Below are 480,869 nucleotides of genomic sequence, written 5' to 3'. Positions count from 1 at the left end.
AGCTTTCTTTTATTAATTAATTAATTCATTTTTGCTGTGTTGGGTCTTCGTTTCTGTGCGAGGGCTATTTCTAGTTGTGGCAAGCGGGGGCCACTCTTCATTGCGGTATGCGGGCCTCTCACTGTCGTGGCCTCTCTTGTTGCGGCGCACAGGCTCCAGACGCGCAGGCTCAGCGGCCATGGCTCACGGGCCTAGTTGCTCCGCGGCATGTGGGATCCTCCCAGACCAGGGCTCGAACCCGTGTCCCCTGCATTGGCAGGCAGATTCTCAGCCACTGCGCCACCAGGGAAGCCCTGGCCAGCGCCTTTTTGAGGCCATAACTCGGTGTCTTTTCTTCACGTCCTTTTTGCTATTGAGTACGAGGCCCCTCAAGGTGCCGTCTTGGTGACTGAGTGGAGGGAAGGCAACTCGCTTATGCAGGCGTTAGCTGAGTTTCAGAAGAGGTATCAGTACCGCAGAGTGCAGGGAGCTGTGAGGCAGTCGTGGAAAACCTGCCGGGGGTGCTGATGACAGGTGTGCTGCCCTTGGAACACCTCCGCTCATCCTCTCCGTTTGGCTCTTGGGCGCTGTGTGTCCCACAGCTAATTTCTTATACTCTGGCAGCAAGGTGGACAGTTGATTGAGAAACAGCTTTTATCTCCAGTAGGTGACGGTGACATTGGTGACCACTCCTGGCTCCTGTCTATGAACCGCAGTGCACATAACCCTTGGGTAGACCCAGGCGTTGAGAAGATGTTGCTACTGCCCGATGCCACCAGGCACGTGTTGGCTAGGGTGGCCTAGAGGTCGTGACTTTGGTCTCATTAAAGTGCTTGTAATGCAGTGTTCTTCAGGTCTCGGCATATTTTAGTTCTTAGGCCTGTGATGTCCAAGCCAGTTGCTGGTAAACAAGGACTGCCTTGCACCAAAGCGTAGGCATAAGAATTTGTTATCTTTCAGGCTCAGAATAGGACAGCGCTTTGGCTTGGCTCATTAGCAGGGGAGGGTTGGAAAGGGACAGTTATTTAGATTTTTATAAATTGGAAAGTTGTATCTTGAAAGGTGTTAGTAAAAGTTTTCCTTGTGATTGAATTTGTCACATTACAGCCAGTATGACCTGGCTGGTTCTATTGGCTTGTTGAGAGGATAGACTCCGGGGAGGTACCCTGGGCCACAGCCTGCCCTGCCGGTCCTCGCTCTGCTAGGGGCTCTGTATAAAGTACAGACTCAGAAGCCCCAGTCTGGCAGGTTCTGATTCAGTAGGGCTGAAATTGGTACTGGACGCCCTTGGGCTGAAGGCAGTAGTTTGTTACGCTCATCAGAAGAGGAGTCTCCTAGTGCGGCATGTTGGGTTTCAGGAATCCCAAACCGGAATTGGGCCCCTGGGTGACTTATGCTGTTTTCTGTGCAGTTGATGAGAGGAGAGTGAGAGTCTGTTCGTCTGTTCCATGAATCAGGGCGTCTGCCTCCTCCAGAGAGCTTGGACTTCAGTCATTTAACGGGTACCCTTTTTGGTTTTTGTGGAACTGAAGAGCCCGTCTCCACCTGTTCTCATATGAGGCCCCCCCCCCAGCCACAGAGCCAGTCCCCAGACGTCCACACGGCCAGGCACGGGGCTCATTCCTCCCACGTGTGCCCTCCCTAGTTTGTACACAGGGCCATCTTGAGACAAAGGAATTCGAGCGTTGATGGGAGCCGCTCACGGTGGAGGGCCGTGCTTCAAGGCAGCAACGGGACTGAAAGGCAAGAGCTGAGCTGCCTCAGCGCGTCCTCCTCCTGCCCGGCACCGGACACAGCCATCTCCTGCGCTTATGTTTCCCCCCAGAGGCTCTTTTTTATAAATAGAAGCTGGTTTGGCCTAAACCCTTGACCTCAAATTCTCTGTGTAATCCTCCATCGAGGTGGCATGTGACATCTCTCCCTAAGGCCGTATCAGCTGAGCTCGGCCAGATAACACCCCCGCACTCACTGTCGGGTGGCGGCCACCAGGGAATGTATGGCTGGTGTGGGAGCCCCTCTCAGTTCCTTTTTTGGGGTCGATTTCGCTGGTGGGTGACAGGGGTCATCTCAGAGTGCAGCCAGCATGTGTCCCCTGAAACCCAAGCTTCCAGGATGCTGGGCAGGGAATGCACGGTGGCTCCAGCCTGCCCGGGGAGGAGACGGCGGGGCTGCGCCTTCCCCAAATAGGGGCAAACGGAGACCAGCCGCGAGTGTGAGGGCCATGGCCCCGTGAGAAGGGAGCGTGACCGCAGATGGGCCCGGGAGGGCGCCTGCTTAACCAAGCTCTAGCGCAGGAGGCCTCCACTTCAGTCTGAGATTCTGCCTCAGCAGAGCTGAGTTGGTCCCTTCAAGCTGTGTTTTCGATAAGCTTCACAGGTGATTCCCACGCAGATGGTCCATGGTCCACATTTAGAGAAACCTGTTAATGGCAATAACTATAAATATCTTCTTCCTGTGGAGCATCTGAAAGAGACCCGCACTCCCATGGCTGTGTTTATTTTGCCGTGAGTCCAGGGTAAGGGATCTTTCTGAAACTGTTGATGAGAGGCACTGAGTTTAAGTTTCAGCTGCATTTTGGGCACCTGCTCAAAAAGGAAATACGAAAGCACAGGTGGGCTGTCAGCGCCTTCCTGTTCGGGCAGCTTCTGAACGCCGCCTCTGTGAGGTCTCCCCGATTAACGGGTGGGAGGAGGTCCCCTCCTTGACCTCATCCTGTCTCCCGACGCGATTCAGTCCCGCCGTCTCTGGTCGCCACGTTGTGCTTCAGACAAAGTCCTGGAGGAGGAGGGGCAGTGTCCTGCATCCTCCTGAGCTTGTCTCTGTCACCCTTCCTTTTCAGTTCTGTCAACTTGTGGGTTCCCACTAGGTTTCCGCACAGAGCGCCTGCCCAGTGCTCCCAGGCATTGTTCGGCTCTCCTGCTGCTTCTGGGTGTCACCTGCTGGGCGGAAAGCAGGGGCAGGTGTACCTCCCGGCCCCGGGCTTCCGGGATCAGTCTCTTCCTCCTCCTACCCTGGTTCTCTCTGATTTGTCTGTTCCTTCTTCACTCACAGGAGGACAAAAAAGCAATTAGACTGAGATGGTTTTAGCCCCCAAACCTCCTCTGTCTTCAGAATGTTTCCTATGGAACGTTTGTATACTCAGCCAAAATAAGAAGGGTTCCACGGTCAGATAAGTTGGGGAAAAGAATGAACAGAATGAAATTTAACACATCTTTTTTTTTTTTTTTTCTTTTTGCGGTATGCGGGCCTCTCACTGTTGTGGCCTCTCCCGTTGCGGAGCACAGGCTCCGGACACGCAGGCCCAGCGGCCATGGCTCACGGGCCCAGCCGCTCCGCGGCATATGGGATCCTCCCAGACCGGGGCACGAACCCGTATCCCCTGCATCGGCAGGCGGACTCTCAACCACTGCGCCACCAGGGAGGCCCAACACATCTTTTTATCGGACTCTTTTGAGCCTTTAATACGCAAATTTGCTTTGTAAATCAATAAGATGCAATAGTCTGCCATTTCCCAAATACTTTTACCGTGGAACCTTTCCGCTGGAGCCAGCTTCCTTGCAACTCATCCTTGCTTCATCGTCGGTGTCGCTGGACAAAAGCATAGCTTATTTACTTCCTGCAGGTTGTGTTTCCAATACACATTCCTCTCTCTCGTATTCAGTGATAATAGTAGTGATAGTTCGTTGAATGATTACTGTCTGCACGTTTAACATCTTCCAGATGAGAGTGAGACCAAGAGAGTAAGCAGTTTGCTGAGTCCTAAGCCGGGCAGCGGTGGAGCCAGAAGGAACCGGGGCAGGTCCTGCTGCCCTGCCCCACACCGCACCCGCCTGCCCTCGGCTGGGCCCTGGCCGTCCACCGCTGGCTCTCGTGATTGCCCTCCCTCAAGGTGGTCATTCATTCTAGAGGCAGTACCTGCCCAGTTGTGCCAGGGACACTGCCGAGCCCCTCACATGCCTGTCGTGTCTACCCCCACGGAAAGGAGCTGACATTGGGTGTGGACCATGGTAAACGCGCTGCCGGTTGTGTAGTCGGTTGCCGCCGTTCTGAGGCTCCAACCTTGTGCGTGACCGTCCGACTGAACCGCAACCCTAGGGGGGCGGGATGGGGGCAGGGCTGAGTCTGTGGCGCCAGCGTTGGCGCACACCATGTACAGATGGGGCCTCGCGTCCGCTTCCGGAGGAGGAAGGCGATCAGACCCCGGATGAAGCAGCTGGCCCCACGCCCTCTGGCTGTCCAGGCCCCTCCTTCCTCCGCCGTCTCCTCCGGGCTCTGGCTTTGAGGCTTTCCGGAGTCCCACAGGCGGTCGGCCACAGACCCACCAAGGCGGCAGTTACTCCATTGTTCTGCCCCTCTCTGCTCGTGAGTGGAGTCCCGTCCATTCCACAGCCTTGGCCAGAGATTCTCCACGTCGTTCGCGGCCCTAGCCCGCCAGCTGCAGAGAGTGAGTCAGTGTGGTGATGGGGGCGCGGGGCGGGCCCGGGCCGCACCCGGGCCGCACGTCGCGGCGAGTCCAGCTCATCGCTCCTCCCGGCCTCCCTCCACCTCCGCTCCCGCTGGCCCAAGCGGGAATCAAAGAAGCCGGAATCTGGGGGCCAAAGATGATCCTGTTCGATTCTATCCTCAATACAGAAGGGAATTCAGACCCAAAAAAGGGAAGAAAATGACTCAATCCAGCAAGTAGAGTTTATTGGTTAAGGTCATGTGTGTGTCTGGGCTCGAATCCCATCCTAGCTGTGTGACTTAAGGCAAGTCACTTAACCTCTCTGAGCCCCAGTTTTATCATCTGTAAAAAGGGGGAATGATAACATATTTGTCTAGGTTTGTTGACAATTAAATGAGACATTATATATAAAGCTGGTGTTATTATTATCATCGTCATCATTTATTAGAGTGAGAGCAAAAGGCTGAGTTCCCCATTCCTGACCCACTTCTCATTTACTGCACTCAGTATAATGGCAGTAATCAAAGAGCTAAAATGGGTCTGCTGCAAGATCTGAGTCGCTTGCTCTGTTAGCTGTTTATACTCCAAAACAAATGAGCTCAACTGTCCAGAGGTAAAATCTTGCTCAGAGCATTACAACTTAAAGATACACATGATGGTTCAGCTTGTGCAATAGATGTTCACTGGATAAGAAAAGTATCCACAGTTAAACTTGTGGTGAACATTTTATTTTCATGTTTTCAGCCATGCAATAAAAATCAATTATTGAAAGTCACGAGACTTCCCTGGTGGTGCAGTGGTTAAGAATCCGCCTGCCAATGCAGGGGACACGGGTTCGAGCCCTGGTCCGGGAAGATCCCACATGCCGCGGAGCAACTAAGCCCGTGCACCACAACTACTGAGCCTGTGCACCACAACTACTGAGCCTGTGCTCCAGAGCCCGCGAGCCACAACCACTGAGCCCGTGTGCCACAACTACTGAAGCCCGTGTGCCTAGAGCCTGTGCTCCACAACAAAAGAAGCCACTGCAATGAGAAGCCCGCACACCGCAACAAAGAGTAGCCCCCGCTCGCCGCAACTAGAGAAAGCCTGTGCACAGCAATGAAGACCCAACACAACCAAAAATTAAAAATAAATAAACTTATTTTTTTAAAAAGTCGCATCATGGGGATCTAGCTATAACGTGGGTCCCTGTGGTCTCTGAAGGACTAAGGGGTGGCAGGAACACGTGGTCCATTTGAGACTTTGGCTTGTCCACAGGTACCTGTTGCTCAAAGGTACAAACCAGTGGGCCCTGCCTCCTCCCACTTTAGGCAGTTCACCCAGAGCTGTCCCTCATCGCTCTTGGGTGTCCCTAAATGCCTGTCTGCACAATTTTCCCCAATGGAATGGCACCCATGAAGGTGAGATTTCACTTTCCAGTGATCCATGTTAAAGTGAGGTCTCTCAAAATGCTCTGGGCCTGAAACTGGAACCTGCAAATACACAGAAATTAAAACCCTGCCTTTGAAGAAGCTTCTAGTCTGATTTTTATTTTACAGATGAGCCTTTTCATGATGGTGTTCATCCACTGCCTCTTGGGTATAAAATCAGAATGTACCTTGGGCTTCTCTCAAACTCATTTTTCTTTCCAGTGGCTCATCTTACCTATAAAGGAGTATTTTGTGTCACAGTGATTGGATTGGGGTATCTGGAATGAGAAGGGGCCCCAGCTCTGCTCATCATTTAATGCTGATCAGGGCATGAGGGCAACTTGCCTGAGTAGATAGAGTTATTCTATCCAAAAGTCAATTTAATTTCCAATTGGATTCTTAATCAAAGATGTTTATTTTATCTTAAAGATAAACTTCTGTCAAGAACAAATAGAATAGTCAAAGTATACTTGACTTAGCTGCCTAGTAACAGGAAACAGGACCATGGGGACCTATGTTATGGTGATCCGTTGCCATTTGTAAGTTTATTAATACTATCAAATAGTGAATGACTCCTATTTATTTCCTAGCACTAATATCAGATTGGAGAGGTAAGAGAGGCCAGAGGGCTAGAGAGGAAGACAAAATTTACACTGCTCATCCTTAAAGTAAAGCTCCTTCAATCTGTATCTTGGCTACTGACGCCAGAGCTATGGACCAAGTGCCCAAGCCTCTAGGCAACATCCTTTAGAAGGGTCTATGGATCTAAAATGGAAGTCTGTTCTTCAACACAGAATTCCTTAGGTTTCCTTCACATGCAAGGAAAATGACTTACTGAGTTAGAAAAGGTTACCCGTATTAGGTATTCACAAGTTGAAAGCATGGGGAAAGTCTACGGAGAACTCTAGGTCCCTGTTGAGATGTCTAGCTGTCGTGCAACTGTCCACTGCATGAGTGCCTTTCAAGAGGGTGGGAATTCTTGCAGTTTGGGGGAGGACCAGATTTTTTTCAGCGAGCAGCATTGCCTTGAGTTGGTCATGGTTTTCAGTTGCTGCTTACGGATGAATTCATAAATTTTAGGATTACTGTGGTTTTTCCTTTTGGTAGATCATTGTGTTCTTGTGAAATTGCTGCAGTAATACCTTTAAAAAAAAAATCAGTCCCTCTAATTCTTGGTTATTTCAGAGTTCTTTTCCTCCAGAAATTGTGGAAATGCGTGACACTGGCCTACAGATTCTTTTATTTCCAAGTAATGTAACTTTGTTTCCAGCAAGATGAGTTAGTAGGTACCAGATTTACCTTCTTTCTGAAACAACTAAAATACCAGTCAGTTTTCAAAACAGTTGACATCAAACAGCAAACAACAGTGACCCCTGAGATTCAAGAAACAAATGAGGTGAGCCCTACAATTGCCCTAGTTTCCTGCCTAGGGAACACTTCCAGATCACAGCACTGGGAAGGAGCATCCAAGTAGAGCCCAGTGGTCTTTCTGAGTTCATACAGCAAAGTATCAGAGAGGACAGGGCTGCACAGAGAGAGCTCTGGACTCTGCAGAGGGACTGTCTCAAGTACTAAGTACTGATCAGCACATGCATGTGAGGAAATCCCATGTCTGGAGAAAAAGCAACATGAAAGGATTAGAGGCAAAATCCTAAGAACTTTAGGGCATAAACTAGTGCTGGTTCCTGTCAACCAAAGTGGAAAACCACATTATTCACTTAGCATTAGATAGAGTACTCAGAAGGGTTTTACTTCAGTAGTAGGGGAAAGTCAGTCATAACAAAATGCTACTCTTATCTAACAAAGCTTAGAAGCAAAGCCCAAATGAATAAGATCGTTTGCAAGTAAGATCCCAGAACTAAGCTCAAGAAACTTACAGGAATACAAAAATACCCAGTACCCAACAAAATAAATTTCATAATTTCCAGCATCCAATCAAAAATTACCAAGTGTGCAAAAAGAGAGATATCTGTAATGAGGAGAAAAATCAATTGAAACTAATCCAGAAGTGACCCAGATGATAAAATTAGTGGCCGAGAATTTTTCAATCATTATTAAAACTGTATATGTTTAAGAAGCTAAAAAAAAAAGACTGAACATGTTAAATAGAGGCATGGAAGAGACCCAAATCAAACTAGAGATGAGAACTGTAATGTCTGAAATGAGAATATCCTGTATCGGATTAACACAATATTATACACTTCAGAGGAAGATTAGTGAACTTGAAGACATAGCAATAGGAACGACCCAAAATGAACCACACAAAGAAGCCTGAGAAAAAATTGGAAGAGAGCATCAGTAAACTGAAGAACAACTTCATGCAGCCTGAGATGTGTGTAATGAGAGTCCCTGAAAAGGGAGGAGAGATGGGGGGAAAATATGAAAGACATCAGAAATGGTAACTACATGAGTAAATATAAAAATTGAGGGGGGTGGTGGTATTTTTTAAGTCTCTAAAAGATAACTATTTAAAGCAAAAATAATAAGGTATTAAGGGTTTTATAACATGTAGGAAAAAATGTATGACAACAATAACAGAAAGGATGGGAGAGAAGAAATGAAAATACACTGTTGTAGGGTTCATCAACTACCCCTGAAGCACTATGTTAGTTAAAGACAGATTATGGTAGGTTAAAGATGTATTGGTAAACCCTAAAGCAACCACCAAAATAGCACAACGAAGAGTTATAGCTCATAAACCAACAAAGGGGATAAAATGGAATCATTAAAACTAATCCAAAAGAAGGCAGAAAAAGAAGGCGGAAAGTAACAAAAGGAAAACAAACAGCAAGATAGTTGATGTAAACCCAACCATATCAATAATCACATTCAATGTAAATGGTCTAATTCCCCAATTAAAATCTCAAGATTGTCAGATTGGATAAAAAAGATCCAACTACTACATGCTTGCTGCCTGTAAGAAACCAACTTTTTTTTTAAACTTTTTATTTTATATTGGAGTATAGGTAATTACCAATGTTGTGTTAGTTTCAGGTGTACAGCAAAGTGATTCAGTTATACATACACATGTATCTATTCTTTTTCAAATACTTTTCCCATTTAGGTTGTTACATAATATTGAACAGAGTTCCCTGTGCTATACAGTAGGTGCTTGTTGGAAGAAACCAACTTGAAGTATAAGACACAAGTAGGTTAAAAAGAAAAAGAGGGAAGAAGATACCATGCCAACATAGATTTTTCTAAAAAGCTGCAGTAGCTGTATTTATATCAGATAAAGAAGATTTCAGAGCAAAGAATATTATCAGGGATAAACACGGTCATTTCATAATATGTCAATTCATGAAGAGGACATGAGTCCTAAATGTTTCTGTACCTAATAACAGCTTTAGGATACATAAAGCAAACCATTAGAACTGCAAGGAGAAATAGATAAATCCACAGTTCTAGTCAAAGGGTTCAACAACCCTCTCAATAATTGATAGAAGTAAACAGAAAATCAGTAAGTCTTCAGAAGACTTGAACAACACTATCAACCAACTTGGACCTAATTGACATTTATAGAACACTCCACCCAACATCAGTAGAATATATGTTCTTCTCAAATGTACCAAGATAGACCATATTCCAAGTCATAAAACAAGTCTCAGTCAATTCAAAAGGAATCAAATCATAGCAAATATGTTCTCTAGTGTATGAAATTAAATTAGAAATCAATAACAGAAAGATATCTGGAAAATCCCTAAATATTTGGAAGCTAAATAACACATTATAAAATAACCCATTATTCAAAGAAGAAATTTAAAAGGAAATTAGAAAATGTTTTTAACTGAATGAAAAATGAAAACAACCAATCGCAATTTGTGGTGCTAAAGAAGTACTTAGAGGGAAATGTATTATACTAAATGCCTATGTTTAAAAAAGAAGAAAACTAGGAAACTAGAAAAAGAAAAGTAAATGAGACCCAAGATAGGCAGAAGACAGGAAATAAGGATCAGAGCAAAGATGAATAAAATAGAAAACAAAACAGGACAAAAAGGAGAAAAATCAATGAAACCAAAAACTGGTTCTTTGAGAAAAATCAATTAAGTTGATAATCCTCTAGCCAGACTGATCAAGAAAAAAATAACAAAAAACAAATTACCAATGTCAAGAATGAGAAAGGTGACGTCACTACAGATTCTTCAGATATGAAGAAGACAATCAGGGAATATTACAAATATCCTATGTCAATAAATTCAACTTAGATGAAATAGTCCTTGAAAAACACAAATTATCAAAGCTCACTCAAGAAGTAGATAATCTGAATAGCCTTACAGCTACTAAAGAAATTGAATTTATTATCCAGAATTTTTCCATAAAGAAAATTCCAGGTCCAAATGGCTTTCCTGGTGAGTTCCAGCAAATACTTAAAGAAGAAATAATGCCAGTTATACACAAACTCTTCCAAAAAAAATCAAAAAGAATGGAATGCATCCCAATTCGTTCTATGAGGCTAGCATTACTTTTATACCAAAACCCAACAAAGATATATAATATAAATGAAAATGACAAATATCACTCATTTAGATAGATGTAAAAATTTTTAACAAAAGTTGAGGCATCAAATCCTAAATAATATATTAAAAATATATAAAATATATATTTTATATAATAATATATTAAAAAAGATAATGCATAATGACCAAGTGGGGTTCTAGCAATTAATGGTTAAACATTTGAAAACCAATCAATACAATTATATTAACAGAGTCAAAAATAAAAACCATATGATCATCTCAATAGATACAGAAAAAGCATTTGATAAAATCCACTGTCCATCTCTGACAAAATTTCTCAGTGAAATAGAAATAAAAAGGAATTTCTTTGACCTGATAAAGGGCATCTAGGAAAAACCTACTTTAAATATCATATTTAATGGTGAAAGGATGCTTTCATATCAGATTTGGAACAAGGCCAGAATATCCATTACCTCTTCTGTCCTACATTGTACAGGAAGTTCTAGCCAATGCACTAAGGCAAGAAAAAGAAATATAGGGATCCAGATTAGAAAGGTAGAAGTTAAGCTTTGTTTGCAAATAACATGATCATCTATATAGAAAATTCTATAAAATCTGTAAAACTACTAAAACCAGTAAGTGATTTTGGCGAGGTTGCAGGATATAAGGTCAGTGTAAAAAAACCAATTGTATTTCCACATACTAGCAATGAATAATCAAAAATTGAAATTTAAAAAGCAAATACCATTTACAGTAACATCAAATACCTATTAAGTATAAATCTGACAAGATATACAATACCTGTACACTGAAAACTATAAAATAATGCTGACTGAATTTAAAGAACACCCAAATAAAAGGAGAAATATATACTCATGAATAAGAAGACTCGATATTGTTAAGATGTCAGTTCTCTCCAAATTGATCTATAGATTCAGTGCAATCCCATGAAAATTCCAATAGGCTTTTGTGTGTGTGTGTGTAGCTGATTCTGAAATTCTTATGGAAATGAAAAGAACCTGTAATAGCCAAAACAACATCAAAAAAGAAAAAGTTAGAGAACTTAAGCTATTTGACTTCTAAACTTATTTTAAAGTTATGATATTTAAAACCATGCAATACTGGTGTCAAGATAAGCAAATAGATAAACTATACAGAATAGAAAGTTCAGAAATAGATGCACACATATGATCAATTGATTTTTGACAAAGGTGAAAAGGCAATTCAGTGGAGGAGGGATAGTCTTCAGCAAATGGTGGGTATTGAGGGTACAATTGAGGGTATATAGAAATATAATTGATTTATATTAATCATGTGCTCTGTAACTGTGATAAATTTGCTTATTAATTAATGTGTGTGTGTATGTGTAGATTTCTTTGGATTATCTGCACACACAGACATTCATTTCACTGCGAATAGTTTTCTTTTTCCTTAACAATTCTTTACACATTTTATTTTTCTTTCTATTTTTCTCTGTGCACAAGGTAGGACAGAAGTGGTACGAGTGGCCATCCTTATCTTGTTTCTCCTACCTGCCCTCCAGGCAGCCACAGTGATGTGCCATATGGCTGAGCCTTGGCGATGGAGAGTGTGGGGTGGGATGAAACTAGTACCCAAAGGGGTTTTCTGTAACACCCAGCTTTCTGGATTCTCAGGCTGGATTTTCAGGACCCCTGTCCAGCTAACAAAGAAGAGGTGCTTCTTCCTAGGGTGTCCATCTCCCTCAGACCCCCCAGGGAAGGAAGACGGATTGTGGGCAGGATTCAGGCCTTTCTGGGTTCCCTGACCATCAAACCCATCAATTCTGCCAACCCTACCACCATTTCCCACATCTGTAGTTCCTACAGGAGCATCAGCTTCATGTCATGGGGTGGGAGGAGTTGGATTCTCCTCCGTCACCATCAGAGGGTGAAGGAATGTGTCCACATGGCAGAATTACTGTGCCACACGGTGTGGAGCTGTGTGTCAGGAGGACAGCTGAAGAAGCCTAGTCAGCCGCCCCTCATTTACCTTTACAGGAATTGTCAGGCTGTTTACAGGGAAGTCCCTTCGCCTTGCAGGTAACAACATCCTAAGTGCTGCGTTAATCACTCAGTCCACCTTGCCAGCTGCCATACTTATTCTCTGAGACCCCGCCGTGCAGAACTCCTCACTGATCAGAGGCACCAGAAGAAGTCGCAAAGGGAGCTCACTTTCCATTGCTGACAGCCAGATCTGCAGCCAAAACCAAGTGATTGCTGAAAATCAGGACAGATGCCCCTGCCACTAACCCACAGCCTCTGGGTCCCCCTCCTGTCTCTGCCACATCTTGTGATGGGCTTTATCCAGATTAAAAGAATCAGGGAAGCCCAAGGTTATACCTGCAAACACCTGCCCCTGAGGATATAATAAAGGACCTTATCAAAGGTCACCCTGAAGTCCAGATTCACTGTGGCCCTTCGGAAAATGCTTCCTCATACTCTTACCTTCTTCATGCATAGAGATAATAATTTCATTTCATGGAGAATAGCCTTTTATAAATGAGTTTTCTAGATGAGAAAAATTTCTCTAAGCACTTTGTATCTTATTATTTTAACCAGTTGGAGGGAACTCTTCCAAAGTGGACCACACATGGACGTCCTTGCACAGCTCTAGAATTTACCCATGTGTTGATGACTCGCCGTGAGCAGCAGGGACGGGGCTGTAATTCTGGGACACCTCTGGGTAGTCAGGACCCATGGAAGAATGGGTCAGAGAGAAATGCCTTAAAAAAGGAAAGAAATGCTGACACCTGCTGCAATATGAATGAGCCTTGAGGACAGGATGCTAAGTGTAATAAAGCAGACACAAAAAGACAAAGTGTATGATTCCACGCATATGGGGTCCCTAGACTTGTCAGATTCATAGAGGCAGAAAGTACAGTGGTGGTTGCCAGGGGGACTGGGGAGAGGGGGATGGGGAGTTATGTTTTTTTGGTTTTTTTAATTTATTTTATTTATTCTGGCTGCATTGGGTCTTCATTGCTGCGCACAGTCTTTCTCTAGTTGCAGCGAGCAGGGGCTACTCTTTGTCGCAGTGTACAAGCTTCTTGTTGTGGAGCACGGGCTCTAGGCACGCAGGCTCAGTACTTGGGGCTCGTGGGCTCTAGAGCACAGGCTCAGTAGTTGTGGCACATGGGCTTAGTTGCTCCACAGCATGTGGGATCTTCCCAGACCAGGGCTTGAACCCATGTCCCTTGCATTGGCAGGCAGATTCTTAACCACTGCACCACCAGGGAAGCCCCGGGAGTTGTTGAATGAGTATAGAGTTTCTCCTGTGCAAGATGGAAAAGTTCTGGAGATAGATGGCAATGATGGTTGCACAACAATGTGGATGTTGTGCAGTGTTAATGGCACAGAACTGTACGCCTAAAAAGTGGTTAAGGTGGTAAGTTGTATGCTACCACAATAATAATAATAAACAATACACCATCCACATTCCCAGCTAAGGATGCCAGCGACGTTCAGGGAGGGTAACCCACAAGCCAGGGCGGCAGGCGGTGGAGCCACAGTCTGACTCCAGGACTACACGCATCTGAGCTCAGGACAGCGGTAAACATTAACTGAGCCTTAAGCACCTGGTGGGCACAGGGCAAAGCCCCCACACACAGGCTGGCATGGCTGCAGGGAGGCCTGGCTGCCCATCTCGGGGAGGCTGCCACGAGGAGGGGTGCTGGAGTGAAGCAAACACGCTGCATCCCGAAGAACACACAGTCCACCACTGGCTCTCTCCAGGGCAGCCTTTATTCTGCCTCATTTACGCCCCTGAGTGTGATTGGACAAATCCTGGCCAGAGTGATCCTTGGTCCCTCAGCACATCCAGCACAGAGGAGCAGTACTGCTTGTATTGTATTTTACCTTCCATGTCTCAGCTGAAATTGAGGCAGAAGAGAAAACCATTTTAACGTCCGGGTTACAAGGTCAATCAAATCAGCTAACGCCAGTTGGGCACCTGGCTACATGTGAGCACAGTAAGGCTGTGCTTACTGATCCCACTGAGTCCTTCCCCATGAAGAGAGCCCCTTAGCCCCATCTTGCAGATGAGGAAACTGAGGCTCGGGGACTTACCCATATTAATAGCTCAAATGCCCTGAGCACTTACTATGTGTCAGGTACTGTTTCACATGCCTTGTATCAATTGACCTTTGAACACCCACCACAATCCTGGGGTAAGCTACCGTTTTCTTTTCCTTCATGCAATTTTAAATTTTAATAATTTCAGAACCATAAATTCTACAAACTTAATAAAAATTAATTTGAATGTTTAAGTATTTACAGTTCTTCTATACTTACTTAGGTTTGTGTATTTTGAATGATAGATTTTTTTTATTGAGGTATAGTTGATTTACAATATTATATTGGTTTCAGATACACAACATAGTGATTCAAAATTTTTATAGATTTTACTCCATTTAAAGTTACTGTGAAATTTTGGCTATATTCCCTGTGCTGTACAATATATCCTTGTAACTTATTTATTTTATACATAGTAGCCTGTACCTCTTAATCCCCTACCCCTGACCTGCCCCTCCCCTCTTCCCTCTCCCCACCGGTAACCACTAGTTTGTTCTCTATATCTCTGAATCTGTTTCTGTTTTGTTATATTCACTCATTTGTTTTATTTTTTAGATTCCGCATATTAGTGTTAACATACATATTTGTCTTTCTCTGACTTATTTCACTAAGAATAAACACTTCAGGGCTTCCCTGGTGGAGCAGTGGTTGGGAGTCCGCCTGCCGATGCAGGGGACACGGGTTCGTGCCCCGGTCCGGGAAGATCCCACATGCCGCAGAGCGGCTGGGCCCGTGAGCCGTGGCTGCTGAGACTGCGCATCCGGAGCCTGTGCTCCGCAACGGGAGAGGCCACAACAGTGAGAGGCCCGTGTACCGCAAAAAAAAAAAGAATAAACACTTCAGATCCATCCATGTTGTTGCAAATGGCAAAAATTTTATTTTTTTATGGCTGAGTAGTATTCCATTGTGTGTGTGTGTATGTGTATGCATACATATATATATATATATATATATATATATATATATATATATATATATATCACCGCATCTTCTTTATACATTTGTCTATTGATGGACACTTAGGTTGCTTCCATATCTTGGCTATTGTAAATAATGCTGCTGTGAACATTGGAGTGCATGTGTTACTGAACCAAACTTGGGTCTCTTTGACTGTGTGCAGTAAAGCCAACCTATTGACACTGGGTTGTGGTGAAGGAAATTGCAGCATTTATTGCAGACACCAAACAAGGAGTCCAGGCAGCTAATGCTCAAAAGATCTGAACTCACCAATGGCTTTCAGGGAAAGGTTTTTTTTTTTTGTGTGTGTGGTATGCGGGCCTCTCACTGTTGTGGCCTCTCCTGTTGCGGAGCACAGGCTCCAGACGCGCAGGCTCAGTGGCCATGGCTCATGGGCCTAGCCACTCCGCGGGATGTGGGATCTTCCCAGACCGGGGCACGAACCCGTGTCCCCTGCATCGGCAGGCGGACTCTCAACCACTGCGCCACCAGGGAAGCCCATCAGGGAAAGGTTTTTTAAAGACAGGGTGAAGGAGAGGGTTGCAGGGTGTGTGATCAGCTCGTGGACATTCTTGTGATTGGTTAGTGTTGAAGTAATAAGGAGTTAACATCATCAACCTTCTGATTCCAACCAGTCTGGGGTCTGTGTGCTTGTGGGCACTATACTGTTAACTTCTTCCACCTGGTTGGGGTTTCAGTATCTGAAAAACAGCTCAAAGGATATAGCTCAGAATACTATATAGCCCCTGAGAAGGAACTAAAAGTCCTTGACTTTGTTTAATGGCTAAACTCATTATTTTGTCTTATTTGTTTCATTTGTTTCTGCATTTTCTCACTTCTCTGATTAAAGGTGTTCTTTGAAATGTGGGGAAGGCCTGGGAGGCTAAAGTTTTTCTATAGACAAGAGGTAGGCAGGGGCTTCCCTGGTGGCGCAGTGGTTAAGAATCCGCCTGCTAATGCAGGGGACACGGGTTCGAGCCCTGGCCCAGGAAGATCCCACATGCTGTGGAGCAGCTAAGCCTGTGCACCACAACTACTGCCTGTGGTCTAGAGCCCACGAGCCACAACTACTGAAGCCCGTGCGCCTAGAGCTAGTGCTCCTCAACAAGAGAAGCCACTGCAGTGAGAAGCCCATGCACTGCAATGAAGAGTAGCCCCCACTCACCACAACCACAATCAGAGAAAGCCCGCGCGCAGCAACAGAGACCCAATGCAGCTAAAAATTAAAAAATAAATATATAAAATAAATTTATTTTTTTTAAAAAAGAGGCAGGCAGAGGACATGGCGGGGGGTGGGGATGGCAGGTGTCTGTCCCAGGAAGGCCCCATAGGGTTCTGCTTGGTTACACATGTATCTTTTTGAATTAGTGTTTTTGTTTTCTTTGGATATATACTCCAAAGTGGAATTGCTGGATCATATGGTATTTCTATTTTCAGTTTTTTGAGGAACCTCTGTACTGTTTTCCATGATGGCTGCACCAATTTACATTCCTACCAACAGTGTACTAGGATCCCTGTTCTCTACATCCTTGGCAACATTTATTATTTGTGGTATTTCTGATGATAGCCATTCTGACAGGTGTGAAGTGATATCTCATTGTGGTTCTGATTTGCCTTTCTCTGATGATTAGTGATGCTGAGCATCTTTCCTATGCCTGTTGGCCATCTGCAATTCCACTTTGGAAAAATGTCTGTTCAGTTGTCCTGCCCATTTTTTATTCAGGTTGTTTGTTTTTTTTGAAAATGAGTTGTATGAGCTGTTTATATATGTTGGATATTAATCCCTTATCAGTCGTATCATTTGCAAATATTTTCTCCCAGTCAGTAGGTTGTCTTTTCGTTTTGTCAATGGTTTCAGAATTTCCTTCCTCTGCAATTTGTTTTTTGAATAGTTTGAGAAAATAAGTGTTAACTCTTCTCTAAATGTTTGGTAGAATTCACCTGTGAAGCCATCTTGTCCTGGACTTTGTGTTTATTGGGAATTTTTTAAATTGCTGATTTAATTTCATTACTGATAATTGGTCTGTTCATGTTTCATATTTCTTCCTGGTTCAGTCTTGAGAGATTGTACATTTCTAGAAATTTGTCCATTTCTTCTAGATTTTCCATTTTATTGGCATATAGTTGTTCATAGTAGTCTCTTATGATCCTTTGTATTCCCATGGTGTCAGTTGTAGCTTCTCCTTTTTCATTTCTGATTTTATTGATTTGGGCCCTCTCTCTTTATTCTTGATCAGTCTGGCTAAAGGTTTCTCAATTTTGTTTATCTTTTCAAAGAACCAGCTCTTAAGTTTCATTGATTTTTCTATTTTTTTGTCTCTATTTCATTTATTTCTGCTCCAAGCTTTATGATTTCTTTCCTTCTGCTAACTATGGGTTTTATTTGTTTGTTATTCCAGTTCCTTCACGTGTAAAGTTTGGTTGTTTATTTGAGATTTTTCTTGTTTCCTGAAGTAGGCTTGTATCACTATAAACTTCCCTCTTAGAACTGCTTTTGCTGCATCCCATAGATTTTGGAACATTGTGTTTTCACTTTCATTTGTCTCCAGGTATTTTTGTTTCTCCTTTTGTTTCTTCAGTCATCCATTGGTTGTTTAGTAGCATGTTATTTAGCCTCCACATGTTTTTGTTTTGGGGCATTTGGGGGAGCAGTTTTTTTCTTATACTTGATTTCTAGTCTTCTAGCATTATGGTCGGAAAATATGCTTGATATGATTTCACTTTTCTTAAATTTACCAGGACTTGTTTTGCGGCCTAGCTTGTGATCTGTCCTGCAGAATGTTCCATGTGCACTTGAATGTGTATTCTGCTGCTTTTAGATGGAATGGTCTATATGTATCTATTACATCCATCCGGTCTAATGTGTCATTTAAGGCCAATGTTTACGTATTGATTTTCTGTCTGGATGATCTGTCTGTTGGTTTAAGTGGGGAATTAACGTCCCCTACTATTATTGTGTTACTGTCAGTTTCTCCCTTTATGTCTCTTAATATTTGCTTTATGTATTTGGTGCTCCTTTTTTGGGTGCATATATATTTACAATCTGTTATATCTTCTTGGGTTGATCCATTGATCATTATGTAATGTCCTTCTTGGTCTCTTGTTATAGTCTTTGTTTTAAAGTCTATTCTGTCTGATATAAATATTGCCACCACAGCATTCTTTTGATTTCCATTTGCATGGGATGCTGTTTTCTATCCCGTCACTTTCAGTCTGTGTGTGTCTTTAGATCTGAAGTGAGTCCTGGGGTTAGTGCTGGCTCACTAGTGGGCAGAACCAGGTTCTGAGGTGGGTGGTTGTAAGGTCAGAGTTCCTAGAGCTATTGTCGCCCTGCTGGTGGAGGCGGGGGGCAATTCATGACACAGCTGGATTCAGGTTCTGGGGTGTCCCAAAGCTGGTGCTGGCCCACTGGTGAGTGGGGCTAGATCCCAGGGTGGCTTGCTGAAGAGTCCAAGGTATCTCACAGGTGGTGTTGGCCCACTGGTGGGTGGGGCCCAGGCCTGGAGTATTGCAGGCTGGTGCCAGCCTGCTGATGTGTTATCTGGGTCCTGACAAGGCAGACTGCAGGGCTGCAATGGTCCTGGGACTAGTGACCACTGATAGTGGGTGGATTTGGGGCCCAGGAGATTTCAGGGCTAGTACCAGACTACTGGTGGGCAAAGTCTGGTCCTGGAATCTCTGGCTGCAGGGCCCTAGGAATCCTAGGTCTAGTGCCCATCCACTGGTGTGGGGGGCCGAGTCCTGGGCCTTCAGGTGAACAGGGCCATGTCCAGGGACAGCAGCTGTAGCCTCAGGGGATCTTAAGGCAGCCTGCCCACTGGTGGGTGAGGCCGTGTCCCTGCCCAGCTAGCAGCTTGGCCTGCGGTGTCCCAGAACAGGCGCCGACAGGCTGGTGGGCAGGGGCAGGTCCTGGCACTAATAAGCTCGAGGGAGGGCTCCAAAATGGCCCTTGCCATCCACATGGTAGAAGGAGCTCCCAGAAGTGGTTGCTGCTGGCATCTGTGCCCCCAGGGGGAGCTGCAGTTGCCTCCTGTCTCTCTGGGAGGCTCTCCAGGGTTAGCAGGTGGGTCTGATCCAGGTTCCTTTCAAATTTCTGCTTCTGCTCTGGGTCTCAGCGTGTGTGAGATTTTGTGTGCACCCTTTAAGAGTGGAGTTCCTATTCCCCACAGTCCTCTGGGTCTCCTCGATGTAAGCCCTGCTGGCCTTTAAGGACAGATGTTCTGGGGTCTCATCTTCCCATTGCAGGACCCCAGAGCTGGGAGCCTGATGTGGGGCTCAGACCCCTCATTCCTTGAGGGGAACCTCTTCAATTGTAATTATTTTCTCATTTGTGGGTCACCCGCCCAGTGGTGTGTGTCTTTCCTGTACTACGACTCTACCTCCTCTTCTCGTTGTGATTCCCGCTTTTATATCCTTTTTTTAAATTTTTTTTACTTCTTAAAATTTTTGGCCACACCGTGCACCATGTGGGATCTTAGTTCCCCGACCAGGGATCGAACCTGGGACCCCTGCATTGGAAGGCAAAGTCTTAACCACTGGACCACCAGGGAAGTCCCCCCACTTTATATGTTTAGTCATAGATCTTTTCTGCTAGATTCTGGTCTTTCTCTTGAATAGTTGTTCCGTAAATAGTTGAAATTTTGGTGAACCTGTGGTAGGCGGTGAGCTCAGGGTCTTCCTACGCCACCATCTTGGACCAGAGCCTCATTAAGCAACCATTTTTATCCCCATTCTCCGTAACCATATCCGTATATCTTGCTCAAGGTCACATGGCCAGGGAGGGGTGGAGCAGGCCTGCCAACCCCACTGAGGTTGCCACGACCCTCTCCTGCCTGTGCAGCCGGCTGTGTCAGAGGGAACAGGAGCTGCCATCTGGGGAGGCCCGAGAGCTCCCCTTGGCAGGCAGGGGCTCCTGCACGTGGCCTCCACTGTTCTCTCCTTCGCAGAATCGTCTCAGTCATTCACAAGTGATGGGCACCTTCCAGAAAGCTGCTACCGCTGCTGCACGCTTACCCCGGGCATAACCCGGCACCCCCTTCCCTGTTGCTCCTAAAATAACAAGAGCTCCTTCACCAGGCCTGGCTCTGCACCTGGCTGCTGGGTCTGCAGTTGGTCTGCAGCCCCCAGGGCGCTCTCCTAACTCAGAGCCTCTCCAGGCAGCCCTGCTCCCTCTCCCCGCTCTCACAAGGCCCAGACTCCTCCGGTCCATTCTCCAAGTCTCCTCGAAAAGGCCTCTTCCTCGGGGAAGCCTTCCCCACCTCCCTTCGCAGCCCCTGCTGACGGTCAGCATCGCACTAGTCCTTTGTAACATTTCATTTGTCTTCTCCTTGGGACTGTATGCTCCAGGCTGCTGCTTCTCAGGCACCCAGCAAAGTACCTCGTTCACAGGAGATGATCAAAAGTGTGTTTGTCAAAAAGGAGGTGCTGGGGCATGCCGTAGCACGGTGAACCTGAAAACGTGCTCGGTGAGGAAGCCAGGCACAAAAGACCACCCGTCACGTGATTCCATCTGCATGAAATGTCCAGAAGAGGGACATCTATAGAGACAGAAAGTAGATGAGTGGCTGCTTAGGGCTGGATTGTTGGGGGCAGAGGGCGGCGGCTGATAGCTAACAGGTACAGGGTTTCTTTTTGAGATGAAAATATCCCCAAATTGACTGGTGTTGGCTACACAACTCTGTAATGATACTAAAAACCGTAGCATTATATATACACTTTAAATGGGTGAATCATATGGTATGTGAATCATATCTCACTAAAGCCATGAAAAAAGTTTTTTTTAACACACCTGTCTGGCTGACGGGCTGGCATTCGGTGTGTGTTTGTTGAAGATACTCAGGGTCCTGAATAACCAAGTCCTGTCACCTGTATGTTGCCGTGACTTTTAGCCACATTGAAAGAGAGACGTCTCTGGTCTCTAATATAAACCAGGGTCCAGTGTGACCGTTTTCAGGCAGCCCCTTCTGCACATCTAATACCGAGCACCACCCCTACGCTTGGCTGGGTCCCGACAGGCGAGGGAAGGCTCGGGGTGCGTGTCCCAGCTTGCAGATTGGGAAACAGGCATGGGAGGTCTGGCGACCAGCCCGACCTCACTCAGCAGGACAAGTGGCAGCCAGGAATAGCGCAGGGCTTCGAACTGCGTCCCGCTTGCTGTAAACACCCAGCCACACCCCCCTTCATCTGTCTGATTTTAAAAGGGACCATAAAATATGAGCCTGGTAGCAGCAGCACTGAAACCGAAGTTGGGCTCAAGCCGCGGGAGGAACTAATGCCGTCTCTGCGTTCCAGTCCGCAGGGACACATGGGGAAGGCCTGCTGGGTCGGAGCTGGGCCGGCTTCTGCCAGGACCGGTGTCAACTGTGTGGATGTGCCTCTCTAGGCACAGGCGCAGAGGCGGAGCTCATCACTCAGATGTGTTTTTTGCATTCAATAATTTCCTTCTTCCAGTGCCGGCGGGGCTGCTGACGACTCATGTGAAGCCTCATGCTCAGGGACCTTCTGTGCCAGTTAATGGAGGAATGGTTAAGAGCAGTGTGGTAGAATTGGGGTGTGGAAAAGCTGGGGATGGTGTAACCAAAAAAGCAGCGACAGCCGAGTCAAAAGACAGCTATTTGAAACCAGCCCAGCTCTGTGACTTCCCAGCTGAGCGATCTTTAGCAAGACCCTCGGCCCTTTGGGAGGGTCAGTTTCCTCATCTGTAAACGGGGTAGAACACCATTGGATGAGGTGTGGGGACAGAAAAGGGCCGCGGAAGAGCCAAGCGCTCGCTCTTTGGATGCTCTTTGTCTTGGGGGATTTCGTCGTGTTGATGATTCGGATGGATCCTTAGTGGATGGTGTGTGGGCACTGTGGTCTGTTGCTACCCACAACGTTTGCCTTAATTGAGCCCCCGGACCCCAACCAGGTGGGAAACAGTCTCTTTGGGGCCATTCAGGCAGGATAGATGAGGACCAAGAGACAGCTCAAGCCCCAGGTGCGCGAGAGTGCCTGGGCCATTAGCAATGTCCAGGGACCTGAGAGCGCCACCAGCCTTCGCCTTTCTGCAGTTGCCAACAAGCTGTCTCCCTCTTGGACCCAGATGGCGTTTCCTCTAGGCCTCAGGGCCTAACCTACAGGGAGTCTTTGTCTAGAGCAGAGGCTGGGCTCTACCCAGAAGTGACTTTACTGGTAGAAGGCAGGCTGGGTGTGAGGTTGCAGTGAACCTGTTTCTCCGGGCGTCTTGGGGCAGGTCGGCCTGGCCCAGCCTGGACAGCCGGCTCCCCAGGCCTTGGCTCCTGGCGGGGGCGGGGAGAACGCTGCAACAGCTGGCTTGAGCCTGGTGTCTGTGTCTCATCCCAGTCTGGGACTTCTAAATTTAACCTGCTATCAGCTTGAGAGGCTGGAGGCTTCCACTGTGTGACGAAATGCCACTTGGAATCCATTTTACTCGTAACCACTCCTCCTGCACATTCCCCTCCCAAATGTTACCCCCAAACGCAGGCAGCCGTCTGAGCGTCCTCCCATGTCAGTGTGAAGATTCGAATGCCTGAGCAACTCTGGACCCTGATGGGATCCGGCTCAGCTCCCTCCTGCCGTTGGCCGGGGCTGCACCCCATTCTCTGTTCACACACACGCACACGCACACACCATGGTCTCACAGGCAGAGCGCAGGAGCTGAATCCATAATCGAAAGCCAAACCACGACAGTGAGCTGCACCACCCATAAGCCATCTGGGTGGAGGGCGGCCAGTGGAGCCTATTATGCAATTTCCTGCTTTGGTGTCTCAGAGGAGACACCCAGGAGACAGGATGCACAGAATGCCGTTGGGTTGCTGCAGTGTGGGAAGCCCAGGGAAGAAACCAACTCCCCGATGCCCAGAGTGAACGGGGCCCCTCGTGCTCCGTGGCGATGTTGAGAGGCCACCGGCCACCCAGCCGACGAGCCCGTGGCCTGCAAGTGACCAGGCAGCCCCTCACAGGCAGGGACCAAGCAGGCTCACCGTGGGCCACGGAGAACTGACGGCACAGACTTCCTGTGGGGGAGGAAGGCACTTCCTGCCTGGGGAACCCAGGATGGAGTGAGCCGCAGGCGGGGGGTTCTTATTAATGGGCGCCGTTAATTGTTGAGCCCAGAACGTGTGCTCCACAGTGACTCGCAGAGGTTGAGAGCATACAGGGGAAGCTTTGGGCCCTGGGGCCAGGGTTCAAATCCTGACTCTGCCGCTTCCCAGGTGTGTGGCCTTGGGCAGCTTCTCGACTTCGTCTCTCCCTCAGTTTCCTCATCTGTGAAATGGGGATCAGGATAACATCTGGGGTGTTGTGAGGATTTGGTGAGTTAACACCCAGAAACCGAGTAGAATAGGGTGTTCTCACTGTGTCAGGTAGGAGGCGGCTACTCAGAGAACCCCCATCTTCCATACAAGGTAAGTGGGGTCAGAGGGGCTCAGTGTCTTGCCAGACTCACAACAATGACCTTGAATCCATGGTCCACCTTCAGAGCCCACACCCACTCCAGACCTCTGGGCTGCCCACCTCTCATCCTTCCATAAGGAGGTTCCAACAGGAGGAGAAGATATTTACTATCAGTGCTCTGGCCACACGACCCCTTTCAGCAGCTACAGGCGAGGGCAGGTGCAGGGCCACGGCCTAGGTTGACCTTGACTTAGCAGCCACGTCTCCACGTGAAGACAGGTTTGCAAGTCTGTTGGTAAGGACCCAGTCTAAACACTAACCCCTCTTGTCACACAGGTTTCTACTGTTTGCCAAAAAGCCAAGCTGCCCCCAAGTCCTAGCTGCACATCCAAGTCTCCTGCCCCTCCTCCACACAGGGCCCCAACCAGGGGGCACTTTGGGTGGGGACTGAGGTCCAGAGCTGTGGAGAGCAGGGGATGCCATCTGCGAAGTGGCCCACCTCCTCCTGGGTTCCTCCAAGGCCCTTAGCACCAGAACCCCCTGGCTCCAGCCATATACCCACCCCCGCAGATGCATTCACTCCCCAGGCCAGAGATCCAGAGCCGTCAACCCCCAAATGAACCGCCACTTCAGAAACATCCAGATCCTAGCCAGGCCTACTTTAAAATTACATTTTATTTCTCTTTGTGAATATTTGTTGTTGTTTTAAAAAGGTTCATTTTACATTTTCTTCAAGAGTCTTGTGCCTCCTGGTAAGTGCATTGGTCTGTTTTCACAGTACTCTCCACGACCACAGACGGTCCTTATTGCTGGAGGAGTGTGTCCACGCCGGGGAGGGGGACACCAGAGGGATCGGGGACCCAGGTGAGAAGCCTGGGCTCTGCGTTCCTGACATGAGAAGCCGAGGGACCAGACCCAAGCTAAGCCGAGCTTCCTTAGCGGGACCTGGAGCCTCCCCAAAGTCCTCCCAGCCCTGTCTTCAGAAAGGCTAGGAGGGGCAGAGAGCGAGGGGCCGGGCAGTAAGGGGTGGGGCATAGCAGCAGTGCTCCTCCAAGTGGGCCCAGCCGTGGGCCCCTGCCCAGGGCCTGCTCACACGCAGGAAGCACAGGCTTGGGGGACTCTGCCCCCAGACAGCTCAGGACCACCACTTACTGTTGGTTCCTACTCCCACCCCTACCCTAGTAAGAACTCCTTAGCAGTGACCCAGCCCAGAACCAGCACTCCGGTCCCTGACCCCTCGCCCAGGGCCCTTTCTCCTTTGTAGTGCAAGAAAGACCTGAGTGCAGAGAAGGGCCGTGCCACCAGGAGGCCAGGTCCCGTCTGTGGCAGCCGGCCACTGCCACCCTGACCCCTCCACAGCCTGTGCCCAGAGGGGGAGCTGGGACCCATCATCCCCCTCACTTGAGGCTGTGGCCTCTCTGGGTGGCAGGCCTCCCTCCGAACACACCCAGGGGAACTGGAACTTTCCAGGTGGAAGGTCCCAGTCCTGACAGGGGTTCCCCAAGCACCAGGCCGGCAGCGGGCCACACAAAGCTGTTTCCCGTCCAACGCCTCCCATCAGGAGCGGGCTCGGGCGATGGCTGGACGTTAAGCACCCCTTGAATAAATACAATAGCCCGTGGATAAAGGAGCAGAACAAGGATTTCGTGAACCACGCCCACCCACGCTGTCACCGGGACTCCTACAAACGGCTCATCTGCAGCAGAAATGGATTATTTCTCTCATCTGACAGTTTTCTGGGCTTGATTATTATCGGTCTGAATGAGGAACCCAGGCGATGTAGCTGTGGGTTTGTCAAGCTTGGAGGAAGGGGGCCTCCCTCAGCAGGGTGTCCCCTCAGCCCCTGCAAGCAGCCTTCAAGGCAGACATTGCTAAAAAAAGCTTGGCGACACTCAGGACCAGGTCCTGGGGCTCCAGAGGGCCCAGGACCCGAAGGAGGGTGACCTCAAGGACCAGCCTCCACGCCAGGCTCACTTCATCGCCCTGGCCGTGGGCGCTGGCTCGCTTCTGTGAGGACCGGCAGCAGGGGGTCTGCCTCTTGCCTCCCGCCTCCCCAGCCTTACCAGGTCCAGGCATGCCCATCTGTGGGTGCCCTCACCTGCAGCACCGTGGTGCTCGGAGCCCGTCTGCAGGCGCCCCCCGGAGAGCCTGGGAGGGGCGTCCCCGAGAAGGTGCTGGGAGGCAAGGGCAGGCCTTCTTACCTTTGAACTACAGCTGGGTAAGGTGGCTGGCCCTCCAGGCGTTCGGGACAGTGTGGATGGAAACAGAAAAGCTGCCCACTGAGATGTGCCGGCAGAGCCAGCTGGCGATGGGCGCTGAGGACCGAGACGGTGGGAATTCCCTGCGCTCAACCTATAACTCACAGGACCCTCCCTCTCTGCTCCTAGGCCCACCCAAGGCAAGTTCCGGCTGCAGAGGAGAGAGGAGAGAGAAGCCCCCGGCAGATCTGCCCTGAGCCCGAGCTCACAGCTTGTCTCCGCAGGCACAGAGTGGGGTAAGAGTTCTACCTGGGGTGGAGAGAAGGGACTTCGGGGGCAGAATCTGCCTGTGGTTTCGGCTCAGCTAAAACGGAAGAATGAGCAGCCGGTTTTAGGTCTAAATCTGTAGCCCAACCCCCTCCTCCCTCACCTCTGGCGGAAGATGCAAAGTCCAGCAGAAAAGACAAACTGCTCTCTTTGTTTCCGGTTTTTTCCTTTAAAATCGGCTTAAGGCAAAAGTTTGGCAAAGCAAGTCTACATAAGGCCGCGTGACAGAGGATGAGGGGAGCTGCCCGGGGCGGGGCGGGGCCACCGCAGATCAGCCCGGGTGGGATCAGCCCCGGTGGCATCACCCCGGATAGGATCAGCCCCGGTGGGGTGGGATCAGCCCGGGGAAGGATCAGCCCCGGGAAGGATCAGCCCCGGTGGCATCAGCCCGGGTGGGATCAGCCCCGGTGCAGTGGGATCAGGCTCATCACCAGCTCCTCCTCGTCCCACCCCTGAACCTCGTAAAGAGGCGTTAAAAAAAAAAAAAGGAACGGAAAAAGCAGTTGTTTCAGGGAGTCTGTTGCAAGTGAATGACGGAAATTGCGAGGAGAGGGAAGGAGACCCAAGGGGACACTGAGGGCGCACGTGGAGTGGTCGGTCCTGCCTGGGTCTCCCCCCTCCGCCAGGGAAGCAGGTCCCAGGAGGGCGGGGGGCCATCCCCGCGCGTTCGCACAGTGAGATCCGCCCGCTAGAGAAGGTAGAAAGGTTGTATTTTGCTGAACGACTGCAGAGTCCGTGCGGGTTGTTTGCGTGGTGTTATTATTTGGGGGTCACCTCGCGGGCGCCCTGGCTGTTACCGGTGCTTGGGCGGGATCACCACCAGTGCCTTCCCGTACTTGGGCCGCCACATGAGGACCTGAGCGTCGTTGGCATTGGGCTTGACCAGGGCGCTGGGCGGGATGGGCTCATTCTTGCTCAGGATTTTGGGCTGGTCCTGGGCGATGGGCTCCCGCAGCCGGGCGCGCTGGCCCAGGGGCCGGTGGGGGTCCACCTCGATGCTGAGCTGCATGCGCCAGTGCAGTGTCTGCAGAATGATCATGTCGTTGGTCGAGGTGTTGGTGGCTACCAGCCACGTGATGAAGCTCTGGTCCCGGTAGATGTTGGTCAGCTTGGCCACGTTGCTCTCGCTGACAGGCACGGCCCACGTGACGCTGGGGTAAAAGTTGTCATTCATGCTGATGATGAACTTGGAGTCTCTCTTGGTGGGGCCCACGATGGTGCAGGTCTCCGTGGTGTTGCCGTACCAGGGGTAGTTCACCCCGTCCGAGTCGCTGATGGCCTCAATCTTGCCTTCCTGGAGGTCTGGGAGCTCCCAACTGGACCTGAGGATGGGAAGGCCAGTTTACTCAGCCAGCCACACACAGGCTCGTCTGCATCCCCTTGTCCCTGGGGCTTACCTCTCCAGGGGGCCAGACAGTAAACAGACACCCAACATCATGTCAGGGAACTGGGGCTCCCCTAGACATGGCCCCCCTCAAAGGCCACATCCTGTTCTCTTGCATCATCTCAAATTGGTCTCCCCCAGAAACCACTCTAGACAGGGCTGGATTCTGGATGGGCTTCGGGAAGCCCTAGCTGCCCCTGCCCTCAAGGGAGGGGCCTGGGGGCAGCACACAGTAATGGGGGGCCCTAACCTGCGCTGTGCCCCACCGTCCCATGCCCCAGCAGCTGGTGGGACGGCCACATGCAACCCTGTGACCTTGGTTAGGGCGGAGGCCACTGGCCCCGAGAGGCTGGGGTGGGGCTATTCTCCTGGCCACACAGCGTGTCAGGGCGGCCTGGGTAGGAGTGCAAGTGGCAGGGAGTTTCTTTCTCTTGCTTTAGGGGCCCCCAGTGACTGTGGGGTCAGCACATCTGGGAGTGATTTCAGCCCCTCATTGACCAGCATGTGACCGGGGTCAAACGCCCGCCTGCCCCCGAGCTTCGGTGTCCAGCACCGGGGCCGGGGGCATGGGAACCAGCACTCAGGGCCCTCGCCAAGGCTCTGGCCCCTCCCTTCCACGTCTCCTCCACCACACATGGGCCTGGGCTCCCTGGCCCTCCGCCCAGCAAGGCCAACACTGTGGGCGGTGCCCTCTTCTCCCCACTGCTCACCCTCCCCCTGCCTTGTTTCTACTCATGCCCGCCTAGAATAGGAAGCACAGCTCAGCCAGAATGGCTCCCACCTGGTTGGCCCCTGTCTTCGGAGCAGTAGAACCAAGAAAACCTAACCAGCCAGTCTTAAAACTCTGCTCTCAGTCCCAGCCTCGGGGCCAGCTTTACAATCAGTGCCTCCTGGACTTGCTGCAGCTGCCGGGGAACCTGCACTTGCAGCTTCGGGCCGGTCTGAGAACCAGCAGCACTTGGTCAGCCCGACTTGCTTGCAGGGGGCTCAGCCTTCTGGCAGCCGGGCTGTCCAGCGCTCAGACTCAGGAAACTACTGGCCTTGCTGAAAGTCTCAGCCACCCTCTCACTGGTGTGAGACCCTGGGCAAAACCCCAGCCCTCCCTGAACCCCAGACTCATCACCCACATCCCACCTGGGGTCATGGAAGGAGACAGGCAGGAACATGCCAGTCCAGGGCAGGGCACAAGACAAATGCCAGTGATCGGTGCCTGCTAGCACCATTGCTGTCACTATTGTTACTATAATAATAACTCTCTGACAGAAGAGGACTGTCCTAAGTTGCTCTGAGGACACGTGGCTGGGGGCACAGCAGCGTCTGGGGAGCCCACCCCTTAGAAACTCATAACAGTCACATCCACCCCACCAGACAGATAAAGTAACAGCAGCTGGAGGGGTGGGTCTTTTTCCCAAGTTGATTTAGCTAAGCAATCAGGCCTGGGCACCTGCCATACCAAAGCTCAGGACACTTTGCCCCCAGAATTCCACACACCTGTGTACACCAGCGGTGCTCTCCAGAATATACTACTTTACAAAATGCATTCCTGTTCATAGCAGCACTACTCACAATAGCCAAAAGGTGGAAACAACTGAAGTGTCCGCCAATGGATGATGGATAAAGTGGTCTATCCATGCAATGGAATATTATTCATCCTTAAAAAAGAAATTCTGACACATGCTACAACATGGATGAATCTTGAAGACATTAGGCAAAGTGAAATAAGTCAGACACAGAAGGACAAATACTGTATGATTCCACATATATGAGGTCCCTAGAAGAGTCAAATTCATAGAGACAGAAAGTAGAATGGCGACTGCCAGGGGCTGGGAGAGGGAAACGGGGGAGTCACCGTTTCATTAGTGCAGAGTTTCAGTTGGGAAAGATGAAAATGTTCTGGAAATAGACACACAACAATGTGGATGTACTTAATGCTGCCAAACTTAAAAATGGTTAAGATGGTAAATTTTATGTATATCTTATCACAGTGTAAAAAATGCATTCCCCTACTGAAATGCATCGTTTAATGTTAGCAGTTGGCAAATTTGGGGCCACTACAGGAGGGATGATCAGGAATGTGATTTTTCATTAAAAAGGTCACAAATTAGGGTAACACCTGCCTAGTAGGCCATCTCCTGCCCGGGGCCCTGAGCTCATCAAACGCCAAGGAGGAGGTCACAGTCATGAGCCTGCAGATTCGGCTGCCCCCGGGGGTGGCCGCCATGGACCAGAGAAGGGGGTCAGGGTCCCTGTCCCAAATTTCTCAGAAGCTTGTGCCCCACCCGTGCCCAGCCTCCTGTGGTGGAAGGCACCCACTCTGTCTTCTCACAGTGGTTACACTTGCTTATGAAAGTGGTTTTTGTTGTTGTTTTTTTTAAGGCAGAAAGCCATCTTGCCAAAAGACCTTTTTCTCTTGCCTTTGCCCTCTTTCCCTTCCTAAGAGTTGGCTTGTTGTGGGATGTGGGGTTGCCACCAGAATGGCCTCTCTCTCTCAGCCTCTGACCCCCAGCTTCAGGTTTCCTTTTGCACCTCCCAGCCCCCAAATGCCCAGGCGCTGGCTCAGTCACAGACGGGTGACGATCCCCATGAGCTGGCAGACAGCCGTGTCTCATGTGGGGTATTACTCAGAACCAGGGCCAAGGGCGTCTGTTTTCAAATCATCACAAACCAGCTGGGCTGGCTCTGGGCCCCGTGGTCCAGTCTCCCCGTCAAGGTGGTGGAGGGAGCATGGTTAAGAGCACAGCTTCTGAGGGACGTGGACCAGCCCGGGTCCAGTCGCCCCCCGGCTACTAGTCACAAATCTCTGAGCCCCACATTGGTTCACTGTGGATAACCGCACCCACCTTCAAGGTTTTTGAGATGATTAAATGCGTCAATATATACTACCTGGTACACGGTAAACAGCAATATGTGGAAACTTCCGGAGACCATTGGAGAGAGGCTTGCCTCTAACACTAATGGATTTGCCAGCCCTGATGTGACCTGAGGCCTTTTGACCTCATTTATGTTTCCAGATTATCCATGCTCTGAAAGGAACGATTCCATACAGTTCCTGCCTCTAAGACTTCCTGTTTGTTCTGGAATGACCTTGGGCTTCAAGGCAGACCCTCAGTTTTCCACCTTCTGGGTGGAGGGGTGAGTTTGGACCCTGGTCCTGCACACCCTAAGCCTTCTTGTTTGCACAGCAGGGACGATACAGGTGCGCATGCCAATGAAAGGTGTAGGCAAGGCTCCCAGCTCCGTGCCCGGCACACTGATGCTCAACCAGCAGATTTAGGTGGAGGAGGGGCATTTTGTGAACACGAGCAAACACCCATTTCTGCCCCAGCACCTTCTCTCCAGACCTCAGGGCAGGTCGTGTCAGGCCTCCTACAGGCCATCAGGAGGCCCTGGTCTCCCCCGTGTCCTCCCCCTTTGCTCACTGGCCTGTGCTGGTCTTCAGGGCAACACTGGCTACAGAATTTGTGGGACCAGGGGGTGAAGTGAAAATAGGAGGCCCCTTGTTCAAAAATAAAGAATTGCAACGTGGTGACAACAGAGCATGGAACCACGCAAGGGGCCCTTCTGAGCACGGGGCCCAGTGGGACGGTGCAGTCCCCATGCCCGGGAAACTGGCCTGCCTCTGTGGGCCCCGTCACACTCCCACCCTCATCCCAGAGGTGTGGGAACCCAGAGGACAGCAGGCAAGTCCAGGCTTGAAGCCGGACCTCAGAATGCTTTCTGGGGCCCCCTTGCAGCACATCTGAGACAGACTCCTCAGCGTCCCTCAATGCCCATTCCTTCTGCAGCCCCATCCCCCATGCACTCAACAGATGTTTGCAGGGACCTGCCATTGACGCTGGCCACGATGCTGTGAAAGGGAGACAGGGCTGCTGACCTGGTCATCAGTGATGCCGGGGGGCCTGCACCCTCTGGGCGCACAGTAGCATCCCTGACTCCCTCTCGCCTCCAGACTGCCCCGCCTTCTCCTCTGCCTTCGCCCTGGCCACGACCCCTCACCTCTCCCAGCCTCCTCTTGCCGCCTGCCATGCTCTCCTCCCTGAAGCCTGAGTGATCTTTAAAAACACAAATCTGATGGCACTGTTCCTCCCTCCAACCCTATTAAGCCTGCCATGACTCCCCAAGACCCTGAAAGCCAGATGCAGGTGAAGCCAAGGGTCTTGCATGCAAACACACACACACACACACACACACACGCCCATGCCCACCCTCCCCAGGCTCCAGACCCACCAGCCATCCCTCTAATGGGCTGTGCCCTCCCGACTCAGCGTCTTTGGCCACGAGCAGCGTCCCCCGCCCCCCTCCTGTCCTAGCCAGTGGTACCCACGGCTCATCTCTGGAGCCCCCAGGGAAGCTCACCGGGACCCTTCACACGAGGCCTGGTGCCCCCCTATTCGATCTTTGTCCTGCTGCTTCCTGGGACACACACAGGGGTGATTTAATAATCATGCCACCCTTTGTTGATGACCTCACTCCCAGACAGACCACAGGGGCCGAGAAGCAGGGGCCAGGCCTCCAGAATCTACCCTGGTGCCCGGCCTAGAGTCAGACACAATAGAGGCAGGTGGCCTGGATTATTGGCGGTGGGCAGCCTGCCCCGTCTCTCCTTCAGGGCCTGAGCCCCACAAAGGGGTCCCAGTGATGAGTTTAGAGCGCCCAAAGCTGCCTCTGCTTGTGTACTTTGTCACCTGGAGCAGCTGCGGCTGGGACAGCCATGCCCAGCACAGGTCGTCCCCGCTGCAACACTGGTGACAGTGGTCACGTTCCCTGAGTGCATCAGACGTGCTGGGCGCCCTGCGTACATACATCAACACAGGCTTCTCCTCAGTTACCCCAGGGCTGCAACTGAGGGTGTTTTATAGAGGAGACTTGGGGACATCAGAGGCCTGACCCAGGGTCACAGAACCGTGAAGCCACCAGGCAGGACCCACAGCGTGAGCAAGCTCTTACCCATGGCCTCCAGTGGCCCCTCACCCAGCACACACACGCATACATGCATATGCACGCACACACACATATGCACGCACATACCCGTAGACACACACATACAGGTTCTTACCCATCTGGCTTCCAACAGACCTTCACCTGAAAAATACACACACACACACACACACACACACCCCTCTGAGCAACATGACCTAGAGTGTAAGTCTGAGGGCTTACAAAAGGCCTTCCCTGGAAGCCAGAGAAGGGGGAGAGGCTGTGCTGAAGGGCACCCATGGGAGCTGGGGAGGGACACCCTGAGGCTCCAGGCCCAGCCACCGGCCAGAGGTGTGGCCCTGAGGGGATGGGTGGGGCTTGCCCCTCCTGTGGCCCTGGGAGCACACCTTTCCCAGCTGCTTTGTGCCAGGCAGGGTGGCGAGCCTGGGCCTGGGCTCTCTCCTAGGCACGGGTGGACCCTTGTTCCCCCATGGGCCCTCATCTCTCCCAGCTCTCTGACTGCATTTTGAGTTCTGGACAACAGAACACCTGGTCTCAGAGCAGACTTCCCAGACTTCACGTCTCTTTCCTCATTTTGGTCCTGTTTACATATCTCCTGTGCTCTTATTTTTTTCCTTGAAATTAATCACTTTTTTAAAAAACTCAACTAAATTTAGCTTTTCCTTTGGAACACCTTTGAAATAACAGGTTGGATATATTGGATATATATTTTTTTTTTCTAATACACATGAGAATAAATATGTGGCTTTAAATTACAATCACACTTAAGCTGAAATGAGTTCTCCTAAATATTGTTTCACGTCTCACAAGTGGCACCGTTGGGCGCTCTAAGAAACACATTTACAGATGGCAACTTGGGGCTCGAGGGCAAGAGGGCTGCCCAGGGCACAAGGTTCTTCTGCCCAGCGCCGGCTTCAGTGCCCTCATGGGGGCCAGATGGGCGCTTAGGGATTTTCTCACCTGGTCCCCAATTTTACAGAGTTTAATGTTTTTTTGCAATTTGCAAAAAGTTCCAATTTTGTAAAATGTTTGCAATTTTACGAGAAATGAGGCCCAAGAGCCCCCTTCCAGACCAGAGTGGGACCCTGGTTTCCTGACTCCTGCCCTGGGCGGCCGCCCACTGGGCTGGCCCCTTCCCACCAGACAGGTCACCAGGAGCCCCTTCCCTGGGGGAGGAGCTGGAGGTATCCCCTCCCCACCTGCCCCTGGGGTTCCCCCAAACAACAAACACCACTTTTTCTTCCCACCTTACCCTTCTTTGCCCAGGCCACACTCCCAGGGCCTAACACGAGGGGGAAAGGGCCAACAGCGTTTTACTTTTTAGTTATAAAACCTGTGTTTTTGTTTAAAAAAAAAAAAAGCCATCGAGAAGTACAAAAAGTGAGAAACGATGGGGCTTCTCTGGTGGCGCAGTGGTTGAGAGTCCGCCTGCCGGTGCAGGGGATGTGGGTTCGTGCCCCGGTCCGGGAGGATCCCACATGCCGCGGAGCGGCTGGGCCCGTGAGCCATGGCTGCTGAGCCTGCATGTCCGGAGCCTGTGCTCCGCAGGGAGAGAGGGCACAGCAGTGAGAGGCCCGCATACCGCAAAAAAAAAAAAAAAAAAAAAAAAGTGAGAAACGAAAGTCCTGTCTTCCGTGCTTCCGCCTCCCTCGCTGGGGTTACTCACCACATCACACTCTGATAAACATCCTTCTAGACCATCCTCCCTGCATATACGCACAGTAAATGTTCCTGTTTTTAGCACTTTTAACAAAAATGGATTCCTACCTTACATATTTTACAACTTCTTTTAATGCAACGATGATAATATGATATGGCATCTCTAGCTCCTCCTCCTCATGTGTAAGAGCTCATCCTATTCTGCCCTGGAGACAGACCATAGTTTCACGCCCTACTGATGGACACTTGGGGTGTTCGTGGCTCTTCAGTGATGGGCAGGGCTGGAGTTTCTGTCCCCACACATACGTCCTTCTGCCCTGCTTCCTGCATTCACGTATTCGTTAATTCCCTTGCTCAGGAGATTTCTGTGTGTGCCTGCCATACTCCAGGCACCAGGCCAGGGGCTCAGTTTCTCTAAGACAGACTCTAAAAGTAGGACAAGAGAGTTGAAGGGCATGTGTGCTTGAAATTGTAGTGGACAAAGCCAAGCTCGCCTTCCAGAAGCTGCCTAAGTTGTACCCCCCCCCAGGAACAGCACGGGAGGCTGTCTACTCCCCCCCGCCCCACAGCAGGCATTACTGATCTTTTGCATTTGTACCCAGATCCGATCAGCAAAAACAAACAGCATCTCCGTATGTCACTGCCGTTTCCCTGATCCCTATGCTGGCGGAGCCTGCTCACGTGTCTCTGGAAGCTGCCAGCTCTTGTCTTCAGCCCTCAGAAGGTGAGGGTGGGTGCGATCGCTTGGCCGGGGCCGGTCCAGGGGGAGTTCTTTTGGGGCCAGGCCGTCCCCCCAAACTTCCTCCCACCCCAAAGCCTGGAAACGAGAACTTCCCTCTCCTGCCTCCGCCAGGGCCCCGCAGATGGGGGAGGCTGCCTTCCGCTTGCAGAGAGGAAGCATCGTCCTCAATTGTTCTGCATGGGCCCCGGCTCAGGCCCAGGCTGCAGGAAGAGGCTGCGTGGTCACCAGGGCCATTCCTCCTGACCCGGCCCCTGACCACTGGAACAGAGCAAGCCTCCTGGGGCAAGTGGCCTCAGGTCTCAGCGGCCCTGGCCTCACCATAAAATCAGGACCTCACGGGGTCCTTGGGATACCAGAGAGTGAACGGGGAGCTGGGGCAGCCACACAGCATCACCCCAGCTCCAGCATCCCCTGGCCAGAGGCCTCAGGCCCCTCCACCCCTGCCCAGCCCTTTCCCACCAGCCTCACAATCCTGTGACAGCAGATGTCACCGCAGGTTCTGGCTGGAAAGACCCTCAGAGGTCTCGTCGCCCGAGATTCTCGTACTGTAGGCGGGTATGTGAAACCCAACCCGGGAGAAGAAAGAACAGTAATGACTCCAACACAGCAGTCTCTGTGCTGACTCTCTGCCAGGGACTGTGTGATTGATGATGAATTATTACTAGTTACAGTATGGATAGCGACCACATATACTATCTCATTTAATCCCTCAAACAACCCTGCGATGAGGGACTATTCTCCCCATTTCATAGAAGGGAACAGTAGGCTCAGAAAGGTTGAGAGCCTGGCCCAAGCACCGCCACCCGTGGATGGTGGAGCTGGAGCCACGCCTGGCCGGACAAGGGCACAGGCGGGTGGCACTGTCAACCCAGAGAGACCCCGTCTCCTGAGCTGCTCTCCTCCCCTCACCCCAAGCCTGACCTTTGGCAGAACCCTGAGCCGGAACCGACCTTGGCCTTGGGCCAGATTTTCTGGGGGCTCCAGAGGAGGGCAAACTAGGGATAACGTGAAGCATCTCCCACATGGGGGAGAAACTGTGCCTCGTCACTCGGAAGACTGTGCCAGATGACAGGTGGCGGCTGAGGATTGTGGAGGATGGGGTGGTGGAGGCAGGCGGATCCAACAGTGTTCTGGGGGGGTGGCTTTGAAAGCTAAGTGGGTTGGACCCCAAACCATATAGAATCCTCTCAAGCTGGCACAAGAAACTCACCATCTTCTAGCTCTCGTCTGTAAGTCGGGGTATTACTGGGGTGGCATGTGGCATTGTTCCACTGCAAATATTTCCAACCCACAACATTCAAAAGGGTTCTCCTCCTGGATTAGAGATTAATTTCAAGCGGGGATAATGTTTGGGGGTATTATGGGTTTTGTTTAAGTATTTGGAATTAATATTTTTAATACAAGCCCATTTGGCAAGAACAGAAGCCCTAACCTAACCTTTGCCACATTGCCGTTCCCTCCCCAGGCCTTTAAAGCCCAGTGCTCATGTGGGTTTCATTTTAAGCCTTCAAATTGTCTGGGTCTAGCCCGGTAGTTCTCAACCAGGGGTGACTTCGCACCCCTCCCGGGGACATGGGGCAGTGTCTGGAAACATTTTTGGTTGTCAGAACAGGGGGAGGGAGGCTGCTGGCATTGAGTGGGTAGAGACCAGGGACACTGCCCAACATCCTGCAATGCACAGGACAGCCTGGTCCCGGCAAAGTTAGGGGACAGTTCCGGGCAGCCTGAGGCCGCTGGTCATCCCAGCGCTCGCCATCCCTCACTTTCTTTCCCATCACGGGTCTTAAAAATATGAAGAAGCTTAGTTACCACAGGAGGTTTGGGGTAGGGGAGATGGGAAGGGTATCTTCATCACATCAAAATGCTTCCGTTTACATTCGAGCAGGTGCAGCTGTCCAGGCTTATTCCGGAGGGTGCCAGTTGAATACAGAGCCTCCTCATGGGCCGGAGGAACCATGCTATTTGGTAATTCAGTTTCTTAATATAATTTTGTTGATTAATAATCAATCGAGCAGTTTCCAACTCAGCATTTCAGCCACAGGTCACCTACGCCTGTCCTCTCCCCGAATCCTCCCAGCAGCCTAAGGTTCTTACCCTGTTCACAGATGGCAAAAGCGAACCTCCAAGAGGTGACCTGCCGAGGCCCCAGAGCCAGTACTGGGCCGTAATTCTGACCCCGGGGCTTGAGCCCATTAACAACCAGTCCATCCTGCCCCTCCAGGGAGCCTCGAACTCTGCCCTTTCTCCAGGGCTGGTCCTATCCCAACCGGGAGTCCAGTGGACCCAGGAGAATGAGGTATGCGGGACCCAGGAGAATGAGGTATGCGGGACACAGGGGTCCCTGTGCTGAAGGCGTGTCCCGAGAAGGGGAGGGAACAAAAGGAAACACATGGAACTCAAGGAAAACGGCCTCCAAGCACTTGAAAACTCAAATCGTCCATGACTTACACTATTATTAAATTCTTAAAAGTCAGGGAGTGGGTCCTCTGTGAAAGAGGAAGACCTGGGCTGGGGAGAAAATTCCACACAAAGAGTAATTTACATCTGTCCAAATTCTGTTGTTTCGGCCCTGATTCTCAACTCATTACATATCCCATCACCCACCTCCCACCCGATAGAAGAATCAGAACAGTAATGACACTGTTAAGGACGACAGTCACTTGCAGTGTTTACCGTGGGCTTGGTGGAGTGCCGGCTGCTTGACCAGTGTCATCTCCCGTAACTCAGTAAGCGGTGGTGCAAGGACTATGACTGGCCCCGATTTGCAGACGAGGAAACCGAGGGTCAGAGTGGCTCAGGTCACACCCTGGAAAGTGGCAGAGCCTGGACTCAAGCCCAGGTCTGCTTGACTGCAGTCTAGATGTGCACTGGGTTCCTCTAGCCGGGAACCAAGGACTGGCACAGACAAAGGTCACCTCAGGTCTCCTGATGCACGCCTGTCTCCAGCCGTGGCGCTCAGACGGACTCAGAGCCAACAAAGGGAGCACAAGGCCTTGAAGACTCTGTAAACATCCCCCACCCACCCACCCCCGTACACAGATGGGGAAGCTGAGGCTCCAAGCCAGGCCCACTCCCTCCCCACCACACGCCACGTCCATCTCTGCAGAACTCAGTCCCTTTAGCTTTCCCCAACGTTCTTCCTCTTGGAGCTTGCATCTTTCCAAGTTCAGAAGGACCCTGTGGCTTCCTTACCCTTTCTAGGGAAGAAAGCAAGCGGAGCCTAAAAGCCCTAGGAAAACCTTTGTGTCTTGCCAGTTGCTCCAGATGCCTTGCAAAGCCGGAGGAGGTTTTGGGCTTAAGGCTTCTTAGGGAAGGTCCACACCAAATAACTAAGAATCATGTTTCCCTTCTTGGGATGGAAAGTCAGCCCGCAGCCTGGTTTAAGAGGCACTTGGAGAATTAGACTTGGATGTAGACGTCAGGTGGACAGAGGGGAGCCGATGAGTGTCCAGATACGCACCATGTGCACCTCTGGGGTGGTCATGGTTACACCTAGTTTTAAGTTTTTCCATGATCCTCCTGTTGCCCTTGCAACTTCAGTCATCAAGTGGAGAAGCCACAAGATTTGGTGTCCCCTCCCCACCCTCTCTAATTTCAGGTGGCCCAGGATATTCTTAAATCAGTGAAGAGTTCCAAGTCCTGGGGAAAGTCTACTCCATTCCTCACCTGCAGGACCGGGGAGGGATGCTGCACAGGGTAGAGACCCCGAGAGACAGGCTGTGGGCGAGTGTCCATGGCCAGCCATGGGAGTCACAGGGGTCAAGTTGGGGGGCTGCCCTTGGGGCCTGCCTGGTGCTCTCAGAAGGTCCTCGTGCTCAGAAACAGCTATTGTCACCACCCTGTCTTAGGCGGCCCTTCAAGTTAAGTCACTTCCCCCTCTGTCTACAGCTGCTCTTGCCACACTCAGGATGACCATCTCTAGGATCAGAGAACATGCCAGGGTCTCAGGGTGCCACACCGAGAGGTACACTATCCTGGGGACATTCTGGGGACTGGGCTGGACAGAAGAGGTCTGTGGGCTCCTCTCAGCTCTTAAGGGCCCACTGGAGCCTTCTGGACACAGACACTGGCTGTCCACATAAAGTGGCCTTCTGCTGCGGAGAGAGAAAACACTGCACTGAAAAGCACACCAGGTTTCTAAAACCCTCTCAAACAAAACTCCGTCCGGACCAGAGAAGAGTGTTCCCCCACGTCCTGATGTGCCTCTGAAAACACCAGGGGACGAGTTCAGGTCCAACACAAAGCCCTGCACACTAAATCTGGATGCTGCAGAGGCCCAGCTCTCCTTCCCTGAGTACCTGCCACGTGTGCAGGTCTGAGCCGGGCCAAGCCGCAGCCTCTCTAGTGACCCGGGACAGCATGCGTGCTTTGCCAAAGAGGCACCTGGTGGAACGTCCCTCTGCTTTCTCGACATCTTGCAGGGAGGGGTTACGGGAAGCGCAGGGGGCCAGGGACAGTGGAAGGGAAGGTCCTAAAGCCATGACCCCAATCTGAATCAACAGGCAAGCCCTCTAGGTCACCTGGCCAAGGAGGAATCAGAGGCCACTTCCATGTCTGCCTAACACTTCCCTCTGGCCCTGGTGGGACCCCTCTCTAACCCCCCCGAGCTCACCCCCAGACCCCCAAGCTCTCCCGTCCCAGGGGCCCCCCGAAGCTTGCTCCTGAGCAGTACTCACATGCCCTGCTCCCCATACTGGTTGTAGAACTCCATGTGGCTGCACGCCTGAATCCAGCCGACTATCCAGGTCTCCTTCTTGGGGATGGGTGGCATGACCACCTGGGCCGAGGCACGGAAGTGGGGTGTCCGGTAGCGGAGCACCACGCTGGAGGACTCATCGATGCTGGTGGGGATGGGATCGATAGAAGCCTTGACATCGATCACCGTGATGCCTTCCCGGAAGACTCTGGCTTTGCCCCCGATGCTCTGAATACAGCCCATGGCACACAGTACGGCTCTGATCGCCAGGGAAGGCCAGCAGTCCCAGAGAAAACCGGGCATTGGAAGGATGGAGGCTGCCGGACCCAGTGCAGACAGTACAGCTCTCCAATCTCAAATCTCAAGACTGATATCCATAGGATAGAAAATTCACTGAGTAGAGGGGGTTTGCATATCACTACCTCGGGCCTGATTATAAATAAGGATTTTGCTGCATTTCAAGGGCCCTGGGTTCTCTCTTCTGCTGCTAGCAGTGGACAAAAATCACCGATATTCTTTGGGTTAAAAAAAGAAAAGTTTGGAGGTTAATGGATAATCATGTCGTTCAGACATCCAGCCCTTGCTTCTGTGCCTCACACGCGGGGAACGCAGCTCAGAGACGCTCCCTGAAGTCTTGAGGCGAAGAAGGCAAATGCCGGCAGGCACATAAATAAGGAAGGCTCCGTCGCCTGCGCGGTGCCGCCACCCTCGCTGCAGAAGACCGACTTCCTGCCCTTCTGCCTTCCGCACGCGTTCGGGGCACTCGCACCCGGCCGCTCGCCCAGCCCGGCCGAATCAATGGAAGAGCAGTTTCTGTTCAATCCGCCGAGGTCTGGGCGCCCTCGGTGGCTTCCAGGAGGCGAGCGCCCGGCTCCCGCGGGGTCCCCGAGGAGCGCGGCGCGGATCCCCGTCGGCGACCACTCGGGGGCACGCCGCGTCCCCTCGCCGCTGTCGCTGTCGCCGCCCGCCGCCGTGCGGGGCCCCAGGGCTGCGCTCGGGCCGCCGCCTGGTTCGCCGCGGCCGCCGAGGACCTGGTGGGAGGTGGAAGGGACAGGGCGTCAAGGCCCGCCTCAAAGTTGAGTCGAACTTTGCTGCGGGGGGCGCGCGGGGCGGCGACGCGTGTGCGCGGGGCGCGGGCTGCGGAGCTGACGGCGCAGCTCTGTGAGGTCTGCCCGGAGGCGGCGGCCCGCCCCCCCGCCCAGCCCGTCAGTGGCGGCCTTATGACCGCGCGCACCAGCGAATAATCGCCGCCGGTGACATCTTCGCTGACCCCTCCCGGCCCGGAGGCGGGGTGGGGCGGGGGGCGACTGGCTGGCACTGCAGTGGGCCTCGTGGACTTTCGGGTCTTGGCACTGCTCCCACCGCCTCGCCGCCGGCGCCCCTTCCCCGAACGGGTCCCTTCGGCCCCCGGGGGGCGCAGTGCCACCCCGCAGGCCGGTCTGATCGGGCGCACGCCCCTTCCCGGGCCGGGGTCCCCCGACTCCCGGAGGGCCAATGCTCCAGCCCCGCCGCATCCGGCGCTTCTGTGCCCCCCTCGCCAGCCCCAAGCGGCCCCCGATCCCCGCGCGTCCGGCGCGCTCGCTGCTGCCGAGAACTTTGGCGCGCACACCCCCACCCGGGCGCCGCCGACTCACCTGCCCCTCGGGCCGCTCCGCGTGCCCGGGCTGCCGCCCTCCGGACGCCCTGAACCCGCCGCGGGCACGTCCTCGGGGCGCCCCCCCCCTTCCCCAAGCAGTGTCCTTTAGCTCTACTGGGGTCTGGGGCCGTCGTGGGCGCCCCCGGCCCCCACGTCCTCCTAGCTCGGGGCTGCTAGGGGGTGGCCGGGGGCGGAGGGGTGAGGCTCGGGGCTCTCTCGCCCCCACCCCGCGCGCCTGCTTTATTTTATGATCATTGTGAGCGTGCTGTAGTCGCTCAGCCCCGCCGCCGCGCCGCAGCCGCCTGGCGCGCCCCGCGTTGCCTCGCTCTGCTGCAGCATCGGAAAGGCAACCAGGTCAAACTTTGCAGAAACTCAGCCCCTGCGCCGGCCTGGCCCCGTGTCCGCCCGCAGCCGCCGGCCGGAGCGCAGCGCACGCAAAGACCGCCGCCCGCTCGCCGGCCCCGCGGGGATGCAGGTCCGCAGGCGGCGGCGGCGGCGGCGGCGGCTGCGGCGGCGGCGGCGGCGGCGGCGGCGGCGGCGGCGGCGGCGGCGGCGGCGGCGGCGGCGGGCGGGCGCCGCCTCCTCCTCGCCGCCCGCCCTGCTCTCCACCCTCGCTCCCCGCACACAGCCCGCCTCCCCCTGGTAATCCTCTCCCCCTCTCCCCACTCTCGCTCTCTCTCTCTCTTTCTCTCTCTCTGTCTCTTTCTCTCTCTCTCTCTCTCTCTCTCTCTGTTTCTCTCTCTCTCTCTGTTTCTCTCTCTCTCTCTCTGTTTCTCTCTCTCTTTTTGCAGCTGCGGGGGGCGGGGGGGAGCTGAGCCTCTCCTCGCAGAAACGACATTTCCTTTTCGGCTAGCCGCGGGAATTCTGGGTAGTGTAGTTCGGCTTCTGTCTTGGGTCCAGGTGGGCTGCTCCTCGTGCCCTTTGAACTCAGCGGGCTTTCCGGGGCTCAGGACAGGCGGGAAAGGGTTACCGTTGCCCTGGCATTCCTGGCCTGGCTGGGTGGAAACAGTGCAGGGCTCTGGGAGGCTCCAAGGCTGGGAAGTTTGGGGGTGGGGAGAGAAGTTCTAGGAAAAAGGTCCCCGTGTTTCTTGCTCTGTGCTGGGCTTCTGGGCACCCTGACAGGTGGTCAGGCCCGTCGGGCCCCAACTGTGATAAGCACTGTACAAGCTTGATCACTTCATCCACCATCAACCACCCCTGGGTAGGAAGCCTATGGTGTGTATTTCACAGAGCAGGACTCCAAAGCTGGGAGATTCCCAAGACCTGCCCAAGGCCTCCCCCAGACGGGTATCCCAGCTGAGACCCGGGAGATCTGTGTACAGAGGTTCAAAGGGGTTTGACCCTGGATGGGGGTGGGGAGGGGGAATTGCTGTTCACCTCTCTAAACATCTTCAAACCAGTAGCCCCACCCACACCTGGTAACTACCCACCGCCACTCCCAAGCCAGAGCATTTTGAGTGCCAGTGAGGGCAGAGGTTGGAGGAGCACAGGGCTCTGGCCACTTTGAGGTGTTTTCTTTGAGGGGTGATCAGCCAGCCAAATGATCCATCTATACCAGCACCAGTTCAGGCCACAGGCAGGAACTGGCCTGTTGAGGTGGCCACTGCCTCTTGGCCAGCTGCACCCTTGCCCTCGCCCTGCTTACTGCCATGGGCCCTCAGCCTAATGAGGGGTCATCCCTTTCCAGGTCAGCTAGTAAGTCATTTATTCGTAGCCCTGCTGACTGAGACCAAGGTGGGGTGGCCTCATGGTCTGCTTACAGCCAGAAGATGGGAATAGCACGGGTCTCCGAAGGACCCCATGTAAATTTCCATTTCCAGGAAGAAGCTTTCCCTGGCCTCGAACCCACAGCGTCCTCTCCCTGCTGTGAACTCACGGCCTCCACAAAGCATTCTGCCCCTCTTTGATGCACTTCAGCCTTCACATAATTATTATGCTAATAACTTTGGGGGTGTCCATCTCATCTGCCCACACCATCACCCCCAGTGCCTGGAAGAGAGGAGACCCCACTGGCTGGGGTGCCCCCTGAGGGCAGGGACACTGTCCTGGCCACAAGGACATGAGCGCCCCATGAAAATGTGCCGAGCTGCACTTCTTGCTCATCTGACGTGACAAGAACAGAGGCCAGAGCCCTAACCTGCTCACTAGGCGGCCAGGCCGGAGGTGGTTTCCTGGAGTCCTTGATGCCTGTTGGAAGTGAGGTGACACCCTGCAGCCCTGGGCTTGGCTGGCCTGGGTTTGTGATGATGATGATAAAGCACTCACTATGTGGTCTGCACTGCTGAGTGAGTATTGTCTCCGCTCTCCTCCTTGACGCCAGGAGGAGGGCTGGACAGACAGAGAGACCCAGGGGTCATGTGACAGTGGCTTTCCGGAGTCTGGATGCACACTCAGATCTGGCCAAGTTCAAAGCCCACTTATTTCCTCCTCCAGGCACGCCGCCCTTGCCTGGGGGCCAGCCCCTCCGAGCCCGGATGGAAGTGACGTTAGAAATCCCTGTGTCCGGTAAGTCCCACCAGAAGACTGCTTGGGTGCCCACGGGGTGAGCAAAATAGAAAACCCCCGTCCCTCGGCCCCAGAGCTGCATCCTCTGCTACGTCACCTCCTATGCAGTACTTCGTCTTGGGCTAGTTCGAGGGCCAGTTCTGCAGAGGGAGGGCCCAGGCAGCGTCTTTTTTCCAGGCTCTGAGCTGAGGACGGGACCCCCGGGGCCAGCCCTGACGGATGGAGGGTCTGAAAGGTCTTGGCCCACGCCAGCATCCCCTGTCCTGGCTCCCCACTGGCCCTCCAAGGTTCCGGCTACTCCCCCAGCTCTCAGCCCCTCCAGCCCTCCTGCAGCCCTTCCTCCTGCTCAGCATTTTCTGGAGTCTGTGGGTGTTGGGCACAGACCCACGGCTGTCTCAGCATATGTGAAGGCCCGTGATACATCCACACGAGAGGGAAGCGCTGGCGTCTGCAGAACCAAGGAAGGGGACATCTGTTTGCGACATGCCCAACACCACGGGGACACTCGCACGGCCCCCCAAACCTCTCCCCCCCCCTCAGACCTCAGTCTCCCCAGCCTCCTCTGCCTTGATGTCACCAGTGAATGGGAAAGAGCAGGGCTCTGGAGGCACAGCCGCCACCCCTCCTCGGGGATGGTGAACCCCCCAGCGTGGCAACTTGGGAGCGCCAAGTGCTGTCAGTGGGAAGACAAGGTCCCTCAGTTCCCAGCATGTTAGCCCAGAAAGGCCGTGAAAACCCAAAGTCACACAGCAAACCAGAGGAAGAGGCAACCTGACCTCACCCAGCTGGATTTTAACACGCAGCCCCAGTGAGTCCAGAGTCCTCTCAGGTCAGCAGAAAGAGCCGGATGCAGGGTCTCATCACTGAGCATCACTGTAGCCAGGGCCTTTGCATGCATCACCTTCTTGGCTCTCCACAATGACCCCATGAGCCAGTCCCGTTACCATCCCATTCCACAGGTGAGGATACTGAGGCCTGGTGAAGAGGGAGGTGTGGATGGAACCCGCCGCCCTGGCTCTGAGACCTGGAGGCCGGAGGATTTGATATAGCAGGCGCTCTCACCAGCATTCCCTGCAGTTGTAGGGACCTCACTCTTATGGCCAACGGAGACAGTCTCAAAGCGCCTTCTCCCTCATGGACCAAGATCTCAGGGCCACAGCTGGTCCTCCAAGAGCTCTCAGCCTCCAAGGGTGCAGTCATCATGAGACCGGAAAGGCATTTCTCAGGTGGGAAAATCCCTTTGTTCTGCAGATGGAAATGTTAAGTGCTGGGATTCTGTTGCCCGGGGAGACAGGGTTATCTCCTTAACTGTTTAGGACCAGGCAGGAAGCCAATGGTGAGGTTTGAAATGTCCGCCTGGGAGACGCACGGGCAGGGTTGGAGGGCCAGGTAGGTGGCTGGAGGGGATGTTGCATCAAGACGCAAGGAGGCCGCGGGGCCCACCTGGCACCACCGAGGCACCTCCCCTCTGCAGAGAGTGGGCTCATCCGGGATCTCCGAGAGGGCTGGTCCCACAGCCTCCCTACAGATGGGGAACACGGGCCGGCGAGGTCATACGGGGAGGGCTCCGGAACTAGAGTCCAGGTCTCCTGGCCCCCAGGTCCGTGATAACCTCACTCTCCACGGAGGGGCAGAGGTGTGGCATGCGGCCCTGCGTAAAACCAGTGCCTGGGGTGGCCACAAATCTTTCCAGCCAAAGGCTCAGGAGCACATTCGTGTAGGTCGTGTTAGGTTTGGGACTGACCAGCTGGCCTCCCCACCACCTCACGCCTGTGCATTCCTTCCCCAGTATTGACTGGGCACCTGGGCTGGCCGCTCAGAAGACACGAGGGAACACAGCCAGGGCCTGGACACACAGGAGGCATGGTCGCCTCAGCACTCACATCCCCGTGGGCCAGAGATATGCCAAGGGATAACTCCGAGAATGATGAACGGAGATGTTAATTAGCATGAATAATAAATGGGTACAAATTCATGCTCAAAATGGTTATGAGAAAGTATCGATTGCTATAAATCAGGACATAGATGAGTAAGTTGTTTTGATGTGTGTGTGTCCAGTACTGAGCTTGGGGAGGGGAAGGTGAAGGATGCGTGTTCCAGGGGTGTGAGGGGTGTGACGGTGTGTGAGGCAGTTAGAGTGTGTGGGTGAATGTGTGTGTAGATGAGTGTGTGATGATGTGAGTGTGTGTGACAGTGTGAGTTTGTGCATGTCTGTGTGTGAGGGTACATGCGGCAGTTGTGTGTACCTGCTTGGGGTGTGTGTCTGTGTGTCTGGGAGGGCGTATGTACGTGTGTCCATGTGGTGTGTGTATGAGGTGTGTAATGGTGTGAGTGACCACAAGTGGTGTGGGTGTAGATGAGGGAGTGTGTGTATATTGTGTATGGCAGTGTGTGCCTTGTGTGAGGGTGTATGTGAGAGTGTGAGTACAGAAGGACACGTTTGTGTCCTGGTTGTGCGAGTGCATGTCTGTGTGAGTGTGCCCGACGGTGCGTGCTCACGTGTGTCTGTGAGGGTGGATGCGAGCGTGTGTGTCTGTGGGTGAGAGTGTGTCCGTGCAGATGTATGGATGTGTGTGATGGTGAGTGGAGGTGAGCGCGCGTTTGTGGGTGTGAGTGGGTGGGATGTAGGAGCATGTGTGAGTGTGCATGTCTGTGCACGCGGGTGTGTTGGATGTTATTTTGGGGCTGGAGGGGATCGTTAATGTGCCTGGGGGATGGAGATCCAGGGCCAAATCGGGGTCAGGACGGGCGGGGGAGGGGTTGCTTCTCCCAGCCTGGCTCTCAAGGGCGGTCCCTCTGGCCCTGCTTCCCCGTCGGAGCCACAGTTCTGAGCGAGAAACGCCTGCTCCTCCCGGGACGGCCTCTTGAGCGCACCGCCGACCCCCCAGGCGAGGAGCGGAGGCTCAGCGGCGCCCCGGGTCCGGCGGCCGGGGCAGTGAGCGCAGGTGCCCGCCCTCCCACCGCCCACCCCGGTCACCTGGCGCCGCCCCTCCGCGCCCCCGCCCCGTCCCCAGCATCCTCAGGCCCCCCATCACGGTCCCGCGCGCAGCAGATGCGGGAGGACGCGGGCGCCGCGCCCGGGAGGCTGCTCCGGCGGGGCCCCCCGCGCGCCCCGCCGCCCGGGAAGAACGGGGACGGAGGCGGCGTCAGCAGGCTGGGTGCGGCCCGGGATCGGGTGCGGCGCTGGGAGTTCTCCAAGGTGCTAAAATAAACCCGGAGAAGGATCAGGTTTCCCGACCGAAATAACCCAGGAGCGGCCTTAGAAATGCGAACTGACAAAGCGATCCGGGGCGGGAGCTGGCGGGGTGGGGAGGCGGGGACGAAAAATGCTTTTCTCAGGGCTGCTTCGCCGTCCTGGCAGGGACCCCCACAGCTGCCCCTCCCTGCTCTCCCCTCCAGCTGTGCGTCTCCCCAGAGTGGAGTTTCTCGCCCCTTCCCCTCCTGTTTTGGGGTCATTACCCCAAATAACCCGCCTCCTCTTGGCCATCGTCTTTGACGGCAAGGTTTGTAGTAGATCAGAGTCCAGGCTTCAGAATCAGACAGCCATTCATTCAATACACATTTATTGAATGCCTGTTATAGGTGCCAGGCACTGCTTGGGCACCTTGCCCCACAAAGGAACAAATAGACAACAGACCCTGCCTCGTGGGCTAATACTCTGCTAGGAGGATACATACCCTGAGCACACACAGAATAAATAAGTGTATGGCATGTTAGAAAGGAAACTGGCCAAGGAAAAAGGAAAAGAGAGGGAGAGGGTAAGGGGGGTTGGGGTGATGTTTGAGTCCCGGGGTACCTCGCTGGCTGACTCCATGGTCCAGAGAGAATCCCTTAACCTCTGAGCTTTGGTGTTCTCATGTGTACCATGGGGGCTAAAAGCCTGTTTATGAACTTGTGGTGACAGTTGAGACACACACGTATCTCTGAGTCTGGCACGGAGCAGTGTGAAGTACACGTTAATGATAAATATGCTCAGTAGTAGTCGTCAGTCTATCTTAAACATTTAAAGACAGCAAATAACAAGCGACTACAATGTACAAATGGCTCTAGGTCCCAAGATGCTGCCAGAGAACCTCTCCTGCTTTCAAGTGACAGGCAGTGTATCCAAATGCTTGGGGCAAGGGCTTTAGACCGAGTCCTGAGTCACTTCCCTGCATACCACACCCCTCTCTCAACAGTGGACAGTGCTAGAATAGGGAGGTTATGTGGACCTAGGGCCAGGTGGGGCAATGATTCAGGGCAGGCCAGGTGGTCTGCATGCAGGGGGCCACCTCAGAGCCATCTTTGTACTTCCCACTGGTCCTTGCATGGGGAGAGGGCCTGGCACACAGTAGACCTCAAAAAGTATTCCAGGGACCTCCAGTGGTCCAGTGGTTAAGACTCAGTGCAGGGGGCGTGGGTTCAATCCCTGGTCGGGGAACTAAGACCCCCTGTGCTGCGTGGCCAAAAAATAAATAAATAAATAAATAAATAAATAATGTTTTTGAAAATGTGTTCCAGGAGTTAGTGAGAGAATGAGTGAGTGGAAGATGAGGTCAAGCAGGCGGGGAACAGAGAAGCTGTGGGATCCATGGCCAGGAAGACAGCCCACAGGCTCAGAGTCACAGGAACCAGCCAGCCCACATCCTAACTCTGGCCTTGCTTGACCAACTCTGTGGCCTCACAGGTGGTGTCATCACTCTAGCCTTCTCTGCCTCAACTCTAACACAGGAAAAGTGTGGTTAGACTTGCCATGTTGGCTAGAAGTGTCTCCGACCCTGTGCTGCTCTTCCAGGTCTGGGCACTGCAGTACGTGGCTCAGGATGACCCACTGGACTTCATGGGGATGCATCTGAACACACTTTTATTTGGTACTTGCCACTTTAACCACTTATTTATATCCTGCTTTAGTGCACAGGGGTGTATACATAAGGATAGCTATGCCATAATAGTTTCAAATAGTCACAAAATGCAAACAACCTACATGTCTAATAATAGGGAATTGCTTACAGAAAGGATGGCCCATCCACATGACAAAATGCCAAGCAGTCATCAAAAAATGATGGGTTGTCATGGAGACATTGCCAGGTTTATATATATTTTTTTAATTTGTTTATTTTTGGCTGCATTGGGTCTTTTTTTTTCTTTTTCATAAATTTATTTATTTTATTTGTTTATTTTTGGCTGTGTTGTGTCTTCATTGCTGCACGCAGGCTTTCTGCAGTTGCGGCAAGCGGGGGCTACTCTTCGTTGCAGTGCGTGGGCTTCTCATTGTGGTGGCTTCTCTTGTTGCAGAGCATGGGCTCTAGGCACGTGGGCTTCAGTAGTTGTGGCTCACGGGCTCAGGAGTTATGGCTCACGGGCTCTAGAGTGCAGGCTCAGTAGTTGTGGCGCACAGGCTTAGTTGCTCCGCAGCATGTGGGATCTTCCAGGACCAGGGATAAAACCCATGTTCCCTGCATTGGCAGGCAGATTCTTAACCACTACGCCACCCCGGAAGTCCCAGCAGGTTTATATTGTTAAGTGAAAAGGGGAGGTTATTTTTTAAAGGATATATAATACAATCATATTTTAAAAGCATATTTCTTTTTTTTATTATTTCTTTATATATATAATATACATAGGTATAGTTTGTTTAATAGATATTCTTTCTGATTATTAAAGTAATACTTGGTTGTCATAAAACATTTCAGTAATTAGAAATGAGACAAGTGAAAATCCCCTTTATAACCTGACCACCCTCATGTTAACAGTGGTGGTCTCCAGGCAGTAGGATTATATCTAGATCATCTGTATTTATTGAATTTATTGCAGTAAGACCATAACATTTTGACAGTAGGAAAAAAATAAGGCTATCGGTAAAAGTATATTGTTTTATAAACTGGCTAGCTATTTCATGGGTGTTTATCCTATCTCCCCAACTAAACTGCAGGAAGAGATCAATGAAAGCATCAATTCAATGAATGAATGAATTCTAAGACTCTTGAGAAGTGGGACTGTGTGGGCTATGGTAGGTGCTCATAAAGTGATGGTGCCTGCTTCTCAGCTGTCTGAGGATGTGAACAAGGTCACCCTAACTTACAGATGGAGGAGAAGGTCTCAGTCTGAGTGAGTGGCTCTCACCAGCCCCCTGAGGGGGAAACAGAGGCCAGGAGTGCTAGCAGGACTTGCCTGCGGTCACTAAGGTAGAGGTTGCTGAGGAGTTTGAACCCAGGGTTGTCCCAGCTCAGAGCCCACTTTTCACCACTCCTAGGCCAAAGTCCAATCAGACTCCATGGCCCTCCCCAGCATGGAGCCCATTGTAGCCCTCAGAACCTGCCAGCAGCTCTTGCCAGGCCAAGGTGCTGACACAGGCCTCTAGGTATTAATAGCCCCTGTCTGGGCTGGGCTCCTCCTCCCCTCCTGAGGTCAGCCCAGGTCATGGGCCCCACCCAGGGAGAGTGGGGTGAGTGCCCTGGTGGACAGCTAAGCGGGCACATCCAGGTCCCTGTGGTCTGAGGCATCCGAGTCTGGAGGCCCCAGGGGCTTCTTGGGAGTTGGGCCTCACCTCTTTTGGGTTTCACCCCTCTGAGCCTCAGCTTCCTTGTCTGTAAAGTGGGGATGATGTCTTGACTTCACAGGAAGGTTGGTTATATGGTGTCAATAAGCTAAAGCAAATAGAGAGCACAGTACACTGCCCACTACCCATGCATTCTGTGCACATCTTCATGTGCCTTTGTCCAGGGTCCAGGATAAGACAGCCCTGGTCATGGCCACACCCAAGGGGGAGAGATGTGACACAGTCTGGGACGTCCTTCTCTGTGGGTGCATGTTCTGAGGGCAACACTCTGGAAGAGAAGTGCCAGGGAGTCCACAAGGAACCCCAGACTGAGGGTTCTTGGTGTCTGGCTTCACAGCAGCCAGGTACAGAGTAGGGGCCAGACCTTGGGGGTGAGTCCTTCTGAAGGGGGCACTCAGAGGGAGAGAGGACTTTGCCTTGTTTGTTAAATAGGATCAATTCCTAGCCCATAGGCTTGAAGGCTCACTGTGTGGCAGGGACCCTTCTCAGCATTTTACAAACATCATCTCATTGACTTCACAACAGCTCTTGGAAGGTGGACACTAGTGTTCCCATGTTCCAAGAGGAGAAAACTAGGCCCAGAGAGGCCAAGTGACTTGCTGGAGTTCCCACAGCTAGTTGGTGGCAGAGCCCCAGGTTATTCCTCATCTGACCCCCAGGCTGGTCCCCTGTGACCAGAGAGCACTCACTCCCACCCCAGGCAGCTTCCTGTCCTTGGGAGGCTCTGGACCTTGTCCCTGGGAGGCTGTGGGGTGGGCCTGGGGCTTCATGGGGGTCTCCATGCTTGGAAGGACTCCCGCCTTCACCCCAGCTGGGCAGACAGGCCTTGGGTGCTGTGAATCATGAGACCAGGACGTTCACCCCCGACTCTGCTGCTTGCCCTAAACCGGTGGCTTCCCCTTGAGCCCGGGCCCAGTCAGCCCTAAAAGGGCTGTGGAGACTTTGGGTTCCTACAGTCAGGGAGGCCAGACTCAAACCCCAAATCCTCGTCTGGGCCCTCGTGGTCTGCCCCTCTCTGGGTCTGCAGCGTCTCTTGCCCCCTCAGTCCATGTACTGCCACATGGGCCCCCAGACCTCGCAGGAGGGCAGGAGGTAGGCTCTCCCTTGCCCAGGGCCTCTCACCTGCCTTTCCTTCCGGGGAAAAGCCCTCCACAACTCCCAGACCAGGCCCGGAGCCCTGTTCTATGATCCTGCAACCCATCTGCACACTTGCAATCATTCACACGTGTCATTCGTTTAATCCCCGCTGAACTATGAGCTTCCCGGGGACAGGGACGCATGCGATGTGTTCCATTCGCTGCAGTGTTCCAGGCACCTAGCACAGGTCCAGGAGCTCGGGAACTAGTTACGGGTTGCCTGAAGCTGCTTCAGTGATCCTGTCCTTCGCAAAGCTTCTGGGCAGTGGAGGCCATCTCCGAGGGGCAGATCCATTACCAACCAATTAATTACCCCTCCCTCTAATGGAAATCGAATCTTACAGATTGCCATTTGATTGAACGGTCATGCACTGAAGCCCAATTCAAGACTGACTGAAAGTAAAAAGGACCAGCCTGCCAGCTTACTGAAATGCTGTCACAGAGGGGAGGGGCTGGGCCCAGCCCCAGTGGACCCAGGGTGATGCTTTCAGTGACGTCATTCACTCCATCTGGTGTCCGGAGCGGTCTTTGGCCTGGACTCCACCGTCTAGTCCATGGGACCAGGTCCAAGCTGTCCAGGCCAGTGGGTCAGGCGGGCCTGGCTCACAGGGGTCTGGCCTGCTTAGAGGGAAGCTGGTCAAAGCAGGGCTGAGTCGGGGGCCCCCATCTAGGCCTCTGGCCTGGGGCACAGCCGAGGCCAGAGCAGCAGGAGGACTACATTTCCCAGAGTCCCCCAAACCCCGGGAGCAAGCCATTGGAAGATTTAAATAGCCCAGGCCCGAGGCAGCCAGGCTGCAGCTGTGGATGTGTCCACCTCCTGGGTGGCTCCATTGGCGCTGGCCCGCACTGGGGGGCTCGATTGGCTGCCCAGCTGGCACTGACATTCCCTGGGAGCCTGGTGGCAGCCGGAGGTAAACAGCCATGTGCAGTCCCGTACTCTATATTTAACAGCTGCCGCAGAGCAGGAGGGGAGGCCGGGAGCAGCGGAGGCTCCGGGCTTCCGTCTTTGGAGAGAAGGCCTTTACAGCCAGGCTGGCACCGGCCCTCGCTGGGTGATTGTCACCATGCCTGCCTCCCAGAGCCGGGCCCGGGCCCGGGACCGCAACAACGTCCTCAACCGGGCCGAGTTCCTGTCCCTGAACCAGCCCCCCAAGGGGGCGCCGGAGCCCCGCAGCTCGGGCAGGAAGGCCTCGGGCCCCTCGGCACAGCCCTCATGCGATGGGGCCCGCGAGCGGCGCCAGTCTCAGCAGCTGCCCGAGGAGGACTGCATGCAGCTGAACCCCTCCTTCAAGGGCATCGCCTTCAACTCCCTGCTGGCCATTGACATCTGCATGTCCAAGCGCCTGGGGGTGTGCGCCGGCCGGGCTGCGTCCTGGGCCAGCGCCCGCTCCATGGTCAAGCTCATTGGCATCACAGGCCACGGCATCCCCTGGATCGGGGGTACCATCCTCTGCCTGGTGAAGAGCAGCACGCTGGCCGGCCAGGAGGTGCTCATGAACCTACTTCTGGGTGAGTGTGCCCGCCGTCCACCACCCACCCCGCCAGGCCCGGGGAGGGAGCCCACCCCAGCAGGACCAGCGGGGCCCTCAGAAACCGACTGGAACCATTTAATGAGGTTAGGCAGGGAGGGTGCCCCAGAAACAGGCAAGCCTCCGGCTTGGGGAAGAGAGAGCTGAGGATGCCCAGATGACAGCCCCCTGCAAAGTGAGGGCCTTGAGAATGCGGGGCCCCAGTGGGAACTTCTGAGGAGGGGCCCTGCTCTGGGGAAAGAGCAGCTTGAACAGGGGTGCTGGAGGCCGTGGCCTCGAGGGAAGTGGCCAGGAGTCTGGCAGGTACTCTGCAGTGAGGTGTCTAACCCTGTAACACCCCATCCCATAGGCTGGGGTCCTTGAGTTCCTAGGCTGCTTGCAGGCAGCACTTGTGAGCTGCTCCCATCAACCCCCTGCTTGGCTCAGGGACCCTGCAAGCTGCCCAGGATCCTCCCACAGGGCCTGGGGGTGCAGGGGTCCAGTCTGGGGCTCCCACCCGCTTGTGGCCTCCTGAAGTCCTTACCTACCGCTTCCCTGGGTGAGTCGCTGGAGGAGAGGAGGGCCTGGTGAGCTTTGGTTTGTTTTTGCAAAGTCTTTGTCACCAGCGTCTTTCAGTTGAGCTGTGCCAAGTGCCACGTGGGCGCCATGTGGAAAGCAGACCTTCTCCTCTATCCAGGAGGTGGTGCCCAGCCCCCATGCGGCCCACCCTCCAGCCACCTCCAGATCCCCCAGGTGCTCGGGGACCCTCTGCTGCCACCCTCCACGGTGGGCCATGTTGATCTCCTGGCCCTTCCCAGCACAGCCACGATTTGGGGTACAAGTTGGGGGCGGGGGGAATGGCTCAGGCTAAGCAAACACTGACAAGGGGTTCCACTTCCAAAGGGGTGTGTGTTGGGCCACTGAGAACTGCCATCCCAGGGGAAGTTGCAGTGCAGTGTGGCTCCCCACTCAGGTCTCAGAGCATCTGGGGTGGACACTCTGTGAGTGGGATGTCGGGAGGGGAGAACAGCAGTTGCTCGTGCAGGAGATGGCTGGGTCTGGTACCATCAACGTTTTCTTGTTCTTATTCCTAAATGATATACATTACTTGTTATTAGGCCAAATAAACAGTCCCGTGTGACTGGTGCTATTACCATTCACGCTTTACAGATTAGGAAACTGAGGCTCCTGTAAATAAAGCGACCTGGCCAAAGCTTCAGAGCGGGAGATTTGCACCAGGTCTGAAGATTTGCACCTGACATCCAGGCCTGTGCTCTTTTCAGGCAACGCACCCTGGGCTTGGGACAGAGGGACAGAGCAAGGTGGCCCAGGTGCTGGGCCGGGTGTTTGGGGGGGTCAGAACCCTGGTCTCATTACCCACAGTTTCCCCGGTGCCCGCTGCAGCCTGACACAGAGCAGTAGCTCAAGAAAACTGTGGTGGGGGTCAGGTGTCCCAAGATGGGGGTGGGAAAGCATCCTTGAGCCTCCCTCTCAACCCTGCTCCCTAGACCCTGTCTGCACATTCCTTCCGCGTGAGATGATGGAGGTGGTGAAGCTGTGTTCATAATTTGCTCAGCGCTTACTACGTGCCCGGTTTTGCATAAACCACATTATAACTGCTACAGGGAGATGATTTGTCCACAGCCATGTGGCTAGTCGTTGATGGGGCCAGGACTAGAGCTGGGAACAACTCCGAACATCTTAACAATTTGTTAAGATGAGGCTTCCGGCTCTTTCCAGCAACCAGATTCTGTGGACACAAAGGAGTTTGCTTCATAGGATGAAGGGCAAGGTTCGAGGTGCCTCCCTTCTTGAATAAGAAGGACAGTCATTTCTAAGTTTTTAAAAGCATCATTTATTGAGCTTCACTATGTACCAAGTACTATGCCATGAATGTCCTGTATTTCATGATTTTAAAATCTTTTTAATGACCATGTAATGTAAATATTAATACACCCACTTTACAGAGTTAACTGAGGCTCAGAGGGGTCAAGGGACTTGCCCACCCCCACTTGCCCGTAAGTGGTAGATCTGGGAACCAAATCCAAGTCCTCCCCCTCACCATCCGTCTGCAGGTCGGGCTTACCACCCAATCCACGCTGAAGCTTGTGAGTAGCAAGGAGGCATCTGGGAAGGGTTTTCTCTTTTACCAGCACCTTTGCTGGCACATCCAGGTACCAACATGACAGAGAGATAAGAGCCTGGCACGGAGCAGCTGCTCAGAACAGACAGGGTGGTCCGTGGGCCTGGGGCATTTTGTGGGGATGTGGACCCAGTAAACTGCAGCAAATAACCAAGGCGCGTTAATCCCACAGCTCTGACCTGACCCGCCAAGAAGAGCTGCCCACACCACCCTCTGCCCAGGGAAGAAAGACCATCCGTGGAGCACAAACTGCACGGATCTGTCTATTCTTTAGTCTTTGGGGGCCTGGGGGGCCCTTCAATCCTGGAGCTCTGAGGTTGGAATGGACTTCGTCCTGGTCCTCACTCTGACCCTTACTCGATCTGGTCAAGTCAGTTCCCATCCCTGAGCTTCAGTTTCCTGATCTGTACATGGGGCTTCAGGACTGTGGTGGGGATTCACGGGGAGCTGGTAAAGCACTTAGCACAGTGGGTGGCAGGCAGATGTGGAAGCTGCAGGGCCCTGAGGGATGAGGGGGGCCCTGCCTGGTCCTGCCTGCCCTGCTCCGAGCACCAGGGCGCCCAGCAGAGTCCTGAGGGCAGAGCCCTTCCCCTATACAATTGGCACTTGGGCTCTCCTTGGCCCCAAAGTGGAAAACTCAGGAGCCTCGGGAAATGGAGCTCCAGACACTGGACCTGGGAAGAGTCCCAGCTGGGCCGGGAGGAAGTTCTCTGCTCTGGTCCCTGCGTTCCTCCCCAAGGGTGTGCTGTGCTGCCTAGACTCTGGAAATGTCAAAGCCAGAAGGGATCTTAGCAGCTGGCACGAGCTTGGCTCCAGAGTCGGCCGGACCTGGGTGCAAATTCTGGCCCAGCTGTGGGAACCGGGGCAAGTGACTTTGCCTCTCTGAGCCTCATTTTCCTCATCTGTCTAGTGGGTTGCTGGGACACTTCCCTGAAGCACTACACGAAAGTGCATGGCTCATACGAAGGCCAGTTGATGCTTGGGCGTCAATGATCATCACCATCCTCATCACCATTGCCAGCATCAAAAGAAGTCCCAGGTCCAGGGTCCCTCCAGGTCCCCTCCAAGCTCTAGGCACCTGTGAGATGACCTGATCCCCTCCTTTATCCTTCCCCTGCAACACCCGACTTGATGATCCCAAAGGGGGCCAGGTGACACGGGACCCAGGCCATCCCTGTTCACCAAGCCCATCCTGGTTCCCCCATGGGCCTGTCCTTGGTGGAAAATGGCTTCCATGTCTTATTTCCATGATCTATAAAAGAATCTTTATTGAAATGTCCCTGATTATAAAAACTATACATTCTTTTTTTTTCTATGTCATTTTTTTTGGTTAAATAGACATAACATAAAACTTACCATTTTAACCATTTTTAAGTGTATACTAGCACTAAGTACATTCACATTGCCAGAACTTCTCCATCTTCCCAAACTGAAACTCAGCTCCCATTTAAACACTAAATCCTCCTCCCCCTCCCCACAGCCCCCAGCACCCACCATTCTGCTTTCTGTTTCTATGAATCTGACGAGTCTAGGGACCTCTTATCAATAGCATTGTACAGTATATGTCTTTTAATGTCTGACTTATTTCACTTAGCAGCCTGTCCTCAAGGTTCATCCATGTTGTAGCAGGTGTCAGCATTTCCTTCTTTTTTAAGGCTGAATAGTACTCCATGGTATGGACAGACCACATTTTGTTTATCCATCATCTCTACCTTCTGGCTCTTGTGAATAATGCTCCTCTGAACATGGTGTACAAATATCTGTTCAAGTCCCCACTCTCACTTCTTTTGGGTATAGAACCAGGATAGAATTGCTGGATCCTATGTTTAATTTTTTTGAGGAACCCCCAGACTATTTTCCACAGCAGCTACACCATTTTACATTCCCACCAGCGGTGCAAAAGGGCTCCGATTTCTCCACAAGTGTTCTTTGCCAGCGCTTTTCTTTTTATATAATAGCCATCCTAATGGGTGTGAAAAGTGGTATCTCATTGTAGTTTTGATTTGTGCTTCCTTAGTGATGAGTGATGTTGAGCACCTTTTCACTATACATCCTCATGGTAAGGAAAATTCAGACGACAACAGGTGATGAAAAAAGTGAGTGTTTCGGGCTTCCCTGGTGGCGCAGTGGTTGAGAGTCCGCCTGCCGATGCAGGGGACACGGGTTCGTGCCCCGGTCTGGGAAGATCCCACATGCCGCGGAGCAGCTGGGCCCGTGAGCCATGGCTGTTGAGCCTGTGCGTCCGGAGCCTGTGCTCCGCAACGGGAGAGGCCACAACAGTGAGAGGCCCATGTAACGCAAAAAAAAAAAAAAAAAAAAAAGTGAGTGTTTCCCTTAAGCCCTTTCCCCAGGACTAACCTCCATTGCAGTTTGGGTCACGGGCCTCTGGATTTTTCTCTGCGCCCAAACTAACATATCATATGCTTCTAAAATGACCTCCTGTGGCGTTTTGCCCAGCTTGGCCTCATTCTCATGGCCCTACTGGGCCTTCTGGGCTATGTACCTCCCATCTCGGCCCCACTCCTCCCTTCACACCAAGCATGAGGGGTTCAGAAACCAGAACCTGCTTCCTCAGCCTGGCAGCGCCGCCCCCACCCACCCCAAGCGTCTCACAGCATCCCCCCCACCCAGCCCCTGCTCACCCACCTTCTATCAGCTCTCCCATCCCAGCCCACCGACCCCTGCTCTTGGGCACAGCTTAGGCGACAAGCCCTCCAGGAGGCTTGCATAGCCTGTCCCTAATTGTTGGATCTTTAGACTCTGATCCCAGACCTTCACGGTCAGGAGCCCTCCTGCTGGAGACACCAGCGCAGCCCCGCAGAGGTAGGACGTTCTCCACCCTTCCCCCAGCTTCACTTCTCATCTTCTCAGCAGGGCTCAGCAGGGCTCAGCGAAATGGTCCCTCCAGGCTAAAATACACATGACATAAAATTCACCATTTTTAAGTGTCCAGTTCAGTGGCATTAAGTACATTCACATCGTTGTGCAATTGTCCCCACCATCTATCTCCAGAATTTCTTTCATCTTCCCCAGCTGAAACTCTGCACCCGTTAAACACTAACTCCCCAGCCCCCCTCCCCAGCCCCTAGCAACCTCTATCTAATCTACTTTCTGTCTCTATGAATCTGCCTACTTTAGGGACCTCATAAAAGCAGAATCATGCAATACTTGTCTTTTTCTAAAAATAACTCTTTTTTTAAAATTTTATTTATTTATTTATTTATTTATTTATGGCTGTGTTGGGTCTTCGTTGCTGCGCCCGGGCTTTCTCTAGGTGCAGTGAGCGGGGGCTACTCCTCGTCGCGGTGCGCAGGCTTCTCATTGCGGTGGCTTCTCTTGTTGTGGAGCACGGGCTCTAGGCGCACGGGCTTCAATAGTTGTGGCACACAGGCTCAGTAGTTGTGGCTTGTGGGCTCTAGAGTGCAGGCTCCGTAGTTGTGACGCACGGGCTTAGTTGCTCCGTGGCATGTGGGATCTTCCTGGACCAGGGCTCGAACCCGTGTCCCCTGCACTGGCGGGCGGATTCTTAACCCCTGCGCCACCAAGGAAGCCCAAAATAACTCTTTTTAAATGTGCACAAGTCATGCACCTTCATGGTAAGAAAAATTTTAATGCAGAATTACAGAAAGACACCAAAAATCGCCCTCATCAACCCACCCAGCTAGAAGCACCGTTAACATTTAGCGTGGTGCCTTCCAGACTTTTTTCTCTGCGTATAAACACATTAACATCTTATTTTACAAAAACGGCATCCTACTGTAAATCCAGTCTGGTCATTGGCCTTTCCCACTTAAACCCTATAGCTATCCTGCGGTGGCTATAAATACACATCAGCTTCATCATTCGCAGTGGCCCCAGAGCGCTCCACCACAGTTTCTCCCATCTGTCTCCGACTCAAGGGCATTGGGTTGGTTTGGGGTTTTCAGTGTTACAAGAACGCTGCAGTGGACATCCTTGATGTGGGGCACGTCCCTAATTACTTCCCAAGGAGATAGTCTTACAGATGGAAGGCCTGAGTCAAGGGAGGCCTGTTAGAAAGACTTCTGAGTCTGAAGCCAGATGCCCTTTAGAAAGTTTAGACCGATATACAGCACCCCACAGCACTACCGGGCTGGTTCCCCAGCTCCCGCAGAGGCCGGAATGGGGGATCAGAGGCCAGAAGAGCTGGGACCCGCTCCTCCCAGCCCCAGCCAGTGAGAGGTATGGGCTCTGTCTTTGCTCTTTGCAGGGCCCATAGCTACCCCTCCCCCACCCCCAGCCCAGCCTTATTGCTGCCGAGCTGGTCCCATGGAGCACATCTCAGGGGAAGCAGCTGAGCGTGAGGGGCCATGAGGGGTCATCCCGGCAGCCCCCCAGCCAGGCTGAGAGAGAATAGTGGGCACCAAGGCAGCACAGCAGGGCCTTGAGAATGGGTGTGCTTCCTGCAAGGAGGGTTCAGGCATCTCAGCCCCCGCTCCGTGAGAGGGGCGGAGAGTGCAGATTATTGAGAGGGAAGGCGTGACAGGTGACGGGGCCCAGCCCTGCAGCCCAGGCGGCCCTCAGAGTAGCTTCTGGGATGATCCCCATTTTATCACCGAAGGGAGGAAGCTCAGCGGGAGGGACGTGCCAAGGTCATGAAATTCACAAGCAGTCGACCTTGAGGCCGTCTCTGATCCTGGATCCCAGGTGTGCAGCCTCTGCCCTGAGGCCCAGGGAGGGTAGGTGACCAGCCCGGGTCACACAGCAAGTCGGGGCAGGTGGCGTGGCTTCGGCCCCTCCTAACTCTGGCCCCTGAGCTTGCTGCCAAGAGGACCTTTCCCCACAGGGGCCCCCTGCCCCCCTCCCATTACAGGAGGGAATGTAGGTCAGGGAGCTCAACAGGCCGTGTGAGTGGAATTCATGGAGCCTTGAGTGACGGAGCCATTTGCTTCTATTTCTGGGCCCCAGATTATGCGCTGACAGTGTCAGAATCAGAGTCACACGAGGGATGGCCGTGGTGCTGGAGGGGGTGCGAGCCGCCTGCGGGAGTGGTGGGAGGGGCTGTGAGTGGAGCGGCGAGGCCCCGGGGGCCACCAGCTCTGCTGGAGAGCTGTCCCCCCATGGCCTCCTCTACACCCAACTCTCAGAACCAGACAGCAGCAGCGTGATGTGGGGAGAGGCTGTGGGCGTGCCACACCTTGAAAGGGGCCCCTGTGTAACGACTGCACATCTTCCCCACCCTCACTGCCCAAGCCACCTGGCACCCTTCCAGCCTGGTTCACCAGCCCCAGGCCTGGCCCTCGCCTGCCATACTCAGGAACCAGCGAGGCCCAAGACCTGCAGCTCAAGTGAATGAATGAACCAAGCCCAGGCTGGGCCAGGCCAGCTGGACAGCCAGGCTGACCCGATGGTCCCGAGAGGCCCAGGGCAGTGGGGCAGTCCCCACCTCATTATGGCCACGAGGGACGGAGCCAGCCAGAAAAAGCAGATTCCCAAAGGCCCAGATGTGGGGTTCTCAAATCACGGCACGCAGCCAGCCCCAGAAGCCTCTCGAGGGGGCAGGGGAGGGTCCCCCATTCCCCCCAGCTTCAGCCACGGGGCTGCCTCTTTCATCTGTTCATATACTGAGTCTCTGTGTATACTTCCACTGGGGAAAAATGTTTTGCTGCTAAAAAAGTTTGAAAGGTGTGGGTCTTGCTCAGTTCTTGGCCTGTGGGTCTTGACAGCCCACGAGGAGCACTGGGACACCTGGGGAGGCCAAGGCACAAGCCCGCCTTGCCTTCAGCCACCACGTGGGAGCGAGGCCCTGAGCACGGCATCCCCCCTGGGCAGCCCATGGAGGCACGATACTGCCCCTCCCTACCGCCTTCCTCCTGAACCCAGCAGCTTTCTCTGGGCACCTCTGCTGTGGTTTACACTTGTCTGGGAAGGCAGATTTAAATCAGCAGGAACTTGCCAACTTGCTGAGCCCTGGTTTTCCGCTGAGAAACTTGGTCACCAATTAGATAGATGACCCACATCTCCCAGTGGCTAGGCTAATGTCATGGTTTGATCTACCTTAGGGCCTGATCCTGGTCCCCATTAGCCCCCTCCACACCCTGGCCCAGGATGCTCTGACTTTCCTCTAGGTGGTGAGGGTCTCGGAATTTGGGCCACATCATTTTGACCCTGGTGAGACTTCAGAGAAGGAAACCCTCTCACCAACGCCCCTGCTTGATGACACCCAGCCTCCAGGGTCTGAAAGCCTTAAGTTGCTTACCTGGGTCAGGCCAGGCTGGGGCTTAGGAGTAATAACAGCAGCTACGGCATCAACCGCCACATACCAGGCTGTTCTAAATACTTCACAGACACTAAGGAGCTCATGTCATCCTGTGAGAACCCCTGTTACAGGTGCGTAGACGGAGGCTCTGACAGGTGAGGGGACTTGTCTTAATGAGCAGAGGAACCGGCACTTGAGCCCCACCTGTGACTCTGCAACCTGCAAGTTTAACCCCCCACCTGTGAACTGCCTCCTCCCCAGGTGGAGAGAGCCTGTCACAGGGTGAGGGAGGGGCAACTTTCAAAAGCCTGGCCTCCTGCCTCGACTGCTCCGTCAGCATCAGGGTCCCTGGGGTCAGATGCAGCCGCCTCCCTCCAGCTCCCACCTGCCCTGTTGATCCCTCCCTCCTGCTGGGACTGTGACCCCCCCCCCTGCCCCCCAACGAGCTCCAGATGGCTCCCAGCCTGGGCCTGGCCTCCACCTGGGTCAGCAGCATGTGGACTGGGAGGCCTGGCTCCCGGGAACCAGTTGCCGTGGAAATACGGGGCGGGGTGTGGAACAAGGTTCCCGCCCTCCCTTAGGCTCCTCCCCTCATGGCCTGGCAGCCTCTCCATCCACCACTTCCTGCTTCTGCTCTTTTCCCTGGCTGCTCCCAGGGTGGGCAAACATCAGCGGGCCCTATGGCTAGTGAGAGGGGCAGGCCCTGGGAAGGCCAGGGCTTCAAATCCCAAACCGAGAGCCCAGACTGCAAGCAGCAACCCTGCAGAGGGCAGGAAGAGAGTTCTGCACTGACCAGGGAGCACAGTGTAACCCGGCAGCCGTCTGGACATGCAACGCTGGGACCGACAGGTAAAGAAGCCAGGGCACCTCGGACGCTGCAGCCGTGGCTGTCTGGGGGTGTGTGACCTGGCAACTTTCAAAAGCAGGTTACAGAATGTTGTGTGTAGAGCACGTTACAGCTTTTATTAAATCTACGCTCTATAGATGGAGAGAAGGTTCTGGAAAGGTGGCTACCTCTGGGTGGCAGGATTACAGGTGATTTAAAATCTTATTTTTGTCTTCTATTTTGTAAAATTTCTACAGTGAACATCTATCGTGTCATTTTTTTCCCAAAAGTTTTTTTTTTGGGGGGGGGGGAGTTTCATTTCTGAACAACAGCGGTTGCAGGCCAACAATTTCTGTATCTCCTGTAAAGTTTCCAGGAAAGTTCCCAGAGCCAGGCTGCACTGAGCTGTCATTTGATGATAATCCTCCACCCTTCTCTGGCCCTCCTGGGGGGACCACCCCGTCTGGTTTGCTGGGACTTCCCTCTTTTAGCCCTGAACTTCTTATGTCCTAGCAACCCCTGTGTCCCAGGCAAACCCAGGACAGTCAGTCACCCTGCAGGCACCGTGTCAGACCCCGCCTGGGAGGCAGGTGTTTGGGATATCTTGTTACAGGTGAGGGAAGTTAGGTGACTTGTCCAAGTTCACAGTCAGGAGGCTCCGAGGCTGGGACTCGCACCCAGGTCTCTGTGGCACTCGCAGGCCCCCACTTTGGCTGACCGGGTGCCCCTGTGATCAGCTGGATGAACGTGGGCCCTTGGCGTGGGCCTTCGTCTAACGGCACAGAGAGGTAGAGCAGCCTCTCCAAGGCCACACAGCGGGGGGGGGGGTGAAGGCAGGACGGACAGAGATCCAGGCCTCCCCCAAGCTCCCCAAATGGGAAAGGAGACCGCCCCTCTGGCTCCGCACCCCAGGCCAGCGACTCAACTAACATTTGGAGACTGCCGTTCTGTGTCTGGTCCTGGGCATGCGCCTACGAACAGAATAGATTTGGCTTGACCCCCCTTCTGTGAAGTGATGGTGGTGGGGAGGAAGTGAGGGGTTGACCCCGAACCTCTCACCACCCCGCGGGTTCCTTAGTTGCGGCTGGGTAAGTGCCGTGAGGAGAGCGTGGGTTGTCCGGAGGGCAGGGAAGGCCTCGCTGGGGGTGTGACATTTAGGCTGAGGCCTGGCAATGACGGAGAAGTCAGAGGGAGGGAAAGGGAAACATCCAGAAAGAAGGAGGAGCAGGCAGGGATGCTCCAACCTCCGGGGCTTCGTCTCTGCCACTGAACCGTACGCTTAAAAATAGTTAATTGTGTGTTGCGTGAATTTCAGTTCAACTTAAAAAAGATGGCGATGGTAACAGCCTGTTCTTGGGACTGGCGGGGGCTTCCGTGAAGTCCTTTGAGAAAAGCCACCAGCCCAGGGCCCCATTTGTCAGGATGAGATCCTCCGACGGGCCCACAGTGGCCCACAAAATGCCTGATCGCCACTCTCTCATTCGGCACTTTTATCTGTCCGGATATCCCAGGGAAGGGCCCTCCAGGTAGAGGGAACAGCACAAGCAAAGGCCCCGAGGCGGGAACCTGCTCGGAGGCCCGCGTGGTTCAAGTGAAGGAAGCCAGGGCGCAGTGGGGGGCGAGCACGCAGGAGGCGGCGCTGACGGCCTTCGGGGCCTCTCTCTCCTGCCCGCAGCCCTGCTCCTGGACATCATGACGGTGGCTGGCGTGCAGAAGCTCATCAAGCGGCGTGGCCCGTTTGAGACGAGCCCCGGCCTCCTGGACTACCTCACCATGGATACCTACGCCTTCCCCGCCGGACACGCCAGCCGCGCGGCCATGGTGTCCAAGTTCTTCCTCAGCCACCTGGTGCTGGCGGTGCCCCTGCGCGTCTTGCTGGTGCTTTGGGCCCTCTGTGTGGGCCTGTCTCGGGTCATGATCGGCCGCCACCACATCACCGATGTCCTCTCCGGCTTCGTCATCGGCTACTTCCAGTTCCGCCTGGTCGAACTGGTCTGGATGTCCTCCAACACCTGCCAGATGCTCATCTCCGCCTGGTGAGCCGTTCATCTGCGGCTCCGGGGCCGGGGGTGGCCCGAGGGGCAGCAGGAGGACATGGGGCTGGCAGGGGAGGGGGGACCAGGCAGCCCCAGCCCATCTCCCCAATCTTGGTTGGAGGCTGGTGACCTCAGGTGGGCCCACCAGTGACTGGCACGTCCCTCCCATCCTGCGGGGTGCCCCCTGCTCCTTCAGTCGGACTCTGAGTCCCTCTGTGGACGGGCTGGGGCCCAGCCGTGGGGATAGCCCTGCTCCGCTTCTGCTCTGGAGGTACCAGGTGAGAACCAGGATGGCGGGAGAGGGGCCGAGTCTCATCTTGTCCTTTCACCATCATGACTGTTGAGTTCCTGGCTGTGCCCACCTGACCACAGCACACCGCCCAGCGAAATGCCCACAACCCACCACCCAACACAGGTGCCATTGCCATTAATGGTCATCGATAGCTTAGGGCAGCGCTTTCCACGGGGTGCCCCACCAGACACCAGCCTACAAGACACTTTGGGAAGAGAAATGGTCTTGTGGTCAAATAACTTTGGGAAATGCTACACACTCTGTTGGACATTCACGAGGGCTGGGATAGTTGTAAAGGCCAAGTCCTGTAGAAGAGCTTCCATGGAATCTTGTTTTAATCCATGCTTCCTAAACTTATTTGACTACAGAACCCTTTTCTCAAGGAACAGCTATTAACCCCCCCAGGGAACCGCATTTCCCCAGACGCATTTTGGGAGATGCTGCCCAGGAGCGGAAGGGCCTGAGGCGTGAGCTGGCCTCTCCCAGCACTGGGCCCCAGAGTCTGGGGAGACCAGGTGTCTGTGCCACCGCCTGTGGAAAGCCCAGGGCCCATGGGCATCGGTGCCGCTTTGGCCCCCAGGGGCCGGACTCCGTGTGACCTAATAGGTCGTTTCCAAGTCAGCCGTTCTGGACGTGCACTTCATGTGACAATACAGATGATGTGCAAACAGGCCCTCTCCTGTGTGGTTTTTTTCCTCGTTTGATGCAAGATTCCAGGTGAGAGAGTCCCTTTTAACATGGGGGTGGGGAGTGATTTCTTTACCCCCAGTCAGGCCATGGTGTCAGGTGGTCAGGGGGCAATGGGATCCTAGACTTTTCCGGGCTGCCTGGTCCCTTCTCCCTGAGGTCCCTGATGGGAGTCCCTCCATCCCTGGGCCCTGCACTGGCCACCCTGCCCAGGGCCTGGGTCGTGATCCGTTTGGGAAGCCCTCATTGTGGTGCTGAGGGGCTCTCCCCTGGGGGCCAAGACCCTCTCACTCCCCGCTGACCCAGACCCTGCCCCCAAGGAAGTGGTCGCTACCAGGACAAGTGGACTCAGGTTGAGGTAGACATTAGTGCCGACAGAGGGTGGATTCGTTTCCTGGCTACCGTAAGGAGTAGCCACAGCCAACCGGGTGGCTTAAAACAACAGAAATGTGTTCTCTCTCAGTTCTGGAGGTTAGAAGTCCAAATTCAACGCGTCTGCAGGGCCACGCTGCCTCTGAGACCCTGGATAGAATCCTTCCCTGCCTCATCCAGCTTCCGGTGGTGGCCGGCAATCCTGGCGGTGGCCACATCACTCCAACCTCTGCCTCTGTCGTCGCAGGGCATTCTGCCTGCGTCTGTGTCTGTCTCCTCCTCTTTTTTTTTTTTTTTTGGCTACACTGTGCGGCATGTGAGATCTTAGTTCCCGACCAGGGATCGAACCCATGCCCCCTGCACTGGGAGCACGGAGTCTTAACCACTCGACCACCAGGGAAGTCCCACCCTGGGACCCACCCTATGCAGAATGACCTTATCTTAACATCTTAATCACATCTGCAAAGGATCTGTCCAAACAAGGTCAGATACTGGGAGTGAGGACTCCAACATCTTCTGCAGGGACACAGTTCAACCCGTAACACGCAGGATCCTTTGGGGGGAAAGACAACTTCCTCTCCCAGCCGCCCCACTGGGACAGGACAGGGTATAGCGCAGTCCCATCCGAGGGTCCAGCTGCTGATGATGAAGGGCATCGGATCTCCTGGACCCAGAGCCCTCTGCAGGCCCAGCCCCCAGGCCTGAATACCTTCCCCTCCTTCCCCTTGGGGGTCACGGTCCCCCAAGACCGATGCCCCTGCAGGTAGGACCCAAGCCGCCCCTGCTCGCCCTCCCAAGGCTTCTCTCTGGAGCCTCCTTTGCGTCCAGCCCTGCTGGGGGTGCAGGAGATCTGCACCTTGTCTTTCCCCTAAAGGAGCTCGGGGATGCCACACCCGGCTGGGCCACCACAATGAAGACCCCCCAACCTCCAATCTTGAACACTGGCTGGTTCCAGAGTCTTCAGAATACATTCTGCCCGTTCCTGTAGATGCTCCTGGGCGGCGCGTCCATGAGCTGCTGAGCAGGAGGCGTGAGGGTGTCTTGCTTCGCTCCTCACCCCCACCCTCGGGAATCCAGGAACCCGTCACCCGGGGCGAATCCGGCTCCAGCTTTGGGCTGGGGACGGGCTGCTGCCCTCCAAGGCCCACATCCCCAGCGGGTCCCCAGGGCCTCTGTCTCTGCAGGGGTGGATGGTGGTCTTTGGAGTCTTTAAGATGAGGAGGGGGTTTCTGAAGAACGGAGGGCTCTCAGCAGACCCCCTAAGCTCAGGGTGGGCAGTGGAATCCAAGTGCCTAACAACCGATTAGGAGAAAAGTCTCCCTGGAGAGGCGGTCGGCATCCTGTCCTGTGAGGTGTCAGCAACACCAGGCGCCGGAGCCCTGGGCTCAGCGCCAGCACTGACACAGCAGGCACGTGCCCTCTCCAAGCCTGGTGTCCTAATCTGTCAGACAGGGACGACAGTGGTCCCTGTAGGGTCATGTATGACTCGGGTGCTCCCTACCTGGGCACCTGGCGCAGGGTCCACCCTGCCATCCAGGACGGACCCCCTGGGGGAGCCCTCAAGAGCAGAGCCTGGGAGGGAGGAACTCGCCGTCACACCGGTTCCTGGAGAGACCCTGGGCGGAGGCGGGCAGGTGGCGGGAGGTGGGATGACAGCCGAGACGGCCCCAGTGATGGAACCCGAGACGCGGAGTGTGTGCGCTCCCTCCGACATAGTTAATGTGCTTTGGTGATCGAAGCCAACAGCCACTCCCACTTTTTTATGGTGAATTATATTTGGTTCTCAATGGTAAACCTATTCTGCGTACCTGGGGTAAACCCCAAGTGGTCGAGATGCACTGCCTTTTCTAAATATCACTGCTTTGCGTTGGATAAAGGTTTTGTGAAGGATCTTTGCGTCTCTATCCGTGGGGGATGTTTGTGTTGTTTCCTCGATTCGTCTGTGTCCACTTCGGTTCTCAGGGTAAAGCTGGCCTCTTCTGTTTTTCTGAAGGGGTTTGTATAGAATCCGTATTATCTCTTTTTTTACCCCCCGGTTTCTGTCTATCATTCCTGACCTCTCAGAGACCAGCCTCTCCATGGAACTGATGCTGGACTCATGACTTGGGTTGGGGGTGGGCTGCGGGGGTTACGACCTCCTAAGTCCTCCACCTGCCTCACCTCGCTGAATCCGCATGACAACCTTGCCCCTATTTTACAGGTGAGGAGACTGAGGCTCAGAGAGCAAAGGTCATTTCTCCAAGGTCACTCAGGTAGGATATGGCAGAGTCAGGACTGGAACCCAGGCTGCAGTGGCCTCAGAGCAGAGAACCCTCTGGAAAACAGAAACACAGGGCACCCACCAACCTTGGAGGGAGGCTGGCCTGGTGAAGCGGCAGGCACAGGGGTGGGTTGGCTTTTTTCTTTTTTTAACAGAGTCCAATCCCACTGTGCTGGACGGCAGCCCGTGTTGTCTGAGGTCCACCTCGGCCGGACTCTGTGGGTCCCACCTGGACCGGATGTTGGCTATGGTGGGAACAAGGCCCCCCCCCAGCCCCTGAGTAGCCCCCAAAGCTCTCCCTCAACGTGAGGCGTCCCCCCCCACTTCCTTGCTCCAACCCATCCTGCTCCTCCTGGAGCCTGGAGTTGGTCCTGAACTTGCCCAGTGCTCTCCTGCCTCCTGGCGCCACCCCCAGCTGCCATGGCCAGTGCGGTCACTTCCCAGAACACAGAAGCCTACCTGCATTTCCTCTGTCGAGGTCACATGGTTGGAGGGCCGAGGGAGCTCAGGGACAGGCTGGGGGGCGGTTTGAGCAGGGCGGTCTCGAGGGAAGAGCACACACACACATGGGAGTCAGACCCCCAGGTTCAAATTCCGGCACTGACAAGTCGCTGAACCCTTCTGAGCCTCAGTTTCCCCCTATGTAAAATGGGGATGGTGCTTACCTTGCACAGGTGTGAGGATTAAAGCTAGAGCATCCAGAGCACCCAGCCCTGGGCCCGGCACACAGAAGGGTTGAGAAAGGAAGACAGAGCTGCTCGGGCCACACATACCCCCAAAGGACCGTGAGTCCCCACTGGGCACTTGGGGACAGGACAGGATGCTTCGGGGCTTGGATGGGCAGGGGTCAGTGGGGACTGGAACCTGGAGATGGGCACCTACCCAGGTCATGGTGGGCCCAGCAGCCTCTTTTCACAGATGGAGACACTGAGGCCCAGGAAGGGTATCAGGGCCACACCAAGTGCCCCAGGCACTATGGAGCCTGCCCTGAACCCCCCAAACCCCAGGCTCCCTGGCTTCAGGCTATGGGTGGGCAAAGGGGGTGTGAACCGACCCCTTCTACCCTGAGCTGTCACGTTTCCCCTCCATGCTGTCCAAACCATCCTTCCCACAGAGCTGGGGCTCAGGGCTGAGGAGGTCACCTCTGACCTGGCTCTGCATCTTTGTAGCGTCTCTCTTTGGCCCCCAGTAAAGTTCTCAGTTGTCAAAATAAAAAGCAGGAAATTGGGGTTCTGAAGACCCCCAACAGCCATTGCCTGGCGCTGGTGCAGCTGGGGTGGGAGAAGCCCGCTCCCAAGAACGCACTACCGTGGGTGCTAACCGGCTGCATTGTGCCCTCACCCCCACCAAAACATTCATATATCGAAACCTCAACCCCCAGGACCTCAGAATGTGACTGTATTTGAAGATAGGACCTTTAAAGAGGCAATTAAGTTAAAGTGAGGTCATTAGGGTGGGCCCTAATCCAATAGCATGGGTGTCCTTATAAGAAGCAAAGCTGGACACAGACACACAGAGGGATGACCGTGAGAAGACACAGGGAGAGGACGGCCCTCTGCGAGCCGAGGAGAGAGGCCTCCATCTCGGACTTCCGGCTTCCAGAACAGTGAGGAAATACGTTTCTGTTGTTAAAGGCACCCAGTCTGTGGTCCCTCATGGTGAGAGCCCTGGGAAACTAATACGTGGGTTTATTAGGTCAGCTGGCTATCACCTGTCACCTGGAAGAGGGAAGCTTGGGGGAGAATGGAACACAGGCCAGGTGGGTTGGGGGCAGGTCTGCTCTGGGGCAGCCACGCCAGGCTGCTTCTGGGCGACGTAGGAAGACCACTGAGCTAAGAGCTGCCCTGGGGGCATGGGAATCTACCAAGACACCATCACCGAGCCCCAGCCTGGGGGAAGCCACTTCCCAGATGAGGCAATTGGTCCAGTTCAAGGTCCCTGTGTCCCCAGCCCCTGCCCTGCCTGGGGGAAAGTCCAGAAAGGGCAGGAGAAGGGGACGGCAGGAGCTAGAAAAACGCAGAAACTCCCAGATCAGCTGCCATCTGGCTCCAGGAGGAGACAGAACATCTGGCTGCAGCTCTGGGCCCCAGCGTTTACGTAACCCACGTGCAGGCACACGTGTCTGCCAGGCAGGCGGGCGAGGCTGGGGCTCTGGCCACTCTCCACCTGAACTTCCCCTTGGGAAGTGGACCTCAGAAGAAGAAGGCTGCTGTGGTGACTGTGGACCGCAGTGCCTGGCACGAGGTGACAGAGAGCCTTCCCGTGCTCCCCACCGGCCCCAGAGCTCGGGCACACTCGCGTGCATGCACACACACAGGCGGTCTGGCTGGCTGGCCTCAGTGTTCTCACATTTACAAGTACGTGCACGAGATCTCCAAGCTTCCTTCCAGCTTTAACGTCCTGTAACGTGCATGTATGTGAACACTTCCACATCTGACACTTCATGTGCTTTGGTGTACACACACGTAGATGCAAACGTGGAACCACGTACATGATCATCTTTGCACACAGATACTTTTATACACTCACTTAACATACCAAAGGTTTCACAGCCATGCACCGCTCACACACAGTGAAATCTCTACACCTGTGTTCTGGTGTGCACGCACCTTGGTGTCTACGTACACACCTGGCCTTGCCTACGTTTATACACACACGTGTGTGTTCTTGCACAGTGTACACACCTAGACACTTGCAAGTTCTCTGCAAGCCCATGTTTACAGGTATCAGGCTTGACGGATTCAGAAAATAAAAATAATACAGGATGCAATCTTTGCTTATACTAAAAAACTGTTCATTTATCTGACATTCACATTTAACCAGATGTCTGTATTTTATCTGGCAACCATAACATGTATACATTCATACACACACACACACGCACACACACACACACACAGAGACACAAATTCATGAAATCATCATGAGGCCCAGCCCAGGACATGCTGTTTCCCTGGGAGAATTTCTAAGACCTTCTCTTGATCTGGTAATTAGAGCCACAGCTGCTCCTCTGGCCACAGCGCAGCTCCAGGCCCCCAGTTACGGTTTTCAATAGCCTGGCCCAGGACTCAGCTTGCTGGTGGGAAAAGGAAGGGCTTCCAGCAGGAGTGGGGGGCTTGCTGGGACCCTGGGAAAGCTCCTCTCACCAACAGCCCAGCCGTGAGATATGGCAGCAGCGGCCAAGCCCTGGGAAACCCCACCCCGACCCGAAGCCTGGGGCTGGGCCTCAAGGAGGGACATCCAGCTGGGGTCAGAGATGCGATCTGAGCCCCCGAGGCCAGCTTGGCCTCACCCCCATCCGGTGCTGCTTCTACTGCTGGGGGACAAGTCAGGGCAAGTGTGTCTTGAAATCCCGATTCCTCAGCTTAAATCCTTCAAGAAAGTTTTGTAGAGGGACAGGGACCAGCAAGGTCCTAGGAGGGGCTTAGCTTAGGGAGAGGGGGTCCTGGGGGAAGACACAGACCTGCCCCTCCACACGTGACCTGGGCAGCCTCCCCGCCTCCTCCCTCGCAAGAGAGGAATTCTAGTCCTGAGCCCTGGGCCAACAGATGTGTGATGAGTCCCCTGAGAGTCTCCGCAGAGAACAGGATGAATTTCTTTAAGGAAGTATCTGGTTATCGTGTTTTTTGGTTACATAAGAAGACACTTTCATTATTTCGTGACAAATACAGGAAAACCAAAAGCAAACATCTTTTGCTTATTCCTTGCAGACGTTTTTCTTCGAGTTCGTAAACAGAGACGTATTTTGACAAAAAAGCCATTATACGCCATAGTTTTGTGACCTGCTTTTATCATTTATTAACATATTGTGAACATCTTCCCGCACCAATAATTCAACATCTCCATCTTGACTGATAGCAGCCTCAAGTGATTCCTTGTATGTAAGAGACTCTTATTTGGTATTTAGATTGCTACCAGTTTGTTTGTTTGTTTTTAATTGCAGTGCAATTCACATAACATAAAATTAACCAATTTAAAGTGTACAGGGGACTTTCCTGGTGGTCCAGTGGTAGAGAATCCGCCTTGCAATGCAGGGGATGTGGGTTCAATCCCTGGTCGGGGAACTAAGATCCCACCTGCCGCTGGGCAACTAAGCCCACGTGCCACAACTACTGAGCTCACGCCCCTGAACTAGAGTTCGTGTGCTGCAAACTCCAGAGCCCACGCGCTCTGGAACCCGCACGCCACACCTAGAGAAGAGAAGAGAAAAACCGTGTGCCACAATTAGAGAGAAGCCTGCACACCACAACGAGAGATCCCGCATGCCTCAACGAAGATCCTGTGTGCTGCAACTAAGACCCGGTGCAGCCAAAAAAATAAAGTGTACAATTCAGTGGCATTTAGCCCATTTGCAGGGTTGTGCAACCACTACCTCTGTCTAATTCCAAAATATTTTCATCATCCAAAAGGAAATCCAGGACCCATCAAGCAACTGGTCCCCGTCCTCCATTCCCCCAGCTCCTAGAAGACATCAGTCTGCTCTCTGTCTCTATGGACTTGCTTATTCTGGACGTTTCTTGTGAATGGAATCATAGACTATGTGACTTCTTGTGTCTGGCTTCTTTCAATTAGTGTAATGTCTTCGAGGTTCATTCCTGTTGTAGCAGGTATCCGTACTTTGTTCCTTTTTATGACTGAATAATATCCCCTCGTGTGGATAGACCACAATTCGGCGATCCATTCCTCCCTTGATGGATGGACATCTGTGTTGTCTGCCTCTTTTGGCTGTTGTTGACAATGCTGCAGTGAACATTTGTGTGTAGGTTATTTGCTGAGATCCTGTCTTCAGTTCCTTTTGGCACGTGCCTCAGAGTGGAACTCCTGGGTCATTGGTAATTCTATGTGTGATTTTTGGAGAAACTACCAAAGTGTTTTCCACAGTAGCTGTGCCATCTCACATTCCCACCAGCAGTGTATGAGGGTTCTTGTTTCTCCCCATCCTCGCCCACACTTGGTATCTGTTTTTTCATCATAACTCTTCCTAGTGGGTATTGAAGTGGACCCCAGATCTTCTGCAAATATGAGTAATGCAGGTATAACCCTTCTCTGTACCTCTCTGAACAGAACAGCTGCTTTATTTTGTGTTGAATTTCTGGCAGTGGAATTGCTAGACCCAGCAGTGTGTGTGTGTGTATAATTCTTTAAAAGGTTTTTGATATTACCAAACAGATCACCAGAAAAGTTTCACCAACTGACTCTTTCTCTAGTAGGGTAAGAAAGTGATCACACAAAGAGTTCTCTACCTTTATAACCATGTCAATCTGATTGTAAAAGTTTATATTTCCTTGTTTTCTTTTTGCCTCTCACAATCACTGTGCTAAGGAAACTGCTATAGGCTGAATTGTGTCCCCTACCCCAAATTCATGTGTTGAAACCCTAACTCCCAGGACCTCAGAATGTGACTGTATTTGCAAATAGGACCTTTTAACATGTGATTAGGTTAAAATGAGGTATTTAGGGCGGGCCCTAGTCCTATATGACGGGTGTCCTTATAAGCGAGGCACGCACACACACAAAGGCCACGTGCAAGCCGAGGAGCGAGGCCTCAGGAGAAACCAAACCTGCTGACACCTTGATCTTACACTTCCAACCTCCAGAACGGTGAGAAAGCAAAAATTCTGTTCTTTAAGACACCCGGTCTGTGGCATCTTGTGATGGCAGCCCTGGCAAACTCATACAAAGACTAAACCTTTTATCTTAAGCTTGTTAACCGTTTGTATTGGTTCCTTGTGAATTGCCCACCCCGTCACATGCCCTTCCCTTGTTAAGGAGTCTAAAGTGTGTTAAAGGGCCCTCACCTGGGCAGGTCAGCAGCCTGCCACGCTGAGAATGAGTTCACACTGGTGAACAAAAGTAGAAGTCCCTGGAGGGAGGTGGCTTCTCCTGGAACGAGGAGAACAGGGCAGAGCACGGACTTTCCAGTTATTAGAAAAATAAGGAAGCCCAGGTCCCAGCTGCAGAGGGTTGGATGTAATTGGTCTGGGGTGTGGTCTCCAGAGGGTAATTTTTTTTTCAAGCTCCCCAGGTGATTCCACTACAGGCAAAGTTGAGAACCATCAACCCTGACCTCCAGGACCCTCAGCTGGAAAAGCCAATGGCATCCATCTCGGGCACGGCCTGAGCCTCTGAGCCTTTAGTCCAGGCAGGTTTGGGAAGATCTGGGCACCTAACTCTACCGGCCCCACTGTGCATGAGAAGGAGGAAAGGATTGCCCCCGGAAACTGGTTTGTGTGTATCCTGCTTGTGGAAGACGTGCTACTGCCAGAGGCGCTGGGCTATTCAGTCGTGTTTGCTCCTGCACATGAACCTAAACACCGGCTTTGGGTCAGCAGGACTGGGCTGCAGCACTGACTTCCCACCAGTGTCTGCGCAACTTTGGACAAGTCTTTCTTTTTTTTTTTTTTTTTTTTTTTTTTGCGGTACGCGGGCCTCCCACTGTTGTGGCCTCTCCCGTTGCGGAGCACAGGCTCCGGACGCGCAGGCTCAGCGGCCATGGCTCACGGGCCCAGCCGCTCCGCGGCATGTGGGATCCTCCCGGACTGGGGCATGAACCCGTGTCGCCTGCATCGGCAGGCGGACTCTCAACCATTGTGCCACCAGGGAAGCCCTGGGCAAGTCTCTTGATGGCTCAGATCCTCAGTTCTGGCATCTCTAAAATGGGGGGAACAGGGTTGCTTTGAGAATCGGCTGCCCCAGAGTCTCAATCGTTGGACATAACTCTTGGACATCTCAGGTGGGTAAGCAGATCAAGTCTCTTCAATTTCCTTTATTAATGATTTATAGTCCTCAGCATATGTCTTTAACCTCCTTGTTAGGTTTATTCCTAAGTATTTACTTTTTTGGCTGTGATTTTAAAAGAGATTGTTTTTTTTACATTCCCTTTCTGATATTTCATCATTAGTGTAAGGAAACTCAACCGATTTCTGTATGTTAATTTTGTATCCTGCTACCTTGCTGAATTCGTTTATCAGTTCTAGTAGTTTTTGTGTAGAGTCTTTAGGGTTTTCTATATATAGTATCATGTCATCTGCACATAATGACAATTTTACCTCTTCCTTTCCAGTTTAGAAAACTTTTATTTCTTTTTCTAGTCTGATTTGCTGTAGCTAGGACTTCCAATACTATGCTGAATAGAAGTGGTGAGAGTGGGCATCCTTGTCTTGTTCCAGATTTTAGCAAGAAGGCGTTCAGCTTTTCACCATTGAGTATTACATTGGCTGTAGGTTTGTCATAAATAGCTTTTATTATGTTGAGATATGTTCCCTCTATACCCACTTTGGTAAGAGTTTTTATCATGAATGGATGTTGAATTTTATCAAATGCTTTTTCTGCATCTATTGAGATGATCATGTGATTTTTATCTTTTGTTGATGTGGTGTGTCACATTGATCGATTAACGTGTGTTGAACCATCCTTGTGAACTTGGGATGAATCCTACTTCGTCGTGGTGTGTGGTCTTTTTAATGTGTTGTTGGGTTCGGTTTGCTGGTATTTGTTGAGAATTTTTACATCTATATTCATTAAAGTTATTGGTCTGTAATTTTCTTTTTGGTGGTGTCTTTGTCTGGTCTTAGTATCAGGGTGCTGATGGCTTCATAGAATGTCTTTGGGAATATTCCCTCCTCTTCAATCTTTTGAAAGAGTTTGAGAAGGATCAGTATAAGTTCTTCTTTGTATGTTTGGCAAATTCGCCTGTGAAGCCATCTGGTCCTGGACTTTTGTTTGTAGGGAGTTTTGGGGGGGGGGTTGTTTTGTTTTGTTTTGTTAGCGGTATGCGGGCCTCTCACTGTTGTGGCCTCCCCCGTTGCGGAGCACAGGCTCCGGACGCGCAGGCTCAGCGGCCATGGCTCACGGGCCCAGCCGCTCCGCGGCACGTGGGATCTTCCCGGACCGGGGCACGAACCCATGTCCCCTGCATCGGCAGGCAGACTCTCAACCACTGCGCCACCAGGGAAGCCCTTGGGGTTTGTTTTTTTTTTATCACAGATTCTAGGCAGATCAATCTCTTTTGGGCTGCAACTGGTTGGAACTGAGTTTCTGTTACTCGCGACCAACAGAGCTGGGTGCAGGCAGGAGGCTCTAGGAAAATAGTCATGGGAATGTAGCGTGTTCACTTTAAACAGGGTAGGGCTGAGCAGGCTCATAGGAGACCAGACCTATTCCTCATCCCACAGCCCCCTCCCCAGGGAACAAGGGAAAGCCAGGTTCCCCCTCTGCCCCCGTCTCCAAGTCAGGCTTAACATGGGGAAGCATAATAACAATAGCTTCCACCGATAAGAGCCCACCAGATACACTCTGCTGACCCCTACCAAAACCCTCTAAGCTGGGTACTATTGTCCTACCTGCTAGGCTCACAAAGGGAATGCCCCAGAGTCAGGCAGGTGAGCTGCATTTCTTATTAAGGAATCTCAGAGGCCCAGAATTGGTTTAATCATAACAACTCTAATTATTGAGGCTTGATGCTTTTGTATTTGCTTTTGTTAAAAATGTACTTATTTTTAATGCTCAGAAGAACTGAATAGACATTTTTCCAAAGAAGATATACAGATGGCCAACAGGCACAAGAAAAGATGCTCAACATCACTAATCATCAGAGAAATGCAAATCAAACCCACAATGAGCTATTACCTCGCACCTGTCAAAATAGCTATTATCAAAAAGACCACAAATAACAAATGTTGGTGAGGATGTGGAGAAAAGGGAACCCTCGTACACTGCTGGTGGGAATGTAAATGGGTACAGCTATTGTGGAACTGTACAATATGGAGGTTCCTCAAAAAACTAAAAATAGAACTGTCGTATAATCTAGCAATTCCACTCCTGGGAAAACACCAATTCAATTCAAAAAGGTACATGCACCCCAAGGTTCACGGTAGCATTATTTACAATAGACAAGATGTGGAAGCAACCGAAGCGTCCATCAACATTTATCCGTTCATCTGATGGACACATCAACCTATGTAGCCATCAGATGAATGGATAAAGAAGTCATGCTATATATGTACAAGGGGATATTACTCAACAGTAAAAAAGACTGAAATGTTACCATTTGCAACAACTTGGATGGACCTAGAAGGTATTATGCTTTGTGAAATAAGAGCAAGACAAACACTGTATGTTATCACTTATGTGTGGAATCTAAGAAATAAAACAAACAAACGAATATAACAAAACAGAAACAGACTCACAGATGTAGAGAATAAACTAGTGGTTACCAGTGGAGAGAGGGGAGAGGGGAGGGGCAGGACAAGTATAGGGGATTAAGAGTATAACCTACTGTGTATAAAATAAATAAGCTACAAGGATATATTCTACAGCACACAGAATATAGCCAATACTTTATAATAACTTTAAATGGAGTATAATCTATAAAAATTTTGAATCACTGTGTTTTAAACCTGAAGCTAATGTAATATTGTAAATTAACCATACCTCAATTAACAAGTACTTACTTTTAATAATAATGAACACCTATGAAACTACCGGTAAAATCAACAAGTAGAACATGACCATATATATTTATTTTTATGTGCTCCTCCCCATATCCTGAATTTTGTGTTTATCATTCTTTTGTTTTAAAAAAAACGAGCATTATCATTTATTATAGGCCCAAACAATGTATTTTGAGATTTGATTGCACTTTATAAAAATATCATTCAATGTTATGATAACAGGAGCCATCCTTGTTATTGCCTATAGCTGCGCTTATTCAATTTTCATGGCTGTACAATATTCGATCATGTGAATAAGCTCCCATTCATTTATACCTTCTTCTTTTTTTTTGTTTTTTGACCACGATGCACGGCTTGCAGTGATCTTAGTTCCCCGACCAGGGATTGAACCCCAGGGCCACAGCAGTGAAAGCACCGAATCCTAATCACTGGACTGCCAGGGAGTTCCCAATGCTTTCTCTTTTCAGTGAGCATTTAGGGTTGTGTTCAGCTTTTAAATGATGCTGTTGGTGCTACTACTGACATTCTTATACAAGCCCTCAGGCAAACCAAGAGTTTCTCACAAGTCTTCAGGGGAATCAAATAGTTCAAGGCCATATGAAAGTGAACTTGCTGGGTCAAAAACAATCAACCCTACAGGATATTGCCAAACCACACTCCAAAATGGTTGGTCAACTGATGTTCGTACCACCAATCAGATCTGGTTGATCTGTGTTCTTTCCAGCACTTGGCATGGTCAGGCTTCTTGGTTTTTGCAATGGAATGGGTGTGAGTGGTAACTCATTTAGTCTTGGGGTGCATTTCCCTGATCCTAAGGTGAACACCTCTTCATGTTTATTGACTGTTTTTGTTGCCTCTTCTGTGAAACACCTGTTCATGTTTCTTTCCCATTTCTCTATTGTTTTTTTTCTTCCCTTTTCTTATGGATTTCTAAGTGTTCTTCTATATGCTGGATAATAAGCCTTTGTCAATTTCCCATATTTAAAATATCTTCAAGGTTGAGCCCTTTGTCATTTTACTTCCTTTATTCTGTCATTTGATGAATAGATATTCTAATTTTAATATAAAAATGGATGATTATTTTATTTCATGGTTAGTGCTTTTTTTGGTCTTATTTAACAAATTCTTTCCTATCACAGGGTTAGAAAGAAACTCATGTACATCTTCTATAATTTTTTTAAAGTTTTACCTCGGACATTTAAGTCCTTAATCCATCTGGACTTGATTGTTTTGTATTTTGTGAAGGAGGAATTCCATTTATTTTTCTTTTTTCCATCTAGATAACCACCTTTCCCTTTTCCATTTAAATGATCAGAACTCCTTTCCTTACTGATCTGCCATGCCACCTCTGTTATATGTCAGAGTTTCATACATGGGAGGGTTTGTTTCTGGGCTCTCTATTCTTTTCCATTGATTAATTTATTGCTGCCCAAGTGTCATAGCTTCATACATCCTGATATCAGATGGGGCAAATTCCCATTTGTATTCCTCCTCTCCTGGAGTACCATGATCCTTTGCTCTGTCATATAAACTTTGGAATCACTGGTCAAATTCTACAAAAACCCCATTGAGACTGTGATTGGAATTGCACTGAGTCTATAGATCAATTTGTGGAGAACTTTTTTTTTTTTTTTTGCGGTACGCGGGCCTCTCACTGCTGTGGCCTCTCCCATGGCGGAGCACAGCCTCCGGACGCGCAGGCTCAGCGGCCATGGCTCACGGGCCCAGCCGCTCCGCGGCATGTGGGATCCTCCCGGACCGGGGCACGAACCCGCGTCCCCTGCATTGGCAGGCAGACTCCCAACCACTGGGCCACCAGGGAAGCCCGAGAACTGTCATTTTTATGCTATCTGGCCCTCCTGTCCTTAAGCATGGGTTATCTGTCCTTTTGTTTTAGTCTTCTTTAACTTCTTTTCATGAACTAGTATAATTTTCTGCCTAATTCTTACCGCTAATGAAATATTAGACTAATGAAATTTTAGACTTATTCTTATAGCTACTTAAAATGTTCACACTCTTCAGACTGGCCCCACCCCCTTTTTTAAAGTACATTTTCCGATTGCTTGGTCCTGGTATCTAGAAATGTAGTTAACTTTCGTGTATTGTTCTTGTATCTAGGTATCTTGCTAAACTCTCCTTTTTGGCTTTCTATGTCGTTGAGCACATCTGAAATAATGTGTTTTGTTTTCTCTTTCCCAATCCTTGTGTTTTTAAAATTTATTTCTTATAGTCTTATAGTTAGAGGAGTATTTCCAGTGCTCACTGTTAAACAAAAGCAATAATGGGAAACATAACATTTCTTAGTTCTAACCTCAGAGGGAATGCTGCTAATGTTTCCCCATTTATCAAGCCAAGGAAGTTCCCTTCTACTTCTGAATTACTGAGAAGTGTCTATCACAAATTTATGTTGAACTTTTTAAAATACTTCTTCAGCATCTATTAAGATAATCCTGTAGTTTTTCCTCCTTTAATCCGTTAATGTGTTAAATGACATTGATTTTTCTAATATTAAACCGTCTCTTGCAATCGTGGGATAGAGCTAATTCCATCATGGATATTACACCTTTTATATACTATTCTATTCAGCTGGCTAATGTGTTCGTAGTTTTACCCTTATGTTCATGAGTGAAATGTGTCCATAATTTTCCTTTCTTGTACTGTTCTTATCTGGTTTAGTGTTCCAGGTTATATCAGCCACGTAGTGTGAATCTCCATCATCTCGTCTCTCGGAAACTGTGTGTGATATTCGAAGGATCTGTTCCTTAGATGTTCGATAGAACTCACCTGTAGATCACTGACTCCTGGTGCTTTCTTTCACTCTTTTATTCTTTAACATGATACTTAAAAGGATATTTAATTCTCTTTAATAGTTATATTCAGGTGTTCTGCTTCTTGGGTCCATTTGGTAGGTTATATTTTTTCCAAGTTTTGGACCATTCCATCTACGTTTTCAAATTTATTGACATAAAGTTATTGATCGTATTCTTGTACTGTCTTTTTATTCTCTGTTCTTTGTAGTTATACCCCTCTTTACAGCCATAATGTTGTGCCTGTGTCTCTCTCCCCTCCTGGTTAATCTTCTCTATAATATCATTTTCTTTTCATCTCCACTCTATCATTAATATCTTCTTCCTTCTACTTTGGTTAGGATTAGTCTATTTCTCTTTGCTTAGCTCTTAAGTTGGGCACTTTTTTACTTTTCAGCCTTTCTTTGTCATATAAACATTTAAACTTTAAAGTTTCCTTGAGGGATCATTTTCGTGCATCCCACACATTTTGATAGGCATTTTTCACTTTTTCTCAGTTCTATGTATTTTTATATTTTCTTTACGACTGGTTTTTTGATCCATGAGTTACTGGAAGTCTTTTAGTCAATTTCCCAATATAGGCAGATTTTATAAGACATCTTTTTGTTATTAACACGTATCAATTGTGGTGAGAGAATTTTTTAAATTAATTATTTATTTTTTTAGGCTGCGCTAGGTCTTCGTTGAGACATGTGGGATCTTCGTTGCAGCTTGTGGACTTCTTAGTTGCAGCATGTGGACTCTTAGTTGTGGCATGCATGTGGGATCTAGTTCCCCAACCAGGGATCGAACCCAGGCCCCCTCCCTTGGGGATGTGTAGTCTTACCCACTGGACCACCAGAGAAGTCCCCCGTGGCTAGAGAATTTTTTAGAAGAATAGTATCTTAAACTTTTTTGAAATGTGTAGGGTCTAATTTCGATTGATTGTTGTGAACGTTCCACCTGTAAAGAAAGTAATTTTGGGATTCCCTGGTGGCGCAGTGGTTGAGAATCTGCCTGCTGATGCAGGGGACACGGGTTTGATCCTGGTCCGGGAAGATCCCACATGCCATAGAGCAACTAAGCTTGTGCACCACAACTACTGAACCTGTGCTCTAGAGCCCGCGTGCCGCAACTACTGAAGCCTGCACACCTAGAGCCCACGGTCCGCAACAAGAGAAGCCTACACACCGCAACGAAGAGTAGCCCCCGCTCGCCACAACTAGAGAAAGCCCGTGCACAGCTTTAAAGACCCAACGCAGCCAAAAATAAAAATAAATAAATAAATTTATTTATTTATTAAAAAAAAAAAAGAACCTGCTGTATAGCACAGGGAATTTTACTGACTACTCTGTAATGGCCTATATGGGAAAAGAATCTTAAAAAAAAAGAGTGGATATATGTATATGTATAACTAATTCACTTTGCTGTACACCTGAAACTAACACAGCACTGTAAATTCACTATACTCCAATAAAAATTTAAAACACAAAAACAGAAACACAAAAAACCCCAGAAAGATCAAAATAAAATTTTAAAAATAAACAAATAAATAAATGGATTTAGATTTATTACAACTTCTGGATAATTTGAACCTTTTTCATTATATACTGACCCTCTCTATTCTTTTTTTTTCTTTCTTTTTTTTTTTTTTTTTTTTTTGCTGTACGCGGGCCTCTCACTGTTGTGGCCTCTCCCATTGCAGAGCACAGGCTCCGGACACGCAGGCTCAGCCACCATGGCTCATGGGCCCAGCCGCTCCGCAGCATGTGGGATCCTCCCGGACTGGGGCACGAACCCGTATCCCCTGCATTGGCAGGCGGACTCTCAACCACTGTGCCACCAGGGAAGCTCCCTCTCTATTCTTTTTTTTTTTTTTTTTTTTTTTTCTTTTTGCGGTATGCGGGCCTCTCACTCTTGTGGCCTCTCCCGTTGCGGAGCACAGGCTCCGGATGCGCAGGCCCAGCGGCCATGGCTCACGGGCCCAGCCGCTCCGCGGCATATGGGATCCTCCCAGACTGGGGCACGAACCCGTATCCCCTGCATCGGCAGGCGGACTCTCAACCACTGCGCCACCAGGGAGGCCCTCCCTCTCTATTCTTGATGATGCTTTTAAAGTATAAGACAAATTTGCCTGATATCAAAATACATGTTTTCATATGTATGTATATATGTGTGTGTACATGTTGTGTGTGTGTGTGTGTGTGTGTGTGTGTTTATGTTTAACCATCCTTTTATGTTTAAACTTTCTGGATCTTTATGTTTTCAGCACATCTCTTCTAAACTTCATCAATCTGGATTTTCTTTTTCCTGCTCAGCCTGACAGTCTCTTAACTGGTGAGTTGAGTCTATTTATGACTATTAATATTATGGATATATTTGCACTTGTTTCTACCATCTTTTTTTCCCCATTTTCTATGAGTTCTACCTTCCCTGTTTCTCTCTTCTCCTTTTCTTGCCCTTTCCGGAACTTAGTTTTTAGTTGGCTTTTTCTTTCACTTTTCTCTCTACTGATTTCTATTGCTTTGTCACTGTCAGAAGGTTGGTAAATTTAGCTTCAAGTCTAAAGGTTACAGGTCTTACCCTCCTTCCCAACAACACAGGCCTTTAGCTTCAAACCACCTCCATCTGGATCGTATAGATTGCCAAGTAAGCCAAGTGTGTCCTTTTGTTACCCCCACCCCGAGGAAACCCCCGTTACTCCACGCAGTATTGGTTTTGTGTGACCTCCACGGTTAGTCCTTTACTATTTACGTTTCCTTCTCAGACCCTCAGTCACCCCATCATTACCCTTCTTCCTGAAATTGTACTCCAAGCACATCCTCTAGAGCAGGTGGCAGCAAACCTTGCAACTGTGTTTATGTATAAATGCAAATGTCTTCATTCTCATTCTGGCCTTCGTGTCTCGGCTCTCTTTCGTATTTTCCCATTCTTCTCTATTTTTTATTGCATTCTGAGAAGGAATTCAAAAATATTTTCTACTCCGCTTGCTTTTGTTCCAGTTGTGTCTATTTAGTCAATTTACAGTTATTGTGTTCTAAATCTATTCTTCACTCCTAGAAGTACCATCTCTGTTTGTTTCTTAAATCTGCCCATCCATGGGTATTCCCTGGCGGTCCAGTCGTTAGGACTCCACACTTCCATTACAGGGGGCACGGGTTCGATCCCCAGTCGGGGAACTAAGATCCCCCAAGCCTCTTAGTGCGGCCAAAAACAAAAACAAAAAAAATCTGCCCATCCATCCCTGATGGTTTCTTTGTGTCTGCTTTATCACTTGCATCCTTGGTCTCTTTACCTTGGTAACACATCTGCTGCTCTGCAGTCTGGATCTGACCGTCCCAACAGCCACTGTCCTTGAGCGCTCTTGTTTCTACTGACTTGCTTCGTGTGTCATTACTCTTTAAGATCAAGCCATGAATTTATGAATAATCTGTGAGCATCCCGGGGGCCTCATTTGGCCATGGCAGTTTCCTTCAGAGAAGATTGGCTTTGCTTCTGCTCGTAGCCCGGATGTCCACTCCGGGCTCAGAGCTGGAGCCCCAACTTAGCCCACAACTACCTGCATCCCTTGCCGTTGTACTGGCTTAGGTACCCCACAGCCATGTTGCCATAGGAACATGGCCTCCAGGCACCCCTGCCTGCCTGGGTGCTCACTAGGCTGGACCATTTTCGGACTCCTTCCAGCTCCCACCCTTGTGACCCCAGTACCTGGCTACCAGTCACCCTTCAGTCACTGAGGACCCAGCTCACATTTGCTTTCATGTCTTTTTGGGGGGGTTGGGTTCCATGGAATTTTCTCTTTTTTATGAGACCTGCAATGCTTTCAAAAATATTCTCCATCTAGGGCCAGTATGGGGAAGGTATGTTCCTTAGAGCTCCGAGAGTCATAATTCAAAAGCTGAGGACCTCAGACTTCCCTGGTGGGCCAGTGGTAAAGAATCTGCCTTCCAGTGCAGGGGACGTGGGTTCAATCCCTGATCGAGGAACTAAGATCCCACATGCCACGGGGCAACTAAGCCCATGCGCCACAACTACTGAGCCCACGTGCCACAACTAGAGAGCCCGCATGCTGCAGCTAAGACTCAACACAGCCAAAACTAAAAAATAAAATAAATAAATAAAATTTTTTTTTTAAGCTGAGGCTCTCAAGAGCTGAAATTTGAGCCTACTCACATGCAGCTGGAAACCACCACCCTCTGCTGTGTCTCAGGCTTCTCATAGTCGGTGACTCTGCCGTGACCCACTGGAGGGCTGACGACTTGTCACGGGGCTACCTGCCCCACGCTGAATGGCCAGCCTCCTTTGCTTTTAGAGTTCTCACGCCTCCCTTCGAAAGCTTTCCTGCACCGGCCTTGCTGCCAGACCCTTTGGGGGCACTTGGTGCTGTGGCCGAGTCTGCCTCACTTTTGGGTCCAGGCTCACTGCGGTTTGGGCAAAGCGCAACCCAGGATCAAAGCGCCGACCTTTCTGTGCTGACTTTGTGCAGGCCTTTTTTTGCATATTTTCTTGGCCATGGTTGGGGTGAGACTGCCGGAGCATGAAACTGCGGTGTAGACAAGGTGATAAGTGAATTCATTTGAAGGCACGGGACGGTGACCATGGAGAGCCAGCACGTTGAGGTCAGACAGACTGGGACCAAACCCTGGCTCTTCCACTTAGAGTTGGGTGACCCTGGGCTAGCAACCTCATCCGTCTAAGCCTCAGTTTCTTTTTTCTTTTCTTTCTTTTTTTTTTTTTTTTTTTGACTATGCCGCGTGGCATGTGAGATCTTAGTTCCTTGACCAGGGATCAAACCCACGCCCCCTGCATTGGAAGCACAGAGTCTTAACCACTGGACCGCCAGGGCAACCTGTAAGCCTCAGTTTCTTCATCCATACAATGAGAATCACATCAGTCTCTCGATCAGAGAGCGCTGGGGACTGTTAACGGTGCTTGTCCACATGAAGAGGCGGGCATACACCTGCCATATAGCTATTGCTGAATCAACGTGTGTCACGCCTGTGATCCACAGAGAGAGGTTTCCAGTGGTGCCTTCCGGGTACCAGCTCCATACTTGGCCCTCTGCAAGCATCCAGCTCACAGCCCTGAGAGGTAAGGACTTCCATTCTCTGTAATTTGAGCCTCGATTCTCTTATCCTTAATGGGTTGGACAGACAGGTGTGTGAGAACAGGGGTACTTTGAGACCCTGCCCAGCCTCTGGCTGAAAGCCCCGCCCTCCTCACCAGCCACATCCTGGTTTCCGGAGCAAACATCAGGCCTCCAAAGAAGCAGCTGTCCCTCTCCCAGCCCCACCCAACAGGGTCACCTCCTCCGAAGGGTCACGCTCCAGCCTCCGGGGCTTTCTCACACTGGCTGAAGAACCAAGCCAGTGCTGGGGCTTCCTGTTGTGATAACCTCCTTCCTGCCCCTGGGGCGCCCCTTCCCCACTTGGCAAAACTCAGAAGAGGGGCCGGAAGGTGGCAGGCTTTATCTTCCCCTCCTTACAAGGGGCGGCTGGGTTGGAATGTGTTCCCTGATAATGGGTTGTGAGGGGCTGGGGCGGGGCAGGCTGCCCGATGTGTGGGGCTGGCTGATAAGGGCTCTGGAGAGCCTTCAGAGCCAAAGCCCCCTTTGGCACAAGCCAAGCTGTGAGTAGCATCTAAGGAGGGTCCGGTATTCATAGAATTCCTTCCGTCCATCAGTGTGCAGGGGGCACAAACTTGGGAGGCCAAATGAGCAAGGGGGGCCGGGACAGAGAGAACCCAGTGCAGGGGCCTGAGGATAAGGACACGAAAAGAGGAATTCTCTAGGGATGAAGTTTTTATTCACTCATTCATTCCTTCAACAAATGCCAAGCTGAATGAATGTGTTTAGAATCAAGGTTAAGGGTAAGGGCTCTGGACTCATCCAGACCTGGGTTTGAGTCCTAGCTTTATCCCCTAGTGGCAGCTGACTTTGCCTTGTGGGCCTCAGTTTCTTCATCTGTAAAATGGGGAGAACAGGCATCTTGTGAGGCTTGGAGGAGATGACATGTGTATCTCACTCACGCCGGGCTCTGGCACCAGGGAGGTCCTCAGTAAATAGTTTTAGACCATGATCGCAGAACTCCAAGGGCCGGGTGGTCAAGAAATGATCCCACCTCCCCCCACCTTTATAGGGCTATGAGGAAGTCTGCGGCAGCAAGGAGGGTGTGGCGGGGGATGCAAGGCAGCCTCCTGGAGGCTGGGGCAGGAAGTGGGTACAGCGGGCTGGGACCCAGGGACTGGGAGGCCTCTCTCCTGGGTCACTTGTCTTGTGATGCATCTGCCTCATTTCACCCTCTGCAGTCTAGCCCCCTCTGTTGCCATGGACACCCCCACCTGGGTCCCTCACCACCTCCCTCCCCGAGTCCAGATGCTCTTCCCTTCAGCCAGTGCCCACCCCACACGACCAGAGTCCCTAAGACCCAATTCCAAATGTCCGGGAGAGCTGATCAGTTTGGCCATCGGAGGGGCTCGCCTTCTGTCTGGCCCCCGACCCAGCCTAATCAGCTGTGGCTGCTGGCTGGGGGCCCACACTGGGCAGACAGTGAGCTCTGTGAGAACTGGACCGAGCTGCCCCCGCTGCAGGACGCCCAGCAACAAGGACAGGGCTGGCCCGCAGCAGGGCCTCCGGAAAGGGCTTTTTCTGGAAGAGCATCTCCTGCCTCTTAGCTCCTCCTGTGTGCCAGGCCACAGAGTAGCAGTGTCTGAACGGGCTTCCTGCCTCCACTTCGTACGTAGTCAGGTGAAGTGACTTGCCCCCAGGCCACATGACCACTCAGAGCACAGGGCCCACAGCCTGAGGTGGGAAGGTCACGGGGAGAGAGGATGCTGGAGAGTCAAGAATATCCCTGTTGTGCGCAGCCTCTGGGTCTTGTGATGCCGAAACTCAAGAGCCCCTGACTCAGCAGGATATTAATAAGCCTGGCGGGCTCCCAGGGGGCCAGCTCTGTCAGGGGCACAAGCGGAAGGACTGCTCCCAGCGCTGTGACCTGGGATCTCCCTCCCCTCATCCACAGCTGGCTCCACAGCACCAGCTCCTTCCCCGGGACCCCCCTGGTGATCCCATATCCCAGCCTCTCTAGGTAGGGAGACCCCTCCCCACTGCTCAGTAGACCTGGGTAAACCTCACTGAGTTAAAGGGAACCATCTAAAAGGGACCCAGGAGGAGAGACAGAGGCAAACAGCATGGGGGAGGGGTGCATGTGGTCAACACTTCGGGTTCTGGGGTTAGAGTCAAGTTCAAGCTTTAGCTCTCCCACTGCTAACTTGGAGACTTGGGACAAATTGTTTAACAACGCTGAGCCTGTTTCTTAATCTGTGAAGCAGGGGTCCTAACAGTACCTAGTCCTGGATTTACTGCGAGGACCCAGTGAGGGGGCTGTCACAAAGGGCAAGTCCCGGGAATGACAGCTGTTTCTCACCTGTCACCACTGCTGGTCTCAGCTGACGAACTGATCGGTCCATTCTGGATCGGGTTTCTGTCCCACAGCGCTCTCTAGTGGGAAAAGGTGATTATTGCAGAGGTTCCCTGCAGGTTGTGTGGACTTTGCTGCTTCTCAGCCCCAAAAGGTCCAAGAGGTGCCCTTTCTGATTGACTCAAGTTCATGGCCCCTGTGATGCGCTGGCAGGGCTGGCAAAGAGGAAGAAGACCCGCTCCCTTCCCTTTGAAGTTCAGAGTACACGACAGCCTGGTTTGGCATCAAGGACCTATCTAAGTCCTGTCCTGGGTCGTGCCCCCTCCAGCCTGGACAAGCCACAACCTCCCTGATCCACACAGACATCATCTACAAACGAAGAACACGAAGCCTTGAATGCCATGCACAGGAGCTGGACACTCAGAAAGTGGCAGTGGACAGGTGCCTGCACACCAGCACTTAGGGGCCGTGTGATTCACTCCAGCCAGAGGCCCTGATGTGGGTGGATTCAGAGAGCACGAGGCCTGGGTCTCTGGGGGTCCCTTTCCAAGGCTGCCCAAATGGAACATTTGCCAACAGCAGAGCCAGCGTGTCTTCTCCCTGCCTCCTAGCCCTGACGCTCCCCAGGCTGAGCACCCCGTGTGCTTAAACAGACATCCGCTTGCCAAGGGTCCCCAGGGAAACCCTCCCGCCTCCCTCGCCAGAAAGTACCCACATTCTAGGTCTCTTCTGTTCCCCACCCCGATAAAACCCTTTCCATCTCTGGAGCTGCCGAGGGCAGAATCAGGCCAGTGAGCACAGGCAGCCAGGGAACAGAGCTCAGGGCAGCATGGCAGGTCCTGGTGACCCCACAGGGCAGGCAGTGAGTTCCCCTCTTTGGAGGTGTTTATGCTGAGCGGTCGACCGCGTGACCAGCATGTCAGAGAGCTGAGCCCACTTCTGGAGAGCTGAACGAGCTGAACTCAGGGGCCTCTTCCAACCCAGAGGGTCTCTGTTTCCTTCAAAACTAATTTCTACTAACTTATTTTTTTTACCAAAGTAATAAAAGAACGGAGTTCAAAAAGAAAAATGTGGGGCTGCCCTGGTGGCACAATGGTTAAGAATCCGCCTGCCAATGCAGGGGACACGGGTTCAAGCCCTGGTCTGGGAAGATCTCACATGCCACAGAACAACTGGGCCTGCGTGCCAGAACTACTGAGCCTGCGTGCCACAACTACTGAGGCTGTGTGCCATAACTACTGAAGCTCGCACGCCTAGAGCCCGTGCTCCTCAACAAGAGAAGCCACTGCAATGAGAAGCCCATGCACCACAACAAAGAGTAGCCCCCGCTCGCCACAACTACAGAAAGGCCGTGTGCAGCAAAGAGGACCGAACGCAGCCATAAATAAATAAATAAATAATTTTTTTAAAAAAAGAAAAATGTGGCACCCCAATGTTCATTGCAGCACTATTTACAATAGCCAAGACATGGAAGCAACCTAAGGGTCCATCGACAGATGAATGGGTAAAGAAGACGTGGTACATATATACACTGGAATATTACTCAGCCACTAAAAAGAGTAAAATAATGCCATTTGCGGCGACATGGACGGACCTAGAAATTATCACACTAAGTGAAGTAAGTCAGAAAAAGACCAATATTATATGATATCACTTATATGTGGAATCTAAAAAATAGTACAAATGAACTTATTTTCAAAACAGAAACAGACTCACAGACATAGAAAATAAACTTGTGGTTACCAAGGGGGAAGCTGGGGTGGGGAGGTATAAACTAGGAATTTAGAATCAGGAAATACAAACTACTATATATAAAATAGGTAAACAACAAGGATTTACTGTATCTCACAGGGAACTGTATTCAATATCTTATAATAACCTTAATGGAAAAGAATTGAAAAAATATATATATGTATACATATATATAAGTATAACCAAATCACTTTGCTGTACACTTGAAACTAACACAATATTGTAAATCAACTATATTTCAATTAAAAAAAAAGAAAAATATGCATAAAAGACATAATGAAAAAGAACCGCTCCACTTCTCCATCTCCCCCAGCTGGTTCCCCAGAGGAACATCCATCAGGTTTCCAGCTGTTTCCCTGAGTATTTTCCTCCATCTTTCCTAATAACATGTTTATCCAGCTCTTTCTTGATTTATCAGTTTCAAACCTCACCTATTAACTTCCCATCATGACACCTAAGGACTTAACTTTCTCACCTAACCCCTACCCCCACTGCTGACCTTCCCTGTATCCCCCCCACCAAATGCTACAACCCACCCCCCAAAACGGTTTCTTCACACGTCTGGTCAAATAACCAGAGTTTATCATGGTTATGCAAGTATTATTCCCTGCTGAATCAAGTATTTCACTAAGATCTAGTGAAAAGGCTACAGATTTCTTTTAAACATTCTTTTTTTTTTTTAAGATTTCTTTTTGATGTGGATCACTTTTAAAGTCCTTATTGAATTTGTTACAATGTTGCTTCTGTTCTACATTTTGGTTTTTTGGCCGCGAGGTGGCGTGTGGGATCTTAGCTCCCGGACCGGGGATCGAAACCACACCCCCTGCATTGGAAGGCAAGTCTTAACCACTGGACCGCCAGGGAAGTCCTAAAAAAGGCTACAGGTTTTTACTGAGCACATATTATGTTCTTCCCACTGGGGACTCGGCAGTGAACCAAACCAAGCATGTGCTTACTTTACAGTGGGGAGAGGGGTGATGGTGATATATATGTAAACAAATAAATATGTAACATTTCATGTGATAAATTCTGTAAAGAAAAGTAACAGGGGTCAAGGGCGGGTGAGAAGTGACAGATATACTATTTTAGGCCACATGAAGAGGGTTCAATCCTAGTTAACATTTAACTTGGCTTTTCCTTGAATGTCATATTTTCTTTTTTTTCTTGCCTTTCGTTAGTTCGAAATATCTTGTATAACATGAGCATGTCCCCACGGTTCTGACCCCACTGTCACATGTCTCTTGGGGAGTTTCCACGCACGCACCATTGGTCCATTTCTCCCGAGGAGGCCTTCCTCTCCCACCAGCCAGCCTCCTGTTCCTCCAGTGGACAGGCCACTCCAAGGCCTGCTGCCTGCTGTCCTCCCAGGGCTGGAGCCTGCTTTCCAACAGTAAGTGCTGTGGAGAGGGGCTCAGAAGAGCCAGGAGGAGGCCTGCACTTTTATTTTTTATTTTATTTTATTTTTTTGATTGTTTTAGCTATTGTAGTTTTTTTGCCTTTCCACATACATTTTATTTATTATTATTTTTTAAATTTATTTATTTATTTTCGGCTATGTTGGGTCTCCATTGCTGCACGCGGGCTTTCTCTAGTTGTGGTGAGCGGGGGCTACTCTTCGTTGCGGTGCGCGGGCTTCTCATTGCAGTGGTTTCTCTTGTTGCGGAGCACGGGCTCTAAGTGCGTGGGCTTCAGTAGTTGTGGCACGTGGGCTTCAGTAGTTGTGGCTCATGGGTTCTAGAGCACAGGCTCAGTAGTTGTGGCGCATGGGCTTAGTTGCTCTGTGGCATGTGGGATCGATCTTCCCGGACAAGGGCTCGAACCAGTGTCCCCTGCATTGGCAGGCAGACTCTTAACCACTGTGCCACCAGGGAAGTCCGGCCTGCACTTTTAGATCAGGAGGCCAGGGAGGTCTCATTTGAGTAAATACCTGAGGAGGTGAGGGAGGGATCCAGCCCCCGGCATGGATCAAGGTCAGGTCAGGAGGCAGTGCAGTAGGACACATAACCAGGGCCCTTAGCCCAGGTAGTCAGCAAGGCCTCCTGGACCAAGGGACAACTAAGCTGAGCTGTGGCAGAGGGATGGGAAAACTCAGACGTCAGAAGACCTGAGCCTGGCCCAGCCCTGATCCTATCACCCTCTGTGTTCTGAGGCCAGCCACGACCCCTGGGCCTCAGTTTCCCCATCTGTAGCATGAGGCAGCTGGCTGAGCTGCAGCCTGTCTTTCTCTTCTCTGACAGCCGTGCCTAGGTCCCTGGCCTGACTGCATGATGCACAGGGACCCCCAGCTAGCCCAAGTGGGGGACTCATGAAAGGCCCTCGCACCCTCCAGTCCTATTTTGCATCCATATGGGCCTCAGGTGGGTGGTTAAATGGAGTGGCATCTGGTCGTTTGTGCCGAGGAAAGTGTGCTACAAAGGCAGAGCCCTAGATTCTGCGTGCTTGGTGCACCCATTGCTGCTGGGGTGTCTTTGCTTATGGCTGTTAAGGGTTGAATTGTGCCCCCCCTGAAAAGGTATGTTGAAGTCCAGACCCCTCAGTACCAAAGAATGTGACCTCATTCTGAGATAGGGTCTTTACAGAGGTATTCAAGTTAAGATGGGGTCATTCGGGTGGGCCCTAATCCAATAAGACCGGTGCTCTGACAAAAAGGAGAAATTTGGACAAGGAATCAAACATGCACAAAGGGAAGACGATGTGAAGAGACAGGGAGAATGCCATGTAAGACAGGATTGAAGGATCGGAGTGATGCGTCCACAAGCCAAGGAAAGCCTGAGGCTGCCTGAGGCTGCCTGAGGCTGCCAGAAGCCAGGAAAGAGCCCAGAGCACAAGCAAAACTTGGCTAAGGTGGAAACGTTTGTGGAAATGCCCACAAAGGACCCTATGACTTGGGCTTGGAGCAGGGCTGGTCCTCAGCAGCCTGAGAGAACTTGGGTGGGCAGAGCCTAGCATCCCTTGTGACCAGAGATATCCTGCTTTCTCACCTGAAGAAAGAGGTTTTCATGGTTCTCAGGTGGTCAAGAAGCTTGACTACTAGGGAAACAAGTTCATAACATACCCCAGCCCTGGTGGGCAGGGCTATGTACTGAGATAAACAATGGCTGCCACCTGTGAGGGCCTCCCATGCCCCGGGCACTGAGTCGACTCCTTGTGTCTATCTTTTCCTATAACACTTACTTGCTCGTGGGACCTGAGTCATAACAATGTCCTGATTTTATGGATGAGACTTTGGAGCTCAGAGAGGGTAAGTCACTTGCCCGAGATCATACAGCCATCCTTAGGACCCAGGTCTTTCTGACCTCAGAGCCTGGGGGTGTGTGTGTGTGTATTAAAATAGATGTAACATAAAATGTGCCATTTTAAACTTTTTTTGGGGGGGGTCACATGGCACAGACTGTGGGATCTTATTTCCCCCACCAGGGATCAAACCCATGGCCCCTGCATTGGGAGCGCAAAGTCTTAACCAGTGGACTGCCAGGGAAGTCCCCATTTTAACCATTTTTAAGTGTACATCTCAATTACTTTAAGTATACAGGCATCCCTCATTTTATTGAATTTTGCTTTTTTAAGCTTCTTGGATGTTGCACTTTTTACCAGTTGAAGGTCTTTGGCAACACTGCATTGTCAGATGATGATTCTCATTGTGGTTTTGATTTGCATTTCTCTAATGATGAATGATGTTGAGCATCTTTTCATGTACTTATTGGCTATTTGTGTATCTTTTTAAAATTGTTTTTAGCCATTGAGTGATTTTTATTACAGTCACTTAAACATTGTTAGTTTATATAGTTAGGAAGAACAATATTGTCACAGATCAAGAATAACTGAAGCAGTAGTAGCTGATTGCTATAATGACTTCATTCTGATTTTGTCAACTACAGCTGACCCTTGAACAATAAAGATTTGAACTGAGCGCGTCCACTTATATGCAGATTCTTTTTCAATAAGTACATACCATAGCACTATTGTATATCTTTTTTGGAGAAATGTCTATTCAAGTCCTTTGCCCACTTTTTCATTGGGTTATCTTTTTGTTGTTGAGTTGTAAACGTTCTTTATATATTCTGGATATTAAGCCCTCATCAGATATGATTTACAAATATTTTCTTCTATGGGTTATCTTTTCACTCTCTCGATAGTATCTTTTTTTTTTTTTTTTTTTTTTTTTGCGGTACACAGGCATCTCACTGCTGTGGCCTCTCCCGTTGCGGAGTGCAGGCTCAGCGGCCATGGCTCACGGGCCCAGCCGCTCCATGGCATGTGGGATCCTCCCAGACCGGGGCACGAACCCGTGTCCCCTGCATCGGCAGGTGGACTCTCAACCACTGCGCCACCAGGGGAGCCCTCGATAGTATCTTTTGATGCCCAAAAGTTTTGTTGGGTTTTTTTTTAACATCTTTATTGGAGTATAATTGCTTTACAATGGTGTGTTAGTTTCTGCTTTATAACAAAGTGAATCAGCTATACATATACATATATCCCCATATCGCCTCTCTCTTGTGTCTCCCTCCCACCCTCCCTATCCCACCCCTCTAGGTGGTTACAAAACACTGAGCTGATCTCCCTGTGCTATGTGGCTGCTTCCCACTAGCTATCTATTTTATATTTGTTCGTGTATATATGTCCATGACACTCTCTCACTTCGTTCCAGCTTCCGCTTCCCCTTCCCCCTCCCCATGTCCTCAAGTCCATTCTCTACGCCTGCGTCTTTATTCCTGTCTTGCCCCTAGGTTCATCAGAACCATTTTTTTTTTTAGATTCCATATATATGTGTTAGCATATGGTATTTTTCTCTTTCTGACTTACTTCGCTCTGTATGACAGATTCTAGGTCCACCCACCTCACTACAAATAACTCATTTTCGTTCCTTTCTATGGCTGAGTAATATTCCATTGTATATATGTGCCACATCTTCTTTATCCATTCATCTGTTGATGGACATTTAGTTGCTTCCATGTCCTGGCTATCGTAAATAGTGCTGCAATGAACATTGTGGTACATGACTCTTTTTGAATTATGGTTTTCTCAGGGTGTATGAGCAGTAATGGGATTGCTGAGTCATATGTTATTTCTATTTTTAATTTTTTAAGGAAACTCCATACTGTTCTCCATAGTGGCTGTATCAGTTTACATTCCCACCAACAGTGCAAGAGGGTTCCCTTTTCTCCACACCCTCTCCAGCATTTATTGTTTGTAGATTTTTTGATGATGGCCATTCTGACTGGTGTGAGGTGATACCTCATTGTAGTTTTGATTTGCATTTCTCTAATGATTAGTGATGTTGAGCATCCTTTCATGTGTTTCTTGGCCATCTGTATGTCTTCTTTGGAGAAATGTCTATTTAGTTCTTCTGCCCATTTTTGGATTGGGTTGTTTGTTTTTTTGATATTGAGCTGTATGAGCTGCTTATAAATTTTGGAGATTAATCCTTTGTCAGTTGCTTCATTTGCAAATATTTTCTCCCATTCTGAGGGTTGTCTTTTCATCTTGTTTATGGTTTCCTTTGCTGTGCGAAAGCTTTTAAGTTTCATTAGGTCCCATTTGTTTATTTTTGGTTTTATTTGCATTCCTCTAGGAGGTGGATCAAAAAGGATCTTGCTGTGATGTATGTCATAGAGTGTTCTTCCTATGTTTTCCTCTTAGAGTTTTATAGTGCCTGGCCTTACATTAAGGTCTTTAGTCCATTCTGAGTTTATTTTTGTGTATGGTGTTAGGGAGTGTTCTAATTTCATTCTTTTACATGTAGCTGTCCAGTTTTCCCAGCACCTCTTATTGAAGAGGCTGTCTTTTCTCCGCTGTATATTCTTGCCTCCTTTATCAAAAGTAAGGTGACCATATGTGATGCACAAAAGTTTTTAATTTTAATGAAGTCCAATTTATATATTTTTTGTTTTGTTGCCTGTGCTTTTGGTGTCGCTGCCAAATCCAAGAAATCATTGCCAAATCCAAGGTCATGCAGATTTTCTCTTGTGTTTTCTTCTAAGACTTTTATAGTTTTTCTTCTTAAATTTAGGTCTTTGATCCATTTTGAGTTAATTTTTATAGATAGTGTAAGATAAATGGCCAACCTCAGTCTTTTACATGTGGATATTCAGTTTTCTCAGCACCTTTTATTGGAGAGACTTCTTTCCCAACAAAGGGTCTCAGCGTCCTTGTTGAAAATCAATTGACCATAGATGTGACTGTTTATCTCTGGGTTCTCTCTGTTCCCTTGATCTGTATGCCTAGCCTTATACCAGTACCACCTATTTGATTACTGTCGCTTTGTAGTAAGTTTTGAAATCGGAAAGTGTGAGTCCTCCAAATTTGTTCTTCTTTTTCAAGATTGTTTCAGCCATTCTGGGTCTCTTAAAATTAAATATGAACTTTAAGATGGATTTTTCCATTTCTGAAGAAGCACCATTGAAATTTTGATAGAGATTGCATTGAATCTGTACATTTCTTTGGGTAGTGTTGTCATCTTAACAATATTGTCTTCCAATCCAGTCACACGACATGTCCTTCCATTTACGTAGGTCTCCTTTCATTTCTTTCAGCAATATTTTGCAGTTTTCAGTGTACAAGCCTTACACTTCCTTCACTGAATTTATTCCTAAGTATTTTATTCTTTCTTTATGTGATTATAAATTCATAATTGTTCTCTTCATTTCATTTTTGGATTGATCATTTCAGCATACAGAAATACAACTGATGTCTGAATGATGATTTTATATCCTACAACTTTGCTGAATTCATTTATAGCTCTAATAGGTTTATTGTACACTCTTCTAGGATTTTCTAGGTATAAGATCATGTCATCTGCGAATAAAGATAATTTCACTTCTTTCTTTCCAATTGGGATGCCTTTTACTTTTTGTACTTGCCCGACTGCTCTGGCTAGAATTTCCAGTACAATGTTGAGTAGAAATGGCAAAAGCGGCATCCTTGCCTTGTTTCTGCAGAACCTGAGCCTTAAAACTATGCCAGACTCTCTCTTCTAGTTCAACCTGATTCTTGGTTCAGGCAGGAGATTAAAGTGTGTGCTTCTAATACTAAAGGAACAGGTGGAAAGGGAAGAAGCCAGTCCATTAACCAGCTGTGTAGGCTTGTGGTATTTATGTCCCACCCAAATGCCGTAATGGAGGGGTGAGAGGCAGCGCTGGCCTCAGCTGTGGAATGAGGTCGGATTTTGGACAAGTGCCCCAAAGCCTTTGCCCTTGAAGGCTGAGTCACTGATGGAGGACAGCCTGGCAGCCTGACGAGCCCAGGGGAGCTGTGACGGTGTAGTGTGAGCTACTGCTCTTCCGGGGGCGTGTCTTGGAGGAAACCCTTGACCATATTAATATAATATATTGAACAACCCACAAGAAAATGAAGTTTAAAGGGTGGAATAAAATAAATAGTATTTTTAAAGGATTTGCACTTTATTTTTTATTTTATTTATTTATTTTTTTGCGGTACGTGAGCCTCTCACTGTCGTGGCCTCTCCCGTTGTGGAGCACAGGCTCCGGATGCGCAGGCTCAGCGGCCATGGCTCACAGGCCCAGGTGCTCCGCGGCATGTGGGATACTCCCGGACCGGGGCACGAACCCGTGTCCCCTGCATCGGCAGGCGGACTCTCAACCACTGCGCCACCAGGGAAGTCCCTATTTTCTTTTTGATATACAAAAACATTTCAAGTCTCACATTTAAATAGGACTTATAATATTTAATAAGATAGCTATAATAATGTAGTTTATTTTTTTAAGTCTTGGTTTAATGCTTTCATAGAGCTAGCCCCCCAAATTCAGTTCAACACTTGGCCCTAATGTCCATGACAACTGGAAAAGACACTCATCAGGGGCTTCCCTGGTGGCGCAGTGGTTGAGAGTCCCCCTGCCGGTGCAGGGGACATGGGTTCGTGCCCCAGTCCGGGAAGATCCCACATGCCGCAGAGCGGCTGGGTCCGTGAGCCATGGCCACTGGGCCTGCGCGTCCGGAGCCTGTGCTCCGCAGCGGGAGAGGCCACAGCAGTGAGAGGCCCGCGTACTGCAAATAATAATAATAATAATGAAAATAATAATTCCTTAATATTATCCAATATCCAGTCTGTTCAAATTCCTTGTCGTCTCACAAATATCATAATTGTATAAGATGATGATAATTATTCATAAGTATCCAAATAAGGTCACAATGTGGTTGATTGATATGGTGGTTGTTTTACTGTTCTGTGTGTGGTAAAATATACGTAACTGATCAATATGGTTTTAGTCTGTAGGTTTCCCGTTCATATCCCCTCCCTCCCTCTTCCCCTCTGTTCCCTCCTGTATTAGTCGGCTCAGGCTGCCATAACAGAATACCACAGATCGAATGGCTTAAACCCCAGAAATGTATTTTCTGACTGTTCTGGAGGTTGGAAGTCCAAGATCAAGGGCCAGCACGGTTGGTTTCAGGTGAGGCCTCTCTTCCTGGCTGTCAGACAGCCCCTTCTCACTATCAGATTAGGGCCCTAACCTATGACTTCATTTAACCTTAATCACCTCTTTTAAAAGGCCCTGTATCCAAATATAGTCACATTGGGGGTTAGGGCTTCTACATATGAATTGCTGGGGGACACAGTTCAGTTCATAACACCCCCCGCCCGCCTTTGCAGTTTGTTAGAGAAATGCGGTCATTTGTCCTAGAGAGTTTCCCACACTTTGGATTATGCTGACTTCATCCCCTTGAAACTTCAGTGTGTTCCTTTGTCCTCTAACACTCCTATAACTTTTTTTTTTTTTTTTTTTTTTTTTGCGGTACACGGGCCTCTCACTGTTGTGGCCTCTCCCGCTGCGGAGCACAGGCTCCGGACGTGCAGGCTCAGCGACCATGGCGCAAGGGCCCAGCCGCTCCGCGGCATGTGGGATCTTCCCGGACCAGGGCACGAACCCGTATTCCCTGCATCGGCAGGCGGACTCTCAACAACTGCGCCACCAGGGAAGCCCTCCTATAACTTGAGAGCTGCATCTAGAGGCTTCGATGAGATCCAGGTTCAGGATCTTAGTTCTCCGACAGGGGCTTGAACCCATGCCCCCTGCTGTGGAACACGGAGTCTTAACAACTGGACCACTAGGGAAGTCCTGAGATTCAGGTTTGATTTTTCTGCTTGTGAAACTATTGACTAGGAGATGTTGTTTTATTGTGTCAAGAGACACATGATGTCTGGTTTGTCTTTCTTTTTGTGAGATTAGCAGATGTTGATGTTGAATACCTAGTTTTGACTAATAAGGATTCATCTTCCATGAGGTCAACTAGTTGTCCTGACAAACTAAAAAGGTGTCACATTCCTATGTTATTAATAAATGGATTGAAAATCCCCTTAAATTGTTTGGAAGATTTTTAAACAAATTAGGAAATTCCATTTTCGAGTTCTTTAAACTTGCAGATAAAAGAGCTTTTAGGGCTTCCCTGGTGGCACAGTGGTTGAGAGTCCGCCTGCCGATGCAGGGGACACGGGTTCGTGCCCCGGTCTGGGAGGATCCCACATGCCGTGGAGCGGCTGGGCCCGTGAGCCATGGCCGCTGAGCCTGCGCATCCAGAGCCTGTGCTCCGCAACAGGAGAGGCCGCAACAGTGAGAGGCCTGCGTACTGCAAAAAAAAAAAAGAGCTTTTATGTGTGACCAAATCATATAATAACAGAAATATTCCCAAACATGCATTTTTCACCATGCCCTCTGTATAGCAAAAATTTCTGTCAAAAAGCAGTTATTGGGGGCTTCCCTGGTGGCTCAGTGGTTGAAACTCCGCCTGCCAATGCAAGGGTCACGGGATCGTGCACCAGTCCGGGAGGATCCCATATGCCGCGGAGCAGCTGGGCCCGTGAGCCATGGCCGCTGAGCCTGCGCGTCTGGAGCCTGTGCTCCGCAACGGGAGAGGCCACAACAGTGAGAGGCCCGCGTACCGCGAAAAAAAAAAAAAGCAGTTATTGTACCATTCTATGCTAAAATGGCCCAGTAAGTTTCAGACAGCATATTTGTTTGTCTATATGTTTATTGTGAAGTTTCTATTGAATAGCACACTCCTGATATCTACATGCCATCATTGAAAAGACCAGTAAACTTGAAACACACAATTTTTTGTAAAAGAAAAATGCAAAACTCATGTTGAAGTTAGAGAGTCCTTGTAGCATCTTTACCTTGAGATGACCAATGAGCTTTTCTGTGGTACAAAAATTGCTATGGTCACTCCCCTCCTCTTTGAAAAGTATTGAAAGAGTCTACTATTTCAAGTGTACCTTGTGCCCTCCTGGCTTCATTTCTTTCCCAGGAATGAGACACCGAGTGACTTGCATGTTGCTGCTACTTCAGTAACCACACCCCAGGATCCTTGCTTTACTCTAGTCCAAAGCAGCTGCTCCATCAATAATTATACTTTTCCTGTGAAGCATAGTTTTTATTAAATGAGTCACTTACTGCTGAGGCTATATCTCCTCTAGTTCATCTTTGTTTTGGGGACTCACAAAAATTAAGTACTGCTTTGATCTTTCATTATAGAAGCAGAATCTAGCAAATGTCACCCGCAGAGACACCCTAAAAACATCTGTAACATCCATCTGACTGTATGGTACCCTGCATATTTTGTCCCAATATGTGTTCCCTCAGCCATGCTTTCTGCCATCTTCCTTCCAATAATATTTGCTGGAGAAATACATTTTAGTTCTTTGCCAGATTGTTTTTTATTTTTTTTTATAGTTTTTACTGCAGATATTTTACCACAGCAGCAAGAACAAATGATTTCCAATGGTTTTGAAGTGTCTGCTTTGGCTATTAAGAAACCTCAACAAAGGCTTCAAAACACTTATTAAGTTTAAAGAAATTTTGGAAATTACTAGATTGAGTATGACACAACTTTAAGCATCACTGGAAAAACTTGAGGTCTGTCTGAACGTTTGACTTTTACATGTGAGGTTCTTCATTTAAAGAGACTTGCTATCAGGAATTCCCTGGCAGTCCAGTGGTTAGGACTCTGCGCTCTCACTGTCAGGGCCAGGGTTTGATCCCTGGTCGGGGAACTAAGATCCTGCGAACCATGCATCGTGGCCAAAAACAAAAAAAGAGAGAGAGACTGGCTATCGATCCACACTTCAAATAGTCTTCTGGATTAATTCCAACTGTGGAACTAGCAGAAGGGTCGGCTCTGACATATTTTTATTGTAGCTCCTGCTTTTTTTTTTTTTTTTTTTTGGCTGCGTTGGGTCTTCGTTGCTGAACATGGGCTTTCTCTAGTTGTGGTGAGCGGGGGCTGCTGTTCATTGCGGTGTATGGGCTTCTCATTGTGGTGGTTTCTCTTGTTGCAGAGCATGGGCTCTAGGTTCACAGGCTTCAGTAGTTGTGGCACGCAGGCTCAGTAGTTGTGGAGCACAGACTTAGATGCTCCGCAGCACGTGGGATCTTCCCAAACCAGGGCTTGAACCCGTGTCCCCTGCATTGGCAGGCGGATTCTTAACCACTGTGCCACCATGGAAGCCCCTGTACCTCCTGCTTGTATCATCAATACTATCCTCACCTATTCCTTTCTTTTTTCTAGATGGCATACAGTAACTATACATATTTAAAGAATACAATTTGATGAGTTTTGACATAGGTAGACACCCATGAAACCACTGCCACACTGATATAATAGTTCCACCTCCCTCACAAGTTTCCTTGTGTCTGTTTGTAATCCATCCTTCCCTCCTCCCCACCTCACCCCCAGGCAACCACTCATTTGTCACTATAGATCAATTTGCACTTTCTAGAATTTTATATAAATTGAATTATACAATATGGGCTCTTTGTCTTACTTCTTTCATTCAGCCTACTTAGAGATTCAGAAACGCTGAGTGTATCTATGGTTCCTTGACTTGTGGCCCCTTCCTCCATCTTCAGAGAGCGTCCCTCCAATCTCTGCTCCCGTTGTGACACCTCTCCAACCCTGGCCCTCCTGCCTCCCTCCTCTAAGGACCCTTGTGATTACATTTGGGCTCACCTGATCATCCAGGATCATCTCTGTATCTCAAGATTCTTAATTTAATCATATCTACAAAGTCTCTTTTATCATGTAAGGTAACAAATTCATAAGTTCTGGGCATCGGGACATAGACATCTTTAGGGGCCATTCTGTCCCAGCTGCTATGGACACTTGTGTACAAGTATTTGTGTAAACATGTGTTTGCATTTATCTATGAATAGAATAGTTGGGCCGTAGATAAGTGTATGTTTAACATTTTAAGAAACTGCGAGGGCTACGCTGGTGGCGCAGTGGTTAAGAGTCTGCCTGCCAATGCAGGGGACACGGGTTCAAGCCCTGGTCTGGGAAGATCCCACATGCCATGGAGCAACTAAGCTTGCAAGCCACAACTACTGAAGCCCGCATGCCTAGAGCCTGGGCTCTGCAACAAGAGAAGCCACCGCAATGAGAAGCCCACGCACCACAATGAAGAGCAGCCCCCGCTCACCGCAACTAAAGAAAGGCCACGCGCAGCAACAAAGACCCAACTCTGCCATAAATAAATAAATAAATAAATAAATAATAAACAAACTTATTTAAAAAAAAGAAAGAAAGAAACTGCGAGACTGGTTTCCAAAGTGGTTGTACCATTTCCCATTCCCACCAGCAGTGGATGAGAGTTCAGGTGCTCCACATCCTTGGAATGGTCAGCTTCTTTTGTTTTGTTCTGTTGTATAATGCTAGCCATTTTAGCAAGCGTGAAGTAGTAATTCACAGGGGTTTAATTTGTATTTCCCTAGTGACTAACAGTGTTGAGCATCTTGTCATGGGCTTATCTGCCATCCATATATCTTCTTTGATGAATTGTCTATCAAAATCTTTTGTCACTTAAAAAACTGAACTGTCTTATTACTTAATTGTATCCTTTATATATATTTAGATATGAGTTCTTTGTTGGATATATGTTTTGAAAATATTCTCTCCCAGTCTGTGCTTTTTCATTGGAAAAAATTCAACATTTATTCATAATTTTAAAAAAATTCTCAGTAAACTAGGAGTAGAAGGGAACTTCCTCAACCTGAATAAAGAGCATCTATAAATACCTTTCAGCTAACATCATACTTCATGTTGAAACATTGAACGTTTTCCCCTAAAATCAAAAACAAGGCAAGGGGGCTTCCCTGGTGACGCAGTGGTTAAGAATCCGCCTGGGGCTTCCCTGGTGGTGCAGTGGTTGAGAGTCCGCCTGCCGATACAGGGGACACGGGTTCGTGCCCCGGTCTGGGAGGATCCCACATGCCGTGGAGCGGCTGGGCCCGTGAGCCATGGCTGCTGAGCCTGTGTGTCCGGAGCCTGTGCTCCGCAACAGAAGAGGCCACAACAGTGAGAGGCCCACGTACCACAAAAAAAAAAAAAAAAAAAAAAGAATCTGCCTGATTGCAGGGGGCACGGGTTCAAGTCCTGGTCTGGGAAGATCCCACATGCCATGGAGCAACTAAGCCTGTGCACCACAACTACTTAGCTCGCGCTCTAGAGCCCGTGAGCCACAACTACTGAAGCCTGTGCACCTAGAGCCCATGCTCTTCAACAAGAGAAGCCACCGCAATGAGAAGCCCACACACTGCAATGAAGAGTAGCTCCCACTTGCTATAACTAGAGAAAGCCCGCATGTGGCAATGAAGACCCAATGCAGCCAAAAAATTTAAAAATAAAAAATATAAGGTCAGGGGCTTCCCTGGTGGCGCAGTGGCTGAGAGTCCGCCTGCCGATGCAGGGGACACGGGTTCGTGCCCCGATCCGGGAAGATCCCACATGCCGCAGAGTGGCTGGGCCCGTGAGCCATGGCCGCTGAGCCTGCGCGTCCGGAGCCTGTGCTCCGCAACGGGAGAAGCCACAACAGTGAGAGGCCCGTGTACTGCAAAAAAAAAAAAAAAAAAAAAAATAAGGTCAGTATATAAGAGTCAATTGCATTTCTGTATACTGCCTTTATCAGTTATCTCTTGCTACATAATTACTCCAAAATCCCGCTTCCTAAAGTAGTAAACTTTAATTATCTCACACAGTTTCTGTGGGTCAGGAATTGGGAAGTAGCTGAAATGGGGATCAGGTGCTCTCAAGAGGCTGCCGTTGGGATGTTGGCTGGGCTGCAAACATCTGACAGTTTAGGGCTGAAGGATATGCTTCCATGGAGCCGGCAAGTTGGTGCTGGCTGTTGGCAGGAGGCCTCAGTTCCCTGCCATATGGACCACTCCCTAAGGCTGCTTGAGCATCCTCACAACCAAGAGACAGCAAGGCAGAAGTTAAAATGTTTTCTGTTTTATGATCTAACCTCGAAACCACAATCTGTCATTCCTATATTATCCTATTGGTTGCGTAGATTGGTCCTACTTAGCATGTAAGGGAATTGCACAAGGGAATGGCCACGGGGGAAGAGAATCAGTGAGGGCAATCATAGAGGCTTGTTACTATGCTAGAACTGAGCAACTGGACACCGACGTTTTAAAAAGTACTGTGACCTAGAATAGTCAAATTCATAGAGTCAAAGTACATTGGTAGGTGTCAGGGGCCAACATTGGTAGATGTCAGGGGTGGCGGTGGAGGAATGGTTAGTTAGTGTTTAATGGAGACAGAGTTTCAGTTTAGGAAAAGGTGAAAAAGTCGGGAGATGGATGATGGTGAGAGCTGCACAACAATGTGAATGTACTTAGTGCCACTGAACTGTACAGTTAAATAGGGTTAAAATAGTATGTTTTATATTAATTAATTGATTTATTTTTGCTGTGTTGGATCTTCATTTCTGTGCGAGGGCTTTCTCTAGTTGTGGCAAGTGGGGGCCACTCTTCATCGTGGTGCGCGGGCCTCTCTTGTTGCGGAGCACAGGCTCCAGACGCGCAGGCTCAGTAGTTGTGGCGCACGGGCCTAGTTGCTCCGTGGCATGTGGGATCCTCCCAGACCAGGGCTCGAACCCATGTCCCCTGCATTAGCAGGCAGATTCTCAACCACTGCACCATCAGGGAAGCCCCATAAAATAGTATGTTTTATATTATGACTTTTATCCCAGACCAGGGCTCGAACCCGTGTCCCCTGCATTAGCAGGCAGATTCTCAACCACTGCGCCACCAGGGAAGCCCCATAAAATAGTATGTTTTATATTATGACTTTTACCACAATAAAAAAATATTTTTAATGTAATAACCTATATGGGAAAAGAATCTAAAAAAGAGTGGATATGTGTGTACGTATAACTGATACACTTTGCCATACAGCAGAAATGAATGCAACACTATATATCAACTATAATAAAAAAATTTTTAAAGGAAAAAATAATAATAAAATATAAAGTACTGTGTAGAGGAATTCCCTGGTGGTCCAGTGGTTAGGACTCTGTGCTCTCACTGCTGAGGGCCTGGGTTCGATCCCTGGTTGGGGAACTAACATCCCACAAGCCACATGGCACGGCCAAATAAATAAAAAAAAAAAAAAAAAAAAAAAAGTACTGTGTACAATAGCACCAAAAACATGGAGTACTTATGTATAAACTAACAAAATAAACATATTAATACCCAGTGGAAATTTGCCACTCATCAGCTATACTCATGCAAAGGGTGCATTTTTAAACCTTTAAATTTTTAACAAAAGGAAGAATTCCTCTGCATAGAAAATGAAACGTATAAAAACCAATCCCTGTGCTTTGGCCTATTCTACAACGTTAGGGAATTAAATGCTGAACTTCAACTTCATTTTCTACTAAAGTTTTTTTTACCTCATGAGTGGATTTCAGAAATGACCTTTTACCAAGCCCAGGGCGGATGGGGCCCCCATTGTTGTCTGACCTGGGACAGTTTTTTCTTTCCCCTGGCAGTGTATTCATGTATTTTACCCAAGAGTTGGTTCTTTCCCATCTGAAGGCATTTATCATACACTATGTGAAGTAATTTGCAAATTTCTCATTGCAAAAGATTTCAGATTATCAAATGCTAGAGCAGGATTGGGCAAACTACAACCTTTGGTCCAAATTTGGCCACCAGTCTTTGCCAGAGCATGTCCCTGTGTGCCATCTTGGGGAGGTGGTGTAGCACAGTAACTGCCTATCTTCTCTAGACCTCAGTTTCCTCATTTCTAAAGTGGAGGTAATAATAGTACCTGCTTCATAGGGTTGTTGTATGGATCTAATGGACTAATGCATTTACAGCACTTGCCCAGTGCCTGGATGCAAACAGAGAGCCTTGGCTATTTGTGTAGTATTAGTTATTACTATTGATGTTTCAGCATATACTCCCCCTGCTGGTTCTGAAGAACACACAGATTTGTCAACTTTGGTTATCTGACAAAAGTAAAAATATGAGTAGTCCTATACAGTACTCACAGAATAATCTCAAGTGTTTTTATTTTTTAATTTAAATTTATTTATTTATTTATTTATTTATGGCTGCATTGGGTCTTTTGCTGTGCGTGGGGCTTTCTCTACTTGTGGCAAACGGAGGCTACTCTTTGTTGCGGTGCATGTGCTTCTCATTGTGGTGGCTTCTCTTGTTACAGAGCACGGGCTCTAGGCACGCGGGCTTCAGTAGTTGTGGCACTTGGGCTCAACAGTTGTGGCTCGCGGGCTCTAGAGTGCAGGCTCTTAGTTGCTCCGTGGCATGTGGGATCTTTCCAGACCAGGGCTCAAACCCAAGTCCCCTGCACTGGCAAGAGGATTCTTAACCACTGTGCCACCAGGGAAGTCCTCAAGTGTTTTTAATCTTCCTAGAAAAATTTAATGCTCTGGAATGCTTTTAATGACCTGATTTGTGAGCATTTTCAAAACAACTGTAAAGCAGAATGCTCAAGTTGTCTTAGTTCTATCTTATATGGCACCCCATTATGTGCATCAGTCTCACTGTTTCCACAAGTCTCTTGGAGATACTATCATGAAGATGACTGGCTTAGTGGACCTCACCTTTTAATATCATTATGTCCTTCTGATGGTATGTTATGCTGGTTCAAGGCCAGGGAGCACCCTTTGCAGGGATTTTCACTTTCATGGGAAAGTCAGCTTCAGCTTATTAAATGTAATCAAGTGGCATCACAAGATCTATCATTACTGTTTCCTGTTACCTCTGATAACATGGGAATTTTGCCCTATATTCAGGCCGTTGCTGTTGCCATTCTTACCACTTTAATCACACAGGCAAGTACACTGTGAGTCACTGAGAACTTGGAGTAAGTTTGCAAAAACACTTCTCTCAGAAAGTGAATCGGATCTCTCTCGAGCCTCAGACATCTCACAGATAAAAAGCTTGATCCAGAAAAACATTTGGCTTTTTGTACTGATGTATGGAGTCTTCCATTTAACTTCTTCAACAACTTTATTATGACCTTTGCAGATAAGCTCATTCCCCCTAGATGTTTGTTCTTCTGCAAGAATTATGTCCAGGACAGGGTTTATTTGCCCCCAGGTCACAGAGCTTCAGACAGGAGAAGCTGTGCACAGAGTTCTGGTCATATTTCTCCTGGATCCTTCTTCCTTGGCCAAATGTCTTCAATTCCCCCACTTGGCTCTGGAGATGAGTTTGTAGGCTGAGGCCTCGCTCAAAAAGCAATTAGCTTTTTGATTTGTTTCTTCCAATTCCCTTGCTCATAAACCTCTGGCACGCAGGTCATTCTTCCCCCGTAGAAGCTCCACCAGATCAGTCAGACTCACTTTCCTGTGACTGCTCCTGACGGGTGGTGGCCATCTGCTTGAACAGGAGCCTCCAATCCTGGGTTCCAATCCATTTAGGGCTTCCCAGGCTGGGTGGCAAGGTGGTGGTCTTGCTAGGGGTCTCGTGTCAGACCACGACGTCTAGTTTAATCGCAATCTCCTCCACCAAGGTGCCCACTGGCATCCACGCAGGTCCTTCCCGGGACAACGGCCGCCATTCCGCCTCGTCTGCAGCCCCGGGTTCTCCCGGCCCCTCCAACCTCGCGCCGCACCTCCTAACCGGCCCCCTGACCCCCTGGGCTCTGGGCTCGCCGTGCGCCTCCCAAATCGAGGCACCCGGAAGTGAGCGCCCAGAGCGGCGCAGGCCCCCTCCTAGCGTCTCAGCTTGGCTGACGAGTAGGTTCGGCCAACCCCTCACAGCACCTCGGCCAATCGAGGCTGGCCACCGGTCGTGAGGCGGCGACTCTGTCCAATTGTGTCCCTCCGACAACCCGCGGCTCGCCCAATCGCAACGTGAAGCACCCAGTGACGCCTCCGGAAAAAACAAGGAAGGCGGGGGAAAGTGAAGGGGTGTGGCCACAAGGCCTCGCCTCCCACTCTGCGATGTAGGGGTTCTGGGCATGCTCGAGGGAGCCTGCGTTGTGTAGGGTGGAGGCCGTACCTGAGGTGGGCGTCTAGTCATCGTTCATTCTTTACAGGAATCTTTTAAAACCATTGGTCCACACTGTGCGAGCTAGCTCAACTAAAACTAAACATACCACACTGATCCATTTATCCAAACACAAGGTGTGTAGGTGACACTTTCTGTTTCTGTTTATTGTAAAAAAAAAAAAAAATTAGTGATATTAAATTTTACTAGTATGTATTATGCAGATTGATCCTCAGCTGAGAGAGGGCGACAGGGTCAAGCTGTATAATACATATTAGCAAAGTTTAATATCACTGATTTTTAAAAAACACAATGTTGTGTTTAATTTCTGCTGTACAGCAAATTGATTCAGTTATACATATATATTCTTTTTCATTATTTTCCATTATGGTTTATCACAGGATGTTGAATATAGTTCCCTGTGTGATTTTTTTTTTTAAGAATAAAAATAAAGATGAATAGAAGGATCATAGTTCCCTCTCGCACCGCACTGGACCAGCGGGACTCCTCCCCAGGGTATTAGCGCCTCACTTTGGAAACTGTGCCCGACAACAATTCGTTTTGTTTGCGGAGGCAGGAGAGGGGCAAAGCTGGAGTCCCTGGAGAAAGACTGCCTAGAATGACCTCAGGCAAATCATTTAACTTCTCTGTGCAATTTCATCATCCTTAAAATAGGGAGATTGGGACTTCCCTAGTGGCGCAGTGGTTAAGAATCTGCCTACCAGTGCAGGCGACACGGGTTCCAGCCCTGGGCGGGGAAGATCCCACATGCTGCGGAGCAACTAAGTCCGAGTGCCACAACGACTGAGTCTGCGCTCTAGAGCCCACAAGCCACAACTACTGAGCCTTCGTGCCACAACTAATGAAGCCCGGACGCCTTGAGCCCATGCTCCACCACAAGAGAAGCCACCGCAATGAGAAGCCCGCGCACCGCAACGAAGAGTAGCCCCCACTCACTGCAACTAGAGAAAGCTGGAGTGCAGCAACGAAGACCCAATGCAGCCAAAATAAATAAATAAATAAATAAATAAATATATATATATATATATATATATATATATATATATAAATAAAATAGGGGGATTAACAGTATTTATCTCATAGGCGTTTGGGGAGGATCCAGTGAGTTAATAATATTAAAGTGCTTCGAACGATGCCTAACCAGCACACTAATAAGCTCTTAAATGATGATGATGTCGAATGAGTAGGTGTAGTCTCAGAGCAGCTCCCTAGTGTTAAGCTGTCTTTACTTCTTTTCAGTTACAGGCTTTGGAGTCAGAATGATCTGGTTCCACCACATTGATTCTCCAAGCATGAGCCTTTCGCCTCATAAAATGTACTTAAACTTTATGAGCCTCTGTTTCCTTCTCTGTAAATGAGAGGTGATGTAAGGAGAAAATGACAACATGAATGTAACTTATTTATCACGGTGCCTGACATTTAGTAGATTCTCAGTAAAAAAAAAAAAAAAAAAAGAGCTGTGGCAGAGACTCATGTGTTTAGCAGTCCTCACTTCCTTTTCCTCCAGGGCACTCCGCTAGACTACAATCCCCAACCTCCCCTCCCGGTAGGTGGGGCCACAAGACGGAGTTCTAGCCAATGGAATGTGGGTAGAACTGATGGCGCACACTTCCGGGTTTTCCTTTCTCTGGAGTGAGAGTGGAACAAGTAATAGCGGAACTAGTGATAGTGATAGCGGATGGAAGGTTCCTGAGTCCCCACAGCACCACTTGGAACAAAGTGGCTCAGTCAAGAAAACCCACGTGCGGGCTTCCCGGGTGGCGCAGTGGTTGAGAGTCCGCCTGCTGATTCAGGGGACGCGGGTTCGTGCCTCGGTCCGGGAAGATCCCATATGCCGCGTAACGGCTGGGCCCGTGAGCCATGGCCGCTGAGCCTGCGCGTCCGGAGCCTGTGCTCCGCAACGGGAAAGGCCACGACAGTGAGAGGCCCGTGTACAGCAAAAAAAAAAAAAAAAAAAAAAAGGAAAACCCACGTGGGGGAAATAAAAAATAAACTTGAATTGAGATGCACCGCTAAAATGCGGGGGTTGCCTGTCACAGCCATTAGCCAATCTGACGCATAGCCATTTCTCTTATTATTGTACTTTTTTTTTTTTTTTTTTTGATCTCTCAATACTTCTGACCTCACTTGGGACAAGATTCGTGTACCTTTTGAAGGTATGCTGTTTGGTGAGGGCATTTTAAATGTGCAAACGCTGCTCCTCAACAGGTTTGTAAACCCCTCTTTGAGCTGTTTCTTTTATGCACCCTCCCCCCAGCCCTATGCCCTATATCCACAGAGCCCAGCTCCTCCAGCTCCGCCTGGGGAATGATGAGAGTGTAAGTATCCATAGGTGGGTGCAAAGGTTGTTCCCTACTTCATCACATTCCTACTTCACCTATTTTTCTCCTCTCCTCTCCTTTTCATGGGTTCCTTTTTCTTTTTTAATTTTTATTTTATATTGGAGTACAGTTGATTTACAATGTTGTGTTAGCTTCCGGTGTACAGCAAAGTGATTCAGTGATACATACACATATATCTATTCCTTTTCAAATTCTTTTCCCATTTAGGTTATTACAGAATATTGAGTAGAGTTCCCTGTGCTGTACAGTAGGTCCTTGTTGGTTATCTGTTTTATATATAGTAGTGTGTATATGCTAATCCCAAACTCCGAATTTATCCCTCCTCCCCCCTACCTTTCCCCTTTGGTAACCATAAATTTGTTTTCGAAGTCTGAGTCTCTTTCTGATTTGTACATAAGTTCATTTGCATCACTTTTTTAGATTCCACATATAAGTGATGTCATATGATATTTGTCTTTGTCTGACTTCACTTAGTATGATCATCTCTAGGTCCATTTGTCTTGTTGCAAATAACATTATTTCATTCTTTTTTTACAGCTGAGTAATATTCCATTGTATGTAAGTACCACATATCTTCTTTATCGATTCATCTGTCGATGGACCCTTAGGTTGCTTCCATGTCTTGGCTATTGTAAATAGTGCTGCAGTGACCATCAGGGTGCACATATCTTTTCAAATTAATTGTTTTTTCCAGATACATGCCCAGGAATGGGATTGCTGCATCATATGGCAACTCTATTTTTAGTTTCTTGAGGAACCTCCATACTGTTCTATATAGTGGCTGTACCAATTTATATTCCCACCACCAGTGTAGGAGGGTTCCCTTTTCTCCACACTCTCTATGGATTCCTTTTTCATTTGCTCATTGAGTTAGCAAATGTTGATTGAGCTCCTTCGTACTCTGTGCCAGTGTGAGATTCAGGGATACAGCAGTGAACATGCAAACGCCATCCCATTGCAGAGGAGCTTACAGCCTAGTGGGCAAGTAAGACAACAAGCAGTATTTTGAATGTAAAACACTGGCCCATAAGCTCTGTGAGCATCATATCGTTCTTGTGAGCCTTGACATCCCTGGTAATGGTGCCTAACAAGCGATAGAGATATGGTGTTTGGAGGTGGGTATCAACAGGAAAGGGTTCTTAAAGAAGGTGATAGGGGCTTCCCTGGTGGCGCAGTCGTTGAGGGTCCGCCTGCAGATGCAGGGGACGCGGGTTCGTGCCCCGGTCCGGGAGGATCCCACGTGCCGCGGAGCGGCTGGGCCCGTGAGCCATGGCCGCTGAGCCTGTGCGTCCGGAGCCTGCGCTCCGCAAGGGGAGAGGCCACAACAGTGAGAGGCCCGCGTAACGCAAAAAAAAAAAAAAAAAAAAAAAAAAAAAAAGAAGGTGATGTCCATGGGAATTCCCTGGCGGTCTGATGGTTAGGACTCTGCTCTTCCACTGCAGGGGCCACGGGTTCAATCCTCGTCAGGGAACTAAGATCCTGCATGCTGCGCAGCACAGCCAAAACAAAATAAATGTTTAACTAAATAAATAAATAAATAGCAGGGAACATTAAAAAAAAAGAGAGAGAGAGGTGAAGTCCAACCTGAGTCCTGAGGTTTGAGTAGGATTCCCCCAAGCAAAGGAGGTTGTTTGGGGCTGGGGACAGTTTTTTCCAGGCCGAGGGAACTGTTGGTACCAAGTCTGCAGGCTATGACTCTGGAAAGTGAGGAGGTGAGAGATGAGCCTGGAGAGGTCAGTAGGGGCCAGATCATATTCCAGAAGGCCAAGGAGTTTGGCCCGAGGCATTAACGAACACCTGGCAAGACTAGCAGCCGGTGTTTCACTGGTGAAAAGAATAAGCATAACCTCAGGAGTGATTCAGCTTAGCTTCTCAGGGAAAAGCCTGGGAGCAGCCTAGCTGCTCTAAAAGAACTTTGGCAGGTGTGGCCCCTGACCTGTGGGGACCCAGCCCAGGGCAGTCCAATTGTCTCATTATTTTTGCTGCATTTTGGATTCCACACCTGGGCCCCACTGGCATGTCTTTTTGCCTCTGGCTATTGTTTGTGTGTAGTCCTCCACTGGCATGAAAAAGGCCTGTATACCCAGCCCTTATGCGGGATCTTGGTTCCCCAACCAGGGACTGAACCCGGGCCACGGCAGTGAAAGCACCAAATCCTAACCCCTGGGCCACCAGGGAATTCTCCATGGTTCTTTTTTTTTTTTTTAAGATTTATTTATTTATTTATTTATTTTATTTATTTTTGGCTGCGTTGGGTCTTAGTTGCGGCACGCGGGATCTTCATTGAGGCACATGGGATTTTTCGTTGCAGTGCGAGGTCTCTTCATTGCGGCGCTCGGGCTTCTCTCTAGTTGTGGCGTTTGGGTTTTCTCTTCTCTAGTTGAGGCACGCAGGCTTAGCTGCCCCGCGGCAAGTGGGATCTTAGTTCCCTGACCAGGGATCGAACCGATGTCCCTTGCACTGTAAGGTGGATTCTTTACCACTGGACCACCAGGGAAGTACCCCATCATTCTTAATATACCCTCTTTAGACCAGCCTTGCAATTAGCTGCTAACCCACTGGCCCAGGCGAATGGGACACATAAGTCTTCATTGAGTTTGTTGGCTAGGAAGTAAACAATAGATTTATGTAGGCAGCCTAGTTATTCAAACTTATTTCCAAAACTTTCTTAAATTTTCCTCTCATTATTTTCCTCTCTTTTTCTCAATCTAACTCGTGACCAAAGATTTTTCTGCCAGACAGATTTAGTATGGCACAATGGTTTGAAGTCAGACAAAACTGGGTTTGACTTCTGATCTGGTCATCATTATTAGCTGTGTTGGCTAGTTCCTTACCCTCTCTGATCCTTGCTTTTCACATCTGTCAAATGGGGATGCTAGACCCAATGAGACAATATTTGTAGAATGTTGAGCATAACACCTCGCATGTAGTAAGCCCTGTAGGTGGCAGCCGCTACTCAAGATTCAAAACATGTTTATTGAGCACCTAGTAAGAATCATGTGCTCAAAAAGTAACTCTACGTGAGCCTGCTTCTTCTGGGTAGCTTTATCTGTTCTGCTTTTAAATTACCAGGAGGAGGACTTCCCTGGTGGTCCAATGGTTAAGACTCCATGCTCCCAGTGGAGGGGGCCCAGGTTTGATCCTTAGGGAACTAGATCCCGAATGCTGCAACTAAAAGATCCCACACGCTGCAACTGAAGATCCCGAGTGTGGCAGCTAAGACCTGGCGCAGCCAAATAAATAAATATAAAAAAAAAAATTACCAGGAGAGAAACATGCTTAGGCAGATAATTTCCAAATTGTGGTCTACAGACCCCTGGGGGGTCCTCTCAGGGAACTGCAAGGGTCAAAACCATTTTCATAATAATACTAAAACATTATTTGCCTTTTTCACTGTGTAGACACTTGTACGATTGGTGGGTAAAACTGCTGGCCCCTTAGCATGAGTCAAAGCAGTGGCTCTAAATGGTACTATTAGCCACTGCATTCTTCATTGCCATGCTCTTGCAGAAAAAAAGGAAGGCCAGTTCTACTTTAGAATGTCCCTGATGAAGCAGTAAAAATGATTTTATTAAAGCTTAACCCTTGAGGACATACCTTTTTAGTATCTTGTCTGACAAAATGGGAAGTACACAAAAGGCACTTTTCTGAGGTGTACTAAGGTACGATGGTTGTCTCCAAGAAAAGGACTTGTATGACTCAGTTGCCCGCTGAACTAGCTGCTTTTCTCTGGGACCACCATTTTTAGCTGAAAGACAAACTATGGCTATTCAGACTGAGGTATAAAATAGATCTGCCATCCATTCGACTGCCTCTCAACCTGGCAGCCTTGTCATCATTGGGGCATCTAAACCCACATGGGGACCCAGGAGGCTCCTCAGATGCCACAGGATGAAGGGTCGCTGGCTCCACAAACCCCACTTCCCCTTGGATCCAGACAAGTGAGCATTTTAGAAATAGAAGGAACTCCCTGGTGGTCCAGTGGTTAGGACTCCATGCTCTCACTGCTGAGGGCCTGGGTTCAATCGCTGGTTGGGGAACTAAAATCCCATAAGCTGCAGCATGGCCTAAAACTAGCAAACAAACAAACAACGGAAAATGTGTATCTCCCTTAAAACCTAAATATCACCAGGAAGGTTGGAAATCTAAATGATAGATAACGCATCTGAACAAATGACGGTAACATAACTGACCAGGATACCAGCAAAAGTGCCATTTCAACTAGATTATTTTTATTGTGGTAAAACACACATGACATAAGATTGACCATTTTGGGGCTTCCGTGGTGGCGCAGTGGTTGAGAGTCCGCCTGCCAATGCAGGGGACACGGGTTTGTGCCCCGGTCCGGGAAGATCCCACATGCCGCGGAGCGGCTGGGCTCGTGAGCCATGGCCGCTGAGCCTGCGCGTCCAGAGCCTGTGCTCCGCAACGGGAGAAGCACAACAGTGAGAGGCCCACGTACTGCAAAAAAAAAAAAAATTGACCATTTTAACTACTTTAAAGTGTGCAATTTAGTGACATTTAGTACACTTGCCATGTTGTACAACCATCACCTCTAGTTCCAGAACTGTTTCATCATCCCAAAAGGAAATCCCACAGCCATTAAGCAGTCAATCCCCATATCCCCTCCTCTCAGCCCCTGGCAAACACTAATCTGCTTTCTGTCTCTATGGATTTGCCTATTTTGGGTATTTCGTATAAATGGAATTATATAATATATGGCCTTTTGTATATGGCTTCTTTCTCTTAGTGTAAAGTTTTCAGGGTTCATCCATGTTATAGCATGTAACAGAACTTCTTTCCTTTTTTTTTAAAGTTTGTTTTAAAATTTATTTATTTATTTATTTATTTATCTTTGGCTGCGTTGGGCCTTTGTTGCTGCACGCGGGCTTGCTCTAGTTGCGGCGAGTGGGGGCTACTCTTCGTTGCAGTGTGCAGGCTTCTCACTGCGGTGGCTTCTCTTGTTGCAGAGCATGGGCTCTAAGAGCGCGGCTTTATTAGCTGTGGCACGCGGGCTCAGTAGCTGTGACTAGTGGGCCGTAGATCACAGGCTCAGTAGTTGTAGCTCATGGGCTTAGTTGCTCTGCAGCATGTGGGATCCTCCCGGACCAGGGCTCGAACCCATGTCCCCTGCATTGGCAGGTGGATTCTAAACCACTGTGCCACCAGGGAAATCCTAGTACTTCTTTCCTTTTAATGGTTAAATAATATTTCAGTATGAATCTACCACATTTTGTTTATCCCCTCATCGGTTGGCAGACATTTGGGTTCTTTCTGTCTTTTGGCTATTGTGAATAATGCTGCTATGAACATTCCTGTATACGTTTTTGTTTGAACCTCTGTTTTCTACTCCTTTAGGTATACACCTAGGAGTAGAATTGCTGGGTCATGTGATAATTCTATGCTTAACTTTTTGAGGAACGACCATGCTGTTTCACATAGCAGGTACACCAGTTTACATTCCCACCAGCAACGTATGAGGTTTCCAGTGTCCCTCCATCCTCACCAGCACTTGTTATTTTCCATAAAGCCATCCTAGTGGGTATGAAGTTGTATCTCACTGTGTTTTTTTTTTTTTTTCTCGGTACGCGGGCCTCTCACTGCTGTGGCCTTTCCCGCCGCGGAGCACAGAGTACAGATGCGCAGCCTCAGGGGCCATGGCTCACAGGCCCAGTTGCTCCGTGGCATGTGGGATCCTCCCAGACCGGGGCACGAACCCGTGTCCCCTGCATTGGCAGGCGGACTCCCAACCACTGCACCACCAGGGAAGCCCTCACTGTGGTTTTGACTTGCATTTCCCTGATGGCTAATGATGTCGAGCATCTTTTCATGTGCTTATTGGCCATTTGCTTATCTTCTTTGGAGACATGTCTATTCAAGTCCTTTATCCACTTTTTCATGGGGTTGTTTGTCTTTTTGTTATTGAGTTGTGTTCTTTCGATATTCTGGATGTTAGACCCTTTTCAGATATATAGTTTGCAAATATTTTTTTCCCATTTTGGGTTTTCTTCTCCCTTTCATGATAGAAAGTTATATTTTGAAATCTATTATTTCTCCAGTACCTACATTTCTGGGATCCTGACACAGAGAGCAAGACCTGATTCCTAAATTCTCCTGCCAATGACCTTCCTTTATTCTACCTTTATCCTCACCTCCCCATCACGTGTCATATCCCTCAGTTGGTATGGCTTCCCGGGGCTCCATGTTGAGGAAGATTCTGACATGGTTCCTTGGGAAGGAGGACCACAATTTGGGAATTCTGCCATTGGTACAGAAGGGGAGCAGGTAGGATGCCTTTCTGGTACTCGCCATCCCATCCTTTATTTAGGAGCCTCCTTAATGAGTTTCTTCTTTCCTTTCCCTTCCCAAGCCATATCCCTCAATAATTTTTCACTGCCTTTTCTCAGCCAAAGTTGCCAAGTTTTGTTTTCATGAAACAATATAATCAGGCAACTTTGAACTCTCATGAGATATTTGACAATGTTAAAGAAATGCTGGGGTTTTTAGGTGTGATTATGATATCATGGTATTGTGAATTTTTTTTTTTTTTCCGGTACACGGGCCTCTCACTGTTGTGGCCTCTCCCGTTGCGGAGCACAGGCTCTGGACGCACAGGCTCAGCGGCCATGGCTCACGGGCCCAGCCGTTCCGCAGCATGTGGGATCTTCCCGGACCGGGGCACGAACCCGCGTCCCCTGAATCAGCAGGCGGACTCTCAACCACTGCGCCACCAGGGAAGCCCAGCCAAGTTTTAAATCTTATCCTCACACTTCTTTTATTCCCCAGTCTTGGCTCTTTCCTTTTCCTGGGTCTTTCTCCTTAGAGGAAAATGGAGGGCAAATTCCTAAGACTCAGGTGTGGTGTGAAGAGAAGTTGCCAGCATTCCCTGTCCTGAACTCCCTTTGGCATGAGCCCCTCAGAGGAGACCTTGCTTTTAAGCCCACCTATGTCAGGTGCTGAGACCCAGATGCTGTCCACCTTGATGTGAGTGCCAAGGTCTGTGCTGGGCCCTCTGCTGCCTGTTCAGATCCAAGTGTCGTATTTTTACCTCAAGGCTCCCATTCCTACTGGAATGCACATTCCCTGGGATGTGGCCACTTTTCTGATGGCCACCAGCCAGCCCATGGTCCCCTCCCAGTGCCCAGATGCTCCCATCTCCAGGCCTTTGTTCAAGCTGGTCCCTCCATCTGGAATGTTCTTCCCCAGTCTCCTCTTATTAAACTCCAGGCCTCCTTCAAAGCCTGGTGTCAAAAGCACCTGCACCACGAAGGCTCCCCCAGCCTCCCCAGCTGGAACCGATTTCTCCCCGGAATAGGATCTTTTTTCCTTCCAGTTAAGATGACTACATTTTCTGAACTGTAATTGGGACTCACACTCTCTGTCATTAGTACAATTGCCTTTTGGAGAACAGAGAGTATGAAAGCAGGCCCATCCAGGGGCACATAACGATCACTGCACAAATTGTAGGCCTCACATTCCTAGACTGTACTGCAAGTTACTGCAGTTCTGGGCCAGGAGGATGCACTAGACCAGCTCAGAGCCAGGCTCCAATGATTTAGACCCAGCTCAGGCCCATGCCTATGTAATAGGGAAGAAACTTTGTATTCTATTACAAGTTGATCACTAAAGGGATGTTGCCTATAAGCTTAAATTATACATCATGGCCCATCTCTGGGAACCCTGCCTCCCAGGTAATGAGCATTAAGCTAAAATATCTTTATTTAGCTCACAGGAAACATCCTGATCAGGCCCACCTGAGAATGACTGCAGGAAGGAAGAAATTAACACAACCCTCTGGGAGGCTGACCTGAACCAGGAAATATTGACTTTACTCCCTCCCCTTTCAGTATAAAAGAAGCCTGAATTCTAAGTCAGGCAAGATGGTTCTTTGGGACACGAGACCACCATCTTCTCAGTCTGCTGGCTTTCTTGATAAAGTCGCTATTTCTTGGCCCAGCAACTCATGTCTTGATTTACTGGCCTGTCTTGCCACAAGCAGTAGGAGCTTGGACTTGGTAACACTTAGAGGTAGTGAGAGCTTGATGAATCAGTTTTTATTATTGTTGGTTCTTTTTTTTTTTTTTTTTCGGTACGCGGGGCCTCTCACCGTTGTGGCCTCTCCCGTTGCGGAGCACAGGCTCCGGACGCGCAGGCTCAGCGGCCATGGCTCATGGGCCTAGCCGCTCCGCGGCAGGTGGGATCTTCCTGGACTGGGGCACGAACCTGTGTCCCCTACATCAGCAGGCAGACTCTCAACCACTGTGCCACCAGGGAGGCCTGGGTTTTTTTTTTTTTTTGAAAACCCCTTAACTTGAGAGTTTCTTGAACAGAGGATGATTTATTTATTTTTAATTAATTAATTAATTAATTAATTAGGCTGCATGGGGTCTTAGTTGTGGCACCGAGATCTTCGTTGCAGCGTGTGGGCTCTCTAGTTGTGGCATGCGGGCTCTAGAGTGCACGGGCTTAGTTGCCCTGTGGCATGTGTGATTTTAGTTCCCTGACCAGAGATCAAACCTGCATCCCCTGCATTGGAAGGTGGATTTTTTTTTTTTTTTTTTTTTTTGCGGTACGCAGGCCTCTCACTGTTGTGGCGTCTCCCGTTGTGGAGCACAGGCTCCGGACGCACAGGCTCAGCAGCCATGGCTCACGGGCCCAGCCGCTCCGCGGCATGTGGGATCCTCCCGGACTGGGGCAGGAACCCGTGTCCCCTGCATTGGCAGGCGGACTCTCAACCACTGCGCCACCAGGGAAGCCCCTGGAAGGTGGATTTTTAACCACTGGACCACTAGGGATGTCCCAGATGATTTATTTCTCATCTTGCCATTTCTCAGCACTCTGACTGGTCTTGCCATACTAGATCTCAGTAAATATTTTTTGCAGTCAGATGGAATGTCTTCGTTAGACAGAACGAGTGGAGGTTTGGATAAGACCTGGGGTGGGAAGCACAGGAGGTCCTGAGAACCAGAAGGATTATCTACAAATAATCTGCCATCAATCTTCCCCTCTCTGTACACATATGCTGCTCCCTCCATTGGCGGTGGGGGTGGGGGAGTTCTGAGGTCGCCCTGTGACTCACTTTGACTGACAGAATGCACTCCTAAGAGGCCTGTCAGCTTCCTTTGGAAGCCAGTTGCCATGCTATAAGGAAGCCCCGACTGTTCTGCTGGAGAGAGAGACCACAAGGAGAATCCTGGAGCGTGAGACACCTCATGATGGAAGAGACAGTGCAGCGGCATGAGTGACCCCTGTCAATACAAGGTGGAAGAGAAGACCCTTCCAAAACACCACCAAGTGGTGAGAAATTACAATTTGTTGTTTCAAGCCACTAAATTTTGGGGCTGTTTGTTACACAGCAAGTGATCACTGACAAGGGAAGCTCCAATGTGTCTGAGATGAAAAAGGAATAACAGTAATAACCAACATGGGCTGAATGCCCACTAGATGCCAGCTTGTGCTAACAGCCAATATACATCATCTCATTCAACTTCTCACAACAGACCTCTTCCCCAATTTTCAGAGGCTCAACAAATCAGAGGCACTTGTCTAAAGACACACAGTATGTGAGGATAGAGACAGAATCAAACTCAGGTCCGTCTGACTCCAACTCCTGCACTTTTTTTAACCATGGTTCCATGCTGGGGGCAAGTCTAGGGGAAAGGCATAGACCCAGTGCCTGCTTCTGGCTTTAGCTTGGACACCCACTGAGGAGGTGAGCTGAGGTGAGCTGGCTGGGCCTCTGTGCTTTCTGGAGCCTGTGGGTGGTGTGCATGGCCATGCTGTGGACAAGATGCAGGCTCTGAGTGGCTGAAGGGAGGCTTGGCCTTGAAGCTAGATGGGGCCCCCAGGAGAGGCTGCGGGGGCTGCCCCCAGGCTCTGGGCTGGGCCAGCGCTTCAGGCTGGCTCCCAGTTTGTGTTCAGTGTCTAGTGGTCTTCCACTTCCCTTCCCTTCAGTTGGACACTGATTTGCCAGAGCTTTCCGAGGTCTGGATGGCCAGAGAGGCTCTCCTATCCATCTGACAGCCAGGCGGTGGTGGGTGAAGATCCGGTAGCCTCAACCGACTGATTTGTAAAATGGGGTTGATGATAGACCCTAACTCACAAAATCATGGTGAAGAGGCAGGAATATACAGAACGTGGGTGCAACCACAACAAACCCTCAACAAATGTGCATTCTCCTTCCTACTCAACTCCGTCACCAGCTCCCTGTGGGAACTCAGGCAAATCACTGACTCTGTGTTTTAATTTCCTTACCCGAAAGTGCTCAATAAAACGGGAGTATCCTTGGGCTTCCCTGGTGGCGCAGTGGTTGAGAGTCTGCCTGCCGATGCAGGGGACACGGGTTCCTGCCCCGATCCGGGAAGATCCCACATGCCGTGGAGCGGCTGGGCCTGTGAGCCATGGCCGCTGAGCCTGCGCGTCCGGAGCCTGTACTCAGCAACGGAAGAGGCCACAGCAGTGAGAGGCCTGCGTATCACAAAAAAAAAAGGGGGGGGCAGTATTCTTGATGGAGGGATGAAAGACACCCAGCAAAGTCTTAGACTCTCCAGGCAGCGGATTGATGAGGGAAAGCTTTTCTGGCTTTCTTCTGAGGCCAGCACTGGACAGGGCACTAGCAGAGGTCAAATTCTTTCTCTGAGAGTCTCAAAGATTCTCTCTCCCTTCATTGTTTTCTTGTTTCATTCAATCATCCTTCTTTAAGCACCTACGAAGTGTCACAGATTGTGGTCCAGGTGCTGGGGAATTAAAAAATGAATAATTCAGTGAGTCTATTTGGATGAGCTCCTAGTCTTGTAGGGGACACATATGTATAAAAATGACGACCATCAGCAAGATTGGGACTGTGATAGAGGGAATGTCGGAGTGTGCCAGTGGGGGTTAGAGAAGAAAAAAGCAGAGAAAGAAAAAGAGAGAGAGAGAAGGGAGGGAGCATAAAGGGAGGCAAATTTCCAAAGGAGTGAAAGGAAAAATAAGACCTGAATCTGACCAGTGACAGGGCTTCCCATATTCCACGTGAAATTAAGGCAAAGGAGATCCATATCTAGCCATGACGTGGTTTTAAAAAAGAAAATCATGAATAAAGAAATATATTTAAAAGTATTTTTTAAAATTAATTAATTTATTTTTGGCTGCATTGGGTCTTCGTTGCTGCATGCAGGCTTTCTCTAGTTGCGGTGAGGAGGGGCTACTCTTTGTTGCAGTATGCGGGCTTCTCACTGCAGTGGCTTCTCTTGTTGCGGAGCACGGGCTCTAGGCACACGGGCTTCAGTAGTTGTGGCTCGCGGGCTCAGTAGTTGCACCTCGCGGGCTCTAGAGTGCAGACTCAGTAGTTGTGGCACACGGGCTCAGTTGTTCCACGGCATGTGGGAATCTTCCTGGACCAGGGCTCAAACCCTTGTCCCCTGCATTGGCAGGAGGATTCTTAACCACTGTGCCACAAACAGGGAAGTCCCAAGAAATATATTTATAAGTATTATGCAAAAATATTAAATTTCAATGTAACAAAAAACAGTGATCACATTTTGGGACAAATAAAATTACGTATTCAAGAAATCTGTAATTCGCTGTGAGAGGTAGATGAAATTCTCCCTTGGGCTCAGTTTGGGGGTCCAAAGAGATTTCTCCACTCATAGGCAGAGCTGTGAGTTTCCTGATATTTAAAAGCAGCAGAAGAACAAAAGAGCCTAAACTGAACAAACTCTTGCCCATTGGTTCATGCCAGCTCTCCCCAGCTTTGCCCTGCTCGGTGCACTCATTCCATACCTCCTTTCAGTGTTCCAACCCTGGGTATTGCTGTTTACTTTTTAGTAACTTTAATGAAGTGAAACCGTCTCCTTGAATGTCCCTCTCTACATCGCAGGCAGTCTCTTGGAGCTAAATGACCCCAGGGTCCAGCCTTGGTCCAGCCTTCATGCTCTGCTCTCTTCCTCCTCTTTCCTACCTCTGTCCTCTCTGGGTCCTGAGCTCTGGGAGAGCTTGGACGGGCACCTTCACAGTCCTAGAGAAATCCCAGGTGCCAGCCCCAGTTGACAGCATCAGATCACGGACAACAGCCCCCCTACCTGCCCCAGCATCTTAGCCTTGTTTTCCCCAGGAAAGGCTCAAACGTCAAAGAGTAGCACTGCTGGGTTCAAATCCTTGCTCCACCACCCATGCCATTAGTGACCCCGATTTCCTTATCCATAAAGTGGGAACAATAATAACTGTCTCCCAAGCATTGAATTATCTCTTGTAAAGTGCTTAGCAGCCTGCCCAGCTGGGAAAAGTGCTCAATAAACAGTACCCAGCATCGTGGCTGTTGTCACCCCGGAGAAGTGCAGAATGAGAATGATTTCCTGAATCCGGGACAAAACCTGGGGTTTGTGGTACAAGTGAAGCACCCGCTGCCATTTAAATCCCACGGACTTAGCAGCCTTTGCTGTCCCCAGAGGGCGTCACTCCCCTTCTAGATCTGCCACCAGAGCAGAACACTTGTCCCCTTGACTTTCTCTCTGCTTGCCATCTGTAATATTTCCTCACCTGTCTTTCAGAGCACTCAAAGCCCTCCAAACTTTTCATCTTTTTTTTTGGTTCTCTCTCACCAGATAATAAAAAGAGGTAACCTCCTGGTTCATAAAGAGTTCCAGAGTCCCTTACCTCCCGGCCAACAAGGTCAAGGGCCAGACACTCATTCCTCCATTCAACAATATTCAAATATTGAAAAAAATTATTTATTCATTTTTATTTATTTATTTATTGGGCTGCGTAGGGTCTTAGTTGCGGCATGCGGGATCTTCTCTAGTTGCCCCACTGCATGTGGGCTCTTAGCTCCCAGACCAGGGATGGAATCCACGTCCTCTGCATTAGAAGGCAGATTCTTAACCACTGAACCACCAGGGAAGTCCCCAACTACATTCAAACATTTATTGAGCGCCTACTGTGTGCCAGGCACCTTGCTCAGTGCTAACCATAACCTGAACCGTAATCCTACTCAGGCTGAAACGGGTTAACTTTCCTCCCAGGTCTGACTGTGTGGCCTCAGGCAAGTTACTTAACCTCTCAGAGTCTCCATTCCTCACCTGTGAACTGGAACAGTAATATCTGCCACCGAGTTGGGATTAAATGAGACCAACCACTCCCCTGCGGCTGGCGTTCACCGTTGGTGTTTACGGTGCATATGGACAATTGCCAGAAATGATTTGGATTCCAGGCTCCAGGTACGTTTCTTTTTGTCTTTGCTTTTTCAAATTGTTTGTTTTTCTAATTGCCAAAGCATCTAGAATTAAAAGTGAGTATCCCCCTCCGCCCTCGCGACCTCACACCGCAGAGGTAACCAAGAGCAGAGCGCATTCTCCCTGACCTTTTGTCTTGCATTCACACAAATACACAAACACTCAAGAGAATTGGTTTATCATGTTTCATCTTACGAAAATGGAATAAAGTATCTAGACTGTGCAACAACCTTGCTTTTGAAGTAACAATGTATTATTACTTCAGTTTCCGTTCCGTGCTTACATCAAATACGTATTTTAACAAGATCCGACCTTACGGTCTGGGAGCAGGCGCTGCGGCTCTGCAAGGGGAGGGGGCGGAGATCCGGGCTCTCACCCCTCCCTTCCCAACCCTCCCTGCGTCAGGGCCTCACCCGCCCCGGCCCCCTCCAGCCCAGCCCCCCTTCTTCCGGACCTCTCTCCCCGCCTCTCGCCCCAACCCCCTTCACTGGGCCTCCTCCCCTTCCCAGCACCCCCCCCATCCCTCCCCCTTCTCTCCGCGGGCCCCTTCTAGGGCCCCCACCCAGGGTCCCCTTCCCAGGCCCCTTCTCCCGGCTCCATCCCCTAGGCCCTCCAGCCCCTCCTCCGGGTCTCTCCCCCGAGCCCCTCCCGCTCCCAGGCCCCCCATCTCTCATACCCCTCCCCCTCCCGGGACCCCAGCCTCCCCTCGGGCCCGGGGGCGGGGCGGGCGTCGCGGATCCCGGGAGGCGCGGCAGGGGGCGCTGCGCTGGCCGAGGCGCGGCTGCGGGCGGCGGCGGCGGCGCCAGGAGGAGGCGGGAGGACGCGGGGGCGGTGGCAGGCGGGGGGCGGGGAGCCGAGCGCGAGAGGGAGGCGAGCGGCTAGACATAGGCTCCGAGGCTCCAGCGAGCGAGCGACGAGCGAGCCCGGGAGGGAGGGAGCGAGCTAGCAGCCGCGCCGCCGCCTCGCAATCCGCCGCCATCCTGCCGCCTCCGCGCCCGACCGCCGCCCGACCGCCATCGCCCGGCCCAGTCGCGCCCGCGGAATCAGACCAGGTGGGCCTGGGGCGCGGGGCGGCGCGGGCCGGGGCGGCGGCGGCGGCGGCGGCGGGCGCGGCGCTAAGATGGAGGCGGCGCGGCCCGGCCGGCTTTGTCTCGGCGGCGGCTGACTGACAGCGGCGCCCGGGCCCGGCCGACCTTTGTCCGCGAGCGCCGGGCTCGGCCCGCCCCGCGCCGCCGCCGTTCGCCCGCGGGGCCGGGCTGGGGGCGGCCGGGGGGCGGCGGGCGGCCAGCTCGCCATTGTTGTGGCGGCGCCGCGCGGCTTGGGCTCGGCTGACTGCGGGGTCGGGCCGCTACCCCCGCCGGGCCCGCAGCCCCCGCCGCCCCCGCACCCCGGGGCCAGGCCTGGGCGCAGCGCGGCGGGGGGCCTCCGGGGGAGGGGCCGTCGGGGCGGACGGGTCCGCGGAGCCCCCGGAGTCGCCTTTCCGCCCTACATTTCGGCGGCCGCGAGTGCCTCGGCGGTCGGGGGCTTCGGGTCTGGTTTCCTGCCGCCCGGCCCCATCTTGCTTCCTAGCGAGAGCGCCTCCGGGGTGCAGAGCCGGGGTCGCGGCGACCCTCGGGGCCGGCGGTCGGGGGTGGAGTCGCCTAGCCTTTTCGGATCCCCCCGGGTGTCCCCGAAATTGATGGTCAGGGGTTGCTGGCCTGTGTGCCAGGGACGGGGTTCACAGCCGCCTAGACGGCCGCGGTTTGAGTGCGGGAAGAGGATTATTTTCAAAACACTTAATGCTCTGTTGCTGAAAATGTTTAATAATAAACAGGATGTCGCTGCTTAGGGCCTGCCAGATGCGTTTTTTTTTCCTCCTTTTCTTTTTCTTAATTTTTTTCCCCCCCTCTGCCTTCTAAGTAAAACCTAGCACTGTCGAAATCGCGGGCCTCTGAAGAGTGTATTTGCCTACATAAAATTGGAAGGCGTTTTTTCCCTTTTCTTTTCTCCCTCTTTCTAAATATCGTGGGAGGTCCGAGCCCACCTTAGGCAAGCCGAGGAGGTGTTTTTCAGGGGAATGGTTCGCTTGAAGGAAGTGGGAGAAGGGGGGCTGGGGGAGGCTCTCCGGAGTGTGTCATTTGCTAAATGGCTGCCCGGGGGAAACCTTTAGAAGGCTTTGGTTTACAGGATTGTTAAATTGACCCTGAGATTTTTTTTTTCCTTTAAGGTTTGGTATGCATTTTAAGTGCTTTGTATATTATAATCTCGTTTGGTTTTTGTAATCATCCGTTTGAGGTCTTAGCATGGTTTCTCCGAATACAATTGCAGCCATCCAGCCCTGTGTGCGCAGTGCTGTGGTGGAAGGTGGGACTGGGGAGGCCCAGGCTTTGGGGTGCAAATCCTGCTTCTGTCGGAGAACTCTGGAATTCTCACAGCCTTCCTTGGCATACGTAGGGACATTGCGTCCTCCCCCTGAAGATGGTGAAGGACCTAGAAGAGGGCCTGCTACACAGTTGGTGCTTAATAGTTGCTTTTCCTATGGCTGTTTGTATGCCTGCCCTCAAGTCCTAGGGTGGAAGTTAGCCACTTGTGGTGCCACCCGTTGTGCTGAGCCGTCAGGTGGATGCCACAGGTGCTGGGCTAAGGCATGGCCAGGGGAAGACTTCAGGGCACAAAACATCACTGGGTTCTTGCTTATTCCGTGCTGGGCCTCTGTGGGGAGACAGGGATGGGAAAGAGAAGCATTTGGAGCCCTCAAGGACTACATAGACCTGGGCTGTGTGGTGGTAGGTCTCTGTCCTTGGATCCGAGGTGCCTGCCTCTTCCGAGGCTGTTCCTGCAGCTCGGGTTAAGGCACAGCAGAACAGTACAAGATGCTAAGGACAACAAGCAGAGGGCCAGGGAGTCTCTGCCTCTTGAGGATAACTGTTTTCCTTTGGGAATGGCAGAAAATCATTTGCTTGTTTGGGCAAGTGTGTCTCTTGGAACCTGGATTCTGGTCGTCGTTGGGTTACCGAACACAAGTTTCAGTCTCAGCTCCTGCATCTGTAAAATGGGAATAATTATGTCTTGCCTTGGGTATCTGTTGGGTCCCTTGGGAGCCTCACATACTATTTGCAGCAAAGCACTTCCGTCCACGGGAGGATGATGAAAATGTATGTTTTCGGTTACCTAGTTTTCTGGTTTCTTTCTCCTAGTTCCTGATCTTTTTCTCCTGTTACCTTGGTTGGTGGAACCACCCCCAATTCTATCCGCAGCTAACGTTTTGATTTTGCCTGGAAGCACCAGAATGGCCTAGAAGAGCTAGGCTACTCAGCCAAATCTGGGGTGTGTGCTGTTTATGGGAGACCATAGGAAGGACTGAGGCTAATACTCGGGAGACTGACCCCAGTCTTGGTCACGGATGAGGGCTGAGACCCAGGTTACCTCTGGGCCAAACCTGTAGCTTGTTTGTAAAGGGCCTTGGAGACAACTCTGCTTGGACATACGGTGGTTCTGCAGTTAGTGGGAAATTTGTTTTGGTTCATTTTGGCATTCCCACAGACATCTTGGTTGTGTTTTGTTTTGTTTTGTTTTTTAAACCTCCTTGGAACCTCCTCCTGGCTGTGTGACTGAGACATTTTAGCGGGTCAAGTCATCCTTTTCCTGCTTCTTGCCTCTTGGCCCATTCTTTATATTTGATTTCAGTCTGGCTCTGCACTGTTGGTTAGCTGGTTGGTTAGGGGAGGTGATGAATTAGCTCCATCTCCCACAAGCCTTTTTGATTACCTGTGAATTTCAGTTACCACTGGCTCCCTAGTGCTGCTTGCATGGTGGAGGGGCCTGTCATGCCCTGCAACATTCTGGGTCCTCTCCGGGCTCCTTCAAGTGCAAATGGGTAAAAGGAGAGCCTGGGGAAGGAAGAGCCGGAAAACCTTGGGAGAGAGGAATTTCAGGAATGGCAAGTCAGAACCAGTTCCTGCACTGTGTAGTTGCCTGGAGCCCAGCGAGGGATGTTTGTTATGCCTTTTGGTTGGTCCATCCCCCCACCCCCTTTTAAATTGCAGTTCTTTTTTTCCTGAAGGATTATTTTATTGTGCTTTCAAGATTTTTTTTTTTTTTTGCCTTGCACAAAGTACTGACTCACGTTGCTAATGGCTGTATGCTGGTTGTATGTCTCATTATTCTGCTGGTTTAGGATTGTTCATTTCTATGTTTGTTTCGGTTTCAAACCAGAACAGGCCAGTTGGGCCAGTACACGTATTTCTAAATTTGATAATGAGGCTTCTCTACTTTCAAATGTGCGTGTCTTTTTATGGGTGGGCAGGTGTTAAATAGGGCCCATCTACACTAGATTTTAAAGCGATGCGTTTCCCTCTGAAGAATAAAATTTCCAGCAGAGATCTGTCGGGGTTTGTGTCCTGAAATCTCATATTTTAGTCAGGGCAAACTAGACTATCTTCTTTTCCAATCATAACTTGATTTCTTTCTGAAGATCCTTTTCTGGGGCTTGTACAGACTTGGGAACCTTGGGTCTGTCATTTGAACAAATAAATAAAGGCGTAATCTGAAAAATATATGTATGTATAACTGAGTCATTTTCCTGTACACCTAAAACTAACACAATACTGTAAAGCAGCTATACTTCAATTAAAAAATAGATAAACAGCGAGGATTTACTGTATATCAAAGGGAGCTACATTCAATATCTTATAATAATGTATAATGGAAAATAATCTGAAAAAGAAAAAAATATATAACTACATCACTTTGCTGTACCCCTTAAACTAACACATACTTTAAATCAACTATATTTCAAAGAAAAAAAGACGTGGCCTGTGGTGCTGGAGATGAGAGCGAGGTGAGAGATGGTGAGCCTTCTGGTGAAATAAAATTGTTTATGACAAGCTTTTGGGTGTACAAAGTGCCATTTGAACCGGCCTCCTCCCCTGGGAGCGCGGAAGACCTGGGCTGTGCTGTCGGTGATATCACCGAGTCTCTGTGGGTGGCACGTCGGAGTCTGCTCGGGGAGGGAGGCCTGCCCTCGTGACTTGAGCCAAAAGTCTCGGTCGAGTTTGTTCTTAGCTGTACTTGTTGATTTTTTTATTTTTTTCCGTGTGGCCTGAGCTGAGCGCTGGGTTGCTGTGTAAGGTGCCAGCAGCGTGGTTGGCCTGTAAAGCTTGTGCATGCAGCGGGAGGTGTCTGTGGGCAAAGTGCGGTCTAAAGTTGCCGGCTGTCCTGGTCTTTCACGTTCTTTTTCAGATGACCTCTTTCCGCTCTCACCTCTGCAGCTGGTTTTGTAGCTCTGCTCTGTATCCTTTCTTCCTCCTCTCAAGAAAACTACCAGCCTTTTTCTCCTGTGGCGGTGCAGAAGCAGTATGTATTGCTTTTAGAAGTCACTGCCGAACATTGGCCAGGCATGGTGCGAGGCCCTTTAAGTGCGTTTTTCCCCATTCATAAAAGGAACATTTTCACTGAAAAAAATTTTGCAAAATAGTGAAAAGTATAAAGACAAAAATAAAAACAAAAATCACCTGTAACCTCACCATCCAGAGATACCTACATTAAGACTGATGTATTTCTTTCCTTTGATTTTACGGGTTTTTTTTCAAAATTAGAAAAATATACTATCTACACTATTCACAGATCATATAGTTTGTCTTAACGTTCTAGTATGTTTCTCTGAGTTACTGAAAATATGATTTTTTAATGATTGCATAATTGCTATTATATGGATATGCCATGATTTGCTTAATTCTCTGTTATTAGACATTTAGGTGGTTGTTACCCATTTTTTGTTATTATAAACATAACTTTAGGGAGCGTCCTTGCGCGTAAACCTTGGCTTCACGTTGCTGATTATTTCCTGCAAGTGGAATTTCCTGGTCGGAGGGTGTGCAGGCTCCTGCTTTGGCTCTATCTGGAGTAGCACCAGTTTTCTCCTTGGTCACTCCATCTTCAGCCTTGGGCACAAGGCAGCCTCCTTCGTGGACCACTGAGTTCTGGGTGTCTCAGTCCTGGCAAAGCCTTTTGATGAGTGGGGCTTGGGGTCTTACTCCATTTCCTGGTATGAGTCTGGACGAGTGTTTTGACTTAAACGTTTATTGTTCTGGGGACGCAGATGTGGATGCCCCACTTGTGTTCCTCAGGAGCTCATGGTCCGGTGCGGGGAGGCAAGCACCTCCTTACAGAGGCCTTCGGGAGCTCCCCAGCCCAACTCCATCATCACCTGCCTGTTGCATCATCTTTCTTACCCCTGTTGCTTGTCTTTTTTTTCTTAAAATATTTATTTATTTATTTGGCTGCGCGGGATCTTAGCTGCGGGTGTGCGGGATCTTTAGTTGTGGCATGCGAACTCATACTTGTGGCGTTTGGGATCTAGTTCCCTGACCAGGGATCGAACCTGGGCCGCCTGTATTGGGAGCGTGGAGTCTTAACCACTGGACCACCAGGGAAATCCCCCCTCTTGCTTTTCTTTACAACTCTTTTCACAACTTTACAGTTTTTTTAAACAATTATTTTATTGTGGTAAAATACACATAACAAAATTTATCATTTTAACCTTTTTTTTTTTTTTTTGCGATACGCAGGCCTGTCACTGTTGTGGCCTCTCCCGTTGCGGAGCACAGGCTCCGGACGCGCAGGCTCAGCGGCCATGGCTTACGGGCCCAGCCGCTCTGCGGCATGTGGGATCTTCCCAGACCGGGGCATGAACCTGTGTCCCCTGCATCGGCAGGCGGACTCTTAACCACTGCACCACCGGGGAAGCCCCATTTTAACCATTTTTAAGTGTACAGTCCAGTGGCATTAAGTACATTCACAGTGTTGTGCAACCACTGTCCATCTCCAGAACTTTATCATCTCAGTAAATTGAAACTCTGCATCTATTAAACACCCCCCCGCCCAATTCCCCCTGCTCTAGGCCCTGGCAAGTGTCATTTTACTTTCTGTCTCCATGAGTTCGATTAGTCTGGGTCCCTCAGATAAGTGGAATTATCCAATCTTTGTCCTTTGGTGAATGGCTTCTTTTACCTAGCATAATTTTTCAAGTTTATCTATTTGTGTTGTTGTGGCATGTGTCTGGATTCCATTCCTTTTTAAGGCTGAATAATATTTCGTTACACACACACACTCCACATTTTGTTTATCCATTCACCTATCGATGGGCGACAACTTGGAAATAGATGTTTTTTTAAATTTATTGAATTGTCCCTCTGCCCCGGTGGAGTGAATGAGTGTCACATGAAGCAGATTCTTTTGCTTCCATTCCTCCCCGTGCTCTGTGTCTCACACAGAGGACACTCCATCAGCACGTGTAGGATGAGCTATGGGGCTACTTAAGGGGGTCTGGTGGGAGCCCACCGAGAAGTCGATCCCACCTCAGCCTGGGTTCCAGTGGTCAGAGAAGGCCTTCTGGAGAACATAGCAGACTTGAAGCAAGCACCTCTCGCAAATAGTAAGCGAGCCCTGGAGTATTAAAAATGTGTTTCTAAGTTGAAATCAGAAATGCATGGGCCACAGAAGAAAGCTGGTGGGTCAGCTTGCTTTCCAGAGCCCCAGGCCCTTCGACTGTGGACGTGGTGGGAGTGCTCTGGTGGGGCGGGGGCCAGGGCCACCCAGGAGGCAGGTAGGACTTCACCTCCAGTCATTGAGTTGATTCTCCCAGCATGCTTTGAGCTCATCTCTGGGTGGAATGGGGGGTGAATGTCACTGCATGACCAACTGGAAAAAGGAGGTCTGCGCTCTTTCCACGGTTCCTTTGTGTCTTTAGAGCTTTTTTCGGCAGGTGTTGTTTACATCCAGTTCAGAGCTTAGAGAACTGCTCTGTTCTAGGCCGTGCAGAACATGCAGGCCAGTCTGGGAGGGCCGACCTGTCAATGGGACTGAATGGGCTGAGTGTTCAGGAATAGTTGGGGAGAGTGGAACGTTGCCCTGAAGCATAAAGTGGAATTCTTTCTGATACAAAATTAATTACAAAGGTATACTTACTGGAAAAAAAAATAAAAAGAAAAGAAAAAGCAAGGGTACATAGAAAAATGAAAGCTCTTCCTTCTGTCTTCCCAGGTGGTAGCCACTATTTATGGTTTGGTGTGTTTATCCTTCATGTGAATATGGCCCTTCGTAGGCAGGTTTTTTTTTTTTTTTTTTTTTGCGGTACGCGGGCCTCTCACTGCTGTGGCCTCTCCTGTTGCGGAGCACAGGCTCCGGACGCACAGGCTCAACAGCCATGGCTCACGGGCCCAGCTGCTCCGTGGCATGTGGGATCTTCCCGGACCGGGGCACGAACCCGTGTCCCCTGCATCGGCAGGCGGACTCTCAACCACTGCGCCACCAGGGAAGCCCTGTAGGCAGGTTTTTTAAAGAGCAAAAATGGGATCATACTAGTCTTTCTTCATTTTTAAACGTATCATGAGCATTTTTCCATACTAACATATACAGATCTATCATACTGTTAATGTTTTAAAAATAATACTTAGGAAGTTTTTTAAAAATATGCAAGTGTATGGAAGAAGAAAACAAAAATAGTTCTTAATCCCTTGGCCCAGATATTCCCAGTTGACTTTTTTAAAAAGTAGTTAGAAAAATTCAATCTGTATTGAAAAGCATAAGGGTTCCTCTCCAATCTCTCTGAAAGGAAACCATTATTTGAAGTTTCTTGTGATTCCTAATAGAAAAAAAAATTATGCACATTATCCATGTATATATATATATGTATATATATTCTTCTTAAAGCAGGTTGCCCTTTTCACTTAATGTCTTGGTGTGCTCTACGAGGGCCTTTATAGATGTATTACATCATTTATTTTAGTAACTACGAAGAATAGTCTGTGAATATACTTGATTTATCCCATTTCTATTGGTGGACAGTTGGGCTGTTTCTAATTTTGGGATATTACTCAATTTTGGTAGAATTCAGTCAAATTTCTCTTCAAAAACATGTAATCTGTATATAATAGCACGTGAGAGCATGTTCCTGTAGTGTGGACTCTTCTGTTGAATAGCGTTTTGGTAAGAATTCTGTGAAACTCCTTTTCAAAAAACTTTGTGCCAGTTTATATACAGTAGTACATGAGAGCGGGTGTTTCTAAACTGAGGGCTTTCTTAAGTGAACAGCTTTTGGGGGTCATTTTGGGCATGCACATTTCCCAAATTAAAAGCAGTGGCTGTTTCAGGCTTCCTGTAGTTGGTGTAGGATCTCAGGCTGTGATTGGTGTGCACACGTGTATCAGAAATGGTGTTTGCTGTGGACTCCCAGGGCTGAAGTGGCCCTGTGCCTCTCATTAGGTAAGGCCAGTGGGGGAACCGGCGGGGGGTTGTGGGGAGGGGCACAGGTAGCCAGATCTTAGGTTGATTTTCCTTATCAACTAAAATGATGGTACTTGGCACAGAAAGCCTGGCAGAGAGGATTCAGAGACCTCCTCTGTTTGGAGTTCTCACATGGCCCTTCTGGAGATTTCTGAGGCTCGCGTTACAGCCCTTGGTAGTCTTGTTGTTGCTAATGCATCTTACTGTGGAATTTATCCGGAGGCCTGTGCTCTGTTGTGTTCAGTTCTCAACTCAACCACTTGGCCTCCGGCCCCGACTTTCCCGGCCTGGTTATGCTAGGAGATCACACCTAGTGGGCGAAGTGACTGTGGACGTGAAGCCCCTGGAAACGCCTGGGTGGTATTTCATCAGGCTGGGGCCTCTGGTGAGGTGAGTGCCCCGGGGAGGTGCCGATTGGCAGCGCTGGCCCTCGCGGGCTGTTAACTGTTAGCGCGAACCTAGAGAGAAATCTAGAGAGAAATCGCGGGGAGAGTTGGGGATGCCTCGCCCCCCTCTCCTCCTTTCCTGAGGGAGAGTAGCCCTTGCCTTTGATGGTCAGCTGCCTTCAGGTCCAGGTTCTTCCACTTGCAAGCTGGGTGATTAAGATTATTTAATCTTTTGGAGTCTCTGTTCTCTTTCTCTGCAAAATATCGTAGTAACACCTGCCTCCTAGAATTGGGGGAGGATGCAGTGGGTCCTACGCTGAAGTGTTTCTAAGGTGCCTGGCACAAGGCGAGCAGGCTCTCGGTAAACAGTAGCTATTAATGGTTCCTGGATTCAGCACTGGCCGAGGGCCTGGGGGGTTGGAGTAGGCAGGCTTATACACTTGGGGCTCTTTTGTTTACTAGATGCTGGCGTTTCTCATTGTGTGCTAAGCCCTGTGCTACATGCTGTAGATTTAGACCCAAGTCAAACAGCCCCTGCCCTCGCCTCCAGGAGCTCAGACACCTTACCAGGGGTACCAGGGGCCTCCCCTTGGGGCGGGGGCGTCGGGGCTCCCCCAGCAGGAGCGTTTGATCACTGGCTGCTGCCCCTCCCTGAGTTGGTTCTGTTCTTGGAGAGTTTTAGGTAAATGTCTTGAGAGGAATGAAGATAAGGTTTGTTCCAGTTCATGGCATCAGGCAGACAGGAGTGTTCATTTCTGCTGTTTACACCTTCCTGGACCTTGAACAGGCCTCCTTTACCCCTCTGAGCCTCTGTTTCTGTATCTGCTGGGTGGGGATGGAACCTGCTGTGATGATGGCACCTAGTCAGCTCGGAAACAGGATGATGTGTTGCTACTATATTGCTCAGTTTATCTAGATCTTGAAACAATGTAACAGTAACAGTACAGGCTTGTTACAAAAAACCCAAACACGCCAGAAGTACACAGAGTAGCAAGTAAAAGTCACTCCTTGCCGCTAGCCTTCAGAGTGAGATGATGAGTGCTGTCTTGGAAACAGTTTCGTTTTCCAGTACCGGGAATGTTTTAGCTGAACGTGTGAGTTTCATCCCTGAAGTAACCACCGGAAAACAGGAGATACGAATGTTTATAGGTGTACTTAAGACATTTCATATGTGTTTTCCCAGCATTGTCACTTCAGTCCTTTCCTGCCTTCTTAAGGAAAAAAGAAAGGACCATGGTAATTCTTTGTCCACCTGCATGAATCCTAACGCTGTGTTGGTCATACTAGCGGCGGGAGAGAGTAGCTTTTAACCAAGTGCTGCCCTCCAGAGATCTTAAGGCAGTGTGATGAGGTTTTGATGTGGGAGTTTGGGGTACGGGGGCAGGGAGGGCCGTGTGGTCTGTGATGTGGACTTGTTAGCGGAAGGGGCATCAGAGTCTGTGATAGTTCAGGAACTGGGGAGAGATGATGGAGTGGTTGTAATGCCCGTTGATCGTAAATAACCAGTGAGTAAAGTTGGTGTGCTTAGGTGAAGGCACATGTTCCTCTTTTCTTTTGCTGAAATGACGGGTTGGCCTCCTTCTGAAAGCCCCTGGGCAACACTCGGCCCTGATGTTTGGGTTCTTCCTTTTCATAACTTCAGACCTGCTCTTGCCTGATTGGTGGCCCATGGACTGTCACCATCCTGGGTTTCCTCTAGAGTCTGAGGCTTGGAGAATAAATAGCATATGGGTTCCGGGGCTGTAGTCCTTTGGGCTTGTTGGAGATCATTTAAACCAACTCAGCCCTTTTAGCCTCCCTGCCTTCAGTATATTTTCTGAAGAAAATAAATATTTGGTTTTATTTTCTTAAAAGAGAAGGTGGCTTGGGGGGGGGTTAGTTGTTGAAGAACCATCTCTGTATCAGCAGACAACCTCCTGCATGTGGCTCAGCTCTGAGATGGCGTGATAGAGTGAGAAAGGGCGCACGGCGACACCTCGGCCTGGTACTTCACCGCTCAGCCTCCGTTTGCCCATCTAAGTGGGGCCGACAGTGAGGACAGCCACCCCGGCGGTTGTTGGCAGGATCCTCTGCACAGCTGCAATCGCTGTTCCTCCAGCCTGATGGAGTACTTCCTCGCTCTGATTAGTGGGAAGCGTTACCATCCAGGCGGAATGGTTTGTTGATAAGAAGTCTCCTTTGGGACACCTCTTCTGCCTCGTGCAGGCTGAAGGTGGGAGGCTGCAGGTGGAGGAGGGCTCCTGGAAGGCGCCAGGGTCCTGTTGTTTCGAGTGAACTGGGCCCTGCACCCCTGTGGGCTTTCGCTCCTGGAGGGCATCTGCCTCCTGTGGTGGGTGCCTGATTAGAGGTGGGGGTCTGCCGCTGGTTTCTCAGGGCAGGGTCGCAGTTCTCATCTCCTCCCTCACCTTCTGTCTGCCCTTCAGTTCTCTGGGCACAGACTGAAAATATGCTTCGTAGAAATGTCAGGTGGTACACGAGTATTGGCCCAAGTGTGAAGTCACACGTACCGGGACTTGGGTTGTAGCACTGTCTGTCACACCACATGGTTGGAGATGATTTACACGTCTGTCTGTAGAACATGGGTAAATAAAATGTGGCACAACTATGCTGTGAAATACTAGGAAGGCATTAAAGAGTCTTAGATTGGTATGTGTTTTCTTGAAAAGATGACCACAGTGTATTAATAAAAGAAAGCAAGTTGTAGCATAATGTAGCAACAACCCACATTTGTAGAATAAAACTTGAAGACCACAGATTGCTGATAGTTTTACGTGGGCTGAGAAGGCGTGGAGGATATCCACCAAGTTAACATTGGTTACCTTTTGAGTTGGATTGACTAGTTTTGTATATTTTAATAGCATTTGAATTTGTTATAGTGAATGTGTATTAGAAACACTTATTACTTACAGAGATAACTAATTACAGAGGTAACTCATAAGTTTAAAGAAAGAGACATGCCTATGGGCCAGGCCCAGGGGCTGGTGCATTATTGGCTTTTTCCTGGCAAGAGCTTCCTCCCGGCTCCTTGTTTACTCAGACCTACCCCGAGTGCCTTGGCTTCTGGTGCTGGGACCCTGATGATTCACAGGAATCCAGCCAATTCAATCATGTCTGTTTATGTGTCAGTGGTCCTCAGAAACTGCTTTGTTGATCTGGTTAGAAGGAACAATCCAATACAAATCCTGTCTCCAATTTCTGTTCTCTCCTAAATCAGATTTTATAATATAGAACATAGATTTTTAAAAAATATTTATTTTATTTTATTTATTCATTTATTTATTTGGTTGTGCCGGGTCTTAGTTGCAGCTGGTGCGCTCCTTAGTTGTGGCATGCAAACTCTTAGTGGCGGCATGCATGTGGGATCTAGCTCCCCGACCAGGGATCGAACCTGGGGCCCCCTGCATTGGGAGCATGGAGTCCCATCCACTGCACCACCAAGGAAGTCCCTTTTCCTTCCTTCCTTCCTTCCTTCCTTCCTTCCTTCCTTCCTTCCTTCCTTCCTTCCTTTAAAGCTCCAGGTCATTTAAAATACATGACTTCTTACTAAAAATCTCCAGTTCATATAACCAAGGGGTTTACAACTTCTCCTTTAAAAGTTATATTCCTGGAACTTCCCTGGTAGTCCAGTGGTCAAGACTCTGTGCTTCCAGCTTCCAACGCAGCAGGCGTGGGCTCAATCCCTAGTCAGGGAGCCAAGATCCCACATAGAACATAGATTTTGATGGCATTTGCAGAGTGCTTCTCACTTGCTAATTCACCATTATTTGGAGGTGGAAAAGGAAGGAAAAACGGAAATAGAGCTATGTGTCATGTGTTTCTTTTATTTGCCATGTCCTTGGTAAATTTTGCCCCTGGGCAGGGAGGCCTGTGTGTGGCACATCTGTCCAGCTGTCCATCCCTGGCTGTATATTGAAATTGCCTTTTTGAGTTTTTTATTTAAAATTTTTTTCTACTTGCTAATAAGTTAACTGCATATTCAAAAGGTGAGATAGCCCAGTAGCTCTTTGCAGACTGCAAATAGATTTCTAGCTGGAGTCGTCTCAGGCTTCAGCTCAAGCCTGTGTGCCTGTGAGCTAGGTGGGTAGGGACTGACCCCACTGCTCATGAAGGAAGGAGCCGTAGCAGTTTAAGTTGGTCACTAGTGATGACGTTGGTCACTGGAACCATCGGGCAAGTGCTGTGCTTAGGGAGACTCAAGACAGACCCCTGTGGCTGAGGAGCCCAGAGCCCGCGCACACACTGGGCCCACCGGACCCTGTGTTAAGAGTAGAGTTCCTATGATGCGGTGCACCCTGGGCCAGACTTGCCCTGCACATTCACCACAGCCCCAGAGGTACACCCAGAGCCTGGGCCTACTGTGGATATTTTATTCTGGGCCTCGGGGCCCCTTGGTGGCTATCGTGGACCTCATAATCGCAGTAGCAGGTGTTTCTCTAGTGCCGACTGAGTGCCAACACTTCTGGAGCAGTGCCTGGATGTCAGACTAACCTGGGTTCAAGTTCAGGCTTTGCTATGCCCTAACTTGAAGATAGTGACCTTGGGCTAGTCATTTAACCTCACTGAGCCTTGGTGTCTTGTTTGTAAATTGAGGGTACAAATACCTTTCTCATTGTGTTTTTTTTTTAAATATATTTTTTTATTAGTTTCTGCTTTATAACAAAGTGAATCAGTCATACATATACATCTGTTCCCACATCCCTTCCCTCATGCATCTCCCTCCCTCCCACCCTCCCCATCCCACCCCTCCAGGCGGTCACAAAGCACCGAGCTGATCTCCCTGTGATCTCCCTGTGCTCTGCGGCTGCTTCCCACTATCTATCTACCTTACGTTTGGTAGTGTATATGTGTCCATGCCTCTCTTTCGCTTTGTCACAGCTTACCCTTCCCCCTCCCCTCTCATTGTGGTTTATCTATTTTTTTTCTTGTTTCAGAGAACTGCTGTTTTAAAATTCAGCTTTATTCAGATGTATTCATTAAATTACTTTTGGCTTTTTTCTTTGTGAATTGTTTCTGCTTTCCTTTGTGTTCAGTTGTGTCTTTTTTTCTGACTCCTCATCAGATGCTTAATTTCATTCTTTTCTGTTAGGAATTTTAAGTTTTTAGATGATTAAATTTCCTCTGAGAACAAATTTGTCTCTTTCAAAAGTTTGGTGTGTAGTGTTCTTTTCTCCATCTGTGCTATTTTCTAGGTATTCTGCAGCTATGGTTTTGAATTCCCCTTTGAGTCAAAAGTGTTTTAAGATGGAGGTTTAAGTTTTCAAACTGATAGGGTTATTTTTTCTTCTGCCTTCATTATATCTTATTCTGTTGCACTGTGGTCAGAGATTTTTGCTTTTCAGAATTTGGGGTTTTCCTTAAAGTCTCATTTGTAGTCACTTTTTGAACATGTTTGCTGATCTCCCTTGATCAGATCATCTGTTACTGTCTCTGTTACTGTTTTGAGTGGGCTTTGATCTATCAATGTGTAGCGATTGCTGTGTTTTCCACTTAAAATGTTCTTTTTTTTTCATTTTAAAATTGCTCTGCAAATATAGGTTCATGCTAGTTATATTTTCATTATGGATTGTCTCCCGACCCATGTGTTTGTTCTGCTTCTCACTTTTTTGTGTCTGGCTTTTTCCATTCAATGTTATATATTTGTGAGTTTCACCCATGTAGTTGTGTGGCGTTTATTCCTTCTCATTTATTTTTTTTCCAGTTTTATTGAGATACAGTTGACAAGCTGTACAGCATAATGATTTGACTTACATACACTATGAAATGATTACCACAGTAAGTGTAGTGAACATCATTTTATTGAATATATGGATACAAAATTAAAGGAATAGAAAAAAAATTTTTTTCTAGTGATGAGAACTCTTCAGATTTCCTCTCTAACAGCTTTCATATATAACGTACAGTCTGTTAATTATATTTCCATGTTGCACGTCACATCCCTGGTACTTATTTATCTTATGACTGGAAGTTTGTACCTTTTGACCACCTTCATCCAATTCCCCTTCCCCCTCCCTCCACCTCTGGTAACCGAACATCTGATCTCTTTTTCTATGAGTTAGTTACTTAGTTACATAATTACTTGGTTTTTGGAGTATAATTGACCTACAACTCTGTATTAGTTCTTGGTACACAGTATAGTGATTCACTATTTCTGTGCATTTCGAAATGATCATCACGATAAGCCTAGTTGCCATCTGTCTGTTCCTTCTCATTGTTAAATAGTATTTTGTTACGTGAATATAATATTTATTCATTCTAGCCGCGATAGACTTTTAGCTTGTTACCATTTTGAGCTATTCTGGATACTGCTGCCATTAACATTCTCACACATGTCTTTCGATGCGTGTGTGTATGTGTTCTGTTGGGTTCATACCTAGGAATGGAATTGCCAGGTCACAGGGGAGGCGTATGTTCAGCTTTAGTGGATGGCTGCCTGTCTTCCAGAGATGGTACCAATTGGCACAACGCCCACCAGCAGCGCAGGAGCCGTGTCCTCCCTCCACAAGCTCACCTGCACTTGGTGTTGTAACGATGTTAGTTCTCCCTGCACTGATCTCTAGATTCCATGTAATTCCAACCAGAATCCCAGCAGGCTTTTCTTTCCTTGTTGGTTGTTTAGAAATTGACAAACTATATGAAAATGCAAAGGGGGCCAAGAATAATCAAAGCATCCTTGAAGAACAAAGCTGAAAGGACATATTACTAGACGTCAGGACTTTGTAAAAGCTACCATAAGTAAGGCAGCACAATGTTGGCACAGGATAGCCAAATAGACTGATAGAATAGAACAGAGATCTTGAAACAGACTGCACATAAGTGGTCACTTAATTTATGACGAAGGTGCCACTAGACAGATGGAAAAGGTGGCCTTTTCAAAAAAAAAGGTACTGGGAAAATTGGATTCTCTGTATGGGGGTGGAGGGAAGAATTTTCTACCTCAAATCGTATCCAGAATCAGTTTTAGGTAGATTATAGAGCTAAACATGAAAGAGAAAAGAGAGCTTCTAGAAGAAAACAGGAAAGTACAGTCTTGGAGAGGACAAAATTCTTTAAATAGGACACAGAAGGCGCCACCAAAATAGAAAAGAGTGACAAATTGAACTGTCTTGAACCTTATATCTTCTACTTTTTACAAATGCTTCCATAAAATGCAACAAATACTGTTTTATAATTGCCCAGATACATTAGATCATCTGTTCCGTTTATCCCTTGGAACCCTCTGTCCTGCTCTCATCAGGACCTTTCCTCTCTTGCTGTAGTGCAGCTGCCATCTTGGGCTTCCTGTGGTTGTCACTCTGGTCTTGTCCCTCTGTGTTGGATCTCTTGTTTCTTTGATCCTATGTGTATGTATATCAGTTGGGGAGTGTGAGCGTCAAATAACAACAACTGTCTTAAGCTGCGTTAAACAATAAGGAAATTTATTGGTTCAAGAAAGTAGACCTCCAGAGGTGGGCAGGTTCCGGATTGGTTGGTCCTGTGTGAGGTGTTGTCCCTAAGGAACCAGGTATCTTATTTGTGGTCACTGGCAAGGGGGGTGGGTTTCTCCCTTAGACAGGCATACCCCTCCCCCAAGCTGGGTGTGGGTCAGCCTCCCTGCTGCTGTCTGCCTGGGAAAGGACTAGTTCACTTCCTCTGGCCTTCCTTTCCGGCCTTCCTAACCCTCTCCACACCACCCCTGCCCAAACTGTCTCTGACATTCCAGAAGCAGCCCTGAACTGAGTTTGAAGGTCCCAGGTGGGAGTTGTGACCCATCTCTGAGTTTCCTCCTGAGTTCTGGGCCCTGACACTAGGCCCTGGCAGGGCATCTGGCCTTGGCAACTCAGGGCCATCAGAGGGGAGAAAAGCCCTGTGCCTCTGAGAAAGGCCTCTGGGGGGCCTGCATTGTGATGACCTCATCCACTCTGTGACATCATCCTCTCTCCCACCCCCACTCCTCCCTGATCAACTGCTGTGCAAGCAACCATCAGTCTGAATCCCAAAGGCCTGAGAAAATCTGTTCTCCAGTACCTGCTGCTGTTCTGCCTCAGCCAGCAAGAAGCACCATGAAATTGGAGTTCACCGAGAAAAACTACAACAGCTTCGTGCTGCAGAACCTGAACAAACAGAGAAAACACAAAGAGTACTGGGACATGGCCCTGACTGTGGACCACCATGTCTTCTTTGCACATCGCAATGTGCTGGCTGCGGTCTCTCCACGGGTGAAGAGTCTCATCTCCAACCACGACGTGAAGACCACTGATGAGCTCTTTATCACCATTGACCCCAACTACCTGAGTCCGACCACGGTGGGCCAGCTCCTGGACTACTTCTACAGCGGAAAGGTGGTAATCTCAGAGAAGAATGTGGAGGAGCTGCTTTGTGGGGCCCAGTATTTCAACATACCACGCCTTCGAATTCACTGCAGTGACTTCCTGATTAAGTCCATCCACCGTGCCAACTGCTTGCGCTACCTCTTCTTGGCTGAGTTGTTTGAGCTCAAAGAGGTATCAGACTTGGCCTACTCTGGCATTCGCGACAACTTCCACTACTGGGCCAGTCCTGAGGCCTCCATGCACTTCATGCACTGTCCACCTGTCATCTTCGGCCGCCTGCTCCGAGATGAAAACTTGCATGTGCTCAGTGAGGACCAGGCTCTCAATGCACTCATCAATTGGGTATACTTCCGGAAGGATGAGCGGGAGAAGTCTTTCAAGAAGTTCTTCAATGACATCAATCTTAATGCTGTCTCCAACAAGACGCTGATGCATGCCAGCAACATGCTGATGGGCATGGAGAGCAGCTCAGCCCACACAACCCTGATTGAGAGTGTCCTTGTGGACCGCAGGCAGGAGAGGCCAACCAGCCTGCTGAGCTACCAGCGGAAAGGGGCCCTGCTTGATGCAGTGGTCATCCTAGGTGGCCAAAAGGCCCACGGCAAGTTCAACGATGGACTGTTTGCTTATATCGTTCAGGAGAACCTGTGGTTGAAGCTCTCAGAGATGCCCTATCGGGCAGCAGCACTTAGTGCCACCTCTGCTGGTCGCTACATCTACATCTCTGGTGGTACCACTGAGCAGATTTCAGGGCTGAAGACGGCTTGGCGGTATGACATGGATGACAACTCCTGGACCAAGTTGCCCGGCCTGCCAATTGGGCTTGTCTTCCACACCATGGTGACTTGCGGGGGGACAGTGTACTCAGTGGGTGGGAGCATTGCCCCAGGGAGGTGTGTCTCTAACATCTATCGCTATGACGAGTGCAAGAAGGCCTGGTGCCTGGCAGGGAAGATGAGCGTCCCTATGGACGGCACAGCCGTGATCACCAAGGGTGACCGGAACCTGTACATTGTCACTGGGCGGTGCTTGGTGAAGGGCTACATCACCCGGGTCGGGGTGGTGGACTGCTTTGACACCAACACTGGGGACGTGGTCCAGTGTATCACCTTCCCCACTGAGTTCAACCACCGGCCCCTGCTCTCTTCTCATCAGGACAACATCCTCTGCATGTACAGCCACTGGCAGAGTCTGGAAATCAACCTGCAGAAGATAAAGGCCAACAAGACAACTGCCTTAGTGCCTCTCTTGCCCAACAACTGCCCCCTGGATGTGTCCCATGCTATATGCTCCATTGGAGACAACAAGGTGTTTGTATGTGGAGGTGTCATCACAGCCAGTGATGTCCAGACAAAGGACTACACCATCAATCCGAACGCCTACATGCTGGACCAAAACGCAGGCAAGTGGAAGACCCTGGCCCCCCCACCAGAGGCCCTGGACTGTCCTGCCTGCTGTCTAGCCAAGCTACCTTGCAAGATTCTTCAAAGGATTTAAACGGCTTTTTAAGTGGGAGAATAAGTAAATGCATTATTATTCACAATTTAATGAGAGAGAGAAAGAGAAGAAGATGGCCTGTTGGTTCCTTCTTAGTCTTTGTTTGGCCCTAAAGGTGGAGATGCTGGGCTACAGCTACCCGCAGTGGGGAGAAATTCACAGCCAGTCTGTCACTGGAGGAATCCAAGCTGAGGCTGGAAGAGTCCCTGATGTGTGGGATCAAGGCATCTCCTGGGTAGTGGCTCCCAGTGGGTGGAAATTCAGGGCTACTCTGTCACTGGAGAGATCCAAGCAGAGACTGGAAGGGAATCCCTGGTGGGTGAGATTGAGGCATCTCCCAGGCACTGGCCAAGGTGATGTTTGGAAGGCCCCCTATTCTATACCCCTGTAGTCACCTTGCGGGCATCTGCTAGACTGACAGTTAAAGCATTTACTTAGAGTTGTGAAGCCTCAGACTCCTCCATCACTCATTTCCCTTGAGTCTGCCTAGGAAGGCAGGGGAGGGCCAATCTCAGGTCTGGGAGAGGAGCCTCCCGGGCTGGGGAGGGGGAAGGCAGTGTGAGCCAGGCTCAGGGATGCGGGCAAAGGGAGTGGGGTTGGGATAGGAGGGGAGGCAGGGTTACTTGGCTGTTGTGTTGGGCCACGCAGCCATGGTGTGTTTGTGTCTCATTTGTGGGAAAGTTGGGGGTTTACTTACAATTGTTTCCAGTAAGCAAGGTTCATTGGGAACTTTCTCCAGGAATACAAGTTCTGAGGAGCTGGGGGTGGAAGAGAGCTGAGTAATGGGAGAGTAAAAGGAACCTGCATCTCTGTTGGAGAGAAGATTGGCGATAAGGTGAGATGACGGAATGAGAGACAGGATGGTGTAGCAGTTAGGGGTCTGGACACTGGGGACAGATGGCCTGGTTCAAATACCAGTTCCATCACTTACTGGGTAATCCTGGGAAACCTATTGATATCTCTGTGCCTTAGTTACCTTATCTGTAAAAGGGGGACAATAAGAGCGCCTACCTCACAGGGTGATGTGATGTGCAAAATGCCTAGGACAGTCCCTGGCATATATTAAAGTGCTTTGGGAGTACTTTTTGAAAAGAAAAAAAAAGAGGCATGAGGCAAGGGTCTAGGGTCTTGGGTCTTTATGTTAAGTTAGGTTCCATAAAATGTTCTTTGAGACTCCTACCTCAAAGTCTTAGTGAGCTCTCCTCAATTCTAACTCCCTCTTCCCTTTCATTCGTGTACTTGCATATAATCCTCAACAATTTAAAAGAAACTGACTCACGTCCTCGAACACTATATATAATCCTCATTCACCCATTCACTCGTTCATTCATGAATTTACTTGTCCACTCATCAATTCACACACACACACACACACACACACACACACACACAGTCACTGAGGCCTCTCTGTGCAGGTCCCTGTGCCAGTGTGTATTACACTTATAGCATGGCTCATTTTGGACTCACTACATACATAAAGCCCCACAAAGCTAGTGGCGACTGTATTATACAGTGCAGGATACTTTACATATCCTCATGGTTCAGATCTGCTCCATCCCCTGCCTTTTCCCACTCAGTCCTGCTCCACCTGCCTCGCAGCGTCTTCCTGACTTCCCTGACAGGTGGCCTCCCTCTTCAAAGCCTACCGCTCTGCCCAAGTCTTACTTTCCTCCTTGCAGGCCAGGACCTTGGACGTCACAGCTGACGAGCGCTCTCCCCTGGAACTTCTCCCACGTTTCTCACTTCTCCAATCCTGGGCAGCCCCCGCCTCTGCTCACTTCATTGCGTCCCCCAGCTGGAAGAACAGGGTCTTACAGACCCACGCAGCTAAGCCCAGCTGCCCCATCAGCACCCCAGCAGGCTTGGCTGACCCCAGAGTCACCTCTTATGACACTAGATGCCATTCCCTAGTGCTGATTCTCCAACCTTCTCTGGTGTCCTGGGGCCCGGCCCTTCCTTTCTCTTTCTTCTCAGCCACTTACCTCTCATTCTGCCACCAGAACTCCAAAGAAATAGAGATCAAATTACCTAGCACCATAAACAATCCCTTATCCCCCAGAGCGTCTGCTTTTCTGCACCTCAGAGGAAGAGGTGTCCTTCCACGACTCAAAGCTGACCCCTCCCTGTCTCTATCTTTTTTTAAAAAATAAATGTATTTATTTTATTTTTTATTTATTTATTTTTGGCTGCGTTGGGTCTTCGTTGCTGCACACGGGCTTTCTCTAGTTGTGGCGAGCAGGGGCTACTCTTCGTTGTGGTGTGCAGGCTTCTCATTGAGGTGGCTTCTCTTGTTGTGGAGCATGGGCTCTAGGCGCATGTGCTCAGTAGTTGTGGTGCACGGGCTTGGCTGCTCCGTGGCATGTGGGATCTTCCTGGGCCAGCGCTCGAACCCGTGTCCCCTGCATTGGCAGGCAGATTCATAACCAGTGCGCCGCCAGGGAAGCCCCCCTCCAGGTTCTCTAGTTTGTTTATTTGCTTTCTGTCTTTTAGTTGAGGTCTCAGACACAGCTGATTGGAAACTGGGTGGGTGGGTCAGAGGGGGCTCTTGGGAATGGAGTGGGTGGGTGAGAATCCACCCTTTTATTCTCCAGCCCCAAGGTCTGCTCTGTAGGTTTTCAGGAGAAGACTCCCTCTTTGCCAAGGGTGTGGAGGGAGGGAGGTAATTGGTTTGTCTACCAACTCTCCTGGGGGGCCAAGAGCAGAGGGAGCCTCAGGCGCCTCTGGTTTGCTCCTCAGGTTTGTACTTAGCTTCTTTTTTTAGCTCCTTTCCTCACCCCCACCCCCTTTGACCCTGGTGATCTCAAGTCTAGACTTTTCTTGTTTAATTTATCGGAGGGGGGGGGCGGGCGGGCAGGGAGGTGATGTGGAGGCTGGTTCTTGCACACGCAGCCTTTCTGCAAGTGCTCCCAGCTTTACCCCGCCCCGTTCCCCCACCCCCCCCGCCGCAGTCTTACAGGGCACCCACTACTCTTAGGACCTTCCCAGCTCTCTGGGGTCCTCAGTTCCTAGGATCTATAATCTCCTAAATCTATCACTACTTATGTCTGTTCTCTGCCAAAATCGTCCCTGTCTTTGGGGTCTCTCTGTTGTCATTTTAGAGGGTTTTGGAAAGGTGAGCTATAAATGCCTGTGGTCCTTCTGCCATGTTTAAACAGAACATCCCTGTTTTCTAGATAGTTTCTGTGAATCAAGTGGAGCTGAATTAGGGTCATTTCTGGGGTGTGTGTGCACATGTAGATAAGTACACAGTCACATTTATGTACGTATGTGTTTGCATAATTGTGTGTGTGTCTGTCAGTTATACCACTTGGCTGCCACGTGATCAGCGGTGGTTGTCTTTTTGTGTCAGAACATCCAGAGCTACCGTTTGCTGTAGAGGCTGCAGAGTATTGTGAGGCCCTGAAGAAAGGGTGGGTTGGGGTGTCTGGTCGTTGGTCACTGCCTCCTTTCAGAAAGTGAGCTCTCTGTCCCTGCTTTCTTGAGAAGGGAGGGAGCCTGAAGGAGCAGAGAGTAGCGGGGGGGGGCGGGGGGAGTGACAGGGCCTCTTTGAGGGATCCCTTGTCCGTGCCGCCGAGTTCTCATCACACCTCGGGGCTGTTACCTCCAGTTCCCGCAACAGCCTTCCGAAGTAGAGCTTCTGTCCCCACTGTGGCATTTGGACTCACAGGCTCTTTCCGTCCTGGCAGTGTGTGTGGAGAGAGAGCTACTGCCTGGAGGAGGGAATTCATCCTTGTGGGGAGGGCTTGTGCCAGGGAGTTCACATAGGCAGCAGTGGCTGTTACCTGGTGGATGATGGGATCAGTCTCTCTCTCTCTCTCTCTTTCCCCCCTCCTGTGTTTTTTCAGCAGTGAATGAATCTGTGAGGACCTGGGGTTTGGGAAGGTGGAAGGAATGCTTTCTCCTGGGCTAAAGAAAAGCACTTCCTGCCAAGTAGTCCTCCCTCTTCTAGCGCCCAGATTCTAGCTGCTACAGGTGACGTCATTCCTACGGGGAAGGTTTTGGGTGTAAACAAAGTCCCCGCTGGCCGGGACAGCATCCTGCGTGTGCTCGTGCTTGGCCTGTCTGCAGTACTCTCTAAGCTTTCCTTAAAATCATTTTCAAAAGTTTTTTAAACAAAGAGCAAATCTGTTTAGAATTTATGTAGTGTTTTATGACCTTCATTGCTGAACTCTTGAAATAGGAAACAAAACCACAGTAGACTAGAGTAGCAGCATGGTGGCCCCTGAATTTAAGTGACTTGCGCTGGTGAAGAGACACCCAGCAGTGTGACTGGGAGCTGGCTGACGGGTGTGACCACTTTTGATTTTTTTAAGGCTTTGCAGTTTTTCTATATCAGGCGTGTGTATTCCTTTTGTTCTAAAAATGTTATGGGTGAACGAATGAGCGGGACCGGGATCATCCACCTCCATAAGGCAGGCAGTCCTAACACCAGCGTGTGGTTGCATTGCACATCCCTGCTTATTGCCCTCAAATGGGAAACCTTGAGACTGGGGGCAGTTTAGTGCTGTGTAAAACGTGGTCACAGTGGAGTGTTGATCTCGAGGGTTTTCTTAGCATTAGAGTGCATCTCTGTCTCCTGAGAATTAATTAAAGGGGTCCACAAGCAGATCCTAAACACCCGTGAATTTTCAGTCGTGGTTTTGAACGTCTCCTCTCTGCATCAGGGCCCTTAAGCTGTGAGACGTCAAAGTGGGGTCCGGTTCCTGGAGCCCCAGGAGCCCCAGGAGCCCAGGAGCCCAGAGGTAGGTGGGAAGTTGGAGGGTTCGCTGGTCGCGTAGGAGTCTGGAAGGGTGAAGTAGTGTTGCAGGGCTGATGGTCGGGCGGAGCCAGGGTAGTTGCCTGAAGGCGAGCGAGAACTGGGTCACGTGTGTTGTGTTCGTTCTTTCATTTATTCCTGATGTCAGACCTGTGAGGTGGGTAACAGTATATTCATCTCCGTTAAGTCAACAGGGAAACAGGCGAGTGTGGAGGCAAGATGCAAACCCCTGTTTTGGAGACATGAAAGTGGCAGGGGATGGGGTGGGATGAGACTGGGTGGTGGTTTGGGGCCGTGTGTTGGCTTAGAGCAGCGGTCCCCAACCTTTCTGGCACCAAGGACCGGTTTCATGGAAGACAGTTTTCCCATGGATGGGGTCTGGGGGGTGGGGTGAGGGGGGGCGGCTCAGGCAGTGATGCCAGTGCTGGGGGAGCGGCCGATGAAGCTTTGCTCACCTCTTGCTGTGCGGTCTGGTTCCAGTTCGAGGCCCAGGGGTTGGGGACCCCTGGCCTAGAGGGTTTGGATTTGACCCTGGAGCAGTGGGATGAGGTTGGAGGTGTCTGAGCAGGTGCTTGTGACCTGGTTTGGCTCTGGTGGAAGGGTTTAGGGCAGGGCGGGGAGCGCTGGCTCTGACTGAGGCTCAGGGAAGCAGGGGTGGGGCTTGCAGCCCCTGAAGTGTGCACGAGAGCTGGGGACGGGGAAGTGCTCTGGCCCCTGCAGCTCAGCCCTTCTAGTTTTAATTGCTGTAGGTTCCTAAGGTGTTGCTGTTCCCTCAGAGGTGTGGACCTCTTCGGGTGGTGGCTCCAGTCTCCTTTAACCCCAGCCCTTTGTTGGTCCCTCAGGCCTTTATTTTGCAGGCAGCTTGTTCTTGGAGAGGTTTGTGCTGGCCTGTCCCGCAGAAACCTCACCTGCCTGGGCTCCTGCAGGTGGGATGCCTGGGCCCAGGCTCCAGCTTTGCAGGTGGGCCAGCTCCTGCCTCCTAGGGGCTGGAGAGGTGTGGGGCCCTGTGCTTCTGGCGGGCCGCCCTGGTTTTCTGATTGGGGCCCTGTAGGGAGCCCCTGGAAGCTGGAGGTGTGGATTGGTCATGCTGTGGCTGAGTGAGGAAGCAGAAGCTTCCCTGCAGACCCAGGTGGGATTCCCCATCCCCGCCCCCCACTCCTGCCTCGTCCTGGGACGTAGTCCTGGGGGATATGTGAACCCCTTTTTGTTGAATCCATTTTACTGTGATGTATTCTTTTCCACATCTGATTCTCCCTTTAGACTAGGAGTCAGCCAACTGCAGCCCCAAATCCAGCCCCCCTCCTGTTGTTGTAAATAAAGTTTTATTGGAACCCAGCTCTGCTGCTTTGTTTATGTTGTCTGTGGTTGCAGCAGCGCTGGGCGGTTGAGTGGCGGTGATGGAGATGCTGCCCTCTGGAGCCTGCTCTGGAGGGCGGGCTGGGGTCTCGTTGAGTCCACACCCCCAGCAGCTAGTAGCTCTGTAGAGCCGGCAGCACACATCTGATAACTTGAACTGGGTGATGTAGCGCCTCCCCCATGTTGGAGGTTTTTTTTTTTTTGGCAGACATTGACATGTTGGAGAAGGTTGGAATTGTTTATTCATCCTGTACCCAGATTTTGTGGGGAATGGTTCTTTATGTTCTGAGTGAGACTGGACAAGCATACTGTGTGACGACCAGGTCCTCTACTGGCCCCCGTGCTTGTCTCCTGACCTGTTTATCCGGGCTGCTCTCAGCTTCCCTTCCTGTAGGATTATGCTTTCCTTTTTCCCCACCCTGGTTGGGGGCTTCTGCTTGTGTCTCGAGCCAGTGGCACTTAGTCCGAACATGCTGTTTCTGTAGCTTGTGGGTCTTCCCCGGTGACCGACCACCTCCGCTCTGAGCAGGTGGGGTCCGGGCTGGAGCTCGCATTGGGTCCTTCATTGTCGGTGGTGATGGCTCCAGGTGTCCTGAGGACTGAGGACTGCTTAGGAAAGCAGGGGATGTGACCAAATGTTACCGGACTCAGGGAGACCTGTGAAAAGCCTGGGTTTGCCCCGATGTAAATCTGGCTGTGGGCAGCACTGGCGTGTATAAAGTGTTCATCTTTGAACGGCTTGTCCGGTCCAGTCATCCGTGCAGTCGCCCAGAAGGCAGCCTTAAGCTGGCGCCGCCCCATGTCAGAACCAGTGCACTCGCCCTCCCATAGACAGAGCCTCAGCAGCCTGGCGTCAGGGCCCCTCTGTGGCCTGGTGTTCCTGCCTGGGCTCCAGCCTGTGACCCTGGGCAGGGACTTCTCTGCCCTGACCTCACCTTAGTGTCCCCCTCTGTAAAGCAGGCTGATGACAGTAGTGTCCTCTAGAGGATGGAGGGCAGTGAGTGTCAGCAGGATGCCGGCCTGCCTTGAGCTTGGAGCTGGAGCGCTTCCCCGGGGAGTCCCCGGCTGGGCGGCCGTCTGCCGCTGGCTGGTACCCAAGTGGGAGTGAAATGAATCCTGTTACTCGGAAATGGCTTTTGATAAGCTGGAGGGCGGGAGGTCCTCCCTCTGGTGGACCGAGAGCAGGCGTCTGGTGACCTGCTGGACGGCTGGGCCTACCGTCTGGAGGCTTGGGGCCTGGTGACTAAGTTGCCTTTGTTGGTGAATCTTTCTGGTTGTGTTGCTCCAGCAGAGCCTGGGCCTCTCTCAGCACTTCTGTAGGTAACTTGCCAAAATGGGCAGACCTGGAATTGTGTTAAAATGTCCTTTTCTTCGTTCCCCAAAGCTGTCTTCACACGGATTTGGGGTCCTTCTTTCCTCTGTTTCTTGTAGGCGAGCCGTTTTCACATGCCTCGGCGCCCAGCCGGGGCCTCAGGTGGCTGCGTGGGAAGGCAGGCTTCCAGCAGTGGGGGCAGGACTGGCGGACGGCGCTCCCTTGGCTTGTAGCTGTTTTATATGTAATACTGAGGTTCCAAATTAGATCTTGTTTAGGGAAAAAAAAAAAAATGAATTCTGTTGCCTAGAAAAGGAAGAGCAAGCAGCGTGAAAGCCGTGGCTGTGCTCCAGGCTTGGTCTGTGCTGCCTGCAGAACCCGGTGTCTCAGCTGGTTCGTCCGGATCCAGGCACGAGGCAGGCTGGAATGGACATGCCTCTGACCCACCCAGAAGCGTGTTCCCTGCCTCCCCAGCTTCATGACTCACACCCACATGTTTGCCTGCAAGTCTCTCTGTTATCTGACAGGCTAGTGGAGCGCGTGTGTGTGTGTGTGTGTGTGTGTGTGTGTGTGTGTGTGTGTGTGTGTGTGAGAGTGACTGAGTGAGTGAGTGAGTGTGTGTGTGTGAGTGAGAGAGTGACTGAGTGAGTGAGTGAGTGAGTGTGTGTGAGACTGGTGATGTTTATGAAAACCGAGGGGCAAGCAGAGTAGCCAGATGGGTGTGGAGCAGAGCTGGGCCCCAAACTTGACACCGATTCGCTGGAGGAGATACATAACCTTCATACCGTTGGGGAAACCAGAGTGTTTTTATTTGTATTTTGGATTTGTGTCCAGTGAAATCTGGCTTAATAAATGAACCCTTGCATGCCCTGAGGCTGGTGTCTGTAATCTTGCTTTGTAAAGGGCCAGGTAGTAAATAAGTTGTTGCTTTGTGGAACATGTGTGGCCTCTTGCGCATTCTTTAGGCTGACTGTGATTTGCCCACCCTGCTCTAAGAGAGAATTGGGCTGAAGGATGTCCATCTGTGCAGTCTGACTGTGGAGCATTGCAGTGAACAAGTATCAGGCCCCCTCCCCACAGGTGGTGTCTCCGAAGCAGTGGTGGCTCGGTAGCGTTGCCTGTTAGCACCCCAGATTTCTATAGAAATACAGAATCCAGTCCCGATGTGTGGTAAGACATGGCTGCTTTGACAATAAATCGTGTAATTCCATGGCTGTGTGTTATTAACATTGACATGTTTGATTTTAGAACCCGCTGGCATTTGTGAAATCTTGTCTTGCCCCTCAGTTCTGTAGGTGGGGAAACTGAGGTCTGGAGAGTCCAGTACTGTGCCCAGCAGGTACAAAACTTGGTTAAAAAGTGGGAGAAGGGTCCCTCCAAAAAGTGCATGTATGGGTTTAGTTGCAGACGTTAGTCCAGTGTGTTCCCTGTTTTGGCTTCACCAAGGGCCTCTTGTCAAAAGGAATAGAAAGCATATTCCCTAAACATAGCAGGTGCTCAATAAGTGTTGGCTGAATGGCTGAATTTATTTAGAAGACATAGTTCAAGCAACAGTTGTTGACCAACTAATACCTCTTAGTTCCCCTTGGCCAGGGTTTTCTTTATTGTTTTCTGGGGTGTGGAAAGTGGGGGTACGGTCAGGCTCTGGTCTCCTAGTGCTCCCTGAGTGTGAGTGTGGGGACTGGTCAGTTTGGAGAAGCGTGGTGTCACGAGGAAGACCCACTGAGAGCTCTGTGTCTACCCTAACCTCCGCCCATGGGCCCAGGAAGTACAGAATCAGAGAAAGATCGGTTTGTATCAGTGAACTGGCAGAAGTTTGGACTGACAGGCTTTTTTTTTAAGATTTATTTTTTATTGAGGTAACATTGGTTTATAACATATGTTTCATGTGTACAACCTTATATTTCTACTTCTGTATGCCCCAGTGCGTGCTCACCACCAAAAATTTATTCTCTGTCCGTCACCATACGTTGATCCTCTTTGCCCATTTCGCCCTCTCCCCACCCCTTCCTTTCTGCTAACCACTGCTCTGTTCTCTGTATCTATGTGTTTTTGTTTGCTTTGGTCTGTTCATTTATTTTTTTGTTTGTTGGTTTGGTTTTTTATATTCCATATATGTGTTGAAATCATACAGTATTTGTCTTTCTACGTCTGACTTACTTCACTTAGCATAATACCCTCAAGGTTCATCCATGTTGTCACAAATGGCAAAGTTTCATCTTTTTTTATGGCTGAGTAGTATTCCATTGTGTGTATATACCACATCTTCTTTATTCATTCATCCATTAGGCTATTGTAAATAATGCTGCAATGAACATAGGGGTGCATGTAGCTCTTCAAATTAGTATTTTCATATTCTTTGCATAAATTTCCAGAAGTGAGATTGCCAGTTCATATGGTAGTTCTGTTCTTAATTTTTGAGGAATCTCGATACAGTCTTCCATAGTGGCTACACCAATTTACATTTCCATGGATTAACAGATTTTAAGAAGACTTTTTTTTTTTTTTTTTTGGTACGCGGGCCTCTCACTGTTGTGGCCTCTCCCCTTGCGGAGCACAGGCTCCGGATGCGCAGGCTCAGCGGCCATGGCTCACGGGCCCAGCCGCTCCGCGGCATATGGGATCCTCCCGGACCGGGGCACGAACCCGTATCCCCTGCATCGGCAGGCGGACTCTCAACCACTGCGCCACCAGGGAGGCCCAGAAGACTTTTTAGTAGTATCTATAGAAACAAGAATTTCTCTGGTCACGTTTCAGAATTATAAGACATTTGATTTTTAAAAATCAAGCATGTTGGGCTTCCCTGGTGGCTCAGTGGTTAAGAATCCGCCTGCCAGTGCAGGGGACACGGGTTCGAGCCCTGGTCCAGGAAGATCCCACATGCTGCGGAGCAACTAAGCCTGTGTGCCACGACTACTGAGCCTGCACTCTGGAGCCCGTGAGCCACAGCTGCTGAGCCCATGTGCCACAACTACTGAAGCCCACGCACCTAGAGCCCATGCTCTGCAACAAAAGAAGCCACCACAGTGAGAAGCCCGCGCACCGTGACGAAGAGTAGCCCCTGCTCGCTGCAACTAGAGAAAGCCCGCATGCAGCAGCAGAGACCCAACGCAGCCAAAAATAAATAAATACAATAAATAAATTTTTAAAAAATCAAGCATGTTAAGATTTAATGTAGCAATTTGATGGCCCAGAATGTCTGGTGAATAATTTTTGTTTCTTTGTTGGTTTGGTTTTTAATTTAGTAAAGAACTAGTTATCTGGATTTAAATGAATGATGCGGCATCTGTAGTCCTGCAAGTTGTGTGGCTGGGAAGGAGGCATCACTGGCTTTGTTCAGAAGTGTTTGTAGGTTCAGTGGTCAGGTGAAGGTTGTGGTCAGGGACAGCAGAGATGTAGCTGTAAGTTAGCATTTTCCATCATTGTGCTGAAGTGAGAGATTCTGGAACTTGCTTCTTATTAATCGGCTGTGTGACCGTGGGTGAGTCCCATCATCTCTGTAGGCTGGACGTGGGGTGGAGCTTGTTATCCTCTGCTGTATCCCAGTCCCAGCTCAGGGCTTGGGCACATGACAGTGCCTGCCTAGTAAAAACATGTTGAATAAACGATTGTAATCGTTTCCTGTTGTCGCTGTGACAAATTACCACAAATCTAGTGGCTGAAAACAGCACAGGTGTGTTCTCTCTGAGTTCTGGAGGTCAGAAGTCTGAAATGAATCTTGCTGAGCTGAAATCGAGGTGTCACCTGGGCTGTGCTCCTTCTGGGGGACGCTCTGCAGGAGAATCCGTTCCCTGGCCTTTTCCAGTTTCTCGAGGCGGCCTGCATCCCTCTGCTCGTGGCCCCTTCCAACTTCAGAGAGCACCCCTCCAGCCTGTGCTCCTGTTGTCACCCGCTTAGAGTCTGACCCTCCTGCCTCCCTCCTGTGAGGACCCTCGTGATTATCTTGAGCCCACCCAGATAATCCAGGATAATCTCCCCAGCTCAGTATCCTTAATTTAATCACACGTTTGCCTGAGAAGGGGACATATTCACAGGTTCTGGGAGTTAGGACATCAACGTTTTTGTTATTCAGCAGGTCACACGAGTTTGTAAAGAGTGCCAGGAGTTCCTCAGTATCCCAGTTATAACCCATGGAATGGTCTCCTACGGATGAATAAGAGACTCCATCCCTCTGCCGGGGCCCCTCCTTGGACCCCTGCTGGAGCTGTAGGGCCTCTTCGGGGCTGCCCTCTCAGGCTGCCCATACATTTTCCACCTGGAGACTTTTCAAAAGTGCTTGTTTAAGGCTTTTCCTTTTAGACCCAGAGTCAGCAAAGTTTGCAGGCTACTTGTCCTGTTGCATATTTTTTTGTTTCTTTAAAACAAATATGAAAAATGTAAAAAAAGAAATAATTTTCAGCTTGAGGGCCTTACAAAACAGGCCATTGGCTGGGGCCCTGACTCGTGTTTGCCAATCCCTGTTTTAGACTGAGCTGTGCAGGCTGGGGCCACGTGTGGCCGTCACCTTGGTGGCAGTCTCAAGGGCTTTTGTTCCTAATGGAATGTGTGTGTGCCCATGTGTACTGGGAGGGGTTCGTGTTCCTACCCCAGTGACCTTTTCTGTTGGTTTGATACGACAAGTGTCTAAAAATTAGATCTCATCTAGTCTTAATGGAGAATTTCAGGCTGTTTTCCATTTGAAAGCCTATTAATTACTGGTCTGACACAAACAGGATCCAGTCCCTTTCCTGGAGGAGGGGCTTACAGCCTAGTCTGGGGGAAGCAGCCAGGAGAGGTAATTACTAGTTCTGACGTTGGATCCAGCTTCGGGGAGGGAGATTCAAAGATAAAGGGGTGTGTCCTGGGACCCTTGGCATCAAAGCCCGAATTTGGACACTTTTGGCTGGTTTCCCTCCCTGTCATCGCTGTTCCTTGCTCCTGGTACGTGAGGCAGGCACTGGGGAGGGTGGCTGGCGTTGAGTGCTCCGACGTGTAAGCTTGGCAAGCACCTGAGCGTTTCTGCTGGTTTGTTTCTTCATGGAGCCCTGTCTCCTGGACGCTGCAGTGTGGTTCGCTTCCTGGGGACTGGGTGCTGCACGTGAGCCTCTCCCTTGGCTGTAGCTGCACCTGGTAGGTGACCCCTGCACATCGTGTGCAGCTCACAACGCTCACCCCTAGGCATCCTTTGAGGTGCATGAGTGTTTCCGGATACAGAGTGCGTGCTTATCTGTTCCTGTACCTGAGACAGTGACCAGTGGGTCTTGAGTAGCAGGTTTCATGTGAAATGAATGAAAGGATGGATGTACCCAGCTCACTGGATGTGCTCTTCTGGCCGGCGTGGTTTCAGAAGAGGATGCAATGACGGACCTTCCTGCTGCAGCTACACCGAGTGCCTGTTATGAGTCATGGATGTTTTCACGGTTACCTCCGTCTTGTCATTTTACCGACATGCCCAAATGGATGCTTTAGCTTTCTTTTCCATACATTAATTCTAATGGGAGTTAATGGTCACTTGTACAAGTTTTAGTTTTCCATGGTCAAGTTTAGAGCCAGCGAGGCCAAGGGTGAGGGTGGAATAAAAGGCATTGGAGCTGGCAGGTGGCCTAACTGAGTACTGAAGTGGATGAGCGAGGAAGTGAATGAGGAAGGTGCTCCTAGAGGAGCCTGTAGAAAGTTAGAAAGCGGCAGAGGGGAGAAGCTTCTACCTTGGTGGGTTTTTCAAGATGTTCTCTGAATGGAGGGCAGGAGTGGACAGTGAAGCCGCGTGGGCTCTGCACCGGGAGGCCTGCTCTCTGTTTGCCCCGTCTGCACCTCAGAGAGCCCTGCTCTTGTTGCCTGAGCAGGTGTTTCCCTCTGGGTGCTGGTTCTTTAGTTTGAAAGGTACCTGCACCTGGCTGTACCTGGGTGATTTCCTGACTGTGTGCTTCCCTTTGGTTTGGGTTTGCTCATCCTTGAAATGGACAGTAGCCTTCCATAAAGACGACCTTATTTTCGATGTTATGTGGATGTGCTACAAGGGACGAGCGTTTGTTTTTCCACCTTGAGGAGCTGTCCTTGACTCAGTGTGTAGAAGTTTACATCTCAGTGTGGTTGGTGAGTGATAGAGTCAGCTGATTTTCAGGCAGGGAGAGTTCTTAGCGTTGCTCTTTAAATGTGAGCAAGACTGCCAGTGCGTGCTAAGGGCATCTTTCTAGGGACAGAGTCCGTCCAAAGCTTTCTTCGGATCTTCAAGGAGATCCATGATCCCTAAAGGATGCTGTCCACTGGATCAGAGGTTCTGGTGGATTAACACTCTTTTTGTTTTTTTTCCCCCACTTCAAAGGCAGATCGGGAGCGGTGCCGAGAAAAATTTCCTTACTAGATGACATTTCATCGCAATGTCCGATCGTTTGGGGCAAATAACCAAGGGCAAGGATGGGAAAAGCAAGTATTCGACTCTCAGCCTGTTTGATAAGTATAAAGGAAAATCAGTAGACTCGATCAGATCCTCAGGTAAGAGGGTGTTGGAGGCCAGTTCCTTACGCTTTCCCTTAAGTGAGAAGCTCCAGGTCAAGGATCAGGAAAACCTAGAGTCCCCTGTCTGGTCAGACGGGAATGGTCCATGCAGACCAGCCTTCTGGGCACGTGGTGGTCATCCTGTAGTTCAGGGGAAACAAGTCACCCTCTGCTCCTATCTGATGTCTGATTTCAGAGCCTGGAATATCCTGACTCTGCTGTACTAGGATTATTTCCTCATCTGTCTTATCTTATTGAAGCCATGGATATTTTGAGCCCGATGGGTAGAATGGAATTTAATTTGCATTAGAGTTACCCCTTCAGGTTTCATGGTTCTGATATTCCGGAGCTTTTGGTGGGGAAAGTTCCTGTTGATTCTGACCACACCCCTTGAGGGTTTTATGGATGCCGGGGGCCCTGCTCAGGCTTGGCTTGGGTCTAGGCGAGGCTGTCCCCTCAGTCCTGCTGTAACGAGGCCAGAGCAGTCTCCCCTCTGCACAGGGCTGTCATTCTGTGGGATGGAGGTTTCTAGGCCTGGCCCCTCCCCCACGTCCTAAACGCCCTGAGGCTTCTGCCCACGAGTAAACTGGAAGCCTCCGCACAGACTTCAGCATCTCCTGTGTCTCTGAAGTCCTCGGTGAAGAGCTTGTAAAAGGACTGAGTACAAGTGACCGAGCACTTTTTGTGTGTTTCCGTGGCGGGTCTGTCCCTTGTTTTTTGTTTGGTTGCCTCTGCCGTTATCCTCTAGAGTTTGGGAGAGCAGCTGAATGAACCCAGCATCTTTCCTTCCATGACTTTCTGTGCAACATCTCTTTCCACCTCTCCCTCCACACAGTTATTCCTAGACATGGCTTACAGAGTCTCGGGAAAGTTGCCACAGCCCGGCGTATGCCACCGCCTGCAAACCTGCCAAGCTTGAAGTCTGAAAACAAAGGAAACGACCCCAACATCGTTATAGTACCCAAGGACGGAACGGGATGGGCAAACAAGCAGGATCAGCAAGACCCAAAGAGGTGAGAGCGGCGGGGCGGGCGGTGGGCCAGGAGCCGGAGCTTGTCCATGGCCGGCACCCTCTCCTTCTGCAGGGGCAGCTCTGGAGAACCGGGCAGGTTCCAGAGGAAGCTCCTTTCACCCTGACTCCTGCTGCTTAGCTGTTCCTTGCTCCCTGCCTTCATGTTTCCTGGCTCTGGGAGCCGATGCAGCAGTGTTTCCGTGAGCTGCCTTTCCCTGGTGACCAGTGTCCCTGTGCCTTGTTAAGAAGGGCTCACCTCTCCCAGAGGTGCCACTGTGGGCAGAGCTGAGCGCTTCACCTGGTTGGGGTCCCTGGGTGCTGGGCCCCAGGTGGAGAAGGTGGAGCCGTCCCAGCAGTGGGGCAGCAACGCCCCACACAGGCGCCTGCACGTGCTCCGTAGGACCCAGTTACCGAGGACAGCCACCCCAGTCCAGGCACTCGGGGTCAGCGCGCAGCCTCCCTGCAGGCCCACCCTCCGCCAGCACAGCACTCACGGGAGCCTTGGAGGCCCGGGATCTGGCACAGAAATCATCCTTGGAGGGACAGCGCGGCTGTTCTGGCCGCTGTTGTGTGGTGGCGCTGAAAGCACGAGTGTGCCGCCTCAGCCTTCGTTCCTCCTTCCGTGGCCCGTGGCCGGCTGCGTTCCAGCCAGCGGTAGGGTGTCCAGGAAAGAGGATTGGGGTTTGCGCTGGGAGGGGTTTGGGGCAGGACGGGGCCTCGCTGAGGCTGGCAGGCAGAACCCTGCTGCTGGGGTTTGCCGTGAAAACAGAACCGTCCAGCCTCATACCTTTGCTTGCCCTGTCTTCCTTGGGGTCTGGCTGCTGATACTCAGGACCCAGAAAGTAAAAGTGGCCCAGAGCACAGCCTGCCAACCAGGGTCCTTTTCTCTAATTGGAAGTGGCCAATAGCTTTTGTAAAACTTCTGTAGTTACTTCAGACAAGATGTAGAGAGTGAGCCAGTAATTCGGTCAGATGATCAGTAATAACCGAGATTTTAGGACATTTCCTAACAGTTGGCTTAGGGATCATCCTGATGGACGGCATAGTGTGACTTGTGGAGCCGGACAGACGTGTGTGATTTCCAGCCAGGCCGTTTATTAGGTTTATGGGACCTGGTTTATTTGACTTCTGAGCGTCATTGTCCTCCTGTGAAGTACAAATAACACCTGGTTCCGGGGGTGGCTACAGGAAGTGGAGGAGATTTACCCAAGTCACGTATTTAGCACAGGGCCTGGCACAGAGGTGGTACGTGGCGGATGTGCTCCTTCTGTTCAAGTGTAGACGCTGCAGACAGCTCAGTGTAAGCGTTGAAATGCCTCTGCTACTGAAAGTTCTAGAGAGAGAGGACAAAGCCTTGCTCCCTCCTTTTATCCGGTCTTACGCACCAGTGGCCTCGAAAGCATCAGGCATCTTCAACGAGGCCAGTGTGCTACTGAAGCGTGTCTGCCAGCCAGAGGCGAAGAGTGGGTGCTGTTGGGGGCGGCAGATCCCGGCGCTGCTTCTCTGCTGCCCCTGGGCCACATCCTCACGAGGCTGTCAGGGAGGTGGCCGAGTAGGGGGGCCACACCTGCTGGGACTCAGTGTTTGGAGACCACAGAAGTGACGCCACCTGGAAGCATCGATTTCAGGTAGAAGGTGATGTGAGAGAGGAGGCTCAGTGGCCTTCATTGTGTAATAATCACAGGTGGTGAGTTACTCAGTTGAGTAAGCCTTGGATGTGTGTAGAATTTGGCTTCAGCTGAGCCACCGGCATTGGGTGGATTCTGGCCGGGGGACTGCTGTCCTCCTCGAAGCTCGTCGGGTGGAAGGTTGAACAGAAGGAGTGACTGGAAGGCTGCACGTTGGCAGAAATCTTCCTTCAGAACCCTTTCTTATTGCTCTCAAAAGATTACTTGTGAGGTGTAGATCGACAGACATACCTTTGCTGGAGGGTAGCTCCACGGTATGTTCTAAACTTTAAAACATCTTTTGATCTAGCTGTCTCACTTCTAAGAACTTAGACTACTGAATTGCGTACACACAAGTGTGCCAAGATGTGTACACAAAAATGCTCGTTGCGGTTTTATCTGTAATAGAAGAAAAATTGGAGGTTGGCACATTGTGGCCCATCCACCTGTACTGTGTCATGAAAAGAAAGCAGTAGATCCATATGTGTTGTCACGAAAAGATGTCAAGGGCATTCAGTAAAACACGAGTTGCTGGACTGTATGTATGGTGTTACCCTACTTGTGTTACAAAATGCTGTGCTAATATACGTAGAAAAATCTGCTTGAGTTTCTCTCCGGAGGATGAGATCGTGACGAATTCTGTGTTCTATGTATTTATTTATTTGTACCATGAGCACATATTTATTTCATAAGCCAAGAGAAGGTTTAAAAAAAAAATCTGCTCATGCTTCAAAGAGATCAGCCCCTGAGGAGTTGTGAGCTCTTGGTCAGGAGTGAGGGGCGGGAGCTCAGAGCCCATTCCCTGCCCCGACGCGGTCTCCCTCGTGACAAATCCTCCATCACTTGGTTGTCTGCCGTGAGCTTTCAGTCTTTGCAGACAGAAGGCTCTGCGGAAAGGCAGAGGGCTGGCCTGTCCTATCAGGTGTCGGTGAGCAGACCTCACACGTGGTCCAGTTTCTCGGTGTCTTGGCCAACCTAGGAGTCTGCCGCGGAAGGTATTTTTATTGGCCAGAGGAGGTCTTGCTCCCAGCCAGCGAGCAGCCGTGTTTCTCGGGAATGTGGAGGGACCTTGTGGGCATGGCCGGTGCCTGTCTAATTCCTGTGTGTGTCCTGCCTTTGTCTAGTTCCAGTGCGACGGCCTCTCAGCCGCCGGAGTTGCTGCCGCAGCCGGGTTTGCAGAAATCTGTCTCCAATTTGCAGAAACCGACACAGTCGATCAGTCAGGAGGTAGGTGCTGGGGACCCGGTCCCGATGGTTGCCTAGGCGTCGGCGCCTTTGAGCTCCCTGGCGCTGGGGACCAATGGGAGCTGTCGCTGAGAAACGTGGCTCTGCGTGACGTGCTCATTCCAGAAGCAAACCTGATGAGTGACTCTTGGGAAAGACCCCAGATGCAGAATAGAATATAGACGCCTAATTTGATTCCAGTTGCCTTAGCTTGAGGTGAGTCACTCCGGCAGCTACAGGCTAGATCGGGCCCCCCGCAGTGTCTCCCCAGAAGCAAGTGCCATAAGGAGACAGCAAGTGTTAGGCTACAGAAGGTTCAGTGGTCTGGTGAGTTTGGAAAACAAAGTGAAGCAAGCTCCTTCACTTGGTTTTCTTAATGTCATACTTTCTCTCGGTGTCTGCAGTATGCTCATGTGTCCTGTGAGTCTCCGAGGAAAGGACATCATGGACAGCGGTCCCGAAATGTATTTGTCCTTGGAAACCTCTTTTCATTGAATGTCTCTAGAGACTAGTGTCTCTCAGAACGTGCTCTGGGAAATACTGAGCTATAATCCTTTATTTGTCGATGCACTTCATACGCCTCTAAACAGAGAGTCATGATTTAATCAAGAGCTCATATTGTACTTGGTCCATTGGTGTCTGTCTGGGGGTACGGAGGCCAGTATCCGGTAGCTAGAAATCTAGGCGAGATGTCTGAATCTTTCAGAAGACCAGAAAAAGTCTAGACAGATACCTGGCATTCACTGGCTCCCTTGAAAGAACGACTCAGTTTGCATTGCTGCCTGGGCAGTAGAAGGACTGAGGTGCCGTCCCTGTCTGCGGGGAAAGCTTATGGCTTTACCAGAGGGACACCCTCCCTACCCAACACTGAACTGCGCTTTGAAATTAAAGGAGAAGCAAGAAGAAATCCACATTCATGCGAGACTGCACGTTCGTTGGCCTAAATCCACTGGGACCTGCTGGTCCGTCAGAGCATGTAGTGTGGAGTTCTTATCTGTTTCCCAGAATTTGAAGCTGAGTGTGATTAAGGAGCCCTGGTTGTTTCTACAGCCCTGGCTCTATGTCAGACTCACCTTCCAAGCTTGTTAGAGACGAACAGGCCTGGGCCGGGCCTGCGTGCGGCTTGGGCACCTGTGGAGCACGCGTGCCGCAGGGACTGCGGTCGGGTTGGGCCCTGTCCTGGAGCTGGCACGCGGGCCCTCCGCCTGGCGCTTACCAGCTCTCCTCTCGTGCGGGGACGGTGTTGGGAGGAGACCCCTGGTGGTTCCCAGCTTTGGGGTGAGATTTGCCACAGTGTTAGTAACCCCTTCATGGCCCCTAGGTCTTCTCTTCGGTTTAGTGCCTTCGGTGGGTGAGGGCGGGGGCCGTCCCTGCGGCTGCAGACCCCAAGCCGGAGGCTGTGGGATGGCAGTGCCCCGGGGCCCCTCTGCTTCCTGCTGGTCTGGAGCCTCGCCCTTCCCTCAGGGGCTGTTCAACCCTGGCAGGGGCTGCCCTGCCCCTGTCACGGAGCTGGCACTTCCCTTGTGTGGTCTGCACGGGGGACTGTGGGCATTCCGGGCCACTCAGGGCAAGCACTCAGGGCAAGTCTGTGATGAATACATGGGTTATTGCACCTACTCAGCTCTGCGTCGAAGGCAAGAGAGTCAGCCGTCTGCCTTGAGTGTGTGTGGTGGCAGCGGCAGGGGGAGGATGGGACGGGGTAACTGTTTATCCGGGATCTAGTCCAGTAAGTGACGGAACGTCATGCTGCATCAGATCGGATTTGTGTATCTTTACCTTCAGTTGTTAAGTAGCATGTTGTTGGGGAGACAGCTGAGTTCAGTGGTTGGGGACCTGAAGGGGCTTTGGGCACCGGCAGGGTGGGGACAAGTCCTGGTCCCGCCTCACTAGCTGAGTGTCCAACCCAAGTGACCCAGGTGTGCCTAGCACCATGCCTGGCCTGCGGGGAGCTTTCAGCAGAGGTGAGCCGAGCCGGGCAAGCCCAGATCAGTGGAGGCGGAAGGCCTCGCACCTGGGGAGTGGTGCCTTGTGGCATGGCAGTCATTGTGGAAGGTGGTGCCGCGGCCCGGCCAGCGACTTGTCAGGCACATGAGCTTTCCCGCACGTGTGTTCTGTTAGCGGCGCCCCCCAGTGTTTCAGACACACTAGAATTGGGGTTTGGTCTTGTCCCTGGAGCAAGACAGAGTAGCTCTGTGTGGGCATGAGAGGCAGCCTGGCAGCACGTTCCGAGCGCAGCGCTGGCTCTGCCGTGTGACCCTGAGCTGGCCGCTTGCCCTCCGGCCTGCTCCTCGTCCGTCGTGGGGCCGTGGGTCCTGACCCCGGGCTGCTGCCCGAGTGGGAGGCTGTGTGGAAAGCCCACGTGGTTGGACCTTGCCTGGCTGGTGGTAGTGGGTAGGTACGTCAGTGTAGGGTCTGGACCTAAGGTGAGAACCCGAGGGCACCTTGTTCTGACTCACTCGGAGTGGACGGCAGACCACTGGGCCGACCGTGCTCTCCTTGTCCTTCTCCTTTCAGAATACAAATTCAGCGCCAGGTGGACCAAAGTCATGGGCACAGCTGAATGGAAAGCCAGCAGGACACGAAGGTGGTAAGTGTGTGTGTGGCGTTGTGGCGGGCTGGTGGGAGGGATGTGAGCCTTTTCTGGACCGCTCCGGTTCTGTCCAGGCAGTCTTCGGCTTGCAGCTTTGTGGACTCTCCTCCCTGAGCGAGTTCTACTGCCTTTGCCCCGGCGGTGGAAGTGCTGATTCTGCAGAGCACGGTCAGCTCTTTGGTTTCATTGGACGTTACTGCTAAGGACAGCCCTCCCGAGGTGTGGGCAGGAGACCCGGCGCTGGCCCTGCGCTCCCTCGTCAGCTGAGCCGCTACTGGAGCGAGTCCCCGGCCCCGGGGGAGGAGGTGTTGCCTACGGGGCGCTGGCTTTGTACCTGGGTTTGTACATCAGCAGCCCTGGGAACTGCTTGCTTTTGGGCAGTGACACCAGAGCATGCAGAGGTTGCGTGGTATTGGTTACATTGGTGTCCTGCCTGACACAGGGGAAGTACTCAGACGGCTGCCGTGGTTCAGCACGGGGACGATGTGGGGTGAGTGGAGGGGGAAAGCATCCCGAGTTTTAAGTGAACGCCGAGCAACAGACTGAAATGGCTCCAAGGCAGGCCCAGAGCAGAGCGGCCCCCGAGTGGCATGGCTGAGGGCCGCTGGGGCAGAGGGAATCTGGCTCCCCTCCAGCATCTGGAGCCCTTTGAGAATGTGGGCCCAGGGTCCGCGGGTGTTCTTGAGAGGAGCCAAAAACCCAGATTCTTCTACGTGAACTCTCCTGGTTTCCCAGTGTTGGCGTGCATATTTCCAGCACGCTGTGCAGAGCACGCTGGGCGGCGCCCCGAGCTGGATGGAGAGGGATGGTGGTGTGAGTGGCTCCACCGCAGTTGCTTTTTCTTCTGTAAACCAGCACGGGCTGCCTTTTTACCCTTGGCCCCTGTTCCGGCACTGCCCTCTGCCTTCTGCATATCCCTGCCAGCCAAGGCCTGGCCAGACTTTACGTTCATGGCTTAGAGTAGAAAACCAGCTCCGTGTGCCACATTCCCCACACACCCCTGCCACTCTGACGCCCCAAGGACGGGCCCTTCTGGCCTCGGGTCGCTGTGCGGTTGAAGGCCCACCCCTTCCTCAGCCTGAAGGTGTACGGGGGCTTTGGAGCCGCAGCTCGCCTGGAGGAGAAAGGGCAGGGGGAGCTCAGCCGGCTGCCCCAGCCTGGAGGGCGAGGGGGGCCAGGTGGGGCGGGGATGCAACAAGGCACTTCAGACCGGAAGCAAGGTCTTCACAGAGGCATGATGAAGACGATTCACTGGACTGTTAACGGTGGTTCTTTGCTTTCTGTAGCCTTCATTTCCGTACGTTTGGAATTTCCTTAAGTAAATGGAATGTTCATTTTACTTTAACAAGAACTTACAGAGATTAAAAAAAACTAGTGTAAATTGGCACTGCCCGTCACACAGCAGCAGGATACCCTTTGACCTGGCGGTTCCACTTGGAGGAAATCACCCTGTAGATGATACTTACAGCTGTGTGAAAGGACACGCACGAGATGATTCATTGCAACGTTGTAATAGCAAAAGATTGGACACAGTCCCTTGAAATGTCCGTCAAAGGATGGTAGTTTAATGAAATACTGCTTGGCTGTAAGGAAAAAAAGCAGTTTTCTACTGATCTGGCAAGATCTCCAGGACATATTCTTAAGTGAAAAAAAGTGTGGGATAGTACGCAGAGTATATTACCATTTGTGCAAACAACTGGGGAGAGGGAAAGTAACGCTTCTAAAAATGTTGTATGCGCATTAAAAAAAAATCTCTGGAAGGAAACAGAAGAGGAGGGGAGAGAAGGAACGAAACAGAAGGCTACCTGTTTTGTGAGGGTGTTTGAAGTAGGCGGGTGGGGCGCGAAGGTAGGAGGTAGGCTTCTGTTTACGCTCTTTTAAGGCTTTTTACCTTTGACCCTGTTGATTGTATTACCTATCAAAAGAAAACTTGATTTAGAAAATAATCCTAAAACACAGTAAAATGCCCTGTAAACATGTGAGAACTCGTCTGGGAGACGGCAGAGCCCAGTAGCCCAAGAGGAGAGAACAGACACGTGACGACCAGGTGGGGCCGGGGCGGGAACCCGGCTTCTGGTTCCCCTCCTACACCGGGGTCACGAGCCCGCGATGCCACCAGGGCTGTGGGGATTTGGGGGTGTGGCCCGCAAACATTTTCATGACTCTTTGGAACTCAGAAGGGTTCTTCCTGAGTTGACAGACTCTCTCCATGTAGAAGGTGGTCGTTCGGTCTGTTTCATCTGGATCAGGCCCAGGACGCCTGCTTGTGTGGTTCAGGCAGAGGCCAGAGGCACATGGCTCGTGGGCTCTGCTGCCAGAGCACCACCGGCGGCTCCATCTGGGGCCTCAGAAGAAGCCCCTGATTTCACTGCCTCAGTTTCTCGTGGCAGAGAACAGATGGTAGGAGGGGTTGGTGGGTGAACATTACAGGGCATTCAAACCTTCGGAATACGACTACTTCAGGTTGAGTTCTTCACTGTATCTTTTTTATCTGTGGAGGGTAAGTTTAATTCATGATTAGGATAATACCTTCATGCCTGTTGAGGCAGAAAAAAAGTACTAGGCATTTGCTGTGGTTTTTTTTTTTTAACTTCAAATTATCTACTTTTTTTCTTTTCTTTCGGCCGCGCTGCGTGGCATGCGGGATCTTAGTTCCCCGACCAGGGATGGGACCCGCTCCCCCTACAGTGGAAGCACGGAGTCTTAACCACTGAACTGCCAGGGAAGTCCCTCTACCGTATTTTTTTATTTTTTTATTTTTTCTGGTGGTACGCAGGCCTCTCACTGTTGTGGCCTCTCCCGTTGCGGAGCACAGGCTCCGGACGCCCAGGCTCAGCGGCCATGGCTCACGGGCCCAGCCGCTCCGCAGCATGTGGGATCCTCCCGGACCGGGGCACGAACCCGTGTCCCCTGCATTGGCAGGCAGACTCTCAACCACTGCGCCACCAGGGAAGTCCCTCTACCGTATTTTTAAAGCATGACTTTCGTGTTTCATTCTTGCCAATGACCTTTTAACGTAATGAAGCAACTATGTGAGCAGTAGTGCTCCTTTGCGACACTTGGCGATTGTCTCTCAGGTTAATCATTGGTTAATAATGTGTCCAGTTATCCCCCCCCCCCGCCCCGGCATGTTCATTTGACCCTGGACCTTTTTACTAAGTGGGTTGGTGAATGAATCACCGCCTTGTGCATCTGCACTAATCCCCGCTGCATCTTTCCAGCAAAGTCTGCCTGAGTTAGCAGGTCCTCGAATCAGTAATACCTAGGGACAGATTTGGCTGTATTGTCTAGGGATCAGGGCACATCACAGTTGGACATTTTACTGTGTGATATTGCTGTTATTGCTAAGTTTGTGTGGTGCCGGACGTGTGCCGTGTATTCCAGGAGAGGGACCAAATCCCGCTCTAGACCCTAAAATGCATCGTTTATTATTATCTATTCATCGAAAAGACGATTGCAGGTTCCCGGTGCTAAATGCTGTGAGTGATTGGAGCCAAGTTAAGAAAAGCCTTCTTCTCTGCAGAGTTCACAGTGTAGGGGAGTGAATGAAAGAACAAAGAAGTGGTTCCCAGATTGCAAGAATGAAATGTTTGGTCTTGTAGGGCTTGAGGATCTCTGTAGAAAAGAGTAAACGGGAGTGGACACACGAAGAGGCATAAATCTAGGGTGAGGGCGTACATCTAGGGTGGAGGCGTTGGGGGGCCGGGCATTACCTCCACCCAAAAGCAGTTAGCTTCACTGGGCTGATTTCACCAAAGACCGTGCTTATCTGCCCCCCAGGGCCACTGGAAGGACCTTACTGCCTTCTTCCAGGAGTGGGAGGGAAGGATCTGGACTGGAACCGCTGCCATACCTTACCCCTGCCCTTTGTGACCAGCTCCTGCAGGGTGGCTGGCAAGGGACCTGGTGCGGTCTGCGGGCAGCCTCCCTTTGTCACCCTCAGGGAACCCTAGTGCCACTCTGCAGGCACAGAAGGCCAGCGCAGACAGCACCCCAGGAAGGAGCTCCCTTCAGGGCAGTGTGGCTGCCAGCGTGTGCTGTTGTGAAAGCAGAGAACTGTTGATGCCAGTCTCACTTGCTCCATACGTCTCTCCAATTCTCTTGACAGGTTTAAGGGCCTCAAGCCGACTATTATCCTTCTCTCCCGAGGAATTTCCGACGCTGAAAGCAGCTGGAGGGCAGGACAAGGCTGGCAAAGAAAAGGGCGTCTTAGATCTGTCGTATGGGCCAGGACCAAGCCTCCGCCCTCAGAGTGAGTGAACTGCAGCCCCTGTCTGGGCACCCATGGGAACAGCAGAATTTCCCCTTGTCTTTCTGCCCCCTTAGAAGCATGCTGTTTCTCGAGGAGCCAGGTTCCCTGCCTGGAAAGCACAACCATTGATCCTGTACCTGATCCATGCATCTGCTGGACTTGTTCCCTGGACTGGGCTGGAGGTCACGCCTCCTTTCTTGTCCTTTGGGTCAGACCAGGCCTGTCCGCCTTCCCAGCAGTCATCAGATGTTAGTTCTGCTGTACCTGGGTGGTCACGGCAAGGACGGACAGACCAAGGGTCAGTTAACTTGATTCCCGATTCAGGAGCTTGTTTTCTAATCAGTGGCTCCCAAACTTGGCCGAATCCTATCAGAATCACTTGGGGCGTTTGTTAAAAAGTCTTGATTTCCAGCCCTCGCCCATCCCCAGCCAAATTAGAATCTTTTTTTTTTTTTTTTTTTAACACGTTCCCCTGGTTGAGTAGCCAGTCCAGCACTAGCCTCCACGACCCCTCATCTGGGGTCTGGCCAGGGGGTCAGCAGGATTGTGTAGCAATTCTTACTGGTACTTTTTTTTTCTTCGTGGCCTTGGGTGGTTAGTATACAAGGTGTCGTTTAGGAATGGGATTTTCCATCTGTTCTAATCACGGATTCTGAAGTAGCCCTTGGGGCGGGGGGTTGATCAGGTTTTGAAATATGAGAGACTTTTATCTGCTTGTTTTGATTAATCCCTAAGGTATCCCAAAGTGAGAACAGATATCCTATAAATGAAACAATCACTGTGCAGCTCTCATAAAACATACTGCCTTTTCAGCGGCCTATGCTGGGTTATTTTGGCTGCTCCAAATATACAATCAAATTCCTTAGGCCAAGAACTTTAACTTTCTGGGACTAATTAAGATGAGCTGCCATAGGATTATAACAGTTTAGAACTAGAAGAAGCTTCTGGGATCACTTCCATCTCCTTATTTGAGAAGATGAAGAAGCAGATGGCCTGAGGGGTGACCAGGGCTTGGCCAAGATCACACACGAGGTACCTGAAGAGCTGCGTGCAGTCTCTGACTCTGTGGCTCCGGTCCTGGGTTCCATTCTCTTAGGGGTCAGGTACTCAGGGACCTTTCGTGTTTCAACTCCTAACTACCAGTTGCCTGAAAAGAGGAGTCTTTTTGGCTCATCTGATTCCTCGTTGCCCTCTTAATTCCGCCAGGCTTTGCTACAATTGCAGTGGAAAGCATCGTCTTAAAGAGATGGTCAGAGAGGGTTGGCAGGTTTCAATCTGTGACCTGTGGGAGGGCCCCACAGGCCGCTGCCAGAGCAGGTGGGGCGAGGCCCGGTGGGTAGGGCCCTAGACCCTTCCAGCCCCCTGTCAGCGGGGAGAGCAGCTCTGCTTTACTTCACAGCTGGGGAGTCTCTGACTAGAGGGGCCACTGCTGAGTGGAGCTTGAACACGTGTCCAGAACTCTCTCTGGTTCTAAAGTCCAGTCCAGTGCTGAGCACAGTGCTGGTCCTGTCGGGGTCAGCATGATTGTGGAAGAAATGGCGTCAGTATTTGTGGACGAATTGACCCAAGGCTGCTTTCACTGGGGCCATCTTGGTTTCTTTGGGGTGTTAGGTCTGAGGTTGTGTAGTTTCTATGAGTCGATGAAGACCACGTCCCGTTTACAGTTGCCTTCTCTCTGAGTGGACCTTATTTTGTGTTTCTCTGACAGTTGGACTCCCTCAGCAAGTTCATATTCATTGGCCAGGTGTCTGCCCCCCACCTCCCCTGACAGACTTGACCAGTCGACTCGATTCTTCACTTTTGTTTTTTTTATTTTTTTATTTTTTTTAATTTTTCGGTGAGTGAGGGGGGTCCCTTGACCTTCAGAACCTCATGCAATCCCTCCTCCCCCTCCTCTTTTCCTCTCCCCTTTTGCCCCCTTTCAATTTCCAGATGTGACAAGCTGGAGGGAGGGCGGTGGGCGAAACATAATTTCTGCCACGTCTCTGAGCGCCTCCCCAACTGAGCTGGGCAGCAGGAACTCGAGTGCGGGAGACGGAGCCCCCTCCTCGTCATGTACCAGCGATTCTAAGGACCCCTCTCTCCGCCCGGCTCAGCCTGTCCGAAAAGGGGCTTCACAGTTCATGGGGAATGTATACCACCCACCTACATACCATGACATGCTTCCTGCTTTTGTAAGTCTTCGGAGTGTGCATTTTTTTCCCCGTGAGGTCAGATTATTCGTGTCCAGCAGAACCTACTTCACGTGGTTGAATGTCCACCTCGGGTTCTCCCTCCCAGTTTCTTTGCCCTTATACCCTACTTTGGAGGCTTCCATTACTTTTGCATTTTCTCTCCTCCTTTTCAAATCTTAAGGGCCTCTGGCTTCTTTCCCTGGTGATGTGGATGTTATCTTAGCCTTAGCTCTTTAGGAGAAGGAGAGGCAGGTGTATTCCCCAAGACACAGGTCCCCAGATTTGCGTACTGACAGCAGGAAAGAAATGGGGGAGATGGTGACAGGATTAATTGGGAAACCCCAAGACTTTCCTGTTTCTTTTTCCCATTTTCCATTTTCCAAAGCAAATTTTAATGCAAGTGGAACTTAGAATCTGGGTCATTACCAGAAAACCCTGTTCATTGATGTTATGTTTCAGATGTGTTCGCCACAGTCATCAGAGAACCAGGGTACAGTGGAACGAGGATCTTTTCCCCTTCCCCAGCTCCGTCTTGAACCCCGTGTTCCTTTTAGACAGTTCCAGATGAATGACCAAGACGGGTAAGGCTTGCATTATAGTCACGTATGTAGAAATTAGCCTGGTTGGTGATACTGGACAAGATAGTGGGCTTACATAGGAAAGTGCTTTGTCTTCTGGAGACCTCAGAGAAACCAGCTCAAGACCCAGGATGTGTGAGAAGGCTGGGGCAGGACGAGAGATTTCAAGTTCCTGGCAGGTGAAGATTTGGCATGTGTTTCTTGCTGCTACCCTAGACATTAGCCTGAGCACATAAAACTGCAGAATGAAGCAGAACTTCTCTTGAGGATGTATTTGTTCACTGTGTGTTCTTTAAAAAGGAGACGGTTTTAATATTAAGGGTACACATGAACCTTTGCAGTGTAGGACTTAGTTTTGGAAAAGTATTTGGGTTTGCTTCCGTATATATACTTGACACGAGTCCAGCATCTTTACCCTTCTCTCTCTCATCAGAAAAGAAAACAGGCTGGGAATGACTCGCCCAATCCGTCCACTGAGGCAGCTGGTGGAACGGGCGCCGAGGCCCACCATCATCAATGCGGAGAACCTGAGGGGCCTTGACGATCTGGACACCGATGCTGATGACGGCTGGGCAGGTGGGTGGTGGTGTTTGCTGGTGGGCTCACAGCTGAGGGTTTAGGAAGGGAGGACTGCGGTCTGTCTCTGCTTATCAAGGTTGGAAGTCCTCTGACACCAAGTCCACTGTTTTCCTCGTCAAGTTGGAATGAACACACGGGGCGGGGAGCAGCCTTGGTGCCCTGAAGAGATCCTTGTTGGTCGGCACTCAGACGAGCAGTTGTTCCTGACAGAGCCATGTCTTCTTTTGCCTTTGGTCTTGATCTTAGAGGGAGAAAGACTTTTTATAATGGAAAAGTTAAAACAAACGAGTGTAATGAACCCCAGGTAGCTCCCTGTCCCTGAGTTTCAGCATTTCAACAAATGCCGACATTCTGCATCCTTATCTTCACCCAACCCCGCCCCCCAACGTGATTATTTTCTTTTAAAATTCTTTTGGATTGTTTGTTTTCAAGTAAACTTTAACGGCATTGAAAGGCACACGTTCAATTTTACAGTTTTGACAGATGCATACGCTTGAGTAGCACAGCCGAGTCACGATACAGAACACTTTCTTCACCACCCAGCCCCTCTCTAGCCAGTCTCCCTCCCGGACTGTGTCCAAGACTGCCCAAGGCCTCCCTGTCTTACGATGAATCTTAACTGCAAACGAGCGGAGTCCTACAGCTTTCCTTCTCCTGTGACGCTTGTGAGATTCATTCGTGTTGTTCTGTATATCGATAGTTGCTTTTAATGACTGAGGTATATTTCATTGTATCAAATACTATGATTTGTTCAAATACTATAGTTTGTTTACCCATTCAAAAGTTCCATTATGAATAATAGGTTCATTTCTCTTGAGTAGACATCTAGGCGTGGAATTGTTGAATTAAAGGGTAGGTGTGTGATCGGGTTTATCAGAAGCGCCCGGACCTTTTTCCGTGGTGGTTGGTGATGCCCTTCCCAGCCTCGAGTTGGAGAATCTAGTTGCTCTGCAGCCTCACAACACTTTGATGCGAGTCTTTTTATGTTTAGCCATTCTAGTGGGTGTAGTGGTATCTCGTTGTGCTTTTAACTTTCATCTGGCCGATGACTAATGGTGATAAACACGTTTTCATGTCGATTTGCCTACTGGTGTCTTTGTGTGTGTGTTCGGATACAAGTCCTTGGAGACTTAACATTTCACAGATATTTTCTCCAACTGCCTGCCTTGTCTGTTCATTTTTTAGCACTGCGTTTTGATGAGCAGAAGTTTTCAATTTTGATGAAGTTTAACTTACAAATTTGTGTTTTTTATGGTTTCTACTTTTGTGTCCTTTATAAAAAATTTTTGTCTCTCCTTGGTGGCACAGATACTCCCTTATGTTTTATAGTTTTAACACTTATTTTTGGATCTATGATCCATGTTGTATTAATTTGTATATGGTGTAAGATAGGGGTCGGGGTTCATTTTAATCCATTAGGTTGTCTGATTGTTCTGCACCGTTTGTTATATAAGACGTTTCTTTCCCTGTTGAGTTGCTTTGACACCTTTGCCAACAATCAGTTGATCATATAAGTGTGGCTCTATTTCTGGACCCTGTTTGTTCCATTGATCTGTTTATTCATCCTTATGCCAGTACCACATTGTAGCTTTATAGTAAGTTCTAAATTCAGTGGTGTAAGTTTTCCAGCTTTGTTCATTTTTAAGATTATTTGACTATTCTAAGTTCTTTTCATTCTCATGTAAATTTAGAATCAACCTGTCAGTATTTTAAAGGCCTGCAGGCATTGTGATTAAGATTGTGTTGAATTTATTTCTGGATAAATGAAATCTTAATTTTGAATCTCTTGTCCAGTAACTTGGTGAAACTTTCTCTGCTAGGGCTTTCATTTCTCTCAGCAGTGTTTTATAGTTTTCAGTATAGAGGTCTTGAACATCTTTGTTATGTTTATTCCTGAGTATTTTATGTTTCTTGACGCTATCGTAAATGATACTGGTTTTTAAAAAAAAATAGTTTTGTTTTTTAGTGTTTGATGTTATTATATAGACATACATAGAGTTGATTTTTGTGTGTGGATCTTGTACCAGACAATTTGCTGAATGCGTTCATTAGTTTTACTAGCTCTTGTTGATTTCTTAGAATTTTCTGCATAAACCGTCATGTTGCCTATAAATAGGGACAGATTAAATGCCTTTTCTTTTTCTTGCCTTATTGCAGTGTAGTACTTCCAGTACAATGTTGTATTCAAGTTCTGTATTCCTGATCTTAGGGAGAAAGTGTTTAGTGTTTCACCATTAAATATGATTGATGATAGTTGTAAGGTTCTTGGAGATGTTCTTTATCAGATTGTGGAGATTCCTTTCTATTTCGAATTTGCTGATTTTTTTTTAATACATTTATTTATTTATGGCTGCGTTGGGTCTTTGTTGCTGTGCGCAGGCTTTCTCTAGTGGCGGCAAGTGGGGGCTACTCTTTGTTGTGGTGGGCGGGCTTCTCATTGCGGTGGCTTCTCTTGTTGCAGAGCATGGGCTCTAGGCTTGTGGGCTTCAGTAGTTGTGGCACGCGGGCTCAGTAGTTGTGGCTCATGGGCTCTAGAGCACAGGCTCAGTAGTTGTGGCGCACGGGCTTAGTTGCCCCGTGGCATGTGGGATCTCAGTTCCCCAACCAGGGATCAGACCCGCGTCCCCTGTTTTGGAAGGTGGATTCTTAACCACTGGACTACCAGGGAAGTCCCCCTGATTTATTTTTTTAATGCTAACCAACTTTGCATCCCTAGAATAAATTCCACCTACGTCTAGATTCAATTTGCTGATATTTTGTTAAGATTCTTGGTGCCTGTGTTCATGGTGGATATTGGTCTGTAATTTTCTTTTAATATTGCCCTTGGGTTTTTTTTTTTTTTTTTTCGGTATGTGGGCCTCTCACTGTTGTGGCCTCTCCCGTTGCGGAGCACAGGCTCCGGACGCGCAGGCTCAACGGCCATGGCTCACGGGCCCAACCGCTTCGCGGCATGTGGGATCTTCCCAGACCGGGGCATGAACCCGTGTCCCCTGCATCGGCAGGCGGACCCTGAACCACTGCGCCATCAGGGAAGCCCTGCCCTTGGGTTTCGATATCAGGTTTTGCTGGGCTCATAAGATGTTTTGCAAAATGTTCCTTCCTTCTCTACTTTCTGAAAGAGTTTCTGTTAGATTGGTATTATTTTTTTCATAAATGCTTGATAAAATTCGCCAGTGAAACCAGTTGGCCCTGGAATTGTCTTTCTAAAGACATTTGTGATAATAAATTTAACTTCTTTGATTAGTTATAGGGCTGCTCAGATTTCTGATGTTTTTGTGTCAGTATTTCATAAGTTGTGATTTTCAAGGGATTTATTCCTTTCTTTTGGGTTGAACTTAGTGGTGTAAAGTTGTTGATAATATTCCTTTTTTTTTTTTTTTTCCTGATGTCTGTAGGGTCTGTAGTGATACAGGTATCGCCCTTTTTCGTTCCTGATAATTAGGTAATTTGTATTTTTTCTCTTTTTCTTATTCACTTCTGCCAAAGGCTTATTAGTTTAATTAATAGAGACAGCTTTTGGCTTTAGTTTTCTCCATTGTTTGATTGTTTTCTAGTTCACCAATCATTTTAATTGGAGCTTTCTAGAGTTCTCATTTAATTCCATTGTAGTCAAGAGACCATATTCTGTATGACTTCAGTTCTTTCCAACTTATTAAGACTTGTTTTATGACCAAGATATATGGTCTGTCTTGGTGAATATTCCAAGTGCATTTGAAAAGAATGTGTGTTCTATAAGTTGGATATCACATTCTGTAAATATCAATTTAGTCAAGGTGGTTGGTAGTGTTGTTCAGATCTTATATACTTACATTTTTGTCTAGTTCTACCAGTTACTCAAAGTGAGGTGTTAAACTCTCTACTATAATTGTGGATTTATCTATTTCTCCCTTTAATTCTGTCAGTTTTTGTTTCATTTATTTTGAAGCTGTTATGCACAATTATCATTTTTATGATTCTGACATATTGTCCCTTTATATTGTTTTCAAGTATCCTTTTTTATCTCTCGTAACACTTCTTGTCTTGGAGTCTGTTTTGTCCTATGTTAGTATCATTGCTCTGACTTAAATTATTTATTGTTGTCGTGGTGTATATTTTCCATCCATTCCCTTTAACCCACTTGTGTTTGTATATAAAGTGATGCTCTGGGAAACAGCATGTAATTGCACTTGCTTTATCATCAGATCTAACTCGCCTTTTAATTGGATTGGGCTTTTTGCCATCGTCTCCTTTTTTTAACGATTTAATTCCCATGACAGATTTTCATATTACATAAAATTTACCCTTTTAAAGTCTAAACTTCAGAGATTTTTCGTATATTAACGGGTTTGCGCAATCATCATCCCTGTCCGATTCCAGAACATTTCTGTCTCCCGTGGAAGAAGCCCATACCCGTTAGCAGTCACTCCCAGTTACCACCTGCCCTCCACACCCACCCTTCGGCAAACACTCATCTGCTTTCTGCCTCTGTGGATTTGCTTGTTCTAGATGTTTCATATCCAGGGAATCACACACGAGAATACGTGGCTTTTCATATCTGGCTCTGTCACTTAGCATAATGTTTTCAAGGATCATCATGTTGCAGCATGTGTCTGAACTCTTTTTTATTTTTTGCGGTACGCGGGCCTCTCACTGTTGTGGCCTCTCCCGTAGTGGAGCACAGGCTCCGGACGCGCAGGCTCAACGGCCATGGCTCACGGGCCCAGCCGCTCCACGGCATGTGGGATCTTCCCAGACCGGGGCACGAACCCGCGTCCCCTGCATCGGCAGGCGGACTCTCAACCACTGCGCCACCAGGGAAGCCCTGTCTGAACCCTTAAAAAAAATTTTTTTAATGGCCAAATACTCTTCCATTGTATGGCTCTACCGCATTTTGTGTACCCACTCATTAGTTGATGGTTACTTTCTTCCACCTGAGCCACTCGGGTAGGGGAGGGCCCTGGGGCAAAACGGCCACCCATGAACCTCACTGTTCCGGTGTCTGTATTGCTGGGTGGCCTCCTGGCTGGTTTCCGCCCGCTTTTGCTCACTCTCCTCACCTCCTAATACACTTGCAGAATATTTTGTCTAGATTTAAGAGCTGTTATCTTTAGTCTAACCAGGGGGTGTTAGTCTAACCAGGCTACTTTGCTGTTACCAGAGCCAGCACTGTCCTTCATTTTAAAAAAAATAATAAATTATTTATTTACTTATTTTTGGCTGCATTGGGTCTTCGTTGCTGCGCACGGGCTTTCTCTAGTTGCAGTGAGCAGGGGCTGCTCTTTGTTGTGGTGCGCGGGCTTCTCACTGCAGTGGCTTCTCTTGTTGCAGAGCATGGGCTCTGGGCGCGCAGTCTTCAGTAGTTTTGGCTTGCGGGCTCTAGAGCACAGGCTCAGTAGTTGTGGCGCACGGGCTTAGTTGCTCCGCGGCATGTGGGATCTTCCCGGACCAGGGCTCGAACCCACGTCCCCTGCCCTGGCAGGCAGATTCCCAACCACTGCGCCGCCAGGGAAGCCCTGTCTTTCATTTTTATCTGCGGTGTTTGTTCTGGTGGTGGCAGCTGGGTGGTGTGCCTTACCCAGCTGGGTTGGTGCAGTTCCTGACTGGAGGAAGCTCCCCAGTGGCGACCTCAGCGCTGTTGAGACTCGCATTTTGTCTCACTTTCCCTGGCCGTCCTCCTGTTGCAGGCCTCCATGAAGAAGTGGACTACTCGGAGAAGCTGAAGTTCAGTGATGATGAGGAGGAGGAGGAAGCTGGGAAGGACGGCAGGCCACCGTGGTGAGTGTCCCTGTGCCCGCTGACAGCTCCGCTCCCAGGGAACGTGACCTCAGCGGGGTGTAAATGCACCCGTGTTCTTGGTGCTGCCGTGTGCCCGTCACCATGCCAAGTGCACTTCCTGATTACCCCAGCAACTTCACAAGGGCAAATACTGTCTCCATTTGCAGATGAGAGGGCCATAGCTTTTGAGGACAGCTGTTTAGGGATGGAGCCAGGATTTGCACCCAGGCGTGGCTGGCTGAGTCCTAGTGATTTAACCACTGTGCCAGTATTTTCCCAAGGGTGTCTTATAGACTGCTTGTTCCATAGATTGCTTTGGGTGTAGTGCCCCAGAAGGCTTCTCTGGCCAAGCAAATTTGGGAAACTTTGCTTTCCACGTAACTGTTTATTAATAAATAGTTCCAAGGTCGTCCAGAGCCTAGGGTGTGCATACTGCAGTGTGCTGGGAATCTGGGGGGAGGCAGGTATGCCACATTTCCTAAACTTATTTGACCACTTTAATCTCTTTTCTCTGTCTTTTTTTTTTTTTTGATCATTCCATTGGACTGAGTTTTACTCACAGCACCTTTTGGAAAATACTTCATTGTAGTCTAGTCCCTCTAGTTTTTAGCATGATACCAGTAGTATTGGCTAGTACTTTTAAAAGAGCACCTATGGTTGCTTTAATTTGCTCCCCCCACGCCCCAGTACTGGCAAATAAGAATGCTTCTTTTTGCGTGAAATTGCCTATTTCCTTTGTATATTTATCTGTTAGACTTACTCTGCTTTCCGTTAAAATGTGATTACTGTTTTATTATATTGCTTAGATATTAGTGCTTTAGTATTTTTCCCTTTGTCTCTTTTATTGTCAGTAACTGAATGTTTATGTAGTTGGGTCTGCAAGTCTTTGTTATTCCATCTTCCACTTCAAAGCTCCTCTTCCGCAGGGAGCTGGTAGTGATCCTCTGCCACTCTTTCTCAGATGATACACAAACAATTAACCAATTGAGGCTTCTGTAATTTATTTTAATGCTGCTTGATTTCAACTGAAGCTTTGGATGCACTTGGGAAACAGATATCTCTGGGTCAGTTTTTGGAACACTAAGCTCAGAAGGAGATGTGATCAAGAATTTAAATCAATGGCCAGCAAAGTTTTGCCGATTTATTGGAGCAGCAGGCCACTCTCCTCTTGTCTCTTTGAGTTGATGTGAATTGAATGTTCATCTGAAGGAGTTAGACCTGGGTTTTGGACCCAGTTCACCACTGGCTGTGACCAAGGACACATCACATTGAGTCTACCAGCCACGACCTCGGTGTTCCCTGGGCTGGTTGAGACTCCTACTACAAGCTCCCCAGTCTTCTTTGACATCTTATTTCCCATCCACGATGGGTTCCTGAAACTTTGCTGTTCATTGTCTCTGGGGGCCACTGGGACCCACATCCTTGCTTTGCTGCACCATCGAGAGGCTGGCCAGCTCATGTCCTTCCTTCCAGCTCACCCTCACACTGTTCCTTAGTTGTCTTCTGCAGACTTGATCTCTCCTGGTGGGTCAGGAGGCTTTGTGTGGGCGCCCGCCTCTGACTGCAGTCAGGGGTCGCTAGCAGCTGTGGCCCTGTCTGTGGTCTCCTGATCCTCACCCGCCTCATCTCCCTTCCGCCTCCCATGCATGCGCGCTTGTTTGTGTGTGTGCGCGTGTGCGTGCATGCACGCGCACCTGCGCAGACACGTTATATTAGCCAGGTCTGACTCCCCGTCTTCCTCTGCGCTCCTGCTGGGTTTAGTGGGCACCACTAAAGAAGAGGTGCGGAGTAGATGCACAGGTGTGTTTTGCCCCAGTGCCTTTGTTTACACTGGCGCCTGTAAAGGTGAGCACTGCACAAGTCTCGCTTTGCTTCCAGCCTTCCCGTAGCCTCCGTTGGGCATCTCTCTCCTCCTTTTCCATGCTGTGTGTGCTTTGCTTTGTTCCTCCTGCTCTTTATAATGAATCAGCCAGCGAGCCCTCTTGTGCTGTTTCGAGGAGCATTTATTAAGCAACTCCTTTATGCCAAGCACAGGGCGGGAGCTGTGGCGTAAAGACAAGGGCCTTCAGTGGGAGTTCTAGGCTCAAATCTGTTAGCTCTTCCTTGTGAAAACAGCTCCCCAACCGGTCGGAGACTCAATTACCAACTCTTTAACATGGGGGAAGTAGAGACTTTTTTTTTTTTTTTTTTTGCAGTAAATGAAGTAATGGGTGTGAGGCATCCTGCCAGGAGCTGTGTGTGTAAGGCTGACTTGGTACACATTGGTGCTGATTTTGGTGCTCTGGGCATATCCTCTCACCTGTAGAGGGGGTGCGGGGTAGGTCTGCTCTCATGAAGGAAATTGGTATGTAGACAGCCAACTTTGGAATTCCTTAAGGGCCTGACCAGTGAGGCCAGAGCATGCTTGGGCCGACTGGGAGAACTAACAGTCTGTGCGGTTTGTCCCAGGAACAGTTGGGACCCCAGGAGGCAGCGGCAGTTGTCAGTGAGCTCTGCAGACAGTGCTGATGCCAAGCGCACCCAAGAGGAAGGAAAGGACTGGGGCGAAGCAGGAGGCAGAACCCGTGTCGTCCGGAAGGTGCCAGAACCTCAGCCGCCTTCCAGGAAGCTTCACAGCTGGGTGTCAGGCCCTGACTACCAGGTACTGTGGGCACTGCAGGGGTTCTGTGCCTGTGATTAGCTGGGACACACACACACGCGAGCCCTTTCAAGTTCTGTGCCTGTGATTAGCTGACACACGCACGCACACACACACACACACACCCCACCCCCCCCTTTCAAGTTCATTTGACTGGAGATCCAAGGGCAAAGACTCCAGCAGGTCATCTACTTGGCTGTCCTGTGTGTTTGTGTCTCACTGAGTTCAGTGGTCAGGCTTCTGAAAAAGCCTAGGTGGAGATTCTTTTTTTTTTTTTTTTTTTTTAAATTTAAACATTTTCTTTTAAAATTTTGAAAACAGTCACAAACTAACAGAAAAATCGGTGTAATACAAAGAATATTTTTTCTGAACCATCTGAAGAGTACGTCGCCAGCCTGATCAGCCCGTCACCACAGAACACTTTGGTATCTATTTCCTACCAAAAAAATGACATTCGCTCTAGGTAACCACAGTCAAATCCAGGAAATTAGCATTGATACATCACTGCCATCTAGTCCTCAGACTCCATCCCACTTTTACCCATTGTCCCATTAATGTTCTTCATACAGAAGGATCCAGTTCAGGATCACACGCTGCCTCAGGTGTCCTGCTCTTGAGGTTCCCTTCAGTCTGAAGCAGCTTGTCAGCCTTTGCTAAACCTTCATGGCACTGATACCTGGGAAGATGACAAGCCAGCTGTTTTGTGGAATGCACTTCAAATCGGGTTTGTCTGGTGCTTCCTCATGATTGGGTTCAAGGTTTCCATTTTTTTGGCTAGAATCTCTCAGAACTGTCACTGACTCTTCGCATTGCATCCTACTGGGTGGCCGTGATTCCACTCTGCCCGCTCTGACAACCTTCGCTTGGATCTCTTGATTAAGATGGTGGCTACCAAGTTTCACACCATGGAACTTCCACACACTCTTCCAGATTTGTAATTGATAGCAATTTTGTGGGGAATTACTCTGAGACTACGAATATCCTGTTTCTCATCAAATTTTTTCTGTGTGTGTGTGTGGTACGCGGTCCTCTCACTGTTGTGGCCTCTCCTGTTGCGGAGCACAGGCTCCGGACACGCAGGCTCAGCGGCCATGGCTCACGGGCCCAGCCGCTCCGCAGCATGTGGGATCCTCCCGGACCGGGGCACGAACCCGTGTCCCCTGCATCGGCAGGCGGACTCTCAACCACTGCGCCACCAGGGAAGCCCTTCTCATGAAATTTTTAATTAATTAATATCAGTGAGTTATAGTCTGTTGCTCTTGTTGTTTCTTTTGATGTTCAGATTGTCTTTGATTTGGGAGCTTCTTCAAGCTGGCAGCTGTGTGCTTTTTACGTCTCCATTCTTTTTTGAGGAATTCCTTGCTTTCTGATAGAACAAGCTTTTTTTAAGCTCCTTTGGTCCTTATCCTACCTTGGCCCTGGAGTCAGCCTTTAATGATACTTAGAAACTAATATGTGGGCACCAGGAGTACTCACTGCTGTTAGAGTGCCACTGCTCCTGGACCTTCTCCGTGGACAGAGTCAGGAAGCGTAGGTATGTGATACACACACGTGAATCACAGGGATATCTCAGGTTCCACAGAGGTCCTTCTGGCTGTTTGCCATTGTCCCTAGTATTTGTACCTGTTCGGTCAGGCTCCCTGTTTCTGCCCCCAGCCTCTCTCCCTTGCACAGGTGCCCTCGTCAGCCACTCAGATGTCAGTGCGCCCCACCTCCACGCGGCCCTGAATTTCCCTGCTGGGCCGTCTCTTCTAGGGGTTTCTTCCTCACCCTGCGTGGTTGGGCCCCAGCTCCCGCACCCGCCACATCTCCACGTGCACACTCTCGTCACCTGCCCTGGGCTCTCTGACTCCCGGGCACCAGGTGCCTGCCTTGTTCTGCCGCCTCGTGTGACTTTTGGACTGAATTGAGCAGGAGGGGCAGAGCTGGGGATGGGAAGGCGTTCATTTAAATACGCTTCGCAAAATCGCCATTTTCAATGCGCTTTGCTATTTAAAGGGCTCCTGTTCCACATCTCGGTATAAAGTAATAGTCTTCAGTCTTTTTTACTGAGTACGTATCATGCTAGGCACTGTGCTCGGTACAGGGGACACAAGTGAAAATAGAAACACTACGACTCTTGTAAATTACCTTGCCATTAATCCAAATTTCATTCACATATTGGGGTTGCTCAGTATTCAAAAGAAGGTTTCACTTTCATCTGCTCCTAACAACACTGAATTATCTGAATAGAGTCAACAAAGATAAAATCTCTATAACTTTTATGGATCCAAATTTCTGAAAGGATTTTCACAGTTTAAATATTTTGCAGAACATTTAGTTTATAAAATGATAGCTCATCTTCGGGCAGCTTTGAAAGGCACGTCTGTAGTCTTGATGATGTGCCTCAAGACTATACCCTTTGATTCTGCTGTTTCCTTTCTGGGAAATTCTGAAGGGAATAATAGTCAGGGATATGCCTTAAGGATCATCTGCAAGGATGTATTGGACACCAGAGGATAAGGTAGGTCATGGGATAGGTAAGCTCTGGTGGGAGACAGGGCACAGCCATCATGGAGCACGGACAGGTGGCAGCGGTCGAGGGCAAAGCAGAAGAGTGCACACGTGGGTAAAAAGTACCTTCGTGCTTCTAAATTAGACGTTTATAATCTTGTGATTGTAGCAGTTGTCTCTGGATTATGAGAAGTTAGTTTTCAGGAGACAACTCCTTGGCTACAGTCACTGTGTGACATATTGCTTTTATGGAGGTGTAATTAACATACACAAAAAGGCATAGATCTTGTTTTTTTATGTTTGATGACTTTTTGACAATTATATACATCGGTGTAACTACCACTCAAAACAGGAAGTTGTATATATTGTTTTGCTAGTCATACCTCATTGGAATTCCAGTGGCTGGGGTCCAGTTAAACATGCCCATCATCTATTACTGCATATTCTGCCTGCAGCTTCACTTCCTGCCAATCAGTGAGAAATCTTCCCAGTGTTGGTAGTTTTTCACGCTGCATTGGTGGCACCCTGGTTGTTTTTCCAGTAACTGACAACCAGCGAGAGATTCAAAAGTGGATGAAATATCCAAAAGAGATGTTTTTAGAGATGCTTATTTATTTTTATATATAAAGAATCACTTTGAAACCTTATGTCTGAGTGTGAATTTCAATTTCCTGTGGCTCTTCATATCCAGAGGTTTATGTATTGTCGTGGGAGAAGCAGTAGAGCAGTTTTGTGGCTAAGAAGTGATGAGTGTGTGCTTTCCTGCTCTTGGTATTTAGCTGTGGAGGCCCTAATCTTTTTTTTTTTTTTCTTTTTTTCTTTACGCGGGCCTCTCACTGTTGTGGCCTCTCCCGCTGCGGAGCACAGGCTCCGGACGCGCAGGCTCAGCGGCCATGGCTCACGGGCCCGGCCGCTCCGGGGCATGTGGGATCTTCCCGGACCGGGGCATGAACCCGTGTCCCCTGCATCGGCAGGCGGACTCTCAACCACTGCGCCACCAGGGAAGCCCGAGGCCCTAATCTTGTGCGCTCAGTAGTGGTGGTGAGAGCATCTATTTTCTCAGTGTTTCCTGCGTGTCAGTCACGGCGTTGAGTGCTTTGCAAACGATTCAATGTACCTTCACAATCCCGAGGGCTTCCTTTATTATCGTTCAAAATGAGAAACTAAGGTGTAGAACGTTGGCACTCACACAAACCTCATTCCAAATATAGTAAAGGGCAGAGCAAGATTGAAACCCAGGTCCGCCTGCCGCGGGGCCGCGCTGCCTCTCTAAGGTGCCTGCGGGTCCTGGGAAGGAGAGCCCATCCCATCCTGGGGGCGCCTGTGCCTGGGTTGTGATGTGCGTTTCATCTGAGACCGTCTCCTCTCGGCAGAAGTCCTCCATGGGCAGTGTGTTCCGGCAGCAGTCTGTCGAGGACAAAGAGGACAAGCCACCCCCGAGGCAGAAGTTCGTCCAGTCGGAGATGTCCGAGGCTGTGGAGCGAGCCCGAAAGCGCCGGGAGGAGGAGGAGCGCCGGGCCCGGGAGGAGAGGCTGGCTGCCTGTGCCGCCAAACTGAAGCAGCTGGACCAGAAGTGCAGGCGGGCTCAGAAGGCGGGCGGGGCCCAGGAGCCGGCGGGGAAGGAGGCGCCCCGCTCTCCAGGTGCCCCACAGGAGAATGGCCCAGCTGTCCACAGAGGTGAGCTGTAGGGCCCCATCCCATGACCTGGAAACCCTGTGCTGTGTCGCTGGTTGGTTGTCTGCGTCTCCCTGGCTTTTTAGCACCACCGTGGCTCACAGCTGATGTGTGGGAGTCCCGGTCGTTAAGAGTCTCGGCCTGGGCCAGGTGCCTGGGTTCACATCCCGTTTCTACTGCTTAAACCAGCTGTCCAGGCGCCTCACCTCTCTGGCGCGCATTGTCGAGTCTGTGAAGTGGGTTGATGAGAGCTTGTACCTCCCCGCATGCTGAGGGGCCACGGGGGAGCATGTGCACGAAGCACTTAACGATTTCTAGATGCAGAAAGCACTCACGTACTCACGGTAACGCCACTGGTTTTGTCATTGCCGGCTCGTTTGTTACCACCCGGCTCGACTGAAGACGCAGGTGCTGGAGGACTTCACTAGGAGCACAGGATCTCTCTCGGGACATTGAAAGAAGCCTGCCTGCTTATTAGCATACATTTTCCCTGACAATTATTCTAAAAGGAGTGGATCACGTGGCTTCGCAAGAGACGCTGAATTGAATAGCGTTAGGTGGTGGAGGGTGTCTCTCGCTGCAGTTTTAAAGAATGGGATCAGCTGTGTTTTTTGTGACTTTCTTGAATCAACTAAAACCAACTCTCTTAAGTAGAGAAGGGCCTGATGTTAGTTTCAGTTGCTGAGAGCTTCTCAGATGGAGGTCTTATTGGTGATAGGATGGTCATCAGTGCCCTTCTGGCCGAGGAACTCAGAGAAATCGACCCTTGTCCTCCTGTAAATAAATGTCCTGTCACTGAAGTCTGAGTGAAGCCTGGGCCCAATGTCAGGGACTCACTGAGGGGAGGGCAGTGGAGAGTCCAGGAAGTAGACGGCGGGGAGCGAGCTTGGGCCTGGGTGTGGGGTGTGCCCCGAGCCCCTCTGCACCTGCCCTGCCTGTCACTATTCCTCTGGGACGCTGGGTCCCCAAGGCTTTGCATTGGCGTTTGTTTGCCTCCTGCAGTAGATTTAAGAGCCCGAAATGTCAATTATATCTCAATAAAGCTGGACAAAAAAAAAAGAATGCAAAGCTGGGATGGGGCAAGAAAGAAGGGAATTTCGGGGAGACTAGTGATATGGGAGACTGTGGTGAGCATTTACTTCTTGTCAGGCACGATTTTAAGTGCATTACGTGGATCGTCTCAGCCAATTAATTCTCCAGAGGCCCGGTGGGGTAGGTGCAGTTGTTGTCTTCATTGAGCAGATGAGGACACAGGCCAGCGGGGCGGCCTGGCCGGCCGGCTCACACAGCCTTGGGTGGAGGCTGGACGTGGGGCTCTCGTTGAGCCCTGGCCGCTCTGATTTACTGGGGTCTGTTTTAACAGAGCCCCTTCCACCCGGAACCACATCCGGGCTCTCCTGCCGACTGTGTGGCCTCAGGCGGTTCCTTGGGTCTCTCGACCCTTAGTTTTCACCCCTCTGGAGCGGTGACGGCGTGGGGGAGTCCCTGAGCATGTGCCTGGGGAGTGTTCAGCACGGCGCCGGGTTGAGGACTGCCAGCAAGAAAAGGCATCTGCCCTGGACATCGCCCTGGCCGAGCTTCTGTGAGCTCACCTGGCCATCCCTCTGCTTATTTGTTCCGTAGGCTCCCCTGAGTTCTCTGCCCAGGAAACCCCCAGCACGTTTTCGGAAGAAGCCCCTACAGCTCCTCCAGCTGTGGCTCAGAGCGGCGGCAGTGACGAGCGGGCCAGGGAGCCTGGGTCCCCCGCGCAGGAGTTCAGCAAGTACCAGAAGTCGCTTCCACCCAGGTTCCAGCGCCAGCAGCAGCAGGTAAACAGGAGTCGTTTAGCAGGTGTCGTAAACAGACCTGCCCATGGGGTGGCTGTCCCCTCCTTTTCTCCATGCCCCCTTCCGGTAAAACAAACAATAGAAACCCACCCTCGTGTATGCCAGTCACCAGCAGGGATGCCGGGAGTGAGGGCCTTGGGACATCAGCCCCGCCTTCAGTTCCTCCAGGTAATTTACGCTGTGGATGAAAACCCTTGTTGGCAGTTTATGCACCCTGTTGTCTAATGCCAGTAAGGACTGGTTAGTGACGTCTGAGTGGTTTTCATCCAGAGTTGCATGCTGTGGCCACTCCCTACACTGACAGCAGCCCCACCCTGGGTGCCTCCCAAGGAGTAAGGAAGGCCTGCGAGCTGCTTGGAGAGTTTCCTGAGCTGCTTAGAGAGCTTCCGAGAGGCGTGTCAGCGTTCAGTTAAGAACGTAGGTTTGTAGGTTTTGAACCAGACAGCTTTGGGTTTTGGTCCTACTGGTGCAGCTTATTCAGCTGTGTGTGGCCTTGGACAGGTCAGTGTAAAGTGGAAGGAATGAGTCCCTGCCTCTCGGCCTGGCGGTGAGGGTTCTGTGATGCCTGTAAACTGGTTTATCGGTGTGATCAATATCATCTTTAATGGTGCTCCATAAATCTTAAAAAGGACCTACTCTTTGCTCTGAGGAAAATCATATGGGTAATGGTGGTAATTCCAGCCGTCTCCTACAGGCCTGGTGATCTTGCTGAGCTGGAACCACTCATTGGCAGTTGTTTGTCTTGCAGGCGTAATCAGTGAAGCTTATTACTGATGAACAGTGCACTTTGGTGGGAAACTGAGATCAGGCGTGGATGTTACTTAGTTCAGCAGCTAGGTGTGCAGTAAATTATTGTTAATAATCGAAAATGTTTCAGAACGTGGGTGCCCTGGAGAACACAGATCAAAGTCTCCACCTTTCCCCAGAATCTCTTTTAGTTGCCTTTAAAACGTTCACCCCACACCCTACTTTCCTTGGGCTCCTAGGAAGCATTCCAGAAGCTCAACATGTCCTGTGCTCTAAGCAGTAAGTTACATTCATTGTGCTTTTGTAGCATTGTGCTGTGAGCAGGCACCGTGCAGTTATTCCCGGGCTTGGCGAAGAATTACTGCTGACTGGAGAGATCTCTGGAGTAACTCGAGCCAGACACACTAGTAACAGTTGCTCTAGGTAACTCTTCTGTGGGGCAGTGACAGGTAAATCCACCCTTAAGATTAGAAAGAAGTCTGACGTGTCCGAGCAGCCTGAAGGAGTCTGGAAAGCAGACTGTCTGGTCAGCTTCCCTGGGGACCTGGGGTCTAGACAGGAGGAGGAGCTGTGGGCAGAGACCAGGGGAGTTCTGCTTACTGAGTTCTGAGTGCTCCTAAGAAGTGCCCTGAGCCCTGGCGAGCCTTCCAGGGAATTCAGCCCGGGCTGGGATTGTGCCAGCCAGCCGGCAGGAAAGGGTGTGTCCTTCTTGTCTGACTCCGCACCTGCATCCCGCCAGAATGCTGGTTCGGGACGCAGTTGTGAGGGCAGCCCTGGAGGTCACTGGTGCCGTGGAGGAGGGTCTGAAATCAATCCTCACTGGGTCCAGGTTCTTGATTTTTAATACTCTATGGATGCTTTACGTGTGTCCTTTTGTGCAGTGAATTTTTTTCCTACCAAGTCTGGTGGTAGAGGTGAGGATACTGCAGTGAACTTGGCATGTAGTCTCTTGGTTTAGGGACGGAAACGACCAACAACAGAGTTACACAGGAGAAGCCCCAGTGCTGTGGGAGCCGAGGACAGGGGACCTGATCTTGCCTCAGGAACTGGGGTGGGTTCGCAGAGGCAGTGCTCTTCAAGCCAAAACCTGAAGGATGGGTACGGGTGAGCGGGTTTGGGGCTGGAGAGAACAGGGGGCCCGGCGTGTTTCCAAGGCCGGAAGCGGGCAGGTGGGCAGGCAGGCGTGTGGAGTGGAGGGCCGGGGCAGTCGTGGGCGGCGATGCTGGAGAGACGGATGGGGCAGGACCTGCAGCGCCCTGTGGGTCATGTGCAGCCCTGTCGGACTCGGCTGTTAGAGGCAGAGCTGTGGAGGACCCTCGAAGGCTCCTGACGTGGTCAGGGCGTCGGAGTGAGGAGGGTGGACTGAAGGGGCAGGAGGAGGGGAGGAGGAGGAGTGTGTCATCTGGTGGCGGTGCCGACGGGGAGCCGTGCCGGTCACGTGTCAGCTCCAGGAGGGTGTTTGATCTAAACGAAAGCCCAGCCTGCAGAGGAGCCTGAGGGCCCAGTTGTGACGATGGCACGACTGTCCGTCAGTCCTGGGAGAGAGCCAGAGCCTGAATGCTGTAATGCCCTGGGGCCTCCCCTCTGTGGTCTTCTGTCCTGGGTGGGTTGTCTCTGCCACCTGATGGAAAGCTGGAAGAGTGTGTGTGCGCGCGCACGCACCGCCTCTCTGCCCCGCAGCACCTGTCCAACCGGGTCTCTCTCCCCTGGTCAGGAGCAGCTGTACAAGATGCAGCACTGGCAGCCGGTGTACCCTCCGCCGTCCCACCCGCAGCGCACCTACTACCCGCACCATCCTCAGATGCTGGGCTTCGACCCCAGGTGGATGATGATGCCTTCCTACATGGACCCACGAATCCCACCCACTCGGACCCCAGTGGATTTCTATCCCTCAGCCCTACATCCCTCGGGTAAGCACCGTGGTCCAGTGGGCCATCCCTGTGGAGCTCAGGACAGTGCGGTGTTTAAGGGTATTATTGCCTTGGGCGGTAGACAGACCCACCTGGATTCCAGTCTGACCTCTTCGCAAGTCACATATCCAGTCTGAGTTTTACTTCCCAAAATGAGGGTATGATAGTACCTCACACAAAGAATTGTCAGGAAGAGACCAGATTATGCATTGTAAATTGCTTTAATTAATTTTTATATCTCTGCCATGTTGTTTTGTCCATTTTCCCATTCTTTAATGTTCTTTGTGTTTTCTCTCTTTTTTTCCTTGATTAGTCTTTCCCAGGGTTTGTCTAATGCCTTTTTTTAAAGAAAATAAATTTATTTATTTTTGGCTGCATTGTGTCTTTGTTGCTGCGTGTAGGCTTTCTCTAGTTGGCGGCGAGCAGGGGTACTCTTTGCTGTGCAGGCTTCTCACTGCGGTGGCTTCTTTTGTTGCGGGCTCTAGGTGCGCAGGCTTCAAGTAGTTGTGGTTTGTGGGCTCTAGAGCGCAGGCTCAGTAGTTGTGGCACACGGGCTTCAGTAGTTGTGGTGTGTGGGCTCAGTAGCTGTGGCGCACAGACTTAGTTGCCCCGCGGCATGTGGGATCTTCCCGGACCAGGGCTCGAACCCGTGTCCCCTGAATTGGCAGGTGGATTCTTAACCACTGTGCCACCAGGGAAGTCCTAATGCCATTTTTTTAATGCTGTTTTGTTTTTTAATAAACTGAATTTACTTTTTATTTAATTTATTTTATTTTATTTTATTTTGCGGTATGTGGGCCTCTCACTGTTGTGGCCTCTCCCGTTGCGGAGCACAGGCTCCAGATGCACAGGCTCAGTGGCCATGGCTCACGGGCCTAGCCGCTCTGTGGCATGTGGGATCTTCCCGGACTGGGGCACAAACCCGTGTCCCCTGCATCGGCAGGTGGACTCAACCGCTGCTCCACCAGGGAAGCCCTATTTTTAATTTTTTAATTTTTATTTTTTGGTTGCACCAGGTCTTAGTTGCAGCATGCGGGCTCCTTAGTTGTGGCATGCAGACTCTTAGTTGTGGCATGCGTGTGGGATCTTGTTCCCTGACTAGGGATCGAACCCAGGTCCCCTGCATTGGGAGTGTGGAGTCTTAACCTCTGCGCCACTAGGGAAGTCCCTTTACAGCTACTTTTAAAAAGCATCTTTTGGATTTCTTAATTCCTGTATTTTATTTGGTTTTTATTTCATTAGCTTCTGCTTTTTTTTCCCCCTCATTATTTCCATTGAAAGTATTTTGTTCTTTTCCTAACTGATTATGTTGATGAGCTCATTAGTTTCTGGCTTTTCTCATGTATTTAAGTCTCACCTGAGTTATGAGCCTCTATGAGTTTTAAGATACATTTTTATTATTGTACAGTTCTAAATGTTAGTCTGATTTTATCTTTTTTGAGTGATTTTTTATGGCATGTTGTAAAATTTCCAAATGTAAAGTTTTAATACCACCTTTATGGTGTTAATTTCTAACATGGCTGCCTTGTGGTCAGATAACATGGTCTGTATGATATAGACCAGCGGTCACAAACTTTTTCTATTAATGCCAGATGATAAATATTTTAGGCTTTGAACTGCTACCCAGCTTTGCTGTTGTAGAGCAAAAGCAGCTGTAGACAATAGTGAGTGAATGGGTGTGGTTGCTTTCCAGTAGAACTTTATTTTTAAAAGAAATGGCAGGTCGAATTTCACTCAAGGGCTTGAGAAGAATGTATTCTCCAGTTGGACGTGGCATCGTGCTTGCTAATTGTGCTGTACAAATGTCTGTATCATCACAATGTTTTATCCCCTTGATCAATAACTAAGAGGTGTGTGAGCATTTCCCACTGTGATGTGGATTTTGTCAAATCTTGTAAACCTGTCAGTTTTTGCTTTATCTGTCTGGAAGCCGTACTTCATCTTGTTCCTTTTATCTTCTTATAGCACCTTTGTTATCATTAGTTGTGCTTTCTACCTTTAATGTCTACTTTACCTGGTAATCATTTTATTCCAGTTTTCTTTCGATTAGTATTTATGTGGTATCTGTTTCCCCCAACTTCTTACCATCAGGCCTCTCTGATCCCTTTTTGGAGGAGAATATCTTTGTATGTGTAACATGTGTATGGTTTTACCCACTTTGAAGCTCTGTGACTTCAGTTGCTGAAGTTGTTCCCTTTAGATTTATTGGGATTATTATATTCAGATTTCCTACTCTCCTATTTTATGCATTCTGTTTATCCCTCTTTTCTATGCTTTTCTTTTTCTTCTTTTTTTGGTGACAGGTTTTCCTATTCTTTTTGTTTGTTTTCCTTCTACATTCTGTTTCTACTGTGTGCGTGGTTACATTAAATTCGAACATGCGGGCTTCCCTGGTGGCACAGTGGTTGCGAGTCCGCCTGCCGATCCAGGGGACACGGGTTTGTACCCTGGTCTGGGAAGATCCCACATGCTGTGGAGCGGCTAGGCCCATGAGCCATGGCCGCTGAGCCTGCGCGTCCGGAGCCTGTGCTCCGCAACGGGAGAGGCCACAACAGTGAGAGGCCCGTGTACCGCAAAAAAAAAAAAAAAAAAAAAAAATTCTAACACACACCCTTGACTTAGCAAAAGCTAATCAATATCTTTACCCTGAACCTGAGCTCTAACTGCCTCCTCATCAGTCTTGTTATTTTTGCCTGGAATTTTAGTTCCACCTTTTTTTATGCCCACCAAATCAGCTATTATTTGTTGTTTTATTCAACCTGTTTTTGTTCAGATTTGCCTGGATGTTTACTAGCTTCTTGGCTGCTTATCCTTCCACCTGGGTTCCATTTATTTCTTCATGAAGTACATTCTGTCCAGGTCTTCAGGAAAGTTGTCTTGGCAGTAGATAGTCTTCGCCTGAGAAAGTCTTGATGTCACTCTTTCTCTTGAATGATAGTGTAGCTGGGTATAGAACTCAAGGTTGGCAGTTACTTTCTTTTAGTACTGTGAAGATAGTATTCCTTGTTTTCTGGCTCATGTGTCTGATTTGTGTCTGGGTAATCTACTGTTTTCTTTCTGGCTGCTTTTAAGATCATCTCTCTGTCTTTGGTCTCCTGTAGTTCCTTCTCAGTATGCTGTGTCTAGGTATATATCTATGTCTGTCCTTACCTTATTCTGCTTAGAACTCACAGTGCTCGAATCTAAGGGTGTATGTCTTTCATCACTTCTGGAAAATTCTCTTCTAATGATCATGTCAGATGTTGCTCTTCCCTCATTCTTTATATCCTTTCTTCCTAGGTCGCCCACTTAGATTATTCTGTGCCTTCTCATTCTGCCTTCCAAGTCTCTTAAATAGATAAGAGAGCTAACCTCTGTGGTGCCTTCTGGTAAAATCCTTCAACTATTTTCCAATTCTCTTTTCTCTCCAACTGTGTCTGATCTGCTCTTTTTTTTTTTTTTTTTTTTTTTTACTGTCCAGTGAGTTTTTAATTTCAGTGACTGTATTTTTATTACCAGAATTTTTTCCTCAAATCTGTCATTTTTTCTTGTGTTTTATATTTTTCATAAGTTTTTAATTCCTTCCTTTATGCTTGTAATCATTTAAAACATAATTTTCTAGTGCTTCACATTTTAATTTGTTACCTGAAGTTCTTGAGGAAGGTATATAATCCCGTGGGCTTACCATGGACTCATAGCAGATTGTTTTCCACACAGTGTTCTGGTAATTTTGGATTGTGAGTTCATTTTCAGCAGAGCTTTATTTATCGTGGGGATCTAGTATAGCTTGGTTTGAGGGTATATCCCTCCAGTGTGGTTTTATGTTTTCTTCCGCCACCCTAGAACTACCCTTTACTCTAACTCAGGAAGTTTCTGGAACATTCTAGGGGTATAAATCTGAACTTCACCCCCCTGCCCCCAAACCTGCATGAAAGCTGGCATGTGGCTATGAACTCCTCAGAGGACTGTTTTCCCTACCCTAGCCCAGGCCAAGACACAAATTCAGTCATCTCTCTGTACTAAAGAGTATATATTTTTCTGATCCACCTTTTAATTGAGGGCATAGCCCTTTGAGGGTCTTTGTTTAAGCAGCATCTCAGCTGCTGCTCTCTGCCTTGTGTGGAAAAGCCCCATCTCCTGTCCTGGGGGGCATTTAGGAGCATGCCCATAGGTTACTAAAGCTGATGGATGTGTCCCTGGCTCCCCTCTAGGGAGCACCAGCTCGTGGCTCTGGCCGTGGCTGTGGCTTCAGCTCCCTGGGGGTTTCCCGGTTTTGGGGGAACAGAGCTCTGCGAGTGAAATGTTTAATGTGTTTTTGTCCAGCGTTTTTGTGACAGGAGGTTTTTTCAGGTAATATGAGCTGCCATATTGACAAACATAAGTCCGTGTACAGTGTGGAGTGGTTCCGCACACCGTGTAATGAGTACTTAATAAATGGTGTGTAATTCTAGGATTCCAGAGAGGGTCCCCACCACCACCTGACTCAGACTAACTTTGTGCTGGAGTCATATATTGAGAGCATTGGAACAGAGTGCCCCACAGCTAAAAGAAAGCTTAAAGCCGTTGGTCTAATGCAGAACCATTGTCCTGGTCAGATTACCTCAAAAGATGGGCAGAAAAACACGGGGGGCCAATAATTAGCTTTGTGAAGGATTTGAAAAATCAGATCTTTTCTCCACAGAATCTGGCCCAGTGAGAGACCTTTAATGTCGTCTGCAGCAGCCCAGCCCCCCTTGTTTGATAGACGTGGACAGAGGGGCCCGGGGAGGGCGGGGGTGCCATTTCCCTGACTGGTTTATATCTGGTAGGACCGAGACATCAGCATGTCCCAGTCTCCTCGGGCCAGCTAGTGTCATTTGTGTATCCCCCACTGCCCTTCCATGTACAAAATGTGGAGTTATTACTGTCGAGCTTAGGGGTAGAAATAAAAAGGAGCTAAAGCCCCAATCCTTTTCTGAATCTTCTTGCAGGGGATTGGAAGCAGGTAGACGCTGGCTCCTTGTTGCATGTAGGCTTCCTGGAGCGTAGCTCATCTTCCTTGTGTCTGTGCAGAAGACCTTCAGGCATCTTGCGTTGCTGACTGACTGGCCCCCCTAGCGTTCCGCTGACACCCCTGAGCTCTCCCATTTGATGGTTCCAGTTTCCATTTGCCAGTTTTTTATAGCCTTCCACACAGGGGCTCTTCATCCAGGAACTAGGATTGGACCTCGCAGGTCTTTGAACAGGCCTTGCAGATTGCATGCATGTGTGCCTTCAGAGCTTCTGTGATCAGAAAGAGGGGAGGGGACCTCAGTGGTGTTAAGCAGGTGGGGTGCTGTGTCCATGTGAGAGTTGGGGCAGCTTGTCTCCTTTGGGCCTGTGGTTGACACATGGCTTGCTAAACGAGGTGACTGATTGGTTCTTTGCCTTCTTCAGGATTGATGAAACCCATGATGGCCCAGGATTCTCTCAGTGGAACTGGCTGTCGCTCTGAGGATCAGAGCTGTGTGCCCCCACTGCCAGAAAGGAAAGTGACGGCCATCGATGCAGCCCCCGTGTGGGGCCCCGAGGGTTACATGGCGTTGCAGAGCAAGGGCTACTCGCTCCCCCACCCGAAGTCCAGTGACACTTTGGCCATGGACATGCATGTCAGGTGAGGCAAAACTTGGTCCTACTGACCTGGAGCTGAAGGAGGGGTCTCCAGGTCCTCACTGAGATAGGGCTCTGGGAAGAGGCCCTGTCCCAGGAGATGGTGCCCCCTGGGGAAGGAGAGTGAGATAAGGATGGCCGGATGCTTTTGTGTGAGAGGCGCTGATGGCAACTGAGGGCCCGGGAGAAATCCTGGCGTCAGAGGCAAATCCCATGGAGCCTTGGGCAGGGCCGAGGGGTGGGGGCCTCACAGGGCAGGCGGGGTTGAGTGCGTGTGTCGTGGCTCCTTCCTGTGAAAGTAAAGGCGAGCTGGCTGTGCTGGCCCGGCGCCCCAGCCTCTCCGCGGACGCCCCGGCTCCAGCTTGTGTGAACCAGAGGATCCCCGGCTGCTCGCTGAGTCCACCGGCCACTGACTTCTTCACCCTCTGGACTCCAGGGGCCGCCACCAGCCCATGGCCCAGCATCTCTGAGACCTGTTTAAAGATAGAGCGAATGTTGGTGCCTCTGTTTTTTTCTTTTTCTTTTTTTTTTACATTTTTTTCTTTTTAAATCTAAACTGTGTTCAGCATGGAAGCCAGGAACCAGGCTCCAATCACATTGACTGATGTTTCTGGTTCCTTTTCAGGAAGGAAAACTCTTACTCTGCCTCCCCTGGAAGGTCAGGGGGCGCAAGTGCCCGGCGCGATCTCCTTGAGGAGAGAGGGGAAGAGTACTTGAGTGCTTTTGACAAGAAGGCCCCAGCAGACTTTGACAGCTGTGTCTCTTCTCAAAGAATAGGCCAGGAGCTTTTGTTCCCACCCCAAGAAAACGTTCAGGAAGCAGGCGCGCCTGGGAGTCACCCCCCAAACCTCAGGTGTTCCACACTGGAGCCCGACTTTGCCCCGGCTGAGAAGAAAACGGAGTATAGCGATTGGGACGTGAGCCACCCGCCGAAGGCCGCCGACCCAGACACCAGGGTCGAGAAAGAGGTGCCCCAGGAGGAGCTGTCCTTCAGTGTCTCCTCCTGGGAGAAGGAAGGGAGCCCTGGGAAACAGCCGGCCCTGGAGCCCGAGTGGACGCCAGAAGCCCGGGGCGCCGGCAGCCAGCACCCGGAGCAGACCAGCAGGACCCGGAGATCCGGCCCCATCAAGAAGCCCGTCCTGAAGGCCCTCAAGGTGGAAGACAAGGAGAAGGAGCTCGACAAGATGAAGCCGGAGCTGGGAGAGGGGAGCGCCCGCCTGGCTCGGGAGACGGGGCCCGTTTGCGAGGCGGCCGAGGACCAGGACCAAGAGAACGATCCCGCGCTGCCCAGCGTGGCCCCGGCCGCCTCGGAGGACCAGGGCTCGGCCCGTGCCGCCTTGGGCCGCGAGGCCAGCCGGCTGGAGGAGGATGACCAGCCCGTCGGGGCCCGGGAGGCCAGCCCCTCCCGGGAGGCCAGCCACACACCCCCTACCAAGAGGAATAACTGGATCTTCATTGATGAGGAACAGGCCTTTGGGGGCCGGGGGCAGCCCCGGGGCCGCGGCCGCGGCTTCCGAGAGTTCACTTTCCGCGGGCGGCCTGCGGGCGGCGGTCTCTGTGGCGGGGGCGTCCTTGGGGCTCGGGGCCTCTACGGCGGCAGCCAGAGGAGCGGTCGCGGCCGGGGACCTCGAGAGTTCGGGCTGGCAGACGACTTCCCCCGGGCCAAGCCCCGGCGGAGGATCGCCAGCGAGACCCACAGCGAAGGCTCTGAGTATGAGGAGCTTCCCAAGCGGCGGCGGCAGCGGGGCGCCGAGACCGGGGACGAGGGCGCGCTCCCGGAGAGGGAGGAGGCCGCCGGGAGGAAGGGCGACTTGAGGGAGTCCTGGCGGTCCGGCAGGATGTGCCCTGAGGACCACGGCGGGCCAGAGGCCAAGAACCGAGGCCCGCGGGCCTTCGGGCGCGCCCTCCCCCCGCGGCTGAGCAACTGCGCATATGGCCGGAGAACCTTCGTGGCCAAGGAGGCGGCCCCCTGGCCCAGCCGGGGTCTGGGCGCCTCCTGGCAGGAGTCCGGCCCCCCTGACACGTGTGGGGCCCGGCGGCCCTCAGACAGAGACTACATCCCGGACACCTACAGACACCCCGACGCCTTGGGCACCCGGGGCTTCGAGGATGGCCGTGTGGAGGACAAGAGGGCCTTCTTCCAAGATGACCACGCGGCAGATTCCGAAAATGCCGAGAACCGGCCCTTCAGGAGAAGGCGGCCCCCGCGCCAGGACAAACCCCCCCGCTTCCGGCGCCTTCGGCAGGAGCGGGAGGCCCTGGGCCTGTGGGGGCCGGAGGATGAGCAGCCCCTGCCGGCGGGCCAGTGGCCGGGCCGGCCCAGACCCTGTCCCGGGGACAGGAGCGGCACCACGGGCCGCAGGTCCCCCGAGCTCGCCTACCAGAACTCCTCGGACCACGCCAACGAGGAGTGGGAGACGGCCTCCGAGAGCAGCGACTTCAGCGAGAGGCGGGAGAGGCGGGACGGGCCCGGGCCCGGGCCCGAGCCCCAGGCCGACGGCCTGCCCGGGGCGAGCGCGGGCGAGAAGAAGGAGCTGGCCAAGCGGAGCTTCTCCGGCCAGAGACCCCTCGCTGACAGACAGAGCCGGAAGCTGGAGCCGGGAGGGTTCGGGGAGAAGCCTGTTAGGCCAGGTGGCGGTGAAGCTTCTCCCCGTTATGAGAGCCATCAGAGTGGGACGCCTTTGAAAGCCAAAAGGTAAACCGGAAACCTTTTGAGTCCGGGGTTCTTTTTTGTTGCTGTCGTTCTGTTAGCCGGTTGTCCCAGCGGCACTTCATGCACGCGTGTCCCGCCGTGTGTCGGGGCCCCGACTCCCTCCCCCTCGTTGTGCTCCAGGAGGGCGCCCGACCGCCGAGGCCATTGTCCGTGAGCGTCTCCAGCACTGGCTCTCGCACTGCTGTCTGCTTCTCTTGTGGCGTGCTGCTGCTGCTGCTGTCGTTGTGGCTTCAGAACTAAGACTAGAGCCCCCGCCCCGCCGGTCCCCCTGTGGTTGTGGTGCCCATCCCAGTCCCTGTCTCACGAGCTCAGCCCCCGCGTGTCTCCTCGGAGTGCAGCCGAGGGGCCACCGCCACAGAGGAGCGCTCCCTGTTCACGGCGCCTCGTGAGTACCGGTCGGTCCACCGGACTCCTTGGCTCCAGGCTGCTGCCAGGCAGCGTCCTCCAGGAACATGTGGGGCGTTGCTGGCCTCCTGGCCCCCGCAGAGATCGCTCTTCCCTGAGTGGCTTTGCTTCTCGACAGTGAAGAGAAGCAGCGCCGCTTTGGGGATTGCCACCTCAGCCTGGTGAGAGCCAGGCGGTAAGCAAAGGGAGTGAGCTGCCCGAGGCCTGGTGAGCACCGCTTGTTTAGAATTAGAGGCTTTGGTGGGGGGTGATGATAGGTGCTCGGTGTCGGCTCAGGGCCCAAGCCTGGCCCGGGATCAGGGCGGGGCAGAAGCTGTGCAGCCTGCCTTCCTCATCGTGCGCAGCCCACGCCCCAGCGTCCTGAGGAAAACCGCTTCCCACCTCCCAGCCTCCTTAGAAGTCAGGGCACCGAAACCTGGCCTGTAATTAATCCATACCCCCGAGGAAGGAACCACAGAAGAATGCAGGTTCTTTTAGGTGTCCATCTAGACTAGCTTTCTAGGCCCCAGATGCCAAGACTTGGCTTTGCTTCTGATTTCTGCCCCAGTGGCTGGGCTGGTGGTAGGGCGAGGCCTGGGCTCCTCTCTGGTCAGTCTTATGAGAGGAGCAGAAAGTTCTGCAGCCCCTTTCTAAGCATTCCCCCTTCCCCCTCTCCTTTCTGTAGCCCTACTGGGTTTGGCACACAGTGGGAAAGGACAGAAGTATCAGCCCTGGGAAGGGGCTGGGGAGAGAGCAGTTTCCCAGTGGGCTCTGCCGTAGCAGTGCTGCTGGGGCAGCCTCCACACGGGCTTGCAGAGCGCACTACCGCCAGCAAGCGGCGTCTGCTGAACGGAGGGGACGCCTAGAGGAAGTGACAAAGATCAGGGCGCTGTGCTTGTGTGCGTGCTGTGTGTGCATGTGCAGTTTTTCCTTCTCTCTCCTTCCCCAGCCTCTGGTCACTTCTGAGCTAACGAGATCCTCCTTCCTTTATAGGTCCCCAGAGGACACCTTGCCTGGAGGTCTTGGCTGCAGCAGTGGGAGCGGCCACTACACGCTGGAGCGGGCGGCCCATGCCACCTCTGACATCCCTGAAGCCTCCTGTGAGAAGGCAGAGAAGGAGGCCCAGCTGGCTGCCCAGAGGGCAGGCGAACAGGGAGAGACCATGAAACCATTTGACCTGAACTATGGAAGTGAGTGTCACCTCACATGTTCAGGGGGAGAAGAGTCTGGGCAAAATGGGGAGCCGTGGCCACCTCGGTGGGTTGCTGAGTTTGCCCTTTCACTGAATATCTTAGCTTCTGGGCACGTATTGGGTTAAGAGCAAACCAGAAAGGATTCTTGCCTTCATGTCACTCAGAACCATGCTGAACCCCCATAGCAGCCCTGCGGTGTCCCAGTTTTAAAGATGGGGAAGCTGAGGCCCAGAGAAGTTGACAGCTGCTTAGGAGCAGAGGTGGGACTTAAGTGTGTGTGTCTCTGAAGACTGTTCTTAACCGTAGCCTCTCTGGTTTGAGGTAACACTGTGTTAGAGGGGCCACGCGAGGGGTGTAGAAATCATAGCTGGGTTTCCTGGACCCTGGTGAATATGCCGAGGCCCAAGCCAGCTAAGAGCCTGGCCTTGGAGCTGAGCCGGTCCTTAGATATCAGGTACCTGTAGGGTGGGGTTATTCTTGGCTCCCAGTAAATGGAACCACGCACTGTCTTTCCTTGTGAATCTCGGTTCAGATGCCGGCATTGAAAACTGCGGATCCAGCCCCGGAGAGGAGGGTGAGGTGGGCTCTGTGGTGGGGGAAGGCTTCATCGAAGTCCTGACCAAGAAGCAACGCCGTGTGCTGGAGGAAGAGAGGAGAAGGAAGGAGCCAGCCGTGCAGGTCGGGGCGCGAGGCATGGGCGGGGCCGGGGCGGACGGGGCTTCTGAATTAGGTCCAAGACAGGAGAGGAAGAAGGCGTGTTTATTAAACATGTGCTGCCTCCCAGGGCCCGCTATCCCTGTGGCTCCACGGCAGCAGATGGTGTTATCCCTGCTCTCCGAGAGGGGGACTGGTCCGGGGTGACACCCGCCGAAACAGGGCCGAGCAGGACACAGGCCTCCGTCAGCCCCGAAGTCCATCCTCCTTCCACTGTGCTCCGGCCCGAGTGGGACGAGACTCATCACCCTGGGAGTCACGAGGGTTGGCGACTCTGTACTCGAAACGGAGTCGGGGCCGAGCACTGCTCACTTGCCCCGCAGTCCCAGGTCACAGCCCACTGTTCGCTTCCGGGGGCGGTTTGGTCGGCACTGCAGTTCCCACATGGTTGAGGTCTTGGCTGACGAGTGCTGTAGCGCCGCTGGCTGTAGCGTCACTGGAGCAGTTTCCGGGAGTGTGGTTCTGGTGCCTGGGGTAGTCTTCCTGGGGAGAGCTTGTTATCCTTCATGTCTGAGGTCGAGGCCGGACCGCATCACCTTTCTTCTCCTTAGGTACCTGTCAAAGGCCGAAGCCTTTCCTCTCGTATTCCTCCTCGGTTTGCGAAAAAGCAGAACCACCTGTGCCTGGAGCAGGGTGATGGAGCTGTGCCTGGCAGTAGCCTGGGCACCGAGATCTGGGAGAGCAGCGGCCAGGGTAAGAGCATGGGGTCTGGGCTCAGCCTCTTGGCCCACGGCCGCCTCACAGGCTCGGGGCCTCTTATTAGGGAGCATCCTGCTTTGGGGCCGTGAACACAGACGGAGCATTACCTGTTTCCTGGCTTCCTGTTGAGTCAGGGCGTTGGGTGACATCTTAGCACCACATACTGCTGCAGCCTCTGAACAGATGTCACATTTTCCCTGCCTGAAATTTGGTGGAGAGGAGAGCATTCCGTATCCAGTGATGGAAAAGGATGGCCCCCACCCCCACCTGGCTGAGGTCACTCGGGGAGTTGGCTTGACTCTGCCCACACCGGTTATCCTTGCTTCTTCCCTTGAAGAGAGCAGACGACTGCTCAGGAGAACACAATCCAGAAGCTTCCCTGTCCTTCCTCAGCAGAAGGAACTTTCTGTCAGCTCCTCCCCAAATGCTGTCTTAGGTTTGAAACCAGACTAGGGTGGCCCTTCCCTTTTAGAAAATTTGTTTCCCTGAAAAAATTTCTTACCCAGTGCTATTTTTCTGGTAATTTTTCATTTTAAAATACAAAACCATTTAAATTGAGTAGATTCTTCTTGAATGCCTGCTTTCGGCAGGGCCCTGCAGCTATACAAGGGGAGCTTGGAGAAATCATCCATTTCCAGCTCTTTTTTTTTTTTTAAATTAATTTATTTTTAATTTATTTATTTTTGGCTGCGTTGGGTCTTCATTGCTGCGCGCAGGCTTTCTCCAGTTGCGGTGAACGGGGGCTACTCTTCGTTGCGGTGCGTGGGCTTCTCATTGTGGTGGCCCCCCTTGTCGCAGAGCATGGGCTGTAGGCGCGCGGGCTTCAGTAGTTGTGGCACACGGGGTCAGTAGTTGTGGCGTACGGGCTTAGTTGCTCTGTGGCATGTAGGATTTTCCCAACTATGGCTCGAACCCGTGTCCCCTGCATTGGCAGGTGGATTCTTAACCACTGAGCCACCAGGGAAGCCCTCCAGCTCTTTTATTCCAAGCAGCCGAGGCTTCCAGAGTGAAGTAACAACCCCAGAGCCCAAACACCCAAGAGCCTAGGTTCTGAACCTGATTCTTTCAGTTTTAACCTCATGGCGTATCTTCATGTTCCTGGTTAAAAGCTTGGTTCCAACACATTGCAAAATAACATCGGGAAATAGTCAACTCTGATTGAAAGTACAATAATTTTTAATAAAATTTTGATCGGTTGGTTTGGTTGTGAGAGTGGTGGGTATCATGGTATAAATGTCCAAAAATACTTACCTGCCGTATTGGTCAAGCAGAGTGGGCTAACTCCGGAGTCACGCTCTCCCTCCAGGATCCTGCAGCATCTCATTGGTTGCTCAGACCACGGGTCTGTGGGTGACTTCAGAGGGCCCCTGGATCTTAAAAAGAGCATGTGAGATTTCATGTGCATACACAGGGTCCATGGCTTTTGCTGGGTTCTCAGGATGGTCTGTGAGCTAACAAAAGTTGAGTAACATCAGCTTCAATTTTTCAGAGACTTGTAGAGGTGCCAACGTGTAGAAATAAATGGTTTACGTGCAAAAAGCTTCACCGCAGCAGAGGTAGTGATAGAGCATTCTAAGCGGTGTGAGTGAAAAGTTGCTGGTGTGTTTAGTAGAGCACATTGTCAGTGAAGTCACAGGAAGCACGTTTATGGAGACCCGCCTGAGGATGTTGGGAAGTCGGGTGGAGGTATCAGACCGGCTCCTCTTTCGTTAATGGGTCGATTGCGGTGGGAGCAGGGGCGGTTCAGAGACTTGGGTTTGTGTGAGCTGCGCCTGTGCTTGTTTTTCTGGCTTGGTTGTTCCTCTACGACGTCCTGACTCTCTGTCTTCCTCCCTAGCAGCCCTCCCCATTCAGGCCTCGACCGGCGACTCCTGGACCAAAGCTGCCACTGCCTTTGCCGGCACCGAGCCCGGCTCTGCCGAGGTGAGTGGCCGCCGGGCGCCAGGCGTGTGCTCATGTCCACCGCCGTCCCAGAGGCCCTCCCGTGCTCTCCCTGGCCGGGCAGTGAGCCTGGCTCGTCACTGGTCTCCAGTCTTGCTTTCGGATCTGCGGGAGGGGCCTGTGTGGGAGGGAGGAAGAAAGAGCGGGGATGGCCAGGGAGCACCCACCCTGGGTAGGCGGCATGAGGGCCTCTCCTCGGCATCTGGCGGTGGTCACAAGCGCAGCGGGTTTGTGGTCTCCGTCCAGGGCCCACGCGTACCTGTGATTATGGGCTTGGGCCGGGAGACGTGTCGAGCTGCCCAGTCTCACTCTGCAGGCAGGCGGAGAGGGGATGGGCTCTGACCCTCCTGTGTCCTGCACAGCAGGGCTTTAAGAGCAGCCAGGGGGACAGTGGCGTTGACCTGAGCGCCGAGTCTCGGGAGTCCTCAGCGACCTCCTCGCAGCGCAGCTCCCCGTACGGCACTCTGAAACCCGAGGAGGCGAGCGGGCCCGGCCTGGAGCCCAAGGCCGATGGCCACAAGGAGCAGACTCAGAAGCAGTCGGAGCCGAAGGTAACCTGGGGGTCTGGCTCTCAGGGGCCGGGCTGGGCAGAAGGACTGGTATCTTTTGTCTTCTTCCCCGACTCCTGGTCCCTTGGAAGCTGGAGATCAGGGTCGTTCCAGGCTGTGCGTCTCAGCCTCTCTGCTTTTCCATCAAGGATTCTGAACAAGGCTCGGGACAGAGCAAGGAGCACAGACCAGGACCCATCGGCAATGAGCGGTCTCTGAGAAACAGAAAGGGCTCCGAGGGGGCTGAGCGGCTGCAGGGGGCTGTGGTCCCCCCTGTCAATGGGGTGGAGATCCACGTGGACTCTGTGCTGCCAGTGCCACCCATTGAATTTGGAGTCAATCCAAAGGTGAGGCTTTGATTTGTTTTCTTCTACCTGCGCCCCCCCACCCCCATCGCTGTGCCTTTGGTGCTTGGAGAGGAAGGGGGGAGCTTAGGGTGGGCTCCTAGAAGGAGCGGGGACATGGGCGCTGGCAGTGCTCCAGGGGAGCGTGGCGGGTGGCTTTGCAGGTGAAGAGGTGCTGTGAGCTACTTTCTCGGTCTCCCTGCTGACACCAGGCAGGTTCTCAGGCCGAGCAGGGAGCCGGGCAGAGAGAAGGGGATGGCCTCCTTTCTTGGGGGCCATCGGGAAACATCTGGCCATCTTGCTCACGTGGTGAATGCTGCTTAGTGGGTTTTTGAGTTGCTGAGACTGTGGATCAAATTAACGTGGGTCTCTGACAGAAGGTGAGCCATGGTGATTTCTGTGGGCTTTGTTCCCTTTTTTTCCAGGACTCTGATTTCAGCTTGCAGCCCGGTTCTGCCTCTGGTCCCGCGGGGAATCCAGTTGTCAAACTTCAGGACGCGTTGGCCAGTAACGTAAGTCTGTGCTTCCACCTCCAACTCTGTCGTCCCCGTGCCAGCAGGCCCTGGGCAAAAAGAGCCTCATGAGGTGTTCCGAAACCAGAGGGGGCGAACCAGCCGTGGCTCTGGGGTTGGCCGGACGGGGTTCGAGTCCTGATGCTGTCTCTAGCTCGTCACACGTCCTTGAGCAAGTTGTTCCACGCTCTGGTTTTGTGAACTTAAAATGGGATAGGGTAACCCCTAAGGTCTGGTTTATTTGGCACTTAGTGATTTAAAAACCTCCCAGGTTCTGTGGTCGCACATGTTTGAGAATGCTGCGCTAAACAGGTTTCTTTACTCTGAGGTTTCTCAGAATCCCTGGATCGTGCTGGTGGGCGCCGGGCACCACAGGAGGAGGGCCTAGTGGTTGCATTTCCGAACATGTGTTACCAGGACATCTTTTTCACAGTTCTGGGGGAGGGGGCTGAGACAGGACCTGGTATCTCCATGCCATGTATTGGGCCTGCGTGCTGGCAGCCAGCCGTGTTTATGTTGCCAAAACACGGTGGCCCTGCTGGAGGGCTTGGGGTGCGGGGATGAGGGCGGCTCTCCACGGCCTTCTTTGGAGAGAATCGGTGGAGGCAGCTATTTGGAGGGGTCTCGAGTGCACACGACCGAAACGGAAGGCGTGTTTGGACACGTCGTCTCGCTTTCTCTGGGCCTGTCAGTGTTCCGTGGTCTCCTTCCCCTTCAGGCTGGGTTGGCACAGAGTATCCCCATCCTCCGGCGCGATCATCACATCCAGAGGGCCATCGGCCTCTCCCAGATGTCTTTCCCCACCGCCGACCTCACTCTGAAGGTAACACTGGCCCCGAGCAAGGCGGAGCCGCCCGGTGCCTTGGCTTGTGAAGGGGCAGGGGCGGGCAGCCCCGCCCACCTCCCTGGGCTTAACTTGTGCCGTCCACGGCCTCCCAGACGGTAATTTTCGTCTCCCCCACCTCCTTGCTTCTGAAGATGGAGTCTGCGCGCAAGGCTTGGGAAAACTCGCCCAGTTTGCCGGAGCAGAGCTCTCCAGGAGGCACTGGCTCGGGCCTGCAGCCCCCGTCCTCCGGGGGAGCCTCCAGCGGGGTCAGCTACAGCTCCTTCGGTGGGGTCTCCATGCCCCCCATGCCCGTGGCCTCGGTCGCACCTTCTGCGTCTCTTCCAGGTATCTCCCCCGCGAGCCAGCTCAGGGAGCCTTCTCCGTTCACTCGAGAGAAAGGCTGGATTCGCAGCCCTGAGTACCACCCCTGCCTTGACTTAAGGCGTGTGTAGAGCGGGGCGCGTTCTAGGCTGGGGGTCGTAGCTTCCCACGTGCTCAGGTCACCTGCTTCCTGGGCTGGGAAGCAGGACCGTGCGACTTTGGTGAGGCTCTTCCACCTCCTGGAGAGGGGACTGATGAGAGACTTGGCTTTGGGTCAGACCGTGCCGCCTGAGCAGCTCTCTGAGCTGTGCCCCCTCCTCCGCGATGTAACGCAGGGTGACGGTGGCCCTGGGTGGGGTCGCCACGGCAGTGAGACGAGCTCATGTCTGGGAAGTGCTTTGTATCAGCTGAGCCCAATTTTATCCTGTCACCAACCTCATCGCTGTGTTGGTGCCCCAAGGGGGAGCCTGTGGGGATTTTGAGGGCCTGGCTGCCAAAGTCTCAGTGATGTAATTCCAATAGATCCTTCTGACCCTCCACTGTGGACTCAATAGCAGGGAGATGAAGAGGAAGGTGACTGAGAGACCAAGGCAGCCTTCCTTTATGATGAACCCCCCGGCCCCCGTGTGCGGGGCAGTGGGTGAATGGGTGAGGGGGGAAAGGCAGGCTGCGGCCAGCCCCTCTGCCTGGGCCCTGGGCCCTGGGCCCTGCAGGAGCACAGGGTCAGCTGTGCACACACTCCCTTCTCCCACCGATTCCCAGCACCTTCTGGAACAGTGAGACTTGATCCTGTTTCACCCCCTCGGATTCTGTTTCCAGGCAACCACCTGCCACCTCTCTACCTGGATGGCCATGTGTTTGCAAGTCAGCCCCGGCTGGTTCCTCAGACGATACCTCAGCAGCAGAGTTACCAACAGGTGATGACGGCGAGCCAGGTGGCCCCGCGGGGGGGTGGGGGAAGGGGTGCAGCACACGGCGTAATTACCTTCTTATTTGTTCGTGGTGTGTCTCATTTTTTGTACCCCTCACGTTAACGCTCAGTACCTGGCACGTATGGCAGCCAGTCAGTATTTACTGGATGAGTACATGAGAGACAAGGAGGAGGATGGAGCTGAGTGCTCCAGACTCTGCTTAGTTTTCCCTTCTCGAAGCGCTCCTGTGCCCTAGCTGGGGAATTCACTGAAACGGAATTCTCTTTGGTGATCAGGTATCCTTCTGATGAAGAGAAGAAAGGCCTAGACTCCCAGGCATGGATGCGTTAGAAAGAGGTAGTTGTAGAAGCGAGCAGGTGTTTGTTTTTATGCAGAATTGGCATACTTTCTGTGCCGCGAGGGGATGCTTTTTTGGAAGTCTTCCTCCTGAAGCTGGTGCTGGGCCTTCCTAATCATCCTGCAGCCCCACCGACCCGTGTGCCCGCACAGACCAGGATGGAGTGCCGTTCTGGGGACGGAGGACTTGGCCTGTCCTGATCTCTGTTCATAACATATTCTTAAGTATTACGTTGTTTGGTTTTGCAAGATCTTGCTCTTCGTGTACCTGGATCATAACTGCACGTATTCTTCATGCACATTTTCCATCCACCGTTGCGTTTCTGAAACCCACCTCTGTTGATACGTGTAGCTAGTGTTCCCACCACTGTACAGAATCCAGTATAGGGATGTGCCCTGGTTTGGGATTGCTGCCAGTTTTCTGCTTTCTCCCACGAGTGAAGGAAGCACAGGCAGGACATGAGTTTGCATTGTGGGCGGTGTTGGCTGCCCGTGGAGAAGGGCGGGCGGGGGTGGGAGGCGGGGGTGAGTGTCAGCCTGGAGGGCAGCGCGGTGATGGCCTGGCTCCCCGTCCACAGGCTGCCGCTGCCCAGCAGATCCCGATTTCCCTTCACACGTCTCTGCAAGCTCAAGCCCAGCTCGGGCTGAGGGGCGGGCTCCCCGTCTCCCAGTCTCAGGAGATCTTCAGCTCCTTACAGCCCTTCAGGTGAGACGCCAGGACCTGGGGGGCTGGCAGCTCGCAACAGGGCTCTCCGCCTTCCCAGTCTGTGGGCTTTTTCCCTTTGCCGGCTGCTGCTCTGCGCTCCCCCGCTTGGGGGCGGGTGTGAGGGTGAGCTGTGCTGTGGGAGGGGTGGCCCGGCCTTGTCCTTTCTCTCCTTGTCCTCCGGCCCCCTCCCTGCTCTCCCGCCTTGCTGCACCTTGCTGCCTCTCACCCACTCTTTCAGTGTCTCCTGTCCTGTGCTGTCTGCTTAATTCAGTGAGGCTCAAACCGTGGTCCCTAGACCAGCAGCACCGTCTAGGAGCTTGTTTAAGTGCAAGTTCCCAGGGCCCATCCCAGACCTTCTGAGTCAGAATCCCTGGGGGTGAGCCGACAACCTGTGTTGGAGGGACGAGCCCTCCAGGGATTCTGAGGCGTGCCCACGTGTGACATCAGCGGGGGCAGTTGTGCACTTGCCCCGACCGTTTGTCTGGCTTTTGCAGATCTCAGGTGTATATGCACCCCAGCCTGTCACCGCCCAGCACCATGATCCTCTCCGGAGGCACAGCCTTGAAGCCTCCCTACTCGGCGTTCCCAGGCATGCAGCCCTTAGAGATGGTGAAGCCCCAGTCCGGCTCGCCCTACCAGCCCATGGGTGGAAACCAAGCCCTGGTCTACGAGGGCCAGCTCGGCCCGGCCGCTGGGCTCGGCGCCTCCCAGATGTTGGACTCGCAGCTCCCGCAGGTCAGGAATTCACTCACTCCCACTTCAGGACACTAGGTCTCTTTTCTTCACGATCGTTTCCCCTTGTATCTGCCTCGTGATGCCCACTGACTTACGTGCTGCTTGTAGCCACTGCCACTGGCCCTTGGGCCGCCAGACCAGGGCCAGCTGCTCCGCCTCCTGTGAGCAGTCCCGAGACAGGGCTTTCCCTGAGAGCGAGGGCGCCGCTTCTCCTGCAGCCTCTCCGCCCTCCTGCTGTGGCCTTGGGGGTGGCTGCATGTCTCCTCTGCGTGCACACGCATGCTTCGAGGCCACTCTTCCCGCCTGCCCCTCACATCCTGGCTTTGGAGCCCACCCCGTAGACTGTGCCCCCACCGGCCCCTGTGTGCTGCCAGCACCACGTTGCTGAGTCCGTGTCCGGTCCCACATCCTCCTCCCCCCCGACCCGTGGGCGCATTAGATGGTTCTGAGGGTCACTCCCCTCCTTTGGCCCGTGGCTCAGTCTCCAGCACGTCTCCCGTTGTAGTTCTCAGGGGTTTTGGTGTCTCTGTAGGTGACCCCTCACCCCCAGGTCTCTGCCCCCAGTTCCACAGCCTCACCACCAGTGCCTGCTCGCCTCCAGTCTGGACTGGTCACTGCCAGTCGCTGTACCTCTCCCATCGTCTCGGGCTGAAGGGTCCTACCAGGTCACCACCTCTGACTTTTCTCACTCCCTCCCTCTAGTGACCCACGTCCAGTCACCTTTTAATTCTCCCTCCCCCATCCCTGCCCCGTGCCCCCTTCAGCAGAGCCCCAGACACCCTCCTTGTCTTTTTTGTTCTTTTGACTGCGCCGTGGCACGCAGGATCTTAGTTTCCTAACCAGGGATCGAACCCGTGCCCCCTGCAGTGGAAGCGTGGAGTCCTAACCACTGGACCGCCAGGGGAGTCCCCCGCTCCCTGTCATTTGCACTCAGCTCCACCCCACCCCTCCCTCCCTGTGCTCACCTGGGTTAAACCCTGGCCCGCCTCTGCCCAGCTTCCTGAGACTGGAGGGAAACCGACCCCGTCAGACTGGATTCAGGTTAAATACAGCCGCCCTCTGGAAAGCCAGAGTTTGGGCATCTCCCCACCCTCCTCATTGCCTTCCCCCCCACCGTGATTTTGCATCCTGTGTCGCCAAAGAAATGAGTAGTAACAAGGAAAAGAAAACATCTGCAAACTCCCAGCGCCACGTCTCCGAGCCTGCGAAGGGCCCTGGGGTGAGAGCGGGCAGCCCATCCTCTCCACCCACCTGGGAGCTGCTCCAGCTAGCGTCCTCTTCCCGCCATCAGCACGTAGAGGTGCTGCAGTGCTGCCCTCCGGCTGTGAGGGTCCCTTCCGACACACCCCCAGGCAGCCCGGTCTTTCCTCGTCTTTTAAGAAACAAAACGCTTCTTTAGGGACACTGGTAGATTCCACGTTACTGAACCTGATGGTTCTTCACCCTCCTCCTACTGACCCATCAGTAGCATTTGACCCAGTGGTCACTCCTTTCCCCGAACCACGCTCTCTGGGTTCCGAGGACACTGTTCCTGGTTTTTCTTCCACCTCCCTGAGGCCTCTTCCCGGTCTCCTTTGCTGTTTCCCCCTTGCCTCCCCGGGCAGTAAGTTGCTGTGCCTTCTGGGCTCCGTCTTTGGGCCTCTTTCTAGACCTGTGGCTCTAAGCCTCACCCAAATCCAACGATTCCCAGTTCTCCCGAATTTCTGTCTCCTGGACCTGAACTCAGACCCAGTGGTCTGCCTGCCATTTCTGCTCATGTCCGGCATGGGGCATCCCTGGATCCCTGCTTCCGCCACGCCCCTGCTGATTCGTCACATCCAGTCAGCCCTACCTTTGAAAAGTATTCAGAGTCTGGCCCTTTCTCTTCCCCTCCACCCCCCACCCCCACCCCCCGCCCAGCTCCTGCTCTCAGCTGCCAGTTTGTTCTCAGCACAGCAGCCAGGGCGCCTCTTTAAGACTCACGTCAGCTCACACACCGCACCCCGAGCCCGCGCTGCAGAAACGCTGCGCCATCCTTACCTTCTTCCCACACCCAGCTGTGCGCAAGGAGGGGCCCGGGCCTTGAGGTCTGGCTGCCCCATGTCTCAGTGATGCAATTCCAATAGGTCCTTCTGATCCTCCACTGTGGACTCAGTAGCAGGGAGATGAAGAGGAAGGTGACCAAGAGACCACAGGTGGCCCACCCGCCCCGTCCCGAGGGTCTCCTGGCCCACCTCCTTCCCTTCTCGCAGCTCGTTCTGGACTTCAGGATAACAGGCTTCAGAAGGCTCCAGGACTGCAGGAACCCTAAACCCCCAACCCCGGTTGTTTTCCGTCACCTGTGGAGGCAGAGCCTGAAGTCGTCTTGCCTTTTTGTGCTGCAGAAAGGGGCACAAGGGCACCCCTCCTGTCGAGCTCCCTGAGAAGGCTTCTAGACCTTCCTGACCTTTCTCCCCGCCCCCCAACACACACACGGGGTTTGCCGCCCACCTTCCGCACTTGACACCCGGAGCTGTCCTGCTCATTTTCTAGCTGTCCGAGTTAATTTTCTCACCACCTAAGGCTTGCCCCCTACCACTGAAAGTATGAAGTCTAGGGTGATGTCTGCTGTGTTCTATCCAGAATCTGTCCTACTGTGTGAAGGCCTTGCTTCCTTTCATCTGCAGTGAGAAAGTGAAGTGTGATGCGCGGTTGCTCTTGGATGCATGTGTAAACGGCGGTTTGTGGCTTCCTCCCCCTGACTGTCCCTGTTGTCCAGCAGCTGACGATGCCGCTGCCTGGCTCCCAGCTGCCTCTGCCTCGGTACGGCTCTGGGCAGCAGCCCCTGCTCCTGCCGCAGTCCATCCAGCTGCCACAGGGGCAGAGCCTCTCTGTCGGGGCCCCCCGAAGAATGCTCCCACCCGGGTCCCAGCCTTCGGTCCTTAACACCAGCAGAGAGGTGAGGATGACTCCATCTTGCTGTGGCCCTGGGGTGGGGTGCCGTTCTCGTCTCGGGGACCCTTTCTGGCCAGTCAGGAACCACTATTAGGGGGAGAGTGCCAGCGGTCTGGGACGCGGGCTCCGGGCCTCGCCAGACCACTGGTGGCCCACTTGTTGCCGAGTCCTCTCCGTCCCGTGGCAGGAAGCCCTGGTCACGTGTTACTAGCAACGTGAACAGGCCTGGGTGAGCAGGGCAGGGAGGAAGGTGCCTGCGGCTGAGGTCTGGGGGGCCGAAGTCCTTGCCAGCTCCCGGGTGCTGCAGAGGGTGGCCTCTGGGGCAGAGAGGGCACATTCACCGCGGCCAGTGTTCGGGTGGTGCACAGTCGGCCCTCCCTGCCCGCGCAAAGGGAACGAGCACATGTGGTCGCTCCTGCCTCCAGCCTGCACTGGAAGGCCAGGTGTGCATGCTCCTTGATGAGGTGCCTCTCTGTCCTGAAGCCCTCGTGGCCCCCACTGGCTCTGCCCAGGGTGGTTGGTGGCGCGGGCAGCTGTCCCCAGGGCGTTCCAGTGACAGCCCATCACTTCCCGGTGTCTTTAGTCCTCTCAGATGGAGATGAAGGGCTTCCACTTTGCCGACAGTAAACAGAATGTTTCTTCAGGAGGCTCCATGCCATCACCGCAGACCTACAGGTAAAGAGACGCCCTGGGGGTCGGATGCTCACAGCTGAGTCCTCGCTGTGGAATTGCGGGCCCAGGGAGAGCAGCGCGAGGGCACTGAGGCTGGGTCGCCTTTGTCAGCCTGTGTGTCACCGTGAAGTTCCAGTGCTGGGACACAGGAGACTCAGGAACTCTGGGGCGTGGCTTTGCTTTTAATCGTCATCATAAAATGTCTTGGTATGGGAGAACTTTCTGGAAAGGCAGGGAAAGGAAAGGCTAATTTATAATAGCGTCAGGACAGACCCTGGCTACTAACAGCTTTCTCACCAGACTTTTTTTTAAAGATTCACTGGCAGGGCAGATACCCTGGAAGGTGTGGGGGGGTTTCCTTTCCTGGGGCCACATGTCCCTTGAATGGCCTTGTGACCCCACCAGGGCTTGCTGCTGCTGGGCTCGTAGGGCAAGAGCTGTACCTTCTTTGCCTTCTTGGGATCTGCCTCCACCTCCACTAACTGTCCCGGGTCCCTTGGCTGGATTCAGAGGGGGGGCTTTGTATCAGTCATGATGTTGAGTTACAGTTGACCCTTGAACAACGCAGGGGTTAGGGGCGCTGATCCTCCATGCAGTTGAAAGTTCAAGTATAACTTTACACTTAGTCCTTCGTGTCCACAGTTCCACATCCGAGGATTCAACCAACTGCAGGTCGTGTAGTACGTGCTTACTGAAAAAAGTTCACGTGTAAGTGGACCCATGCAGTTCAAACCCGTGATGCTCAAGGGTCAGCAGGACTTAGCGTGTTAGGAAGTCAGGGAGCGTCTGCTTCTGATGGCTCTCTCGCCCGCGGAGAAGCGCGCGGCTGGGGAGGCAGCACATGGCGCTTGGCCCGAGGGTTGGCACAGTCGACTCCTGTTACGTGTGGGAGATTCCTGGAGATTCCTCCTGGCTGCACACGAGTAAAACGGGTGTGTGTGACCCGCAGTGCCCTGCGCGAGGCTGCCGGCGTGGCTGAGGGCAAGGTCGCCCGCACGGCCGCCCGCCCGGCCCCGTCGCGCTCAGAGTATTGAGGCCGAGTCCTCCTCCGTGGTCACGTCAGTCCGTATACTCCAGCTGCATTTCCCGAGAGAGGGTTTTTTGTGAATTTTCCCCGTGTCATTATCTTTCCTGTTCTTATTTTCACTCTCTTGGCTTGACTCGACTTGTTTTGCTTTCCAACCATATTTTTCACATAGGCCAAAATAACAGACCTGTAAGAAAAATATACATGGACGGCAGCGCCAAACAATGAGTGTGATTTGGAAGGAAAAAGGAAGCTTCAAGCGTAAAGAGAGGCTGTCGTTCCCCTGCCGCCCCAGGCAGGTTTTAGCCTCATCTGGCTGCAGAGCCTTCCTCAGAGGCAAATCCAGAAAGGGACGCTCACATAACAAGAGTCGCCTGTGTCCATTCACTGTAGGAATGGCAGCAGCAGCTTTATTCTGTGGAGAATATTTACAAAATATAAGCCTTAATTAGTAGCCTTTGTATTGTTGGTGTCTTAGTGGGGTTGGTTGGGGAAATTGGTATCTTTTTACAGTGCAGTGTTGCCTAACTTTTCTGGAAACAGGGCTTTTGAGGCATGCCCTGTCAGAAAAGCGTTCCCTGGTCAGATACTTGGGGGACGTGCATGCCCAAGAGGGCTTGTTGGGGAGTCGGGGCGCACCTCAGCATAGGGCCTGAGCAGCCCCTGGCCCTCGGGGGAAAGTCCTTGTAGAACTTTGCACACGTAACTACTTACCGATTTTTGACCCCAGGATCTTTTTTCCACGTAGCGCCTGATTAACATCCCTGGGAGCTAGTTGTCTGGTCAGTGGAACTCATTTAGAAAGATGTTCTACATTTTTGTTACTTTTGGTATCTCTCTTTACCACCCCTACCCTCCACCCCGCAAGTGAAGACTGGAAAGATACTCAGCTAACTCACGTATCAGGTTGGTTTGTTTGTTCGTCCGGGTTTTTTTTTTGGCTGCGCTGTGCGGCTTGCAGGATCTTAGTTCCCCGACCAGGGATCGAACCTAGGCCCCCACAGTGGAAGTGCCGAGACCTAACCTCTGGACCGCTAGGAAATTCCCTTTTTTTTTTTTTTAAGTCTAAACTCCTGTTGGAGTTTAAGTTCATTTTTGTTTCTTTTTACTTTTTTTTTTTTTTTTTTTGCTGTGCCACACGGCTTGTGGGATCTTAGTTTCCCCACTAGGGATTGAACCTGGGTCCACGGCAGTAAAAGCACCAAGTCATAACCACTGGACTGCCAGGGAATTCCCTCATGTGTCAGGTTGTCTGGAGCATCATGTTGGTCTAGACCCTCCAAACCTGAGAGAGGGGTGGTGTCCGTCTGTCATCTTGACCGGTCAGTGTCTGCCCGTGGTGGGGACCTGGCCTCTGCCCCTCAGGTGTGTCCCTATGAGCTGGGTTGGAGGTGCCAGGGCCCAGTGGCGACACCCTCGCCCCCTGTGCTCTGGCTGTCTGGGTCTGTTTCCTCTGTTGGAGGCTTGACTCCATTTCCGTGGTGACGTGTGTGTTCTCATCCCCTCCTTTGGTTTTTTCAGGCCTAGCTCTGCTAGCCCCAGTGGGAAGCCCTCTGGATCAGCAGTTAACATGGGCTCTGTGCAGGGACACTACGTTCAACAGGTAGAAGATGGCTTTCCAGACCCTCCAGCCCCGGACGCTTAGGCCCGTCTCCAAGTGCCAAAAGAGGAGGGACTGTCCAGCCGTTTGCGTGCTCCTCTTAGAAAGAGAGACGTGCCCTGGCGCTTAGAGTGTGGCGTGGGAGCCTGGGAGCCCGAGTCCCCCCTGGAGAAGGCACTTCTCCTCTTGACGGGCGTCTGGGTCCTTCCTTGTCCGCAGAGAAGGGAGGGTGCGGGATCCTCTGAGGAGGTGGTGCCGGAAGGTGGACTCTCCCTCCACAGCCACTGGGCTGTGAAGGCGCTGGGACCCGCTTAGGCCCGTGGGTCAGCTCTAGAAGCCGGGGGTGTGCGTGCGCGTGCGTGCCTGGCGTGTGTGCCTGCGCGTGCTGGCCTTGTAAGTGCTGTGTCTCGTCCTCGTCTTGGCCGGGTGGGATCCAGACGGAATGACGTTTCCCCGTTTTATAATGGGACGGATCTCTCAGCGTCTTTGCCTTCAGCGTGATTCTCTTCACTCCTCTAAAATGTGACCAGGCTCCAGAGCTCAGACACGTCAGGCGGGGGATGTTAGTAAAACAGTACTTCTGGATGGTGGAGGTGGAAGCTTGATTGTTCATTTCACGTCTCCTAACTTGGTTCCCCGAGGGTCGCTCTTTGAGTTGCTTGGACTGAGCTTCTAGAGCTTTCTTCAGAGCTCCCCCCACTGTATGAGGGGCCAAAGGCAGGCTGCTCACTCTGCGACACACCTCACTGTGCAGAGCTGCAGAGTAACGGGACCCTGACCGCGACTCTGGAGGTCAAACTAGGGGCTTTGGGGAAAGGTTTCCACACCGTGGGAGTCGGGGAGGGTGGAAGATCTGGGAGACCAAGTTGGGCGAGAGGCCCTGCGCCCCCTCAGCACAGTCGGGAGCTCTGAGGGCTGTGGGGTGCACTGATTTGAAAAGGTCCCTCCAAGCGGCCTTGGATGTGCCGCCTGCAGAGGTCCCTGGACAGCGCAGAATGCTTCCCGGAGGACCCGGGGTCCTCCCGCGGCTCCGAATCACTGCGCTCAGCGCCCGTGGGAGGGACCAGAGCAGCCTCCTGCCAGCGTCCTTCCCAGGCCGGTCACTTCTGAGTTTGGTCCTTCGGCTGAAGGATGGGCTTCTTAGGGTGGCTTTCCTCTGACTCAGGAGCAGGAAGCGGGGGGTGGGACCGCGGATCCTGGCAGGTGTGTCTGCGTAAGGGTAACTTTCTTTGTCCCCATCCGTCTGTCCAAAGGCAAAACAACGAGTGGATGAAAAGCCCAGCCTGGGAGCCGTGAAGCTGCAGGAGGCCCCCTCAGCCGCTTCCCAGATGAAGCGAACTGGAGCGATCAAGCCCCGGGCAGTGAAGGTGGAGGAGAGCAAGGCCTGAAGACGCCGGGCCTGGCCTGCCCGGAAGGACTGCCGCCCCTCCACCTCGCTGCCGCCGGACGCTGGGGAGTCTCCCAGATGGATCCACTGTCCACCGACCTGGCCCGGACCGCGAGATCTCCCTGCTCTCCTCCACTCCTGAAAGCTCCGTTGTCCAACCAGCTTGCACCCGTGGATCTGTGGCATTGACCTGCTTGGCTTTAATACGAAACAAACAAAAAAGCAAATGACTCCATTCCCGCCTCCTTTCCGCCACGACCGTGGAGTGACCGATCCGTCATGCCGCGCAGATTAACCCCACCCTCCCCTCCTCATCCTGCTTCTGGCGGCCACGGCGCCCTCCACCGAGCTTCCTTCCCTCCCCGCTTTCCGTCCCCGGGCACAGTGGTCTGGCAGCAGGGCCGTTTTAGTTGAGGCTTTTTGTTCTAAAAAGCAGCTAAAGGTTTTTACAGAAGAGAAAGGAAAAAAACACAAGCTTCGTCTGTAAGAGCTGGACTTTTATATGTTCTTTGCCATCCTCTCCCTGACCCCTCTTCTGTTGCGGTAGTTTCCTTTTAACCTCTCACCCGTTTCATTTGATACATCACTGCGATACCTTAAGAGATGACGCATAGGAACGTGCCCTCTCCCGATCCCTCTCTCGGTTGGTTAACCTTTGAGGTTACTTACAAAAAGAAGTGGTGACTTAAGACACCGCTCCTGAGCTTGGGAAGCGGTGGTGGGAGGGAGGGGAGGTGGGGTGGCGTTTCAGTCAGCTTCCAGCCCCTGGCCTGATGACCACAGGGACTTAATGGGCAGCCCAGTGAAGTTGACGTTTTTAGCATAAGAATTACACAGAATTTCTGTCTTGAACTCTTCAAAACTGGTGGGGACACTGACCGCTGGGCACCTGAGGTGAATCGTGGAGACAGGAGGCCCTGGTGTTTGCCAGTTTGGCCTGGACGGTGCGAACTGACTGCACCAGCCCCCGTCAGGGTCTCCTGGGACTCCAGCACCTGCGGGCCTCGCTTTCCCACGCGCTCCCTCTCCTCCGAGCGTCCCTCGTCCTTCCTGAGCTGCCTCCGCCTCTCTGGGTCCTCCTGTCCTTCCACCTCTCCCACAGCTCGTCACTGGACGCCACGCACTTCCTCTGTGGTGGCGGACGCGTGGACGGTTGTCACTAGAGACCGTGCACTTCATCCACGTGGCAGTGAGCGCATGGATGGGGGTTTGGTTGGGTCTGCGACAGAGACATGAGCTCTGGGAGGCCGCTGGGAGGGCTTCCTTTTCTCCGCTCCCAGCAGCAGACCCAGGTTGTGGGGACAGAGAGGCCTGAGCTAAGCAGTGGGTCTCTTCAAGGACAGAGCAGTGTCCGAGGGGAGGACGGGTTGCAGGGCTGACGGTGATTCCCAGAACAGCCTGGGTAGCCTCGTAAGTCTGCGGAGCTGCCTTTATCAGAGTCTTTGTGTGAGGCATTTTATGCTAGGCTTTTGTTTGTTTTTAAGATAAGGATTAGAAGGAAATCATCCCAAATTCTGTCATTCCAAGGAAAGCCGAGGGGACGTTTGAAGTTTTGCTCACGCTCTTGGGAGTAACTAACCCGCCATCCACCTGCTGTTGCCGGCGGGTCCAGGGAAGACCTGGCTCGGAGAATGGGCAGTAGGCGATCGGGGGCGTGCCCCACAGAGTCCACCCGCAGTGTCGCCAGAGGTGTGTGACAGTCACTCAGGCAGTGGTTCTAAGCTCTGTCCGGTGTGGAATACGGGGAAAGAAGCGCCTTAGGAACCGCCGAAGTCACTTGTTGCTCTTCACTGCTTTAAGGAAGTGGGGGAACAACAGCCTCCTGGCAGAGGGTGCAGGGCTCCTCCCGGCCTCATCCGGGGAGGCCGGTTTTCTTGAAAGATGCTTCACCGCTTGGTCAATAGTGTTCCGCACTCCCCTCTCGCCTTCACCCTCAGGCCTTACTTCTCACTAGCTTGTTTTTTTTTTTTTTTCCCTCCTTCATCCCCTCTTTACTCGGAAGGCCCTTCTTGAAGGGCTGCCCACTGGCTCACCTGCTCTTGTCTCCCGTCCCCTGCGAGTGCCTAGCTGCCGTCCCCGCACCCAGCCACCCTGACCGAGCTCCTCTCTGCTCCGGCCGCCCCTGCAGAGGCCACACGCTCACACGTAGAAACACGGCCAGACCCCTCACACCTAATTCCAGTGCACATTGTCAAAAGGAAAAAAGGCTTTCTCATTTTGAAATTGAACAGGACAGTCCTGGATGCTGTTACAAACTCTCAAGATGTATCTTTCAGGTGAACCTGCCATCAGAGTGACGGTACTTCCTGTTTGAGAAAAAAATAAAAACAAAAGGGTCACCTGTTCTCCAGCCCTTTTCTCTACCCCTGTATTTCCCCACCCCTACCCCCCAATAAACAGAAAACACTAGAATTTATTTATATGTATTGATGTTGTAGGTCTAGGTGAAAAAAGAAGTAAATGTTTCACTGCTCTATTTATATATAATGTCTGAATTATTCTGCGCAGGAAAGGCCAGGAAATTGCATGTGAAGTTAAGTGCGTGTACCACCTTCGTGTGCCCAAGCTGCAGTCTCTTCCCCGCTGAGATACAGACTTTAAATTGAACTCTGGAGGCAGAGGGCAGGCCTTGGGCCCAACCAACACCCCGTCCCTTCCTTGGTCTGATGAAATGCAGTTTTTAGTGCAGAGATGTCTTAAGGTGCAATATCTCTCCCCTTTTCATGTGGTTTTAGAGCCAAGCTCAAGGTAATAGGACTTAGGGTCATATTTTGCCTTCAAATCCCCATTCTCAGAGTGCATGTCCATGCAAAGGCCTCTGGCAGAATGCCTTGGGCCTTTGGCGGGAACAGGTGGAGACTAGCACTTACCTTTTCTGCTGCTGGGGCTGGGGGTGGGGTGTCAAGAGTCTTCTCCCTGCGCCTCTGCCTGCTAAAATTACCGTCCCTTCCCACGCTGGCTGCTTTGCCCTGGCCCGCTGATGGTGCAGCCCGTTGCTCAGCAACCAGTGACCCTGCAGTATGTCCAACATCAATCACTCAGTGGGGTAAAATCTGAGAGTATGTGTTCATGTATCCTTGTGGCCTTGTCCACCCACTGAAGACTTCTTTGGCATCTGTATTTGGTCTGGTTCTCTTTGCTTCCCCTTTTTAATCAACATTATTGTTTTCAAACATGGAATTCATACACTTTTGGCTCTGGGTTCTTTCATGGGGGAAACTAAAGTATGACTATTGCACATTCAGAAAAACTGGTTGGTCCAGTTCCAAAGCCATGGTCATTGCAGCCACTTCCAGGGGATATTGGGGCATCTTGTCATTAAATAACGGGCATCAGTTTTCTCCAGCTCTGCCCTCACCCTCCTGTCTTCTGGACCTGCCTTCTGGATGGTTGATGAGGTTGGTGTCTTGATGGTCAAGGGCCGAGGAGGCCAAGGGTGTGCACACGAGGGCACGGCCACGCCCAGAACTGGCCTGTCGAGGCAGTGTGTGGCCAACTGCTGAAGCCCCCTCCTTGCTGTGTGGTTCTCCTCCACCAAGTAGCTAGCTGCATGTTGCCTCTCAAGTCTGCATTTGTCCCATTTCCCTTCCTGCAGAGCTAGCCTGGGTTAGAAGTTCTGTTGGAAATGGCCTTCGGCAACCAAGGACACTAGGGTACTTGTTTGTACTTTGTACTGTTCTGTGATGACTGGGAAATGCAGACTTCCAGAAAGCCGGCTCTTCCTGTTTGAAAAGTGAACTGGACCTAAGATAAACAGATCACCCGGACAGGAATGGCTCAGTGTTGGGGTCAGACACTGTCCCCCAGCCGTGCCCTCCACTGGGACCACCAGCGCATATTTGGCTAGTGATATTACAACCTGCTGTTCACCATTTCTCCATCCCAGTTAGGTGGTCTCCAAGATGGTACAGTGTCCCCGGGGCCCCGTCTTCAGCATGCTACAAAGCCTCGGAGTGGAACTTTCTGTTAAGGCTCTGTGTGGATGACTTTCTTCCATTGTGTAAAGGGGTTACTGTACTCCCAAGCTTTTGACCTCATGCCTTGCATAGTAAAAAGGGTTCGGGTTTTTTTTGTTGTTGTTCCTGAGAGGGTTGTGTTTTGTTTCCTTTTGTTCTTATTTTGGCCTTTCCTCTCTGTGTCTTTTCATGTAGACCAGATATTTGAAAGGGCAGACGATGGCTAAAGGTGTAACGTGCAGCTTGTTTCTACGTTGTTTGGGGGAGCTTTTACCTTGGATGGGAAATGGAACCGTGGATTCACCAGGCCATGGTGGCACACTCACCCTTCACCCTTCCCTCCGGTTCAGTATCTGTTGTTTCTCCTTTCAAATATGTGATTGTACTAGCTCTTTCCATACGAAAGAATTCTCCTTATTTAAATAAAAAAAAGTAAAAAAAAAAAACCAACCCATTGAAACTGAACATGCTTTGTCAGGTTGTGTGTCCCTCGACTCTGTCGTTTGACTAGAGACTTAGAGATGGAAGAGTTTTCCTTTTACGTGGAAGATAGGAGTAACTGGGCTGAAGTGCCCTACTGCAATGTGAGGGCGAGGAGGGGGTGAAACCCGAGGTTAAGGTGCATCGTCCCAGTGGTTGGGCGTTAGCACTGCCTGCCCCCTGCCCTCCCTCATCCCACGCCCCCCAACTCCCCGTGGGAAGTGGGTGGGTCGGAGAAGGTAAGCGTTTGATTTGTCGTGTTTTGTTGCCACTTCTAACGGCCCTTTTCTTTTGCTGCACTTGGGCTTGGCTTGCAAAGAAGAGCAAGCCAGGCGTGGGCAGTGAAGGATGGAGAGCTTGGATCTGGGTTCAAGCGGTAGTTCTCGGTTCTGCAATCCACTGTGCTGTGTGACCTTGGGAAGGACACTTCATTCAGAGTCACAATTTCCATAATTGTAAAACGTGGGTTGTAAACGGTAGCTACGTCGTGGGGTAGTGTGGATGCACAGAGGTCATGGGCAGCATCCAGCCCAGTGCCTGGTCCCAGGTAAGAATGTAGGAAACTTATAAATTATGCCCGAGTAAATTTAACACTTTCCAAAAGGAAACCCCGCCGGCTGATTCCGTCTGAGCCTCTCCACTGTGGAAGCAGGGGACCCGGGTAGGGCGCGGCCTGCAGCTCTCAGGGTCACACCCACCCCCTGGATTCCCTGCTCTTGGGGACCGGCGGTCCACATACCTCCAGGGGCCTGACCGCGAAGGAGCCCGAGGGCCCGCAGGATGGAAGCTCTGGATCCTCAAGACCAGACGGCCCCTGCTTTCGTATGAAAGACCACAGGCTGAGAGTCCGGGCCCAGGACGCCCTCCGGCCGCAGGCGCGGGTGAGCCCGCTCTCCCTCTCTCTCCACAACCCGGGTAAGTCAGAGTCACCTGCACTGCGCTAATGCTGGGTGACGGACATGGGGAAAACAGGAAAGAACCATAATTCCAGTTATTAAACCTGCAGTACCCTTCTGTCCAGGAGTATTAACTCCCATATAGACGAGGGGAGGAAGAAGGGGTGGGGCTGGGCAGCAGAGTTGCCTTAGTGTCGGTTAATCGGGTCACTCCCTTGACCTGGGGCCGTGTCCCGCTGCAGAGCAGGCTCGGCCGGGCCGCGCGGGCCGGAGGGTGGGGGGCACCGCCGGGGCGGGGGGTGTACCCTGCCCGCCTCCACCTCCGCGCGCGTCCGCGTCACACTGAGCGAAATGCCCATACGGTCCCACTGTGTCGTCTTAAAAAGGCAGACGTGTGTCTAGTGTGCCCAGGAACCCTGGATTGCCCAGCCGTGAATCACTGACTGCAAATGGTCCACAGTGCACCCTTCGAGTCTGGGTCTGGACTCGCCCAGTGCGCAAGCGCGCCGCTCTCGCCCAGTGCGCACGCGCGCTGCACCCCCGGGGCTCCCCGCAGGCACGGCGAATCGAGCGTCGAGCGGGCTAGTGGGCGGCGAAGAGTGCCGAGCGTCCTCGTCCGCAACGGTTCGCGCCCCAGCCCCCGGCCCTCAGGTGTCCCGAGGCGTGGCCCGGCGCGGGGAGCGGCTCTGAGGGGACTGGAAGAAACGCGAGTACGTTTGGGGCGCCGGGGACCAGAGCCCAGGCGGAAGCGGGAAAGTCAGTGCGGAACGCGCGTGCGCGGTCTGTGGGGAACTGTGGCCGGGGGCGGCAGGTCTTGCCTGGCCCGGGGGTGGGGCCGGGACAGGTGTGCAGGGGGAAGGGGGCGCCCGAGGCACAGGTGAAACCTTCGGGAAAGATAGCGGCCTGCGGGAGAGAAAGGGGAGTGCCGGGAAGAGGAGTGGGGGCCTCCCAGGGCAGACAGGGTCTCTGGAGAGAAGGGGGTGCTCAGGGCAGAGGTAGCTGCAGGGAGAGAAGCGGGCCTCCAGGGTAGATGTAGCCTTGAGGATAGAAGGGGACCGCCGAAGGCCAGATGCAGCTTTGATGCGAGAAAGGCGGTGCCCAAGGCAGATGCAGCCTTAAGAAAAGTGGAGCCTCGGGGAGGAAACGGGGTGCCCAGTGCAGATGCGCCCTCGGGGTGAGAAAGGGGGCGCCCAGGGGACGGTGCTGGCTCGCGACGGGAGGGGAGGGGAGGGGAGGGAGGATCTTGGCGCAGATGAGGAGGCTCTGAGCCTCAGGGGGTGGAGGTCACCGCGCTGTAAGCTGGCCACACTGCCCAGGTGGGGAGGGGCCAGGAGGCCGTCTCATTGACCGGAAGTGCCCAGCAGGTGTTGGTGGAGTGAGTGAATGTTGAGTCCTCAGATTCCCACCTCGGTTGACCGCTCGTGAAAGCAGGGTCCTGTCACAGCGTCTTTCGAGCCTTCAGGGGGCCACCATGTTCTGATGACACCTCTTCCCTGCTTTTCCAGGGCATCCTCCCCGGCCCGCTTTTCTACAAGATGTTGGGATTTTTGCAGCGCCCTGTGGTGGTGACAGCTGACATCAACTTGAATGTCGTGGCTCTGACCGCGGTGGGGTTGCTGAGCCGACTATGGCAGCTTGCCTATCCAAGGGCCGTGGTGTAAGCCAAGCAACTCCATTTTGGGTGCATCGGAAGGAACTGTCATTTGTTCAGTGCATTGGTGACAGGAAGTGCCTTTTTGAACAGCGTAAATGGGAGAGTAAAATTCCGGGCTTCCTGGTGCTGGGTGTCTTTGGCAGTTAAAGGAGAGACCAGCTTGTCCCCAGGACAGCCCCTGCACAGGCCACCTGTTTGGTCTCACCCCGTAGGTCAGCAGTGGGTGCAGTAGCCTTGGGTGACCTTTGACAGTCTGGAGAGTGGAGGGCTGAAGGTTGAGGAATTTGGAAGTGAGTCCACACTGATACTAGAGTGTGTTCTTTGTCGTAATGGGAAGTGATTACTGTTATTATTAAAGGGATGTTCATTATCTGATTAATACATGTGTTCCTTTTCACTTAACTTTTTATTATGGCACATGTCAAACAGATACAGACGTACAGAGAATGGTATATTCATCACCCAGCTTCAACAGTTACCAGCTCATAGCCAACCTCTTCCCTGCAGTGGATTTTTTTGAAGCACATCATAAACACTGTGTTTCATTTATAAACAATTCAGTATGTATCTCTAAAAGATCAGGATCCTTAAAAATCACGCGACCACAGTAGCATCATCACACCTAACAAGTTGCCAGCAGTTCCTTAATGTCAGTGAAAGTCCCTGATGGAAAGAGGTTTGTTGCGCGGCTGGCGCCCGCATGCCTCCCTTTTATACCTGTTTTGTCGGGTCACCAGGTCTGATTCCGACTCTTAGCTGCAGGCACGCTGGTGGACAGGCAGATTAGCTTTGCGTTCAGGAGGGCTTTTGGAGACAGGCTCACAGTACACCCTAAACCCAAACACAGGGAAAGAAATAGAACCTGTCTCAGGAGAGCCTCCTGAATGCCCAACTTTCGTGGGGCATTTCCCTTCCTGTCCTTATGAATGTGTGCTGTTGCACACGTGTCTTCATATTCGGGGACACCGTGTAGTTGGGGCAAAAGTCTGACCTTTGCTGGTCACTCTCCAAAGTCATTTGGAGACACAGGTGTGCGTTTATCCTCATGCCTTTTGTGTATGGTTAAGGTTTCCAGTTGACTATAACGTGGGTTTGCTTTGCAGTTTTGATGAAGTATATTATGGGCAGTACATCTCTTTTTACATGAAGCGGATCTTCTTTTTGGATGGCAGTGGACCACCGTTTGGCCACATGCTGCTGGCCTTGGGAGGTAGGATTCATTTGTAAGAGAGGTGGCTCTTTAACACTTATAGGTGAAATTTCTTCAGGGCAGAAGCGGTATCTTATTCTTTCTTTATTATTGTTCCCCTATTGACTGCCGCAGTTCGGTGCTTCAAAAATATTTACTGAACAGGATAGTTACTGATTAATCTTCTGTTTTAGGTTATTTAGGAGGATTTGATGGTCACTTTTTGTGGAACAGAATTGGAGCAGGTAAAATATCATTTTCGTTTCCCTTATTAACTTGCATATATTAGATTGGAGAGGCCGTAGCTTTCATAGGGATTAACAACTATGGTTTATTCATCTGAATCCAAGGTATGATACATGTTTGGGTACAAGTGAAAGATTTTCAGAAAGTCTGGTAAATTCCTTAGTGTTTAGTTACAGTAAGTATTTTATCCCTGGTTTTTGGTACGCATAGCATGCTCACCATATGTGGCATCTGACTGCCGTTATCTTTTGTACGTATAAATGTTATGTGTTGCCACAGTGTTTTTGGAAATAGATGGGGTAAACTTATAAATAAGGATTAACTCATTTCAGAGTCCTCCGCCTCACTCCCGTACTTACTGAGAACTGGCCCTTGACCACACACGGAGCTTCTTTCAAGGCCTCTGCCCGTGGCCTGCACACTCCATCCCTGATGGGGCCCCCAGCCTTGCAGACTTGCGTTGTGGTCTGTGAACGTGGTAGTCTGTGTGAAAAGACACTGCAGTGTAGGGAGGTGGTGTGCGCACAGTGCCCTCAGCCCCACTGTGGTTGCTCTTCCAGAATACAGCACCAACGTGCCTGTGTGGTCCCTGCGCCTGCTGCCGGCCCTTGCAGGGGCCCTGTCGGTGCCCATGGCCTACCAGATCGTGTGGGAGCTCGGCTTCTCTCACTGTGCCGCCGTGGGGGCCGCTCTGCTGATTCTGATCGGTAAGGCCTGGTGGGGCGCAGGAAAGATCCCAGCGCCAGCCCTTGTTTATGTCTGTGCGGCCCCGGAGGGCTCAGAGTTTAGTAGACGTGCCCCCTGCAGTGTCTGCTGCTCGCAGGATGGAAGGACGCACATCCAGTGTGTCCAGATTGGACTCTGGGCGTCACCCCACTCCCAGGCCGGGGGATTGTGGAGCTGTGTGTGCAGACTGTGACGTCACGGAGGTGCAGCCGTGTGTAGCGGGGCTGCCCCAAACGATACTCCTACGCGCGCGCCCGCCGTGAGCACCTCCCCCTGCAACCAAGTCTGTCCTTGAATGAGAAGCTCCCCCGTACTCCCACCTCCCAGGCCTTGACCAGTGGAGATGGACTCAGGAATTAGTGGGTATTCCTCAGAAGGGATCTCTTGGCCCAGGTCTATGAACAAATGACATTAAGTCAGATGAAAATAAAAAGAATTCATCTCTGCTGAGTGACGACCCTAACTGGGCCCCTGTGCCCACAGAGTGTTAGAACGTCCAGGCGGCCTGCAGAATCTGTATTTCTTTTCTCAGACGAGGAAAACGAAGGCTCAGGAAGGGCAGTGACTTCCTCAGAGTCCCCCAGGTCTCGGGAGGCTTGATTCACACCTCAGAAGTGGCCTTCGTGGTTCCGGGGCGTGTCCCCTTCCAGCCACCCCGAGCCCGAACTTGCCACCCTCACGCTCTGGGACGGTTGACAAGGGCCCTTTCTGGTGGACGTTTGCCCTCGCTGCCCAGCACCTGACGCCCGTGTCATTTCCCCGACAGAGAACGCTCTGATCACTCAGTCAAGGCTGATGCTTTTGGAATCAGTGTTGATATTTTTCAATCTGTTGGCCGTGCTGTCTTACCTGAAGTTCTCCAACTGCCAGAAACACGGGTATGGAAAATGGGACATGCTCGTCTAGTTACTAAGAAAAAGGAGTCCGGGGGGTTGGTCGACCTGAGCAGGTCTGACGCCTTTCCACGCAGGGGAGCCGCCCCAGGCACCTCGACTGGCTCTTGGCTGACTTTACAAATAATCCTCGTCTTTCTGTAACTCAAACTAACTGGAAAGATGTTCTGGCCAAAAAGGAAACTTCTATCAGGACTGGCTGCTCTCTGGGGAGATGAGGAGTCATTTCCTTGTACCTGGAGCTTGGTGCAGCCAGCCGACACCGAGATCTCTGAGGAGGGCACCTTCTCTGGCCTCTGGGAGACATTCTGATCTCCCAGCTTGGCTTCTGTGCTTTGCTCCAGGCCCTTCTCTCCGAGCTGGTGGTTTTGGTTGACGCTGACGGGTGTGGCCTGCTCCTGTGCAGTCGGGTGAGTTTGCTCCACGGGTCTGGGGCAGCAGCCATGTCCCCCGTGTGTGTCTTGTCTTAACTTTCTCTCTCTTGTGTCCCTTCAGCGTCAAGTATGTGGGTGTGTTCACATACTTACTGGTGCTCGGGGTTGCCGCTGTCCATGCCTGGCACTTGATAGGAGACCAGACGCTGTCAAACGTAGGTGCTGACGTCCTGGGCAGGGCGAGGCTGGCCCTGGGGGGTCGGGGGGCAGGGAGCGCCTGATGACAGCCCTCGGAGGGGGACAGACCTGGGCCCGCCTTCCCCAAAGCAGGGGTGACGTCCCCTCCATCTCTGGCAGGTCCGTGTGCTCTGTCACCTGCTCGCCCGAGCGGTGGCCCTGTTGGTCATCCCGGTCCTCGTGTACCTGCTGTTCTTCTATGTCCACCTGCTGCTGCTCTGCCGCTCCGGGCCCCACGACCAAATCATGTCCAGTGCTTTCCAGGCCAGCTTGGAGGTAAAAGTGACACCCCAGCCATCCTAGAAGGAAGGCCACACTAGCCTCAGAGTTTTCTTACGAAACACCACCAAGTGGGCCTTAGAGGAAAAACCAAATCGAGAGTGAGGCATCGCTTCACTACTACTACACGAATTCTGAACATGCTGACGGTGTAGGAGGGAACGAGGGGTCCGCTCTCTGCAGTGTGACCTGCTGGGCAGGTGCCGGGCTGCACAGGACAAACGCGACTCTGGCATTCGCTCAAGTAACTTTGCAAAAATAATAAAATGCTCCAGTTGTGGTGTCAGCAATGTAGACTCTGAAGTCGGACAGACCTGCTCTTAAGGGCCGGCTCTGCTGACAGCCAGTTCTGTGTGTTTGGGGAAATTTCTTCACTCACCCAAATCCCAGAGTTAGACGGACATAATTGCTCTTATCACGGGGTGCCTGTAAGAAGTAAATACGGATGAATGGGGGGAATTCCCTGGTGGTCCAGTGGTTAGGACTTGGCGCTTTCACTGCTGGGGCCCGGGTTCAACCCCTAGTGGGAGAGCCGAGATCCTGCAAGCCACAAGGGCGAGTGGGGAGGGGCTAGGTGAGTGCCTGGCCCAGGGCAGCCTCCGGTCGGTGGTCATACAGCATAACATGTCAGGATTATATCACATGCAGTCGTAGCTAATTGTGAGATACAGTGATTAACTGCCCCCACCCGGAATACACCCCGGCTGTCAGAGGGGCTGGCGGAGGGGCTGGCGGAGGTGTCACGCTCTCGCTTTCTCTCTTCCTCTCACTGGCCACCCCTTTGCTCCTGTCTCAGGGGGGACTGGCGCGGATCACGCAAGGCCAGCCCCTGGAGGTGGCCTACGGTTCCCAGGTCACTCTGAAGAACGTCTTTGGCCAACCCGTGCCCTGCTGGCTTCATTCCCACCAGAGCACCTACCCCGTGATGTAAGGAAAGTGACGTTTTTAATTCGAAGGTTATAATGTGTTTTGTTTTTTCACATTTTTGCCGTTACCAACTCTCACTTTATGTGAATAAGTTTGCGAGACGAAAAAGAAACTGAGCTCTCAGATCCTGATTATCCACGAGACTAGTTACTTCTGCGTGTAAAACCACTAGAGGGACTGGCGCTGCCTGGGCTCACATCTTCAGCCCCGCTGGGACGTGAATGGATCTGGACAGCTCGCTGGGTGGCGTCTGTAGGGACCTGGGTGGGGGGGAGGGGGAGGCCGCGGGCCCCGCAGATGTGCCCTCTCCTCGCAGATACGAGAACGGCCGCGGCAGCTCCCACCAGCAGCAGGTGACCTGCTACCCCTTCAAGGATGTCAACAACTGGTGGATTGTAAAGGACCCCGGGAGGTGAGTACAGGTCCGGGGACGCCTCGCCTCGGTCCCGGCCTCCTCTCTGTCCATGCTCCGTCCGCGAAGCCTTGGGACCGGCTCTGTGCCGGGCAGCCCGCGGTCCAGGACTTAGGGGCCCAGCATCTCCTCCGGGTGCTTCCAGGCGTGTCCCGACTCGCCCCCACCCCGTGGTCTGCCCCCCCTCCCCGCCGCCCTGCAGACGCCCGTCCCCCTGCCATCACCCCCGCCTCCAGTCCCAGCCAGTCCTGTTGGTTCTGCCGTCAGGGTGTCCGTCTCCCTCATCGGTCTGTTTCCACGCCTGCCTCCCCGATACCCCCACAGCCCCCCAGGTGTCAGGTCAGGCTCCTGCTCAAACCCCTCCCTGAGCTCCGAGCTCCACGGCCCTTAGAACAGATCCAGTCCCTGGCTGGTCTGCAGGGCCGCGCCCTCCGGCTCCAGCCCCACTCCCCTCACAGCACTCACCCTGCCCCGCGTGGATTTCTGCAGGAAGGCAGGCTCCTGCCACAGGCTCTGCACCGCTGTCCCCGCAGCCTGGAAGGGTCCCACCAGGGCCTCTTACTCAGCACCTGAAAGTCAGCTCCTCTGGAACACTGCCTGGCCGCCTCCCAGGCTCCCCACCCTCCCCGCTGTCAGCATCCCGTTGGCTTCCGCGTGTCTGCTGTCTGGCTGCTCACATGTTTGCTCCCTGGTTCCCACTCAGTGCAGTAACTTGAGGGTGGTGGCCACGTCCATCTGGCTCTGCCAGATGCTCAGCTCCCAGCCGCGGGGCAGGGTCTGATAGGCCCTTGCCACTTTCACTGAGCGAACGTGGAGCCACAGTCTGCCTGTTAGAAGGATTTCGGGGCAGGTGCGGGCCTTCGTAGCAAGTATGGCGCAGTTGCGGTCAGTGTGAAGGTGGCTACTAGTGGGGCCACGCCAGGAAGCTTGGAAAGTGACCTGAGGTCTCAGAAGAGAGTTAAATAAAATGTACGTGCTGTGTTTTCACACGCGTTCACCTCATACAAGGAACACGGTGACCGGGCGGCTGTGCGATTCCACGTTGCGCGGGCGAGGACCGGGGCCCCTGCCGCTCCGTGAGCGCAGCTGCACTTTCTTCCAGGCACCAGCTGGTGGTGAACAACCCCCCGAGGCCCGTGCGGCACGGCGATATCGTGCAGCTGGTGCACGGCATGACCACCCGCCTCCTCAACACGTGAGTCCCCTCCTCCGTTCAGAGCAAAGCGTGACCGCTGCTGTGCGCCACTGCCTCTGGCCTGGCTCTGCCGTCGATGTCGGGGGGCGGGCAGGGGACCCCTAGTGGTGGTCGCAGGGTAGGGGGATAGCCTTAGTGATCTGAGTGGGACAGCAGCCTCTCACCCGTCCTGCGGGGGGGCCAGGGTGACGAGGAGAGTCCTGCCTGGAATGAAATGTGGGCGTCCTTGCAGATGGGGGACCCGCGGAAAGGAGAAGTGAGTTCAGGAAGGATCTCAGCTGGGGGTGGAGTCAGGAGCCCTCCCTGGCTTGACCTCTGGGCAGCGTCCGCGTATTGACGGGCCCGGGCCGCCTCTGCTCTCCTTCCACCCGGCCTCTCGGGTCATCTTGTGGGTCTCAGTGACCCCACACTCGCGCCCCAGCCCCGGCCTCCCCGCTGGATGCCTGGGCTCTCTGCCTCCCTTCTGCTTCCCGGGGAAGGAGCCGGTTGCTCAGTCCTCATCCTCTTCCCCCACCCCTGTAGTCGCTGTGTCGGGAAATCCACGAAGGCCGCTTCCTTCTCTCTGTACTCCCAGCCCCGCCCAGGCCCCGTTCCGTTTGTCCTGCGATGCTGGGACCCCCCTGCCTGCCCCCTTCTGCACACGGCAGCCACGGTTCCCTCTGAAACACACACTCTGCTCACTGACCTCACGTCTCTGCAGGACCCCTCCAGTGGTTCCCAGTGTGACTGTCACACTCAGAATCACACCCCACCCCTCCCCTGACTGCAGACCCCCTGGGACCTGGCCCCCTGACTCCAGTCACCCTAGCCCCCCACTGTCCCCAAAACGACCACGTGCAGCCCCCCTGGGGCCTTCACTTGCTCTGTCTGCCTGGAATGTTCTTCAACTCAGACCCCCCACACACACCCCACCCCGTGGCCCACTCGCTCACTTTATTCAGGTGTCAGCTGAGATGTCCCCGCAGCAAAAGCGTTGCTGTGTGCCGTGCCTGCCCTGGTTGGGTGTCATTCATAGCACTCACAGGGCCTGCGCTCGTGACTGACTTCCTGCTCGCTTCAGGGTCCCCAGCTCCTCTGCGGGGCCTCGCAGAGTCTGGTGAAGCGTGGTTTCCTAGGGCGTGGGCGAGGGGAGCTGAGGTCAGTGTGAAGGTGGCTACTAGTGGGGCCACGCCAGGAAGCTTGGAAAGGGTGTTGTCCTCCGACAGTAGTCATGACGCCCCAGCCATTTCCGAGACCTGACCTCAGGTTGCTGCCGGCTGGCCGGGTGAGCTTCTGGGCTCAGCTCGTCCTCTGAAAGGGGGATGACAGGCCCCACAGTTTAGATGGGTGTCTGCCAGATTCCCCCAGAGATGTCATGACTGCAGAGTCTCTGCCCTCTCGTGTTTGATTTATCGCCCAGCTCCTAGGTGCTGCATCCTTGGAGTGGCAACCGTGGTGCTTGAAGGCTGAGCTGGCTTTGTTTCCTGAAAAGCGTTTTTTTTCCCGTAAAAGCACAGTGAGCACCTTTCAGAGGAGCTCGGGAAGCCCCTCGGCAGCACTGTTTGGTTTTCCAGGCACGACGTCGCGGCCCCCCTGAGCCCTCACTGCCAGGAGGTGTCCTGCTACATCGACTACAACGTCTCCATGCCCGCCCAGAACCTCTGGAGGCTGGTGAGTCTAACCCCAGCGACCGTGTGCGCTGGCAGCACAGCCCGTTCCAAGCCGCCCCTTAGGACAAGTGACTGCCTGTTCTACGGAAAGGGCGAACTGGGTAGTTTTCTTCTATCAGAGGAAGGAGCTTATGGTACGAGGGATGGGTGGGCACTCCATATGGGGCTTACGTGGCACTGCTGGCAGAAGGCCCCTCCCACTGTTTGGCCTCCAAACCAGCGCCCTGAGCACACTGGGAGCCTCTTTTCTCAACCCTCACCAGGGATTAAGAAGGGTTTCCCTGGGGACAGGCAGGGCCATCTGGGGGTTGCTTCCTGGCACTGCCCTCCTGGGCCCTGGGCCTGTGGTCAGGCAGTGCACTGGGTAAAGTGGCAGGAGGAAGGTTCTGTCACTGGGCCGTCGGACCGTCTGAAGTCAGGGACACGCGTGAGAAGCGCAGCGGCGGTGCAGTGGCTGCACTGGGCTAACCTCTGGGGGAGCCGGACTCCCCTTCAGCCCCCACGGGATGCACGCCTGTAGCACCGGCCCCCCGCCGGGTTCTCGATGGTGTGGGGCCAGGCTCTGCTGGCCCTCCGCGAAGCCAGGGGCCGGGGAGGCCGCCTCTGTCTCTGTGCTGGCGCTCTGTGCCGCACACAGGTGTCTGGGCAGCTGCCTCTGTCCCCTGCCCCAGTGCTCCTCTGATGTGAGTCATTGCACCAGCCCCTCACCACCAGGATTCTCCTGGAGGCCCCGCCCCCTCCCCTTGCTGCTAAGGCCCATTGCTGATCCTTTCCTGCTCCTCAGCCCCGCTGGTGGCACTTCGAGCCCCACACACCCGTTTCCAGGAACTGAAGCTCCGGGAACAGGCAGAGAGGACGGCTGACCGGAGGGTGAGGCCCGGCCCGGCCTCCTTGTCCTGTCCGCACTTAGCCCCTCAGGTTCTTTCTTGTCAGTAGCTATATGACCTCCTGGGGTCGTCGCCAGGCTCCAGTAAGTTAAATATGGCAGCGCCAAGCTCTTCAGACTAGTTTTCTATTACCCAGCGTCAGGAGTGCCCTCTAAGGGCATCTTTTCAGGGACAGTCTCTGACCTTCCTTTGCGCCATCTTTGCGCGCCATCAGGCGTTGCAGAAGCTCAAGGGTGAGCATCCGTCTTTAAGTCCCCACTGAAAAGGCTGCCCTGTGCAGTCTCTGGAGGAGGGCAGTGTCCCCCTCCCCCTGACCACCCCCTCCAGCACCTTGCACAGGCGTCAGCAATAAAGTTGATGGCACCGTCCGGGATCAGCCTTCAGCTCCCCTTGGGGGACTGTCCCCTCATATCAGACCAAGTCAGTCTCACGGTGGTGACTGGTCTTCAGTTTTACATTTAAGGAAATTTGAAAAAGAGTGAAATAACGGACCAGACCTGCTTTTACAGGACATCGTGAACAGAGAGTCGGACACGGACGTCTGGAAGACCATCTTGTCAGAGGTCCGGTTCGTGCACGTGAACACCTCAGCCATCCTCAAGGTCAGTGACACGGGCTCACACGGTCCTGCCAGGTGGGACAGAATGAAGGGTGGCGGGAGTGGTGGGGGCCCCCTGTGACTGCTCAGAACTGAGCCCTATCGTGACGCTCCCCAGAGGAGAGCCGGCCGCCCTGGTCAGCTGCTGGCCAAGTGACCGGGGTGGGGTCCCCCGGGCCAGGCTGAGCCGGGCCCTCCCTCACACCCTCCCCACTTCGCTTCACCAGCTGAGCGGGGCGCCCCTCCCGGACTGGGGCTTTCGGCAGCTGGAGGTGGTCGGGGAGCAGCTGTCCCGGGGCTACCACGGGAGCAGCGTGTGGAGCGTGGAGGAACACCGCTACGGCAGGAGTGAGCCCCGGCCGCGTGGGAGGGGCCGCGTGTGCTCCGTGCTCTGCTGCAGACCCTCGCCCTCCCCCTCCCGCGTAGCTGGAGCCGTGACAGGACTCGGGGTGGGGGCGCGTGTCCCTGGAAGGCAGGGCAAGCTGAGCTTTCTGACTTGAAAGATGCTGAGCGGGTGGGTGGGCCGTGTACGGTGGGGAAAACCACGTGGAGTGGCGCACTCTGACAGTCCTGGCGGGTTGTTTGCAAAGCAGCTGGCAGCTGCCACCGGGAGCTCCCTGACCTGGTTCTGCTTGTATCTTCTGGGTTCCGGTGTGTCTGCCAGGCCAGGAGCAGAAGGAGAGGGAACTGGAGCTGCACTCCCCTACGCAGACGGACGTCAGCAGAAACCTCAGCTTCATGGCCAGATTCTCGGAGCTGCAGGTGACAGGCGGGCGGAGGGGTGGGCGACCTTGCTCACTGGGTGCTGGCTCCTCGCCAGGGAAGGCACTGCAGTCTGTAGAACTCCCACCTGCCCAGTGTCAGCCTTTAAACTGGGACCTGACTCGGCAGGGAGGGAGCATCTCCCTCTGTCCACTCTAAGTGACATGCCTGGCACGGTCGGCCCCCTGCCTCCTGGCTGTCCTGCCTTGTGGCTTTGCCGGCAGGCGCCAAGGAGACTGTGCAGCAGACTGGCATCGCACACAGGGCAGGGCAGGATGGGCCGCCGTCAACGCGGTGCAGCCCCAGAGAACTCAGGGTCCCAAATCTAAAAGCACCCTAATGCCCAGTCCCATCCCTTAAACAGACGAGGCGGCTGGAGCCCAGGGGTAGGCGCCTCCTGGGCTCATCAGCCCGTTGCGCTGCCTCTGTGGCATGATCTAAATGAACTGGAGGTCGGACGCCCACGTGAGAGGGGCAGAGTTTACTCTGGCCCCTGGCAGATCCCTGAGCGATGAAGGCGGCTGGCTGTCCGTGGGACTCCCAGCGGCCTCTGCTTTCCGCAGTGGCGGATGCTGACAGTGAGAAGCGACGATTCCGAACACAAATACAGCTCCACGCCGCTGGACTGGGTCACGCTAGACACCAACATCGCCTACTGGCTGCACCCCAGGACCAGTGTAAGTGGAGCGTCTGTGCGGCAGAGCTGTCCCGCGCCTGAGAGTGCTGTGATGTTAAGAGCAGCTGCTGCATCCGCCCAAGTCCCGGCCTTCCTGCGCTTCCCTAACAAGAGCCTGGGACTTGTTCTTAGTGCTTTGGCAGCTCGAGGCCAGAGCTCCCCTGAGACGCCAAGGAGTCGGGTCCTAGCTTGTCCACAGGTCAGGGAAACCAGGCTTGGTGGCTGCGGTGGGAGCGCATGGCTCCCCTTCTCTGGCAGATGTGGTTTTTAAAACAGCCCTGCTCGATTTCCCGCAGGGCACGTGGCGTCTGGGCCGGTCAGTGCTCCGTTTCCCTGTACCTCGTCTCTCTTACCTGGGAGAGCAAACGCGGCACGTAGCGGGTGCCCAGTAATTACCCGCTGAGGGGGGGCGGTATGTTCTCAAGATGCTCGCCCCTTTCCTCCCCCCCGGAAGTAGGGGGCCACGGCTCGCTGAGAAGCGGGGTCTGAGATGAACGGGTCCTCAGCACCCTGCAGCTCTGCATCAGCCCCCTGGGAGCAGCTCTGTTGTCAGAACAGAATCCCGTCTACTCCTGGTTCTCAGTTTCAGCTTACGGAGCTGAGAACCTTCACACGTCCGTCCCAGCAGTGAGGGCGGAGGGTGTGGTGGGTGCCCGTGTCTGCTCTGGGCTGTGGCATCTTGGCTGAGGTGACAGGGTCTCTCTGTGCGCCCGCAGGCACAGATCCACCTGCTCGGAAACATCGTGATCTGGGCCTCGGCCAGCCTTGCCACCCTGGTGTACGCCCTGCTCTTCATCTGGTACCTGTTCAGACGCCGAAGAAGAGTCTGCGACCTCCCTGAGGGTCCGTGCAGCTGCCCACACGTGTCTCACGCCCCCTCCTTCTGGTTCTGACGGGAGCTCCTTGTGCTTCGGGTGTCAGCCGGCTGCACCAGCACCAGGGCCTTGAGGCCACCTCTTTGTTTCTGCCTCGAGGGAATGTCTATCTCTTCCCCAGAGACAGAATGTTGCAGTCCAGTCCCTGCATCGCCTTCAAGGCTTCTCCGGGGACGTGCAGGTGTCAGGCAGGAATTGCTTCCTGACTGCAGAACACCCTGGAAGTGGCTAACGGGACAGAGGCGCCAGCGGGCACTTAGTCAAGGGTGGTGGTCTGCAAGGACAGAGACCCCCTTCAGACCATCCTGAAACAGGAAAGGAGCAAACACCCAGGGCAGGGCAGGGCCCCCAAGGCCGTCAGGAGCAGGGAGGCGCCTTCTCTGGGCTCAGCTCCGAGCTGGTCATTCTCTCCACCGACTCCCGGCTCTCCTGGGCGGGTGCACGGGTCCAGCCCCTCCACTCCTCCCTGAATAGTGAGACCCAGCTCAGAATCTCCAGGTGAGCCAAGGCCAGCGGACAGTCGGGAATAAGCTGGGCCTGGCCCCCAGGAAGTTGGCATTTCTCAGGAAGGGGATGGTAGTACCAGCAGGAAGTTACAGGAGGTTCTACGACACAGTCTGTCCTTTCTCCAGAAATGTGGGAAGGCTGGGAGGGGACACAGAGAAATCAGGAGCTGGAGCTCGCGTGTACCTTGCGAATGAGGAGGCCAGCCTGCTGGACCGCCGGGAGCTTCCCAGCTGGAGCCATCAGCAGCGCCGGCTCAAGATGACCTTTTCCCGCAGATTGCTGGCTGCGCTGGGGGCTGGCCGGGGCTCTGTGCGCCGGGGGCTGGGCTGCGAACTACGTGCCCTTCTTCATGATGGAGAAGACGCTGTTCCTCTACCACTACCTGCCCGCGCTCGCCTTCCAGATCCTGCTGCTTCCTGTGGTCTTGGAGCACGTCGGCGACCACCTGTGCAGGTACGGGGCCTTGGCAGCCACGCCCCCCTGGGGGTCTGGGTCCAGGGGAGTCTTGAATGGCGATTCCAGTGCGATGCAGATGAGGTTAGGGTCACAAGCAAGGCGCTATAGGCGTTCAGAGGATGAAGCTAATGAAGGCTGCCAGGAGAGGAAGGTGGCTGATGTGCACGGGAAATGGGGAAGGCCCTTTGGGCTTGGAGAACACCAGGAGCAAAGAGAAGGAAAGGGAAACATGGGGCGTGTCCCGGAGCAGCTGGTGGTTCGTGGCCAGACCGTGTGGTGCATGGCAGAGATAAACCAGGAAGCTTTGTAAACCGGAGCGAGTTCTGGAGGCCAGGGCAGAGGGGGTGCCCTCTCTCTTTGGTCCCCGGGAGCCTGGTAGTACGTCAGGAGGGCTGCACTGTGCTCACGGGGGGTTCAGGGGCAATACCCCGGCATCCGACCCTAGATGGAGCAGAAGCTGTGGAATTCTGGAAGCAGAGCGAGTGAGGAGGGTGGGGCTTAGCGCATCCGCCATGACGTGGTGAGGGCTGATGGTCAGGCAGGGGGTGGCCGGAGGAAGGAAAGGCCGGGGTAGGTGACCAGGTGGGCGACGGATGCCCAGAGGACATCGTGGTGGGGAGGGGCCGGCCTCCCCACACCCGTGCTCTGCCCTGGGCCGGCAGGTCCCAGCTCCAGAGGAGCCTCTTCGGCGCGCTGGTCGTGGCGTGGTTTGCCTCTGCCTGTCATGTGTCCAACATGCTGCGCCCGCTAACCTACGGGGACAGGTCACTCTCACCCAGCGAACTCAAGGCCCTTCGCTGGAAAGACAGCTGGGATATCCTGATCCGGAAATACTAGCAGGACACGGACACAGTGACAGAGAGCAGGGCCGGGTCAGGACAAAGTAGAACCGTCTTTTATGAGCCTTTTATGAGCATGTTTACTTCTGACAACGCAGAGTGGCTCTGAGCTTGGTGGAGACTCAGGCTCGGCAGGGATTCTGTTCTGGTTTCGCTGTTGAAACAGTCCTCTGACGAGCACCTCATTTTGAGCCAAGTCTGTTTCTCCCGGACCATAAAGAACAGTGCGCTCCATGTCTGCTGACTCCTCAGAGCCCTGTGAACTAGCTGAGTGTGGAGCGGCTGGCATGGGGCTCCTGTTGGCCTAGATGAAGGCAGGGAGGGGCTGGTTCAGCTCGAACCAGACGAGGCCCCAGTCTTGCTGTCAGAGGCTGGTGGTGGGCTTTGGCTGACTGGCCCGCTGACCTGCTGACCCAGTGAGGCCGTGGGGAATCACCCTCATGGTTCAGTGGCACATGAGCTACTGGAACGCCGGCCTGAGGAGGTTGTGCAAAGCTGGCCGTTCCTCCTCCCCACCGCTGACTCTTTAACCGCTGCCCAGAGAGCCCGCTGAGAGGTGCGTGGGCCTCTTCACCCGTCAGGGTCTGCGTCATCCATACATTTCCTTGTCCTGAATTTGCCTTTTCTTAATGTAATTAAAAAGGGACAAAGTGACATTCATATTTGGTATTATTTATTGGATCTCTCTCCGAAAGGGCACAGTAAGTTTGACAAAACTTCCACAGTCATCAGAAACCAGCCACCATGCTCAGCTGAGCTCAACTGATGTCTCTGTGTAAAACTACAGTTAGAACTCGACAGCTGGTGGCTTTTACAGAAACAGCCACGTGGGAGGGAGGACAAACGAGGACAAGACCACGAGTGTCTGTGAGGCGCGGACGCCACGTGAGCACAGGGGACCGGCCGCCCCTGGGCCGCGGCACCTGCTCACGCCGCTCTGGTCCACACGCGCCTTGACTGGAGGTGACGTGCCCTTGACCTGGCCGAGGGCGACACCAGGAAAGACCTGTCCAGACAGCAGCCCGGGCTCAGGGGCCCTGAGTAGGACTGCATGAGGACACTGCGCCCGCCAGAAAGCAGACCCCCAAGCAGGCAGACTCAGGCTGGGCAAGCGGGGGCCCCGCCTGTGTTTGGTGCTGGTTAAGGAAAAGCTTGCTCCCCAGGGCTCCCTCGTGGCTCTGCCTTCAGAGCACAGGCCAGAAGGAAGGAAGCCTCTCTATGGCCCCTCGTGTACCAGGTCAGTGTGTACCAGGAGCACGACCCTGCTGGTGGGTCATGAAATCGGGTTACTAGGTCACAGCGAGCACGGGGTCAGGAGACAGACTAAAACAGAAAACATGTGGCTGTATAATACATAAAAAGGAAGCGTGTTACCTCTTCATACTTTGCAGTTACACGTGTGTGAACCAGATCATACGAGTCTCTCTTGCTGTGGGTTCACCGTCAAAATCACAGCGTCCGGGCTATTTCTTCAACGTTCCCCAAAATATGTGACTTGCCCACCACACGTTCTGTGGCGTTTCTCAGTAACTGAAGAGACCTTTAAGCCTCTGTGATGTGAGGAAGCGGGTGGAAAGGTCAGGGCTGCCTGCAGACATCCTGTCAGACCCAGTCTGAATAAGTCGTCCAGGTTTCCTGAAATAGCGAGGGACGCCTGGACTGCAGCACCACCCCGGCCACGGCTGTGTGTTTAGGGGCAGGGGGGGCATCTCTGGACCCGCCGGGAGCTCAGCACTCCACTCCTCAGTGGGGCCTGCTGCTGGACTCCAGGTGCGACCGTTTGCCAGAGGTCAGCACCCTGGGGTGGTCTCCCGGCTCAGGAAACGTCCTCTTGTAGCTGCGCCCGTTGGACCCTCCGCGATGCCACTTGCAGATGTCGCCATTGAGGATGTCTTGGATGTGCTGCACGATAAGGTTGATGGCCACTGCAGCAGAGACAGACAGAGCTGGGTCAGCTGCCCCCACTCTCCATCGCGGCACGCCGGGAGGGCTGCCCGCCCAGCGCCCACCTGGCGTTACTGGTGAACCGCACGGTTTTCCTCCCCGAGGCATCTGCGTGGCGCTGAGTCTCAGCAGACAGACCAGGGCACTCGGGGGCCTGAGCACAATAAAACCTACCTGGCTCGGTCGGCGAGGGTTTCTGTTAACTAACCCTGGTTAAGATACCTTCTGCTAATGAGTGACTCCCTGTCAGTTTTCCATATATACTGTTTTTCCCACCAGCTTCCCTGAGATATAATTGACATAATGCATTGTGTCAGTCTGAGATGTACAATGTGTTAACCGTTTTTCCAAGTGCATTTGAAACCTGTGCCACAGATGTACACAGACAGGCCTCACGCGCTGGGGGTGTCTCAGTAACCACGACAGGATGGGCAGTGCCCGCTTCCTGGTCCTGGGAGGAGTGGGGGCAGCCGGCAGGCCTGGTCCTTACCCATATTGTCAGCCCCTCGAGGGATTATCACATCAGCGTACTTCTTCGTCTGCAAGGCAAGAAAAGGAAAGTCTCGTAAGGATCTGTCCCCCAGATGGTTTCAGCTTGCTTGGGGCTAGATGCAGGGAAGCCACCCCGGGCCCATCATGGCAGATGGCGGGGGCAGGGATTCGGGGTATCTGTCCACCAGGTGAGAGACGGTGGCCCCAGAAGTGAGGGGGAAGGTGAGCTGAGGCAGCCAAGGAAGAAACAGCGATTGTCTCCTCTTCGTCTCCGAGACGCTCGTCTCACCAGCACCGCTGTAGAGGCCAGTTCTCTGTGCTGACCGCCTGGTTCTCTGGGCCGAGTGAAGCGGGGCACCCTCCCACCACACACAGGGTTCTTGACCTGAGACAGCAGGGCTGCGCCGCACGCGAGGACCTGCGCCCCTTCCTTCCCCGCCCCCCATCGGCTCCCACGCCGAGGAACTCACTCCCTGTCGGGCACCCTGTGGCACCACCGAGGAGGGACCCCAACCAGGTGCTGCTGAGGGGGCCGAATCTGAAGCAGCGGAGGGAGGCAAGCGAGGAAACGGTCTGGGCCCAGAGACAGACCTGCAGACCGCTGAGTGTTGCCAGCGCGTGGATTTGGGCCAAGGAGCCCTGTCACACAGATTAGCCACAGGGGCGGGCGGGACCAAGTCCTGGGGCAGCTGTGTCTGCAGGCAGTGGAGACCCACGGGAGACGTGAGCGTGAGAGGGCCAGGGCTGCCTCCCGTGGGGCTGTGGACAGTGGGCTGCGGGGGGCAGGAGGGGTGGAGCCCAGCAAAGAGCTGAGAAAGGTCTTCCCTTTGGGGACGCGGGGGACACGGCGGACACGGCCAGCTCAGTCAACTCGCTGTGTGGCTACAGGTAAAGGGGAGGGAGAGATGGAGGGTCCAGCCCAGAGCGGTCCTGCTTCCACCCAGGGGCACCCGGTCACATTTGGAGTCCGGAGTTTTACCGTAAATGACCTACTTTGCCAAATGTCTTTCTGTAAATAAGAGAGACTGCAAAACAGTCAATTTACTTTTCTGATCACTTTCCAGAAACTTCAGAGAACATGAATGTAAAATAAAAAATGCTTTCTTGAAATAGCAGAAACAGAACTCCTTCGTCCTGTTTATCTAAAGCAGGAATCCTGGTTCTAATTCCTTTGTGCCTCATTTTTCCCTTTAAGAAGCAAAATATTGTGCAATTCCCCTTCAAATCCTTACGCAAGTCCTATCTAGTGACAGTGAAGACTGTGAGATGGAGGAAAAGACAAATGGCCACAAACAGTGAATTCCTCCCTCTATAGGCCAGCCGGACCTTCCAGTGCCAGCCAAAGAAACACATGGCATGGATGAAATTTCTGAGCACCTACTGTGTGCCAGGCACCACTTTGGCAGCCAACAGCCAAAAATCCCTGCCCCTGTGGAGCCCACAGTTCTAAGCGGGAGAAGGAAATGCACAGTGTGGGTCAGGGGAGAAGCAGCACCCTGGAGAAATGCAGACGGGCGAGGAGGGAGGCGGTGCCGGTGCCAGGGGTGAAGCCCGGGGGGACGGGGCGGGCGGCGAGGAGGAGGCAGTGGAGAAGGGGTGATGGGGAGAACAGAGGACACATTCACAGCCGAGAACGGCTCCTCGGGAACGTGGGTACAAGAAGCTAACTTCTCTGTTTATACAGCAGACCACGTCCATCCATGGCTTGGCTCTCACAGAACGGGGCACCAGGGGTCCTTCTGAAAAGGGAGAAAAGGAGGTGCCCAAGCAAGCGGAAGGCGGTACCGGCAGGCAGAACTCCTCGAAGGCCGGCTTGACGAAGGTGGTGTACTGCGTCAGGATCTGCTCCAGGTCCCGGCCGCGGTGCACGTCCCGGAGAACTGTGGCGACAGGAGCGGGGTGGGGACCTTCAGACCCCCGGGACCCAGGGCCGGGCCGGCCAGGGGCAGAGAGGCCCGCGTCTGCCTTACCTCTTCGCGACAGCCTGACGTCAGAGTCCGTGTCCACAAAGAGCCGCAGGTGGAACATGTCCCGGATCTCCTGGCTGTAGAAGACCAGGATGCCCTCGAACAGGACCACGTCTGCGGGGTACACCACCGTGGTCTCCGCTAACCTGCACGGTGAGACCAGGAAGGGGCCCTGCCGTCAGCTTCAGCCCCCGGGTGTGGACTCCGTGCTGGGGACAGACCCTGGTGGCGGGGGGGTTGTCCTCACCAGCCCCCAGCGCACAGCCTTCTCCTCCCAGGAACCACCTGCTCACCTTGAGTGGGTCACAAAATCATAGATTGGGACCTCGACTGTTTTGCCCTCCACAATGTTTTTCAGAGTCCTGTGCATCAAATCGTTATCAAAAGCATCTGCAGGGATGGAACAAAAGGCAAGACAAGCCTGTGTCCTGGTGCTGGGGACCGCAGGGAACTCACTCTGCCTTGGGGTCAGCACAGCTGGGTGCTGGTGCTACCAGTGACCCTAAGCAACAGCTGGACTGGGAGCTGCCCCCTACAGTTTACATTTGCAGGGCCCTCTGCAAACCACAGGGTGGACGGGTCCTTGCTGCCCTCGGGCAGTGCCACCACCCAGGGATCAGCCAGCCCTGGGAGGTAGGTGGGCTAGGCGTCTGCTTCTCTCTATTTCTGGGAAATAACACAGACTGACGCTTCTCAGACCTTCTTCCCATGTGTCCCCTGGAAAGGAATGAAGATGGGAGCCAGCCACTGGGTGGAATCTTCTAGTAGCAGCAGGGCGGGGCAGCCTGGCTGTTCCCCCTCATCCACCCCATCTCCACCTGTTCCCCCGGCCCCCGACCAGACCAGGAAACGGAGCTTCAAGGCCTCTGGTTCTTGTTTACCCACTGCTTCCACTGCTGGCCTCTCGAGGACTCTGCCCCAGGGCAGGTGGCGGAATGAAAGGCCACAGTGGACGCGGTCTGTGCAGAGGACCCTTAACGTGGGAAGAGGCGTGGCTTTCTCCGTGACCATAGTCGTGGCAGAGCGGTGGTCCTGAAGGCCCTTCTGAGGTGCAGACTCCCTGACTGGCTCCAGGGGAGCCTGGAGCTCCGGCAGGACCACCCAGGGCCCAGAGAGCGCGGGAAAGACGCTCCACTGCGGGTTATCTGGGTGATTTCATGGAACCACTTAGGTCTCTTGCTATCCAGGTCCAACCCTGGACCCGGTCTCCGTGGTCTGCCCTCCCTCCCCACTCCCTCCCCACCCTCAGGGTCTCTACCTGGATGGTCGAAATTGTACTGTCCTTTCAAGGCCTTGGCCTTCTGTTCCGTGGTCAGGACCTTATAGAACCTGTCTTGACTCAGGATGACCAACTTCCGCTGCCGGTGGTCTACTTCATTCTGTCCCAGCAGCTCCATGATCTTCTCGCACACAGTTGACTGGGAACACACAAACAGGATCCCTGCCTGGAGACGCTCACCCTGACCCACGAGCTCCGACGGGCTGCCAGGCCGGCCAGTGACGGGTGGGGCTGCGCTTGGCGGGAAGGCCTCGGAGCACTGGCAGGGGCAGCGCGGACCTGGAGGCCACGAGAGGCCAGGCCAGCGGGAGGCCTGAGGGGGGCCCCGAGGTCCAGCGCCCCGCTCCCCGCTCCCCGCCTGCACCCCGGCCTAAGCTTGGCCAGCCGTGGCCGCAGCCCACGCCCGGGAGGGGGCACCTCGGCAGCCAGGGGCTGGGGTCTCTCTCTGGACGGAGGCCGGGGTCCCAGGGGGCCGGCGTGACACTCAGGCCCCGCCGCGCCGCCCAGTCCCTTACCTTGCCGCTCGCGGTACCGCCGCTCACCCCGATCAAGAAGGGCCGCTGGTGAGGTCGGTCGGCCTCGTGCGCGGCGCCCTCGCAGTCGCCGCCTCCAGCCGAAGCCATCTCCAGCGCCGATCGCCCGCATCGGCTTCCTGGCTCACTCAGCCTCCCCCAAACCTGCCGACCCGCCCCCGCGCAAAGGTCGGAGACGCCCCCCCGGAGCCCCACTTCCGGGAGGCGAGCGGCGCGGTGGGAGCGGGGCTGCCGGCGCGCGCGGGGCACCGCGAGAGTTGTAGTCTCTGGCGTCCGTGGGCGCCGCGCATGCGTGGGCTGGGCCGATGCTCCCGGAGGCTGCGGAGGCAGTTGGACCGGCTGCGGCGATGCCCGGTTTTTTTTTTTTTGCTGCAAAGGACAGAAGCAACTCAATATCGCAACTGGCTGCAGGAGTCTCCAGACGCCGGGCGGCCTCCGGGAAGGTTCCCTCCAGACACACCTCCGCTGCCTGGGGCCGTCGGAATGATCCCCCGGGACTGCAGGGCCGGGGTGGGAACGTGGGCCAGCGCCCGAACCGGCAAGTCAGACTCCTGAGCCCTGTGACCCGGGTCGGAAGTTGGAACGGGTTCAGCCTCCTCGCGTGCGGTCACCCGGAGAGCGCTCGGTCACCTATGCACCTGCGCCTTGTGCTCCGCCCCAGCCTCCACCTCCCGGGTCCGAGGCCTCTTGCCTGGGCACAACCTTAGCGCCGCCTCGGCTCACCCCCACTCCAGCCCAGCCTCCACGCTGGCCACCCGAGTTTCCTGACACTGCCCTGATCGTGTCACCCACCCACTCCCCCGCTAGAGCCTTCAGTGCTGCCTCCAGCACAACTTCCTGGCCTCCTCAACCTTCCTAGTACGTGGTGGGCAGAAGTCATGGAATGACTTTTTAGACTCAGCACTAGACAGGCTGTGAGCCAAGAAGACAGAGGCCCTGTCTGCTGGATTCCACCTGTCCCCCCAGTACCTGGCACAGAGAAGGCAAACACCGACCTGTTCCAACTGCATGTTTCCCCAAGGCATCAAGTCTCTCTTTGCAGGTCTAGCTCCTAATGCATTGTGAGCACTCCATGAATATTTGATGACATTGAAATATGATGCAGGAGAGACTAATGTGCAGGCATCAGGCGAAGTCACTGTTTATGCAACTTCAGAGGCCTTAACCCACCTCAGGAAGGGTTACAGGATGGTTCTTCTGATGGGGGGGGAGTGTACAAGGGAACTTGGGCCTCCTGAGCCCTGTGGACCTGGACAGAGGGAAGCTGAGGGAGGAGCGGCTGGATGGACATGAGAAAGCCACCGCCTACCTGAGAGGAACTTACACAGAAGCTCAAAGCAGGGAGGGCCATTCACACATTCACCACGGGGGAGGCAAGGTTAGGCACTTGGCTCTGGGTTTAGAGTTGGGTTCAAACCTTGCCTCTGCCGAATGACCTCGGGCAGTGATGTGGTCGTGGTGTTTCCTTACTTCCCAAATGTTATGGGGGAAGTGTTATGACTTCATGAAATTAACATGTGTGAGTGGAGCTTGAGGAATCTGATGGCGGGCAGAGGTTCAACAACAGACCACAAGAGAAACTGAAGCAGAGAAGTTTATTACTCACAGGTCTTGGAGGAGGTACACGGCATGCCTCAAGGGGCCACACAGGAGGTCAAGGCAGAGTGCAGACAGAGAGGCAGGCGCTGGGGCATATTCCTTTATCAGGGTCTGTGGGTGGAGTGCTTTGGGTTTCCCAGGCTAGGGCTGGATTGGTTAATTCAAGCCGAAAGAGTGGGGTTTTGGTAAGGTCCACGGGGGTCTTATCTCAGGGGCGCATAAAGCATACAGGCAGGGGAGACTTGATCACAGGAGCATACGTTGGCTGGTGACTCCACAGGCTGCTGTCTAGGGCGTGCACGTGTATGAAGGGACGTACTGTCAGTGTGAGGCTTCTGCAGGCCGCTTAACCAAACAAACTGGATGCCAGGGCAGCAATACCATGGAATAGCTTAGCTAAACTCTCAACAGGGAAATACCACGGTGAGGCTTCCATGCCAGAAGGCACACAAAGGGCCTGGTGTGTAAGGCCTGGCCCAGAGCGGGTGCTGGGTGCCTGTTATGTGTTTTCTTCATTTGTGTATTTGTCTATGTGGCATCCATGCCTCACGGGGCCAATTATATTAACTATATTCTTATTTTCTGTATTATTTTCTTTTTTAATGCTGACACTTTTTTCTGGGGGTGGGCCGTGCCACGCAGCTTACGGGATCTCAGTTCCCCGACCAGGGATTGAACCTGGGCCTTCCGCAGTGAAAGCGCAGAGTCTTAACCACTGGACCACCAGGGAATTCCCGTTATTTTTTGTATTCTTTTTTTTTTTTTTTTTTTTGCGTTACGCGGGCCTCTCACTGTTGTAGCCTCTCCCGTTGCGGGGCACAGGCTCCGGACGCGCAGGCTCAGCGGCCATGGCTCACGGGCCTAGCCGCTCCGCGGCATGTGGGATCTTCCCGGGCTGGGGCACGAACCCGTGTCCCCTGCATCAGCAGGCGGACTCTCAACCACTGTGCCACCAGGGAAGCCCTATTTTTTGTATTCTTGATGCTGTGGCATCTGGGGGCTTCCCCCCAAGGCCTGCCACTTCTTAGGGATAGCAAAGGGAGCCCATCTTTCCCATGCGCACCAGCCAATGCCCAACCCCCTCTCATCTAACCCTACACGCTCCCACCAGGCCCCAGGCCCAGACACCCTCCACTCCACCCTGTGCCTGGCTGACTCTTCCCACCATCCCTTCCCTGAGGATGCTCCAGCCCCTCCCCAGCTGGACCAGGCTAGCCCCTGTCAGTGTTCTCTGTAGCCCCGGAAAGCATGGAACACAGCTACAATTACGTAGCAGATTCTGCAATCATGGGCTTGATGTTTGTCGCTAGAGCTGAGCCCTGTGAGGGCAGGGCGGTGGCTGGCTTGTGCTGCCGAATCTCTGCCACGCACAGGAAGCACCTGTTGTTGCTGAATGAGCAATGGGGTTGAGACTCATAGGTTTGGCTTTCTCAGAACCAGGTGAGGCAGAACGCTGGGATTCTCTGCTCCCATCTGTACCATCCCCCACCAGGTCAAGTTCACAGGAGCACAGGAAACACAGCTTTCCAACATGGCCCTCCTCCCCCAATCCCCTTAGCCAGCCCCACTGCCTGCAAAAATGTCAGTTCATTCCCCTCAGGTCTTCAAGCTTTTGTTGAACACAAGGTAGCGCTCAGCACTTAAAGAGTTGACCAGGTGCCCGTCGTTTCAAGAGTATTTGTTGCCATTTTCCCAATCACGGTGTAACCCATGCTCATTGCAGAAAATGCATAGGCACAAACACGCACAAATAAAACTAAAATCAGCCATAACCCCTCACCCAGGGAAAACCGTGGTTTTGTATTCTGGTGTTTGCTTTTCTGGTCTGATATGGCCATGGCTAGATAGTGCAAAGTTAAACAAGGTTTGGTTACATATCTTGAATAGCAGTAAAGCCTCATACAATCCGTCAAAAGGGCAGAAATAGCAGGAGTAAACCCATGAATAACCAAAGTGGCAATCAGTAAAAGTCGATTGTGCAAAAGACAGTTCTTGAACCAAGAGCTCTCAAAACATGGACTAAGCCTCAGGTTACGTTGGTATAAAGCAGCTCGTATAGTGAGGAGGCAATGACTGTTTATTCTTCACCATGATTGGTTATAATATTAGGATTTTCTTAAATGATATGGAATTGGTTACCTCATACCAATTTGGGGAAACAGTTTCAGTTGTGCTTATGATTTCCAGAGGCAGAAGGAAGGAATGACCCCTTGCAAGATAAGCTAAATTAAACTTTATGTGTGCAGGTAAACTGTCACTGAACCAAACCGGGGTCTGTTTGCCTGCGCACAGCAAAGCCAATCTACTGACACTGGGTTGCAGTGAAGGAAAATAAAGCGTTTACTGCAGGTGCAAAGCAAGGAGTCCAGGGCAGCTAGTGCTTAAAAGGCCCAAACTCTCCAATGGCTTTCAGGGAAGCTTTTTAAAGACAGGGTGAGGGAGGGGGGCTGTGGGGTGTGTGATCAGCTGGTGGACATTCTTCTGATGGGTTAGTGGTGAGGTCATCAGGAGTCAACAGCGTCAGCCTTCTGGTTCCAACCGGTCTGGGGTCTACGTGCTTGTGGGCAGCATGCAGTTAACTTCTTCCACCTGGTCAGGGTTTCAGTATCTGCAAAACAGCTCAAAGGACATGGCTCAGAATATTAACTGTAGCCCCTGAAGAGGAACTAAAGGTCCTTGACTTTGTTTAATGGCTAAACTATTATTTTGTTTTGCTTGACTGTTTTCCTTTCTGCATTTTCTCACTTCTTTGATTAAATTTGCTCTTTGGAACTTGGGGAAGGCCTAGGAAGCTAACGTTTTTCTACAGCCAAGACGCAGGTGGAGGACATGACGGGGTTAGGGTGTGTGTGGGGGGGTCTTCTTTGGGAAGGCCCCGTAGGGTCCTGCTCGGTTACAAAACTGGTTTTGTCTGCTCAGGCAACTTTCAAGGCTGGTCTTCGTTTGTTTTTTACTTTAATTAACCCATTTTCCTGATGGGGAAATTGAGGAGCGGAGAGATTACATGGCTCGCCCAAGGCTTGCGGCTGCAAAAGGACCTCCAGTCAAGATGGCTGAGCTAGCGTGTTTGCGCAGATACACGCTCCAGACACGGAGGAGTGCATCATCATCCCGTTCCAAGACAAGAAAGGTAAATACGGTATCCAGGCCCTTGAGAGAAGAAGCTCCTCGTTGCCGTGTGCCCATAAAGGAGCCGGGAGCAGACTGTGCCTTGGGGGGCGGGAGTCAAAGCCACAGCCCCACGCACAGCAGCAGGGTTCTGGAACTGGCCCTCTGCATTCCGCGGGAGCCTGAAAGGGTCCGTGCTTTTGTGAAACAAGCAAACTGCTACCCCAATGGCTCTGAGTAGAGTCCTCTCCCAGAAAGTGGAACGCTGGGCCTGACAGCACGTGGGCCACCTACATGGTGCAGAAACCCCAAGCGGAGAAATAAAAGATGGTCCACAGCCAGTGACTTCCTTAGAAGCCACCATAGAAGCCACCTGCCTCATACCCCAGGGCACACATGCGGTACACACAGGGTGCCTTTAGAAGTTAACACCTGCTGACCATGAAATCATGATGCTGCTGAAGCCCACGAGGAAACCCCCCTACTGTGCAGCAGTCAGCAGGTGTGGCAAATGGGCTGAATCGCATCTAAGAAACTACAGTGATTTGAAAGATTTAAAACCAGGTCTATAAAAGTGTTTGAAAACATGGCAACTAAATGCAACACATAATCCTGGACTGGATTCTGTCCTGGCAAAAAATGCACTGGAAAAGGCATTGTTGGCTCATTTGTCCCATTCTTGCAACTTGTCTCTGAGCTTGAAATTATTTTCCAAGAAAAAGTTTTAAAAACCATTTGAAGAGGAAAGCACATGGAATAGAGTGCATCGCCACAGAAAAGACATTATGAAAAACATGCAGATTTTAAAAGGACCAAATGAAAATTTTAACTGAAAAGTAAAGACATCAAGATGCTTTGCAGAGCCCCCCCACAGCTGTGGCTTGTCTGAGGTTTTCTCTCATGTGATTGAATTTATGGATTCTTGGAAGGGATATACAACATCAGAGCTTCAAAATACCTGCATCACCTCTGTTTCCTCATGGTTACTTTTCCCATTTGTTTATTTGTCTCCCATCTAAGGTGGATGATCCCTGTCCCTGTTGATATTTTAGAGCAGGGGACTCGAAAAATGGTTAGAAGTTCTGAGTGTGTGGGTGAGGTTTGTTTGCCTGGGTACATTCATTGAGGAAACCCTGATATTTCTATATGTCTGTTGGTCTTTTCTCTGGGGCTGGTCATAATCCCAGGAGAGAATTCTTCCAGTCTTCTGCCACAAGGATGAAGTCCTGACTGCTGGCTTTCTGTGGGCACAGGAAATGAGCACCACAGCAATTGTTTTAGAACTGAGACCAGCAAAATATTCTTTTCAGGGAGGAGTATTTTGTCACTGACATTGTTTAGAATTACTGTCCCATGGTGATTAAAAGCAGAGCAGCTTTTAGCCAGTTTTATTATTGTCTTCAAACAATACACCCCCTTGTTGCCTGCACCCACCCAGGGTGGCCCCCTTCCACGCTGCTGCCGTGGTGTGTAACATCCTCCTCCTCCTCGGGCTAAGCTCTGGGTTGTTTTACTCTCTCTGGGTCAGCTTGCTCTTCATCACCAAAGCCAGCTCCCTGCATTAAATATCCCATTTCTTTTAAATACTCCAGGTGGTTTCTGCTTTCCCAGTTGGATCCTGATTGCCCTAGAATCAAGTCCTGCTTTCTTGTCTGGAGACTCTCATGGTGGGTTGTTTGCCTGTGCGTTTTGCCTTTGGGGGTTGTGCACTTATGTTTAGGGCGCTTTTTCTGTGGGAATCTTGTTATCTTGGATGGGGGTTGTCCCACCAGAGTATTTTTGCTTGGGAGAAATCCCAGTGCTCTTTTCTGGAGCCCCTTTTTTTTCTTAATGTCAATTTTTAAAGTCGGGGTTTCTGGACCACAACAACGGGCTGAACTTGAACCCCAGACCCATGTGAGGAATAGTGGTCCCTGGGGATCTCCCTTACTATGTTGGGAGCTCAGCTATAAATTTAAATTGCCGTCTGGCTTGCCTATGTAGTCTAGCATTTCTCGGTGTTTGGAGTGAGACCTGCTTTGAGTTCTCCAGTCTGGTAAGTTTCAGGGAGTAGAAGTCTCACACGTTGTTTTAAAACCCAGGAGATTTCATATGACAATCTGTATTTCTGGCTTGTCTTGCTGGGCAAAATAAAAGGGAGGATTCGGCAACTCGGATCCCCAAGGCCTTTTCTGGCCACAAATGCATCCAGCCGAGGTCTCCGGCTTGCCCCAGTCTCCCCCTGCCCTTTCCCAGCTGGGCCTGGGCTGCTCCCCTCTTCCCACCCGCCTCCAACTCGGCTTCCTCCCCGGGGGGCCGCCGGGCGCGGGTCCTGCCGAGGCGGCCAGGCTGGTGGGCGCCCGCAGGTTCGGGCCCCAGCGCCGGGGCGCGCGTGGAGCCGCCTGTTGACACAGCCGCAGGCAATCTAGGCGGTCAATGATTAACCGGCCGCGCTGCCGGCACCAGGAAACCCGAGCCGCCCGCGAAAGCGGAGCCGGGCCCGACGGCGGCGGCGGGAGGCGCCGGACGCGGGAGGCGTGCAGCCCAGCTGGTCTCGCCATGGACGCAGGTAAGGGCGGCGGGTCCGGTGCGCGCTCCCGGGGGTCCCGTCTCCCGGGAAAGGCGAGGGCGACCCCGCCCCGGGCCCCGAGGCTGGCCTGCCCTGGGACGCCTCTCCCTCCCACCCGGAACTGAGGGGCTCCGGAGGCCGCTGCGGGGAGTTCGGGCACCTTGGCCGCAGCCCCCTCCGCCGGGGAGGGGCAGCCCTCGGGCGGGCAGCAGGTGCCCGGCTGTGGCGATGTGGGGGGCACGTTTCCCTCCCTCCCCCACGCCCCGTTCTTCCTCTAATGACTGTTCACCGGACAAAGGTGGTGAACGGGCTAGGCTGCAGTCCTTGGAGCGGGGAAGGGGGCCACCCTGGCAAGGGGGGCAGAAACAGGGTCAGGGAGGGAGAGAGAGCTGGGAAGAGACGGCAGGAGACCCCGCAGACTGAATCGGGGACCGAGAGAGGCGGGGCGGGGGCCGGGGGCGTGCTAGGTAGCTGGGCAGACGGGGTGCGGGGCGGCTCAGCCCGGCAACTCCGGCGGCCCGCGGCGCAGCCAGCCCTGGGCGGGGCGGGGGGGCGGTGAACTGAGACCCCGGCCTTGCCCTCGGGAGTCCCAGGCTGGCCGGGCAGGGGGTGGTGGTGACGGCGGCGGGACCCGGCGCGGCAGGCTGTGCGGAGTCCGCCTGACCCACCGCCCCCGCGAACCTGGGGCGGGGCGCACCTAGATTTCGTCTGCAAGGGGCTCCCGAGGGTTTGCTGCTGCGAATGGGGACCGGCCCCGCCTGACTTCATCTGCCGCCAGCACCCCGGGCCCTCGAGCACCTCCCACCAAACTCCCGGCCCCCCTTTCCGGCTGGAATGTCCCGCCGAGGCTCGGGTGTCGAGAACCCGAGAACCCGAGGCCACGGCCGGGCAGCGCCGCCAGCAAATTTATTTATTCTGCAGCCCTATCTCCGCGTCATCAGGCCAGGTATTTACCCAGGCGGCCCGGGTAGCTGCGGTTTTTGTTATGATAACTGGGGCAGGGGCTCGGCGTCTCCCCGGGGCACTCCCGTGCCCTCATCCGAGGGAGCGCCTCCTAGGCTCAGGTTACCTGCTGGGAGCCTCAGTTCTCTCACCTGTGAAACAGGATAATAAGACACACCTGAGGCTGACCTGAGCTACTGTAAGGAAACTCTCAGAACAGAGCCTGAGCATGTGTCCACTGTTACTATTTTTATTGTCTTATTTTAATTAATTAATTTTATTTTTGGCTGCCTTGGGTCTTTGTTGCTGCCCGCGGGCTTTCGCTAGAGCGGGGGCTACTCTTCGTTGCGTTGCGCAGGCTTCTCATTGCGGTAGCTCCTCGTGCTGCGGAGCACGGGCTCTAGGCGCGCGGGCTTCAGTAGTTGTGGCGCACGGGCTTAGTTGCTCCACGGCATGTGGGATCTTCCCGGACCAGGGCTCGAACCCGTGTCCCCTGCATTGGCAGGCGGATTCTTAACCACCGCGCCACCAGGGAAGTCCCTGTTATTATTTTTAAATGATCGTTACTATTATTGTCCTGATTTACAGATGAGGAAAGGGAGACATGGAGAGTTTGTCTCTAAGGTCGCAGAGCCAGGGTCCACAGGGTGGCAAAGCTGGCTCAGGGTTAATGCAGATGTCATGTCTGTTCCTCAGGGCCTGGCACCCGATAAATACTTAAAAATGGTAGCTGCAGTTCCAAGCACTGTCACTGCTATTCACTTGGACATCTTAGTGGCAAAGCTTCCTCCACTTAGCAGCCCCACAGGCACCTGACCCTGCTGAAATCATGGTATTTTTGTGGGGTTTGTGTAGAGAATTCTTTTTTTTTTTTAAAGTATAGTTTATTTGAAGGATAGTTGGTTTCCAGTGTTGTGTTAGTTTCAGGTGTACAGCAAAGTGATTCAGTTATGTATACTTTTTCAGATTCTTTTCCATTATAGGTTATTATAAGATATTGAATATAGTTCCCTGTACTATACAGTAGGTCCTTGTTGTCTATCTATTTTATATATAGTAGTTTGTAGCTGTTAATCCCAAGCTCCTAATTTATTCCCCATCCCATTCCCCTTTGGTAACCATAAATTTGTTTTCTATGTCTGTGAGTCTGTTACCGTCTTGTAAATAAGTTCATTTGTATCAGTTTTTTAGATTCCACCTATAAGTGATATCATATGATATTTGTCTTTCTCTGTCTGACTGACCTCACTTAGTGTGATCATCTCTCGGTCTGTCCAGAATTGTATTTCTGAGCCTAGAACACTAGTCCACAGGAGTTGCCCAGTGGAAACATGTGGGATTGAATGGCTGGCGGCTGGGTGCCTCTGCCTAGCTGCATATTCAGAGGGTGGTTTGGGGGCTTTGTGTACCAAGGGTGGTGGATCTTGGCTGAGAGCTTCCTAAGTAGGTCAGCCAGTGGCCCCTGGGCTTAGAGGAAGGCCCTCTAGCGTAGACAGCAAACACAACTTCTCATTTTCCCCACAATGTTCCTTTTGTTCTTGCTGCCTTATTTGAAAACTCCAGCCCTTGGCTGGGTCGGTGAGGTTGGGAGCTGCCCTGGTGTCTCCCGCAGGGATATTTAGGCCACACCCACCCTCCAATAGATCAGCAACCCTGAAGCCCCCCACGGAGGTCCTCTTGGAAGAGCCCAGCTCTCTGGATCAAACTCAGAAGTCACAAACCTTGCTGACGTTACGTGTGATCTCATTTCTCATTGGCTTTGATTTCCCCCACTTCTTACCGATTCCCCAACTGGCTGGAACACCCTTCCAGTTTCTCATCTCCCAGCCGCTTCCTAACCTCAGATAACGGTAGCCGGGGTTAGTGGAGCGCCCAAGCACTGTACATGCATACACTCATTTCCTCCCCACAATAACCCCGAGAAGTGGTGACGTCCCCATTTTAAGGATGAGGAGACTGAGAAGGCACAGGGAAAGGAAGCAGCCCGGGCACGCTGGCCCCTGAGCTCCAGCTCCTGATCATGACCCAGAACCTCAGCCCAGGGACTTCCCTGGCGGTCCAGTGGTTAGGACTTGGTGCTTTCACTGCTGGGGCCCCGGGTTCAATCCCTGGTCGGGGAACTAAGATCCTGCATGCCGCGTGGCATGGCCAAAAAAAAAAAAAAAAAAAGCACCTCATCCCATATCCACCAGCCCAGCTCTGCCCTGGGCACTGAGCGGGGAGAGAAGAGAGATCTGATCTGCCCTGTTGCTCTTGTCAGCTCCCTTCCCCTCCTCCCCCCGGATGCTGCCAGGCCCGGTGCACCGCTTCCGTACTGCCCCAGTCCGTCCGCTTGTCCATAGCCCTCTGGCTCTGGCCACTGCTGTGTCTCCCTTTATTCTGCCTCTGCCTCCCCTCCTCACTTCCAGTGCTCCCAAAGGAAACCTTCTGTGTCAGTTATCAGTTGGCTTTTTTTGGCGGAACAAACCAGCCCCAAACCGAGTGGCCTAAAACAACAGACATTTATTATTTCTCATGATTTTACAGGTCGGGGCGAGCTCACTGGGGCTGGGTGGTCTGGGGATTGGTAAGCCATTGGTTGGGAGCCCCCATTCTCCTTGGAGCTGATCCAGCGGGCTCCCTCACGGCAGTGACAGAAGGATTCCCAGAGGTGGGAGAGAGCAAGCCCCGGTGTGCAAGTGTTTTCAAATATTTTTTCTTGGGCTTCCCTGGTGGCACAGTGGTTGAGAGTCCGCCTGCCGATGCAGGGGACACGGGTTCGTGCCCCGGTCCAGGAAGATCCCACATGCCGCGGAGCAGCTGGGCCCGTGAGCCATGGCCGCTGAGCCTGCGTGTCCGGAGCCTGTGCTCCGCAACGGGAGAGGCCACAACAGTGAGAGGCCCGTGTACCACACACACACAAAAAAAAAAAAAAAAAAAAAAATTTCTTTAGATAATGTTTTAACTTTATTTGGGGTACAATTTAAAATGTACACTTTGATCAGTTTTGATGTATTACGCATCTGTCGAGCTATCACTACATCAAAGTAAGACTCTTCATCACCCCCAAAAGCTTCCTTGTAGTATCCTTGGTAATCCCTCCCTGCAACTATGGAATGGCTTCCTGTCCATCTAAGAAGGCGTGTTCTAGGATTTTATATACATGAAATCATACAGCCTGGACTCTTTTTGACTGGCTACTTTTCCTCAGTCTAATGATTTAGTGATCCATCCATGTGGGCTGCTGTGTGTATCCACAGTTCATTCCTTTTTACTGCTGAGTACTTGCGACTGTTAAACAAATTATAGATGGTCCCCAACTGACGATGGTTCAACTTCTGCTTTTTTGACTTTACGATGGTGCGAAGGTGATGTGCATTCGGTAGAAACCATATTTTCTGTTTTGACTTTTGATTTTTCCTGCACTGGTGACATGCAGTGACACGATGCTGGGCAGTGGCGGGGCCTCTTCTCCCGGTCAGCCACGGGATCACGAGGGTAAACAACTGATACATTGTGTACCCATTCAGTCCTTCTATTTTTCATTTTCAGTACAGTGTTCAAAAAATGACATGGGGTACTCAACACTAGCTTCTCATTGCGGTGGCTTCTCTTGTTGCGGAGCTCAGGCTCTAGGCGTCTGGGCTTCATTAGTTGTGGCACGAGGGCTCAGCAGTTGTGGCTTGTGGGCTCTAGAGTGCAGGCTCAGTAGTTGTGCACGGGCTTAGTTGCTCCACGGCGTGTGGGATCTTCCCGGACCAGGGCTCGAACCGGTGTCCCCTGCATTGGCAGGCGGATTCTTAACCACTGTGCCACGAGGAAAGCCCGATATTTTCAACTTTTTTTTTTTTTTTTTTTTTTTGTGGTACGCGGGCCTCTCACTGCTGTGGCCTCTCCCGTTGCGGAGCACAGGCTCCGGACGCGCAGGCCCAGCGGCCATGGCTCACGGGCCCAGCCGCACCCCGGCATGTGGCATCTTCCCAGACCGGGGCACGAACCCATGTCCCATGCATCGGCAGGCAGACTCTCAACCACTGCGCCACCAGGGAAGCCCTTTTCTTTTTCTTTTCTTTTTTTTTTTTTTGAAAGCCCGATAGTTTCAACTTTTGATGGGTTTCTCAGGAGGTAACCCCATCGTGAGTTGAGGAAGATCTGTACCCTCAACACTTAGGTTTTAAACAGCCCCCATTTATTACTGCACAGCCTGGTGCGGCTGGGCTGGGTGCCTGTGGCTTGAGTTTCTCCTGAAGTTGTAGCCAAGCCATCAGCCGGGGTGCAGTCACCTCGAGACTCAGCAGAGGCTGAAGGGCTGCCTGCAAACGCACTCACCTGGCTGTTGGCAGGTTTCCGTGCCTCCTGGGTTGTTGGCTGTGGCCTCAGTGTCCTGTTGCGTCACGTGGGCCCCTCCCACCATGGTTCACTTCCTCCTGGAGTTGCCAGAGACAAAGAGAGAGCAACTGACAAGGAGCCATGATCTTTTAAAAACCCAATCTTGGGACTTCCCTGGTGATGCAGTGGGTAAGCCTCCACACTCCCAACGCAGGGGGCCTGGGTTCGATCCCTGATCGGGAAAGTAGATCCTGCACGTGGCAACTGAGACCCGGCAAAGCCAAAATAAATAAATAAACGAATAAATAAATAAAATATTTTTTTAAAAAAAGCACCTAATCTCAGAAGTGACCCCATACCTGCTGCCATAGTCTCTCCATTAGAAGTCATGCAGGGAATTCCCTGGGGGTCCAGTGTGAGGACTCTGCGCTCTCACTGCCGAGGGTGTGGGTTTGGTCCCTGGTCGGGGAGCTGAGATCCCACAAGCCGAGCAACATGGCCAAAAAGAGAAAAGTCACGCAGTAAAAAAGTCATGCAGTCCGGGACACTCAAGAGGAGAGAATTACATGTCAGGAGGCAGGGATCATAGAGCTGCCTCTGCAGACGTATTCCAGTGTGTGGATACAGCACAGTTGCTTTATCCATTCATCTGGTTGTGGACTTTTTGGGTTGTTTCCAGTTTGGGTCTCCTGCAAACAGAGTTTCTATACAAATTTGTGTGGTTATATATATTTATTTCCTTTGAGTAAATACCTAGGAGTGGAATAGCTGAATCTTATGGTATATGTATGTTTAACTTCTTAAGAAATTGTCAAACTGTTTCCCAGTTTGTTACTGTTTTATTTCCCTACTTGCTGTGTTTGTTTCCTGCTTCCATTGATTTACATACTTACCGAAGCTTGCTAAGGTTAGGTTGGTTGGTTTTGTTTTTAATTTTAGCCGTTCTAATGGATGTGTAGTGATATCTCGTTTTCATTGGCATTTCTCATTTTGATGGCATTTCTGATGACTAAAGACATGGAGCATCTTTTTATGTGCTTATTGGCCATTTGAGTGTCTACTTTGATGAAGCAGACAAATATTTCGTCCACTTTCTTATTGGGATATTTGACTTATTGAGTTTAAGAGTTCTTATACAGTGTTGATACAACTCCTTTGTCTGATATATGTGTTATATTTTCTCGCACTCTGTGATGTGACTTTGTATTTCTTAGTGATGTCTTTTGAAGAAAGTTTTTTATTTTGAAGTCCAATATATGCATTTTTTTCTCTTATGGATCATGCTTTTGGTGTCATACATAGTATTTATTTATCTAGTCTAAGGCTAAAAGATATTCTCCTATATTTTTTCCAGAAGTTTTATAGTTTTAGGTGTTACATTTGGGTTTGTGATGTATTTTACTTAATTTCTGTGTATGCTGTGAGGAAAGAGTCAATGTTCACTTTTTTCCCACAAAGATAGCCAGTTGCTCTTACACCAATTATTAAAAAGACTTTCCTTTCCCCACTTGGCAAAAATCAACTGACCAAACAGATATGTACGTCTGTTTTGATACTCTACTATGTTAGTGCTACATTGATGTATGTCTATCATTTCATTAATATGAACTGTCTCGTTTATTGTAGATTTAGAGTAAGCCTTGAAATCAGGTAAAGTCCTCCGATTTTGTTTTGTTGTTTTAAAGAATGTCCTTTTTATTTATTTTATATTTTTAAAAGCCAAGCATTTATTTTAATAAGCATGCATGGTTATTTTTTTTTAAAGATTTTTTTGATGTGGACCATTTTTTAAAATGAATTAATTAATATTTATTTTTGGCTGTGTTGGGTCTTCGTTTCTGTGCAAGGGCTTTCTCCAATTGCGGCGAGCGGGCGCCACTCTTTATCGCGGTGCGTGGGCCTCTTCCGTTGCGGAGCACAGGCTCCAGATGCGCAAGCCCAGTAGTTGTGGCTCACGGGCTTAGTTGCTTCGCGGCATGTGGGATCTTCCCAGACCAGGGCTCGAATCCGTGTCCCCTGCATTGGCAAGAAGATTCTTAACCACTGCGCCACCTGGGAAGCCCCATGGTTAGCATTTTTAAAGTGAATTTAGTGCTTTACAACAGCTAGAAAACTTTCTGTTTAGACAGAAAACTTTCCTCACCTTCTTTACAGTTATTTCAAAAGGATTACATGAATTTATTATACTCTGTCCTGTGTTTCATCCTCTTATATTACGATAATGCTGATATTTTATGCTAATTCTTACTGAACTTCGATAATCTACATCATATTTGAAAGGTTAGAATTATACCTTCTGGAAATCTTCAAATAGTTACAATCACTGAGAACATTTAGTCTATTCTCACATGTCCATTTTAAGAAGAATTTTAAGGAAAAAAATGTCTTCCCCACTCATCCCTCCATTCCTGACACCATCATATATATCATATTTTTTCACCTGCTTGGAATCGAGAATTACGTGGTCAGCCCCAAATCCTTCCTACCTAAAATGCTCTTTCATCCTTTAAAGAGTTTTTTGTTTATTTTTTTAAACCTTAATTTTTTTTGGCCGCGCTGTGAAGCTTGTGGAATCTTAGTTTCCCAACCAGGGGTCAAATCCGTGTCCTTGGCAGGGAACTCCCCAGATATTTTTTCCTTGTGATGAGAACTCCCAGGATCCACTCTCTTAACAACTTTCATACATAACATTCAGCAGTGTTAATGTATCACGTTGTACATTACATCCCTAGTACCCATCTTATAACTGGAAATATTTTTATAATTATAATTTTATCTCATAACTGGAAATTTGTACTTTAAAAATTTTTTTTGCCTGTGCGGCTTGTGGGATCTTAGTTCCCCAACGAGGGCTTCCCTGGTGGCGTGGTAGTTGAGAGTCCGCCTGCCGATGCAGGGGACACGGGTTCCTGCCCCGGTCCGGGAAGATCCCACATGCCGCGGAGTGGCTGGGCCCGTGAGCCATGGCCACTGAGCCTGCGTGTCCAGAGCCTGTACTCTGCAGCGGGAGAGGCCACAACAGTGAGAGGCCCGCGTACTGCAAAAAAACAAACAAAAAAAGTAAACCTCTTAGTTCCCCAACGAGGGATCCAACCCGTGCCCTTGGCAGTGAAAGCACGGAGTCCTAACCATTGGACTGTCAGGGAATTCCCTGTTTTTAAAATTTTTAAGCCCTTAAAAAAAATTGAAGTATAGTTAAATTACAATGTGTTAGTTTCAAGTGTACAGAAAAGTGATATATATATATACCCTTTTTCAGATTCTTTTCAATTATAGGTTATTACAAGATATTGAATATAGTTCCCTGTGCTGTACAGTAGGATCTTGTTGTTTATCTCTTTTATATATAGTATTATAGTTTGCATCTGCTAATCCCAAACTCCTTATTTATCCCTCCCTCCCCCCTTTCCCCTTTGGTAACCATAAGTTTGTTTTTTACGTATGTGTCTGTTTCTGTTTTGTAAATAGGTTCCTTTGTATAATATTTTAGATTCTGCATATAAGAAATATCATCTGATGTTTGTCTTTCTCTGTCTGACTTACTTCACTTAGTATGATCATCTCTAGGTCCATACATGTTGCAGCAAATGGCATTATTTCATTCTGTCTCTCTTTTTTTTTTGGCTGAGTAGTATTCCATTCTGTGTGTGTGTGTGTGTGTGTGTGTATTACGCATACATACATATATATACACATATATACACACACACACATATATATATATACACTACATCTTCTTTAACACTGGCTTTTTTTTTTTCTTTTTTGGCTGCGTTGGATCTCTGTTGCTGCGCGTGGGCTTTCCCTAGTTGGGGCGAGCGGGGGCTACTCCTCGTTTCAGTGCGTGGGCTTCTCATTGCAGTGCTTTCTCTTGCTGCGGAGCATGGGCTCTAGGCGCCAAGGCTTTGCCTATTTTATCTGATATTAAAAGAGCCACTCCAGCCTTTTTTGCTTACTGTTTATTTGGCATATCTTTTCCCACCCATTTACCTTCAGCTCTCTGCGTCTTTATATTTAAAGTTTATCTATTGTAGGTTGCTTGTAAGTCTTGGTTTTTATTCATTATGTCAATCTCTGCATTTTAACTGGAAAGTTTAAACCATCAACTTTTAAAGTAATTATTGATATGGTTGCATTTAAGTATATAATTTTATTACTGTTTTCTCTTTGCCTCTGTTTTGTTCCTCTGGTTTCCACCTCTTCCACTCCCGTGCTGTGCCCCACTCCCTACCTTTTTTGGGTATGACTTAAATATTTTTTAGTATTCCATTTTGTCTCTTGCTGTTTTGGCTACATAGCTTCATGTTATTTTTTTAGTGGTTGTTCTAGGGGTTAAAATACATACCTAACTTTTCATAGTCTACTTAGAGTTAGTATTGTATCACTTCCAGTAAAATGTAGAACCTTGTAACCTTAGAGGTCTCTTTACCCTCATGCCCATCCATTTATAAGCTTAATAAGTGTTATAGTTTTCATGTGTAATACATCTGTACACATTGCAAATGCATCATGAAGTGTTATAATTTTGGCCTTCAACCGCCATATATTAGAGGATTTAAGAGGAAAAAATTATCTTTTATATTTACCCCAATAATTATACATCTGTGGTTCTTCCTTTATTTCTGAAGTTTCAAGTTTACCTCTGGTATTATTTCTTTTCAGCCCAAAGAACTTCTTTTAGCCTTTCTGTTAACAGAAGTTCTCTGGCAAGGAATTCTCTTAGTTTTCTTTCATCTGGGAATGACTTTATTTTTCCTGTGGTAGGCAGAGCTCTAACAGTGACGCCCAGGTTTCCCTTCCCTAGTTATTCAATCAAACACTAGTATAGGTACTGCTGTGAAGGCATTTTACAGATGGAATTAAAGTCTCAAGTCAGTTGATCTTCAAATACAGAGTTTTCCTGGGTGGGCCTGACCTAATCAGGTGACCCCTTTAAAAGCAGAAATATCACTCTACCTGGTAGTAGAAGGGAAGACAGGGAATTTTGAAGCATGAGAGGGATCTGATGTGCATCCCTGGTATTAAAGGTCAAAATAGTCACATGGGAAGGACGGTGAGCAGCCTCTGGGAGCAGAGAACCTCAGACCCACAGAACTGGAATTTGCCAACAACCTGAATGAACTTGCATATAGATTCTTCCTTAGAGCTCCAGGTAAGAGCCCATTCCAACTGACACCTTGATGTTGGCCTGGTAAGACTCTGAGTTGAGTAAGCCTGGACTTCTGACTTACAGAACTGTGAGTTAGTACATGAGCATTTTGGTAATTTTTCCCCGTTAAGAAAATTGTTGTAAAATACACATAACATCAAATTTATCATCTTAACAATTTTTAAGTGTACAGTCCCGTGGTACTAAATGCATTTACATTGTTGTGTAACCATCACCACCATCCACATCCATAACTTCTTTCATCTTTCCAAGCTGAAACTCTCTACCCATTAAATAATGTCTCCATTCCCCCCGCTATCCCAGTTCCTGGTAACCACCATTCCCCTTTCTGTCTCTGAGTTTGACTACTCTAAGGACCTGAGACAGCGGAATCATACAATATTTGCTTTTTTGTCACTGGCTTATTTCACTTAGAGTAATGTCCTTAAGTTTCCTCCTTGTTGTCATAATTTCCTTCCTTTTAAAGGCTGAATAATACTCCATTGTATGGACAGACCACACTTTGCTTATGCATTCATCTGTTGGTAGACACTTGGGTTGCTTCCACCTTTTAGTTTTTGTGACTGGTGCTGCTGTGAACATGGGTGTATAAATATCCCTTAAAGCTCCTGCTTTCATTCTTCTGGGTATATACCCAGAAGTGGAATTATTGGATAATGTGGAAATTCTGTTTTTATTTATTTATTTATTTAAAACGTTTATTTATTTATTTAGCCGCACCATGAGGCTTGTGGGATCTTAGTTTCCCAACCAGGGATTGAACTCAGGCCACGGCAGTGAAAGGGCCGAGTCCTAACCACTGGACTGCCAGAGAATTCCCTGGAAATTCTATTTTTAATTTTTTGTGGTATTGCCATATGGCTGCACCGTTTTACATTCCCACTAACAGTGCACAAGGGCTCTGATTTCTGCACATCCTAGCCTCTGGGTTTTTCTAGTTTTTTGATTGTAGTCATTATAATGGATGTGAGGTGGATGGGTGTTGTAAGCTGCTATATTTATGGTAATTTGTTATACAGCAATAGAAAATGAATACATGCCTTTATTCCTGAAGGACATTTCCTTTATGTTTTATTTTATTTTATTTTTTTCGGCCTCGTGGCATGCGGTACCTTAATTCCCCAACCAGGGGTCCAACCCACCCGCCCCTGCTCTGGAAGCACCGAGTCTTAACCCCTGGACTACCAGGGAAGTCCCTGAAGGACATTTCCTTAGATATCGATTTCTGGGCTGATCCACTGTCTTCTGACCTCGGTCGTCTCTTGACTATCTGTGGAAATTCAAATTGTTGTTCCCCTGTATATAATGTGTCATTTTTCTCTGCCTGTTTTCAAGGCTTTGTTGTTATCCTTGGTTTTGAGAAGTTTTATGATGATGTATCTGTGTGGTTTGCTCCCACAGAGTGCCTGTTCTGGGTTTTCTGAGTTTTATGAATTTGTGTTTCACCACATTTAGGAAGTTAGCGGCCATTATTACTTCAAATATATTTTTCCTAAAATCTGTCCTGAGACTTGACTGGCACATGGATGAAGACAGATGTGTTACCACACAGGTCCCTGAGGCACTATTCTTTTTTTTTTTTTTTTTTTTTCCCGTCAATCTGTTTGTTGGATTGGTGCTTCTTCAAGGTCACTGACTTTTTTCCCCGTCACCTCCATTTTGTTATTGAGACCAATCAGTGAATTAAAAAAAAAAAATCAGATACTATGTGTTTTAGTTGAAAATTCCCAGTTGGTTCCTTTTTTTTCCCTTCAAACTTTCTAATTCTTTATTGAGAGCTTTTCTCAAGTGTGTTTATCTTTCCTCATGGAGCCTAGTTATAACAGCCGCTTTTTCTGATAATTCCAACGTCTAGGTCATCTGCAGGTGGACATGTGTTGATTGTCTTTTCCTTTGAGGACTGGTCACATTTTCCTAGTTCTTTGTATGGTGAATGATTTTGGGATTGTGTCCTGTACATTGCGAATATTATGTTGTGCAGATTCTCAGTCCTGTTATAATTCCCTGGAAAGTCTTGATATGTTTTGTTTTAATAGGCAATCAACCTTGGTAGTTTCAGATCACTAGCTGTTTCACATTCTATGAGTAGCATTTCCAATCTTGGCCCAGTTTTCTGTTTTTTTATTGAGGTACAATTACCATAACATTACATTAATATCAAGTGTAGAATGTAATGATTTGCTATTTGTATATATTGTGTAATGATCACCACAGTAAGTCCAGTTAACATGTATCACCATAATAGTTAGAAAAATTGTTTTCTTGTGATGAGAACTTTCAAGAACCACTCTTCTAGCTACTTTCAAATATGCAATACAGTATTTTTTTTTAAGGTTTTTTGTTTTGTTTTTTGGCTGCGTTGGGTCTTTGTTGCTCCGTGCAGGCTTTCTCTAGTTGCGGCGAGTGGGGGCTACTCTTTGTTGCAGTGTGTGGGCTGAGGCATTGCTGTGGCCTCTCTTTGTTGTGGAGCACGGGCTCTAGGCACATGGGCTTCAGTAGTTGTGGCACACAGGCTCAGTAGTTGTGGCTCATGGGCTCTAGAGTATAGGTTCAGTAGTTGCGGCGCACGGGCTTAGTTGCTCCGAGGCATGTGGGATCTTCCCGGACCAGGGATCGAATCTGTGTCCCCTGCATTGCCAGGCGAATTCTTGTCCACCGCGTCACCAGCGAAGTCCCGACAATACAGTATTATTAACTGTAGTCACCATGCTCTACACTACATCCCCAGGACTTATTTAGTTTATAACTGCGTTTGTACCTTTTGACGCCCTTCACTCATTTTGCCCACCTCCCTCCCCATTTCAGGCAACCACCAACCTCTTCTCTATATCCATGAGCTCAGGGTTTTTATTTTATTTATTTATTTTCAGATTTCACATGTAGGTGAGATCATGCAATATTTGTCTTTCTCTGTCTGACCTATTTCACTTAGCGTAATGCTCTCAAGGTCCATCCCTGTTGTTGCAAATATCAAGGTTTCATTCTGCTGAATAATATTCTATTGTGTGTGTATCTAGATATAGACCATTTTCTTTATCTGTTCATCCATCGGTGGACACTTAGGTTGTTTCCACATCTTAGCTATTGAAAATAAAGCTGCAACGAACGTGTGAGTGCATATAGCTTTTTGAGTTAGTGTTTTCGTTTCCTTCAGATAAATACCCAGAAGTGGAATTGCTGGGTCATACAGTAGTTCTATACAGTATGGAATCTCCATACTGTTTTCCATAGTGGTGGCGCCAGTTTATGTTCCCACCAACAGTGCACAAGGGTTCCATTTTTTCCACCTGCTCACCAACGCTTGTTATTTCTTTTTGGTGATAGCCATTCCAACAGGTGTGTGGTGATATCTCATTGTGCTGTTGATTTGCATTTCCCTGATTGAGCATCTCTCCAGGTACCTGTTGGCCCCCCTTATGTCTTTGGAAAAATGTCTGCTCAGATCCTCTGTCCAGTTTTTTTTTTAATTAATTAATTTATTTGGCTGCGCCAGGTCTTAGTTGTGGCACACGGGATCTTAGTTGCAGCATGCAGGCTCTTAGTTGCAGCATGCTTGTGGGATCTAGTTCCCTGACCACGGGTCGAACCTGGGCCCCCTGCATTGGGAGCGTGGAGTCTTAACCGCTGGACCACCAGGGAAGACCCCTCTGCCCAATTTTTTTTTTTTTTTTTTTTTTTTTTTTGCGGTACTAGGGCCTCTCACTGTTGTGGCCTCTCCCGTTGTGGAGCACAGGCTCTGGACGTGCAGGATCAGCGGCCATGGCTCACGGGCCCAGCCACTCCGCGGCATGAGGGATCTTCCCGGACCAGGGCTCGAACCGGTGTCCCCTGCATTGGCACGCAGATTCTTAACCACTGTGCCACGAGGAAAGCCCGATATTTTCAACTTTTTTTTTTTTTTTTTTTTTTTGTGGTACGTGGGCCTCTCACTGCTGTGGCCTCTCCCGTTGCGGAGCACAGGCTCCGGACGCGCAGGCTCAGCGGCCATGGCTCACGGGCCCAGCCGCACCCCGGCATGTGGCATCTTCCCAGACCGGGGCGCGAACCCATGTCCCCTGCATCGGCAGGCAGACTCTCAACCACTGCGCCACCAGGGAAGCCCTTTTCTTTTTCTTTTCTTTTTTTTTTTTTTGAAAGCCCGATAGTTTCAACTTTTGATGGGTTTCTCAGGAGGTAACCCCATCGTGAGTTGAGGAAGATCTGTACCCTCAACACTTAGGTTTTAAACAGCCCCCATTTATTACTGCACAGCCTGTGCGGCTGGGCTGGGTGCCTGTGGCTTGAGTTTCTCCTGAAGTTGTAGCCAAGCCATCAGCCGGGATGCAGTCACCTCGAGACTCAGCAGAGGCTGAAGGGCTGCCTGCAAACGCACTCACCTGGCTGTTGGCAGGTTTCCGTGCTTCCTGGGTTGTTGGCTGTGGCCTCAGTGTCCTGTTGCGTCACGTGGGCCCCTCCCACCATGGTTCACTTCCTCCTGGAGTTGCCAGAGACAAAGAGAGAGCAACTGACAAGAAGCCATGATCTTTTAAAAACCCAATCTTGGGACTTCCCTGGTGATGCAGTGGGTAAGCCTCCACACTCCCAACGCAAGGGGCCTGGGTTCGATCCCTGATCGGGAAAGTAGATCCTGCACGTGGCAACTGAGACCCGGCAAAGCCAAAATAAATAAATAAACGAATAAATAAATAAAATATTTTTTTAAAAAAAGCACCTAATCTCAGAAGTGACCCCATACCTGCTGCCATAGTCTCTCCATTAGAAGTCATGCAGGGAATTCCCTGGGGGTCCAGTGTGAGGACTCTGCGCTCTCACTGCCAAGGGTGTGGGTTTGGTCCCTGGTCGGGGAGCTGAGATCCCACAAGCTGAGCAACATGGCCAAAAAAAGAAAAGTCACGCAGTAAAAAAGTCATGCAGTCCGGGACACTCAAGGGGAGAGAATTACATGTCAGGAGGCAGGGATCATAGAGCTGCCTCTGCAGACGTATTCCAGTGTGTGGATACAGCACAGTTGCTTTATCCATTCATCTGGTTGTGGACTTTTTGGGTTGTTTCCAGTTTGGGTCTCCTGCAAACAGAGTTTCTATACAAATTTGTGTGGTTATATATATTTATTTCCCTTGAGTAAACACCTAGGAGTGGAGTAGCTGAATCTTATGGTATATGTATGTTTAACTCCTTAAGAAATTGTCAAACTGTTTCCCAGTTTGTTACTGTTTTATTTCCCTACTTGCTGTGTTTGTTTCCTGCTTCCATTTTTTTACATAGTTACCAAAGCTTGCTAAGGTTACGTTGGTTGGTTTTGTTTCTAACTTTAGCCGTTCTAATGGATGTGTAGTGATATCTCATTTTAATTGGCATTTCTCATTTTGATGGCATTTCTGATGAGTAAAGACATGGAGCATCTTTTTATGTGCTTATTGGCCATTTGAGTGTCTACTTTGGTGAAGTAGACAAATATTTCGTCCACTTATTGGGATAGTTGACTTATTATTGAGTTTAAGAGTTCTTTATACAGTGTTGATACAACTCCTTTGTCTGATATATGTGTTATATTTTCTCGCACTCTGTGATGCGACTTTGTATTTCTTAGTGATGTCTTTTGAATAAAGTTTTTTATTTTGAAGTCCAATATATGCATTTTTTTCTCTTATGGATCATGCTTTTGGTGTCATACATAGTATTTATTTATCTAGTCTAAGGTCACAAAGATATTCTCCTATATTTTTTCCAGAAGTTTTATAGTTTTAGGTGTTACATTTGGGTTTATGATGTATTTTAGTTAATTTCTGTGTATGTTGTGAGGAAAGAGTCAATGTTCACTTTTTTCCCACAAAGATAGCCAGTTGCTCTTACACCAATTATTATTAAGACTTTCCTTTCCCCATTTGGCAAAAATCAACTGACCAAATAGATATGCACGTCTGTTTTGATACTCTACAATTTTAGTGCTACATTGATGTATGTGTCTATCATTTCATTAATATGAACTGTCTCGTTTATTGTAGATTTAGAGTAAGCCTTGAAATCAGGTAAAGTCCTCCAATTTTGTTTTGTTGTTTTAAAGAATGTCCTTTTTATTTTATTTTATTTTTTTTAAAAGCCAAGCATTTATTTTAATAAGCATGCATGGTTAATTTTTTTAAAAGATTTTTTTGATGTGGACCATTTATTTTTTTTTAATTAATTAATTAATATTTATTTTTGGCTGTGTTGGGTCTTCGTTTCTGTGCAAGGGCTTTCTCCAGTTGCGGCGAGCAGGGGCCACTCTTTTTTTTTTTTTTTTCTTTTTTGGTACGCGGGCCTCTCACTGTTGTGGCCTCTCCCGCTGCGGAGCACAGGCTCCGGACGCGCAGGCCCAGCGGCCATGGCTCACGGGCCCAGCCGCTCCGCGGCACGTGGGATCTTCCCGGACCGGGGCACGAACCCGTGTCCCCTGCATCAGTAGGCGGACTCGCAACCACTGCGCCACCAGGGAAGCCCCAGGGGCCACTCTTTATCGCGGTGCGCGGGCCTCTCACTGTCGCGGCCTCTCCCGTTGCGGAGCACAGGCTCCAGACGCGCAGGCTCAGTAGTTGTGGCTCACAGGCTTAGTTGCTCCGCGGCATGTGGGATCTTCCCAGACCAGGCCTCAAACCCATGTCCCCTGCATTGGCAGGCAGATTCTTAACCACTGCGCCACCAGGGAAGCCCCATGGTTAATATTTTTAAAGTGAATTTAGTGCTTTACAACAGCTAGAAAACTTTCTGTTTAGACAGAAAACTTTCCTCAACTTCTTTACAGTTATTTCAAAAGGATTTCATGAATTTATTATACTCTGTCTTGTGTTTCATCCTCTTATATTACGATAATGCTAATATTTTATGCTAATTCTTACTGAACTTCGATAATCTACGTCATATTTCAAAGGTTAGAATTATACCTTCTGGAAATCTTCAAACAGTTACAATCACTGAAAACATTTAGTCTATTCTCACATGTCCATTTTAAGAAGAATTTTAAGGAATAAAAGTCTTCCCCACTAATCCCTCCATTCCTCACGCCATCATATATAACGTATTTTTTCACCTGCTTGGAATCGAGAATTACGTGGTCAGCCCCAAATCCTTCCTACCTAAAGTGCTCTTTCATCCTTTAAAGAGTTTTTTGTTTATTTTTCTAACCCTTTATTTTCTTTCGCCATGCTGTGCAGCTTGCGAGATCTTAGTTTCCCAACCAGGGATCAAATCCGTGTCCTTGGCAGGGAACTCCCCAGATATTTTTTTCCTTGTGATGAGAACTCTCAGGATCCACTCTCTTAACAACTTTCATACATAACATTCAGCAGTGTTAATTTTTCATGTTGTACATTACATCCCTAGTACCCATCTTATAACTGGAAATATTTTTATAAGTATATCTTATAACTGGAAATTTGTACTTTAAAAAAATTTTTTTGGCTGTGCGGCTTGTGGGATCTTAGTTCCCCAACGAGGGATCCAACCCGCGCCTTTGGCAGTGAAAGCAAGGAGTCCTAACCATTGGACTGCCAGGGAATTCTGTTTTTAAATTTTTTAAGCCATTAAAAAAAATTGAAGTATAGTTAAATTACAATGTTGTGTTAGTTTCAAGTGTACAGCAAAGTGATGTGTGTGTGTATGTATATATATATATATATATATACACCCTTTTTCAGATTCTTTTCAATGATAGGTTATTATAAGATATTGAATATAGTTCCCTTTGCTGTACAGTAGGATCTTGTTGTTTATCTCTTTTATATATAGTATTATAGTTTGTATCTGCTAATCCCAGACTCCTTATTTATCCCTCCCTCCCCCTTTCCCCTTTGGTAACCATAAGTTTGTTTTCTATGTATGTGTCTGTTTCTGTTTTGTAAATAAGTTCCTTTGTATAATATTTTAGATTCTGCATATAAGAAATATCATCTGATGTTTGTCTTTCTCTGACTGACTTACTTCACTTAGTATGATCATCTCTAGGTCCATTCCTGTTGCAGCAAATGGCATTATTTCATTCTGCCTCTTTTTTTGACTGAGTAGTATTCCTTTTGTGTGTGTGTGTGTATTACACATACATACATATATACAAACACACACACACACACACACACACACATATATATACACACCACACATCTTCTTTAACACTGGCTTTGTTTTTTTTTCTTTTTTGGCTGCGTTGGATCTCTGTTGCTGCGCGTGGGCTTTCCCTAGTTGCGGCGAGCGGGGGCTACTCCTCTTTGCGGTGCGTGAGCTTCTTATTGCGGTGCCTTCTCTTGCTGCGGAGCACGGGCTCTAGGCGCCCGGGCTTTGCCTATTTCATCTGATATTAAAAGAGCCACTCCAGCCTTTTTTGCTTACTGTTTATTTGGCATATCTTTTCCCACCCATTTACCTTCAGCTCTCTGCGTCTTTATATTTAAAGTTTATCTATTGTAGGTTGCTTGTAAGTCTTGGTTTTTATTCATTATGTCAATCTCTGCATTTTAACTGGAAAGTTTAGACCATCAACTTTTAAAGTAATTTTTGATATGGTTGCATTTAAGTATATAATTTTATTACTGTTTTCTCTTTGCCTCTGTTTTGTTCCTCTGGTTTCCACCTCTTCCACTCCCGTGCTGTGCCCCACTCCCTACCTTTTTTGGGTATGACTTAAATATTTTTTAGTATTCCATTTTGTCTCTTGCTGTTTTGGCTACATAGCTTCATGTTATTTTCTTAGTGGTTGTTCTAGGGGTTAAAATACATACCTAACTTTTCATAGTCTACTTAGAGTTAGTATTGTATCACTTCCAGTAAAATGTAGAACCTTGTAACCTTAGAGGTCTCTTTACCCTCATGCCCATCCATTTATAAGCTTAATAAGTGTTATAGTTTTCATGTGTAATACATCTGTACACATTGCAAATGCATCATGAAGTGTTATAATTTTGGCCTTCAACCGCCATATATTAGAGGATTTAAGAGGAAAAAATTATCTTTTATATTTACCCCAATAATTATACATCTGTGGTTCTTCCTTTATTTCTGAAGTTTCAAGTTTACCTCTGGTATTATTTCTTTTCAGCCCAAAGAACTTCTTTTAGCCTTTCTGTTAACAGAAGTTCTCTGGCAAGGAATTCTCTTAGTTTTCTTTCATCTGAGAATGATTTTATTTTTCCTGTGGTAGGCAGAGCTCTAACGATGACGCCCAGGTTTCCCTTCCCTAGTTATTCAATCAAACACTAGTATAGGTACTGCTGTGAAGGGACTTTACAGATGGAATTAAAGTCTCAAGTCAGTTGATCTTCAAATAGAGTTATTCTTGGTGGGCCTGACCTAATCAGGTGACCCCTTTAAAAGTAGAAATGTCTCTCTACCTGGTAGTAGAAGGGAAGACAGGGAATTTTGAAGCATGAGAGGGATCTGATGTGTATCCCTGGCTTTAAAGATCGAAATAGTCACATGAGAAGGATGGTGAGCAGCCTCTGGGAGCAGAGAACCTCAGACCCACAGAACTGGAATTTGCCAACAACCTGAATGAACTTGCATGTAGATTCTTCCTTAGAGCTCCAGGTAAGAGCCCATTCCAACTGACACCTTGATGTTGGCCTGGTAAGACTCTGAGTTGAGTCAGCCTGGACTTCTGACCTACAGAACTGTGAGTTAGTACATGAGCATTTTGGTAATTTTTCCCCGTTAAGAAAATTGTTGTAAAATACACATAACATCAAATTTATCATCTTAACAATTTTTAAGTGTACAGTTCAGTGGTACTAAATGCATTTACATTGTTGTGTGACCATCACCACCATCCATCTCCATAACCTCTTTCATCTTTCCAAGCTGAAACTCTCTACCCATTAAATAATGTCTCCATTCCCCCTGCTATCCCAATTCCTGGTAACCACCATTCCCCTTTCTGTCTCTGAGTTTGACTACTCTAAGGACCTCAGACAGTGGAATCATACAATATTTGCTTTTTTGTCACTGGCTTATTTCACTTAGAGTAATGTCCTTAAGTTTCCTCCTTGTTGTCATAACTTCCTTCCTTTTAAAGGCTGAATAATATTCTGTTGTATGGACAGACCACACTTTGCTTATCCATTCATCTGTTGGTAGACACTTGGGTTGCTTCCACCTTTTAGTTTTTGTGAATGGTTCTGCTGTGAACATGGGTGTATAAATATCTCTTAAAGGTCCTGCTTTCAGTTCTTCTGGGTATATACCCAGAAGTGGAATTATTGGATAATGTGGAAATTCTGTTTTTATTTATTTATTTATTTATTTAAAAACATTTATTTATTTATTTAGCCGCACCATGAGGCTTGTGGGATCTTAGTCTCCCGACCAGGGATTGAACTCAGGCCATGGCAGTGAAAGGGCCGAGTCCTAACCACTGGACTGCCAGAGAATTCCCTGGAAATTCTATTTTTAATTTTTTGTGGTATTGCCATATGGCTGCGCTGTTTTACATTCCCACTAACAGTGCACAAGGGCTCTGATTTCTCCACGTCCTAGCCTCTGGGTTTTATTTATTTTTTGATTGTAGTCATTATATGGATGTGAGGTGGATGGGTGTTGTAAGCCACTATATTTATGGTAATTTGTTATACAGCAATAGAAAATGAATACATGCCTTTATTCCTGAAGGACGTCTCCTTTATGTTTTATTTTATTTTATTTTTTTTGGCCTTGTGGCATGTGGTACCTTAATTCCCCAACCAGGGGTCCAACCCACCCGCCCCTGCTCTGGAAGCACCGAGTCTTAACCCCTGGACTACCAGGGAAGTCCCTGAAGGACCTTTCCTTAGATATCGATTTCTGGGCTGATCCACTGTCTTCTGACCTCGGTCGTCTCTTGACTATCTGTGGAAATTCAAATTGTTGTTCCCCTGTATATAATGTGTCATTTTTCTCTGCCTGTTTTCAAGGCTTTGTTGTTATCCTTGGTTTTGAGAAGTTTTATGATGATGTATCTGTGGTTTGCTCCCACAGAGTGCCTGTTCTGGGTTTTCTGAGTTTTATGAATTTGTGTTTCACCACATTTAGGAAGTTAGCGGCCATTATTACTTCAAATATATTTTTCCTAAAATCTGTCCTGGGATTTGACTGGCACATGGATGAAGACCTTCTTGTGTTACCACACAGGTCCCTGAGGCACTATTCTTTTTTTTTTTTTTCCCGTCAATCTGTTTGTTGGATTGGTGCTTCTTCAAGGTCACTGACTTTTTTCCCCGTCACCTCCATTTTCATATTGAGACCAATCAGTGAATTAAAAAACAATTCGGATACTATGTGTTTTAGTTGAAAATTTGCAGTTGGTTCCTTTTTTTTCCTCATCAAACTTTCTAATTCTTTATTGAGAGCTTTTCTCAAGTGTGTTTATTTTTCCTCCTGGAGCCTAGTTATAACAGGTGCTTTTTCCGAGAATTCCAACGTCTAGGTCATCTGCAGGTGGACATATGTTGATTGTCTTTTCCGTTGAGGACTGGTCACATTTTCCTAGCTCCTTGTCTGGTGAATGATTTTGGGATTGTGTCCTGTACATTGCGAATATTATGTTGTGCAGATTCTCAGTCCTGTTATAATTCCCTGGAAAGTCTTGATATGTTTTGTTTTAATAGGCAATCAACCTTGGTAGTTTCAGATCACTAGCTGTTTCACATTCTATGAGTAGCATTTCCAATCTTGGCCCAGTTTTCTGTTTTTTTATTGAGGTACAATTGCCATAACATTACATTAATATCAAGTGTACAATGTAATGATTTGATATTTGTATATATTGTGTAATGATCACCACAATAAGTCCAGTTAACATGTATCACCATAATAGTTAGAAAAATTGTTTTCTTGTGATGAGAACTTTCAAGAACCACTCTTCTAGCTACTTTCAAATATGCAATACAGTATTTTTTTTAAGGTTTTTTGTTTTGTTTTTTGGCTGCGTTGGGTCTTTGTTGCTCCGTGCAGGCTTTCTCTAGTTGCGGCGAGTGGGGGCTACTCTTTGTTGCAGTGTGTGGGCTGAGACATTGCTGTGGCCTCTCTTTGTTGTGGAGCACGGGCTCTAGGCATGTGGGCTTCAGTAGTTGTGGCACACAGGCTCAGTAGTTGTGGCTCATGGGCTCTAGAGTATAGGTTCAGTAGTTGCGGCGCACGGGCTTAGTTGCTCCGAGGCATGTGGGATCTTCCCGGACCAGGGATCGAATCTGTGTCCCCTGCATTGCCAGGCGAATTCTTGTCCACCGCGTCACCAGCGAAGTCCCGACAATACAGTATTATTAACTGTAGTCACCATGCTCTACACTACATCCCCAGGACTTATTTAGTTTATAACTGCGTTTGTACCTTTTGACGCCCTTCACTCATTTTGCCCACCTCCCTCCCCATTTCAGGCAACCACCAACCTCTTCTCTATATCCATGAGCTCAGGGTTTTTATTTTATTTATTTATTTTCAGATTTCACATGTAGGTGAGATCATGCAATATTTGTCTTTCTCTGTCTGACCTATTTCACTTAGCGTAATGCTCTCAAGGTCCATCCCTGTTGTTGCAAATATCAAGGTTTCATTCTGCTGAATAATATTCTATTGTGTGTGTATCTAGATATATACCATTTTCTTTATCTGTTCATCCATCGGTGGACACTTAGGTTGTTTCCACATCTTAGCTATTGAAAATAAAGCTGCAACGAACGTGTGAGTGCATATAGCTTTTTGAGTTAGTGTTTTCGTTTCCTTCAGATAAATACCCAGAAGTGGAATTGCTGGGTCATACAGTAGTTCTATACAGTATGGAATCTCCATACTGTTTTCCATAGTGGTGGCGCCAGTTTATGTTCCCACCAACAGTGCACAAGGGTTCCATTTTTTCCACCTGCTCACCAACGCTTGTTATTTCTTTTTGGTGATAGCCATTCCAACAGGTGTGTGGTGATATCTCATTGTGCTGTTGATTTGCATTTCCCTGATTGAGCATCTCTCCAGGTACCTGTTGGCCCCCCTTATGTCTTTGGAAAAATGTCTGCTCAGATCCTCTGTCCAGTTTTTTTTTTAATTAATTAATTTATTTGGCTGCGCCAGGTCTTAGTTGTGGCACACGGGATCTTAGTTGCAGCCTGCTCGTGGGATCTAGTTCCTTGACCACGGATTGAGCCTGGGCCCCCTGCATTGGGAGCGTGGAGTCTTAACCGCTGGACCACCAGGGAAGACCCCTCTGCCCAATTTTTGAATTGTGGGTTTATTTTTTGCTATTGAGTTTTATGAGTTGTTTAATATACTTTGGCTATCAACCCATTATCAAATATATGATTTGCAAATATTTTCTCCCATTCAGTAGGTTGCCAATTCATATTGTTGATGGTTTACTTTGCTGTGCAGAAACTTTTTAGTTTGATGTAATCCCAACTTGTGTGTTTTTGCTTTTGTTGCCTTTGCTTTTGGCTTCAAATCTAAAAAAATCATTATCAAGACTGATGTCAAGAAGCTTACTGCCTATGTTTTCTTTTGGGAGTTTTATGGTTTCAGGTTTTACACTCAAGTCTTTAAACCATTTTGAGTTAATTTGGGGATATGGTGTAAGATAGTGGTCCAGTTTCATTCTTTTGCATGTGGCTGTCCAATTTTCCCAACACCATTTATTGAAAAGACTGTCCTTTCCCCATTGTGTATTCTTGGCTCCTTTGTCATAAATTAATTCATGATATATGTGTTGGTGTACTTCTGAGCCTTTTCTTCTTTGACATTCATCTGTGTATCTGTTTTTATGCCAATACCACACTGTTTTGATTAGTGTAGCTCTGTAATATAGTTTGAAATTGGGGAGCATGATGCCTCCAGCTTTGTTCTTCTTTCTCAAGATTACTTTGGCTATTTGAGGTCTTTTGTGGTTCCATACAAATTTTAGGATTGTTTCTCCTATTTCTGTGAGAAATGCCATTGGAATTTTGATAGGAGTTGCATTGAACCTATAGATTGCTTTGGGTAGTATGGATATATTAACAACATTAATTCTTCCAATCCATGAGCACAGACTATCTTTTATTTGTCTTCCTCAATTTCTTTCACTGAGGGCGTATTGTTTTCAGTGCACAGATCTTTCATCTGCTTGATTAAATTTATTCCTAAGTATTCTATTTTATATTGGTATTTTATTCTATTTGATAATGGGATTATTTTCTTAATTTCTCTTGTAGATTGCTATTAGTGTATAGAAATGCAACAGAGTTTTGTATATTGAATTCACATTCTGCAACTTTACTGAATTCATTTATTCTAAAGGTTTTTTGGTGGAGTTTTTAGGGTTTTCTATATATAATATCATGTCATCTAAAATAGTGACAGTTTTACTTCTTCTTTTCCAATTTGGATTCCTTCTATTTATTTTTCTTGTCTGATTGCTGTGGCTAGGACTTCCAATACTCTGTTGAATAAAAGTGGTGAGAGTGAGTACCCTTGTCTTGTTCCTGATCTTAAAGCAAAAGCTTTTCAGTTTTTTTTTTACCATTGATATGATATTGGCTGTGAGCTTATCGTACGTGACCTTTATTATTATGTTGAGGTACATTTCCTCTATACCCACTTTGTTGAGTGTTTTTATCATATATAGATATTGAATTGTCAAATGCTTTATCAACATCTATTGAGATGATCATATGATGTTTGTTTTTCATTTTGTTTATGTGGTATACCACATTGATTTTTTTGCAGATGTTGAACCATCCTTGCATCTCTGTAATAAATTCTATTTGATAATGATGTATGACTCTTTTAATGTATTGTTGAGTTTTGTTTGCTAATATTTTTTGTTGAGGATTTTTTTTTTTTTTTTTTTTTTGTAGTACGCAGGCCTCTCACTGTTGTGGCCTCTCCCACTGTGGAAAACAGGCTCCTGACGCGCAGGCTCAGCGGCCATGGCTCATGGGCCCAGCCGCTCCATGGCATGTGGGATCTTCCCAGACTGTGTCACGAACCCGTGTCCCCTGCATCGGCAGGTGGACTCTCAACCACTGCGCCACCGGGGAAGCCCTGTTGAGGATTTTTACGTCTATGTTTATCAGGGATATTGGTCTGTAATTTTCTTTTCTTGTGGCATCCTTTTCTGGTTTTGATATCAAGGTAATGCTGGCTTCATAAAATGTCTTTGGAAGTTTCTGCCTCTTCTACATTTTTGGTAGAGTTTGAGGATTGGTATTAATTCTTTGAATGTTTGGTAGCCATCTGGTCCTGGATTTCTGTTTGCTGGGAGGTTTTTGATTACTGATTCAGTCTCGGCAGATTGTATGTGTCTAGGAAATTATGTCTTCTAGGTTGGCAAATTTGATGGCATGTAATTTTTCATAGTAGTCCCTTATGAACCTTTGTATTTCTGTGGTATTGGTGGTATCGTGTCCTCTTTCATTTTTTATGTTGTTTGAATCTTCTCTTTTTTCTTAGTCTAGCTAAAGATTTGTCCATTTTATCTTTTCAAAGAACCAGTTCTTAGTTTCTTTAATATTTTCTATTGTCTTTTTAATCTCTATTTTATTTATCTCCACTCTGATCTTTGTTATTTCCTAACTTCTGCTAGCTTTGGGCTTCATTTTTTCTAGTTCCTTGAGGTATAGAGTGTTTTTTTTGAGATTTCTGATGTTGTATAGGCACTTATTGTTATGAACTTTCCTCCTAGAACTGCTTTTGATGCATTGCATAAGTTTTGGTATGTTCTACCCATTTTCATTTGTCTGAAGGTATTTATTTATTTATTTATTTATTTATTTATTTATTGGCTGCACTGGGTCTTCGTTGCTGTGCGCAGGCCTTCTCTAGTTGTGGCGAGTGGGGGCTACTCTTCATTGCTGTGCCCGGGCTCTCTCTTGTGGCTTCTCTTGTTGCAGAGCATGGGCTCTAAGCACACAGGCTTCAGCAGTTGTGGCGTGTGGGCTCAGTAGTTGTGGCGCATGGGCCCAGCTGCTCCGTGGCATGTGGGATCCTCCCAGACCAGGGATTGAACCCATGTCCCCTACATTGGCAGATGGACTCCTAACCACTACACCACCAGGGAAGTCCCTGAAGGTATTTTTTTAATTTCCCTTTTGATTTCTTCTTTAACGCATTGGTTGTTCAGTAGCATGTTGTTTAATCTCTGTATTTGTGAATTTTCCAGTTTTCTTTTTGTAATTGATTTCTTGTTTCATACAATTGTGGTTGGCAAAGATGTTTGATATGATTTCAATCTTCTTGTTGGATTTGACCCCTTTATCCTTTTGTAATGCTCTTCTTTGTCTCTTATTACAGTCTTTGTTTTATAGTGTCTTTTTGTTATATAAGTAGAGCTACCCCAGGCTTTTTGGTTTCCTTTTGCATTGAATATGTTTTTCTGTTCCTTCATTTTCAGTCTCTGTGTGTGCTTACATATGAAGTGAATCTCCTGTAAACGGCATATAGATGGATCTTGTCTTTTTATCCATTCAGCCACTCTGTCTTTTGGAGAATTTAGTCCATTTACGTTTAAAGTAATTGATAGGTATGCACTTATTGCCATTTTGTTAATCGTTTTCTGGCTTTTTTAGTGGTCCAGTTTTTAAAGTCTTTCTTATGCTGGTCTAGGTCTGTCCCCTACACATGCAGCTTGGGGGTGAGTCTAAGACTTGTGTGGATCCATTCTAAGATGACTAACCATTCCAGTTTGCCTGGGACTAAGGGGTTTGCCCAGATGCGAGATTTTCAGTAGTAAACCCGGGGAAGTCCTGGGCAAGCTGATATACGTTGGTCACCCCAGTGCACATACAAAACTAGGGGATCCCCCTCTGAAGCTACTTCCTCTCTAGGATTTCCCCACTATTTCCACTCTGCAGCGGCCCTTTCCTGCTTCCTCTGGCTAGAATGACAGAGTTTCCAGTGGAGTTTTATCTGCTCATTCTGGTGCTCTATCACGTGGCTCTGTGACTGGAGCTTTGAGCTTCAAGGGAAATGAGAGGAAAAAAAAGGGAAATTCACCCCCTTTATGGTCACTTCTGCATTCTGACTGCACTCCACGATCTGCTTGCTTTTGTTGACTTTTCAGGGTCTTTGGGTAGTTTCTTCTGTATTTTGTCTAGCGTTTTTAGTAGTGATCAGCAGGAGAGAGAGGCTTTAAAAAACTGGTAAAATATATGTAAGATTTACCATTTTAACCATTTATAAGTGTACAGTTCAGGGGCATTAAGTACATTCATGCTGTTGTGCAACCATCACCACCCTCCACCTCCAGAATGTTTTCATCATCGCAAACTGAAACTCTGTCCCCATTAAACACGAATTCCTCATCCCTCACCAGCCCCTGGTAATGTGGAGAGATGTAGGTTTTTAAAGCCTCTGTGTGCAAGATGTTTATTAATGATCCATTGGCCGAAGCAAGTCACATGGCCAAGTCCAGATTCAAGGGGTAGAGAAATAGAGGGAACAGCATGGTAGAGGTGTGGAGGCATGAACACCAGATGGGTGTGTAGGAGATGCTCTGAGTGAGACCCTGGCTGCTGGAGGAAGTGGGTGGGGAGCTCTCAGGGGCTCAGTACTCCCTGCCATTGGGGATCCCTCCCCTAAGGATCCCTAGCCTCTGACTTCACCCACCAGCTGTATGGGAGGTGGAAGTGGGGGGACGGATGGGAGGGGGATTTCAGCAAGGCTCCTTCACCCTCACCAGCACTGTCACTGTCACTGTCATGTCTGGTTTACTTAATTCTCTGCCTTCTATAACCCTTCAAGACACTTAGGAAATGAACCCCCAAAGCCACGCCCTGGGCTGCCTGTCCCTGCTGTGGGTCCTTGAATGCCCACCCAGGTCCAGGGAGTCTGCCCCAGGACCCTTCCAGGCTGTTCCTCCAGGACCTACCTGAGGCCTAGAGGTGCTCAGCTGGTCAGAACTGCTCTTAGGAGGTGCAGGGGGACCTTCAGGATTGCTGGGACCAGCTGGGGTGCCTCCAGAGTTTATGGTATGGATGCTGGAGGCCAGGACCAGGGAGGGAACGCAGCTGGGCAGCTGAGGGCCTCTGAGCACCCTTCAAGCTGCTGGGTGGGCTGCTCTCCGCCCACTGCTCCTGGCCTCTCCCTGCCCCTCCCCCACCCCATTCCTGTTTCTGTTCCTTCTCTGCCTCAACAGGCACTTGGCCCTTAGCGACCTCCTGGCTCTTTGAAGTCATTCGCTTGGCCGGGGTCCAACAACTCCAGAGCCGAGAACCTGATTGGCTCAGCTAACCTCCTCAGACCAGCCCCCATTGGATGGTGTCTCAGCACAGCCTATGAGGGGGCTGCCCTGGGCTGAAGCTTCTTCCCTGGTTCAATCAGCTGCGGCAGTAGGACCGTGGGGACAGGGCCACCTCCCAGCAGGGGCAATCTGGACCAGGGGCTGGCAGGTGTGGGCAAGGCCTGCCTTCCATCCAAGCCGGCCATATGTACTGGCTGTGTGATCACCAGGAAGGCACCTCACCTCTCTGAGCCTTGGTTTTCTTGTCCTATTGTTGCACTTCGGGTAAAGATTCAAGGCCCAGCTTGGAGAAGCCTGAGTGCGGGGTTCACCAGGGGTCAGGATCGGCACGGTCATTGTGACTTTCTCCTTGGAGGCGCTGTGTTCTGGGGTTTGGGGGGAGGACTCCCACCTGGCCCGGCAGCCTCTTGGGGGCTCACCACCCCTGCCATTTCTTCCCAGGAGCGGACGCGAAAGGGGGCGGCAGCCCCGAGGACGCCGGGAGCGCTGAGCGCCCCGAGCTCCCGCAGCTCCCTCGCCGCCCGCAGCTCCTGGAGGAGGACGGAGGGCCCAGCGAGGAAGCGGCCACGGACGGAGGCAGCGCCCCGGCGCCGGAGGGCACCCCCGGCGACCCCCCGGCCGAGGCCTCCGCGACGTCCCCCGCCCAGGCCCAGGCCGCGGGCGAAGCCCGGCAGGCGCCCAAGGCGGCGGCCGGCGGGGTCCCCAACATCGGCTTCGTGGGCGAGCCCCCGCCCTACGCGCCGCCCGACCCCAAGGCCGCGCACCTGCTCTACCCGCCGCCCTTCCCGCAGCCCGTGCTCTTCCCGCCCGCGCCCTCCGCCTCCGCCCTGTACCCCCCGCCCGCGCCGCTCTTCCCCGCGCCCACTGCGCAGCCGCTCTTCGCGCCCTTCCCGGTGGTGAGTCAGGTCGCGGGCGCCGCCCCCTCCCCGTTCACTCCCCCCTCCCCTCCCCCGCCCCTCCCCCGCCCCTCCCCCCTCTCCCCTCGCCTCTCCCTCCCTGGGCTGGAGAGTTTGGCGCGCAGGAGGTGAGAGGTCACCACAAGTACCCGGCAGGGGACGCTTCTGTGCCCAGGGGCGCAGTAGAAAAGGGCTCGCTCAGCTTGGGGATTGGGCGGGAGCGGGAGGCGTCCCAGCAGTGGGGGCCTTTGAGCTGGGTTCTACGGGATGAATAGGAGAGTCGAGGCAGAGGAGAGAAGGAGGGCACAGCACAGGCGTGCAGGGATGCAGGGGGCCAAGGCCAGTGTCTTCTGGCTGTGACGGTGGTTGGTTCAGCTCAGTGGGGAGGGGAGGATAGGAAGGTGGGATCCACCGTGAGGGTCCCCACGGCCTTTGGTAGGAGATGACTTGATTAGATTTTTAGGAAAAAAACCAAAACACTGGCTGCCTGTGGAGGACAGCTTTGAGGTCCCTCCTGGTGGGGACGCAGTGGGGACGTGGAGACACTGGTGGCTGGACCCTGGACTGAGCACTTTGTAGAGGGCAGAACCCTGAGACTCCTGGGGGCTGAGTGACAGGCTGGGGGTGCCGAGGGAGCGGGAAGAAGGGGGGCCTTGACCCCCGGGCGATCCGCAGCCTCACTGGGTGGGGCTTGGCAGTGGGTGGAGTGACGGGTCCACGGCTGTCGCAGGCTGCGTGCTCCCTAACCACGCCGTGGCCTCTGCCCTCACAGTACAACAGCCCTGTGGCCGGTGTGCCAGCCCCGGCCACGGTGGAACACAGGCCCCTGCCCAAGGACTACATGATGGAATCCGTGCTGGTGACCCTCTTCTGCTGCCTGCTCACCGGGCTCATTGCCGTCGTCTACTCCCACGAGGTAGGTGGGCGTGCGGCGGTCCTCGGTACAGCCCTCCCAGCCTGCAGCCACTAGGGCCCAGGTGGGGTCCACACAGCCCCTTCCCCAGCAACTGGGCCCCCGGTGATTCCCCCTGAGAAGGGTGGCAGGATTGGGAAATCAGTGCCCAGTTGTCTGTGCAGTCCTCGCCCTCTCTTCTGCTGTCTCTGCTCCCCGCCACTCAAGATCTGCCCTAGAAAATTCAACTGAAACAATTCACACTGAAGGTGTGAATGATTAAGGCCCAAGCAACTGCCCGTCCAGTGGGGGCTTGTGTTTAATCGGGTGGAGACTGGCATCCATCCATCCACTCACTCCTACCCATCCACCTGCATCTGTCTAACTACCCGTCTGTCTGTTCAGCCACTACTCACCCATCCATCCACCATCTCTCTAGTCTCATCCATCCATCCACCCACCACCCCTCTGTTCATCCATTAATGCATCCATCTGTCTACTCGTCCAACCACCTATCCCTGTCCATCCATCCATCCACCCACCCACCATCTCGGTAACACTCTTTCTTCTTCCTCCGTCCCTCCCTCCTGATTGTTTCTGACCATTGCCAGGCAAGAGGTTAGACCCTGGGGACTTAGCATGATGCCAATGTGAGGACATTCTAATAGAGTAGGAAGGCCCTGGGGCTTTTGCTCACGGCTGACCTGGTGACAGCCCGGACCTCCCTCCATGGTCAAGCTCCCCCGTCATAAGCAAGACAGGACTGTGGGGAGAAAGACAGTCTCAGGACAGCTCAGAGGCGGGACTCTGGAGGCTGCTGCCTGCCTGTCAATTCTGGCTCCACCACCAGCTAGGGTGTGTCACTTAACCTCTCTGAGCCTTCGTTTCCTCATCTTCAAAGTGGGGACAACGATGACACCAAACTCAGGGTTGTTGTGAGGATTGTAGGCGATGGGATGGAGGGTGCGGACCTGGGTCAGGCCCGTGGCCAGAGCCCGGGAGCCGGCGGCCACCACCTCCATCGCTGGTGCTCCTTCACGAGCTGTGGCCCAGGGAAGGCCCCTGACCGCCTCACGGGGTCAGCTGTCCAGCCTGCGCACTGGGGCCGGGCCCGATGGTGCCTCCGGGAGGGAGTGGGGACTCTGTGTCTGCTCACCCCCCCATCTCGTTGCAGACTCGTGCGGCCCTGGGCAGGGGGGACCTGGCCCAGGCTGAGGAGGCCTCGCGCAAGGCCCGCTCGCTTGTGCTCTTCAGCCTGCTCTTTGGGGTCTTCGTGTCCACCAGCTGGGTCATCTACGTGGTGGTAGCACTCTACCTGCCCTGAGGGCTGGTGGCTCCTTCGGGGACGTCAGGACACCAGGGACTCCTGACCTGGCCAGACTCTTTCTGCGGACTTGGATCCCTGCTGGTGGCCATCTGTCACCTAGAGGGGACCTGGGCAGGCTCAGAAGAAGATGGGCTTTGCAGCCCTCAGCACACTCATGGCTGGGCTTCTGCCCCTACAGGTGGCCTCAGGCAGTGTCCTAGCCCGAGGTGGCCCCAGGGCCCAGGCCCAGCTGTGCTACAGGGGCCTGAGGTCTTTCTGGAACTGTGCTGGCAGTGCCCCCATGCCCCTGGCCTTCACTTGACCCCTGAGAGACCAGCAGAGGGACCAGTGCCCGCACTGTCCTCAGAGCCATCTGGAAGGACCTTGCCACCTCCGGCCTCCCCATCGCCCAGCTCAGCCCTGGGATTGCAGGGCAGAGCTGCTGGGCTTTCTTTCTCCCTGTTGGGGAGTTGAGAGGAGCAGCCTCCTCTCTCCTGGGTCGCTCCTGGCCGGTCGTACTGCATCCCAGCCCCGTCCGGGGGGCCAGGCTCTCTCCTGATGACCCTGTGTCCAGAAAGCAAGACCACGATGTCCGGTCAGTAAACAAACAGCAACACCCTGGGCAGAGTGTCTCATTGCTGCGTCGGGGCTGTTGCTCGCCCTGGGTCACTTTAGGGTGAGTGGGACGCATCTGTCCACAGCTGGGCCCTGGGGCTCCCACGCCGGCCCCTCTGAGACACTGGGGTTTGCCCAGTCTGTGCAGCGCGGTGTCTGACTTGTGCACGTGGCAGTGGAGCCACTGGGTACCGATGGTGGGAATTTCTGTAGGGTCTTTCGCGGGCCAAAGGTGATGAGAAAGCAAGGAAATCCATCTGCATCTCGAGACGGGGAAGGGGGGCCCCCTGGCTGAGCCGTAAAAGATTGACAGCTCAAGTTAAATCAGGTGCTTTCTGAGCACTAACCAGGACTGGGAGCTGAAGCAGGACGACAACCCATGTCGGCCCTCAAAATGCTCCAGGGGCTGGAGAGATGGGGATGCAGAAGTAGGTGGTGAGGAGTGATGATGCTTGGAGCCTGAGAGGTGGCCTCACGGTCTAGGACATGGGGTGGCCCAGAATTAGGATATCAAACCCTAAAATGCACGATTGCCACGGAAAAGGAGGAAGCTGTATTTTAGGGGTCCGTAGATGCCAAGAAGTACTTGGTAGGCCCCAACTGCCATAGCTCTTCCTGTTACTAAGCTCTTACCTAAAATCAGAATAGAAAGAAGTCATCTAGACCAGTGTGCCTTGAACCTGAAAGTACATTATGAAACATCTGGGAAATCTTATTAAAATGCAGATCCTGATTCAGTAAGTAGGACCTGAGAGCCTGCATTTCTCATGAGCTCCCAGGTGCCGCTGAAGCTGGTAGATGAACCAACAGCTTATCGTGTGTTAAGTGGGAAATTACTAAAACCACAGTAACCAGGACCAAGCCATGGGTGCCCCCTAGAGTCTCTGTTCAACATTGTTTTGAGGTTCTAGCTAATGTAAGAAACAGCAAAATGAAATTTGTAGTGTGAAAACTAGAAGAGACAAAATGATAACTCTAGCTAGAATATCCAAGAGTCAATGAAAAAATCAAAATAAGAGAACTCAGAGAAGTGACTGGATACAAAGTATACAATAGTCAATGGCAATATTCAGGTAAAAGTGGAAAAACTTTAAAATTCCACTCACAATAGTGATAAAAACAGTAAAACCTAGGAATAAACTTAACAGGAAAGATCCAGATCCAGATGAAGAGAATAATTTTATTTTATTTTAGTTTTTTGGAAGGCAAGTGCATATATCGTAAGGTACAAGGACTCCTGGACAGCTAGTGCTCAGAAAGGCCCAAACTCCTCTAAAAAGAGCAAAGAACAAAATATCTGGATAGGAAGATGTAGTATCATAAAAATATCCAGCCTTCTTAAATAAACAGATTTAATGAACTTCCAACAAGAAAGCCAAGCTTTTAAAACTGAAAAAGATGTTTTAAAAAATTAATATGGAAGGAAAATGTGCAAAAACTGCTAATAATTTTTCAAAGTTTAATGAGGGAGGACTTTCTTCACCAGATTTTCTTTTTTTTTTTTTCCCCCTTTGTGGTACACGGGCCTCTCACTGCTGTGGCCCCTCCCATTGCGGAGCACAGTCTCCGGACACACAGGCTCAGCGGCCATGGCTCACGGGCCCAGCCGCTCCGCCGCATGTGGGATCCTCCCAGACCGGGGCATGAACCCGCGTCCCCTGCATCGGCAGGTGGACTCTCAACCACTGCGCCACCAGGGAAGCCCTCTTCACCAGATTTTGAAACTTACGATAAAGCTACAATAAACAAGGCGCAGTATGGCTTTGCCACAGAGATGGATCAGTGAAAAACAAAGTCCAGCAAACATTCCAAGTATATATGGGACATTAATATCTGACCAAAATGGCATTTTAATTGAGTGAGTCAGGGAGGGCCGACAGTAAGCAGAGTTGGCGCTCTGGTTGTAAAAATAATTCTTCTTCCCCTATTGTATGTAAAAATAAATTCCAGATGGATTTAAAGAGCTAGGTAGTGTGAAATAAAACTCTAACAATCGTAGATGAAAGCTTAGGAGAATATTTGTATAACTTCAGGGTGTTAGGCAGGATGGAAGGGGAGACCTCCTAACATCTGGAATTCCAGATACGAGGAAGAGATGGAGTTGAGGGCCGTGGATAAGGGAAGTACAGACTTAAACCAGGAGATGATTTTTACTTATCAGATTGGGAAAAAATTAGAAAGGTTGATTCTAGAGGTGGCAAAGTCCTGACCCTCTCATTTATTACTGGTAGATGTGTATTGCTACCATCTTTGTGGAAAGTGGGCTAATGGTAGCTTCTAGTAATATGTGTACCATATATTAATATGCATGTAAGTGAGTCTAGAAGCATATATTGCAAACTGCTGAGAGTGGCCGCCTTTGGGGAGGGACTGGGACTAGGAGGGTTTGTGCCGAATTTTAAAATATGGGTGTATTCATGTGTTGTGTAATTAAAAAAAAACTGGAAAACATGTGCATGTCTTTTGACCCAGTAATTGCAGTTTCAGGATTCACAGGAGTGAAGAAAGCAGTCCATTTCGACAGACATTTGTCAGTGTTGTGGCTAAAGGGCCATGAAGGAGAGGTGACGGGGGCAAATCTGGAATGAGAGCTCTGATTACATCAGGGTGCACCCTGATTTCAGAGATGCTCAAATATGTGTGTCTCAGAATCACTCCGGTGTGGCCTAGAGGTGTTTGGCTTTGGAGAGTGGTAAAGAAAGGCTCTCCTGAGGAAGTTGTGAGTGTGTAAGATAAGGCTTCCATCAGATGCTGCCATTCCAAAGTGATTGCATCATTTTGCACTCCCACCAGCAACGGATGGGAGGTCAGTTGTTCCACAAACTCATCAATCCCTGGTGTTTGTCAGTCTTTTACATTTGAGTGCTTCTGGTTGTTAAAACTGTAGTGGTGGGTTTCCCTGGTGGCGCAGTGGTTGAGAGTCCGCCTGCCGATGCAGGGGACACGGGTTCGTGCCCTGGTCTGGGAAGATCCCACATGCCGCGGAGCGGCTGGGCCCGTGAGTCATGGTCGCTGAGCCTGCGCGTCCGGAGCCTGTGCTCCGCAACGGGAGAGGCCACAACAGTGAGAGGCCCGTGTACCGCAAAAAACAAACAAACAAACAAAAAACACTGTAGTGGTATTTCATTGTGGCTTTAATTTGCATTTTTCTGACGAATGCTATTGAGCTTTTTATCATATGCTCATCAGCTGTTTGGATCTCTCTTTTTATAATGTACTTGTTTAAATCTTGTGCCCGTTTTTATGTCTTTCTTTTATCAGTTCAGAGGAGTTCTTTAGTGTTTTCTAGATCTGAGTCCTATGTTAGGTTCAGGGATTGCAAATATTCTCTCCTACTTTGTAGCTTCCCTTTTCATTCTCTTAATGGTGCATCCGATAGAAAAGAAGTTCTCAACTGTAATATATATTCAAATTTATCTTTTCCTTTATGGATAATGCTTTTTTAAGGCTTAAGAAAAATTTCCCTACTCCTAGGTCATGAAGATATTCTCTTATGTTGTCTTCAAGATCTAGAAGCTTTTCATTTTTTTTTTCACATTTAGGTCTGCCACCCACCTGGACTAGATCCTAGAGATCCATTTGTCTATTCTTGTTACCACTATCATACCCCATGCCTGGGACTTGACTGTAAGTCTGGACATTGAGTGGGTCAGGTCCTCCCGCCATCTTTAAGATTCTTGGTCATTTAAAATCATTTGTATGTATAATAAATTTTAGAATTAATATGTCAATTTCCACCTCCTAAAAAACTGGGATTTTGACTCTGCTTTAAATCTATAGATTAATTTGGGGACAACAGACATCTTAACAGTGCTGTTTTCCAACAAACATGGTGAATCTCCTTATTTGTTTAGTAGGTCGTTAAACAGTTCCCTTGATTTTTTTTGTGTGCAGAAAGTTTGCATATTTTGTTAGTATCCCTAGATATTTGATTTTTTGATGCTATTATAAATATGATCACTTTTATATTTTTTTGTTACTTGCTAGTGTACAAAAATGCAATTGATTCCAGATGATTGACTTTGAACCCAGCACACTTTCTAAATTCACTTATTCTAGTAACTTCTCTGGAGATTCTGTTGAATTTTCTATTGACACAGTATAACCATCTATATATAATGAGCTGCTTATCTTCCTTTCCAGCCCTTACGCTCTTTGTGTGTTTTCCTTCCTGCACTGGCTGGGGCCCCCCAGGTACAATGCTGGATAGCAGTGCTGACGGTGGGCAACTTTATCTTTTTCCTTGTTTCAAAAGGAAGGCTTCAACATTCTGTTTTTTGTAAAAGATAGATATCCTTTTTCAGATTAAGGAAGTACTCTTCTATTTTGCTAAGAGTTTTTTTTTAAATAAATTTTTTTTTTTTTTTTTTTTTTTTTGGCTGTGTTGGGTCTTTGTTGCCATGCGTTGGCTTTCTCTGGTTGTGGTGAGCGGGGGCTACTCTTCGTTGCGGTGCGCAGGCTTCTCATTGCGGTGGCTTCTTGTTGCGGAGCATGGGCTCTAGGTGTGTGGGATTCAGTAGTTGTGGCACGCGAGCTCTAGAGCACAGGCTCAGTAGTTGTGGCCCACGGGCTTAGTTGCTCCGCGGCATGTGGGATCTTCCTGGACCAGGGCTCGAACCTGTGTCCCCTGCATTGGCAGGCGGATTCTTAACCACTGTGCCACCAGGGGAAGCCCTGCTAAGAGTTTTAAAAAATCATGCATGGATATTGAATTTTATTAAATTACTTTTACATATTCACTGAGAAAATTATCTGACTAATTCTGTTAATATGGTGACAATGTCGATTTTCGGATGTTAAAGTAACTTTTCATTCGTGGAACAAACCCATCTTGATCGTGATGTATTATCCTTTTTCTATATCGAAGATTGTGGATATTTTGTTTAGGGTTTTTGGCATCTGTGTTCATAAGTGAAATTGATCTGTAATTTTCATTTTTGTTTATTGTTTTGGTAGCAGGGTTATGTTGGTCTCATTACAAGAGTTGGGAAGGGATTCTCATTTTCTTTTTGGAAGTGCTGTGTAAGATTAGTCATTTCTTACAGTGCTACTCAGAGGGGTGTGTTAAAACTTCCCATTAGCATCTCAGATTTGTCCATTTCTCCATGTCGGCCCTTGCTTTAGATATTTTGAGGCTATGTAGTTAGATGCATACATATTTAGAAATTGTTAAATCTTTTTGATGAGTGAACCTTATATCTTTTCTCTGTTGGCTTGGCAGTTATGCATTCTTTCACTCTATAGTGGTGCCCTAGAGACTACACACTTGCATTCTTGACTTCTGAAAGCCTAGTACTTTTTCTCCTTTCTAGACAATTCAAGAACTAATTCGAGAATACTCTAACTCCATGTGTCTTCTTCCTGAATCACACACTGTTGGTTTGTATTTTAATTCTCCATATTTTAAACTTCCATGAGACACGATTATTGTTTATACAGTTCATGCTCATTTAGGTTTACCCACATGTTGACTGGTTTTTGTGGCTTTTTCCTTCTCTCCTACATGTCTGACTTTCCATTTGGGATTATCTCCCTTTGGCCTGAAAACACTCTTCAGTCTTGTCTTGGGGTAGGTCTGCTTGTGATGAATTCTGTTTGTTTGTCTGACAATATCATGATTTTTACCTTCATTCATGAAAGAGATTTAGAGTGGGTATAGAAGTGTGGTTGGTGATTTTCTTTCAGTACTGAAGATATTCCATCGACTTCTCTCCCCAGGTGCCTCTACTGGGGAGTCTCATTCACTGTTACCTTTGAAGGTAATGTGTCCTTTTTTTTTTCCTTCTCTATCTGCTTAAAGATGTTCTTTCTGCCTTTGTCTTTCAGAAGGTTTTTATTTTTATTTTTGGCTGCGTTGGGTCTTTGTTGTGCTGTGCTTAGATGTGTACAGTCAGCCCTCCCTATCTGTGGGCCCAACCAGCTGCGGGGTCACATACTGTTTTAGATTTGAGGTTGACTCTGGTGCTGACCCCGTGGGTACAGAGGGCTGACTCTGGAACTTGAACTTCGGTGGATTTTGGTATCCAAAGCGGGTCTTGGAACCAATCCCCTGTGGATACTGAGGGACCACTGTGTTTCTTTTTAATTATCCTGCTGAGATTCATAAGGCTTCTTGAATTTAGGGCTTGATGTTTTTCAGTCAAGGACCAGTCAGAAGGCATAAACTCTGGAGTAATTTGAACAAGAAAGATTAATATAAAGAATTATTAACTGTGAGAGAAAAGCGACTCTGACGGTGTAGAGGGAATGCTAAAGTTACCCAGGGGTGAAGGTGGACACCCGAGGAAAGCGAAACTCAGGAGGGCCCGAGTCCCCCTGCTAGGATTCAGAGCTCGTTGGAGGAGGTGTGGTTACAGTCCACTGGGGGTGCTGAGAAACACACTGGGTCACCCAGGCCGGAGCTGGTTCAGAGCTGGGTGAGCTGAGGCTGGCAGGTGGGCGTGTGTACAGGGTGGCACAAGGCCTGGGGGCCACAGTGAGAGGATGAGCGGGTCAGGCTGGGCTGCAGGCTTGCCGAGAGACAGCGAGGCATGGGTAGAGGGTGTGGCCGGGGCAGAATGCACTGGATGCCTCCCAACACGTGCCTCTAGTAGCCCTGCGGTCAGAGTGAGAAGAAAAAAGCGGTCTCCACACCCGGAGCCGGCGCCTGCTGCAGGACCCCTCCAGGGACAAAACCCTGTGCTCCCTGCCCACGGGAAATGCTCACTGCAGAGCAGCCGATAAACGGGAGACGTGGACATGAGGAAGGAGAAACTGACAATGGGCACGATCAGTTTTGGAACCTTCTTTAAAAACAGCTTTACTGAGGTTTGATCTACATGTCATTTTGAGTATAACATTAAATTTAGTGCATTTACAAAGTTGCGTAACTATCGCCATGAACCAGTGTTCAAACAATTCCATCACCCCAAAGGGTCCCTCATGCCATCTGCAGTCTGTTTCCACTCGCGGGCAACCACCGGTCTGCTCTCCGTCTCTAGATTTGCTTTTCCTGTACATTTCATTTAAACAGAAGCAGGAAGTATACAGTCTTTTGCATCTGGCATCCTTCATACCCATGTTTTTGAGGTTCATACATGTTGTGTGTCAGTTCATTCCTCTTCAGTGCTAAATGGTGTTCCATCATATGGAAGTATGTGTTGTTCATCCTTTGACCAGTTGGTGGACATTTGGATTATTTCCACTTTTTGGCTATTGTGAATAATACGGCTATGAACATTGCTTCTACTTTGTTTTTTCCTTTTCTGTTGGTACTCTATTTAGACTTCTCATCCCGTCTCTTCCTGCCTTGTGTTTTGTCCATACTTTTCTCTCTTCACGCTTCATTACACACCTAGCTCCTATCTCCAGTTCACTAATTCTGTTTTTTAAATATTTATTATTTATTTATTTAATTTATTTTTGGCTGCATCAGGTCTTAGTTGAGGCATGCAGGATCTTCGTTGTGGAGCATGGGTGCCTCTCTAGTTGTGGCGCACGTGTTTTCCCTCTCTGGCTGTGGCGCGCAGGCTCCGGGCCGCGTGGGCTCTGGAGTTTGCAGCACGCGGGCTCTAGTTGAGGCGCGCGAGCTCAGTAGTTGTGGCGCGTGGGCTTAGTTGCCCCACGGCACGTGGGATCTTAGTTCCCCGACCAGGGATCAAACCCGTGTCCCTTGCATTGCAAGGCGGATTCTTTACCGCTGGACCACCAGGGAAGTCCCAATTTTGTTAAACACATTCACTGAGTTCCTTATATCAGTTAATGCATTTTTTGGTTCTAGAATTTCCATTTTCCCTCTATTTTACATCCAATTACTTGCTGAAATTCTCAGTCGTGTCTTACACCTAGACAGAGTATGTGTTGTGCTTTCACAACTACATCTGGTAACTCCAAAATCCCAGCCCCTGCAGGTCTGATTCTGTCCATTGTTTCTGGTCTTCTTCTGTTCATGCTTCTTTGTCCCCTTGTGTTCCTGGTTCATTTTTGTTGTATATGAAAAATTAAATATATTGAGGCCTAGGATGATGTCAGCCTCCTCAGTGAGGCTTTTGCATTTGCTCCTGGCAGGTGCCTGGGTGCTAGGAATCCAGACTGAAGCTGGTTTGGTACAGGGCTGTGAGGGCTGGTATACTTGTAGTCACACAGCTGGAAGGTATCTCCTTTGGGGTCTCAAAATATGAATTCTGGACTTTTTTTTTTTTAAATCTCCCTTTTCTCAGAAGTGCTGCCGAGCTTCTCAGACACCTCTTCTGGAATTGGCAGGAATGTGACCCCAAATGTCAGGCTTCCTCCCTGGATTTCTGTCTCCTCCTGAATCCTGGCCCAGTAATTCTTCCTTCACCTGCTAGCTCTCTGATGAATCTAGGCAGGGATTTAAAAATACTTGGTATAGCTTTCCTAGCAGGATGGCTGCTCTGAATTACCTAGTGTGCCATTCCCAGAAGTGGAAAATTCCTTCTTAAACGTTTTTAGAATAAACTTGTCAAGAACCATATAAAATCCTGTTGGGATTTTCTTTGGAATAGTTTTGAAATATATACATTAATATGGGGGATAATTGACATCTTTAAGAAACTTAATCTTCCTACCCATGAATATGTGTATCCCTCAACTATTAAGGTCTTTATTATCTTTAAATGAAACCTTATTTTTTCATTTAAAAAATATATAATTTTATTGAGGCATAATTGACATATAGTATTAGTTCCAGGTGTTCAATGTGACGATTGATGTTTATATATTTTGCGAAATGATCACCACAATAAACCCAGTTAACATCCATCATCACATAGTTACAAAAATTTTTTTCTTGTGATGACAACTCCCCCCCACCCCGATATGCGGGCCTCTCACTGCTGTGGCCTCCCCTGTTGCAGAGCACAGGCTCCGGATGCGCAGGCTCAGCGGCCATGGCTCACGGGCCCAGCCGCTCCACAGCATGTGGGATCTTCCCGGACCGGGGCACGAACCTGTGTCCCCTGTATCGGCAGGCGGACTCTCAACCACTGTGCCACCAGGGAAGCCCGTGATGACAACTTTTAATATCTACCCTATGAGCAACTTTCAAATATGCAATACAGTATTACTAACCATAGTGACTATGCTGTACTTGACACCCCCATGACTTATTGTATAACTGAGAATCTATACCTTTTGACACCCTTCACCCATTTCGCCCACCTCTCCTACCTCAGGCAACCACCAGTGTGTTCTCTATACCTGTGAACTAGGTCGTATTTTTTTTTTTTTTGCTCCAGATTCCACATATAAGTGAGACCATATGGTATTTGTCTTTCTTTGGCTTATTTCACTTAGCATAATGCCCTCAAGATCATCTTTGCTGTTGCAAATGGCAAAATTTCATTTTTTTCTGGCTGAATAATATTCTATTGTGTATGTATACACCACATCTTTCTCCATTCATCCGTTGGTGGACTCTTAGGTTGCTTCCATGGCTTAGCTATAGTAAATGCTGCTGCCATGAACATTGCGGTGCATATAGCTCTTTCTGTTTGTTGTTATAGAAAGATAAAAATGTATCTGCTTTCATAACCCCTCCTACACCCACATATAGCTTTTTAAAATTTAATTTTTTAAATTAATTTTCATTGCAGTATGGTTGCTTTCCAATGTTTCCAATTAGGTCCCATTTGTTTATTTTTGTTTTTATTTCCATTACTCTAGGAGGTGGATCAAAAAAGATCTCGCTGTGATTTACGTCAAAGAGTGTTCTTCCTATGTTTTTCTCTAAGAGTTTTATAGTGTCTGGGCTTACATTTAGGTCTTTAATCCATTCTGAGTTTATTTTTGTGTATGGCGTTAGGGAGTGTTCTAATTTCATTCTTTTACACGTAGCGTCCAGTTTTCCCAGCACCACTTACATATAGCTTTTTAAGTTTGTGTTTTTGTTTCCTTCAGATAAATACCTAGACGTTGAATTAATTGATAGTTCATACAGTAGTTCTGTTTTTAATTTTTTCAGGAATCTCCATACTGTTTTCCATAGTAGCCGCACCAATTTACTATCCCACCAACGGTGCACGAGGATTCCCTTTTTTCCACCTCCTCACCAATACTTGTTCTTTCATTTTGATGACAGCCATTCTAACAGGTGTGGGGTGATATCTCATTGTGGTTTTGATTTGCATTTCCCTGATGATGAGTGATGTTAAGCAGCTTTTCGTGTGTCTGTTGGACATCTGTATGTCTTCATTAGAAAAATGTTCAGATAACCTGCCCATTTTCGAAGAGTATTTCTTTTGCTCTTGTCTGAGTTTTTTCATGTATTTGGGTAAAATATGATTTGCAGATATTTTCTCCCATTTGATAGGCTGTCAACTCATTTCGTTGATGGTTTCTTTTGTGTGCAGAAACTTTACTTTGTTATAGTCCCAACTTGCATTGTTTTGCTTTTGTTGCCTTTGCTTTTGGCTTCAAATCTAAAAAGTCGTTGTCAAGACTGATGTCAAAGAGCTTACGGCCTGTTTTCTTTTGGGAGTTTTATGGTTTCAGGTCTTACATTCAAGTCTTTAATCCACGTTGAGTTAATTTTGGGGTATGGTGTAAGACAGTGGTTTTCCCAACACCATCTATCGAAGAGACTGTCTTTTCCCCAATGTGTATTCTTGGCTCCTTTGCCATAAATTGACGATATATGTGTTGATATACTTCTGGGCTCTTTGTTCTGTTCCGTTGATCTATGTGTCTGTTTTTAATGCCAATACCATACTGTTTTGATTACTATAGCTTTGTAATATAGTTTGATACCAGGGAGCATGATGGCTCCAGCTTTGTTCTTCTCTCTCAAGATTGCTTTGGCTATTTAAGGTCTTTTGTGGTTCCACACAAATCTTAGGATTATTTCTCCTATTTCTGTGAAAAACGCCATTGGAATTTTGATAGGAATTGCATTGAATCTGTAGATTGCTTTGGGTAGTATGGACATTTTAACAACATTAGTTCTTCCAATCCATGAGCACAGAATATCTTTCCATTTATTTGTCTTCTTCAATATCTTTCACTAATGTCTTAAAATTTTTAGTGTACAGGTCATTCACCTCCTTGGTTGAATTTATTCCTAGGTATGCTCTTCTTTTTGATGCAATTGTAAATTATAAATGAGATGGTTTTCTTTTTTTTTAATTCATTAATTTTTTTTGGCTGTGTTGGGTCTTCACTGCTGCGTGTGGGCTTTCTCTAGCTGGGGCGAGTGGGGGCTACTCTTCGTTGCGGTGCATGGGCTTCTCATTGTGGTGGCTTCTCTTGTTGCAGAGCACAGGCTCTAGGCACACGGGCTTCAGTAGTTGTGGCACACGGGCTCAGTAGTTGTGGCTCACAGGCTCTAGAGTAGTTGTGGTGCACGGGCTTAGTTGCTCCACAGCATGTGAGATCTTCCAGGACCAGGGATCGAACCCATGTCCCCTGCATTGGCAGGTGGATTCTTAACCACTGCGCCACCAGGGAAGTCCCTTAATTTCTTATAATTCACTATTAGTGTATAGATACATAACATTTTTGTACATCGATTTTGCATTCTGCAACTTTACTGTATTTGTTTATTCTAATAGTTTTTGATGGAGTCAAGTATTGTCTATATATAATATCATGTCATCTGCAAATAGTTTTATATCTTCCTTTTCAATTTGAATGCCTTTCGTTTCTTTTTCTTGCCTAACTGCTCTGGCTAGGATTTCTAATACTTATGTTGAATAAAAGTTGTCACAGGGGACATCCTTGTCTTGTCCTGGTGTTTTTTTTTTGGCTGTGCTGTGCAGCTTGCAGGATCTTAGTTCCCTGACCAAGGATTAAACCCCCACCACAGCAGTGAAAGCACTGAGTCCTAACCACTGGACTGCCAGGGAATTTATTATTTTTTTCCAGTGTCTGTCTTGTTCTGATCTTTAAGGAAAAGCTTTCAGCTTTTCACCACTATGGTGTTAGCTGTGGGCTTGTCATATATGACTTTTATTATGTTGAGGTATGTTCCCTCTATACCCATTTTGCTGTGAGATTTTTATCATAAATGATGTTGAGTTTTATCAAATGCTTTTACAATACCTATTGAGATGGTCTTTTGGTATTTATCCTTCATTTTATTAATGTGGTGTATCACATTGATTTGCAGATGTTGACCCATCCTTGTATCTCTGGAGTAGATGCAACTTGCTAATGATGTATGATCCTTTTAGTGTATTGTTGAATTTTGTTTGCTAATATTTTTTGTTGAGGATATTTGCATCTATGTTCCTCAGGGATATTGGCCTATAGTTTTCTTGTGGCATTCTCATCTGTTTTTGGTGACAGGGTAATGCTGGCCTTGTTTTAAAAACAAAAATGAGTTTGGAAAGGTTCCCTCCTCTTCTAGTTTTTGGAAGAGTTTGAGAAGAACTGATATTACTTCTTCTTTGTTTGGTAGAATTCACCAGTGAGACCATCTGGTCCCAGACTTTTGTTTGTTGAAAGGTTTTTGATTATTGATTCAATCTCCTTACTAGTAATCGGTCTGTTCAGATTTATTTCATGATTCAGTGTTGGTAGGTTGTATGTGTCTAAGTATTTATGTGTCTTCTAGGTTGTCAAATTTGTTGACATATAATTGTTCACAGAAGTCTCTTAGGAGCCTTTGTATTTCTGTGGTATCAGTTGTAATAGCTCCTCTTTCATTTCTGATTTTGAGTACTCTCTTTTTTTTCTTGGCGAGTTTAGCTAAAGGTTTGTCCATTTTGTTTATCTTTTCAAAGAACCAGCTCTTTCATTGATCTTTTCTATTGTCTTTTTTAGTCTGTATTTTATTTCCACTCTAATCTTTTCTTTCCTTCTAACTTTGGGTTTCACTTGTTTTAGATCCTTGAAATTTAGTGTTTATTTGAGCTTTTTGTTTCTTGATGTAGGTGTTTATTATTATGAATTTCCCTTTTAGAACTGCTCTTGCTGCATCCTGTAAGTTTTGATATGTTGTATTTCCATTTTCATTTGTCTTAATGTATTTTTTATTTTCTTCTTTGACCTATTAGTTGCTCAGTAGTATATTGTTTAATCTCCATATATTTTTGGATTTTCCCATTTTCTTGTAATTTCTATAGTTTCATACCATTGTGACTGGCAAAGATGCTTGATATGATTTCAATCTTCGTACATTTACGAACACCTGTGGCCTAATGCTGGAGCATGTTCCATGTGCTCTTAGAAGAATGTATTCTGTTGCTTTTGGATGGAATGTTCTGTATGTATCTTTAAGTCCATCTGGTCTAATGTGTTTAAGGCCAATGTTTTGCTTATTGATTTTCTGTCTGGATGATCTATCCATTGATGTAAGTGGGTTATTAAATTTCCCTACTATTACTGTATTGCTGTTTATTCTTTTTTTTTTTTTTTTTTTTTTTTTTTTGCTGTACACAGGCCTCTCACTGTTGTGGCCTCTCCCGTTGCGGAGCACAGGCTCTGGACGCGCAGGCTCAGTGGCCATGACTCATGGGCCCAGCCGCTCCGCAGCATGTGGGATCTTCCCGGACCGTGGCACGAACCCATGTCCCCTGCATCGGCAGGCGGACTCTCAACCACTGCGCCACCAGGGAAGCCCCATGTTTATTCTCCCTTTCAGTCTGTTACTATTTGCTTCGTATATTTAGGTTGCTCGAATTTGGGTGTGTAAATATTTACATGTTATATTCTCTTGCTAGATTACCCTTTTTCCTATAAGGTCTTATACATCTCTTATTGGGTTTATTCCTAGTACCTTAAGAATTGTGATCTTAGTATAAACTGGGTATTTCAAGAATTATGTTTTCTAGTAGTTCGTTGTTAACTACCGTGATTTTCTTACTAATCTCTTAATTTTTTCTTGTTGCATTGGCTAGTATCTCCGGTACGACAATGAAAGACAAGGTGACAGAGGGATCTTTACCTTGTTCTATTTTAAAGGAACTTTAAATATTTCACCATTAAGTATAACGTTTGCATAAGATTTTAGAAAGTAACATTTATTAGATTAAGGAAGTTTTTGATTACTACTTACCTAAGACTGTTATTTTTTAAATAAAAATTATGAATGGGTGTTTTAATTTTTTAACAGTGGTCTTTCTGACTACTGAGGTGATTATATGGTATTCTTCCTTTAATCTGTTAATGTAGTTTATTCAGGAGAGGCTAGGCCATGCTGTGAAAACTTACAAGCCCTGAAATCTCAGCAGCTTATTGGTAAGTGCAAATTCATTTTTCATTCGTGTAAAGCCCAGTGTGGAACAGTGGGAGTCGTCCCTGACTGGGCTCCCTCCAGTTAGGGCTCTGCCATCTCAACACCTGGAATCTAAGTATGCCATGATGGAGAAAGTACACATGGAGGTGGCACACCTGTTCTCAGTTCCCCAGGAAGGAAAGGCGTACCAGATGGGAATGCCCAAATAAGGGTCTAAGAAGAGGGATCAAGTACTATCATCACTCATCCCTGCATTTGAGGATGTGCCCAATGGGGGGAGTCTTGAGTTTTACGTTATCACTGGTTTGGGGTTGCTAAGATTATAATTTTTGCATCAGTAATTTTGCCTATAATTTTCTTTCTTGTCCTTGTCTGGATTTGGTGTCAAGGTTGTATTCCACTCATAAAACAAGTTGAGAAGTGTTTCCCTTCTTCTGTTCTCAGGGGCATTCGCCTAAGACTGAAGCTGTTTGTTTAGCATAAATTACCTGTTAAGCCTGTCTGGACCTGATGTTTGTGAGTGGATTTCAAATCCAACTTAATTTCTTTAATGTTAAGTACCTCTTCTTTGTAGTACTTATTATGGTTGTAGTATTTCACTTGTATCATTTTTAAATTAAGAGGATTCAGTGAGGGAAAGCTGCCTGCAAAGTGCTTGGTACTCAATATATGCTAAGTAATAATAGTGGTGACAGCTCACCAGATACTGTTCCAGGTATAACTTGCTGAGCCTTCACAGACTGTATAAGGTAGAGCTGTCACTACCCCCACTTCCAGATGGAGAAACTGGGGAACAGAGAAGGGACCACAGAGATGGGGACAAAAGACCCCCCCCAACACCCCCTGCCAGGCGCCCAGCCCACGAGGTCACAGAAAGGAGACAGCTCAGTTGTCACTCTGACACACGCGGCATGTGGTACACAGGTGGCCGCGGCTTTCATCTGTGTTTATTTTCCTTTCATATAAAAGTTACAGGTTTGAAATGTCTGCAGGAAGATGCCACCATCAGCCAGGTTAGTCGGGGATATATTACAATGTAACACTGGGGAGGCGCGGGGCCGTGGGAGGGAGGCGCTGCTCAGAATCGGGGCTTTAATTCAGCCCTGGCGCGTGCCTGCCCTGATCCACCCACACCTGCAGGTGAGAACTGCCTCTGCAGGGAACGAATCCTCCCGAGGGTGTCTTTGTTGTAAAGACTGATTCGTACAGCTGATCTGGCCCCTGAGACAGACAAACCACAGCCAGGCTGGCAACTCCCAGAGCCAGAATGTGTCTCGATGAGGTCAAGGTGGGGAAGCCTGTCAGCCAATAAGTTAAAACACACATTGCACCTGCTGTCCTCATGCAGGGTCACCTGGCCACGCCGGCCCCTTGTCCACCTGCACTGCCTGCCCAGTGCCTCGGCTCAGAGCCAGGGCTCCCGGCAAGGCGGGGAGGTGTGGGTGCAGGGTCTGTTCTGAATTGAGGGACGGTGAAGCCCCCGAGCCCCGTCCAGCTCGCGGCTGGGACGCTGAGCCTGAAGCACAGCGTCGACAGTTGCCCGCCTATGGAGGGAGGCCCCAGGGAACCGCAGTCCACACAGCCCATGGGCCCTGAGCACACAGCGGCTGCACACAGCAGCAGCAGGGCCAGGCCAGGAGGAAGATGGGAAGGAGGGAAAGACTGAAATGAGAGGACTTAAAAAAGCGGGAACAAACTAAAACCCAACCCCACACACAATATTGTTCATAACCAGCGACTCTATACACACACTCTTTAAATAATAAAGTGACGCGTTCCGCCCGCTGCGGCAGGATCGCTGCCTGAGGGGTCGTAACTGACATTTCACAGATTCCTCCCCTCTGTGCACAGGACAGACAGCTTCTTGACAAAAGCTGTTCCAAGACCCATGAAGGACTCAAAGTGACGTGGCTGTTTCTTTAAACAGTTAACAGATGTTGCTTTCTACTTTTGTTCTGTTTAAACTGGGCTAAGCCCGGGTTGAGCCTGGTGTTCGCCTGCCCGAGTCCCAAACCCAGGAGAGGTGAGCTCTCAATTACGTAAAACGAACAAAACAGGAGGCGGGCAGCCGTCGGATTCTGATGGCAGCCTGCCCGCAGGCCCACGTCTGGCTGGCGCGGAGGCCAGTGGGCGTGGAGAGCCCCCGCAGACCTCGCCTCAGCTCGTCCAGCGCAGCAGCGGGGCTGGTTCTGGAGGACGAGGCTGGAAAGAGCACCTGCTTCTGAAGACGCTGTGCCTCGCTGCCGGCTGACAGGTGAGCCGTGGCCCTCAACCCCAGGGGGCGCCTCCGCGCCAGGGACACCCTGTCCTTCCCACGGGAGAGCTGGTCAGGCTGGCAGGTCTGATGAGCAAAGGGGAGCCCCTTTGGGCCCACCAGGCTCAGCGCCAGGGACGAGGGGAGCCCGCAGGGCGGGACGGATAGGAGATGGAGTTTAAGGCACACAGCAAGCGACAGAGGAGGGGGCTGCCGGCCCTCCCCCCAACAGAAATGCCCCTCCCCTCTCCCCAGATTAACTCACCAAGAGCTACTGGCCCCAACTCAAAGTGTGTTTCTTGGATGGTCAAGTCCTTCCTTTCCAGCTGCTGCTTCCCAGCTCCCACGGTGCCAGAGGATGGGGAGGGCCGGTGGGACGGGGCAGAGGAAGTGAAGAGGCGAAAACACGACAGCCACGGCTGCTGCTTGTGACCCAGCAAGGGCGGGCCAGTACTGCGACGGGAGCACCAGCCCCAGGGCTGCTGGAAGGCCACCTGCCGCACCCTTCTGGGCCAGATGAGAAGCTCACATCCTCCTCCACTTAAAAAGTGGGACATGCAAAGTGAAAGGGGTCTCCCCCGGGTTTCCTCTACTTCGTGCCCACCCAGCTGAAGGTTACGGGGAGAGCAGCCCCCGCCCCGAGGCTCCGCTCATCGGTCACTTCAGGAGATTCAGAAGAGACTCCCGCCATTCCTGGGCTGCTGCTGAAGTCCCTGCACTGCTCCCAGGCTTGGGCAGAGGGGGAGAGAGGGAGAGCGGAAGACAGAGCAAAAGCAGAAACCAAAACCAAACCCTAAACCCCCAGTTCACAAATCAGCAGTGAGACCGCCCGCTGGCTCCCCCCGGGCTGGGGGGCTCTGCTCCTGTGGAGGAGGGGCAGGAAGCTGCTGCGGCTCCGGACGCCTGCCCAGCACAGCAGCGGCCTGGATGGGCCTGGTGGCTCTGAGGCCAGAACACGTGCCACTGCCACGTAACAGGTCCAAAGTCCCTTCCGGCCTCGGAGCGGCCCTCTGAGCCTCTCGAGTTCTCCTCGCTTGTGGCACCTGCTCCTAGGTCTTCTCTTCCCGGTCTGTTTTCCTCCGTGTTATGTTCCTGGGTTTGATTTTCAGAGAGAGTTCCCATAGCGCCTCCTCGGCCAGGTGGTCACTGAAGTCGTTGAAGAAGTTGATGATGTCGTCGTTTCTCCGGATGTCATAATGCCTGGTGGAGGGAGGAGGGTGGCCAGTGTGGGCCGAACAGCCCCGAGACCCCTTGGAGGTGCCACGTGTGCCGCCCCAGCAGACTAACGGGGCAGGGCGCCCACCTGTGACGCTTGTGCTCAGAGCGTGAGCTGCACCCCAGAGCTGTGCTCTGCTCTGCTCTGTGCAAGGGCTCCCGGAGCAGCACCCTGCAGCCAGGCTCCCCTCTGCACGAGGTCCCAGGGAGACCCCACTGCCCTGGAGTAAGGAGGGCCAGGGCTCGCCAGCCTCCCCCCGCCAAGGGATGGCAGAGGACAAGCTGGCGGCCAGCTCTGGGGGTAGGCCCTGTGCCCCACTGGCAGGAGCAGCTGTTGGGTCCCCGGGGGTCTCGGTCCCTCAGGGCGGCAGTACTCACGCCTGCTGGAAGCACCGCATGCTGTCCAGGATGTTGAACTGCTGCCAACGCTTGGAAAAATTCACCTTCCCGTCAATATAGTCTGGGTTTCCCAGGTGAACGAAGGTGAGGTCCTGCAGGATGAGCCCCCTGGGAGGACGAAGAAGCAGGTTAGACTCTGGAGGGTGACCTGGCAGGTAGTCGGCTGATGGGCGAGCCGGAGCCCGAGCAGCTGCCAAACCCGCAAGCGCGTCTGCGGGGAGGGGCGGCGCGAATTCCTGACTCAGGTTCTGGTCTCCGGAGAGCGGGCTCAGGCCCACCTGCTACGGAGCCTCTTCAACAGCCGTCCCAGCCCAGCAGAGCGGTACAAGTAACAGATGAGCAGGAAAGAATGACACCACCCTGAACTTGGGTGGCGGGGTGGGGGTCACACGCTGTCATCAAACAGGGCGCAAAGCCCCGTGGCGAGTGGGGGCGGGTCTTGCACAGGGAGAGCCCAGCCCGGGGCGGGGGGGGCCACAGCCACGCCCACCCAAGCAGCCCGGCTGGGGAGGGGTGTCGTGCTCGGCCAGGGCAGGAAGGCTAGGAAGCACGGCAGGGCCGTCGGCTGCAAGGTGTATACTTCGGAGCGTGGCGGCCAGGGCCGTGCCGCCGCACACTCAGCCCGGGACAGCGCTGAGCCTCCTGTCCCTCTGGGAGATTCCCACCGTCCACTAGCATATTAAGGGGTCCGGTGAGTCCCGCACAAAGAAAACTGTTTGGCTTCAATATTTCCTATTTCCCAAGCTTACGTGACATGGGATTCTTTCTGGTGAGACACGTTTAGTCTGTGGCCCACACGTGGGGAAACGCTCCCTGAGCTGCCTCACGCCAAGGACGCTCAGGGTTCCTGGGGTGACAGGAGCGCCCTCCGGGGGCTGTGATGTGCAGCTAAGCTTGAGGACAGCTGGACTACAGCACGCCGCTGCTGCTGCTGGTGGGGGAAGAGAGGTGCTACACGGCTGTCCACACGGGCGCCTAAACAAGCCCACTGGCAGATGAGGGAAGAGAGGAGGCGTGGGAGGCCCGGGCGGTGGGGAAGACTGAACCATTTTCACTGGGCCCCTCTTTCATTTAAATTGTTTAACGAGGAGCACATTTTATTTTTAAAGTTCAAACAGAAGCACAAACGTCTGGGTTGGAAGCCTTTAAGTGAGGGCTTCTCTATGGTGGGCCCACTGTATCTTCCCCAGAGCACACGAGGGGCAAACCCAGTTGGGAGGCTGTACTCACAGGTATGGGATGCACGGTGGCTCCACCTCCGAGAGGGCGGCCCGGTAGGCGCGGAAGGAGGATGAGCTGTCAATCAGCGTGCAGTACTCCGCCAGGCCCTGGCAGGAGGGACGCGCAGTCCGTGAGCACAGCGCCAACGCTGGGGAACCCAGCCCCGGCCCCTCCCCCCACCAACCCAGAGCCAGACCCCACCCCGCCCCAGCCGCAGGCAGGCCAGGCCTTCCGTGGGTAAGTGGCCCGTGGGGCCGCGGTGCCGACAAAGAACCGCGTCTCTGAGCAGCCAGTGCCCTGTGTGCTGGACCTTGAGCTGGGCTCCTGCTTGGCTGTGCTCAGTGCTGCAGCCCGCCTGAACCTCAAAAGCACACACTGGACCATGTCACTCCCGGTCCCGAGCCTGCCTTCGCGCCTCACCGCACTCAAGGCAGAGTCCACCAGGGATGGCGGGTGAGCTCGCTGCTCCTGCACGCAGCGTGGGTGAGGTTTTGCCTGTCCTGTGCCTTCGCCTGCTAAGTGCCTCTCACCTTGATGTGTCACCTCCTCCAGGAAGCCTTCCCTGCCTCCTCAGGGCCTGTTATGTGTTCCTGGAGCAGCTGGTGTGAATGTCCCATTTCTCCATACACCACTGTCTTGTAACTGTCCCTTTATGTTGCCCCCTGAGACGACCCCCAGGTAGCCCAGGCGACACAGCCCTGTGGGCTTTGTCTCCCTTCCAGGAACAGCACCCACACAAAAATAAAGGTCCAATTCCTTGCCAGGTCCCCCAAGACCCTTATGATGCAGAGCCATCCTCCCCAGTGATGTGGCCACGCTGGCCTCTGTCCTCCTCTGTCCCCTCTGATGTAATCCCCCTCCCTTCCCAGGAAGCTCCTATTCGGGTCATGGTGTGATCGACACCTCCTTAGGGGACCTCCCTGACCCCCAGGCTGGCCCAGGCTCCTCGTTCACATGCTTGCTCGGCACCCCATCCCCATCCTTCCCCCTGTAGTACCTGCCCTGAAGAGCTCCACCTAATAACGGGTCTAGCCTGTCCACACTACATCCCAATGCCTAGTGCGGCCCGCACCCAAAGGAGCCCCTCTAGAAGCCCGGATCGAGGGCAGGAAAGAGAAGGTGAAGCTGGGGCCCAGGCACGGTTCTGCGGTACAGGCAGCAGGACGTGACGTGACACCCCGGCACTCACTAACACCAAGCCCTGCAGGGCCCAGTGACTGGAGCTTAGAGACAGGAAACTAGGGCGGGGCAGAGCTCGTCCCACCACAGCCGGGCCTCGCGTCCCACAGCTGCCCTCCCAGCCGCCCACCTCTGAGGTCTGCTTCTGCCACTCCAGCCTGCGGATGGGGGCCGAGTCCAGCGCCGAGAGGATGGCCAGGTAGGAGTTGAAGTTGTTCAGCTTCCGTAAGTGCTGCAGAGAGAGGGTGGAGGCAGGGATGGGCGGGCGGGCGGGCAGGCAGGGGTTCCTATGGCAGGCTCTGGGGAGGGTGCCCACAGTTACCTTCATGATCTTGATGAACTTCAAGAGCAGCCGTTCCCTATCTTGGGCCTTTTCTTGTAACATGATGATGGACCGGACCCTGCACAGACCAAGGGGAGAAAGAGACAGTTGAGCTGACCCGTCTCTCTTCAGGCCTCTGGTGGCAATGGGACGGGGGCACCTGCACCAGCTGGCCAGGAGCCCGTGCCTACGGAGTGCCCCGGGCTCACGAGGCACCAGGTGTACCCCTGTCTCTGCTCTGAAGGAGCTCATGGCACCCCAGGGATAGGTAAGAGGCCACAGAGAGATCCAGTGGCTGGGACCTCTGACTGTGTGGATGGACGCTCTCCTGGTGAGCGCTGACCGTGAGCACCACGGTGGCTGGAAACGCTCAGTGAGTGGCCTCAGGATTAGCTCGGAGATGAGTGGGCGTGTGGGCTAAGAGGCCACCTTGCTGGCCATGAGGGAGGGCACCTCTCAGAAACTTAGCAGCAACCAAAGGCCAGCCTTGCACGAGGACCTCATGGTGGCCTCGACCCCCTGTGCTTTCACAGGGGCCACTGCCCGTCACCCAGAGAACGTGCCCCTCTTCTGACCCATTAAAGGGCACTGGCACCGAGTCCACCTCGAGCACTGGGGCTCTGAAGGGGCTCCACCCGCATCTCCTCCTAGGCAGGCCCCAGGGGGTGTGTCTGGAGCCCCCATGCCCAGCAAGGGGCGGGGCTGGAGGCCATGCTCAGGGCTGCACGGCTTGTCTGCCCTGGAAACCACGTCGTCCTCTGCTGGGCTGCTACGCTGAGCATGTGCTGCTGACGAGTGAAACGCTTCGTGCGGTGCAGAGAGAAGCAGGGCAAGTGGGAGAGGACCCAACTCTCCTCCAAAGAGCAGTCCTTAGAGCACTTAAAAAACAGACGTTTCCCTGGTGGTGGGGATGGATTGTGTGTGTGTCCGGCGGTCAGTAAGAGACTGCCTGGCCGCCACACCCAACCATCCTCTACTGAGGCCGAGAGGCTGTGGACACCCTTGAGTCGCGTCTTTAAGAGTCCACAGTTCTGCTGTATGTTACAACATACGTGCCCTTTTGGGCTTCACTCTGCTTTAAGACTTGAAGGCTGGATAGAAGCGTTCAGACAGCCACTCCTTTGCTCCACTTCTCTTTCAGGCAGAGTCAGTGTGAGGATCAGTCCTGAGGCCACCTGGCAGTGGGGAGACTGGCAACGACCAGTGCAGGATGCCAAGTTTAACACCCGCTCCCCTGCCGCCTTCGGTAGCAGACATTACTAATAAATCCTGGCTGAGCCCTCCTCCACCCACCCCCCAGGTGGCCCCTTCCAACGTGCAAGACACGCCCTGTCCCGTCCCTGCCCTTGTCCTGTCTCTGGTTCACAAGGAGTGCCCACAGGGCCCCAGAAGGAGCTGGGAGGAATGAAAGGGCGCCTCTTTCTCCTTGCCCTGGGCGCTCTCTGTGAAGGACACGCGGGCGCCCATCCAGAAGTGCTGTGCACCGAGGGCCCTTCTTACCAGTAGGACATGTTGTTGAAGTGCTCTGTGAACTGGGTCAAGTTGGGGCTCTTCTCCTCGTTCTGCTCTTTGGCCCAAAGCAAAACCTCAGGAATCTGAAAAAGCAGGTAGACCGGATAGAACCTGGGCCCGCTGGCTCTGCTGTGACGCGGTGGCTTTTCTCACTCGGGGACAAGCAGCAGCACTCACCAGGGCCGGGCACAGCCCTCCCCCAGCCCCACACGTGGCCATACCTCTATCTTATAAAAAAGCTCGGCATCTAGTAGTGTCAGCTGCTCAGCTATCTCATGGCTGTGAAAGTCATGCAAGGTCCCGGGCCTGGAAGACAGAGGCACGAGATGAGTGGTCAGTGGACGGGACGGTGGGGGCCGCACTTCGGGCCTCAGAGCTGAGGGAACACGACTTGCTTCACAGCAGCACGGAGGCCACACAGCAGGTCGGGGGCGGGTCAAGACCAGACTGCACTCGTCTCCCTGGGACCACGGGGCCTGCCTTCCTCCCTGCCTCCGCCCGGCAGTCTCGGTGGCTCCACTCGCGAGCCCGCAAGCTCAGCTGCTTGAGAACGTACAGCCCGACCCCACTTCAGGGCCCAGTGGGAACAAAGATGGTGCCAGGTGAATGGAGCTGAGACACCAACAAAGAGGTGATAAATCAACAAACCTCCATGGTCTCGGGAGAGGGCCAGTGGAACCTCTACACAGGTGGAACCTCTACACAGGTTCCCAGGAACGGTCAGGATGGCACAGGGGGCGGTAAGAATTAAGTTGCCACGTTAGCGCCGGGAAGAGAATTAGGCGCTGACCACAGCCTGAAAGGCGTCCCTGTCCCGTCCTGGTAAGCCCCTACACGCCCTGCTGCCCAACTTCCTACTAAAACGGTGATCAGTCATACAACGTAACCCGGGAGAAGGGGCCCAGCCCCGGGGGAACCCCTGGGCTGTCCCTGAGGCACCTCGTCGCAGGGCCCGGGCAGTACCGGGAGGTGAGGTGGGGAGGCCGGGGCTGGGCGGGGGGCACTGAAGGAAATGGAATGGAGAGACGGCTGCTGGTACGGCTCTCGCCAGAGGTAGGGCCCGGAGAAGCCCAGGATGGACGGCGGGTGGCGCACCTGGCTGCTACGCCCCTGGCCGCCAGGGGCTGGTCGGAGTTGGCACACCTGAGCAGCTTCTTCTGGTCCACCTTGTCCAGGATGTTCTTCCGGAGCACCCGGGCCAGACTGAGCTCCCCGCTGCACACCAGGCGGAAGACCAGCTCCATCAGCAGCTTCAAGATCTCTTCCGTCAACTCCACTAGGCTAAAGGGCCAAGGGCCATGCGGTGAGGGGCAGGGATGCGAGCATAAGAAGAGGGCTGCTGCCATGGGGTCCAGAAGCCCCTCGAGACACCTGAGACACCCACCAGCAGAGCTGGGAAACCTCTCGTGGGAAGAGAGCCAGAGAAGGTCTTGGGATGGCTGTCTGCATCCTACAGAGTGCCGGGAGTGGTCCCACTGGCAACAAGTAACTGCCATTCTCTCAGCAAATGGTCACTGGCACTGGATAAGCACCAGGGACCATGCTACGGCCTGGGCTATGGAAACAAATCCTGCCCCAGGGGAGCTCCTGATCCCACAGGGGTGATGAATCACCACGAGGTCTGGGCTCCGCAGACCAGACAGCCCTAGGACGCCCCTGCACAGTATTCTCCACACAGTGTTTCACAGCCCCACCCCATAATCACTAAGGCCACCCCCCAGCAGAAGGTAAACACCTTGAGGGCGGGGCCTGGGTGGCTTCCTTACCAAGGGCTCTCTAGATCTAGGAAAGGGACCTTGTGCTTTGTGTTTGTTAAATGACTGCAAACGACAAATGACAGTCAGGGAACCGTGGAAAGATGAGGAGGGCAGCCAAGGTCTAAGCCACGTGCCAGAGGGATGGCCCCACAAGGAAACCAGGGCTGGGCCGGGCCAGGGCGGGGCTGAGGGGACAAGCCATTCTCCCCAGGGGTCGTGTTGAAGCAGGCAGGAGTGAGCCCTGTCCAGGGCCTTGGGCAGTGCTCTGTGGGCACAGAGCCCAGGAGACGCAGGTGAAATGTGATGGGAGGCCCAGATCTCTGCGGGGAAGCCTGTACCCCAGCGGGGACCCCGAGATGCCCGCGGTCTGCTGGGCACCCCCGCCCGCTATCCCCCGGGGGGAAGGACTCACCAGAGCTCGTCCACCACCCGTACCAGCACGAAGAACGTGTTCTTGCTGACGCGCTTCTTGAATGTGTCGGCAAAAGGAGAGAACTTCTCGTACGTGGGCGCAGGTTAAAGAAACAACCGCCCTCACGGGTAGGGACGGGGAAGTGAGCGGGAGGGCCGCCCTCCCCCAGCCCTCCTTCCCTGAGTGAACCCTGGGAACGAGGGCATGGGGAGGGCAGAGGACCTGTGCGGGGTGGCGGGGCCGCAAAGTGAGGTTCAGCCCAGACCTCTCTGACCCCATTCTCGACCACCACCCTCTCCTGCCTGCACAACCGTCTCCCGGCACTCCCAGGCCTGCCTCTCTGTTGGGATCAACCCAAGGTTCCTGTGACCGCTGAAATGCTGAAGGCTGCATCGCTGAGCTCAGGCAGAGAAAGGTGGTCAGAAAGCACTTGCCCTAAAACCCCCGGGTCCCTGGGGAAGGCGCACAGCACCCCCCGAGAGGGGTCTCCCTCCGCCCCCGTCACGAGTTCCCATCACCCTTCCACAGCTTCAGAGGCTGCCTGCACTTGTGCCCTTCAAACACCTGGCTACTTCCTCCCTGAGGCCGTGGGGTCCCCCTTGAGGGTCACGACTTCTTACTGCCCTCGTGTTCACCAAGCCTCCAGACACTTCTGTGGCTCCACACCGCCTGCTCTCAGGAAGGAGCCGTGCACCAGGGACAGCGCCGAGGGCCGGCAGCACATGGGACCCACCAGCCAGCTGCGCCCAGGATCTCGATGCTGCAACACGTCCGTTAACATGCCTGAAGCGCCAAGCAGGGCAGATACTGAGATGCCGAGTCCGAGAGGCCTGGGGGGTGCTCCCCCTCCAGGCTGCCCTACGGGTCACTCAACCTCTCTGAACTTCTGTTTCCTTAATTACACAGTAGGAAATACTATCATGGCGCCACATAACAAATGGCAGTGATGTGTGTGTGATAATGGTACAGCGGAGGAAGATTACCCACGCAATCGCTCAGCAGCATAACCGACACCAGGCCGTCCTCAAGTGTGAGTTACTGTCATTCGCTGACCCAGGCCTGTGTGTGAGCCACTGAAGGTGGGAGGCGGGAGGGAAGGAAGTCTCTGCACATGGGGGCCGTCCAGTTCTGAGGGACCAGGGCCCCGAGGGGGGGGCAGGGGAGAGAGGAGGACAGGAGGCAGAGGAGGCACACGGGAGGGAGTGGGCGAGCTGGGAGGGCTCAGGACTTCTGCCCCAAGGGACAGCAGCTGCCCAGCAGATGGCAGTCATGGGCTGTGACGCGGGAGGACGCTGAGGGGCAGGGACCCTGGGCTGGAACAGTAGCTCCTTCGCCTTGGCAGGATGGGCAGGTTTGGACCTGAGAAAGAGGCAATGAAAGTGTGTCCCTCCAGGCCTCGGGATCTTCCTTGGCCACTACTGTGGGGAGTCGTATCTGAAAGGGTGAGCCCGTGGGGCAGATGTGGTCGAGGGGCAGGAGGCAACTGTGCTCCCCTGCTGGGTCTGCCATCTGGGGGAGTGGCCGTGCCTGGCTCTGAGGTGGTCCTCTAGAGTCCTGATCCCCTCAAACCCTGCGAACTTCATACCCATCACCCCTAATGCCCTGGGGCTCAGCTCTGCAAAGCCGCAGGTGCCAGTGACCTGGGTCTCCGCAGGGGCCCGCAGACTCCCACCCTCTCAGCGTGCGCCAGTTCTTTCTAATTCTTTCTCAGAATCACCCAGTGATCACAACTGCCATTAGGCAGCACCCTATGTTCCAGGCACTTCACATAACGTCACTCAGCCCTTTTACAGACGAGGAATGAGGCTCAAAGAAGCCTTGCCTGAGGTCCCAAAGCTGGGCCATGGCGGAGCTGGGCTGAGCATCTCCCTCACTCCTGCCCGCAGCTCCCTGCGCGAGGGCCGTGTGGGCACGGAGGCCCCTCTCCCGGCGCCAGGAGGCTCTGTGCAGTGAGAGGTGTGATGCCAGGGCTGAGGCACGGGCAAGGATATCTGTACTGCAGCTTCTTGATGAGCTCCTCAGGGGTGATGAAGGTCCTGTAGGTGGTCAGGAAGGCCTCGCAGTACAGCACCAGGTCTGGAGGGAAGAGCGGTTGATTAGTGAGGCTGCCACTGGCGCAGGGCACGGACAGGCAGCACACCTGCTGCAAGTACATGCCACCTCTGATTACACACTGAGAGCTTCCTGTCTGCCTGAAGACGATGATTCAGAGAGTCTTAATCACCGTGGGCATAGAGAATACAATTCAAACTCATCAGCAGGACTCTGAAGCTAAAGCGTAGGTAACACTTTAGGTGGCAGGGCCCAGGAACAAAAATCTTGGGCATTTCCACATAGTGAGAGACCTAAGAAAAGGCCGAAGGGGCTCAGCCTGGCATGCGGCTGGATACTCAGGTGTGCAGGCTCTGGTGTCAGGGGAGGGCAAGGCCCACTGGAAGAAGGGGTCCAAGGCTGCACCCCCTGAGCCACGGGGTCTTCCAGCCATTGGTGTGGTCTCTGGTCTACAGGAAGCCACCTGCCCAAGGAGCTTGCTGTGTGGCCCAGGGCCTCTGCCTCAACCACCCATCCCAGGGACAAACGACTGGAGCCTCAAAATCTTTCCACTGATAAAACCGAGCGGAAGCCCCAGCAGGCAGCAGAGCCTCCTCTGCCAGGCACGGCCAGCACCGACTGGAAGGTCCTCGGGTCCCTCTGGCCTTGGCCGCAGCCGGCTGCACCTGGCAGGTCAGCAGTTTACTGCTCAGGGCTGAGCACTGGGGCCAGCTCCCACTTCAGCCTTTTACTACTGGACAAAAATGAGAGCTGTTTCTCATGCCAGGCTGAGGATGGAGCTCTGACCTGTCTGGCACGGAGGAGGGTTTACTGAAGAAGGCAGAGCACGGGCTGTTCCTGGGGGATGTAAACAGATACTCCCTGAGCACTTCCTATGTGCCAACTTGCTCAGTCTTCACACCCACTGGGCACTTTGAACCTCTTCACAAAGCTGAGTCAGCTGAGGCCGAGAAGGGACGTGCCCAGCAGCGGCCCAGCCTGAGAACGCACGGCCAGGATTCAAACTCAGTCTCCAGGACCGCACTCTGCCTGGGTCAGAAGAAACCCGGAGGGCAAAAGCGTGGCTGTGGTGAGTTTGTGGGAGCCATTTCTTCTTTTTCTCTAATTTTCCAATTTTCAGCAATGCAAACAATTAGTTTTGTACTACTTTCATAATTTAAAAATTCCCAGAATCATCTGTGTAACATACTTTGGGAAATCTGCTGTAAAAACATAGGGACCAGGTTGTTTACAGAAATGAAATTGGTGGGTTAGGGTTTCATGACTGGGGTGTTTTAATTCCTACACACCTTACTTTACCATTGCTGTTCCATCATCTTTTTAATAATTTAAAAAACGTAAAAAGGAAGTGTGTGTGGGGAGAGGCCAGGCCCAGCTGTGGGGCGTGTGCACTGCAGGCCCCTCCCACCTGACCAAGGTCACGGGCACCGGCCTTACAGCCCCTCCTTTTCCTCCTCCTTCCAGAACACAACTTGGAAAGACAGCTCCTCTGCTAGCAGAGTCCACCCAACAGAAAACAGGCCCTGCTTTTCCAGCCCTCTCGAAGGATCAGGACGTGAAGGGGTGTCTCTGTGCTGAGAGTGGGGAACCCTGTCCTGTGCAGGTAACGCTGCTGGAAGACTGGATGCTCCTGACAGGACCTCTGCCCCAGGAAGCTCCCAGAGGAGGAATAAAGGAAACCCAATCCAGCGGTCTGGAATAGTATAATGGGCAAAATATCAGGAAAAGGATAAAAAGCTAACCGCACATCAACGTAATTTTAGTACTATCGTTGAACATGTCGCTACTCAAGGTACCGTCTGTGGAGCACCTACCAGGTGCCGGGCTCTGCACCTGAAACTTGCCCCTTGATGATCCTGGGGTCCTTACTACCCTGCACCACCAGACGACACACTCTGAGGGGGTTGGGAAGCGGAGGGTCTGGCTCTGAATGTGGGTCACCTGTCCCCCATGTGGGCACTCCCTACGGTAACCCAGCAGCACCAGGACTGCTGTTCTGACCTGCTCAGGGCTGGAGGAGAGGAGAGGGCAGGGCGGTGGAGCCGAGCAATGTCTCGGTTCAGCGGGACCAGCCCCCTCCAGGGAGCTCGGGCATAGAGGCCACCGCGGCCGGCGCTGCCGTACCTTTCCTGTCCGTCTCAGTAGCGTGGACCAGTAGGATGTCACCAGATCCTCCCCGGACGTCTGGTCCGTCGTCGCCCTGGAAAACCACAGCAAAGGAGGGAGTGAAGCAGAACGCAGCCGTAAGAAAGTCCGCTTAGGGAGTCACAAGCAGGGACGAGATGACAAAGACACGGTGTTGCAGAGACGCCAGGTCCTCTCTGCCCCGCCCTCCCTCACTCCGGGAGCAGCGTGGCCGGGCTGCAGAGGCCAGGTGCGCCCATCCAGCCCGCCCACCGCGTGGCACAGTGCTCTGAGGACACCACTGGCTCAGGGGGGCATGGCTCCGGTCAGTCTTTCCCTGTTCACCAACCCACGGCTCAGGGCGGAAGAGGGGACGGAGGGAGCCGAGGGGGAGGCAGGCAGGACCGGCACCGGCCCTTCCCAGGATGATGGTGGAGGCGGCAGACCACTTCCAGGTATGCGCATGTTCCCAAAACTGCAGCAAGCTGCCCTAAACCTAAACCTGCTTCCTCAGGTGGAGGGAATCACTTGTCACATCCCACGTTCTTCCAGGGAGCCCTTCTTAGAGGAGTGAAAAGTGTCACAAAGATGCTCCATTAGGGGCTTCCCTGGTGGCGCAGTGGTTAGGAGTCCGCCTGCCGATGCAGGGCACACGGGTTCGTGCCCCGGTCCGGGAAGATCCCACATGCCGTGGAGCGGCTGGGCCCGTGAGCCATGGCCGCCGAGCCTGCGCGTCCCGCAACGGCAGAGGCCACAACAGTGAGGCCCACATACAGCCAAAAAAAAAAAAGATGCTCAATTATATCCGATGTTGCTTACACTGACCGTGGCCTGCCAGTTAAGGGAAAAGTCTTATTTTCACATGAGCAAACGGAGGCCTTAACTCATAAAGCTGGCCTGCAGCCACCGGCCCCATACGCTGTAATTCCGAAGGAGACCACGCCCCGCAAGCTTCCTCGTGTCTCTAGCTCTTGGAGATGCACCTGCCTCTCCAAAGCTTCAAGGTTTTTACGCTGGAAGTGTCTTGGATTTCCAGCTAAGACAGGGCAGCTCCGCCCAGGGCCTGATTTTTCAGAAGAAATTTCTGGCAAGAGTCACGAAACATCATCCTCTCTGCAGAGGAGCCAGCCCTGCCTTCCCTGTTCCTCTCTGCTGCAGCCTAGCCACGTGTGTGTGTACAGCACAGCCGCCTCCTCGGCGGGGGTCGAGGCTACCACTGGGAGCCATTCCTCCGTGTCCCTGGAACCGCTGGGCAGCAGGGGGCAGGAGGCCCTCTCAGGTCAGCCCCTCTTACTGTGCCAGGTTCGGGCACTGCGTTTACCCATGAAGCTCTACTGATAAGACATGGGACAGAGGCAGCCTCGGTGGCCAGGCCTGGAATTTCTTAATTAGCTGTGCTTCCCACGCTGACACTACACTGGGGTCATTCTGTCATTAACAACATAAAAATATCTTGCACTAGCGAGGGCTTACCACACACGGGCTCCGTGCTGAGCACCCTCGTGGATTTCGTTCTCACAACACCCTCCAGAGTCCTGTCATTTGGGGCTTAGAGAGGACATGTCACTTGCCCAAGATCACTCTCCAGAAGTGTCACAGAAGGGGACGGCACACTTCCTCCTGGAAGTCACCCATGTGCCCAGGGTCTTAGAGCACCCACGGTGGCCCAGGCATGGGGCCAGGACGAACGGGATGCCAGAGTCCGCCGCCCAGGAGGGCCACCTGGGGGGGTCAGCACTCGGCATGGGCCCTTCTGTTTGGGACACCTGCAGGTCCCCTTCTCAAAGCCCCCCACCCTCTTCCCGGGCCAGGCCCTGCACACGAAGGCCCGTGAGGAGCCCACCTCTTGCTTGAGCGTCAGCCTTGCCATGATCTCACTGTGGTCAGTGAGGGACAGCTCGTCTGCTTCCTCCTCCGACTGGGCCTCTGGGGCATCCGGTGACTTTGGGGCCCTGGAGAGAGAAATGGTTTGTGCTGTGTCAACAGACCCTGAGCTCCACGGCTCCCGGGGGCCACGCGGGTCTTGTGGTACAGCCGCTCCCCTGAACGAGTCCTCCCCGGACTGCAGCTCCAGCGAGAAGCCCAGACCCGCTTCCCACCCCTCCACAGGGGGCCCGGGGGTGGACAAGAGGCCGGGATGCAGACTGGGTTTCTAGTTCTGCTCCTGATAAGCTGCGTGACCTGGAGACAGTCCCTGCTCTCTCTGGACACTCCATCAGTAAGTGGAAGGGATTAAGCTCACAGAGCAAGAAGGTTCCACTGAGCAATTTGAAAAAGTAATGGTCTCAGTCACCTGTCAAGGCCCACAGACCGCACGGACTGTCAGTACTTAAGGAGAGAATGGCAAAGGGCCAGCGGGACAGGGGAACAAGCCAGCGCAATCTCAGTGCCATCCCCAGGTCTTTCCCCAGGGCCACCTCTCTAGTGGACTGAAGAGGAGCATGAAGCAGGCCCCTGTCCGCGGGTGCCGGTGGGCAGCAGCATGAGCAGGGGCCCAGCCTGAGCCAAGGGCAGGGAGGGCTTGAAGACGGGACAGGCAAGCTGAGACTGAAGCGCTGAGTAGGAGTTTGGTGAAGGGGGAGGAGAGACCCTCCAACAGATGAAGCACATGGGGAGCCTGCAGACGGGGGACACGAGGCAGATGGATGTGGGGCCTGCGGGCACCGTGCTTTCCCCCGGCATTTTTTCCCATATTCCCATCATTCTCATGATCGATCCTGTGAGCCACTGACTGGCCTTGTGGTCACAGGCTTCATTTTTAACCCTAAGTATCTGAGACATTAAAACCTGGGCCTTTTGGGAATTCCCTGGCAGTCCAGTGATTAGACCCCGTGCTTTCACTGCTGAGGGCCTGGGTTCAATCCCTGGTTGGCGAACTAAGATCCCACAAGCCACAAGGTACAGGCGAAAAAACCCAAGTCAAAACAAACAAACAAAACCCCCTGGGCCTTCAGTAAGACAACATGGATGGGCCAGAGCAAAACCACGCACAGTCCTGAGACGAACCCTCAGCTGCATGTCAGCGTCCAGTTTGTGGCCTGGCCTTCATGGAAAGAGGACAACACCCCAGTGACCGCTTCTGGCCAGTCAGCGTGCTTATCCTTCTGCTTCTTGTGCAGGCGCCACCTGAGCTCTGAAAAACGGCACCCCTGGGTCCAGTGGAGCTAGAGCCCATGAGCTGCTGTTGTCTGGCACAGACGCCTCTGCCACTACGTGTTAGACTAGAAAACCCATCACCCCCTAACACGTGGGGAGACCTGAGCCTGGGCCACTGAATCAGACTCCGTGTGGACGGTACTGAGGGGCGGCCAGAGTAGGCTGGGCAGGCAGCCCTTGTCAACAGGCCCCTAGAGAATGCCTTCTATTTTTCTTCCTGTCTCTTGCTATTTTTACAACATCTTTAACCATTTATGTTTAGGCCTGACAATAGCAAGTGGGTATTGCTTAGCTCTGTACCCAGGACTCCAGAAGTAGCCGAACCTTAGCCTAAAGAGGGAGGAAAAGCTTGAATTTGTGGAGCATTTCACAAAGAAGGGGAAGTCAACATGAAGTCGCAGGTGGCAGGGCTGATTCACAGGTCCTGCACATTATCCTTTCTACGTGTGGACTGGAGAAATTTACTACATATTTCTAAACCTGGGCAGGTTTGACTCATGCTAATGTTGAAATGTTACCAAAGATGAAAGAGACATATGACTAAATGCAGAGATGACTCCTGATTGACCCTGGTTCCAAAAAATAAGCCTTATAAGACATATTAGGGAGAACTAGGGAAATGGAAGATCATTTGCATATCAGATAATGTAAAGAATTTATTACTCTTCTTAGGTGTGATAATCATATCGTAATCAGGTAGGCATCTAAAATTTTTTAGGAGGCATGCTGAAATACTTAGGGGCTGAGTGTCATGTCTGTGACTTACTTTCAAATACACACTACATACAATTTACACACTATCTCTAGAAACTCACGATAAAAAGCTTGGTGGGGGGGAATCTTTTACACTCCTCTATTACATTTGAACTTGGAGGAGGCAGAAGGGAGGCTGGCCTAGGATTTGAGAAAGAAAACACTGTTGTGGGTAATTTGTAAGGTGAAGGGTATGCGTGGAGATGCTCAAGAAGCAGTGGCAGCCTGTGTGCCAGCAGGAAGGCTTCTGAGGGGTGCAGTTATCAGTGATTTTTCTTATTTTCTTGTACGTTTCTATACTTTCCATGTTCTCTACCCTGAGCATGCATAATTTTGAGAATCAGAATAAAGGGAAGAGTGTACACACATATCTCAGAGATACTGTGGACTTGGTTCCCAGCCACTGCAATAAAGCAAATAACACAATAAAGTGATTCACATGAATTTTTTTCGCTTCCCAGTGCATATAAAAGGCATATTTAGGGCTTCCCTGGTGGCGCAGTGGTTGAGAGTCCGCCTGCCAATGCAGGGGACACGGGTTCGTGCCCTGGTCTGGGAAGATCCCACATGCCATGGAGTGGCTAGGCCCGTGAGCCATGGCCGCTGAGCCTGCGTGTCCAGAGCCTGTGCTCCGCAACGGGAGAGGCCACAGCAGTGAGAGGCCCGCGTACCGCAAAAAAACAAAACAACAACAACAAAAAAAGGCATATTTATACTATACTGTAGTCTTTTAAGTGTGCAATAGCATTATGTCTAAAAAAACAGTAGGGACATCCCTGGTGGCGCAGTGGATAAGAATCCACCTGCCAATGCAGGGGACACGGGCTTGAGCCCTGGTGTGGGAAGATCCCACGTGCCACTGAGCAACTAAGCCCGTGCACCACAACTACTGAGCCTGCGCTCTAGAGCCTGCAAACCACACCTACTGAAGCCTGCGTGCCTAGAGCCTGTGCTCTGCAACAAGAGAAGCCACCGCAATGAGAAGCCCGCGCACCACAACCAAGAGTAGCCCCCGCTCGCCGCAACCAGAGAAAGCCTGCACGCAGCAATGGAGACCCAACGCAGCCAAAAAAAAAAAAAAAAAAAAAAGATTAAATCTTAAAAATCAATCAATAAAAATTTAAAAAGTGTACGTACACCTTAATTAAAAAATACTTTATTGCTAAAAAAAATGCTAACCCCCATCTGAGCCACTGGTGAGCTGTAATCTTTCTGGGGGTGGAGGGCCTGCCTCGATACTGGTGGCTGCTGACTGATCAGGCTGGGGCTGCAGCGATTTCTTAAGACGAGACCACAGTGGAGTCCGCCGCACCAACTGGCTCTCCTCTCACAAACACTTTTCTCTGGAGCAGGCGATGCTGTTTGCTAGCATTTTACTCACAGTGGAAATTCTTCCAAAATTGGAGTCAGTCCTCTCAAACCCTGCCGCTAATATTCTAAATCCGTTGTTGTCATTTCGATAACCTTCACCGCCTCTTCCCGGGGAGCAGATTCCGTCTCAAGACATCACTTCCCGTGCTCATCCGTAAGAAGCAACTCCTCCTCTGTTACAGTTTTATCATGAGGTTGCAGCATTCAGTCCCATCTTCGGGCTCCACTTCTCATTCTGGTTCTCTTGCTGTTTCTACCACATCTGCAGTGACTTTTTCCACTAAAGTCTTGAACCCCTCAGTCATCCAGGAAGGTTGGAATCAACTTCTTCCAAACTCTCGTTAACGTTCGTATTTTGATCTCTTCCCGTGAATCGTGAATGTTCTTAATGGCACATAGAATGGTGAGTCCTTTCCGGAAGGGATTCAATTTACTTTGCCAGATCCATGAGAGGAATCACAAATTACGGTAGTGACAGCCTTACAAAATGTATTTTTTAAGTAATAAGACTTGAGAGTTGAAATTACTCCTTGATCCAGGGGCTGCAGAACGGATGCTGTGTTATCAGGCAAGGAAACAACACTGATCTCACTGCATATCATCTCCATCAGAGCTCTTGGGTGACCAGGTTCACTAACCATGAGCAGTACTTTTTTTTTTTTTGCGGTACGCGGGCCTCTCACTGTTGTGGCCTCTCCCGCTGCGGAGCACAGGCTCCGGACGCGCAGGCTCAGTGGCCATGGCTCACGGGCCCAGCTGCTCCGCGGCATGTGGGATCTTCCCGGACCGGGGCACGAACCCGTGTCCCCTGCATCAGCAGGCGGACTCTCAACCACTGCGCCACCAGGGAAGCCCGAGCAGTACTATTTTTAAAGGAATCTTTTGTTCTGAGCAGTAGGTCTCAACAGTGGGCTTAAACTATTCAGTAAACCATGTTGTAAACAGATGTGCTGTCATCCAGGCCCTGTTGTTCCATTTACAGAGCACAGGCAGAGTAGATTTAGCATAATTCTTATGGCTCTTGGATTCTGGGAATGGTAAATGAGCACTGACTTCAACTTAAAGTCACCAGCTGCATTAGCCCCTAACAAGAGAGTCAGCCTGTCCTTTGAAGCCAGGCATTGACTTCTCCTCTCTGGCTATGAAAGTCCTGGATGGTGTCTTTTGCCTACAGAGGCTGTTTTGTCTACATAGAAAATCTGTTGCGTAGTGTAGCACCTTCATGAATGATCTCAGCTAGCTCTTCTGGACAACTTGCTGCAGCTTCTCCATCAGCGCTTGCTGCGTCACCTGGCACTTCGACGTTACGAGACGGCTTCTTTCCTTAAACCTCTTCAGCCAACATCTGTCAGCTTCAGAATTTTCTTCTGCAGCTTCCTCGCCTCTCTCAACCTTCACAGAATTGAAGAGAGTTAGGACCTTGCTCTGGATGAGGCTTTGGCTTAAGGGAACGTTGGGCTGGTCTGATCTTCTATCCAGGCCACTCGAACTTCCTCCATACCAGCAATAAGGCTGTTTTGCTCTCCTATCATTCGTGTCTTCACTGGAGCAGCACTTTTAATTTTCTTCAAGCACTTTTCCTTTGCCTTCACACCTTGGCTAACCAACTTGTTTGGCTGGTACAAGAGGCCTAGCTTTAGGCCTATCCTGGCTTTCAACATGCCCTCCTCACTAAGCTTCATTTCTAGCTTTTGATTTAAAGTGGGAGGGACTTCCCTGGTGGTGCAGTGGTTGAGAACCCGCCTGCCGACGCAGGGGACACGGGTTCGAGCCCTGGTCCGGGAAGATCCCACATGCCGCTGAGCAACTAAGCCCGTGCGCCACAACTACTGAGTCTGTGCTCTAGAGCCTGTGTGCTGCAATTACTGAAGCCGACGTGCCTAGAGCCCGTGCTCCGCAACGAGGTGCCACCGCAGTGAGAAACCCGCCCACTGCAACGAAGAGTAGTCCCGCTCGCCACAACTAGAGAAAGCCCGCGTGCAGTAACGAAGACCCAACGCAGACAAAAAAAAAAAAAATGTGAGAGATGTGTGGCTCTTCCTTTCGATTGAACACTTAGGGGCCATTGTGCGGTTATTAACTAGCCTAACTTCAAATACTGTGTCTCAGGGAACAGGGAGGCCTGAGAGGGAGGGAGATTGGGGAACAGCCATTCGGTAGAGCAGTCAGAACACACACAACATTTATCGATTGTTTGCCATCTTATATGGGCATGGTTTGTGGTGCCCCCAGACAATTACAGTCGTAACCTCAAAGATCACCGGTTGTCATAACAAATATAATAATAATGAAAAAATTTGAAATCCTGGGAGAATTACCAGATACATGAAGTGAGCAAATGCTGTTGGAAAGGTGACGCCTACAGACTTGCTTGATGTAGGGTTGTTACAAACCTTCACTTTGTAAAAAACACATCTGGCGCAGCGCAAGTGTAAACATAAAGCCCCAGCAGGCCTGGCGTGCTCGCCGCACGGGCAGCTGGGGCAGCTCTCACTGGGCGGGCAGACGTGATGCTTTCAGGGCACCCGGCTCCACGTGGGTAACTTCCTACCTGTCCCCGCCGTCCCTGCTTTCCTTCCCAGGTGCACTGCCGGCTGACGAGGCGTCTCTGGGATGTCCGTCCTTCGAAGCTGGTGATTCCTGAAAAGAGAAGGCAGTGCTGGGTGTGTGACAGGTGCCCCCGCTGGGCTGCTCTGCTTCCCAGCATTCCTGCCTGCAAGTGGCTTTTGAATGCAAGTTCCTAAGGAACTTGAGATGTAAACACGTCAACCATGACCGCGGTCCATTACACAGGAAGCACGGGCCCTCTTCAGACTAGCATCTTGCCTCTGGGGAGAGTGAAAAGCGCCACTGCTTATAACCTTTGTCAGCCACCGACCTAGAGGAAGCCATCCCGACCACCTGCTGGAAGAAAGGACCGTAACAGGAGCTACCGCTCAGCCAAGCTCCGCGAGGCGCTTTCCTCACCTGGCCCTGACCAACACCCTACCTGCTGGCCGACATCACCATACCCGGTCACACAAAGAAACAGAGACTGTGGGAAGTGAAGGGCCGGCCCCAGACCCCCGAGCTGGAAGGCTGTGGCCCTGCCCGCTAGGCCCTGCAGGTGTGCAGCAGGCCTCCGCCAGCTTGCCCGTCACGGCACGCCCTCAGCACCACAGCTATGCTTCCCACGGGCCTAGCTGCTCGAGTGCACAAAGGCAACCCCTCCTTCCTCCAGCAGCCTTGCTTCTTCCTAGGAACCTGGGCCCACCCACTCAATGACGACACGGCACCCTGGCATCCCTGGTCTGCCACCGAGGCCACAACAGAGAACGGGTTGGGGTGGGGGGAGTATGAAGAAGCGGAACGCCCTCATGGAGGGCACTGCAGCACCTCACGGGGTCAGAGGTGGAGGGGAGAGCTCTGGAAGGCCAGCCTGGAATGGACTCCATGTGCAGAGGCTGAATTGGATGATGGTGGGGGAGGTCACCAGAGGGGACAGGTGAGGCGGGAACACCAGGCGAGAAACAGCTTACCTCCCAAGGACGGGGCTGAACCCGCTGGAGTGAAAATTCTACAGTGTTCTACAACGTGCTAATACCTGACGTGGGGCTTGCCTCATGTGGGTATCTAGGTGCTGTGGGGGCCCCCTTAGGGGGCCATCCTAACGAGAGTGACCACGCTTTTAATGGACTGGGCACCTTGAGCTGACCCCTGAGCAGGACGGAGTCCTCATGGCACCTCCCCTCCAGGGACTCGGCCCCCACTCGGGACGGTGGGGAGAATTAGTTTCGAAGGTTTTGCAGTTGCTCATGTTTTGCTGCAGCAAAACCTGGAAAGCTGACTGCTTAACAGAACTGCTGTGCCTTGACTGGCGCTGGGAGGCCAGCAAAACAAGGGCAACCACGACAGGAGGGAGGCCTGGCGGACTCACCAGGTTCCTTGGAAGCAGGGACTGTAGGCGTGGAGCTTGCTGGGTGGGAGGGGGATGTCGGCTTGGAAGGCTCAGTGTGGGAGAGAGGAGTCCCTGCCTCTGGGGGAGGGACAGCAGACGGGCCCCAACACCAGAAGACGGGGCAGAAAGAAATCCCTGAGAGCAACCGGACATGTGGCCAGGGCCAAGGCCAGGCTGCTCCCGTGATCTCGACGGCCCACCGGCCAGGCTGGAGGAGCAGCACACTGCTGAAGCGAAAGCAAAGGAGGCTCCGCTGGAAGCCCTGTCCTCTCCCCGCGGAGCTGAGCCGGCCCCTGGCTGGGCTGCTGGTGACCGGGAGGCTCAGCCAGACAGAAGCAGGGCCCGAGCCCTGCCAGGCTAGGCCGCAGGCACAAGGCAGCCCGCGGTTACTTTCTCCTCGCTGCTCTGGCCAGAGGCATACAGACTGACGGATTCACCCTCACTGGCGCGTTCGCGCTGGGGGTGACAGGACGAGAGGGGACGCACACGGGACGGACCCCGCCATGGGGCCGGCCCTGACCGGGACGCTCCTTTCACCAGGAGGAGAGGACGGCGGCGGCGACGTGCCCTTCGTTCTCCGGGGACGCCTTCCCAGGGTCGGGGAACAAAGCTGCTTCTGCCACCTCCTGCCTCTGTCAGAGGGGACCCACGTTTCCTGCTGGAGCTTCCTCAAAGGCGTCAAGGGCCACTCAAGCTGTCCTGGGGGAGGCGTACTCCTCCCCACTCTGCCGTGCTGGGGCCAAACACGGAGGCAGAGAGGCAACCCATCAAGACAGAGCACTGGCTGCACGTGCCTGCACTTGCCCTGCCCCTGCCTGGCCGTGTCCCCGCCCACGCGCACAGCAGCACTTCCCTGTGGCTGGGTGAGGCGCTGCGGCCCATCTCGCAGCACAGCAGAGAGGCCCTCCACCCTCAGCACCTCGGCAACTAAACACGCAACTGCCTCCTGAGCTGTCGCAGATCTCTGCACCTTTCTCTAGAAACCACCAATCCCACAGAAAACCAGTAGCATTTGCTATCTTATGCTTATGACAACCTGTTGTCTCTAAATGGTCACTAACCCATTTGTGGAAAATCAGATCCCTAGTTTGATGGGAACTTTGCAGAGAAGGTTCATTTTCTGTTCTGGAAACAGATGGGCTACGATTTCACCTGGTGACCTGTGCACCCCTCAGTCCAGCCACACCGTGACTGGGCCCACGCCAGCAACAGACCTGACCGCTCGTGAGGGCGGAGGCTTTCTCAGAAGGCGCAGCCCCACGGGGAGGCGTGTGTGTTGAGTTCTCACCGAAGGCGTCTGGGGCGAGTCAGTGAAAGAGGTTTCGGAAGGAAGGCAGACAGTGTTCCCATGAAAGCTGCTCTCCTGAGAAGATGAAAGAGGCCCGTCCAGGGTGCTGGGAGGCGGACTGGCTACGGTTGGCACCGCTAAGTCAGAGCTCTGAGACTGGTGGACAGGTGGGAAATGTGGAGAGGAAGAGGAGGTAGACGGGAGGAAAGGCTGGACGGAAGCTTGGCTGTGAGGCACGAAATCCTGGGAGTAGGACCTAAACACAGATTTATACTACAGAGTCAGAGTGGAACACAGACACGAACACGAGAGGATGGGAAGAAGAAAACAGACAAAAGAAAAAGTAATTAGATTAACTCAGCTGAGCCGTGACAGGCCGTTCAGTCATTCTAACCAGGACCACCACTCAGGCCAACCACCCCCGTGCTCCTCTGGCCTGAGGCCCCCCCCACCCTGGCACGGGTCCCTTGAGAAGGGCCTGAAGACCGACAAGTGCTGTCCTCAGTGTCTAAGGGGCAGTGTCTACCCTGTCCTCAGGGGCAGGACGCGGGTACCCCCAAAGGAGAGCAAGCCGCGCCCCACCGTATGGGGGTCCCGTCCTGTCAGAAAATGAAACCCACGCAACCCCATCTGTGCCTCTTGTCCTTCCAGGAACCTGGTGGCTCAATTCAGTGCGTGCAGTCAGACACCTGGTCATGTTTACTTATTTTGAGTTTTTGGTTGAATCTCTCTGGTTTTATCCCTTGGACGTCAAACACTGCAGCCTTTTACGTGTTGTAACCACTTCAAATCCTTCTGGAAGGGAAGGGCATACGCCTGAAAAAATGGTTGGAAGAACAGTGCTACCAAAATGCTAAAAATTTCCGAATTCATTTCCCTTTCTGCCTAAACTTTTTTCTTTTTTTTTAACAAATGAAGTGCAATGCCTCTGACGCCACCTTAGAACTGCCAGGCTACGCTCTTCGAGATTCTCATCGTGAGAGAAAAGCCTGAGGTCAGGCTGGGGCACGACAGCAGATGCCCACAGCTCCTTAGAGCCCGTGAGCACACACGGGCCTGGGCTCTGCTGCGGCAGGACGGATGGACGAGCTTTGGGACAAGAATCCCATAGTGTCATCATGTCCTGCAAAGGGTCTGCCGACACCTGCCAAACAGGAAGGAGCGTGAGGCAGGGCCTGCATCTGAAGTCCCTGCCAGGCTCCCTGCCCACCACAGGTGCTGGAACTTGACAACGGCCCACCCAGCACAAACATGCACACTGCTCACTCCAATGTCCTTTGCATTTTGGCACAGGATTTCTGAAACCCACGGACAAGGAGGAGGAGGAGGAAGAAATGAAATTTTAAACTAACCAGAGGTCAAAGCCACTCATACCCTTAAGGGTTTTTGCGAAGCTACATGCTTACAGGTTAACTGGACCGAGAGCTGCGGCCACTCAAGGGACAGGCACAGCCTCCCTCTGTCCCCCTGCTGCCCGCCCTGCCCTCCTAGGCTGTGTGGATCAGTCTAGAGCTCCTCCCCCCTCCTTGGTGAGGCCAAGGCCCTCTCACCCCATGAGCCCCATTGGCCGCTGGTTTATATCAGACCCAGGATACTGCCTGGGAACCGACTCGTCTTTACACATTTTATTCCCCATCTAACTCACAAACTCAAGGCCGAAGTGCTGTACCGACACTGAAGGCTTAGATTCCTACCGGTTCCAATTCGTCCACATCCCTTCTTTTTTTTTTTTTTTTTTTTTTTTTGCGGTACACGGGCCTCTCACTGTTGTGGCCTCTCCCGCCGCAGAGCACAGGCTCCGGACGCGCAGGCCCAGCGGCCATGGCTCACGGGCCCAGCCGCTCCACAGCACGCAGGATCCTCCCGGACCAGGGCACGAACCCGCGTCCCCCGCATCGGCAGGCGGACTCTCAACCACTGCGCCACCAGGGAAGCCCCACATCCCTTCTTTTGAGAGGAGCTGGGGGTGGTGGACCCCGGGCTCGGCTGCTCTCCCCCCGAGGGCTGTGGGGCCTGAGCGTCCACAGTGCCCTCCCCCAGCAGGTGCCATGTTTCACCTGACCTCTCACGGCAGCCATCCAGGCCTGGCCTTGCTGGGGATGGCAGAGGGGTGACAGGTTTGGCTTTGGGGACTCTCCATTTCACCTCTGGAGAATGCTCCCCTCACAGTGAGGCTCTCCCCCTGGCTGGAAAGGTGCGCAGAGAAGACCTTGAGTGAAATGCATCAGCCGAGGGATGGAGGGATGGGATGGCCTGGTCCTGGGAGGCCAGCCTGTTTTGGGCAATGGCTGAGGTCTCACGCAGGAGCCCGGGCCCCAGGCCTGTCGGATGCTCACTCCCAGCACGCAGGTGCTGCTATGAGATATGCTAACAGATACCTCTCCCTTGGCCATGACTCCACCTAGTTTACGATTCATGGTCAATGCTGCTATGGTCGGGATGCCTGCGTCCCCCGAAATTCTTATGTTGAAATCCTAACCCCCAGGGATGATGGGATCTGTGCCACAGAAAAGAGGCTCCAGGGGGATGCCTCACCCTTCTGCCATGTGAGGACAACGAAAAATCTGTGACCAGGAAGAGGGCCCTCACCTAACCATGCTGGCACCCTGATCTTGGACTTCCAGCCTCCAGAACTGTGAGAAATAAACTGGTTATTATAAGCCATCCAGTCTCTGGTATTTTGTTACAGCAGCCTGAACGAAGTAAGGCAAATGCCAACTCTGGAGTCCTGACACATCCTCACGGACGCCCCCTCTTGTCCATGCCCCATGTAAATGTGTTGAGCACTTAAGTGAGCTCTGCAGTAACCAAGCACCCACTTACATGCACCCGCAGAGCGGTGCCTTTTCTGGGAGGCGGAAGAATTGCCTAGAGGGCACATTCTCAAGTCACACAGACCTGGGCTTGGGTCCTGGGCTCTCTCTCTACCTGTGTGACCTTGGGCAGGTGAAGTAAGATCTCGAGCCTCAGTCTCTTCCTCTTTAAAATGGGGATGAAAACAACAGTTCTTCTCTTACAGGGTCTCTGTGTGGATTTACTGAGACACCCCCTAAGTCCCTCTGTGTGACAAGCAATCAGTGTCAGCTAGCCTCTCCCGCCCTCCAAGATACCCTCAGGGACTCCTCTAAAAACACAGCCAAGGCATTTAATTAATTAATTCAATACATATTTACTGAATGAGGGAATACTTCGGAATAGACTCTAATGTTATTAACTAAAGTGCCTAGAATATCACCTGACTCAGCAGAGCATCGACTGCGGGTGTGGACAGTAGTGGACAAGCTTCCCTCGCTGTGCAGGTGCGGGTCCGAAGCGGGAGGCTGGGGAGGCCACCAAGGGTGCGGACTGCAGGGGAGGGGGCAGCCACCAAGGAAAAGGGAAGGAAGATGCCTGTCTCTTGGACAAAGCGTCCAGGCCGCCCTCCCCAACAAGGCTGCAGCAGCTCTGGTATTCAAGCTATGCAGTCCAGCTGGGACAGGAGCCAAGCCGGAAAATCACCTTCCAGTGGGCGGGGAGACGCGGTCCCTCCGGGGACCCTGCACACTCATTCCCATACCACGGTCAACAAGCCCGGTCTCCACTGACTCCCCAGAGAAATGTTTCCAGGCCCTTTAAGATCATATTTATTCACACGGGCAGGGAGAAAGCAGGGCTGGCTGCTGAGCAGAAACACCCCTTCACCACAGCCTGGAGATTATCTTAGGATCTGGTTGGTGCCCAGCTTTGCTGCTGCGCTCCGCGGCAGGAATTTTTATTTATAGCCAGAGTAAGGCTGTTTGGGCCGAGGAGGAGTTATGACGTGAGGGCTGCCTGTCTGGAGACGGCAGATCTCTGCAGAAGATCTAGGAGTGCTGGAGCAAGGTGCTGGGGAGGAGAGCAGTCAGGAGGGGGGGGCACCTGGCCCCCACACCAGCCCTGATCACACAATCAAAGCGCCAGCAAGAACCATCCCATGATGATGATGGTGACAACGATGATGACAGCTATTCTTACACAGTGCTTCCTGCTGGTCAGGTGAGGCGCTGAAGGTTTTACCTGAATCACCTCGTTTACTCCGCACGAAGTGCTGTTAGGATCCTTATTACAGGGATGGAGAAACGGGCTGGAAGGGGAAGCCACGTACCTAGTAACACGTGGCTCGGCTCAGCAGAGACGGTGCTGGGGCGGCCATCTCACACTCAGGGAGTGCCCTGGGCACGTGACAGGCCCTAAGCGCGCGGTCCCGCAGCGCTGCAGAATCCTGCCGGCTCACTCCACTCGGAGACCTCGTGAGGGGTGACCAGCCTGCAAAAGGCAGTGAGCCACGGCTCGATATACCAGCCGGGGATGCAGCGAAAAGGTCTGCCCTCATGGGAGACAAAGGAGCCAGCACCCCACTCTTTTGAAAACTTACACCTGCAAGAACCGCCGAGTCTTCTGGGTGTAAACGATGAGGGAGGCTGACGTGATGTGTGGCCAGTCACATGCTAAAAAGCAAAGCCACCCGAAGCTGGCCAGGCACCGGTTCTCAGTGCCACTTCCTTTCCATCATATCCTGGCATGAAAAATGACTAGGGACAAGCCCTGCGTTGTGTTGGCAAGAAAACAGGAAAGCAGATCTTCACATGAAAAATTCTGATTCCTCAATATGACAGACGTTCCATTTAATTCCGTTGATTATCAGAAAGCTGGGGGAGCCAGAGGGGACAGTCAGCGAGCCAGCAGCTGAGAGCTGGAGCCACAGGCCAGAGGACCTTGACTGGTACAGCTACTCCACGGTGACTTGGGCTCCAAGCTCTGGAGAACGTTCAGCTCTACCGATCATGGGGAAGACGCGCTCATTGGAGTGAGTGGACGTCCTGTTGCGAGCAAGTGTTTGGAAGTATAGAGAATTCCAGAGATCAGTCATTACTGTATCCTCTTGGCTCAAGCAAGGCTTATGACTTCAGTGTTTTTGGACACTACTTAGCAAAACAGATAAGCTACTGGACAGCTTGTTTGGGGGCTTAAATTTTTATCCATCATTTGTGAGAAAACATATTCAAGGGAAGGTGCTTTTCTAGGGTGGTTTGGGCTTCCTTCCCCTATGGAGAGCCACAGCCCAGGGCCAGTCCTGGGCTCTGAGGATGCTTCTTTCAACCAGGGCCTGCGAGTGTTGACACGATATGGGTGTCAGTTACTTCTCTTGGAAGGAAGTAAAGCTTTTAGCCGCTGCAAAACACACATGTCCATGATTTCCTGGGGAGGAATCTCCTGGAAAGAACCACATCAGATTTGCTTCTTAGATGGGACATGATCACTCCTAGGTCACCAGGAAGGATTCTTGATAACGGTCCTTGTCACTCCATGTGGCAAACTGGCTGGAAGACTGCTCGTCTCCTCTCTCCTTCCTGGTCCCAGTTAATTACGTGTTTACAAAAGCCATCCTTCGGGTCTATCCTAGGTCCAGAGGGAACTTCCTTCTTTGATGCGCTTCTGTTAATTTATAACAACTACATGTTAGATAATGTCCAAAGATGAGGTTCCGAAGCCAAGAGGCAGATTCTGAGGCCAATGCCACAAGCTTCTGCACTTGGATTTCTCTGCTCAAGGCGAGGACAGACACTGTTGTTGGTCCCATCATGTGAACAATGAGACAGTGCCCAGCTCACCCAAGAAAGGCAATGTCAGCCTCGTATGCTGGATTCAAAAATACCTTCTCTCTTTCTGAATAAACTTCTTGGTAGAGTCTATGTTTTAAACTCATTTCAAAATTCTAATCTGTAGTTTTATAACAAAGGATGTAAAAGAACAAACATGTTTTGCTCAGGAGAATTTTAGGACAGATGTAAGTAGAAATTTCCTGTTTCTTCTCATGTTCCGTATTTTTGCAAGCGGAATCACAAGATCTTCCTTGAAAACACTATGTTTCTGGCCCGTGGTTTCGTGGCTTGTGAGAACCTCCAATACGTTTTAGGAAGCTCCGTATATTCATTAAATATTAACCTTAATAACATCAACTCTTCATAAGAAAATTCAGTATAGATTCCAAAATGATCTGAACTTAGTTCTAGAAATCTGACTCAACTAGTTTTTACTCAGTTTGGATTTAAACAGCACGACAAGGGCTCTAGTTTATACTTATCTTTAGCACTATTTAGAGCCTGTAGCTACACTCTGTGTCAGAACACAAAGGACAAAAGCACGCCCCTCAATGTCCAGCCCGTGCACGGGCTTTTCCTTCTACTGAGCCTCATCGGGTCTCAATGCTTACTGGCCATTAAGCAATTCATAAATGTCAACTTGACACTGTATGTCACAGGATGGGGATCTGGATTCTAACCTTAGCTCTGACTTAAAACTCTGATCAAATGGTTCAGTTTCTCTATTCTGGTGCCTCCATCTCCAGAACAGGGGTAAACATTCCATCACAGAGCAGGAAGGAAGGGCCCTTGACAAGTCGACAAGTAGCTTGAAAACATGAACGTAAAGGCAACTGTCAGTGTAGGAACAGCACCCTTAGGGTTCACATCACACAGGACCTTCACGAGGACCAGGGGCTCCTTTTGGTACCCAACCAGTCGACTGTCACGGACTGAGTCAGATGTACACGTGCAGTGAGGGGCTGCAGGGAAGTTCCTGTGTGTGAAGCAGCCTGCGGGCGCTGCCATCCACAATGCCGTGAGCGCCAACAACAGACAGTCAGGGAGTCTTCAGAAGGAGGGGCAGAAACAGCTGGGTGGAGTGGCTGCTGCTGCGAGCCCCTGGGGCAGGGATCCCCAAGCCCCGGTCCTGCTTCTGGGCTACGACCAGTCCTGCCTCCTCGCTCGGCCCTTGCTGTGCACGGCAGGTGCGCCAGGCTCACTTCCGGACTCAGGCGGTGACCATCTCCTCCAGGGTGGGGGCTCGGCAGAGAGCCGGGCTTCTACCGCTCCCCTGTGGGCAGCAGAAACCCGGCGGGTGCTTGGCTGCCTGTGCCTCCTGCCTCAAGGCCGTCTCTAGGCTTGGAGGGGCAGTGAACTCAGGCGTCACACTTCAGGGAAGCGATGGCCACATAAGCACCCCGGGTCACTGAGGAAGGGCGGAAAAGCACAGGGTAAACTTCCTGGAGAAGCCAAGTCATATTTCAAGGGCCCAGCAGACAAGAAGTGCCTGTGAATCTCTCGGGCCAGAGAGCCAGCAGCCAGAGCCTCCTGGGTCAGCAGAGAAGGAAAAAGAGGAAGAAAGAGGGTTCTCGGCCACAGCCTGGGATCAGTGCCTCTGATTCGTGGGAACGGAGAGGCTCTCCCGTGATGAGTCCGCTCAGGTTGTTCTGATGAAATGCTCGGAAGCAGGGAAAGACGGCCGGGATGGTGGGGTGGGGGAGAGCTGGACGCCTCCCTGTCACCGCTCCCAGTCAGGTCAGCATCACAGAGCACCTGCGACTTGCTGCTGGGCCCTGACCCAGGTACAAGGAGCAAGAACATAAAAAGCCCAATCCCTACTCGCAGAGAAAAAGAGCCTGAGCATTGCAGAAGAAAGAAAAACCACCCAATGCGGCAATACTGTGATAATGCCTCCCTTTTTACTGAATGCCGGTGTGCATCTCGCACTACAGTACGCTCTTTATGTGTGCTTTCCCTTTAATCCTCCCGACAACTTCACGCCCCCAGTGACAGAGGAGGAAGCGGAGCTGGGGTGGTATGCTCAGGTCCATGCAGCAAGTAAGGAGAAAGCCTGGTGGGGAAGGGATTGGGGGAGTGGGAAAGGGCCGGGGCAGAGGAGAGAAGCCCAGGGGTGGGGTGGGAGGGGGGCAGGCAGTGATGAGGAGCCGGGGCGGGAGAAAGCAGAGGGAAGGCGGGGCCCGGGACAGGTGGGCGGCCTGGCCCTGCAGGGATGGGGTGACACTTCGGTCTGCCTGTGCTGCTTTGCGGGGAAGGAGGGTGGCCAGCTGTGGCGGCAAGGCTGGAAAGGAGGCCACGGTGGCCACACCGGGGGCGGCGATGGGGTGGAGAGAAGGACCAGCGTGGGGTGGGCAACGGGACGGGCCACAGGGCTTGGTGACTGGGTGTGCACACGTCCCGTGAAAACGAGGTGCGTACGTGAGGCTGGGGGGACACAATGAGCTCAGTTCTCGCCTGGACAACTCAGTGGATGGGGGGAACACGCACAGAAATCACCGGGACAGGGGGCCGAGGGCTTTGGCTCGTCCTGCGTGGCAGGTGTGTGGCGGGGGTGGATCCCTAATCCCGGGGGCCCAGAGTCTAGCGAGGAGACACTGGCACCTGCCCACTACACTCTGTGGTGAGGCCCCCAAGAATGGGGCAGAGCCTGAGAGTCCACGGCTTCCGGGCACTTGAGTGGCCCCCGGGTTGCGTGGGCCGCAGCAAGCTGCAGAGGGGCCCGCAGAGACTCTCTGGCGGGTGGCAGCACGGCCCTGGCTTGCCTGATGCTGATGGCGCCGGGGCTGCTCTCCAGGAAAGCCCACAGAGTTGGGCAGGCCGACGGAACAACGCCCCCCAGGGGAGGTCAGCTCGGGGACACACCTGCCCATCCCTGGGCCCCAGTGCTGCCATGGACACGCCCTCTTCTCTCAGAGTGAGTTCTCTCTAAGCAGGGCAGGAAGCCATAAGGAGAAGGCGGCATCAGGAAGAAACAAGAGGCAGGCACGGGAGGCAGGAACACATTTTTCCCAGCAGGAGGGCACACGCTGTGCTGCGCCGTGCTGAGCGGCCGGCCCCCTCGTGACTCCGGCCCACAATCCCTTTCTCACCCGGCTCCATCGTCTCTTCTTTCCCGCCTCCTCCCCCTTCCCCGTCTGGCCTCCAGACCTGTCAGAGTGCCCCGGTCTCCGGGATGCCTGTGACGGGAGGTCGAGGAGGGGGCCGGACAGAGCGCGTCTCCCCCGGGTGGGCCCTGAAGGGCACGCGTGCTGCGGCACGAGAGCCTGCGCCCAGCCCTCAGAGTCACTGCCAGCAGCTCCACACATCTCCCCCCTTTAAACTGAAGTCCTCAACATGACACACCCTTGACCTTGTTACCCGAAAGATTTTTAAAAACAGATGACAGCTATTATGGGTATTTCTGAAGTTCTTCTTAAAACCTGGGTCTTCTAGTAGTTTTACTTCTCCAGAATCATTTCGGAAGCCAAGATGGTAAAGAAAGTATTTCAACAGATTCCTAGCATCCAGATAGATCTCTTGGTGATAGTAAATATCAGTTGGCAAAGAAAGGATGTACCAGAAAATAGTTCAGGAGACGGCGGAAAGTGATTTTTCTAACGTCGCCGTTGCAATACCTGGAGGGCACTGGCAACCCCAACGGTTACTGACAGACTCTCAGTGACACCTTGGTCAAGGGTAAGGTGAATATGGACCCAACCCAAAACTTTCAAGATTGGCACCACTAGGGTTCAGAATGACAGAAAACGCAAGCCAGAGGAGGGAGATGGTGAGGAAACGGCACGTGGGACTTCAGGGTGGGGGGGGGAAGGGCTGGTGCTGGAGGGACGAGAAGCGGGTGGAGGTGGAAGGCGGGCAGCCAGCACGGGCTGGGCCGCAGTGAGAACAGGGCAGGCAGCCCAGGGGGTACAAGTGATGGAGGAGAATCCAGGGACAGGAGCAGACGCCAGCACCACGTCTGAGAGCTGTTTCTAGGAGGGCCCGTCACTCAAACCCTTACCAGTGTCACCAAGGGGCAGGCCCATTGCAAGGCCCGGCAGAATCAGAACAGGAACGAGGGCGTCGGCCTCCCAGCCCGGGGGAGGCTGCACCTAGCTCTCCATGTCATTCTGGCCTCACGGTCACTCATCGTTTCCCTGAACACCTCCTCCTATCAAACTGGTCTTAATACCCTGGACACCACACGTCAGTCCGGCTGCGCGTCTCCTAGGACCCCAGCGCGTGGCGGGAAGGACAGGGAGTCTGTGGACGGGGGGCTAAGCAGACCCAGCCGGAGACCGCGAAGAGGAGGGTGGGCGCCAGGCAGGAACGGGAGCAGGAACGCGTCTGGCGGACAAGTGGGGAAAGAGCTCAAGACCGGCCTGAGCCCCGGAGGGCCGCACCCACAAGGGAGCAGCTCGGGGAGCAGCTGGTCTGGGCTCAGGGGCAGGACAAGCGGAAGGGCTGGCTGCTGTCACTACCCTGCAGCCCACTCACCCAGGACCTCAGTCCTGCGTGCTTATACTTGAGACAACCTTCCAGAATGTATGCCAGGCCTTCCCGGCCTCATCTTCAGGCAGGGCCCTCGGCGTGGAACAACTGTGACTAGACTTCCTGACCTTTATCTCCCTGAAATCCTAACTGTCCTTCACACCACAGCTCGAGCGCCCCTTCCCCACGAAGTGCTGCCTGGCCCTGTCCTGGCTCCACAGACCATCTGCGGCTCTCAGGCTGTTCCTCACACCCTGCCCAGGCCGGAGTCTCTTTTATGCTCAACTTATCCTGATCAACTGCAAGGGCTTCTCAAGGATGATGGGGCCCTCCTACTTGCTCTGGATCCTTCTTGCTGCCTGACCCGCACTAGGAGAGGCTCTGTGCTTACTGAATTAAACTTATCCTGGGATTCTGGGAAGGGTGAACAAGAATGCTGTTTCAGCACCTACTTCATTTTAAATCGATCAATGCAGGTTTACTGCTCTACAATTCCCTTGGCAAGGTTTTCAATCTTCCTGTTACATGGCAGAAGTAACAGGTCACTGGACCAAGAACTGTGCGAGTTGTCTTCAGATTTGGCACCTGCTGTATTCCTACGAGGCAGCCCTTGGGAATTCCATGCTGGACTGATGACACAGGCCCAGGGACATTCGGGAATAGAGGGCTGCTCTGAGAACATGTCAAAGCCCTCTGTCTGGGGCTCATCTTAGAACGTAGCAGAGAATATACGAAGAATACGCTGGTATTACACTAAATCATTTCTCCGGGGTTTCAGCATTTCAAATGTCAAGTGTTGCATACATTTAGGCCATTACTAACAGCTCTTGAGGCCTGGAGGGACTTTCCTTTAAGTGAAATAAAGCACCTTTCTTAGCTCACTCCCCTCAGGCTCCTTTGTGGAGCTGCCGCCGAGAACACAACATTTCTGCTGCAAGATGCCGTAAGACTCCCCTACGTGCCAGGGGTGAAAACCATGACGTACTCATACCCAAACTTAATTAAAATGCCCTCAAATTTTCTTTAATTCTGTAGTAAACAGTCCAATGCATTGACAGTCTTCTACCCCAAACTACTCAAAAGCGATATTGCAGACACTCTTAGGAAATCTCACACTTACTTTCTGTTCACAGAGGGGGAAAAACTGTCAAGAGCGGGGATTGTCTACAGGCCAAGTTTTGCAAGATTTGTGAAGGGAGCTTGCCAGAGGTGCGTGCTGAGGAAACAGAGGGCGTCTGTGCACCAGGGCAGGGCTGGGGGCAGGGGCGAGTGGTGTTTAGCCTTCCTACAGCATGTATGGTTGGTGCGGGCTCTAAAAAGCTAGGCTCTAGCACTGAAGGGAGGACTGCGTCCCAAGGGCCTCACAATGGGCAGGCCCAGATTAAACCGGGCGCTGGACGGCTCCCAAATACGGAAACCGGACAAGACCACACTGGGAACCCAAGCTTGGAGAGGTCTCCAAAAGTCACCAGGTCAACCTCGTCATTCATACAGGGAAAGGGAAGTGCAAGCAGGTTAAGCCACTTGCCCAAGCTCTCCTGTACAGAATTAAAGCAGAGCCAAGACCAGAATCCAGAACTCTAAGAGAAAGAGCAATAGTAATAAACTTTCTAAGCTTACTATGCGCCTGGAAGTCTCCTATGATTTTACTCAATCCTCCCATTCACGAACTATTATAAGAGGCAAGGAAAAGTACAATCCCAAAGGAGAGAAACTGAGGCCTGGGGAGGATAAACCGACTTTAAGTGGAGCCCAAATGTGCCCCCTTGCCAAGTTCTTTCTCCTGACATCCAGAGTTTCGTTGGAACAGATTAATTGCGTCAGCACAGCCACACTACTAAGCTGTGTCCCAGGCAATGACAAACAGTTACTGTGGTTTTAAGCCACAAGGTTTTGGGGTGGTATGTTACGTAGCAAGGGTTAGCAGAAGCTAACTGATACAGCTCTCAAACTCAAACTCCGTCATATGCCGGGTATAACCTGCTCTCCAGGGCTTTGCTTCCTACGTGAGGACTATTCCTTTTTAAACACAGAACACTACAGGGCTGACCCAAGGCCCAGTGTGAGAATGGAATAAAAAGGCCAAAACATCCCTGCCAGTTTATGCCTGGGTGACGACGTTCCAAGCGTGGCTGCTAACGATCCCCACCCCACCCGCTCACGCAGTCCTTCGGGCCACGGCCAGCCAACCACGCGTACCCTTTCCCGTCTAGCGCAGGGGCCTGCGGGGAGACAGGGCCGGCGAGGGGCAGCAGCACGCGTGTCGCGAGGCAGGAGCGACGGGGGAAGGACCGCGCTCACCGGTTTCCCAGTGGCGAGGAGCAGGGAGCGACTCACCGAGGGCACAGGTAAGTTGCCGTGCCGGCTGAGAAAGGAGTGAGAGACGGACACACTGATGCCCTGAGTGGCACTGCCGTCCTCGGGAGTGAAGGCCACTTTAGTTTGCTGGACACAGTAGGAGACAGAGGAGAAGGAAGAAGCAGCATAGGAGGCCTGCTGGACGGAGGAAGGAGAGAGAAGACAGGGAAGGAGGGAGAAAAGCAGAGAACAGTCAGGCATGTACACATAAAGGCTAAACAGGCAGCTACTCGACTCTGCTGGGACATTCTGGAGAGGGATGGCTTCCCGGCCCAGCTCAGGGGTTAAGAATGCCTGCCAAAGGCGACCTGGGTGAGCGGGCACCCTCTTCATTTCTGGGTCCGCTGGAAGTGGCGGTAAGATGGGAGGAGCCACGCAGACCTGGGTGAGTCCCTGCTCTTCCACTTATTTCGGGCCCCAGACCCCCCTCTATGGGGTGGCTGTGCTCCGGCAGAGTGCAGAGCAGGAGCCAGGCTGCCTGGGTTTAACCTGAGCCCTGCCATTCGTGACCCGCCGGCCCCGGGCATTACTCAAAGCTCTCCGTGCCCCAGGCTGTCATCTGTAGGATGTGGGGAACACGGTGCGGGGCGGTATGCGTGGAAAGCACTTAGAACCAGCCTCCCTCGGCACACGCGGGCCAGCAGGTGTAACCAGCACTCTCACTTCTATCTGGAAAAATGGGGTCACACTTCTTGCGTTTGCACTGGGGAAGGGATGCCAAGCAGCCGGCACAGGGCATGGCACATGTGTGCCCGGGCTTCAGTCAGAGCTGGGCGTGGCTCCCAAATCTTCCACTTCTGGCAGTGGGCTTTGAGTCAGTCTCTCCAGCTCTCTCAGCCTCAGTTTACTTAAAATGGGGGTGCCAGGGGCCGTGGGGAGGATCGTGCGACACCATATGAAAGCTCCGGTGCTCACACAGGGCGGTGTTCAACAGGGTGTCGGCCCACCTCCCGGGCCCCCTGGCAGGTCTCTCCCCAGAACTGCCCTCACCGCCGCCCTGCCACAGGGGAGGCCGTCTGACAGCTCTCTCATGCGGGCTGGGACTCGCGTGCGCTCCTTAGGGATCTCTCCCCAGTGCTCTGACGCCTGTGGGCTACACGGTACAGAGAAGATGCCCAAGGCCGGCCGACAGGCACGCATGCACTCCAGCAGGAGGGGATGAGAAAACTTCACGTTTCAACCTAACTGGCCCAGCTGTCCAACCAAACATTTTAGGTCAGAGGTCCCGGGGGCAGGCATTTATATTTCTGTGGTGACAATTCCTTCTTGAAATCCTAGAATCAATTTTCAATTTCTGTTCATATTCGGGCACGTTCAGGTGTCTGTGGGGTGAGCAGGACAGGTGAAAAGCTGAGATCCCGAACACAACTGCTGAGACACAGCTAGCTGGTGGCAGAACTGCGACCCACGACTCCCAGCCCGAGCCTGGCCTTTCTTCTACTGGTCCAGGCTGTCCCCCAAGAGGCTGGCTGTGGCTCTGCGGGGCCAGCCCCAGAGCCCGCTGAGTGTAGGAAGGCTCGGGGACGCCTGGGGCCAGACATGCTCGAGGCCCAATCACAGCACTGCTGAGGCCCAGACAGTTTCGAGGAGTCACCCAGGGGCCTTTGTCGTCCGGTCGGCAGCTGCCTCCCAGAAAAGTCGGGGCAGCACCTCACGTCCTCTCGCAATGGATAAAAGGCGGCCTGGCCAGCCACACTGGGCCCCTCGCTGGTTAAATCACTACCAGACTGACCAGCCTAAGAGCAAGACAGCACATGCAGCTCTGATAAAGTCGGGTCTCCCTTCCTGGAGAACATGGCTGGATGGGACATTTGGATTCCACACCCTGACCAGAGCCCACTCGGTTAGTAAACTGGTGGCAAAGAGAAAAGGGTTGAAAGGCGCACCCGCCGTGCCCCTCGTCTGGTCCCAGAGCCTCACAGCCTGCCCACGGCTGGACAGCCTGCCTCTGTGCCACCTACACGGAGTCCTTACACAGGAGGGGTTTTTGAAGGAGGAACGGTGTGCCATGCCTGAAACACAAAGCGGCTCTGTGCAAAGCCATCCTGCTTCAATAGAGCTGGTTCTCACTGGGCCATCCCCGGCCAGGGCGGGGTGTTAAATCACTGGGCAAAGTGAGGCCCATTATGTAAATCAAGTCCACAGATGGCCCTACACAGACGGTGCCCTGTGCTCTGATTGAGTCCCTCCTTTCTGGGAGGTCTATATTGGAGCCAAAGAAGAGAGAAAAAGGACCGTCAACAGAGAAAGCAAACATTCTGAGTACAAGCCAGCCCCAGCTGCAGGGGCTGCTCTGGAAAAGAAAGGCGCCACCCCCCAGGGTGGGGAGATGGTGCAGCAGGAGACAGGCCGCAGCGAGGGCACGAGAGCACGGCCCAGAGCCTTGGCCCGGAAGGAGAGGCGCCGAAACCTGCCCCAGGACCACCCCAGTTCCTAGAGACCCGTCAGGACGAGAGACTGGTCGCTGGGGGTGGAACAGCGAGGGACACCTGGGAGGGGCCACTTACCAGCTGCCGCTGCTTGGGGGGCAGGGCGGGGGGAGGGGCGAGCTCCTGCGGGGCATCCCCGGCGCTGAAAGAGTCGCTGAAGCCATACACCTCCATGAGGAGCTTGTTCTTCTGCTGGTAGATGTGCTCCTTCTGCGGCGTCCGGTAGAACATGGAGGGCTGCGGCTCCGAGTAGTCCTCGAGCAGCTGCATGTAGGCCAGCACTGCGGACACAGGGGACACTGGGCTGGAGACCGCTGTTCACAGATCCCCACCCTGCCCCCCAACAGCGGCCAGGGTGAGGGCCCAGAGAGCCCACTCTGTACGACACTACCACACGGACACCCGTGTCAAGGCGACGTGAACCCTGACTCGGCGACCACGGCGTGTCACGGGGGGTCACGGTGGCGGTGGTGACGGTGGTGAGCCGTGTGTGCGGGGAGGGCGGGCGAAGATCTACGGGAACTCCCTGTACTTTCCACTCAACGTCCCTGGGAACCTAGAACCGCTCTAGGGAATACAGTCTGTTTTTAGAAACGCGTAGGGGGCACTCCACTCCTTGCTGAGAAGCCCTCGGGGCTTTCCAGCCTCTCCAGGGCCGTGGCTGTGGCCCGTGCGCGGGGCTCAGGGCACAGCGGGCGCCCCAGTGCACGCCGCCCACTCCTCTGGCTCTCTCAGTTCCCGGACCACGCTCGGGGCTTTCCGCAGCGCTGTTCCGGCTGCTCTTCCCGCAACCCTGCTGCTACGCTGCCAGGCCCGACTCCTTCCCTCCTTTGGGCCTCGGGCTCAGGTTCCCTGCCTTCCATGGAGGCCTCTCACCCCCGGCTCTGCCCCAGCAGCCAGCCCCTCCTCGGCCCCATGTTCCCTTCCTTCAGAGGCCTTCCCACTGCGTGTCACGAGCTAGCTGGGCTCTTCTCATTTGTCTGATTCTTCTGAGCACCTACTATGTGTTAGGCACTGACCCAGGTGCTGGGACTACACAGGGGCAGCAAAGCGAATCCTTCGCCTGCGTGGCGCTCACACCTCCCCAGGGAGACAGAAAACAGGCCGAGGTGTGGTATGCGTGTCCCGTGGAGGACAGTGAAATGGGGTGGCGATGGGGGTGCTTCTCTAGAATAAGGGTGAGGATGGGTGGAAGAGTCTTCTCAGCCAGGCAGAGGTCCACAGCCAGGACGAGGGGCCAGTGGGCAGAGCACAGCTGGTGAGGGGAGAGGGACAACTCAGGAGGTTGCATGGGGCTGTGTGAACGGGGCAAGGAAGCAGGCTTGATGCTGAGTTGGCGGGAACCCACAGAAGGGCCCCCACCCCCGCCCCGGGTGCGCCCGGAGCTGCTACGTCTTGGGAAGATGGTTCTGGGCGGCTGTGCTTGCTTAGGTGAAAGGTCGCGGTGGGGGTGGGGGTGGGGTGAGAGTGGTTTGGTTCAGGAAGAATCTCCAAAGCAGGTGCAACAGGACTTACTGCCTCTCACTCAAGAGCTGAAGCTGCAGGAGGGCAGAGGGACCTTGTCTGTCCTGTCTGCTGCTGTATCACCGGTGCCTAACACACAGTAGGCGTCCACACATATTTACAGAATGAATGAATGAAGAGAACGCATGTCCCCCCGGCATCTGTCCCTGCTCAGTGAGTTGCTGAACCAGGCTGCAGCCCCGGGGTAGGCAAGAAATAACAGTCACTAAGCTCAGTTCTCCCCCTCCAAGCCCACAGGTTGTATGGAACATCCTCTGTACAGAGGGACGAACAGTGAGAAAAGAAGTGCTCACATTGAAACATAAGGATCCTCCTCTCTAAAAGCCCTTTAAGAAGCCCTAGCCCGGTGCTTTGTGACCACCTAGAGGGGTGGGATAGGGAGGGCGGGAGGGAGACGCGAGGAGGAGGGGATATGGGGATACATGTACAGCTGATTCACTTTGTTATAAAGCAGAAACTAACACACCACTGTAAAGCAATTATACTCCAATAAAGATGGTAAAAATAAATAAATAAATAAAGCAGCCCTAGCCCTTGCCACCGCGGACATCTGTCACGGAGCCGCGGCCTCACGGCGGAGTTGCCTGCACCTGAGGGGCCCGCACGGTGGGCAGGCTCCCTCACTGGCAGTGTGGCGCCACCGACGGAACCCTCGGCCGCAGACAGCGGCTCCGCGGCAGGTGTGAAGCCCTCAGCCCTCACGTGAGGGCATCAGCGTGTACTTTATTTCTGACTTTTGGTGGTTATCCAAGCCCCATCTTCTGAGCCAGGCCTTTCTGAAGACTCCAGAGGGTTCTGGGAGAACGGACAGTCTGGACCTGACAGAGCCGTCATCTGGCGTCCGTAGCTGTGAAGGCTGGACTGGAGCAGAAGCCCTTTCTCCAGCCCCAATCTACCTGTGTGGACACGACCTCGCATTTACACTCCCTGTCGCAAAGTCGAGGTCAAGGCAGGCCCGAACTGCTCCGCCCTTCCGCTTCTCTAGGTAGCGGAGGAAGCTCCTGGGTGTTAGGGCACCCTCTATACAGACGCGTGTTTGGAGGGAAAGGCACTGTTGCGCCCCTCAATACCTGCGTCAGAAATAAGTACTAACTTATTTACAGAGTTACCGCGCACGAACTAAGAGGGAGGTGAAGGGATGCGAGCACCTGCTAGGTGAAGCCAAAGTTTAGATACTAAGAAACCATGGCAAGGACAAGCTTGCATGGCTTAACTTTGTACTTTCAAATAACCAGAAAGTTGGGCTTAACTGGAGACCTAAACCAGTCAGAAATGAAAGGACAGAGATACTTGGCTGGGGAAGGCAGCCATGAAGGTAGGGAGATGGTCTTTTTCTTCTCTGTACCTCACTGGCGGTCAAGGTAGACAGGAAATGCCCTTCTCCAAATACGTCTTTCTAGCACCCTTCACTGAAAGAGGGGTTCAAAGTTACCTTCTTTATTTAAAGGAATCAGTAAGAACATCTCAGCTCCAAAAAGCACAGAGTGGAGCTTGGCTGTAAAAGGTGGTTTCCTCCATAAAATCGGTGCTTCTCAAGGAGAAGCGCAGCTTGCAGTCCCCCTGGAACCCCACATCGCCTTTTCTCTAACACTGCACAAGCAACACCACTGGGTTCCAGGGCAAGATGCAAACCATGAAGACGACCCCAAATGCCCACGAGTTTCTCCCTAAGGAGCCTGAACGCAACCGCCTCTGCCTGACCAAAATGGAAAGCTTCAGCAAGGCTGCGATCTTTTCAGGAGCTCCACGAACTCCTTGATGTTGAAGTCCTTGTAGAGAACTGCTAACCAAGCACAGAGAAGCAGCAGCGATGGTCGCCACCTTCTAGAATCAAGGAGGACCAGTCCATTTCAAAGGCAGCCCACCAGCACAAGGGCCCAGAGACTACAGCCACCGGCATCACTGGGAAGGCCCAGTGGGCACCTGGGGCTATGGGCAGACAGTGATGAGGAAGCTTGTCTGGCGCAAGGGGCTCACAGGGCCGGGGACCCTCAGAGCAACCCAAAGGACGGGGATGCTCTCTGACACCGAGGCTGCGTGTGCACAAGCTTTGCCCAGCGTTAGCCAAGTATAAAGATGATGATTATCTCCTCCTTTCCTTCAAAGCAACTCTGTGAGGAGTTTTCCACGGGGTTGCAGATTGGAACTCTTCAAGGGTCCTCTCGGGAAGTGAAGAGCAGACTTGAGACTAGGACTAAGCCTCAGGGAGCCTCAAGTCAGGGGCCCTTTCACAGGGCACTGAGGAGACCACCAGCTGCGCAGGGGTTACTACTGTAAGCTGGCACAGGGCTCAGGGAAGTGGGGGGAGGCCTTCCTCCTCAGCCTGGGAGGCAGTGAGCTGAGCTAGGAAAACACTGCTCAGAAACCCACATCTGCCACCCACTTCCTTGCTGATCTGATCTTGGGCAGAGGCTCAGTTCCTTTGAGCTCCTGTTTCTTCAGCTATAAAAAGGGGGCTAATGACACCCGGCCAGCCAGGAGGTTGGTAAGGACGAATACGACAGAGTATGTCAGAGTATGTCGAGCTTCAGCCCAGGGTGCCACACCGGAAGCGCTCAGTAGATTTTAAAGGTTTGCAGGCACAAGAGCTACAGACATTTACGGATGACACAGAGCCTAGAAATGGATGCCTAAATTAATAGGAAATATTTTCAGCCACAGGAGACTTGAGGCTATTCAAAAGGCAACAATGGACGCCTCCCCCTTTCCTTTTCTTCTCTGCCTGAAGCCGGCTGCCCACACCTGGTCTAAGAGCTCAGAGCGCGAGGCTCCTAGCTCCCCAGCCAGGCAGCACCACAAATCTGCTGTGGTTTGCACAGATGCAAGCCTGCTCTTGGTCTGGGTCCAGGAGATTCCTAGGAAAGGACAGGAAAGGGTGCGAGCCCTCAAGGGCACGCTGCTCAAGTCAAGGCCAGGAGGGTGGAGGGGAGAGGCCCATAGCTCTTTAGACACCTGTGCGTGTAGACAGAGAGGCGCAGGAGGCGTTCCTGGCGTTGCTGTTTGCAGCTCCCTCTACTAGCGGCCTGGTTTCTAGTGAGTGAACTTACATGACAAACAGGAATGACACCATTAGCCCTACAGAGCCAGCTCTCCCTCCAGCTGGGGGACCATACCACTGAGGCCATTCTACAAGCTGGGCGACACCCAGTGCAGTAAATGAGGCCAGGTCTCCCCTTCTGAGAACGGGCCGCTCTCGGCAGGGCCAATCAGACGCTCTCACTTGGGAATTTGGAATGGATACTCAACTTCCAGGTCACAGAAGTCATCTGCTGGATGTTTCCACTGAGGCCAGGGAATCCTGGGGCTGTGGGCTGATGTGGCCACACACATATCGAAACACTGACAGCCAGTCTGCCCAAGGGAGATGAGGTAGAGCCGTGCGGGTGACGTGGGGAGAGGGCGGGGCAGAGAGACAGGCAACACAGAGCAGTCGGGGAGCCGGCAGACGAGCAGATCCCTGCAGAACTCGACTTAGGACCTTGGAAACTAATCAAAATACAAAAACCCAAAATTTCAGCTCCACCCCTGGGCCCTAATAACATCACAGATCAGATTATCTGGTCCAAGAAGTGTCCTCAGCAACTCCCACCAGGCAATCTCAGATTCCAAGTGGTTATGTGACATTTCAGTGTCTGCAAACAGAAGACAGAGCGGTACCAGGGTTCCCTCTAAACAGCCCCCTGCACTTCAGGGAGCCTTAGAAAACCCCTGTGGGTGCGATCAGGGCTATTTTAATTCAAAGGTCTGTTCTGCTTTACCCAGATGTAATGCCGTGACATTTGTTTCTCTTTGTCACCACGTGTTTGGGCCAGAAGGCCAACTGACTGCCATCTACAAGAGGCCAAATACTCTGTGGAGACCAGACCTGAGGTCCTGTCGAGACCAAAAGGAGAGGTCAGCTTATCAGGCTTTAAAAGTGGTCCCCAGTATTGGCAACACAAGGCTCCTGTAAGTGTCCACATACCTGTGGTTCTACCTTTTATGAAATTACGAGGCCACTGGTTTGATTCTCATCTAATGTTTCAATAAAACACCATTTTAGGTTACAAAAGGTGCCTCCCGACAATAGCTCGACAAAAACTTACTGTGTTTGTTTTTCTTCTCTGGTAGAGGAGGAGGTTTTTCTGGGTCACCCGTTGATTCAGGAACAGTGAAATCACCCACAAATTCGACAGAGGCTGAGGAACCTCCTTGCTGAAAGGGAAGAATAGCAGCAAAGGGCGTGAAGGGGACGGACTGGACCGAGGCCGGGTTCTGCAGGTCCTCCTCGGAGATGTTGTCGTACTGCGAGGGGTGCCGCTCGTAGGACGCCCTGCAGCCAGAGCTGTCCGCCGTCTGAGAGGCCGCGCTCCTGCGCTTCTTCTCGGGAAGAGCAGGCGGCACGTCCATCTGCTGCCCTGGGGCCGAGGGCCCCTCTGGCTGGGGACAGCTGCCAGGAGGCAACTGGAAAGAATGGCCGAGAAATGGAGACCCAGACTCCCCCAAGGACTCTGGCAACGGGCTGAGGTTACAGGCCACTTGCTGAGGTATCTGGTCTGCGTTAGAGAGGTCTTGTTGGAGGAATTCGTAGTCAGGGTCGTAATGATCTGCATTCACAACAGGAGAAACATACTGTGAGCCACCAGCCCCCACAGAAAGAAAAGATCCCACCCTTCTTCCCTGACCCAGTGCTGCTCATTAGAGTGACCAAAACACATCTCCCGTCTCATCCACAAAGACTCTCACTTTACATTATATTCCTCATTTTTCTCCTGCTTATAAAAGTAAAACCAGATGAGATTTTGACTGCTTGTTATCCAATTCTTTGTACTTTCCTGGATTTTTAAAAGTTTCTTACTTAAAAAAAGAAAAATGCATGACCACTGTAGAAAAGGTGGCCAAAAAACCCCATTGAGAAAATAAAAATCCCCCACAATCCCATAATCTAACTATAATCTCTGCTTACCATTGGATATATTTCCTTAAAAGTCTTTTTTCCCTTGGATTTTTTTTTTTTAAACTGAGAAAACACTATCTAAGTGGTCTTGGATTTTGTCCGCTGATCACTATATCATAATTGGTTTTTAATACAGCTATGTATTATTCCACCAAATGGATGTATCGTAAGTCTCCTGATGTCCTACCAGTGAGTAGTAGATTCTTTCCAGTTCATCAGCACTACTCTTAATGATGCTGAGATTAATGTCTTTGGACAGAAATCTTGCCATAGATCTCTGATTATGTTCTTAAGATAAGCTCTCAGAAGTGAAGTATCTTCACTGTTCACTGCTCTGTCAGCCTCCTGCCGAACTGCAGGCCAGGCCCCGATCGGGCCCCAGCGCCCGCGGTCAGCGTGTGCTGCTCACTCGCCTTCGCCCTCCGTCAACAGTAGTCCGGGGCTCTGAGCACAGATGGCTCTGAATTCTGGTAAAGGGAGTCAAATGACACACTGACAGACTAACTGAAGTAACAGCTACCATTTCAGTATCTCCCGTGGGGTCTCACACTGCTACTCCATTTGAACTCTCAACCCCCTTCAGAGACAGACGCTGGTATCCTCATTTGGCAGATGAGGAAACTGAGGCTCGGGTTTTGAGTGACTTGGCCAAGGTCAACAGAGCCAATGACTGGCATCACTGTCTGAGCCCCAAAACGCCACCGAGAGACAATGAGGCAGCAGCAGTGGTGACCGAGACGCCGGCAGCTCACCGAGTGTTTCACAGCTTGTGTTCCGGGAGCACTGCCCGCTGTCCCTGTCCACAGAAGACAGCTGCTCGTCCGACTTGCTGAGCTTGCCTATGCTGCTGCAGGGGGACAGGCGGGGCGACTCGCCGCCATATGAGTGGCTGCCGCCTGACAGTCGTCTCTGTGCGTAACAGTCCACGTCAAAATCCTCCCGGCAAAAACGAAAACAAACCAAGTCACTCCTGGGAAATGGTGGCAGAGACCGGGGGAGGGAGCCGGTACGTTTACTCGGAGAAGGAAATACCGGCAAGCTCAGCAACCTGCTGGAAAGGCCCGTCTTTGCTGTAGGCTGTAAACACCACTTCTGTGCCTTCCAAGAAAGAGGGCCTCTGCAGGCGCTCAGAGCTCGGTGCGAGGGAGGCCCTGGGGCCGGTCTCAGCCTCCCCACCCCGTGAGGGAACTTCCACCCCAGGGGGGAGAGCTCTTCCTGTGACCAACGCCAGGGACTGAAGACAAAATCCCCAAAGCTGAGGCCTTCCTCTGCCTTTCTAGATGGAGCTAATTACCTGCCTATTAATTCCAACGGGCAAACTGGAGCCACTGGTGGCTCGACTCATGGGGGCCACGACGGCCACTCGGGTAGGGGACGGAGCCGACTGTCTCTTCTTCGGTGGCAATGCTGGTGGAGGACTGAAACAGAGCAAGGAACCCTATCAAACCAGACACCCCACAAAATGCTTTAAACAGATACTGGGGTATGGGAGGTGGGTTCTTTCATTATCAGACACTTCACACCCGCTTTTCACACTTTCAACTCCCATCCCATCAGTGCCAAAAAACTAGTATCCAAAGTCCTTGCTTTCCTTTTCGCAACAAATGGTACCAGTTTTTGCTTGGCTCAGGCTAAAAGGCAAGCGGTTGGGAGTTCTCAGGGTGCGGGGCAAGGGAGGGCACTGGGCCAGGCTCGCGTCCTCCGGAGACGCCCCTCCGGAGGAAGGTCAAACCGCCAAGGGGCCTAAAGAGCAGGTTCTGACCCTAATGGCACCGTCTTCTTTTTGGCTCATCCTACCCATCCATTCGTGAAATTATGACATAAATAGAGGAGGGTGCTAGAAAAACAGAAAATTACCTATTATCAACCACACGAATGCCAGGTAAGGGGGGTTTGGGGGGCGCGACCTCTTCATCCGTGGAATCTGGGAGCCCCTCGGCCGACTGCGACAGGCCGGTCGTCTTGTTTAGAATCTCCATCTCTCGATCTGTCAAGGGGAGCTCAGACTGGCTGGAGAGTTGAAGAGAACTCGGGGTTACAGAAGGCCACAGAGAAGGTCCTGAGAGCGTGAGGACGTGACCAGGGCAGGGAAGTCATGGGGGGACGGGGACGGAGGTGCCCTGGACACAGAGCTGACACTGTGCCCTGGGCTCCAAGGCACAGATGGGGTTTCAAGTCTGGTTCGATCACCCACAAACAGCAGAAGCTTGGCCAAGTCCCCCTGCCTCTGCACCTCAGTTTCCTCATCTGTAAGAGGAATCTCTGGACTAGATGATGTTCTAAAATGCTCCAAGTGTAGGTTTTATGTTTTTACTAGGGGCTTGCAGTAGAAATCACTGCAAGGCCTTGTAACTGTCCACATTACCCTCAGTTTCCTCTCTTGGTAAAGTTAAATGCTCTCAAGTCAAACCCCTAAAACCCAACCCCTCAAAGTTCTTTCTAATTATGGGAGGAAGCTGGTCAAGAAAAGTATACGTGGGTTTTGACACCACACAGTATCCTTAGAAAAGGTCACGCTAACTATTAACCTGGAGACCATGCAATTCTTCAGAATGGGTGTGAGCTACACACACTTTAAAGTAATGCAGGCTCTTACCTACCCAGAATTCACTGAGAAGGGAATGTGGGCCTGATGTGGGCTCCGGACCCGGCTCCCCTTCTTTCTCAAGTGTAGATCAACCGTGACCCCAGATACTGGAGGGTCTGGTCGGCACTCACCCGTCGGGTTTGCAGGCTGGGGAACTGGGTTTCACTGGGCTTGTTGGAGACGGATGCCCCTGCTTCTCGATGGTAAGTCTGACCAGCTCCTACACCCCACACAAGAGAAAAGCAGTGAGACACGAGGAAGCTTCCTCACCGGGAATGTTCCCAACCAGGTGGGTCAGCTGTCTGTCCTCCACTCCCACAGATTCCTCACTCACCGTAAGTGTGAGTATGATCTGACTTAGGTAATCTGCCTGACTTCCCAAAACGTCCCCTACCCTCCGAACATACCGGCACAGCACGTTGAAAGTTTCAAGTGCATAAAGGCCCTTCTCTTTGGAAGGGGGAAACGACAAGCCCCACGGTCTCAGAATGACCAAGTTCATCACACAGATCAAACTCCTGGCAGAACAACTGCCAGTCGGTTTGTGGAGGAAGAACTACGACCCTCGAGTTCTCTGAAGCCATTATACGATGTGCAGGACGCTGCTTACTGACAACCAAACCTCTGGTCTTGGGGAAGGTGGTTTCCCAGAGTGTGCTGGCCATGGGCGTGGCAGCAGCTGGTACCCTGAAATGACTGGTGGGCATCTTTGTCGACGGACAGAAAGTTTAGGGCGTATTACCCAGCAGAGAAATGACTTTAGAAAGTATTTTTTTAAATAGGAAAAAAAAAAAAAAAAGAGGTGATTAGGGTCTACTTGGTTTTTTCAACTAGAATGCATCTTCCCCCAGTTTGATGAGTTTTGGTGACTGCATACACCATATAAGAATCACTCAAAAATACAGAACGTTCCCACCACCCTCTCTAGTCAGTCTGCTCCACCGCAACCACTTTTTCACTTCTGTTTCTTGGACCACTTCTGCTTAGAACTTGAAGTAAGTGGAACCATACAGTATGTATTCTTTGGTGTCCATCTTCTTTTTCTGAACAGCTTTATGCCATAAAATTCAGCCATTTAAAGTGTGCAATACAATGGTTTTTAGTCTGTTCACAGTGTTGTGCAACCATCAGCACAATGCATTTCAGGACTCATTATTACATCCAGAACAAACTCTGAACCTTTCAGGGGTCCCTCCTCATGTCTCCCCAGCCCTCCCGGACCCACAACCACTAATCCACCCTCTATCTCTATTCATTGATCCCCTTTTGCTCAGTGTAAACACCCACGTCTCTGTGTGCATGAGTAGTGTGTCCCTTGATGTTGCTGAGTTGTATTCCAGTATATGGATAAACCCACAATTTCTTCATTCGTTGTCCTGTTGATGCACACCTGGGTAGGACCTACCTGTGTCACATGAGAAGTTCAGGCTTTCAGCATGAACGTCTATTTCTAAAGTTACAGAGGAGGCAGCAATGGAAGAAGGTGGGTAATGCAGCAGTGTACCCCCAAATCAGACTGCAAAGCCTCTCCCAACTCAAAACACCCCACACAGGAATCCTGACAAGTGTGGTAAGGCAAAGAGTTAATATGATGGATGGAAGTAATGCTTTGGATAGCCTTTCTAAAAGATGACTTGTCAGTATACATAAAAAGCTTTAGATATCTGCATACGTTTTATAATAATTTAGCCCAAGGAAAATGACACGGATGTGTACAAAAATTAAGCCACAAAGAACGGTCACCGCAGCATTCCGTGTAACAGGTAATCAGACTACTCAATATTCCATAATTAAATATTCAATACTAAGTACTGATTACATAAATTAAGATAGACTTAAACAATGGACCATTTATATTACCATTTAAAAAACTCACAAGAATATATGATAGCGTGGAAAGTTCAATACAATGTTAAGTGGAAAAACACCCCAGATGGTACACTGGTGTATACATAGTATGTTTTGGAAACAAAATAAAACCAAGAACACACGTATAGGAAAAAATACAGCTATGAAACACCCCTTATTTTCTTGTTTTTGCTTCTCTGCTTTTTCTTACTTTGCTACAATGAACATGTATTACTTCTGAAATACGAATTAAAAGAAAAATAAGGCATACTCCATATAATCAGAATCAGTGTCACCCCACTCTGTAATAGTTTCGATGCCTATTCCTGGAGAAACGTGGAGGGTTGAGATCGCCAAGAATCAAGTACTGGAAGAAGAAAGGAGAAGGCTGGCATTTTCCTGTTATCACCATCTAGGAGTTAAACATAATCTCGCACATATTTTAAGGAACAGCTAACCAGCTGGTGATTACAGACAAGGTGGAGAGACAAGAGACGATGTAATTAGAAGAGAGGGCAAGTGGCGTGGAGGCGGGCCCCCTGCACCCCATCGCCTGGAGGAGGGCGGGGAAGGCAGTTCATCCAAGAAGCCCATCACCAGGCCACACAGAAGAGCATCACGGCATCAGAGGGAGTCAAAGTGCCTCGGAAGCACCACACTCAGCTCACTCTCTTTACAAGCAGGGCAAAGGAAAAGGGAGGAGCCTGTATGCTTGCATCTGCTGAGGCAGGACGAAATTCCACTAATTCTTCACTGATTCCTGAGCGATTATAATTAGAATGCCATCTTCCTGGAGAGGCAGCTGTGTGAACTCAACTACAGAACGGACGGCAAAAGAACCGCACGACCGCACGACGACAGGCACACGTGCGCACCCGGATTCCAAGGCGGAGTCAGATCCCAGCGCTGAGCCTCCTTCCCCCCGGGCCCAACGAGGCCATCACAGGAGGGGCAGCTTTCCACATTCACCGCGACCTTCCAGCCCAAACACAAACACACCGGCCAGAAGGTCTTCACTCTCAACCTGGCTTCTCTCTCACAGGCACAAGGGCACCCTTAGAACGTGCACGTACCCGGCGACCGTGCCAACACCCTCATCTCCTGCAGAGCCGCCCCGTCTGTAACCTGGCCAGAACCCAACTCCCCCCCTGCTGAAGCCAGAGTTCTGAGAGGATGTCAGACTTCCCAATCCTCCTGAGGCACAGGTTAGGGAAGACTGAGAGAGACGGCACATGAGACTGTGTCCAGAGCCGGCAGCTGTAAACCAGACAACTGCCAGTTCACCGAAAGGCAGTGTCCAAAAGCCCGAAAGGTACCTGGAAGAGTACCTTTCTAAATACACAATACTCTATTTCCATGTTCATTTTATTCATATTGAGAGTGATCACAGAGACACTTCCATCTCAGATGACCTTCATCCAGTCAAAGCACAGCTCGGTGCTCAGGTAAGGAACGGTCCTATCTGTTTCTGTCTCCTCGGCCCCTGCCTGGCAGAGGGGACACGGGCTGCACCAGGAGAGGCCCGAGTCCTCCAGGTTCACGTGGAGAGAAAATACACTTTAACTGGGAAGCGCCCCACCCTGCAGCCTGGGCCTGCTGCTCCTGCTCAGGCCGCATCCCGACCTGTCACTGTCTGTCCTCTATCACCACGGGGTCCTGTGCTTATGGCCATGACACGGCCCCTCTACCGGTGAGCGGTCCTAAGACAAGTTCTTCACCAAAGACACTGGGTACAGGCCAGTGGGGAGTTTCCTGTAACTGAAGTGGCATAATGCAGTCACAGGGCTGTCCAGCCCCAGTATGACCTTTATGGTGACAACAAGGGACCTTCCCTGCCCACATCCTAAGTGGGGGTGAGGCAGCGACAGAGCAGAGGAAGCGCCTTCCTTCTCACATGTGCTCAGGAGCAGACAGAGCGCTAAGCAGACAAGGGGCCAGAGTGCACCGGCCTGGCGGGTGACTCCTCAAGTCAGCTTCTGGAGGCCCACAGCAGCCTACAAACAAGGCAGCCAGAGGAGATCTCAAATTCCACCCTGAAAGATGCTGAAGAGACCAGCCCAGAAGCAGTGCCAGGCCCGGTTGGCATGGGGGGAGGGGCATAATTTAAAAACTGGGCACTTGTGTCTTCAAAATAATGACTTGGGGCCAAACACTACAACTCGAACAATAAAAGTTTTCAGGGTTCACCCCAATAAAGGCCCTAAACAAGCTTACAGATTATTGAAAGACCTTCTCTTGACATCTGTAACTAAGTAGAACACGTGTGGGCCCAGAAAGGAGATGCTGCTGCTACAACTCCTAGCTGGATAGGATGTCCTTCTACTCCCAACACCCTTGAGAATGAAAAAGCAGTAAATGTTCGGTGCAGTTCTTCAGGTTAGCAGATTTACTAGAAAAAATACTTAGTGAACTGCTCAGAAAGTAGGCTGAGGAGGGCTTATCTTAGTTTAAGCCACCCTATTATTTTGAAAAAGCATTAACAACAAAAGTACCCCTAAACCCTGAGCGTATGAAGCTGAAATTGAAGCATGATGATTTCTCTGACTTACGAAAGTATATCCACAACATTCCTACATGGCAGTTTCCTACTACACATAACCCGCTGTCTCTTCCCCCTTTCCTTTTTTTTTTTTTTTTTTTGCGGTACGCGGGCCTCTCACTGTTGTGGCCTCTCCCATTGTGGAGCACAGGCTGCGGACGTGCAGGCTCAGCGGCCATGGCTCACGGGCCCAGCCGTTCCGCAGCATGTGGGATCTTCCCGGACCGGGGCACGAACCCGTGTCCCCTGCATCGGCAGGCGGACTCTCAACCACTGTGCCACCAGGGAAGCCGCCCTTTCTTCTTCCCTCTCTTTCTCCTCCTTTGTAAAGCAGTGGAATACTCAGACCACTGCATACAGGAAATACTCAAATACATGCCACATAAGATGGACCATGTAGACACACCAAGAAGAACTATTTCAAATGACTGCAAAATGATGGATAACCTGAAGGTCAAAAATAACTTTGAAACATCTTTAATACTTTCTAATAATCATACTGATGGAGGTGGTTACTGTTATTCTGAGACTTTTGTGTTTGTATTGTGAAAGAACAAATGAGTCAAAAACAAATGTTGATATTTTTTAAAACAGGGATTTTCAGTGTGGGAGGAAGAAAATTAAGATATAAGGTTGATGAGGTTAAGTAAAAACCAGTATAAACTCAAGATGTATTTTCTCTTAAAGAAACTAAACATGTGATCAATGAGTAGCAGTGAGGAACCCTGGGATGAGGTCTCTAAACATCATTCCCCAATAAAGGGAACCAGAGCTCCTTAAAGGAACGGCTGATTCCAGGTCGGTGGTAAGAAATGTACAAGGTAATTATAACTCAATAATAAAAAAAAGATAAATAACACAATTTAAAAATAAGCAGAAGACTTGAATAAACATTTCTCTAAATAAGATACACAAATGGCCAATAAGCACATGAAAAGATGCTCAGCATCGTTAGCCATCAGGGAAATGCAAGTCAAGAACCGCAGTGAGACACCACTTCACACCCACTAGGACGGCTATATGGAAAATAACAAGTGTTGGTGAGGATGCAGACAAACTGGAACCCTCATGTACTGCTGGTAGGGATGTAAAATGGTGCAGCTGCTTTAGAAAATAGTCTGGTAGTTTGTTACGAAATCAAACACAGAGATACTATATGACCCAGCAATTGCAGTCCTAGGCATCTACCCAAGAGAAATGAAAACATACATCCACACAAAAACTTGTACCTGAGTGTTTGCAGAAGCATTACTCAAAATTGTCAAAATGTGGAAACAACTGAGACGTCCAAATGTCCATGAATAAATAACATGTGTTATATCCATGTAATGGAATATTATTTGGCGATAAAAAGAAATGAAGTCCTGATACGTGTGCTAAAACATGGATGAACTTCGAACACATTATGCTAAGTGACAGGAGCCAGTCACAAAAGGACCCACAGTATATGATTCCATTTATATGAAGTGTCTAGAAGAGGCAAATTTAGGGACTTCCCTGGTGGTCCAGTGGTTAAGACTCTGCGCTTCTGCAGGGGACGTGGGTTCGATCCCTGGTCAGGGAACTAAGATCCCGCATGTTGCGTGACATGGTCAAAAAAAAAGAAAGGGGCAAATTTATAGAGACAGAAAGTTAGATTAGTGGCTGCCTAAGGCTGGGGAATGGAGAGAAATGAGGGCAGGGTATGGGGAGAGTACAAAGGGTATGGGGTTACTTTCTGAGGCAATGAAAATGTTCTAAAGTTGATTGTGGTGATGGCTGCACAACTCTGTGAATATGCTAAAGATCACTAAATTGTTTTAAACTGGGTGAACTGTATGGTATGGGCGTTATATCTCAATAAAGCTATTACCATATACACACACAAGTAAGTACAAGATGAACCTGGAACACCTTTTCGTGTCCCAAAGTGAGAAAACGATCAAAGACTTCTGGGGTCATGTCAAAATGAACTCAGGAAACAATATGAAGAAGCTGTCACTGTTCAAAGATGGGACTTGAGCATCACTAAGGATAGTAACTGCAATGGACTGGACATATAGACTATGTTTATTTACGTCCCTGAGTTCAGAATGCTAAATTAAAAAACTCAATCCAGGGCTTCCCCGGTGGCTCAGTGGTTAAGAATCTGCCTGCCAATGCAGGGGACACGGGTTCGAGCTCTGGTCAGGGAAGATCCCATATGCTGTGGAGCAGCTAAGCCCGTGCGCCACAAGTACTGAGCCTGCGCTCTAGAGCCCGCGTGCCACAACTACTGAGCACACGTGCCACAACTACTGAAGCCTGCGTGCCTAGAGCCTGTGCTCCGCAACAAGAGAAGCCACCGCAATGAGAAGCCCGCGCACCCCAACGAAGAGTAGCCCCCACTCGACTCAACTAGAGAAAGCCTGTGCGCAGCAACAAAGACCCAACACAGCCAAAAATAAGTAAATACAAATAAATAAATTAAAAAAAACCCCAAAACCTCAATCCAATGGTCATGTTAGATGATACTGAGAAACACTCATTTTGATAACTGGTAAATGAAGGAAGGAATTAAGCACTGATCCTGCCTTTCCCCTGAGAATCATAACACAGGATAACCTTGATTGACAAGGGGAGGTCTCTTTTAGTGTATTCCGGCTAAGGAATGAGGAAGCGATGGCAGAAAGAATTATAATGTCATCATTTTGCAACTCCAAGGAATTAACCGATCTAGGCAATAACCATCAACGGCTATTAATATCCAAAAAGGAAAGACGCCTCTAGATGGAAGTGCAGGGCAGCACCTAGGAAACATTCTTCTAGATACAAAGACATGAACCTGATTCAGCCTAGTTTTGCAGGAAATTCAGGGGACAGAGGAACATGTTAAATAACCCTGCACAGATATAATCAGCAAAACCAGAGTGTGGGAGACGTCTCAGAGAAACGACCCTTCCTTAAAAAAAAACAAATAAGTTACAAGGAGAAAAATACAGAGAAGGGAGAACTTTAGACAGATATTAATGAGTTACAGTGTTTGGACCTTATCTGGATCTGAAATGGAAAACCAAACTGTTTGAAAACAGCAAACTATACCCTGCAGGCCAAATCCAGCCCAGGGCTTGCTTCTATAAGGCCCTCAAGGTAAGAATGCTTTGCTTAAAAAAATTAAATTAAAACAAACAAAGAATATGCAACAGACCAATATGCAGCAGAGACTATGTGTAGCCCCAGAAGCCTAAAATATTTACTACCTGGCCCTTTACAGAAAAAGTTCGCCTTGTTCTAGAGATATGCACTAAGGTATTTACAGATGAATGGACATGATGCCTGGAATTCGCTTCCAAATAATCCAGGGGAGTAGGAAGAGGTCTGGAAGAAACAAGACTGGCCAACAAGTTCTGCGATGGGGCTTCATTATACTGTTCTCTGTTTTGCAAATGTCTGAAATTCATCATAAATAAGAATTTTAAAATAGGCTGATCAAGGAATAAAAGAGGTGGCTCATCAGAAATGTCAGTGCGGTAGAGACAGCTAGTTGCCCCACAGCACCTGCTCTTCCTTAGTAACAGAATTTTACTTGGGCATATGACCAAGTTCTGGCCAATAAAATGTTAAGTGAAAGTTCTGTGAGGCCTTTGAGGAAGCACCCCTAAATGGAGAAGCCACAACTTCCTACTCTCTTTTCTTCCTGGCTAGGTGGAATGTAGTCATAATTCATGGAGACTGTAACAGCCATTTTGGACCATGAGGTGGAATCCATGTGTGAAGATGGTGGGAAAGCAGGACAGGAGACCACATCCCGGGCCATTTTGTGAAAATGCCACGCTAGCCTTGGACTGTCTGCCTATCTGTAGGCTTCTTATACGTGAAGGAGAAATAAAGTTCTATCTTTTGAAGCCAGTATTATTCTGGATTTTCTTGCAGTCAAGTCTAACCCTAACTGATACAGTCAGGAAAATGTTTCTTTCAAAATATTCCTGCTATTCAAGGTGAATCTGGTATACAAGCCCAATTTTTGGGTGGCGATGGTTAAATGACAGAACTGCAAGTATTCCAAAGTTCCCCCCCAGGTCAGTATTTTTTTTTTCTTCCAATTAAAAAATGTGTGTGGGGGGGCTTCCCTGGTGATGCAGTGGTTGAGAGTCCGCCTGCCGATGCTGCCGATGCAAGGGACGCGGGTTCGTGCCCCGGTCTGGGAAGATCCCACGTGCCGCGGAGCGGCTGGGCCTGTGAGCCATGGCCACTGAGCCTGCGCGTCCAGAGCCTGTGCTCCGCAACGAGAGAGGCCACAACAGTGAGAGGCCCGCGTACCATCAAAAAAAAAAAAAAAAAAAAAAAGTGTGTGTGTGTGTGTGTGTTGTGGGGGAAGAGGCTGGAGGTCTTAGAAGAGAGATCCAAGAAGGTCTGCAGAGATGGTAAAGCAGAGTCCAGAGAGATGGGTTAAGAAACTGTACATCTGAGATAAGAAGAAAAGCTGAAAAGGTGAAACTAGGAAGAGTTGGGGTCTTGGTTTTGAAAGGACAAACTCGTGTATCTGTTTGACCCTGAGAAGCTCAGTCCTCCAACAGCCAAGACCTAGGCTGGAGGTGGTTCCTACAGCAAAAGGAAAGTGAGGGCCTTTGAATTCCTTCCAGAGAGTCATGACCATCTGAGTCTCAGGCTCCCATTGGTAAAGCACCTGCCTGGGTCAGATTAGATAATGAGAGGTCCATCCTTCGACCTGAGTTAAGTTGCCCAAGGTTATAGAGCTAACAAGTGGCATTTACGTGGGGGTTTAAATGATAGACGGTACTGCACATTCAGGGACAAAAACAAAGTAATCCTGCTTTACAACACTTTTTCAACCCTCAAAAGCAAAATTCCATTTAACAAGTGAATGAGTAACTTGGAAGCTGGTGAGTCAGTTTGCAGGAACATGCCAACACTTCCCCTCCGAGTGGGATGATGACACCCTCATGGATGTAGTTCACCTCCACACAGTCCGGTCCCTCCCAGCCCACAGGAGCTCCCTCACACCATGAGGACAGGAGCTTATAAGTTGTCCTAAGCCTGACGGGGACAGTGAGAGAGGCTGGAGGCCAGCTGGCCTGGAGGGGAGACACGCTGAATCCCTTGGGCCAAACCATGAATCTTCCTCCTTGTGGGAGGCAGCTGAGGGTGATGGTGAGAACACAGGGTCTGGGGTCCAGCAGGCCTGGGTGTGAATCATGCCCTTGCCACTGACTACTGGTCTGCCTGAGACTGTTTCCACACCTGTGAAGGAGGGGATCACACCCACCTTGGAGGTCGTTATAAGCATTAAGTGGGTAATACACGTTAGCTATGATTACAGTTGAGACCCTAACAGCAAACGCCAACATTACAGTGTCTAAATCGTCCCCGTGGCCTTGACTGACTCCAACTATGAAAAACTTCTAGTGACACAGGCCAGCTCCTGCTCATCCTTTAGGCTTTAGCCTGCCTGTCTCTCCCTGGGGAAGCGTCTCTGATCACCCTGAAATTGAAGGTCCCCCCTACACCCAAGACCACACGCCATTCTTCCTTTATAGCACCAGTCCTGGTTATAATTATACAATTACAAGTTTTTGACTGCTGTCCTTTTCCGCCTTTAGATTCTAAGCTCCATCAGGTCAGAGACGGTGCCAATTGTGTTTATCACTATATTCCCAATTCTATCACACTGCCCAGCACACAGGAGTTTCTCAATAAACGCTTCTTGAATACATGAAACAAAATTTAATGTACAGAGCTCCTCACCTAGAGAATCTTTGTTCTGGTTAAAATATTTTAAAAACAATTATGGAAAAGTTCAGACGCTGACAGGCTCATAATCAATAGGTGTCTCTCGCTTTCTCTCTCCCTCCTCCTCTCTTATCCTGGTCAATTTGAAAAATCTGAGAAACTTTTCTTTTAGACAATTTTTCAACTGATACAGTGGCACTTTAATGATTTCATAAAGGAAATCCACTTGGGAATGTTACAAAGCCTTACGCTTAACTCTCTCTCTTCTATTTTGGATGTTCTGACTTGTTTCGAAAGATCTAATTATAATCAATTTGGTAGAAGGAAGCCTTAACAATGTCATCTGAAAAATACCACTTGTCAATAACAGCATTTCCAGAAGCCTGGACAGGAAGAGCAAGGCGAGGCGAGCCCGAAGCACACACACCCCGATGGTGAAGTGTGACCCAGGTCACGTCTCACTTGCCCTGCTGACCTCAGAGAGCGACCGGGAGGCTGGAATGGGAGAATGTGTGACTGAGCGCCAGGTCTGGAAAGCAACATCAGGTCCCACACAGCAGCCACCCTGGGCTACATCCTTAAGTCTCACCAGCCAAAACCAATCGTGCAGGACCTAGTAACTGTGGGGAGTGAAGAGAACTGGGAGCCGTCAGAGGACACTGTGATGCCATCCAGTCAAGCCTCCCTCTAAATGAGCTCCATAAAGCCCCAGCAGACACAGCAGCCCTGCTTACACAGTATTGGAGGTGGGGAGCCACCCAGACCGCACCAGCCAACACGGTTCGTTCCGGAGCAGTGTATAATGTCCAGCAATGCTTTCTTAGCCTCCCATCTGTAATTTTTACCCGTTGGGGGTCCTTATTCTACTCTCCAGAGCTTCTGGGGAATGTCAATCCAAGGAGGCAGCATTCAGGAGTCTAATGGCATGGTTGAGTGGGGAAGGAGCTGTTTGGACCTAGGGTAAGTATCTTGGCTACAGTTTTGTACTAGAGGGTCTAGAAAGGAAGAGAACACAGTTTTTCAAGCCAAGAGACCTGTTTGCAAAGCATACATCTAGCACCACATAATTAATAATAAACAGCAGCTAAGATCTGAGTGTTTCGTATGCCCAGCATAGTTCTAAAAGCTTTGTACGTATTAACTAATTTAACCCTTCCTACAACCCCACGACACAGGGTACCACAACTGCACGTATTCTGTAGACGAGTTAACTACGGTACAGAGCGCTTGAGTAAATTGCTCAAGTTCACAGACTAGTAAGCGGTGAACTTGGGATTCAAATCCAGCTGGGCTCCACTCTAGTCTAGCCCTCTTTCCACCTCATTATCCGGCCTCACATTCCCACCGCTCACAGCCCTCGTCCCAACCCACAGGATCCCACCTGTTTCACGCCCTACATTCTGCCTTGCTCCTCATCCACTGGGACTTATTTTCTCAATTAGGGTTAGTCCCTTGGACCTCAATTCCAGAACCTCCAAGGACTTCACTTCCTGCCGTAACAATGATTCATAATTTCCCATTATGCCATTTCTGACTTCCCTGGGTAGTAAACTCACAGACCACATCATGGATTTCAAGTACAGTTAGTTTCATTTCTTACTCACGTCAATCCTGCTTTTCTACTAGGAATCCCAGAAGGTCTTAGACCATGAAAAGGTAGCAGTTGACATGTTGGGAGTTTTGCTAAAAGTCACTGGACTTCATCTAGCCGGCAAGCGTGCACAGCCAGAGCTGTAGTATAAAGACTACCCGTAGATTTAATACAAGGCCCAGTAAAGGCTGACTGCTTCTGGCAGCTTTTCTAACTATCAGGACGAGTACTCCAAAGGTTGTATTCCTGTACGAGTCATTTGTACCAAGAGAAACAGCTGTGGGACAGAGCAGCACCCAACAGCAGAAACACTGGAAGACGTTCACTCTAACGTACAAAGTTTAGCAACAAGTTCTCACGTGACAAACACCCAGCAGGGAGGGTGCTCCAAGTCCCTGATGAGGACTGTCTGGAACCTGCACGTACCTTCACTCCGTCCAGCACGGCTTTGATGACCCCCTTCACCGTTGTCACCATCTCTTTATCTTCTGAGTTCACACCTTCTAGCATCACTTGGTCAGACCAACGAATGAGGTTGGCGAGACTTTGGTACACTCGGCTATAGCAGGAGGAGAGGGCTGAGCTAGAGGTAGGAGAAGATTTTTAAAAGAATATTAAAAATCTAAAGAATGACCATCACTTTACGTCATCTGTTTAGCAGAGACCTAGTTTCTCAGTGACTAGGGTTTCTCAATCCTTCTTTCTATAAGATCTGCACCTCCTTTTAATAAACTTTTCCTCCCTGAATCTATTTCCTTACATCCCATGAAGATTTTGTGGAGCTTTATCTCCCAGTCTGTTATAAATTTTTTTTCATTTCTCATATATAATGTATAAAAATTCCACCATGATAGTTAATATGCTTTTTCAAACTTCACAACCTCCACGAGATTCTGGTAACATCTCTCATCTTCCTCTCCTTCTAGTAGGGTCAGACTGTTGTACACTTCTTGCTCTGGATTAGATAAAAATTCATGTTATATTGTGTCACAGGGAGTCAACAGGTTTGTGGAATTTTAGCAGGCAGGATCCTTTAAAGGAACAGCCTTTCTTTTTATTAAAAAATTTTTTTTGGATCTTAGTTCCCTGACCAGGGATCGAATCTGCACCCCCTGTCATGGAAGCGCAGAGCCTTAACCACTGGACTGCCAGGGAAGTCCCAAGTCCCAAGCCTTTAAACATGAGCCCAAAGAGATCTGAAATTTACTAGAATTCCTTCTAACATGGGCTCAGCTTCACCATCCCCTGCAATAAACCATGGCTGAGATGTCAGAGGAATGCACTAATGAGGAGTATTTTAAGGAGGACAAGTCAGAGGCGAGGTGACCTGCGGTGATGGTAGGTGGGGGGAGGAGGTACCAACTTCGCTGTGATGCCAACAACTCAAAACAGAAGCCCTGAGCACACCTGGAGGCCCCAACGATTGTAGAGTGGAGGCCAAGATGAAGACGTTTTATATCTTCCACATATTTTTAAACAACTAAAGATACTTTCCCCTAGGATTTATGGCAAGGATTATTTTGCCATTTTAAATAGTACGTATTACAACAGAGGTAGAGCAAAAATGTAGAAAACTACCTCCTCCACTAAAAAAAAAAAAAAAAAAAAAGAATGAGGCAGACATTTAGGAGCCAAAGATATACTTTTTCCCCAAAGATATAATTTTGAGAAAAATATATAATATTGTAAGATATGATTAAAACAGGTTCTAAAAACAAAGACATTAAAAAAAAAAAAAAAGCCTGAACCAGACAATGCTCTAAATGAGAAGCTCTTCAGAATCAGGTAAGGAGGAGGAGAATTTCCAGGAGGTCTGAAGTCTCCACTTAGCCATTCACTCGGCTCCGTGCATGTTCCGGCGGGAGGAAAGAAGAGTCAGGAAGGATGAAAGCAGCTCCTCAAGCCCCACTACAAAGAAGAAAACTTCACAAAAGGAGCCACAAGAAAGCCAGGGTTTGGCTGCTTTAGAGGATGACACAAATGAAAAGCGTTTGGTGTCAGGCCTATTCTCTTCGGAAGGAGGACTGAGAGAATGAAACACAACTTGCAGACCTGCCGTTGGGGGTCGTCCTGAAGGGGCGTGTGCCTCTAGCAGCTCGGTTCCTCCTCCCTGGCCAGGCCGGGCTAGACCTCTTGAAACAAAGACTGTGGCCTCCCACCCGCAATAATTCAATGGAAGAGGTGGGAGGGCTCACGTTTACGTGATACTTAATTCCCACCTACACTGGATGTTCACGTTTCCCTGAAAGCACCTGAAAATGCTGGTAATTGTGTCCACCCTTCACACTGTGAGCTTGCAAGAAGAATATCCCTGTGTCTTAATGTCACGGGAAGGGCGTTAAAAAAGGAAGGAGGGTCTTGTACCATAAAAGTGTCCAGTAGACCAGTCGCTGGTGTGCACTGAGGGCAAAGCAGGGATCCTGCTCTCAAACATCTCTGCATGTTCCACCGTCAGGAAAAGCCTCCATTCACTGCGCACACTGAACAGCCAGCCGCTTGTTCACAGGCCCGTCACCACGGCCCTCGGAACCTAGGGGAGCCTGGCCAAGAGCCTACCTGCTAGGGCCCAACCCACAGAGAAGAGGCAGGAAAACACCCTCCCAGCTAACAAATGCACGGGAGGATGAGATGATGGAAGGCAGCTAAAAGCAACATTTGAGGAGCATTTTAGAGCATCTCAGGGAGATCAATAAAAGTATCATCAACGGGCTTTGGAAGAATTTCAGGAGGAAAAAATCCCTTAAATGGCATTAGCCAAAGGATTACAAAGAAAAAAAAAGAAATCGTTATTCCTTATGGCCACACCCAGGCATTTCTCTTTTCCCCTCTAGGAAACTGTTATAGACAGTAAGTCATTTTTGTCAACTATAAAGTAATTACAAAACCTCCCCATAGACAAAAAATGCCCCAGACCATTGGCCTATTACTCGGTCAATTCTTCCAGAGCCTGCACGTCTAGAAAGTAACTTCCCAAGCAGAGTTGGTGGCCGACACTGCAGGAGGCAACAGTCCTAGCAGCAGCGCCCTGTCAACGCTGTTACAGGGCTCAGTGAAGGTGACTGTCCTGGACTCTCCCAAAGAGGCCTGGCACGTGAGGGCATCCGCCCTCATTTCCCACAGCGCCGCCCGTCGGCGCCCTGGTGTGATCACACTCTGCTCACAGGACTGCTGGTCTCGTCCCTGCCGGGCACACTGTGCCCGCCGGCCTCAGTTCCTCTGCTCTTCTCCTTCTCCTGCCCCCACTGCCCATCCAAATCCTGCCCTTCCTTCAGGTCCAGCTGCAGCATATCCTCCCCCAGGAAGTGCAACTCTCTTGTAAGTCTCCCTCCTTCAGAGTCAAACAGAGCTTCCACTCGGTACCCTCAATTCAGCACTGTCACACAGTGGGGGAGTTGATTTTTTCGGGTCTTAACTCTCCCACGGTAGGCCCATCCCGTGAGAAGACGTGTATGAGAGCATTTCATAAAAGCTACCTGTGCGTCTGAAACCCAGCAGACTCTTAAGCATGTTCCCTCAAAGGAGAACAGCACCGGGCCTGTCTACGAGCCGGGCACTGGGCTACCTACTGGAAAAGCATGGTGCTTGGTCTCAGAGAGTCCTCCATATGGAGCAACAGAACAAGGCACCAAAGGGACTCGCTTCCTCAGAGGCTTCTTATACATGACAGCAGCCTGGCCTGGAAAGTGAAGACAGAGCAGAGAAAGCCTTATCCTTCCCCGCCAAGTGGCTTCAGTGAGCTTCCAGCCAAAAACCACCATCTACAGGGGTCAGTAGAAGCTCCGGGGCAGAGAGCTTCTTGGAAATAAAGATACTGTTTCATCTCCCAGAAGAAGAAAACTATGCACTTCACTGTCAAGTTCTGAAAGCAGTGCACAAAAGCTTAGCCTCATGGGGCTACAAGGGCACTAAACCATCTTGAGGAACTGAAACAGAGAGATGTTTATCCTGAACAGGTACCAGGGAAGAAAAACAAAGCCAGCAGGCATCTGACAGCCTCTCAAAAAGAAGCTCCTGATAGGCTCTCACTGAAGATTACATTTCATACTGCTTTCCTTTCTGTATTTAACAACAAACATAGGGGCAAGCCGCTCACTAACCTTTCAGAGGAAAAGGAACTCTAGCAATAAAAGCATTACCTCACAAAAGCTGACTACTGCTTCCATACCTGGCTTCCAATGAATCCAGGTGCTGTTTGGGAGGATGTTTCACTAATCCAAGCTCTAATGGGATTCTTCTCTACCTCTTTTGGCCTAATAATCTAAGCAGCCAAGGTCTCCAATAGGTTAGATATTGGCAGGATCTAATGTCATAATAAACTATGGTTAACATAGGGTACTGGGAAAAATGGGTCCAAATCAATGCAATTATTGCCAACGAGCCGGCTAGTACGAAAAAATAACCACAGACTTACACTGTGGCTACATCCCCAGCAACGGTGGCGACCTTCCTCAGTGCTGAGGCCTCATGAGTAACAATGATGACCTCAACCTTGGAAGAATACCAAGTGACAGCCATGGGGCAGGGGTGGGGGCGGGGCGTGGGAGGGCTCCTTTTCCTCCTGGCCCTCCTCACTGGCCCTAGAAACACTGAGTGTGAAATGCCCCCAAACCAAGGTGCCACTAGGCCTCCACTGCTGACACAGCCCAGAGCAACTCACCTGTGTTGAATTCGAGGGTCGCTCTGCACCAGGGGTAAGATGGCCTCCAGCACCTTGCTGGCAGACCCTGGAAGCATCTCCAGTACCTTCTTATCAATAGCCATTTTGTCCACAATGGTCTTAAAGTAGCGCAAGGCACTGACAACCTCCTTCTCTTTCTCTTCCAGCCAGCTCAGGTTCTGAAAGGAAATGTTAAGCGTAAGGAGGGAGGAGAGAGATTAAAGGGAGCAATTTTAAAATAAAATAAAATAAAATTTCCTGCAAACTACTTTGAGATTGACACCAATGGAAAAGGCTTCTTGCTGCAGAAAGCAAGCCAAATTGTTTTTCTAAGAATTGCAGTCAGGACACAGAGGCTAGACTTGAAGGAAGAAGAAGAGGCCGACGGAGAAAGGCTGTTCAGATATTCCTAATTCCCTTCCCGGACAGAGACAGATTTGCCCTGGGGTCTCCGCCTCCACCACACTGAGGTATCACCACTACACTCAGTAAGTGTAGTGAGGACTAATTTGCTGATGGCTGCAGGAGGCTTACAGAACCAACAGTTAAGTCCCAACGTGTGTATCTATCCAGTAAATCAAATCAAGAAACCCCAGGCCTCTCAAGGTCCTAGGGGCTGTGTAAGACCGGTCAGAGGCATTAGTGCTCAAAACCCACTCTCCCAGGACTCCTCACTAGATCCCCACATTTGACCAAAGACGCAGCCCCTCTCAACGAAATGATATGGCTCTCCCAGAGGACCTGGAAACCCTAGGGTTAGAAGGGGCGGGATGTGCTGGGGTGAAAAGGTGAAGAAGCTGGACAGATGGCAGTGATTCAATCACTACTCCTGCAGCGTGTGCTAACAGCACGCAGGGTCCCTCTGCCCCTGAGGAAAGCCCGCCTAGGAGGAAAATAAAACACAGAGTCCTGTACTTCCCAGCACTCACATTCCCACACCCAAATCTTTTCTCCTTGACTGTGGGATACCCTGAATGCACAGACAGTGGGTAAACACACCCCCCCCTTTGGTTTCTTTCTCCAACCTCTCCTTATACTGACCCTAATGTCAACAACCCAGGTCCCAGCTGGCTGGCAGGGAAAGGGAGATCAAGAATAATCTATAAAATGGATAAATCCAAAAATGGATAATCTACTCAAGTAGAATCGATTACATGTCCAGGGCAAATTAAGAGTGGTACGTATGAGGAAAACTGCCACCTGTGGGCTCTTTGAGGTCCAGAGAATATTCAAATAAAAACCACCAAGAACAAGATAATTTCTAGAAAAAGTAGATTTAAAACTACATAAATATATAAAAGAGTGATACACAATCAAAAGTGATTATGATTCTGAACACCAGCTCTTTTAAAATAATGAGGAATGTCATTTTAAATAAAAAATTTCAATAGTGGATTTCATGGGAATATCAAAGGAAAAACATAAAAATGGAATCAAGAAGTAATTAGCTCCTTTCGTCAGACAACTTTCAAAAACCCGATTTGATTTGTCTCAATGGGGGTACTTCCCAAAAGGTATCCTGTAGACCACCATGATACATTTCTCCAAGGGAGGCAAAAGACACGCCTTCCCCATCCCCATCACTGTGGCCTCTCTGCCGTCACTTGTTTTTCTCTTCTCACTACCGGACACGTTTGTTTATTTACTGCCTGTTTCCAAGAGCCAGGCACTTGCTTCTCCACCTCGCGGCCCAGAGCGCTCTGCTTCGCCACGGCCTACACGGGGCTGAGAGGAACCTCAGTATGAAGGAACTCATGGTGCCTTGCAGACATCAAATGTGACTAAAACCACTTTGGCCAGTTGAGCAAGAGGACTCTGGCTACGACACTGCCCTCACCACATCAGGACGCGCAAGGAGCCAGCAGTGACAAAACGTGGGGAGGAAGCAGGAAACATTTTAAGAAAATGTGTCACGAGGTTTGCTAGGGAGAAAGGGGCTAATCTGGAGATGGGAGCCGTCCAAAAGTGGCAAGGCACTTCACAGAAAAAAAGAGAACTCTCCTGTCATTTGCAGAGAGATCAAATGAGCCACTGAAGAGCCGGGCTGCCCTGGGCTCCTAATAAAGGAGCCGACAACCTAGCAGAGTCAGGTTTCATCCATTAACTCTACAGAAAATTCCACTCCCAGAATTAATGGCCTCTGAACGCTGTGCATTCCCCTAGCCCATCAGCTGTTAAACTATGGCTTCTCGCAAAACACAGCCAGCAGTCGGAAGAGTTTACAATGAGACACCCAGACCGAACACCCCCAGGAACAGGGAACCTGAGGCCGAGGCCTCAGAGGGGCAGCTGCATCCACCTGCACACCCGCTCCTGCGTCAGGGGTTGGATGCCACCACTGGTGCAAATAAACCTGGAAACTACATGAGGCCAGCGGTGCTGGGGAAGGGCCTCGATCCAAAGGCACTGCTGGGCTTCAGGCTCCTCATCTGCAAAATGGGGAGAATAATGCCTGCCCTGGGTGATCGAAAGAGGTTCGTGTTGGGGGCTGGGTGAGAATGCATATGGAAGCACTTCCTAAAATTAAGGGAGAAAGAGATTTTGATTAAGAAAACTTGGGCCAGAGCCCACACTCTCTGTATACTGGGAAGAGTGAAAGCGTGTGCACATGGTCCAGGTGAGGAGTAAGTAAGACGGTGCGTGAAATCACCCAGGACGGGGCCCGGGCGAAGAGAGACCTGCAGGAAGTTGTAGATGGATCCAGATCTATTTCTGTCTACCTGAGTTGCAATTTCCCATGTAATAACTTGGGAAAAATGAGAATATAGATGGAAATACTAAGTCGTAAGACAGCTAGTAAGCAATAATTAAGGAAGATGGCAAATGACAGAGCCGGCCAAGTTCACACCCCCCGGCAGATTCCCCAACACTTCCTGTTCTGACCGTGGCCCTCCACCATGGGTTTACACTCACTCGGTCTCATGCAGGTGGCCTGGGGCAGAGCACAGTCATTCAACCCTTCTTAAAGGGCAATGACCAGAAACCAGGGTAACACTCTTCCTTGGGTGAAGATCACACCTATAGCTCCTTCCCAGATAACAGTTTCTCAGCCATGGCACTGACATTTTAGGACAGAAAATCCTTTGTTGGGGTGGGGGGGAGGCGGGGTTGCTGTCCTCTGTATTGTACGATGTTTACCAGCACCCCTGGCCTCCAGCCAACAGATGCCAGTAGCACCTGCTTCAATCTCCCAGTTGTGACAACCAAAAGTGTCTCCAGACATGGCCACATGTCCCCTGGAGTGTGCAGGAACCCCCACTAAGGAAAGAGAACTTGAGCATCAAATTTCCCCTATGACCTTCCTCTCTTGGAGTGATGAAGAAAGGGGGAAAAATTCCAAGAAGTGAGCGGCTGAAACAGTTTCTTATCAGAGTTCACTAGCAAAACACAGTGGTTAGTAAATCATTTTACTCCGGGCTGCCTGGACTAGTGTCAGATGACAAGTGACACTCTTCCTGGCGTTTAATATAAAACCCAGTTCCAAGGGGTTACTAAACAGATTGCAATAAGAAATAACTGTGGTACAGATCAAATCTCCCACTTTCTTACTCCTTCAATCTGGAATTTAGATCAATCTGGCAAACACCATATATTTCATTCTTGCTCTCCTCTAGCCTCCTTTTCTTAACAGATGGGGCAGGATAAACGATTATTCAACAAAGACTTTGGACTTAAAACCTTTATTTTCTCCACTTTTAACTAGACTTTTAAGATATTCTGCTGGTCAACATAAAAACAAAAGTAGATGCACTGCAAAATTGAAGAGTTAAGTGTTTATATAAGAGGGTAGTGTTTGCTAGTGGCATTCAAGTGACAGCTGTGATAACAGTTCTACAAACTACACTGTGGACAGTCACTGAAGGGTTCAGAATCTACTAATCTATGAGGCTTGTCTTTATTTTACACCGCTGAGTTTAATTTTGTTTTTATGTTCAGTTACATGTGGGAGCTAACATTAGATCTGTTAGATATTAAAAAATAAATTGACTTTCATAAAGAGTAACTGTAGCATCGACAGAGTTTCGACTTGATGTCAGATGGCCTGTGTTCAAATCTCAGCATCACCACTCTTTGCGTGACTTTGCCCAAACGTTTAATATCTCCACAGTCCCAGCTTCCTTTTCTGCAAGGTAAGTTTCCACCTCCCAGGGTTATAATGAGAATTAAGTGAGAGAGCGCGTGTAAAGCACATAGCATGGGGCTAAAAGAAGGCTTGGTACACGTTAGCGGCACAAAAGGTGCCCCCGGCTCCGAGAGCGCCAGGTCCGCACAGCAGCATCACACTCACGAGTCTCGGGAGACAGCTAACGGAGTAGCTTACACTTTAGATGCCCTTCCTTTTCTCAACTATCCAGGTCATCTTAGCAACTCAAGGAAAGAACAGCTGGTCTTAAGAGATGAGACTCACCCGCTTCCCCCGAACCCGTTGGACCCAAGCAGCACACCCAAACCAATCCCAAAAATCCCGGAGCTTTCGCCATAAAGTACTGAGCTCTCTCCAAAGGCCATGGGGGCTTGGATAAACTCTTACATTTATCCAAGGCTCCTTGGACTGTTTCCTGAACAATTAAGCCCACAGTTGCCACCCAGATGAACACAATGATATTGCAATAGATTTTTTTTCCATCCCCAAAACCACGGGCCAGGATTCTGCAGTAGAGGGCATGGCAAACCCAATTGTTCTTAACGTCACACTGACCTTCTGCCTTTGAGACCTGGAAGCCACAGCACTGGTGGACATAAATTCTACTGCCTGCTGCTCCAGATCCAAGGGGATAGGGTAGCCCTCTGGTAGAAATCTGTCTGTTGCCTCCTGGAAGAGAGGAAACCTGGATTCCTACAGAGCTTGAAATGGCCGTTTTAGGCTGAAGGGAGGGGTTGATGAAAACCAACAGCTGTTTCAACACATCTGGCTTGACTGGCCCTGCTGAGGTTACTGGTGTTTGAGGACATCTTTGGCTGGGTTTCAAGGGTTTAGCAAGTTTCAGAGCATGGGCCCTAAAGCCGAATGATGGATGTTCTGGACATCACGAATTTCCGTGTGTGTGCGTGTGTGTGTGTGTGTGAGAGAGAGAGAGAGAGAGAGAGAGAGAGAGAGAGAGAGAGATTATGTGTGGGCAACGTGGGCCTCTCTGGGGCACAGAGGCAGCATCTTGGAGTGTGAACATGATGAGCTGAGCTGTTTTAAATGCCCAGAGGATGACACAGCTGGAAAAGAACTGTTCTAGCCAACCAAGCTTGACTCTGATTAACAGGAGAAACGCTCACCATCCTAAAGGTTCATATTTCACAGGGACAATGAAGGCTCCGCCTGGAACCGTGGAATGCTATGGAACAGGTGTTCTGTACTGAAAGTTCAATCCCCAGGGTATAAACTTAAAAAATAGCACAAACTCATTGCTCAAAGCAGGTGAAGGCCAGGAGAAACACCTAGAGAGTCAGCTTACTTTGTTCACAGGCTTCTCTGGAATCTTCACAGACACCTCAGCTGGTTTTCCCTTCTTTGATGGCGTTCTCTTGATTTTGGGTGAGTGGAATTTGTCCATCAGCTTCATGGTGAAGGAGGAGAGATGAGAACGCTGAGAGTCTGAAAACAAAGAAGGTAAGGATTTTTAGAGGTAGAGTGGGAAGAAGCTGTGGTTCTTTGACCTTTTGTGGAAATGAGCATCGCCCTCAAACAAATCTTTCCCCCTAGCTGTTCAGGGTTACAAAGGATAGGAAATATGGATCCATTAAACATTTCTGCTTCCATGTTTCAATCTTTGCAATTTCCATCTAGTCTAGGCTGAAAGCAGCCAAAATGGGTTTGGAAAACAAACGTGCAAATATTTCCAAGTGTCCTTATAGAGTTTGTCTGATGATCTAACCAATGTCCAAGGGAACCGGCTAAGATGAAAGAATACCAAAGTAGAATCACAGAAGTGCTTGATGTAAGAACTGGAAAGGAAGGCCCTTTTGAATCAACCTTCTCGTTTTCTGGTTTAGGGAACTGCAACAAGTGACATGGGTAAGGCCTCAGAGCTGGCAGTGGAGACTGAAACAGAACTAAGGTGTTTGAAACCCTCGGGGACACAGTGAAAGACTAAGTGGTTTCTCGCCAAGATCAGGAACAAGATGAGAGTGTCTGTTCTTACTACTGTCGTTCAATTTTGTACTCTCTTACTCCAATAAAAGCCATCCAGATTGGAAAGGAAGATATAAAACTATCTCTATTTGTAGATGACATAATCTTATATATGAAAAATCCCAAGCAATCCACTAAGAAACTACTAGTACTAATAAACAAATTTAGTGGGCTCACAGGATACAAGATGATATACAAAATCACATGCAAGATCATATACAAAAATCAATATTTCTATACATTAGCAAGGAACATATAAAAAATGAATGTCTAAAAAGCTTCCATTCACAATTATCAAAAAGAATAAAATACTTAGGCATAAAATTACACTTAAGTGAAGTACTGATATGCTACACTGTGGATGAATCTTGAAAACATTATGCTAAGTGAAAGAGGCCAGTCACAAAGACCACACAGTGTATGACTCCATATATCTGAGATGTCCAGAACAGGCAAATCTATAGAGACAGAAAGTAGATTAATGGTTGCCTAAGACTGAAGAGAGCGGAGAGGGACAGAGAGGGGCTGCTAGTGCGTAAGAGGGTTCTTTTGGTGGGGGATAAAAGTGTTCTAAAATTAGAATCTGGTGACGATTATACAACCCAGTGAATTACTATAAAAAAAACTTGAATTCTACACTTTAAAGAAGTCATGTTATGTGAATTATGTCTCTATGAAGCTGTTAAAAAAAACTAACCCAATGAGCAGCCTTCCTTCATTTACCACCCGCCATTTACCACAGCACTTTCCACTGTTTGAAACCATCTTATTAAATTATTTACTTATGTGTTTATCTCCTCACAAGAATGCAAACTCGCTGAAGGCTGTACCTGCCTTGTTCAAGCCTGCATCTCCAGTGCTAACATGGTACCTGGCCCATAGAAGATGCTCAGGAAACATTAATGCAACAAATGAACAAATCAACCAATGAAAAAATACCCCACGAGGACTTCCCTGGTGGTGCAGTGGTTAAGAATCCGCCTGCCACTGCAGGGGACACAGGTTCGAGCCCCGGTCCGGGAAGATCCCACATGCTGCACAGCAACTAAGTCCGTGCGCCACAACTACTGAGCCTGCACTCTAGAGCCCTCGAGTCACAACTACTGAAGCCTGTGTGCCACAACTACTGAAGCCCGCGCACCTAGAGCCCGTGTTCCACAACAAGAGAAGACACCGCAATGAGAAGCCTGGGCACCACAACGAAGAGTAGCCCCCACTCACCACAACTAGAGAAAGCCCACGCACAGCGATGAAGACTCAACGCAGCCAAAAAAAAAAAAAAAAAACCCCACAAAAAGGACTGCTTCTTTAGGTAATGTCAGAAATTCACAGGAAATACTTGAAATTGGTTGAAAATTAGGGAGAACATGATCCTATGCAATGGAAAAAGAAGTATCTGTATTTTTTTTTTTTTTTGGCTGTGTTGCATCTTTGTTGCTGCGCGTAGGCTTTCTCTAGTTGTGGTGAGTAGGGCCTACTCTTCGTTGTGGTGTGCGGGCTTCTCATTGCAGTGGCTTCTCTTGTTGTGGAGCACAGGCTCTAGGCGTGTGGGCTTCAGCAGTTGCAGCACGCGGGCTTCAGGAGTTGCAGTGCGTGGGCTCAGTAGTTGTGGAGTGTGAGCTCAGCAGTTGTGGCTCACGGGCTTAGCTGCTCCGCGACATGTGGATCTTCCCAGACCAGGGCTCAAACCCATGTTCCCTGCATTGGCAGGCAGATTCTTAACTACTGCACCACCAGGGAAGTCCCCTATCTGTATTTTTAAAATAAAAAATACACTCCCTTTCAATTTTCCCAGCAATTAAGTACTAAAAAAACAAAAAACAAAAAACCTTCCAAATAAATGACACAGCACCTTGTATTATAGGCATCTCAGTGTGTCTACTAGTGTTGCATATGACTTAATAGGGCCAAAGTTCAATTCTTTTGTCAAAGACCTTCCAGGTGGCAGGCAGGATCAGATAAACGATCTGCCCTTTGCAATTATCTAGGAACCCACTGCACTCTGGACCAAAGAGAAAAAGCCAGGGCCTGACCTTCGTTCACTAGTGGAGTCAAACCAAGCACAGCTTCACAGCTGTCTGTCTGCTGGCCAGAACTGCAGAAAGCCCTTCTTAGAGCCCCAGTGTGGACACAAATCCACAGGAAGCTCATGCACCTCTCTCCTCACCTGGAACGGCTCAACGCAGGGTCGGAGGGGCTCTCAGCACCAGTCCTCAAACGCTGCACCACCCCTGGGATTCAAAGCAGGTAAACTGGGATGGTGTGGTTGCTCTAGCTCACCCCTTCACCTTCCCCACCCAAGCAGGGTGGGCCCCATGTACAGTTTATACTTCCTTCTTTATACTTCGAAATGATGTGACCAGTCTACTAATTCATGTGGTAGTTAAGAGGGTGAGCTTTGCAGTCAGTCTGTTTGAGTTAACAGACTTCAGCGGCACCTCTCCAAGTCTTAAGTTTCTTTGTCTGGAAAATGGGGCTGATAACATTGTTCTAGAAACGGCTGATGTGATGTAGGTTAAATGAGATGCTGCCTGTGGACAACGTGGTGAGGTACTCAGCCATGTGCTGGGCACACGGTACCTGCTCAATGCAGGGAGCTAATTAACCTAACTATATGATTTGGATGGGTAGCAAGTCTGACCAAACTTTGAATTCTTATTTCCCAGCTGCTTACAGATCTGAATCAGGATACTCTGCGGCACTGAACATCTGACCCGTGATCCCGAGAAACCGAGGGCCTTACACATGCCCCTCTCCTCTTCCTTTAGTCCTGACCAGAAGTTCATCTGTGTCCCTCTCTGGTGCCTCCTTCCGTATTGCCCTTATTGCTGCCCCCATCCTCCTCCTTCGGATGCCGGCCTCAGCATCCCGAAAGTCTCAGCACACCCCTCACCAGACAGGTTCCCCAAGTCAGATGTTAGGGTGTGACTTCCACCCGGGCAAGCAAGACTGAAAGCAGGGCAAGAAAAGCAGACACAAATGGGGAAGTAAAGGCAGGATGCATAGTTTCTCTGGTGGCCAAAAATGTTCAGAGACATGGGCTGGGCGAGCCAACTTCCGCCTCCTCTGGTCTGCTGCCCCGAGTTGCTATATGGGTAGGTAGGGGGCTGAGGGACTGGCCAGATTCACATCTCTGCCATCATGACCAGGGTGGAGCTAGGGTAGGCAACAAGGTATGGGGGCTCCCACAAACCCCTGATCATGACCCAGGGGTCAAGTAAGGACACCTCCACCTGAGAGCAAACAGAGCCCAGGAAGTATTTCACAACATACCCTCTCAACCTCTGCTTTGCCAAGCACAGCCTGAGACTCTGGTCTGTCTTGGGGCACAGCTGGGAATCCACATCAGCAGTTAAAGAAAGTGTTATATCCACCAATAAATCTCTCTCCTTGTAGTATTTAACAGCCTCAAAGCAGCCGGCTCTAGCACAAGATGTGATAAATGAAGTGGAGGAAGCAGGTTCTTTGTAATGACAACCAACCTCCTCAAGCCTGGAAATTAAGGACAGCACTAACTAGGGCAGATTTTGACTTGGAGGCTGCTTGTCACTTTTTCCTTGAAACAACAGCTTAGCAACACAGATTTCAACACAGGTTTCAGGAGACTTGCAAGGTCACTCAAACTATGCATTTCAGTGCTGATAAAGCACTATAATGACCAGTGACAGCAAAGTGGAAGGAAGCAAAGGTGGCAGCTACGTTGGGGTAATCTTGCCAACAGTCCCCCCACACACACACACACTTCCTGCCCCTCTTCTCACATTCCTCATGTGTATCAATCATCTTGGGTAGAGGGCAATGCTGAAGAGATGCTCTCACACTACTGCAGAGTTTCAGGTGACTTTAATGACCATCTCTGACTTTTCACTTGGGAAGTTGTAAATGTATGTGTTTAGATATTTTCTAGTACTGAAATTAAAACAAAATTTTGAAAGATTTCATACATACACATGTACAACTTACAGAGAATTCATCAAATCCATGCATCCACCAACCCAGACTATCAAAGAGAACTGTGAGCAATGATGGAGTATCTGCACTATCCAACGTGACAGCCACTGGAGGCTATTAAGCACTTGAAATGTGCCTAGTGTGACCGAGAAACTGAGTTTTTATTGAAATGGAATTAAACAGCCACACGAGACTGGTGGCTGCCGTGCTGGACAGCACGGCTCTAGAAGCAGAACATTAGCAATCTCACTGCCGCCACCACATGCTCCGTCATAATCATATTTTTCTTCCCGACGATGGGTAACTGTGGTTTTGATTTTTGTGCTTATCCATCCCTTATTTTAAAAACAATTTTATTATTTAATTTATTGATTTATGGTTGTGTTGGGTCTTCATTGATGCGCAGGGGCTTCCTCTAGTTACAGCAAGCAGGGGCTACTCTTCATTGCGGTGCACGGGCTTCTCATTGCAGTGGCTTCTCGTTGCGGAGCATGGGCTCTAGGCACGCAGGCTTCAGTAGTTATGGCTCGTGGGCTCTAGAGCACAGGCTCAGTAGTTGTGGCACACGGGCTCAGTAGTTGTGGTGCCTGAGCTCTAGAGCACGGGCTCAGTAGTTGTGGCATGCGGGCTCTAGAGCGCAGACTCAGTAGTTGTGGCACGTGGGCTCAGTAGTTGTGGCTCATGGGTTGTAGAGTGCAGGCTCAGTAGTTGTGGCTCACGGGCTCTAAAGCGCAGGCTCAGTAGCTGTGGTTCACGGGCTCTAGGGCACAGGCTCGGTAGTTGTGGCACACGGGCTCAGTAGTTGTGGTTCACGGGCTCTAGAGCACAGGCTCAGTAGTTGTGCCGTGCGGCCTCTAGAGCGTAGGCTCGGTAGTTGTGGCACGTGGGCTCAGTAGTTGTGGCTCATGGGCTGTAGAGTGCGGGCTCAGTAGTTGTGGCTCACGGGCTCTAGAGCGCAGGCTCAGTAGTTATGGTTCACGGGCTCTAGGGTACAGGCTTGGTAGTTGTGGCATGCGAGCTCTGGAGCACAGGCTCAGTAGTTGTGGTTCACGGGCTCTAGGTATGCAGGCTTCAGTAGTTATGGCTCGCGGGCTCTAGAGCACAGGCTCAGTAGTTGTGGCACATGGGCTCAGTAGTTGTGGCACACGGGCTCAGAAGTTGTGGCACGTGGGCTCAGTAGTTGTGGCTCATGGGCTGTAGAGCACAGGCTCAGTAGTCGTGGCTCATGGGCTCTAGAGCGCAGGCTCGGTAGTTGTGGTTCACGGGCTCTAGAGCGTGGGTCCAGTAGTTGTGGCACATGGGCTCAGCAGTTATGGCTCACGGGCTCTAGAGCGCGGGCTCAGTAGTTGTGGCACGCGGGCTCAGCAGTTGTGGCTCACGGGCTCTAGAGCACGGGCTCAGTAGTTGTGGCACACGGGTTCAGCAGTTATGGCTCACGGGCTCTAGAGCACGGGCTCAGTAGTTGTGGCATGTGGGCTCAGCAGTTGTGGCTCACGGGCTCTAGAGTGCAGGCTCAGTAGTTGTGGCGCATGGGCTTAGTTGCTACGCGGCATGTGGGATCTTCCCGGACCAGGGCTTGAACCCGTGTCCCCTGCATTGGCAGGCGGATTCTTAACCACTGTGCCACCAGGGAAGTCCCTCATCCTTTATATTTTGTCATAGTTTATATCTATAAGTATAGTTTAACGTATAGGCTTGTGAAGTTAACTTAAATGGTATTTCATTGTAAACATTCCTATGTTCTTGCTTTTTCACTTAGTGGTAGGTCTGACGTTTGGCCAGGTGAAGTGTGTATAAGTGCTTTTGTTTTCAGTGCTGTGAAGTTCCACATATAGCAGTTTTACTTAACCCCACCCTGCCAGTGAATACTGGGTCATTTTCAGCATTTTTGCTTTTTTTTTTTTTTTTTTTTTTTTTTTTGCGGTACGCGGGCCTCTCGCTGCTGTGGCCTCTCCCGTTGCGGAGCACAGGCTCCGGACACGCAGGCTCAGCGGCCATGGTTCACGGGCCCAGCCACTCTGCAGCATGTGGGATCTTCCCGGACCGGGGCACGAACCCGCGTCCCCTGCATCGGCAGGTGGACTCTCAACCACTGTGCCACCAGGGAAGCCCCGTTTTTGCTTTTATAAACACACGGCAATGGACCTTCTCATACTTGCCTTCTGGAGCACATGCAAGAGCCTTCTGTGACTAGAACCGCTGGGCTACAGAGTACACACCACATCTCATTCCATGGATGTTGCCAGATGACTCTCCAAAGGGTCTGTGCCACTCTGCAGCCCCAAGGGCAAGGCTGAGTCCCAGCTGCTCTCCCAACACCTGGGCTTGCCAGACTTGCACTCTTTTCGATAGGGTCATACCTAAACAAAGGAAACAAAAGTCCTCCTTCCCATGGAAATGTTTTAAATTGGTGTATCTTACTGCGTTCTATCAAATCTGCCAGAACAACTTCAAAGCTCATGGACAGAACTTAAAAAAAAACCCTCAACCACCACTTAGTACGGCATTTATACTAAGGAGGGTCTGGAGCTCCCAATGACCAATCGTCATTTCTGCCAGAGGAGGAAAGCTTACATGACCTCACAATCAATTTCTGTAGAGATGGCCGCAATGTTACTAAGAGCAGCACTCTCCTGGGCAACCATCACAGGCCGCAGACAGGCTGTCAGATGAACGTCCTTCTCTACCCTGAGGGAGAGAGAACGGGCTGGAGGAGAGGCACGTAGCCTGCTCACAAAATCAGGTCTGAAGCAAAACCAAAAACACACCAAAGCCAAACCAGTTTCTTCCAAGTAGTCTGCCAGGTATTCAATATTTCATTCTTAAATTTTCAATTTGCCCCTTGGCCAGGCTTAACAACGATCTCTGCTTGGTGCTGACAAATGTACACATCAACTGGCCTTTCAGACGTCATCTGTAGCAGCAGCTGGGATCCCAACTTAGCAGTGCTTTCTGTCAGGGCTTAATTTTGCCTTGGATGGGGGAGTCTCTACATATCAACCATACAAGGGACCACAAAGTCAGGGTCAGGGTGGATAACACTTTGAGGCAGTTCCTTGGGAGACACGGTGGCTGCTTATTCTTCGTACCGATGGCGTGCAGGGCGCGGAGCTGGGCACTGGAAGGACTCCCGCTCATCCGCGCACGAGCTCTGGTTGCACACTTCCGCTTCCTTCATCCACACCATTTCCCAAGTGTGTTAAAAGGACAACTAGAGTGGAGAAGTGACACGAGGACATTAGGAAGAACTATTTAAACATAAGGACTTCAGATTTTTAAAGGTGTGTTTGCTTATCTAGAATTGTACAGACTGTAATGTAAAGACAAAGACAGCGTGAGAGTGAGTGGGTCACGGGCAGCGGGCTCTGGAAGCAGGCAGTTGGTGTTCTCGCTTGCGCGTGGCCTCTCTGAGCTGAAGGTGCCTCGCCTGTGGAGCAAGCGTAACCACAGGACCGACCTGCCTGGGTGGTTGTTGCGAGGGTTAAGCGTGAACCTGCGTGTGAAGCATTTAGCAAAGGACCCGATACACAGCAAATGCTCAGTACACGGCACCCGTTACTGTTACAGAATAACACCGCCAAGCCTCTGCCAACACTCAGTATGGCAAAGGCTAAAAATAATCCCAGCCTAGTAGAGCGCAAAGTAACCTGATGCTTCATTTTTTCCAACAATTTCCATATTAAAAGATCCTCTTTCTTACTTAATATAGAACTATTCGTGTTAGGGAAAACGGGGAAAATAATTTCTCTAGTTCTGCAACACCAAAGGCTCTTTTGACATGAAAATCTGTTCATGTTACCCACTGGTTCAGGAAGTCGACTGATAGCTATGATGCTGCTGTGGGTGCTGATGGAAATATTAAGCATATCCTTTTTTCTTTTTTCAGTAACAAAAGTAAAACAACCTCATTATAAAAACCCAAGCACTATAAAAATATATAATATACAAAGTGAAAATCCCTCATAACTCCACGTATGGTAGAGCTGAAATATTTCCCTGACTTGCTTTTTTCAACTGAGCGATATGCTGTGGGCATTTTCCCATGTGAGCACAGTTAACGGGTGAATAATGTTCTGCTGAAAGGCCAACCACACACAGTCCACCAGTCTTCTGACTGATGGTTCCGGTTCCTAGCCCTTGCCCTTCAAACAACAGCACATGGAAGCACCCCCTCAGGCTTAGCCCTCTGAGCACCTGTCTGAGATAGGCTCCTAGAAATGGAACTGTTAGGCCAAAGGGCATAAGCACTGAAAACCTGCTAAGAGACCACGCAGCTGCCTTGAGCTGGAGGCAGGCCAGCAGGGACTGTGCCAAAGAGTGAGACTCGGGGTGCAAGCAGAAGAGGTGGGGTGCAGGAAAGAGACCAGGCCTGGGGGCCCCTGCCACCTACAGAAGAACCCAGGCTTCACTGTGGATCTGGGCTCAACTCCGACAGAGCTACCAGTTTTGCTTTACTTGCGTAACAGGTAAGGATTAAAAGCAGATTCAGAATTGAACAGACACTTCACAAAAGATGAAATCCAAATGGCCAATAAACAGATGACAAGGTGCTCCGTTCCATTTGTCATCAGGAAACAATAAATTAAAACCATGAAGCAATACTACTACACACACACCAGAATGGATAAAAGAAAAAAAAAAAAAAAAGAAACACTAAGCACTGGTGAGGATGAAGAGGTACGGGCACCCTCTCTCCATTGCTGCGGAGGGCAAGGCAGGACGAGAGCTGAGCACACGCTTCCTGGAGGCCCAGGATTAAACCTTAACTCATTTTGGAATCCGGCACTTAGCCCCGAAACCAGCACACAGTGAAAATAAATAAATGATTGTTAGTGAACACAAAGACAAAAGAATCAATGAATGAATTCTGCAACAACTAACAACTACTACATTCAACCAACACCAGAGAGTAATATCTGATTAGCGATGTAGACGGGACGGTTTATACTGATTTTTAATACAATTCTCTGAGGAATGCCAACACGTGAGTCAGAGACAACTCAATCAAGAACTTTCTCTGCTGTGGTGGTTCAGTTTGGGTCATCTGGGTTAAGAGAATGTTGTTCAAGCCACTTCCAGGGAGAAGACAAGAGAGAAACCATACCTTTCCCTCTCCCCATCTAGGTCTCCAGAGGACAACAGACTCCCTGGGCCAGTACTATCTGACAGAAATACAACAAGAGCCACATATGATTTTAAACTAACCTAAATTATCCATAATATTATAATTTCAATATGCAATTAAATAAAAACCATCAACGAGACATTTTACTCTTCTTTTTCTTTCATGCTAAGTCTTCAGAATCCAGTCTCCCGCTGGACCAGACACATTTCCAGCACTGCTGCAGCTCGAGGTCCTGGGAGTGGCTGGCCCTCCCCGTCCCTGTGAGGAAGGCTGGTCCACTGGTCTCTTGAAAGAAAGCACCTTGGGCTGCTTGGATTCCAGCGCTTCTGGACTGTGCCGCTGAGGTCTTTAAGGGTGCTTCGCCTCCCCCGGAAAGGCAGACAGTGTGCAGCTGCAGAAGGGCCCACCACAGGGGGACCCCTCATCCCCAGGCTGGGCTCCAGGGCAGCACGTGAGTTCCAGGCTCTGAGGCCCTCCACTAACCACTGCCTACTGGAGGCACTGCAGGATCTCATTCTAGTCACCACGTGGTACAGGGACAGAGAGTGAGGAAACTCGCTGTGCAAGGCGGGAGGTGTAGGGCAAAGGAGGCAGACTTTGTTTGAACAGAAGGAATTTCTGACAATCATCGCTTCCCAACAATGCAAACCAATTTTCTTCGGCAGCAGGGACCAAGGACACTCATGCTGGCAGTGACAACATGTCCTCTGCTATGATCTGGGGGCAAAAGGAGTGACACTGACCTCCACACATGGCCAAGGACAGCCCTGTGAACTCATTCCCACCCCACCTGCAGCTCTGATATAAGTGAAACACTCCCCATGTGTGTGACTCTGAGTCAGTTGCCCACTGGGGCCTCACTTTTCTCATTTATAAAATGGGAATAATGATCCTTACCTCACCTCACGGTGCTGTTATAAGGGTGTAATAAAGTGCTCCACGGAAAGTCACTTAGCACAGTACAGGCACTTCGTAAACAGTAAATAAATGTTGTCTGCTGTTACCCAAATGTTCTGAGATAACTGCCACCATTCTGAATGGGCAATTATTATTTTTTAACACTGTAGAGCTTTTAAATAGAGGAGATAATTCATTGAGCCGGTGCTCTTATGATTTGAGCATTTTTCTACATGTGTGTTTTACTTTAATTTAAAGAAAGTTGTAAAAAAGAAAAAGGTAGAGCAGAGATGAGAGGAGTTGGACTCTTGGTGATGTTGTCTGGGCTGTTAGATACAGTTTTACTTTTCTGAGGCTCAACTGCCTCTCAACTTCCAGCAACTTGGAAAAAAAAAAAAAAGAAAAAAAGTAGAAAAAGAGGAGAATCCAGTAACTAAAGTACCCTGAAGGATTTAAATAGAAGCCATAGCCTCCGCCAGGTAAACTTCTGATGTGAACAAAGCCTGAAGATGACCTCCTGGGGAGCCTCCCACCCCCTACCTGTCAGAGAGGGCACTGAACAAAAAAGAGTTTTCCCAACACTTACTCCTATTATGAAAAATTCGTCAAAAAACGAACAGATATCCCATGAGATGAAAGGGGACCCTCTGGGATTGAGAGCTGCTTCCCTCCTGGAGCCCAATCAAGTGGCTAAACCAGCAGCTTGTGTGTTTAAACACCCTACTGGAAGCCAGGCCCTGCCCAGGGCCAAGCTCACATCAACACTGGACTGGAAGGATTCTTAGCACCCTTTGGCAAATGAGGAAACCAAGTCGCAGGGGCCTAGTCCCCCACCTCCCACCCCCAGAACACGCAAACACTCATCACAGACAAGGCAACTGTAGCCCTAACGCGTGCTGTGAACCACTCAAGGTCAGCCTGTCCCCAGGGTGGCCTGCGCCCAAGGAAGGATTTTTTTTCTATGACTGTTTGGAATTGACCCAAAGATTCTTAAGGCCACAGGCTTCACAGACTTCCAGAGATGTAAATTAGTCATTTCTCCAGAGTGTTATTTCTAGAGACGAGAGAGGAGAGAGATCCGTTTATTCCGAGTAAACATACCAACACACTGGGCAGAAAGCAGGCGGGGCCAAAGCGCATCCCATCATCAGGAGCCCAGCTACAACAGGAAGCAGGTCCACCCTAACCTTTGTCCTTTAGGTGGAGCTGTCTGGAGCAGCCTCTGTCCCTCAGAGGAACTTGGATGTTAGGACTGGTGCCAGTTCAGAATTCAAACAACGCTCCTCAAGGGCAGCTGAGCCGACTGTGTAGCACGGTGTCGCCCGCCCAGCAGCCCGAGGTGGGGGCAGGAAGTCGTGTCCATGAGGCGCCAGGCCCAGCACGGGGCACCGCAGCACCACGGCCGCAGCAGACGGCAGCTCCATCCACCTCAGCTGCTCTAGGCCCAGCTAAGGGACCCCCGAGAACTCATGATTTGTCAGGCCACCCTCTGGGCTTCCAGAGGAAAAACAACATGTACATTTGTCTGTGAGCACGTGTTCACTCATTTATTTCCCAGGCAACAGGAGAAGGAGCTGGGAGTCACAATCCCCAGCAGTTTGGACACTGCTGGGATTTCTCGCTGGGCAAAGATCTAAGAAAGTGAAGGGACAAGGGTCACCTGTAAACTCCCCTCCCTTCCCTATCACCTCAGAGAAACAGGGTGCATCAGATAATGCAGGGCAGGCACAGACGGCACCCTCATTCATTCACTCACCCATTCGTCCCATACATATTGATATGCCAAGCATCTGCAAGTGCTGGCGTCAGAGAAAGGAGCAGGACACAGCTCCTCCCTCCAAGGAGCCCCTAATCTTGTGGGGGAGACCCAGGAAAATCCTCAGTCCTGATGCGGCAAGGACTCCTGGGATGCCGACGTGCTGAGTAAAGGCAGGACCCTTCCAGCTGCTCACAGCCCACTCAGGAGGAGGACGGCTCCTGGTGCCGGTGGAAGCGCCCTGGAACCCACGGGCTTCGAGTGAAAACCCAGCCTGCTCCCCAGGGCAGGAAAAAGGGCTGAGACTACAGGCTTTGGACGTTTCACATGGGGACCAATGAAGAACATCAGAGTCGGCAAACAGGAGCTGGTTTGGAAAAGGCTGCAAAAAACTCTGAAGGACACAGAGGAATCTGAAAATGACCACTGCTCCAAAGACGCACTTCTGGCTTCCCAGGCATGGGGGTGGGAGTGGGAGGGGGCAGGTTTGCAGGAGAGGCAGCCTTTGCTCTCACGCAACCAGAGGCAGCGCATTTGCTCCGGAACAAAACGAGCAAAGGCTACTCGGCTGCTCCCTGACAGACCCTGCCCCCCGTCTGACGCTCCTGTGCCTCAACACGTCTGCGGCCAGGGCTCTGTTCTCACAAGAACGTCTACCATGTCGGTTCGTACACGCATGGGGTAAAAAACAAACCCCACTCGGCTCTATATGTTCAGAATCAAGCGCTGATCCATCCCAGTCTCTCTGGGGTAAGGACCAAGGTGGTCCTGGCTGCCCTGCTTCAGAGGCCCCACTCCCCACCAGGCGCCAAGTGAGCGGTGGGCTCTCAGCTTCCATGAAGCATGGGAACTTGAAGGGATCTGAGTCTATGACAGAGGAAGCCGAGGCCCTGGGAACTGATTTCCCACCAGCCTAGGACCCAGGCCTCCTGAACAAAGCCGGTCCAGGGCTCCCTCCTCAGTAATGGCTGAGAAGTATTAAACAGCTTCCAGTCATTTCTCTTCCTCATGGGACAACTTCAGCATAGTAAGTAAAAATGCAAAGAAGACAGAACGCGAGACAGCCGCTCCAGTGCTGGGGACACCCACCTACTCTCTGCTCATGAATTACTTCGGCCACAGATGGTCTAACCGCCCACCAGAGGCTCTGAGCGGCCTCGAAAATCTGACGTCAGGCTGGTTTAGTCAAAGCCAGAATTTCATTAGCTCACAGCCTGAAATCCAATCCAATTTGTTTCCAGTCAGATGTATGGGCCCCCCGTGTACAAGGTACTGCAGATACCATGTGAAGCCGACAACAGCAACACAGCAGTCGCTGGGTCCACTGCTTGCAGGGAGTGCCCAGCACCACCCAGGCACTCTATGGGTCTGTCTCAGCTAATCCTCACAGTGACCCTCCAGGGCAGGAAAACTGAGGCTGAGGAACAAGGGACAGACTGGATCTGAACCCGGTGCAGCTTCACACACCAGGCACGCCGTCTCCAAACTTAGTAGAGAGAGAAGGGAGTTAAGTTCCCTAAAGATGGCTCAAATGAAGCAGAGTACAGGTTCAGAGGAAGGTGGGCTCCTGTGTCCCACTCGTAACAATCCAGTGCCCATGGGTGCAGGGCCCTGTGCTCGCCTACGAGCACCACTGCCCTGCCCCCACCCCGGCTTCCGACTCAGAAGGCACATCTCAGCGTGGGCTCCTCTTCCTCTTTTTTAAGCTGGAGCCCAGCAAATATGCCGTTTATTAGATGTGTTCACAACTCTGATCACCAGGGAAGCAAGTCACCACAAGAGTAGAAGAAAAGACTTTCAGGCCAGGACTGCTTATAAAAATGAATCACACCCTTCTGGAAAAGTCCAAGACCAAGATGGCTCACTCACAGAAAGACATCAAAGATGTGGCCACCTCCTGGCCGTGCTAGCACCTGGGCTAAAAATACCCTCTGTGATGAAATCTCAGGCACAGTCTCTTAGCCTAAGGGAGAGGCCAAAGTTACACACTGAGTCTTTCAATTTGGGAGGTGGGATTAGGGATGGAACCGAGACACTATTTTTAAACAACAGGTCGCTGAAGAATACATATTTTAGTGACTGCTGGAGTTGCCAACATTTGGCTAGAAAGCATTGGAAGGGGATTTTCTGAAGTCAAAAAGGCCTCTCAGTTCTCAAGGAATTTATACCTTTACAGTCTGTGATAAATGGCAAATGGCCTCACAATATGTATTTTTAAAAGACAGTTCCTCAGTGGCGGCCAGCCCCTTTCCTGGATCTTGGACCCAGCCAAACAACATTCCTCTAACTGTCTCCAAATCTTCTCTGTTGTTCAGAACTCTCCCAAAACCTATCCCACCGCAGTGAGTGCCTTTAGTAAAAATCCAATTGCCTCATTCTAGAATCCTCAGAGCAGGAAACAGTGTGCATTTTTTGAGAAGACATCTCATTTTCCCTTGTTCTCCCTCAGCAGCCGTATCCTTTAAGTGTCCTAGAACTGAAGTTCTTTTCAAAGGACCAAATCTTTGCACAGGAGGCGGCTTCCTGCCGATTGTCTAAAGGCCTCCATCTCGGCAAGCCAAGGAGGAAGAACACACACAGGCCACATGGCGAGGGGAAGGCAGAGACATGTCTTCTCAAAGTCAGCTGTCTGTGGTCAGAATTCACTTTTCCACTGGAACATTATTAAAAACTGAGTTCAGGCCCTGGCCATGGGGCACAACGTGGCTCCTTCCACCGGCCAGATGCTAGGCATTTGGAACCATAGAGGGTCCATGGTTGAACAGGAATGTAGGCCCTGCCCTCAAGTGGTTTATCAGCTAACACGGAAGTAAAGCCGTACACCCAGGGCTCCAACACACAGCAGAGCGAGACAGCTGCTGAAGAATTAAAGGGTTTACTTCCTGACATAGCCACAAAACATTCATGAAGGAAGCCCTGGAGTTGTAAGCCAAGCAGACACTGCAGAATCCAGCTGTGAAAAATGCCAAGGGATGAGGGTTGACTTGGGTGAAAAGGCATCCTTGAGAGACGAAGCTGAGTGGGCCTTGGCTACACGGGGGGCAGGTGTGTGGTCTACTCCTCCTGCTAACGTTTACTTCAAGTCACAACCCACTAGTAGGTCCCCAAATCAATTTCCTAGATCAAAACATGAAACAGAATACAAAATATCAGAGGGCACTGCAGATAGTAAGGCTAAATATTTCACGAAACTTATTTCACTTACTACCAACTTGACACGCTGAAGACCCTTCTCCCTGGGGAGCACGGGGTAGAGAAACCCTCTCACTAGGACAAAGAGGAGCCACAGGTCAGGGGTCCTGTAGGGCAATCAAGACTGCAAATCTAGTCTGTACCCGAAGTCACCAGGACACTGGTTGAGCTTCCTGACCTGGGTTTGGAACGAAGAATCATGCACAGGTGTAGCGCCAATAGGTGGGTCATTTCTAAGGTGGAGGCTTATCAGTAGCTTTCAAACCTTTTCTGACCGCAGTAAGAAATGTATTTTATTTTGCAATCAAGTACACGAAGTATATCAAAAATCTACAGGTTTTAAATTCTTTTCCACTTTTTAATCCACTGAGTCGATTCTACGACCAAACAGTGTTTTAATCCCTCCCCTGACAGCGAGCAAGGAGCAGTGGGAGGAACTGTGCGGCCGCCGGCGGCATCACCGCGACCTGGAGCTGCTCAGAGTGCTGGCTCTCCACCCAACCTGGACCTAACGAGCGGAGGTCTATGGGGAAGGGACCCCGGAACTGGGGCTTTAACTAGTCCTCCAGGTAACTCTGCAGCACACTCACGTTTGAGAAGCACTGTTTTGGAAGACAGAGATCTGGGGGAAAGCAGTCAAGCTGATAAGAAACTCCAAATCTTGGGCCAAAGAGGGGGAGGGGCTGACTGCAAGCCCAGCAGAGCCAAGTGCACATATGAAGTGATAGGCAGGGGCATCCTTTGACTCTGACAGAAGGGGAGGGTCTCATCTCAGGTCAGAACATTCCTCAGGATAAGCCCCTCCTGATGGGGAGACGGATTGTAAAAGCTGCACCCAGAACGCACCTGCATTAGCACAGCCAGGGGCCTGGGGGAAAGGGGTGACCACCAGTCTCAGCTGACAAATTCCAACCAGCCACCCCAAGCAAGAATCTTCAGCTACAAGGCTCAGAGCACAAGTAAACCGATAAATAAAACAGGACCTACCGTGTGCAGAGCTCTTGGGACACGTGTTTCACACGGAACTGGTGACCGAAGTGATCACCACCGCTCTTCCTTCTGCTCAGTGCCATGCTCACTGACATCTGGCATCTACTCTGTGCTAGAAAAATCTGTGATTTTTGCCCTCAAGTAATTGCTCTAAGACAGTGATTCTCAAGAGGGTAGAGAGGTGGGTAATGACAAGGTTTTGGTCTAAAAAAGCATAAACAAGACACCTATACAACACATTCCCATTTGCAGTCAGAAGAAAGCAAACCTGGACAAAATAGACAGAAGCTGAAAGGGGAAGGGCTGAGGTGTCCGAACGACCACAGTTAGGGCTGGCGCGGGGTGGGGGGTGAGAGGCCACCACATTGACCCCAACCATGAATGAACTGTTTCCTCCATGGAAAATGAAGTATCTTTAAAGTCCTTTAAGTATCTTTAAAATTCAAGCACATTCTAAGATGAAAACCACATTTCACATTCGAGATGGGAAATCTTATATTTCCTACAGAGGAAAACAAAATCAACCGGGAAGGAAAGGAATCTGCCCATGACCCAGACTCCCCAACCACAGGTCCCCCCAGATGTCACAGCTAGCAGTATGTTCCTGTCACCCAGTCTGTGTGGGGTCTACAGAGACCCTTCCTTGGAGGAAAGGGTATGGCAGAAGAAAGTCTGGTGGTATTCAACCAAAGTTTCCAAGAGCCACCAAGCGGCCATAGAGAAAAACATGTCACTTCATTTCTTCCAGGAAGCGTGGGCCCATCATGTACTCATCATGACTTAAATCTGCTAAAAGACAGTTTTTGTCCTGCGACTGGTGTCCGCCAGCCACTGGTGTCCTCAGAACTAAGGGCACCTTAATAATAACATACGCAGCTTCCAAAAAGCTCATGGATATCTTTGAAAAATGCATGAAAATCAGTGGACTGAATCTGTAAATGGGTCTACGTTCTGCAGAAAGCTTGGCACATTTTTTTAAGGCCACCTTTTCAAACATTTTTGGTTCGAACTTTCTTTACAAACTGAAACATCACCACAGAGCAGGGATCAAAATAGATTTAGTTTCTTTGTGATAATATTTTTGTATTCTTTGTGGTAGAGGTTGCGAGTAGTGTTTTTATTTTCAATTTTATTTAGTTATTTATTTGTTTGTTTTTGGCTGCATTGCGTCTTCATTGCTGTGCACGGGCTTTCTCCAGTTGCGGCGAGCAGGGGCTACACTTTGGTGCAGTGTGCAGGCTTATTATTGCGGTGTCTTCTCTTGTTGCGGTACACAGGCTCTAGGCGTGTGGGCTCAGTAGTTGTGGCTCTCGGGCTCTAGAGCGCAGGCTCAGTAGCTGTGGCCGACAGGCTTAGTTGCTCTGCGGCTCGTGGGATCTTCCCGGTCCAGGGCTCAAATCCACGTCCCCTGCACTGGCAGGCGGATTTTTAACCACTGCGCCACCAGGGAAGCCCCGAAGCTCAGGTTCTTGATGTCTCCTCACAGAAAGAATTCAGTAAGAGACACAGTGACAGGTAAGAAGTGGCTTTATTTACTCCACAGACAGTGTGGGCATCTCAGGTGAGAGTAGTGTGTTTAGGTTTTTCATCAAAACAAAAATATTAGCACAACTGTGTGTCCTGAAGCTTTGGTTAAAGTCTGCCTGTACGGGGTCCCCACTTTATCTTCAACATTCATTTCTGAGGCGATGAACCAAAACCAACCACGGAGAAGCCAGTTCTGAAACGCTGAAACAGGCAGCCTCTTCTATCCAGTCTCATGGAGCACTGTTTGGCTTTAAAATTCTGATCTCCTACTTAAAGACGTCAACCTCATAAAACTCAGCTCACACCTCTGTGCTATACAACTGGTCCTGGGCCAATTCCCCAAAGCATGAGAGGTCCCACTCTGGGCCTCTCCCCAGCCACGAAGAAATCTAGACCTCCACACTTGGTTCAGGAAAAAACGTTTCTCCTGCGTGATTTCCCTCTTCCAGGGCTATAGCTACGCGTGGCCCATGGCGCTTACGTAACTCTGCTTGGCACTTACGTAACTCTGCTGGCTTGGGCGTGGCAGGAGCTTGGAGAGGTGTAAACTGACGGCATCCGTCTGGTGAATGTAAATGTCCCCTGACGTTGCCCCACCTGTTCGTAAGGCCCCAAGCTGAAGAGAGTGCCCTGTAAGCAAAGCCCAATCCAGGCTGGCTGCCTGCCAAGGAACATCCTCTGTCACATTCCCTTCACTCCTCCTCAGAGGAGAAGGAACCCTGTGGAGATGGATGACTGCGTGAGGTTAACATAGCACTTTTCAAACCCTTAAGTACTCAGTGCCCAGGATGAAGCAGTGAGTCAGACAGACATGGCACCAATACTTAAAAGGAACAGGGAAGGAAGACCTGAAACACACCATTACAAGGATGACAACTGCTACAAAAGGGGGGCCAAAGCCCACTAACCAAACTGGGGGAGGGTGGTGAATGCCTAAACCTTGGCCTGGGTTTCCCCAGAGGCAGGCTGAGACAGGGTTCAGGTCAAGTCGCTTATGTGGGAGGTGCTGGCAGGGGAGTGGGGCAGAAGACAGGGAAGGAAAGGCAGACACTACAAGGCGCGCTTTAAAGCCCTCTTCCACGGTGGGCAACCACACGCAGCCCTGCACGGAAGCCGGTTTACACTGAAGCCTGAAAGATTCACAGCGTTGGCCAGATTTTCATTTTCTTTCTGGTGGGGCGAGAGGAGTGGACTGGGGAAAAGTGTTCCTGGCAGAGGGAAGGGCTGGTTTAGAAGGCCAGGGTCAGCAGGGTCAAGGTGAATCAGGAGACCTGACAGAAGGTCAGTATGGCGGCCGACGCCGGGGAGATGGGCCCTGCTCGATCAGGGAGCCTGAAGCCCCTGAGGTGTGCTGGGAAGTGCGTTTTACAGTGGGTGACGCAGCACAGGGTCCAGCAGTGCTTTCTTCACTTGCTACAGAAATCTACATATGGTCCCCAACAGGGCGAGAAGCCAACCACTCTGAAGCCATCTTCCTTTCAACAAGGAGATTCGTTACCAATGTACTGGTGGTCTTGCTGTTTAGACAAAGTGAATTCCCCCAACCCTGTCTTAACGCAAATTGCCATAAGGCAAAATCCAAGTGTGCAGGCACACCTGCCTTGTCTTAGGCCAGCAGAGACCACAGGAAGAGTAAACAGGAATTTAAGGCAAGTGTTAGCCATGTGTTGTCTATAACGTTCCACATCACATTCTCCTTAAAACAGCCCATAATTTATTGAGCACTTACCACGCCAGAAATTAATGGAAAATCCATTTTATAGATGAAGAAACTAAGGCTCAGAGAAAATAAGTAGGCTCAAAGTCACTCAGCAATTGGGGAAATCGCCTGAACTCAGACTCTGCTCATCTTGCTGCAAGCTGACTCAATCACGCATGAAAGTGTCTTCTTTAAGCATTATCACTGACTGTGTCTTTTCAAGGGGGAAAGTGCTGGGAAGGTGGCACCAGGGTGATGGAAAATGAAAACGTGTGCACAGGAAAGGCCTACAGTAACCTTTTTCTGCCTACACTGAACAGCTTTTGCTCCAAGCCTGGCTGCCCATCAGGGATCCTCACCATCCCAGCCAGAGCAAAGAGAGAAGGGCTGTGAGTCAAAGAGCCACGGAACTCAGAGGTCCATCAAGAGTGCTCCTCCAGAAAAGGGAACCCTCCTACACTGTCCGTGGGAATGTAAATTGGTGCAGCCACTATGGAGAACATTCTGGAGGTTCCTCAAGAAACTCAAAATAAAGTTGCCATATGATGCAACAATCCTATTCCTGGGCGTGTATCTGGAAAAAACTATTAATTTGAAAAGATACGTGCACCCCGATGTTCACAGCAGCACCATTCACAACAGCCAAGACATGGAAACAACCTAAATGCCCATCAACAGAGGAATGGATAAAGAAAGTGTGGTACACATATACAATGGAGTATCACTCAACCATAAAAGGAATGAAATAATGCCATTTGCAGCAACACGGATGGTCCTAGAGATGATCACACTAACTGAAGTAAACCAGACAGAGAAAGACAAATACCATATTTGTCCACATATTTGTGGAATCTAAAATATGACAGAAATGAACTTAGCTATGAAACAGAAACAGACTTACAGAATAGAGAACAGACTTGTGGTTGCCAAGGAGGAGGGGGTGAGGGAGGGATGGATTGGGAGTTTGGGATCAGCAGATGCAAACTATTATACAGAGAATGGATAGACAACAAGGTCCTACCGTACAGCACAGAGAACCATATTCAATACCCTGTGATAAACCATAATGAAAAAGAAGATGAAAAAGAATGCATATAAAAAGAAATATGGGGGACTTCCCTGGTGGTCCAGTGGTAAAGAATCTGCCTTGCAATGCAGGGGACGCAGGTTCAATCCCTGGTCAGGGAACTAAGATCCCGCATGCCGTGGGGCAAGTAAGCCCGTGCACCACAACTACTGAGCTCACGCACCTCAACAAGAGAGCCTGCGGGTCGCAAACTACAGAGCCCACGCGCTCTGGAAACCCCGCACCACAACTACAGAGCCTGTGTGCCCTGGAGACTGCGCACCACAACTAGAGAAGAGAAAACCTGCACGCCACAACGCCACGCACCACGCACCACACACCACAACTTAGTTGCGTGCCGCAACTAAGACCTGACGCAGCCAAAAATAAAAAATAAATAAAATCTTTAACAAAGAGAAATATGTATAACAGAATCGGTTTGCTGCACAGCAGAAATTAACACAACTTTGTAAATCAACTCTACTTCAAAAAAAAATAAATTACCAAAAAGAAAAAAAAAAGGGTGCTCCTCCACTCTGACTTCAGTACCAACAGCACAGCGTGGAAATCACCTGTGCAGGTGGCTGACTTTCCCTCAAGGCAGCGTCCCATCCACAGCTGACCAAGCACGAGGGCGGTGCTAACATCTCCCAGACAGTCAAGAGACATGAGGCAGGAGCTGGCCACAATGCGAGGACGCCACTCAGCTCCCAAACAAACCGCTCCCTTTGCGGGGTGGCGGATACCATCCGGTCACAAATGGGCAGCGGCCATAGGGCACTTTGGCAGGAGTAACTAACCAATATATGGAACAACACCTCTTATCCTCTTATTCTGTCCCAAGTTGTCTTTCTTCCCAAGAAAGAAACTGGGGAATGTGGTCACCATAGCAGTTTGCCAATTTAGAGACATCAGAATACAGTAAGTCCCCTACATACGAACCTTCAAGTTGCGGACTTTGAAAGATGCGAATGTGCGTTCGCATGTCCAATCATGTAAGTTAGTTCACATATCTGGCATATACACTGTCACGTGCGTGCATCCTCTACAAGTGGTTGTGCTTTTGTGTACTTTACTGTACAGTACTGTATAGCGTACAGTAGTACGCTACCATCGCCCACCTCCCCTCCCTCCTCCAGTCAGTAACTCTTCTTGCCTGTTCACTCAATGCCAGCCCCTGTATGCCAGCTATTGTACTGTACTACTGGACTTTTCAAGGTACTGTAAGATTAAAAACGTTTTCTTTATTTTTTGTGTTTGTTATGTATTATTTGTGTGAAAAGTATTACAAACCTATCACAGTATTATATGGCCAACTGTGTTAGTTGGGTACCCAGGCTAACTTTGCTGGACTTATGAACAAACTGGACTTATGAACGCGCTCTCAGAACGGAACTCGTTCATATACAGGGAACTTCCTGTACATTTCTTTTTCCAGAAAGCGGGAGGAAAGGCCCGGCATTTAGTGTCAGTTCTGCCACTAATGAGTTTCGTCAGTTAGGCCCGGCGCAACTTCTCCAAGCCTGTCGTCTCATCTGGAAAACAAGGGCAATAAGCATAGATCACTGGCTCTCAGAGCGCAGCCCTGAACCACCAGCAGCGGCAGCCTCGCCCAGGAGGGACTGGTCTGAAGTGAAATCTCTTGGGCCCCACGCCACGCCTAACTGGATGGGAGACTCTGGGGCTGGGGCCCAGCGCTCTGCTTTAACCAGCCTTCCTTCCAAGTGATCCTGTTACACACCAAGTTTGAGAACCCCTGGCCTAGCTGATTTCCCTTCTTTCTTCATTGTTTTATAAGCCCACTATTCTTTACCCTCTCCCTACCTGCCGTGCTACTGACTTCATTTACCCAACAAATACTTACGAAGCCTCTACTGTGTGCTAGGGGACACCTGGTGAACAAGGCCAAGTGCGCTTTGTGGAAAGCAGGTGGGTGAGCACGCTCTGATGACAATGGATGTGCACGTGGCTTGTTCCTGGTTGTTGGATCAGCAGCACGACCCGGTTTTCCAGCAACTTTCCCCTTTAACCACAATCTTCCTCCAAAACTTACTTCACTTTTAAAAATAGGTGTTTTGCATAAAAGCAGAGATGCAAGGTGCCACCAAATAAAATGTTACTGTATGGCTACTGATGAAAGAACCAGATTATGCAATTAAAATAAGCATAGAAAAATCTACTGGAAAATTTCTATATAGAAAAGAGTAACACAGATAACATTTCGTTCCTCCTAAAACTATTTTAGTGACTCACAGTGTTTACAAGTCTTGACTGTTATTCTAGGCACAAAATAAACACCAAGTGACATTTTTAGCAGTCCACTTTGCTTCAGGAGGTATACACAGGAAATGCAAAAGCAAAAACAAAAGCTAAAATGCTCTACCCTAAGAGGTAAGACGCAACCCAACTACCATAACATTAAAAACAACTAAAATTAGCTTTTTCCCTTACGCCTAAGGGTCCTGCTAAAAGCTTGAGCCAAGAGCTTTTCCTCCTCCCCGCCTCAGTCCAAGTGACCAGGAAGGGTGAATGAAACGTGGCCAGAAGGCAAACAAACAGCCCAGCTGCTGCAGACCTCGTCTTCAACACTGGCTGCAGAAGAGAGCCTTGGCCTGCACCAAGCCCACAGACACACTCCACGTCAGAATGGAATTCTCCTCAAGCAAACTTACATCATGGGATTTGACCTCTAGAGCAGAAGCAGAAATCAGAGATCTCACCCAGAGCACAGGTCAACAAGCTCTTGTCTACATTAGTTAAAACACATACCTAATAATTAATGTAACACCCTCACAGCTGCTTCTACTCAGAAGCAGGAACAAAGCAACTCTTCCCCTACGTAGGTATTTATTTAGGCAACACTAAACACATAACTAATAAGACAGTTTAAAAGAGAACATAACCATAAGCTTGGAACACAATATTTACTGTGACTGAGCCATGATCATTCAGTTCTTAAATTTCCTAGTAGCAAAGGTAAAAGGGCCAAAAGATAGGTTAATTTTGGACCATCCAAAGAAAATATATGAACTCAACAGAAGAGGGAAACTTTTCCGGATACAACATTCTAGAAAGAAATTTCAAGTAGGATGTGACGTAACACTGTGAACTGAGTCTTCAATCTCGGCTTTACAAGATCTACAATGTTCTTCACATAACCAGTTAATATCTGCTATCTATTAAAAAATCAATAACCCAATAATTTTACCAGGGAAGACATTTCTTAGGAATGTAAGCTACTAATACAGCCTGGTGTGTTGTTTCCAGGAGCTCCGGCTTAATATAGAAATAACCCTTAAAGAACTTAATGGAAATGTGGTCTTTCCCCACCTATTTTTGGCAGAAATGAGATGTCAGCCGGAGGCCTAAACTCGGTGCAGTTAGAGTACTGATGACCTGGCCCACGTCCACACCCACAGGACTATCAAGCACTCCTGGCACTAGCGGGGACTTTGGGTGCAAAAGAAAAACCAATGGTGCACCTGCGAGCCGGCCCCCACCAGGGGGAGGGAGATGGGCTGGGGGAGGAGAACCAGCAGCCCACTTCCTCCTCAGAGAATCTTTCTTCAAAGAGCCCCGCATTCAGACAGGCAGCCAAGATTACACAGGGAGGCTGAAAGTTTGCTTTTTACCATTTCCCCCAGCCTTCTGTGAGTAAAATGGATAAGGTCTAGAAGGGCAGTAGAATGACAAAGAGGACAGCAGCAGAAGACAGATCAAGAAGTCAGGAATCCTTCAGACTGCAGAAGCGGCACTGAGGTTAAGGGGGGAACAAGAGGGCCGTCACCAACATGGCCCCCAAGTGCGGGAAGGAGGGGCCCCACTGAAACTCAAGGGAAGAAGTCAGGCCACAACCTCATCACTGACAAGAAGGGGGCACCCAGGCAGCTGTGTGAAAGACGGATCATGAAGTCTCCAGGTGCCAACACCTTGGAAGCTGAGACTGACTCTGGGGAGGGCACGCACGAGGACAGGCCCATCCTCCATGTGTCCCCTGGCCGAAGAACACTGGGCTAGCCAGTGTGAGGTGTCCATCTCCTCCACCATGGCCACGGCAACATCATGAGCAGGGCATCTCTCATTAGCTCCTTGCTAGAAATACCTTGTCAGGTCCGTAGAAATGACCACAGAAGCCGCTTCTGGATTTGCCGGGTGAGACGAGAAAGGGACTAGGACTTCCCTGGTGGCGCAGTGGTTAAGAATCCGCCCACCGATGCAGGGGACACGGGTTCGAGCCCTGGTCCGGGAAGATCCCACATGCCGCAGAGCAACTAAGCCCGTGAGCCACAGCTACTGAGCCTGCGCTCTAGAGCCCGCGAGCCACAACTACTGAGCCCACGTGCCTAGAGGCCATGTTCCGCAACAAGAGAAGCCACCGCAGTGAGAAGCCCGCGCACGTCAACGAAGAGTAGCCCCCGCTCACTGCAACTAGAGAAAGCCTGCACACAGCAACAAAGACCCAATGCAGCCGAAAATAATTAAATAAATGAATGAATGAATGAATGAATGGAAGGGACTAAAGAACGAAAGCTCACCAGGCTGAGATCAGACGTGCTGTTGGAGGTGAGCTGCTGCAGACTCAGCATCATGTGAGTGGTCCACCTCTTCCCGGGGCCAGTTTAGAAGGGAAAGAGCAGGAACAGCACTCCTGGGCTGAAGTTCTGTGGTAACCAGGCAGGGAGAGGGCGGCAGTCAAGCCTGGCTCCACCACTAACTAGCTCTGAAAACTCGGACATTAATTTAACATCCTCATTAGCAAAATGGAGACAAACAATAGCACCCACTACAAGGGGCTACTGTGGGTAGTAAATGACAGAATATGTATTTACCTGAGAATTAAGCTTTTTTACACAAGTAACCACATCAGATAGGGGTCCTACAACTGCTAGCCTCTTTTGCTTAGGCAAAACAATAACAAACACCAAGTGACATTCTTGGCAGTCCATTTTGCTGCAGGAAATGCAAAAGCAAAATCAAAAGGTAAAATGCTCTACCCTAAGAGGGAAGACCTTCTAGACCCTCTCTGACGTCACATTTAAAAAGCAGGGGAGAAACACTACACAAACACATTTATTTATTTGACACACATGCAAATTTTTTCTGAACCATATGAGAGTAAGTGGGTTCCCTAAAATACTTCATGAGTAGTTCCTAAGAATAGGGACACTCTACATCACTGCAGTGCAGTAATCAGCTTCATAAAATTTAACACTGATACAATACTGTTATCTAAGCCACCATTCATATTGCAATTTTGTCAAGTGGCCCAACAATTTAAGGACAAGCTCTGAGGAGGAAAAAACCTACTGCAGATTTCCAGGGTTAGCCTGGATTCTTACAATGTTTTAAGTATGAACCAGTAAAAGCTGCTCTAAACGGCTTATGTTTTGTCGTAGTTCTCCAGCGCCGTGTAACAAAAAACATGCGCATGTTATTGTTACGAGGTCTCTGCTGGTCAGGGCCCAGGCACAGCTCAGACGCACCCTCTGCCAAGGCTGTGGTCAAGGTGTCGGCAGGCTGAGGCACCCGGGAAGGCTCTGTGTCCAAGCTCTCTCAGGCAGCCCAGCTAGCAGACTTAATTTCCTTGCAGCCATCAGATTAAGGGCCCCAGCTTCTTACTGATGGTAGGCTGGAGGCCACCCTCAGCTCCTTGACACACATCACCTCTGACTTCTCTAAAGCTTGCAAGGGAGGATGCCTCTAGTGGGTCTGCTAGAAAGACGGTCTGCTATAACAAAACATAATCAGGAAGAGACATCCCATCACCTCTGCCATATTTTCGCGGTCAGAAGTGAGTCACAGGTCCGTCCACACTTCGGGATTAGACAAAGGTGTGAACACCAGGAGGTAACAATCACGAGGGCCACCTGAAAGTTTGTCTGCCACATGCTTACTGCTCCCATACAATTATAAAATCAAATTAAATTTATAATTCAAAACATTGAACAATATTGGTTAAAACCATGGACCATGGTTTCTTGAGACTGCGTCACCAGTGACAGTGTGGACACAGTGTGGAAAGCTGCAGGACAGCGCTTTGGGTTCAAGACGCTTAACTACGTCAAAATGATGACTCATTCTTACCACTTTCCTCCAGTGAAGTCATGATGACATCATTTTAGCTTTGACGTCATTTAGCTTTTCAGGTCGTAGAAACGCACCATCTACGTATTAAGTCTACCTGTTCTTTTCTCCTCAGCCTGCACAACTGAAGCACAAAGAGGCTATGATGGACTCCATTAACCTCAGATGAATTCAGTTATGTACACTTGAAAAACAGACAGAAAGAGGGAGGGAGGAAGGAAACAGGAGAAGGATACGCATTTTAGGCAAATCACTCTCCATTTCTGCTAGTGAGTACATGACCCCAGTTGAAAGTAAGAGAGGAGAGGTGAAATGACTGTTTCCTCAGTTCCTTCATGCCTTCTGTGGTGTGAACATCTCACCTCACTAACAGGATTCTGGTATTTAAAGATAACAATTTTCTTTTTACCATGTGGTGCCCAAATATAAAACTAATTCCTACATTTGCTCTAAGCAGGGGTCAGCAAAGTTTTTCTTTAAAGGGCAGTAGAGTAAATATTTTTGGTTTTGTGGGGCACACAGTCTGTCAAACTACTTGACTCTGCCATTTTAATGGGAAAGCAGATGTGTAAATGAATGGGTGTGGCTGTGCTCCAATAAAACTATTTACAAAAACAGGCAGCCAAGTGGATCTGGCCCCAGGGGTGGTGGTTTGCACACCCGGGTCTAAAGAAACAGCATTCTGTATCCATGCCGAAAGGACAGCTCACTTTGTTGGTCTCCAGCAGGGATTCTCAAGGGTAATTTGGCTACGTAACTTGTTTTATGTACTTTTATTCAAACCCAACTCCTCTGTATAAAATGCAACTCGACTACATAACTGAGCATCAACACACAGAGCTGTCAAATCAGCCCTGAAATCCAAGTAAAGTCACCACCCAGACTACCTACATACAATACGCTCGGCTCCTGTTTAAATAATTGTTGGTTCTCACTGACCTTCCTTGACCTCCTAGACCAGGTGACTCAGAGGCCCTGCAGGAAGCTCACTGCTCTGTACTGCAGGGTACGCTGACTGCCCCTCTCTTTCACTGGCCCTGAGAGGCACGGCTGTGTCTCGCCTGCTGCTCGTGACTGTATTCCCAGGGCCCTGCACAGTGCTGGACACGTGCGAAGTCCTCATTAACAAACGCTGAATGAAGTAAAAGATTAGGGCCCATTACATGCCTCCTCAGCCCCAGATACTTTTCATTCACAGCACTTGAAAGTAATTACATAGTTGTACTATAATTATTTAGTCGAACTATGAATGGGGTGTGAATGGAGTATGAATGGGGGTGAAAAGGAAGATATAAAATAAACTGAACATTTCAACTGCTGAGGTTCAAAATCATATAAAAATAAAATTACCAACAGTATCAGTTATGTTAAAGCAAACTGCTTAGCCGCTGGCTTCTTACCAATACTGGAAAATTTGAGAAGGCAAGCCCGAACAAAGGATTCAATTAATAACCAATTATTTTTGAGTGGCCAATTGAGTAGCTTACAGAGGGAATTCTATTCACCCCTCCCCACAAGCCTGTTCTCAACTGAGTATGTTCCCTTTAGAATTCATTTTCTAAAATGTCTCAAGAGTGAGGCGGTCCTCAGATTTTTCTTAACTGGAAGAAGGAAAGGAGACACATAGAAGGACTTCAGCCATTTGCACAACCGCCTTCCTATTTAGAACTCAGAGCTTGCCCAGCCCCTGGGTTGGTGCCAAGGATAACAAGCTTAAATGTAGTTGGCAAATACTTAATGCCAAGTAGGAGACCCTGTCTTCTCTCCCTCCGTGCCATCCAGCCCAGGACTCTCCAGCCCCAAGCCTTAAAAGAAGTGAGTTTTCATATAAATAGAAAATTAACTTGTCCGTCTTGATACTCCATCATCACAGGTCCCAACCGTTGGACGACAACACGCTTCTGGCCGCTTGTACGAGTGCTAGCTACCCACAGAGCACACCCGACACAGCAGTTCTCCCAGTAATCATGTGAGTCATTCGTGCATGGAGGTTTCCTGGGACCTCCTAATGGAAAACATTCTCACTGGGAGCCCAACTGCCCATGAAAAGAAATAAAAATGAGCCACAGCCAGGTCTCTTCTCCCTTTTGAAGGTCAGGACGTGTGCGGTTATCTCCCCGGGCAGAGTTACCTTGAGGAGATGGTGTTAGAGATGCCATGCCAGGCAAAAGGAAGACCTTTCAAGATGGACTTGGGACACCGTCCCTCTAAGTCACTCCCTTTAAAAGCTCCCAAATCCCGTAAGTTAAGAACTTCAGGGGACTTCCCTGGGGGCGCAGTGGTTAAGAATCCACCTGCCAATTCAGGGGACATGGGTTCCAGCCTCGGTCTGGGAAGATCCCACATGTCGTGGAGCAACTAAGCCCGTGCACCACAACTACTGAGCCTGCAAGCCACAACTACTGAAGCCTGCGTGCCTAGAGCCTGTGCTCCACAACAAGAGAAGCCACCACAATGAGAAGCCCGTGCACCGCAATGAAGAGCAGCCCCTGCTCACTGCAACTAGAGAAAGCCTGCGCACAGCAACGAAGACCCAACACAGCCAAAAAATAATAAAATAAAATAAAATAAAGGAATTTCAGGGAGAACTCAGTCAATTATTCTGAGTTTGCAAACACCTGCAACCAATGGTTTTAACTCCTGTGGTTAATAAAAACAGAAAAAGCCCTAGAAGAACCACAATTCACTGTTTATATGTAAACCAAATAAACAGCAATGGGTTTCCTCCTGTACTTCTTATTTCAGTGGATGGTGACCACTCGTGAACATAAGCCAAAAACCCGGTTGTCATCTTTGACCTGCTTCAACCCTGTTATCCCCAAATCCCTTCCATTGCCAAGTCCTGTCCATTTCACCTTCCAAATTATCAGCGAATCCGTCCCACTGCCGCCACCCTCATCCATGCAGCCATCACCTGCAGGGATGACTAACTCAGCCTCCGAGTCCATTCTTGCCCTTTCCAGTACGTTCTCCCACTGAAGTCAGGGTAATCTTCAAAGCACAAATCTCATCTCCCTCAATCTCTTTCGCAAATACACACACATACCACTTAAAACACCAAGTGTCTTTCAGCTTGCCAGCACTCTGAAACTCACGGCTTCGACTGGATAGGTACATGTCCACCACTGAGTGGTCTTCTCACCACCCCCAGACCTCGTCCTCGGGGCCTTCACGTGGTGTTTCCTCATCAGACAGCGGTGTGTGCCCGCTCGCCCCCGCCCAAAGGCCACCTCATTTCAGCTGGTCAACTCTGACTTAACCCTTCCAAGCTCAGCTCAGCTCCTTCATAGTATTTGTCCGTCTGTAATTGGTATCTACCTGGGGACTATTTTGGTTTCTGCCTTTCTCAACTGAGAGGAGAGAATGAAGTCGAAGACCCTAAGGCATGTTGGATGAACTGAATTCTCCTATTCTTCTAGAATGGCTCTAGCTGGGTACCATCCTGGAATATCTGAGGAAACAGTCACTCACATATTTCTGTGTTCTGTGGTTCGGATGAAAAACGCAGGTTTGGAAAGATTTGTGCCTAACAGTATCTCACATAGCAGGTGCTCAAATATTTGTTGACAGAAAATGAGGTAATAAATTAATCAATGAACTCCCCACCCACGCTTCGATTCCTTTCACTGCATTGGGACCCCTGAGATTTAAAACTCAAGCCAATGACACTCTCAGCACGGGGGCTGGGGGGGGCGGTGGACTTGCCCTGCCTCCTAATTTGCACGAGACAATTTAAACCATTCAAATTACACTCATCACTGCCCACAGCCCAACAGCCATCCACAGCCAGGGAACGACAATGGGATCCCACACACTTTGCACATACTGGAGCCAGAGGGATGTAGACACCCATCCCAGTTAGGCCACTGGGTAAAGCCTTGAGTAAGTTTAACTTCTGAATCTGTTTCCTTCCTGTAAAGGGGGCTGATACCTCCATTTCAGCCATGGCTCTTTGGTAGCAAGGGACAGAAGCCTCATGAATCATGTTCAAGTAAAAAGGAAGGCTTAAGGGAAGTATGAGTGTAAGGAGCCTCCTGGGAATCCAAGGGAAGCTCAAGATCCAACCGTCAGGAAGGGTAAGAACCAAGAAGGCGGCTCAGAACCAGCGTCCTCCATCTCTCCCTGCTTCGGTGCCTCTGCACCAGCTCCATGCCTCATCCAGGCTCACTCCCTTAGGGAGCTCGTCCACTCTTGTGACTTTAAATACAATCTTTATACCAAGACGCCGAAGTTTACACCTCTAATCCAGATCTTTCTCCTTTCAAGGCATATATTTAACTGTCCACTCAGTACTTCCATCTGGAGATCTAGAAGGCACGTCTACCTCAACTCCTGATCACCGCCACAGCCTTCTCCATCTGAGCGGATGGCAACTCCATTCTTCAAGTTAGATGCTCAGGCCAGAAACCCTGAAGTCGTCCTTGACTCCTCTGTTTCTCCTACGATCCTTATCCAAGCAGTCAGGAAACCCTGTTGGCCCTCATCTTCAAAATCCTTCAGATCCAACCACTTACCATCATTTGCACTGCGCCTCCCTGGATCACTACAGCAGCTTCTAGCAGGGCTCCCTACCTGTGCTCTGGCACCCCTTTATTCCCCTATACACACAATAGAGTGATCCTAGGAAAACTTAAGTCAGATGGTTTCACTCGGCCCAAAACTCGGCCAAAACTCTGCAACACCTGCCCATTTCCCTCATGATAAAAGTCAAAGTCCTTATAATGATCCTCAAGGCCTGACAGGATCTTCTCTCTCTGCTCCAGTCATCCCAGCCTCCTCACTATTCCTTGAACACACCTACCTGTCACTCCACCTCCTGGAATGTCTGTCCCTCAGACACCTGCTGGGCCAACTCCCTTCCTCCAAGTCTTGCCGCAAATCTCGCCTTCCCCAGGAGGCCACCCCTGTCCGCCCTATTTAACTCTGCAGTTCTTTATGACTCTTTAGCTCCAGTGCCCACCAGTGATTAGATTGCCTCTCTGAGTCCTCGTTCAAATTCCTGAGCCAGAACCAATTGGCCCAGCTCATCTTTCTAAGGCAGGCCACATGACATAGGTCAATGGCCAGCTGCCTGTGGAAGAGCCATTAAGTACAGAAGGTCCTCTGGGCAAAACGAAAAAAGAGCAAAGCCGTCTGGAGCTATTCGTTGTGGGAGCACAAGCTCTCCATAGATCGCAAGAGCACCGCTGTATCATAGCAGAGCGCCATCATGAATGTCAGAGAAAGACCAGAAGAGGGGTCAGAGTAGATGTTGAGCTCCCAACACTGACCTTAGCAAGAGTTGTTGTGGGGATTGAGTGGTGCATCTCAATGTCTGGCCCACCAGAGAAGCTGCATCATACTCTCAGGTAACTTAACTAGCCTAGCCATAAACAGATTTCTTGACATGGATAATTGGTTAAAAAAACACTTAATATTAAAAATGAATGGATTAAACTCTGCAGGCAAGCAGGCATTTTTTAGAATTTCTCACTGTTCCCCCTTGCACTGCTGAGGATTTTACATTACCTAAAGACAGAATGATTTAAATGAGCCAGGTGGTTCTAGCTCAGGGTCTCAGGTGTGGTCAGGGCGGCATCATCTGAGGCTTGACCAGGGCTGGAGGAGCCATTTCCAAGCTCATCCCCCGTGCTGTCAGCAGCAGGCCTCAGGTCCTCACCTTGTGAGCCGCTCCTCACAACAGGGCAGCTGGTCTCCCCAGAGCAGCAGATCCAAGAGAGAAGCAGGAAGGCAGAGCCCACCCACAGTCAGAAGTGACAACTCATCCATGCTTCTGCCACATTCTTCTACTGGTCATGCGACCAACCGTGATGCAAAAGGGGAGGGGCTGCACCTGGGCTTGTGACTACGGGGTGGGGGGGTGGGGGGGAGGCCTCCGGGGCCATCTTGGAGGCTGCTAACCACAGGTTATTCATGCAGACCAAGGCCTGTTTTTTAAAGGGCCCAGAGCTAAGATGGGTTTTTACATTTTAAAGGGCTGTAAAAGAGAAAATGAAGAATATGTGACAGAGACCATACATGGCCTGCAAAGCCCACATTATTTACTATACGGCTCTTCATAGACAAAGTTTGATGACCCCCCCCCAATGTAGACTGTTTATTATAGATGACTTAAGGAGTTTTCAAGGGTTATTTGACTATAGGCAATGTTTCCCTTATGCCCTGACTTGAGAAGCTAACTCCTAGGTAAGCAAGTCTACTGAAGTAGGTACTCTGCAAATTGCAGCTCTGAATGTCAATATAATGTCAACCACTAAGAAATGAACAGCTCATCATAACCTGAGCAGAGAGAAAACAATCAACCATACCTTGCCCATAAGTAGAAGGCTGATAAATATAAACTCAGTGAATCAATGACTAAAGAAATAAGAAATACTATAAGGACACATCTTGAAAGTATAGAGTAACCATGAAAGTATGAAAAATCTTTAGTCAGTGATTTATACCGTAAGACCAAAGGTGAACTTTACATAGTAGTTACAACCATAGCTAACTCCCTGCCAAGTACTCCCCGATTCGTGCATCCTCACGCCCTATGAGGTAGGGGTTATTAGCTGCCTCCGTTTTTACAGATGAGCAAGTGAAAGCTGACAGAAATTACGTAATTTCCCCAAGGTTACATGATAAATAAGCAGCAGGACGATTTACTCTTACAGCAAAGTATGTAAGTATAAAGACCAACTTCATCCTGAATCTTCATGCCTCAGCGGCAGCCTGCTGACAACACAGCCAACACACAGAGCCCTCCTTACTGGCCCCAGGCTTCTCCTCCTGGGAAGCTCTCCCTCCCGCCCAGCTTGCCGGAATCCCAACCCAAGGACTTCACAGAAGAGCGAAACTCCTGGGCTCCCTATAAGCGAGGTTATAGAGACCTGAAATGCTAGATTTAACCTAATTACTCATTTATGTGCCCCCTTTATCCAAAGAGAGCTTTAAAAAATATCTTCACCATGGTCTTTACTTTCCAACCAAATATCTTTTCTGAGACTGTGGAATCAGCACCCAGACCAGCCATCTCTCCAGCTGCTTCCCTAATGAGCTAAGTGGAGGACAGCTGCTCGAGCCCCGGGGCCAACAAAGTTCTGACACTGGAATGATGACAGGCCAAAGAGAATGCTGCTGCTCCTGCAGCAAACAGAAGGGCTGTCAGATACACACGGGACTCGGGACACACTGGTAGCCACTGCAGAGAGAAGGGAGCTCTTGGCCAAGGGCTTTCTATGTGAACATAAGCAGACCTCACTCTCCCTGAGTGGTCTTGAAGATGGCTCAGCTTGTCCACTCAGATTCATGAACGTCAGGAGAAACGACCGCCCAAGGCTATACAACCAGTGGAAGGGCCAAAAGTTCCCTGATGCTAAGGCTAAGTTTTCCACCTTTTGGACTCTGCTCTTGGAAAGCTTGAAGTCCAGCTGCTTGAGGCAGATGTTGATCACAGCAGGTTCTGGAGGTAGAAGGACCTGAGCAGAGGCAGGCTGTCTGTGTCAGGGACAGAAAGAGAGGCAGGGTGTGTGTGTCAGGGACAGAGAGAGAGGCAGGCTGTCTGTGTCAGGGACAGAAAGAGAGAGGCAGCGATAACGGCAGACATAGAAAGTCAGTAGGCCTGGAGGCAAAGGGGGTTTGAATCGGGTCTTGTAGACGGTGGTGACTATCTGCACAGGCTGCTACAAGGTACCGGACAGTCACCTGACCAAGGACACGCACAAAGACTGTCAGAGGGCACTGAGGGTCCAGCTGACAGTGGAGACATGAATTTGTGTCAATAAAGGCCCTAATTACATACACAACTGTGACCTCACTGGGATTCTAATAAATACAGCTGTCCAATCCCCACAGTAAACATGCAAATCACAAGACAATCGCTTCCCTCAGTCCATTCTAATTATGAGATAACAGTCATCTTCAAAAATATTATTCCCTTGCCTAACAAGAAAAGAGAGGAAGCAACACTCTGGTCTGCTTGTCAACCCACACTATCAGGAATGTAGAACGGAGTGCAAGGGATTCTGACATCAGAGAGACCAAGGTTTGGGTCCCAACTCTGCCACTGACTAGCAGTGTGACACTGAGCAAGACGCCAGACCCTCAATGACCCCGTTTCCCCGTCTGTGAAATGAAGATAAAACAGTACCCACCACACAAAACTCCTGCGAGGCTCAAACGCAATATACTCGGCTCACAGACAGCTGTGGCTGCCCGTCTGCAAAAATGGCCACAGAATAACCACCCCAACACCCTTGAGTTCAGGGACCTTCCATCAAGAGATGGGGTCTCTCTCCCATCTTGAATCTGGGTTGGGACATGCTTTTACCAGCGAAATGAAGTGGAGGCAACACTGTGCCAGTGCCGACCCTGGGCCTCGGGAGGCCGTGTGCGCCTCGCTCTCTAGGAAGCCGACAGCTGCCAGGTGAGTGATCCCGGCTGCCTGCCAGGGGCAGAGATGAGCCTTCCTGGCAGCTGATGGCAGACACAGCAGGGACCCCAGCTGAGACCAGGACTCCAGCCCAAACTGCCACTTGCAGAAGCGCGAGCTAAATTACCCGCTGTTAGGTCCCTAAATCCTGGGGTGATGTGTTAGCGGTGCTGCAGCAGAGCTCGCAGCACGAAGCTGTTAGAGCTGCTCCCCGCCAGTAATCCCCCCAGCCCTCAGTTCTCCCCTCTCTCCCGGACCATTCACATCTGCATTCAATCACGCCACCACTTCTCCCGTAGACCAGAAAGCCCCCCCTGGCCCCACTGCCCTCAGGAGCTGCCGCCTCGTCTTTGCTCCGTCTTGCAGCGCAGCTCCCCACAGAACCGCCCACGCTCACGGCGTCTAACTCCCCTCTGCCCCCTTCGCTTTCACATCCTCGGTCACCTCCAACGCTGCTCGGAAACGTCTCGTCAAGGTCCCCAGTGGACGCCGTGTTACTAAATCCCGTGGTCGACTCTCAGTCCTTATGCGATTTGGCTCCAATCAGCATCATCTGTCACCGCCGGTCCCTCTGCTCTAACACTGTCTGCACCTGGCTCCTGGGACGCCACACTCTCCGAGTTTACTCCTACCTCACCAGAGGGGGTCTTTCTCGTCACCTCAACCTCCCGATGCTGGAGTGCCCTGGGGTCAGTCCTTGGCCTCTGCTCTTCTCTAACTCACTTCCTTGGTAATCTCATCCAGTCTCAAAAGTCAAAAACTCAGAAAGGCCTAGATTTTCTCCGAAATCCAGATTCTGACACTCACCTGCCTAACGGCCCCCTCTTTTTAGATCTCTAATAGGCATCTCAAACTCAACCTGTGCCAAACACAACTCCCCATCTCCCCCCTCGCCCCCATCTGCTCCTCTGGCACTCTTCTGTTTTTAACAGACAAAATGCTCAGGCCAAAACACCTCCTTTTCTCTCACACCCGATACTTTACCCCTTAGCAAATCCCACTGGCTCTCCCTTCAAATTCCTTAGCATCACCTACAAGGCCCTACGTGACTCGCTTCTTCCTGGCCTCGCGAGTTACCGGTCTCTCCCGAGTCCCTCTGCTCCAGCCGTGCTGACCTCACGTCCTCCTGTCGGCTCAGGCCCCCTGCTCCGGCTCCCCTTCCTCCTGGAGTGCGCTGGTCCGGAAGGTTCAGCACTTCCACCCAATTCCTCACGGCTGGGCACTCTCCCTTTCCCGCCTCTGTAAAACTAACAATCCCTCTCCTAGTCCTGGACTTCCCATCCCCTCCCCGGCCCTCCTTCTATGAAGCCTGTCATCTAACAGACTGTATGTTTTACTGTTTCTATTAAACTAGACACTTCGGAGGGCAGTGATGTCTGAATCTTTCACTAGGCGCCCTCTGTGCCTAGAATAGCGCCTGACACAGGACGCATTCAATGAATGTTGTTGAACGAATGAAAATCCATCAATCAAGGAATGAATGAAAGTACAGAAACTTGGGATGTTTTTAGGACAGTGCCCCCTCCAATGGTAAAGGAAGACGATTTAAGGCCTCTATATGCAAAGCACCGGGTTCCTTCACACCTTCCCTGATCTCCTTTCTCATCACTGTAGTGATGAGAAGTATTTTTATAGATAAAGACCTGAATGGTGTGTGATAGGTTACCAACCAGAAGGCTCAGTTTAAGTAATCCCAATTTTTAAAATGAGTCACCTGGAGGGTGGTATTTAAGTCCTTTTTCTGGCTTGAAAATGTGAATATTTTTGGTAACTGATGAGTGACCTGCTTCTGAGTCCCCAAGTAACGATGGCAGAGCGCACCAAACCAAAAAGACCCCACAGGTCAGGGGTTGGCAAACTTGTGCCTGCAGCCTAAATCCCGCCAGCCTCCTGTTTTTTTGTGCAGATTCCTTGTTTATAGCCTGCAAGTGAAGAACGGTTTTCCCTTTTGTAAATGGTTTCATTTTAGCTGGTAATATAAGTTCCTGCGTAATAGTCTTGATTGTGCCTCCTGGCCCTGCAAAGCCTACAATATTCACTATCTGGCTCTTTAAGAAGTGTACTCACCCCTGACACAGATGTGCCATCCTGGGGCCAATTCCTCAGCTGCAGACCACAAAATCCCCAGAAACAATCATCTGGGTATTTCAGCATGAACTGACTTCCAAAACCAGGTGCCCTATAAGCAACTGCCCAAAGGTAATTAGATATAAAGTGGCCAGTGGCCACTGCTATTAGCTTCCATATCGGTGACACCCTCTATACAGCTGGAAAAGAAACAGCCAAATACGGAAATGTGTTTTACGCATGTTCCCAGGGTAAAGCATATCCTAAAACCAATGGCTAGGCATAGATATTGTTCTAAATTTGGAAATATCCAATGACAAAGCGAAGTTTCCTTCCCTTTTCTTACCACACCCAAAACAACACCCTACCTTTCTCATGAGAAAAATTCCTTCACACTTATGGTTTCCATTTCCTACATTTGATCTTTCACTTAACAAAAAAAATGATTAATGGAAGCCCATGATGTATACAGATCTTTTAGTACCACGCCTGGCATACAGGAAGCTATCAGCATTCTTTTAATATTATACCCAACATATTATTATTGTATTATTATTACATTTGTTATTGCATCACATTGCATACTTTATGTATGGTAGACACAATATACAATGTACTGTAACACAACATGTTGAACATGTTATATCCTATAACATGTAAATATATAATATAAATATAAAATATATAATCATTATATATACAATATGCTGTGTTGTTTTATATCATTGTTACACAATTATATATCATTGTTATATTACTATCCTAACACGGGATACTAAGCCACAAACCAGCTGTGAGACTTCAGACAAGTCGCTTCACTTCTTTCTAAGCCTCAGTTCTCCATTGGTAAAATTAGGTAATCATTTTAGATTTTTACCACTCTCTTCCAACTCAAGACTAACGCCAAAAGCATGCTAAATAACCTTTCCTTTGAAAACTTCTTCTCCTACCCTGAAGCCTATGCATGGTCACACCCAATCACGGCTTGGAACCCCACAATGGACAGGCATGGACATCATCTTTGTTCATTACATCAACATCCTGATGCTCTGCACTTGTTCATTCAAGCCGCCCTCGCAGCAAGGTTTGAAGCAAGCTGTTTAATAGCAGTGTATCTATTTTAATAACAACTGGGTTGGTGCCCCATGATGTACAAGCATCTGGGGAAAATGGTAACGAATCATCCCTCAACAGAAACGGTCAAGAGGAAGAGTTGGGTCATTAGTCATGCCGGGTCATTAGTCACACCACTGAACAGTAAGCATTACACTAAAAATGTTAATAACACTTCTGGGCTCACTTTGTCCCTTTCATGTGAGGAAATTAAAGTATTTAATAATCATTGCTCCCTGGGAGACAGAAGACAAAAAGTTGCGATGGTAAATGAGTATCCTTAAATAAAATCTTCTCATGCCTTTTTTTAATGTGAAACTCAGCACTTGAAAGAGACTGAGCCAAGTCCAATGCAAAAGACCATGGGAAGATAGAATTTTGAAACAAAAATAGATTCTCAGCACTAATAATGGTTTCTGAACTTCCCATTTCCCTTCTCTGAGCCCCATGCCTTCAGGTAACTCATCACGATGGCACTAGTAAATACAATTTAAGTTTCACAAGAAAAACAATTTCAAAATGATAACGCCCAACACTGATGTGCCTGTGGCTAACTGATAAATTTATGCATCACCCAAGAAAATGTTAACAGATACATCCCTTTTGGAAAACAACATGGCAATAGTCCATGGCAGGTTCCTGGACTGGGAACTTTACCTTGGGAACTTATCCTAAGGAAATCATCCAGCAAATCACAAATATATATGAATACAGCTACTTATTGTTACCCTACCTGTAACAGCAAAAAGGGGAAATAATTTCAATATCCAGCAGCAGGTGAATGAGTTAGCAAGTTATGGGACAGCAACATGATAGAATGTCACAGTCATTACAGTAGCTCTGAAGACCACATATGAAAAATATGCATGCATGTGCAGCAGCTCTGGAAAAGATGAACAGTAACAGCTAATTCTTCTGCTCACTCACTAGGTTTTAGGCCCTTTAGATCTAGTCACTCAATATGCATTTTCTTCTTCGCATTTTGTCAAATTTTTTCCCAATTTCTTCTTTAATAACATAACATCTTTTCGACTAAAATAAAATGAAATTTCTCTGTACTTAGTCTAAAAATAACAACACTAATAAACACTAACTGGACATATACTACGTGCCAGGTACTGTTCTAAGCACTTTACATGTATAAACCCCTTGACCCTCACACCTCCCCATGAGGTCGGTACTATCTACATGTGAGAAAACTGAGGTCCAAAAGTTAAGTAACTCGCCAACCATCAGCCAGCTAGAAGTGGGGAAGCAAGGAGTCAACCATGGCATCTGGGCTCCAGTGTACAGGCTCTTAACCACTATGTAATTATGAAAAAATATTTCAGCATTATTCAGGATGGGAAAATGGACTGTCCTGCTTAGTTCAATATTCTAGTTAACTAGGAATGGCTCAGCTATGGCTGGTCCTGCAGTAACTATTTTCAAAGAAATTCAACACCCTAAAAACGCCCCTGTGACCATGCTGTTCAGCAGAACCGAGGCTTCCTGCAGGTACTGAACACCAGGGGAGCTTGCAGATACGAGCAGCAGTGATGAGTGCTGATGGTCACTGATTCACAGCCCACAAGGCACCTCTGAGATCATCTGGCATGTGATCCCTTCAACTGAGGGAAGGAAATGCGTAGAGTTAGCCACACTCACACTGCTAGCTGGGATTGGGACAGATCCAGGCCCATGATCCATGCCCGCGGACGTGGTAAAAGCCAGGGACTTTCTTTCTATTATGCAACATGTGATAACAAGAATGACTATGATTCATTAAGTGCTTGTGTACGCTAAGGGCTATAACCCCTTCACGTGAATTATTTAATTTCGCGCCACAGTCCTTCGAGGTAGGCATTATTATTAATCTCACGTGGAGACTAGGAAACAGGCTTGGAAACGTGAAGTCCAGCCCTTGCACATTCTGGAGCACTGCAGCCCCAAAAGCAATGGAATAAGACCACACAATGCATGGGGGTAGGTAGGCCGGCTCCAGCTCTGGCCAGAAAAGCCATCAATATTAATGATCTGGCACACAGGCATCCAGCGGCCCCAGATGCTTCTTGACTACCTAGCTAGGTACAAGCTTGTAGAGGCAAGTCTAAGCGCCCTTGCTGACTGGAATCCAAACAATTATAAATCTGCCCCCACAGCACAGGAACCAGAGAGCATGTGGAATGTATGCAAATCCTTGAGTCCCCACCCCCACCCAGCCAGGCAAATCTCCTTCCCAGCCTTGCTAAGCCCATAGTCAGCCCAGGCCTCGGAAAGACACTTCAGCCTCAGCTCTTCCACCGAGGGTGTTAATTTCATTTGCTCACACCCAACTGTGTACAAACATGCAAATCATTAACGTTTCCATTTACCAGGCCGGTATGGCCCTGAGCTGCTGGGGTTTCTGAAGGAGGTAACAATTCTATTTGCAACTACGGCTGCAATTTTTAATTCCCAAGGAAACTCCCGCCCGTGTTATATTCCCAAAAGCCAAAATGACCACTGTAAGCAACCCTTCAAGTTATTCATGAAAAAAAAAAAGACCAGAAGAAACAAAGAATTCTTCTTTTTTTTTTTTAACATCTTTATTGGAGTATAATTGTGTGTTAGTTTCTGCTTTTTAACGAAGTGAATCAGTTATACATATACATATGTTCCCATATCTCTTCCCTCTTGCGTCTCCCTCCCTCCCACCCTCCCTATCCCACCCCTCTAGGTGGTCACAAAGCACCGAGCTGATCTCCCTGTGCTATGCGGCTGCTTCCCACTATTTTACGTTTGGTAGTGTATATGTCCATGCCACTCTCTCACTTTGTCACAGCTTACCCTTCCCCCTCCCCATATCCTCAAGTCCATTCTCCAGTAGGTCTGTGTCTTTATTCCCATCTTACCCCTAGGTTCTTCATGACATTTTTTTTCCTTAGATTCCATATATATGTGTTAGCATACGGTATCTGTCTTGAATTCTTTTGAGAGCACTGAACGGGATAGTAGGTATATTTCAGAGCAGTTCAATTTAGCTCTAAATTGAAGGCTTCCCCAGGTGCCTGGGTCAATGAATCAATAACGAAATGCCGACTGTGATTTAAGTGCCTTTTGTGAAGCAATCTTTTGCAGTGTGAACAATCATCAATAAATTTACTTAGTCTTTGTAAATCCAGAATTGCTGTGGGACAGAGGAGGGTGTACCTGTTTTCACCCCCCGACGCCTCTACTTTGGGCAGAGAAAGGCAAAGAAGGAACGTTTCCACCACACACGCGCCAGCACTGGTAGATACCATTTACTGAGCACCTACCGCGCACCAGGAACCACGCTGCTCCTTTCGTACCTCATGTTTACCCGTGGTAGCACTGGAGCCCAGGCAGCACTCAGTTCGGTTGCCGGGTGCACTCACTCACGGAGGGCACCAGGTGCCATACGCTGTGCTAGTGTGGAGGACAGATCAATGATCCCAAGAGACAGCCCTCAGGTTTCTGGTCAGGAACTGTAGTAAACAGACCCCCCTCCACCGGCCCAGCCCTGTGGTGAGGGCTGGAATGCAGTCATTTCAAGGCCACTGGAGGTAAGGACAGTGGGGAAACGATTTGGGATTCCAAAATTCACTTGTTCAAGGTCAGAGAGAAAGTCAGGGGCAGCAGAGCTCTGGCTGGATGGACCGCTTGGGATCACAGGAAGCCACTGCCTTATCCTACCTCCCATCCTATTGTTTTGGACAGGGCCTGCTAGAACTCACTGTGGTAATGCAAATGACTTAAATTTATCAACCACTGCAAGCATTCATTATTGTAAAAACCAATAAAGGCAGTACCGTTTCTTTCTTATGTTCTGGGTTCTGAGAGCTGTAAGAAAAACTAGAACTATACGAGTCGGAGAGCATAATGTTGGTCCCTTCAAAGGGTGCACGTCCCACACTGTTTAAAATCATTAGAGAGACGTTTCTCTATTAGGCGTAAAATGCTCTTTAGGGTGACAGCAAGCAGACGTGAGATTCATGTTTCTCAAACTAGCATTCTGTCGCCTCGGTTTTTTAACTTTCCAGGTCTACAACATGGAACCAGAAACATAGATGATCCAAAAGGCAGATAATGATTTCCTTTAAATGTCCCTTCAGAATTCATTCTGCATTTGACCTTCCTAATCACGACTGTCTGGCTCTGGTTAAAGTCTGCCATCGCAGGTCAACACACAGGCCGGACAGAAGTCAGGGGCAGGCTGGGCAGTTCCGGCTGCCTGCAGCAAATGCACACGAGGACGTGCCCCAGTTTCACTTGCCCCTAAAGCAGACAAGGATTCCATGCCGCCTGCTCTAGAGCCTCGTGCCATCAGTCATCCACTGAGCTTGGACTTCGAAAAATGCACTCGGATCAGGATCAGGGTGGTGGCTGGGATCCACTAAACCAGCGGTCCCCAACCTTTTTGGCACCAGGGGCCGGTTTCGCGGAAGACAATTTTTCCACAGACCCGGGCCGGGGGTGGAGGGTGAGGGGGGATGGCTGAGGCAGTAACCTGAGCGATGCTGAGCAGCAGATGAAGCTTCAATTGCCTACCGCTCACCTCCTGCTGTGCGGCCTGGTTCCTAACAGGCCGAGGACCCACACTGGTCCGTGGCCCAGGGGCTGGGGACCCCTGCACTAAATCATTCCTAACCATTGTTCCAAAATCCCAGTTCCAAAATATAAACAACCTTTAAAGACAAAGACACACAGACAAACTGTGAAGAATCAATAAACTCCACAGCATCGTTACTGTGGATCCTTGGACTGGAGAACAAACTGCGGGTCCAGGGTCTACCCTGCTCAAACCAACAGATCCCTACGCTAGCAGAGACACGGCCCTGGTACATGGGATGTGTGAAGACTCAGAAACCAGGGGCAGTTAACTGCTCTTCTTTTTACCCCCAGTTCACTGTGGATTCTGAAATCCCTACTGTCAACCCCTCTCGTTTAAATTTCTGAACACAACTAAACAACACAACAAAACACAAAAGCTTTCATTTTTGTCTGTAAGCCCAGCTGCTTCCTATGGAAGTATTAAGAAGTTTTAACTCACACATTTTTCTAAGGAAAACCAGAGACAACTTAAAAGTAAGTCAAATATTAAATTCCTGTTGTAAAAGTGACCTGAGTTATTGGATCAATGCCAATTTTCTTCTTGGTGGTTGGAGATACCAGGCCACATGGCACTGAAAGAGCGTTACATCCTGACCCACCAGTAAATACCCATGTCTGCTAAGCTTCATTCTGAAGGACAAGGTACTATGATGTAAGCAGCAACTGCTGTTTTTTTTTTTTAATGTTTTTCTCCCCCAAATGAGTCAAGTACATTAAAGAAAATATAACAAACCTCATATATGCATGACCTGGATTCTAACAGTTGTTAAAATGATCCTGTTTTTCTTATCTGTATGTATGTGTTCATTCAGTCACCTGACCATTTTAGAGTAAAATTATAGCCAGCATAACCCTTTAGCCCCGAATACTTGAGCATGACAACCCCGAAAGGACACATGACTCATTACCGTCACCACACGTAATAACATAACAGCTCCCAAATATCATCTACCACGCAGTTCATGCTCAACTTTCCTGAACTGTCCCCCAAATGTCTTCTATTACTGTTTTGCTCACACCAGGATTTGATCAAGGACCAGTAAGGAGTACCTTTTTCAAAGTCACTTGTTGGACAAAGAATGAGTGACTGATGGAAAGTCAGAGGGGCTGGAACGGAACAGTAAATTAGCATCCGACCTACTTTTCCCTATTAAGAAGAAAAACAATTATATATAATCTGACCACAAAAGACAACTATTATTAACATTTCCATGCATTTTCTTCCAGTTTATTTTTTCTGTTCATAAACACACACCCATACATACGCTTACGCTCAAACTGTCTTGCTACAGGTCAGGTGCTATCTCCACCCTTTCTGGCAAGTGGAGATAAAAGAGCCAATACCTGATGAAGTCCTGTGGGCACCATCTTTGGTATTTTGGTGCCTGCCGGGTCTGCGAACTGCCGGTCTGCTAGGTTAATAACAGTGAAAAGGGCAGCCGAGTGCACTGGAAGACCCAAAGGCCCTGGGGCTGCTAAAGGGTCCTCCAGTTCCAGGCACACCACAGCATACTGCCGTGTGGCCCCCCTGGCTTCCTCCTCCTCAAAGCTGACGCTAACACAAGCCTGAGTAACACCGAGTAGGTTTTAACAGGTGTTGCTGTCCCGTGTCACGGACATCTAGGATGGATAAATATGAGACTTGGTTTTTTTTTTAATAGAAGGTACTTTGAACTCTTTGGAAGAAAGGCGCTATATATTTAAAAGCTATTAATAACATTCTCTAAACCAAACTGTCACAAAAGATTCAAACTCCTGGATATCAAAATTTTTACTTGGGATTTTTTTTTTTTTGCGGTACGTGGGCCTCTCACTGTTGTGGCCTCTCCCGCTGCGGAGCACAGGCTCTGGACGGGCAGGCTCAGCAGCCATGGCTCACGGGCCTAGCCGCTCCGCGGCATGTGGGATCCTCCCGGACCCGGGCACGAACCCACGTCCCCTGCATGGGCAGGCGGACTCTCAACCACTGCGCCACCAGGGAAGCCCCTTGGGATACTTTTTAAAGCTGAAAATTTTCAACCAACGGACATGTGCTGTACTAAATAAAAATCTCAAACTGAACTAAGTAAGTTCTCAGCCAAGCCAGGCCATCACATTGAGATGCAAATCGTTTTATTCCTTAGGAGAACTGCCTGTTAATTTTCTTTAAAATATGCTGAACTGCAAGCATTTTCTGATGAAAGGTATTTCCCCAAGCAGTTTCAGCTCTGGTTTTAAACCAAAATCTCCCAACAGAAGGCTGCCTCCTTCCTTCTTCCTGGAGATGAAGCAGAGGGCCTGCTTACCTTGTTTCCAGGGGCACAGATGGCTTCGTTTCAGGGGTTTCTGTTTTTCAATAGCATTGCCCATTCTAAAGCCAGAGGATCACAGGGCCCTTCCAAGCCCAGGTGTCTTTGTTGAACAGCGAATACGGACCAAGTCACTAGCTGGAAGGGGATTCATCTCTCAGACATCCCAATCACCCAGCGGTGAGCCCTGGCAAACCCTCACAAGAAAAACCCGAACTCTGCTCTGGAAGGTCCTTGCCTCTGCCTTTCAAACTCCCTTCACTCCCAGGAAGGAAATCAGAATAAAAGGCTTGTTATCGCCCTGGCGGTGGGTCTCGGTACCTCTATACTAGGAAGCTCTTCCTCCGCCCTCCTTTGACAGTCTGTTACTCATTGGCACAGCAGCCTCAGATTAATTTCCAAACACTTTGGACACTGCTTTTCTTTGGGGGAGGAGTGGGAAATGAGATATCAAAAAGCTGAAAGTTAAAAATAGACCAATTTGGGGGTGTGCCACAAGAAACATTTTTTTTTTTTTTTTTTTTTTTTGCGGTACGTGGGCCTCTCACTGTTGTGGCCTCTCCCGCTGCGGAGCACAGGCTCTGGACGCGCAGGCTCAGTGGCCATGACTCACGGGCCCAGCCGCTCCGCGGCATGTGGGATCTTCCCAGACCGGGGCACTAACCCGTGTCCCCTGCATTGGCAGGCGGACTCTCAACCACTGCGCCACCAGGGAAGCCCAAGAAACATTTTAACAGAGACCCTAACATCACACCTTCTTTTTAAGGTTCTGGCCCTCAGACCAGTGTGCATCAGATGACAAGTTCCATCAGAGAGGAAACAAGCTGACTTCATTAATCCTGTGTTTCCAAGGGAAAAACAAACAAACATCAAAATGCAAGCTGCACTTTAGTTTCCAAAGAAGAAAAGACCTCAGAGGACAAGCAGCTAGGAGTTTGTCACCTCAAGCTCCAATCTTACACTCTATTTTGGAATTAATTTTTCTGGAGAAAATGTGGCACCACCTAAATTCTGAACAACAGGTTTCCTGGAAGAAAGAAGGGCATGAAATCATATGCTTTTTGGTAAAAACAAAGAAAATGGCAAGGTACGTGGAAAGATTTCATTGATTTAGATACCAGAGTTTGAGGGTAGAAAAGCTCTTAAAGAATCCTTGGAGCACATGCAGTGGGTGAGACTGGCTGCAGGACCAACCACCTGGGTTCAAATTCTGCCTCTGCGAACAGAGCACAGCCTTCTCAGTTTCCTTATCTGTTAATTGGGCATAATGCCAGTAGTCCCACCTCCCCGGCTGTAATCCTTAGGGGGAACACTGACTGAAACCGCCTGGCCCTGGCCAGGCAAAGACAGTAACAATGTGCGTAAGTTATTTTACCACAGGAGATCCTGGTAAGGAACAGGGAACTAACAAGCTACCACCAACCAGAAGAATAGGGGAAAGGTCAAAAGGAGAGAGGAGACGCCAGTCCACATGTCCTACCAACCTCCCAGAATCCTCCTCGCTGGAATCCATCTTGGCTGAGCAGTTGCGCGTGCCACCAGAAAGGACCCTCAGTCAGAATGATTGGTCAGAGACAACCCGAAAACTCACCCCGTCACCATAAACCCCGAGACTGCGAGCCACGTGGCAGAGCCGTCCTCCTGGGCTCCCTCACCCCGCTGCTCTCCGCCCGGGCGCCCCTTCCCAATAAAGTCTCTTGCTTTGTCAGCACGTGTGTCTCCTCGGACAGTTCATTTCCGAGTGTTAGACAAGAGCCCGCTCTCAGGCCCTGGAAGGGGCCCCCCTTCCTTCAACGTAATGAGGATCAAATAAAAGGGACACTTAGGAATCCCTTGGTAAATCGTTATCACCAACACTGTTATACTCTTTGACTGTGAAACTGTATTAGCTCAGACGGCTGCTATCTGGCTTCAGGCAATTTAGCCAAAGGCACAAAATCACAGTGAATTTCGTTCTATTGGGGTTGGAGGGTACAAGGTGGGAGTCAGAGTAAAATTTAAAGACAGTGTTCCAAAAAAGACCCACAGAACCAAAGAAATGGAGCTTGAGAGGCACTAAATGCACTAGTGCTCCAACTGTTCAGTGTGCTCTGTTACCACCCCCAGGGCCATGGCCAGCGTGCTGCACCAGCCACTGCCCGTTCTGAGGGAAACAGAAATGCTCCTGCCAATGTATGAAAATGAATGAAGCCAAATCCAAATCTTTACAAGATCTTAAGGTTTCCTATTTTGATCTACCAATACAGAAATCATTTTTACAAAATCACAGCCTGAGATTCCAAACTTCTTAAAGCAAATAGCACGGGTCCGTTTCACTCTTCCAATGACAGGCAGGAAAGAGAGCAAATGCTTCAGTGAAGGCCACAGCCAACCCCGCTTCCCTCACACTGTGTGCTGAACTCACCTTCCAATCAAACTGCAACCACAGACCAGAAAAGAGCAAAGGCTCGCACCCCAACCGCGCCAGAGGGGGCCGCTGAAACCTAAGAGTTGGTAAAAGATCCAATTCAAGTTCAGCACCCACCCCAACTCCATCAACAAACACCCCACCCTTTCGGTACACTCTGAAGAGACTTCAGTTTCCTTCCAAAAACCGTAACCATTTTCCTTAGGCAAGTTTGCAACGCCAGATATTATATCTGACCTCATTTCTTCCAGAAGACATTTAGTTCAGAATATCTACAAAAGCATAATAGATCAAAAAGGCTCTACTTTTGAACCTACATCTTAATGTCTCTTTTCACCTAAAGAAAGTTTTAACTTGTCAAATGCTCTGCACACGATGCCACCCAGTACCAGCAGAATACCCACGCACAGTAGGTGCTTAATAACTACTGAACAAATGGGCAGAGAGATGAAGGAATAAACAAATGGATGAACAAATGAAGGCTCCCCACCCCCCCGCAAACACACCCTACAATGTGTTAACAGGCGTTTTTTTTTTTTTCTTTTATAAATTTATTTATTTTTTATTTTTATTTTATTTTTGGCCGCGTTGGGTCTTCGTCGCTGTGCGTGGGCTTTCTCTAGTTGCGGCAAGCGGGGGCTACTCTTCGTTGTGGTGCGCGGGCTTCTCACTGTGGTGGCTTCTTTTGTTGCAGAGCATGGGGTTTAGGCACACGGGCTTCAGTAGTTGTGGCACGCGGGCTTAGTAGTTGTGGCTCGTGGGCTCTAGAGCGCAGGCTCGGTAGTTGTGGCGCACAGGCTTAGTTGCTCCACGGCATGTGGGATCTTCCCGGACCAGGGCTCGAACCTGTGTCCCCTGCATTGGCAGGTGGATTCTTAACCACTTTGCCACCAGGGAAGCCCAACCGGAGTTTCTAATCCATAAATGAACTCTCCTTCCTGCAAGCGCCAGGGGTGTGGGCCCGCCCGAGCGCTGTTTCCCCCACCCCTCAGCTCAGGCAAAGTCCCCAACCTGGAGTTTCATCCGTATCTTTTTTATCTCCACTAGTCTGTAAAGCTTTTGAAGTCAGGAATGGGGTTTGGGTCAGTTCCCCATGTCCCTGCGCGCACACAGGACAACAGGTCACCAGGGAAACCTGGGCTGGAGGCTGACGCTGCCATTTCTCAGCTAGGGGCTGCCACATTCTAACAGCTAATTTTCTGATGAACCTTCCAAACAAACTAGAAACTTCCTTGAGAGCAGCTCTGAAGTGAGGACCCTGTGGTTCAACTGCTTCTCGGGTAACCACGGCCTCCCAAAATGATTCCGTGTGAACTTGATGGGGGCTGGGGGTTGGGGAAGGTAAATCGAATCGCCTATTCTTAAGAATTCCTCCCTAACTCTCAGCTCAGAAAAAGCGTCTTCCAGAGTCGTCCCCAAGGGTGAATATGCTCACCATCCAAGATGGGCAAGTGACCCATCCAGTCCACACTTTAGGGAGACAACATGGGACTCAAACAGATGAGACGAATCAAAAGTGAAAGGCCACCAGAAGTGGAAAGCTCACTGCATGGCCAGCATCACGTGTCTCCACGTCCTGCGCAAATCCTTCGAGGGTGCTGTGGGTACATGGACTGCTTTCAATCAGACCGCGTGTCACCAAGTTACTCCTGAGGTATTACTACTGCAAGCCCCAAATCGCGGACTCACAGAAGGGCAGGGCTAAGGACACAGACTGACAAAATCACCTCCTCCTAAGAGCTTGGGGCAGGGCAGGGCGGGGGTCAAGGCTACACACTTAGTGAGAGAGCCAGGTCCAGCCCAAGAATTTTAATTCTTGGCCGGGAAACCTGCTACCTCTTTCTCCTGACCAGAGGGACGAGGCACGTGAGGAGTGGCGAGGGCTGGCTCTGGAGGAGCGCTGACCCGGTTTGAATCTTTCGGTGCGCACTTCCCATCAGGGCGACTTTGAGATAGGAACTTCACCTCCCTGGACCTGATTTTTTCACCTCTGTAAAATATGTACTAATATGCTGCCTACTTCACAGGGCAGTCTAAAGCTTAAACAGGATGTTTTAAAGGTGCCTGGCACACCTAAAGGATAGGTACCATTTTTGCTGTTTTTTTTTTTCTCTTTAATTTCATTATCTATGAACATCCAGCTTTAGAGACAATACATTAAAGAAAAATTATTTACCGTCAGAGATTTTTTTTCTTTTTTTAAATATCCCAGTAAGATCCATTGCAATGTTCTGGTAAATAACTCATTCCCTTAGCGCAAATAAAATAATATTTCACTTCCAAACACTTGTATCATCAGAATACTTTTTTGATTATGGAATGCAAGCGACATAAACCAGGGAGGTAACACTGTGGTTACTGAAGTCTGAAACATTTTACAGAGTCCTGTCCTCAATGCAAGATGCAACTGGATTCAGAAGAAACCTGCGTCAGGGAGTCCTGCAAGGCGCTGCTCACTGCTCAGAAGGGAAAGGCCCGTGATCGCTGTAATGTGCACCTTCACCACCTCCTCCCCACCCCGCCCCCAGGTGTGCGGGCGGGAGATGGAAGCTGGGTTCTGGAGCCGGTGCCCAGTAGCTGACATGAAGCTTTGTGCATGGAATTTGTCTGCTGGGAGGAAAGTCTGATGTTGGTCACTTCCCCTCCAGAGAAAAATACAACAATACAAGGAAGCCCCAAGCACTGTGGGAATGTTCCAAAGTGGGAGTTCCAGCTCAGTCCAGAGTATAAACAAAGGGCAATGACCAGCCTGGAGGTCAGGCCAGCACAGCACTGAGGCAAAAAGTCTGGGAGCCAGTCTCCTGGATGCCCTAGTCCCTGCTTTGAAGTGACATCCCTGCCCAGCGCTGCGGAATCACCGAAGGCGAAGGCATATCCCGAGTAGTGCATCACAGGAAACACGGACCGGGGCTCTCTTACGACACACTTGCAAACTCACAGTGATTCAGTCTCAGAATGTCATGGCCTGAGTGGCCTCAGATTCATCCGACAAATGCCGACGTGGAGTTTAGGGAGAATCAGACAACATGAGCAAAGAGTCACTTAGTTACCACTGTAATCAGTGCTGAGAAGTTCTGGGAGGGGAACATGTCTAGCAGGGCAACCTAATCTAATCTGGGAGGTCAGGGAAGGGTGAGACTCAAAGGATGAGCAGGAGCTGACCAAGCAAATGGGTGAAAAGCATTCTGGGCAGGAGCAGCATGTGCAAAGGCCCTGGGCAGCTGGAGGTATGAGAACGGGGGGAGGTGGATGGGGGTCAGAGGCAGCAGAGCCTTAGAGGTCCAGGGTTTCATCTCATGGGCTTCAGGGGGTGCCTGAAGTGTTGACCAAATCATGTGTGTTCATTTTTCTGGGAAGAGAAGTCCGTGGCTTTCATTAAAGTCTCAAAGAGTTCCAAAAGGTTAAGATCCACAGAGCTAGTCCAACCCTCTCGTTCCAGAACAAGGAAACTGAGGTTCCTCATTTTGAGGGAAAGACATTTCCCCACAGACAGCCAGAGAACCCTAATCACTGGCTCCCAGCCTGGTGTTTTTCCACAGCTAGCCAGCTGCCTTACTTCTGGCAGGGGTGTGTCAACAACAACAAAGTGCTAATCCTCACTGAATATTGATACTGTATACCACACAAGGCTACTTTGTTTCTGTCCAGGCAGGCCCAGAACTGACACTCTACAGAATGAACTGTAAAGTCTGCCAGTCCATCTTTCTTGGGGTGTGACCTAACCTGCAAAATACAGGGGGCAGAACCTCCAATTCCAAGGCACCCCCATGAGAAAGCTTCCGGGTTTTTCAGGGACCCTGGCAGATGATGCTGGTTCACTAAAGGAAGAGCAATTAAGGCAGAGTCCTCGCTGCTAAATCAGCATCCAGACTTTTAAAGAAGCTGCTGCTTATTTGTTGTTCTTTCTAAAGTCAGGACTGGGGACGTCCCTGGTGGCGCAGTGGTTACGAATCCACCTGCCGATGCAGGGGACACAGGTTCGAGTCCTGGTCTGGGATGATTCTACGTGCCACAGAGCAACTAAGCCTGTGCACCACAACTACTGAGCCTGCGCTCTGGAGCCCACGAGCCGCAACTATTGAAGCTCACGTGCCGCAACTATTGAAGCTCACGTGCCGCAACTACTGAAGCCCACGCGCCTAGAGCCCGTGCTCTGCGACAAGAGAAGCCACCTCAATGAGAAGCCCACGCACTGCAACGAAGAGTAGCCCCCGCTCGCCGCAACTAGAGAAAGCCTGCGTGCAGCAACGAAGACCCAACGCAGCCATACATACGTACATACATAAATAAAGTCAGGACTGGGCCAGAAACTAGCCTGCAGGACATGAAAGGGAGAAAGCCCACACCCTCAACTTTATTAATTCCACCTGGAATTGAGAGAAAGGAACTAATTTTTTAAGTGAACAAAAATAGTAATTTTCTCCTCTGCCACTTATTTCATACTATTTGGAATACTCGGGGAAAAGTCTAAGTATATGTGGAGAATATTTCTTAAGCTCTTGATGCTTCCTGGAATACCCAAAGGAGGAAGTCAAGTGCCCAGACGGCCATTTGAGGCCTTTGGGAGTCCAGCCCCTGAACTACCTTTCCCACCTCCATCTCCCACATCCCCACTCAGGAGCCTTTACTTTGGCTAAAGACTCAGTACCCTGTGTGAACCTGCTCCTGCCTGCACTGAATCCCACCTCCTTCCTCCCCAGCAAAGCAGATGAAACCTAAGAGTCAACACCCAGCAGACTCTCAGTGGGCAACCATCAAGGGGGACGCACATTCTCTGCTTTGCCTGGAACATGACGGGGTCAGAAGAGGCAACGCCCTCACTGGGGAAGGGCTCCCACCACCTTCCGCTAGCCCACTAAGCCCCCAGGGTCTGTGGCCTCCTGCCCTTTACAGCACCCTACTTGCAGAGGCGGTCCTCCACCTTGACTAAGCGGCGTCTAGTTGGGGCGGGGCGGGCGTGGGAGTCACAGCAGCGCCCTCTAGTTAACGCTCTCCAGGCTTTTAAAGATGCACAACCTTCTCCACTACGAAGCTGAGCCCACACCCAACGTGTGCTTTTATCCACTCATTCAACAAGAATTTGTGAGCTTCACCTGTGTGCCTTTTGAGCTCTGGTGAAGCAGCAGCTGACAAGGAGCTTACCTCCTAATGAGAGAGAAAGATCATAAAAAAGAAGCAAATAAGCACTATATTAAAAAAAAAAAAAAAAAAGCAAAGGCAGGGTTAGGGGACAGTGAGGGGATAATGTGATGTGAGTACTGCTTTGGACCCCCGTGGCTAGAGGAGGCCACTCGGGGTGACACACGAACAGAGAGCTGAAAGGAGTTAGGGGGCAAACGCACCCAGAAGGGCAGCTCACGTTTCCCGAGACTCAGGACCTAAGTGCTTCCTGTGCGTGAACTCATAAGGACCCCACCATTGGCTCCATTTTCTCCATGAGGAAGATTTTTAAGAGGAAGAGGCGTGAGGGACTTTCCCAAGGTCACATAACCAGCAAGTGGCTTCTGACCACAGGCTCTCGGCAGCCATTAACCCCAATGCCCGGGGGGGATGAACAGGCAGAGCGAGGAGCAAGCGCAGGTTCTGAGGCAGGAGTGTGCTTGGTATCTTCCCAGAACACCCAAAGGAAAAGCTCAAAAACCCGAGTGGCTGGGAAAGAGCAGCAAGGGTCAGCGGTACGAGCGAGCCAGGTGCCAGAGTACAGGGTGCCACGCGCAGGCCGTGGTAAGGACTTTTTCATTCACAGTGTAAAGGGAAGCCACGGGACAATCCTCATCAGGCCTGATGTGATCTAATTCACGCTCTGGCTGTTGAAGGAAGGAAGACTAGACAGCTGTGCGGTGAAGTGGGAACCAAGAGGCCAGTGAGGCGGGCACCACGGCAGTACAGGGGGAGACGGCAGTGGCCTGGAGCCTGAGTCAGCAGAGGAGCTGGCAAGAGGGACCGGAGGCAGGATATATGTGAAGTAAGCCCAAGAGGATCTGCTGATGGGTCAGATATGGGCTGTGAGCGAGGGGTCGGGGAGGACTCCAAGATTTCTGAGCCTGAACAACTAGGTCAAAAATGGTATAATTTACCGTCATGGGCACCCAGGGAGGAGCCAGCTGGGCAGGAGGTAGGGCGGTGAACCAAGAGCCCTGGTTTAGGCACATCAAGTCTGACACTTACAAGACATCCGAGTGGCGACGTTAAGTGGGCAGTCTGCAGTTCAGGGAAGAGACGGGGTCTGGACACATATACTTGGGAATGACCAGTATTTAGATGGCATTTAGACGTGGAACTAGATTGCGCAGGAAGAGACTGGAGGACTCAGCCCTAGGACATTCCAAAATTGAGAGTCTGGAAGAGCAGGGGATACAGAAAAGGAGGGCTGAGATGGGCGTGTCCACGTGCTACCAGAACACGTACACATTAAGACAATTCAGAAGAAGCTTGTAAACACTTACCATGATGCTTTTAAAGTACTGACTTTAAACGTAATTTAAATTTTAGAGTTTGGTTCTCGAGTCCTAGATACTTCGTTTTAAATGGTCTTGCTAATCATGACGACTAATATATCAAACCAGTGACTTAGCTAATATCCCAAGGAAAAATATACATTTAGTGCGGTATTCGTCAAAGAGTTCTCTCCACAGCTGCCGATCTCCTGGCCATTTTCTTGTCAGAGCTAATTAGATTGCTGTTTTTTACCTCACAGAGCTGCTGGCAAAAGCAGGTACTGGAAGTAGAAGAGCCGTGAACATCGTCGTTCTCTTGCTGTTCGCCAGTGCTTGTACTACGAGACTCTTCTCCCATCTGTCGTGTCTTTGCCGCTTCTCCATTTAAGCAGAGTGTGTTTCCGCACCGGGCGATGGTGCCAACTGGGCAAGTCCTGTAAACCTCGGTCGCCTCATCTGTAAGATGACGTCACTATCACCTCCCCGCAGCGCTGTTGAAGGCATTAAATACCCTCAGCACAGCCCCTGGCATCAATGCATGTAAACTGGTTTTTATATTCTTCCTCCCCCTCCAAGAGCAACTTTTCAGGTCGAATCCCTGGGAGCTTTTCCATTCCTCTCCATACCTGACTTTAAGCAGTGATTCCAAAGGGTGCCCCCACCCCCAAACACCTACCCCACCAGGAGCATCGACATCATCTGAGAACTTGTTAGAAATGCCAGTTCTCAGCCCAACTCCAGACCGACTGAAGCAGAAACTGGGGGTTGGAGCACAGCAGCCTCCAGGTGCTACAATCTGAGACCCACTGGAGAAGGCGGGCAGCATTCTGGGACGCCCAGGACAGGCACCACCTGACCCAGACAATCCTGTCATCAATACCTGCTAATGTAACAGGCTGCAAGCTGCCAATCTGTTATAAACACAAAGCTTCCTACCCTTCTGGCTGTTTTCTTTAAACATCAACTACATCACTTGAATAAAAATAAAACTTCTTGCAAAAATTCAATCCCTACCCTCCTTTCTATAGCAAGAGGGAAAAGAAAATCTCTAACTTAACCCAGATTACTGTTCCTATATAATTATTATATAATTATATATTATTATATTATATATAAGTAATAATATATATTATATATGTTATATACTACATATTTATATGTATAATTATTATATAATTATGTAATTATTATATAATTATTTTTCCAATTCTCTTGACACGAACACGAAGATCCTTTCCATCCATTCCAAAGAATATGAATTTAAGATCTGGTTAATCTAATTTTTCTCATAAGGAAAACATGCTCTGGTTGTTTTATGTACACGTTTATTGTTTCTACAAACCAAACTGTCCCAGATTTTGATGCTTCCATGAGTTGAGTGACTGGAACATACGAAGTGGCAGATGCCCACAGGGAGAAGGGCACGAAAACCGAATCCAGCTGACCCCCCCGCGGACTCCATGGGACTGACCCCGCCTTGGAACAGAGGCCGTATTTCTGAAATAGTTCTCTCACTGCAAATGCAAGACCCTCTCCAACACAAATGTGTGGAACTCAGTAGCTGTAAATGATTCCTCCCTCAGTGTTTTCCCATCCAAATCAGGACACTTTTGAGAGTGACAGGGACGGCGCTATTAATAATCATGCCAGGACAGCAGGTGTAAGCCGGGATGTGTGATCATTACCCCATCTGTCATGTCTGCATGAGCCCAGTGATCCTCGAAGTAATTTTCCTCTGGTGTCCAGACACCTAACTGTGAGGCTAGATGAGAGCTACATTTATAAGCAAAACTCTAGAGCCTGACTCTTCAAGCAAAGGCTAGACCTCGCCTAGAGGGGAGACCTGGACAGCCACAGTGAGCTCCATGAGAGCAGCCTGGCTCATTTATCACTGTGTCCCCAGCATCTACCTTCATGAACTAAAGACAGCAGCTGCTCAAGAAAGCAGCTGAAAGAATGAAGCAATGCTTCCTGTTGTAGTTCCTTGATTCTAAAATGTATACTTCTTCACAGTTTAACTTTTGAAATCAGGATATGTTGTTTTAAATCAACCCTGCTAATGTATTTTATTTTTCTTTGTTTCCTGAGAAGTGTTACTATATCACTGAAATGTCTTACATGTGTTGGTGCCATAGTATCAAAAAACACAGCGACTGCCTATCGTCGCAGATTCACGGAGATGTGTTAATGATACTCATGGGACTAGAGACCTTATTGTGACAATCTCAAGGCAACAACTCCCAAACGGAGGCACCATTCCATCTAACAGAGTTTCCTGGCCTTAAAACTGTCAGAGGAAGCCTTGATCTTGCTTCCATGGATCGTCCTCCCTCTTCCCCTCCCCCAAGTCAGCGACACCTTCTCATGAACGTGGCCAGTAGCCTGGAATCCTGCCCAACAGTGCTAGAGTGAATGCCATCTGTGCTGTCCACCCAGAGCAAGTGCCCACAATGGTACCCAGGCAGTCTCAGATGGAAGCCACGGAGAGGCTTGGGAGGGTCTTTACTAAGAGCTGACATGCACTGAGCACTCGCTGTGTGCCAGGCTACAACACCCCCAAGCTCTGGGGCTCAACTAGACCTTGAGGTCCCCGGACTCTCTTCCACTCTTGGCAACGTTCTACTCAGACGAATAAAGGACGGGAACCAAAGGTTGCCAGAGGGCAGCACTGGACAAATTCCCTCTGTCAGGGTCCTCGAGGAGCCCAGCACAGCTGAGAAGTGCCACATCCGGTGGGGAGGGGATCCACCCTGGCTTAAAAGCTCCCCGCCCCACAGGAGCCCACGTCTCATAATCTCACAGGCTCCCTCAAGAAGCACGCCCAGGGACTTCACTGGTGGCGCAGTGGCTAAGAGTCTGCCTGCCAATGCAGGGGACACAGGTTCGAGCCCTGGTCCGGGAAGATCCCACATGCCATGGAGCAACTAAGCCCGGGCGCCACAACTACTGAAGCCCATGCGCTTAGAGCCCACGAGCCACAACTACCGAGCCCGTGTGCCACAACTACCGAAGCCCGCGTGCCACAACTACCGAAGCCGCGTTGTGTGCCACAACTACCGAGTCCACAAGCCACAACTACTGAGCCCGCGTGCCTAGAGCCCTGCTCCACAACAAGAGAAGCCACCACCACCGAAATGAGAAGCCCATGTGCCGCAATGAAGAGTAGCCCGCGCCCACTGCAACTAGAGAAAGCCCGTGCGCAGCAAGGGAGACCCAACGCAGCCAAAAAAAAAAGAAGCACTCCCAGTTACAAGACCCACCGCACTCAGGGAGCCCAGGGTGTTGTGTCCCACCAAGTGTTTATCATTCACCTAGAGGTCCTCCCAGCCCAGATATAATTAATTAAACCAGAGGTCATTTCTACCATAAGCACATCTCCCTAGTAATATACTTGGCTTATGCCATCACTTTTTAAATGTTTTAATATAACTTACTATAAGACATTTAAGATTAAATAACTATTACACAAATAAATACTGAAAAATAATTGGTATCCACAGCATTTTTTTTAACTGTGGTAAAATATACATAAAATGTACCACCTTAACCATTTTTAAGTGTTACCACAGTTCAGCGGTAATAAGTACATTCACACTGTCGTGCTGCCACCCAGTCACAGCAGGGCAGGAGGTGAGTGGCAGGCGAGCAAACCTTCTTCACCCGCTGTTCCCCGTCACTCACGTGGCCGCCTGAACCATCCCCGCCCCCCCACCCTGGTGGGAAAACTGGCTTCCACAAAACCTGTCCCTGGTGCCAAACAGGCTGGGGACTGCTGAGGTCACAGGACTCTTTTTGTCCTGTAAAACTGAATTTAAACATTAATTAAATGTTAGACAATAATTCCCCATTCTCCCTTCTCTCAGCCCCTGGCAACCACCATTCCACTTACTTTCTGTCTCTATGATTCGATTACTCTTACGTATCTCACACAAGTGGAAGCATTCAGTATTTGTCCTTTTGTGTCTGACTTCTTCCACTTAGCATAATGTCCTCAAGGTTCATCCATGTTGAAATGTGTGTCAGAATGTCCTTCCTTTTAAGGCTGGATAATGTTTCATTGTGTGTACATACCACATTGTTGTTTATCCATCATCTGATGATGGGTACCTTTTGGCTATTGTGTGACTAATGCTGCTATGAAACTGCACATACAAATATCTTTTTGAGTCCCTTCTTTCATTTCTCTTGGGTATATACTCAGAAGGAGAACTGCTGAATCATATGGTGATTCTATTTTTAATTTTTTGAAGAACTGCCACTGTTTTCCATAATGGCTGCACCATTTTACATTCTCACCAACAATGCACAAGGGTTCCGATTTCTACACATCCTTGTCAGCACTTGTTATTGTCTGATTTTTTGAAAGCAGACATCTTAATGGGTGTGAGGTGGTATCTCACTGTGGTTTTGATGTGCATTATCACTAATGGTTAGTGATGTTGAGCATCTTTTCATGTGTTTACTGGCCATTTGCATATCTTTGGAGATGTCTACTCAAGTTTTTTAACTGAGTTGTTTGATTTTTTTGTTGGTCAAATGCAATCTTTATTTCTAGGAAACAGAGCTAGCTAACCAAAGTCAAATTCTATGCAGATAAACAATGATTATAACCATACAATGAAATACTACTCAGCTATAAAAAGCAATAAACTACTCATAAAAACAATAACTTCATGAATCTCAAAGTCAGTATACTGAGTATACTGAGTAAAACAAGCCAATTCCCCAAAGTTACATGCTATATGATATTCTGGAAAAGACAAAACTATAGGGATGGAAAACAGATCAATGGCTGCCAGGAGCCAGAGGTGGAGGAAGGGTTTGACAACAAAGGGACAGCAGAAAGTCCCCCCCCCCGCCACCTCCGACCCCGGGGTGATGGAATTGTTCTCAATCCTGACTGTGGTAGTGGTTACACAAATCTACACATGAGTTAAAACTCAGAGAACTGTACACCCAAAAAAGGGTCAATTTTACTACATGTAAAATTTTAAGACATTCTCATGCAGAAGGGGAAAGGGTTCTCCTTTTAGCCACACAGGCATTATGCTAAGCAGCTTACAAGCATCATCTCATGGAATCCTTACAAAACTTCAGAAATGTATAAATATCGACTGTCACCTGAGCCCAGGTCTGACTGAACTAGGAGAAACTAAGTCCTGATTATTCAGATACCCAAGGTCCCATTCGATCTTTCCAAGACCTGGGGTGTGTGTAAATTATGATGGATCATACAGTAGGAGGAATTCGGTGTTGGCAGAACCACATCCACACATAATCTGTCTCCCTGGGGTGGGGTCCACAGGGCTTCCATCAGATCCTTCGCAGCACTTAGGATCTCAAAAAGCTCAAGAACCACTGTTCCTGTTCAAGGAACACAGAGGACACAGCACATCTGTGACAGTGCCAGGCCAGAAGGGAAGGCTCCAGACACTCAGGCTGGTTCTCTCTCCATCATCCCAAAAATGCCACAGTTCCAAGCATTCCTGGTGACAGTGACTTCATATGTTCCCCGAGATGATTTTAGTCTACACAACTTCCCCAGGAGCAGGTGCATTTCACTACCAAGCTGGGACCAGTACTTTGGCCTCCCTGCAACACAGGCCTGAAACGGAGCCCAGGTTCCTAGTCCAATTCCTATCTTGGTCAAATATAAAAACTTCATTCTACAATCTTGCACATTTAGGGTAAGTAACAGACAGCTCCCCATAAACAGAATAAAACAAGGAGAGCTCATGCAGGAAAGCATGCTTTTGATCTGCACCTCTGGTTTTCTGATGACCTCAGAGAATCAGTATTTGCAAGGTAGTCGTGACAAGCTGAGGCAGAAGCACACACTGGTGTGGTTATGGTAATTAAATGAGGTCCAGGACGAAGTGACTGAAGCGAGTGAAAAGGGTTGGCTGGGCTTTGGTCTCTCTGCAAATAGCTGTGTGCTTTGAGCTAGTTGAACTGACAAAACTGCAAGCAGACTACACACATTTACTTTCACTTATCAGAAAGGCCCAAGAGAGCACAGGTTAAGGAAGACTCAGAACAATACACTAGAATTTCTGCATTTATCTCAACTGTGAAAATTAATCAAGGAAGGGGACTATAGGGTATGAAGCCACCCCACTTGCCACGTTCAATGCAATTTGTAAGTTACCTGTACACAAGGCCCTTGAATGGCTTGTGGTGTTTTAGCTGTCACAAAACAAAAGCAACATCTCGTGATGATTTCACGTTCAGTGTTGAATAAAGATGGTTTTGTTGACCCTGAGAGTCACCCCTACAAGGAGAAACTGAGGTGGTGTCTCTAGGGATGGAGCAAAAGCCTACCTGCTGGTGACCTGCTCAGGCTCTGAGATAAGCCGCTGCCCACGAGCACAGGCCCGTTCCTTTCAGACAGACTTACAAAAGGATATAATCAGGACTTTTCCTCCATCTACTGCACGTGCTGGGGCCACGTGTGTAGTTGAAATGAAATGCCATCAACTCTTCCCATAAATTATCTCTTTGGAGGTTTATTATTTAGTCCTAAAAACCTATTCCCTGGAATTCAACTTGAGAGAGAGAGAGACGGACAGACAGACAGACACCCTGCAAGGAAATACCTCAATAGCCAGAGACCTCCCCTTCTTCTGTGAGTGCTGAGGTCCGAACTTCACTTACCATATGACCATTTTAAAGGAAACGGTAATTTTAGAGCAGAAGGGGACACGAGGTAGGAACAAAAGCTAATGTTTATTGTGTCAAGACTCTGCTAACATGCTTTACTGTACATCATCTCATTTAACCCTCTCTCAACACCATAAGGTAGGCACTGTTATAATTCTTTTCCATTTTACAGATAAGGAACTGAGGCTCAGACACGCAAAGCAACTGGCCCAGGATTCCACTGTTCCACGGGAGAGCTGGGATCCAAAACTACAGCTTTAGGACTCAGTCGAAGCTCCCCATCCCTGCTCCATGAGTCCACTCTCTCATTTCACAGATGGGGAGACTGAGGGCTCAGAGGGCTCAGAGGGACCCCTGCAGACCCAGGGGCCATGAAGCAGGTCTCCTGACCTCCAGCCCAGGCTCATGCTGCCTCTAACATGGATGAGTGTTAAGAAAAGTATGAAAGCTAGATCAAAAGTCTCCTGCACACAGCAAATGCGGTGGCCAGATTCTCAACTCCCTAAGGGCACAGATGCCTCCAAACTTCTCAGTACCCTCATTGCATTGGAGGGCTGCTGGACACTTGGTGAGCATTCAGCCAATGCTGTATGGATGAAGACGTGTTGGGTGCATGTATGGATGGGTGAGTGTGTAGGTGGGTGGACAGAGCTATGTCGACTAAGGGCTACTTCCCACTGGTTTACATCCAAAGTAGATTCCCTTGCAATATTTTCAGCAAATGTACTTTTTTTTTTTTTTTTTTTTTTTTTTTTTTTTTTTTTTTTTTTTTTTTTCTTTTTGCGGTATGCGGGCCTCTCACTGCTGTGGCCTCTCCCGTTGCGGAGCACAGGCTCCGGACGCGCAGGCCCAGCGGCCACGGCTCACGGGCCCAGCCGCTCCGCGGCATATGGGATCCTCCCAGACCGGGGTACGAACCCATATCCCCTGCATCGGCAGGCGGACTCTCAACCACTGCGCCACCAGGGAGGCCCTCAGCAAATGTACTTTTTAAGCCACCTCTATAATGGAAAAAGCAGGAGCTGCTTCATAAATCTGTAGGCAGATGTGAATTCACCTTAACAGTCCTGCAGAGAGGTTGGAAAGCCCCAGGGGAATCCCAGAGCAGGTTCCAACCAAAGACAATGACAGTGCCTTCCAGCCAGCCTCCCTGTGGCTCTGTGGTAGAAGAGCAGCAGACCCCAGATCCAGACTCTCAGTGGGACCAGGGGAGCACACACGAAGGCAGGGAAGAGAAGGGATGAAGGAAACCCAAGTTCCCCAACCAGTTCTACCTCTCACTCAACTTGCCACCTGCCTCCCTTTCTTCAGCTGTCAAATGGCACAACACTTGCCATCTCTTTCTTTATAACAATAGACCTAATTAAATCATACAAGTATCAGAAGGTAAAATTCTGAGAGACTTCCCTGGTGGTCCAGTGGTAAAAAAAAATCTGCCTTAGAGTGCAGGGGATGCGGGTTCGATCCCTGGTCAGGGAACTAAGATCCCACATGCCGCGGGGCAACTAAGCCCATGCGCGACACAACTACTGAGCTCGCCCGCCTCAACTAGAGACCGAGTGCCACAGACTATGGAGCCCACGCGCCCTGGAGCCTGCGCGTCACAACTAGAGAAGAGAAAACCCGCACTCCACAACTAGAGAGAAGCCTGCGTGCTGCAACTAAGACCCAATGCAGACAAAAATAAATTAAGTAAATAAATAATAAAATAAATCTTTAAAAAAGAAGAAGACTCCCACTCCCAATGCGGGGGGCCCAGGTTCGATCCCTGGTCCAGGAACTAGATCCTCCTGCAGCCAAATAAATTAATTTTAAAAAACTAAAAAATAAGAAGGTAAAACTCCCAAGGACACAGGAAGTACTCAACAATCGTAAGCAGTCACCCTTCTCATTTGGGAAAAATGCTGTGTTACTCTAATACCTTTTAATAACAAAACAGACAAACAAAACCAAAAACAAGAGCAAAAAAACTGATGCCTATAATAGTGTTTTGAAAGCTACAAAGGATCATGTAAGTTTTATCATGATGATGAACAGTTACATGCCCTGCAACACTAGTGTCGGTAAAAACCAACAAAACTACCCTAACACACACCGCCCTTTATACTGCAGACTAGACTCACAAAGAATCAGCATTAGAAAGGGCTTGGAAATGGGTTTGTCCCCCCGCCCATCAGGTTACAACAGAGGCACCAGAGGCTCAGAAAGATTAAGCAATTTGCCCAAGGTCACCCAGCAAGAAGCAGGGCTTCCTGGCCCCCTGAGAGCTGGAGCAGGATAGCCAGGGGACCAATGTCATCTCAAGCATCCCCTCCAACATTATCAGGTGGCCCTTTCAGTGTAGCAGCCACCTCAGTGACGGAGAAGTCCCTGGAAATGTAGACGCTCATTTTGAGCCAAGTCACAAAAGCCAAGAGAACAATGTCCAATGTCATCACAGCCAATGAAAATATGGATAAATGGGACATAATCAAATGGGCTTTAGTCCTGTCTTGGCCCCAACTTGGTACGACCATAGGCAAATCTCAGCTATTTTGGATCTCAGGATCCCACGCACAAAAGAAAAGCTCTGTGTCAGAGTTTTGTCCTCTGTAGAAGGAGAACGTAACAGTACCTTTCTCCTGTTGTGAGGATTGAAGGAGACCATGTGTGTAAAATACACAGAACAGAGCCTGGTACCAGCACGTGGTAAGTGCTTAATGAACGTTCGCTACTACTCTTATTTGTATTTATCATTGAAAGGAGAGGTTGAGAGCAGCAAATCCATGACCCATGCACAACCATCCATCTATTTATTCACAGTCACTTGAAGGAGAGAGGGCACACGTGATCATCCAGACCCAGCAAATAAATACAACCATTGTTTGCAAGCCAGAGGTTTTGTTTGTTTTTCTGTTTGCTTGTTTTGGGCCAACTAAGTGGCTATGCGGCGCCATCTCATTCCACTGGACTTCCGCTGTCCCGTCTTCTCATTCCATGTCCACGCCTTCCTTCTTCCAAAGGCTACAAGCACCGTACTTCTGCTCAGGGGGACCACGGGCTGCTCCCATCCTTAACAGCACAGTGTGCGTCCAGTCAAGTCCACGCCAAATGCCTGAACTCCGCCCTTTTGTGCCCGGCCCAGGAGGCACCACACACCACCCTGGGTTTGACAGCTCCATTTCGTCTACACTGTAAAAGCAAGGTAGAGTTTCCTGATCGTGAAACTTAATTTGCCGTAAAATGACTGTGTGGAGCCAGCAAGCCAATGAAAAGCAAAGGAGAAAGAGCATCTTTAAGGGACCAATGGGAACGGAGGGTCTGAGCTGTTACGACACAGTAACGGTATTTTAGAAAGATGCAGTCCAGACTGCAGGACAGGACAGGTTCAGAGAACTATCGTCTATCTTCCAAACCACAGCCTGGGAAAAAAAGGGGGGAGAAAGAGGAATTGTGACCATCTGATGCCAGATTTCTAATCCATTTAGGTAAGTCTCTCCACTGCATCTTCACTCACAAAGAGGAAGAAGTGGCAAGAGAGACTCTGCTTAAACCCCCTGATACAGAAGAACGGGGGCGCCAGCCGAACTCCAGCAGCCTGCCTGCCTCTCCAGCCCCTAGAAGACAGCGCGTACTGTACAACCGCCCATCAACAGAAAGCTGACAGTGCAGGGAGCTGGTCCGAAATAACGCTCAGAGGCCAAATGAAAAAGGTAACAAGTACAGACAGGGCCTCCCATCATGGCGCTGGTCACACTGGCAGGCAGAGCAGAGCTGGCAGGTGCTGTGGTTTGTAAGTGAAAAAGGCAAAATCACAACTGCCTGACGCCAATGAGCACCGCCTAAGAGTACCTCACTCCTGTGCACCCCCAGAACCACTCAGAGTCACCACAAACGGGAGCTCCAGACTATCCGGGCTGCACGCGCCTCTGCCTCTCATCCCTCCCTAGAGCTCTCCCCACAGAGTGTTCTGGGAATTTCATCTCAGTCCCTCATCAATTTTCGGAAGAACACACCAGAACACTGATCACAATGTATATGGTTAACACAGAACCCCAACTAACTGCGTACCCTTATCAGAGTATTGGTCCTACTAACTTACCAAGAAACATCTCAATTGGCAATTCAAAACCCAGAAGAAGCTCCATTTAAAGTTCATTTTGAGGCTTGGAATCAGAAACCTAAGTTCATTCTTTAACAACATGAATTAAATTCACTAGTAGATAGTTTCTGAGCACCTACTACGTTGTAGGTACAGTGACGGCAACCCCGTGGTAGGCCAGACAGGCACAATCCCTCGAGGGGCTAACGGTCTATTTAAGACTGTATTTGTTGACTTTTAACTTGAGGAAAGGAAACTGGGGCTTTGGTTTCTGAACGAGCTGAACAATATTGTTCTATCCAAAGGGTTTATCTGGGGTCTTCGCACAGAATTAACTATCTGCTAGAGGAAGAGAAGGCACGGAGAGCCTCAAGGAAGGCGGATTTGGAAGAGGAGGCTGAGTGCACCCAGGAAGTGGGTCTTCACACTGTGCTGGTGGAGGATCCAAGGAGGGGCCTCAGGGGCCACAGCTGAGCGGTAAGGACTTGCTGTGTCCAAAGTGCTCCCCACTGACGGCTGGCTAAGAGCTTTCCTATATGTTATAAAAGGCCTGATGCTTTAAAACAAAACAAAACAAGGAAGCACTAATTTTAGATTCTCCCTCTCCCCGCTTCATGGCACTGATGGAGAAAATGAGACCCAGAAAAGGGAACGAATCTCCCAAGGTCACAATTGCGTAAATGGTCAAATGGTCTAAAGCAAGTGACCACAAACTAAGATGACAGATCCCTTAATAATTCACAAACTGGTTTTTTGTTTGTTTCTTTCTTTTTTAAATCATAAAACAGCCTCCAGGGCAAGGTGGATGACAAGTCAGAGGAACACCTGTCCCGGCAGCCGGGCGCCCGGTCGGGGCCGCGTGGGTGCGGTAGCAGAGGGGCCGGCCAGGCCGCTACTCCTTCCAGCGCGTCATCTTATTATGGCAACGGGAACACATTCAGCTGGACTGAGGTAAGCCCCAGCCGGCCCTGTGCTCAAAGGCATTCTCCAATCCGGGCTGGTTTGGGGGATGATTTTTCTGCAAACTCATACATGACTCATCTTTACAGGCCTCCTATCAGGTCTGCTGGCTACAAGGAATCCCATTCAAACCACCTCTGCCAACAGCTGCTCAGGAGACCAGGAAACCCTGGGGTTGCTGCGGTTGATGTTTAAGACGTACTTAGCCTGCATCTGCCCTATTTTTTATCTTCTTACAGTACTGCCGCTGATATCAGTATCACACGCAGCCTGAAGACTGCATTTGGCCTACCCTAACTTAACAGAGATTTTTTTTTTTTTTGTAACACCAGAAAAGAAACTTAGAAACACGAACAATAATTAAGATAAAGTTACTGCGTCTCCAGCAACATGGGAAGCTCTAAGCGGTGCTCTGGAAAAGGACTGGCGGAGTCGGAGCAGAGGTGGGCGCCCCGCTGCCCTGCACTGCACCAGGGTTGTGACCCTAGGCAAATCACCAACCTTCCCCGGGCCTGAACTGCCCTCAGGGTAAAACGGGGATAACTGGCCCTGCTCTAGTCCTCAGGACTTGTTTTAGGGATCAACTGAAATGAGGTCATCTGTCAATGCACTCCAGGCGGAAACTATAGAAACTGCACAAATATTCAAGACCGTCTTGATGTTACCCCTGGACCGAGAGCCCGGGAGGGCCAGGCTCCTGCTGGCTCCAGGCCACCGCAAGGCGGCACAGTGTTTGCCAACGAGGAGGGTGGAGGGTCGCTGTAAGTGCCACAGGAGTGAGGGAATGAATGACTAGCAGGTGCCGTAAGAGTGCTGTATTTATTGACTGGATACATTTTGAGCGCAAAGATGGATAATTGTGGGGAAAAAAAGGAAGTGTAAAATTTGAGAGGAGTTTAAAATTGATCAAAATACAGTGACCGCTGATCTACAAGGACTCTTTCCTAGGCCAAAAATGTGCAGCCTCATGTGACAGACTGCACTTGTACTTTATATCTGTTCTGAGAAAATACATAATGACAAAAAGTTACTATGACAGCAGACAGGGTGAATTTTTCATTTTAATTTATAATGAAAGCATCTTCACACATCTGAAACACACAGCACCGGAGTCTGAGACACCGCATTTACTCAGCCCTTGGGCAGGGCGCTGGCTGCGCCTGCTGCCGCTTCAGCAGCCCCTCGGAGTAGCCTGAGGCCACAGGGGGCCCAGAGAGTGGCCAGAGGGTTCGGTAATTGATGAAACTCCTAGACAGACTGCCAGTGGTCTGCTGGAAATACACAGCAGGGAAAGACCCCCCACCCAAACAAACAAACAAATAGAAAAACCTGCGTAATTTATATCTTCATGACATCTACTTTTATTGTGTGCCCTAGTTGGATGGTATGGCCCAGGAAGCACAAATCTTTCTTGTATCCCAAACACTGGGATGAACTAGAAACTCTGGGCCTTTGGGAGGTTCTGGAAAAACTATTTGGTAATGAACTGAGGAACGAGCACCTGAGACTCTCTGATGAGTACAACCGGTGAAACTGAGGCCACCTTCTTCCCTACGCCCCCCTGCTGCACCCAGCTAACGGCTCACCTGAAAATCTCAGCCCATCACAGAGGCAGTTCCCACCGTGAGTCTGATGGGATCCCTTGTAACCCCCCTCAGCGCTCCCCACACTGCCAGAGGTAAGGCCTGTGTGGCAGCATGATGCCCGCCAAGTTCACCGCTGGCTCCCCAGAGCCTTGCACAGCGCCGGACAGCAGGAGCTCGATCGGTGCCAAGCAAGGGGATCAAAGAATGAATCCATGAAGGAATGGGGCAAAGACTTCAAAGTCCAGATAAAAAGCAAACAAACACGAGTGATTTCCACAAGGAGAGGGATGCAAACTCAAACGTCAACAGTCCAAGTGGGAAGCAGGAATCAGTACTGGGGCTGGCAGCAGGAGTGGGAGGTCCCCGCCACAGTGGCCTCGTAGGAACAAGCGCCCAGGGTTACTAGAGCTGCTCATTCTCCAAAAGAACCAAAAACCTGAGATTTGTGAGTCATTTCCTGATTGTTAAGTACTGACCATCAATTCTTTCTTTTTTCTCCAAGAACATGTATGGATCACACACAACGCATCTACTGCCTGAATCCAGCCCACAGCCACCAGTCTGTCACCTCTGTGCACCAGGCAAGAGAGGTGTTTCAGCTCCAGAAGCATTAAGGCTTCAATTCCCTCCACTTAGTGCATCTGCTGGGAGTTAAGCACGAGCACACTGAGACCCACCATCACTGCGTACACGCCAGAACCAGATTCACTGGTCCCCGAAAGTGGCCTCAGCACTGCACACATCTCCTGCCAGCGTGGGTCCTCCAGAACAAGTCCCTCTTAGTTCCCAGGGAAGCGCCTCTTCTCCTTGCCAGGCCATCCCGAAGGCTCGCCCTGGGAGCTCCCTAATCTGTCTGGCTCCACTCACTCCCCGCCTCCCCATTATCTCTGGAAGACACCAAGGAGCCTCCCCCTCCACTCCAGCATTCTTCCTGGCCTTCCAAATTCAACCCTTCTCCACCAAGCCTAACTGGACTGGCCCAACCAGCGGGCAAGCTGATCCTGTGCCACCCTCTGGAACCCAGACTGTCTTCATCCCCCACTGGGCCCAGGGCAGATAACCGAAGACAGCCAATCTGGTCCCTACGGAAGGGTAGGCCCTCCTAGGAGGGCAGTGTGTATGACACCCCCATCCCAGACAGGCACTGCTCAGTAAGTAAACAGGTTGAAAAGCAGCACGACAGATTCAAAAAGATCTCCCCCAGAGGTTGAAGAGGCTGCGGCTCATGAGAGGTATCAGGTGGGAAGGATGGGCAAGAGTCTCGGGGCTGTAAGGGATGCACAAAGTTTTCGTTGCCACTCAAAACACCTTGGCTCCCTTCAGCCCTGAGAAATGAAAGCACTGGCCCCGTTATCGGAGAGGAGATCGTGAACACACGTAAGCAGCTCTTCTGCTCAAGTCAACGGAAAACGGCGAGACCCAGCAACAATGAGCACTGACTGGGTGTCAGGCTCTGTAACCTCCCAAAGCCTGTTCACCTGCTCACAGGAGGCGCCACTTCACCTAAGGACCCTTCCTTTAGGAAACACTTTGCGGGTGACCTCACAGTAGGTCCGTTTAGAAAACTCCAACAGAAACTGAATGGGATATCTCATCAAAATGCAAAGTTGAAAGCCACCCACAATGACCAGAAGAAACCACCGAGAAGGTGTACCCCTCATTCCAGAGTGTCCCAGGCTTCCCTGACAGTTGTGTGTGAATCACAGCAGAAGACCTCACACTAGAAGGACAGACCTCCCGCTAGCTCCCCGTGAGGTGCCATCTCTGGTCTTGCCAACCTCAGCACTTTCAGCGCAGCCGCCTCCCACCACGTGCATCTTCCTCCTGAGATTTCCACAACCCCTGCTTGGCCTCTTCCCCCACCTCCACGTGGGGCACCCTCGCCCTCCTCCAGAGCCTTCCCCATGCCCTCAGCGGACAGGCCACCCCTCACCTGTGCCCACGGGCCCCGCCTCCCGCTGCCCCACAGTTCCCGAGGCCTGGCAGCCCAGGGGTGATGCTGGGGCCAGCTCTCCCACCCACAGACAAGTTTCTCCGAAGGCAGGCACCCCTGGCTTCTGCATCTACTACAGCCCCCGGCAGATGGAGATGCCCAGGGATAACCTGGGCCAAAAAGAACTGGCCTCAGGCCTCCTTTCTCCAGGGAGTAGGGGATGCACGTGACAGCCCATCTGAGAGGGCTGAGCTGTGGAAAGCAGCCCGTGGGGTGGCAGGTGCTTTTCATTGTGCTCTTTTGGCTTTTCGTGATTTACCAATTTTTCAATTATCCTTATAATTAGACAAAACCCTGTTAATGCTATTTTGAAAATAAACCAGTCAAATTTCCCATCAATACCATTCAGAGACGCGACGCATGCTGAGAAACACTGCACATATTAACCAGAGGTATTTCTGGAACGGCATGTGTGCTAGGAGGAAACTCCTGGTCACTGGACACGGCCCTGGGCCTGAAGAACAGTGACAGAAATACCCAAGAAGCAGCACCTGAAGCCAAGGGCCCTGCCCCCAAGGAGGGCACCCAGGCTTCCACTCAGAGAGCAGGGCATCAGGGCCCGGCCCGTTTTCCTCTGGCCGGGCGGCCTACGAAAAGCCATTGAGCCCCCAAGCCTGTCAAACCGGGACCACGTTCTCTGTCACAGAGAATCTACGAAGATTTAATAAGGCATACGTTTAAGGTGCTCAGCACAGAGCCGGATACACAGAAAACCCTCAAAGAAGGCGACGAAAATTTCCTTCCTGTGCTCAAGCCACAGCCTGCAAGTTACACGGCCGGCTCGGTCCACTTCCGAGGCGCCTCTCCGAAAAGTGTCCTGGTTCAACCTGGGAAACCAGCAACTTCCAAAATCAGTGTAACCTTCCCCCTATCCATCCCCCTAAGCTCCCACCTTCCATAGCTTGGCTGCCAAGATGATGACAAGGTACCAGGTTATGACAACCCGTGATGTCCCCGCTAGGGAGCCCAGGACCGCCCGCCTCCCTCACCTGCGACTCAAGGATGCGCCCTGCAAGGTGTCGCTAATTAAGCTCTGGGCCCCAGGTGCACGGCCCGAGTAGAATCTTTGGAGACTAATCCCCGTCAGGGCAAAACCCAGCTAACCGGAAGGCGAGGCTCCGAGATTTCTAGGAGCACACAAAGGGATGGGGTTGGCATCAAGACTTCTAACCCACCCCCAATCCAACTGGCTCCCCACAAGCCCCACTTCCAGGGCTCAGCTTGATACCAGAGGAGAGCTCGCCCGCGCCCTGAAAACGCCCAGACACATCCTGCCCACTTCCTTTGATGCCTCCGAAGTGGATACTTCTGGTTAAATATAAACTCGAGGCTCATCAGAAATGACACATTTTATGGCTCTGCTCTGTTCACTGCCTGAAAGACGACCGCCCGCCGCCGGGCCACTCGGGCACGCGGCCGCGTTCCCTGCCCCGTCCCCGGTCTCAGCCGTTGTCTCAAAGTTCACGCCGCGGGCCGAGCGGCGGGCACCGACCGGTCCGGCCGCGGGGCCCTGCGCCTGCACCCCGGCCCCCGCCGGCCGTGCGCCCCGGGGAGCGCCGCGCGGCCCGGCCCGCCGCCCGCCCGAGACGCGCCCCGGCAGGCCCGGCGGCGCTTTCACTTCTGCTCCCGGCGCGGCGACGGGCCCGCGCCCCCCGGGAGCCCGGCCGCCCGGCCGCCCCGGGCACGGGCCGCCCCGCTCCGGCCGCGCGTCTCACCTGCTTTCTCGATCTTGCCGGACATTTCCGGGCTGCGCCGGAGGCCGAGGCCGCCGCTCATCGGGCCCGCGCCGGGCCGCTGCGGAGCCACAGGCCGGCGCGGCCGCCGCTCGCCTCGGCCCTGGCTCGCCGCGCCTCAGACCCGCGCCGGCATGGCGGGCTCCGCGGGCCGCGGCCTGTGCGCTCGGCCAGCGGCGCCCCAGCCCGCCCGGGGCCGCCGCCGCTCCCGCCGCCAGCCGCCGCCGCTCCGCCTCCTCCGCTCCCGCCGTCGCCGCCGCCGCCGCCGCTTCCCCGGGCCCGCGAGCCGGCCGCAGCGCCGCGCCGCGCCGCCGCCGCCGCCGCCGCCTCCCGCCCGCTGGCCTCGGCCGCGGCCAGAGCGCCACCTGCCGGGCGGCTGCCGCGCCGCCGCGAGCTCAGCGCCCCCTGCCGGCCCGGAGTCTCCAAGCCAGGGCGAGGGACCCACCCCTCGACCCCCCCACCCCACCCCGCCTGCACCTGGGACTCAGCGTCTCCCGCCCGCGCGGTGCCTCCACGCCAAGGCCTGGAGTTGGACACCACCTCAGACTCAGCCTCCTCTGCCGTGGAACCCGAGTCTCCATCTCAAAGCCTGAGTCTGATCCCAACCAGGACTCAGCTTGCCCTGCTGGCTGAAAGCCTATCGTGACCCTCTCCCCCGAGACTCAGCCACCACCCCCAGCCCCCCGCTACTGGCCTGTAGTCTCCATACCATGGCTTGGGACTGACACCCCAATCCAGGGTTCAGTGCCCTCCCCTGCCCAGGGCCTGGTATGCCCCCTCACAACTTGGAACACAGAGCTCCCACACAAACTCTAGCCTCCATGCCAGGCCTATGACCGACGCCACCCAGGATTCAGAGCCCCTTGATGGGCCATAGTTCATGCCAAGGCCTGGGACCAATCCCCCCTCCCTCCCTCCATCTGGGTCTCGGCAGCCCTTGCTGGCTGAGTCACCTGGCCAGTGCTCCCTGCCCTCCCAGAGGCTCCAGGCCGGGGACTGACCTGACTAGGGGTTCAGCCTGACCTGACCTGTCCCCTTACCTGAGACTCAGCAGTCCCTGAGGGCAGGAGCCACCTGGCCAGGTCTGGGCCAGACTCCCCTGAAGGTTCAGTGTCCCCAGAGGCCCAGAGTCTCCCTGCCAACGTCTGGGTCCAGCCCATTAGGACGCAGTGACCCCTGCCTGCTCTACTCATTTGACCTCCAAATGGGGACCAGGCTATCCTCCAGCCTGGGTCTCAGCTGTGGGCCTTTTCTAGCACGGCGACGAGTGCAGAAAAAGTCATTGGTTTAAGAATCAAAGATCCTACTTAGGGCTAGGCACTGTGTGAGCTGCTATGGGTCCTACAAAAATGTGCACGATCGATTCTTCCCTCCAAAGAGTCTGTAACTTGGGGAGTCAAAGTTAAATCATATAATGCAAGTATAAATAACAACAAATTTTAGTAACACAACAGATGTTCACATCCTGCCCCTGCTCGCTATTCTTGGCCCAAGATGGAGTGCAAAGAAGTAACACAAAACGAACTCGGTTTTCCCTCCTGTTTCCCTCAGATAAATAATCTGGTGATGGGAACAGGGTTTGGAAGAGGTGGGGGAGAAGGAAAGGTAACTGACGTTGCAGAGATTCCTGTTCGCATCTGCCGGCACACTCTGGCGGGCTCGCTGATTCTGTAACTGAGAGCTGGCCCTGGGTGGCGGCCAAATTTCCAGAGTCCTCAGTTCCAGCTCTCTAGGGGTCAAAGGCAAAGCCAAAGATTGACAAATTCGTCTCTCTTTTCGAGCTGATGAATGGCTGCTCTGAGCCAGAGCCGCACTGCTCAGCTCTCGTGGCAGCTGCATCGTCAGGCAAAACTGGCCCTTGGCCCCAGACCACCTCCCCCCGACTCCCAAAGCCATCCCCAATCCTTCTAGGCTTCTGAGTCATCCTTTTAGGTCCAAAAGTCTGGGTGCAAAGCAGAAAATCAGTCTGAATAGTAGGCCCAGTCAGGGGTTCGTGAGAGTGGAACCAAATATATTCAATAAATCATGACATATCAAATGATGAGACATTTTCAAACAATAAAGTACTTTATAGGGACTTCCCTAGTGGCGCAGTGGTTAAGAATCCACCTTCCAATGCAGGGGACGCAGGTTTGATCCCTGGTCAGGGAACTAGATTCCACACGCATGCCACAACTAAGGAGCCGGTGAGTCACAGCTAAGGAGCACATGTGCTGCAACTTAAGAAGCCGGTGAGCCACAACTAAGGAGCCTGCCTGCCGCAGCTAAGACCCAGCACAACCAAAATAAATAAATAAAATAAATAATAATAATTTTTTAAAAGTACTTTATAAATGGACATTACTGTTAGTTAATAAGGGTCACGGAGCTTATTTAATAAAGGTTATTCATCAGAGGTGTTTATAGCTATAATAGAACACATGCAAGGTAATGAAAGCAAACAAATTACTACAGCTTTGTTCTTCCTACCTTACAGCCTTCCCTCATGCTGCTCTTTTTGTCTAAAATATGCTCTCTCCCTCCTCTCTACCTGGCTAATTCCTAGTCATCTTTCACTTCTCAGTTTAACTGCCACTTCTACGGGAAACCCTTCCCTGACCCCCGCCCTCCATTAGGGCCAGTTCCCTGTACTGGTCAGGATGCTTGATTTCACTGTCAGAAACCCAGTTCAGCTCGGTTAGGGCAAAAAGGGAGTTTGTTGGACATCATAACTAGCAAACCAGGGTTACAGCCAGGACCAACAGCTACCTCTAGGCTCTGAAACTACGACATTACTCCTCTGCGTTGGCTCTATTCCCAGCTGATCTCTCTCTGTGCAGTGGCTGAGTTGGGTACCAGCTGACTCTCCTTAGCCTAGTTTGAGTCACATGCCTGTCCCTGAGCCAATGACTGCAGGGAAGGGGTGGGGGAGTAGGGTGCATAAATCGGCCAGGCCTGAGAATTGCACCAAATGCAAGAAACCTGGGGAGTGGATGCCACAGAACCAGCAACTGGGAGTGGGGACGGGTGATGCTCAAAGCAATATCTGGGGAAGAGATGCTGATGAGGCAAAATCCATGGACATTCATCTTGGCATCTTGGAGGGTTAAGAGCCTTGCAGAATCCTATATGTCTCTTTGATAGCACACACCTCCATATAGTTCTTTAATTTCTTGTATCTGTTTAATGTCTGTCCCCTTCAGGACACTGTGAGCTCCTACAAGCACGGACTGTCTCATTTGTACCCATGGGATTTTAATTTATGGAAGTGACTGAGTGACAACAAGCAGAGGCCAATGCCGCTGAGAGGAGAATTTATTACTTACATTTCCTGAGAGAAGGGGGCACACCATACCATGCAGGACCACATGGGGAGCACCAGGGTGGTCAGGAGGCAGAAGCAGGAGTGACAGGAAAGCTTAGGACAGCGTCTTTACTGGGTTTTTTTTTCAGGAAAGGCAAGGCAGGGCAGGGTAAATAGTTTAGGATTGACTAGTGTGAATAATTCCAATGGGCTCTGGAAAAAGGGGTGCACTCTAGTTGCCTGGCCCTGGGATAACTTAGGGCAGAGGAAATATTGGTGTGGTGTGTGAGAGTTACATAACAGATACAAGAAATTAGAGAACCATACGAAGGCAGGCATGTCCTCTCATAAGGTGATTGGGGATGGGTTGGTTTGCAAATGAAAGGTGTGCTCCCTCTCCTATCTCCAAGAATTGGCTAGACTCTCCCAAGCCAGGAAGAATTTTAAGATGTCAAAACTTCATGAGACAGACATGGAAAATAAACTTATGGTTACCAAAGATGACAGGGAGAGGGAGGGATAAATTAGGAGTTTTGGATTAACATATATACGCTACTATATATAAAATAAGTAACCAAAAGGACCTACTGTATAGCCCAGGGAACTATACTCAATATGTGTGTGTGTGTGTGTGTGCATAACTGAATCACTTTGCTGCACATCTGAAACTAACACAACATTGTAAATCACCTATACTTCAATTAAAAATAAATAAGTAATATAAAAATAAAATTTCAATGTAAAAAAAAATCATAAGATACAGAAAATGAAAAACATTATTAGTCCTAGGACCATGTCTGGCTTATGTACATGGCAGCAACACAGGGAAGGAACTCAATCAGTACCTGCAAGGGCACTTCTGAGCCCTCTCCCAACAGTCCAGGGAACGATGAACCAGATGACCACTACACAGCTCTGCAAAATCCACGGTGGAAGGGACAGCGAGGTGGCCAGGAGCCTGCTAAGAGAGCCTTTTTAAGAAGGGGCTTTTGGGGCTTCCCTGGTGGCACAGTGGTTAAGAATCCCCCTGCCAATGCAGGGGACACTGGTTTGATCCCTTGCCCAGGAAGATCCCACATGCCGCAGAGCAACTAAGCCCGTGCGCCACAACTACTAAGCCCACGTGCCACAACTACTGAAGCCCGCACGCCTAGAGCCTGTGCTCCGCAACAACAGAAGCCACCGCAGTGAGAAGCCTGCGCACCGCAACGAAGAGTAGCCCCCGCTCGCCACAACTAGAGAAAGCTCGCGTGCAGCAATAAAGACCCAACACAGCCAAAAATAAATAAATAAATAGATAGACAAATAAATAAATAAATAAATAAAAACAGCCAAAGTGAGACTGGTGGCTCCAGGGCTCATCTCAGATTGGATTGCTGACAATCACTTCACACGTACCTGCCTGAACTCCCCAACCACATCGTCAGTTCCCTGAGGACAGAGATGATCTCCTCACTATATCATTATTGCAGATCAGAAGGGGAGGTGGAGTCCATTAATAACAGTAGCAATGGTATGAGGGCTGCTTGCGGCTGGTCACTGCTTCAACCCTCACAGTAATCCTGGGAGGGTGGGATCTAGATCAGGGAATATTTGTTTGGTCACATGTTACAGATACCAATTTAATAATGGCTCAGCAAAAAGAAGAATTTATTAGAAAGCACGCAGGTATCTCATGGGTAGAACCGAAGGGCAGGAAGTGCAATACCTCACCGGCACCTGAACTGCCCACACGGCCCCTTATCCACTCACCCCCAGGTCCCTTCCTCTCCCACCTCAGCTAACAGACCAGACCCATGAAGGATGCTCATTCCCAAACCTGAGTTCCAAGAGAGATGATCTGATTGGCCCAGCTCCAGTCAGAGGCTCACCCCCGGTCCAATCGGGGCTGGCCAGGTGGATAGGGTTACACAGTCCAAACAGCTGCTGGGGTCTAACCCTCCTGGTCTGGTGAAGGAGGGCAGCCACGTCCATCTTCTCCACTCCCTTGGCTGAGCGGGTTACACAGAGACACACTTCTAGTAAGTAGTCAGTCTGCACCACACTTTTTTTTTTTTAACTTTATTCCCCCCAGGCTCATGTTTTAACCATTGTGCTACAACTTCCCTAACCCAGACTTCTCTTTAGGTACCCCACAGTATTTTACATGACGCTCCATATTTGTTCAGTTCAGTTCCATTCCATTCACATAGATTGCATGTCCTCAGCGTCCTGGCCTCATGAGAAGAACAAAGACAAACAAGACCTGGTTCCTGGTCTCCAGCAGATCCACGGGAATTGGGGGTGGAACTCTCAGTCCCCAACAAACTCTTCTGAGACTGGCTATGATGAACATTCCAGCGGGGGGTGCCCACCGTGTTGTCTGGGTGTGAGGGTATTCATCCCGATTCAGAGCATCAGGAAAGTCCAAATAGAGGAGACAAATGTTTTAGTGACTTTAGATGACATTAGTGGTTTTGTTTTCATTGAGATTTTGCTCATTATTCATTCCTGTGAGCAAGAGTTCCCCAACATTCCCCCGTGCCCCCAAATGGTTTAATCCCCGATCTGGTTGCCATGCTCAGGAGACTGGGGAAGAGTCCACATACATCCTCAAAAAGGTGGGGACAGATGTCTGGGTCATCACTCCTTGATCTAAACGTGGCATCTCCTAGACTGATCCCAGCAGAGCAGGCAGTACCTTGGCTTCACGGTACTTTGGCCTTTTCTCAGGCAAGTTAACAGACTTCTTGCTCTGGGTGCTCGAAAGCTAGTATGAAACACACACATTTTCAATCCTGACACATAAGCAACCACAGCCTTGAGGATCCGATTAAAATGGGATGGTTGAGCCCATAGCTGAAGCCCACCAGTGTGCGCGGCCTGGGTGCTGTTATTTTCTTTCTTTTTAAAAAAAATTTATTTATTTTATTTATTTTTGGCTGTGTTGGGTCTTCGTTGCTGCACACGGGCTTTCTCTAGTCGCGGCAAGCGGGGGCTACTCTTCTTTGCGGTGCACAGGCTTCTCATTGCAGTGGCTTCTCTTGTTGTGGAGCACGGGCTCTAGGTGTGCGGGCTTCAGTAGTTGTGGCACGCAGGCTCAAAAGTTGTGGCGCACGGGCTTAGTTGCTCCGCAGCATGTGGGAGCTTCCCAGACCAGGGCTCAAACCCTTGTCCCCTGCATTGGCAGGTGGATTCTTAACCACTGCACCACCAGGGAAGCTGTGCTGTCATTTTCTTAAACAGTTCAGCAAACGTTACAAATGGCCTGCTGAAGGAGGAAATTATGCAAGAAGTGTAGTAAATGGCGATTAGCAAATAGCAGAAGCACACAAAACACGCATCTCTCCTGCCCCCTAGTGAACATTTAAAATTCTAAACTCCGTTGGCTCAAAGCCATTTTTTAAAAAAACATCTTTATTGGAGTATAATTGTTTTACAATGGTGTGTTAGTTTCTGCTGTATAACAAAGTGAATCAGCTATACGTATACATATATCTCCTCCCTCTTGCGTCTCCCTCCCGCCCTCCCTATCCCACCCCTCTAGGTGGACACAAAGCACCGAGCTGATCTCCCTGTGCTATGCGGCTGCTTCCCACTAGCTATCTATTTTACGTTTGGTAGTGTATATATGTCCATGCCACTCTCTCACTTTGTCACAGCTTACCCTTCCCCCTCCCTGTGTCCTCAAGTCCATTCTTTATGTCTGCATCTTTATTCCTGTCCTGCCCCTAGGTTCTTCAGAACCTTTTTTTTTTTTTAGATTCCATATATATGGATCTGTATTTCTGTTTTTGTGCCAGTACCATGCTGTCTTGATTACTGTAGCTCAAAGCCATTTTTAAGAAAAGCAACATAATATCATTTTACAAATCTTTAAGTGTGGTTTTAAAAAAAAAATTATTTATTTATTTATTTAGGCTGCGCTTGGTCTTAGTTGTGGCATGCGGGATCTTTAGTTGCAGCATGCAGACTCTTAGTTGCGGCATGCATGTGGGATCTAGTTCCCCGATCAAGGATCGAACCCTGGCCCCCTCCATTGGGGGCACAAAGTCTTACTAGACCACCAAGGAAGTCCCATACAAATCTTTAAGTGTTAATCACAGAAAATACGTGCCATCATTTTGAAAAATAACATACAGACATATAAAGTGAGAGTCTCCCTTTTACTCATGAGAGGGAACGGCTTAACACATCCTTCCAGGCTTTTCCATATTAAAAATATATCCATGCACATACTTATTTTTTTTTATATATGAATCGGTTTAAAAGGTACGTATCAGTTGGTGCAACCGAGGCTGGCTAGATGCTCACCAAGCCCACCTACTGGCATACAGCTAGACGACATCTCCCAGCCTCCCCTGTGGTGAGGAGTGGCCATATGCTGAAGGGTGGACAATGGAATATGGTTGAAGTAATGATTGTCACTTCCACGCCCAGCCCATAAAAATCTCCCACACCTGATCCTCTATTCTCTCTCTTCTCCTTCTGCTGTGATGAAGGATGGAAGATGGAAGGAGTCTGGGTCCCTGAGTGGCTGCCTGGAGCAGATCAATGCTCTCCTCATGGACCTGCTGGGACTGGAGATATCGATAGATACATAGATTGTTTTAAAAAGCAACGTACTATCATTTTACATATATATGTATGTGTATATGTATAGAGAGAGACTGAACATCTTTAATGCCAATACATATAAATCTTCCTGATACTTTTTAACAGCTGTGCAGCACTCCATTGTATGGATGTATCAGAATGTATTTAAGCATCCTCTTCTTTTTTTTTTTTTTTTTTTTTTTTGGCAGCACCGCAGGGCATGTGGGATCTTAGTTCCCTGACCAGGGATCAAACCCACGCCCCTTGCATTGGAAGTGTGGAGTCTTAACCACTAGACCACCAGGGAAGTCCCTAAGCATCCTCTTCTTGATGGGCACATATTGTTTCCAGTTTTTTAAAATTATAAACGAAACTTCAATAAATATCGAGGTCAGTATATCTTGCTCATTCATGTTATTATTTCTGCAGGGCAGGTTCTTATTCCCTATTGTTTTAGATAAGGACACAGAAATACAACAACCTGGGCAGTGGAGAATGACCTGGAAGAGTTACATTTGGTTATGGCATGCATTTGGAGAGGTAGTAGAGTGCAGTGTTTCAGATCCTGCAAGAAAGAAAGAACCAGGTCCAAGTTCTGGTCCTGCTCCTTGCTAAGCAACCTTGTACATGTCACTTAACCTCTCTAAGCCTCAGTTTACTCATCTGTGAAATGAGCGTAATGCTGGTGCCTGCCTCATATCGGTGTATCTGTAAAATGGGGATAATAAAATAGGGATACGAGTACCTACCTCATAAACTGTCAAGGTTCAATGATGAAGGAAGGAAGGAAGGAGGGTAGGACAGTGACCCCTGAAGGATGGATACAAATGAAGTGAGCCTTAAGATTGTTCCAGCTTAATGCCTGGAGAGAGTTTCCAGGCCGCAGTGTAGGGAAGGGCGACCCAGGCAGAGCCTGGCAGACTCCCTGAGTTGAGCAACAATGCTGAGAGTCTGGGGAGAATAAGGTAGCCAGAGTTCACAGGACAGAGGGGAGATGCACAGGGAACTGCAGGGCTACCTTGTAAAACTTGGTGTGGGGGGAACAGAGCAGGGGAAGAGGCAGGAAAGGGCTTAGTCACACGTGTCCACTTTCTCCTTCTAAATTGACCAACCGGATTGAGCAACTCTTCCTGGGGGTGGGGGCTGGGAGTCGGTGCAGGAGCAGAGAGAGGCTACGAGTGTTATGCTAACTGAGCTCTCTCCATCTAGAAGGAAATAGTGGTGTAAAAATGAAGAAGAAGCAATACTGTCGACACTCATACCTCAAAGCTCTCCTCCTGGCTCTGGGATTATTCTGAGAGGTGAGTCTGGACCCCCCGTTCCTCTACCTGTCCCCCTGTCGCAGGATCCGCTTGCTCAGTGGGCCATTTGCTATTGTCTTGGTTGATTATTTACCTTGCTGAATAACAAACTATCTCCGGATTTAATAGCTTAAATCTGTGCAGCTCTTGGGTACCAGCAAGAGTTCACCTAGACAGCCTGCATCTGATCTCAGTGGTATCAGTCAGGGTCAGGGTTTGGAGGATTCACTTACAAAATGGCTTCTTCAGGAACGTGCTGGGCCTCAGTGCTCCTCGACCACTCTCTTTGTCTCCACATGGCTTGGGTTTCTTACATAACAGCGGTCTTGGACAACCTTCACTTGAAACATGGTGGCTGGCCTCTGAGAGCCTGGAAGCAGAAGCTACCAGGACAGTTAAGGGCCACTCCTGGACCTGGCTGGGCATGCCTTTCATCCCTGCATTCTATTGGTCAAGGTTTCCATCCCTGCGTTCTATTGGTCAAGCCTTCCATCCCTGCATTCTATTGGTTAAGCCTTCCATCCCTGTGTTCTATTGGTCAAGCCTTCCACCCCTATGTCCTATTGGTCAAACCTTTCATCCCTATGTCCCATTGGTCAAACCTTCCATCCCCACGTCCTACTGGTCAAAGCAGTCACAGGATCCGCCCAGATTCAAGGGGGTGGAGCAATGGACTGCACTGCTTGGTGGGGGTTGCCAAGGTCACTAAAAAGGACCACCTGGGATGGAAGATGATGTTGTGAGCATCTTTGGGAGGTTAAACTGCCCTAGCCCCTGCTTCCAACCCCATGTGTATGCCTCCTGGAGTCTCCAGCTCAGACTTTGTCCTGAGTGTCCACGGCCTGCTGAACACCTGCCCAGGCTGTCTTGTAGGCAGCTCAGACTCAAATGTCCAAACCTGGACCCAGCCTTTCAGCCCCTAAACCTGCTTCTCCTCCAGGGTTTCCTATTCAGGAAATGCCACCTCCTTCCATGGGTTGCCCAGTTCAGAAGCCTGGGTGTCCATCTTGCCTCTGCCTTCTTTCAACCCCCATTTGCTCAATTACAAATGCCCCGAGGCTTTCCTCTCCACTCCGACCCCGCCGCCACTCCCCTTGCTCTTCATCTGGGCCTCCATCTCACACCTGTGTTATGCCAACAGCGCCGTAATGGGCCCCAACCCTCATTCTTGCCCTTCTGGCAATTCGTCTCTACACTGCGGCCAGAGAAATCTTCCCCATGCTAAGCTGATTGTGTCAATCTCCAAATTAAAAAGCCTCAGCCACACCCCATCACCCTCAGCACAAAGTACAACCATCCACTCTCATATTCAACCTCATCTCTCCTTCACCAGGCCCACCAGACACAACTGGGACACCCTGGTCATCCTCAGCCACTTGAGCTTTCCGGATGTGCTGGGCTCTCCTGACATCTCTGGACCTTGGTAAATCCTGTTCCCTTCACCTAGGACACTCCTGCCCCCCTCCTCCCCTCCCTCCATCCTTGTCGAGATGGCCCCATCTCTTCCTTCAGGCCTCACTTGAAATGTGGCCTTTGAGAAGCCCACTACTTTGTAGCTTATCACTCAACTAAAACAATATTTTATCAAGCAAAACAGAATGTATGCACAGTAAACAGCATACATTTAAAGTGTACAGTGGGATGAGTTTTGACAGGTGTACACACCCATGAAATCACCATCAACAATCAAGATACAGAACATTTCCATCACTCCCAAAGCTTTCCTCGTGCCCTTGGCACTTGACCCCTTCATCCACCACCAGCCCCAGGCAACCACCGATCTGCTTCCTGTCACTCTAGATTCTTTTGCATTTTCTAGAATGCTATCTAATGGAATCATACTGGTGTGTACTTTTGGTTCCTATCTCAATTTTATACTTTCTTGTTTGCTTTGGGGGCATCTCCCCCTAAAAGAATGCAAGATACAAAAGGACAGGGTTTGTGTCATGATGCCTGGCACATAATAGATGCCCCATGAATACTTGTTGACTAAATCAATAAACACCATGACCTTAGGTAGTTTCTCTGGGGCAGGAGCTATGTTTGTTTGTTTTTTTAAAAAAATTTATTTATTTAATTTATTTGGTTGAGCCAGGTCTTAGTTGCAGCTCCAGGGCTCCTTAGTTGTGGCTCCAGGGCTCCTTAGTTGTGGCATGGAAACTCTCAGTTGTGGCATGTATGTGGGATCTAGTTCCCTGACCAGGGATGGAACCTGGGCCCCCTGCATTGGGAGTGCAGTTTTATCCACTGCGCCACCAGGGAAATCCCAGGAGCTATGCTGATCAGGGAGACCTTGAGTCTCTCTAGCCAACCAGGAGAGCAGGGGCCTTGCTAAAATTGTCTTCTTGGAAGTCCCTAGCCTTCTCTGGCACCCCTTGCTCTCCCATACCCCCCAAATGTGACAGCTGGTAGACCCACAGCTTCCTTTTGGAAATCACCTGCTTTTCTTCTTTAATTGTTTTTGTGGTAAAATACACACAGTATAAAATTTACCATCTTAACCACGTTTAAGTGTACAGTTCAGGGGCATTAAGTACATTTACCTTGTTGTGCAACCATCACCACATTCCATTTCCAGAACTCTTTCATCTTGCAAAACTGAAACTCTGTACCTATTAAACACTAACTTCCCGTTCCACCCTCCGCCCCCACCCCCAGCCCTTGGCAAACACCATTCTACTTTCTGTCTCTATGAATTTGACTACTCTAGGTAGTGGAATCTATAAGTGGAATCATACAGTACTGTCTTTTTGTGTCTGGCTTGTTTCACTTAGCGTAATGTCCTCAAGGTTGGTTCATCCGTGTCATAGCATGTGTAGCATCTAACGAATTTCCTTCCTTTTTGATGTTGAATAATGATAATAATTATATATATATATTTTTTTTTTTGTTCTTTTGTTGTTTGTTTATCCATTCATCCATCAATGGACACTTGGGTTGCTTCCACCTTTTGGCTATTGTGAATAATGCTGCTGTGAATGTGGGTGCACAAATATCTCTCAGAGTCTCTGCTTTCAATTCCTTTGGGTATATACCCAGAAGTAGAATGGCTGGATCATATGGTAATTCTATCTTTAATTTTTTGAGGCACCTCTATACTGTTTTCCACAGCGGCTGGACCATTTGGCATTCCCACCAACAGTGCACAAGGGTTCCCGTTTCTCCACACCCTCACCAACACTTGTTATTTTCTGTTTTGTTTTTTTCTTTTTTCTTTTCATAATAGCCATCCTAATGGGTATGAGGGAAAGTCCGCTTCTGAGGGCTGGTTTGTTCCCTCTTCAAGGTCTTCTCCTGAGAAAACCCAGGTCTCCAGGCCACACAAATCTTAATCCTGGGAAATCTCAGCTCTGTCCCAACAGTGGTTCCACAACTTGAGAGTCGCCGATGGAAACCTGAGGCAGTTTTGACTTTTTGATGTCCAATGTGTGTATTTATTCAATAGATATGTATTGAGAGCATATCTCGGACAGGGCCTGGGCCCATGGTGGGACCTGATATCCCAGCTCAGGTTGGCCGTCCCCTTGCCTGCACCCTAAGGAATTCCACTGCGCCATCTTGTTCACCTGGACAATGGGAAGAGGACCAAGAAGAAGCCTCCTTGCTGGATCCTCTTGGCACCCATTCTTGTTCTCCTGTCTTCTTCCATCTGCTTTTAATTTTACGCTATTTAGTCTTATTTTATGAACGCTGTGAGCCATTCTTAATTGATTTTTTTCCCCAGAACAAGGCAGGGTATAAATAAACGAGAAATTGAAAAAAGAGTGGTCTGTGGATACAATTAGCAGGAGTCTCATTTTAGGCTGACTTAATCAAAATACTCTGCTATGAAGTCTCAGAGATGTAACAGCCCCAGCATCACACATACCTTCATACTCATGGCCCCCCTCCTCCGCCCGAGCAGGTGGTGTCAGGACCAGCCCTTCCCAGTGGCCCCCTGCAAGGTCTTCCCAAGGGCATGCTGGGAGTGTTTGTGTATGACCACATTCTCTATCACCATGCAGCACTGCTGTGATCTGTGTGGATTTGAGCCCCCATCTCCCTCTCTCTCCCTCCTGTAGGTGAACTGGCAGTGCCCTCTGTGTTTTCTGCTTCTCCCATCCTCCCAGGGATTCTTGCCAGCCTGGCTTTCTTTCCTGCTTCTGCAAACCAGCTCACATCTGCCTTCCCTTCTAGTCCTCTGGCACCTAGTTGCTCCCCCTCCACCCCCAAACATCTTTATTATCTTTCTGGTTTATAAAATGAACACGTTTGTCGTAATTTTTTTTTCAGCTAACCGAACTTAGAAAGGAGAAAGGGAAAAGGAAAAACCACCCTAAATCCCACAGTTCTGTGATAATCACTATTAATATTTTGGCAGGGAACCTTTCAGACCTGTTTCTGAAAGTGTGTTCCTTTGAACAACAGCCCTGAGAAAAGCTTCTTAGGGAAATAATGGGATTCCATAGTCAAAAGTCCCCAGGAAGAGCTACATTATACTCACGGAACATCACAGCTAATAAGCAAGGTAAAGGCACTGAATTAGGCTTTCTTAAAACCCTTGAGAGTAACCCCAGGAACCCAGATTGGAAAACATTATTTCAGGGTCTTTCTAATGAGTTGACCCCATGTACAAGCATAAAAGCACTCTTTAAAAAAAGCTTTACAAAAATCAGAATATACTAAATTGCCCTTTTGTAAGATTTTATCTTACATTTTCCCATATTAATAAGGATATATCATCAATGCAATTTAAAAATGAATTTTATTAGATGATAAATGCACATGAATTGAGAACCCAGAAATAGATCCCACAAGTATGCCCAACTGATTTTTTTAAAAAATAAATTTATTTATTTATTTTGGGCTGCATTGGGTCTTCGTTGCTGCGCGCGGGCTTTCTCTAGCTGCGGCGAGCGGGGGCTACTCTTCATTGTGGTGCGTGGGCTTCTCATTGCGGTGGCTTCTCTTGCTGCAGAGCACGGGCTCTAGGCGCGCAGGCTCAGTAGCTGTGACCCGCAGGCTTAGTTGCTCCGCGGCATGTGGGATCTTCCCAGACCAGGGCTCGAACCTGTGTCCCCTGCTTTGGCAGGTGGATTCTTAACCACTGCGCCACCAGGGCAGTCCCTGCCCAACTGATTTTTGACAAAGGTGCAAAAAAAAATTCAGTGGAGGAAATAGAGCCTTTTAAACAAATAGTCCTGGAGCAAGTGGCCATCCATATGCAAAAATATGAACATCACCTTAAGTCTCATACTTTGTACAAAAATTAGCTCAAAATGAATCTCAGACTTAAATGTAAAATGTAAAGCTATAAAACTTTTAGAGGAAAAAAGAGGGAAAACCATTTGGATCTAAAGGCCCTTTTAAGAGAATGAAAAGACAAGCTATACACTGAGAGAAAATATTTGCAAACTACATATCTGATAAAGGAGTAGTATGCAGAATACACAACTCTCTAAACTCAACATTTAAAAAAAAATGAACAGGACTTCCCTGGTCGCACAGTAGTTAAGAATCCGCCTGCGAATGCAGGGGACATGGGTTTGATCCCTGGTCTGGGAAGATCCCACATGTCGCGGAGCAACTAAGCCCGTGTGCCACAACTACTGAGTCTGCGCTCTAGAGCCCACGAGCCACAACTACTGAGCCTACGTGCTGCAAGTACTGAAGCCCATGCACCTAGAGCCCGTGCTCCACAACAAGAGAAGCCACAGAATGAGAAGCACCGCAATGAAGAGTAGCCCCCTCTCGCCACAACTAGAGAAAGCCGCGCACAGCAGCAAAGACCCAATGCAGCCAAAAAATAAATAGAAAAAATTTTTAAAGTTTAAAAATAATTTAAAAAATGAACAATCCAATTAGAAAATGGGCAAAAGACATGAAAACACATTTCACTGAAGAGGATACACAAATGACAAGAACGCACATGAAAACATGTTCAGCACCATTAGCCATTAGGGAAACGAAAATTAAAACCACAATTAGATAGCACGGCATGCCTATCAGAACGGTGAAAATGAAAAAAGTGAGAACACCAAATTCTGGTGAGGATGCAGAGAAACTGGCTCACTCATACATTGCTGGTGGGAATGGAACAGGGTACAGCCCTCTAGAAAACAGTTGGGCAGTTTCTTAGAAAACTAAACATGCAACCGTCATATCCAGCAGTTACACCCCTGGGCATATATCCCAGAAAAATGAAAACTTGTGTGCACACAAAAACCTGTACACCATCGAACACAACTCGGCAATAAAAAGGAATCAACTCTTGATACAACAGCTGGATAGATCTCCAGAGAACTATGTTGAATTAAAAAAAGTCAGTCCCGCAAAGCTATATATTGTATGATTCCATGTATATGAAGTTTGCGGAATAAAATAATTATAAGGGTGAAGAACAGATTAGTGATTGCCAGCAGTTAAAGAGGGGGTGGGAGCAGGAGGGAAGCAGGTGTAACTATAAAGGGAAAACAGGTAGGATAGTTGTGGTGATGGGGATGTCCTGTATCTTGGCTGTGTAGATGTCAGCATGGTGGTTGAGCTATCGTATAAGAGTTTTGCAAGATGTTAACCGTTTGATAAAGGATACCTGGGATCTCTCTGTATTATTTCTTACAACCACGTGTGAATCTAGTTATCTCAAAATAAAGCATTAAAAAAAAATCACGAAGGTATTTAGACAATGAAAAGTAGGTCACCACCCCACCCCCCGGGAAACGCCCACTGATCAGTTTCTGTACCTCTGTTTCTAAAAGTTGTGCTTTATCTCCCTGGCTGGATGTGCCATATTTTATTGGACCAATTCCCTATTGTTAGAGTTACATTGTTCCTAATTTTTGCCATCCCAAGCCATGTTATTATGAGCGTCCTTGTGTATATATCTTTGCTAGAAGTGACATTTCTGGGTCAGGAAATGTGCATATGTGAAACATTGATACATGTTGCCATATCGTCCTCTAGAGAGACTGTATCAATTTATGCTTTTCACTTCACGGATCCATCCTCCGACTCTAACAATCCCTTTCTCTCCTCACTAATCCACACTTTAAATTAAGCAAGGGCATAGCCAATAAAAATCCTGGATAAACTTTATTTCTATATTACATACAACCCGGGGTGTCAGAACGAAGAACAGAGGCACACCTTCCTTATTTACAAATTCCTATGAGGCAATTGCACCAACTCATCACTTAGACTGTTTTTTAAAATGAGAAGACAATGCTCTAGATTTTGAAAATCTAGAGAGAAGGGAGGGGATATGGAGATGTAAGTATACATATAGCTGATTCACTTTGTTATACAGCAGCAACTAACACAACAATATAAAGCAATTATATTCCAATAAAGACGTTTTTAAAAAAAACTCCACCATTGCTAGCTTTGATATAACATTTCCTTTAGTCTTTACCTGAGAAGTCTTCTTGAAATCCTTTCTACTCTCACTTTTGCTGCTCTGAAAAACAAACGGTGTAACCTCTCATTTGCTAGAGGGGGGAAAATGTTAATTTTCACAGTTTTCCTTACCCAGAAAGGTGGACTAAGACAACCTGAAGGTCAGAATTGGAGGGAGCATCAGCTGGGTTGGCAAAGTCAGAACCGGGCCAAAGTGTTCTACCTGTGACTCCCTATGCTGTCACTTATGGATTGGGAGGTCTTGGTCAAGTTATTTAAATGTTTTAAAATCTGTGTCCTTGAGTGTAAAATGGATATAATAATAGTGACCATTCTTGTAAGGCAGGGAGTGATACTATAGCTCGATGCCTTCACAGGAAGGATGGAGACAGGGAGGTCCAAGGAAGGGAGGTGATTCACAGAATATCAACTGGTCAAGGGAGAGGTCAGGACTGGAAGAGAGCGCTCCTGACTCCCACCCACGGCCGTCAAAGCCCACTGTCACCAAAGCCACTCTGGGTCATCTACCTTGTTGTAAACCTAAGGGAGGAAAAGTGACTTAGTTGAGGAAGTGCTCAAGAAACGACGTAGCACGGCGATTCACGGAGGCATGCCATGTTTTTGCATTTGTGTCCATAGAAGGCCTGCTATCTCATAGACCGATGAAGCAGGTAGAGGCAGCTTTGGCGAAAAGGCTCAAGATCCCCCACCCTTCTCCCAACCCACGTGACTTGAACGCTCTTAGCGTCTGGCCCTGCTACCGAATGTGCCTTCGTGTAAAACCCACAAACCCGAATCTGCGCTCACAGCTTTTTTCCTCTAATTAAAATAGCTTTTATTGGCTTTTTTTTTCATATTGCAAAAGCTATAACACTTGCATTACAGGGGGAAAAAAAGGTAAAAATACAGAGCAGCAAAAAGAAAGGGGCAAAAAGCCACAACCCTATCCTATAGCTTTGAACTAGGAAATCAACTAAGTACATTTCAGGAAAGGAAGCCATCTAGCAGGATGCTTTGGGGTTTTGAAAACAGTGAACAAAAAGCCAGCATCCCTGGGAACTTGTCTGTGCTTCACACGGATTGTCCCAGAAGGGCCCCAGAGCAGTCCTCAGGCCCATCAGGCCTCAGAGTCCTACCCATCACTGCCGTGAGCTGCCACGTGCTTATCACTCCCCCCTTCCCGCCATGTCTCTTGGCTTTCATTTTATTGCTAGAGTTTTTAAAGGTTTAACACACATACAATAAAGCAGGATGATCTTAAGTGTACAGCTTGATGACTTTTTACATGTGTGCACACCTGTATAGGCATCATCCAGAATGAAATCTACAACATTTAAGTGCCCACACGGGTCCCCCGCCAACCTCCTGGAGGCAACCACTACTTTGGCCTCTCCCACCATAGATTCACTTAGCCTGGTTTTGAATTTCATATAAATGGGAAGTTTGGGTCTTTCCATTGCTTAACTTTATACCTATGACATTCATGTATGCTGTGCATGTAGCCCTTTTACACTGCTGCCTAATATTCCATTACAGGAAATGTGCACAACTACAATTTGTGCATCTGTTTCACCACTGATGGATATTTGGGTTGTTTCCAGGTTTGGGCCATTACCACTAAAAAGTCATGGACCTTGTACCTGTCTTTTGGTGGACAGAGTGTGTGTGTTTCCTGAGTCCAGGTACATACCCAGCGAACGGCTTTGCTGGGTCTTAGGGTGTATGTATCCTTAGCTTCAGTAGGAACTGCCAAACATTTTCCCCAAGTGGTTGCGTCAGTTTACACTCCTGCCTGTCTCTTGGCTCTTAGAACGTGCCGTGATGATGTAGGTAATCGCAAAACACACCCCTGCAAGGAGTCCCACTATTTCCCTAAACTCCATTTAAGGTGGCACCTTAAATGCACCAGAGTGGACACCATATGCACTGGAGTTCTGTCTTTCCGTTTTCCTTCTCACCTATGCACACCGCCTCCACGTGGCCCACAAACACACACACGCACGCACACACATACACACACACCCGAGCCAAGGCACCTGATCCAGCCCAATGTGTAGTCACACGCTCTTCCCAGCACCTGGTGAGGTCTTGCAGGCTGCTACGGGGGTGGCTGACTTATGTCCTGGATGGGGGTCACTGAGTGGTCCTGCCCGCACAGGACCGGGCAACGCGAGAAGCCTCTGAAGCTCTATGGTATGAAGGGCAAGGGCGAGTGTCCCTCTGGACGGCCTGGCTGTGGCCAGTCCTGTGTGGAACCACTAGGGGGCGACACAGCCCCACAGAAGGACCGTGCGGCCCGGCTCCATGCGTCGGCCAGGCACATGGAGAGGAGCTGGCCCGGCAGTGGCCGACCTTGCTTCTCACTCCTCAGGGACCCGCCTTTCTCCCGGCCTCCCACCCTGGGGTGGTGCGCTGGGCCCTGGGCAGGTGATCCAAGGCCCGCCTGGCTCCTGCCCCTCACCAGCTTTGGGATCTGGGAGGATCATTCAACTCCTCTGTGCCTCAGTTTCCACACCTGTAAAATGGCAATAATAATGTCTTGCTCACTTTGTGGGTCTATGGTGAGGCTTGGTGCCAGTAATAATTATCGTAACTTCTATGATCTGTCAGGTGCTTACTCTCAGCTGGAGACTGTGCGGCACTTGGGGCTGGTGCTTTGAAGCATTCTCCCCTAGAATCCTCACCTCTGCCCTCTGAGGACCTGGGAGGGGAGGGGGGCAAGGAGCCACGACAGCAGCCACATCTATACGCCTCCCCACCCCCCGCAAGCCCATGCTAGGTGCCCTGCTCCTTGCTGGACAGGCACTCAGCTCCTTCCTTTACTCCACAGCTCACCTTGATGGGGGCTGTAGTGATCGCCACTGCACAGAGGGGGAAACTGAGGGTCAAACTGACCCACCGAGTCGTAGGAGCCAGGCTGGGGTTCGCCGACTCCACCCACGCAGTCTGGCCACAGAGCCCCTGATCAGAGTCGCTGGGTCGTTTGTGAGGCCTGAGGCATCGTGTGCATACGTGGCTGTCACCTCCCCAGGTGGCATCTGTACTACTGTTATCGTGATGTCGGGCAGCAAGGGCAGCCGCAAACCCAGAGCTGGCTTCCCGGGGCTCACTGCACCCCCCAACCCCCAACCTTGCTTCTCTCCCCGCAGTGTGAGGAGCTAGAGGAGAATCAGTGCTTTTCTTTTCTTTTTTAAAATAAATTTACTTATTTAATTTATGTATTATTTTTGGCTGCGTGGGGTCTTCACTGCTGCACGCAGGCTTTCTCTAGTTGCGGTGAGTGGTCTTCGCTGTGGTGCGCGGGCTTCTCATTGCGGTGGCTTCTCTTGTTGTGGAGCACGGGCTCTAGGTGTGCACAGGCTTCAGTAGTTGTGGCTCGCGGGCTCAGTAGTTGTGGCTCGTGGGCTCTAGAGAGCAGGCTCAGTAGTTGTGGCACATGCGCTTAGTTGCTCCGCGGCACGTGGGATCTTCCTGGACCAGGTCTCAAACCCGTATCCGCATTGGCAGGCGGATTCTTAACCACTGTGCCACCAGGGAAGCCCAGAACCAGTGTTTTTCAAGCAATGCCCCATGGAGGTGCCCCAAAGGTCGTGCAGGTCAGAGGGACCGGGGGTAGGTGAGGAGTCCTGCGGTGTCCAGCCCTCCTCCCCACTTCCTGCCAGAGCAGCTCTTACAGGCTTCGTATATTTTATTCTGGAAAAAGAGTTCTGATGCTAAAATTAACCCCCAAAATGTTTAAAACCACTAGACTAGATAATTCCTGAGGTCCCTCTGAGTTCTAAATATGTTATGAAAACCTTTCTTGAACCTATTTCTATTTTTAGCTGGTAAGTTCCATTTACCTTTTCCCTACTGAGTGCAGACTTCTTTTTTTGTCTTGCTTTGTTCTTTTTTAATCTTAAAATTTTCCTTCTGGCGTTGCAGGCACTCCCCACCTTCACATCCAGTTTTGGAGGCCCCAGCTTTTCCATGAAGTCTCTATTTTACCCTGTTTCTGGCTCTATTTTCAGGACCTCACTGGCTCCAGCCACATTCCTCCTGTTTCCTCATTCTGGATTGGAAGCCTAACCTTCCCCTCTGGGGTTCTTCACAAGACCACCCTTTAACATGATCGATCTGGCCCTTTCCTAGCCCAAATCTGCGATATTTCTCACAGAACAGCTACTAGCAGCCTATGTGGCGTTCCAGGGACCGGGCACCAGGGTCTGGTGGAAGAGAATTTGCTATTAACACGTGAGACCGGAAAAAGGAAAAAGGAAAAAGAAACAAAGGAAAAAGAGGCTCACATATACATGCACATTTTTTTCATCATCATTTTCTGATCTATGCTTCCAGCCTTCTCTTTTGAATGCAGAGATGAATCCATTTTACTTGAATAAATTCCACATTTTAAGCAGTTTTCAGGGTATATGAGAAAGAGGGTGCCTTTTGACCCTAGCACTTTCTGAGAGCATTTTAATGGCCCCTATTCTGCTGGGGAATAAAGTAACGTGGTAAGAAAGCCCACTTTACCTGTAAATACACTCTCTTCCAGCCTAACCCACAGCCCAGCTCTGAAGGAGAGTCTCACCCTTTCGACAGACACCACCGTCCTCTGAAGGACACAGCGTCCTTCACGACAGCCTCCCCTTCCCCAGCACGAGAACGAGAGGATCAATCGCATCAGCCATTGATCAACCCAGAAGTGCACGTCGTCTACCTCACGTGGACCTCACAGTTTCAGGAACTGTAAGAAAACTGAGAGTCTCGACATGCAGGACGGAATTGTGGCTTGAGAGGGACACGGCCTTGGCTTCGGGCACAGCATGAAATGCAGCATGAACGCTAAGAGAGAGGGTGTTCAGAACAAAAGCCACATCTTTGCCCCAATCCTCAAGGCCATGCCTGAGCTCCCGTCCTCTCCGGGGGCCCCCTCACTTCTGCTCACCGTTCTCTGGCCACACGGACCCTCCTTCAGTGACGGTAATGGGTCAACCTCTGGTACCCTCCAGCCCTGCCCACGTGGACCCCATGCCTGCATTCTCCCCCTCAACCCTCACTGACCTGACCGTCACCCATCAGAGAATCCCCAAAGGAAATTAAGTTCCTCCACTACCATCACCCCCTCTCAGGACCCTCGCCCCTCGTGGCACAGGACAGCAGCTCTAAGAGGGTGATCACGTATTATTTGTTCAATCTTGGCTTCCCAGACTGGACTGTGACTTCGGCGTCTGTCTGCCCCGGCCTCCAGCCCAGGGATCACAACAGGTGCCCAGTGATTGTTTGTTGAATAAATGCGGACATCAGCTGATGAGCTAACTGACCAGCTGGACCACAGGGGCAGAGCACGAGGGAAAGGGGCATCCTCGTGGGCAGGAGCTGACAGGAACGCTTCCCGGGGGGCTACACCCTGTGCCTAGCCCAGGACCAGGACCCTGGGGGTGGGCGGCGATGGTGGACAGGCAGGGGATGAGACGAACCTGCCATCTGGGGCATGAGGACACGGGCAGGAGACGGAGCAAGGCAGCCCAGAGATGGCTCAGGCCGGTGTGCCAGTGGGGCTGTTGTGCAGGGAGAGAGGTCAGCCCGGCTGCGGCGGGTAAGGGTGAGGGCGTGTCCTCCCCACGGGAATGAGCCTTTAAATGATTAATGCAATTGCTAGTTATTGAGGGCCTACTATGTGCCAGCACGGGTTTCTGGGTGCTATCGGTACAGCCATAAGCCAAGTCCCTGACATCATGGAGTGTCCACTCCAAGTGGAGAAAGAGATTAAACCAAGTACATGTCCATTCATCTGTTAATGGACATTTGGATTCCCCCCAGTTTTTGGCTGTCACGAATTTAAAAGCTACGGCACGTCAATTCACTGGACTAGTGCTCAGCAAACAAACAGAAGGAACTATGGATACACACAACCACACAATGATGCTGAAAGAAGTTAGATTAAAAAATAAAAGAGTATTATTGGAGAATTTCATTATATACCATTCTAGAAAATGCAGACTAATCAACGGTGAAAGAAAGTAGGTCAGTGGTTGTGCGGGGACATTGGGGGCTGGGAGGGACCACACAGGGGCACGTGAGAACTTTTGGGGGGTGAGGGGTGGCATATTAGTTTGCTGGGCTGCTGTAATAAAGCTCCACAGGCCAGGTGGCTGACACAACAGAAGTCTATTTGCTGTCTTTGGGGCTAGAAGTCTGAGGTTGGTTCCTTCTGAGGCCTCTCTCCTTGGCTTGCAGACGACCGTCTTCTCCTTGTGTCCTCACGTGGTCTCCCCTCTGTGCCTGTCTGTGTCCTAATCTTCTCTTCTTGTAAGGACACCAGTCATGTTGGATTAGCGCCCTTCCTAGTGCCCTCATTTTAACGTAATCACCCCTACAAAGACGCCATCTCCAAATGTGGTCACATTCTGAGGTCCTGAGGGTTAGGACACCGACCTATGAATTTTTAGAAGGACACAATTCAGCCCATAACAAGTATGGTCACTATCTTTATGGTAGTGATGACTTCACAGGCATAAAAAGTATCAGATTGAACACTTTAAATATGTGTATGTCAATGACTCCTCCAGAGAGCCGTTAGAAAAACAAGTAAACAAATATGTCACACTTGGGGGGTGATATGTGCCGTGAGTGGGGGGGGGGGTTGCCGCAGGGTGGCAGGAGGGGTGGTGAGGACTTGCTGCACAGAGCTGGAAAGAAGCCAGGATGGGGGAGCCCCCCTGGGAGAGGGCAGAGCTGGAGACACATGTTGGAGAATGATTCTGCATTTATGTTGTTCCATATTTTGAATAAGAAGCCCTTTAAAGGGGGAGGGGACCCGTCTCGGGGCATCCCGGCAGGGGAGCAGAGGTTTCTCTAAATGCCAGGAGGCTTCAGATGTGGTAAGTGCTCTTACAGTCATTCCAATTTTGGCTAGAAAACAAGCGTAAGAACTGAATTGTTTTTTTTTAAATAGACTTTATATTTTTAGAGCTGTTTTAGGTTCAGAGTAAAACTGAGCAGAAAGTGCAGAGATTTCCCGTATACCTCGTCCCCACCATCAACATCCCCGCCAGATGGTACATTTGTTACAATCAGTGAACCTACACTGACACATCATTGTCACCCAGAGTCCGTAGTTTACCTGAGGGCTCACTCCCGGTGTTGTACAGTCTGCGGGTTTGGACGAAGGTATGATGACACGTACCCATGTGGAGCATTTTCACTGCCCTAAAAACCCTGTGTCTGCCTGTTCCTTCCTTCCTCTGCACAACACCTGGCAAACGCTGATCTTTTTACCGTCTGCATAGTTTTGCCTTTTCCAGAATGTCATATGTTTGGAATCATATAATATGTAGCCTTTTCAGATTGGCTTCTTTCACTGAGTGATATGCATTTAACTCTCCTGGCTGGACAGCTCCGCGTAATACTCCACTGTATGGATGTACCACAGTTTGTTCATCCAGTCGTCTACGGAAGGGCCTCTTGGTTGCTAAGGATTTTTTCAAACAACGGTTTTCATTCATGAATTCAAAGGCGTGTGTAGGAAGACCCAAAGTGAAGAAATAACAGAGTTTATTGGAGGTAATGATGATGATTTTAAAGCAGAAGTCACCGCTGTTTGCTGTAGGCTCGGCAAAGGGCTTCATGTTGCGTGCCAACCCTGACTCATTCATTTATTCCACATGCATTTACTGAGCACCGACCACACCCAGGCACCATCCGAGACCACGTTCTGGGGATACACTTCAAACAAAACGGACATACTTGCTGACCGCGTGGAGTGTCCCGTCTAGCGGTCTGGAAGGTGGATTGAGACAGGCAGCCTGGGACTGGAGAGGGTTCTGGGGCTGGTGGGGCTCTGTGAGGAGGCGGCTGTGACTCCTTAGTGACGACAGCTGTCAGGAGGGGTACCAGGGCGCCCTGTTTGCCACGACTGGCTCATGGCCGTCGTCCAGGTGTAATCACTAACAGCCCCTTTCCTTGCTGAGCTTTCTGGCTGTGAGGTTGGGGCAGTGGGAGGGGGGCAGTTTTCCTGCCCTCCTTGGCCCAGGAGAATCACAGAAAATGTGCAGAGCCTGGAAGGTCTAAAAATCTTCCTGTTAATCCAAATCCCTGAGATCAGTCACTAAATTTAGATTTTTCTAGATTTAAATATGAATTTCATTGATTGTATTCTTTAGATCGAAACTAGAAGATATCTGTCTCAGGGGGAAAAAACCCCAATAAATTATATATTGAAAACATTATCTTGAAGATAATGTCATAGGGAAGGAATTAAGAGCTGCGTATCAGGGATCGGCGAAAAGAAGTCAGGAAGATGTAAAACAGGTTTTTGACTTACGGTGTCTTTTAAAAAATTAACATTTGTTGCTTTTAAAAAATGGATCACCTGCTCCACACCAGACTCTGCGACAGGTACTCGAGCATCACATTTAACTCTCTCAGAAGTCCTCTGTGGTGTGTGCTTTTTATCAAAGGGGAGTCCTTGGAGGCCTTGGAGGAGGAAGTGGGAGAGGGGGGATCTGGATTGGAATCCACATCTTTCCCATGCGCGAGGCGGTCTCTTGAGCCTCATGGGGAATGACCCTATTTCCTAGGAAGTATCTCACCTTCCACTGAAAACTCCAAGTAAATAAGGTAGCATCACTCCCTCCACGCCTCCCAGACACCAGGGGCTTTTCGGTCTCATTACTTTATCACCTGTCAGCCCAACTCGGTCGTAACAACCCCTGACACTGGAGACGGAGCTCCCCAGCGTGCTAAGCACGTTCATTTGCAACATGTAACTACATTCAGGTACCTGGTGCTGGAGACACAGGGGTGCACAGTTCAGATGCGTCCAGCCCCAGCGGGCTCACAGCCTAGAGGAGGAGACAGACAATCAAACAGAGACACCACCATGACCGTGAGCAGCGCTGGGATGCAGAAAGCACAGGCACACAGCAAGACACAGGGGCTTCCTGGAGGAGGTGACATGGAGATTGAGACCTAGAAGCTGGGTAAGAGGACCTGGCAGAGTATTCCACATACACAAGCCTGGAGGAGAGAGAGCATGGAAGCTTCCGAAAGCAAAAAACAGTTCAGTCTGGCTAGAGTGTCGAGTGGGAGAGTAGCAAGAAAGCTGTGTGTGTGTGTAGGGGGGGGTTATTGTAATGGGAATGACTGATAATCGGGCCCTTACAATGAGTCAGGTGTATTCATCTCATTCCTTCCTCCTGCAGCCTATAAGGAAACACTGTTATTATCCCCATTTTACAGATGTGGTAACTGAGACCCAGGGGTGGAATACCTTGCCCAAGGGTTTAGCCCAGGTCTGCCTGACTCCAGAGCAGCCTGGTGTCCCAGGGGCCTGGCTTTATCCAGAGGGCACTGAGCAGCAAGTGTACTCCCCTTGGAGGCTGCACGCTCAGCCTTCGGACACCTGGCCCAGGCCTGTTCTCCCCACCAGCTTGGCCTGTGCTGAACTTCTGTGGCACCCTGAGCTCTGCCCAGGCTCTCCACAATGGCTCAGTCCCTCTGCAGGGTCCAGCTTTTCTCTTCCAGACAGCAGAGCCACAGCTGCACACAGGCCGCCTGGAAGCCGGGCACTGCTGGGCCGCTGCTGCGCCAGAAGAAAGTCCCCCATCGATCGGGGTCTCCCCAGGGTCCTGCCTTTCTTCCCCGTCTTTCTCTGTGGCCAGGAGACCCTCTGGTGGGGGTGAGCGGGATGCAAAGGTGACCCCAGGCTGCTTCCAGGAGGATGTGTCCTACCAAAAGCCTGACTAACAAATAGGAAAGCCAGCAGGGCGTACAGTCCGTATTCCAAAGTCAAGCCACAAAAATGGGGTTCGGAAGGCAGGGTGGCCAGGGGGCCAGCATGAGTGGTGGTGGAAAGCCCTGCCCATCCCTCCTCTGTAGGCAGGAGTCAGCAGTGCCCCTGGGGGCCAGTGGACAAGGCCTGTGTCACTTTTGGCTGGCGAAACTGTGAGGCTGGTGCCAATGATGGGGACCCTGGCATTGGAAACATGCTCCCCAGTGTCTAGGGCACAAATTAGCTCTGCAGCCTTGGCCTGTCTCTACTTCTCTGGGCTTCAAAAGAGGAGAAAAATGGAGAGGTTGAATCAAACGCTCTTTCTAGCTTTGAGCCTATGATTCCTGCCCCGTCCAGCCTGACCAAGGGGAAAAAACCCTCTTCCACCCTGTCTACCACCGACCCCACTCGTTCCAGCAATGGGTGTTTACTGAGCACCAACGATGTGCCAGGCACTGCAATAAGCACTGGCAGTCCAGCTGTGAACTAGACATGGGCCCTGTGGTCAGGTGAAAAAAATGGTCCCCAAAGATATAGTCACTTCCCAGTCTTCAGGACCTGTGAATATTGCCTTATATGGCAAAAGAGCAAATGCTATTTTTGGGGGGAAAAGGGTCTTTGTAGATGTGATTAAGTTAAGGACCATGAAATGAGGAGATTATCCTGGGCTCTCTAGGTGGGCCCTAAATGCATCACGTGTCCTCTTTTTTCCTTTTTTGTTTCTATTCTTTTGTTTGTTTTATTTTTTAGATTCCACATATAAGTGATAACATACAGTATTTGTCTTTCTCTATCTGATTTATTTCACTTAGCATAATACCCTCCAGGTCTATCCATGTTGTTGTAAATGGCAAAATTGCATTCTTTTTTATGGCTGAGTAATATTCCATCTTATACATATACCACATCTTTATCCATTCACCTGTTGATGGACACTTAGGTTGCTTTCATGTCTTTCCTATTGCAGATAATGCTGAGAACATTGGAGTGCATGTATCTTTCTGAATTGGTGTTTTTATTTTCTTTGGATATATACCCAGGAGTGTGGAATTGCTGGATCATATGATAGTTCTATTTTCAGTTTTTTGAGGAACCTCCATACTGTTTTCCATAGGGGCTGCACCAATTTACACTCCCACCAGCAGTGCACAGGGGTTCCCTTTTCTCTACATCCTTGCCAACACTTGTTACTTGTGGTCCTTTCGATGACAGCTATTCTGACAGGTGTGAGGTGATATCTCATTGTGGTTCTGATTTGCCTTTCTCTGATGTTTAGTGATGTTGAGCATCTTTTCATGTGCCTGTTGGTCATCTTTGGTATGTCTTCTTTGGAAGAAATGTCTATTCAGTTCTTCTGCCCAGTTTTTAATTGACATTGAGTTGTATGAGCTGTTTATATATGATATTAACCTCTTATCAGTCATATCATTTGCAAATATATTTTCCCATTCAGTAAGTTGTCTTTTTGTGTTGTCAATGATTTCCTTTGCTGTGCAAAAGATTTTAAGTTTAATAAGGTCCCATTTATTTATTTTTGCTTTTGTTTGCTTTAGGAGACAGATCCAAAAAACTATTGCTATGATTTATGTCAAAGAGTGTTTTACCTCTGATTTCTTCAAGGAGTTTTATAGTTTTATAGTTGTAAATTTAAAGAGCATGCATTTAGGTCTTTAATCCATTTTGAATTTATTTTTGTGTCTGGTGTGAAAAGAAGTTTTAATTTCACTCTTTTACATGTAGCTGTCCAGTTTTCCCAGCACACTTACTTGCTTTCATTTTTAAAATTAAAAAAGAATTTTATGTCTTTATTGGAGTATAATTGCTTTACAATGTTGTGTTAGTTTCTGCTGTACAACAAAGTGAATCAGTTATATGTATACATATATCCCCATATCCCCTCCCTCTTGAGCCTCCCTTCCACCCTTCCTATCCCACCCCTCTAGGTCATCACAAAGCATCAAGCTGATCTCCCTGTACTATGCAGCAGCTTCCCACTAGCCATCCATTTTACATTTGGTAGTGTGTATATGCCAATATTACTCTCTCACTTCGTCCCAGCTTCCCCTCCCTGCCCTGTGTCCTCAAGTCCATTCTCTACGTCTGTGTCTTTATTCCTGCCATGTCACTAGGTTCACCAGTACCGTTTTTTTAGATTCCACATATGTGTGTTAGCATATGGTATTTGTTTTTCTCTTTCTGACTTACTTCACTCTGTATGACAGACCCTAGGTCCATCCACCTCATTACAAGTAACTCAATTTCATTCCTTTTATGGCTCAGTAATATTCCATTTTATATATGTGCCACATCTTCTTTATCCATTCATCTGTCAATGGACACTTATGTTGCTTATATGTGCTGGCTATTGTAAATAGAGCTGCAATGAACATTGTGGTCCATGTCTCATTTTGAATGATGGTTTTCTCAGGGTATATGCCCAGTAGTGGGATTGCTGGGTCATATGGTAGTTCTATTTTTAGTGTTTTGGGGTTTTTTTTGAATTTTATTTTATTAATTTTTTTATACAGCAGGTTCTTATTAGCTATCTATTTTATACGTATTAGTGTATATATGTCGATCCAATCTCCCAATTCATCCCACTACCATCACCCACCCACCCCGCCACTTTCCCCCCTTGGTGTCCATACGTTTGTTCTCTACATCTGTGTCTCTATTTCTCCCTGCAAACCGGTTCATCTGTACCATTTTTCTAGGTTCCACATATATGCGTTAATATACGATATTTGTTTTTCTCTTTCTGACTTACTTCAGTCTGTATGACAGTCTCTAGATCCAGCCACGTCTCTACAAATGACCCAATTTCGTTTCTTTTAATGGCTGAGTAATATTCCATTGTATAGATGTACCACATCTTCTTTATCCATTCATCTGTCGATGGGCATTTAGGTTGCTTCCATGACCTGGCTATTGTAAATAGTGCTGCAATGAACACTGGGGTGCATGTGTCTTTTTGAATTATGGCTTTCTCTGGGTATATGCCCAGTAGTGGGATTGCTGTGTCATATGGTAATTCTATTTTTAGTTTTTTAAGGAACCTCCATACTGTTCTCCATAGTGGCTGTATCAATTTACATTCCCACCAACAGTGCAGGAGGGTTCCCTTTTCTCCACACCCTCTCCAGCATTTATTGTTTGCAGACTTTTTGATGATGGCCATTCTGACTGGTGTGAGGTGATACCTCATTGAGGTTTTGATTTGCATTTCTCTAATGATTAGTGATGTTGAGCACCTTTTCATGTATTTGTTGGCAATCTGTATGTTTTCTTTGGAGAAATGTCTATTTAGGTCTTCTGCCCATTTTTGGATTGGGTTGTTTGTTTTTCTGTTTTTTTTTTTGTTTTTTTTTTGCGGTACATGGGCCTCCCACCGCTGCAGCCCCTCCCGTCATGGAGCACAGGCTCCGGACACACAGGCTCAGTGGCCGTGGCTCACGGGCCTAGCTGCTCCGCGGCACGTGGGATCCTCCCAGACCGGGGCACGAACCCACATCCCCTGCATCGGCAGGCGGACTCTCAACCACTGCGCCACCAGGGAAGCCCTGTTTTTCTGATATTGAGCTGCATGAGCTGCTTGTATATTTTGGAGATTAATCCTTTGTCAGTTGATTTGTTTGCAAATATTTTCTCCCATTCTGAGGGTTGTCTTTTCGTCTTGTTTATTGGTTTCCTTTGCTGTGCAAAAGTTTTTAAGTTTCATTAGGTCCCATTTGTTTGTATTTGTTTTTATTTCCATTACTCTAGGAAGTGGGTCAGAAAGGATCTTGCTGTGATTTATGTCATAGAGTGTTCTGCCTATGTTTTCCTCTAAGAGTTCTAGACTGTCTGGCCTTACATTTAGGTCTTTAATCCATTTTGAGTTTATTTTTGTGTATGGCGTTAGGAAGTATTCTAATTTCATTATTTTACATGTAGCTGTCCAGTTTTCCCAGCACCGTTTATTGAAGAGACTGTCTTTTTTCCATTGTATATTCTTGCCTCCTTTGTTGTAGATTAATTGACTATAAGTGCGTGGATTTACTTCTGGGTTCTCTATTCTGTTCCATTGATCTAGGTGTCTGTTTTTGTGCCAGTACCATATGGTTTTAATTACTGTAGCTTTGTAGTATAGTCTGAAGTCAGAGAGAATGATATCTACAGCTCTGTTATTTTTTCTCAAATTGTTTTGGCTGGGTTTTCATACACATTTTAGAATTATTAGTTCTAGTTCTGTGAAAAATGCTGTTGATACTTTGATAAGGATTGCACTGAATCTGTAGATCACCTTGGATGGTATGGTCATTAAAACAATATTAATTCTTCCATTCCATGAACATGGTATATCTTCCCATATATTTGCATCATTTTCAGTTTCTCTCATCAGTATTTTATAGTTTTCTGAGTACAGATCTTTTACCTCCTTAGGTAGGTTTATGCCTAGGTGTTTTATCCCTTTTGATGTGATGGTAGATGGGACTGTTTCTTAATTTCTCTTTCTGATTCCTTGTGGTTAGTGTATAGAAATGCAACAGACTTATATAGATTAATTTTGTAGCCTGAAAATTTACCAAATTCATTGACAAGCTGTAGTAGTTTTTTGGTGGCATCTTTAGGATTTTCTATGTATAGTATCATATCATCTGCAAACAGTAACAGTTTTCTTTCTTCCTTTCCAATTTGCATTCCTTTTATTTCTTTTTCTTGTTTGATTGCTGTGGCTAGGACTTCCAATACTATGTTGAATAAAAGTGGCTAAAGTGGTAATCCTTGTCTTGTTCCTGATCTTAGAGAAAATGCTTTCAGGTTTTCACTATTGAGAATGATGTTAGCTGTGGGCTTATCATAAGGTACCCACTTTGGAGTAATTTGTTATGGCAGCCACAGGAAACTAATACAAATTTGGGAGCTCTCAGTCTAGTTGGTCTAGGAGGAGGGCATGTGGTTACAATCCAGTGTGGTCAGTGCCGAGTCAGGGGATGGGGACAGAGTGCTCTGGGTTCCTGTGAGAGGGGCATCTCCCAAGGTGAGGAATTGGGGTCAGAGAAGACATTCTGAAGAAGAGAATATCTGAGCTAGAGTAGGAGTGAGCTAGGGAAGGAGTCAGAAGCAGAGGAGGGAAGAGCATTCTGGGCAAAAAGGACAGCATGTGCAAAGGTTGGGAGGCAAATGATAGCATACTACATGACGAAACTCTAGGATGTCTGTGTGAGCAGAGGGGTGAGTGAGTGGGCAGCAAAGAGAGATGAGGCTGGTGAGGCAGACAGGCCATAAAGGACCTTTAAAATAATCCTATTACTAACTACCTCTTACAGAGGTTTTGCTCTGTGCCATGCCCTGTGCTAAGAGTTTTGCAAGCACCATCTCATTTCACCCACAGCACACCCCTAGTACTCAGTGATTAGATGTCATTAGTCCCATTTTGCAGATGGGAAACTGAGGTCTGAAGAGGTTAGGTTCCCCACCCTAGTCTCTACCCCCAGTCTGACTCCTGAACCCTTGCTTTCACCAGCCAGGCTATATGAAGTCAAGCCAGAGAGCCGCCCCTGACAGCCTCCACCTAGCAGTGGACTGGGTGCTGCTGGACCAGGCCACTCTGGTGAGGAAGACCAGGGCTGGGTGTGGAGAGTTGAATGAGAGCATGTCAGGCAGGATAACGTGGGCCCTGGGGAGGGACAGTGGGGCTGACTCATCCCACGCCAGCACCCTTTCTCAGGGCACCTCGGTCTTTCCTCAGCTGGGCAGATGGGACCCTCTGAGGGGCCAGTCACTGCTCAGGAGTTTGGACCCTGGGGTGTCTCTGCCCAGACATCCACACTTTTGTATTAATCATGCCTTTTATTGTCTGTATTTTTGATGCTTTGACATCTTGGGGCCTTGATGACCCTGGAGGGATTGCCCCTTCCAGGGTTAGCCAATTCCTAGAGACAGTAAAGGACTCACCTGTGAGCACACCTTACATATGCAGCCACCCAGCGCAGAGTCCACACCCTCAACCTCCTGTATGCGGCTCTCATATTCTGGGCCTCTGTCCACCTGCCCTAATCTCCCCAGGGCCAGGTGCCAGCTAGCATAGCCCCACGTGCCCCATAGCATACACTGAAATTATTCAAACTATCCAATCCTAAGCCTGCTTATGCTGCCTCCCATAGGAACCACAAATAGACCCTTGCCCATGTTTTCCCCTCACTCCTTTTGCCTTCTGAGCAACGCTGGTGCTTCCTGGTGTGGCCCTGCATGGTGTGGCATGTCCTTCCTCTTCCCATCTGTGAGTATAACAAACCATCTTTTCAATGGCAGTTGTCTCCTGATCTGTTGGCCTAACCACACCTGAATAATCAGAAAACTTACATTTTAGAACACTTTCCCACATGAACGCCTGCATCAGTCTCTACCTTGGATAGACAGTCTGCTCTTGTCCACGCTCTGGGTAAGGAGTTTATGATGTGAGTCTACTTCTGGCCATTCAGTGGCCCCTTGCTGGCTTCACTGTGAGGAAGGCAGGGCAGCGGGGCAGGTGGTATCACACTCCCTTTCACCAAGTAAGAAACTGGGGTGTCTTATCCAAGGTGCTGAACTGCGCTAGACTCTCCCCGCCCCCCGCCCCCCACCCCAGCTCTTCCAGACTCCCAGACCATGGCCACAGGCCACTTGTCAGGGACCCCTTGGGAACGACTTCCTGCTGGAGGATGAGGGACTCTGGGAACCCCTCTTCCCTCATCTCAGGGTTGGGTTCTCAGCTGAGCAATCAGCCTGTGTGTGTGGCTGATTGGGCCAGGTGGGCACGTGACCCAAGGAGGACCAATCCAATTTGCTTTCCCAGGGGCTTGGAGGCGGGACCAAGAAAGGGCACCAAGAAAGGGTTGGTGAGCGGCCATTTTCCTCCCTGTGGTTTGAAGAACACAAGAGGGCGGCTTGGCAAAGAAAGGAGCCAGTGGGCGGGCGGCTTGGTTTCCGGGTCTCAGGCTCCGCCCTGTCCACAGGCCTGGCAGCCTCTTGCTCCTGATCCCCCGGAGACGCGCGGTGACTCCCAACATCCCCCTGTGCCCAAGGGTTCCTGCTCTTTGCATGCGAAGGCCTCTGCGGTACCCCGGTGCCTCGCTGCCTCTTGCCGCTCGCGGTTTGTGAAAGCCCCCATTTTACAGATGACTCCATCCCCTGAGACACGGAGAGGTCTAACGGCCAGCCCCAGGGTTTGAGGGCCCCCGTGGCCGTGGGGAAAGGGGCTCCAAAGGAGGGGTCAGGCAGGGACTGCAGTAACTCAGGGCCTCGCTGAGCCAGACTCCGGCCGAGCGGAGGGGAGCTGGGGCCGTCTGTGAGGTCTCAGGAGACTCCCCGCTGGAGAGAGCTCGCTGCCCCTGAGCTCCGTGCCCAGGGCCCAGACCGTTCGCTGTGTCACTGCGGCCACACCCAGCCTCTCCAGGAGGACAGACAGAATGGCAGCGGGCCAGCCGGGCCCTGGGGGCGGGGCGGGGAGGTTTCCAGCCCTCTTTGAGCCCAGAGTCATCTTTCCAGGAGGCCAACCCCTCCCAGACGGCAGGGCCTGGGCGCCTAGGGAGCCGGGCCTCTTGCCCATGCAGGTCAAGGGCGGCCCCTTCCTCCTCTCGCCCTCCACTTCCCCTGATGCTCTGCTGGAGAAAACACCTTTCAAAAAAGGATCAATGCAGGCAGGGTTTTTTTTTTTTTTTTCAAAAGTAACAACGAGGTTCTTTAAACTCTGCATAAGCTCTTAAATCCAGGGAGCTTTTTTGGCTCATCTGAAAGTTGGGCTCTGATATTTAGAGAAGGATGACCTCTGATGGGGGAAAAGGTGACCTTTGTTCAGGAGCTGTGGGGCTGCCCCCTGCCGCCCCCTCCCTTCGCTGTGGGTGGCCTCGCCTGCCTCTACCACCCCGGCCAAGCCATCGCTCACTTCCCCCAGTGGCTCTGCCTGCTTCTGCCCACCAGTCCTTACTGGGCACTGACTGTTTGCTGGGCAGCCAGGGGCAAGGCGGTCCTGGCCTTCGAAGGCCACAATCTAGTGCTAGAGAGGAGTGACGGGGGAGTAACTGCTGGTACAGGTCACAGAATGTGAGCTTGAAAGGGACGGAGAGACTGTTAGGACCGCTGCCCCTCTCCCACTCTCCAAGGAGGAAGGACTTCCCCAAGGTCACTGAGTGAGTCAGCAGCCTAGCCTTGAAACCAGTAGGCTGACTGATCAGCTTCACCATTTTAATAGGCACCGTTTACTTACTGAGCACTTACTACATGCTAAGCACTCGACTGCACCTCACTGTCTCATTCAGCCCCACAAGGACCCTGAGAGGGGGTTCTCATCTCTCTTTTCGCAGATGAGAAAACGGAGGCTGTAGGAGGTTATGCCACTTGCCCAAGGTTGCTTGTTAGCAAGAGAGAGAGCAGGACTTGAGCCCAGAGCTGTTAGATTCCCAAGTGCCAGCTTTGAAGGCTGCCCCACTCAGACCACTCTCCTCTGGGCAGGAGGGGGTGAGAACGTGCAGCTGGGTTGGGAGCCCTTTAGGAATTCAGGGAAGGCGCCAGCCCTGGGAGTCCCAAACTGGCCTCGGCTCTCTCCCTGCCACAGACAAGGACACAGTGTCTGCAGTTCCCCACGGAGTGGCAGGATGGCACATCCCCGCGGGGTGCCTGCAGCCTTGGGCCAAAGCCACGGGGGCGGTGCCAGCCTTACTGCATCACCGGACGTCGGGAGGCCGAGCTCCCCGCAGCAGCCTGCAGGCTGTTCATGCCAGTGTTCCTGTGGGGCAGCCGCCCTGTGCCTGAAGAGCCTGCAGTCCAGTCCAGGAAGACAGCCTGACACCCACAAGGTCCCTTTTATGATACAAGAAAAGGGTCTACAAGGCGAGCAGCAAGGGGCCCTGGGCACCAGCTGATCCACTTTCCCCACTTTTCAGATGGGGATCCTGGGGCTCATAGGTGGGGTGAGACTTGCCCAGGGCCATTGTCCACCACCAGGCAGACTTGGGACATGGCTCTCGGGCTGTGAGTGACACGGGGCTTTTGTGAGTTCCAGGGCCCTGGGCTCCTGGAGAAGCTCGGGCCTGGTGTACCCCAGCTGGGGGGGACTTGCATGCAGGTCCCTCACCTGGTCCCCTGGACACTAGCAGCAGAGCAGTTGAGGTGACACTCCAAAAGCCAGGCCCCTCCCCGTGGGAGAAGTGGGGTTAGCAGTCAGGAAAGGGATGTACAAGCAAAAAACTGGAGAAACCCAAATCGAGAGAAGGGAGTCCACCTCACAGCCCAGAACAAGCGTGAATCAGAGGTTAAAGGCCAGACCACAGTGCTGACAGCTGCACTGGCTGGGATGGGAGCTGTGCGGTGGGGAAGGGGAGGGGTGCATCTCAGAGAGATGTCACCTTTTCTCCTTCTCCTCTTCCTTCTCCAGCTGCCTGTATTATTCCTTCAAGGAGGGACCTCCAGTTCTCCAGAAAATGCACATGAGGGCTCTCACTTCTCAAATATTCCATGTCCCCAACCACCTTTTCATATCTGCAATTAAATGACTGCGTGCTTAATACCCATCTCTCTTGTCAAACCGACAGCCCTACATGGGCCTGGGCCCCATCTGCCTCGATTACAGCCGCATCCCTGGGTGAAATGACCTGGGCTCCCTGCCCACCCAGGGAGTTCCCGAGCTCTCCAGGACCATGAAGCCGGGCTCAGGTGAGGCCTCGAGCCCGGGGCGGGTATTGGAACAGAGAATGTGGGATTCAGGTCCCAGCCCCTCTCCCCAGGGAGTGAGCCATCAGGGCTGACGGGGTAAAAGGTGACCAAGGTCTCGCCTGACACTGGGTAACTCGCTCCAACCTGGGGTGTGGGGGCAGCAGCACCTCTGCCCCAGCTTTCCCTGAGCTGCTCCTGGGGTCACCGGGGACTGGCCCCCTGCACGGGCTTCCCGCATCCTCTCAGGGGGATCTGCCTGCCCTCAAATTGAAGCCCGAGCTTTCTAAAGGAACCCTCCACCGTTGGTCTCTTTCCCCACCCCTCTACTCTGCAGGGAAGACAGAACAGTGCTCCCCCCAAGAAGGCCACATCCTAGTCCCTGGAACCCGAGTATGTTACCTAACACGGCAAAGGGACATTGCAGATGGGATTAAGGTAAGGATTATCCTGGATCACGTGGGTAGGCCCCCTGTGATCACAAAGTCCTTGTAAGAGGGAGGCGGGAGGGTCAGAGTCAGAGAAAGAAAATGTGATGACAGAAGCTGAGGTCAGAGACAGAGATTGACTTTGAACGTGGAGGAAGGGGCCGGGAGCCAAGGAAGCCTCTAGAAACTGAAGAAGGCAAGGGACAGAGTCTCTCTGGAGTCTCCAGAAGGAACCAGCCCTGCTGACACCTTGATCTGGGGACTTCTGACCTCCAGAACTGGAGGGCAACAAACATGTGTTGTTTCAAACCACCATGGCTGTGGTAATTTGTCAGAGCAGCTCTGGGCAACTACTATGTATAACAACTATGCAATTTTGTATTCTCACCCCCCACCCTTGATTTCCATTTTGATATTTATTTATTTATTTGGCTGCACCCGGTCTTAGTTGCAGCACATGGGATCTTTGTTGCCGCGTGAGGGATCTTTAGTTGCGGCATGCGGGATCTTTAGTTGCAGCATGAGGAAGCTTTTAGTTGTGGCATGCAGGATCTAGTTCCCTGACGAGGGATCGAACCTGGGCCCCCTGCATTGGGAGTGCAGAGCCTTAACCACTGGACCACCAGGGAAGTTCCTGATTTCCATTTTATAGTGAAGTGATACCCTGTAGCTCTGTGACCTTAGGAAGCCGCTTGACTCCTCTGGGACTGTTTTTCTCATCAGTAAAAGGAGAAGCGTAATCCCCACCCCACAGGGCTCTTGTGGAGGTTTCACAAGGTCGAATGTGTAGGGGCCACAGCACAGGCCTGACGCGTTGCTGATGTTCGCATGAGACGCTCCGGGCCCAAGCTCCTCTCGCTTAATTTGGAAAAGGTACCAGACTGTTGAAAGGGCACCAGGCTGGGCAGCTGGCCACAGATGTCATCAACCCTCTCCAGGCCTCACTTTCCTTGTCTGTGAAGATGGGACACTGCAGACCCGGCTCTCAGGCTGGGCTCAGCCTACAGACAGGCTTTGTTTAGCCTGCTCACTGTTTAGAAAATAAAAATGAGTTGTCCAGGTTTGAAAATTGGGAATCGCATCTTAAAATTGTATTTCTACCTTCTTTTGAAGAAATGGGCCCAGTTCTTCCACTGCAGGGGTGACCAGAGCTCAGGGCCAGCTGCCTTCTTGAGACCAGGCCTGTGGTCCCCAGCTTGCGACAGTCACCACTCCTCCCTGTGACCACGCCCTTCCTGCTCCTTTCACTTATATGACCTGGCTGCTCCCACAAAGGCACTCGCGTTTGTGAGTCAAATTCTCTACCTTTGCCTCCTGGGATCCTCTGCTATAAGACAGCAGTGAGGTCTCTGGAGCCCTTTTTCTAACTGCTTTAAATTCAAGCAAGTCAGACTTGGAGGTCCCACACACCAGAGGTCCCGCAAGGGCACTGGCCCCTGTAAGTGGCCCCGGCTGGCCCTGCCTCTTCACCTCTGGCCTCCACCTGTTACACACCCTCTCCCCTCCTTCTGGTCTGGCTGCCCCTTGTCGAGTTGTGCTTGTTTATAGCGTCTGATCTCCACAATGGTCCCCTTCTGCCTTTCCAAGTATCGCCGTTTCACACCCGCGAGAAGAAGCGAGAAGAAAATCCCATGCTTGTTAGAAACGAGTCTGAAATAAGACTGATGGGGCCCGAGGAACTCACTTGTGGGTCAAGGGCACGTACTTGAATTCTTGGGTTTTGCAACCTTGAAGTGGCCCCTTTGGAGGATTTTTCAGCTTCCCTTTTGGATTCTTTTCAATAGTCCAGGCCACTCGAGTTGTTCATCCAGTGATTTCTGGACGACTGAGGTATTTCTGATATTAAACATTTAAGAATCACCAGCTTTGGACGGACTCCATTTTGAAGAATGGACCTTAGGGTCCTCGGTCCTTAGAATGAGATGCTGGAGCACCGGAGACAGTCCTCTGCCCCGGGCGTGCCCCTCCTTCACTGCCCAGAGGCGAGAGTCAGAGCTGTCCGGCTTCTCGCGGGACCCCCGCAGCTCTCCCCCACCCGCCACTGTCCCCAGGCCATGCCATTAACTGCTGGCCTTGGCAAATGCACACAAAGGGAAACTGAGGCACAGCCAAGGGAACGTTGGTGAGAGGCAAGAGCCCTCCCTACCTGTTGCTCTCTCCAGGTCCCCACCCGTCTCCTCCTCCCTGCCTGGCTAGGACAAGGGGGCAGATGGCGGAGGCTGCAGTTTGCAGCTGCTCCTGTGGCCCTGGGGAGGGGGGAACGAGAGTCTCTCCCTTTAAACACGGATTAGCAGCTCTCTCCCCAGCTCCCCCTCCTCAAAAAGAGAACTTGTCAGGGTTTACATCAATAATAGATAACGGTGCATCGCTGTGGCAGGCTCCAGCCGGAGGCTGTTTTGATATTTTCTAGAGAATTTGTCAGCAATCGCAGAGTCGAGGAAGAGTGGGGGCTGGGGGGGCGGGGGCGGAGGAAGTGCCTTCATTAATTTCTCCTCATTTGCATTCTCGCTGTTAAATAATGTATTGATCGCTTTCCGTGTCTGCAGCCCTCCCCCGCCCCTGAGCCACGCTGGGGTCCTCCCCAATATGAGAGATGAGCTTATCACTGGCCTTTGACAGCCAGAGGGCAGGGGGCTGCTGCGTGTCTCGGGGACACCCCACAGCCCGGCTGAGCCCGCCCCCCCAGGATCCTCGTGGACAGGAACTCTCGCCATCTAGGGCATCATTATCCACTGTTTATTAAGTCCGTACCAGGAGCTGGTCCAGAACCAAGTGGTTTATGAGGATGGCACTGTGAAATCCTTGCAATAGCCCCATGAGGTCAGCACTGTTATTAAACCCATTTTACAGATGAGGAAAGTGAGGCTCAGGCAGGTCAAGGGCCTTCCCCAGGTCACAGAGCCAGGAAGTGGTGGAGCTGGGTTTGAATTTAGCTCTGCTTGGCTCTAAAGACAGGAACTGTCCTATCCATGGCCTGGCTGGAGACGAGGCCCTCCTGGATGGTGATGCCGCCTGCCGACCCCCACCCGCCTCTACTCCCTGCTTCCCCAGTGGCCTGGCCTGGTGAGGTACCACGCCCATCCAGTGTTTCTCGCCTCCACGCCTGCGATGCCCTCCTTCCAGCCCCTCTCTGTCTCCTGGGAAACTCCAAGTCGTGCTCTGCGACCCACTCAGCACCCAGTGGAGCGGCTAAAAGCCAGGAGGCTGACAACACCAAGTGCTGGCGAGGCTGCGTGTTCCCACAGGAGCACGAGGTGCCTCCTCATGGGAGGCCTGACCACCGTTTCCTGTAACATCCGGCATCCACCTGCCCTGGGACCAGTAGTTAGACTCCTGCGAACTCACCCAAGAGACTGGAAGACACGTGTTCACAAAAGACGTGCTTGAGAGTGTCCACAACAGCCTGATTCATCATGGCCAGAAATGTCCACCAACAGGTGAAAGGCTAGACACACCTATTACAGGATGCTGCTCAGCTATGAAAAGGAAGGAACTGCTGGCTTGCAAACATCATAGACCGCCCTGGAGACAAGCCCAGTGGGTGTGTGTGGGGTACGTTTAAAGAAACCCTAGATCAGGCAAAAGTGGTTTATGGTGACAAAAATCAGAACAGTGGAGGAGGGACAGTGATGGGGACGGTTTGTATCTTGCTCTGTGCCAGTCACATAGGCGTATAAACTTACCCAAGTGCATGTGTAAGATCTGGTACACTTTATTGTACCTGAATCATTCCTCACGTAGCTATCTGTATGTATCTATGTGTGTGTTTGCGTGTGTGTGTGCAGGTGTGTAAAGACCCCCCTCCTCAGGCCTTACCCTCCCAGGGCTGCTTCCCCGATGTCCCTCGCCCCCACCGCCAGCTGAGGCAAGAACCCCTCCTTCGTGCTCCCCCGTCAGCATCTCTGTCTCGCCTTTGCTCCATTGTAATCATGGGTCTGGCTGCTCAGCAGCCCCAGCCTTCAGGGCGCCGCTGGTGGACACTGGTGGTGCTGCATCCTCTTCATCCTTGTGTCACCCTGAGCCCAGCACCACTCCTGCTGCCTCTGGGGGCTCAGTAGGCGTTTACTGAACAGACAAATGAGGAAATGATTGCTGTGTCTTTATATTTATGGTTTAGCTACAGTCTAGATACATGTTTATGTCCGTAACCTCCATTTCCTGTTTATATTGATCTCTATTAAATCCATATAGAGCCATAAACTCAATTTCCAGTGCATCTGGTTCACTAACTCTCTCTGTGAACCTAACTAAGCTCCTGGGACGGTATAGGCACCGGTCAACCCACAGGTCCTCAGGGTCCCCGTGGGCTGACAGATCAGCAGCCTCTGCCAGCCCCTCCAGCCAGGCTGGCCTGCTTCCAAAGACCCCCTGCCACCTCCCCCTTCTCGCCTTTCTGGTCCCCTGCCAGTGTGGGTGTCTGCCCCCTGCTCTAACGTATTGCATAGAGCTCAGGGGTTCTGAGGTCAGGCTCTGAGCTGAAGAGTGCTCAGTTTGATTTCTGGCTCTGCTGTGTGACCCTGAGCAAGTCACTTATTCTCCAGGTCTCAGTTTACTCATCTGCGAAATAGGACAGTATCAGCACCAGCCTCGTAGGGATGTCAGGGGGACCAGGTGAGGTTTTGCTCGTAAAGCTCTGAGCTGGGTGCATGAGGGGAACTGGCCAGCCAGGCACACCCTGTGTGCCCCACAGGGGTTGTGTGACTTGAGGGGGGTCTCCAGATGCAGAGTGATGCCAGCCTTGCCCCACCCCTGCACCCGGGCAGCCTCCGGTGGCCTTCTCAGCACAAAGAGCATTTTCAGCTCAGACCAAATAGCCCTAAGCTAATTTTAAAATAAGGCTCACATGGTGGCTACAATTAATAATACTGTTATATACTTGAAGACTGCTACAAGAGTAGATCTTAAATGTTCTCACCACAAAAAAAGAGATGGCAATTATGAGAGGTGATGGAGGTGTTAGCTAACGCTATGGTGATAATCATTCTGCAATGTGTAAGTGTATCAAATCAACACATTGTATATCTTAAACCTATACAATGTTATATGTCAATTATATCTCAATAAAGCTGAGGAAAAATATTTTAGTACAAAAAATTAGAAGGACAAAGGTTTTTAATAAGTCTGTCATTTAAATTAAAAGAAAATTAACAGTGATTTATATTTTTTTAAAAAAATTGGGGGACTTCCCTGGTGGCGCAGTGGTTAAGAATCTGCCTGCCAATGCAGGGGACACGGGTTCAAGCCCTGGTCTGGGAAGATCCCACATGCCGCGGAGCAACTAAGCCTGCAAGCCACAACTACTGAAGCCCATGTGCCTAGAGCCTGTGCTCAGCAATAAAGACAAGCCACCACAATGAGAAGCCTGCGCACCGCAAGGAAGAGTAGCCCCCACTCGCCGCAACTAGAGAAAGCCCGCGCACAGCAACGAAGACCCACTGCAGCCAAAGTAAAAAAATAAATTGGGAATTCCCTGGCAGTCCAGTGGTTAAGACTCTGCGCTTCCACTGCAGGGGGCATGGGTTGGGTTCAATCTCTGGTCGGTGAGCTAAGATCCTGTGGGCCATGAGGCTCAGCCAAAGAAAAAAAAAGAAGGCGGATTGGAGACCACAGACTGCCCACCCCCACCCAACTACAAGAGAAAAAGCAGAAATGAAAACTTTGAAAAAATAGTAGCCAAATGCTGGTGTGAAACTCGGTTCTGGGCAGAAGGGGGAACCTGTCCTGAACGTGGCGAAGCTCATTTCTCTTTCCTGGTGGAGGCAGCGACCAAAGGCCCTTTACCTGAGGAAGGACAGAGAGGCGGGGCCGTGTCATCAGCCCACAGAGCTGGGACCTGGGTTGTTGCCCGGCTCCACTCCTTCCTCAAAGCTGTGTGACCTCTAGTAAGTCACTGAACCTCTCTGAAGGGTCTGTCTGTTTTGGTCCCAGATCCCTCCGCAGGGCTGGGCATAAGTGGGATGCTTGATACAGACTTGGTAGAGAATGAAGGACAGTCTGAGCTGGGGGGGAAACTGAGGCATGGAGGAGTTGCTTAGGGTGACCGCAGAGGAGCACGGAGATGCAATGGCAGATGTCACCCCAGACGCTGAAGGCAAAGTCCCTGAGGGCGTGTGTCTTCCATCTCCTGTGTACTCTCACGGCCCTGATAATCACACAAGAAATATATGTCCAGGAGAAATTAGGAACTGTAGGAAAATACAAAGAAAAGAAAAATCGCCCAAATCCCGCCACCCCGAGCCAGGTAGAGGTGAGACTGCAATGCACCTTCTTGGCCCTTCCACGCACATGTTCACATATGCCTGGTGGGCACGATTTTTATACATGGGATCACGCTCCTCCGGCTTCAGGCCCAGCACTATTCACAGAATGATAATTGTGCACATCTTTTTCCATCAATAAAAACACACCTCTGGCATCATTTTTACTGGCTGTGTGATACTCTGTTGTGTGGACAGATCCTAATTTAATCAGTAAATCCCCAGTTGGGGTAGAGATCCCTCAGTGGTGTTTGTTTGTTTTCAGATATAAACACCGGAAGTAGGTGCCCCTGGCAGGTGGACATCCTTCTCTGAATCACCCCAGGTGACAGATGCTTGCTATTCCCAAGGCAGCCTCGTTCCATTGTCAGGTGGCCCCAGGGCTGGGGAATCCTTCCTGAAGTGGACCCCAAATCTGTCTCCCAAGAACTTCCACAAGCCGGTGTCAATGCTGCATTGGGGTGACTCGGACCGTCCACCCCTTGGCCTCGGCCTCGGCCTCCTCCTCCCCACCCGAAGACAGCCAGCATTTTCCCAGCTCACCGCACACCCGCCCTTTTCTCTCACTCAGTTCCAGGCCTGGCTGGACATGAGGCCTGTCCTCTAAAGACAGGAACCTCTAAACCTGCAAACCTCACACCCACCTGGGAGGCTTCCCAAGGCCTGTGGTGGTTACCCACGTGGAGGACCCCGATGCAGCCCAGTGGTTTGGGCTTGTCTGGCAGGTCGCTGTTTCACTTGGTCCCCACCAGGCGAGCCGGGCAGGCAGGGATGCTGCCCCGCTTGTAGGGGAGGCGCTGCCACCAGCTCTGCAGCTCCCACCGAGGCGCCTCCTGCTCTGTGTGGTGCTCTCTGGGGCTCCCCGAATATCCCACACTGTCCTGGGCTCCCTGGGGAGACCGGTGAGGCTAGAACCAGGGTCCTGCCCTCTAGGAGCTTACAAGGTAGGCGGCCCGGATGAAACCATTCCGGGGAGTGACAGATGTGTCCGAGGGCCCACCAGGCGTCAGGTCCTGCCCTGGGCACTGGGAGTCGGGGGGGACCAGTCAGATCCTCCCTCATGCCGCCGAGGAGCTAAAACACCGGATACCAATGAAAAGGAGAACCAGAGGTGATGATAGTAATAACCGTAGCTTCCGTTTACCACCTGAGTCCTACGTGCCAGGCGCTGGGCTGATGTGCAAGCGGGGGCTGTGACCACGACAGAGGGGGTGTGGCTGCGGGCCGGTAGCAGAAACTCGGGGGGTGCAGTGCTGCCGCCCTGGGCCTCGACTCCCTCTTCTACAGACCGGGGCAGCCCCAATCCCTGACTCGTGGCCACGGAGAGGATTCGGTGCCATAACGCACGCAGTCAGCCAGGGCTCTCCCCAGCCCTCCCTCACGGCTCTGTCCCCAGGGCCACCAGGCCCAGGTGACAGCAGTGGCTGCTTCCTTCCACCTCACCGAGACCCGCCCTGGGACCCGAACTGGGGACCGTGACAGATGCCCGAGGAGGCGGGTTCCATGCTGGGCACGGTGGCCCCTGGGACCCCCTGAGACCAAGGCTGTCCCTGGCTGAGGGGGACCACAGGGCACGGGGTGGAGGGGAGAAAAGGCAGGGACGCCCCTCCCCCGAGCTCCGCAGGTGCAGGAATGGGCTGCTGTGTACAGTGGCTCCCCCTGCCGTGCCTCACGGGCTGCTGTGAACTCTGGGTGAGTCTGTTGCGGCAGCTTAGCACAGGGCCTGGCCTGGGGGGAGGGTGCCGGGCACGGGGATTTGTTATCATCCTCACATCCTTACCATGTCCTCATGACCGGGGTCAGGATGCTCAGTGTGTCCAAAGCCAGTCTTGGGCTGAAGCCACACTCAAGAAAACCAAAGTGCTGTGGGCTGAACTGTGTCCCCCAAAAGGTATGCGTTGAGTCCTAACCCCCAGGCACCCGTGGATA

General features: G+C 50.5%; 8 protein-coding genes and 1 long non-coding RNA gene across 50 annotated transcripts; 6 read left to right on the top strand and 3 right to left on the bottom strand.

Annotated features, from left to right (window-relative positions):
• Positions 1-24,732: 24,732 nt before the first annotated feature.
• Positions 24,733-41,424, bottom strand: FAM78A (family with sequence similarity 78 member A). Of its 2 annotated transcripts, XM_081238084.1 has the most exons (3): positions 41,313-41,424; positions 39,659-40,709; positions 24,733-27,581 (listed from the first exon to the last, which is right to left on the bottom strand). In XM_081238084.1, the coding sequence occupies exons 2-3, from the start codon at positions 39,979-39,981 to the stop codon at positions 27,053-27,055; spliced, it is 852 nt and encodes a 283-aa protein (XP_081094210.1). In that variant the 5' UTR covers positions 39,982-40,709; positions 41,313-41,424; the 3' UTR covers positions 24,733-27,052. The 2 variants fall into 2 exon arrangements, with proteins under 2 accessions (XP_081094210.1, XP_081094211.1); XM_081238085.1 differs by lacking the exon at positions 41,313-41,424 and having other exon boundaries at positions 39,659-40,812.
• Positions 41,425-52,392: 10,968 nt separating this feature from the next.
• Positions 52,393-65,316, top strand: PLPP7 (phospholipid phosphatase 7 (inactive)). 2 transcript variants are annotated; one of them, XM_081236850.1, is made up of 2 exons: positions 52,393-53,002; positions 63,863-65,314. In XM_081236850.1, the coding sequence occupies exons 1-2, from the start codon at positions 52,558-52,560 to the stop codon at positions 64,225-64,227; spliced, it is 810 nt and encodes a 269-aa protein (XP_081092976.1). In that variant the 5' UTR covers positions 52,393-52,557; the 3' UTR covers positions 64,228-65,314. The 2 variants fall into 2 exon arrangements, with proteins under 2 accessions (XP_081092976.1, XP_081092975.1); XM_081236849.1 differs by lacking the exon at positions 52,393-53,002 and adding an exon at positions 61,892-62,210 and having other exon boundaries at positions 63,863-65,316.
• A 58,607-nt stretch (positions 65,317-123,923) lies between these two features.
• PRRC2B (proline rich coiled-coil 2B) lies at positions 123,924-216,056 on the top strand. 23 transcript variants are annotated; one of them, XR_014016016.1, is made up of 33 exons: positions 123,924-124,122; positions 156,252-156,421; positions 157,260-157,437; positions 160,228-160,330; positions 162,842-162,914; positions 167,026-167,169; positions 169,102-169,343; positions 169,803-169,924; positions 170,355-170,497; positions 176,164-176,254; positions 178,703-178,895; positions 182,759-183,062; positions 184,683-184,867; positions 187,347-187,542; positions 192,937-193,153; positions 193,775-195,844; positions 197,240-197,436; positions 197,972-198,117; positions 198,705-198,846; positions 200,690-200,775; positions 201,156-201,344; positions 201,491-201,688; positions 202,111-202,197; positions 202,916-203,020; positions 203,176-203,368; positions 204,164-204,261; positions 205,191-205,318; positions 205,813-206,053; positions 208,791-208,970; positions 209,550-209,641; positions 210,281-210,346; positions 210,838-211,571; positions 212,187-212,268. XR_014016016.1 is itself a non-coding variant. In XM_081236362.1 (33 exons), exons 2-33 carry the CDS (start codon positions 156,307-156,309, stop codon positions 213,651-213,653), a joined length of 6,741 nt encoding a protein of 2,246 aa, XP_081092488.1. In that variant the 5' UTR covers positions 123,924-124,122; positions 156,256-156,306; the 3' UTR covers positions 213,654-216,056. The 23 variants fall into 23 exon arrangements, 22 of the variants coding, with proteins under 22 accessions (XP_081092488.1, XP_081092499.1, XP_081092498.1 ...); XM_081236362.1 differs by lacking the exon at positions 210,838-211,571 and adding an exon at positions 213,519-216,056 and having other exon boundaries at positions 156,256-156,421; XM_081236373.1 differs by lacking the exon at positions 210,838-211,571 and adding an exon at positions 213,519-216,056 and having other exon boundaries at positions 178,709-178,895.
• Positions 140,258-143,015, top strand: LOC308618699 (calicin). Its single transcript, XM_081236876.1, has one exon. The coding sequence runs from the start codon at positions 140,760-140,762 to the stop codon at positions 142,524-142,526; it is 1,767 nt and encodes a 588-aa protein (XP_081093002.1). The 5' UTR covers positions 140,258-140,759; the 3' UTR covers positions 142,527-143,015.
• Positions 216,057-218,837: 2,781 nt separating the features above from the next.
• On the top strand, positions 218,838-238,618 carry POMT1 (protein O-mannosyltransferase 1; the record flags this gene model as incomplete). 4 transcript variants are annotated; one of them, XM_081237953.1, is made up of 21 exons in its annotated part: positions 218,839-219,003; positions 219,371-219,694; positions 220,490-220,641; positions 221,742-221,848; positions 222,022-222,072; positions 222,634-222,780; positions 223,566-223,677; positions 224,037-224,102; positions 224,188-224,281; positions 224,424-224,579; positions 225,379-225,509; positions 225,826-225,921; positions 227,024-227,116; positions 228,670-228,766; positions 230,162-230,254; positions 230,478-230,598; positions 230,915-231,012; positions 231,576-231,689; positions 232,405-232,531; positions 233,346-233,523; positions 238,486-238,618. In XM_081237953.1, exons 2-21 carry the CDS (start codon positions 219,434-219,436, stop codon positions 238,616-238,618), a joined length of 2,427 nt encoding a protein of 808 aa, XP_081094079.1. In that variant the 5' UTR covers positions 218,839-219,003; positions 219,371-219,433. The 4 variants fall into 4 exon arrangements, with proteins under 4 accessions (XP_081094077.1, XP_081094079.1, XP_081094078.1 ...); XM_081237952.1 differs by lacking the exon at positions 238,486-238,618 and adding an exon at positions 234,189-235,025 and having other exon boundaries at positions 218,840-219,003; XM_081237951.1 differs by lacking the exon at positions 238,486-238,618 and having other exon boundaries at positions 218,838-219,003; positions 233,346-234,328.
• Positions 235,022-242,730, bottom strand: UCK1 (uridine-cytidine kinase 1). 3 transcript variants are annotated; one of them, XM_081237956.1, is made up of 7 exons: positions 240,590-242,730; positions 240,027-240,186; positions 239,062-239,158; positions 238,772-238,914; positions 238,587-238,681; positions 236,800-236,848; positions 235,022-236,290 (listed from the first exon to the last, which is right to left on the bottom strand). In XM_081237956.1, the coding sequence occupies exons 1-7, from the start codon at positions 240,668-240,670 to the stop codon at positions 236,109-236,111; spliced, it is 807 nt and encodes a 268-aa protein (XP_081094082.1). In that variant the 5' UTR covers positions 240,671-242,730; the 3' UTR covers positions 235,022-236,108. The 3 variants fall into 3 exon arrangements, with proteins under 3 accessions (XP_081094082.1, XP_081094081.1, XP_081094083.1); XM_081237955.1 differs by having other exon boundaries at positions 240,563-242,722; XM_081237957.1 differs by lacking the exons at positions 240,027-240,186; positions 240,590-242,730 and adding an exon at positions 239,650-239,984.
• Positions 242,731-247,428: 4,698 nt separating this feature from the next.
• Positions 247,429-283,017, top strand: PRRT1B (proline rich transmembrane protein 1B). 3 transcript variants are annotated; one of them, XM_081238083.1, is made up of 5 exons: positions 247,967-248,133; positions 248,757-248,781; positions 276,899-277,353; positions 278,126-278,269; positions 279,420-283,017. In XM_081238083.1, the coding sequence occupies exons 1-5, from the start codon at positions 248,113-248,115 to the stop codon at positions 279,567-279,569; spliced, it is 795 nt and encodes a 264-aa protein (XP_081094209.1). In that variant the 5' UTR covers positions 247,967-248,112; the 3' UTR covers positions 279,570-283,017. The 3 variants fall into 3 exon arrangements, with proteins under 3 accessions (XP_081094207.1, XP_081094209.1, XP_081094208.1); XM_081238081.1 differs by lacking the exons at positions 247,967-248,133; positions 248,757-248,781 and adding an exon at positions 247,429-247,835 and having other exon boundaries at positions 279,420-283,016; XM_081238082.1 differs by lacking the exon at positions 247,967-248,133 and having other exon boundaries at positions 248,441-248,781; positions 279,420-283,016.
• Positions 283,018-295,228: 12,211 nt separating this feature from the next.
• RAPGEF1 (Rap guanine nucleotide exchange factor 1) lies at positions 295,229-445,893 on the bottom strand (the record flags this gene model as incomplete). Of its 11 annotated transcripts, none has more annotated exons than XM_081238069.1 (26): positions 295,229-297,793; positions 298,187-298,315; positions 299,438-299,535; positions 300,738-300,839; positions 300,930-301,008; positions 302,430-302,524; positions 302,663-302,747; positions 303,537-303,722; positions 304,611-304,703; positions 306,602-306,686; positions 308,787-308,862; positions 310,630-310,738; positions 316,618-316,706; positions 319,292-319,564; positions 334,245-334,447; positions 339,776-340,276; positions 341,379-341,562; positions 341,921-342,044; positions 342,484-342,636; positions 343,345-343,433; positions 355,327-355,483; positions 359,558-359,736; positions 364,257-364,370; positions 365,005-365,144; positions 440,428-440,543; positions 445,692-445,842. In XM_081238069.1, the coding sequence occupies 26 exons, from the start codon at positions 445,754-445,756 to the stop codon at positions 297,643-297,645; spliced, it is 3,675 nt and encodes a 1,224-aa protein (XP_081094195.1). In that variant the 3' UTR covers positions 295,229-297,642. The 11 variants fall into 11 exon arrangements, with proteins under 11 accessions (XP_081094195.1, XP_081094198.1, XP_081094197.1 ...); XM_081238072.1 differs by having other exon boundaries at positions 440,428-440,540; XM_081238071.1 differs by lacking the exons at positions 440,428-440,543; positions 445,692-445,842 and adding exons at positions 331,717-331,875; positions 436,282-436,469.
• On the top strand, positions 304,712-308,773 carry LOC308619392. Its single transcript, XR_014016171.1, has 4 exons — positions 304,712-305,638; positions 307,118-307,334; positions 307,429-307,731; positions 308,127-308,773. It is a non-coding gene; the product is annotated as an uncharacterized lncRNA (long non-coding RNA).
• Positions 445,894-480,869: the final 34,976 nt, after the last annotated feature.

The sequence above is a fragment of the Mesoplodon bidens genome, assembly GCF_964165515.1.
Source record: "Mesoplodon bidens genome assembly, chromosome: 6".
Classification (NCBI taxonomy): domain Eukaryota; kingdom Metazoa; phylum Chordata; class Mammalia; order Artiodactyla; family Ziphiidae; genus Mesoplodon; species Mesoplodon bidens.
Note: the sequence above shows the minus strand (reverse complement) of the source record. Positions and strands in the feature narration are given on the sequence as shown.

Bases quoted from the DNA above. Each gene is read 5' to 3' on its own strand.
- FAM78A (XM_081238084.1), bottom strand. From the start codon at position 39,981: ATGCCCGGTTTTCTCTGGGACTGCTGGCCTTCCCTGGCGATCAGAGCC. The intron at 27,582-39,658 runs GTGAGTACTGCT...TCCCATCCTCAG, and splicing joins CAGTATGGGGAGCAGGGCAT to GTCCAGTTGGGAGCTCCCAG.
- PLPP7 (XM_081236850.1), top strand. From the start codon at position 52,558: ATGCCTGCCTCCCAGAGCCGGGCCCGGGCCCGGGACCGCAACAACGTC. The intron at 53,003-63,862 runs GTGAGTGTGCCC...TCCTGCCCGCAG, and splicing joins GCTCATGAACCTACTTCTGG to CCCTGCTCCTGGACATCATG.
- LOC308618699 (XM_081236876.1), top strand. From the start codon at position 140,760: ATGAAATTGGAGTTCACCGAGAAAAACTACAACAGCTTCGTGCTGCAG.
- PRRC2B (XM_081236362.1), top strand. From the start codon at position 156,307: ATGTCCGATCGTTTGGGGCAAATAACCAAGGGCAAGGATGGGAAAAGC. The intron at 178,896-182,758 runs GTACTGTGGGCA...TCCTCTCGGCAG, and splicing joins TGTCAGGCCCTGACTACCAG to AAGTCCTCCATGGGCAGTGT. The intron at 209,642-210,280 runs GTAAAGAGACGC...TCGTGTCCACAG, and splicing joins CCATCACCGCAGACCTACAG to TTCCACATCCGAGGATTCAA.
- UCK1 (XM_081237955.1), bottom strand. From the start codon at position 240,670: ATGGCTTCGGCTGGAGGCGGCGACTGCGAGGGCGCCGCGCACGAGGCC. The intron at 239,159-240,026 runs GTAGAGACCCTG...CCATCCCTGCAG, and splicing joins GTACAATTTCGACCATCCAG to ATGCTTTTGATAACGATTTG. The intron at 238,915-239,061 runs GTGAGCAGGTGG...CTCACCGTGCAG, and splicing joins GATTTTGTGACCCACTCAAG to GTTAGCGGAGACCACGGTGG.
- PRRT1B (XM_081238081.1), top strand. From the start codon at position 247,703: ATGATTAACCGGCCGCGCTGCCGGCACCAGGAAACCCGAGCCGCCCGC. The intron at 247,836-276,898 runs GTAAGGGCGGCG...ATTTCTTCCCAG, and splicing joins TGGTCTCGCCATGGACGCAG to GAGCGGACGCGAAAGGGGGC. The intron at 278,270-279,419 runs GTAGGTGGGCGT...ATCTCGTTGCAG, and splicing joins CCGTCGTCTACTCCCACGAG to ACTCGTGCGGCCCTGGGCAG.